Below are 520,361 nucleotides of genomic sequence, written 5' to 3' on the forward strand. Positions count from 1 at the left end.
ATAAGAAACGTCACAAAAAGAAGAAAACAAACAGATGTGGACAAAACGTAAGCCCAGCCTTCCTTCCCTAACATGGTGGCCTCCAAATGGGGCTAGACTAAAACTAGAATGGCTCTGCCAGTCCGTGGCTCTCTGGCACCACCTATCTTGGGCTCCCTGCCTTCTGCCCTACTAATCCCAAATGGACACCAACCATCACCACTTGGATATAACAACTTTTTGGTGCCCCATTTAGGTTATTTTCCTTTTGTAATATTTTATTAAGTTTCCATTTCATAATATTTAAATACATCCTTATTTATTATCCTTACTATATGCTCATATCAGTTAATCAACTTCCCTCCCTCCCGACTCATGGTTTTCATAATTCATTTCATAATTCATTGTACCTCTTCCTATTTACATTTCACTTATTCCAATTATCAGAAATTTTAAATAAATATAAAAAGGTAATAATCATTGTCATTACAAGTCTTTTTATATCAGCCCTACTAGTGTTGTTAATTGTTTACAATTGTCCTTCAAATATTGTATAAATTTACTCCAGTCTTTTTGGAAAGCTTGATCACACCGGTTTCGGATTTTCCCGGTCAGCTTTGCCAATTCTGCATATTCCATCATCTTCATCTGACACTCTTCTAACGTTGGTATTTCTTGTTGTTTTCATTTTGGGGCTAAAAGAGTCCTTGCTGCTGTTGTTGCATACATAAACAATTTTTGATCTTTTTTTGGAATTTCCTTGCCTATTGTACCCTATAAGAATGCTTCTGATTTTTTTAACAAATGTATTTTTATACATTTTCTTTAACTCTTTATATACATTTCCCAGAAAGCTTTCACCTTACTACATGTCCACCACATGATAGAAATTCCCTTCCTTTTCTTTACAATTTCCAACATTCCTTATTTTTTGTTTTATACATTTTAGAAAGCTTAACTGGTATCAAATACCATCTATACATCATTTTCAACACATTCTCCTTTAATGAACTACAGGCAGTAAATTTAATTCCTTCATTCCATAACCTTTCCCATCATTCTAATTGAATATTACAGTGGCACCTTGGGTTTACACTGAACCTGACGCTTCAGGTTACAGACGCTTTGTGTTACAGACTCCAATAACCCAGAAATAGTACCTCAGGTTAAGAACTTTGCTTCAGGATGAGAACAAAAATCACGCGGCGGCGGCACGGTGGCAAAGGAGGCCCCATTAGCTAAAGTGGTGCTTCAGGTTAAGAACAGTTTCAGGTTATGAACGGACCTGCAGAACAAATTAAGTTCTTAACCCGAGGTACCACTGTATAACCAAAATCTTTAGCCCATTGTATCATAATCACTTTAACTTCTTCATCTTTAGTATGCCATTCTAATAATAATTTATATATTTTCGACAATCATCCAGCAACTCTGTTTCCAGCTTGGATCTTATCGTTTCAAAGCCCATATTCTTTTTATCCTAATTAAACACATCATCTACCTGGTGATATTGCAACCAATATGTCATTAAATCTTTTATTTCATCAAATGTTTTTAATTTTAGCTTGTTGTCTACTTCTATCAATAAATCTCTATATGTGGCCCACTTTCCTTTCATATTTAATCTCTTTACCAATATTGCTTCTACTGGTGAGAGCCACCAAGGAGTTTTCCGTTCCAACAAGCTTTTATATCTATTCCATACCTCATAAATTGATTTTCTTATCGTGTGGTTCAGGAATCCTCTATGAACTTTAACTTTATCATACCATAAATTAGCATGCCAACCATATCTGTTATCATATCATTCTAAACAAATCTGTATTCTCTTATAAAATCCAATCTCTCAACCAGCATAGGCAGGACACTTCATAATATATCTTCAGGTCTGGCAACGAGAATCCGCCTCTTTCCTTTATATACTTTATATTTAATTCTTCGTTTCTTCCCTTGCCAGATAAACTTTGATAATATTTTTTGCCACTCCCTGAATTGTCCTACCCCGCTGATCACTGGGATTGTTTGAAATAAAAACATTTTAGGTAACACATTCATCTTTACAGCCAATATTCTTCCCCAAAGAGATAGTTTATCCTTCCCCACACTTCTAAATCTCTCTTTACTTCATTCCAAACAGGTATGTAATTATTCTTATACAAATTAATATTTTTTGCAGTTAACCGTATTCCCAAATATTTCACCTTTTTAACAATCAATATTTCAGTCTTGTGTTGCAACTCTTCTATCCTATCTCTATCTAAATTTTTAACTAACATTTTCATTTTGGCTTTGTTAAGTCTAAAACCAGCTAATTGCCCAAATTCTTCCATCCTCTCCAGTGCTTCCGGTACACTGGATAAGGGTTCTAATGTTAATACAAGTTCATCAGCAAAGGCTTTTAATTTATATTCTCTGGAACCAACTCTAATTCCTTTTACACTTTCATCCACTTTTAAGTTCTTTGTCAGGACCTCTAGGATCGTTATATATAATATAACGGGCATCCCTGTCTTATTCCTTTTGTTATTTCAAATTTTTCACTTAAAACATTATTAACTATTAATCTTGCCTTGTGTTCTGAATATCTAGCTTCTATTCCTCTAAGGAAACATTGCCCCATGTCCATTAATTCCAAATTTTTCTTCATAAAGTACCAAGAGATATTATCAAACGCTTTTTCAGCATCAATAAACATTAAAGCAGCTTGCTTATAATTTCTGGTCTCCAGATATTCTACTATACCAATTATATTTCTTACGTTAGCTTTCATCTCTTGACCAGGAAAAAGCCTGCTTGATCCTCGTGTATCACCTCCTTCAAAATTTCTTTTAACCTATTTGCTAAGATACTAGCAAATAGCTTATAATAATTGTTTAACAGCGATATTGGTCTATAATTTTTAACTTTAAGTAAATCCGTATCTTGCTTTGGAATCGATGTTATGTATGCATCCTTCCATGTCATCAAAATCTTTCCTTTCATCAATATATTATTTATTACTTCTCTTAAGGGTAATGTCAGCTGTTCACTCAATTTTTTGTAATATGTTGCCATAAGTCAATCCGGGCCTGGTGCTTTCCCACTCTTCATTTGTTTTATAGCTGTTTGTACTTCAATATTCATTATTAAAGAATTCAGTTGTTCCTTTATGTCATTCGGAATCTTCTGTAATTTGTTCAGTTCCAGGTAATCCACTATTTTTTCTTTTATAAGTCTTTATAAAATTTCTGGAAATTCTTCCTAATCTCTCGCGGATTTTCGATTATTTTATCTTCATTTAGTTTATTCTCCCATCTTCTTCCTTTCTCCATATCTAAGCCAATCCTTTGCTTTTGCACTACTAAAAGCTTGATCGAAACATCCCACCACCCTTCCAATAAAAGGATAGTAGAGGCCTCCGGGTATAGGGCGGTATATAAATTCAAATAATAATAATAATAATAATAATAATAATAATAATAATAATAATTCTGCATGAGGCTCGGCAAAGAGACGCTGCCATAAAAGCTTTCTGATTGATGTGCGGCATGAACAGCAAGGAACAGCTCCCCTGGGGAACTGCCCTGCCAACCCCATCCCCATCGGGTCTGACCAGCATCTCGTTCTCTGCCAGCTTATTTATGGCCTCAGTAGCTTTCCACCACGAAGGGGTGTGAAAACAGACAAAGATATTTTAACTATGTCACCTTCTTCCAGCTAAGGATCTAAGTCAGGGATGAGAGAACTCAGGCCACGCCCTCTTCCCCCAAGGGCATACCTCTCCCCAGCCCTGCACTGCACCCTCCCTGGGTGCTTTCGCCTAGCTGAAATGTGCCCCTCAGCTTTGATTGTGCCTCTGTCATGCCAGAATGATGACACTGATACGTGAGTGTGGGCATGAGTGCTGATTCCCACTTCATTTAATTCACAGATGCATGCCCATAAATGTATTTTTATGTCTTCCAAAGCATAACGGCACATAGCACATACCATTAGAACTCGTCAGTAAAGGCTCACGTCCGGCAGAGCTTTAAATTTAAAGGGGCAAGCTGTCAAAACCTCTGCTGTCAAAATTGTTGTGCCATAGCGCCCCTAGAGGTCACTTCAGCACAAGAGCAGGCAATACCTCTGGTTTCTAAGATTAAGATAACTCACTGCACCAATGTAACAAGCAGCTCAGCAGGATGGGGATACTTTCTATCTTAACCGGAAACAATTAATCAAGCTTGTTTAACTAAGGAAACTCTGTGTGTGTGTGTGTGTGTGTGTGTGTGTGTGTGTGTATATATGAATGAAAGAATGAAACACTGTTTAAAACGGTTTGTAAGTGCTTTATTCTGTATACAGTGGTACCTTGGGTTAAGAACTTAATTCGTTCTGGATGTCCATTCTTAACCTGAAACTGTTCTTAACCTGAAGCACCACTTTAGCTAATGGGACCTCCTGCTGCTGCTGCACTGCCGGAGCATGATGTCTGTTCTCATCATGAAGCAAAGGTCTTAATCCGAGGTACTATTTCTGGGTTAGCGGAGTCTGTAACACGAAGCGTCTGTAACCTGAAGCATATGTAACCCGAGGTACCACTGTAACTAACTTCCAAAATATCATGCATTCTGGGAAACTGCTGCCGTCATAATAACCCCCTGAGCATGGGAGCAGGTAGGCTGCAACCTGTCAGGGGAAGCATTTGGGCAGGGTTTCTCCAACACAAAGGATATTGATGGAGGTGACTGATAAGATATGTAGCAATGTTTGCCTAGAACAGTGATGTTCTAGAGTGATGTTTTAGAGATCGAGTGCCGAAACTGCAACCCAAAACCCACTTATTTATCGCAAAGTGCCAACACGGCAATTTAACCTATACATCTAATTGTTTTCTGTGTGTTTCATGTTTCTTCTTTATGACTGCTGTTGTAATAAATAATCCTTCATAAAAGTTCTTGCATTACATTCTTCATTACATTATCTTTCCATTGATATATAATTTTACGGTATAACTCAGTGCTTTTTTTCTAAAAAAAAAAAAAAAGTGATTAGGGGTACTCTCATATTGACTCAAGAAAATCACCACCAGGGGAAAAACAAATACAGTTCAAATTAGGAAAAATAAATACAGTTCAAATTGGGAAAAATAAATACAGTTCAAATTGGGAAAAATAAATACAGTGGTACCTCAGTTTTTGAACAGCTTAGTTCTCAAACTACTTAGAACCTGAACACTTGAAACCCAGAAATGAGTGTTCCAGTTTTTGAACATTTTTCAGAAGCTGAATGTGCTCTGTTCTGAGTATAACTTCTGTTTTGAGTGCCACACTTCTGTTTTCCTAGTGAGGGAAGCTGGGCCAGTGCCTGCAAGTGAGCAGTCACCTGCCACCCTCCAGCGCTGGGTCCCTCCACTGCTGCCACAACAACAACCATCCCCTCCTCCAGCTCTGGTAGCCCCGCGCTGAGTGAGAAGGCTGGGCTGGAGGGGCAAGCAAGCAGGCAAGGGATGCCGCTGCCACCCCCCCCCCAGCCTGCTTCTGCTTGCAGGCAAGTAGGAGTGGAATTAGGCTGCTCAGCTGGGGAGGCGCAGGTTCTCTCACACTTTCCATTGAGCGTGGCTGCACTCCCCTCAAGGGAGAAGTTTAAAGGAGCTCCCACCTCTGCATCAGATCCCCTGCAATCCTATGAAGGCAGCCAGGCTGAATAGTTGCTGGGGTTGGGGAAGGTGGAGGCAGCCCGAAAGCTGCACTGAGAGCTCCTGCACCACCTGAAGGCAGCCAAGCGCTCCTTAGCTGAGCTGCCCGATCCCGCTCCTACTTGCGTGCAAGCAGGAGTGGAGGCAGGGATCCCTCAGCGCGAAGCCTCCACTCCACTTCTGAGAGATCCCCGCCTCCACTGCTGCTTGCACGCAAGCCCTCCTCTCCTCCCACCCCCAAGCACAGAAGCAACGGCCCTGCTGGGGCGACGCTGCGCATACCCACAGAGAGGGCTCGGAGTCCCCTCTTTGGCATGAGTGCCATAGGTTCACCACCACTGGCCTAGACGGACCGATGAATAGGATGTACCGATCCTGTTGATTGTTCACAATATCTTCTGAATGCAACTTGCAGAAATTGTTCTGAAAGTCAATGCCTCATGTAAATTCTTTCTGGAAAAGTGTAAGACCTGCAGTCCATAACTGTCCTGATTGACACATTGTAATTTTGACCTGACTGACCTACTGTAAACTGCCCCCCACCCTCAATTGGTGATGTATCCTTGATGTTTTCCTATGTGTTACTGATATATGTGAGGTGAGATTTCTTGTCATTTCACGAGAAATGTAAACCTTTAAAAGGCAGAGCACACTTTGTCTGGGCTTCTCCTTTCTTTACCTTTAGAGAGGTTGTGTCTTTGTTGTGACAAATTAACGACAAAAGGCTTAAGAGCCCACTTTGCTTTGGATATTTTCCTGGTTGTCTTCCCTTTTATTTCTACACTGATCGAGGAAACTGGTTTCTAGCAAAGTACCTCAGGTAACAGGCCAGTTCTAAAGTGAGCACTGATTTCATGTATCAACACAGAGGGGTGTGTGAGAATGTGTAGACACTGGCCTGCTGTACAAAAGGGATCATGTCAATTTTTTGGTTTGCTTACTTTCACCTCTGGCCCCGCCCACTACGAGTATGTGGCCCCCAGAAGGCTATGAGAAGGAAATGCAATCCTTGGGCTGAAAAAAGTTCCCTCACTGCTCTCCTGGGGGTTCAGCAAAACCAAGCATACACACCTCAGGACACACACACTCTCTAGGGTCTCATGAAGCCAATGAGAAACACTTACCATTGCCCACTGCCTGGCTTTGATCCTCATCTGGGTGTAGCTGCGCTCTTCAGCATACAGGGCACCCATGAATGAGCCAATGGAGGTGCCACCAATCATGTCAACTGGGATGCCAGCTTCATTCAGCGCTCGGATGACACCCACTTGGGAACATCCTCTGGAGCAATGCAAGATAGGAGTAGCAGGGGGAGAGATAAAAAGTACATTAATAGAGGAACCAGTCAACTGTAGAGAAAACCTAAAATGGCAGCTGTCAAAAGAAATGCGAGGCTCCTCTGGCTGGAGAGGACTTCAAAAGTTAGGCCTGTGGTCAATCCACTTTAAAAAAGAGAATTGACACCCAATACATGCTATTTCAGCACAACAAAAAGCATTACTCCAGGACCTCAAGAAGATTATGCAAAACACTCACATGTATAAATTGTGTAAGATGGTGAAGATCTGCACAAAACTATTCTCTGTTCAGGAACCCCACCTGCTAATCTCATACTGACTGGGTTCAATCTAGGGGAGGCTGGATTGGACAGCTGGATCAGTGGCCGCTGATATTGACACTTGCTATTTAGTGATTTGTTATAAATTGTTGTGTTCTTACTTTAAAGATTGTGAGATTTTTTTCCTCCTATAGCTTTTTTTGGTATTTCTTCTCTTCTTTTGTTTGAAAACCACATTGTGAGTTGTGCATAGGGTAGTATATAAATAAATCTCAATGTATAAAAATTAAAAATAATACTGCATTGACTTATCCTGCTAACCAAAAAAAAAAAAAAGAGGGCAAGAAAGCAACAACCCTGCTATCATAATCACTAGAACTCTTATTCAGCAACTTCTCTGGCTTGTGAGATTTCAGCAGGTGCATAAGCCCTCTGAGAAGAACTTCGAAATTTTGATAAAATCAAATTTGCTGAGATCAACATTCAGAAGCTGAAATCCACACCCAGCACAAGATTCCTAGGCTTTACTTCTCTGCCCCAGTGGCCTACAAAAAACCCAGCCCAGGATAAAATTAACTCAGTGGTGCGGAGTGGGGACACTCTGTATATGCTCAGTTTATCCTCCCTAGGTCTTGACATTGAAGATGGACAACAAAGCTAAGCTGTGGTGAGCTTTGAGCCATCCTGGGTCCAAGATAAAAAGAGACACCACACCAGGTTTAGCCCAGCTCTTGTGCAATAAGGCCCAAGATGGATACACAACAGGTGCTGGGGTTAAACTTGGGACCTTCTGCATGCAAGGCAGATGCTCTGCTACTACAGCCATACCTCTTAAGATTCTAATTCTCATAGCTCCGAATTAAACAGGGAGTAGGATACTGTCTTACACCAAGTCAGTTCTGTGGTCCATCTAGATCAGTATTATCTACACTGAATGACAGCAGCTGTGAATCAGGTAGGTAGTCTATCCTAGCCCTACCTAGAGAAGCTTAGGATTGAGCCTGGGACCTCCTCCCTGCAAAGCCACAGCTCTACTACTAGCTATGGCCCTTCCACCTAAGACAGCTGCCTCATAGAAGGACCAGCCCTGAACTTGTCCCTATTCCTCCTCATCCTGTTTTAGAGTAGTCCCAACAGGCCTATTGGCAAGATTGGCCTGGCCCACGCTGACCTCTGGTCTGGCCATGTCAGTGTGCTCCCCTCTGCACCACACACCCTCACAGCTTCACAAACAGTAGAGTTGGATAGACACCAAAATCCAGCTTGCTCCCCCCTTGGATAGTTGTTTTCGCTTAGCAGACATGAAACGTTGCAATTTGAGCACAGTTATGTGTTGGGAACTGTGACAGGGAAAGTAAGGGGGGAGAGCAAGAGAGAGTGCACTGCTTCTGTTCTCTATCATGACAAATTGCAAAAAGGGAAAAAAGAGGTAATTACCATGAAGTGGCTGGCTGGAAGGAAGAAGAAGAAAGGAAGAACAGAAGAAAGTATCTCAACGGTAATTGTTACCTGAGATGCCTGGCAAAGTTGCCTTTTTCGGGAACATAAAGCAGCCCCCCCCCCCAATCACCACGGAGAGGCTGTCTTTTGCCTGTCTTATGTGCCGCTGGCTATGGTTCAGCAAGAAAGAAAACCAAACAAAAGGAAAACGCCACAGTTCACTGTGAATGCCAAGTGCCTGTCAGAAACAGGCAGCCTCCCTTTCAGGGTCCAGGAACGGCTTTTAAAACATTTGCCCCCCTCTCCCCCACAATGCAAAAAATAATAATATGGGGGGTGGGGATGGTGCTTGCATATGAGGCCATGTGTGGAGGATGATTCTCCAAACAGAGCAGAATGTGGTGCTGGGTGTAGTTTCGCTTCACAAGTCTGTGCTTTAAATTTTCAGTCTGGGGACTGGGGAGCCTTCAGGGGGCAGCATGCCAGGGGTGGGCAGAGCCAGCAAGAAAATATGTGGGGCAATGAATGCAGAATTTACCTCTATACGGTGGGCTGCCTAAACCCACTCCCCCTACCTCAGTCAACCATCACTTCAGATAATAAGCATTATCCGAGTCTCAAGGATACATCCCAGCCAGGCAAAAAACACACGGAATAGGAAGCAGGGCCAGAAGGATATGGGACCTGGGAAGAGTCCCAAGGGTCAGGCAGAGAGGCCTGGAGGTTTAATTTGCCTTCACCCTAGTGTCACTAAGCCCAAGAATGTGCAACTGAATTAGCTGCCTCCTGCTTACATGGACTCCATTTTTCTACCCTTCCTCTGTGCTGAATTTCAAATCAGAAACCTCTTCAGGGCAAGGGCTGCAGACCGACCATACATTTAAAGTACATGGTTTCCCTCAAAGAGTCCTGGGAAATGTAGTTTAACCCTCACAGAGCTTAGAATTTCCAACCTCCTTAACAAACTAGTGCCTATGATTCTTCCTGGGGAGTAGGGCTTTAAATGTATGGTGCGTACACAACCTAGCACTTTGCAAACCTCTATATCGTAGCAATTATAAAGTCTCAATAAGTTCCTCAGAATTTATTGTTATGAGCGAGAGAGCATGCATATACATCCATTGGCAGCCATGAGGCTTTAACAAGCAGTAAAAAGTTAAAGGTAAAGGACCCCTGACAGTTAAGTCCAGTCGTGAACGACTCTGGGGTGGTGGCGCTCATCTCGCTTTACTGGCCGAGGGAGCCGACGTTTGTCCGCAGACAGTTTTTCCGGGTCATGTGGCCTGCATGACTAAGCTGCTTCTGGCGAAACCAGAGCAGTGCACGGAAACGCCATTTACCTTCCCGCCGTAGCGGTACCTATTTATCTACTTGCACTTTGACGTACTTTCAAACTGCTAGGTTGGCAGGAGCTGGGACTGAACAACGGGAGCTCACCCCATCGTGGGGATTCGAACCGCCAACCTTTTGATCAGCAAGCCCAAGAGGCTCAGTGGTTTAGACCACAGCATCACCCACATCCCTTAACCTAAGCACAGAAAGAAATAACGCTTCCTTCCCTAAGAAGTGCATAATCTGACTATAACAGAGGAAAGGGTGGGGAAGAGAGGCCAGAGCTACAAGGTGGTGATGGTGGGAATGGGAAGAAACACAGTTACATGTCTTTATTTCAGTTGAAGATACAGAAGCAGCACTTGGCTGCTTTCTAAATTATTTATTTATTTAAATATTTCTATTAACCATTTCCAGTGCGGTAAATCCATTAAAACACTGCTAGCACACCTGCAGTAAATCCTGTTCTACTATGGCATGGAGGGGAGGAAGACAGAAAACAGAGGAGAAACAAAGGAATATATATGTATTTTTTAAAGAGAGTGAAGTAGTACAGTAAACCTGCAAGTTACATGCATTTAACTTGTGTGCATTCAGCTTTACGCATCTGGCAAACAAGCAAACAAACAAACAAATAGCAAGTGGGTGTCCACGGGAAAAGACCTGCCATTGAACAATATATGTTTCTATATGTGATTTTGGCTTTAGGTGCGATCCCTGGAATGTAACAGCCACATGTCACAGGCTTGCTGTATATTAAACACAATTTGAGAAGGGCTGCGTATCAGTGGTGGAGCATATGCTTGGAAAATCCCAGGTTCAATCCCCAGTGGCATCTCCAGGGAAGGCTGGAAGAGACCTGCGTCTCTAACCCTGGAGAGCTGCTGCCGGTCTGTGTAAACCACTGAACTAGATGGACCAGGGTCCTAATTCAGCTTAACACAGCTTCCTGTGTACCTCAGGGAACATCAGAGGAAAGGAAACAGCAGAAGGATAGAAGTAACCCTGAGAGCAGGTGACCTACCACACAGGGTTATTCCAAAGACAAATAAGGCGGGAGAGAGAGACTTAAAACAGTTTGTGGAGAGTGCTAGGAAATATGATCAACAAGATATGGGAAGAAGGCCTTCCAGGTCTTTTTGAGATTCTGATGTTCTCCCGGGTTGATTTCAGGGCCACCCTCACCCCCAATTTCATAAAGCTACAAATGCTGTCTCCCTCTCTCTCCTGCTCCCATCAGCTTGAAGCCAGAAGAGAAGGAAAAGTGGGATATTTAGAACATTTAACAAAAGGAGGGGAGGTATAAATACGCATCTGGGCTGGAACAAGTGTGTGGGCGATTTTTTACTTATGGCATTTCTCCCAAACCCTGGAACAATCAGTGAGGGACTTGCAGCTAGGTGTCAGGGGACTAATTACCCATGTGAAAGGAGAGGAGACAAGAAAATTCCAAGGTTCATTTCAATTTAAGGCGGGATGCATCAGCAAACACCCCCCACACCACTTCTGCAAGTGCCGCAACCTCCTCCCTCAAGGACAAAAGGGAATGACATTTACAACCCAGAGCCAGCAGCCCTAAATGATCCTGAATGGTCCACCAAGGATATAACAGGGGCAAACATCACCTCCGCACACGGTATAGTTGCTGAAAGACATGGGGAGGCGAATGGGGTGTGCAGAGAACAAAAGGAAGGCATGCAGTTCCTGGAGTTGCAGGAGCCCAGAATTGCCCTTGCATGTCTCAGTGCCGAAAGAGACTTCTCCAAAAATAACCTGCACACCAGTACAGAACTCTCCGCTTGCACACAGAGGCATTGTTTAGGATCAGCTGTCATAAAGATGTGTTGGGAGGGATTTGCTAGGTTCAAGGTTGAAGTCTTAATCTTCAAAGGGCTATTTTATTTAATTGTAACACTGATATCCCACCTTTGCCTCCAAGGAGCTCACGGTGGCAGACATGGTTCCCTTCCTCCTCATTTTATCCTCACAAGCAGCTTGTGAGGTAGCTTAGGCAGAGAGACTGTGACTGACCCGAGGTTACCCAGTGAGTTTCATGGCTGAGTAGCAATTTGAAGCCTGGTCTTCCAAGCCCTAGTCCACAGACTAACCACAACACCACACTGGCCTGAAAAACCTGGCCCCAAGGCACTTCAAAGGGCTATCTTATTCCTTATTCGGCACCTCAATCACAGAGAACTTCTGATGGGTACTTTTTGTGGTTCCCAGGGATAGAGTCTTCAGTGTGGCAGGATCTGCACTGCAGAACTCATTGCCCTAAGAAGTATGGTGGAAGACACCTCTGCTTTCCATTCAACGTCTGTTAAAGAACTGTACTGTTCCAACAGACCTTGGGAACTTTCCCTTTTTTAAAATCGATAATCTTTAATGATATGATAGTTATGCTTTTACAGGCTTTATTATTGTGGAACTGTGTATTCAATGTTGTAGAATCATAGAATTGTAGAGTTGAAAAGACCCTCAACAGCCGTCTAGTCCAACTCCCTGGAATGTACGCTGCCTTGTTATATTTTCTATGGAAGCATTGTTTGTAAATAGTAAATTAAATTAAAATGTATGAATTAAGTCAATAAATTCGAGCCAGGATTCGAGCCAGGATATCTGGTAGTTATAAAAGTGGAACCAAACCGGGGGGGGGGGGGGGCACACAAAATCCAGCCAGTTGCTGCAGTCAGTTAGTTACCTGGAGGGCCCAGAGAGGCACCCTCCACTAAGGCAAAATGGCCCAATGGATCTGGCAGCCTCCCAGTAGCCGAACCCCAGAAGGATCTCAAACCGCTTTGGCCAGTCTTACCGAGCTCCGCCTCCTCCAAGCACTAAAGCGACCGCATTCCCTGTCAGGACACGGGCCAGCCGGGAGAAGTCTGAATGTCTGTCCGGAAGCTTCTGAAACACCCTCTCGTACAGTTCTTTCTGAAGGTGAGAAAGAGAGAGGTGGTCAAGGCCATCTCAGATCAAGCATACAGAAGAGGGAACTTTGTATATATTTGAGGAAAGGGAGAGGATAGCTCCCCACTGTTTCAGAAAGAAAATCTCAGGTTGCAATGTACTGTTGTCTTAAAAAAATAAACCCACAACTAACTGAGATAATCAATTTATGTCAAAAGAAAGAAAAATGAACCCCCAATTACATGGAGTTGTATTCAGTGTTAAGTCACAATTCCCAGAGTAATTTAACGATCAATCCCAGGGGACCCTGGGAATTGTAGCTCTGTGAGGGGGATAGGGGCTCTCCTACCAAGTCTCAGCACCCTTTGCAAACTGCAGCTCCCAGGATTCCTTGGGGGGAAGCCATGATTATTTAAAGTGGCACCACAGTGCTTTAAATGTATGGTGCTTTTGGGGCCTCTGACACCACCTTATACAATTCTATGCCAGCCTAAGCAATGAACTGCCCAACTACTTAAACACACACCAAAAAGTGTGTCGTTTTCTGTTAATTTGGGCTGCAATCCAAATGTTTGCTGAATCATTCACAAGACCAGTTTTAACATAAACCCATCACAGGAAAACCAGCTGTGAGACCAGTCTCCCACTCTCTCATCATCATTACACAACTGCATTTGAACATATAAAGCGGCCTTAGTCAGAATGGATCCCTCCAGGCCAGAATTGTCTTCTCAGACACTGGAGAGCCACTGCCAGTCACACACAAACCACAGGGGAAAGGGGAGGATCTTTCTCAACCTAACTGGGTAACAGAACTGGCAACTGAACCTGAGACTCTGCCATGCAAAGCACTTAGCTGTGGTCCCCTGCCTAAAGATAAAGTAAGATTCTAGTCCTCATGGTTCTGAATAAAGAGCTGGTTTAAATAGGGATCTAAGAAGCTGCCTTATCTCAAGTCAGAACATTGGTCCATCTAGCTCAGTATTTTCTACATTGATTGGCAGCTGCCCAGGGTCTCATCCAGGGGGTTCTTTCCCTGGTCCCACCTGGAGACGCTGCGGATTGAACCTGGAACCTCTGGCATGCAAAGCATTTGCTCCAACACTGAGCGATGGCCACTCCCGTTTATTGACAGCATACAAAGTGCTCTATGTATGTCGCTGCAAGTCATCTTTGCAACAGCTACTGTGATACATGCTGGAGTTATTAGCGACATATCCCAAAAATGTATTGAGCAGTTCAACTAATGTATCTACTGGGCTTACAGCCAAAAGGAGATTTTGCACCTATGCTTCACAGCTCAGTCTTTGCTGCTGTGCACCTTGTCTTGCATCATTCCTAAGCTTTCAATCTCTCCTTCCTCTGTCTCCAAACCCAGCGGTAACAATACCACACATGGACTGTCCTGGCTTAACCCCAATGAAGAACTTGAACTCAGAGTGTGGTTTCTACTCAAATGCTTAATGCTCAGGTTGGTGTGATACATGGGCGAAACGCTGTTCAAAGGCACAAGGAAAGACCTTGATTCAACAATGGCATGCTCCCTGAAATCCTGTTATGAGGGAAAGGGGAGGGGCACAACTTAGCGGGGCCAGCGGTTCTGAGCCTTAGACTGGGCAAGCAGCCTAGCACTTTTCTAAGAAGAAGGAACCAGACGCATCTGTTCCATGCCTGTGCTGGCAGTCCCATGACCTGGGTGACAGAGGGGAGGCATTACTGCCTCCTCACAGCTGGACGGGACAGGAAGAGTAAAACACATGCACACACATGAAGGGTGGGACTAGAAATGGTTTCTGCTAACTCCAGAGGTAGCGCTGGTGGGGCAAAGATGATGAGCCCAAACCAGCCTCTAGCAACTCCAGAGATGAAACCTGTGCCTCACACTGTAGAGGACTAGTGGGGAGATTGGGTGAAGCAAGGGAAATTCCCCCCACATACTAAGACCTTACCTAGGATACTCTTTCTTGGGCTATCCCAGCCTGGGGAGAGACCTTCCGAGCCTACTAGATCCTTCCCAGTGTCATTCGTCGGCCACTGCTCTTCTCTGTCCTGCCCTTGCCAGCCCCCCACCTTGCCCTCTTCCACACACTCAGGATCTACGGCACACACATACACAACATACACACACTTTTCAGTTACGTGAGTAATATTGTCCAAATAAGCAATACAATAATGCTGATTTACTGAAAATGAATTACTGTACTCTTTTATTGAATGCGAATATAGCTTGTTAAACTTGGCAGATTCAGCACTTTTCACCTGGCCTATTTGCCATTCTCTTACACTGGATATATAACCCTAATCACTAACATCTGTCATATAAAATCCATGCTAAGCACATCATATATCATTTCTCTGTGTTCTTCTCAATGCTCTCTTTGCACCTGTTAATAAAGGACAGAACCTACATCAGCTTGAAAGCATGGATTTGGACCTAGTGATCATCCTACTCAACGGCAGAGCCATTGAAATTAATAGGCATGGCTATCTTGGATCAATTCATTTCAGTGGATCTACTCTGAACAAATATTGCATAGTAATCTGATATTTTGCAATTTCTTTATTGGTTTTAAACTCAACACACAGCATAGGAACATAACACTGTCAACATTTTTTGCCATGAAGACTGATCCCTACATTTCTTCTTTGGCAATCACTCATAGCCGAGTAAGATTGTCTTCCAAGAACACGGTCTTAACAGTAAGTGACTGTGGAGGCCAATTCTGGATCCACACGTCCTTCCACAGTGGGAACATAGGTTTCTGGGCAGCAATTGATCATGGTGAGGGTTTGCCAAATGTGCCTTCCTCTTAGCACATTTCTCCCTTTGGTCCTGAGTTCGAGCGTCTTCAAAGACCATGACACCTTTGGTAAAGGCCGTTCTCCGACTGGAGCACTCGCAGGCTAGTGTTTCTCAGTTGTCGGGGTTTATACAACATTTTTTTAGATTTGCCTTGAGAGAGTCTTTAAACCTCTCTTGTTGATCACCAGCATTACGCTTTCCATTTTCAAGTTTGGAATAGAGAAGTTGCTTGGAAGACTATAATCAGGCGTCCGAACAACATAACAAAGTTGATGTTGAAGAATCATTGCTTCGACACTGGTGATCTTTGCTTCTTCCAGTACACTGGCAAGTGATATGTAAAATATTTCAGAGATACCGTTGATGGAATCTTTTGAGGAGTTGGAGATGGAGTTTATAAGTGGTTCACATGCGCGCGCGCGCACACACACACACACACACACACACACTTGATGGCTGCTATAATCAGGCCAGCTAACAAGCATACAAAGGGGACTATACGTTATTCAGGAGAAGAGGGTCAATTGCTTCTGAGTAATTAATCAGGAAATAAAACAGCTCATCAAGGATGCCAGGGGGAAGCGGGGTGGGGAGAGTGCAAGGCTTGGTCTGATCGTCTCACACTGTGCAATTGCCTGACATGACAGAAGGCCACCCTAGGGTGGGTGTGGAAGGAAGGAAGAGTGAAGAAAACAACATACACACCCCACAAGGATACAAATATCTGGGGAGAAAGAGGCAAGCACCCAGATGCACAAACATCATCTCTCACACTCATAATATGGGGAAGCGTCCCCAGGGAGCACTCAGAGCTCGGTGACAGAGCACATGCTTAGCATGCAGAAGGTCCCAGATTCAGTCCCTCCCTTCTCCAGCAAAAAGAAGAGGAAAGAGCTTTTACCTGCTTAAGACCCTGAAGAGCAGCCAGTCAGAGCAGGCAATACTGGCCAAAGTGAAGATGGTCTGCTCTGTTATAAGGCAGCTTCTTCTGCACTTATGATGCTCACCTTAAGTAGTAGCTGATGGATCAGGCCAAAGACAGCCCATCTAGTTCAGCATTCTGTTCTCACAATGGCCAACCAGATGCCCCAATGGGATACCCGCAAGCAGGAAACATGAATGCAACAGCAACTTCCTCAGCTTGTTCTTTCCAGCAACTAGTATTAAGAGTATTCTGAGGCTTGCCTCAGACAGTGAGCAAGCCACGATGACTACTAGCCTTGATAGCTATGTTCTCCCTCTACCGGTGGAGGCAGTTGTTGTTGGCATCTGTCTGTCTTGAGAGACAATGGAGTGTGCCCCTGGGGGTGAAACTAAACTACTGGAGAATCACAGCACCTGCTGCCTGGGCAATGTGTAGAGAGAGAGGTCCTGGGCTGCCCAGATGAATAAGAATGCCCCCTCGGCCCTGTTTGTATAGTCCAAAGAAAAGCAGAGCAATATGCTTGGCACCAGCTTGGATGCATGGGTTGCTGGAAGGAGGTGTACAAACACCATCCAATCACTTTAGGGTCTCCACTTAGCCTTGTCTTCTCCTAAAGATATCCCACAAGGCAATGGAGGTTTAGGATCAGAGTCTTCCTTCTCCTAGATGGGCTACCTTCCCAGGTTGATGAGTCCCATCTGCCCTTCACTTTCCTCTACAGTAGTGTTTCCCAACTTTTCCCAACCATGGCCCCCTCCCGACTTTGTTTCCTTCCTGTGGCTCCCCCCATGGGTGTAGCCGGGGGGAGGGGCAAGGGGCAGCTGCCCCCCCAAGTAAGTAAAAATCAACACAAATCAATACAAATCTGAGGTTCTGCACCCCCAACAAAAATCCTGGCTAAATCCCATCCTCCCAGTAGAAAGGTAGCTATTTAAATGTTTTGTTTGTAAACAGAACATGTTTCATTTATAATTTTTATAATTTATACAAAATACAATTACATAAAATGATAGGAACATGATGCAATATTGTTGAAGAAGAAAAACATAGAATCATGGAGCTAGGAGGGACCCCCAATAGTCATATTTCTAGTGCAACCGCCTGCAATGTAGGAAACTCAGCTAAAGCATCCATGACAGATGGCCATCCAACCTCTGCTTAAAAACCTCCAAGGAAGGAGAGTCCACAACCTCCCAAAGGAGATCCATCTTCCATGTATTATAAAAAGTAAACACTTATTTGACCCCAGTTAATTAACACATAGGGGGAAACCTACAGATACAGTCCAAAAGGTGCTCAAGGATTTCTGTATATATGGGAGGATTTTTAAAAGCAAGTGGTCCTCACTGACCTGATCAAAAATATATTGTCATCCGGAGGAGCCCTGGCTGCCTAGATAAAATACTATAGCCCCACATACCCTTACCTGGGAGTAAGGCCCACTGTACTCATTGTGCCTTTCTTCTGAGTAGACAGTTATTTACTAGATGCAAGCGAGCAGCACCAAACGACCCTGCTTGGCTAGGCGCTGGGGTGGATTTCACCCCGTGCCTTGCAGAGCTGAGCCAATGCTGCCAACAGGCCCTGCGCCCCTCAGCAACATCCAAAGGCCCTGCTCCACTATGCGCTGGGGTGGATTGCACCCTGCGCCTTGCAGAGTCAGGCCCAGGCTGCCACCTGGCCCAGCACTGGTGGCAGCAACAAGCAGCTCCAGCTCACCCAGCCCTACCCATTGCCACCCCACTATAGCAGTTACCTGACCTTGAGGTTCTGCATCGCAAGCTCTACTGGTCAAAACGGGGGCCTCAGCAATCATCCTCTCCCACTGGAAACAAACCAGAACTGCCTCAAGAAAATGCATGTGGCAAAAAGGAGCATTAGGTCCTCGTGGGTCCCCTTAGGGTCCCCTTACCCACTTGTGATTGGTCCAGCGGATAGCCAGCCAATCAGGATTATTATTTTTTAAATGTTTTCTTCATTTCTCACTTCCCTCTGTGGCCCCCTAGCCTTGTGTTATGGCTCCCTCATTTACATGATTTTCACCTGTGGCCCCCTTGGAATATTCGGGGCGGGGGCGGGGGCATATGGCCTCTGGTTGGGAAACGTTGCTCTACAGCACATACATAAACTCCTTCTTGACCCTTGGACCCACTCTTGGTCTTGTCCACTCAATCCACCAGATCCTGTCTTTGCATGCAGGAGAAGTCCCTAATTCACTGAGGGTTTGAGACCCATCAACTACCCTCTCTTAATTTGGCTAGCCAGACAAAGCCATTTCCTGGGACATGGCCACTGTCGCATGCTGACAGCTTCGAGGAGCCACAGATGAGAATTGAGTGCAGGGCGGGGGAGGTGGACAAACTACCCCAGAAGGAGCACAACATGTCCACCACAAGAGGTACTACATGTCCCCTAACACCCCAGGCAGTATGCTTTTTAATACCAGTTGCTAGAAACTTCTGGAGGAGAAAGTGCTGCTGTGCTCAGGTCCCGTTTGCAGGCTTTCTACTAAGGCACCTGATTAGTCATTGCAAAAAGAGGATGTTGAACTAGATCGGCCATTGGACTATGTTCTTAGCAGAAGTAGCCATCGTGGTTCGTAGCTTGTGGCTGCACTTTCCCACACTGCTTGCCCTTACGACAGCCGATCTTAGGAGTCATTGGAAAACAGGATGGAGGCTTTCAGAATTTCCCTCTTGGGCAAAAGTTGTTGTGTATCAGAACAGCTAACCAGCAGTCTTAAAGCATGTTAGATGATGCTTTGGGTTGAACAACTGAGCTAGAATTCTGTATCTGCTAAGCGTGTTGGACCAAGGCCTAGTGTTCCATTCCCCATTCAACCACTGGGTTGACCTTGGGTCATTTAGTGTCTGGCTGCCTAACTGATCTCAAAGGGTTGTCACGAGGATAAAGTGAGAGGTGGATAACCCAAATACACCACCTTAAGCCTCTTGGTAAGAAAAGGTGGGATATAAATATAATAAAAAATAAAAATCCAGGTCTCATGGGTCAAGCATACACCAACTGCTGGGGTTCTGAGAAATACTGTTGGCAGATGGATGAAATGAAATGGGCATAGTAGCCACCAATAGTGACTTGGCAATGTAACAGGGCAGTGCTGACTGGTGACCACTGCGACCAGTAGGGCTGAAGGTAAGGAGATCAACAATAAGTGATGCCAGAGACAATGGCAGGAAGAGCTACACCCTGATTGGTTGTAAGAAGAGAGACAGGCATGAGCTAAACCAGTCTCCAGTTGAACAGGGGGTTTCCTCCTTCCCCCCCATGAAGCTACCTACCAGCTTGGGGAGGCTCCGCCGGGAGAAAACCCGCCTGGGGCAGCGAAGATGGAGGTGGGCTGAACACCAGCTACGCATGTTGAGCCATTCCACGGTCCGGGAGGGAAGGGGGCCATCCTCCCTGTGAAGTAGGATCAGCTGTTTCTGGGCTCGGACAGCCGTGTTCTCCAGCATCCGCTCCAGCTAGAACAACAATAGAAAATAATTGTCCAGGTGAGCACAGCTGCCAGTGGCACAGTCCCGCAGCAATCATCCCACATCACTCACAGACACACTTCATGTGCTAGCACACTGATTTAGTTGCCTGCTCCTGCCCCCAGGCCTGCAACAGGCACACTAGGGATAGTTAGTGATGCATGACCTTCGGAAATGCTGTGCTGCTACACAGCAAAGGTACATTTCTCCTAGTGACCATGGTGTGAATTCGGTACTACCATAGAATCAGCTTCTTGATGTGATAGGAATTTTGAGGTCTTAGATATATGTTAAATGTTCATAAGTGTACCAACCAAGCACATACATAGATCAGCACAGGAAGACTGACCTGGAACCATTTTGATTCCCAAACTGTCCCAAACTGACCAAATGTTTTCTCTGCAAGGTCAAAGGAAAATGGAAAAGCCTCCCCATTGTCTTTTCCTTCACAAATCCTGTCTTAAGGGTATGTCTGTATTTGAATAGGGTGTGAGCCTGTGACATGGCCCAGGAACTAAGTATTTATCATTACAAAAGACTGGCTAGGCTACCCAGGCAATCCAATCAAGTAACCTGTCAGACAGGAGATAAACAACTACAGGAGAAAAACAACATTCAAATTTCTGTTTTAAAACCGCCTTATCTGTGATGTAGGTATGATGTATCTGAGGGGTGGTCTTAGATTACACCCCTTCTGTGATGTATGTGATGTTTCTGGGGTTGGTCTTGATCTACAGGGTGGGAATTTCAAAAGTCTTTATAAGGCCTTGCACACCATTTTTCAGGGTTCCTCTTCCTTTCCTGCGGGTGAGGGGAGCACCCTGTTGCAACAGTTCAATAACGATCAAGTTTACTAGCTGCTTTGCTTCTCAATGTTCTCTGGTTGGCCACTGTTATTCTCTCCTACCAATAGGGAACCTATGTAAGGACTCTATATGGGCTCTTGGATACCCCATAAGGGAAACGGGCAATTTTCATTTACAACATAGATAATACCAGTTTCTGTTTTAAAAAAGAGAAGAAAGCATGTGCTTGAAAATGGATGGGCAGCAACTGGTTAATCTCATGGGCCAAAGGGTGGTTTGAGTACGATTTGGGGTGCCTAGAACAAGGTTTCATCCTTCCCTCACTTCCTCATGACCAGCAAAAGAATGGGAAAAAATATGCAAGGATAAAAATATAGGTTGTATCCAACTGTGTTCTTCTCAGAGTAGACCCCATGTAATTAATGGACCTTGGTGATGTGGTGCTTATATTGTCAGGACTAGAACCTGGGAGACTCAAGTTTAAATCCCTCCTTTGCCACGAAGTTAACTGAGTGATCTTGGACTAATCATCAACTCTCTGCCTAACCTGCCTCACAGGGTTGTTCCTAGAAGAGACATCTGATTAGCAACTGCAAGACAGGATGCTGCACTAGATGGGCCAATAGCCCATGGGTAGGCAAACTAAAAGGGACGCGGGTGGCGCTGTGGGTAAAACCTCAGTGCCTAGGACTTGCTGATCGTAAGGTCAGCGGTTCGAATCCCCGCGGCGGGGTGAGCTCCCGTCGTTCGGTCCCAGCTCCTGCCCACCTAGCAGTTCGAAAGCACCCCTAAGTGCAAGTAGATAAATAGGGACCGCTTTATAGCGGGAAGGTAAACGGTGTTTCCGTGTGCGGCGCTGGTGCTGGCTCACCAGTGCAGCCTCGTCACGCTGGCCATGTGACCCGGAAGTGTCTTCGGACGGCGCCGGCTCCCGGCCTCTTGAGTGAGATGAGCGCACAACCCTAGAGTCGGTCACGACTGGCCCGTACGGGCAGGGGTACCTTTACCTTTACCTAGGCAAACTAAGGCCCAGGGGCAGGATCCGGCCCAATCGCCTTCTAAATCCAGCCTGCAGACAGTCCGAGAATCAGTGTGTTTTTACATGAGTAGAATGTGTCCTTTTATTTAAAATGCATCTCTGGGTTATTTGTGGGGCCTGCCTGGTGTTTTTACATGAGTAGAATGTGTGTTTTTATTTAAAATGCATCTCTGGGTTATTTGTGGGGCATAGGAATTCGTTCATTTATTTCTCTTCAAAATACAGTCCAGCCCCCCCATATGGTCTGAGGGACAGTGGACCGTCCCCCTGCTGAAAAAGTTTGCTGACCCCAGCACTAGCCCGATCCACCAGGGGTCTTTATGTTCTAGTGCAGGTGCACTGAATTTGTATGACCATTAAAAAATTGGAGGGGTACTAGTTTCAGTTATTTTAAACTGTGTTTAATATTGTGTAATATGTTTTAATATTAATGTTGTATTTTAAATTGTAACCTGCCCTGGGATCTTAGGGTGAAGAGGAAGTAAGAAACTGTAATAATAAGAAATAATCATAATAGTCATAAGAAAGGGAGAGGCAAGAAAATCATCCCAGGGAGCAGATAACATATCTGGATGTTGATAACTTCTGTATCTCACAGCCTATTTATTATCTTGTCTCTATAAATAAGAAGCTCCAGGGCATTTCAATCATTTTCACCATCCTTCCCAAGCACTGTAGCTATGCTGGATGACTGAGAGACTGGTGTGGGGTTTTTATTTTGTTTTCCTACATTTTGCATAAGAAAGAGTGTGCATCTTGAGTTCAGATGGTCACAGCGTGCAACACTGGAAAGTGCAGGGGTGTCACTATGACAAAGGTGTTTGTGGTGCAGTCCTAAGTACAGGCTTGTGAATGCATTTTGTCAGGCTCTGCCATAATCAGAACAGAAGAAAGGAGAGAGAAAAGCAGCAGACCTCAGAATCCAACACAAAAGCAGCTTACATGGCCTGAATCTCATCTCGGTAAATCCGGTGCCTGCAGTTTAATCGGGAGTGCCAACCCTCAGCACAAGAGTTGATAAGCTCCAGCAGGCAGAAAGTTGACTTGCTTGCATAGTGGGGCTAAGCACGCTGCAGATGACACAGAAAGCAGCCCACAAGCAGAAAGCTGCTCTCTTAAATCCTCCCTCTCAGACATCTTTATACTGTACGTGATTTCATTTGCTAAGTGATATAGAATGCAGGATGGATGACATTTCAGTATGTTGTGCAGCTAGTTTGCAGACAGACTAGAGCATATCCACAGATTTGCAAGATACAATGGTGGTTTGCAAAGTGGGCTAGAAGTTCCAGATATGCAATATACCATGTTGGGTAAGGGCGCAGCACAGCTCTGCGGCAGACCAGGGCTCAATCTCCGAGATGTGCAGTTAGGGCTGGGGGCAAAACAGTCTGAAAACTTGGTGAGTCACTGCCAAGGATCAACGGTCTGGCTCAATATTAAGGCAGTTACAAAATTGCTCTATTATTCAAAATAATGATGAACAGAATCTTACTTTATGTTTAGAGGAAGGGCAGTATCTCAGTGGTACTGCATCTGCTTTGCATGGAAGAGGTCCCAGGTACAATTCCTGGCATCTCCAGGAAGGGCTGGTAAGAGCCTCTGCCTGAAGCCTAGACAGTTGCTGCAAGTCAGAGTAGAAAATACTGAGCCAAGTGGGATGACATAGTAGAAGGTAGAGGTTTGGGAAAGCCTCACCTCTCCAACTGTCGGCTCCTGTTCCCCCAGGCCCACAATCAAGATGCAATCGGCCTGCCGGATGCAACGCTGAGTCCAGGGCGTGAGAGTGCTGTCAGACTGGTAGAGCACGATGCGGTGCATGTCCTCCTGCTGGCCCAGCCAACTGGACAAGCGGTACTCGTGGATGCTGAAGAGGGGAGAGACACAAAGAGGAAGGACCGGTATGAGGGGGCTCTTTGTATCCAAAGGCCTTGGTCTTGAAGCATCAGTCAGAACCCATGATTGCGGGGACAGCAGGCGAGGAGAGGAATGGCAATGGCTACTAGCCAGGACGGCTGTGCTCTACCTCCACAGCTAGAGGTAGTTGTGCTTTGGAATACTGGCTGCTGGAAACAATGGGGGTGGGGTGAGTGCTCTTCTGCTCCTCCATCACTTTTAACTTGTATACCGTCTTTCTATCTTACAATACCAAGGCGGTTTACAAGCTGAAGAAACAAAGAATGTACGCCTTATAACAATCTAATGCAATACAATGGTATCTCCGGTTGCGGACGGGATCCATTCCAGAGGTCCAGTCGGATCCCGAGGTTTCCGCAACCTGAGGACCGCTTCTGCTCATGTGCGTGTGGCAAAGCCCGGTAAAATACTTCTGGGTTTGCCACATGTGCATCCCAAAATGGAGGTTTGACTGTACAAAAATGTGATAATAAAACATAACTTTAAAATGAGCAACCTACATCAAATAAAGTAACATTTAACAATCATTATAATAATATAGAATAATATTAAATATCAGCATATAAAAATTAAACAGAAATCTAAATAATTTCTAAACTACAATCAATAAAACAACAGCTAGCCACAGTGCATAAAATAATACAATACAAATTGAGAAGCAGAGACTGGAGGGTGGGGCAAGGCAGGTGGAAGAAGGCCTTGCCCCACCCCCGGCTCTGGGAGTCCTCATAAGGAAGCTATGCCTGGAGGAAGAACTGTGAGGGGAGAGACTTCATCAGGCAAGGCCTTCTTCCACCTGCCTTGCCCCACCCCCTGGCCTGGGAGTCCTCATAAGGTTTTCCCACAGGCATCTAGTTGACCACTTTCAGAACAGGATGTTGGGCTGGACAGGTCCCTGAATTGACCCAGCAGGCTCTTTGCATATAGCAGGGGTGGGGAAAGGCAGGATGCTGGGATTCTGGGACAAAGGAATGGGACTAAAGGTCCATCTGGTCCAGCATCCTCCTTCCCGCAGCAGCCTGCTAGATTGCTGTCCAGGAAGCTCACAAGCGAGGTGTGAAGTCAACAGGTTCTCATCAGTCCTCAGCTTCATGCCTTGAGCACCTGAAGCGCACACACTGGCTCAGTTTCCTGCACCTGTCTCACTTGAAAGGGTTTCCCTATAAGCACTGATCAGCTGATTGGTGCTGAAAGCACAAATTCAAAAGAAGATTGCTGCAAGGGTCAATCAGTGGTTACAGGGAACCCTTTGAACTTTTATAGGTGTCCCCTGACATTATCCCATTAGGTAACTGACTGGGGGATGGGTATGTTCTTGCCCACCTGTCAGAGCTAGTCAATGGGCAGGTGGAGGAATTGGAGATTTGGCTCACCAGTTTTCCCCACCCTGCGAGTGATAAAGCCTGCTGCATTTGACCCCTCCCTTATCCATTCTGCTGAGAGGGACCCAGGACATCTGCCTCAAAGTCCCACCCTGGCGGCACCTCTATCAGTATCTTCTCCTGTACAATCCCTGCTGAAATAAATGGGGGCTGTGCAGGAGGAGTAGTAATGTCAATGCAGCTCCCCTGTTTCATAGCGTATCCCTTGGGATATGTGAGTTGCCACCTCTCCCGTTAAAAGCAGCTCTTTCAGAATAGAGAGGGGTAGTGGTGGGAAAAAAATTCTGCATCAGAATGAGCACGGCACAGCACTGCACTGTACCATTTGGACATCTGCTCCCTCTGGGTGACTGTATTCTTCATTCTCAACTAAGCCCTCTTAAGAGCAGATCTACTTAAGGGAATGAGCCAAAGTAAGTCATGTCCATTGATTTCAATGAGTCTGCTCTGAATAGGACTAGCAGTGTAATTTGGCTTTATCAGAAAGCTTCCTTCCTACGCTCTATATGGCCCAATGCTATTCACCATCCTAACCTCAGGATCCAAATCTCCTACCTTAGCACAACCCATCCCCTGCAGCAGAGGGTTTCCCCAGCTCACTTCCTATTTGTGTGGGTTCTGCCTTCTTTCCATTCCACCCAGGAACTTTGTGTCAATAGACACAGGATGTGCAGATGCCAGCCATTAATCAGACATTTCATGACAACTTCTCAGAAAAGGAGGCAAAAACATCCAACGCCTTCAAAAGCAGAGCTAATTAACCTGACAGCTGCCTGATATTTCAGGGGCTTGACGAGCGAAAAATGAACCCACAGGAAATTAAGGGTGTTTCCCCCTCCTCTTTTCTTTTGTTTAATGGCAGTTTAAAATATTCAAGCTCCCTGCCAATCCCAGACTGGAGAATCCTAAACTTGTGCAGTTAGGGTTTATTTTCATTTTTTAAAATCCCGTTTGCACTTCCACTGATGTATACTGTATTGGTGGGGTCCACCTTGTTTTATTCACACAACATCCTTGTGAGGCAGGATAATTGAATTCAAATCAATTTTATGTATCGTTTTACATTGCTGGGACAACAGCATACTAAATATAATGAGGGGAGAAAAACCACATTAAAACAAAATAAATATTTTTTTAAAATCACCCAAAAATCATGTACAAAAATTACCCAGAACTATAAAATGCCCATACCACCCACATAAGAATGCCAAAAATAAACCACCAAGAGACAGACTGCTAGGGCTATCCAAATGCCCAGGTGAATAAAAAAATCTGTGTCTGGTGCTAAAAGGATGAAAAGCTCAAAACATCCTCCACAACACTAAAGAGACAACGCAGGAGTTACCTGTCCAAAGCTGCAGAACCAAGTTGCTGTTTGATGTTGTCACTGGTGAGGACCAGAGCAGGACCTAGAAAAAGAGAATATATTTATTTATAAATATATATATATCACTTTTCATCAAAAATATGTATCAGAGTGGTTTACAACAACTGTACATAAACTCATGCAATAAGAACCATATAAAAAGTTGAAATCAGAAATCAGCTAACTGTTGTGGAAAAATGTATTTTTGATTGCTTGCATAAGCCTGACAGAACAAAAAAGTTTTCAGCAGGCTTTTAAAAGTTGAAACAGAAAGTGCCTTCTGCATCTCTGTTGGCAAGGTGTTCTGCAGGAATGGGTCAATGATACAAAAGACACTATTTCTTGTTATTATCATCATATGAGCCTTGCCAGCTTGAAGAATTAGTGACATTCCTGCAGACGATCTCAGTGACTGAGCTGGGATATAAGGATTCAGGCAGTCCCCAATGCATTGCGGAGCTAAGCTGTTCAGGGCTTTTAAATGTAATACAAGGACCTCAAATCAGGCTTGGTAGTAGATGGGCAACCAGTGCATATGATGGTGCCCCAGGTTGTTGGTCAGATGCGCCCTCCAGCAGTTTGGCTGTTGCCTTCTGCACCAGCTGGAGTTTCTGAACCTGGCTCAAGGGTAGCCACACACAGAGTGCTTTGCAGTAATCCAGCTTCAAGTTTGCCAACACATGGACTACAGTGGTCAGCACAGCTGTGTGTCTTCCGAGCATCTAAAAACTCCAGAATTGCTGTCCTGCAAATCATGGCTTTTCCTTTAGCAAGCATACAAACCAAAATGGCTCATCCTCATCAACTACCCCAGAGAAGCTGCAAAACAAATCAGCTGTCATTTCAGTATCCTGGTATAGCATTGAAACATCTTGAGTGTTCGTTCTTTTAAGTTTGAAAAGAAAATGGGCTGTGGTCCAAGAAGCAGGGCAACATGTTTTGCCTGGAGAAGGCTGCAGGTTCTGGCACCCAATTACAGATACTGGGACCTTGAAGGATTTCTGTCTAAGCACATGAAATACTACTATCCTCTTTTGGAGAGCAACGCAATAGAGACTGTCGCACTGTCTCAGATTTGCTCTGGCTGCTTCTCAGTATTGCTCATCAGTTGCCCCCTAAATCAAGAGACTGGTGCACCACTTTGGACTGAAGCGGGTGGTTTTTTAGAAAGTGGTGCTTCCACACAGAGACTCTCAGGACCTTCCTGCAAGGCCTCAGCGGAGGAGATTTTCTAGCTTCTTAGGACCACACATTCTGATTCACCCCCTTTACTGACAGTTTCTGTATTCTGCCTACCAGGGCAAATACTAGCAGTACTGAGCCCTCATCTCACTTCTGGTGGGTGGTGTTACTGCTCATCTTCCATGCCCCAGCAGCAGAAAAGGTGAGCAACAAGGCCTTGAGGAATTTGGGGGAGCAGGGGACATTCTGGCAGCAGCGAAAGTGGTGGGGCAGACGGGACACAGCAGCGGGGGGGGGGGGCCAAGGGGCAACACATTCCTGGTTTGCCTCAGGTGGTAAAACAGGATGGGCCACCCCTGGGACAAGCACACAGCTCCTTTCCAGTTAATATATGCTCCTCTGACTGGTTGCCTGGAGAAGGCTCCTAACTCGCCATGGGTGCGTGCATTTACAAGCATTTACCCTCCTAATTAGTAAACCTGAAAATCAGTCACAAAGAAGCAGAGCTACACACGCAGCTCTTTATCTTGTATCTTTTGTTCAGCTCACTGACTCTGTAGACACAGGCCTCTGGATATATTTTTTTACCCTTCTGAACACTCCACAGAGGCCCTGAACCCTGCTTCTGAAAAAACAACTTCACCTCATGCCCAAAGCCGCTTTGCTCGCTGCAGCTGCCTTTCGGCCCTATTTTTATTTGCTGCTATAAATGTCAACAAAGAACCAAAGCTCTCCCCCCAGAGTAACTGCGGCTGTAAGGCACATCAGATGGGAGGGGGGGTGAGAAGTGAGGGAGAGAAGGAGAGAGAGAGAGAAAGCAAGGGATTAATGTCATGCCAGAAAGAGAAAGGTCACGGGTGGTATTGACAGAAGTGCTCGCACCGAGCAAAGTATGAAATATAAACCCTGCCAGAATCACAGCACAGAGCAAAATAACTCATTTTCCTATTAACGAAAGGCCGGCCCAGCTGCAAATTAGAGGAACAAGTTGCTCAGCGCCTGAATGAGCACCATGCGTATGGGATGTGGATGGCAGAGGGAAGAGGAGGGCACATGAGGCCATGAGAGTGATGGTCTCCTGGCCATAGTGCAGCAGTGTTCTTCTGAAAACTTGTTTCTGATGCTCATGTGTCACCACATCAAAGCAGGAAAGATCTACCACCATTCCCCTGAATACAAGTTGCCGAGGATCACAAGTGGGAAAGGGTGACTTTAATTATTGCACTGATATCCCACTCCCTTTTTCTCTAAGGAGCTAGAGGTGGTGTACATGGTTCTCCCCTTCCTCATTTAATCCACATACAACAACCCTATGAGGGAGGTTAGGATGAGAGGCAGTGACTGGCCCCCAAGGACACACACAGCAGGCTTCATAGCTGAGTAGGGATTTGAAACTCTGGTTTCCTAGGTCCTAGTCTGACACTCTAGCCACAAATGAGTAGGTAAATATTTGCATTGGAGTGCATGTGTGATGCAAAATATATCTGTGGGAGAATTTCTCCTGCAAGTTCCAAAGATCTTAGAAGCCAGCAGGGCTTTCATTGTAGCTGCCCCTATTTTCCGTAACAACACTCCTCTCAAGAAACAACAGGTGCCCACTATCCGCACTTTCTGGAAACAACAGAATATGTTTTTTATTCCAACAGGGCATTCCCAGCTATATAAATGCGTCTTTGCTACAACTGTCCCACTTGTTAGGTTTTTAGTCTCGTCTCAAATGTATTGCTGAATTTGTATTTGTGTTTTTAATTGTTTTTAATTATCTTATGTGTAAATTGTTTTGAGAAAGTAATTTATAAATCAACAACAATCAAAACACCACACTTTTGCTGCCTTCACATTACCAGATGCCTGGTCTGCTCCTCTTCAACACCCTTATTCGCATTCTTCCTCTTTTTCTATGCAATTGCTACTGATTTTAGATTTGGTGGCACTGCAACTTTTCAGCTCATTTTCACCAATCTGGTGCACTTTCCACAAGACCCATCACAGACAGGAATCTCCTGGGGTAGATTTGCTGCAGGGCAGGCATGGGCAAGCAACAGGATCAACTTTGTTACAGTACTGAATCCCACACTTTAACCGAATGGCATGAAATGATGTCACTTTCCTCTTACACATTTTGTGAACCCAGAATGTCTCTCAGCTGCAGATTAGGAAAGCGATAGCACTCCCAAAAAGATACTAAGCATCAGCATTTTTTGCAGTGAAGTTATATTCTTTTGGGACATGGATGGTGCTGTGGTCTAAACCACAGAGCCTAGGACTTGCTGATCAGAAGGTCAGCAGTTTGAATCCCCACAATGGGGTGAGCTCCCGTTGCTTGGTCCCAGCTCCTGCCAACCTAGCAGTTCGAAAGCACGTCAAAGTGCAAGTAGATAAATAGGTACCGCTCCAGCAGGAAGGTAAACGGTGTTTCCGTGTTCTGCTCTGGTTCACCAGAAGCGGCTTAGTCATGCTGGCCACATGACCCAGAAGCTGTCTGCGGACAAACGCCAGCTCCCTCGGCCAGTAAAGCGAGATAAGCACCGCAACCCCAGAGTCGTCCGCGACTGGACTTAACAGTCAGAGGTCGCTTTACCTATATTCTTTTTAAAAAAACCAACCATACACACACAACAGGACAGGCACCTCCTCTACCCATCTCACAGCATCCATGTGGCTGTTTAAGTCACTAAGCTCTTAATGAGCAGAAAGAGAAAGATGGGGATCTGTCTTGGCCATTGACATCAAGCAGCTTCAACAACACACAGCAGACAACTCTTCCCCTAACAGCATCTAGAGGACACAGAAAATCATCCTTTCCTGGTAAACAACCTTCCCTGCCTCTCTTTATCACACACAAACACACTTCTCGAGCCTGCACTGGGATGAGTCACAGATCCTGATGCTTGAAGCAAAGTGGTGCATGTGCCTCTCACACACTCAACTGCATCCTCATTACAGTGCAGAGGTGGTTTTGGCTGCTGTTCTGGGACTTTGTTAGAAGGAAACCCAGGTCTGCAACCTGACTCAGAATATAGGACCCCACACCGAATTCTGAAAAAGGAGATACAGAGTATGTGAAATTAACTGCTCCAGGTAAGATTATTTCTTAGGTGTTTTGACCATTACCCTCTTTTAAGAACTTAAGAATAGCACAGTCACTGTGGATAGCAACCATTGAAAGCCTTATCCTCCGCATATTTGTCTAATCTTCTTTTAAAGTTGGTAAGCCATCACTGCCCCCTGTGGAAGCAAGTCCCATAATTTAACTATGTGCTGCATTTTAAATTTATATTCCCCTCCACATTCTCATAAGATTTGTTAAAGCAGGTAAACTCTCAAACACCTCTCACCACAAACATGTGACACCCCCCCACCTCTCCATTTTGGGATTTGTGAGAGTCTCCAATAATAATAATAATAATAATAATAATAATAATAGGTCTTTGAGGGGAAATGGGCTGACAGCACATCCAGGAGAGAAAAGGAAGCTATTTCAACCAGCTGGATGGTTACGTGGCAGCTGGTTGAAGTTAAATCCTTCGAAGACAGAGGTCCTTTGGCTGGGTCAAGACGAAATGGGGTTGAGGGGACAACTCCCATCCCTTGCGCTCTACGTGGGGCTACCTTTGAAGGTGACCCAGAAACTGCAATTAATCCAGAATGCGGCAGCTAAACTGGTGACTGGGAGTGGCCGCCGGGACCACATAACACCGGTTCTGAGAAATCTGCATTGGCTCCCAGTACGTTTCCAAGCACAATTCAAAGTGTTGGTGCTGACCTTTAAAGCCCTAAACGGCCTCGGTCCTGTATACCTGAAGGAGCGTCTCCACCCCCATCGTTCAGCCCGGACACTGAGATCCAGCACTGAGGGCCTTCTAGCGGTTCCCTCATTGCGAGAAGTGAGGCTACAGGGAACCAGACAGAGGGCTTTCTCGGTAGTGGCACCCGCCCTGTGGAAGGCCCTCCCATCAGATGTCAAAGAGATAAACAACCACCTGACATTCAGAAGACATCTTAAGGCAGCCCTGTTCAGGGAAGTTTTTAATATGTAACGCTGTATTGTTTTTAACACTTGATTGGAAGCCGCCCAGAGTGGCTGGGAAAACTCAGCCAGATGGGCGGGGTATAAATAATAAATTATTATTATTATTATTATTATTATTATTATTAGGTGCAATTAGTGCCAGCGCCTTCCGTCAGGGGTTTGGGTGTAACCTTTGATGCCTCCCTTTCTATGGAGGCACAGGTTACAACTATAATAAAGGTGGCATATTTTCATCTCTGCCAAGCTAAGCAGTTGGTCCCCTACCTCTCTCGCCCCAACCTCGCCACTGTGATCCATGTGACAGTCACCGCCAGGCTTGATTATTGCAATTCACTCTATGTGGGGCTGCCCTTGAAACTGACCCAGAAACTCCAGCGGGTGCAGAATGCTGTGGCAAGACTCCTTATGGGGTCCTTACCGCAGGATCACATTCACCCAGTGCTATACCAGCTGCACTAGCTCCCGGTGGAGTACAGGATCAAGTTTAAGGTGCTGGTTTTAACCTTTAAAGTCCTATATGACCTAGAACCCTCGTACCTACAGGACTGTCTCTCTTGGTAGGCCCCACGGAGGATCTTACGGTCTGCAAATAACAACATCCTAAAGATTCCAGGCCCCAGAGAGATCAGACTGGCCTCGACCAGAGCCAGGGCTTTTTCGGCCATGGCCCCGGCCTGGTGGAACGCTCTCTCACAAGAGACTAGCGCCCTGTGGGATTTGATATCTTTCTTTAGGGCCCGTAAGATGGAGCTGTTCCGCCAGGCCTTTGGTCAGGATTCAGTCTGACTCATTTTCTCCTTGTTTAAGAACAAGAACGAAGGAGGTTCCCAGCCCACTCACAGGTGCTTATAATATCAGTGGAAACAGTAGGTAACCACCTTTAATTTTAACCTGAAGATTGCCACTTGTCCAGTTTTAATTTTAATTTGTTTGAATTAATTGTGGGATGTATCTTAATTTATTGATCGCTTGTTTTATGCATTGTCTTACTTCTATGATGTTAGCCATTCAGAGCCCGGCTTTGGCCAGGGAGGGCGGGATATAAATAAAATTTATTATTATTATATTATTATTATTTGCACAATTACCCTGTGGAATGCGTTGCCACAAGATGTAGGTGTGGCCACCTCAGGGAAGGGTAGCAGCTCAGTGGCAGGGCATCTGCTTAATCTCCAAGTAGGGAGTGTCTCCTGTCTGAAACCCTGGAGAACTGCTGCCAGTCAGTGTGGAGGATACAGAGCTAAATGAACCAAGGTTCTGACTTGGTATAAGGCATGTTCCTAAGTTTTTAAAGAGGGATTTGGCAAATGGTGAAAAGGCAGGCCAAGAGGTGAAGTAACAAACTCAACGTATTTTGGTCAATAGCTATTAGCACTGATGGTTGAATGGAATCTCCACATTCAAAGGCAGGATGTGACCTGGCGTGAGGGGTATCTGGCTTAGGGAGAGTCTTAAGGGCCAGACAGAGAGGTGTGGAGGGCCACATGCAACCCTGAGGTTTCCCATCCCTGAGCCTGACCATTAGAATCATGGAAACATAGAAACATAGCACTGAAAGGGATCCCAATTGTCATCTAGTCCAACCTTCTGCAATGCAGGAATCTCAGCTAAAGCATCCATGACAGATGGCCATCCAACCTCTGCTTAAAAACCTCCAAGGAAGGAGAGTCCACAACCTCCCGAGGGAGACTGTTCCACTGTCTCTTTTGATGCTTCTGATCTAGCTTAAGGATCCATGTAGACCAGCGCTGTTTCTAACAGTACATAGAGTGAAGAGGCACAGGAATATTAAGGACTGGAGAGCAAAGAAACCAGCATTGCTGGGGCTCGCTGAGGGCTGTCTCCGCAAACACTGATTTGTGCCCCCCAACCCCCTCACAAAAAAGACGTCATCCATCCACGCAAACAGCGCTGATGACAAGGCCCTCTCTGCACGAGAATGGCACTGTGCTGCTTGCCAGACAACACTCAAAAGGGGTGGGTGGGTGGAAACCCTGCATGGCTTCACTAAACAAAGCAGCCTTTCAGCCTTTTGAAAAAATTGACGGGTAGAAGGTTTGCAGGACAGGAGCTATGGCTCTTTTGTGGGAAAAGCCGTCAGAAAGCCAGAAATTGGATGAAACAGAGTGGGGCTGCTGTGCTAAGAGGTGGATGAATAAGATAAAGGAGAAAGGCTGGAGTCTTTGAGTTGGGATTTGAATGTGGCTAAATATATCAGCCCAGCCTTTGCCCTTCTAGCGTCCCCCTCCTTCAATAATTTATTATCTGTCCTTCACCCTCAGTTCACAGGGTGGGTTACAACAATTAAAATGCAGAATTAAAAAGAATTCACAACAACTTACAATCACAGAAATAAGGTGGTCCTTTAAAAAGTGTTAAAGGCCAAGCAACGTAAAGAAGCACAACTTCAGCATTTGCCGGAAGATGTATAATGAAGGTGCCAGATGCAGCTCTGTGGGAAGGGAGTTCCACAACTTGAGGGCTGCCACAAAGTAGGCCCTCTTCCAGGACACCCCACCCCCAGCCTGTGAGGATGGAGGCACTATCAAGATTTAAAGAAATATTAGATTTGCATGTTTGGGTAGGCTTGGCTAAACAAAAACTGTTTTAAGCAGGCAATGAAAGTAGTACAGTCCAAGAAGGTCTGTCAGGAAGGAGGTGGTCTTCCAGTCTGAGTCACTTAAGGCTTTTAAATACAAACACGAGCAACCTGAATTGGGCCCAGAAATGAATTGGATGATGATTCCCATAAGCCCCAGCCAGTGCCTCCCTGTTTCTTGGTGCTTCCCCATTGTTGCTCAACAGCCAGTCTGCCTTCCTTTACAGACCTATCCTCTTCTGCTTCTTCAACCTGCTGACCTGACTTCCCAGCAGAGAGGATTTCAGGCACTGCTTGGACATTGCCCTTATGAGCTGATCATCACTTTGGTCAGTGTTGTCTTCGGCTGTGGCCCAGGCAAGTCTTATTCCTGGTCAATGTCCCAACAGAGGCTTTGCACTGGGTCTTAGCTGGGGGCCAGCCAGGATTTGCCACTCTGACCTGCAGTGCTTCAGCTGCCCAACACAGATCAAGGGATAGAAAAGGTTTGAATATGGAGAGGAAAATGTTGGGAAGAGAGAAAAGTTCAAGTCACAAACACACAGTATCTTTCTAATTGACCCTTGGATCTTGGAAGCCAGAATATGAGGCCCCCTGTCAAATATTTTGGGATGTATCCAACTAAGCTCTACTCAGTGTAGATCCAATGAAATTAATGTTAGTCACACCCATCAGTTTCAAATGGGCCTCCTCCGCATAGGATGTACATTGGAAGCAACATAATGTAACACTGGTTAAGACAAAATATTTATTCTGTGCTGGTAAGAAAGAGAACTTTCAGCATGGTAGCACCTACACTCTGGAACTCCCTGCCTATTGATATAACAGGCAAGTACTTTCACTGTACTGCTTTCATCGCTTGCTTAAAACAGTCTTTGTTTAGCCAATCCTACCCAGACATGCAAAGGCCGACATTTCTTTTAATCTGATAATTTAACTTTGGCTCTCATTGTTAGTTTTAATGTATATTTGTGTGTGTGTGTGTGTGTGTGTGTGTGTGTGTGTGTGTGTTTTGCAAACTGCTTAGAGATTTTATTTGGAGTTAAGTCATATACAAAGGTTTTTAAATCAAATAAATAAACAAATACAGCCTTTGGATGCCCCCCGCCCCTTCCTCCCATCCATTTAATGCAGAAAAGAGATCCAAACCATGGGGCCAACAACATCACCTGCTGAGAGCTCTTACCGATAGCGCAGAGGGCGTGCTTGAGCTCCAGGGTGAAGGTGGAGAGAGGCACATCTTCTGACACAGGCATGATGGCGACTGTGGAGAGGTTGCTAGCAGGGTTGCTGGCATCCCATTTGCTCCCAGAGGCATGCAGTCCAAGTGGGTGACCTGCTGTGAAGAACAACCATTCAGAAAGTTACACATTATCCACACCACCCCCAAACACACACAAACACATGCACTTGCCAGGGCTGGCTCTACTGTTTGGGCAGGGGAAAGCCTTAGGTGGCTGCTATTTTATTTTTTATTTATTTTATTTATTGGTTTTCACAAGTGTATAAGAAAATACAAACAACAGACAATTAATTCCTAGTGTCATGAAAGGGACAAGCTGTTAGTTGCTGAATTTACCATTATTTATTTATAGGAATACTTCAGAACTGCTATAACATAATTCTATTTTTAAAAATACATAGAATCATTCAGGCCTGTTGGCAGAAACCAAGTCTTCAAGAGATGTCAGAGTGTCAAAAGCAACGGGGCCTGTCACATCTCTGATAGAAGGGTGTTCTACAGTACTGGGCTGGCAACACTAAATGCTTGATTTCTGCTTGTGGGCCAGTCCAGCCTCTGTAACAATTGTTGTGCAATGTCAATGCCTGGAAATAAATTCCTGAATGGAAATATTCTTAGCCACATATTTAGGCTCTGTTGTTCAGAAGGTTAGCTCATTTCTGCTCCAAGTTTCCAGTCACAGAAAAAGGAAGAATAGAAACAGCAGAAAAATGGGTAAGAGTGGAGGGAAATGTAATAAGCATGGATCAGTCAATGCTGGACTGTACAAAGCTCAAATACACACACACACACACACAGAGAGAGAGAGAGAGAGAGAGAGAGAGAGAGAGAGAGGCAGAACTACAGTGTAAGGACAGTTCCAGCAGTGCAATCATCTCTCCAGCCAATAGCAGCACTCCACTTAATCACCTTAAAGAGCCAATTGGCTGGTTCTTCCACCCCAAGGAGAGTGTGGAAGTGGAAACAGCCAATCCCTCTCCACCTTGCCAAGCCCCAACACATGGGAAAGAGAAAAAGGGGAGGCAAGGATGCATCGTCCTACCCCCTTGCTGAAGGCTGCCAAGGATCTTCTCGCCAAGCAAATGGATAAGCCGAGTCACAACCTGGCAAGAGACACACAAACATCAGACCAAACAGTGCTGAGGGGTGGCAGAAGTGTCTTTAACAGGCAGCCGCATTGAGATTTATTGGGGCGGGGGGGACGACACACGACAGATTGTAAATGGAGCATAGCCAAGATGCTTGGAGGCTGGAGGCTCCTTGATACAAAAGAAAAGCTTCAAGGGAAACAATGGTTTCTTTGCTAAAGTTTTGCAATAAGTTGATTTTCCCCAGAAATGCATTCTTCCTGCTTTGAAGGTTCTGTTTTAACCCTTTCAACTTTGTTCAAAGGGCATTTATCCGTGTGTGTGTGTGTGTGTGTGTGTGTAAAGACAAGAAAGCATTTCTTCACACAGTGCAAACTATGGAACTCTCTCCCACAGGAGGCAGTGATGGCCACCACCTTGAATGGCTTTAAAGGGGGGTTAGAAAAAATTGTGTAGTTAAGGCTACTCGCCATGATAACTATGCTCTGCCTCCACAGTCGGAGACAGTAATGTTTGAAAGCGAGTTGCTGAAAACTGCAGGAGGGGAGGGAGCTCTGATGCTGTGAGAACAGGAAACTGAATGAGATGGGCCACTGGCTGATCCAACAGGGCTCTTCTTATGTTCTTATGGAGCACACATGTGATGCACTGCTCATTTTAACCTAACAATTCCATGGTATAAGTTAGGCAGAGAAACTGTGATGAAATATCTGGCCCAGAGTCAGCTTTGTAGCTGTAATTTGAACCTGGCTTTGAACCTGGATCTTAGGCTTGATAGTTCTTCCATTGTACCATAAAGGGAGGAAGAGAAGGTCAAGGTAAACTTATGGTGGCCAAAGGAAGCTCCCTTGTACCAAATCAGACCACTGGTCCATCTAGCTCAGTATATAGTCTCTACACAGACTGGCAGCAGCTCCTCAGGATTTCTCCCAGGTAGGGATGTCTCTTCCTCATCTGCCTAGAGATGCTGGAGATTGCAACTGGGACCTTCTGCCTGCAAAGTAGATGCTCCACCACTGTACAGTTGTACCTTGGTTTTTGAACAGCTTAGTTCTCAAACATTTTGGCTCCCGAACACTGCAAACCCGGAAGTGAGTGTTCCGGTTTGCGAACTATTTTTGGAAGCCAAATGTCCAACGGGGCTTCCGCAGCAATCAGAAGCCGTGCTTTGGTTTCCAAAAGTTTTGGAAGTCGAATGGACTTCTGGAACGGATTCTGTTCGACTTCCAAGGTACTACTGTACTATGGTCCTTCCCAGGAACATAGGAAGTTGCCTGATACCAAGTCAGGCCACTGCCCCATCTAGCATAGTATTTTCTGCACTGACTGGCAACAGCTCCCCAGGGCTTCAGGCAGTCCCACCTGGAGATGCTGGAGACTGAAACTTCTGCAAGTCATGGAGATGCTTTCCCACTGAGCCACAGCCCATTCTGTACACTCTCAGAGCTGCCCTTGTTCTTTCCCCTGAGGCAGCAGCTTAAATTATGCAGGACAAAACTGGAAATAATATAGGTGCATAGACCTCTATAGGTGTGTGCATATACATGTGTACACACACACACACACACACACACTGTTGTGCCTATGCTCACTCTACTCACCAACCCACCCACTCCCGCCATTCCCCCATATTACCCTTCCCCCCATTAACCCCCTAGGACTTCTTTCCACCCCGTGCAACTTCTTAGCTCACTTTTCACCTTGATTTAAGATTGTTATGTTGGTAGGGAGGCAAAGAATTAAAAGCGCAGCATATTCACAACCCTGCCCATTAACCTCCCAAGCATGACCTTGGGGTCATGGAGGAAGGAGTTTGCAGCCCTCTGCCAGAAGCTGCGCTCCTTCATGTGACTTGCTATAAAAACAGGCGCGCACACAAACACACACACACAAATCCCAAATGCAGCTCTGAGTGAGCACACAGCAGGTTGCTTACTGCCACTGGTTGAGTCACACTGGCGCTGCCATGGCGACGCACCAGGAACATCAATTTCGGATTTGAACAAGGCGAGCAGCATACGATTTCCTTGGAGTTTTAAAAGCATGCTGAGCACTTCGCGCGTGCACACACACACACACACACACACACATGGGCACACAGGGGTTTTTTTCTATATAAAGAGAGAGAATGTAGTTCTACTATATTTCTATGATGCCAGTAACCAAAACAAACCAAATTGCTTGAGCTCTTCTGATATTGGCAAGAAATGCCAATATAATGGCATGAGAGATTCCCACTGAAGCAAATAATGTCTTCAGACAAAGCTGTGGGGGAACAATCTAAAGCCAATTGGAAAAGAGAGAGTGCCAACCTGATGTCACTTAGATTTCCTATGGCTGTTTTGAACATCATTATTGCAGCTTAGACTTTTTAGTATTTCATTATTTAGGCCTTAAGAATGAAACTAGGAATGGAGGCTGAGATATATATATTTAATATTACGTGATGTCTGGATTTGCTATCAGCCTTGAGCTTCCTTTGAAAACTGGGGGTTGGCAATATTAGAAGTTATTAAAACAAACAAATCTTTCCAACTAAGCTACTCACTTGAATTCCGGCACATTTTTGCACATGAGTATGCAAGAAAGTTTGTGAATTGGGTTCCAGACCAAACAGTGGCCAACCAGATACTCTAGGAAAATCATAAGCAGGGGACAAAGGAGATTATTTGCCTCTGCTGCTTAAACCCCCCCCCCCCGCCAACAATTCAGTAGTACACTGCTGCTATACATGTAGGTTGCATTTCACTGCCATGATTAAACAGCTGTGATAAGCCAGCCCTCTGTGCATTTATCACCTACACTTTTTAAAAAGCCAATGCATATCATGGTACTGGATTCTCTAAGTCAGGAGTGGAGAAGCTCTGGTCCTCCCATATGTTGCTGAACTACAACTTCCATCAGCCTTAACAAGCATGGCCAATGGCAAGGGACAATGGGAGTTGCAGTTCAGCAACATCTGGAGGCCCAAAGATTCCCCACACCTACTCTAAGTCAAAATACTTTTTAGACTAATGATCTAGTATTAACACATACATTTGAGGACCTACTTTTGAATGCTATATTTGTACTGTGCTGAGACCCACCTTAGCTCAGGTCACAACTCAACAGTGGGCCTTGACCCACCAGCTGAAGACAAACAGCTTTAAGGGACTGATGCTTCGACAGAAATGGTAGTTCTTTCTGTCTGGTCCTGAACCAAGTGCTGATCAGCTTCAATCTGGGCAATTCCAAATTCTAGCTTTTATGAAGTAGGAGGGGGAAATCCATAATTCCTAGCATCCATAACTTCATAAACATCTCCCTAGTACCTAAAGCCACTTACAAGAATAGATCCACATTCATTCTTTTCATCCACACATATTCCAGAAATCCTGGGATGGCACCCACATTCTGATTATCTTTACTCCCACTTAAAAATCAAAATGAAGTTTCTAGTCCCTTACAATTGTACAGGCTGAGGGTGGGAAAGAAGTGTCAAATCCATTTGCTTCCTTTGCAGTAACAGTGCTCTGACCCCTTCATAGTTTCTACCGCCCTTTTCATTAAGGGTGGATTAAGAGTGGCTTGGAAGCAACGGATCACTCTGAAGCCAAGCTTCACTTTTCCCACACATGTCTGCAGTGCCAAAACTGAGGCTGCAATTGCAACCACAGTGCCTATGTTGTAAGATCCAAGCAACCGTGCAGCACTTCAAGGACACAGCCCCTCGTCCGGGGGCGGGGAGCAGCAGAGGTAATTTATCACAATCCCCAGAGACGCCTCTGGACTTATGCACAGCAGCACAAAGTACTCAAAGTGTAATTTTTTAAAAGATTAATTGTTAAGCAGACCCCTTTACAGATCCAGAGGTGGGTCAAGTCCCCAGCTTCAGAAAAATGCAAATACTGCAGATGAGAAGCCATTCATCACTCCAACTGAGAGCCAAAGTACATCACCCTGTGAAGCAGAAAGTACCTGTCAAGCCCCCAGACCCAATGTCTCCCCTTGCTTTCTTGAGGGTGGACTTGCTCCACACCAAAAACCCTCTTGAACTTACCATGAACGAAACGACCATGAGAAAAAAGCAAGACTTGTTTGAAAAGAAAGAGATATTGCTTTGGAGTAATTGGGAGAAAATCAGGACACCACCCATAAAGGATTGGGCAATTAAAATCTGGGATGCTGTCTACGTGATAAAGCTTACCAAGGTTGTGAGAACCAGAGAAGGCAGGCAATTTGATAACCTCTTAATAGAAAAATGGAATCCCATAATAAGCAATTTGGTACAATGTAAATCCGTTCATACTGCTTGAGACTTCATGATTTCAGTACATCTGATTTCTAAATCCTATTTTTGCTTCCATTCTCTGTTCTGGGTAGTGCTGTCATATTACTGTTTCTTTGCCTTTGTAAGCTTTCAAATGATAAATTTTTTAAAAAATATTGCTTTGGAAAGACCCATTAACATTCAGGGTGCAAGGTAGAACACACTCACTCTGTGAGGAAGGGGATATCAATTGGTAGTAGAAGGGTTTTGTGGTTTTGTTTCCTTTGATTCCTTCTAGTTTTCCTAGCCCATGATGGGAATTTTGTTGAAACTATTTATCCCATGTGCACTCCTGCAACCTCTTCCTTCACAGAATGGCAGCAAGCGCAACAGGGTGCAACAGATCCAAGGTCACCCAAAGATGTCCCATGTCTGGATTTGAACCCAAATCCAAAGGCTACTCTCTAAACCACCGCCATTTAGGTACATTAAGAGATGTATATAAATTTGACTCAAGAGTAGACCCATTGAAATTAATTGACCAAAGTTAGTCACTGCAGGGTGTTGAACTAGATTTCCCCCAGGGTCTCTTCCAAATCTACAATTCTATGATTCTATGTATATCAGTTTCAATGGGTCCACTGTTTTGGGTCCTGGTTATGTCTGATGTAGTTTTATCGTAACCAGTTAACTGCGTTTTATTTCAAAAATTACACATCCCTTACATGGGAGTAAAGAAAGCTGCCTATTACCAAGCAACACCACTGGTCAATCTAGATCAGTATTGTCCACCTATGGGCATCAGCTCTCTAAGGTTTCAGGCAGGAGAAATTCCCAGCCCTTCCTGAAGCACTGAACCTGGGACCTTCTGCATGGAAGTCAGATGCCCAATGCCCCTTTCAGTAACCCTAGGGCTGCCTGTGGCCCTCACATTCCTTTAGGTGCTATGGGGGTAAAAGAGAGATAGAGAAAAGGCGCTAAAAGAGAGGGGGGTTGTCCAACCTATTTTTTGGATTTGGTTACCCCCCCCCTCCCACCTTTGATTCTAGCCCTGTGCAGCACTGGTATTCAGTTCCCCTGCCCTGACAGAAAAAAGGCTACTCACCCCTGCCCCTAAGCTAATCTCAGATGCTTGTCAGTACACAGGCTGATTGACAGCCTGCTTTTCATAGCACCTGTAATTCACCTACTTTTAAAAAACCCCAAACAGATCTGGTTTGGGGTGAAGAATTTCCCCAACCTCCACTGCCTATTAAGCTAAAAAAACCCCCCAAAAACTAGTTCCATGGCCCTATTTCCATATGAAGACAATAACAGTCTTGCTGGCAAATAATACACAGATGGAGCTATATTCTAAATATAGAGGAGCAAAAGAGGCTTTAAACACAAACAAAGGCAGGGGGGAGACAGAGAGGGAGAGCGAGAAGAGAAGAGAAGGGAAGTCTGCAAGTTAATAGTCAGGACAGCAGCAGGCAGAAACCCTGAAAGCAGAGGGAAAATGCCATCAAGTGGGGTCAGGAAGAGTCAAAAGGTCAGACAAGAGTCAAAAGGTTACTGCCTTCCAGATCCAATATAATCAATTCTGGTCCTGCATACTGTGATCAATAAGCCTTTCATCAATGAGGGGACCAAGAGAGAGCAGCTCTTTAAAACCAACACATAATTATGTACAAGCGACTCCCCACTTATGCAGGGATTACGTAAATGCTCGTAAATAAGGAGCCTCATCAGAGTGGGGAACTAAGGCGATTTCTTCTTCTTTTACAACAAAAATGGTTCACAGCTCTTCGGAATCCTGCCTAACAAAAAGCAACCCATACTGTACCATTGCCTCAAGATCGCCAGAAAGGGCAGGGAACAGCTCGCTTGAGCCCACTGTAATACAGCTTCTCGCCCAACAACTGTTGAATAGGGTAGTGCAGGAAGCAGCAAGAGCTTCTGTGCGCCATTTTGGAGCTCATAAGTCCTTTTCCCTTTTTTTAAGCCTTTAAAGCCTCTTTGTGCTCTGGGGAAGGTATCCTTTCAAGCCACTAGGACTTTCCAGCTCTCTCCAGCCATTTCCAGATTTGAATTGATTTGAACTGATTGATTTCCCAGCACCGCACAGTCGCATGTGAGTCAATTGCATGTAACTGGGAAGATGCCTGTATTATTAGACAAACTGAGCTAATTCCATGGGGGCAGTGGGAGAAAAAGTCAAAAGTTTTTTGGCATCAAAGCAGATGATCTCAACAACTCCTCCTGCTCACGACTCAAGTGATGGGCCTGGAGATGTCCACAAAGCCCATCACTGATTGGTTACTGCACCGGCTATGCATGCAAAAGGTCTCCAGATTCAATCCCAAGGATCTCCAGAAAGGACTGAGAAAGAGTCATGCCCAAAATCTTGGAGAGCTCTTGCCAATCAGCACAGACTGAGGGTGGAGAAATCTGTGGCCCTACAATGGATGCTGGATTCCAGCTCTCATCAGTCCAAGTCAGTGTGGTCAATAGTCATGGATGATGGGAGTAGGGTCACATTTATGCCATACATTTAAAGTAATTGAATAGTCATTGTTTCCCTCGAGGAATTACAGGAGCTGCGGTTTGTTCAGGGCTGCTGAGAGTTGTCAGGAGACCCTGCTATTCCACTACCAGAGCTACCATTCTCAGAGTGGCTTCACAATGAATCCCGCTTCAAAGGAAAAGTTGGGAACTGTAGCTCTGGGAGGGGAATAAGGTGTCTCCTAACAACTCTTGACACCCTTAATAAGTTATACGTCTCAGAATTCCTTGGGAGAAGCCATGACTCTTCAAAGTGATACCATAGTACTTGAAATGTATCATGTGAATGTGGCCCTGGAATCAGACATCATCTGGAGGACCAACTCTGGCACAGACGATACTGAACTAGATACATGTGCACATGTGTTTTTATTCTGTCTGACAATTGTGTAACACACTGTGCCGGGATGCAGAGGAGGAGGAGGAGGAATCTAGAGCCTGACCACCCACCTTGAGCTGGAATTTTTTTGCATTCCTGGCAAGGTTGGCTGGGCCTACATCATCACATCAAGCAGGTGGTTTTTGATAGCCCAGCTGTTGAATTTCACAGTAAGTTGCGCTTCAATTTAAAAGCACAAGGCGCATACTAGACCCAAGGGGGAAATCTTGGATTCCTTTTTTTGAAAAGCACAAGTGTGCCTCCACCAAGTCACCTTTTAGAAATAAAATTAAAAGGAACAGGCAAGCCAAAGGAATAGACCCTTAATATAAACCGAACGTAAAGGTGCATTGCCAGAAGGATGTAGACATTTGACTCCGATATCAAGCATCAAGCCAGGCCCAGGGAGACAATGGTTCAAATCCCTGCTTCTGCAATTTGTTTTGGAAAGTTCTCTATTTGTTACATATTTGGATGCTTCTTAAGATATCATAATCAAATGATGGCCTCTGAGAGCAAGGATGAGGTTTTCATCTACATTTGGATACAACTGGGTGCCATTTTGAATCAACATGGCAGGCTGGACCTCTCAAAAACTTCACTGATTTCAAAACTGAATGTTTTTTGGTCTTCTTAGAATTCCCAAGTGACACCAGGTACTGGCCTCCTAAGAAACTTCAATGCATGATTATCTTGGGCCAGTCACTATCTCCCAATGTAACCTACCTCACAAGGTTGTCATGAGGGTTAAGGGGGGGTGAGGGTGAAGAATCATTAGATGACATGCTGAGTTCCTTGGAAAACAGGTGGGACAGCAGGATTAATAAAATGCAAATGTAAAAATAAATAAATTCTACAGTCCAGAATATACTTCAAATTCTGCTTTAGAAAAGCTGGATTCCACAAACTGCATGTATTTAAATACATTAATTAGTAGCCCTGGCCCATCACAGTCCAGCATCCTGTTCTTACAGTGGTCAATCAGATTCCTCTAGGAAGCCCACAAGCAGGACACAAGGGCAGTCTCATTCTCCCACTATGTTCCCCAACAACTGATATCCAGAGTACCAGTGTGGTTACAGTGGTTACAGCGCTGGACCAGGAACTGGTGGGAGACCCTGGTTCAAATTCCCACTCAGCCACGAGGCTCACTGGATGACCTTGGGCCAGTCACTGCCTCTCAGCCTAACCTACCTCACAGGGTTGTTGTGAGGATAAAATGGTGAGGAAGAGAACTATGTATGCCACATTAAGCTCCTTGGAGGAAAGGTGGGATATAAACGCAAAAAAAAAAAAAAAAAAGGTTGGAAGGCATTAGAGGCAAAAAGGGCAATCCAGGCTATTCTAAGCCATGCCCACAAAACAAAATGGTGGTTACCTTGCTGAACAAGAGTGTTTTGTGCTATGACAGAGCCCAATAGCTTACCTGGGGGAATTTGCGTTTGATCGAAGTCAGCGCTCCCTCTGGAAGTTTGGCCAGCTCAGAATCACGAACTGCGTGTACTGTTGTTGCCCTGGGCTGGTGGGTTAAGGCTTCAACCTAAGATAGAGAGAAGAGAAAGTTGCTGCTGAGATGGCAGTGGTAATCGTCGTAGCGCTGCTGTGGTACCAGCAACTGCCATAGCACTGCCAAACCAAAACATAGCACAAAGCAGGGGTAACCTCTGCTTCTAGATGAACTTGTTCAGTTCTCTGTTTTCATTTGCCCCATCTTTGATTGATTTCATAAGAGAGCAGGAAGTGAAGTTTTGTTTGATTTCAGTAATATGCACAGCCCTATCCTACCTCCCAAGCCCAAAGTATTCATACAGTGTATTGAAGGGGGGGGGGACTTACTTAAGTAATTCTTTCTTAATAAACCAATGCTCCTCTTTCCTAAAAGAGTAGTCTGCCTGCTGCCTTCTGACATAGTTCACTGCTCTGGGCTTGCCTCTTTCCCATCAGCCTCTGCAGGGAAATGGGTAATTGAGCCCAGTCATGACATCAAGTATAAGAATTGCTCCCCATCCTGAGATGCAGCAGAATTGCCTAGAGCAGGGTTCCCCAAACTTGGGTCTCTAGCTGTTTTTGAACTACAACTCCCATCATCCCTAGCTAGCAGGACCAGTGGTCAGAGATGAAGGGAACTATAGTCCAAAAACAGCTGGAGACCCAAGTCTGGAAAACCCTGGCCTAGAGTAAACTTCCTATTGAGTCCCTCTGAGTCACTGCTCCTTCAAAGATTGGGAGGCAATTTACAAAAATAAAATAAGTACTGTAAAGAACTTTTAGATTCACACAAAAATGCAAGGATGGCTCCTCTGAGTGCAAAGTTATTCCTGTTTCATACAAGAAGAGACCTGCTGGATCACACCAAAAAGGTCCATCCAGTAAGCATCCTGATTCCTATCATAGCCACCCAAGCACCCTGGCAATGCACTCCTGCTGTCGCCCCCTCCCCCAACACATCTGGTGTTTAGGCTGCCTGCCTCTGGACATGAATACTGCCTACAGCCATTGTGATTAATAGTCACTGATGGACTGCTCCTCCTTTGTCTAATCTCTGCTACAAAGCCATGGGTCACCCCACATCTGAGGGCAGCAAACTCCATACGTTTATTTTGCACTGTAAGAAGATGTCACTTCTTTTGGCTGTCCTGAATCCTTCTTCTCATCACATTTCATAGGGTAACTCTTTCATGGGGTAGGGCTATAGCTGAGGGGTAAAAAACCTGCTTTGCAAGCAAAATGTCCCAGGTTCAATCCCTAGTAACATCTCCAGGTAGGTCTGAAAGAGATCCTCTGCCCTAAACTCCAGAGAGCTGCTGCCAGTCAGTGATGAATATTGAGCTAGATGAACCAATGGTTCTGACTCAGTATAGAAGTGGTTTCCTGTGCATTTAATCATTATGGGAGAAATTTATCTGTACACTTCCTACATACTATGCACAATTTCTACAGGTAAACCATCTCGAATGTAAGAGAAAAGTGTGACTTGGAAGCTGAACTGAGATGGGAGAACCCCCCACATGCATGTGAGTATCCTTCAACTATTAGAAGTTTGGAAAGCTGGAACTAATGTGATTTGGAATTAATGTGATTTGATTGGCCTGTTAATAAAAAATATATTAAAAAAAGAAGAAGTTTGGAAAGCAATGCCCTAAACCACAGGTCTTCAACTGATCAGGATGCACATGGGGCTGTGGCCTGATCCAAGCTGGGTCAAAACAGGAGCACTGCCACCGTGCAAATATATGGTCAAAGATTAAGAAATGGGTCCCCAAATGCGTTCCTGGGTTAACAGTGGGTCCTGGGTCTGAGAAGGCTGAAGATACCTGCCTGAAACCGCAGGAAACTGTATGTTCTGAAGTTAGGAGAAACAAGATGGAGCAGGAATACTAGCCACTGGGGTGGCTGGAGAGGGCTTTGATTAGTTGATAGGGGAAGTGGGCTGGACAGGAGGTGGTTATGACTGAACCAAAGTGTGAAGCATTGTCACTTAGAACCTGGCACCACCTTTGCAGATGACAGCAGACTCATCCACCCTGACAGAGAACACACTTGCAAGAACAACATTCTTGAAAGGTCAAAATAAAAAAAATTCTTCCAGTAGCACCTTTAAGACCAACTAAGTTAGTTCTTGGTATGAGCTTTCGTGTGCAAGCACACTTCTTCAGATACCTGAAGAAGTGTGCTTGCACACGAAAGCTCATACCAAGAACTAACTTAGTTGGTCTTAAAGGTGCTACTGGAAGAATTTTTTTTATTTTGACTATGGCAGACCAACACGGCTACCTATCTGTAACTGGATTCTTGAAAGGTGAGAGTCTCACTCTTGAGAACCTCTTCACCTTTAAAAACTTGGTGGAAAGAGGGATGGAACTTGATGGGACATTTTGTGTCACTTTTGTCCAGTTCTGAACTTCCTGACCTGCTTCTGAATCATGACTGTGTCTGCCGCTGAACCTACACCATTACGTTCCTGAATAAAGATCTATTTCTTACTCACAAGTAAGAGCCTCTGTTTGACAGGAGCCAGCAGAACTGCCTAATTCACCTCACATTTGGGGAGGCCTCTCTTCTCCAAGAGGTCTTCAAGAACCCAACATTTGGATCAAATGGATCAATGCTGTTTTTTTAAGGAAATGAAGAGATATGGCCATGCCTTCTTTCGACAAAAAATGGCGCTCCCACTGCCTGTTTATCAATTTCAAACCTAGGAACAGAGTGAGTCATCATTTAATGAGACCTCCTGCTAAGTGAAGTGACATTGCTCCCTGCCCTGAGGGAAGCGCTGACATTTTCCATTGCCGGAACCTGACCTGGCTTTTGGTGGCAGGCTGCCCCATGAGAAGCGGTAGCAGCCCAGAAAGAATGTAGAGAAAGAACACTTGAGCCAGTCCAGTGCTTAGCAACTAATGGATTCTGTTAAGTGAATGGACGTCACTTGCCATTTGGGTCTGTTTACCCTGTTCCAACAGGAGCTGAAGACTAATTTGATTTATTATATACATACATTATTTCAAAATCCTAATCCAGCCTTCGCCCACTTCCCCCCCCCCAGTTGTATACGCATTTCACCCTAAAAAATGACCCCCACAACTTTCCTGCATTACAAACCTCCACACAGAACCATATTCTGAGCGGCCACAGCCCACACTGATTCTCTCACTAATACTCTAGTAGTAGTATTTTGCACACCTGTGGAATTATGACAGGGGCAGCAAGACCAGATGTTGTTGCCCAGCCAGTACAGCTGATGGTCAGGGATGATGGGAGCTGGCAGTCCTACAACATCTGAAGGAACACAGAAATTCCCCACCTATCCTTCTCCTTCCTTGGAGGTTTTTTAAGCAGAGGTTTGACGGTCATCTGCCATGGATGCTTTAGTTGAGATTCCTGCATTACCAGGGGTTGGACTAGATGACCTGAAGGATCCCTTCCAACTTTACAATTCTATGATTCACCATTGAAATCAGGACGACAATGGACAAAGAGGATGAATTTGGAAGCAATTTTTTAAAATATAAAAAGCCCTAAAAACAAATCTGTTCTTTGGATAGCAGGGGCACAACTTTTGCAACTGCCTACAGTATCAACTCTGCTCATTGCTCAGCAATCTTGGGCGCCAAGCCCCAAACAGAAAGATACATATATATTTTTAAATAGGCACACAGAGGGTTGAACTAATCTCCCCATCCTTTCATGAATAAGATAATTTGACTGTTTGAGCTACTGGTCCTGCTTGGATGTCATCAGAAATTAGAAAAAATTAATTAATACCAGAATTAGTTTATCAAGGATTGAATTGGAATCACAGACTATCTCTAAGGCTGTACACCTTAAAAACTTATTTTTTTAAAAAAAGTAAGCTCAGCAAACTAGTCCGCTAAAGGATCGGCTGATTAACCAGCAGAGACAACTCTTCATTAGCAAAGTTCTATTGTATACTGATGGCTATATTTGTTCTTGGCCATTACTGGAAAAAATGATTAAAATTAAAAAAAATCTCTCTAAAATTAGAAGTAGCTTGTGCTTATCTTAATGTTCTCCCACATTTCTCAAAAGTACCATCTCTACTGAAGTTCTGGCTTTATGCTAGTTTATTTAGACTACAGAAATAAAACCAATCAGTTACAAATTCTTTAAATCAGCTAATAGCCCTCCCTGCTTCTTGAATAGTGAAAAAGATTGTCAAATTTTTGAGATAATTAGCTAACAGATGTAGAAAAGCATATTCACGCCTTCTGCTTTTAGCTTTATCTAGATTTTGTGATGCTTTAACTGACCCTCAGGGTGAGAGCTGCTACTGTGATTGCTGTAATAACCAAAGTATGGTTGATCCAACTTTTGTGTCAGTTTATGAGATACAAGCTCATCAAATGTTTTATACATTGTACATTTGCACTTCTGTTAGGATGTCATAGTTCTAAGCTGAAGCTAATTTGATCATCTTGTATCTGCTATACCAGAAGCCAACAAGAGGACAATTCCCAAAGTTGTTTTAACTGTCAATCTCTCTTTCCAGTGAACTCTTGGAATTATAACTCTGTGAGGGGTATAGTAATCTCCTAACACTCTCAGCACCCTGAACAACCAAAAGCGCTTTAAATGTATGGTGTGAATATGGCCCAAGAGAGGTGCATTCAGAAGTGATATAAAAACTGTAATCAGATGAGAGGTGCATGATTTAATTTAACCATTAAGAAAAGCAAAAACATTCCACAGCCTGGCTCCAATGAACTACTTTAGACCCAAACAGTGCTGACTCAAACTTAATTCTTAAATCCCAATTCAGTGGCAGCAGTGGAAAAAAGCTCCGCTGGATGAGCTAAGGAACCTCATCTTCAGGGCATAGACCTAGCAGTGTGGATCTTTGCATTCTGGCCAAAACAAGTTTGAATGGCCTGATCTGCCAGTTCTTGCTCTCTGCACTGTCCCATCATGCTAATATTTATGAGTTGAATTAACCAGAATGTTTAGAGCAGGCTATAATACTCCTCTATCTCTTGAAGCGTAAAATGAAATTCACTGCCTCACAAGCTGGCTCAGTGCAGTATTTGCTAATTTAATTTAATCTTTGTGGCAGTTTATCACCAGCTCCTGGGCTGAATACTGCTCTGGAAGTGCCTTTCAAACCTTTTGTTTTCCTTCAGAGTTTGCTGTCAGGGACAGCAGTACTTTGCGCTTTGAAATTATATGAATTTTACACACATACACACCAAAATTCCACAGCAGTATACGATAAATTCCGCAGCCCACTAAAGCAAAAGAAAAATCGCCATCCCTGCTTCCAGTGCATAATTAATTCTGCTGCCAGCAGAGTTGAGGCATTTAAAAGATCATGACGCATTATAAAGATTGCACACCTCTTGTTGGAACAGATATTATAGCCAGAATGTCAGGCTTGAGCTTGTTATTTTTGAAAAGGGGTTATTAAGATGTAAGAAGCATGCCTTTTTTAAAAAAACCAAAGTTTAATCGTAGATTCCAGCAGCCAAGCAACATTAATTGGATATATCTCTAGAAGTCTAATGCACATCTGAGAACACAGGCTATAAGAGGTATGATTTTAAAATATAAAATAAGAATGTTTTAAAACCATGCAGAAAGCCACAGGTTCAATCTCCAGCATCTCTAGGTAGTGATGGGAGAGATCCTGTCTGAAACCCTGGAGAGCAATTGCCAAGTCAGCACTACAGGGCAAGATGGGCCGACTCAATATAAGGCAGCTTCTATTGTTCCTACAAACAAAATGGAGACTTCACTCTTACAACCCAAAGGGGTTCACCTCTAGAACGCAAAAGAGGTAGGCTATTACTTGGCACAAGCCCTGAGTTTCTTTATGTCACTCTTCTGGGAATGCCTGACTGGAGAAGAAAAGCCCGGAACAGCAAGCCATGCAGAGATACAACAAGCAGTCTCTTCTCAAGGCAGGTTACTCAGCTGCCCATTTGTTCTGGAAATGACTGAATGTTCCAATCGTACATGATGCAAAACTACCCATTCGTGCTCAGCCAAGGTCAGTGATCAGGGATGAGCACTGTAGCCCAGCAACATCTGGAGAGCCACAGATTCCCCATCATTGTTGGGGGTTGGTCAGGTGGCCCAACGGAAACCAATAGGATTCCATTTGGCTCTATAAAGCAGCTGGATGGGCTCCTCAGCCTGAACAACTCGTTCTTTAGGGAAAGGCCAAGCTGCTTAGGCTCCTACTGCAACCTGCTGCCTCCAGTGCCATCAACAACTCAGAAAATGGGTTTGGTTCAAACAGGTCTCAATCCCAATCTAATTCACAAGCCAGGAGGAACTTACCACGCCAATCAGGTCACCGCGGCCATATTCCCCCGTCAGCTGCTTCTTCCCATCATCCATCCTGATGACAGAGCGGAGCCGCCCGTTCAGCACAATGTAGGTGCAATCTGAGTTGTCCCCTTGCCTGTGGAAGGACACACCAGTTACAGGAGGGAAAGACCCTAAAAGCACAATCTCCATTTCTGGCCTGATTTTTGGCAGGCCCAGAGCAGTCTAGGTCTATGGAATATTCAACAGACTGGGCCAGAAAAGCCACAGGAAGCTAACCTGCAGGGACTGTACTGCTTTTGACCACTGCGTGTCTGTGTCACTTTTCTCCCTCCTCCTATTTTTGTTTAAAAATATACATGGGAGTATTTGAACTCCCTGCACATGGAAAATCTGGATGTCAGAGAAAAGACCCAGGCAGAATCCTACAAACAGACTAGCTTTCCACGCACAAGTTTATTTTAATTTACAATTTTTATTACAATTTCCTTAAATGCACAAAATGCAAAAGGCTTGAAAACAAGAGCAGCAAAAATAACCCAAAACTAATGCACCTTTTGGCATTCAGCATATCCCTAGGCAAATTTGTTCAAGAGGTTTTAAAGCAAGGAAGTATTTCAAGACATGCTTGTGTTCATAGTGGTCCCCTCTCTATAGACTTTCATGTGGAAATGCTCCTATTCTGCACAGCTTTCCCCCACATCTACCCTATTGCCTCCTGCAAGGCTTGACCACTGGGTAGGTTCCCCCATCCTCAATTTTGCAGGGGGAGGGGGCAAAGGGGTACACAAGCTTTCCATTTTGCATGCACCCTACCTATAAACAGCCCGTCCCGCTTCTACTTCCATCCAATCCAGAGCAAAGTCGATTTGCCTCACAAAAGATGACATCCGCTTCACAACTGTATGAGCCACACCCAGCACGACGGTGGGTTGCTCCCGCATTATCCTGAAAGGCAAGGTCTGGCAGTTAGGAAGAGTGTTGGGCCTCAGAGGGCACAGAGATGGCTAACTGCACCATTTGCCTAGGGAGGGAGGGAGGATGGGAGGGAGAAAGGGAAGAGAAGGAAGGTCCAAAAACCCAGTCCAAAACTCTTCTGCTAGTTTTGTTGGGTAATTTGATTCCACTATTCACCCACCCCTCAAAAAGTTAAACTCTGGCAGAGTCACCCTGACTTCTGTTTGCTGGATTGCTTAGGAGGCAAGTGCATTCTGAACCGTTTTGGAAAGGGCTACATTTATTTTCCTTTCCTTTCCCTGTTATTACTCTGCTTTTCAAACTGAATGGGGCCCTTAAGGCAGATGCAGTAATAAAATATTTAAAAAAACAAGAATCGTTTTGTTTTGCTTTTTTAAGGTCAAGCATACAGAGTGGAATGAGAAACCAGCCAATAAACATTTCAAATAATCAGGGGCTTATTTTATCCTTTTAAGTATGCTTGTCTCAAATTTCACTCTGTTACAACCCATTTATATTAATTGGAAAAGCAAAAAAGGGTTTTGGCCTATAAGACTGTAAACATACACATACTAGAAAACAAGGCAGCAGCATCCTTTACCACAGGAGGTATGGGAAGAGCCACAGCTCAGTGACAGAGGATCCACTGTCAGAATTCAGAAGTTCCGAGGTTTGATTCCCAGCATCTTCAGACAGGACTGGGAGAGACTTCCCTGGAGAGCTGCTACCACTACTGGTCAGGGTAGATAATACTGAGCTAGAGATGGACTGATGGTCTGACTCCATACAAGTCAGCTTCTTTTCATGGCCACTGGCTACTAAGAGACTTGGGCGTGCACCACACCCTCAGTGCTCAAATTACGAGAGGAAAAGGATGCAGGATGCATGATCCTCAATGCACAAAAAGGAGCAGCAGTCTCCAATGAAAAAGAAAAAATCAGGAGTAAATGAGATGGGTGCAATTATTAAATTATAAATGAGGTATAAAAATGCAACTTACATTGAAAGAAACAGGAAAAAAGAAAGCAAAAATGGCATCAAAGGCTCTTTGTGTTTAATTTATTATTATTATTATGCTGTTAATGCTTTGTTTGTTTTTCCTGTTCTCCATATAGTCTGTTTTCGTTGTTTAATAGAAAGAATTTTAAAAATAAAAAGGCGAAGCTCCCGCCAGTCGGTTTCTGGGGAATGCATGATCCAAGGCTTCCTGATCCTTTTGCTTGCAACTCACCACACATCTCACAACTTCCCGCCTTCCCTGGTGGCTCCCACGCCCCCTGGTGATGGCTTAATTAGATACTGGGAGGGGGGATTCAAAAGCCCCCTGCCCTATGCTACCCGGCATTTATTTATTGAATCACAGCTGTGAGTTCAGGGAAACAGTGTAATTAGCTGGCATCTGCCCAGTACTTAAATCCCACGGCAGGGGCACACCCAGTGGCAGAGCTCCCTGACAAGAGGGTGAGATGGGCCGTGGTACTGCTAACAGGCTGCTGCCTTAGTTGGTCCCACAGCTGGGCTGGAGACAAAGGCTGGCTTTGAACTGTTTCCTCCCACTACCTCAACTGGGGGAAGAAGAAAGTAGGAAGGGGGAAGCTTTCTGGGAGAGGAATGGGTCATCATTTAAGTTCTGGAGGCAGAGCATTGGCTGCAGCTAGACAAAAAGGGGAGCCAAGCAAAGCTCTGATCAGGTTCATATGAAATGCATTGTCCTTCAGTACACGTATGGAAAACAGCACTGCATACCGAATCTGGCATCCTGGCATTTAAATAAATAAAAGCAAGGTGCTAGTCCTTAAGGTTGGAAAGATAGGTTGGAAAGTGCATAAGCAGTACCTGGCAAAAACCTCAATAGTGCTATGTGCACAGAAACAACCAGCATTCCTCCAAAGTGCACCTTGCACCGTCACTGAATGGTTTTTGATAACTGGTCAAGACACAACTCTTTACCCGTGCCTTTGGTCACGTAGGTGACTTTCTTCGCTCCTGCCCTGCTGTTCTGTGCTGCTGTTAACCTCGACCCTGATTCTTTTATGCCTTTAAGATTTTAATGTAGCCATTGTGATACCCTCAAGATGCTACAGGAATCTCAGCTCCCATCATCCCCAACCCTGGTCATGCTGGCTGGGACTGATGGGAGTTGCAGTCTTAAGCATCAGGAGGGCACTGGCCTAGAGGTATGATTCATTCAACCAAGGCTTAGAATTCCTAGCTTCCTCCACCAATACTTGCAAACACATCAAAGGAGATGGGGGGGAGGGCTCACTCATAGAAGTGCGACTTGGAGATGGCCAGGAAGCTGCAATCGCGATTGGCCTTGATGGTGAAGATGAGGGGCTCCCCCGTAAGGGCAGCCAGCTGCCCCACCAGCTCCCCAGGGTGGGTGATGAACAGGCAGGTCTCCTCCTCTGAGTCAATCTTCCGCTGATAGACATGAAGCATTCCTGAGATCACAAATCGGATGTTGACATCCTGCAAGGGCAGAAGCAGAGTCTGTTCCTCTGTATCAGGTACCACCTGTTTCTATGTTTGCAAAGTCAAAGCCAGGGGTGGATTATATGGGGGGGAGTGATGTTACAGTGGGAGTTGCAGTCCAGCAACACCTAGAGGGCTAAAGGTTACCCCATTTCTATTCTAAGAGTTGAAGAGCCATAGCTCCGTGAAGAAGTGCAAGTTTTGCATGCTGAAGGACTCAGGTTCAACCCCCAACATTTCCACACAGAGCTGGGAAAAGACTCAGTGCCTCAAACTGTAGAAAGCTGCTGCCAGTCAGTATAAACAGAACTGAGCTAGATGGACCAATGCTCTGGCTCGAGATGAGCCAGCCTAAGAGGTTCCTATGTAAAATTCAGGACTGTGGGGGCTAAATTCTTACTTCAGCTTTAGGCCAAGGCCCACAGCTGAGTGCTATAGCATCTGCCTTACACATAGATATTCCAAGGTTCAACCCCCAGCATCTCCAGGTCAGCCTGGGAAAAGACTCCCTGCCTCAAACCATGGAGAGCTGCTGCTGGTCAGTGTAGACAACACAGAACTAGATGGACTGATGGTCTGACCCTATACAAGGCAGCTTCTTATGTACTTTGGAAAAGGGTCAGAGCATAGTGGTGGAGCATCTGCTTTCCACGCAGAAGGTCCAGTTCCCACCGTCTCTCCATTAAAAGGACGAGGAGGCAGCAGATGAAAATCCCTTTCTCTTCCCAAGACCCTGGAGAGCAGCCATGAGTCAGAGTAGCAAATACCAAGCTAGATGGGGCAGCAATGTGATCTGGTTGAATGGAGCTTCATGTAGCTGCACAGTGGCAACTCAAAATGAACCCTAGAGATCAAAGACGGTGAAGCTGCCCACAAGCCCTGTTTTGACTCACATAGGGAAGTGGCATGCAGGAACTCACCTGGTCACCTTGCCTCGACACCACTGTCCCAGCGGTAACCTGATGCAGGGTCACTTTCCCATGCAAAAGGCAGGGGTCCTAAGTGGGTGAGAAAAGAGACACACACAGTCAAATTGAAAGCTGGCAAATCAAATGCGATGTGGAGAGGTAACAACATCCTAGCTAGTAAAGTTCCCAAGATGTCCTGGTTGCTCACTGTGGTGTGTGGACTTGGATTAAAATAATCTATTTGTCATATATAAGAAGTGGGGGGAAACACCCACAGTCAACATTCCTAGGCACTAAATTTTAATCTGGGGTTGTTGCAGACAGTGGCATTAAAAGCCATAGCAAATTGAGTAAGTTCTGGGTGCTGGCTCAGATAGTGACAGGGAGTGATGCAACACTGGGTCAGGCCATGACCCACTAGTGGGTCCCAATCCACCAGTTGAAGACCAGTGCAAACTCCCTCTTACATAGGCAAAAAAACCCCACATCTGTGCAGAGACTGAGGTATCAGCAGGCCTGGAGGAAAATCCCAGAGTTTGCAGGTAATATTTTAAAAAGTCATTGGGTAGGGGAAGAAGAAACGACTCAAAGCATGTCAGTGAGGACTAAGCATGCTCAGTGGCGAAGAATGCTGACTGTGTGTTGCTGGAGGAAAGGAAGGAATGGAGTATACTGGAAAAGGGAATGAAAAAGCTGAAACCCTGAACATTTTATTGCAGGTCATGTTTCTTACAAAGTTTCAAAAAGAGATTGAAGAATGAAGCATGGCAAATCCTACATCTCTTAGAGGTTGAAAAGATCTCCTCCCCGCTTTTTTAAATCATTACTAAAGCCACTTTTTGACAAAGCTCATTTCCCCATCCAGCAGAGGTTGGATAAACATTTTCTCCATGGCTGCGCTCGGGACTGCCTTTCATTACAGTGTGGAATTATGCAAACCCAGTTTGGCCCTCCCCATGACTCACATCCAACTTCATCAGGGTTAAAAGGTCCATCTTGGCAGCTTCTAAGATGGCCTCAGACTGCTTCCTGGCACTGGGCTCCTGGGCTGAGAGGTGGTCCTGTGTATAGTGGAAGATGGCCGAGGGCATTTCTGTCACCGTCACCGTCTTCTTCAAGATGGACTTAAAGAAGCAGAAACACCAGAGGTTAAATTTTCCATGCTGTGCTGAGTACCACCTGGCACACTGTGGCCACATAAGCCAAAAACCCTGCATGGGACTTCTTAGCAACTGCTTCATTCCTTAACCTTCACTTCCCCCATTACATGTAAACCCCAAAAATAATGCTTAATGTAGGGCTGCCATGTGTCCAGATTTTCCCGGACATTACCGGGAATTGATATCTGGAGGGAATTTCTGAAGGGTGGCACTTTGTCCTGGGTCTTAGGCAAGTCAACTTTCGTGATGTCCTGGTTTTTACTTTTTGAAATACGGTGGTACCTTGGTTCTCAAATGCCTTGATTCTCAAACACCTTGGTTCTCAAACACCAAAAACGCAGAAGTGTTCCAGTTTTCGAACGCTTTTCGGAAACCGAACATCTGACGCAGCTGTCAGCTATTGTTTCCGGGGCCTCTGCACCAATCAGAAGCCGCCTTGGTTTTCAAACATTTCAGAGGTCGAACTGACTTCCAGAACAGATTAAGATCAAGAACCAATGTACCACTGTATGGCAACCGTACTTAATGGCAAAAGGATTCAATCTTTCTTTCACTCAATCCAATTCAAGAGGCAATGGCAGCAATTTCTCACCAAACATTGTGAAGGAAGGCCACATAGGGACTGGCTCTTTCCAGTCGGTGCAAATACAGAGGGCAGCTTAATGGGTATGCTATTGTTATGGCTGCGTGATTTATTGATATATCGTCCAAAACCGGTTTGAATTCCATACCGTGATATCAGTTTTATACTTTTTGACCCAGCAATATATCATGAATCATGATATGTGTGTGTGCTATGCAAAAATCATGATGCAGGAAAAACTGTGAAGCTAGCCAATGCCTCTACAGGAGGAGGAGGAAGGCTCAGAAAATCTACCTTGCATGTGACATTGCTGGAAAGCACTTCTGAAGAGGAGGAAGAAGAGGCAACTCTGGCTCTCTCATAGGCCATGTCCAAGTCCAGCTTGCTGCTAGTCAAGCTTCCTGCAGAGGGAAGATGGAGGGAAGACATCACCCTCTACAGCAGTGGTTCCCAAACTTTTTCTGGCCACAACCCCCTAGATCCCATAGACCCATCCCCAGTGCCCCATACCCTGTTCAGTGCCCCCCTGCCTCTTAGTGCCCCCTAGGTAAACCCACCATCACCCAGGGGCAGTACTGCCCACTTTGGGAACTATGGCTCTACTGCATCTTGGCCCACCCTGCTAAAGGCTGTGGCAGTGGTTTTAGGATCAATTTGGTCTCAGAAGAGAGGCCCACATTGGTCCTGCCCACCATGACATTGGGTTCACTTCAGCACATATGGCAGATCAGTGATAAGGTGGTCATGTTCTGGGATGAAGTATTCAAAGAAATTGGAGAGATAACTGGGCAGAACGTGGTAAAAGGTCCAGAGTTGGCAGCACTTAATCTTAACCAAGGAGACAATATGAAACTTCATTGCAAAAATTGTACTGACCATCTATTATGAACAGCCAGGCTACTGATAGACAGTTATTGTAAATCTTTAGAGGGTGAAGCATTGACCGCAAGGTATATATATTTAAAAATCTGGCAATTAGCGCTGATAGAAAAATTAACCACTAAACTGAAAATAGCAAGGGATGAAGCTAAAAGGCACATTGTTTGTGAACTGGTAGATTTTTATTATGCTCATTGCAAAAAAGGAGAAGGTGGGGCTCCTCCGCACTGCAAAGGTCGTTGGTTACTGTGATTCTATGTGGGAACTGCAACTGCCATGAACCTGGAAATGTGACAAATTAAGCAATTTGAACTCCTATACAAGCCAAACTCAAATCTACAGAAAATGTGTATATTTTGTTCTATACTGTATCTTGTTGCTTAGTAATATGACAAAATAGTAAAATCTTAATTCTTTAAAAAGAAGTGAACTTAGGGGGCATTCAGTGCCATGGTGAAGCTCCCCACACCTGCTGTTTCCCCCTCAATGGTTCACACTCACCTTCAGAATATCCAGAGGATGATGTCAAGGACAAGCTCCTTTTGAGAGGGTTCTCAGATATGGAAGGCCTCCCTGCATCTGCAATACAGAACACAACAATAGACAATATACTAACAAATTGCTTTTTGCCCGGCATCCATGGTCAGCTGTGTGGGCTTGGTGCACTGAGGAAAGGGATGGGAACTAAGAGTCACAGAAGTGTCACATGTGGAGCCCCTACCAAAGCACAGTTCTCGGAAGGTGCCGGATGATGCCTATCCTTGGCTCCACCCTTCCCTAGTCTACGGTGAAAGCACACTCCCAGGGCCTGCTCCTAACAGAATGGTTTTAATTGCTACCACTGAGGAATTGGAACATTTTTCAGCCTGAGGGTCATATTACCTTCTGGGGAAAACTTCCGAGGGCCACATGCCAGCAGTGGGTAGGGCCAGAGATAAAGTGGGCAGAACAACAACTTTCAATTTTACCTTTTTTATAGTAGGCTAGTTTCTACACACAATCTGTTCTCTAGCCAGGCAAACAAGAGGCATTATCAGAGCCAGGAGTGCCAGCTTAGCCCTGTGACCGTGAGTGCCCGAGGCCGTGGGTGCCACGCAGCATGCATGGCCCTGGCACTGAAATTTGTGGGTGTTCAGCCCCTTCATGGGGAAATTTGTGGGTGCTCTGGCAACCAAGGCCCCAGAAAGTTGGCACATTAACATCAGAGCTCAAGGACACATTGCAGCTCAAGGAGGGCATAAAGGAAGGCTGGTGAAGAGAGGTGGCATGATGGGAAGGAGCCTGACCTGAAAAGAGTCCTGAGGGGCAGATAAAGAGGCTTGAATGACCCCAGGCCCCAAGCCTAAGGTTCTACACCCCCAATTTAGAAAGGAGTATTTGCTGACACAGAGCTGAAAAACCATGTCCCTCAAGGTTGTTCCCAAGAGCAATTCCCACTTAGGTAATCCTTACCCGTCTCTGCAGAACCTGTTTTCTCCAGCTTCTCCACCCGGTCCTCCTCTGACAGATTGGACACCTGCCTCTTCACTGCTCTGCCAGCATTTGCCCCAGAGGTCACGCTTGCAACTGACACCAGTGGGATGGCCTGGCTCTCCTATTAGGGGCACAGTGCAGAGACCCAAGAAGGTATCATTCAAATCAGGAAGCACCACAGTCCAAGAGCTTAGGGATAGAGCACCTGCTTTGCAAGCAAAAGGTTCCAGGCTCAATCCCTGGAGAGAGACTCCTGGTCTGAAACGCCATAGAGCTGCTGCTCCTGGTGGTCAGTATAGACATTATTGCACCTAACAGACTCTTGTGCTGTGTACTAAACTCAATGCCACTACTGAAAACTATTATGAAAAATGTATCTCCTCATCTCACACCAGTAGGATGTGCCACAGGCGTTGATGGCCTGTGCTCAAATGAATGGGTATCTACATCACTCTCTAGGCTAAGCAGCAGATTCGGCCAAAGCTACTGTAACACAAATTGGGGGGTGGGAGTCTCTCGTGGGCCAGGGTCCCTTGGAGGTAATCTGCTTGCTGGTGATGGAGGGGGAACCATGGCCTTCTCTCTCTCTCTCTCTCTCTCTCTCTCTCTCTCTCTCTCTCTCCCTCACCTGCCCTGCCCAATTTGCTGCCAGGGGAAGAGGCAGATCATTCTTGCCAGGGGTCTGAAATGATTGCCTTGAAGTGGAGCTTTTCTCCACTTGCATGAAACTAGGCCAAGGAGGGGAGCACATGCAGAAGGTGTGCCACCCCTGGATTAAAGGACTATAGGAGTCATTATGGGCTCTGTAGCTCACTAATGGAAGAAAATGGCTCATTAACACTTCCTATGACACCTTTTTCCTAGCACAAGTCTCTACATGGGTTTGTTGCTTGCATTTGAGTCTCACCCCCAGTGAGTTGGGAGAGGTAAGGGGGGACATGACCGGCATTTCCTAAAAGCACATGTCATGTGAAGTGTAAAGTTGCATTCTTCCTTAGGATGCCAGAACCTGGCATCATCAGACAATGAAATTGTTTGGTAGCAGGTTCTGGATGGACAAGACAAAGGACTTATTCACACAAGGAAGAATTAATCTATGGAACTCACAGCCACAAGAATTTAAGATGATCATGGGCTTGAGGACCAAGAAAAATTCATGTAGTATTCAGTTGCCAGGGTGCAAAACTGAGAAAGGCTGTTGCTTTCCTGCACTGCTTGTGGACTTCTCAGAGGCTTCCTGCTGACCACTGCAGGAAGTAGAATGCTGAATGAGCTGGAACATTGCTCTGATCCAGCAAGGCTCTCCTTATTTCCTTAACATCCTCTGGGTGGTGGTGATGGTACTATTTTATCCCCATAAAAGCTTTGTGAAGTAGACTAGGTAGAGAAATAAGGTCTCCAGGGTCACACAGTGATTAGAACCCAAGTCTCTTCCACCCGAGTCCAACACTAATTCTAAGAACAGGTTCCAAGTTTGCATCTTATCCTCCCCACCCACCCCCAACCCTGATTTTCTTTTTGCATTGTGTATTTAAAATGCAAGTTTGTGGGCAGGCACAGTCTTGACTGCACTTATTTTAGGCAAGCTCTTTCAGGAGCTGGTTTGACATAAAAATGCTTTAAACAAACAAATAACAACCACTGAATCATGCTGGGTCTCAGTACAAAAAATGAGACTAAGCTGGTGTTTGCCTAACTGGAAGTATATAATTCTCTTTGCTTCTAATTGAGCAGTCTTCACTTACAGAGCTGAAGAGTTCGGTAGTCAGTCCAAGGTAGTTGTGCAATGCCAGGAAGGTCACTCTTTGGAGCCTCACCATGATTATCTAAGAGCAGGAGGATCAGGTACAGACAAATGGTTAGCCACACCTGGACTCAAGGGGAACCCTGACTATAGTTAGGTTCAAACTCTGTTCCTGGAGAGAGGAATTGAGATGGATGCTCAGAAGAGCACAGGGGCATTTTCATATCTCACCTCCCTGCCCCCAAGAGGAAAAGGGGATAGAACTTCCCAAGGAACCTACCGTACTTTTCCGTGTATAAGACGATGTTTTTTTAACTTTAAAATAATCTTCAAAATCAGGGCTCGTCTGATACACAGATAGTGCAGAGGGGGGAACGGGTGAATGGTTGCAGCCGCGAGCAGGAGGTTGTCAGCGGCGATTGGGTGGATGATTTGTAGCTGTGGCAAGGGCTGCTGTGGATTGGTTTCCGCTGTGGCAATTGTGTGTGCGTTTGCCAGCTGTTGGTGGCGATTGGGCAGACCCTTAGCGTGCAACTTTGTGCAACCCTCCCCAAAAAGCTCAACAACTCTGGGCAACCCTCCCCTCCACCAAAGTTGAACAACTCTGGGCCTTCTCCCCACATTTTCTTAAATTCGAGTCCCCCAAAATAAAGGGCGTCTTATACATGGAAAAATATGGTACATCTTTGTGTCGTCGCCTCCAATCTGGACACCTGTGGAGGACACCTTGCCTCACCCTCAGGCCATTTCCACACCCATTGTTTTAAAGCAGGTGTGGAAAACCTGTGGCCCTTCAAATGTTAGTAAAGTACGACTTCCATCATCCCTGGCTATTGGCTATGTTTGCTGGGGTTGATGGGAGCAGCAATTAAGCAACAATGGTGGGAAGGCCAAAGATTCCCCATACCTGCCTTAAAGCTAAGAGGACTCCCTCCCGTAACAACACCAGCCTCACCTGCACAACTCTAACAAGGGTCTCAGGATATTTCTGGAAGACATCCTGGAATGCATTGGCTGGGAGGCGCAAGATCGTCGAAGGCATCGCCGCCCGAGCAGAAACTGTTTTATATGGGGCAGGATGACCCTAACAAGGAAGACATTTCATGTCAAAGTTTATGCCTTGTCCTTCCAGGACTTTGAGAGAACTCTAATTAAAATGCAGTATTCCCTTAACAAGTACTCCACTTAACACTTTGGTAAATCTGGGAAACAGGTTCAGTACCATTTAAATGAAATGTTAACAATAAATATTTATGCAATAATTTTGTATTTTTACTTATTGACAAAATGTGCATGCTACTTAATTGTAAATAAAACATTTACAAATAACATATAATATACATTACAATTATTGACAAAAAGGAAATACAGTGGAATATCTATTTGCGACCATAATCCATTATGGAGGTCTGTCCAGAGGTAGAAACGGGTCGCTGGGAGAGGTGCCGTTGTGTACAGGTGGCGATTGCCCGCTTCTGTGCATGTGTGAACAGTAATCACCGTTCCTACACATGCGCGAACAGCGGCAAACCCGCCGGTTACTTCCGGGTTTGCAGCGGTCGCTACTCAGAACGACTGTAAGAAGAGGCGGTGGTAAGTAGAGGTTTGATGTAAGTTTAAAAACATCAGAGCATTAACATTAAAACCATTCCTTGAAACCATAAATAAAAGTAGGAAAAAAACTCTTCAGGCAGTCCTTGTAGACTGAAATTATGAGCATGAGGGGAAGTGGGCTTTTCCCACTGGTGACACCAGTGTTGTGGAATGTTCTCCCCCAATGGTGTAATTCTGCTGGCTCCTGAAGACACACCTGTTTAAGGCAACTGTTCTCCTGACCTGAACATCTTGATTTTATTGTTTTAACTATGAGTTTTTCAACTGGTGTAATTGTTGTGGTCTAAACCACAGAGCCTAGGGCTTGCCAATCAGAAGGTCGGCGGTTCGAATCCCCGCAACGGGGTGAGCTCCCATTGCTCGGTCCCTGCTCCTGCCAACCTAGCAGTTCAAAAGCATGTCAAAGTGCAAGTAGATAAATAGGTACCGCTCCAGCAGGAAGGTAAACGGTGTTTCCGTGCACTGCTCTGACTTCGCAAGAAGCGGCTTAGTCATGCTGGCCACATGACCCAGAAAAACTGTCTGCGGACAAACACCACCTCCCTTGGCCAGTAAAACGAGATGAGCGCCGCAACCCCAGAGTCATCCGCAATTGGACTTAACGGTCAGCGGTCCCTTTACCTTTAATTGTTGTTATCATAATTATCATTATTGAAATAACTGAGGAGGGGTCGTAGCTCAGTGGTACAGGATCTGCTTTGCATGCAGAAGGTCCTAGGTTCAATCCCCAATGGGATCTCCAGGTAGGGCTGGGAAATGCCCTTGCCTGAAACTTTAGAGGGCTGCCACCAGTCCATGTGGAGTCTATGTATCGAGGAATGGATTTTGAGAGCTGGTGTTGTGCAGTGGTCAGAGCGTCAGAATAGGACCTGGAAGATACAGGGCTGTTGTGGGGATTAAATGAGGAGGGAGAGAACCACGTGTACCACCTTCAGATTCTTGTAGGGAAAAGGTGGGATATAAATGTCATAAACAAACAAACAAACTTTTTAAATAGTTTTCTTGTGTGTGTTAAATTAAGGAAGTTTTAGTGCCCCCAATGGAATTGTTATCATGTATTTTAATTGATACTATAGTTGGGGGGGGAGAACCTGCCTAGAAGCCATTTTGGTATATAAACAGTATATAAATTAATAAGGAACAGAAAAACAATACAAATAATAGCAACAACCCTTCCCTAACCCAAAAACTGTAATCAGCTGGCACTACTTGAAAGCAACTTCCTTTGTAATCATTTGTAAGCCCTCACTCCTTTCTGCCCCCACTATCATTGGACCTTCCTAGCATCTAACTCCTGAATCCCCTAGCATCACATCCCACACCAAGAAAAAAACTCTCTTCAGAGCACATTCTTCCCACAGCTAGTGGAGGGAAACAGAAAGTAATCCATCTGAGTAATCCTGCTCAGCTCCCAACTGGCTGATCAATTCTTAATTACAGAAGGGTTTTTTTGTTTTGTTTTTTAAAAGCACAACCCAGGGCAGGAACTTGGGAGGCTTAGTTTTTAAGCCCTGCTGGCAGCTCCAAAGGGAGAAAGAGGCGAAAGACTCTGGCTTGCAGAGGGCTGCTTAGAGTAATGCACTTATCTTAAACACACCAGGCAGACATTTGGGCTATGTGATGTAGTCTGGAAGAGCATCACTTGCCTATGGTGAGTCCAGGCTTGCTTTGTGGCAAATTTATGAGGGTAAAATGCACACAATTAAAGAAACTGAGTACATGTTCTCCCTTCCAAGTCGAAAAGGAGCCACAAATGACCCGATGACTACATCTAGGCAAGAAAAACATTCAGCGGTCTAACTTTTTTTGCAAATTAACACACAAAGTCAAAATAAACATCCTAAGTGATGCAGGAGGAGGAAGAAGAAGAAGAAAAAGGAGGGGGGAAATTCTACAAGCCTAAAGTTCACTCACAAACACACCCCTCTCTAGTCTCCATCCAAGCAAATGAAAAGCATGATCAGGCAAAGACGCTCAAGGAGAGGGTAACACAAGGCTGGTGAGGGATGTGGCCTGAAACAGTCCCAGAACCAGAGAGATTTAGAAGGCCATATTCAGCTCCTGGGCCTATAGTTCCCCACCTTTGTATCAAAGGATAAATACATCCAAGAGCCAGAGTCATGGGCTTTGGCTTACCGTGATGACATCCAATATGCTGAGGAGGCTGTGGACACTGTCTCCCGCCAAGACTTCTTTGACCACCACCTCTGTGCCATCCTATGGGGGGGGGGGGGGGAATAATGAGACCACATTTCAGCTACACAATTACAAGCTAAGTTCAATGACCTCTGTGTGTGTCTCTGGGAGTGACTGGCCTTGAAAAGCAAGTAATAAAAAAGCAGAAGAAATAAGGCAACTCTGTGGCTGAGGCAACTTTCAACACAAAGCTCAGCTTGGCATTCGCTTATGGGATTGGTTCCCACCACCCACACTCTGCAGGACCTAGGAGGCATAACCACCACTCCAAGGATGGGAAGACGCCTCATTCTTATTAGTCTTTGCCAAAAGCTATATAATGAAGGTGCCAGGCACATCTCTGTGGGAAGGCTGCCACAGAGAATACCCTCTTGCAGGCCAAAACCAAAGAGCAACTAAGGGAGTAATCTCTGTTGATCTTATCACCCGAGAGGGTCTGTAGGGAAGAAGGCGGCCTTTTAGGTATTTGGAGCCTGAGTCATTTAGGGCTTTAAACACTAACCTAAATACCTTGAATTGGGCCTGGAAATGAACTAGCAACCAGTGCAACTGTTTTAAAACAGGGGTTATATGAGATCCAAACCAAGACAGGCAGAACTTAGGTAGCTACCGAGCATACAGCCAGCAGGCCTCTCAACAGAAAAATTAGAAGTTTCTTTACACTAGGTCAGAGCATGTCTCCACCTGCCACAGCCCGGTAGTGTCTACTCTGACTCTGCCAAGCAAAGAGGGGACTTTGTTATTATTTGCTCCTTATCCAATATGCTTTACTGCTCGATACTCTCAAACGTTTGTTGGGGGAGACCTAGGTTTTTTTTGGGGGGGGGAGTTATTTGTCCTGTCTTCACGCTTTTTATGATGGAGGACCGCTGTAGCCACCCCCAACGACACGTTCTCAAGATGGAGGGGGAGGGAACAGCTGCAGTCGCCTGCAGTTCCTGCGCAATGTTTGCCATCTTGCCAAAGGTTGCAGGCAGCTTTACCTGCAGCAATTGCATGTTGATTGCCCTCTTAAAAGACAAAGTCCAGCAACTGGAGGAACGTGTAGCTACGCTCCAAAGAATTAGAGAGCTGGAGCTCTTCTTGGAAGCAACAGAGCACACCGTCTCCACCAAGGAGGAGACAGGGGACTCCCCTGAGAAGGAGGCTAGTTCACCAACACAGGAGCCAGATATATGGAGAAACGTGACTCAAAGAAGTCGGAGGCCCACGGTTCGCTCTGATTGTTTAGAAATACACAATCGCTTTGAGGTCCTCTCCCCTAGCATGGAAGACGAAGAGCAGACTCCATTTGAGGATCTCTCCCTCATTACAGTCGATCAGGTATATGAAGACGAGCAGCAAAGTCAGTCCTCAGGGAATGTGCAGGCGACCTTGGAACGGACAGCTCACGGAAGAACCCCGACCAAACCTAAGAGGAGGCGTGTAGTGGTGATAGGGGATTCCCTACTGAGGGGAACAGAAGCAGTGATCTGTGGGCCTGACAAGATGTCTCGGGAAGTGTGCTGTCTCCCCGGGGCTAAGATCCAAGATGTATCTGAACGACTGCAAGGAATCATAAAACCCACTGACAAATACCCCTTCCTCTTGGTTCATGTGGGAACCAATGACACTGCAAGCAATAGCCTCCAAAGATCAAAAGAGACTACGAGGCTCTGGGCAGGAAATTGAAGCAATTAAATGCACAAATTGTCATCTCATCTGTCCTCCCAGTTGAACAACGTGGCCCAGGGAGAGAGGGAAAAATTGTGGAAGTGAACAGCTGGCTTCGCAAATGGTGTAAACAGGAATGGTTTGGATTCTTAGATCACGGACTGCAGTTTCTTGAAGATGGACTTCTGGCAAGCGATGGGCTGCACCTCACAACGGTTGGGAGGAACGTTTTTGCCAAAAATCTCAGAAACCTCATCAGGAGGGCTTTAAACTGACTAATGTGGGGGAGGGAGACAGTGCTCCTGAAGGTAGGAGTCTATCAACTGATGAAGATGATCATCCAAATGTCATAGACCAAATGGAGCAAACAGCACGCAGACCTAGTGGTGGGAGGAAAAAATCCTTAAATAAGAGACACGGGGGAATGATTAATGGACTTCAATGTCTGTACACTAATGCGCAAAGCATGGGAAATAAACAAGATGAGCTTGAGCTCTTGGTACAGCAAACTAAATATGACATAATAGGCATCACTGAAACCTGGTGGGATAAGTCCCAGGATTGGAATGTAATAATGGAGGGATACAATCTATTTCAGAGAAACAGACCAGACAAGAAAGGAGGAGGAGTGGTGTTATATGTCAGGGATGTGTATACCTGTGAAGAGATCCAAGATTTAGAACCTCAAAGCCAAAGTGAGAGCATTTGAGTCAAAATTAAGGGAGAGAAGAATAACAGTGACCTCATTGTGGGAGTTTACTAAAGATCCCCAAGCCAAACGGAGGACATAGATGATGCCTTCCTGGAACAGATGACCAAGCATGCAAAAGGAAGGGAGATAGTAGTAATGGGGGACTTCAATTACCCGGATATTTGTTGGATGTCAAACTCAGCCAAGAGCATAAGGTCAAACAGATTCCTCACTGGCCTTGCAGACAACTTCACTGTCCAGAAAGTGGGAGAAGCAACAAGAGGAACAGCCATTTTAGATCTGGTCCTAACCAATGTGGATGACCTGGTTAGTGGCGTAGAAGTGGAAGGATCATTAGGCGCGAGTGATCATGCTCTTCTGAAGTTTACTATACAGCGGAAAGGAGCAGCCAAGCATACTAGGACTCAATTTCTTGACTTTAAGAAAGCCGACTTCATAAAACTTAGGGAAGTGCTGGGTGAGATCCCATGGACAGTAATACTAAAAGGAAAGGGAGTTCATGATGGCTGGGAGTTTGTTAAGAGGGAGATAGTAAAAGCACAACTTCAGGCAATACCAATGAGATGGAAACATGGAAGGTGCCTAAAGAAGCCAGGGTGGCTATCTAAAGAACTTTTAACTGAGTTAAGATTAAAAAAGGATGTGTACAAAAAATGGAAAAGGGGGGAAACCACCAAAGAGGAATTCAAACAAATAGCCAGCACGTGTAGACACAAAGTCAGAAAAGCTAAAGCACAGAATGAACTCAGGCTTGCTAGAGAGGTTAAAAGCAACAAAAAAGGCTTTTATGGGTATGTTCGTAGCAAAAGGAAGAACAAGGAAACAGTGGGGTCACTCAGAGGAGAAGATGGTGAAATGCAAACAGGGGACACAGAAAGGGCTGAACTCCTCAATGCCTTCTTTGCCTCAGTCTTCTCCGATAAAGAAAACAATGCCCGACCTGAAGAATTTGGAGCAAATGATTCAGCAGAGTAAACACAGCCCAGAATAACTAAGGAGATAGTACAAGAATACTTGGCTAGTTTAGATGTATTCAAGTCTCCAGGGCCAGATGAACTTCATCCAAGAGTATTAAAAGAACTGGCAGATGTGATCTCAGAACCACTGGCAGTCATCTTTGAGAACAGGCGAAGTCCCGGCAGACTGGAGGAGGGCAAATGTTGTCCCTATTTTCAAAAAGGGGAAAAGAGAGGACCCAAATAATTACCGCCCAGTCAGTCTGACATCAATACCAGGGAAGATTCTGGAGCAGATCATTAAGTAAACAGTCTGTGAGCACCTAGAAAGGAATGCTGTGATCACCAATAGTCAGAATGGATTTCTGAAAAATAAGTCATGTCAGACTAACCTGATCTCATTTTTTGACAGAATTACAAGCCTGGTAGATGAAGGGAATGCAGTGGATGTAGCCTACCTTGATTTCAGCAAGGCATTTGACAAGGTGCCCCATGATATTCTTGTAAAGAAGCTGGTAAAATGCGGTCTTGACTATGCTACCACTCAGTGGATTTATAACTGGCTGACTGACCGAACCCAAAGGGTGCTCATCAATGGTTCCTCTTCATCCTGGAGAAGAGTGACTAGTGGGGTGCCACAGGGTTCTGTCTTGGGCCCGGTCTTATTCAACATCTTTATCAACGACTTGGATGATGGACTCAAGGGCATCCTGATCAAATTTGCAGATGACACCAAACTGGGAGGGGTGGCTAACACCCCAGAGGACAGGATCACACTTCAAAACGACCTTGACAGATTAGAGAACTGGGCCAAAACAAACAAGATGAATTTTAACAGGGAGCAATGTAAAGTATTGCACTTGGGCAAAAAAAATGAGAGGCACAAATACAAGATGGGTGACACCTGGCTTGAGAGCAGTACATGTGAAAAGGATCTAGGAGTCTTGGTTGACCACAAACTTGACATGAGCCAACAGTGTGACGCGGCAGCTAAAAAAGCCAATGCAATTCTGGGCTGCATCAATAGGAGTATAGCATCTAGATCAAGGGAAGTAATAGTGCCACTGTATTCTGCTCTGGTCAGACCTCACCTGGAGTACTGTGTCCAGTTCTGGGCACCACAGTTCAAAAAGGACACTGACAAACTGGAATGTGTCCAGAGGAGGGCAACCAAAATGGTCAAAGGCCTGGAAACGATGCCTTATGAGGAACGGCTAAGGGAGCTGGGCATGTTTAGCCTGGAGAAGAGGAGGTTAAGGGGTGGTATGATAGCCATGTTCAAATATATAAAAGGATGTCACATAGAGGAGGGAGAAAGGTTGTTTTCTGCTGCTCCAGAGAAGCGGACACGGAGCAATGGATCCAAACTACAAGAAAGAAGATTCCACCTAAACATTAGGAAGAACTTCCTGACAGTAAGAGCTGTTCGACAGTGGAATTTGCTGCCAAGGAGTGTGGTGGAGTCTCCTTCTTTGGAGGTCTTTAAGCAGAGGCTTGACAACCATATGTCAGGAGTGCTCTGATGGTGTTTCCTGCTTGGCAGGGGGTTGGACTCGATGGCCCTTGTGGTCTCTTCCAACTCTATGATTCTATGATTCTATGTGTTAACTAGCAGTGTTTGGCCATGGATGTTGATGACCTGTCAGCTATCCTTACACTTTCTTGGATGCAGACTTCCAGCTTTCCGTCCTGCACCACGTAGATGCTGTTGTCCAGCTGCCCCGGGCGGAAGATGTACTCCCCTTCGTGCAGCTGGACAAAAACCATATGCTTGCAGAGCTCCAGGAAGAGAGGCTTCTCAAAGTGGCCAAGGACCCTGCAGGGAAAGAGATGAGAAGGAGCTTGCAGACCAGGCATCCTGCTCCTGGCCTAAAACAGCAATGAGTCCACAGAGGTGGAAACTCACTGCTACAGGAGGTTGCCGCAGCTGCTACTTTGAAAGTACAAGTGGTGACCATTTTGCATGTGTTTTGATTGGCAAGTGACGGCCAATGCGTGCACTATTTTTAACCCTCAGAAGGGGGCAAGGGCAGTACAGGGCAGGGAAGGGTGGGGTGGGCTTACACATGCTTTGCCAACATGTGTGATGACCCAAATCGCAACCCCTGTGCAAACAGAGAGTTGCCTGTAACAGGTTCAACAGCAGAAGGATTCACCGGTGGCCTCTGTTAGTCTAAGTTAGAGAGCAACCCAAAGCCTATTTTTAGAAGGAGAAAACCAGATGCAAGGGGTTAAGATGCAGACATTGCTGCCACTGTGCCTCACTAATGAACTTCTTAGAGGGGCTGGCCTGCTCATTGCTAGTAAGCATGGCAAGCTGGTTAAATTGTCCCGGTGTGTCAATCCTTATTCTCCTCAAACTGAGGGCATGTCAAATCCAATCTTTCTGCAAACTCTTTAATGGTAGGGAAGTTGCTACTCTTCAGCCCCCACCAGCCCAGCTCTCTCATCACGTTTGCCCTTACCTGACATTTTTAAGCATGTAAAGGACTTCAGAGGGCAAGTGGGAATTCTTCACGTCAAACTCCGTTAAATCTGCCTCAAGCAGAGAGGGTGGAGGCTCCTTCGGCTGCAGGATGGGGGACTCCTTCTTGAAGCGCAGGATCCTATACGGAATAAAGCAGAACTGGTTCACCTCACAACACGGCCATCGGGGAAAAGAGGTCCCTTCATCTTCTTCCTCCCCATTTAAACTCACACAACCCACAGGTCCCTGCATCCCCCAATACCTCTTGGCCAAGGACAATACTTTGGCCCTCTTCCGCATCCGCTGTCGAGGGACCGTGTTTCCAACCAGAGAGTTTGGTAGAGTTGTAACCTGGAAAGGAAGAAAGGTTTCCTGAAGGAAATAGATCTCAACCCACAGAGGAACATACAGGAAAAAGGCAACCAAGCTGGGATTTTACCACGGGCTCTATTCAGTGTTAGTTTCAATAAATCTACCCTAAGTAGGTCTAACTAAGATCCATTCATTTTAATGTGTCTACCACAAGTAGAACTTAATTGGAGTCAACCCCAAGGCATTAGAGCCTCAGCTTGTCCCTGGTACAAATAAAGAAACGACTGAAACAATGGTGGTAAGCAAAAAACGGAAAACAGGACATTTCCTTGATCTAAAGTTCCAGACAGAGAAATGCATCCAACTCAATTCTACTCAGAGTAGACTCACTAAAAGGAATGGACCTAACTGAGATATGCACAACCTGGTCCAAGTTATAACAGAAAGAGGAAAAAGGAGATGGCAGAAAACTGCAGAAAGAAGAGATGGTGGAGCAAACTGGAAGAATGAACATAGGAAGCTGCCAGTCAGACTACCGGTAGATCTTGCTCAGTATTGTCTATACTGACTTGGCAACAACTCCCCAGGGTTTGGGGCGGGAAGTCTTATCCAAATCCTAGCTGGAGATGCCGCTAAGAATTGAACTGGGGCCTCATGCATACCACTGAGGTACAGCCCTTCTCCAAAGAATGAGAAGCCCAGCGATGGAATGGTAAAAGTTTTATAGCTGTGATAATTCAAGAAATAACTCCCTGGTGAATGCTGTGGCTGCTGGGAGTTGTAATTCAAAACCTCTGGAGTGTACCAGGCTGACCAAGGTTGATTAAGGCCTTATATTTGCAGTGTGTTTGATTTTGACATGTTCCTCCAAAACATTGCTCTCTATCCATGGCTTTGGAAGCATAACTGAGTTTCCAGCATTACAGGACATTTCTCCTTTGTGTGCATTCTTGATAGATGATATTTCAGCAGCATGTTGGCAAACCCGTTACCTGCGAAGGGGGTCCTTTCGCAACCAAGGGCATCTGCTTGGAACTGCAACAATGGTAATATATTGAGCACCATCTATTGGAGTGCCATGTGTACTGCAAATGAAAGCAGGCTGCCATGGCAAATCTACTAACCTATTTTCCCAGGCTCATTCTGCCCTAATAAAAAAAATCTACCAATAGAAACACTGATGTGGATTTCAGAAGCACTTCATGGTTGACTGCTGAGCTCCCAGATTTAACAACTTGGGGGATTTAGTAGTTGAAGCAGCCATCATTCCCTCTAGCTGCCAATTTGAGTTCCATCAGATTCTGCATTCAGAGGGCCTAGGAACTCATGGGAATCCAAGGGATACATGTCTGTGCACGATCCTCCTGTATTCTCCCCTGTGCCACTGTATGTGTGCAATCAGATTAATAATGTTACTGGTTACTTAGCAACTACAAACTCCCTCCCCTTCATAATTCTAAGAGTTCTCTTTGATGCTTTCCCTAGTTAAGTTACAAGGGCTGAACATAAACTCAAAAGACTCTCCCCACCCTCCTTTCAGAGGTGTCCTACAGAAAAGCACTTTACAGGGCTGGGTGCTGGACTGTTTGCCGAAGTATTATAGCAGAGTCAATGGAGAGCAACGTGCAATTCACCAGGACAGCGCACAGACACAAAGCCAATCTTTCAGCATTTTTTTACCTCTAGAAGAGATATGGGGCAGGGACAGAAACACGCATGATGAACCCAGCCAAGGCCAGCCCCATGTCAAGACAAGAGCATCATCAGTCTGAGCTTGCTGTTAGCCTCCAGCTGGTCACCAGCAACCTTACCTTGCGCATGATCTTGCGGCCGTAGAACATGACTTTGTCTCTCTTACGGAACCTGTACTGAGGCACATGTGGCTGAGGTTGCTCTGAAAGAGAAAAGGCTCATCATCCTGTAGTCCCTTTGTGAAGAGTGAGAGCCTAAAACACACAAGCGCAGCTTGCCCGCTTACCCCTGAACAGCTAAGCCACTGCCCTCGATGGAGAGAAATGTCAGGCCAATACACTCTAACCTCTCCCCCTGGGGCAGAATGATGGGAGGCCCATTTATGTTTTGAGATGTCTGTAGGCTCCAACATTGGGGGGGGGGGGGGCTTCTGACAAGACATCTTCCTCACCACTGTCATTACTGCCTATTTGCTTCCTTATTTCCTCTGGACCCAATCCATAAAACTGCCCAGATGGAGAGACCAAGGCACATGGAGGGTGCTGTTTCCTCGCTCTTGTTACCACCTACATGCTCAGAGAAGGGCAGTTAAACAGGTGCCATCAGCAAGGCAAAGAGGCAGGAGGACCAGCATGGAGGAGTCATGAGCCAAGCTCCAGGTGCCCAATGAGGCCAGACCCTACCACCACTTTTCCAAAATTTATGATGAAAACACTTCCAGGGCATGCTCCTAATAGGATGGTTTTTAATGCTACCTCCAGAGGTATGAACTCCAAATCCCAGCAGCCCCAGACAAGATGGCTAAGGGTCAGGGATGATGGGAGTTGTAGTTCAACAACATCTGGAGGGCTACAATTTCCCCACCCCTATTTTTGATCTTAAAGGGAGAGTAGATATGAAGACAAGATAAGTAGTAGTATGCTGTTTGCTTTTTTATGTTATCCCTATAATAAGAATTCACAGCATGTTTTTGTTAGCTGCACATCTTGAATAGATAAAAAGCACTGGAGGGGAGCACTGAAACCTCCTCTGGCCTGAAGAGAAGCTGGACTCAATCCCACACTTACTCAAAAAGTGGGTGGTGGAGCTCCGTGCTTTATTGACATGCTCTTTTGAGCATTAATATGGGATCACACTGCACACAAACCCCCCAAATTCTATGACAGCACGTCAGCTTGCAGCCAAAGTGATCCGACTTACTTGATTGCTTCACCTTCCTGTAAACAAAATACACAACGATCCCAATGAGCAGCAGGGCAACTGTTGCACCAATGATTATTCCAGTTAACTGTGGGAAGAAGAGACAAGGGGAGTCTTAGGCATTGACATTCTTCTCCACCTAAGCCCTTTCCTCAAGCCGTACTAGGAACACAACGTTTCTGGGGAGGAAAACATCTGTTGCAGCTGGCAAAGTCAACCAAACAACTACTTATTATTTGTTCCCTTTATTTAAAGTGTGATTTCTAAACCATCCTTCATCAAGAGAGGTGCTAGGGTTATTTACACATCTGTCTTTCTAAAACACAGTGGATAACATTTTTCATCCAGAGGGTTGCATTCCCTATTGGGCAACCTTCTGGTGATCAAATGCCAGTGACATGTGACACTTAGGCCATTATTGGATACAACCCTATATTTACTGTTTTGTCATCTTGAGTTTTGCGGTTCCCCTCTAAATACCATTTCATAACTGTCAGAATTGACTGTGCTGTTGTGCTTTGGTGAGTGTGACAAGTTTCAGCCATCCTCCTCAGCCTTGGAACTGGAGGGCAGGGCAGGGATGTTGGTTTACTCAGGACAGGAAAAAAGAAGCACTTCTTCACACAGTGTGAAATTATGGCCTTCATAACCACAGGTTGCCAATTTGAGATAGCTTTAAGAGGGGACAGAGAATTTTTTTCTCCTCTCATAACACTATAAATTGTGGACATCCAATAAAGATGAATGTTAGGACATTCAGGGCAGATACAAGAAAGTACTTCTTCGTGCAATGTATAATTAAACTATGAAGTGTGCTCCTGCTGGAGGCAGCAAAGGCCACAAACCTGGATGGCTTTAAAAAAGGATTGGACAAATTCATGGAGGATAATTCTATCAATGGCTACTAGCCATGATGGGTATGTTCCGCCTCCATGGTAAGAGGCAGTATGCTTCTGAACACTATTTACTAGAAACTGCAGAAGGTGAGATTGCTCTTTTCCCCACAGGCATCTGGCTGGCCACTGGAAGAACAGGATGTTGGACTAGACAGACCAATGGCCTGATCCGGCTGCAGACTCATGTAATGTTCTTATGATTAGACATATTTATGAAGAATAAGGCTAGCAATGGCTACTAGCCATGATGGTTGTGTGTCACCACCATGATCAGAAGCAGTATGCCTCTAAATATTTATGATTGGGGTACACTGCAGCAGGAGGGCACTGCTACCCATATGCTGCTTGCAGGCTTCCCACAGGCATCTGAACACCATGAGAATAGAATCCTGACCTAATGGGCCTTTGGTCTGATCCAGCAATTTTCTTAGGTTAGTTCTGAATGTGATTCAGGGGACTGTCTCTGACCCTGTGCTATATTTTGAAAGCCCCAGCTTGAAGGCTGCACACAAGCCTCCTCTTGGTAGAATGTCATGACTTAAGCGTTTTGAGTTGGCCACTAAGCCCAGTTACAATGTGGGCCACAAAAAAAGAGTAAGTTATAACACTCCTCAGCTTTCCCACAAAATAACTTCTGATTAGGTTACCATAGTAAAGGCTGGTCCATTAGAGCAAATGAGGCACAGCCTCATGAACCTCAGTCTGCCCAGACAGCCCTCATGTGTCCTGCCTTCTTACTTACAACCAGTCCAGGGGATGGCACTGCCTGTCAGCTATCTCATCCTAAGTCTCAGTGTTGCCCTTTTAGAACCAATTCAGGAGGAGAAGGACAAAACTAGAATTGGCTGGTTCTGTGTCCTATTGGCTCTGGCTCCACCTACTATTGGGCTCCTTGCCTTCTGCTCTACCAGTTCCAATGGGCACCAGCCACCATTACACCACTGAGGAGACACAAAAGCAACATAGCTACCTTAATACGTAAGATGGCATGAAAAATGGGGAGTGCAAGACACTGCATAAAAGAATCCTGAAGCCAGATCAAGACCCAGTTAAGCTCTTTGGTGCCTTTCAGAAGCATCCAAATTAAACAAACACACAGGCTCAAACGTTACCATAGTAGTCTGCATTCGATCTTGTACGAACTGAAGAACTTGCGTTCTTAGGTCTAAACTTGAGGAGTTGACCTAAAGGACAAGAACACCAAGGGTATAACACAGATTGAAGGCAACAGCTCCCAATTCCCCAGAGATGTGTCTAAATGAGAGTTTACAAAGCACATGTTGGCTGAGCTCTCTAGTTAAAGAGAACTAGAGCCATTCCCTGAGAGTAAAAGAATCCAAGTAGTTGGGAAATCAGACCCTGTGCTAATGCTTTCATAGTTGCTTTAATGTTGTGTTAGGGAGGGAGAGAAGGGAACCATCTGCCTTAAATGATGTTGTCCCCCTCTCATGCTGGAGCCAGGATGAAAAAATAATGATGATGGCTGGTACTCAGCTGTCTTGGAGTTTAGAACAGTCACTGTGGTATTATTACTATGCTATGATCTATACCAAGGATGCCTCATCAAAAATGAGGAAGTGATTGGATTCTGGAACAAGGAGGTCAGCGAGTTTAAGATGTTCTCTCCTTCCCTTCCAGCATGGAGACCTGGGACAAGATCTAAATAGCTATTTTGGACCCACCCAAAGACTTGGTACAAATTAGCATGATAAATACACACACTAACCCTCAGTGTGTATAGTACTAAACACAGAGTGAACAGCTTCAAGTTCATCTAAAAGATGGCACACAGCAAGTACTGAGGGTGGGGGGAGAAAAGCCTCAAGATTTTATTTATCAGGATGTTTATTTAGAAACCAAATATTCCTCAAGCAGTAAGTTGGATCTAAAAGATAACACTCAGAAAACACACCCACACCATTAGGTTCATTCATTTGTATGTTTTATTATCATACAATATCACCTCTGTGCATGGCACTTTATTAAATGTGAGATATCAGGTCCCTGCCCTAAAGGGCTTACAAATTTGTAAAGTCAAACAAAAAAGACAACAGAGGCAAGGGGGAGGGGGAAATGGAAGCAGCGTTGAACCAGGGAAGAATAGGCAATTATTCCAGTTACATGTATACAAGGGAAGAATAAGCAAATATTGTAGTTATGTGCACTTAGGTTTAGCAGGCATAAGACATAGTATGAGAACTAGCAGGTAAATACCAAATTATTCACAGAAGAAGTGGGTTTTGAGGAGGAATATGAAAAAGGTAAGAGATTGGGCAGTCAGAGGCATTCTCAAAGACAATTCCAAAGAGCACTAAAGGGCCAAGTACAGTTGTTTGAGTAACATGAGTAAGCAAACCATCAGTAAGCAAAGTTATGAGTTCCACTTTCTTGGATGGCAAGACATTGTGGCCATCACACCAAGACAGTTAGAAAGCAAACTTCAGTTTTAGGTTCATATGTGATACACATCAGAAGCAGGTTCATACAGCATAGGGGGAGCATTTTCAGTGTAAACAAAAGTAGTCCCTAACAGATGAAACATCAGACATTTGACATATTAAAATACAAGAGCAAAAAGATTAGGACCATCTGAAAGGTGGGTGGAAGCAAGAGGGGAACAAGAACCAAAACAGGGATATCAACAGTGGAACCAATAAGCAAAGGATGGGGAAGCTGTGGCCCTCCAATGATGTTGGGCCTATTGCCCACATCATCCCTGACCACTGGCCATACTGATAGGGGCTAGTGGGAGTTAAGAGTTTAACAACATCTGGAGAGCCACAGGTTCCCTATCCCTGCTCTAAAACACCTAGACAGCAGAAATGCCTCTGGACAATATTCAAATGTGAGAATGGAAGACAGGGGTTACTCTCTATGCTCTCACAATGGGAAATGGGCAGCCAAGTGTGGGTGCCTCAGGATAAGTGATATAATTACAAATGAATTGGTATATTAAGCAGTGTTATAGAAATAAACAACAACTCCCTGGGAAGTGACAACTTTCTGGCTGTATGAGATTCAAATTTCAACTAGAGCACCAGCTTTCTTCTAACAGAGACCATACAAATGCCTTCAATGATGTTCACAAGCAAGGATTGAATGCAATATTCTCCCCAGTTTTATACCCCCAGGATCAAGTACTCTGAGTTGAACTACTCGACGTTAGACCATCATGAAACATGGAGGTTTATTTAGCAATCATGGCTAATGGCAGCTGATAGAGCCACCCTTTAAGGACCTAGGAGAATCATGAATCAGATCTAAAGTCCACAGAGACATGAAAAGCTTCCTTACACCAGGTCAGGCCATCTGTCCACCCAGCTCAGTAGTGCCTGCACTAAGTGGCAACAGATCTCTGGGGTTTCAGACCATAGTCCTTCTCAGCCTAACTGGAAATTCCAAGGATTGAACCTAAGACTTTCTGCATACAAACAACAAGGTTGTAACTAGCCACTCAGAGTGAACCCACTGAAATCAATATTAGTCATGCCCATCAATTTCAATGAACCTATTCTGAACAGAAGCAATATTGGATATAACACACATTCTATAGCACTATGTTAGGGCGCTTGCCTCCAGGAAAATCTTAAAGCAGGACCTGAAGGCAACTTCCTTTCCTGCTTCTCTTCAATAACTTGCATTAAGTAGCATACAGCCTCTGAATTTGAAAACTCTATACAATAGCATAGTAAGCCTGCAACTTACATAGGAGTTCGTTCCAGCGATCTCACCTAAAGCCAAAATTGTATACTGTTTTGGGTTCAATGGCAGGTGGGATTGCCAAAGTCATTTTTCATGGAACCCCATGCCCTTTTCAAAAAAACTTTTTGCCACATATGTAAAGCTGAGACTGCCTGGTTGGCATTGATCCACTGCAGGGCCTTCTCTGTGGCAGTTGCCCATTTGTGGAATGCCCTCTCTGGTGAGGTGCTTCTGTCTCCCTTGTAACTAACTTTCAGGAGGAGTTTAAAACATGCGCAAAAATGCCTATGGCTGAGTGATACTATGCCTGAATGATGTTATTCATAGCAACCCAAACATCACTAGTTCAGAGAGTGTTTTTAACTGTTTTTATAACGTTTAATTGCTTATATAATAGGCTGCTGTGTCTGTCACCATGGACTCCTTGAAAGGAAGGGAATGATATCTGCCTTTTAACTTATCATGGATTTCAATTATCTTTTCAATGCTTTTAAACAGTCATTTTAAATGTTTTACTGGTAATAATGTTGTCTTATTCATTTTACTACAAACAAATCTTGTGAAATAAGCAGGATATAAATGGAGCAACAACAACGTAACTTCCATGACTAGTGATCTCCCCTCACCTTTCAGCCAACAAACACATGCACACTTTATCCCCACAACAACCCTGTGAGGTAGGCTAAAAGAGAACGACTGGCCAAAGGACACCCAATTGAGCGACTACGGCTGAGTGAGGATTTGAACGCAGATTTTCCCCGGTCCAACGCTCCTACATAACAACCACCACAACCTCGACGACGGCTGCCCCCCTCCGCTCTCTCAAGGGAGCCCTTTAAAGCCGCGCGGGTGCGGGGGGGGGGGGAGAGGAAGCCCGTGAAGGGAAACGAAGCGCGTATAAGGGAGCCGCGCTGAGGGAGGAGGCCACGTACCTGCGGAGGGGAGGAGCAGATGTCATCGCTCTCCATGGCTGGGTTCTCCACAGGCAGCCAAAGCGGCCTCCGGGGAGGGGAGAATGGAAAGGTGGGGGGTAAAAGGGGAGGAGGCGCTAACGGTTCTTTTCCCTGAGGAGAGAGCCCTGCGGGCGGGGGCGGTGTCAAGGGGCAAAGTTTACAGGGGAGGTCAAGAGAGGTTACTTCCGTTTGGGGGTTTTAACGTCATTTCCGTCTAGAAAGTTTCGTACTACACTAGTTACCTTTCACAAGCTTGTGCGCTCTCTGACTTTTTGGGGACTACATTTCCCATCAGTCCAAGTAGAGAAGTCACGTTGGCCAATCAAAATGGCGATCATCCTTAAGGTTATAATCCTTGTGCGTCCCCTCCTTCCTAGAAACCTCCAGGCCGAGACCCTTTTAAGTAAATGTTGACTCTGATTGGCCCCGAGCCTCCCCGCCAATAACATGTCAGAGAATTGGACCTCCCCTCCGATCCCCTAATTGGTGAAATGAAAATATGGAAGACAGCGATTGGCAATGTGCTTATTAGCCAATGAGAACGAGCGGCATTGATGTGTGCCTGAGAGAAGGGGGAATAGTGCTGTGAGGTAAAGTAGGCCAGAGATCAACGAGGCTCAGGTACTTTCATTTCTCCTTAGCAAGCACCTGCCTATCTATCCATGGGGCTGTTGAGCGAAGTGACGCGGGGCCTGGTGCGCGGCGCAGACCGCACGGCCGCATGGACGAGCAAGCGGGGCCCGCGCACTTTCTACAAGAGCCGCGGCGCGCACCCCTTGGGCTACCTAACGAGCAACCGGAAGTTTAAGCTGGTGCCGGAGAAGGTGCCGCGCCTGGTGGTGCCGGACCTGAGCGGCTTCAAGCTGAAACCTTACGTTTCCTACCGGGCCCCCGCCGGCAGCGAGCAGCCCCTCACGGCCCGCGCCCTCTTCCAGCAGACGGTCGCCTCCAAGATCGAGAAGGACGTCAAGGCCGGTACCTTTAGCCTGCAGCAGCTGGAGAAGTACGGCTTCGAGCCGACCCAGGAAGGCAAACTCTTTCAGCTCTTCCCCAAGAACTTCGTGCGCTAGGACGGCGTTGCAAGTGGAAGGAAAGCTGCTGTGAAGAGGGGGGGGGGGACTTCCACACATTTATTAAGCAACAAAATGTTTAAGAAAAGTTTTAAAAAAACACTTGAAGTATTCACTCTTCGCAAAACATTTCAGCTCTTAAAAGGAGCAAGACACCAAAGGATTGGAACTAAGTGGAAAGGCTGGGGTATCTTCAAGAAGTTCCTGCTTTCTTTTCATTGATGCTTGAGTCATCTCAGAGGTCTGGGCGAGCAAGCAAGGAATGTAGAAAGCCAGAAGAGCACCGCAGTTTTGCCAGCTGCTGTGTTGGAAAACTATAAGGGATACACCACATACATACCAAATCTTGTGGACACAGTCATGCAAGCAGAGCAGGAAGAATTTATGCAAGTTCCAAGTGTTGGTGGTTTTCGTTTCCGTTGTTTTTGGAAATGCTACTCAGTGGAACAATTTTACTGGATTGTTTGGAAGTTGGCATGTATAGCTTGTGAATCTAGGCCTCCTATCATGGATAGATATTAAAGAGACTGAGGAAGCAGGCAGCAAACACTGATCATCTTTTTGTTTAAATAAAGAGTTTATAAAATGTGGAGGCTCATTCTCTTTCTCTGCACAAAATGGCTGTATAGGCTCTAAACCTTTGTTTTGCGACATAGCAGGCAATAAACTTTCAACTAGGTAAGCTGCCTATTCAGGAAAGCCCTTCAAGGTATATCTTCCTGACCACTGAATTGATTGAAGTGACACAATCTACTTAACAATGGGATAATCCTGCTCTAGAAGCAGTGTTCCTGAAAATAATTCTTGGGAGTCCATTATTATTGTTATGGGAGGGCTTATTTTTAATGTGGAAGCGTTGGCCTCACCAAATATAGTTTATTATCATTTACAGTTAAAATACCAGAGCTATCTTATAGTAAGTAGACTGTTGAATGTAAATTAGAATTAAGTGGAGAAATGCAAAAAAGCTATTCATTTTTAAAATATGTGGTATCAAAACTGATGCCCACTACAGTTGCAGTAATGCCAGCTACACCATTGGTTCATTGAGCAACATACAAGTCTCACACTAATAGGAGAATTAAGCCTGGCTTGCTGTGCATTGCTCAATTAGGGAGGAAAGGGCCAGTCTGCTTCTGCAGCAGCAAGGAACTACCGGTAGTTTGCAGGTTAATGCCTCACATGAGACATTGTCTGAAAGCACACAAGACTTTGGTGAGGGCCTGAAGGAGTGGAAATAAGTATGCCACCTTGGGTTTTATAATGGAATAAAGGCAATATCTAAATGTATAAAATAAAAATTATAGCATTAATTTGACTCTGGTTTGCCAGAAGCGGCTTAGTCATGCTGGCCACATGACCTGGAAGCTGTACGCCAGCTCCCTCGGCCTATAGAGCGAGATGAGCGCTACAACCCCAGAGTTGTCTGTGACTAGACCTAATGGTCAGGGTCCCTTTACCTTTTAAGGCATCATGTGGTGGCAAGCAACTATACAAACATATCCCCAACACCCACAGTAATTTAGGTCCTACACCGAAAGACTAAAAAAAATGAACAATTGGAAGGTTGTAACCAACAAAAGACATCACTCTTTATTTTAAAAAGATCAAAAATATTTTTTAATTTTGTTTACAATACTGATGTGCGTATTTATACACAAACACCCTACATTGTAGTGTTTCAAATTACAAGTCTCCTTTAGCATGAATTTATGCAGCATTGAGAAACTTGCAAGGGCCATATCAGGGTTTCAGGCAAGTACCCCACTCTTAGCACTGATTGTTGCTGGTGTTGTTCACTTCTGTGATATGGAAATGCATGAGTAATTTGCATCCCTTTTCCCCTTAGCTTATGTGTTCCCAGTAACATATTCAACCAAACCTGAAGCATAAAGCCAGAGTGATACTTTGCCTTTCCTGTGAGGGGGAGGTAGACAATAGAAGCATGAAACAAGTGCTGCTCTGTATTTTAGCATTTCCCCTCCCTCCTCAAGTTCTTAACTGAGAAGAGTTCTCCATTTAGATGTCTACTGAACAATGAGGCAAGATAAGAGACACACACAGGCGGCCACTTATTTTCAGCTGGTGTCAAGAGTAAAGTAGCCTGGATGTGTTTACCCCAAGAGGGGCAAAGTAGTATGGAATAGCTTTCCTTGCTGCATAATAGATAGCAGGTCAAGTTTACTTCACTGGAAAAATAGGAGAGAATAGATGATAGCACAACTTTTTGCTCATCCTTAGATCTCCTTGATTACATAGGGAGAGAGACCTTAACTAGGGTTGCGATACATCCATAATTTCTCGGACATAGACGGTAATTGGCCATCAGAAACAGTGTCCAGGCGGAAATCGCTTAAACGCACGGGAAAATCAGACGTATGGAAACCCAGGTTGGCAGTGTTGTTTTTGGCAATTTCCCTTAAAAGTAGCTCAACAACTTTGGCCCGAAAAAAGCTCAACAACTTTTCTGTGTGTATTCTCACTTTTGGAAATATGGAAACCCTACTTTAACCCCAAACTAAGTGGAACTGCTGTCTGTAGAATATATAGTGGAATAAGAGAACTTCATCAGTGTAATAATCTTATTTCTGCAGCAAGGAATAAAATGGATGGAGAAGGGAGAGAACACATCCCTGAAATGTCTGAGGAGTCTTCAAAGCTCTCAGAGCAATGAAAGACTCCCAGGAATAAAGCTGGAAATCTGATATAGAAGAGGTGATAGGAACTCCATCAGGGCCTTCCTACCAAAAATCTATATCTGTCTTTCAAACCCTAGTACTAAAAAGGCCTGCTACTGAAAAAGGCAGGCATACCACAACTTTAATTAGCCCAATGTTCAGGACAAAGTGGCAGTCTGGCTAGCCTCCCATTTCCAAACATGTAGGACATTATCATAAAAAGAACATGTTGCTAAGAGGCTGGTCTCTTTTTTGACTTTGACCAAGTCTGTTTCACTGTGGGCTTTGGTTTCTGAACCTTTTTCATCAGTACGTGGTCCCAGCAGGTCAAAGCTACTTTCTGCTTGGATCGGCAAGCCAGGGCTTTGATCTTCTTCCTCCAACACCACATCAAAGGTGGCTGTAGGGGATTCATAAACTATCTTCAGGTTCTGGGCTTTGAGATCCACTCGCCTTGCTTCTTGCTCCATAGGAACTACAGGCATCACTGCAGATAGCTCCAAGGGGTTGCTCAGAGAAAGCCTTGACCAATCAGCTCCATAAGCCAAGGAATTATGCAAGATATAAGAGGAAAGAACAGTGCATTCCTCTTTGTTCTCCACTGAGGGACAAGAAAGGAAAGGACAGACACAAGTTAGATGACAATTAAGTTGCATAAGTAATCACCATTTCCAACAATGGTAGCCATATTCAGTTTTAAATTTTATTAAATAAGCTTTTACTCCAGTTTACAACAATGCTCTAAGACAGAGGTTGGCAACCTAAGGCCCATGGGCCAGATACAGCCCATGGCCAGTTCCATGGATCGGTTAGGGGAATCTGTGGGGGTTTTCTCGGGCCCGGGCACCATTTTTCCCCTAGCCAACATTTTCCCCCTTCTCCCTCATTGCAGCAGAATCTCCTCTCTCCTCCTCCTGGCTTAGCAAATCGCCGGCCAATCGCCTGCTAAGGTTTGAAGCCCTGGCCAATGGGTGAATGGCGGCTGCGCATGGCCAAGAGGAGGAAGGGGGCTGGGCTCATCTGGCCAAGAGCATTTCCAGCAGCCCCTCGTTGGAGCAAGCTGTTTGCCGCCGCCGCCTCCACTCTGCCAAGCGCGGCTCCTGTGCCTGCCCTTGCGAGTGGCAGGGGGTGGCGGCAGCGGTGGAACGAGCAGCTCTAAAGCTGTCCTTTGGGCTGCTCGTTCCTCCTCTGACACCGACGCCGCCAGCCTCTGCCTCTCGGCAGCACCCTAGGTAGGCAGGGGGACGGGAGGGGCTGGGGGAGAGAGAAGTCCCTTCTGCCATGTGCGCATGCACACACACACACCCGCACATACACACACTCCAACGCACCAGGAGGTGAACCAGCCCACCCCCGAAAAAGCTTGCCAACCCCTGCTCTAAGGGCTTACATTACGAGTCAAGCATTAAGTAATAATAATAATAATAATAATAATAATAATAATAATAATAATTTATTTATACCCCGCCCATCTGGCTGGGCTTCCCCAGCCACTCTGGGCAGCTTCCAAAACAATATTAAAATACTATAATACATCAAACATTAAAAACTTCCCTAAACAGGGCTGCCTTCAGATGTCTTCTGAAAGTCTGGTAGTTGTTATTCTCTTTGACATCTGGTGGGAGGGCGTTCCACAGGGAAGGCGCCACTACCGAGAAGGCCCTCTGCCTGGTTCCCTGTAACTTGGCTTCTCGCAGTGAGGGAACCGCCAGAAGGCCCTCGGTGCTGGACCTCAGTGTCCGGGCAGAACGATGGGGGTGGAGACGCTCCTTCAGATATACTGGACCAAGGCCGTTTAGGGCTTTAAAGGTCAGCACCAACAATTTGAATTGTGCTTGGAAATGTACTGGGAGCCAATGTAGGTCTTTCAAGACCGGTGTTATGTGGTCTCTGCGGCCGCTCCCAGTCACCAGTCTAGCTGCCGCGTTCTGAATTAGTTGTAGTTTCCGGGTCACCTTCAAAGGTAGCCCCAAATAGAGCGTATTGCAGTAGTCCAAGTGGGAGATAACCAGAGCATGCACCACTCTGGCAAGGCAGTCCGCAGGCAGATAGGGTCTCAGCCTGCGTACCAGATGGAGCTGGTAAACAGCTGCCCTGGACACAGATTTGACCTGTGCCTCCATGGACAGCTATGACTCCAAAATGACTCCCAGGCTGGGCACCTGGTCCTTCAGGGGCACAGTTACCCCATTCAGAACCAGGGAATCCTCCACACCTGCCCGCCTCCTGTCCCCCCAAAACAGGACTTCTGTCTTGTCAGGATTCAACCTCAATCTGTTAGCCGCCATCCAACCTCCAACTGCCTCCAGGCACTCACACAGGACCTTCACCGCCTTCACTGGTTCTGATTTGAAAGAGAGGTGGAGCTGGGTATCATCCGCATACTGATGAACACCCAGCCCAAATCCCCTGATGATCTCTCCCAGCGGCTTCATATAGATGTTGAAAAGCATGGGGGAGAGGACAGAACCCTAAGGCACCCCACAAGTGAGAGCCCAGGGCTCTGAACACTCATCCCCCCCCCCCACTTTCTGAACACAGCCCAGGAGGAAGGAGCGGAACTGTATGACAGTGCCCCCAGCTCCCAGCCCCTCAAGACGGTCCAGAAGGATGTTATGGTCGATGGTATCGAACGCCGCTGGGAGATCCAGCAGAACTAGGAAACAGCTCTCACCTTTGTCCCTAGCCCACCGGAGATCATCAACCAGTGCGACCAAGGCAGTTTAGTCCCATGATGAGGCCTGAATCCCGACTGGAAGTGATCCAAATGGTCCGCTTCTTCCAGGCGTGCCTGGAGTTGTTCAGCAACCACTCGCTCAATCACCTTGCCCAAGAATGGAAGATTTGAGACTGGGTGATAGTTGGCCATCGTGGCCACATCTAAAGATGGTTTTTTAAGAAGCGGTTTAATAACCGCCTCTTTCAGCAGGTCTAGGAAAGCTCCCTCACAGAGGGAAGCATTCACCACCCCACGAAACCCATCGCCCAGTCCTTCCCGGCTCGCTTTTATAAGCCAGGATGGGCAAGGATCAAGGAGACAGGTGGTTGGTTTCACTCATCCAAGCAGCCTGTCCACATCCTCGGGGGTAACAGATTGGAACTGATCCCACACAACTTGACTAGACAGGACTCTAGCACTCTCCTGCCCCGGCCCTGCTCCCACGGTGGAGTCTACCTCTTCTCGAATCTGAGCGACTTTATCTGCAAAAAACTTTACAAAATCATTGCAGGAGATCATGTGGCCCGTACTGGGCCCTGATGGAGCAGGTGGTTCTGCTAAATTGCGAACCACCTGAAAGAGTCTCCTGCTGCTGTTTTCCGCAGATGCAATAGAGGCGGTGAAGAAAGTCTTCTTCGCCGTCGCTATCGCCACTTGGTAGGCTCGACATTGAGCTCTAACCCGTGTCCGGTCAGATTCAGAATGGGTTATCCGCCACCGGCGCTCTAGCTGTCTCAACAATTGTTTCATTGCCCTCAGATCCATGGAAAACCACGGGGCTGTCCGGGCTCCATGCAATCGGAGAGGGTGCTTTGGAGCCAAACAGTCAATAGCCCTGGTTAACTCCACATTCCAGCGGGCCACCAGGGAATCAGCTGAAAGGCCATCAACGTCCCCTACCACTCTCTGGAAACCATTTGGATCCATTAAGTGGTGGGGGCGGACCATCTGAATCGGTCCCACCTCCCTGCAGAGGGGAAGGGTCGCGGAGAAGTCCAGTTGCACCAGGAAGTGATCTGACCATGGCACTTCTTTGGTTTCGCTTTTACTTAGTGTCAGATCACCAACATCCATAGAGGTGAACACCAGGTCTAAGGCATGCCCGCGGCTATGAGTTGGGCCAGACTTATTCAGGGACAGCCCCATGGAGGCCATGCTTTCCACAAAGTAAGGTCGTGTCGGCATGGATGTTAAAATCCCCTAGGACAACCAAACTAGGTGTCTCCAGGAGAACATTCGCCACGACCTGAAGCAGCTCGGGCAGGGAATCCTTGGTGCAGCAGGGAGGTCGGTACACCAAAAGGAATCCTGTACTGCCCCTATTGCCCAACTTCCAGAACATGCACTCAGAGAACTGGGTCTTTCCAATAGGACGCCTGGTGCAAACTAATGACTTCCTAAAAATCACTGCAACCCCCCCTCCCCACCCACAAGGCCTGGGTTGCTGTGCGTAAGAGAAACCTGGTGGACAAGCAGCGGCAAGGACAGGCCCATCTGCTTCATCCAACCAAGTCTCTGTTACACATGCCAGGTCAAATCCTCCATCCACGATCAAGTCATGGATCACCATGGTTTTATGGATCATTGACCTGGCATTGCACAGCAGCACCTTCAGGTCGTGTGGGTGTCCCTTGCTGATTCCAGTATCCGTCTGGTCAGGACCAGACCTGGAGGCAGAGATAGTCCTCAGACAACGACTAAGCCTGCTTCCTCAGTAAAATAGGAAATAATTTATCTCTCAACTACTGTTTTTAGCAAGAATTAAACTTTTCATCTCTTCTTGCTGCTGGGCAGGAGGAACAACTTAATGGCTACTCCATATTACCTTCCACTGATTAAGGAAAAATAAATCATGTTTTTATGAAACGGTATTCTGCCCGGCTATTTATTCTCAGGTAGAATGTATAAATGACATCCTCTTCAACCTATTTGCATTTTCCTTTTCAAGCGTCTCCAAGCAAACAGCACGGATCAACACCAAACCAGATCCTTGGGAGTATTATTTAAGCATTTGATCTCATCAGCAAGATGAAGTTAGGAGTGTTGGTAGCTGAATAGAATAAGAATGTTTCATATACTCTGGAAATTGTTTTTTGTCTTTCACTCCAGAAGAAGGCACTAAAAACACAGGTATATGGCTCCAGCCAGCCCCTGAGCCTTTCTCACACATCCCAGGTGCCAGCTACCAAGATCAAAGCACTCACCCATACAGCCTTGGCAATTGAGGATTTTGAAGCCATTGTGCATGCAGGCTGCCAGCAGTAAGTGCTCCTGTGTTGGATGCCACTTTAACCTCCAAACTCCACCCTGCACATGGGTGTCCGCCAGTGGCTGCTTCATATTCCGGGTATCCCACAGCATGACATGTTCATCGTAGCTGGAGAAACAAAAGCAGTCCTCAGAAATCCATAAGAGGTGGTTTTTCAAGGGTACAATAGAGGACTTCAGATTCCTAGCTAGCCCTTACTTAACTGTTGCAGGGCTATCAATAAAGACAAAGGCCAAGCTAGAACCAAACCATGCTCTTTTTCAGGCACCCAGGGTCCCATCCATAAGTTGCCACAGTCTCTAGCACAGACACACACAAACAACCAACCATCAGCTCACTCGTCTATTGCTAACCCAGACAAATGTACATAACAAGATATATCTCAGGGAAACTCACCTTCCTGTGGCCAGCAGATTCTCCCGGAGTGGATGGCTCTGAATACTGCACACTCCCATTGAATGCCTGTCACAGAATGCAAGTCAAAGGTTAGGCAGCAAGAACCTTCATCAGATGCACCAGTTTAAATCTGCTTGAGACAACTGCCCAAACAGTGAGGAGAGATGAGCAATACACCCTCACCTGACAGGCTACTGCTTACCTCTCACTAGTGAAGATGGGAGCTCTCGGGCTGCTCCGGATGTCCCATCCTCGTAGCTTGCAATCATCTCCACCTGAAACAAAGAGAAAACTGATCAAGCTGTGTGACGGTATAGATAGCTGGAGATGAGACCCTTTTTTCCTGTGACACAGAGCCACTCCACAAGGCTAGAAGATAAAGCTCCAAAGGCAGGAAATGTTTTGTTTCCCAGCTCAAGCCTTGCTGCTAATGCACATGAAGCATAAAAATCACCCAACATTATTGCCAGCAATAGTGGTTTGGTGAGCATTAGAGAAAAAACTAAGCACTTCCCATGTGTCATTTACCGCCATCGGATGCAGACCTGAATATACAATAGATGTGTTCCAGTAGTCAAATGCAGCAATCCAGGCCTCAAAGTCATGTGCCTTCCACTGTTCCAATATGTGCAGGGAGGCAGATTCATCAATGGACAGCAAGTTCAGCCTCCCTTTTGAATCACTGCTGATCAACTGCAGTGGGCAGCCACTACAAGGGAAATAGTGCAAAATAGAAAGGACAGGTTAGTCTTTAGCAGGAGGGGGAATTTCCTGTGCACAAGGCCAATCTTTTTTAAATCTTCCACAGAAACTGTCACAACCATCACTAAAAGAAGAGAACTGGATTTTAAAGCATTTCCCAGATCAGCTGTGCCTTTCCCAAGGTACCCACAGCCCAAAAAGCAATGCAAGCAACTATAAAGGCTCCTGATTCATAAGATAAAGGCAATGGGGTAATGCACTCTGAGAAGTGCAAGGCCTTGCTCTGTTCAGCGTGGGCAGAAAATAGGCTGAAAAGAGTAGGGGACTAGAAATACATATGCCCTCGGTGACTGCGTATAGATCCCTTACAAAGCCCCAAAACAGAGCATGGAAAGGCAAACTCAAGGCACAAACTTATGCAGACTCCCATTAGACACAGCTGTCAGGCAGTCCTCCCACAGCAGGGATTTTGTTCAACTTTTAAAACACAGCAATGCTAGCACTGGGCCAATGTTTAGCTAACTGGCCTCTGCTCACCGCTGCCCTCGTCCTGTGGACCAATCAAGAGATAAGGCAAGGCATTCGGCTCCCAGGTCAGCACTGCACAATGGTTCCAGCTTGCAGCTCTTCTACTGAAGGGAAAAGAAAACTGATCAAGGCCAGACAGGCCCAAGGAGGAACATCAGATCCAACACTCAGTTAAGAAAATACAGCTGGACCCCACTGCAGATTAAGTTTCTTCAGGCAATTCAGAGCATGTGTACAATTTCAGTCACTGTGAGTAAGAGAGACTGTTCTCTCAAGTCCTATTCACCTGCCAGCCTTCACGTCCAAGGTTTTTGCAGCAGTTTCAACTACCCTTGTATTTTGTTTAAATAAATAATAACAATACATTTCTATTTGTCCCTTGCTTCTCCCTCTTTACTGTCCCTTTGTCCTCAAGAATCTTGTGCTTAGACAATGCCCAGTTATTCAATGCCTGCAACATAAAGTCAGCACCCCCAATTGTATTACCTTTCCTAACATGAAAATACACTCAAGCTGAAGTGGAATGACCACACAGAGCTACATCCTATATTTCCTATAAAATGAACCGCTTTGCATAGCTATGGCTCACACCCTAACCATGAATCTCAATTCCGGTTCACTTACCTCACTTCCTGTTAAGCGGGAGAGCTCCACTGCTCCCTTAGCATTTGCAGTGCCCAGAACAGGATGTTCTGCAATGGGAACGTGGCACCTTGAAGAGGAATGAATAATAAATACCTCAGAAGAGTAAGTCCCTGGGCCCTCTCTTTAGAAATGAAATATTAACATGTGTTTAAGCACTTCATCTCCATTTCAAATGCAGTTAATAAGAGATATACCGTATTGGCCCAAATATAAACAGCACATGAATATAACCTGCACCTTTAAAATTCAAGGGGGAAAAAAGACAAATGTACCCAAATATAAAGCTGCTCCCTTAAAATTCCGCAGGCCCTCACACCCGTAAATGGCAAATGTAGAAGAAAATCCTATGCGTACTAGAAAGGACCCGCAAGTGGGTTAAACACCTGTTCATAGCACCATAAATGCAAATAAAAAATCAATACCGCACTGTAAAATACAGGGAAAGCAATGAATGGCATTAGAATTAATTGCACAACAGTCTCAAGCTCACAAATTGGCAATAAAACATTTTTGTTCCATTTTACCATATGTCTGTTTCAGCAGTGATATAGTAAAAGCCAATTTTTGTAGGGTCGCAAATTTAAGCTGCACTTTAACTTTTCACCGTCAAAATTTGGGGGGAAAGTGTGGCTTATTTTCAGGACAATACAGTATATACCATGTATAACACCACCCCTGTGTATAAGATGACTCCTATTTTGGGGGACTCAAAATTGAGGAAATGGGGGGAAATTGCCCAGAGTTGTTAAGCTTTTGGGGGGGGGGGATTGCTTCATCTTATACATGGAAAAATACGGTAATACATTTAATTTTTTAATTTTTTTGGTCTAGCTTCTTGTTCCTCCTGTTTTATTACAAATCATACTTATTTTAATTTTTGTAACCTGCCTATATAATATTCATATTGTAATGTAATATTTATGATCAGTTGTATTGGATTGTGGTAATTTTTCATATCCTGAGCTCAGTAGATATCATACTGAGCAAATAGGCTGAAAAAGACCACCGATCTGCATCACTGTTAAGGTGTAGCAGCAGTGCTTTTTTTCTGAGGGTACTCAAGGGTATGCAGTACTGGCACCTTTCCCCCAAAATGTTAAATGTGTGGCACTTACTGTAACAACTTCATGGTGAATACCGGCACCTTTTTTCTTTTTCTTTTTAAAAAGCACTGTGTAGTGGTGACATGGGTTCAATAGAAAGGGGTACTTTGATTTAGCCACAAGCTTGCCCTCACAACGATACTGCAAGGTTGGACACTGCTCTTCCAATTTTATAGATGGGGAACCAAACCAGGATGACATGACCAAGGCCATAAGCTAAAGTCTATGGGAGAAACAAGCCTTCAGCCCACATCCAACATTTTCTCCAATGGTGGCTCAGGGAGCCACAAATCCAGTGCTGGTGAAAGGGTATAGTGCCCTCAGTGGAAAGTTGTCATTTCCCCTCCAAGGGAAAAAAACTCTTTGCATATGCTCAGGGGCATCTTACCCATAGAGGCTAGTGGCGTGGGGTGCCAGGGCACCAAGTTCTGGAGGGCACCAGGGAAATGGTGGAGGCTGGATGCAGCTGCCCCCAGCATCGGTTCGCCACCCTCGCCCGCCTCCGCCATGCCACGCCAAAGCAGTGCTGTGCCCAGAGCCTCCGTCTGCCGTGGCCACTGCGGCACAAAGCAGACAGCTGAGCCGGGAGGCGCCGCATCCAGCCTCCACCTCTTCCCCACCAGAGGAGCCGCCCCCCAGCCACTGCCCGCCTCCTCCAGCCCTGCCAGCAGTGCCGTCCTCCCTAAAAAATTCTGGGAAATGGGGGGGGTGCCGGAGGGAGCTTTGCACCATGGTGCTGGATATGCTTAAGACGGCCCTGCATATGCTACCAAACAACATGCGGAAGAATTGCTTAGGTGCTGGTCTGGACCTCTGTCTCCAGCATTACCATTTAATGTCCAGCAGGGCAGCCATTTCCAGCCTTTGGATCTCAGTCAGTGGTGTGAAAATTTGTTCTCCAAAGTAATACAGGTAGAGGCGGCCCAGGCGCACATGGGGCTCATTGTTCCCTTCAGGGCTCTCACCAGCCTGCAATGGGAAGCAAAATCAAAAACTATCACTTTGAGACATTGCCTCACCCCATCTCTTCCTCTCTCCCACATTCAACTACCTGCTGTCCCTGAACTACCCATCAACTGCACAGCTAGAGAACATAAGAGATTCCTGTGCATCAATCCCCTCAGGTAGTTTGCCCCATTGCTCTTGTCACCTCTGCTAAAGAAGACATAGGCCACTGTCACACTTAGGTGGGAAGGAGAGGTGAACAGCTCACTTAAACACATTTGGGAGTTATTTGGGACAAGCCAAGATATGAAAAACCAATTGAGATGGAAAACCGATTTTATTCCAGCCTGAATAAAAACTACTAGTGCTATACACTTCCTGTCAAAATGATTAAAACTTAGCATATCTACAGTGTTCAAGTCTTTTCTTGTACATTATCTCTATATTATCTCATTAATCCCTGCAACAGAAACTTCAATATCACACATACTCTTATTCAAGAGGGGATGAAAGAAGAATGGTTTGCTTAAGAGCACCTTAAGCTACAATCTTAATGTGTTTTGAGTGGTTGGTTATCTTCGACATTACAGTATTTTATCTAGCTGGATCCTGTTTAAAACAATACAGCAGCAGGTAAATTAGTTTAATACTATAGTATCTGATGTTCTTGTTGGAGTATTTAGTAGTGTTGGATTAGAAATGGGGTTTTGACCCAAGCAAGGTTTTGAATCAGAAGGACAGTATCCCAGGCATAGGAAATATCTGGCCCACCAAATGTTGCTGAACTGCAGTTCCCATCGTCCCTCGCCATACTTGCTAGGGCTGCTGGAATCTGTAGTTCAGCAACATATCGGAGAGCCAAAGGTTCTCCAATACTGCTGTATGCAAGCAAAATCAACTTTTCATTCTGCATGGACTTGAGGTGGATGAGCCAAAAGTGGGAAGAATGAGAAAACAAGTTATAGACAATCCATCCTAAGCCTTAACATCAAAGCACCTTAACAACAACCCCCAAAATATGCTTCAAGGAACTGTTAACTTGAAACTGCTGGAGCTCTTTTCACTGCATAGGCAACACCAGAAAGAAGGGCCACTCACACTGCTGTCAGGTTTCTTGAGTTGGTAGGTGCCACATGCCAGGATGCTGTGCCAGCCCTCCACAGGGCACCACTCTACGGCATCAGCACTGTATTCTGTGTCAACCACCTGCAAGGTCTGAATTTTACACTGCAGAGCCATGTTAGTGGACACTCATCCTGGTCTGGAAGGAAGGGAAGCACAAGAAAAGCAGAGTCAGCAACACTGACATTCCGAATTAAGACACACACATCATGCATCAACTTCACACTTAATTCCATATAATCTATCTCCAGGTGGTTGGGAGAAGTCTGTCTTTTTAACTCATTCTATCCCCAACAGCAACAGGTTAAAAGAGGGAGCCTCCCTCCCCCCCACCTATGTATCCTCCACAACCTGCAGAAAATAGGTAGATTGAGGGCAACTGTAAAGTTATATGAGTATGTTTGGAAGAAGAGGCACTCAGAAGGAAGCTCTGTCCCCTTCTGAACACTCCTCCCTGCCCCCAACAAAAGAAAATTAATACTCCTCCACCCCACAAACTACCTCACAGTCACCCTCAAAGCCATCTCCTGGAGGACGTGAGGATTTACAATCTCCCTATTTTAACCTACCTCAACACAGCAGACCCCCCATCTGTTGGGCATAAAGAAGCTTGAAATATTGTGGGTGGGAAAGTTGTGTTTGGAAGGGGGGGTCCCCTAATTAATCCCACACACACTCACACAAACTACTTGACAGCCGCCCTCAAATCCACGAGGACTTGCAAAGTCCCTCTCCTAATCCACCCTAGCACAGCAGAACCCTATGCTATGAATAAATAAAGCCCCATGGATAATGGGTGTGAAGCGGGTGCGGGGGCACACATTCCTTAATCCTTCACACACACAGACACACAACTACTTCAGTCACCCTGAAATCCACGAGAAAGAGGCTTTAAAACTCCCCTTCTTTCAACGCACTCCTCACGCGGCAGAGCCCCGCACTATTTTATTTTTACTTATGACATTTCTAGACTGCCCTTAATCCGAGGAACACAGGGCGCTTTTGCAATATTAAAACACAAAAATACATAACGTGGTAACAAACAAAAACTATAACACACACACCCCGCACATACTAGACATCAAGAAAGCCCCACATAAGATGTGCAGGGGTGGGTGGGATGGCCCGTCTCTTAATCCTCCACCCCCACCCCGTTTCCCCACAAAAAACCCACGCAGGCTATCCGTGGGTCGAGGGTGAAGAAGCCCCTCTCAGCCTCCCCATCAGCACCACAGCATGTCCCACCTCACGGCCGTCCCGATTCCCGACGGAGGCGAAGCGGAAACGCGGCAGCCACCCCACAATCTTCTCCCCGCCTCTGAGGGGGAGTGAATGAGGCGAGGCGGCGGCGGGGAAGGGAAGGCGCGGCCGGGTCAGGACGATCGCTCGCTGCCGCCGCCCCCTCGGCCTATCCCTCCTCCTCTCCAGGCCTGAGACGACCTGAAGCGTCTCCTCCTCCTCCTCTCTCGGTCTAGGAAGGTGGCCATTGTGGGGAGGGCTCACTCGCCCGGCTACTTGGGCCGCCTTTCTCTCCACCATCGTCACCACCACCACCGATGTTGTTGTTATTTTTCGTCCTTAACCCTAAGGTCCCTAGGGCGGGTTTCAACATTTAAAACAATTCTTTTTTTATTTGTATTGTTTTATTGTTTGTTTGTTTAATAAAATTGAATGCACCACCTGATTGTGTTGTCGTTTTTTTACACAAAAATAATCCCTCAAAGCGGTTTGCAAGAAGGTGAAACGGCAGAGAATCGAGAAAAAATTCACAATCCTAGTTAATGCAGACAACAGTGCAGCGCGTTAAAAACTCGCGCCAACTTTTTAAGAGACGGGAGCGCCGAAGAAAAGGGAAGAACGAAGGTTGCCTGATCTCAAAAGGCAGGGAGTTCCCCAAGTGATGGCGCTGCCCGCCCGAAGCGATCAAGTACTAACCAAATGTGGGAAATGGGTATGATGTGGCACCTGGAGCACTGCCAGCCAGTTTGGTCAGAGAGCGGCCGTTTTATTGAGACAACCCTCAAACAGGGCACGGTGAAGTGTGGGAAATAACCCTACGGGGGGGAAACCTGCCTGTTTAAAGAGTAGCAGGAGGACAAAAGGACACAATTTTTTTGTCATATGGCAGGATGTCAAATTAGGTGTACAGAATGTATAGCAGATGACCCGCACAATTTAGAATCCACATCCAGCATTCAGAAGTCTACTGTTGACTGAATGGAAATACAGATGAAAATCCCACATCTCACCAGATATCCCTCTCTGTATACACCAATGTCTGAACTTTAAACATGGCATCTACTTCTTGCTAATAAATATATAAATGTGCTTCTAATTTGCTTCTAATTGGACCCTTCCCCCAACCAACCCTGACCATTCTTTTGTTTTACTGCATATTTCATACCCTCCAACATTTCTCCAATGAAAGTAGGGACATCCTATTCCGTAATAATAATTTTACTATATATACGACACATATGACTGGGTTGCCCCAGCCACTCTGGGAGGCTTCCAAAATATATATATATATATATCTATATAAACATAATAAAAAAAACATTAAACATTAAAAAAAATCCCTATACAGGACTGCCTTTAGATGGCTTGAGGGTCAGATAACTCAATATCCTGCAACATTTCTCTGATGAAAATAGGGACATCCTACCATACCCTCCAACATTTGTCCAGTGAAAATAGGGAAGTCCTAAGGAAAAGTGGGACATTCCGAGGTCAAATCAGAAACTGGGACATCTTCTGTAAATTTGGGACTGTCCCTGGAAAATAGGGACATTTGGAGGGTCTGATAATTTTCTACTACAGATTCTTGAACTTTATGAGTGAGCTGCATCTTTAATTGTTAGATTTTTATTTAAAAGATCAATAAAAATATTTTTAAATAAAAAAGGATAGAAGCAATAAAAGGGCTCCACGTTGGGAAGCTCAAATGGGGCCTGGGAGCCACCCCACTAGAACTTCCCCCCTCCACAGACTTTCTGCATGGTGTAGGCCTGTTGGAAATCAGTGTTCCAGTGTGTTTATATATTGTTGTGTGTATGTGTTTATAATTTTATTAATATTTTATTATACTTTGTAGCCAAGACTGTTATACATCTTTCGTCAAGAAAAAATAAAGCAAGTTATATTAAGTAGTGGGTGAACATAGCAGACAACACAGAGATTTCTCCAAGTACAGTGGTGCCTCGCAAGACGAAATTAATTCGTTCCGCGAGTTTTTTCGTCTAGCTTCTTGCTGAAGAACCTGTTCATGGTCTGCTGCTTCATCCGCCTTTTCAGCACCTCCCTGAAAGCAACATGACCGTCGTATCAAAAGTGTTCGCAAGGTCATGTGCCACGTGCTTGCTAGGGTGGTGCCGCTGTGCAAAAGCCTGCACATCCTTCCACTTCATGCAAATGTCCCTCAGTTCTTTGGACGACAGCTGTTCCTCAGTTGCTTCCTCCTCTTCCAGCGAGGCCTGCTCCTGCGCAGCCTCTGCCTGCAGTTCGACCAGCTCCTGGGTGGTCAGCTCGTGGTCGTGCTCCTCCACCAGATCACAGACGTCCTCCTCTGTGACCTCCAGGCCCATGGTCCTCCCCAAGGCAACAATGTCCTGCACCACTGCTGACTCTGGTGCATCAGAGTCACTTGGTGCCACACAGTCCGGCCACAGGCTGCGCCAAGCGCAATTCAAATTTCTCTGGCTGATCCCGTTCCAGGCCGTGGTGATCATCTTCAAGCAGGTGATGATGTCGAAGTGGTCCTTCCAGAATTCCCGCAGGGTGATGGTGGTGCAATCAGTCACCTCAAAGCATCGCCTGAAAAGCTCCTTGGTGTAGAGTTTTTTGAAATTGGCGATGACCTGCTGATCCATCGGCTGGAGCAGTGGCATGGTGTTAGGCGGCAAGAACATGATGCTGATGAAGCTGAACTCCTCCAACAAGTCCAACTCAAGGCCTTTAGGATGAGCAGGAGCATTGTCCATCAGAAGCAAAGCCTTCAGCGGCAGGTCGTTGTCCAGCAGGTACTGTTTGACAGCAGGGCCAAAAGCAAGATTGACCCAGTCCACAAACAGCACACGTGTGACCCAAGCCTTACTGTTGGATCGCCACATGACACTCAGCTGCTCCTTGTCGACCTTGTGTTTCTTGAAGGCCCGTGGGTTCTCCGAGTGGTACACCAGCAGGGGCTTGATCTTCAGGTCACCGCTTGCGTTGGCACAGAAGAGCAGGGTCAGACGGTCCTTCATGGGCTTGTGGCCAGGCAACTTGGCCTCCTTCTGAGTGATGAAAGTCCTTTTGGGCATCCTCTTCCAAAACAGCCCGGTCTCGTCGCAGTTGAAGACCTGCTGTGGAACGTAGCCATCCGTCTTCACAGCCTCCAGGAACTCCAATGCAAAGACTTCAGCCGCAGGAACATCACAGCTCCTTGGTGTAGAGTTTGGTGATCACAGCATTCCTTTCTAGGTGCTCACAGACTGTTTGCTTAATGATCTGCTCCAGAATCTTCCCTGGTATTGATGTCAGACTGACTGGGCAGTAATTATTTGGGTCCTCTCTTTTCCCCTTTTTGAAAATAGGGACAACATTTGCCCTCCTCCAGTCTGCCGGGACTTCGCCTGTTCTCCAGGAATTCTCAAAGATGACTGCCAGTGGTTCTGAGATCACATCTGCCAGTTCTTTTAATACTCTTGGATGCAGTTCATCTGGCCCTGGAGACTTGAATACATCTAAACTAGCCAAGTATTCTTGTACTATCTCCTTAGTTATTCTGGGCTGTGTTTACTCTGCTGAATCATTTGCTCCAAATTCTTCAGGTCGGGCATTGTTTTCTTTATCGGAGAAGACTGAGGCAAAGAAGGCATTGAGGAGTTCAGCCCTTTCTGTGTCCCCTGTTTGCATTTCACCATCTTCTCCTCTGAGTGACCCCACTGTTTCTTTGTTCTTCCTTTTGCTACGAACATACCCATAAAAGCCTTTTTTGTTGCTTTTAACCTCTCTAGCAAGCCTGAGTTCATTCTGTGCTTTAACTTTTCTGACTTTGTGTCTACATGTGCTGGCTATTTGTTTGAATTCCTCTTTGGTGGTTTCCCCCCTTTTCCATTTTTGTACACATCCTTTTTTAATCTTAACTCAGTTAAAAGTTCTTTAGATAGCCACCCTGGCTTCTTTAGGCACCTTCCATGTTTCCGTCTCATTGGTATTGCCTGACGTTGTGCTTTTAGTATCTCCCTCTTAACAAACTCCCAGCCATCATGAACTCCCTTTCCTTTTAGTATTACTGTCCATGGGATCTCACCCAGCACTTCCCTAAGTTTTATGAAGTCGGTTTTCTTAAAGTCAAGAAATTGAGTCCTAGTATGCTTGGCTGCTCCTTTCCGCTGTATAGTAAACTTCAGAAGAGCATGATCACTCGCGCCTAATGATCCTTCCACTTCTACCCCACTAACCAGGTCATCCACATTGGTTAGGACCAGATCTAAAATGGCTGTTCCTCTTGTTGCTTCTCCCACTTTCTGGACAATGAAGTTGTCTGCAAGGCCAGTGAGGAATCTGTTTGACCTTATGCTCTTGGCTGAGTTTGACATCCAACAAATATCCGGGTAATTGAAGTCCCCCATTACTACTATATCTTGGAAAAGCTTCAAAAATCACCAAAGTCTTCTAAAACCTCAAATGGCTGCAAAAGAAGTTTTGGAAAAGCTTCAAAAATCACCAAAGTCTTCAAAAACCTCAACTGTTCCCCCAGCCACCCACCCACCACACAGAAATTGCAAACCCCTCCCCAACTGTTGCAAACCCCTCCCCAACTGTTTCAAACCCCTCCTCAACTGTTCCCCCAGCCACCCACCACACAGAAATTCAAACCCAGAATTTTTTTAAAAAAAACAACAACATGGCCCAATGGTCACAGAAAATCATAAAAATTCAAAAAAAACCACACAAGCTCCCAGATTCTTGCAAACCCCTCCCCAACTGTTCCCCCAGCCACCCACCACACAGAAATTCAAACCCAGAATTTTTTTTTAAAAAAACAACATGGCCCAATGGTCACAGAAAATCATAAAAATGCAGGAAAAAACCACATAAGCTCCCAGATTCTTGCAAACCCCTCCCCAACTGTTCCCCCAGCCACCCACCACACAGAAATTCAAACCCAGAATATTTTTTTTAAAAAACAACATGGCCCAATGGTCACAGAAAATTATAAAAATTAAAAAAAAAAAACCACACAAGCTCCCAGATTCTTGCAAACCCCTCCCCAACTGTCCCCCAGCCACCCACCACACAGAAATTCAAACCCAGAAAGTTTTTTTAAAAAACAACAACATGGCCCAATGGTCACAGAAAATCATAAAAATTCAAAAAAAACCCACACAAGCTCCCAGATTCTTGCAACCCCCTCCCCAACTGTTCCCCCAGCCACCCACCACACAGAAATTCATTCCCAGAATTATTTTTTTAAAAAAAACAACATGGCCCAATGGTCACAGAAAATCATAAAAATTCAAAAAAAACACCACACAAGCTCCCAGATTCTTGCAAACCCCTCCCCAACTGTTCCCCCAGCCACCCACCACACAGAAATTCAAACCCAGAAATTTTTTTAAAAAACAACAACATGGCCCAATGGTCACAGAAAATCATAAAAATGCAGAAAAAAACCACACAAGCTCCCAGATTCTTGCAAACCCCTCCCCAACTGTCCCCCAGCCACCCACCACACAGAAATTCAAACCCAGAAAGTTTTTTTAAAAAACAACAACATGGCCCAATGGTCACAGAAAATCATAAAAATGCAGAAAAAAACCACACAAGCTCCCAGATTCTTGCAAACCCCTCCTCAACTCTTCCCCCAGCCACCCACCACACAGAAATTCAAACCCAGAATTTTTTTTTTTAAAAAAACAACATGGCCCAATGGTCACAGAAAATCAAAAAAATTCAAAAAAAAAAAACCACACAAGCTCCCAGATTCTTGCAAACCCCTCCCCAACTGTTCCCCCAGCCACCCACCACACAGAAATTCAAACCCAGAAATTAAAAAAAAAAAAAACACAACATGGTCCAATGGTCACAGAAGATCATTAAAATTAAAAAAAAACCACACAAGCTCCCAGATTCTTGCAAACCCCTCCCCAACTGTTCCCCCAGCCACCCACCACACAGAAATTCAAACCCAGAATTTAAAAAAAAAAAAACCAACATGGCCCAATGGTCACAGAAGATCATAAAAATTCAAAAAAAACCACACAAGCTCCCAGATTCTTGCAAACCCCTCCTCAACTGTTCCCCCAGCCACCCACCACACAGAAATTCAAACCCAGAATTTTTTTTAAAAAAAACAGCAGAGTGCCCCAATGGTCACAGAAAATTATAAAAATTCAAAAAAAACCACACAAGCTCCCAGATTCTTGCAAACCCCTCCCCAACACCAAGTCCTTGAATTCCAAACACCCCAACCCAAAATCCAAAACCCCCCAAAAAAGTTTTAAAAGTTTAACTTACCAAATGGCTGCAAAAGAAGTTTTGGAAAAGCTTCAAAAATCAGCCAATTCCTCAAAAACCTCAAAAAAGGCTACCACACCGCGTGCTATGAGTTGCTCTTCGAAGTCAAGTCGCAACTGCACCTCTTCAAGCGATGCACCCTGGGTTTTAACGGTTTTACGAAAAAGGAAACAAACTTGCAAGACGTTTTCGTCTTGCGAAGCAAGCCCATAGGGAAATTCGTCTTGTGAAGCAGCTCAAAAAACGCAAAACCCTTTCGTCTAGCGAGTTTTTCGTCTTGCGAGGCATTCGTCTTGCGGGGCACCACTGTAGTTCTTTATAAGTAAGCTGGAACTGAACTGAACAGCTCAGCTGGCCTGCTTTTATAGGCAGCCAGCTGTCAACATTGTAACAACCACCACCCAGGGTTTCCCACCTAAATTAACTGATGTGGACCTGAGTGAAAACTATATACACAATACCCCTGGTGGCCAGGGTGAGAACTTCAACACATAATACCCCTCCCCACCGAGATAAGGCATTAGTTACAATCATAGTGGTTCCATTACATACAGCAATACCCTTATTGGTTTCAGTAAGGCACATAAGCATATTAATTGACCCTATTCACCATACAGCTTTACATGTGCAGTTGGTCCGGCGAACATAGTCTTTTAAATAAGCTGGGCGCTTGGAAACCCTGCTAGACCGCCGAGGGCCAGTACCAGAGTCCGGGTGGCCGCCCAATTCTGGCAGGGACTGTGATGCAACCAAATGTGGCGTTGAGCCCGAGTTCCCTGGCTCCACTGCTGTCGAAGGAACGGCCATGAGCGGACTCGGTGGACGGTCAGGCACGGCGGTGGTCCGAATCTCTGGAGAGCCAGGCAGACCCACCAAAATGGCTTGGCTCTGCTCCATGCCCTCAGTTTGTGAGGAAGATGTAGGTGGAGCCTCGGCTTCCATTAGCAACTGCTCCGGAGCTGGGGCCACAGTTGGGGGCACAGCGGTAATGTCCAAATCCCCAACCCTGTGCCTTAGCTGGTTTATGTGCCAGCGCCACAGGTGTCCGTTCTGGAGTGCCACCTGGTACGAACGGGGCCCCCTGACTCCCACTACCGTGGCCGACACCCAAGGAATGTACCCCACAAAGTTCCAGGCACAAACCTTATTCCCCGGAATAAAGGACCGTGGCATGTTAGTACAGCCCGGGGGCTTGGCCATACCAAAGTCCCGGTGCAGCCGGTCAAGCAGAGACCTGAGGCAGCGGCCCATAAGCAGTTCAGTCAGGTTCTGCCCTGTGGCTACATGAGGGGTGATGTGCTGCACAAGTAAGTATTCAGGGACCCGCTCATGCCAGTCCCTCTGTTCTAGGTGCTCCAGTGCCTCTTTTGCTGAGCACACCATTCTCTCTGCCTGCCCGTTGCTGGCCAGGTGAAATGGTGCCATTAGGGCATGGTGGATGCCCAGCCCCAAGAGGGACCTTTCAAAGGTGCCTAACGTGAACTGGTCCGTTGTCCGAGACGAGGACATCAGGACATCCATGAGTTGCAAACAGGCCTCGCAGCACCCGGATGACGGCTTCAGTAGTGGTGGAGGGTATCAGGGCCACGTCCAGCCATTTGGAACAGGCGTCCACCACTACCATAAAGGTCCGGCCGTGAAAGGGGCCGGCAAGATTGATGTGCACCCTCGACCAGGGTGCCTTGGGCATCTCCCAGGTGTTGCCCTTAGTTGCCGGCGGTGCAGGTCTTGACTCTTGGCATGCTTGACAGGAGGCAACCCACAAAGTGATGGCATCGTCCGTGTTAGGCCACCAGACATAACACCGAGCCAACGCCTTCATTTTTACAATCCCCGGGTGGCCGATGTGGAAAAGGAGGGAAATAAATGACATGTGGGAGAAAAGAGCAGCAAAGCAAAAAATAAACAAACAAAACCCAAACTCTAAAATATGGTGAATAGATTAGAGGATTGGCATTAAAAAAATGTAAACAACAAAGGCAACCTCTCAATAAATTTGTTTTATTATTATCTATTGTGTTTCTCTCATACTATAAGTTTTATCATTAAGATGGTTTTCCTTAAGTTATAGTGGGGGGGCGGGTTTTCATTTTTCCATTTTTGTGGAAATCAATGTGCTGATGTTTCAGAGCCACATGTCCCACCTGTTTCAATGGGTCTTGTTTATTTTGGACAGTTTCGGTGTCTCGGCTTCTTCAGCCCATCCGCGAAATGTTTTAGGAGTCTTCCACTCCCCATTAATTTCAAATAATGTTGTAGAAAATTTAATTTGATTGCATTTATACTCTCCCCCCCCCCTTCTCCAAGGAGCTCAAGGTGGTGTACATGGCTCTCCCCTTCCTCATTTAATCCTCATGCAGCAACCCTGTGTGATAAATTAGGCTGAGACTGTGACCCCAGTGTGAGCTTTATGACTGAGTGGGGATTCGAACCTGGTCCGGGCTTAGTCTGACACTCTAACCACACTGGCACTGTGTAAATATGGTGAATAGGTAAATATTCACATTGTTGTGTGTGATGCAAATCAGATCAAAAGTGGATCAGGACAATGCCTGCTTTTCATGAGCAAATGCACATATTAATTTCCATATGGTACTTACTGTGTTCACCTGAATTGCTCACAGTGACTTACTTGTGGCTTCTATAACTGTATTGCATTTATATCCCACCTTTTCTCCAAGGAGCGAAGGGTGGCATTACATGGCTTTCCTTTTCTTCCTTTAACCCCCCCACAACCACCCTGTGAGGTAGATTAGCTGAGAGGCAGTGACTGTGACATCCACTGTGGGGATTTCAACCCTGGTCTCCCAGGTCCTAGCCCAACACTCTAACCACTACACCACACTGGCCACAAATCCTAAAAATTTAGAGGAGCTGCAGGGGCACAGGGAGAGCAATCCTATGAACCAAAGCCATAAAAAACATGTTACAGGGTGGAGCTGCTTTCACACTTAACTAGAACATGCATGCAAAAAACCTCCTAAATCTATTGTGTGAGGAAGCAGTCCCATGGGGACATTTTTTGGATGGGAAGAATTCAGGCAGCAGAACCGTCCAAACTAAACAAGGCAAGTGTGAGTGCATAGCAGATTTGTAGCGGTGGTGGTTGTAGGTGCTTTAAAATACACATGCAAAAGGAGAAACCCATTCCCTACTGACCCACAACAGGCATGGGGCAGAAAGGTGATGCACATGTTATACAAGGAGCACAGGTAAAGACCAATCAGCCTTTGCAAACCTGGTGCCCTCTTAGTACATTTTGGACTACAACTCCCAGGCTGGCAAAGGTTGCATTAAATACACCAGTTCACAAATGCAGAAATGCCACACCCTTAACACAGGCCTCCTTTCAGTCTCTTTAACACAAAATTCAATGAACAACCATAAGTTGGGCAATCAGTAAAGATTGGCTTATGTACATATGAGGTGGAGCAAACTACTGCTGCTTGGAAGTGTAGATATGAAGGCACCTGCGAGGAAGGCACAAAGCCTATGTGGAACAATTTTTAAATGAGATTGAAGAGACAATGATGTTTATACACTAAATACAGTTGTATGGGAGGATGCACTGAAAACAAAAAGGTCTTGACTTCAGAACTCTCTTGTATGTATTTTGAGTTTTGATAGCTGCAGCTGTTCTTTTCTCTGCTTATCCTGCTCTTCTGTTAGCCACTCAAGTATCCATTTGGTGGGAGAGAAAAGCGACGCATTTCCCTTGTTCAGTATAGCTACAGACAAAACACAGAAATAACTGGCCAGATTAAAGTATACCCAAGAAGCAATGATTTCCTTTGACTGGTAAGTCTTGAAAAATAGGCTCAAATTGGGGGCGCTTCAGGGCAGAGAAATATTGGCCACTGTCAGGAGTGCCTAAACTAGCATTCCACAACATTGATTCCGCAGAAGGCAGTGATGGCCACCAATTTAATGTGATTAGAGACAAATTCACAGAGCTACTAGCCACAATGCCTCTATGCTCTGCCTGCTGTCAAAGGCAGGAAGGCTTCTGAATACCAGCTGGTGGAAACCAAAGGTGGGTAGCGTGCTTTTGTATTTGAGTCCTTTGCATCAGGTTGGCCACTGTGAGAACAGGATGCTGGAGTAGATGGGTCACTGACCTGATCCAGCAGTCTCTTCCTATGCTCTTAATTTCGTGCCCTCCAACTGCTTTGGACTACAACACCCATCAGGCCCAGCTGGCAGGGCTCAGTTGATTTAAGCTCTAGTCCAAAACGGCTAGAAGATGCATCATCATGGAAAGCTGCCTATAAACCACTGCTAAGGTTGCAGTACAGGCCTGCCCAGCAACTACAGTGGTACCTCAGGTTACATACGCTTCAGGCTACAGTCTCCACTAACCCAGAAATAGTGCCTCGGGTTAAGAACTTTGCTTCAGGATGAGAACAGAAATCATGCGGTGGCGGTTAACTAAAGTGGTACCTCAGGTTAAGAACAGTTTCAGGTTAAGAATGGACCTCCAGAACGAATTAAGTTCTTAACTCGAGGTACCACCGTACTTTTATTGGTGGGTCACACATCTATGCCACCACCACCCCAGCCCACAGTGAAATGCCAAAAACCCTCCTAGTTGGCTAACATCCAGGTTGCTGCTAGGAGGGCCACAAGGTACTGTTCATGGAGACTGAATTGGTGACAGGCTTTTCAGTTACTGATCCCTACACTATAGATAGATGAAAATGATAGGTTCCTACTCTGGACTTAGAAACTGGCCTACCTGAACTTACCTGCCTTGGATCCAAATAGCAGACAGCAACACATGGGCTCATTGTGGCTGGGTGGAGGTAGTCTCAACAGGAACCAAGCTCCCCCCATGATTTACATGGATGGGGTCTTCTATGTTTGCACACACTAAGGGTCAAATATCAGGTCTGTTTCCACTTACTGCTGATGGTGGTAAACAATTACATTCTTCCACCCAGCCCCAATTCTGAGCCATATATTGGTATGGGCATAAATAGAACCTGTCACACAGACACCTGGTTTTAAGTCAAGTGTCTCATGGAGTTCCACACATAGATACGTGCAGGGTCACTTAGTTTTTGCAACTTTAAAATACCTTGCTTTGGGAAATGTATTGGCATCCCTTCACTGGACCACTGGCCTGTCTCAGAGAATACACAGCTTATTATTCTACCTACTTAAACTACTCAAAGCAAGTTTGCCTTTAAAAAAAAAAGTCTTACACTACTTTTAAAAGGTTTAGGTCTCCAGAGGCAGGAATGAGGAATCTGTTGCCTTCCAAACGTTGAGCTACAACTCCCATCATCCCCAACCATGCTGATTGAAGCTGATGAGTCCAACTACATCTGGAAGGGCAGATTCCCTATCCCTAAACTCGGGGTGAGGGGGACAGAGGAGAGATGTGGAGGGGCAGCCGCCAAGTAGGTCCGCAAGAGTATGGCAGAGAGTCATGGTTTGGCACACAGATGCGGCAATAAGAAACTATTCCTTGTTCATCTTAAAAGATTACAGCAGGACAAAAGGGCAGGGGAGGACTAACAATGCTGTACCGGCCTAGATTCAACAGTGACATGCCAATATAGACTTTCCCATGACTATACGCCTTTCAATGAGAAATGGGGTCATCAGTCACCAATCCCAAACCTCTGCTTATGGAAGCCTGCTTGCACCTTTACCTTACTGCCCATGGTTCCTTATGGAGTGGTGGAAATACAGTGGTGCCCCGCAAGACGAATGCCTCGCAAGACGAAAAACTCGCTAGACGAAAGGGTTTTGCGTTTTTTGAGTCGTTCCGCAAGACGAATTTCCCTATGGGCTTGCTTCGCAAGACAAAACGTCTTGCGAGTTCTTGCGAGTTTGTTTCCTTTTTCTTAAAGCCGCTAAGCCGTTAATAGCCGCTAAGCCGCTAATAGCCGCTAATAGCCGTGCTTCGCAAGACGAAAAAACTGCAAGACGTAGAGGCACCACTGTATCATTAGGAACCATGACAACCAGGATGGTGGGGGGGGGCCATGGTTGCCTCTACAGACAGATGGGGAAGAACAGTGATGGGAAGCAGCTCAGCGGCTTTTGCAATCTTCAGAGGAAAGTGTCACTCATGGTGGGGAGGGCGGGGAACAGACCAGCAACATGCTGTTGATGGTGGTGGACAATCATTCACAGCTGCTCAAGTTTTTAAATGAGCAAAAAAGGCAGCCAATCCATTCCAATCCTTTACTTGAAAACACAACTTTCCATGCAGAGTTGTTCAGATTTAACTGCTGATGTTCTGAGCTAGCTCCCCAGGCCTTCTGCTAGCCACAGGGGGAGGAAAAACTTTTTTTTGTTTCTCTTTTTGCTACTGGACAGTTATTTCAACCAACAATGTGTTCTCACTTGAACATTACAGTAAATGAGTCCTATGCAAGAGAACTTCTAACAAAAAAGAACAAAAAAAAACTCTGTACACAACTTTACAAACATATTAACATATAAATAACAGAAAGCTTCCAAGCAGGAGAGCTTCCCCAGTAGTCTTTTTTTTTTGCTTCAGACGTTTTCTTTTTTTTTAACACTGGAAGGGAAGAGTCAGTCCCTTTCCTCAAGCATCACAGGGATTGGTTTGTCTTTTTCATATATAAAAAAAAAAATTTCTCCTCTCTCTCTCTCCTTTTTGTCAGTGCCTCTGGCTTCAAGTGAGCAGTTCGTGCAAAGTGGGCACCTCCTCCTTAACCTTCTGGGAAGGTGCCCTGTGGGGCTAAGGCCTCAGCCAGCTGGTCATCGTTCTGGTCCAAGCTCTTGCTGGAAGACTCGCTTCTTCTCCCGACAGTGCTTCTTGTGGGCCGGCCAGTCTTTCTGCTGGCACTGCGAGCCGCAGTACCGTGCGACCTGGCACCGCCCACAGATGTTAAATTCACGTAACTGGAGAGAGGAGTACGGGACAAAAATCAGTATCCCTTTTCAGGGCCCCTAAAGAAAACCATCCCCCACAAAAGCAAGCCAACCAAAAGGGTCCTAAGGTGGCCAGTCCCATGGCAATCTTTTTAGGAACTAAAGCAGGCCTGGTCAGGATCTGGGTAGAACAGCCTGGGAACCCGACAAAATGCTGCCTTGGTTTTCATTGTGGATAAAATATTATCTAGCCCCCACTGGTGCATTTCTCTTGTTTATGAACCTGAAGGTCTCATTATGAGTATCATCTTCTTTTTCTCCACCCCCACCCAATCTTAGACATTCTGAATTCAATGGGAATGAGTCGATTTCTTTCCCTCATGGTCTACAACAAGGATAGGGAGCTGTGCCACCCGCCACCCCCACCTACTGCACTGGCCAGGCTGGCTGGGGCTGAGGGAGTTTCGAGCTGCAGTTCCCCACCCCTGGGTTTATAACTATGGCTTTGGAACATAGAACACTACCTGACACCAAATCAGACTAGTATGGCCCAGTTCAGTGTACCACCTATGTTGCACAGAAGAAGTGCTCCAAAGTTTTGAGCAGGGATCTTTCGTAGCTCTAGCAAGAGACTGAACCTAGGACTCAAAACCGATGCTCTCCTGCTGAGTTGGAGACCCTTCTATATCCACAGACCTATTTACATATTTCCCTCCACAAAAGCATCCAAAACTGTCATCAGAGGAACAGATTCCCTTTGTACAGGTTATCTTTTCGGGTGACTTCTATCCATCCTTCTATACAACAAAGTTACTTCAGTGAGGTTTAAAACCAGAGCTGTTCATTCTGATCTTGTTTCCCCATGACCCTGTCCTAAGAAAAAGTGGGCTAGGAAAAGGGGGGTTTGGCCTATGGGCAACACTGACTTTTCCACACCGAGAGGTAGGGTGAAGAGTTATCCAAATAGAATGGTAGCACAAAGTCAGTTGTACTTCACAGAACACCATTGAGAGAGAGACGTGTCTGAAGCTTGGAAGCCGCTGGCCAGGATAACTATTTAGGCTAAAAACGGTGCAGTGAAATTCCTTGCAGGGGGTACAAAGAACACACTAGCAGTGCCTAAGGACTTTTTGGTTTTTTAAAAAGAAGCAACCACACTGAAGAGGGTGAACTTGCAGCAGCCAGCCTAGAACAGGGACGGTCTTATCCATGACTTGCTTCTGGTTTTGAACGCACCTGTTTCTCAATCACTGTGCAGGGAGGGTAGTGACATTCATAGTATGTGCACGAACTCTCCTCTTCTTCCACAACATCCCCATTAGCGTTATAATAGCGTGTCACATTCAGCACCGGAAACTGTTCCTCTATGGGGTCTGTGGGAAGCTGCTGGATCGCCAGCCAGTATAAGCTTTGTTCCCTTCAAGAAAAAACAGCAAATTAAATATTTCCGCAGCAAGCTTGTGCTGCACCGTAGCAACATGTTAAAACTCCAACCCTCTCAAAGCAGAAAGTTGACAGTAGCCACAATCACAACATACCTTTAAAGTACTCTGATACAGTCTTAAACAGTTATGTCTTCCCCTAAAGAATTATGGAAACTTTAGCTTGTTAAGGGTGCTGAAAGTTGTTCTAAGGCCCCTGTTCTCACTAGCAGACATACAATTACCACAGTAGTTTAACAACTGATTCCTCATTCAAGGGAATTCTTGAGAATTATTGCTGTGTGAGTGGAATAAATAACCTAGGGTGGGAGACATATCCTCCCCTCTATGGCCAGGTCAGAGAGAACTTAGCACCACAGTTTCTTCAGATGCAAAGAAACACACATAAAAAATCATCAAGGGGCTATGCAAAAAAAACAAGTTCTGGGGTTGTTTGACTTCCAGCCCCTTTTGTCCCTCTTGCCTGTGATACTGTTATTGAGAATTTACCTTTGTTTACTAGAGATTTCTTCAGCTTTGGGCCTCCATCCCCATGGAACCAATCGCAGGTTGTCTAGACGATTGTCCACTGTCACTGCATTCAGATGCACAACTTGAAAGCCAGGGGCGATGCCCCCCCTATGCCTCTCCCTGAAAGAGAAGACGAGCCACCTGCAATTCCTGAAAGGAAGCATTCAGACGCTTCTAGTTGCTTGGACTCCTATAATACATCATGGGCTGCCCTTGGAAGGCAGTATGTAAACTCCAACACACTCAAAGAGCTGCTACCAGGGTTCTAACCAGAGCAGGTCATTGGAGACAACACATCTCAAAAGAGCTTAACAAGCTTACTTTGACTTCAAGGTGCTGGGTCTGAAAATTTAAAACCTTACACGGCTTAGGACCCAAGGCATAAAGGACACCCACCCCCCTGTCCAGTTCTTAAGATCTTCTGCTGATGACCTTCAGCAGGCATCCCTGCAATTAGAGATACAGTGGTACCTTGGGTTAAGAACTTAATTCATTCCAGAGGTCTGTTCTTAACCTGAAACTGTTCTTAACCTGAAGCACCACTTTAGCTAATGGGGCCTCCTGCTGCCGCCGTGCCGCTCCTGCATGATTTCTGTTCTCATCCTTAAGCAAAGTTCTTAACCCAAGGTACTATTTCTGGGTTAGCGGAGTCTGTAACCTGAAGCGTCTGTAACCCAAGGTACCACTGTAAATTGGGTGGTGATCAGGGGAAATGCCTTAGAAATACACCTCGCATCTTCTAGGTAGCAGGCAAATTCTTTTTTCTTTTAAGTCACCCAAGCTGTTAAAGGGAAAGGATCGTAGCTCAGCAGTAGAGTCTCTGGATATTGGAACCCTGGCTTCAAGTTGTGGGTAGCCCTGTGGCACTTGGATGGGTTGGAGCATTGTGCATGCAGAAGGTCCCATGTTCAATCTCCAGGATTTCCAAGTAGGACCAGGAATGTCCCCTGCCTGAAACCCAGGAAAGCTGCTGCTGCTGCTATCAGTCAGTCAGTCAGTCAATCAGCATAGACAGCACAGAGCTAAATGGATCAACCTAGATCTAAATACATGGCAGTTTTGTATGTTCAAATTATAGAGAGAAAAAGGGAGGGGGTAAAGATACTTTAACACACAACACAGCCCACTTTCCTTTTACATGGCGGCTGTTTGTACATCACAGTATACCTTAGCTAACTGTTTACTGTGAATGTATTTGTCTCCCCTCTGCTCCTACTAGAAGAAAACAAACCATGATCCCTTGGGCTTAGAAGATGTGTCCAAAGTAGGGACTATGGTTTGTTTCACCTCCAACAAATCACAATCAGAAAGCTAAAATCACAATCAGATCACAAACAAATCACAATCAGAAAGCTACCATTGCACTGTGGAGAGCGTATTAACTTATGGTCTGTGTGTGTGGTTTGGGAGCTGCACGGCCAGGGAAAAAACAATGCTATCCAGGGTTGTAAAGACTGCAGAGAGAATAATTGGGTGCACTCTTCCCACCTTAGATCAAATCTATGCTGCCAGGTGCCATAAGAAAGCGGCAGAGATAGCGCAGGATAGTACGCACCCTGGAAATGATCTCTTTCAGCTTCTGCCTTCTGGAAGAAGGTATAGGGTTATAAAGGCCAGGACTAGCCGCCAGTTTCTACGCAAATGCAATTCTGGTTCTAAATGCAGCATAAGGGGTCTCTATAGTATAGTGTATTTTAAAATGGGGTTTCAGAGTTTTTAGGTGTTTTTGAATGTTTTATGTAGTTTTATGTAGTTTTTCAATTTCATTGTTCTGCATGGGACAATGACAATAAAGATATCGTATCGTATTGTAAAAACAAACATTGGCTACACACTGTGGGTTGTCAGGAGAAAAGCAAACCACAACCCCTGGTTTGGACACAATGCTAAGCCAGGGATTGTGGTTTCTTTCTTCCCACCATGAATGGGGTGCTCATGCACAGCAAACCACGGCTTATGGATTACCCTGACACGTGAGAGTTGCCATTATAGTGCCCATCTCCAAAGACTATGCATACACATGCCTCAGAAGTCTGGAAACCTGCAGCTATGTTATCCCCTGCATAATGATACCTACCACAGTAACTCGTGCAGCAGGCGTCCAAAGCCTCTTCCTCGGTTTTTGTCAAACGCAAAGGCAAATATTCTAGCACCATTTCCATCTGCGTCGACCTCCATTCGAGCCTGGCCAAAGACAGAGAACACATCTATTTATACATTTTGTTTAAAATATTTGTATGCTCATCTAATCATCATAGCAGCTTCAAATACAAAACACAGTGAAATGTAAGTACAACTATTAATGGACAGAAACGTAACAGTCATTAAAACAGAAAACTGCAACCCAAGTAACAGAAATGTTAAAAAACAAATAAATGGCAAAATATTAAACACTTGGGTTAATAAAAGTTTTCTCTTGTCACATAAAAGATATTAAATGATGGTGCTATGCAAATTATGACTAGGGGAAATGTTTCAGAAAAAGGGTGCCACCAGACAAGGGACTCTGCTCCCAGTCAACAAACATCTGAAGGCAGAGGTACACTGAGTAGAGCCTCTAAAGTTCAAAATCAGTCAGGTCTATATCAGACGAGAGAAAGTGGGTCAATAATGGACATGGTAAATGTCAGATGAGATGCATGCTCTGCTCCAGGAACCCAGTTTCTGTGCTTGAGTCACTCTGTGGTGAGTTAACAGACACTCTATATAAGATCAGAGCCTTCTTGTTCAGCGAGCCTGAGGATATATATAAACCATGTCGAGTCTCTAATTTTTCCCCAGACACCTCAAAAGCCTGTGCAGAACCTGTTGATATCAGGTAAATGAATGGGTGAAAGTGTAATGTCAGTGTATTTCAAATTGGCCCCTTTTCCAAGAGCAATACATTTTCTATTAAGCTCCGCAAAATCCAATCTAAAAATACATGAAGCCTATATAAAAGAAAATTCATTCTAAAGTAAAGCAACTCTTGATTCTGCAAGTGAAGGACAACTTGCCTGGTTATCCTACTTCAGAGAACAGTTTGAGTCTTTGGAGAACTTGGTATTTTTCATACAAGTCCTTGCCCAAACCCAGATGTCTGGATCGGGCTGAGCTCTTTTATGACCCACATGCTGTTTCAAGGGAAAATGCCTCCTCGTTCACTCTCTGCCAACTTATTCAGATAGTCATTATATGAGACCACCGGCTTTCATGAGTTAGATTAAAGCAGGTTCATTAGACAATCAACCTGCCTGTTTTTGATCTACCCTAATTACTGGCCATGTCAGGTCAGGGTTCATATGGAGAGCCACAGGTTCCCCATCCCTGATCAAGAGGAATAATAGCTGACATGCGGTCCTCCCAATGCTCTTCAGCCATTGGATATGCTGACTGGACCTGATGGGAATTTGAGTTCAACACTTGGAATGTGGAAATAAGGTAGATAACATGGTTCTTACCTCAAAAGAGTAACTCTCCACAAGTGGAATGTCTTGCTCGTCAATCAGTGTGTACTTTGTCTAGAATAAAAAAGGAAGGGTAATTAAATACTTTATATTGCGGATACTTTTCCAATACCTAGCAAGGCACTCTTCATTCATTTCAGCAAAACAACAATTTAAGCTATTCCAGGGCACATCTTACACTGAAAAGAGAAGTTTTACACCTTAAATAAGTCATTCATCTGACCGGGCATACTTCACACACTTGTCTAAACCAGGGGAAAGCTGCTCCAGGGTTAGCCTTGAGCATTCTGGGATCTCTACCTACCATTGTGTCCACAAGCCTTCTGGGAAGTCCAAATGCCAGAAAGGGGTGTATTGCCTTTCTCTTGCCTTTGTTAGTAGGATAGGAGAGGAAGAAAGAACTGTAAAATGCAAGTTCTTGCTCAGAGACCAAAATCTGCAACTGAGAGGGGCAGCTCTGGCCCAATATAGATTATACCACACAAATCAGTTAGCCTTTAAAGGGCAGTTTTGTGTTTCAGTTTTTGCTATAACAGATTAACATACAAAACTTAACCCAAACAACCTGTAAAGCAAGACATTGCACCAAGTATTGGTACACATCCTTTGTGGTCCATGATTATTCCAAAAAACAAAAATAGAAAAGCACAACAACAAAAGAAAGTTACAACAAACATGTATCAATAAATATGTATCAAATCTGCACAAGAAAATAGGAAGCTACTTAGGATCAGGTCAGACTATAAATCTGTCAGTATCACCTAGTCTAACCAGTAGGCACACTCCAAAGCAGAAAGAAACCTCTCAGAACACTTGCTATGTAACCCTTTGAAACTGCAGATGCCACCTCCATGTGCTCTGCCAGTGAGCTATGGGCCCCTTTATATCCTGAATGCAAAGGATATAAAAAGAAAGAAATCTCCCCATTTGAGGTCCACCAGTTCATTACCCTTCTACAGGGAGAGATGCAAAGAGAGTAAAAAATAGAAAAGGGACCTCTAAACTAAAACCAGCCTCCCGCATCCTTCTATCTTTAATAATAATAATAATAATAATAATAATAGGCTCATGGAACCCCAATGAACCCAGTGACGTCACAGAGGGGTCCTGTGTGACGTAACGGAGCAGGTCAGACGCGCGAGGGGGCGGTGAAGTGATAGAGGAAGGGGCGCGGGTTTCCCAACACAGAACACGCGCGGGCACGGAAACACACGCACACCGCATACAGACGCGCAAAGCCTACTTCTCTCACCCCGCCCCACCCCACGGGGCCCCACGCATACCTTGCCGGCCACCCGGCCGAGCCGCACGATGCCCAGCTTGAAGTCGGTCATGGCCTTGGCCTGGCAGGGAGCGGAGAGGAGGGGGGAAAGGGGAAAGAGGGAGGAGGAGGAGGAGGGGAGGAAGAGGCGCAGGCTGGAGGGAGACCCCGATGCCACGCGCCGCCGCCTCGCGCACGCCTCGGGCAGGAGGATGGGGAGCGGGGGGCGGGGCAGCGCGCACCGCCGGCGCCGCCGCTGATGCTGCCGCTCTCTTCTTCTGCCGCCGCCACCAACTCCTCCCCCCTCCCCCACCAATATGAAGCCGCGGCCCGCCAATCAGCGCGCGAGCCGCGGCGGCGCGTCATTTCTACCCGCCCGAGGGCCGCCCGGCGCGACCGAGCGCAGCCGCGGCGCCGCGTCACGTGTCCGGCGGCGGCGGCCGATGACGCACATCGCACTCGCGGGAATTCTCTCTCTCTCCCTCCCGTCCGGCGAATGGGCACGACTGAGCAAGCTAGGAGAACCTCCCTCCTCCGCCTTTTAAAGGGCACGTCCCATATTAGTGCGCGTTTAGTATATATTTTATTATTATTATTATTATTATTATTAGGTTGTTTCCCAAGGATCTATTTTTTTTTATTCAAAATTATAACAAGACATATTATCCAAAAACATATCATCCTTGTTCCCCCCCCCATTTTTCCTCCCTCCCTCCCACACCAAACCCACCCACCCCCACCCCACCCTCCGACTTCCCTCAGTTCCAGTCTTTGGTTTCTCTGAGAATGCTATTTTCTGCATGTTACAAAGTTGTATAGATCCTCAAACTATTTAGCTGATTATTATCAATAACAAGTTTGTGAATGTTTATTCAAAACCTGCCAAGGAGTCCAGTTCGCTTTGTTGCGTCTTCAGATACTTTGTAAAGGGTTTCCATTCATCCTTAAAGTCACAGTTATCCTTGTCCTGTAGCTTATATGTCAGTTTTGCCAGTTCTGCATAGTCCATCAAATTTTCTTGCCATGATTCTTTAGTTGGGGTTTCTTCAGTCTTCAATCCTTGTGCTACCAGAACTCTCGCGGCTGTTATCGCATACATGAAGATGTTTTTCAACTTCTTTGGCAGGTCTTTCCCTACAATCCCCAACAAAAATGCCTCGGGTTTTTAAACAAATGTTAAATGGAACATTTTCTTCAATTCGTTTTATATCATTTCCCAAAAATTTTAAATTACCTTACAATCCCACCACATATGATAAAATGTCCCCTCCTTTTCCTTACACTTCCAACATATATTTGAACTAGTTTTGTACATTTTCCCTAACTGCACTGGTGTTGTATACCATCTGTACATCATCTTCATGTAATTCTCCTTCAATAGGGAACAATCTGTAAATTTTAAGTCAGTTTTCCATAATTTAACCCAATCTTCCATCATAATGTTGTGACCTACATCTTGTGCCCATTTAATCATAACTGATTTTACCTCTTCATCTTTCGTCTCCCATTCTAATAGTATGCTGTATGCGGCCTTCAGTAGTTTCACTTTCCCTTCAATCACTTCCGTTTGAAACCTAGATCTAGTATAACTAAATCCTTTCTTGCTGTCTTCTTTGTGTATTTCATATAGTTGCTGATAATGCAACCAACTCTGAAAGTGGTCTTTGATCTCATCATAATCTCTTAATTTCCATTTTCCATCATGTTCCTTTAATAAATCAGCATATGTGAGCCATTTTCCTTTCTTTCCAAGTGGTTTGAGCAGTAATGCTTCATGTGGTGAAAGCCACCACGGGGTCTTTTGTTCCAATAAGTCTTTGTATCTCTCCCATACTCTCATTAGTGATTTCCTGATTAAATGGTTGTAAAAACTTCTATGAACCTTCCCTTTCCCGTACCATAAGTATGCGTGCCAGGCAAATCTGTTGTCATGTCCTTCTAGTTCTAATGCCTCTTGCTTGTCCAATCTCATCCAGTCCCTGATCCATACCAAACAAGCAGACTCATAATACAATTTAAGGTCTGGGAGGGCAAACCCGCCTCTATCTTTTACATCTGTAAGTATTTTATGTTTTATCCTTGGCCTTTTGCCCCCCCCCCCCCCCGATAAATCTTGAAATCTATTTCTGCCATTTTTTAAAGCATTCATCTTTCAGGATAACTGGTATTGATTGAAAAAGAAATAGAATTTTTGGCAACACATTCATTTTAATCGCTGATATTTTTCCTAACATTGAGAGATTCATTCTGCTCCATATTTCTAAATTTATTTTTACCTCAAGCCAATTTTTTCATAGTTTTTTTTTAAGTTAGTTATTTTTTCATAGTTATTTTTTGTTAACCAAATCCCTAAATATTTGACCTTTTTATGGACTTCAGTCTCAATGTTTTGTTCTAATTCGGTTCTTTCTTCTTCCTTCATGTTTTTAACTAACAATTTAGTAGCGCGTTTAGTATATTTTATCTTTCTCTCTGTTTATATAAATCCTGTACGTATTACTGCGTGTCTATAAAAAATAAAATTTACGCCATATATCTTAGTGTGCGCCGATAAAATAGATTGTGACATTGTTCTAATAATTTTATACACACATTACGGGCCACACTCCACATAAAACCAATCCCTGTCCTTCAAAATGAGGAAATGCCCTCCACCAATTCCTCTCACTACCAAGGAAATGTAATAAGCGGATATAAAGAGAACCTACCCAGTTGACGCTGACAAAAAAACCCCACATGCACACTGTATAAAAGAATGTTTCACCACCCCTCCCCTCCTTTTCTTTCCCATTTAACTCTAATCAATTTTAAATCTACCACTATGCTGAAGTTATCTTTCAGCCTTTCCTTGTCATCCTCTGGAATACAAATCTCTACACTTAGTGTGTTAAAGAGAATCCTGAACGAATGCTTTGAGAATAAGGCTGACTTTCATTCACTCTTTCTGCTCTGCTGTGCTAGCACCCAATGATATGTAAATATAATGCACTAAGGTACCCATTCAATCTTATTTGTTAGAATAGTTCTCGCATCTAAAGTGGGTCTTCTTCGTTTTCTTCCAAGGGTAACCTAGCCAGCACTTCACTCTGAAGTTTCAGGGGGGGGAAGTTTGTCCTGGAATCTGTGTGGTTTCTCATTTAGAATCTATTTTGTATTTAGCCTAGCAGTTTGAAAGCACGTCAAAGTGCAAGTAGATAAATAGGTACCGCTCCGGCGGGAAGGTAAGCGGCATTTCTGTGCGCTGCTCTGGTTTCACCAGAAGCAGCTTAGTCATGCTGGCCACATGACCCGGAAAAACTGTCTGCGGACAAATGTCAGCTCCCTCGGCCAGGGAAGTGAGATGAGGGCTGCAACCCCAGAGTCGTTCGCGACTGGACTTAACTGTCAGGGGTCCTTTACCTTTACCTTTTTAAAGTTGCAGTCTATGCAAATTCCAATGAAACAATAGAGCATATGCAAGAAGTAAATGTGAGATATATACTAAGAAAATATGCATCTGCTGCCAAGTGAGAAGCTCCCAGCATTCAGTGCAGGCTTCTTTAGCCCTTTTATCATTGTTGTTAAGCCATGCTTAAGCTGGGCAGCAGAAGCAGAACATGGACTAACCTTCCTTAGATAGAATTGCTCATATCTAGACCAGGATCAGCTAAGCTGTGATCCTCCACATTTTGCCGGACTCCCGTCTTCCATCACTCCTGACCATTGGCTATGCTGCCTGTGGCTGATGGAAGTTTGAGTCCAACAAGATCTGGAGGGCCAGAAGAAGTTAGCGCCCCCCCCCCTACTATGCCGTAGCCTAAAGCACAACAACCAACTCTCCTTCCTCCACCTTCTTTTTTTTTTTAATTAATATTTATTAAAGTTTCAGAAAGAATAAAATCATATTAATAAACAAGAAAATTTTAACAAAAACAAAGAAAAATACATCATACAAAATACAAAGTACAAAATAGAAAAAAGAAAAAAAAGAAAAAAGAAAAAAAGAAAAAACAGTTAAAAATGGTTCCGTCCTTTCATAACCTCTTTTAAATTTACTTGTTTCCCGGACTTCCTCATACCTCCCTCTTTTGTATTCCAATTCAGTTTATAAGCCCAGCAATTTCTTTCCCTCCTTTTTAGTTCCAGTTCTAAATCTTAATATATTATGACATTAGATTTTTACCTATTTGAACCAATTTTTCCATTTCTCTTAGTCTTTTTGGTCCTAATCCTTAATCTTGATATATTTATAGCTTTAAAACCTGGAATATTTATAGCTTTTTCCACCTGGAAGCCAATTTTCTTGTCCAAATTGTATGCCTCCATTATCTGATAATAATGAAGCCAGTCTCGAACTTTATTTTTTAGTTTTTCAAAACTCTGCAGTTTCAATCTATCTCCATCTTGTTCTAAAATTTCCCAATATTTCGGCCATTTGACCTCCATATTGAGCTTTTTCAAGGCTTTCGCTTCCATCGGTGACAGCCAACTTGGGGTTTTATTTTCCAATAAGTCCTTATATCTTATCCAAACATTAAACAAAGCTTTCCTGACAATATGATTTTTAAATGCTTTATGTGCTTTGACCTTATCATACCACAGATATGCATGCCATCCAAATACATTGTTAAAACCTTCTAGATCCAAAATGTCAGTGTTTTCAAGAAGCAGCCATTCTTTCAACCAGCAAAAAGCTGCTGATTCATAATAAAGTTTAAGGTCTGGCAGGGCAAATCCACCTCTTTCCTTTGCATCTATTAGTATTTTAAATTTTATTCTGGGCTTCTTGCCCTGCCAGACAAATCTAGAAATATCTCTCTGCCACCTCTTGAAACAGTCCATTTTGTCCACAATTTGCAATGTTTGAAACAAAAACAACATTCTAGGCAATACATTCATTTTTACCGCAGCAATACGGCCCAGCAGTGAAAGCTTCAAATTTGACCAAATTTCTAAATCTTTTTTCACTTCAGCCCAACATTTTTCATAGTTATCTTTAAATAAATTCCCATTTTTTGCTGTCATGTTAATCCCCAGGTATTTAACTTTCTTAACCACTGTTAAACCTGTCACATTCTGAAACTTCTCTCTCTCCATTGGTGTTAGATTTTTCTCTAAAACCTTAGTTTTTAACTTATTCAATTTAAATCCTGCAACCTGACCAAATTCTTGAATCAATTCTAAAACCCTTTTGGTACTATATTCTGGCTCCTGTAACGTCAATACTAAATCATCTGCAAATGCTCTCAATTTGTACTGTTTAGCTCCGACCTGTATACCTTTAACCAACTGGTCCCGTCTAATCATGTTCAGCAAAACCTCCAGGACCGAAATAAAAAGTAGTGGGGAAATTGGGCAACCTTGTCGTGTCCCTTTTTCTATCTTGAGTTCTTCCGTCACCACATTATTTACAATTAATTTAGCCTTTTGTTCTGAATAAATTGCACTTATACCATTTTCAAAGCCTTGGCCTACCCCCTTCCTCCACCTTCTTGTCCTGTTGGGCTGCCAAATGAGGATGAGTAAAGGGATAATTAAAAACAATAAACATTCTACTGCTTCCTCTAAGAATAGAGCACATTTTTGCATTTCTCTGGAAAACTGAAAGATTACTTAGGAGGAAGTTTGCCTTCTAGGTAAATGCATTTGTAATCACCAGGCTGGTTTAAAAAATGCTAGGAACTTACTATTGCTTACTATTTCAGTATTTTTTGGCTGAGCTGACAGTTATGAGCAAGCAATAGTTGGACATCTAACTAAGGGCAGGGCAGCAGCTGAAGAAGGAGCAAAAAGGGTTTTCTTGTGTGTGTGTGTGTTTCTTTGTGGCTGATTAGCTGTTCTCCCTGTGCAAAGGTCAGAGGGGGCAGGGTTTCTGTTGAGGCAGGTGATTAGCTGTGGGAGGAGCTTATCAGAGCCTGCAGGGCAGCGGCGCGCGCCTAGCGGCGCGCGCAGTTTGATCCATCTTTTAGATTTAGTGGAGCTAGTCTCAAACCTTTGTTGGGGGAGACCTAGGTTTTTTTGTGGGGGGAGTTATTTGTCCTGTCTTCACGCTTTTTATGATGGAGGACCGCTGTAGCCACCCCCAACGACACATTATCAAGATGGAGGGGGAAGGAACAGCTGCAGTCGCCTGCGGTTCCTGCACAATGTTTGCCATCTTGCCAAAGGTTGCAGGCAGCTTTACCTGCAGCAATTGCATGTTGATTGCCCTCTTAAAAGACAAAGTCCAGCAACTGGAGGAACGTGTAGCTACGCTCCAAAGAATTAGGGAGCTGGAGCTTTTCTTGGAAGCAACAGAGCACAACGTCTCCACCAAGGAGGAGACAGGGGACTCCCCTGACAAGGAGGCTAGTACACCAACACAGGAGCCAGATATATGGAGAAACGTGACTCAAAGAAGTAGGAGGCCCAGGGTTCGCTCTGATTGTTTAGAAATACACAATCGCTTTGAGGTCCTCTGCCCTAGCATGGAAGACGAAGAGCAGACTCCATTTGAGGATCTCTCCCTCATTACAGTCGATCAGGTATATGAAGACGAGCAGCAAAGTCAGTCCTCAGGGAATGTGCAGGTGACCTTGGAACGGACAGCTCACGGAAGAACCCCGACCAAACCTAAGAGGAGGCGTGTAGTGGTGATAGGGGATTCCCTACTGAGGGGAACAGAAGCAGTGATCTGTGGGCCTGACAAGATGTCTCGGGAAGTGTGCTGTCTCCCCGGGGCTAAGATCCAAGATGTAACTGAACGACTGCAAGGAATCATAAAACCCACTGACAAATACCCCTTCCTCTTGGTTCATGTGGGAACCAATGACACTGCAAGCAATAGCCTCCAGAAGATCAAAAGAGACTACGAGGCTCTGGGCAGGAAGTTGAAGCAATTAAATGCACAAATTGTCATCTCATCTGTCCTCCCAGTTGAACGACGTGGCCCAGGGAGAGAGGGGAAAATAGTGGAAGTGAACAGCTGGCTTCGCAAATGGTGTAAACAGGAACGGTTTGGATTCTTAGATCACGGACTGCAGTTTCTTGAAGATGGACTTCTGGCAAGCGATGGGCTGCACCTCACAACGGTTGGGAGAAATGTTTTTGCCAAAAATCTCAGAAACCTCATCAGGAGGGCTTTAAACTGACTAATGTGGGGGAGGGAGACAGTGCTCCTGAAGGTAGGAGTCTATCAATTGATGAAGATGATCATCCAAATGTCATAGACCAAATGGAGCAAACAGCACGCAGACCTAGTGGTGGGAGGAAAAAATCCTTAAATAAGAGACACGGGGGAATGATTAATGGACTTCAATGTCTGTACACTAATGCGCAAAGCATGGGAAATAAACAAGATGAGCTTGAGCTCTTGGTACAGCAAACTAAATATGACATAATAGGCATCACTGAAACCTGGTGGGATAAGTCCCACGATTGGAATGTAATAATGGGGGGATACAATCTATTTCAGAGAAACAGACCAGACAAGAAAGGAGGAGGTGTGGCGTTATATGTCAGGGATGTGTATACCTGTGAAGAGATCCAAGATTTAGAACCTCAAAGCCAAAGTGAGAGCATTTGGGTCAAAATTAAGGGAGAGAAGAATAACAGTGACCTCATTGTGGGAGTTTACTATAAATCCCCAAGCCAAACGGAGGACATAGATGATGCCTTCCTGGAACAGATGGCCAAGCATGCAAAAGGAAGGGAGATAGTAGTAATGGGGGACTTCAATTACCCGGATATTTGTTGGATGTCAAACTCAGCCAAGAGCATAAGGTCAAACAGATTCCTCACTGGCCTTGCAGACCACTTCATTGTCCAGAAAGTGGGAGAAGCAACAAGAGGAACAGCCATTTTAGATCTGGTCCTAACCAATGTTGATGACCTGGTTAGTGGGGTAGAAGTGGAAGGATCGTTAGGCGCGAGTGATCATGCTCTTCTGAAGTTTACTATACAGCGGAAGGAAGCAGCCAAGCATACTAGGACTCAATTTCTTGACTTTAAGAAAGCCGACTTCATAAAACTTAGGGAAGTGCTGGGTGAGATCCCATGGACAGTAATACTAAAAGGAAAGGGAGTTCATGATGGCTGGGAGTTTGTTAAGAGGGAGATACTAAAAGCACAACGTCAGGCAATACCAATGAGACGGAAACATGGAAGGTGCCTAAAGAAGCCAGGGTGGCTATCTAAAGAACTTTTAACTGAGTTAAGATTAAAAAAGGATGTGTACAAAAAATGGAAAAGGGGGGAAACCACCAAAGAGGAATTCAAACAAATAGCCAGCACGTGTAGACACAAAGTCAGAAAAGCTAAAGCACAGAATGAACTCAGGCTTGCTAGAGAGGTTAAAAGCAACAAAAAAGGCTTTTATGGGTATGTTCGTAGCAAAAGGAAGAACAAAGAAACAGTGGGGTCACTCAGAGGAGAAGATGGTGAAATGCAAACAGGGGACACAGAAAGGGCTGAACTCCTCAATGCCTTCTTTGCCTCAGTCTTCTCCGATAAAGAAAACAATGCCCGACCTGAAGAATTTGGAGCAAATGATTCAGCAAAGGAAACACAGCCCAGAATAACAAAGGAGATAGTACACGAATACTTGGCTAGTTTAGATGTATTCAAGTCTCCAGGGCCAGATGAACTGCATCCAAGAGTATTAAAAGAACTGGCAGATGTGATCTCAGAACCACTGGCAGTCATCTTTGAGAATTCCTGGAGAACAGGAGAAGTCCCAGCAGACTGGAGGAGGGCAAATGTTGTCCCTATTTTCAAAAAGGGGAAAAGAGAGGACCCAAATAATTACCGCCCAGTCAGTCTGACATCAATACCAGGGAAGATTCTGGAGCAGATCATTAAGCAAACAGTCTGTGAGCACCTAGAAAGGAATGCTGTGATCACCAATAGTCAGCATGGATTTCTGAAAAATAAGTCATGTCAGACTAACCTGATCTCGTTTTTTGACAGAATTACAAGCCTGGTAGATGAAGGGAACGCAGTGGATGTAGCCTACCTTGATTTCAGGAAGGCATTTGACAAGGTGCCCCATGATATTCTTGTAAAGAAGCTGGTAAAATGCGGTCTTGACTATGCTACCACTCAGTGGATTTGTAACTGGCTGACTGACCGAACCCAAAGGGTGCTCATCAATGGTTCCTCTTCATCCTGGAGAAGAGTGACTAGTGGGGTGCCCCAGGGTTCTGTCTTGGGCCCGGTCTTATTCAACATATTTATCAACGACTTGGATGATGGACTCAAGGGCATCCTGATCAAATTTGCAGATGACACCAAACTGGGAGGGGTGGCTAACACCCCAGAGGACAGGATCACACTTCAAAACGACCTTGACAGATTAGAGAACTGGGCCAAAACAAACAAGATGAATTTTAACAGGGAGAAATGTAAAGTATTGCACTTGGGCAAAAAAAAATGAGAGGCACAAATACAAGATGGGGGACACCTGGCTTGAGAGCAGTACATGTGAAAAGGATCTAGGAGTCTTGGTTGACCACAAACTTGACATGAGCCAACAGTGTGACGCGGCAGCTAAAAAAGCCAATGCAATTCTGGGCTGCATCAATAGGAGTATAGCATCTAGATCAAGGGAAGTAATAGTGCCATTGTATTCTGCTCTGGTCAGACCTCACCTGGAGTACTGTGTCCAGTTCTGGGCACCACAGTTCAAGAAGGACACTGACAAACTGGAACGTGTCCAGAGGAGGGCAACCAAAATGGTCAAAGGCCTGGAAACGATGCCTTATGAGGAACGGCTAAGGGAGCTGGGCATGTTTAGCCTGGAGAAGAGGAGGTTAAGGGGTGATATGATAGCCATGTTCAAATATATAAAAGGATGTCACATAGAGGAGGGAGAAAGGTTGTTTTCTGCTGCTCCAGAGAAGCGGACACGGAGCAATGGATCCAAACTACAAGAAAGAAGATTCCACCTAAACATTAGGAAGAACTTCCTGACAGTAAGAGCTGTTCGACAGTGGAATTTGCTGCCAAGGAGTGTGGTGGAGTCTCCTTCTTTGGAGGTCTTTAAGCAGAGGCTTGACAACCATATGTCAGGAGTGCTCTGATGGTGTTTCCTGCTTGGCACGGGGTTGGACTCGATGGCCCTTGTGGTCTCTTCCAACTCTATAATTCTATGATTCTAACTCATGAATGGGATGCTAACTCATGAAAGAGAGAGAGAGAGAGAGAGAGAGAGAGAGTGTTAACATCATATGTTAGACTTGGGGTGGGGAGGGAGGTGGTTTTCTTTCTTTGTACAGATCAGCACTTTTAAAAAGTCTTAACTGTGGATTACAAATTCTAAGAAAGCTAATGTTTGGCAGAACTGTAATACTGTTTACATTTACCTTTTATTTAGTTAGTTGTGCTGAATTAATTTTGTAAATAGCAACCCTTATCTGCATAAAATAAAATATATACATTTAAATAACCAAAAAGAAGCCAGAAGTTGAAAACAAATAGTCCTAAAAGAATCAAAACATTAATAAAATCAGCAGTTAAAATATGCATACAGTGGTACCTCAGTTTACAAACTTAATCCGTTGCGGTAGTCCGTTCTTAAACCGAAACCGTTCTTAAACCGAGGCATGCTTTCCCTAATGAGGCCTCCTGCCACCGGTGCCCTTCCACCATTCGGATTCCGTTCTTAGACGAGATAAAGTTCACAAACCGGGACACTACTTCCGGTTTTGCAGAGTTCGTAAACAGAATCATTCTTAAACAGGACTGTTTTTAAACCAAGGTACCACTGTATTTACGAAACACATATTGAATACATTGAGGCTTGCATTGCAGGGGGTTGGACAAGATGACACTATGGGTCTCTTCCAACCAAAATGGTAAACTGCACAGGCTCCGTGTATTTGAAGAAAGAGCAAAGCGTGATGGCAGAACACCTGCTTTGCATGCAGAAAGTCCCACATTTGATCCATGGCACCGTATCGGTCTCCTTTTTGTGCTGCTTTCATGTTTGCCGCAAACACTGCAGAACACTGCAACTTCCTATGCTCCTTCTTGAACTCCAAGGAACTCGGGGGGCCATCTATAGCTTCCTCCTGCCCTGTTATCCTTCCAACAAGCCTGTGAAAGAGGTTCATCTGAGAGTGAGTGAATGGCCCAAGATCTCTTAGTGACCACTATGGCTGAGTGGGGATTTAGTTTCTAGTTTCCCTGCTTGCTGCAGAACTGCAGCTCTTGGTGCATTTCAGGGGGTTGGACTAGATGACCCCCAGGGACCCTTCCAACTCTCCGATTCTATGATTCTACATTTTGTGGGTCTTTAAAAGACTGGCCATTGCATACGTAATCTCTGTTGGGCTGGTGTTGCAAATAAGTGTCTTGAGCTTTTTAATTAACCCCCTTTGAGGTTGCAAATAAATGTGTTAGTCTTTGAAAGTGCTAACACAAGGCTGTGAGCATGAGGATGCTGTAACAGACTCAGAAGCGTGTGTGTGTTTTCTTCTGAGTTCAGTTGATAAGAATCAGGCATGGCAACTGAGCTGTAGGCGTGTTGCCTGTGTCAATCCCCTTCTAGCATGTGTGTATGTGTGCCATCATGATGTGTATACATATGCAAAGGTAACGTTGAGCGTATAGACTGGCACCTCTCCCCACCCTGATGTACCAGCAGAGTTAGTGTCCCTTTAACTGATGTGTGACAAGCAGAAATTAAGGAGGTCAGAACCAGCATTTTTAGTGTTATTCCTTGGAAGCCTGTGGGTTTTTAAATTCCAACTTCTAACTGTTTAAAAGGGTTGCAGATCCTTTTGTGTTCTCTCACTGACTTGAATGGGACAAGATTTCAGACGTGAGCACGCTTGCATTTGAACTTGGTGGAGCTTACAGCTTGAACAATGCACAGTTTGAAGTTCAAACTCTGAACCAGGCTTTGAACCTTACTTAAAAGTAAGTCCCACTGGGGCAGCTCAGCTAGCCGTGCTCTTTCCCCCATATTCCACCAGCAGTTTGATGAAACACATAGGGGCGTGGGCTGGGGGGAGATACCCATGCATAATAGGATGTCCCTGTTTTCATCTGAGAAATGTTGGATGGTATGGAGGGTGGTAGCGTTTGTTGAAACAAGCCGGCTTGTTTCCATACTAGGATGCGGCTAATATAGAGCAGATGCTTTCAATCTTGCGGCTGAATCCAAATGCAGTCAAGTTGGAAGTGATCTTCTCCGTCTAGCGTAGGAAACTATCAAGTATATCTGAAAATATCTGAAGGACTTCTGGCAGGGCAAGATGGCAGGCGCCACGGGTGTGTGGAGCTCCTGAGGACAGCCAACACCAACTGCGCTGCCTGGCTGGTCCCCAAGCTGTCCAAACCGCTGCCACCAGAGGGGAGCTGGGGACATCTGGTGCATCAGCCAGGAAAGTCGCCCAGAGCCCCCCCCCCCCCCCGTGACCTTAGCTGTGCTGGGACAGGGAACACCTGACCAACAGCCCAGTGGAGCTCTGGGGCCTGGAGCTGAACAGAAACAAAGCAGAAAGAAAAAAGTAGTCCCCCACCAGCCGAACACCATCTTACCGCTGCCGCTGCCTCCACCAACACCAAAAGGAGATAGGAAAGTACCAGGAGGGCCAGGAAGGCCGCAAATAATTGCTTGGCGTAGCCTAGACCTGATCCAGGCCTAACTTTCTGGCAGCTGGCCTGACAAGAGTAGGCCGGGGCTCGGGGGGAAACTGCACACCAGAGGCCACCACAGGGGAATACATACACAGCATGGGCCCTCCCCAGCTATGAATATTAATATATATATATATATATTTCTTTTTTATAATATTTATCCTGGGGGTTTTTTTTAATCATTTCTTCTTTTTCTTCTTTCTTTTTCTGTGAAGAACTGTAAAAGCACCCTTGCAGGAAGCCTGAACCATAGAAGGGAATACCGCCTTAGCCTTTACCCAGGGATCTGACAACCAGTGAAATTAAAATGGCCTGTGAGTCAAAATTACTACCAATACATTCTTTAATCATATACACAAACCCCTTTTTTCACTCATTAATTTTATTTTTTTATTCAGTTTTACACCTTTTCTATTATTACTCACTTATTTATTTATTTTACTGGGATGCGGGTGGCGCTGTGGGTAAAACCTCAGTGCCTAGGACTTGCTGATCGCATGGTCGGCGATTCGAATCCCCGCGGCGGGGTGAGCTCCCGTCGTTCGGTCCCAGCTCCTGCCCACCTAGCAGTTCGAAAGCTCTCTTAAGTGCAAAGTAGATAAATAGGTACTTTATAGCGGGAAGGTAACGGCGTTTCCGTGTGCTGCGCTGGTGCTGGCTCGCCAGCTGCAGCTTCGTCACGCTGGCCACGTGACCCGGAAGTGTCTTCGGACGGCGCCAGCTCACGGCCTCTAGAGCAAGATGAGCACGCAACCCTAGAGTCGGACACGACCGGCCCATACAGGCAGGGGTACCTTTACCTTTACCTATTTTTTTACTATTCTTCTTGTGGCTATTCTGTCTTGCGGCTGAGTCCAAATGCAGGCAAGTTGGAAGTGATCTTCTCCGTCTGGTGTAGGAAACTATCAAGTACAGCTCTACTGCTGAGCTACGATCCTTTCCCTTTAACAGCTTGGGTGACTTAAAAGAAAAAAGAATTTGCCTGCTACCTAGAAGATGCGAGGTGTATTTCTAAGGCATTTCCCCTGATCACCACCCAATTTACAGTGGTACTTTGGGTTACAGACGCTTCAGGTTACAGACTCAGCTAACCCAGAAATAGTACCTTGGGTTAAGAACTTTGCTTCAGGTTGAAAACAGAAATCGTGCTCCGGCGGTGCGGCAGCAGCGGGAGGCCCCATTAGCTAAAGTGGTGCTTCAGGTTAAGTACAGACCTCCGGAACGAATTAAGTATTTAACCCGAGGTACTACTGTACAAAATCCTGTTGAAGAAATACTGTGCGACTGGTATGGGTAAGCGTTTCACAATTGGTATTTTATGGATCTGTTTATGACATTTACAGTATATCCCTCTTTTCTTCCAAACAGCTCAAGGTGACGTCCGTATTTCTCCTTCTCCCCATCTTCTCCTGACAACAACCCTGCCAAGCCGGTTAGGCTGAGAGGGAGTGGCTAGCCCAAGATCACCCAGTGTGTCTCATGGCTGAGTGGGAAATTGAGCCCTGCTCTCCCAGGTCCAAGCCCAGCACTCTAACCACTTGGCCACATGGACTCTCCTGGAATTTTGGCATGCTGGCCGTGCGTTCCATGTCACCAAGCAACAGAGGCTGTGACTGTTTGAACTGAGGTTCTGGCATCCTCAGCGTTGAGAGGTTGGCAGAGGTTTGCTGTAGTGACCCTTGCTTATTTGGATTAGAATATGGCATCTCAAAGACTCCTGGGGGTAAGTGAAAGTTGGCATTTCCAGGTCACTTAGCTTTAGGACGTAGAATAATGGTATCATCAAGTTTGGCAAAGAGCTATCAATGGTCAAAGGAAGCTTCTGTTTGTGTTTGTTTGTTATTCGAATGTAAGCCTGTGACTAGGGAGTGTCTTGTTTTTGATTTTTGTATAAGCCTCTCTGGGAGCCTTTTTGGCTGAGAAGAGGAGTACAAATGCTCTGAATGAATGAGTACTTTCTCCCCGTGGCCATCTCTGACCTTCATCTCTTGTTTCAGGTCACCTTCCTTCCTGCGGAGCAGCTCTTGGAGGCCAAGTGCTTCCTGGCCAGTGACCTTGCTGTAGAGAGCATCTTCGAGCCTTGGACATCTCCTACTTGCTGCAAAGAGTTCAGCGGCAAAGCAGTGGAGGTAGGATGCTGCCAGGGTAGGAGAGAAGAATCTCCACCTTGAAGTAGGGGAGTCCACCCCATGCCATTGGGTGGCCATGACACATGTTTGTTGGGAGGGGCCTCACAATGTCAGAACAAGAACCTCAGCCCAAAGGTCCTGAGACAGCCCCACTTCCTGGTACTATATGAGTGACCCTCTCCTTCATGTCTGACAGGTGGAGGTGCTGCTGGAGGCCTTCCATAAGATCACTCCAAGGTCTACAATGGAGAGCAGAGAAGTGGCCATCTTACCTTAACATCACCTGGATAAAGTGGTTGAATACCTCCTCCAATTTTCTTTCATGTATGAGGCACTCAGGCTTCTACCAGCCTAAGAGAGATGTTGGGAATCTGCAGGGCTTGCTCAGAAAGTAACTCTCTCCCTGAGGGGGGAGGCCAGGCAGCTGGAGAACCCGCTCCCCACAGTGTCAGCAGCCAGTCTCCAAATCTCTTCCTCCCTCTGGATTCCCAGCTGATTTGGTGCCTCATGGCAAGAGACAGAGGATTTGGAGGGCTCCCGCTGTGGTACCATAGCCAGGATTAGGTCCTTTAACAGGAAGAGCAACAGAGCAGAAGCCGAGAAGGCAGGGACAGGTCTCTGTCCTCTAGGCGAGGCAGCAAGGGGTGAGATTGGTGCAGGTTCCCCCTCTCTTTTTGCCATCTGCAGAGATGCAGCAGCATAGAGGGGCTGATCCAGATCACTGAGGGATCCTTCTGGAGTGCAGGAGACCAGGGAAGACCAAGCCATTTCCTCTCTGTGACATGGCAGCAAGCAGTAGAGTTCCTGATGGAGCCGGACCACCTGTGGAGGGGTCAGGTTTAGAGGCAAAGCGTCTTTCTGGCCCCCGCACCACTGCCCAGAGAACCAAATGGTCCCCTCCGTGCAATAATGTGCCATCCCTGAGCCAAGAGATCTGACTGTTGCTGTGCCTGCAAGAGAATATGGCAGGAGGTTTTGGCTGACCAACAACAACTACTCCATCTGAAGGCTGAGCAGCTGCATCAGAGCCCCTTGTCAGAGTCTGCCACCGCTGTGTTGAGGACGAATCCCCTGCTTTCTGGCTTCTTCTCCCCAGAGTAATATCAAGGGGTTTCTGTATTCTGCAGAAAAGCAGGGAAAGTGACTTGCACTTCTCTCTCTTCCAGCAACACCTGACCAGCCTGTTGCACACCATCCGCAGGATAGATGAATACAAGGTACCTGTGTGCCATCACTTTCCACAGCTGCTGATAGCTGCCAACTTCCTGCCTGTCCAGGAATTCCTCAACTCAGTAGTGCATTGCAAAGGGACAAATGGAGTCCTTTTTCCTTCAGCCTATGGTGTTTCTTGTCCAGCTTGATTTTCCAAGGGAGACTATCCTTCAGGTGGCTACTAGGGAGCAAGGATGCAGAAGGAATTTGATTCTGTTTGCATGTCAAGGCAGATCTGCATAATTCATAATTTCTAGAAATATCAACTTCTGGGGGGAGCCTTGTAAATGTGGTTTTCCAGTTTGGTTCTTGGTGTTCTGGTATGGGGTACTCACACTGGAGCAAGGAGGCCCCTGCTTGGTTTCGACTCTTTTGTTCCCACCAACAGCAGAGAGTCCCCCAAGGCCCCATTCTTGATCCCTATGCCACAATCATGCCATCTTTGGCTACATTGAAGAGACTGCAAAGCCAAGCAAGGTCTCTGCCCAATAGAACGTAGCAAAGGCATCTTTATTGATGAGATCTTTGCTAGTGAAGGGGCAATTGTAATCTCCTACAAAAGGCCTTCCAGTAACGTCGTTATGACTGGCTCCAAGAAGTATCGTTCCCAAGGTTCCACATTTAAAGTCTTTCCTCTGGATGCAGATAGCAGACATCCGCCCTCCCCAATTTAGACGGCAACCTCAATGGGGGTTCCCCAACATGCCCCCTTCAGAATTTGGACCTCACCCCTACTATGTACTCGTTTACCTTAAATATTCTGTGGCTCATGTCAAGGCTACTTAGGTCCATTCACTTCAGTGGGTTTGCTCAGCGCAAAACATAGTTGGATCCAACTCTCCATCTGTAAAACTACAGATGGTGGATAAAACAAGAACCTGTCTAAACCTCCATTGGGAAATGTTTTGTACAAGGAAAGCATCCTATCCCTTCACCAAAGAGTTTCTTTCTCTTTGGGTCTCTTGAGCTGCTTAGCTACCAAATGTGAGTCTATCCCTGCAAGGAAGCACTGGACCACCTGCTCATCTGGCTGCAGCATGATCACCCGCAAGTCTGGAAGCTCAGCCTCAGAGGGATATCCCCGCTTTTGGACTCTGACATGGCAAGTGATGCTCAGAGGGAGAGGGAGGGATTTAGATTCGAATCACAGCCAAGCACTGTTTGCAGGCAGAATGGTGAAGGGTCTGTGCTAAAAGAAAAACTGTTGGACTTTTCAGATATTTGAAAAGATTCTCTCCTTTGTATAAGACCCTTTGGTTTGGTGGCCGCTTACTGCTAGATTTCCTCCCTTATGCAGAATAATAATAATAATAATAATAATAATAATAATACCCCGCCCATCTGGCCGGGCCTCCCCAGGCACTCTGGGTGGCTTCCAACAGGGTATTAAAACGCAAGAAAACTAAAACATTAAAAACTTCCCTAAACAGGGCTGCCTTCAGATGTCTCCTAAAAGTCAGATAGTTGTTTATTTCCTTGGCATCTGGTGACATACTTGAAAAGCTGATGTCCTCGCAGAGCTGATGCACCCAGTAGAGCTAGCCGACCTCTCCAGGGAGCTGGGGGAGGAATGCCTGAAGATGCTGGCTGAAAGCTCCTGTGGTCTGGCTGCCCATGTGCGTATTATGGAACAACCGCTTTCTGGATTGCACATTACATAATAGACTGCATCTGGTAAGGTCACTTTGCTTTGTTTGCAGCTTTGCACAGAGTTATCCCATTTCATCTTCCCAACAACCCAGTAGAGGTTAGTTATGATCCTCTACTGAACATCATAGCCATAGCACAAAACTGCATGGGAAGTTACAATATATGAAGTACAAAATACATAATAAAAATAATCAGTGCACAAAATTCATAATAACAAATAATAAAAATAAAACAATTAACAAGAGTAATATATACACACTGATAAACCATAAAAAAGCTGTTATGGGAATAAAATTAGGAATAAAATAATCTGAAGGCTTTTGCCGACAACATAGTTTTAACATTACAAGAACCCCAAATGAGAGGGATAGTAGCGCTGCAAATAATTGAAGAATTTGGATTTCTGGCAGGATTTAAAATTAATAAAGCTAAAACAAAAATGATGGTTAAAAATATGAACGAGGAATTAATAGACCAACTACAGAAGGAAATGGAAATCAAGGTGGTAAAGAAAGTTAAATATTTAGGTATATGGTTATCTCCAAAGAATATAAATCTATTTAAAGACAATTATGTAATAATTGAAGTGCAAGCTGGATTTCGAAGGGGCAGAGGAACCAGAGACCAAATTGCAAACATGCGCTGGATTATGGAGAAAGCTAGAGAGTTCCAGAAAGACATCTATTTGTGCTTCATTGACTATGCAAAAGCCTTTGACTGTGTCGACCACAGAAAACTATGGCAAGTTCTTAAAGAAATGGGAGTGCCTGATCACCTTATCTGTCTCCTGAGAAATATCTATGTGGGACAAGAAGCTACAGTTAGAACGATATGGAACAACTGATTGGTTCAAAATTGGGAAAGGAGTATGGCAAGGCTGCATATTGTCTCCCTGCTTATTTAACTTATATGCAGAATTCATCATGCGAAAGGCTGGGCTGGATTAATCCCAAACCGGAATTAAGATCACCGGAAGAAATATCAACAACCTCAGATATGCAGATGACACAACCTTGATGGCAGAAAGTGAGGAGGAATTAAAGAATCTTTTAAAGAGGGTGAAAGAGGAGAGCGCAAAATATGGTCTGAAGCTCAACATCAAAAAAACGAAGATCATGGCCACTGGGCCCATCACCTCCTGGCAAATACAGTGGTGCCTCGCAAGACGAAAAGAATCCGTTCTGTGAGTCTCTTCGTCTAGCGGTTTTTTCGTCTTGCGAAGCAAGCCCATTGACGGATTAGCGGATTAGCGCTATTAGCGGCTTTTAGCGGCTTATCAGCTTATCGGATAAGCAGATAAGCGGCTTAGCGGCTTAGAAAAAGGGGAGAAAAGGGGAAAAAAACTGCAGGAACTCACAAGACATTTTCGTCTTGCGAAGCAAGCCCATAGGAGATTCGTTTTGCGAAGCACCTCCAAAACGGAAAACTCTTTCGTCTAGCGAGTTTTCCGTCTTGCGAGGCATTCGTCTTGCGGGGCACCACTGTAGAAGGGGAAGAAATGGAGGCAGTGAGAGATTTTACTTTCTTGGGCTCCATGATCACTGCAGATGGGTTTTTTTTTTTTTTAATGATATTTATTAAAATTTCAAAAGAAAAAGATTACATTAATAAGAAAATTAACAATAAAAAGGAAAAATACAAAGTACAAAAAAGAAAAAAACAGTTAAAAACAATTCCATCTTTTCATCACTTCTCTTACATTTACTTGTTTCCCGGACCTCCTCATACCTCCCTCTTTTGTATTCCAATTCAATTTGTTAGTCCAGCAATTCCTTTCCCTCCTTTTTAATCCTAATCTTTAATCTTGATATATTATAACATTAAATTTTTACGTATTAAAAACCAATTTTTCCATATCCTTTTATACCATTACAGCTAGAAACCACTTAACTTCAATCCGACATCATTCTAACATTCATTAATTTTACAATATTTCTGTAAGTAGTCTTTAAATTTCTTCCAATCTTCTTCCACCGACTCTTCTCCCTGGTCTCGGATTCTGCCAGTCATTTCCGCCAATTCCATGTAGTCCATCATTTTCATCTGCCATTCCTCCAGTGTGGGTAGATCTTGTGTCTTCCAATGCTTTGCAATAAGTATTCTTGCTGCTGTTGTAGCATACATAAAGAAAGTTCTGTCCTTCTTTAACACCGATTGGCCGACTATGCCCAGGAGGAAGGCCTCTGGTTTCTTCAAGAAGGTATATTTAAATACCTTTTTTAATTCATTATAAATCATCTCCCAGAAAACCTTAATCCTTGGGCACGTCCACCAAAGGTGAAAGAATGTACCTTCAGTTTCTTTACATTTCCAACATTTGTTATCGGGCAAATGGTAGATTTTTGCAAGCTTGACTGGGGTTATGTACCACCTGTATATCATTTTCATAATATTCTCTCTTAGGGCATTACATGCCGTAGACTTCATACCTGTGGTCCACAACTGTTCCCAGTCAGCCATCATTATATTATGTCCAACGTCTTGTGCCCATTTGATCATAGCAGATTTCACCGTTTCATCCTGAGTATTCCATTTCAACAGCAGATGGTGGTGATCACTGCAGATGGTGACAGCAGTTACGAAATTAAAAGACGCCTGCTCCTTGGGAAAAAGGTGATGGCAAACCTAGACAGCATCTTAAAAAGCAGAGACATCACCTTACCAACAAAGGTCCATATAGTTAAAGCCATGGTTTTCCCAGTAGTGATGTATGGAAGTGAGAGCTGGACCATAAAGAAGGCTGATTGCCGAAGAATTGATGCTTTTGAATTATGGTGCTGGAGGAGACTCTTGAGAGTCCCATGGACTGCAAGAAGAGCAAACGTATCCATTCTTAAGGAAATCAGCCCTGAGTGCTCACTGGAAGGACAGATCGTGAAGATGAGGCTCCAATACTTTGGCCACCTCATGAGAAGAGAAGACTCCCTGGAAAAGACCCTGATGTTGGGAAAGATTGAGGGCACAAGAAGAAGGGGACGACAGAGGACGAGATGGTTGGACAGTGTTCTCGAAGCAACAAACATGAGTCTGACCAAACTGCGGGAGGCAGTGGAAGACAGGAGTGCCTGGCGTGCTCTGGTCCATGGGGTCACGAAGAGTCGGACACGACTAAACAACAACAATGTAATAATATGGAAAGAAATTAAAAGAAATTTAGACATATGGACATATTAGACATATGGAGTAGACTGAATGTGTCATTCTGGGGAAGAATAGCCGTGGTTAAAATGAAGGTGCTCCCCAAACTATTATACTTATTTCAAACCATCCCAGTAATTACAGGATTAGGACAGTTTAAGGAATGGCAGAAAACAATCTCAAGGTTTGTGTGGCAAGGGAAGAAGCCTATTTAGGTTGTTAACTGATAGAAAAGAAAGAGGTGGATTCTCCCTACCTGACCTTAAACTCTGTTATGAAGCTGCCTGTATAACATGGTTGAGGGAATGGATGATACTTGATAACACTGATGTTCTAGACCTGGAAGGATTTGCAAACAGGTTTGGGTGGCACGCATACCTATGGTATGGAAAGGTCAAAGTACACCAGGATTTCTTAAATCATGTTATAAAAAGACCATTATATGAAGAATGGATGAGATATAACGACTTATTTGAAAGGAAAACACCGTGGTGGTTGTCACCCCAGGAAGCCTTTTCAGTTAAAAAATTAAATATGAAAGATTTGTTGAAAGAACCTATAGAGATTTGTTGAAAGAAGACAATAATATAATCAAAATCAGACCTGATGAAGATCTAAAACCTAGATTGTCAGGATGGATGGAATATCACCAAATTAATGATATATTCCTTAAAGATAAAATAATTATGGATTTAATCCTGATATATCAATACTGGAGACTGGGGTATTACAAGGTCGTACAAAGATGTTGTCTACTCTAAAGTATATGAATTTTTGTTGGAATGGCATACAAAAGATGAAAAAATTAAGGAGGCCATGACTAAGTGGGCAATGGACCTAGGATATAATATCGAGGATGAGAAATGGATGACTATGGAATTTAGGAATAAAATTTACCGCATCCATGACCTTAAAAGAGGATTTGTTTAAAATGATGTATAGGTGGTATTTAACACCCACCAAACTAGCAAAGATGTATAAAATGAAAAATAAGAACTGTTGGAAATGCACTGTAAAAGAGGGAAATTTTCTCCACATGTGGTAGTTGTGTGACAAGGTGAAGACTTTTTAGGATAGTGTGTATAATGAGTTAAAAAAGATATTTAGGTACACCTTTTATAAAAAACCAGAGGCATTTTTGCTAGGAATGGTTGGAGAGGACATTAAAAGGGAAGATTATAAAATCTTCCTGTATGCCACAACAGCAGGAAGACTACTCCTCGCACAGAGATGGAAACAACAGGATATTCCGACAATTGAAGAATGGCAACAGAAAGTATTGGAGTATGCGGAAATAGCAAGGCTAACTGGAAGAATCCGACAGCAGGACGATGAGAAATTCCAAAAAGAATGGTCCAAATTTATGGTATACTTAGAGAAAACTGTACATAAATAAAGACACTCACAGGACTGAAATAAAACTCATAACGTTTATTGTAAACATTTGGTTAGACCACAAGATGTAATGCTTTAATATAATAAGGAATGTATGTCTAAAGTATAATACAAAAATTTATTAAGGAATTATAGACATTTATAGAATGTATATATAGTAATCACGCTTAAGTAAGAGCAATGTAGAGAAGCCAGAAGAGGGGTGGAGGGAAGTTAATTCGGATAAGATATAAATTTAAAGGAGAATAATATTGTTAAGCTGTATTGTGTTTAAGATATTTGGGAAAAAATAATAAAAATTATTGGGTGTGGGAAAAAGCCTCCTTCTTTTTTATAATTTATTCACTGTTATGTACTGAAGTTCTCACCCTGGGCCAGCAGGGGGATACTGTAGATAGTTATGCAAATGAAGGATCGAAAGTGACATTCAGTGATTGGATCGTTTGTATGCAAATGAAGGATCGAAAGTGACGTTCAGTGATTGGATAGTTTTAGAAAATGGCAACAGTTACATTGTTCTGGAGCTCTATATAAGCAGGCTGACTGAGCTCCTCAGTCAGTTCTGTTCCAGCTTACAAATAAAGAGCTGCTTTGGAAGAATCGCTGTGTCGTCTGATATGTTCGCCCACAACTTAACATTCACCATCAGCGGTGATAATTTCTGGAGCAACAAGAGGGTCTAACGTTACTGATATTCAGTACCCTTCTAACAGAACCTCCTTTCTGTCTTTCCTGCATGAAACGATGAATCCACGCTGGAAAATGGCAGCCTATTGACTGGAGCCTGGGAGGAGGCCTCTGGAAACAAGAAGACCCACACAAGAATGTCATCTGCCTGGGAAGGAGGCTCAGCAGAGACGCCGTTTGCAACCCCGATCCACACCCTTATGGTGACTTTGGGGATTAGACACTTTTTACTGAGTATTTACTACAGCGAGGTTAAAACGCAAGAAGGACTTGAAGTATGAGCAACAGCTTCCTCAACCGTGTTCTACAGAAGAACATATATAGTGTTTGGGCAAGACTGAAAAATGTCCTGGGGGAAAAGTCACCATGGTGGGTGTCCCCCCGTTGAAGCAGGGCCAGTCAATAAATTAAATGTGAACAAGAACTGGGGCACATACAACAAACTCCTTGATCTTAGGGAGGGTGCTATCAGGCTTAAAAGAGAGAGGAGGTTGAAATGAATGTATTGAATAGTATAGGAGAAATAAGCCACATTCAAGGGTAAATAACTATCAATTTATGTAAGAATGTATGAGAGTATATTATATTGCATTTTTAAATATCATTTTCTTTTTTATATGCATCGTTGTTCTCCCCCCTCACACACCCCCTTTTCCTTTGTATCAATTTATTTCTTTATAATTGGAATTCTTTCTATAGATATAGATATAGATGGGTAAATATGGAAACCATGTAAGGGCAGGATGGGAAGAAAATACATAAAGTACCAGTAATTTACAGTTTATGTTAACATTTGTAAAGTTTTTTTGTGAAAAATCAATAAATAAGTTTTTAAAAATAATATAGAAAAATAGATGCTTGGTTAAAAACTCTTCATTGAGACTCCTCTCCAGCACATTGTCTCTGACCTAGTCCTGGGATCCCCACCTTCTTCTTTGTAGCTGAGTAAGATTGTCTTCCATGAATACGGTCTTAACAGTGAGTCCATAAGTGACTGTGGAGGCCAATTCTGGATCCACACGTCCTTCCACAGTGGGGACATACGTTTCCGGGCGGGAGTTGACCACGATGTGGATTTGCCAAGTGTGCCTTCCTCTTAGCATGTTTCTCCCTTGCGTCCTGAGTTTGAGTGTCTTCAAAGCCCATGACACCTTTGGTATAGACTGTTCTCCAATTAGAGCACTCACAGGCACATGTTTCCCAATTGTTGGTGTTTATACTACATTTTTTAAGATTTGCCTTGAGACAGTCTTTAAACCTCATTGTTGAGCACCAGCATTACACTTTCCATTTTTAAGTTCAGAATAGAGTAGTTGCTTTGGAAGATGATAATCAGGCATCCACACAACATGACCAGTCCAACGAAGAACCATTGCTTCGGCACTGGTGATCTTTGCTTCATCTGGTACACTGCCATTCATTCGCCTGTCTTCCCAAGTTATGTTTAAAAAATTTTGGAGACACCGTTGATGGAATCTTTTGAGCAGTTGGAGATGGCATTTATATGTGGTCCACGTTTCACAAGCATACACAAGAGCTTTTTAACAAGCATTTTTATTTCTCTGCGAATGTCCCAGTCCTCAAACACTGCACTTCAGTTAGAAGAAAGCTGCAGTCACAGAGCTCAGGCAATGCTGGATTTCATCACCAGTCTGCCCTTGTGAAAATTTAACTGCCCAGGTAGGAGAAGTGATAGACACTTTCCAACGTTACACCATTGATTTGGATTTATTGTGCTGCAGAGGGGTTGTTTTGTCCTTGTTGGTGCAGCACTTTGGTTTTTTGGATGTTGAGTGACTGGCCAAGCTTTTCATAATCTTCTGCAAAGATATTTAGGATGGTTTGGAGGTCATCCTCTGAGCATGCACACATTACTTTGTCATAAGCATACTGAGGCTCCTCTGTGACAGAAGTTAAGGTAACCTTACACTTTGTTTTCAGCCTACTCAAAGAGCTTTCCATCTACTCCGGTGGGGAGTTTCCCTTCAACAAAGTGTAAGATCATGGCAATGAAAATAATTGATAGAGTCGGGGCAATAACAGAACCCTGATTAACAGCTGATCCCACTGTGAATGGTTCACCTTGAGAGCCATTGTTATCTGCAATTATTGCTGTCATATTATCATGGAAGAGCCGAATGATGTTCGCCAATTTATCTGGGCAGCCAATTTTCAGAGGGACAGCCTATAGGGCATTACGATTTACAGTGTCAAAGGCCTTAGGTCAATAAACACCATATACAGAGGTTGGCTTTGCTCTCTGCATTTTTCTTGAAGCTGTCAAGCAGTGAAAATTTTAGACCCCTAGAAGGTCTAAAATAATTTTGGGATTCAGGAAGGGTAGCTTCGGATATTGTTAAGAGATGGTTTGCTAAGATCCTTGCAATAATTTTGCCGGCTGCAGCTAATAAGGAGATGCCTCGATAGTTCCCACAATCCATTCTCTCACCTTTTTAAAAGAGATTGATAATTTTGGCATCCCTAAAGTCTGCTGGGATGTCTCTCTCCCATGAGCTTGTGAAGTTGTGTAAGTTCAATTCCGTCCACTTTGAATACTTCGGCAAGTATTCCTTCAGGTCCGCTGGCTTTGTTGTTTTTCATTTGGTTAATAGCTGTACACAGCTCTCCCAGATTTGGAGATACTGCAAGCTCATCTCTAATTTGTTTTTGCAGAATTTGTGAGAGGACATCAGCAGCTATGGGGGAGTTACGGCTTAGGAGATGCTGGTAATGTTCTTTCCAGTGCTGTCCAATAGCTTCTTTATCTTTTAGAAGTGTGGTACTGTCTGTTGAGCATAGAGAGCATATTCCATGATTTACTGACCCATAGATGGTCTTTGTGGCTTTAAAGAAACTCTATGCATCATGAGAGTAGGCTAAGTGCTGGATTTCTTGAGCTTTTTTAATCCACCAGGTGTTCTTTAGTTCTCAGGTTCTTCTTTGAACCTCAGCCTTAGCATAGCTTTTTTTTCTTAGTGGCACAGTTTCTATCTCTTTGCCAGCTCTGCAAGGCCTTCCTTTTCTTGTCAATCATGCATTCAATCTCACTGTCATTTCATCAAACCAGTACTGGTGTTTATTGGTTTGGTATCCAATAGCTTGTTCACAGGCTGCAGTAATGGATGTTTTTGGATTGGTTCAGTGTTCGTCAATGTTATCAGAGAACTCCAAAAGCAGATGGTCCTTACGAATCATTTGGAAGCAATCCCGATTAATAGGCTCTTGTAGGGATTGAGTGTTCATTTTGCACCTTGGTTCCCTTGAAGCCTGTGTTGAGGTACAAGCTTGATAGCCATTGTGGAGCATATTAATCGGTGATCTGTCCAGCATTCGTTGGCACTCGTCATAGCTCTGGTAAGGAGCACATCACGGCAATCTTATGCTTGGACAACTACATAGTCTAAGTCAAAGGTACCAGTGGTTTTAAATTTATTTTTTTGATGAAAGAGTGTGTTGATAATAACAAAGTTGTGTGCTGCACATATAATAAAAAGTAAGATTCTGTTCTGGTTGCTGTTGCCAATTCCTTCTTTCCCAATAGTCCCAGGCCACAGATCAAAATCTCGCCCAGATAGGATGGTATCCAGCTGAGAGTAAAATTTTTCTTTAATGTTTTCATCAGCATCCGGTGTTGGTGCGTAAGTGCTTAGACTAGTAGCCTGTTGGTTTTTTAGCGAGTTTTATTCGAAGTGTTGAAAGTCGCTCATTAATGCGACTTCTGACAAGAGCTTCACAAGATTGTTTTTTCATAGCAAAGCCTACTCCATGTATTCGACATTCTTGTTCAGGTAGACCTTTCCAGAAGAAAGTGTAGCCTCCTTTTTCTTCCTTCAGTTGTCCCTTACCTGCTCTTCGAGTTCCTTGAAGCGCTGCAATATCAATATTAAAATGTCGCAGCTCTCTTGCAATGATGGCAGTTCTTCATTCGGGACACTCATTATCTGTGTTATCTGTATATTCTATCTTTCAAAGTTCAATTGTCATTTATGACCTCCGGGTGGTGACAGCACTGGGCACAGTAATCCTTGTCAGGGAAAAAGAGAGGCAGACTATATTTTGTGTATAAATAGGGGAGGTCTGTGAGAATGGTTTCAAGAACTAGAGTATTTACCATTTCAAAAGAGTGCCTCAAGACCAGCCAGGATAAGGCAATCAGCAAGCATTATCAGGTATCTTGAGAGAAAGGAGACAAGTCACACACTCCTTGTATGATGCTTTTGGGTGGCCTTTGGCTAAGGGGTTGGGCAATTTATAAAGCCGTTAAAAGCTGTTACACATCTTTCTCTGGGTCTTCACCTGCATATAAGGAGTGGGGGTGTTGATGGGATGGGACGCTGTTGTAACAGAAAAATAAAAATCTTGCTTTTCTTCTACTGGTTCCTGCCTCCACTCATTTCTCTCTGACCAATAATGGATGACATTGAACCCCTTGATGAGGAATTGCACACTAAAAGCCAACTGCCAACCCCAATTTCTCTCTCATTTATATATATATATATATATATATATATATATATATATATATATATCACTTGATTAAACAACTCAGTGATAGCTGCAATCACATATCCTCCTGAGAGGTAAGATACATATTTGATCAGAAATAAGTCCCACTGCTTACTCCCAGGGAAGTGTGTATAGGTGTTTCAGAAGGCACCATGTCTGGAAAGGCACCGCCTCCCAAGCAATAGAGAGAAGCAGCAAGGCCTCTTCCTTTTTAAAAATAAAATTTTTAATTAAAAGTTTTCAGCATAAAATACCAGAAAATCAAACTAATCTAAATGAAGGAAAACAAGAAAGAGAAGAAGTAAGAAAGAGAAAAGAAGATAAAAGAAGATAAAAGAAAAGAAAAGAAAAGAAAAGAAAAGAAAAGAAAAGGGGAAACCCATAAAACAGAACATAATTTGTTGATATATCTTATATTGTTGATATACAATATATCAACAATATATCTTAACCTTTATTCCAAGGAGGGTGGACCCTCCCAGCTCTCATGTGGCAGTTTTGCCTTCTTCTCTCAAGAAGAAGGCCTAAATTATAGTTTTGCCCCGTCCTCCTCCCTGCAATGGCAACCTGAGGAGGAAACAGGCAGCCAGTGTTACCTCCTGGGCTGGTTTTAAGCAAGAAGGCAGGCAGGTGGCTGGGGGAAGACTGGGGTTAGTAGAACAGTTAGCCCAAAAGTTAGCCCAAAAGAACCAACCTCTGTTGATCTGCGCCTAGCTGGACCGCCCTGCCTCATCTATTCCCCACCCTTGGGGAAAACAGACACCACCATCAAACAGCACAGAACGCATGGAGCCATGGAATGAGAGAACCCACTGATGTCACACAACCTGCAGCAACCATTCTGCCGGAGGGGAAGCATGGGGCGAGTCAACATTGCCCAGCTGTGGAAAATGGAGTTCCAGCAGAAACACATCAAGTTCATGGCCCAGATGTACCTGGACACCAGCCAGAAAAGGAACACCAAATCTCAGTTGCTTTTAAAGAGGCACCACCATTTGTACCGGTAATGCAGGCAGAGAAGGCCTCAGGCACTTGCCACTATCCCCTACTGCATGCCCTGCAAGGCCAGATTCTCACCTAACCCCATTAAGTTAAAATGGGATGGATGAGTCTTGCTGGAACAGAACCAACAGTCCATCTAGTCCTGGAATGGGGAACCTCAGGGCTAAGGGGCCACACACAGCCCCTGAGGCCTCTTTCTATGGCCCCCAAGACTCCCCACATGCCACAAATACCCTCCCCATACCCTCCCTCAATAGCCCTGCATCGCACCCACCTGCAGGGATTTTGCCTGGGTGGAATTTGTCCTTGAACTCTGATCATGCCTCTTGCCTGCCTGAATGGAGGATAGAGGGGGGTGTTTGTGCAGAAACTAGCCTCTTTTGCCTCTGCCCCATCCTGCAGCACAGTGGCCAACTGGATGCCTGAGGGCAAATAATATTGATGCATTCTTTCTATTTCAATTTGTTTTTACTGTGCTGCAATTCTTTTTTAAAAATGTTGTCAATAGCCCGGAGTGCTTCCCACAAGCATCTGGTTGGCCTCTGTGAGAACAAAGTGATGGATTAGATGGGCCTTTGGTCTGATCCATCTGGGCTTGTCTTATGTGCTTACATAAGGAGTGTCAGGAGTATAGGGAATAAATTTCAGTATAGCTAAATAAAATGGTGGGATCCAGCAAATGCCTGATTTCGCCCACTGCTGGCACCAGTAGTGGCATTTACTTTTTCCTTCCATTTCCAGCTGCTGGGACAGCCTCTCCTCATTTGTTGCTTGTGTTTTGTTCTCAGGGGTCGCCTGAGCAGGGAATCTAGCTCAACACCATTCCTCCCAGAAATTCAGTTCGGAAAGCAGAGCAGTAAGTAGGAAGGAGGTCTGAGAGACAGAAAAGAGCAGTCCAAGGCTTTCTCCCCATTGGTTTGTGGGTGCCCAATAGGGAAACCAATAGTGCAATTTCAATGTAATTCTGTAAGGTAGAATTGGCAACTAGAAGCCTTCGTCTGCCCCAGTAGCAAGAAGACCTGTCTTTCCCGTATTGGTCTCTACAGCCGCAGCAGGCACTGTAACCTTCCAACAGTTCCACTTCATCCCTAAAGGCACACTTCTCCAGTCTCCTGAGACAGACAAATGTCAACAATCTGAACTAACAAAATCCACATTTTAGCTCACAACAACCTTGCAAGGTAGATTAGACTGAGAGACAGTAACTCACCAAAGATGAACCATTGCATTTCATGTCTGAGAAGATTTCTGAATGCAAGTCTATTCATTGCAAGTCTAGCCATTGTGCCCAGAGGCAGAACTAGCTGCCCCGGCACCCGAAGTGGCATGCACCCAGGGGGCGGGACACATGTCCCAGGGGATTTGCTGGGTGCCGCAAGGCTCCGGGGGGGGGGGGGGGCGCCGGCCACCTCAAGCGTCCTGGGAGGGCGCCGCCCACGGCGAGGGTCGGGTAGGCGATGTCACCCGGGGCAGGCCACACCCTCCTTGCTCAGCCTCTGATTGTGCCACACTCTCTCTCAATTTCAGGGCCTCTCTGTCTTCCTTATTTTAGACACTTGCAATACCTATTGCCTTGATGGGTAGACAAATCTGCAAAGCCCTGCAGCAGGACTGACAGAAGCAAGTACTGTATTTCTTGCATGGCATGGTCAGCTTAAAAGTAACCAGTAAAACCAGCAACAGATAACATGGTAGGGCAAACATCACATATTTCTCTTAGGATCAAAAATACAGGGTCACCATTAAAAAGGCCCTGTTTATAGAGCTGAGGGACCTTGATGGTAGGTAAAGCAAGCAGAGCCTCAGAAGCTGGCCTTATGGAGTACAAATATGTAACACATGCATCGTAGTCCAGAGCTGGGGAAACTCCAGATGTGGTTGTTCTCCCACTCCCAACAGTCCCAGTAAACATGGCCAAGGCTCATGGATTACTGAAGTTGTAGTCCAACAACATATGCAGGACCACAGATTTTGCATTATTGTGTTAAAAGCATAGGGGCAGGAGGACAGGCTCTTGGGGCAGGGGCAGCCAGGAAGCCTCCTTCCAGGGCATTCAGATCCCAACCTGCATCAGCTGAATGATCTTCTCTTTGCTCCAGGTGGTCGCATATCCCCAGAAGGCCGCTTGTCAATGGCAGTGAACACGGACAGCCCTGGGCCAGCAGCTTACTCGGCCTGCAGTGTGAACTTCCGGCAAACCAGTGCTCCATCCTACACCTTTGGGTTGAAGTCACCTTCTAAAGGTGCGAGTGAAGGGAAGGGATTAAGAGAGCATTCTTTCAGTTTCCACCTATTCATGAATCAATATAGTCTGTGTTTAGGCCACTAGACCAGAGGTTTTCAACATTTTTGAGAGGCCATCTTGGATCTATCCTCCGAGAAGAAAAGCACAAGCCTTTGTTTCCTCTTGGCTAGTTAGTTAGTTTAGGATTAGAAACTCTTCTGTCTGAGTTACGTCCTTTCTACCACAAACAACTTCATTGTTTTTATCTACCAATATTGCTTGGTGTGTTGTTACAGATGAGGCTATTCATTTACAGCATTGCATGAATTTGCAGAGCTTCCTAAGAAAAATGGCTTATTGGATGCAATTTCTCCAGTGCAGAGGGTAGGGGAAATCCTAGGGCTAGCATGCTTGCAGCTGAGACTTTGAGAAGGGAGGTAATTTTCTCGCTCTGGGTAGAGCCAATAGAAACTATCATATTGTTGTGCCTACATTTCCCAACCTTCCTTGAGGTCTAAAAAAGGGGGAAAGGCACTACAGTGGTACCTCGGGTTACATATGCTTCAGGTTACATACGCTTACATACGCTTCAGGTTACATACACTCCACTAACCCAGAAATAGTACCTCGGGTTAAGAACTTTGCTTCAGGATGAGAACAGAAATCGTGCTCCGGCAGCACAGCGGCAGCAGGAGGCCCTATTAGCTAAAGTGGTGCTTCAGGTTAAGAACAGATTCAGGTTAAGAACGGACCTCCGGAACGAATTAAGTACTTAACCCGAGGTACCACTGTATCTTTTCTTAAAGGAGCAGCATTGTTATTCCTTCTACCTAATATAAGTGCTTTTTTCTAAAAAAAATGTTCAGAGGTACTCTCATTTTCCTACTCATGTTGAAATACTGCTCCTCAATGAGGCCAAACTTATATTCACAAAATGCTTAGGGGTATGCGTCCCCCTAGGAAAAAAGCACTGCCTAAATAACTGACCCTTGTGGGGGCAGAACGTGTGTGATTACAACTGGTAAGGCCTACTTTCTGGATACTGTATATTCACAAGTCACACTTTCCCCCAAGAAGTGGGGAACATGAGGGCCACATTTTCTAGCAGGCAACCTCCTGGGGGCCACAATGGCAAAGGATGTGACATAGACTTACTGTAACAAAAAACAAATGAATAGCTTATTCTACCAGCATGCGGCAATGGAACAGCCTGTTCAGCCCTGCTTTCTGTCACCTCACCCTGTTACATGAGTAGATTGAGGGTCATCCCACCTATGAGGCAAGATGAGGCAATCGCTTCAGGCAGCAGGATCCACAGGGGCAGCAGATGTGGCCACCAAGGAATGCATCATCCAACCCCACTTCTGCTGCCACTGCTGTCACTGACTGTGGCATGCTTCATAGAGGCCAGATCTGCTGTCTCCTCAGCAGCCCCACCCTCAAAGCTGCCTCTACAACAGCCTCTTGGTGAACAGATGGCACTGCTCTCCTCCCCCCCTTCCTGCTGTAGATCTTTAGAATTGTAGAGTTATAGGGTTACAAGGGTCCCCCAGGGGTCATCTAGTCCAACCCGTTGCAACTCAGGAATATCAACTAGATCATACAGTGGTACCTCGGGTTACATACGCTTCAGGTTACAGACTCTGCTAACCCAAAAATAGTACCTCAGGTTAAGAACTTTGCTTCAGGATGAGAACAGAAATCGTGGTCAGGCAGGGGTAGGCCCCATTAGCTAAAGTGGTGCCTCAGGTTAAGAACAGTTTCAGGTTAAGAACGGACCTCCAGAACGCGGTGCTTAAGTACTCCAGAACTAAGTACTTAACCCGAGGTACCACTGTACATGTTCCTGATGTAAGTCTTCACTCACCCCTTCATTCCAGGTTGGGGAGGGGATGCCATTTTGTGGTTTGCCTCAGCTGCCAAAGTGTCTTGGGCCGGCTCTATGTAGGCTGGGTCCCAAGTCTCTTGGGATGACAGTTGGGGGCCTGGTTCAAAGTTCAAGGCTCTGTGACAACACTGATGCTACCTCAACCTTGTCTGTTCTGTTTCTCCAGAGGGCGGAGGGCGGCGTTCTTGGCAGAAGTCTTGGTTTTTGAGCAATAACCCGTTCATTAAGAAAGTGGATTTTAGCAACGAGACCAATGTAAGTGTCATGCATGGGGGTGTCCCTTTTGTGCTATGCCCCACCCAATTCATATAGTTCAGTGACATGCTTCATTCATTAATTCAATGGAATATTTACAATCCTCCCTTTCAAAAAGTGCATCAAAGCAGTTTACAACATGCAAAACATAAATAAAATAACGGTATAAATAAATAACTCCATAAATATCCATAAAGCGTAATATAAAGAATCAAAAGATGCAGGTCCCAGGGTCAGTCTCCATGTTGCAAAGATCAGGTAGCAAGACGTATACTGTATAAATCCTAGTGGTGGCCTTGTTGTATTTGGAAGCAGCCAGAAATTGAAGGCCCCATCTGCACTATGCATTTGAAGCACCTCATACAAGTAGGGTCTGAACATAAGAGTGCACTCTCTTACTGCAATTTCCAGCAGCTAGTTTTCATACCCTCCAACATTTCTCCAAGGAAAATAGAGACATCCTAATTAATAGTATAATAGTAATACCCCATGCATCTGACTGGGTCGCCCCAGCCATTCTGGGCAGCTTCCAACATATATAAAAACATAATGTAACATTCAACATTAAATAACTTCCCTATACAGGGCTGATTTCAGATGTCTTGTAAATATTGTAAAGTTACATATCACCTTGGCTCAGGGTGTCACATAACTCAGTTACATGACTGCCTCTAACCATGGAAGGCAGGGCAGAGCCGTCATGGTTAGTAGCAATTGATAACCTTATCCTCTTTGAATTTGTCCATAGAATTCTTTTAAGCATCATTTCAAGCCACCAGGGCCAATCCCTGGGGATAATGGGAGCATCTGTGGACCAAAAGTTGGGCAAGGCTGCTTTAGAACCACAGATTTGGAGTCCTATTAGCACCATACATTTAAAGCATGTCTTCCCCAAAGGAATCATGGGAACTGTAGTTCCTTAAGGATGCTGAGAGTTGTTAGGAGGCCCCCTACTCCCTGTCACAGAGTTACCACTCCCACAGTTCCCTGGGAAGGAGGATTGATGGTTAAAGCATTCTGGGAAATGTAGCTCTGTTGAGTCTCACTGGTCATATAGCCTTTATGCCCCTCCACCATGTGGGTCCCCCTCCCCAGGAAGGATCATGCAGCTCAGCTGTCCCTCTGTTATTTGCAGTGGCCCTCTCCTTTCCACTATGGCCAGCCCCTGGATGTCAAGCCAGCCAACCTGCCAAACAGCCCCCATTTCACCATGGGACAGAAGGGAGAGTTCACTCTTGTCAGCAAAAGTAAGAACATAATGGGTACCTTAGTTTATCAAGAGGTATTTATTTCATAGAATTGTAGCATTGAAAGAGATCCAGGGGGTCATCTAGCCCAAATCCTTGCAATGTAATTTTTTATATATTTTTTTACAAATATGGGTCACAAAACTATGACCCTGAGATTATGGGTCTCATGTTCTACCAATGGAGCTATTATCCTTATCTGGGTCAAGGTGTGCCCCAGGACTCTATTCTCGCCCTTTATTGCCAGTCAGGAAGCTGAGCACTTGCTGAGTGCAAACTCCAGATTTTTACCAGAAATTTGCCTTCGGTAGGGTTCCTCCCTTTTTAGTGAGACATTGCCAGTAGCTAACACCTCTGCTCAAAGATTTGTTATGAGGCCAAGTTATTTGGGACCTGTTACTTGCACATTGCCTTCTCTATATAAACCCATTTGACCGCTTCAATTTGCAGATCTGACACTGTTACAGCTGCCACATATTTGTTCTGCACTTGCAAGAAAATAATTCTTTTGTTGTTATGGGACCCACTTTGGAACTCCTTGCCTATTTATTTTTTTTTTAAAGCAATTTATTAGGTTTTACAATAAAAATAAACATAATAAGCAATATAACATTAATCTTAACATATTTTCACATTTTCTTTGGACTTCCTCACATCTCCCGCTCCCACTTTCATCGTTGTAACATTTGGTCAGCAATTTATCATCTTATTTAAATTCTTATATCCCTTCTATATTTCATAATCTTATAATTCTCAGAAGGAGCTAACTTTCACAGTCTTACTTATTTTCTTAAAAACTTCTAAATTTAGTGGTGCTCAGTTATTTTGATCTAGCATCTTATTTAGCATTCACTCAGATTACAATACTTTTGTAAATAGTTCTTAAATTTCTTCCAGTCCTCCTCAATCCTCTCTTCTCCCAGGTCACGGATTCTGCCGGTCATTTCAGCCAGTTCCATGTAGTCTATCAGTTGTATCTGCCATTCTTCCAGTGTGGGTAGATCTTGAGTTTTCCAATGTTTTGCGAGAAGTATCCTTGCTGCTGTTGTTGCGTACATAAAAAATGTCTGGTCCTTCTTTGCCACCCCTTGGCCGACAATACCCAAAAGGAAAGCCTCTGGTTTCTTAGTGAAGGTATATTTAAATACCTTTTTCAGTTCATTATAAATCATTTCCCAGAACGCCTTCACTTTAGGGCAAGTCCACCAGAGGTGGAAGAACGTTCCCTCACACTCTTTGCATTTCCAACACTTATTATCAGACAGGTGGTAAATTTTAGCAAGTTTGACTGGGGTCATATACCATCTATAAATCATTTTCATTACATTTTCTTTCAGAGCGTTACATGCAGTAAATTTCAATCCATTACTCCACAACCTCTCCCAGTCCTCAAACATGATATTGTGCCCAATGTCCTGTGCCCACCTTATCATAGCCGATTTAACCGTTTCGTCTTGTGTATTCCATTTCAACAGCAAGTTATACATCCTTGAAAGTACCTTAATCTTTGGTTCTAGCAATTCTGTTTCTAATTTCGATTTCTCCACCTGGAACCCTAGTTTCTTATCATTTTTAAAAACTTCTTTAATCTGAGCGTAGTGTAACCAATCTCGCACTTTGTCTTTCATTTTCTCCAAACTCTGCAATTTCCAATTGTCTCCATCCTTTTCTAGTATTTCCCAATATTTTGGCCATTTAGCCTCCATATTGGGTCTTTTTCGGGCCTTGGCTTCCAAAGGTGAAAGCCACCTTGGTGTTTTATTTTCCAGCAAGTCTTTATATTTTGTCCAGACATTAAACAATGATTTTCTGACAATATGGTTCTTAAAGGCCTTATTTGCTTTAACCTTGTCATACCATAAATATGCATGCCATCCAAAGGCATTGTTAAACCCTTCCAAATCTAACACATCAGTGTCTTCAAGAAGTAGCCAGTCTTTTAGCCAGCAAAACGCTGCGGCTTCATAATACAACTTTAAGTCTGGCAGGGCAAAGCCCCCTCTTTGTTTTGCATCGGTTAAAATCTTAAACTTAATTCTGGGCTTTTTGCCCTGCCAGACAAACTTAGAAATGTCTCTCTGCCACTTCTGGAAGCACTCCGTTTTGTCCAAAACCTGAAGTGTTTGAAATAAAAACAACATCCTTGGCAATACATTCATCTTGATAGCAGCAATTCGGCCTAAGGAACTCCTTGCCTATTGACACCAGGCAGGCACCTACTCTTTCTACCACCTGCTCAAAACATTATTGTTTAGGCCAGCCTGACCAGAGACATGGATGCTGACAAGATCTAATCTCTTACTGTTAATTTTAACTACAGTATTTTAAATTACGTACATGGTTTTAACTGTTTATTCCTCAATATTTTAAAACTGTTTTTGTAAGCTATTTAGCGGTTTTCCTACGTTCAAACAATACCATTTTGTGTGGGGGCTGCATTCCTGACCATGCATGAAGGCATGTAAACCTGCTCCACCCATTATGCCCCTACCCCTTTCTGTCCCCTTTTCCAGCCACTTCCAGGCTGCAGGTATGCACGTGTGTAGGGTCAAGCTTTATTTGAATGTGTGCAATGGGGGGGGGGGGGTTGCCTGTATATAATTTTTGTTTCATAAATACATATGGTATCTACACTGCCCATTTAACTTGCCCTCTTCACTTGGGTCCACTCAACACTACAAGGGGGTGGGCAAGAGCAGCATAAGTTGCTCCTGGCAGTAACAGTAAGGGGAGCTATGCTAAGCATATCCAAGAGGGTCTCTGTCGGGTTGCAGCTCTTCAAGTCAGTGCCTGGCAATGCCAACTTCTCCCCTCCCTCTCCATTAGTATCTGGCACCACAGATTGGACCGGCTTCTCTCTCACCCCTTTTCTTTTCCCTAGATAATATGATGGATCCAGCACCCAATAAGTACAACACAGAAAGTGCATACAAACATGTGATGTTTAGATCACCCTCTATCATCATCAGCCCTGCACGAAACACTATGCACAAGTGGGCCAGGAAAGGTGAGGAATGGTAACAGGTTCCCTCCCACCACTCTTTTAACTACCGTATTTTTCGTTCTGTAAGATGCACCAGACCATAAGATGCACCTAGTTTTTGGAGGATGAAAACAAGAAAAAATATTCCGAATCCCAGAAGCCAGAACAGCAAGAGGGATCACTGCGCAGAGATCCCTCTCGCTCTTCTGGCTTCTGGGATAGCTGCACAGCCTCTTCAGGGCAGTGGGATGACGGCTCCCCCTGCCCTGAAGAGGCTGCACGTGGCTAAGCCAGAAGCTAGAACAGCGAGAGGGAGCGCTGCGCACCTACACTTGTACCTTGGAAGTCAAACAGCCTAGTTCTCGAACGTTTTGGCTCCTGAACAATGTTCCAGTTTTCGAACGTTCTTTTGGAAGCCAAACATCCAACGGGGCTTCCGCCGCTTCCAATTGGCTGCAGAAGCTTCCTGCAGTCAATCAGAAGTTGCGTTTTGGTTTTTGAGCATTTTGGGAGTTGAAGACTTCCGGAACAGATTCTGTTTGACTTCCAAGGTATGACTGTATATAAAGGGGCAGAGATTGAATATTAATAAGAGTTAGCAGTACCCCTGACCATTGCTGCCATTATAACATTATGATGACACTCAGCTCTATCTGCTGATGGATGGCCACACCAACTCGGCCCCTGACACTGACCAGATGTTTGGAGGCTGTGGTGGGTGGTTTCATGGGAGCCGATTGAAACTAAATCCTTCAAAGACAGAGGTCCTCTGGCTGGGTCGGGATGGCATGAGGATGAGGGACCAACTCCCTTCTCTTGCGGGAGCCCAATTAGTGCCAGTGCCTTCCGTTAAGAATTTGGGTGTTATCCTTGACGCCTCCCTTTCCATGGAGGCGCAGGTTACAGCAACAGCTAAGGCGACATTTTTCCATCTTAGAAGCATTAAGCAGTTGGTCCCTTACCTTTCCCGCCCTAGTCTGGCCACAGTGATCCATATGACAGTCACCTCCAGGCTTTACTGTAACAGATGGATAGCCGTGTTGGTCTGCCATAGTTGAAATAAAAAAATTCCTTCCTGTAGCACCTTAAAGACCAACTAAGTTAGTTCTTGGTATAAGCTTTCGTGTGCATGCACACTTCTTCAGATACACAGTGTATCTGAAGAAGTGTGCATGCACACGAAAGCTTATACCAAGAACTAACTTAGTTGGTCTTTAAGGTGCTACAGGAAGGAATTTTTTTATTTAGGCTTTACTGTAATTCGCTCTACATGGGGCTACCCTTGAAACTGTCCCAGAAACTCCAGCGGGTGCAGAATGCTGCAGCGAGGCTCCTCACCGGGTCCCCGCCATGGGAGCATATTCACCCAGTGCTTTACCAGTTGCACTGGCTCCTGGTGGAGTTAGGGTCAGGTTCAAAGTACTGGTTTTGACCTTTAAAGCCCTTTGTTGCTTGGGGCCCTCTTATTTATGGGACCACCTCTCCTGGTATGCCCTACAGAGGACCTTAAGGTCCATGAAGAACCATAGTTTAGAGGTCCCAGGCCCTAAGGAAGTCAGACTATCCTCCACCAGGGCCAGGGCCTTTTCAGTGATGGCTCTGACCTGGTGGAATGCTGTCGCATGAGACGAGGGCCCTTCAGGATTTAACCTCCTTTTGCCGGGCCTGTAAGACAGAGCTATTCTGCTTGGCCTTTAATTTGAATTCAGCCTGATCTTTTATTTCCTTTCTCTCTCCTCTCCCTCCCCTTTTATGAAGATTACCAAGTAGCACTAATTCAGCCAGCTAGCCCTGGTGACTATCTAATGTTTATTGGATGGATTTCCTCCAAATTGATATTTGAACTTTATTGTTATTCATGCTTCTATACTTTTATGCTGCTTCTATGTTTTATTACAATTAAGTGTTTTAAATTTGTTGTTAGCTGCCCCGAGCCCGGTTTTCTGAACCAGGAAGGGCGGGGTATAAATAAAATTTTATTTATTTATTGTAAGTGAAGCATCACCCAGCAGTTGGTTCACAGCCAAATATCTTTTTGTCCAGGCTTTCCCTAACCTAACCAGGATGGTTAAAAACTTATATATATATATATATATATATATATAAGTAATAGACAAATTCATGGAGGATAAGGCTATGTTCTCCGTTCACTGTCAGAGGCAGTATGTATCTGAATGCCAGTTGCTGAGAATCAGTGCTGCTCCTCTCAGATCCCACTTGCAGGTTCCCAGAGGCATCTGATCAGCCACCATGAGAACAGGATGCTGGACCAGACAGGGCTTTTTGGCCTGATCCAGTAGTGCTGCTCTTATGACTTCTGCAAACTTTTAGATGGTGGTGTGATGTTCCTTTTTTCTTCCGACTCCCAACTCCCACCGGCCCCCGGCAGCATGACCAATGAGCAGGGATGATGGAAGTTGCAATCCAAAAGCACCAGCAGAAGTTTCCCCACCCATTCTAAAATGTTTACCAAATAGACAGGCTAGGTGAAATCAGACTAACCTTTGCAAGGAGGTAATGTTTTTTATAGTGACTGCTGGTTAAAAGCTTCAGTTGGTGCTGTTGCCATGCCTGCTTGTTGAGTCTGAGCCCCAAAACATTTATGTGTGCTGTTCTGGCCACTGCCATTCAGTTACCTTCTTCCACTTTCTTCCTTGGTTGCAGACACCACTCCTGGTCCCGGCACTTACAATGTGGAGAGAGGGCACATCGCTCGCCTACCTTGCTCCCCCAGCTTCTTCATCCAAGGCGTGAGGCGACCCAAGAAGCACGAGACAGGGCCATTTTCAACGCTGTGACACCCCCACCACCAGGAGTGTGATTAAAAGCCTGATTGCCCTGACGCTGCATGCCCCATTTCTGCCCAGTGTTTAACATTCCAGGCAGCTCTTGCAACTTTCAATACAGGCTCAGACTTGTTAAAAGCACAAATCCTGTTATCTTAGCCATCTGGGTATCCACCTAACCTGAATTAAAGCGAGGGGGAATAATGTACATAAATTTTAAAAAAGCTGCATGGGTATACTAATTTAACAGCAAAGCAGAGAAATCTTATTTGTGCAGTTGAAGGACCAACACAATTTCATTCTTTTTTTTCTTTACAAAATCAGCTTCCTCAATCTCTGCTCCTGCAGTGTCCCACCCTAGCAACGCCTTAAAAAATAGTGGGGTGATGGGACTCTGTAAAGTCTGATCAGAATATATACCATTCAACTTAAGCTGCCGAGTTTTATAACCTGGAAGGCTCCACAACTTAAGTTGAAGTTCAACAGTGAGACTATTGATGCCACCGTGATGTTGTGGGGCTGTTTCTTTTCCCCAGTCCTGTCTTAAGACCTTCTAACAACAGTGCTGCACCGTGGAGAAATGACACTGTCCAAAAAGTAAAAACAAATTAATTTTATGGCTGAGTGGGGACACCAGCCCTAATTTCCAGGGTCCAGATCCAAAACTCCATAATCACCCATGGTGTTAAAGCAACCTGTGGTCCTATAAATGGCAAGGAAATCATGTTGATGTAACTATTTTTTACAGGCTTACACATCTGGTGTACATTTTTATTTTTAAAGTGCAGAGTATAAACACAAGCCTGCTCACACTCTAGGTAACTGGGAAGAAACCCAGCAAGAACAGCAGCAGAACCTCTAACACGAGAAATACTCTTGATAGAAGTACACATCAGAATGAGAGCCATTATCACCACAAGTGTGAAACTGCATTTATTACCAATATTCACCATACACCATACAGAACTTGCTTAAGTTGCATCATGTCCATTCAGGTAGCAGCCTTAGCTCTGTAGGGAAGGAAATAAGTTTGGAATTAGAAACAGATAATTCAATTTGGTACCAAGGTAAGGAGAAAAAAAAACATATGCAGCCTGTTTCATGGGAAGGCAGGCACTTACTGGAGGACATTCAACTGCACCACTATTGATGTCATCGATTACATCATGAGGGTGTCGCCCATCGATATTGCAGCCAACAGACTGGGCTGTTCCCAAGATCTCCTTAATGGTTCCTGTAGATGGGGCAGGAAAGTACATTATGTCATGATGGCTGCTTCGCTCATGACCTTACTGCCAAATGGTCAACAAAACATAGCTTCATCCAGATTAGACTCCCTGAATTGAGTCACTCCAGCTCCAACTTTACGGAAGGTATGGGTAGCGAATATAGGTAGACATTGCTGTTGGGACTACAACTCCCAGAATCCCTGATGAAGGGCCATGCTGGCTGGGGATGATGGCAATAACTTGAGTCTCACAGGACATTCAAAGAAATCAAGCAAAACTTGGGGGGCTGTAATAGTGAGGTACAAGGGGGCCTGGGAGCCAAATTAAAAAAAGGCAGCTTCATTTGTTTCAGCATTTGTTACATGGAACTCATGAGCTTGTCATACATCCAGACCCTCCACCCTCACCTTCCCTGCTTTTACCTGAGAGTTCCCGGGCCAAGGATCGGTGCCGCATCTGCCGGGCGATGTTCACGATCTCCTCAAAGCTGACATTGCCGCTGTGCTTAACTGTAAACAAAGAGAGAACTCACATTAGTCAGGCTTTGGGAGCAGACGAGCCTCATCAGCCAGCCCTCTTAAAAAATAAAAAGGGACTGTGGCAGTGTTGTTCTTGCTCTGTTCCCATTCTTCGGCACAGAGTTACCCATGAAGAGAAATAACCCTGTTTCCTTGAATGGGGATTTCCTCTTAGCTCACCACTGGAATGTACAAGCCACAGATGAAATCAGGCAGGCACAGTGGCGGGTGGCTGTTGCAGACAGAACTACAGCATCACACTGATCCATATAATATTTCAGCTGTTTTGGTGCTGTAGCTTTCCAAATTTCCCATCTACCCTCATACAAACTAGATTTTTAATGAGCATGATTGAGAACATTAGTACAGTTCCTCGAAAGGACCTCCTGGTTCTTAGAGCTAGTTGGGAATTAAGTTTTTTATCACTCTATCCTAAATCTCTGCAAAACAAACCATGGTTCTACTTCCATTTTCATAACTGCCCAGCTGCAATTCACCACCTAAGCACACCACCACCACCGGACACTCACTGTTTTTCTGCTTTTTGCGATCACGGGGAGGCTCCTTCAGAGCTTTGATGATCAAGGCAGAGGCTGATGGGACCACCTCGATCTAGAGAGCAAAACAGTCCAGATTTGAGACTTGTGTGAGGCAGGGATGGGAAGGAGGAGCAATACACTGACTACAGAAAACCTGGCATGGAAAGAAAAATCCCACCCTCCACCACAGCTCCTCCCAACTCCCAGGGCTGTATCTAACAAAGCTTTCTCATTCACATAGGGACTTCTGCTTGTGCAACAGAACACCCTCCTCCTTTCTGCCTTCTGAGCACCTATTCAATCTGTTCAGGGGCCCATGAGAAGCAGACATTCTGTTGCAAAGGCAGAAGGCTTTGTGCTAGTAGAATGCTGGATGACAAAGCATTATTTCACATATACACTCCTAAAACTTTTTAATATGAATTTAACTTCTCATGAAACAAAACCACCCTCTTCTGTAAGGTTTGTGTCCCCAGTTTTTCGGCACAGGACTCTCCATGGGTCAGATAGAAGAGTTCTGCTTCCTAAGCTGGGGTTTGTTATTAGCTCACCACTGGAACATGCCAGTCACTGTTGCACGAAAGGCATGGTGGCGGGTGGCTGTCAGGAAAGCCCAGGGCCCCCCAGGATCTTAGCTCTAATCCAGGGTTTATCACGTTTCGGAGGTGACTCAAGGTACACATCTGTATAGCAAGGGACGAAAATGACTGGCCTACCTCACAAGGCTGTTACAAAAAATGATGCCAATGCTAAAAAAAAGGCAGCATGCATAAATGCCAAATATTGCTAGGAGCCAAGGGGAAAATGTTATTTGGGGACTAAAAGTCAAGTTCAAAAGTTTCTCTAGCCAAAGGCCGTAACAAACTTATAGCAATAGCATTAATAAAATAATATTGACCATAGATCTGTAAAGTAAGCCAACATCCATGATGAGAAGATACCAGAGACACCAACAAGCTTAAATCTAGCTTGATTTCAGATTAAATGTAAAAAAAGAGCTCAGTTGAGGAAAATAATAATAGTCTAAATCATCTTGACAAGCTGTTTTCCAGAGCTTGCAATCACCCAATTCCACATAGCACAAGAAAACAATCAATATACTTTAACATAGAATAGTGTCTGACATCCCTGATATGATGAACTACAACTGCCATATATCCTGATCACTGGTCCTGCTAGCTAGGAATGATGGGAACTGTAGTTCAACACCTGGATACGTTGCAACCGCCTAATGACCAGGACCGTGTTTTTAAGGTCTGGATCCAAAGACCTCCCACACAGCAAGCTGCATGGCACTCATTTTATCGACCTCGGAAGGATGAAAGGCTGAGTCAACCTTGCCAGGATCATGGCTCTGTGGCACTAGCACAGCTGGGCATTTTCAAATGCCAGTGCTTTTGGCCGCAGACCCGTCCTTTGTGGCGTTGTCTGTACCTGAGCTTGCCTGTTCTGGATGGTCAGCTTAACTGTGATCCTCAGGCCCTTCCAGTCGCCGGTAGCCTTGGCAATGTCATCACCCACCTTTTTGGGAGACTAAAAGAAAAAACAACAACAGCAGGTATAACTAATGGGATACTTAAGTCCTGTCCCCCCAAACCTCCCCTCTAATGCAACAACTGACCACAGATTTAGGTGCTTCACTAACTACATTCTGCCTCCTTAAGTCTCAAGCCTTGCAGCAGCACCCCAACAAGACATGTGGGAAACCTGCACTCCAGACATACAATGCTTGCCTTGCAAACAACCTTAAGGTTTCTATTTGTTATTATTTATTAACAAATTAAATTTCTATGCTATCTCAACGATCATAGGGCGGTATATAATATAAACAAAATATCTATCTAGTCCACAAGATATTGCCTGAGCCTCATCTGCATAGGCAGGTGGTGATACATTGCATTGAGAAACTGCAGGGGAAACAAATTCTGAAGAGCTTCCTTGCCTACTGTGTCCTAAAGGGGTGTCCAAAACCAGCAAATAGGTAATTTAAAAGCCTGCAGGTATGTATAGTTATACTTCAAGTATTTCCACTCCCCAAATCAAGTTGCATAAAAACAGAAATTAAGAAACTGCTGGGCAAGGAGAATTTAAATTACCAGTGTACCACAATTTCATTTAAACAATCCAAAAAATTTACAGAAGCATTGCAGAAAATGTGCAGCTGGCTTAGTTGCCTGCCTAAGCCAACTGGCACCGAAAAGTTTTCTGCACACGTTTAAACTTTAAAAAAGGTACCGTGCTGAATCTCTATGGGAAGAGCCTTCCACAGGAAATGGGCCGATAATGCTACTTTGCCTTCAGAATTTGAATTGTCACCACTTGCATTCAGCAGCAGAACTGGACAAAGTTTTCATCACAAGGCTTTGGGTTCTGAACAGAGGTCTGGATAGCTGCAACTGGCCCCTGCACATGTGGCTCTCTATTTCCACTCTACCCATTAGCATTTCTGTGGTTGAATAAGAAATGACTTACCAAACCCAGTGGCCCAATTTTTGGAGCCAGAGCTGAAGTGGCACCAACTTCGCCCCCAGTGCATCTTAAGAAAACTGTAAGAAGGGGGGGGGGAGAGAAAACCAGCACTTTAAATATAATTATAAGCCACTGTGGTATCATGGCAAAACACCAATACAAAAATTCATACAGGGGATAAACTGCTGGAACATGGTAAGAGCATCACCTAAAGCAAGGTCTCACTTCCCTTTAGCTGCGATTCCTGCACTGCAGAGGGTTGGACTAGATGACCCTTGGTGTCCTTCCAACTCTATAATCCTATGATTCTAAGAACCATGTTCAAATTTCAGCTAAGCCACAAAGCTGGGTGACTTTTAGTCTGACATTCACTTGTCTTCCAGCACAGCCTATTTACACAGGGTTGTTCTGAAGATAAAAATAATGCATGCACGTAAAAAGAACCATATCAATATGCTGCTTCAGGGCCTTTGTAGAAAGGTTAAAAATGAAGCAAATCCTGTTGGCTGGACTAGATAGGGCTAGTATTATGTTCTTAATATATCAAAAGAGCTGAATAGAGAGTTTCAATCAAGACTATGAATCCTACCACTCCCGAACGATTTAGCACTCTTTGATTTTTATGTAAGTGTTGTTAATGCACTTAACACAGAAAGTGAGAATATTCAGTCGTTGGTGTTCCAGAGTTATAATAATCAGGTCACAGTGCGGTTTGCCAGTCTGAGTACTTTAATACTCTTGGATGTGGTGCAAGGTATCTAATTTTCAAATATCGGAAACTATAAACATAGTACAGAAAATAAACGCAGAGCTTGTCCGCTGTCATGTACAGGTACCAATACAAATGCATACAAGAATAGATAAAATAAAACAAAAATACAACGGGGAGGAAAACCTAAAAACCGAGAATACAATACACTTATCATTTATAATGTATTTTGTATGTGTTATATCTATCTATCTATTTAAAGTACCGGTGGCATTTGAATGAGATGAAAGAACACTAGGTAATTTTAAAAATATGCCACTAACTTGAAAAGGGGCATGGAAGGTTCTGTGGAGAAGCATAGCAAATAAAGGCTACACGTGCCAATCGGCCCCCACCCCCACCGAGATGTAGACGTTACCACTCCATAGGCCAGCCCAGGCGAGTTGATCGGGCCCCAACCCCAAATAAGCGGTCCTCCAAAACGCTTCGAGCCGAAAGACTTACCGACTTTGATCTCGTTGGGGTCGAACTTGGGCGGCATGACTGCGAATTGGATGCCAAGCTAAGCTCCGAGGAGGATGGCGTCGGATTCAGGAGAGCGACCAACTCTTCCTCGCCCGTAAGATCGATGTGTCAAAAGGACCGGTTGCGTGCGATCCCGCGGGATATAATATCTAAGATCTCGCGAGATTACACTCACCCGTCCTCTGAGGCTTTGAAGGGTGAGTCAAAGGAAGTCATCTTAGGTTTGGCCAGGAGGGACGGACCAAACTTCCGGTCCTTTACTGAAAAACCACCGTGTTCTCTTCGAATTCATAGTACGTAGTGCTTCTTTACACTTTAGTATCTCTACTTTGCGTTGCTACGTCCTTGCCCACCAACCCTCCCGCCGTCCAATAAGCACCGTTGCTCTTCCAGCCACAACCTCGCGAGACTCAAAACTCCCTGCCGCCATGTCCACTATGGGCATTCACTGTGGAGGAGCGAGGCTGCGGTCTTCATTTTAGATGTGGGCGAGAGACCGAAGTTTGTAGGCACAAGAGATCGTTCTAAGGTGTAGCCTCTGTGTAACAGACCGCGAATATTTCCTGAGCCGGTTCGATGTTTGTTTCTTCGTTTACGGAAGAGAAGTGGGCAGGGAGAAAGACAAAGAGTTTGGCGGTGGTGAGGGAACGGTATGAGCCGGTGAGTACAGGGCGCGGGAGGGGACGTTATCGAGGTGGGCGTGGCCTAAGGCGGAGCTGGAGGCGGAGCTACTCCTCAGCATTCCCCCTCCCTCCCGCACTTCTGGGTGTGGCCAAGGGAGCTGCTGTTTCTCTCCCCCACCCCCGCCGTGTTGCAATGATTGCCTGAGAGCAGCCAAGGCTGCCATTGGGGCTCCTTCTCCACACCCCCTAGCATGACAGGCTTGGCAAAGCCGCACCTGTTGAGCTTCTGCCTACCCGTCGAGCCCTCCAGCGCCTCTTGAGTGACAAGCGCAGCCTTGGGCAGTGGGCATGTTTACTTAGAAGTAAACCCCACAGTGCATCCTCGTCTCCCCCCCCCCATGGGGATTTCTCCCAGGTAAGTTACTAGTCCTCATGTCCCTGTTTTTCACCCGCACCTCTGATTGCCCGTTGCTGAGGAAACCGCAAGCGCGGGGAGGGTTGCTGCGTTCGGGTCCTGCTTCCTACTGGGGCTTCCTTTCGGGCTTCCTACTGGGGCTTCTGGCCAGCCTTGGACCAGATCCTGCAGGGCTCACCTTATGTTCTTCAATGAACAGCCCAAGCTCTGCATGCAGCCCAAGGCGGGGGCTCCCTAGGAAACAGAAGCGAGAGTCCTTGTAGGGCATGGGGTGGTGGCAGTGAATCTGACGAAATTTGGTTTGAACCCACAGGATAGAAACCTAGCTTTTATCCCATTTGAATCTGTAGCTTAACAACTGTCCATCTCATTTAGACACCTGTTTGGATGTATGAACTGTGTACTGTACATTAATCTTTGATGGTTAAGTCAGCATTGAGGGGATAGTCTTCATGTAAATACAAGCTAGGAAGGTTTTATCTTTCTTCTTCTTCTGATATATGTGCAATCTTACGTTAAAAGCAAAAGCTACATAAACAAAGTGTTCAAGGGCACAGTTCTCGTGGAGATTTTGGGGAGTCAGGAAAGATTTCTGCGCCAATTTAGACCATATTGGGGAACGCTTACGATGTGATGCTTTTCCACTGAAAAAACCCAAAAGCTGAATACAGTATATTCTTTTAAAAATAGTCTAGTAGAAACATTCTGGCAGGTTCCCTACATTCAGGGATCGGAATGGAGAAAGTCAGGACCTTCCTGCAGTTTGAAGTAGCGTAGTGCTGCCTGCTTCATGATAGATGGAGATAGGTCAGATCCAGCATTGCCTATCACTGCTGGGAATCACTTGATTAAATTCCTGTCTGCTGGTAGCACTCAGGACTGTGGCTCATATTTGCTCTGGGGAGCAGGGGTGTGTGTTTTGTCCTGGAAGACCTGTTCCCTACCTTGCAGGGCTTTTTCCACTTGGACTGAGAGGATGGGGCCTTGGCTGTTTCCAGCTACAGAAGAACTGACTCTTGGGCTGGTGTGTTGTTTAGGGTTTTCTGTTGCTGTTATTTATATTAATTTTTAGTATATCTATTTTAGGTCTTATGATGATTTTTGTGGAAATGGTTCAGTTTGGTTGTGTACTATCTGACACCCTGGAGAGTCAGTCAGTGTAGACAATAATGAGACTGAGGAATCAAAGTGACTCAGCATAAGGCAGCTCACTATGTTATTATGGGAGCTTTTCCTGTCAGTAAACACCCATGCTATGAAAAGCTGCCCCTGTTGAATTTCTGACTTTCAGACAGGTGTTAAAGGCACTAGTTTAACTCTCATGCTTTGGACTTTGCACCTCAACCCCATGCTCAGTGCCCCGGGCAATGAGCTACCTGATGAATTTTCTAGACCCACTACCTTGCCAGGCTGTTGATAAAACAATGACAGTTGTCAGCATTGCCACTATCTCCTTTCCTGCATGTTAGAATGTGTGTGAAAGCTCTCACACACAGCAGGAGTCAGTTGTCTTTATTGCACTGGGAGTGGGAGGATTACAGGCACGTTTTGGTCCAGTGGCTATCGGTGGCTGACCCCTTTCTTATACAAATGTCCCAGCTTGTGTAACTGAGGTGCCACGACAGCGCAGGAATGTGGAACCTCAGGTCCAGGGGCCAAATACTGCCCTCTAGGTGTCTGTATGGCCCTTTGCACTCATCCCAGGCCACATACCCCTTAAGCCAGGCCTCTCTGCACCACCCCCACCCCCTGGCCAATTTTATGTGATGGAGGTTCGCAAGTGGTATCTGTTTGGCTACACCCCACCACTGCAGCCCCTGGAAGGTTTCTCACAAGGGAATGTAGCCCTTGAGCCAAAAAAGGCTTCTCCACCCCTGAACTACAGAAGGGTTATGAGAAAGAAAATTCATAAATGTGTTTTGATTTATTCTCTCCCCCCCACCCGCCCCCAACTTCTCCAGAGGGAGGCACCTTGAGCAGAACTCGTCCGACATGAGCAGCTTCTTCTCAGACTGACAGAGATGTAATTCCTGTTGCTCAGGTTGTGGTTGCCTTCCTGCCTTTTGTTTCCTTTTTCCATCTCTGAATTGGGATAAAGGGAAGACAAGAGGAAGATGCCGCTCTTCTTCCGTAAAAGGAAACCCAGTGATGAAGCCCGCAAGCGCCTTGAGTACCAAATGTGCCTGGTAAGTCGGCCAGAGCTAGGTGGGCCAGCTGCTGGGACTCTTCAGGCTAGCAGGGGCTCCACTAAGGTTTTGAGGAATCTTCTGGAACCATGAAAGAATGTCATCACCTGGTCTTTTCTGGCCCTTGTTACAGATGAATCCTAAGCAGGCTGGATGGATGTAGCAGATCCACAGTATAAAAGCCCTGCTGCCATGTCATAATTTGTTTCATAAAACTATGCCAACTCTGGGATGATGCAGCTGGGGGGGTTAGGGGGTCAGGCCCTAGACCCTCAGGGGATCAACTGGTGCCTACTCCACCCACCCACCCAGAAAAACATGCCCCTTATTGGTGGAAAACTCTGCAGAAGAGTCTTTCCACCAGGAATGGGGAACCAAACCAGCAGAGTTCCCAGCAAGGATCAGGTGAGAGGCAATGTCAGAGCACTCCAAGATCAGGTTTGGCCTGGCAGAAGCTTGGCTAGCAGGCATGGCACCGAGCTGGTATATAGACATTCTTAGTAGCTCTTCGAATCCTGCGCTGGTTTTTGAGCTGGAGTTGGTGTAAGCACACCCCAACCACAGCTGAATCCTATCATCTCCCTTCTGTACAGGGGTCTGCTTGAGAAGATGGTCTTACATCCCAAGGAGACCTTGCCTGTAGTTGGGCACTTCTCCAGATGGACTGGGATGGACCTGGTGTTTAAGGCTTTCCCTTGGGCTTGGGACATGTCCAAACTCAATGCCAGAGGCCAAACTCACCCCTGGTGCTGGTCATCTGTCCTAGCCTCATCACTCCTCACTCCCAGATGGAGCGGGACCCAGGGCTTGGTGTAAGGCTGGAGCCTCCTGGTCCTTCTCTGATGAGGAGTCACACTATCAAGGCATGACACCCACCTCTGATTGGGACTCACCCTGTTGGGACACCACATCTGTATTGCCTGCACCGACTGATGGTGGCTCTCTAGGGTTTTCAGAGAAGGGATGCGCCCAACGCAACCTGGGGATGCCAGGGATTGAACCTGGGACCTTCTGCATACAGAAGAAATGCTGTGCCACCAAGCTACAGCCCTTCCCCAAAGTATTTGGCAGGGCTTGGAGCACACCTCTGACAACTGGAGACTTGTAAGCAACATGGGCGCAGTGGGGCTTACTCACGCACCCCTCCCTAAATATACATATATATTACTTTGATTACATTCAGTGAGCAATTGAGATAAGGCCGGCAGCCATCTGATTTCTCATTTTTGCAAATGCAGCTCACCTGTCTGTCTCTCAACAGGCAAAGGAAGCCGGAGCTGATGATATACTTGACATATCCAAATGTGAACTCTTAGAGGTACGTTTCCGGTGATGCTGACTCCCAAATGTTGGCCAAGTGATTGGGTGGGAGACATGCTGTTGACATCAGAACCTAAGAAGAGCCCTGCTGGATCAGACCAATGCCCCATTTTGCTCAGCATTCTGTTCTCACAGTGGCCAGCCAGATGCCCCAGTGGGACAGCCGCAGGTAGGACCTGCGCATAAGAGCACCCACTCCTCCTGCAGCATCGAAAAGCATTACTGCCTCCAACTGTGGAGGCAGAGCATAGCCACCATGGCTAGTTGCCATGCATAGCCACCTCTTCCATGAATCTGTCTAATATTCTTTTAAATCTATCCAAGTTGCTGGCCATCACTACCTCCTGTGGGAGGGAGTTCCACAGTTACTATGCATTGCATGCAGAAGTACTTTATTTGCAGCGATGGTTAAGGATCAAAAGCTCTGCTGGTTTCACTTCTGGGCGTTGCTTTGGAACTAAACCCCCCCAATCCTTTGGGCATTATCTTTGAGTTGTGGTGCCACATTCTGAAGAGATCACCTTTTATTATCATCCTTCAGCAGAAGATGTTATGCAGGAGCGGGTTCCTCTTTCCACCTGTTTCAGAGGCAGAACTGCGCTTGACACCCATAACCATAGGATCTGTGTTGTATCTTGACATCAAGAACTAGGAGCCCTCCTGATGTTGTTGGACTCCAACGCCCATCAGCCCCAGTCAGTCTGGCCAATGGTGAGGAATGATGGAAGTTGTAGTCCAACAATTATCTGGAGGGCTGCAGGGTCTCTGTCTCTGGGTGAATCCTCTTGTCATTCTTATCATCAGGAGGTCTGTTCTGCATAATACAGGAACAGGGCCTTTTGGAATGCCCTCCCTTTAAATATCAGACAAGCGCTGCCTCTGTTGTCTGTTCTGTGCCTGTGATGACCTTCCAACAAGCCTTCTAAAGCAGAGATCTTTCCCCATCTGCGTCTGCATTTCAATTGCTTTTATGTAGTTTAATGGTTATAGTGCTTCTTGTTTGCCAACCTTTGGGCTCCTTTGGGCAGAAAGTGGGGGCCTATAAATCTGATAAATAATGGTAATATGCCCCAAGACAAAATGACCCTTGCATAAAGTATCTCTCTTGTATTTTTTTTTCTGATCACCCCTCTCTCTCACAATAACATTTTATCTGACCAGCATTTGGTTTCGTTCTATGCCTGCTTTTAGATTCCGTATGGAGCCTTGGCGACCTGTAAAGTCTTGCAGAAGAAGGTAAGGGACATGTTTCAATGCGTTAGTACAGGCTTTGTCCACTGGGCAAAAGCCCTCCAGACATTGTTGCCCTGCAGTTCTCATCATCCCCAGCCAGCATGGCAGTGCTGGCCATGACTGCTGGGAGTTGTAGTCCAAAATGGCTCTGCTGACTGGGGCTGATGGGAGTTGTAGGCCAAAATATCCAGAGAGCATTAGGTTGACAAAGCCCATGTTGACACACAGGCCAATATCATAAAATTAGGTGGTGGCATCTCTATGCATCAGACTCTTCCTGTGTCCTCCCCTGCTAAATAATTTATGAGGCTGGAGAACCCTCTTGTCCACACAGAGCAAGAAATGGCTGGTGGCCTCAAACAATAGTCAAAGCCTCATATGTCCATAGGCAGAAATGGGACCCTTTGAGTCTTGGCCAATGTGCTTTTGAATGTGTAGCGATTCCCTCTCCCTGTTGTGTTTTAACTTTCCTCAAACACCCTGCAGGGTTTTTCTGGGAGCAAAAGCAGTCCAAGCCTATACAGTGTCTTGCTGGCAAGGTCCATTTCTTCATTGTCCCTTGCTCCAGATCACTTGTTGCACTGGTTTCCCAAATCATAGTGGCAGTAAACCATGATTTAAAGGGGTGCACTGAAACTGCAGGCACTTCACTCCCTCTGCCCCTCTGTATCCACTCCCAGGAAACAAGTCTGGGTTAGCGCTACCTCTGAACCCAGGTTCACCATTTATTTCTCTCCAAGCAAACCACAAGTGAGTTAGCCAAGAACAAACCTTGATTATGGCTCCCAGCATCACTCTGATAATATCCTCTCTGTATCTTTCATTGCTTAGGTGCTGATTGCTCACACCAATTGCTTGACATCTCTGACCCCTAAATCCTGTAGCATCCTGAATCTCCTAACTGTGAAGGTAACTTGAAACTTTTTTTTTTTTTTTTTTTTTTTTGCAAATGACTCAAGAGGTAGGAATGAATCATTGAGTGGAAGCTTCTGGACCTGATAGTGAAGAAGGCACAGAACCACTATGTGTGTGTTGACAGAAGGGGGGCTCTTGAAACCAGGTCCCATTCCAATGTGATTTTGTTCCATGGCCTGTTTAAATATACGAGAGACCTCGGAGAGAGAAGGGGAAGGTGTCAGAGATACACAGAGAAGAATGGGAGGAAGAGAGAAGCAGGGTGTCACAGACCAAGAAAGAGGAATAAGGGGATGTCAGGGACAGAGAAGTGTGTGAGAGAGAGGGGAGGGAGTGGGTGCCAAAGACAGAGAAAGAGGAAGAAGCAGTTTGTCAGAGACAGAGAAGTGAGTGGTCCGCTCTCCGCTGGCTTTGGCCTTTAACAGGTTAGTGCTGAGGGAGTGTGGCCCTCAATAGGGAAAAAAAGTGTTCTCCAGCCCTGCTATGAAGGCTTACCAGATAAATGAACGGCCATTTTCCTTCTCTGCCCATCCAGGTTTTAGATCTACATGACAACCAGCTGACCTCACTTCCTCCAGATATTGGCCAACTGACGTCTCTCCAGGTAAAAGAGACAAAACATATCCTGGGGGAGAATTCTGTTCAGAATTGTTTCTCGTGTGCAGTGTCAGTGTGGTGACTCAGAAAGTATGGGAACTTTTCCATCTCTTTTGGGACCGTGAAGGCTCAGACTAGCCCCTCAAAATGGGATAGTGAAACCAGGGCCTGAATGGAGAGCCTCCTTATTGCTTGAGGCTAGGACCTTGCTGGGTGAGTTATTACAGAGCAGAAACAGAGAGAAACCTGTGTGGAACATCAGCCCGTGTGACTGGCTGCCAGTGTGAAACCTGCTGATTGGCCAGGTCTCTATGAATACCAAGAGCTGGACATTCCTGTTTTTTTGTTTGTTTTAATGTTTTTATATCCTGACATTCTCTCAAGTTGGGATTCACAGTGGCTTCCAACATTCAAAACAATCATTGTAAAATACAAATAAAATCAGACGAGTTTAAAAAATAGCTTAAATACATCAAAACACAATTAGAACCAGCGGTTAAAATCCAGTTTGCCCTGACAGCAGCTGAATGATCAGTATCATCTGCACCTTAGTTTCCAAAGGTCCATCCGAACATGAAGATATTAGTCTATTGGTGGAAGGATAGCAAAGAGGGAGCCAGTATAACCTCTCTTGGGAGGGATGCTACAATCGGGGTGCAGTTTCTTTCTTGTGTCACCACAAACAATGCTTCCAATGTTGATTGGGCCATGAGAAGGTGCTGCCATGGACTGGCTGGATACAGAGGAATGGTAGAAGGCACCAGCTGGGGAACCCCCAAGGGACAAAGTTCTTAGAGTCCGGGGATTGGTGGTGGGACGACAATGCGTGGTCAGAGGGAGAAGCCTGGAGGAGGAGGTGTTGAAAGCTGAAGCACTAACAGGTTCTAGTGAGCAGGGAAAGTCTGTGACAGAGAGAAGTCCAGAATCAGAAGTAGAGGCAGAAGCAGGACAGGAAGAAGACCAAGAGGCAGAGAGGAGTCAGGCTGGTGAAGATACCAGGATGTCTCCCCCTCCTGCTGCCACAAGCTCTGCTCCCCTTCCCCTGGTCTCCCAGGACCAGGAGAGGCACAAAGAGGGAGGAGCAGAGACAGGTGCATTGGTAGAATCTCAGATTGCTCAGGAAGGATCTTGGGAAGAATCTAGGGGAGGAGGAGATTTAGGCAGCTGTGGGAAGGTGGGGACCTTCAGCCTCCACAACTGCCTTATAGGGGCAGAGTTGCTGTGCTCATTAGGCCTGACACCCCTCAGCTGACCTTGTTTCTTCTAAGAAGGAGTTAACTGCATTTACTCTGTGTGATTTGTTGCTGGCTGGCTCCCTTACAAGTGCTCGCCTGAGGATCTTAGCACTTGAGGTTTTAGCAGGGTCATCAAAACAAGACGTTTTGTCTCCTGCCCTCAAGACCAGGCTGCTGAACTCAAGAGACTCAGCACTCTGTAAAGTGCACCCTCTGACTTGGATTTCACAGGAACTTCCTACTGCCTGTCTCTAATGGAACAGGAAGGAGACCGACCCCTCTTGTTTCTGCTCTCTGTCCTTGATAGGTCCTGAACTTTGAAAAGAATCTGTTGAAGGCCCTTCCAGATTCGATAGGGGACCTTGTCCAGCTGCAGACGCTTAATCTGAAAGGTAGGAGAAAATGCCTCAGGCTGCAATCCGCAGGGATAAGGGAACATATTTCACAGTAATAAAAACACACAAATCTAGTTTTATAAATAGTTGTAGTAAAAACATCCATTTCCTGCATTTGCCCAAACGCCCAGGGTAACCAAGAATGTTGTTGCCTGGTGCCCAAGCAGTGACAAGGCTGGTACCAGACCATAGCTGTCAACCTTCCCTTATTTTGCGGGAAATTTCCTTATTCCAGCGCTGCTTCCCGCTGCTATCCCAGACTGTTAGATATCCCGTAGACTGTCCCTGGGACAGGTAAGGCTGCTGATCCCTTATTTTCAAATCTGAAAGTTGACAGCTATGTACCAGACTGGACTTCCCCAGGGGAGCATTTTCCATTCTAGGGGTCGATAGGAAAAGAATTGAAAATAAAACTTCTGACATCATCAAGCCATTATACAAATACACACACGCACACATATCCAAGAAGTGTGTTAATATCTGCACCTTGCACATTCTGCCTTCTCTCTTTTTTTTAAAGTAACTTTTATTCAAAATTTCAACATAACAATTTATCAAAAACATATCCTCCTCACTTTCCCTCCTATTTTCCCCTCCCCCCCCCGTAAAAGCCCTCCCCCACCCCCGGACGTCCCTCAACTCCTCTTTCTGGTTTTTCAGCACACGTTATTCTTTGCATATTATAAAATTATAAAGATCTTTAAATTATCTGTCTTTATGTTACCCATAATAAATTTGTGTATGTTTATTTAAAACCTGCCAAGGAGTCCAGCTCATTTTGTTGTTTCTTTAAGTACTTTGTAAAAGGTTCCCATTCTTCTTTGAAATCACAGTTGTCCTTATCACGCAGTTTGTGTGTCAATTTCGCCAATTCCGCATAGTCCATCAGTTTCTCTTGCCACAGTTCTTTTGTTGGGATTTCTTCATTCTTCTATCCTTGTGCTACTAAGACTCTTGCCACCATTGTCGCATACATGAATATGTTCTTCAATTTCCTTGGCAGGTCTTTTCCTACAATCTCTAACAGAAATGCTTCAGGCTTTTTTACAAATGTTAATTGGCACATTCTGCCTTCTCTGGCAGGCAACAAGCTGAAGGAACTGCCAGCCTCCCTGGGTGGCCTGCGTAGCCTACGAACCTTAGACATCAGTGAAAACCTAGTGCAGGAGTTGCCGCAGGCACTGGCTCACATCCGAACACTGGAGGTACGTGCCCAAAGAAGTTTTTGCTTTGTTTGTGTGTGTGTGTGTGGTGCAAAATTCATATTGAGCGGAAGGAAGAGGTCAATATGGAGCTGGAAAGGAAAGCTTTGCTTCTTTCAGATCATAGTAGGATGCATATAAGCAACTCTTCTCTTCCTGGGAAGCTTGTGTGCCAATCTAGCTTTGTACAAAGGGCATGAATCTCAAGAATTCTCTTGCATTGCTCATCAACTAAGACCCTCCTCCAAGTGCCGTCTGTTGCTGAAGTGTGTTGTGATTACATCAGTAGTTTAGTGGCCAGTTCAGAAGTGCAGGGTCCTTTCTTGATGGTCAAAGCCACACCCCTTCACAGCTAGATCCCTTTCTAAAATGCAACAGTTTTATAATTATGCAGTAATAATAATTAGTTACGCATTGCAACGATCAATGCCGATCTTCATTTGTTGCCTTTCAGCTAGATCTTCCATTTACTGTGCATTTGCTGTGCAAATGATTTGGAGTCCTCCAACATCTTCTCTCAGAGTGACTTAAGTTGTGATTCTCTTGGAAGTTTCATTGTATCTAACAGAACTTGCACACTATTCTCTTGAAACCAAAGCAGCTTTTGTTTTCAGGGTTCCTAAATGCTTAACTGTGGGGCTCACATAACTCTTTCTCCTCAGTATTTTCCCTGCTTGCTTTCTCCAGAGTGATCCTTAGAGCCAGTCCTCAGAGGATGACTCCCTTTCCTTTCATTCTGATTGGCTCAAATCAACACAAAGGCTAAGACTTCTTCCCAGTGGCTAAAACCCCCTTTTATGTGGATTGGGTGACACTGGGGACTGGGGCCATTGGGGGGGGGAATAGTAATGGGTCTTCAACCTTCCATGACTCTGGACTACTGTACTTCTGGGTTGCACAGAAGAGAAGAGGTTGTAGCCAACTAAGTTCTGCTCGTAGTAGACCCATCAAAATTAATGGGTCAAAGTCATTTGTTACCTTTCAAAACATCTACTCTGAGTAGGACTAGTACAGGAGACAACCCATGGCCTTTTTGGCAGTGGCTCCTTGATTTTAAAATGCCCTTCCTAGAGGAGCTTGATAGGCACTGACCTTGCAATTTTTTCAGCAATTAGTTAAGACTTTATTGTTGACCAGGGTAATTTGAAAGGGGTTCTGTTTGCTTTCAGCCAGCTTTTGGGTTCTATGTGGCTGCCTTTCAGTCAGTTTTCTTGTTTTCTGAGGGATTATATTTTTTCCTTTCATTGCATTTCATCATCATTATTGTGCGCCATCCTGGGATCCGTTTGGAGGAAGGTATTTTGGATGATGTTAAAATGCATTTCAAAAGAGGGGTTTTTTGTCCACCTCAAAAAGAATTTTCAAGGCTAGAAAAGGTTCAGAAATTAACAACTAGGAGGATAAAAGGGATGGAGCAACCCCCCCTGTGAGGGAAGGTTACAATGTTTGGGCCTTTTTACTTAGAGGAAAGACAGGTAAATGTCAGGAGGGGGACATGATAGGGGTATATGAGATTATGCATGATGCAGAGAAAGTGGTTTCCTCCCTCTCTCATATTGCTAGAATTTGGGAGTGTTTCTGTTGCATTTGGATGCTGCTTGTCTGCTTCCCATAGGGACATCTGGTTGGCCACCGTGAGAACAGGATGCTGGATTAGATGGGCCTTGATCCAGTAGCCAGGCTCCTCTTACCTTCTAAAATAATTATATATCTGTCTGTTCTGCAGACACTGACCCTGGATGCCTCGTCCATGTCCTACCCGTCCAATTACATCTGCAGCGCTGGCACAGAGGCCATCCAGCAGTTTCTGTGTGGAGGTGAGCAGAGCAGAGGGCCTGCCTAGTGCAAGCAGGGTGGAGAGGACCAGCCCAACAGTGCCTGATGCCTCTGAGACTCTTTCCTCTCCTGGGATGAAGGGCCTAGGGAGGGGCTGTAGCTCAATCGGAGTGCATCTGCCTTGCATGCAGAAGGTCCCAGGTTCAATGCCCAGCATCTCCAAGTAGGGCTGGAAGAGAACCTTGTCTGGAATTGAGAAGAGGGGCTGCTAGCCAGTGTAGATGGCCCTGAGCTACATGGACCAACTGTCTGGCTCAGTATAAGGCCGCTTCCTATGAAAACATGCTTGCTGAATTCTAGAGCCACCTTGATGCGTTTGGTGGCCAAGCAGGGCTCAGGTCTCCCTGACTCATTGTTAGCGCTCTGCCCAGTGCATCACACTTAGGTGTGTGATACCTGAACCCTGCCAATAACTGACCTGCCCGTGCTGTCTTCTGGTTTCTCCCAGAATTAGGAATCGAGTACAATCCTCCCTCGCAGTATTTACTCCCAGTGTTGGAAAGTGACGGAGGTGAGACTTCGGTGGACGGAGTCAGCAGGATGGTCACGAAATATGCGGAGAATGAGGCTCAGTGGCAGGTAATTGCTGAGAAGCAGGCCATGGTCTTCAAATTCAGGGATAGGGAGTATGTTACCCTCTGGATGTCGCTGGATTCCCATCGCCCTTGACCAACTGGCCATGCTGGCTGCAGGGGCTGATGGGAGTTGGGCATCCTAACAGTATCTGGAGGGCCACAGATTCCCCAGCCCTGCCTTCAACCTAACAATGGTCACTGGCTCCCCTGAACTGTGAGAAGTGGGGTGTGTGTGTCTGTTTGTTTGTTTGTTTGTTTGTATGAATGAGTGGGTGGGTTGTGTTAAAGCCAGTTAAATCCAGGCTCCTTTTGTGAGAGCCAGTGTGGTGTAGTGGTTAAGAGCAGTGGACTTGTAATCTGGTGAACCGGGTTCGCTTCCCTGCTCCTCCACATGCAGCTGCTGGGTGACCTTGGGCTAGTCACACTTCTCTGAAGTCTCTCAGCCTCACTCACCTCACAGAGTGTTTGTTGTGGGGGAGGAAGGGAAAGGAGATTGTTAGTTGCTTTGTGACTCCTTAGGGTAGTGATAAAGCGGGATATCAAATCCAAACTCCTCTTCCTCCTTTTTCAGAACAAATTTATGGACTACGAGAAGCGGAAGGTAAGAAACATTTCCCATTGCTCAGCCCTTCTCCTTTTTGGAAAACTGTTATACCCTCCAGATGGCTCCCTCAGCTTGTTCCATTTCTTCACTGGATCTGCCAATTTCTGTGGGAAAGTATTATTTACGTACACGAGTGGCCCACATATAATAATGACGATGATGATGATAGTGCCATCTGAAGAAAAGTAGATCTGGCTCAGTTCCCTCAGTCAGCAAATTCATTTGCTTTAAAGCCAGGATGGGAAAGCTTTTGGCCCTTCAAGGTTGCTGGAGTACAGCTGCCATCATCCCTGAGCATTGGGCATGCTGGCTTAGACTGATGGGAGTTAAGGGTCCAGCAAGATCTGGAGGGCCACAGGTCCCGCCCCCTCTAGTGTAAAGTATTGAAATAATAAAAATGCTTCAGCCAGAATGGTAGCCAGAGCACCTTACACAAGATGAGTAGCCAAAGTCCTTAACCTGCAGGTGTATAATCTAAGACATGGCACAAAAGGAATGAAGAGAGAAGAGGCAAACAAGTAAGCTCATGCATTAGTTCTTACAAAGTTCTCGTAACAAACAGCTTGGAAAGGAAAGGGTTTAAGGAGAGAGGAGGAGCCCAAAGTGAGCTGGCTTGCCAGCTGAATTGATGGAGTGGGCACCCGCAGTCCCATTCTTACTCTATGCTCTAGCTTGAGGGATTAATTGCCCACTGGGTGGCAGCTGAAGGAGAGAGGAAAATTCAGTGGAAGATGAGGTGGCAGAGTTGTGTCTGGACTATACCACTTCAAACTGCAGGTGTTAGCTCATACAACTGATTGCTCCTCTGCTCACACACGCACCGCCCGCCCCCCCAAGAAAAGTAGCATATCTAGCCTAGCTTTTCCATGGCACACTAGATTTCTACATGCATGGGGATTATCTATTGGGAGGGATTTTTTCCAAAAAGCTTTATTTGTAAGACTTGATGACAACAAGCAAAAAAACATGCAGGGGAATAACCCATACTATATTTTGTGTGGGTGAGCTTTCAGTTAGGCAAGTTCTCCCCCCCCCGCCCCCACCTGCAGTCTGTAGTCCAAACACAGGTTTGTCCACTTCCATCTGCTGTTTATGAACACACAAGCCCTGTCTCTCGTCATGCACCAGGAGGAACACTACAAGCCACATGTTCACATGTTTGCATGTGTGTGCTGATGAGGCTTTTTGTTGGTCCTTCCCAGGAGCAGAAGATGCAGGAGAAGCTGGAGTTTGAGCGCTGGTTGGATCTGGAGCAGCGAGGTCAAGCCCAGCTCATGCACCAGAGCCACGCCCAGAAAGGGGAGATCCTCCAGAGCATGAAGGAGGTATCTTGTCTGTCTCCCTTTTCCACCACCACCCCGGACCCTCCTGTTGCTCCGTGGTTAAGCTGCTCAAAAATATTTCTAAGTAAAAGAAAATGAAATAGGTCATCCTAGGATGGATTGATAATTGCCCTGTAGGCAGTGATGATTGACGCCCTTTCAGACTGGTAGGGCGGAAGGCAGGGAGCCCAGCAGTAGATGGCGCCAGAGCCAATGACAGATAGAGACTGCTAAGTACTTTTGTCCTCATCCTCACTGCTGTGTTCTGCAAGGGGCCACCCAGAGACTAAGAAGGAAGAAGCCGGCAGGCGGTGCTGCTGCCCACTGAACTGGTTGCAAGTAGGAGGGTAGACTGGGTAGGCAGTGCCCCATTCACCCCGATGGACCAGCCTCCACTGCCCATAAGAGAGGTTCATACATTTGCTTATTGTGGTTGGGAAAATGTGCCATTCTGAGGAATCTGGATGTAGGCTTACCCTCGGGTCGCAAGGTCCAGGGAGGCCTCTGTGGGAGATAAGGCTGTCCTGGAGATCAAGTGAAATGGTCCTTTGATGCTGTTCTCCTCTCTGCTTGCAGGAGCAGGTGAGGCTGGAGCAGGGCCTGACCCGGCACCAGGAGCGCCTGGGAGAAGAACGCATGAAGCTGTTGGAGCAGCTGAAGCAGATGGAGCAAGGGGTCTCCGGGCGGATCAAGAAGCTGCTGGAAGAGAACCAGAGGTCAGAGGTGGTGTTGAGCAACAGTCACAGGAGCTTGCAACTCTTGACTGTTTTCACTCCCAGGCTGGGTTTATTGCACCATGGTTCAAAGACACCTGGACTGGATTTTCAGATCTGATGGTGTGACTCCAGACAAGGAGTTCAGTTAGGGGTGGGGAACATTTTTAGCTGGAGGATCATGTTTCCTTCTGGGATCACTTGCCAGTGGTTTGCGGGGCCAGAGGCTAAAATAGGTGGAGCATCACATGCAAATTATATATTGGAACTCTCACACACAGCTCTCTATCCTCCCATCTAGTCAACCAAGAGGCATTATCAGAGTTCAGGGGCACATCCCAGCCAAACACTCAAGAATTTAAGTAGAGCTGGCAAGGGGGTTGGCTGGGGAGAGTCCCAAGGACTAGGCAGAGAGGCTTGGAGGGCCAAATTCAGCCCCTGGATCTGTGGTTCCCAGCTCTCAAGTTAAGAGGTCAAACAGGAATAGCCCTGTCAGGACATCTCTGATGTTACCAAAATTGGTCCAGGATTTTTCCTTTGAAAGTAAATCCCAAGAGTCGTGGTCTGGAAACGCCAGACCCTTCATAGCGGAATGAGCTTTTCTCTCGCCATCTTTTTACCAAGATCCTTCACCCTGTTGCTTCAGCCATGATTTGGTTCAGATGGAGAGTTTATATAGCACTTTATATAGGTTCCACTCCATGCTGGTTCTCAGCCAGGTGCTGGTCCAGACAGGTGGTTGCATGAGCTTTCCCCCTCCTCTTAGAACTGAACCAGGACTAATAATGCCTTCTGGCGTTTTTCCCCCTCCTTGCTTTCTTTCTAGGCAAAAGCAGAGCTCTGAGATTCTCAAATCTCTGGAGAATGACCGGTGAGTGTCCCAGATGCTCTTGGCTGGGTAAGGAGCGGGGAGGATGATGCCTTTGCATGAGAACATAAAAAGTGTTGCCTGGGTCAGGACAGTGGGTGGTCTAGTTCAGCATCTTGTTCTCACAGTGACTGACCAGATGCATCTTCTGACCACCACCAGCAACTTTCTGTACTTGGTTCCCAGCACCTGGCATTCAGAGGCATGCTGCCTCCATTATAGCTTTCAGCCATTGATCGCCTCCGGGGAAAGGCCATAGCTCAGTGGTAGAACACCTGTTTTGCATGCAGAAGGTCCCAGGTACCATCCTTGGGATCTCTAGGTGGGGTTGGAAAAAGCTCTCTCTCTGAAACCCTGGAGAGTTATCGTCAGTCAGTGTAGGCAATAGTGAGCTAGATGCACCGAAGGTTTGACTTGGCGTCAGGTGACTTCCTCAGTTCCTATCATCTTTTCATCCAAGAGTTTGTCTTATCCTCTTGAGAAATTTCACATGCTATGCATAAAAATGTGAGGTGACCGTTGCTTTCATGCCCAGGCTTCCCAGAGGCTTCTGGCTGTCCCCTGCTGGAAACTGGAACACTAGATTTGCCGAGCCTTCAATCTAATCTAAACAATGAAAGAGGCAGGGCAGGCCTTGCCATTGGCTGACACTTGAGGGAAGGGCATGCAATGGCTGAATCTCTCCCTTTTCCCCTGCCAGGATCCGGATGGAGCAGCTGATGGCCATTACTCAGGAGGAGGCTGAGCAGCTGCGCAGGAAGGAAGTGGCCTGTGAGTGCGGCTGTGGGAGTTCTGGGTGGGAGTCTTTACACCCCAGGCATAGAACTGCTTCTCCTGACTATGTTGATTTCTACAGAAAGAACGTGGAATATTTTCCCACTCAAGGGCTGCATTCTCTTCTGGGCAGCCATCTGGGGGCCACATGCCAGGGTGGGTGGGACAACAAATGTAAATTTTTCCTTTTGTACCATAGCCTATTTTTTACATACACATGCACACACACACACACCCCTGTCCTCCATCATGACAAACGAGGTATTTTTAGAATTCAGCCAGCCAAAAGCCCCTGAAGAGGACCAGAGTAAGGCATTGTGTCTTGGGGAGGATTCTGAGGACCAGGCAGAGAGACCTGGGATACTACATTTAGCCCCCTGGGGCCTGAGGTTCCCCACCCCTGGCTTAGTGCATGGAAGAGATTGTTAGGATGCTTTCGATCCAAACTTAAGTGAGAATGCTGCCTGCAAAATTCTGCACGAATCCCCAAAAACTCTCCAGGGTTTTTCACCATTGAGGTTTATACACTCTGTATTTCTTCCCCCATCAACAACAAAGGCACTGCCGTTTTGGTTCCTCCTTCCCTAGAAGCAGACACAACGCTTCCCTACCTACCCCTAGTTCTGCTCTTTCATTTCTCCTGTACAGCCCCCCCCCCCGGTTTTCCTACCTCTGCTAAATTGTGGAATTGTGGAAGGCAGGGAATGGATTTGGAAGCCTCCTGAGCTGCTTCCTGATCTCTGGAAAATTTTGGTGCTATTCTAATGTGTGGGAGGAGACAGTTTTTGAACAGGCTCTTATAAGCTCAGGAGAAGCCTCCAGGACCCTGACTTCCTGCATTTTCTTTCCTCCACAGCGGCCATGCAGCAGATGCTGGCCGAGACCTATAAGAACAAGCTCCTGCAGGTGGCTTACGAGTCACGCCGGCAAGATCTTGTCAACCAGACTTGTTCCAGGTACTCCCAGAGAGAATGGGGCATTTCTCTGCTTTGTGGGGAGGGGACCATATTTATTATTATTATTATTATTATTATTATTATTATTATTATTATCTATCTTTTCATCCAAGAAGCGTAATGTTCTTTCCCTCCACTTTTTATCCTCACAACAATCCTGCGAGGTGGGTTTGTCTGAGAGAGAATGAGAATGAGTGGCTCAGGCTCACCCAGCAAGCTTTGTGGCTGAAGGGTGATTTGATCCCGATTCTTCTCCCACAGGCTGACTTTCTGTCCACAACACTGTGCTTGTAGAAAGGGAGGTGATGCTGTTGTTTTTATTTGTGTGTGTGTGTGTGTGTGTGTGTGTTTGTGTGTGTGTGTGTGTATTGCTGTGATTAACAAGAGAAAGGTTTTATACATGAGGTGAAATGTTTCTGCTTTCACCTCACTAGCTGCTCTGGCTGGAAAGGCGGAGCAACCAGTTGCTTAGACATTTCGATTCTGAGGGCCGCAGACTGTCGGACTTGTCAGTAGCAGCAGTAGAAATTATGCCACAGGATTAGCAAAGAGCGCACTGGCCACCACATGCCCTCAGCCAGGAGAACAACACCAGCATCACTTAGCTTCTGCAAACGAAGCCCTTCTGAACGTTCAGTCTCAAAGCTCTGTAAGTGCCACTATGGAAACGGCAGGCTTTCGTTTTTAGTGGAATAGCTGGCAAAGGTGGAAGCCGAAATGTTTTGCCACATAAATAGAACCTCTGTTTTGTTAATCACAGCAACGTATAGATTATGTGAGTGCAGGGGTGGGAAACCTCTGGCACATGGGTCAGTCTTGCTCCCTACATCCAGGGAGTCTAATTTGGCCAATGATGCCATTCTGCTATCTGTTGATCAGCTGACATCACTTGTCATTTAGAGCGATTGGAAGTCTGACAATAGATGGTGACATGGGGGTGTGGGGTCCCTCCATCCCCATGTGCCAGAACCCAAGAACACCATGCTCACACTGGCTTTGCTAGAGTAAGCCAGAAAGGTGGAGGGAGGGAGGGAGGGAGAGAGCGCTTGGGGTATTGGCTCTGTTCCCTGAACCCACTGGAGTTAGTTTGGTTCCATTCTCTGACAGGCTTTGATTTTCCCCAAACGTACTGATACTAGTGGCGCCTGTCCTTACAGCCTCTAAAGGCCTTCCAAAGTGCTTCTCACCCTCGGTTTGCCTCTGTCTCCTGGGAGGCAATGGTGGTAACCCTTGGAATGTTTTCTCTTGTAGCCTAGCCAAGATGGACCAGAAGTTTCAGCAAATCCTAGCTTGGCAGGAGCTGGACCAGAACAAAGCCATCAGCCAGATCCTGCAGGAGGTATTTAGCTGGATATGGGTGCAAAAAGGGCAGCACCTCTGTATGCAGGATGGGAGAGGGTGAGCCAAGGCAAGGTATGGCGGGGGGAGGGGGAGAATCAGAGCTGTAGACTTGGAAGGGGCACAAAAGGACATCTCGCCCAACCCCCTGCAATACATACCAAGTCCATCTAGCTAAGTTGTTAGCTCTTTCTGTGCTTTGGCCCCAGGTTACTCTTGGAGCACACCTGGGTGGGAAGCATTCTCAAAAGAGTTCCCTTGCCCCTTTTCATCACAGCCCACCACTCTGTTTTGGCTTATATACACAGTGTTTTCTCTCTTGTTCTGAAATAATGATTTCAATGTATGAGTTGCCTCCTATGAAGCCATTATGGTTGGGACTGATAGGAGTTGTGGTTGAAAACGTCTACAAGTAGGCAAGGTTTGTGGCAACTGGAGTAAATCTTTAGGCGATTTCTCAAGGCCCACAACAATGGGGCCTGATGTTATTCCGGTTGGATCATGTTCCCCAACTGGCCAGGTGTGCTCTCCTGAACTTGCATGTGCTGTTTTTTCAGAGTGATATGCAGAAGGCTGCATTTGAAGCCCTCCAGGTGAAGAGGGATCTCATGCACTGCCAGATCAGAAATCAGGTGAGTGGAAGTCATGGGTCTGCAGGGACTGGGATTGGGTGGGGTGAACAGTTGACAGTTTCTCACATGGTCCAGCTTCCTTCTCAAAGCCATTGGAACAAGGGGAGCTCTCTGGGGCTCTGGACAGCGGAATCCTCTCCCTACCTCCCTCAGGCCCAGGAAGGTCTGCCTCATCTCAGGGGGGGAGGGGCTCCGTTTGCATTTCCATCCCACGGCAGCCCATGAACAGCATGATCTCCATTATTACAGTGGTTGTCGTGTATAAGTTTCTTCATTCATTTTAATTTGTTTCTGACCTGCTTGTCAAATCCATTCCGACCAACATGGAACACGTTGCTTCTTAAGGTCAGGCTGTCCCCCACCAGGGGCAGTGAGCTGTTGCCAGTGGTTTGAGGTGGTAGAGTTTGCAAGGTTGTCGGCGCTATCCCCCCACCCGACCCTTAGCACTTGGCTAGCTGGGGTCCCAAGGCTTTTTCTTCTGCCCGGGGAGAGGGTTTCCTGAGAGGTGCTGGTGTTTGTGGTCTTCCCTCTTCTCTGGTGGCTTTGCTGAACTGTAACAAGCTCTGGAATCTGCATCCGGTTTCTCTCAGAAGCCTCCTGGATGCTCAGTGGCTCACGAGTGATCCTAGGCTGGCCAGCTAACTAGTGGGAAGAGCCATAGCAGAGTGGCAGAGCACCTGTTTTGCATGCAGAAGGTCCCAAGTTCAATCCCCAGCAGCATTTCCAGGTAGGGCTGGGAAAAGACTCTTTGCCTACAGCCCTGCAGAATGGCTGCCAGTCAGTGTAGACAATCCTGAGCTACATGGACCCAATGGTTTGGCTTGGATAAGGACGCTTCCTATGTTCCTAAGCTACCTCCACTTCTAGAGTGAAGTGGGGGGGTGTCTTTATCTCAGGGCTGGGGCAACCTGTGACCCTTCAGCTGTTGCTGGACTCCAGTTCCCATCAGCCAGCATGACCAGTGGTAGGGGACAATGGGAGTTGTACTCTGCCATCAGCTGGAGAGCCACAGCTTCCCCCAGCCCAGGTTTATCTCAGGTGTGTGAAATCTTGTGGCTCTCCAGATGTTGCTGCACTACAACTCCCATCACTCCTCTGCCCCAACTGTGCTTGCTGGGGCTGCTGGGAGTTGTAGTTCAGCAGCAGCTTGCAGGCCAAAAGTTCCCCAGCCCTCCTTTAGCTGAAGGCTTGTACCTGGCCTTTGAGGAAAGAGCACCTCAGTTCCCAGAATAAGGTTTCCCCTTGGTTTTAGGAGAGCAGGGTATTTCGTCGTGATTTGTCAGGGGAGGGGATTAAGCTGTATTTCCAAAGACTCTTTGCAGTGGGCTTTGTTTATCCCCACATCTCTGGCCAGGGTTGATGAGAGTTGTGGTCCAGAGCATCTGGAGGATTTCAGGTGGGTGAAGGCTGTTCTTGAGGATGCCACCTGCAGTTTGCACACCACAGCATCCAGCTGGTCACCATGAGGACTCCCTTCCCCAGAATGAAACCCCTCTTGGCCCCACACCAGTGGCAGGCAAGGAGGGTGCTGTGGGAGAGACCTCCAGGTGCTCAGCTTAACTCTTCTTGGGCCAAATGAGTTCTAGAAACTACAGCGATGCAGTTATAGGACCAGGGTGCGAACAGCAGAGAGTGGAGTCCTTCCCGATGCAAGTAAAAACCAAACAAACCTCCCCCTCCCTTCCTTGTTTCATCTTCTGCCTAGATTAAATTAATAGAGAGAGAGTTACTGCAGCTGACCCAGCTGGAGTTAAAGAGGCAGCAGTTGGACACAGAGGCGCTGCAGGTACGTCAGCCTCTTTTGGACCTCTCCCTCGGCTCACGTTCTTCCCGCCCTGCTCTTCCTTCTGCTTTCTGAGGTGTCTTGGTGCTTGAGGCAGGAATTTGGGGGATGGGATGGGGGGATTCCCTGGTTCCTGCCTCCTGGGGCTTTATTTAGCACGCGCTGCAAACGCTACTGCTTTTGGAGACCTGGGGATCTGTAGGAATAGCCTGCTGTAGTGTTCAGAGGGGGAAATGGTGGGTGGGCTGGCAGGAAAAAGGGGTTGAGATCTGCTGAGCATTCCACATTTTCTGCATTTTTGAATTTGAATTCTTGTCTTTCTTTCTTTTTGCTGGTTTTGCTTCGGTGTGTTTTGTTTTGTTTTTTTGGTTGTTCTCAAATCTCCACTCCAAAAGCAACATCCCCAAAGAGCACGCCATCCTCTCCATTTGCTCTCCTCAGCCAGTGGAAGATAGGCTGCATTAATCACAATTAGTATTCCTGCTTTTATTTTGCAAGGTGGGGAAAAGTGGTGGGTTGGGGGGATCCAAGCAAGGTTCTGGTTTTCAGAGTTGCAGAAAGATGTTCGAAAGTGGGGGGTGGGTCAAAGCCTGCTGAAATCTCTGAAGCCAGGGCAGGAGCTGAGCAAACTGAGCAACGCTTTGCCCTGGGGCTAGCAGAACAAATGGAGTGATGCAGAATTTCGGCTTCCATCCACTCAAGTGAGGGCAGAGAATTTGGGAGTAGCCAAAAACCATTTGGGGGACTCCGCATTAGCCATCCTTGTTGTAAACCAGGCGAGGAAGAAACCTTTGGGGGGCCCCAGAAGTTGGTGGATTGCTGCTCCCATCTCCTCCTGGCTGGAAGCCATGCTGGCTGCTGGGACTGGTGGAAGTTGCAGTTCAGCAGCATCTGGAGGGCCACAACAAATTGCCTCCCCACCTGCTTTAAACAAACCTCAAACAGAAGGTTCTGTATGAGGGTGAAGGAACCTCTGGCGCTTTTGTGACCCAGCTTAGCTCCTTTGAATCTGTGCTGCATCTGGAGGTTGGGGAGCAGGCAATATGGAGATGGGGGGAGGGTGCATCCAGGATGGTCCAGGTCGAACTTCAGACCCTAGAGCTAGGATGATGTTTGGACGCAGCCTTCTAGCCTTGGGGGTGGGGAACATTTTACAGCAGCGCTGCTTCATGGGCAGCCTTCCAGGGACCCCATGCCAGTGGTGGGTGGGTCCAGAGACAAAAGTGGGTGGAGCAACTGGTGTGACTCTTTGTTAAATATGCTACATTTGAATAGCGGGAAAAGTCAGAGGTTCACACGCAGACACCTCCCTCCCTCTCTCTCCATCAAGGCAAGCAAGAAGCATTATATCCCAGTTCATGGGCACAGCCTGGGGTGGGGGGATGCAGCCTGGGGAAATAGGGCATGGCTTGGGGAGAGTCTCAAGGGCCAGGTAAAGGCACCTGAAGGGCTTCCTTCAGATCCCAGGAGGCCTATGGTTCCCCATTGTGGATGCAGGCTTGAGCATCCCCCAAAAGGCAGCCTCTGCTTTGGAAGGTGTGCACTAAGAGGAAGAGCCAGCTGCCTCCTCTGGGGCAGCCACTTCCACTGCTGCACAGCCTCATGGTGCATGCTTCCTAATGCCTGTGTGCTGCATTTCAGGAGGCAATCACAGAGCAGCGGCAGGCCCTCACCTACCTGCTGCAGCAGCTGCTGAAGGAGAAGAGGCAGCGGGAAGAAGAGCTGCAGGCCATCTTGGTAAGGAGACAACTCACCTGTAAGCGGGGCTAATTCTCTCTTCCACACACACACACACACACACACAGGCTCAGCCTTCTGCCCGTTTCCACACATGGTGGCTTTGCCCCTCTCTCAGAGGTGCTTTGGAGGAGGCCAGGTGTCAAGCTACACTCCTGGAATCAGCAAAAGCTGCACATGGCGATCCTTTGTTTGCTTGTATATCCCACCTTTCCCCCCAAGAAGCTCAAGGGAGGCATGCATTTGAACCCTGGTCTCTCCCAGATCCTAGTCCGACACTCCTAACCACTACACCACCCTGGCTCTCTGTTTTTCTTCCTTGCAGAGGGAGCTGGAAGCTAAGAGTGAGACAAAGCAAGAGAACTACTGGCTGATTCAGTACCAGCGGCTTTTGGACCAGAAGCCCCTTTCACTCCGGCTGCAGGTGACTGGCTAGCAGAAGTGCTGGGGTGGAGAAGGTTGCCTCTTCCGTGGGCTTCACTGGGTCTGGCAGCCCCTTATGGTTCTGGCCTCCTCTTTCACCTGTGGCAGGTTCCAGGCTTCCTGGGTCTGGGTTTCCCAGTCAAGAGGCCACCTGGTAACACTGCTGTCCTTTTGCTTTGAAGGAGGAAGGACTGGAACGGCAGCTCGTGAAGCTCCTGGCAGACCTGTCAGCCGACCAGTACACGCCCGTCTTTGCACATCACCGGATTTCACTCAAAATGCTAAGCGCCATGGTCCCAAGTGACTTGGCCAAGGTATGTGGGGAAGGTTAGAGCAGGGGTGGGGTGGGGAACCTCAGGTCCAGGGGCTGGATGCTTCCTTTAGGGCCTCTCTGTTCAGCCCTCAGAACTTTCCTCTGGGCTGCACCACTGGAGGCTGGGCATGTGGGGTGCTCCTCCCCAGCTTCAATCTGCCCTCACTCAGCCAGCCCCCACTTGCATACCTTCTCACAACCAGTCCAAGGGGTGGAGGTGGCACAACCTCTCACCTTCACCCTGCTCTTAAGTCTCAGGGTTGCTCCTTGCAGGGAGGAGGATGGGGACAACCTTCAAATGAGTTGATTCTGCCTGCGATTGGCTCTGGCTCTGCCAGGCATGAGCTGGCTCTGCCTACCGTTTGGGCTACCTGCCAGTCTCGATGGGCACCCTCCACCTTTCACTGGACCGGACCATAATTTGTACTGATATAGAAGTTCCACACACAGTAAAATGGATAAAAGTAAACCTGGGAGAGAACCATGCTGTTCAGAAGGCTCCTTTCTGCGCTCTGCCATTTGCTTATGTCCTCTTCCAGATGGGGATCACAGAGACAGGCCTGCAGCACTCCATCATCCGGAAGGCACGAGAGATCCACGCCGTGGCTGAAACCATCCCAGGTAACGTACTGGATCCTCTCTCCTAAGGACATAAGCTGCCTTGTATAGTTGGAGCAGGGATTGAGGTTTGGCACAAGCTCCATTCTCCTCGCCATCTCTCATGAGCTTGTTGGGGGGGGGGGTTTGGCATTCTTCCACTGCCTTTCAGCCCAGCTCATCAGCAAAGCATCCACTCTGCATAAAAGTGCTTGTTCTCAGTGCCCAGCTCCTTCCAATTGCTTGCAGAGTTGCTGAAGCCTACAGAAGAGGCAGAGCTTGCTACTCCGGGGACCAGCAGAGAGCCCCCCACCGCCATGGCTCCTTCTGCCCCACCACCAGAAGAGCACCGCTGTGAGTGTGTGGTCTGCATGGAGCGAGAGGTAGGTTGACCTCCACCCAGGAGCTTTGAAAGCTTAACGTGCATGTCAGGCAGAGTCAGTGATCCTCAGAAGCATCAGGGAATTAGCGTGACACAATGGAATGCTACTCCATCCCTATGCCAAGGCTATAGAAGGCCTTCCTAAAACCCATCAATCCTAATCTGTGATGTTTCTCAAGGCCTGATCCAACAGGGATCCTCTGATGATGTTCTTATCTTGTGCCTGAGCTTGCTTTTTTCCTCCTCCTTCCCATCCTTTTTTCCTTGTGTGTCATGTCTTAGATGTCAAACCTGAGAGAAGAAACTGTTTTGTTTGTCAGATGCTCTGGCAGGCTTTGTTGTGGAGGGATGAGGATGAAGCGCAGGATCAGAATGCTTTGGAATAAAACCCTGATCTCTGATGACATGTGTGCAAGGGGCAAGTGGCGAGGAGGCCCTGCTGTTGGTAAGAGATGTGGTCCTAGCATTTGCCTCTTCCTCTTCTTCTTCTCTTTCCCCCAGGCCCAGGTGGTATTCCTGACTTGTGGCCATGTCTGCTGCTGCCAGACCTGCTCCGAGGCCCTGAGCACCTGCCCGCTGTGCCGCAAGGATATCGTCCAGCGCATCCGTCTTTTCCACAGCGGATAGCCCCACATGGGGACAGTGTCACTCCCATCATGTGCCCGCTTCTTCCCCCTCAACCTTGCGCACTGGGTTGCCAGGGGTGGGGTGGGGTCAATGGTTCTTTTGGCGTGCTGTGTAGGCCAGTCCGGGATATGCACTACCTCCTTGCTCTTTGTCTGCGTAACCATCACCATCCTCTGCTCACAGAACATGGCTGCAATTCTCCCCCTCCCCAACTCTCAGCTGTTGGCTTGTAGCTACTCTAAGGCCAAGATGGAGGCACATCTCCAGGCTGAGGGCAGAACGGTGCTTGCAGTTCCTGAAAAGCTACCCTCACATTTTGGGGAACAGGCAAACACCACATCTTCTCTGGCAGCCTGGCAGGGGTTATTTAAAGATGCCAGGCCCAACCTATGGGCAGAGTGGGTTCTAGGAGCTTCAGTACAGGAGAAGAGAGTCCCTGCTGTCTGCCCGCCTAACGGATCAGGGCTGGCGTGTGTGTGTGTGTGTATATATATATGTATTTCTGTGGCTGAGTTTTAGGCCACTACTGGCTGAGCTGTAGCAGCACCCAGTGGAGCAAAAGTGCCTGGAAGCTGTCCCATCTGTCACCCTGGGAGAGTGGTTGGTGATTCCCAGCCGTCTAGCATCCAGCTCCCAATCTGTACCACTTTGAACTCTTTCCAGGCCAGCGTTTTAAAGCTGCCACCCCCAATCTGGTGCCCTCTAGTTGGGATGACTGCATTAAGGACCCCACAAAGGGTGGGTGGGTAAGTCAAGCAAGAGCCCTGGTTGGGTGGAGGTCTCGTCCCACCCACTACATGTTTTTCGCTAGTGGAGTATGTGTGTGTTTGGTTCATCATCCCTCTCGGTTCACTGGTCAGTAATTGACCTTGATAGTCTGCCAAGGCAACATCTCCTCCAGAAGAAACCAGCCTCCACCCGGTTTTACTTGGCAGGTTTCCTGGCAGGAGAAAGTGGACACTCGTATTTGCAACTTCCAAGAAACAGGCCCCTGAGCCTTGTTCACTGCCTGACCGCTCACTCACACTCATCGTCCTGTGTTCTCTTGGAGCCAGGTGAGTGAGGAAACCTTTTGGCTTCTTCTGTCATTGCTGAACCACGACTCCCATCTTCCTCAGCAAGCGTGGCCAGCACCCAGGGATTATGGGAGTTGTAGTTCAGCCGCAACAGGACGGCCAAAGGCTCCCTACATCTGAACTACAGGACGGCCAAGATGTGAGGTCTGTCCTTTTTAGCAAAGTCAGCTAACATGAACAACAGTACAGTGCTTTATTCTATCAGTTTTCTCCAAAAGGATCTGCAAATATTTTATAACTAAAAAGTAAAATGCATCAGAAGAATGAAGTGTTGTTTTGCCTGCCAGGAAGCCTTAGTCCCAGTGCAGGTGTGGAGATTCTTTGCCACTCCAAATGAGACTGAATTACAGCTCCTGTCATCATCCTTGGCCTTTGGCCATGCTTGCTGGGCCTGAGGGGAGCTGTAGTTCAGCAATGTCTGGGGAGTCTAAAGTTCCCTCACGCTTACAAGGAAAACTTACAAGGAAAATCAAGAGGGGAGAGATTGGCAGAAACCTTATGGAAGGAAGGCTTTGCCTATGCCTGGTCATGGAGGCTGTGCCTCAGTAATCCGTCGCCACCCACCTACCCACAATTCCTTGCTCAGGGTGATTTGTTCCCCTTCCAGATAAGGGATAAGGTGCCTTGAGTCCCTGTCAGGAGAAACAGCAGGGTACAAATATAGAACAGAACCACAGAATTGTAGAGTTGGAAGGGACCTAGAGGGTCACCTAATTCAAACCCCTGCAATGCAAAGATCTCGACTAGATCATACACGACAGATGGCCATCTAACCTCTAATTTAAAACCTCCAGTGAAGGGTGAGTCCACAGCATACTGAGGGAGACCATTCCACTGTTGAACAGCTCTTAAATGTCAGAAAGTTCCTCCTGATGTCAGAGTTTCCTTTCTTGAAGCCACTGGTATTTGTGGGGGCTGGGTTTTAATAGGTAGCAGAGGATATATTAATTGCAATTTATCCCTCCACACACCCATGTTTGTGGGCTGAAACAAAATAAAGCATAGGAATTAGTCTATAAAACTTTGTTTTGAGCAAGTCCAGCTAACAAAGTAAGCTGGCTTCCCCCTTCTTACCCCACTTAAACAAAAAAAACAGGCAGCAACTTGTAAAGTAAGATTTACTTACTTTATTATCATGCATGGGTTCACAGCAACAGTAGCAGAAAAAACCATGCAGGCAAAATACGGTATATTTACAGTATAACCAGCTTCATGCATGTGCCTAAAACTCGAGCTAGCAGAAGCATGTCTGCATCCATCACTAGTCAAAGGGAGAGCGAGAGCTACATGAAGTACTATATGCTTCCTATCCAGGAGAGGAATGGAAACAGCACCACACAGCCAATTATATTTCTATGGTCTGAGGTCTATGGCCTTTCAGTAATACACATCTGTGGTATTAACCTCTTCTCATACTAACTAGCAAGAATGTGCATTTGTTAGGTTTGTCTAGCAGACAAACGTCTCATGTGGCTTTTGCAGTTTGCAGATGGCTATAGCATCTCCTCTCAGTCTCTTCCAGGCTAAATGTACCCGGCTCCCTCAACCATACCTCATTCAGCAGCATATGGAGGGCCAAAAGTTCCCCACCACCAGGTTTCCCAACCCTAGTTTGATGTTTCTGGGCTGCAGCATGGGATTGTGCTGGCTTCACCCGTCTCTCACATGTTGCTGTGCTCCCATTGCCACCACATCTCCGAAGAACCCCGCTGGAAAATCAGGGGCAAGGCCAGACAGACCTGTGTGGCAGTTGGTGTGCAGTGTGGGCAGCACAGATTAGTTGGGGGTCTGGGCCCTCCCAAAGCAGTGGAGGAGAGATGGGTCACTGCCTGGGCATTTGCTGTGGGGTGAGGAGCACAGCAAGGCCTCCAGGGAGGGTTTCTCAGTCTTGTGCCTTGGGGTCTAGTTTTGTGGGATTGCAAGTGGTAGGCCCTGGGGTGTGAGGAGCCTGTGGTCCCTTAAGCTGTTGCTGGACTCCTACCCCCATCAGCCTTAGCCAGCATGGCCAACAGCAAGGGATGATGGGAATTGTAGTGCAATGCACTCTAGAGGGCCAAAGGTTCCACAGCTCCATGTCAGGTGAGCCATACCTCTTCTTCCTATACTCCTCCCACCTCAAGACAAAGCCAATTAGCTTTGCTTCTGAAGACATACCTTATAGGGAAATTTTTTATGTTTGGTGGGTTGCAAATAAATAATAAATTATTACAATGTTATTTACCAGTCAATGGGTCGGTGCTTCAAAATCGCCTTCCCTTCCCATCAAGAACCGACCCTGAGGCCTGAGTTCGAATCCCTCTACTCACAAGTTCAGGGTGCCTATGCTGGGACCTTCACTTTCTCCCAAAGAACCTTGCACACCGTTGCCCCTTTCGGTGGGTGCAGAGAGGCTCTCCTTTACCCTCCACCCACTCACAGAGCCAAAATTTGCAGAGGTGCCCTGGGGGGAAGACGACACCATTACAGTGGTACCTTGGTTTACGAACTTAATCCATTCCGGAAGTCAGTTTTTAAACCAAAACCGTTCTTAAACCGAGGCGCTCTTTCCCTAATGAGGCCTCCTGCTGCTGGTGCCCTTCCACTGTTCAGATTCAGTTCTTAGACCGAGTTAAAGTTCACGAACCAAGACACTATTTCCGGTTTTGTGGAGTTTGTAAACCAGACTGTTCTTAAACTGAGGTACCACTGTACATGTAAATCAGATATAGGCCTATGGCCCACTTTTGCTTTGCCCTTGTTAGAAAGGATCATTGGCCTCTGCCAGGGACTCAGGCAGTGGCTTAGCTGGAGCAACGACCCCTTTGCCATCATTGCACGTCTTGCACGAATCTCTGTTTCCCCCAGTGTTGGTCTGTTTTTATGTGATTGTCTCACATGTATCTAGCAGAGAAATAAAAACTGGGTATGAAGCTCAAACTGCATTGTCTCTTCCTGTTCCCTTAGGGTAGACGGATGGGCAGGTATCCAATGGTTGGCAGAACCCCTGGAACAGATTTAGGGTACACACTGGGCAAAGGGAGGGGGGAGAAGTTCTTGAACATGCATGAAACCTTGTACTAGCTGAATTAGTTACCTAGTGCTACATTGGATGCAACTGCAGAAAGAGGTGTGTTTGAAGTGGTTCCCAAACTTTCCCCCTGTGGACCACTTGAAAAGTGCTGACAGTCTCAGTGGACCATTTAATGGTCTTCCTGCCTGCTGTAGCAGCTGTAATGCATGGTGCTGTACATTTTTTGTTGTGTTTATATTGCTCCTTTTGTTTCTTGCATTGTATTTTATTGCATTTCAATTTGAATTCAACCTGTGTTTTATGGGCCAACTGAATGAACTTCATGGAGCCCAGTTTGGGAACCCTTGGCTCAGAGCTGAAGCATTTTATGGGATAATCCATGAGATTGATAGTGAGGCTGAACCTTAAATGAATAAATAGTTTCATATTGTAAAAAGGGAAAAAGAATTATTTATTTCATGGCTGAGCTAGCTCCCCTTCCCACCTCCCTGGTCTACCAGAACCAGAAGTGGTATGAAGAGGGAGGAGCAGACAAAGGCATGTCAGCAGAGTCTCAGATTGCTTTAAAAGAATCCAGGGAAGGAGGAAATTTAGGCAGCTGTGGGAAGGTGGGGGACCTTCAGGCTCCCCAACTGCCTCAGGGGCATGACCTATTGAGAAGAGTTGCTGTGCTCATTAGGCCTGGCATCCCAAGCAGGCCTTTTTTCTTTTATTAAAGAGTTAACTTCACTTACTCCATATTATTTCTTGCTGGCTGGCTCCCTGAGAATCAACTACCACAGAAGGAGCATGGTGTGTCCTCCACCAAAGTACTACCTCTCCTCTAACACCCCCCACACTAATATCACACACACAGGCACTGTCCAGGAATCAAAATGGCACCCAACGTCCAAACATCAGTGAAGACCCCCCACACACACACCTTGAACACTCTTGAGCTGAATCTAGCGGTCATATCTCTACTTGTGGCTTACCATGTGCCACAAAATGGGCAAAGTCATGCCAAACTGAAATTTCAGTCTGCCATCTTGATTCAAAATGGCACCCAACATACAAACAGCAATAAGGTCTGCCGCCCCACCCTGGGAACCCTCATGCCAAGTTTGGTATTATAGATGGAGAGTTGTCCAATTGCATAAAGGGCAAATGGGCAAACCATTTCCCAAAATATCAATCAAGTCAACATATTCCTCCAGCATGACATAGAAAAAGTGTGGGGGTGGGGTGGGAGGGAGAGTTGGACTCCCCAGAGTTGGAATTAATAGATGGCAGAAAAAGCCAGTGTCTTGTCAATTTCATTTAAAAGCTGTTAAATCTTGACTCCCAGCTTTTGGGAGGGGTTGGGAAGCTGCATCAAAGTTGCTTGACCACGTTCTCCCAGTTTTTCACGCTTGGTTGGGAAGCTGGACTGTCCTCTTTTTTCAGGTGCCAAGCACCACCAACTGCCCTTTGCCTCAGGTCCTCACTGCTGTTTACACAAAGATGCTAAAGTTGTCCTCCAGCCAAGCCAGTGAGTACAACAGTTGCAGCTGGGAAAGGTCGTCCTGTCAGCCACAAAAGAATAATGCTTACTTAAGGGGTGTGTCTTATTTTGCCTGGAATGCTCCTCGTTGCTTGTGCCCAATCGATGTGATTTAACTTTCCAGCAGTTGAAACTGGTTCATGAGGCCGAATGGCACACTGCCCCACCAACCTCAGCCTGCTCTCAGTCTGTCCCCACCTGCCTTCCTCTGCTCTCCTCTCTCAATTGACCTCCATCTCCAGGGCACACCTCGTGACATCACCAGGGACTGCCTTTGCATCTCAGGTTTGGGCACCTCGATCACAATGCCTATCCATCCTATAGTGGGATGAAGCCAGACAAGACAGAGGGGTGTATTTGATTTGACTCAGGGACCAAGGAGCTGTAAATACTTTCCTTTGTACTGGGATGGGAGTAAGTGTCAACGACTATATTTGCGTGACAGGGGTATGCCTGGATCTCAGGTTCTACCCGAGACCACACCTTTTCTGTGACAGATCTATGATGTCTTGATGATGCATCCTGAGATGTATTATGGGAAACTTTAAAATATGGATGTAACAATTGATGGGGGCTTCTGGCTGCTTTGTCTTTGTGGCAGTGGGAAGTCTTGTTGCAACAAGAAAGATCAGGCCTACTGGCTGCTGTTTTGTTTCTATCACCTGGCTAAAGTCTCTTGCTTGTGACGCTCGACCTGAACTTATAGAAGTCAGGGTTAGGTGATTGTGGGGTGCTCCAAAGACTCCCTGTTACACCTGAAATGGCAGGGTCTGAACTGGCAACCCTGGGGAATAACCTTTGCTGTTATGTAAGTTTGGAGTGTGTGACAGGTGGGGTGTGTGAAAGAGAGAGATAAAAGCTGTGAAGCTCTTTTGTACAATAATTATGTTGGAAGCAGGGCTTTTTTCAGCTGGAACTTGCTGGAATTCAGTTCCGACACATCTCAGGTGGGCGCTATCACTGGCAGAGGAAGGGGGGTGCAGTGGGTGTGGCTTGCCCCAGGTGTCATCCCCATAGCTGTCAACTTTTCCATTTTTTTAAGGGAAATCCTATTATTCCAAATAGGATTTCCCTTTAAAAAAGGGAAAAGTTGACAGCTATGGTCATCCCTGAGGGGGGGTGACATCTCTGCGCCGCCTCCCTGGGACGCTTCGCTCCATCCCTGTGGGCGGCTAGCCCTGCTCCAGGGTGCACAGCATGTGCACCGCTCCAGGTGCTGGAGCAGCTAGCTCTGCCTCTGGGCACCATTGCCATTCTAAGAGAATGAGGGAGGTGTTCACGGTGAGTTCTGGCACATCTTTTTCTAGAAAAATAGTACTGGTTGCAGAACCTCCAAGTGTCCATATTTACCAGGAATGTGTAGGAATGTTCAGGGAGGTAGGAGAGGATATATTGTTTAATGATTTCCTTTTTGGAGGAGGAAAACAAGGAAGAAAAAAAAATTCTCAGAAGCCAGAACAGCAAGAGGGATCGCTATGCAGTGAAAGCAGCAATCCCTCTTGCTGTTCTGGCTTCTGGGATAGGTGCACAGCCTGCATTCGCTCCATAAGACGCACACACATTTCCCCTTACTTTTTAGGAGGGAAAAAGTGAGTCTTATAGAGCAAAAAATACGGTAAGTGCTGGCCATCAGGGCTGGAGTGGGCAGAGCTTTGGTATCCATATACCACTGTGTCTCTCATTTATTTGTCTGACAAATAAATTATTATTTTAATTTCTCTATTGCTGCGTTGAATATTTCATTCCAGCTAAGCGTTAACCACAAGCAGGGTGCTACAGTATAGGGAAGTTTGTTTAATGTTTTATGATGCTTTTATATATGTTGGAAGCTGTTCAGAGTGGCTGGGGCAACCCAGTAAGATGTGTGGGGTATAAATAGTAAAATTATCATTATGGAATGGGAAGTCCCTATTTTCATCGGAGAAATGTTGGAGGGCATGTGGTTGAAGGAAGTAGCGTGCTCTTGTTTTTTTAAAATCTGTGAAGCAATGTGATAGGAATTTTATGGTGTTAGATATATGGTAATGTTCCTAAGTGTACCAACCAAGCACATACATAGATCAGCACAGGAAGACCACCTGGAACCATTTTGATTCCTAAACTGAGTAAATGTTTTCTTTACAAGGTCAAAGTGGGAAACCTCCCCATTGTCTCTTTCCTCACAAATCCTGTCTTAAGGGCACATTTAAGATATGAATAGGGTGTGAGCCTGTGGCATGGCCCAGGAACTAAGTATTTATCACTACAAAAGAATGGCCAGGCTCCCCAGGCAATCCAATCAAGTAACCTGCCAGACAGGAGATAAACAAGGACAGGAGAAAAACAACATTCAAATTTTCTGTTTTAGACCACCTTTTTTGTGATGTAGGTATGATGTATCTGAAGGGTGGTCTTAGGTTACACCCCTTCTGTGATGTATGTATGATGTTTTTGGGAGTGGTCTGGATCTACAGGGTGGCAATTTCAAAAGTCTTTATAAGGCCTTGTGTGCCATTGTTCTGGGTTCCTCCTCCTTTCCTGCGTGTGAGGGGAGCACTCTGTTGCAACAGATCAATAAAGATCAAGCTTACTAGCTGCTTTGCTTCTCAATATTCTCTGGTTGGCCTCTGTTATTTTCTCCTACCAATAGGGAACCTATGTAAGGACTCTATATGGGCTCTTGGATTACCCCATAAGGGAAAAGGGCAATTTTTGTTTACAACAGCAATGAATGATATTCCTAGGCTGGCATGCCTCACAGCCAGTTCCCAGCACTGACCCCACCCCAGCTCCATGGAGAGAGATCCCTTCACAAACAAAACAAGCCGGTTTCTGTTAACAAGTCATCAATTAAGGATTAAAGTTCAGCCTTGGTGTCGCTTTAGAATACAAAGATCCCGCCCTTATCTGCCAGCCAGCAGCCCTCAATTAGCACACTGGGGCACTGCCCTTGGTATTTAGCTGGGTCAGAAGTCTTTGAAAGCCACCTGGAAGGAGTCTGTCCCTGGTTACCAAACTATTTGAGCTGATAGACAGGCAGAGGGCTCCTCAGTCTCAGGGGTCTCTGGCTTTGTGGTCTTGGGGTTCTCAGTCAGAATCCTGAAGCAGGGGAGCTGGCAAAGAAACCATCTCAAAGGCAGTAGAAAAGAGAGGAGATGGCGCTTTTGCTTCCTGCCATTGATTTGCGGCCAGAAGCACGTATGGTAGAATGTGGGATTTGCTACGAGGCCTACAAGGAGGCTTCGAGTGGGCAAGTGCCAAAGTTGCTGTGGTGCTGCCACTCGCTCTGCCTAGCCTGCCTGAGGAAACTGGTTTGCCAGAACACGGCCTTCTCCTTCGTGGTCTGCCCATTTTGCCGCATGGTGACCCTTGTGCCGGAAGCGGGGCTCCAGGCCTTGAGGAACGATGAAGCCCTTCTGCGTGAGATAGCTCCTCAGAGAGAGTGGAAGTTGGAGGACAGAGAGGAACTGGGAGACAGCAAAGACTCCCCGGGTGCCTTGGACCTGCCTCTCAGTGACTCAGTCCTGACTCTGGACATGGAGTTAAACTACCGGACCGGCTCTCCTGTCTTCACTGTCAGTGGCATTGTGCCGGTGTATCCAGCAACGGGTTTCCATTCAGTGCCGGGCTTCCAGAGTTGGTTCCATGTGCAGGAAGTGCAGAACCCTGTCTTGGTAGAGCTTCCCCACAGAGCCTCCTCCCGAGACTCTGAGGCTCCTGCGTCTGTGGAGAACTTGAGGCTTTGCTTCGCCGTGACCATCATTCTCCTCATTGTCTCAGTCTTCTTTGCACTGGTCTTCTTCAAGTAGGGAGGCTGGGAAGGCAGCCTGGGGAAGACATGTTCTCTGCCAAGAGGAAGAGGCACTTTGTGGGTCTTGGTACACAGAGACAATTCTCCCCAGAGATGCCTGCGTGGTACCATATTTACATCTCTTCAGGTGCCAGGCAAAAACGTTCCTTTTTAACCAGGCCTTTGGCTTTTAACTATCAATGGCTTGATGGTTTAATGTACTGTATTTTTCTTTCCCCCCTGGTTTTAACATACGTATAGGGTTTGTATGCAAGTCATTCTCTAAGCTGCTCTGAGTTGCCAAAAGGAGAGGGATACATTTAATTAATAAAAATAACAATAGTAGTTTAGGCATCTGTATGCAGCTTTCCAGCAACATTTCTTTTTTTTAAATCCAATTCTTTCTCAGGATTGTGGTTTAGAATTACTTGGGGGTTTAGAGAAGTTTTATCCAGCAGCCCCATCCCTAATGGTTTTACTCAAAACAAGCCCTGTTGGTTTACCATGCATTAGGTGCTGACAGTACGCTTAGGATTGCAGACTTTCTTTGCAATGGCACCAAGGTGCTGACAGCAAACCCAGCTTTGATCTAGCTGCATGGGTCATACAAGGCATATTGTAAAGAGCCCAGCTGGCTTCCAAAGTGCTTTGCTTTCATCTACCAAGAAGCAAAGACAGACAGCTATTGAGGGAAAATATTGAGTGAATCGGCAGCATCATAATCCCAGACATTCCAAACAGTGCTGGTTTGCCCAGGAGGCAAAGTGAGGCAACCGCTTAGGGCATCAGGATCCACAGAGGCAGCAGATTCAACCTTCAAGGAATGAATCTCCCACTGCTGCTGCTGTGGTGAGAGCAACAGCTATGGCTCACTCCTTCCTGCTCTCTGGGGTCTCCTGCACTCTGCACCCAGCCAACGTGATTCAGAAAGTGTCCCTTTCCTGCCCATGATGGCCTTTGAGTCCTGCTTCAGCAGTTGGGTAAGATTGCTTTGATTCCCTCACTTGTCCCAAAGGTAGATCTTTATTCCACTTCTTATTCCTGATGCAGAACTTCACTCACCCCTTCTTCCCTGGCCAGGGGGTGGCACTATTTGTGGTTCACTTCAGATGCCAAAATGTCTTGGGCTGGCCCCAATTCCAAGATACAGCATAGCGAACAAGAAAAGGTGATCTGGGTCCAGATTCTAAGCAGCAGGAGAGGGAACCGGCTTTGTAATCAAGCAACTCCTACCCAGGCTTGGTGTTTTGGTGATGTGACAAGCCCAGGTTGAGTGTAGCCTATGGCAGCATTTGATAGGAGAGGCCATTTCATCCCTGCCATGATCTCTTGACCTACAGCTATCTGACCATCTGTCTAGGTATATGTATCGTACCAGGGTTTGCAAGCCCTAATGAACAGCTGAAGGCAGGAACTGGAAACTGCCATTAAAAGTTGCAGCATTTGCAAGTTTTTCATGTAGGGAAAAGGCAAGTAAGAGGTGACAAAATTTTTCTCCCTGTCTCATAATACTAGAAGTCATAGGCACCCAATACAGCCAAATGTCAACAGATTCAAGACATACAAAAGAAAGTACTACTTTACACAGCACATCCTTAAACTATGGTACCCATTCCCACAGGAAGCAGTTAGGAGATCCCTGAAAGAGCTTCAATTGCCTGGCTGTTTTGCAACAAACCCCTTTTTCACAGGGAACTCTGCCCACTGTTGCACTGTGAACAGAACAACGGGTCTCCTACAGTTCCCAGAAATAACTGTTGCTGCATCAGAGTGCTTTAAATGCAGGTTGTGACTACAGGGGTGTGTCAGGCCAGTTCTTACGGACTCCTTAATTTCAGGAAAGGGGCTCCACAAAATTGCTCTATCCCCAGTGTGAGGTTTGCCTGCCTCCCTGATCATCAGCATTCCAGGAGGTACTGAAACACTCCTGTTGATATCTTGAGGAGAGGTGGCTAATACAAAAAATGTTTTTAGGTGTTCTAAATTTTTGTGTGTCAGTTTATTGCCTTGTTGTCTGCTGTACTGGGCTCCTTTGGAAGGTGGGATAGAACTGTAATGTAATAAATAAAAAGTGTTCACTTTTGCATTTTATGTAATCTTTCACATGCTGTAAAAGCTGCTTTGTGGAATCTATCTAAACATCAGGCCTCATTCCAGGCTGGCAAACAAAATCCCAGCTCAGTGAATGTATGAAGTAGAGCCAGTGAGGGGGGTGTACTGAGGAGATTCAAGGGGATCAGAAGGAGGACTGCAGGTGGCCCCTGGGAGCCAGAGCTTCCCCTTCAATCACAGAAGCTGCAGCAGATTGGTTCTGGTTGTTCTAGTAGGAAAGACTAGAGCCAGCGATCAGAGGTAGCAGACAGCTTACAGCTCAACTGGGAGAATCTTCAAGTTGTATTAGCTGTTCAGTGGTGGGACTACCTGCCTCAGGATGGGGTGGGCTCTCCTTCCCGGGAAATCTTTATGCAGAGGCTGGATTGTGGGGGAGATTGCAGTGGCCATGGCTTCCTGCATTGCAGGTGCTACATTGACGGCCTCCCAAGTCGAGATGAGGACCAAGGCACTGCCTTGTGCCTATCCTGAGTTCAACATTCAACCTTTAGGCAAGCCACTCTCTGTTTCAGCCTCCCCATCTGCAATTACTAATTAGAGATTACTAATACTGGTCTCCCTCACAGGACTGGTGTTAATTCTTACTGTATCAGGTGTATGTATGTGAAGCACCTAAGGTGCCCTATAAATGGTGAGTGGGTTTTTGGCATACATAATCATGCAAATACCCCTCCCCTTCTTGCCTTGCTAAAGTGAAAGAACTGAGGCAACAGGGTTAATTTATTTTAATTGCACTTTATTATTATTTTCAAGATCCAGTTTTGTCAAGGTTCAAAACTGGAGGTGAGTGAGCTATGGCAATAGGTTAAGTTTGGTTTCCACAGGGAGGAGCTGTTCAAGGTGATACCCACTGCTACTCCCAGCAGCAGCTGGGTCAAAAGTGTGTAGGGTACAGGTGTGTTCGGCAGTGGTGAATTAAATAGTCAGTTCTTTGAAGCCAGACAAAGTGCCAAATTGACATTTGCTACCGAGAGAGCGATAGAGTGTGTCACCCCACTTCCTGCCAGCAGCCTCAAAAACCACGAGTCAAGACGACCTCAGCCCAAATGAGCAATCTGGGGAGGCTCACAGAAAAACCCCATCTCCATCCAGATCAGCCCCAGATCAGAACACAAGGCACTGAGTACCATAAGACCCATCATAGGTACAGTTCCCGTCCCCCTCCCGCCCTGGCACAGACCTGGAATCTGCTTCCATGGGGCTGGACGCTGGTCTTGGCTGTGAGGCTCCAGCCAAGTCCTGCTGCTTGTCGGCTACAGCAGCTTGAGAGGTGGGGCCAGCGGTGTGCTGACTTGCCCCACTCTCCTCCTTGCCCTCTGGACCCGTTGTGGGCCCCTCCATTGCAGGGGCCATCTCACCCGCCGCTGAATTTGGAGGTGCCAGAATGGCGGTGTCTATTGTGTCCATTTCACCCTGAGTGCTTGGCCTCTCCTTCTCAGTACTGGCAGAGAGCCTGAGAGGCGGCCTTGCAGTTTGAGCAGAGGCTGCACGAGTTTGTTCAACCGGTGCTTCCGAAGAATAAGCCTCAGGAGCTGCAAAAAGCAGACTGTCTTGGGCTCCTTCGAGAGCCGTGAATGGAGGACTGCTTGAGCTTTCCTTCAGATTAGCCAAAGGAGCGGGGGATGCCACTGGTGCTGGTTCTCGGAGAGAGTTGCTGTGGGGATCCCCATACAGGGGTGCGGCACTTGGCTGCTTCCTTTCCGCAGGTCCTTCCTCCTCGGTGCTGCTGCTCCCCCTTTGCTCCTCCTGACTCTCCAGCAGCTGCAGAGTTGTTGTCTGGAACAAGTAGAGGGGAGGGGGGATTATTTGCCACAAAAAAAGACTGCAGCCCCTGATGAAAGTACTGTGTAATGGTTGGTCTCTAGCCAGGACTCAGGAGACCAGGGTTTGAATCCCTACTCAGCCACACAGGCACAGCTAAGTGACTTTCACTTTGTAGTACCTTAGATACAACCTGTTATTTCTAGAGAGCTGGGCTTCACCCTCTTTGCCGCTCCCATGATTAGTAATATGGGGCTAAATGCCACCCCAGTCTCTGACTGGTGCAAGACTGCAGGGGTCTAGGCACTTAGTCTGTGTTTCCTTTGGAAATGAGGCACAGTGTAGACTGTGGTGTCATAATGATATATAGTTTATTTACACCTGAGCCTGTAATGGAGGGGGCTCCCAGCATACACTCCAAGAGAGTCCCGTTTTTCCCATTGCTGCAACCTCTAATTCAAACTGTCAGTCTGCATTGTGCTCTGATCCTGCCTCTCCAGCTTGCTGCATTTAACAGACTTAAAGCCTTTTTTCTTTTGATCACACCATAGCCAACTGAAATCCTAAAACTTCCTCCTAACCAAAACTTTGGCACTCTCTTCAAACTCACTATCTCAAAGCTCTGGGTGGGGCTTCACCCATCTGCTGGCTGGTAGAGTGTCTGTCTTGCTGATGGCCCATCTCTCTGTCCGCAGCACATACTGTATACTAAAATTGGATTGATAAAGAGGTTAGCATGGCCTCTGCAAATTGGTGAAGTGTTCCATTTTTTAAAGATGTTTAATGTTTGACTATGTTTTATATATGTGTTGGAAGCCACCCAGAGTGGCTGGGTATAAACAAAAGAATAATAATAATAATAATAATAATAATAATAATAATAATAATAATTATCATCATCATCATCATTAGTTCTCTAATGGCCCACCTCTCAAGCGATCTCCTCAACACAGGAAGCTGAGTCCAGCTGTTAAGCGTCTGACTTTCAGTTTCACTCTCCAAGCAGTGATTAAATTCTAACACTTACTAAACCCAGTAGTTATGGGCATCTTGCACCCAAAACTCTGGCACCCAAACTCATGACATTTGGAACCATACAAAAAGGAAGAGAAATGATAGACCAGTTCACTCAATCTGCATCTTATTCAGGTGTCAGGATCCATCTGCCCTGGGCTGTACCTTGATGGTGTTCAGGACGATACCCAGGACCTCCTGGCCGGTATAGGACTCCTCCAAGTTGAACTGGCCCCGCAGGGACTGGAAGACCTTGTTCATGAGCTTCTTCACGTGGTCCAGGATGATGCCAAAGAGTCAGAAGGCAGGGAAGCAACACCAGAAAGGACAGTGAGCTTTCAAGAGCTTCTGGACAGCCAAATGTGGTGATGATTTCATTTATTCATTTATTTTACAACGAACATACATTATCTGGATAGCATCCATGTGCCAAGAGATGGATGGCATTGCATTGTGTGACCACAGTTCAGGAGCCCTTGTAATAAACAGTAAGCAGAGAGACCTACGGCAGACATGAGAACCCAGCAGAGTGAGCAGAGGTGTTCCAAGGACAGGTGGCTCCTGCCCATTGAGGTGGGTGGGGCATAAGGCAAGGAGCCCAATGACAGGCAGAGCCACATCCTGATTGGCTGTAAGGAAGAAGGCAAGCAAGTGGTGGCTGGGTGAGGGCAGTGCCCTGTTTGCCTAATAGACTAGCCTCCACTGACTGACCTCTTGGGGCCCGCCTGCCAAGAGTAAAAGTAGGTGGAGCAACACACATTAATTTCCCCACTTGTCCCTTTCAATCCTCCATTTAAGAATGAAAGAAGCAGCATGGTCAGGTTCAAGGGCATCTTCTAGGGAGGCAAAGAACAGTCAAGGGTGCAAAGCTGGGTGTGTGGTGGGGGCACTGGGATAATCCTAAGGATCTCAGAGTCATCCAGGAAGCCACTTCTGGCCTTGGTGATGACTTTTGTCACCCCTGGGCACTACCTTATCCAGATTCTCAATTTGAACACGGTGATAAGCCAGCTCTACGTCCAGGCCTGCCACCTTCTCCTCCAACTGCATCGCAATCAGGTTCACCTCCTGGTATCTGCGTTTCAAGTCAGACAACTCCTCAAGTTCTGTGGAGGTGGGGCAGAGAGCCAGTGACAGATGAAGCCTGCGCCACAGTGCATGTCCCTGTTTCCATCCACTGCTGTAGCTAAGCCTAAGTACAGTGCCATCTGCACTATATGCTTTAAACACTCACAGCTTTCCACAAGACATTCTGGGAACTGAGAACATTCTCTTAAGGGTGCTGAGAGGTGGTGGGACCCCCGGTGTGCCACCACCCCCAGGTACAATTCCCAGGCTGTTAAACTATGCTGGAAATGGCCGCTTAAGCAGGGCTCTCCACTTCAACACAACTATTGGCAGCTGGAAAAAACCACACTTCCCAGGATTCCTTGGGAGAAAGCCATGCCTGACTGCAGTGGCATGATAATGCTGTATAGTGTGGATGGGGCCTCCGTGTAACTTTAAAGACATATCACATGTTTCTTCTCACTCTTACTCTTACACCGCTCTGCTCTTGCATGCAGCGCAAGGAAGGTGCAGAATATGCACAAACCCATTTTCTATTATGTTACATTATGTTATTGTTTGTAAGCTGGAGATTCATTTCAACAAAAAACAGCATAGAAATACAATCAATCAAGTTTGTAGAGATCAGAAGTTTGCCTTTTTTAAACAGATGGAATTAAAGTCAAGAGTCTTTTTGGAGACACTGTGTCTGAGTCTTTAACAGCTACACTGCAGGAGGCCCTAAGGAGCAGGACCTCCAGAGGTTGCTGGACTCCAGCGCCCATCATCCCTGGCTACGCTTGCTGGGGCTCATGGGAGGTGAAGGCCAGTAATACTTGGAGGGCCACAGGCTCCCTACCAGCAAGCTAAAGAATTTCCTAGGATGATAAAACTACTCTGCATGTGCTTGGATAGTGCTCTTCTGCCATTTCAGCGCCTCCTCTCAGCTTCCCTTACCTGCCAGCTGTGCACGGAGTCGGTTGACCTGGGCTTTCTGCCTCTCCAACTCTGTCAGGGCTTCATTCAGTTGGGAGTGGAGATTCATCTCCTGCTTCTGATGACGGGCCAGCTCCAGCTGGAGCTGGGAGATCTGCACCGTGGCTTCCGCTAGCTCCTTGGTGACCCTGACCTGCAACGCAAAGGAGCAGAAGAGACAGGAGAACATATGGGGAAGGAGAGCCCACAAGACCTTTCCTGGGAGGATGCAAGAGCTGTGCTTTTGGAGGCTCCCAAATGCTAAGAATGAGTCTCCCAGGAAACACCCTGCAGAACTGGTCTACTGGCAAGGCTATGAGGAGCAGGGGGAGGCAGAAGCCTTGGGCTTTTTAGTTAGTTCAGGAAAAAGCATGCACGACAAAGGTGCATAAAATGGAGAGTAGAAAATATTTTCCCAGAAAATTCAGGACAGACATAAGAAAGGACATCTTCACACAGCAGAGCTCTCTCCCACAAGATGGAATGAAGGCCACCAAGTGGGATGGCTTTAGCAGCAGATTAGACAAAACAATGGGGCAGGAAAAGCTATCTACAGCCACCAGCCACAAGGTCTCCCTCCACCGTTGGAGGCAGCATGCTGTTCCTGGGAACTGCAAGTGGGGTGAGCGCAGATCCTGCTTGTAGGATTCTCTTTTGGGACATCTGGTTGTGAGAATAAGACGGGCTTTGGGCCTGATCCAGCCAGGCAAAAGCACTCAAGGAGGTGCAAAGTAGGACTGGTAAGGGTGCATGGCTTGGAAGGAGTTTTGAGGGCCAGACACATAGGCCTGGAAGGTGGCCTTTGGTCCAGGGGCCTGGAGTCCCCCCACCCCTGATTTAGGAAAACCCATTGTCACTGAAGCTGGGATGCCAAGGCACAGAGAGGCTTCGCAACGAGAGACACCTGCAGAAGGCGTGAGGTTTTCGCCTGCTAAAAGTATGAAATGGTGACCTGGAAAAGTATGAGGGAGGGAAGGAAGTGCTCATGTAGTCAGGACACCCAAAGACAATGCCTCACCTGGTCCCACCCCTGATCCAGTGGAGGCATGTGCTAGAGAGAAAAGCGGCAACAAGGAGAGGAGAGTTAACACCACCAGAAGCAAGAACAGCAAGAGGGGAGAAAGTTTTATCAAAAGAGGCAATGGCATTCTGGGGTTAAGCACACTCTGCTTATTCTGTGTTCCAAGGGCTGATTATATCACTCAAAATCCCAGCGGCCTCAGAGTAAGATGCATGGAAGATCCCTTAATGGCGGGGTTTGCACGCTGATGCCCAAGGAAGAACAGGCCACAGCAAACCTGGACTTGCATCCTCTCCCCTTACATCTCCTCCTCTCATGCGACCAGGAACCCTGACACTTATGCCTAGCCATGGTTTGCTGTGTTGCCTGGTACTACGAGCTGCAGCTAACGCTAACATCAACTATGGTTAATATCAAACACACCAACTTCAAATGTTTGTTTCAATAAGCTAACTTCAGAAACTAATTCTGCTTAACATTAATGGCTGTTCTCAGTCCAGACAACAGAGGAAGCAGCAGTTACCTAGAAGTGGAAACTCTCACACCCTTCTTCTTGGCTGCATAGGAGGAAGTGAGGGGGACGTTCACTGTGCTTGCTCACATCATGCCAACCTGAGGTGCCTTTCAAAGGATTACCTGAAGCTTATGAATCTTTTACTTGTATGTGCATGTATACCTAGCCAATCGTTTGTTCTATTTTGTTGCTGCTGCTGCTCAGAAACGTAACTTCTTTCTGGCCTGCAGGCAAAGGGGAATAGTGACCTGCACTAGCGATTGTGAACTCAAGGATGGGATCCTGGGATAGCACTTGCCCTCCCCACAGCCTCAGTCACTTGGCCCTCCTGTTGTGGCTGTCACACTGCCAGGGCTTACCTTCTCCTGTTCAGCATGTAGGACTCTTGCCTGGGTGTGCTTCATGGTCCTCTGCAATGAGCTGTTGCTCTGCTCAAATATCAGGTTGCTCTGCTCCACATAGCTGGGGAAGAATTGTTTTTTGCACACGTGAATGTTTGCTTGATTTGATACTTTCCATCCTCTCATGTAAAAAAAGAAATCAAGGCAGTATCATACGTAGATCTCACTTTTCAAAAGCCACCCTAGGAGAGATTCTATCCTTTATATCAGAATCCTAATAGTTCTTATTTTATGTTCCATCTTTCCTCCAAGGAGCTCAAATACTGGTATATAGTTTTCCTCCCTTTTTTATCTTCACAACAAGCCTGTGAGGTAGGTTAGGCTGGGAGAGAGTGACTGGCCCAAGGTCACCTTCATGGCAGAGTGGGGATTGGAACCATGGTCTCCCAGATCTTACTCTGACAGACCCTCTTAACTGGAACCCCACACTGGCTATATTCCTGTATTCCTCTATTTGTACATCCAGCCCAGTACTGTCCACTTTGACTGGCAGCAGCCTTGGGGTGCCTGGGGATTGAGCCAGGCCACCTGAGATTTAGGCTCCCTGAAGTATGGAAGGAAGGGAGTTAACAAACCTGAGCACAGTAGGAAGAGTCTATTAAGGGGTAGGATACTCAACTGACCTTTGGGACTCTGCCTCGGCCAAGCCCCTCACCAACCCCACCTCATGACCTCCCCAAGGGAGCTTTAGCCTGGCTGGAATGTGTCCTTGAACTGTGACAGTGCACCTTGCTTCCCTGGACAGGGAGAGGTGTGTGCAGAAAGAAGCCCCACATGGTGTATTTTCTGGCTGCACAGAAGGCAGGAGCAGCATCTGTTGCTCTGTCCACTGGAGCCCCAGCCCAGCCCTGGAATGTGGCCCCTGCCAGGTTCTTTGGAGGAAGCCACAGCTGTTGAAAATGGCATGGCGCTACTTGGAATATATGATTTATTGAATTTGTATACCGGACTTCATCCACCCAAGGTGGTACAGTGCAGATGGGGCCTGAGTTATGCAGCTGAGGTGAAGGCCAAAAGTCTCAAACACAGAGGTGGCAACTTGTTTACTGCAGAGTTAGGATGTGACACCTGGGAGAATGGAAGGCTTAAAAGCTAAGAGCACCCTCAATTTATTTCTCACCCTGGCTTTGGAGCGGGAGTAGGAGGAGTCAGCCATGCTGGGTCTGTAGCGGGGCTTTCTGATTGTGGCGCTGGTGAAGGTGTGAGGGAGTCCCTGGGGCCCAGGTTCTGTCCGGCGGAGTCAGCGCCCTTTGCAAACCACACCTAAGGGAGCAAAAGAGGGGCATCATGGAGTCTGGTCAAGGCAACCACTGCCTCCATTTGTAGAACTTTATCCAGGCTGTAGACCGACCACCCAACAACCTTCTGAGGTTCTCTTGGTCGCTAACATGTTGGGAGGAAGACACACTCACCCGTTTGACTTCCACGTCAAAGGCCAGAGTTGAGTCCGGAGGAATGCGTTCAGCTTCTGCCAAAGGCCTGTAAGCCAATGCTGGTGGGATGAGGAGGAACCGCCTCCCTCCTCTCTTCATGCCAATCATTCCATCTTCCCAGGCCTTCAAGTTCCAGAAATGGAGAACCAAGAAAAAAACAAGTTTGGGTGACCGCCTTCGCTAAGTGCCAGAACCACACAGCCGTCGCCAACCTGACGTCGTCCAGATACCTTGGACTCCAACTCCAATCAGCAGGCGCTGGCTGGGGATGATGGCAGTTGGAGTCCACAGGATCTGTGTGTGTGTTTGTCAGGTTGGTAAAGGCTGGTTGAGAGCAGGGCACAGGAATACTGACAGTTCTCTTGAAGTCTTGAGGAAAGTAGTTGAAAGCAGGGATGAAAACCATTCCCTCCGGGGCAACCTTCTTGGTGGGGAGGAGCATGCCAAAAGTGGGCGGGGCTAGAGGGGAAAGTGGGAGGGGCAATGAATGTAATTTTTACCTTTGTACAATAGGCTACTTTAGAGACCCACTCACACTCCCTCCTCTGTCTCTCATCCAGGACAGCAAGAGGCAACATTGGAGGTCCAGGACATTTTTCTTCCAGGCCACAGAGGAGGCCTCCCACTCCAGCAGATCATGGCAGGCGTAGCTGCCATGGGACAGCTACCTGCCTCCGGTTCTTGAGGAAGCCATTTGATCAGCTCAAAAAACATCACTGCTATTCAACCTTCCACACAGCCCGGGCTGCTGAACTCTGCTTAGATGTGGAAGTGGAAGAAAGAATCCTTACACTGCGGTGGGAAGATAGCGCCATCTTACCTTGATGACTTTGCCAGAGCCTAGCTTCAGACGGAGCAGCTTCTCTTTATTTACATTCGAGGCAAAAACCTGTTCCAAAAGTGGAAGGTCGATGGGGTGAAATTACTTTTAATGCAGAAGGTAACAGGTTCATGTTCCACTACTCCCACTGCTGAGCCAACAGCAATGAGTATTGAAGGACGGGGCACAGCTCAGGGACACAGCACCTGTTTTGCAGGCAGAAGGTTCCAGGTTCAACCCTGGCATCTCCAAGTAAGGTCAGGGAAAGGCTTTTGCTTGGAAGCCTGGAGAGCTACTGCCAGTCAATGTGGGCGATGCCAACCTAGACCTGTGGCCTGATGCAGTGCAAGGCAGCTTTCTATGTTGAATCCCCTACCTAGCGGTGCCTCCCATGTTACAGATTGGGTAAAATGAGGTTGAGAAATAGGATCTACACCTTGGAGACAGGTGAAGCTCAGGGCCTAAGAGCATGTGCTTCCCAGGAAGAAGGTCCTGGGTTCCCTCCCTGGCATCCCCAGTTGAGAAAGGGCGGCAAGGCTGGGCAAGGCCCCACCTCTGGAGAGCAACCAATGCAAGCCCCATGGAAAAGCACTGGCTAGAGCTCATTGGGGTTGGGGTCAAATGCACATTGAGCTGTGAAGCAAGCTGGGTGAGCCTCACCAAGTCCCTCTCCTGTTTCATTTCCTTGCAATGTTATTGAAAGGCAAAAGGATGGGGTTGTGGGAGAAAAGGGCTGTATGCAATCTATAAACCAGGAGTGGGAAAGCTGTGGCCATGCAGTGCTGCTAGAGACTTCAACCCCCATCATCCCCAGACACCCCCTCTGCTAGGTCTCACCTGCCCAAGACTACCGTTCTGGAACAGCCAGCCTGTAAAAGTGATCTCCAGGACATCTCCAGTCGCCACACCTTGGCCGTCTCCGAGAACAAGATCCTGGCACAGCACTGAGTCAGGAGAACGGTTGCTGTTATACTTGGCAATGCACAGCTGTGAAGAGGAAGAACCAAGCCATTTGTGTCATTAGCTACCATTGTCATCCGCACCTATGCAATCTGGCCCAATGCAGCACTGGCTGAAGACCCCAGGGGCCTGAAAGGCCCCAACTGGCTACACCACCATTCCTTGCCCTCCCTGGATGCTTCTTAGTGGTTGGCAGAGAAAGCTTCTGGTGACTGATGCAAGAGAGCTGACCTCCCATGAACACTAGTTCAGTGTCTGCAGGAGAGCCACCCCCCACCCCACAATGCAGTGTACGCCTCTGGCACCTGCTTGCTGAAGTCCACAGCTGCCATTTCTGATTCAAACATGATGGACCAAATCTGCCTCTGATCATCATAAAATGTGCAGTAGTTTTTGGGATGCACCTGCAGAAAGAGAAAAGAGAAAGTGGAATTCTGAGCAGCAGACAGCCTCTGCTCAAAGCAACTTTCTTCCTGATGGGTCTTGCTAAAGACTTTGGATTGTGTCCCAATGTTAGCCCTACTCAGAGCAGACCCATGAAAATTGATGGACATGATGAACGTTGGTGCATTAATTTCAGTGAGTCTACTCTGAGCACACACACAAACATCAACATATGTAGAGTGTCATGTTTAGAAATGGAAAAATGCTATAGGATTTCGGGGTGGAGGGCTACCCCAAGTGATGTAAGCTACAGTAGGACAGAGGGCAGAATGTCATCTATTTTACTTTGTTACCTCTAGGTAAGCGTTTTAACCATAGAGGGGCCCCTTGGATCTAACATTACTCAAATCTAATGGGTTGCAACAAGCATTAGCCCTACTGAAAGCAGACCCACTGAAATTTATTGACCACAGCTGAGACCTCATATCCAATGTGCATTTCAAACCACCAAAGATTTCTGCTTAGCTTCAGCAAGATGCGTTGCATCGTGTATCCTCAGCCTATGCCATGGTCCTTGCAGGTCTTAACACCAAAGCTTACCGTGAATACAAAGCAAGCATGGATGCTGGCGGTCGCAATCTGCTGCAGCTGGCTGATATAAAGAAGCACTTTGTACTGGATTCCACAAGAGACGGAAGGACAGAAGAAAACAAGAGCAAAAGTGAGGAATCAAAAACTACGGGGCTGGCTGTTTTCAAAAGCACCTGGAGCTCTTCTTATACCAGGCAGCATTTCCACAGCACCCCAACAGCCAAATGACATATTAACATATAAATACATCAGAGGTGTTCATCATAGGAATTGCTTTGCTTGCAGGTGCCTGGCTTAATTACATGTGGAATGACTTCGTTACAATGGAGCAGGTGTGGGGAGCCTTTACTGCTGAGCTACAACACCCATTGACTCTTGCCAGCATGGCCAGTGGAGAGGGGTGATGGGAGCTGTCGTTCAGCGACATCTGGAGGACCAAAGGCTCCCTACACCTGGAGAAACCAAGGGGTGAAATCTGTCCTTTTCCGCCCAATCAGCTAAACGGGAATGACAGCCCAGTGTTTTATCCTGTCCCCACCACCCTCACCTGCAGCAGGGGAGTGGGACAAGGCAATCATACCAGAGTCTTCCTGGAATAAACGCGTATGTTTCCTGACATATTTTATCCATTGCTTGTAAAACACCTGCGAATCCTTTCATAGCAAAGTGGGGCAGAACAAACCACTGAAGAGCTGGCTGACTGGGCTGAAAAGGACAGAGGCTGGAAAAACTGAATCCCTTTTCCAACATAAGCTGCTGAAACCCCCTTCCTTTTTTGAGTGTGGTGGGAAACGTTTATTGATTTTTTTAAGCCATGACAAAGTTACCATCTCACTTTCCTCTATCCACTCTGCACACAATACCCCCTAGGCCCTTCTTTTGTCAAGATTCTAGTCCACGTGGTTCTAGTTAAATAAGAGCACAGGGCCTTTGACTGAATAAAACCACTAGTCTCTCTAGCTCAGGACTGCATACTCTGACTGTCAGCAGTGTCCCCAGCCCTACCCAGAGGAGCTAGTGATTGGATTTGGGAGCTTCTGTCTGCAAAGTGGATGCTGTGTTACTGAGCGACAGCCCCTTCCCTGCTACGAATACTTTTTCTAGAGAAGTGAGGTCAGAATAAGAAAAATGGGAGCTATAACCCTTGTGAGCTGATTGGGCAGAAAGAGACAGGAGCCAAAACAGCACCTTTGCTTTTTCCAGAGTAGGACATCATCAGGAAACCAGGATTCAGAGAAAGGGAAGCATTTCCTCAGCCCAACCTACATCAACCCGGTATCCTCCAGATGTTTAGGACCAACAGCAGCTGTAGTCCCAAACATCTGAAGGCCAGCAGGTTGGCAGAAAGCCAGACTACTTCAAGACACCACACCTCCTCCTCTTACCTCCTTGGTTGCATTGCTGCCCACTACAGCTGCTCCATACTTGCCATGTTTCACATATTTCCCATTGGTACTGGAATGAGAAGAGAACACCTCTTAGCTTCCCACAATTGTTGCCACCATGCCAACCCCATGGGTTATATTAAGCAGCTCTTTACAAAGACTTCCCAGGGGTTGTTTGACTCCCATCAGCCCAGGCCATCTGGCCAGCGGAGAGTGGCGATGTGGGGGGTGAGCGGTAGCAGCCCAGCAACATTTTATCAGCCCACAAGCTCCCCATCCCAGGAGGTCTCTATCCTCATTTCAGTTCAGTGTTGGCTGGTGCCTCATTGGGGTGAATGCAGGGAGCCCAACTCTAGGTGGCACCAGAGCCCACGACAAGAAGGGCCAGCTAAGTCTAGGGCTGTCCCCATCCTCCTCCTTGCTGTGTTCTACCATGGCAGCATAGAGACTGAGGGGGTAGAGGAAGCTGACAGGAAGTCCTGCCCTCTGGATCGGTTGGACGTAAGAAGGCAGGCAGGTGGGAGCCAGCTGAGGGCAGAATGAGGGGGTACCTTCCTACTGGACCTGCTTTCACTGGTGTAGCATAAGGCAAGGAAATCAACAGCACATCGAGCCAGAGTCAATGATATCCACAGCCTGATTGGCTGGAAGTAAAAAAACAACAACAGGCAGGTGGGGGCAGGCTGAGGTTGAGTTGGCAGTGCCCCATTCGCCCTAATCGACCACCCCCCACTGTTGTTCAGTTCCACCTCTTTCTGAACAAGCCAGGCAAGATGGAGAGATGATTGCAAAAGATGTGAGCACAGGATTTGGGTAGCAAGAACACACTGCAGCTCATCCCCCCTACTGTAGTACTCACAACAAATATGCATGAACAACTGTAGCGAAGAAAACTGAATGCACTGCTGCAGTGGACGCAGGAGCAGCTGCGGCTGCAGGAGCAGCTGCAGGAGGATGCTTCTGGGTAGACAGACCTGCAGCTGGAGCAGCACATGAGAAGGGTAAGTGCTCTGTTGCAAACAGAACATTGCTTGCAAACATCAGGCCAAGTTAGCGACCTTGTCTGAGCCAGTTGCTCAGATTAATGGAAAACAGGAAGTTGACTTTTTTTTTCCTTTTAATACTTTTATCTTGCCTTAAACAAATACAGATAAATATAAACAACCAAAATTACAAAAGAAAAATTATTAATAACAATAATGGAAAAAGCTAAAAAACTACAAAAAATATCAAAGTACATGGCATAGAACATAAGCCATTATGGGGAAGGGAAAAAAGAGGAAAGGAGGAGAAGGAGGGAAAAGAAAAAAAGGGGGGGAAGGGGGGGGAAATGAGCCAAAATACAAGAAGGCTCGTCCATTGTACGCTTCCGTCAAGATCACAACAGATCATTATTCTTATCAATTCTCTCTATCTGCATTCCATAGAATCCCTCATCTTGGTATCAGGGAACATTTCCCTATGTGGTATCATTCTAAACATAACCAGGTCTTTATTGATGTACCCTTATCCCCTAGATAATTATTTAAACATTCCCATTCTTCTTTCGCCATCTTTTTAGGTTTATCTCTTATTGCATCTGTCAGCTTCACGAGCTCCAAGTACTCGCACAATTTGACTACCCATTCATCTTTAGTGGGTGTATTTTTATCTTTCCAGTGTTTTGCCACTATAACCCTTGCTGCTGACATTGCATACATAAATAACCTGGTTTTGTTTTTGGGAATATTATCTGAAACCATTCCTAGTAAAAATTCTTCCGGATTATTGCTAAATGTAGTTTTTATCAATCTCTTTATCTCTTCATAAATCATATTCCAAAATCTTTATATCTCTAGACAGGACCATCACATATGGTAGTATGTTCCTAACCGTTCTTTACATCTCCTGCACTTGTTATTATATGATTTATTTATTTTTGCTATTTTTACGGGGGTCAAGTACCATCTATAGTACATTTTCATAAGATTTTCCCTTATAAGGAAGCAAGCCATGATTTTTTTAGTCCATTATTCATTCCAAATCCTGGGTTTGATCATATGTCCCAGGTCCCTCTCCCATTTTACTGTAATTTCTTTGATATCCTCCTCCTTTCTTTGCCAATTCAAAAATAGTTTGGCGGCTTTTAGTTGATAATATTCCAGCCAGGTTATTCCCTTCTGTTTCAGTTCTCTTAGGTGCTTTATTTTCGGGTTGCTACTTATTTCCTCTACTAAATCCTTGTATGTTAACCAATCACTGTTCATATTTTTCCTATGAACTGTCATAGATTCCATTGGTGACAGCCACCATGGTGTTTTGGTCACTACTGATTTTTTACTTCTCTCCCATTCTTCATATAATGCCCTTCTCAAAATATGATTTCAGAACAGGAAGTTGCCTTGTATGGCGTCAAACCACTGGGTCCATCTACCTCAGTGTGGTGAATACAGACCACCAGCACCTTTCTGGGGCCCCAGGTCAGGGGTCTCTCCCCAGCACTACTCAGGAGTTGACCAACCCAGTTGATTCTGTGGGGCTTCAGAACCAAAGGTTGGACTAGATGGTCCACAAGGGCTCGACTTATGTTCCTAGGCATTGTGAACAGTTTACTTACCAGTAGCTAGTTGACCTTTTTTAGGCTGCTTGGGTGACATGTATTGGAAGAGCACATTTCCAGATTCTGTAGTTGTCTGATCCTGTCCAAAGAGAGAGGCCAGCCTGGTCCTGGGCAGAGAGAAAAGTAACCATTCACTTCATTCACACAGAGAGGCAAGCGGGTGGGAACAAGACATGTATCTGCAAGCACAAAGATGCTCATGTTTCACTGCAGGTTGGCGATTTTGTTGCAGCCTTCCCCAAAGACCAGAGAGTAATGGATTCAAAAACTAGAATCCTGTCAGTGATTAGGATGCTGGCCACATGACCCGGAACCTGTACGCCGGCTCCCTCGGCCAATAAAGCGAGATGAGCGCCGCAACCCCAGAGTCGGTCACGACTGGACCTAATGGTCAGGGGCCCCTTTACCCTTTACCTAAAGGAGTAGACACATTGTGAGTCTTCTCTAAGCAGAACTTAGTTGGAGACAATCCCTTCCTTTTCCTATTAGTTTCTATAACCTCTCTTAAGAAGAAAAGAAAAGCCTGCAGGATCTGGCCAAAGGCCCAGCGAGTCCAGCATTCTGTTCTTACAGTAGCCAACAGAACCCAAGCACAAGAGGCCTCTCCCCTCCTGTGGCTTCCAGCAACAGTTGTTCAGAAGCCCTGCTGCCACCAACTTGGTGAGCACAGCCACGGTGACTAAACATCACTAGCCTTCTCCTCCCTGAATTTTTCTAATCCTCTTTTAAAGTCACCCAAGTTGGTGGCCATTCCTGCCTCCTGCGGGAGAGTTCTGTAGTTTAACTGTGCATGATGTGAGAAAGTACTTTCTTTTGCTTTTCCTGAAGGTCTTCCAACATTCAGCTTCATCGGATGTTCACAAGAGGGAGAGAAACTGTTCCCTATCCACTTTCTCCATGCCATGCCTAATTTGATAAACTTCTATCATATTATCTCTTTCTTGCTTTTTGTCTAAACTACAAAGTCCCTAAAACTGAAAAGGCTGTTGCCCAATTATTGCACCCAAGCTTTTATAGAACCTAGTACAGTGGTACCTTGGTTTTTGAACAGCTTAGTTCACAAACTACTTGGAACCCGAACACTTCAAACCCAGAAATAAGTGTTCAGGTTTTCAAATCTTTTTTGGAATCTGAACGTACTTCGTTTGGGGGGGGGGGCATTTTCGTTTTGAGTGCCACACTTCCAATGCTCTCTCGCTTGTTGCCTGACCTGGGCTTCCCACATTTTTATTTATTTTTTTTAATTAAAGATTTTCTTGTTTTACAGAAGTATGTGTAATGTTTCTCGTATTTTTCCCATGTAACATTTTTACAAATCTGTTTCATTTGTTGAGACATTAGGGGGAGAAAAAAAAGGGTGGAGGGGGGGAAGATGGGTAGGGGTGTGGTCAGGTGGCGATGTTTCTATTATGCTTAATGTATGTAGGGTTTGGTGTCAGCGTTGCTTGTGCTGTTCACTTGTGTTCCTTTGGTGGTGAGAGAGGTTGGGGTTGGCTTAGGATGTGGTTGTTTATTTGTGATTGGCTGTGGTGATCTTTGTTTTTATGTGTGAGTGGGGTGGGTGGGTGTTTTAGATCAGGTTAGCCACATTGATTTATATGCTGTTGGTGGATTATTGTCATTGTCTTGTTGGGCTGTGTACGTGATAAAGGGGAGCCATACCGGGGTAAAGGTGTCTTCTTCTGTTTGTCCCCGTGTCAGTTTCAGTTTATTGGTTATTTTTTCTAGTAGGGCTGTTTCCCATACTATTTGGTACCATTGGTCCATGCTTACTCCTGACAGGTCTCTCCAGTGTCTGGTTATGGTGTTTCTGGCTGCTGAAAATAGGTGGGTTATGAGTTCTTTGTCGTGTAAATGGGCATTGCTTTCTTGGAAGATGTTTAGTAGGGCCAATTCTGGGGTGATGTCTAATAATTGCTTAGTTATTTTACATATTTCTCGTGTGGCTGTTGTCCAGAATAGTCGCCTTCCTTTCCAACCCCCCTCCCCCGCTGGAACTCCCCCATCACGCACCCTCGTCCCTCCAATGGCAATGGGTAAATCACTGCCAGTTTTTAATAGTCTAGTTATGGGAAAGCACACCTTGGTTTTGGAACACTTTGGTTTTGGAACAGACGTCCGGAACTGATTAAGTTTCAGAACCAAGGTACCACTGTAAACAAAAATAAAATTGTAAAGGAATCCATTATTGAAAAGATACAAGCCCTGCCCTTGTGGTTTACTTTTCCCCACACAGGACAATTCACTGTCAGGAAGGTGGGGAGAGGGAATAAACCTGGCTGAATACAAGTGGTTTTTCCTACAGACATTCAGAAGTATCTCATCTCAGGGTTGTTCTGGGAGCTAAAACTTACCAGTTACCCCACATCCTAGCCCACTTCCCTGCAGTCCTGAGAGCTAGAAACTTGCAGATTAAAACAAACGAACAAACACTAAGACCAAGTATCTTCAAACATTAAATTTCCAGACTTAGCCCCAAACTTCATGCTATACCAAGGGGTGAAGTGCCCATTTTAAATGCCTGACAGCACCCCAAACAGATGGTCCCGATGAAACAAACCCGTGGACTGCCTGCCAAAGGTACTCTATTCGCCGTGGGTTCAAGTGCCCCAGTCAGTTCTCCAGCTCCCACCCATTCAATGTTGGCTGCTGTTTTCTCGTGTCATTACCCCTCCCCTCTCTTTTCCATCCTGAAGCATCAGCAAAGTAAGGCGTGGGCAGTGGGGGGGTGAATTAAACAGCTAAAGTTTCCAAAGGCAATTCTGCGTTTGTACAACAACAATCCTCTGGAATGGCTGCATGACCTTGTGAGAGATATGAAAATCTATCCCGTATCATCCCTAAGCAGTTCTTACAGGATTCCAGCTAGAGAAAAACCACGTGGCAACATGCATGTTTAAGGGGCTCCCAAAAGAAGCGAGCGGAACAGAGATTGTGAGCTTGGCTTCTCCTTCTGGGGAGAGTGACATTCTGGGAAGACATAGATCAGGGGTCAGCAAACTTTTTAAGCAGGGGGGCAGTCCACTGTCCCCCAAACCTTGTGGGGGGCCGGACTATATTTTGAATATCGGGGGGTGGCACCTACAGTTCTCCATAAATTTCTGAACTACAACTCCCACTGGCTATATGTCTCTCTGACGTTTGCTCACTGCCAGCGTTGCCAAAAGCAGCAGTGCAGTGCCCTCATTTTGAACACCTAAAATGTCACAGTGTAAAGGGCACTAGAAATCTTTCTTAGGGTTCCTTCTGTAAAAGGAATATAAGACCACAAAACACCTCCATTCAGTCCTGTTACTGGCACCCACTTTAGGGCAGGAGTTAGAATGCCAAATTGTGACCTGGGAAATCAGGGTACAGACCCCCACTTGGAGATGAAGCTCACTTTGTGACTCTCTCTCAGTGTAACATCAGCACAGAAGAAGTGGAAACAGAAAGCTAGAATTAGGAAAAGGGAAAATATTTCACCACAGCAGAGGCAACAGGCATTTGTATGAAAATCAACCCTATGTACATTCATGGGGAAGTTCAGTTGAATTCAGTGGAGTCTACTCCCCAATAAGTCTTGCTTTTTAAGAATAATCCTCCTTTCCCCATTAACCCTTGGGCTGAACTTCCTAATTCCCAACCACTACTAAAACATAATGTATTCCCTCACTCTACAAAAGGTGTGGGGTTCCTTTGGCCCTCTGGATTGTAATGCAAGCGTAGTCTCATCACCAGTGGTGTAGCGGTCTGGGGTTGCGGAGGTTACGATTTCTGCAGCAGGGTCCCTGCCTCCCGCACCCAATCATCATGAGAGGCGAACTTTTTAGCCACTGCATGCTCCAAAGCTAAGCATGTAAGAAACAGTGAAAACACAAGGCACTTCGGTTTCAGCTCAGAGTAGGTCCACTGAAATGGGCGGGCATAACCAACGCATAGCTTAGTCGGATGCAAGCCAGCGCCCCCCATTTCATCCTTAGCTGGACGAAACCACGCCCATTTCATCTTCACCAGCAACGCTGTGAGGCAGAGAGAGAGAAAGAAAAAGAAAAAGAAAGAAAGAGAGACAGAGACAGAGAGAGAGGGAACCTTGCTGGTTTCAAAGACGCCTAGCTCTGCGGAACTTTACCTCTCCTCTTAGCGCATAACAGCACGTAATTGCAGACAAAGCCCTTTGCATGTGCTCGGAATCACCCTTCGCAAGCCTGCACCCCCACCCCAGCCCCACATACAGCCGCAGCCCCACATGCTGCCCCAGCCCCACATGCAGCCCCAGCCCCACATACAGTTCTAGTCCCACATGCTGCCCCAGCCCCACATACAGTCCCAGCCCCACATGCTGCCCCAGCCCCACATACAGCTCTAGTCCCCTCACACAGCCCCGCCCCCTCACGCGGACCCAAAGACACTCGCACACCCCGCATCTCCCCCCACGCAGAGAGGCGCCGCATTCTCACCCTCCCGTCGGAAGCTGGAAGGCCTCGTCTTCTTCATCCATGTCCCCCAACATCCTGACGGCCCCTCGCTCCCCGCGCCCCTCGGCTAAGCCCAAGCCGGGAGGCGAGAGCAGCAAAGTGCGCGGCTGCAACTTCTCGGCCATGGCGCAAGCGCTGGACTGCAAGCCAAAGCGGCCGGCGGCATTCGCGGTCCCCAAACGGGCCAAACTTGCACGCGGAGGGAAGAAACGCGTCCAGGGCAACACGAGCAATCAGCTGCTGCCGCAGCCGCGAATTTGGCGGCGGGACTCTTAAGTTTGACGGAAAGGGAGGGGGACACGGCTGGACCAATGGGAAGCTGGTTTCTGGGAGAGGGAGGCGGGAGGGCGGGTGACGCTCGCTCGAGGCTGGCCAATGAGGTGGCGCCTCCGCTCGCCGGGCGAAGAAGGCACGCGTCTGAGGAGATCGAGGGAAGGAGGCGAAGGCGAGGAAGGCGCAGGTAGCTAACTTCCGATTCTTCTCATTGTGCTATTTACACTTTGTCTGGCAAAACACATTGCTTTCTTCTTATTTAGCGTTCTCGTTAATATCCATAAACTTTTACTATGTACATTCTCGATATTCCAAGATTCATTCTAGGTCTGTCAGGAGATTAACGTCGTCACTAATTTTTAAGATCTTCCTTAAATGTTATCCGATCTTGATTAACTTTTGGTATTGAATTTCCTCATATTCTCCCTGTTGTTCTGGCAAGTTGTAGATCTTCTATCATTTTTGCTTGCCAGTCCGTTTTTGTGGGGATGGTATCACTGTTATAGAACATATAACATCACCTTTCCACTTCCTTGCTATTAAAATCCTGGCTGCTGTGATTTCATACATAAAGAGGGGTCTGTGGTTTTTCTTAATTTCCATGGACATAATACCTAACAGGAAGGCTTCAGGGGTTTTTTGGAAATGAAAGTTTAAACTTTTGAGTAAAGAGTAAAGAGCCAGTGTGGTGTAGTGGTTAAGAGCAGTGGACTCCTTATCTGGTGAACCAGGTTCGCTTCCCCGCTCCTCCACATGCAGCTGTTGGGTCACCTTGGGCTAGTCACACTTCTGTGACGTCTCTCAGCCTCACTCACCTCACAGAGTGTTTGTTGTGGGGGAGTGGGAGAGGAAGGGAAAGGAGAAGGTTAGCCGCTTTGAGACTCCCTAGGGTAGTGACAAAGCGGGATATCAAATCCAAACTCTTCTTCTTCATCATCTTCTTCTTCTTCTTCTTCTTCTTCTTCTTCTTCTTCTTCTTCTAAATAGTATTCCAGAATTCTTTAATCCTCTTGCATTCCCACCACATGTGTATAAAGGTACCAACCCCACTTTTCCACCTCCAAGAAACATCTGAACTGTTTTTGTACATCTTGGCCAATTTGGCCAGGGTTAGGTACCACCTGTATAACATCTTCATCACATTTTCTCTAAGATTATAGCATGCAGTGAATCTTATGTCCTCCTTCCACAGCCTTTCTCACTCCTCCATATATATTGTGTCCAATATCTTGGGCCCAGTGTATCATAACCCATTTTAGTTCCTCCTCGACTTCCCAGTCACTTAAGTCACATTCAAAGCACATGCTTCCCTCCCCCAACGGATCATGGGAATTGTAGCTTGTTCATCGTGGAGCTACATTTCCCAGCACACTTAAACTTAAGTTCCCCGGCTGGCTGCATCATACGTTTAAAGCATGCATCTTTCCCCCCAAAGAACCCTGGAAATCATAGTGTACCCCTCACTGGACTACAGTTCCAAGCACCCTTAAACTAAAGTGCCCAGGGTACTTTGAGGGGAATGTGCTTTAAATGTGTGGCATTTGTGCAACATAAATTTAAATTACATTTCCCACCTTCAAGTTCTCCAAACCCTTAACAGACTACAGTTCCCATCATTCTTTTGTCGTGAGGGGGAATTGTATGCTTTAACAATGTAGTGTGTTCACACCCTCAGTTGCTTTACTGTATAAGTCGCTTTGAGGTACCTGAATGCAAAGATAATGTGGGATTTAAGAGGTTTGGCGATGCATCTTACTCTAAACACACATGACATGTTGTAGAAAATAATCCAACTCTGGGATCATCTCTTGAGGTTGATTATTGTATTGAACAAGTGGTGTGCCTTTCATTCCCACACACTGCTCCAGTAATGTTTGCAGCTGAAGCCTACATTTCAAGAAAGTTCCAGGAATCAGTGAACAGAAGCATTGCTGATTTTTCTACAATGTCTTATAACAAGCTTGTAAAGCTTGTGTAACCTGGGTAGCCAATTCAAAATTTGTGGTCACCAGAACATGCCCTTGCTACAAAAAGCCTACTGCACCACTGGAACATGGTGCAAGATGAAGGACAAAGATGCAAGGGTGTGGTATCTTTCCCTGTCTCTGTACCTGCATCATCTTCCTCCAGCTCAGAGCCCGAAAGGTAAGATAGAGGTTTGTTTTGGCTCTCTGTTCACACCCAGCAAGTGCAGAACTAAAGCAAGCTGTGGGCTTCTAACCATGTTTGGGACTGCAGAGGGAGTAATTATTTTTATCCCTCAGCAGCTCTAATGTCAGAAGAAGGCCTCAGACTTGTCCCACTCGCAAGAGCACGTCTAACTCCTTGCTCTGATGAAGGGAGCAAGCAGGCCTTTTTTCTTCTAATAAAGAGTTAACTTCACTTAATCAATATGATTTCTTGCTGGCTGGCTTGCTGAGAACAAACTACCACCGAAGGAGCATGGTGTGTCCTCCACCAAAGTACTACCTCTCCTCTAACACCCCCCACACTAATAACACACACTCAGGTACTGTCCAGGATTCACAATGGCACCCAACATCCAAACATAAATGAAGACCCCCCCACACACACCTTGAGCACTCTTGAGCTGAATCTAGCGATCATATCTCTACTTGTGGCTGAACATATGCCACAAAACGGGCAAAGTCATGCCAAACTGAAATTTCAGTCTGCCATCTTGATTCAAAATGGCACCAAACATACAAACAGCAATAAGGTCTGCCGCCCCACCCTGGGAACCCTCATGCCAAGTTTAGTATTATAAATGGAGAGTTCTCCAATTGTATAGAGGGTAAATGGAGAAACCATTTCCCAAAATATCAGTCGGGTCAACATATTCCTCCAGCATGACATAGAAAAAGTGTGGGGGTGGGGTGGGAGGGAGAGTTGGACTCCCCAGAGTTGGAATTAATAGATGGCAGAAAAAGGAAGTGTCTTGTCAATACATAATTCCATTTAAAAGCTGTAAAATCATGAGTCCCAGCTCTTGGGAGCAGGAAAGAAGGGGTTGGGAGCGATTCACTGATAAATGTATTTATGCACTGGCTCAATGGGAAAACTTTAGAAATTCATCGGAAATCACTCATTGTATCAATCTTCTCCGTTCCAATGGCATTTAGGACCCAGGGAAGTGAGGTATAAGGGGAGGGGTGAGTGAGCCCACCATAATCCCCGAGATGTACAGACACATCTGCAGGGCCTTCCCAAGGAGTCATGGCCAGTGATATCCAAACACCTCAGTCACAGTACCTATCCATCCTATAGTGGGATGAAGGTGGACAAGACAGAGGGGTGTATTTGATTTGACTCAGGGACCAAGGAGCTGTAAATACTTTCCTTTGTACTGGGATGGGAGTAAGTGTGAAATACTATATTTGCGTGACAGGGGTATGCCTGGATCTCAGGTTCTCAGGCATTAAGTCAATAGAATTAGAACAGAGAGAGGGGAAAAATCAAAAGAAGGGACATTACCATATTCATTTTTTCAAACGGCAGAAAATTTAAATTTAAAAGACGCATGGAGACATAGATACCCAAATGAAAAAATAATACACAAATTATTCTGAGGCCAAGCAATAGGCAGGAAGAATAGCTGGAATTTGGATAACAAACAATTTAATTTGGAAAATCAAAAAGGTAGAAATACAACCTAAATCAATAACAGACCATAATTCAATTATGATGGAGTTAAGAAACAACAGAAAAATACAGTTGACCCTTGGGTTCTGTTACCTTTGGGTAACGTAATCCTTGGGTTGCAAACCTGGAAGTGTATACTTCCGGGTTTCACTGCGTGGTCATGCACAGAAGTGCTCAATTGAGCTGTGCGCATGCACAGAAGGGCGTCTCCAGTTACAAAGTTTTTGGGATGTGGCCAGGCTCCAGAACAGATCCCATTCTTAACCGAAGATGGAGAATGAATGAAAGAAAAAATCTTAAACAATGAAAAGATAATGAACAAAGCACAAGAACATCTGAAGGAATTTTTTCAAATAAACATGGCACAAGAAACATACATCAGAGTGAAATGGGATGCAAGCAAAGCTTTCATAAGAGGATTTTATATACAACATGATGCGATACAAAAAAGAATTAGAGAGGAAAAATTCGATCAAATTAGAAAGGAAATAGATGCAAATGAGAAAACATTAGCCAAAGACCCAAATGCAAGTAAAAAAAAAAATCGAATTATTTCAAAATTATTTCTATTGTGTCCATTTCACCCTGAGTGCTTGGCCTCTCCTTCTCAATTCTGGCGGAGAGCCTGAGAGGCGGCCTTGCAGTTTAAGCAGAGGTTGCACGAGTTTGTTCAACCGGTGCTTCCGAAGAATGAGCCTCAGGAGCTGCAAAAAGCAGACTGTCTGGGGCTCCTTCGAGAGCGGTGAATGGCGGACTGCTTGAGCTTTCCTTCAGATTAGCCAAAGGAGCGGGGGATGCCACTGGTGCTGGTTCTCGGAGAGAGTTGCTGTGGGGATCCCCATAAAGGGGTGCGGCACTTGGCTGCTTCCTTTCCGCAGGCCCTTCCTCCTCGGTGCTGCTGCTCCCCCTTTGCTCCTCCTGACTCTCCAGCAGCTGCAGAGTTGTTGTCTGGAACAAGTAGAGGGGAGGGGGGATTATTAGCCACAAAAAAGACTCCAGCCCCAGATGAAAGTACTGTGTAATGGTTGGTCTCTAACCAGGACTCAGGAGACCAGGGTTTGAATCCCTACTCAGCCACACAGGCACAGCTAAGCGACTTTCACTTTGTAGTACCTTAGATACAACCTGTTATTTCTAGAGAGCTGGGCTTCACCCTCTTTGCTGCTCCCATGATTAGTAATATGGGGCTAAATGCCACCCCAATCTCTGACCGGTGCAAGATTCCAGGGGTCCAGGCACTTAGTCTGTGTTTCCTTTGGAAATGAGGCACAGTGTAGACTGTGGTGTCATAATGATATCTATCTATCAATACTTTATTGTGGTCCAAAGATCCACAAAACAATTTCTAAACTAGATACAGTTAAAACAACCAGACAGACAGATGGAAGAAACCAAGGCAGTCATTTTGTTTTATCTAGGGCATAATGATCTTTGTTTCTTACAACCTCCGAAAGAAACTTTGCCACGGCCAGTGTAATATCATTTGACCTGTCTTCCAAAAGGTATTTAATAAGGGAGGCTTCAGATTTTCCTGGAAAATTTGCCAGTAGGGGATTGATCAGTTGGTCCCTTGTGTGTTCATGCAATCGATGTCTGCAGAACATAAACAAAGCCTATTCTGATAGAGGATGCCTCTCAGCCTGTCATTTAGAACTTCCAAGGGAAATACATTTAGTCTGGCTTTGGTAAATAAATGCCGATAGGTAGGTACAGACAAATTCCTAAGTTATGAGGATATTTGATAGTCATACCCATATTGGATTCCAGCTGTGACCAGGCTACAAATTACATAAGATCGGGATCGCAGGTCCCTATGTGAGATGTCCCAAAGCCTTTGCCTCAGGGATTCAAGGGCAATGTCATAACCCAGATGATATAAGAGGGATGATGGTAGTGGAGCAACACACGTTAATTTGCCCACTTGTCCCTTTCAATCCTCCATTTAAGAATGAAAGAAGATGCATGATCAGAGTTCAAGGGCATCTTCCAGGGAGGCAAAGAACAGTCAAGGGTGCAAAGCTGGGGGGGAAGGAGAGGGGTGTGGCACTGGGAGAATCCTAAGGGTCAGAGAGAGTTTTCCAGGGAGCCACTTCTGGCCTTGGGTGATGACTTTTGCCACCCCTGGGCACTACCTTCTCCAGATTCTCCTTCTGAACGTGGAGATCAACCAGCTCCTCTTCCAGGGCTACCACCTTCTCATCCAACTTCTTCCCGATCAGGTTCTCCTCCTGGTATCTGCTTTTCATGTCGTCAGACAACTTCTCAAGTTCTGTGGAGGTGGGGCACATAGCCAGTGACAGACGAAGCCTGTGCCACAGTGCATGTCCCTGTTTCCATCCACTGCTGTAGCTAAGCGCCATCTGCACTATATGCTTTAAACACTCACAGCTTCCCACAAGACATTCTGGGAACTGAGAACATTCTGTTAAGGGAGCTGAGAGGTGGTGGGAAACCCCAGTCTGCCACAAACCCCCAGCTACAATTCCCAAACTGTTAAACTATGCTGGAAATGCCTGCTTAAGCAGGGCTCTCCACTTCTACACAACTACAGTGGTACCTCGGGTTAAGTACTTATTTCATTCTGGAGGTCCGTTCTTAAACTGAAACTTAACCTAAGGTACCACTTTACCTAATGGGTCCTCCCGCTGCTGCTGCTGCTGCTGCTGCTGCTGCCACACCACCGGAGCACGATTTCTGTTCTCATCCTGAAACAAAATTCTTAACCCGAGGTACTATTTCTGGGTTAGTGGAGTCTGTAATCTGAAGCGTCTGTAACCTGAAGCGTCTGTAACTCAAGGTACCACTGTATTGGCAGCTGAAAAAAATCACACTTCCCAGGATTTCTTGGGAGAAAGCCATGCCTGACTGCAGTGGCATGATAATGCTGTATAGTGTGGATGGGGCCTCCGTGTAATTTTAAAGACATATCACATGTTTCTTCTCACTCTTACACCGCTCTGCTCTTGCATGCAGGGCAAGGAAGGTGCAGAATATGCACAAACCCATTTTCTATTATGTTACATTATGTTAATGTTACTTATTGTTTGTAAGCTGGAGATTCATTTCAACAAAAAGCAGCATAGAAATACAATCAATCAAGTTTGTAGAGATCAGAAGCTTGCCTTTTTAAAAAAGATGGAATTAAAGTGAAGAGTCTTTTTGGAGATTGTGTGTCTGAGTTTTTAACAACCACACTGCAGGAGGCCCTAAGGAGCAGGACCTCCAGAGGTTGCTGGACTCCAGTGCCCATCATCAATGGTTACGCTTGCTGGGGCTCATGAGAGGTGAAGGCCAGTAATACTTTGAGGGCCACTGGCTCCCTACCAGCAAGCTAAAGAATTTCCTAGGATGATAAAACTACTCTGCATGTGCTTGGATTGTGCTCTTCTGCCATTTCAGCGCCTCCTGTCAGCTTCCCTTACCTGCCAGCTGTGCACGGAGTCGGTTGACCTGGGCTTTCTGCCTCTCCAACTCTGTCAGGGCTTCATTCAGTTGGGAGTGGAGATTCATCTCCTGCTTCTGATGACGAGCCAGCTCCAGCTGGAGCTGGGAGATCTGCACCGTGGCTTCCGCTAGCTTCTTGCTGATCCTGACCTGCAACACAAAGGAGCAGAAGAGACAGAAGAACATATGGGGAAGGAGTGCCCACAAGACGTTTCCTGGGAGGATGCAAGTGCTGTGCTTTTGGAGGCTCCCAAATGCTAAGAATGAGTCTCCCAGGAAACACCTTGCAGAACTGGTCTACTGGCAAGGCTATGAGGAGCAGGGGGAGGCAGAAGCCTTGGGCTTTTTAGTTAGTTCAGGAAAAAGCATGCATGGCAAAGGTGCATAAAATGGAGAGCAGAAAAGATTTTCCCAGAAAATTCAGGGCAGACAAAAGAAAGGACATCGTCACACAGCAGAGCTCTCTCCCACAAGATAAAATGAAGGCCAAACAGTTAGATGGCTTTAGCAGCGGATTAGACAAAACAATGGGGCAGAAAAAGCTATACACAGCCAACAGCCACAAGGGCTAGGGGTCTCCCTCCACTGTTGGAGACAGCATGCTGTTCCTGTGAATTGCAAGTGATCCAGTGGCGGCATGTGCTAGAGAGAAAAGCTGCGACAAGGAGAGGAGAGTTACCACCAGAAGCAAGAACAGCAAGAGGGGAGAAAGTTTTATCAAAAGAGGCAATGGCATTCTGGGTTAAGAGCACTCTGCTTATTCTGTGGTCCAAGGGCTGATTATATCACTGAAAATCCCTCGGCCTCAGGGTAAGATGCATGGAAGATCCCTTAATGGCGGGGTTTGCACGCTGATGCCCAAGCAAGAACAGGCCACAGCAAACCTGGAATTGCATGCTCTCCCCTTACATCTCCTCCTCTCATGCGGCCAGGAACCCTGACACTTATGCCTAGCCATGGTTTGCTGTGTTGCCTGGGACAACGAGCTGCAGCTAACATCAACTATGGGTAATATCAAACACACCAACTTCAAATGTTTGTTTCTATAAGCTAACTTCAGAAACTAATTCTACTTAATATTAATGGCTGTTCTCAGTACAGACAACAGAGGAAGCAGCAGTTACCTAGAAGTGGAAACTCTCACACCCTTCTTCTTGGCTGCATAGGAGGAAGTGAGGGGGACGTTCACTGTGCTTGCTCACATCATGCCAACCTGAGGTGCTTTTCAAAGGATTACCTGAAGCTTATGAATCTTTTACCTGTATGTGCATGTATACCTAGCCAATCGTTTGTTCTATTTTGTTGCTGCTGCTGCTCAGAAACGTAACTTCTTTCTGGCCTGCAGGCAAAGGGGAATAGTGACCTGCACTAGCGATTGTGAACTCAAGGACGGGATCCTGGGATAGCACTTGCCCTCCCCACAGCCTCAGTCACTTGGCCTTCCTGTTGTGGCTGTCACACTGCCAGGGCTTACCTTCTCCTGTTCAGCATGTAGGACCCTTGCCTGGGTGTGCTTCATGGTCCTCTGCAATGAGCTGTTGCTCTGCTCAAATATCAGGTTGCTCTGCTCCACATAGCTGGGGAAGAATTGTTTTTTACACACGTGAATGTTTGCTTGATTTGATACTTTCCATCCTCTCATGTAAAAAAAGAAATCAAGGCAGTATCATATGTAGATCTCACTTTTCAAAAGCCACCCTAGGAGAGCTTCTATCCTTTATATCAGAATCCTAATAGTTCTTATTTTATGTTCCATCTTTCCTCCAAGGAGCTCAAATACTGGTATATAGTTTTCCTCCCTTTTTTATCTTCACAAGCCTGTGAGGTAGCTTAGGCTGGGAGAGAGTGACTGGCCCAAGGTCACCTTCATGGCAGAATGGGGATTGGAACCCTGGTCTCCCAGATCTTACTCTGACAGACCCTCTTAACTGCTACCCCACACTGGCTATATTCCTGTATTCCTTTATTTGTCCATCCAGCCCAGTACTGTCCACTTTGACTGGCAGCAGCCTTGGGGTGCCTGGGGACTGAGCCAGGCCACCTGAGCTTTAGGCTTCAGCCACAAATACCAGCTGTTTCTCATAGAGCATTAAAAGTGAGCAAGAGTCTCCCTCACCGTTGGTTGCGGTCAATCAGTTCACCAATCTTCTTGTTCTGCTCCTCAATGCGGCTGCTCTTCTCAACGATCTCCTGTTTCAACCTCTCATTTTCCTGTGGCACAAAGAGCAAAACGGAATGCGTCAGAGCCAGTCCTGGCCTCTACAACTCTCACAATCTCCGGCCACAATCTCTTCCCCAACCTCTCTCGGGGACCCAGATTTGAGGAGAGAAATCGTTGTGGTCTTCCGCCATGGTCATGGACAGAACATGGGCAGTTTGGAGCTGCTCCCCTTTTGCAAGCCTCCTAGGTAAACTTTATTTAGTAAGCAAATTGCGAGACAGCTGTACTGCATGAAGCCATGGAAGCAAGATACATGGTAAAAGCAAAATACAACACAGAAATCCAAGCTCTGAGAATGAATAAAACCAGTTTCACAAACTCTGATACAATAAGCCCATCTATTCTACTCAACTTTAAAAAACAACACCATTTCAGCAGGTATAAAACTTGATCTTCATAAGTGACATCTCAGGATGGAAAGCCCTCCAAAGCAAGCATGCTTTCAAGAGGCATCTGAACCGCGTCACACTAGGCCCTGGTCTGATTTCTGGATGTCTGGAGCTGCAATACTAAAAGCCCAATTGCTAGTGCAGCCTTAGATGAACTGGAACAGAGAAAGCTCCCTTAGCTCAAGCCAGATAGTTGCGTGTATCTAGCTCAGTGAAGCCTACAACAGGGGCAAAGAACCTCTGCCAGTCCAAAGGCTGCCTTGCCTCGGGATCAACTGTCCAGGTGTGGGCGGGGCTAGGGACAAAAGTGGGTGGAGGAACAGATGTGGCTATAATACAGGAGACTAGAAGTCTCTACACCGATTGCTCCACATCCAGGATAGGAACAAAGACACTTCCAGCTGGCCAAAAGAACTCAAGGAAGGTGCAGAGCAGGAACAGGGAAGGACAGGGCAGCATTTGTGCCCAAGGCTCCCCACTGACTGGCAGCGTCTCCTCCAGGGTTTCAGGCACGGGGTCTCTCTCAGCCCTGCCAGGAGACACCATTGGGGACTGTACCCAGGACCTGTTGCCTGCGAATCACATGCTCTGCTGCTTGGCTGTGACCCTTCACCTGAAGGTAAAAGCAAGGTGTTCTAGTCTTCTTGCTCTCAAGTAGACAGGCTCTTTACCTGCAGGATACGCTGGATGTTACTCATGATCATAGAGGTTTCCATGGTAACAGAAGAGATGCCTGGCAGCAAACCGGGACCAGAGTTTTGCTTCCGCAGTTCCTCCAGCTGCAAGGGGTGTGGGGAGAGAAAGGAAAAACAAAAAGGAGGTGCAGCTTGAAGCATCAGCACACGGGAGAGAAGAAGCCAGATCAGGCCTGGGCCCTTTGAGCTGCTCACTTGTTTGCCAAGGAGAGAAACTGCTGGGAGCACAGGAACCTGGCTCAGTATCAGACCACTGGCTCCATCTAGCTCAGTGCTGTCAACACTGGCGGGCAGCATCTCCTTGGGTTTTCAGACTGGGGTGTCGCCCAGTCCTACCTGGAAACGTCAGGGAGCTAACATGGAACCTTCTGCATGCAAAGAGGTGCTCCACTACCTAGCTGAAGCAACTTCCCTAGTCCCAAACCTCCCCCCCCCATCAGAGATTAAAAAGACAATTCACAAGCCTACTATAAAAGCAGCTAGATACAGTTCTCCAAACAGTATGAAACAGAAGCAAAACCTGAAGGTAGATTAATTTATTATTTCAGAAAATGTATATATTGCCTGATATATGTATTATACAATGAACATAAAACGCCAAAATTGTTTAAAAGCCTTAAAACAGTTGAACAACAATCAATATCAGGCAGGCACCTTCACTGTACAGGCAACTCCCCATCTGTGGGCACACCAGTTTTGGCCCTCAGGGGTGCGGGCAGGCTGACATGCACAGTGCCTCAGAACGCAAACCCCATGTAAATGGGGAACTGCCTGTACCCTTTTCGGCACATGCTTCTTTAGATCTCTAGAATGCTGATAGGTTTCTAGTTTATCGCTGGTTTTAATTTTTTGAATATTTAAATCATTTTTACTAATAATTCTATTGTTTTATTCTTTTTGTAAAGTGCTTTGAGTTTTTTTAATGAAATAAAATAATCAACAATACAAAACCAACACCTCAGGGGAGGTAGCTTTTCAGCCCACTGGAAAAGCCTGTTGCAAGAAAAACACCTTCCTATTGTTTCTGGAAAGTCCTAGCAAGGCAGTTCTTAAGCAGCTTCCTATCCTGAAAGTTCTGTATTACCTTGACTGACAGCTGGTCCATCTTGTCAGCCACCTTCCCAACGGCCAGGCGGATCTCTGTGTTCTGCTGCCGGGTCTCTGTCAGCAGGAATGAACCAATGTCTCCAGCTGCTGTGAGAGGAAAGAAAACTTTGCAAGGTTGTGTTTGTTATTGTTGTTTCAAAATGAGACTGCCAGCAGAAGCAAATGCAGTGGTACCTTGGGTTACATACACTTCATGTTACATATGCCTCAGATTACAGACTCTGCTAACCCAGAAATAGTACCTCGGGTTAAGAACTTTGCTTCAGGATGAGAACAGAAATCGCGTAGCAGCAGCGTGGGAGCAGCGGGAGGCCCCATTAGCTAAAGTGGTGTTTCAGGTTAAGAACAGTTTCAGGTTAAGAACGGACCTCCAGAATGAATTAAGTACTTAACCAGAGGTACCACTGTAGAAGTGGACAGGGCGGGAGGAGAGGGGTCACACCAATAAGAAAGGGCAGGGAGAAAAGAATACAGTTGTCCTTGAGCATCTTGACAAGCAGCCGTGAATCTTCTAGGGTGGGGGACTTTAGGGCAACTTAGCTGCCTATTCCCAGCTTTTAAACGGCTGGAATAAGGCAAAAGGAAATGCTTCTTCACACAGTGCAGACTTCGTGAGGCAGTGATGACCACCAACTTGGATGGCTTTAAAAGAGGATTGGACAAATTCATGGAGGAGGAGAAGGCTATTGATGGCAACTAGCCATGATGTCCATGTTCTGACTTCACAATTGAGGGCAATAAATGCTTCTGAATACCAGCTGCTGAAAAGCACAGGAAGGGAAAGGTGCTCAGATCCTGCTTGTGGGTTTCCCACAGGCATTTGGTTGGCCACTGTAAGAAGAAAATGCTGGACTACATGGGTCACTGGCCTGATCCAGTAGGCTGTGATGCTCTGAACGGGGGAATTTCTAACTTTCACTGAGTTAATGCTCAACAGGTAGGATTTCATTTCCTGGGCTACAGAGGTAGGTGCTCAACATTCACTATCCGTACCAGTTTGGGAAATATGGGTGTCTTAATTAATACTGGTGTGTCACCATTTCTTTCTCTTATTATTTTCTGTTTGCTTTCTTCATATATGGCAAGCCTGCTACCAGACTTTTGGGTTGTCAACAATGTTAATAAAGGGTTTTGCTTTTTTTAAAAAAGTTAATGTTTGAAAGCAGCTCCCAAAGCTACATAGTGCACAGTTTGAACATACCTTGGAAAGGAGCTGGGCACAACCCAACAGGCTGGAGCTGGGAAACTGCGGCACTCACTTGTGGGTAAGCATATGGCATCCCTGCATAAGGCTGAGAACACAGGTGGGGGAGGGAAAGGAGAGTCAGGTGACTTGTCACACTGACCAAACAGACGGCAAAAAGGTCCCCCATTAAAACAGCAGGATTGCTTAAGCCTGCTCTCAAGGGCTAGATGACCCAAAGGCCAAGGACTGCAAGGGATCCTCTCCTGCAAAAGGCAATGGTGGACAACCATTTGGACACCTTTAAAAGAGGATTGGGCAGATCCATGGGGGAGGCGCCTATTGATGGCTACTGGCCTCGACAGCTAATGGCTGGAAGAAGGAATGCTTCTGAATGCCAGTTGCTGGAAACTGGGGGAGGGGAAAGAGCTCTTGCACGCAGGCACTGTTTGTGCACTTTGCACTGGGGCATCCAGGTAGCCACTGAGAACAGGTGCCCCATGTGAACAGGATGCTGGGCAAGATAGGCCATTGGCCTCATCCAGCAGAGGTTCTTCTTACATTCTTCTAAAGATCACCCAATATATAGAAGATCCCCACTGGATTTGGTGGAAACTACCTCAGCACTGCCGAGGTAACAAACTGCTTCCCTCCAACCCAAGGCTATGAATGCTGCTAGGTCTTAATCTAGCGCTTTTGGGATTTGCACCGAAGGGCTATTACCTTCATGGTTGAAGGAATGGATTTCCAAAACCCAAAACTGACTGTGCAGGCAGTTTAAAACTGCACCAAAATCCCTATTTTCCTTAGCTAAAATCCATTAACTTGAGCTCTGAACTGAATGCATAAACAAAAGCCCGGCTGTATAGACAAGTGCTCAGAGCCCTCTCCTTTATCAGTTGTGACGGCAACTATGGCCTTCACTGTACCAGTAGTAGAACAAAACAGAGAGAAGACATGTCTGTGCTTTATCTTACGTCCTGGACACACTCTGACACACAAACCCAGGTCCGGGAACAAACGTCAGAGCGTGTTCCCGGAAATGATTACCTCTTCCCAGATAAGAGTAGGAAGAGTAAGATCCCTTTTATGGTCAGAAGTACAGGAAGGAAGATCCTTTTATGGTTGAGAGTACCAGAGAAGGAACATATGTGATGTCAACATAGGCTGACGTGGTTGGAAGGAGGGAGAGGGTACCTGGAGGATATATATACTGCATGAAACTTGTCATTTCTTTGGACTTGCTGGGGACTAATCACGCAAGTGCTTTCTGCTATCCGGAGAGCAGAATAAACTCTTTCTTTGAACCAACTTCGGTGTCATTTTGACTTCCTTCCTCCTGTCCCAGAGCAACGCAGACCCAATCGGTGAACTCCAATAAGGCTACATGGTTATGCTTCACCCTCCCTATTTTGCAAATGAAGACCTGACACTGACAGAAAAGGATGAGGAAACTTAGTCAAGCCTGCTAGTCACATGCCCCTGTCTTGAGCAAACCAGGGAACAAAGCATGATGTTGTGGCTCACCTGGCAACCTATGAAAGAACCTTTCCCTGCCTACAAAGGACTCCTTACCTGACAGTTTTGAGGGGTTCTTGGAAGGGGTGGGTGTGGCTGGGGGGCAGCAGCTGCCTGGAGCCCCGAGACAGCTGGATGAGGAGCTAGGAAGAAAGCAGAGGCATCAGCGTTGCCCATCTCAATACAAGCAGTCCATCATCATCATCATCAACATCAACATGTTTGTCTCTATTTCCACCCAAAGGAACCCAGAGAAGTAAGCACACAAACAGATCAATTCAAGCATCTAAACACAATGCCAGTGACAGATGCAGACTCTGCTCAAGCTGATCTCCAGCAAATGAAGGACACTGCTCCCCCATCCCCACACATCCAGATTTCCTCCGCTTTCCATGCATAATCATCATGCTGGCTTCTGGGTTGTGTCCACCTAAATTCTACTGAGTAGAGCCACTGCACTCAAGAAGAACCCTGCCAGATCAGGCCAGTGGCCCATCTAGTCTGGCACCCTCTTCTCACAGTGGCCAACCAGGTGCCCCATGTTGTTGTTGTTTAGTCGTTTAGTCATGTCCGACTTCGTGACCCCATGAACCAGAGCACGCCAGGCATTCCTGTCTTCCACCGCCTCCCGCAGTTTGGTCAGGTTCATGTTTGTAGCTTCGAGAACACTGTCCAACCATCTCGTCCTCTGTCGTCCCCTTCTCCTTGTGCCCTCCATCTTTCCCAACATCAGGGTCTTTTCTAGGGACTCTTCTCTTCTCATGAGGTGGCCAAAGTACTGGAGCCTCAACTTCACGATCTGTCCTTCCAGTGAGCACTCAGGGCTGATTTCCTTAAGAATGGATACGTTTGATCTTCTTGCAGTCCATGGGACTCTCAAGAGTCTCTTCCAGCACCATAATTCAAAAGCATCAATTCTTCGGCGATCAGCCTTCTTTATGGTCCAGCTATCACTTCCATACATCACTACTGGGAAAACCATGGCTTTAACTATATGGACCTTTGTTGGTAAGGTGATGTATCTGCTTTTTAAGATGCTGGTACCCCCATGGGAAGCCTGCAAACAGCACCTCAGCGCAAGAGCCCTCTCTCCTCCAGCGGTTTCCAGCCACTGGCATTCAGAAACATTCTTTCCTCCAGCCGTGGAGGGAGGGCGCAGCCACAGTGCCAGTGGCCATTGACAGCCCTCTCCTCCATGAACTTGCCTAACCCTCTTTTGAAGCCACCCAAGTTGGTGACCATCACCAAGGCACAACAAGGGAACACACTTTTTACCTTGCATTGCCCACTGAGGAGGGGCCATTGGACGGTAGTCGTTCGGACAGAAAGTTGAAAATTCTTGAATGGCATGCGGCTCCTGAAGAAGACAATGCACAATTAACCCTCCTGGGAAGTGGAAAGGGACCCTGGAGGCTTCAAATCCCACATTAACGAGAGAGAGGCATGCCAGAACATTTGTAGCTATGGGGTTTTTTTTAATACGTTGTAAGCCGCTTTGAGCATTGTTTTAACTTGGGAAAGGCGACATACAAATAAAATGATTGATGATCCTTACAAGGCTTTCCCTCAAATTAAGATTCAGACCCAAAACCAGTCTGGGGTGAATACTAGATCTAGGGAGGGCAAGACTCTCAGTTTCATGCAAAAGGCCCCAGGTTTGATACCCGGCAGGCAGGGAATGCCCCCTGTCTGAAACCCTGGAGAACCAGGTAGGTTTGTAATTAAGTAAAAAAAAGGGCCCTCCCCTCCTTCACTGCCAGTCAGTGTAGACAGTAGGGAGCTAGGTGGATGAGCAGTCTCACTTGGTATAAGGCATGCTATGTTCGTCAACCGTCATCCTGCCAACCTACCTGAATTTCAGCAACAGTCAACACACACAAACCCCACTGAAAAAAAGCTGAGAATTGAAGCTAACACACCTCTACCTCCTTGTCAGCTGAGTCTTGCTGGGGTGCAAATGTGCTGGTGGGGACAGGTAGCATAGGCTGACCCATCTTCGCCATACGGGAAATCAGTTTCACTTTTGTTACATCAGGATTCTGTCCAGGGAAAGAGAAAGGGGGGCGAGAAGAGAAAGGAAGAGAAATCGATGTTATAATTGGCCATCCAGGCTTTTCAGAAACGTAGTTATTGTTTGTCAGAATATGACATCAGGCTATAAAACAGGGAGGGTGATTGAGGGGACCTTCCATCTAGATGTTGTCGGCTACAACTCCCCAAGCCAAAGTGACCTCATTGCCCAGCTAAGGAAAATAAAAGTGGTTTACAAGCTTATACAACAGCTTATATTGCATTTAGATTTCCAATCTTCCTGCATTAGATATCTTCATGGTTTCTTTTTAAATGATATTCATTGAAAAACTTTTTTTTCCAAAACCACACAAAAAAAAGACAAGACAGAAAAAGAGAAAGCAAAACCATCATTCTCAAATTCTCCCCTTTCAATACCTTCTTTCTTTGACCTCCTCCTCCTCCCTTTTCTTGTATCCTGATTAATAATAATCGCAGCAAATCCTTTCCATAATTCATAGTATTCTGTCATTATATTACCTTAATCTATTTTCATCTTATCTTATAGAAAACCTTAAAGTTTAAAACTTAAATCTTATTTAGATATCTTCATGGTTTCTTTAAAAAAGAGAAAAATTCCTCTTCCCATATCATGGGATGCATCCAGTAAAACAACCTCTCAAACCCTTTCAAAGCCTAACAGTGGGATTTCCAAATGGTGGTGAGGGCTGTCACACCCCCTGGGCAGGATTAAGCCAAGGGGACCAGAGCCCAAGCAAGATCCCCTAAGAGAAAGCAGCTGGTTTGTCCTTCTCCCACCCCCCACCCTGCCCTGTGGCTTCCTTTGTGTGCCTGACAATGCATGTCAGATGCTCAGTACTTAGGCCTTAGTTAAGGGCATATCAACCAGCTGAAAATGATGGCAGAACTGAGATAAATTCAACAGAGTAAATAATTTTTGATGGTGTAAAAGTGGAAAACTGATTTGAATGGTTTACTAAAATATGCAGGAATGTATAATATATAAAATGAACCATGGAAGGAGAAGAAGGGAAGTGACTGGATATTTTACAGTTTGTAAAATGTTTATTTTGAAATGTAAAATAGAAAACTTAATAAAAATTATTATAGAAAAGAGCACAGCAACCTTCACCAACCCGGGGCCCTATAGGTGTAATGGACTACAACTCCCATCAGCCCCCAGCCAGCATGCCCTCTGATAGAAAACAGGAATAAAATACACAGATAATCAACTAAGATGTTGTAAACATGCACACCCATGGGGGGGATTACATTTATAGAACCTTCCAATGTGTGTGTGGGGGGGTCCTCATTAACACACCATTTCCTTGCTACATTTTCACTCTAAAACTATTAATGAAAGAACCTTAAAACTGCATTTTCTTTAAAAAACAACAACACTTAGAAACCCATCTCAGAAGTCTATGCAAGCACAATATAAAATGTTAATTACTTGTAGCTACTGATGATATGCATTTTCTGTGACACACCGTATTTTTCCATGTCTAAGACTAGGCTTTTTCTCTTAAAAATAATGTCAAAAATTAGGGGGGATCTTATACATGGATACATTTCCCCCATTTTCTTAAATCTAAGTCCCAAAAAATAGGGGGGCGTCTTATAGACTGAAAAATATGGTACCTTTATTATGTGGGAGCTTTTGAGTTTCTCAAAAAATGCTCACCAATAAGGATCCTTCTCTCTATGAGAGGACCAGGTTACTTCTCATTGCTTTGGTCACATTCAACAGGAACTATACAATCAATAGGAAGATTTGGCTCCAATGGGGACTTACCGCTAGCTGTTTGCTAATAGAGCTTGATTTGGCACGCACAGCTGGCTCCCTGCAGTATGGAAGGAAGGGAGTTAACAAACCTGAGCATAGTAGGAAGAGTAGGAAGAGTCTATTAAGGGGTAGGATACTCAACTGGCCTTTGGGACTCTGCCTCGGCCAAGCCCCTCACCTACTCCACCTCATGACCTCCCCAAGGGAGCTATAGCCTGGCTGGAATGTGTCCTTGAACTGTGACAGTGCACCTTGCTTCCCTGGACAGGGAGAGGTGTGTGCAGAAAGAAGCCCCACATGGTGTATTTTCTGGCTGCACAGAAGGCAGGAGAAGCATCTGTTGCTCTGTCCACTGGAGCCCCAGCCCAACCCTGGAATGTGGCCCCCGCCAGGTTGTCTATGAGACAAGGTGGCCTCAGGATTCTTTGGAGGAAGCCACAGCTGTTGAAAATGGCATGGCGCTATTTGGAACATATGATTTATCGTGATTTATTGAATTTGTATACTGGACTTCATCCGTAGATCCCAAGGTGGTACAGTGCAGATGGAGTCTGAGTTATGCAGCTGAGGTGAAGGCCAAAAGCCTCAAACACAGAGGTGGCAACCTATTTACTGCAGAATTAGGATTCGACAACTGGGAAAATGGAAGGCTTAAAAGCTAAGGGCACCCTCAATTTATTTCTCACCCTGGCTTTGGAGCAGGAGTAGGAGGAGTCAGCCATGCTGGGTCTGTAGCGGGGCTTCCTGATTGTGGCGCTGGTGAAGGTGTGAGGGAGTCCCTGGGGCCCAGGCTCTGTCCGGCTGAATCAGCGCCCTTTGCAAACCTCACCTAAGGGAGCAAAAGAGGGGCATCATGGAGTCTGGTCAAGGCAACCACTGCCTCCATTTGTAGAACTTTATCCAGGCCGTAGACCTACCACCCAACAACCTTCTGAGGTTCTCTTGGTTGCTAACACATTGGGAGGAAGACACACTCACCCGTTTGACTTCCACCTCAAAGGCCAGAGTTGAGTCCGGAGGAATGCGTTCAGCTTCTGCCAAAGGCCCGTAAGCCAATGCTGGTGGGATGATGAGGAACCGCCTCCCTCCTCTCTTCATGCCAATCATCCCATCTTCCCAGGCCTTCAAGTTCCAGAAACGGAGAACCAAAGCAGAAAACAAGTTTGGGTGACCGCCTTCGCTAAGTGCCAGAACCACACAGCCTTCGCCAACCTGACGTGGTCCAGATACCTTGGACTCCAACTCCAATCAGCATGCGCTGGCTGGGGATGATGGGAGTTGGAGTCCACAGGATCTGTGTGTGTGTTTGTCAGGTTGGTAAAGGCTGGTCGAGAGCAGGGCACAGGAATACTGACAGTTCTCTTGCAGTCATGAGGAAAGAACTGTAGTTTAAAGCAGGGATGAAAACCATTCCCTCTGGGGCAACCTTCTTGGTGGGGAGGAGCATGCCAGGAGTGGGCGGGGCTAGAGGAGAAAGTGGGAGGGGCAACAAATGTAATTTTTACCTTTGTACAATATGCTACTTTAGACACCCACTCACACTCCCCCCCCTGTCTCTCATCCAGGACAGCAAGAGGCAACATTGGAGGTCCAGGACTGTTTTGGTCCAGGCCACAGAGCAGGCTTGGCGAGGGGCATGGCCTGGGGTGAATCCTGAGGGCCAGTTTCAGTCCCTGCTGGGCCTGAGGTTCCCCACCCCTCCTGTAAAGAAAGGGCAAGCCTGACTGACCAGTAGGGCAGGATCAGGAATTTTGTAGGGATCGAGGGACCCTGTTTGGGCCTCCCACTCCACCAGATCCTGACAAGCGTAGACAAGCTGGGACAGCTACCTGCCTGCCGTTCTTGAGGAAGCCATTTGATCTAGGTTTGAGCTCAAAAAACATCACTGCTATTCAGCCTTCCACATAGCCTGGGCTGCTGAACTCTGCTTAGATGTGGAAGTGGAAGAAAGAATCCTTACACTGCGGTGGGAAGATAGCGCCATCTTACCTTGATGACTTTGCCAGAGCCTAGCTTCAGACGGAGTAATTTCTCTTTATTTATATTTGAGTCGAAAACCTGTTCCAAAAGTGGAAGGTCGATGGGGTGAAATTACTTTTAACGCGGAAGGTAATAGGTTCACGTTCCGCTACTCCCACTGCTGAGCCAACAGCAATGAGTATCGAAGGACGGGGCACAGCTCAGGGACACAGCACCTGTTTTGCAGGCAGAAGGTTCCAGGTTCAATCCTGGCATCTCCAAGTAAGGTCAGGGAAAGGCTTTTGCTTGGAAGCCTGGAGAGCTATTGCCAGTCAATGTGGGCGATGCCAACCTAGACCGGTGGCCTGATGCACTGCAAGGCAGCTTTCTATGTTGAATCCCCTACCTAGGGGTGCCTCCCATGTTGCAGATTGGGTAAAATGAGGTTGAGAAATAGGATCCACACCTTGGAGACAGGTGAAGCTCAGGGCCTAAGAGCATGTGCTTCCCAGGAAGAAGGTCAGCATCCCCAGTTGAGAAAGGGCGGCAAGGCTGGGCAAGGCCCCACCTCTGGAGAGCAACCAATGCAAGCCCCATGGAAAAGCACTGGCTAGAGCTCATTGGGGTTGGGGTCAAATGCACATTGAGCTGTGAAGCAAGCTGGGTGAGTCTCACCAAGTCCCTCTCCTGTTTCATTTCCTTGCAATGTTATTGAAAGGCAAAAGGATAGGGTTGTGGGAGAAAAGGGCTGTATGCAATCTATAAACCAGGAGTGGGAAAGCTGTGGCCATGCAGTGCTGCTAGAGACTTCAACCCCCATCATCCCCAGACACCCCCTCTGCCAGGTCTCACCTGCCCAAGACTACCGTTCTGGAACAGCCAGCCTATAAAAGTGATCTCCAGGACATCTCCAGTCGCCACACCTTGGCCGTCTCCGAGAACAAGATCCTGGCACAGCACTGAGTCAGGAGAACGGCTGCTGTTATACTTGGCAATGCACAGCTGCAAAGAGGAAGAACCAAGCCATTTGTGTCATTAGCTACCATTGTCATCCGCACCTATGCAATCTGGCCCAACGCAGCACTGGCTGAAGACCCCAGGGGCCTGAAAAGGCCCCAACTGGCTACACCACCATTCCTTGCCCTCCTTGGATGCTTCTTAGTGGTTGGCAGAGAAAGCTTCTGGTGACTGATGCAAGAGAGCTGACCTCCCGCGAACACTAGTTCAGTGTCTGCAGGAGAGCCACCCCCCACCCCACAATGCAGTGCACGCCTCTGGCACCTGCTTGCTGAAGTCCACAGCTGCCATTTCTGATTCAAACAGGATGGACCAAATCTGCCTCTGATCATCATAAAATGTGCTGTAGTTGTTGGGCTGCACCTGCAGAAAGAGAAAAGAGAAAGTGGAATTCTGAGCAGCAGACAGCCTCTGCTCAAAACAACTTTCTTAATGATGGGTCTTGCTAAAGACTTTGGGTTGTGTCCCAATGTTAGCCCTACTCAGAGCAGACCCATGAAAATGGATGGACATGATGAACTTTGGTGCATTAATTTCAGTGAGTCTACTCTGAGGACACACACACAAACATCAACGTCTGTAGTGTGTCATGTTTAGAAATGGAAAAATGCTATAGGATTTTGGGGTGAAGGGCTACCCCAAGGGATGTTAGCTACAGTAGGACAGAGGGCAGAATGTCATCTATTTTACTTTGTTACCTCTAGGTAAGCGTTTTAACCATAGAGGGGCCCCTTGGATCTAACATTACTCAAATCTAATGGGTTGCAACAAGCATTAGCCCTACTCAAAGCAGACCCACTGAAATTAATTGACCACAGCTGAGACCTCATATGCAATGTGCATTTCAAACCACCAAAGAATTCTGCTTAGCTTCAGCCTATGCCATGGTCCTTGCAGGTCTTAACGTCAAAGCTTACCATGAATACAAACCAGGCATGGATGCTGGCAGTCGCAATCTGCTGCAGCTGGCTGATATAAAGAAGCACTCTGTACTGGATTCCACAAGAGATGGAAGGACAGAAGAAAACAGGAGCAAAAGTGAGGAATCAAAAACTACGGGGCTGGCTGTTTTCAAAAGCACCTGGAGCTCTTCTTATACCAGGTAGCATTTCCACAGCACCCCAACAGCCAAATGACATATTAACATATAAATACATCAGAGGTGTTCATCGTAGGAATTGCTTTGGTTGCAGGTGCCTGGCTTAGTTACATGTGGAGTGACTTCGTTAAACGTGTATGTTTCCTGACATATTTTATCTGTTGGTTGTAAAACACCTGTGAATCCTTTCATAGCAAAGTGGGGCAGAACAAACCACTGAAGAGCTGGCTGACTGGGCTGAAAAGGACAGAGGCTGGAAAAACTGAATCCCTTTTCCAACATAAGCTGCTGAAACCCCCTTCATTTTTTGAGTGAGGCAGAGAACGTTTATTGGTTTTTCAAGCCACGACAAAGTTACTGTTTCACCTCCCTCTATCCACTCCGCACACAATACCCACGGGGCCCTTCTTTTGTCAAGATGCTAGTCCACATGGTTCTAGAGCACAGGGAGCTGCCTTGGACTGAATCAAACCACTAGTCTCTCTAGCTCAGGACTGCCTACTCTGACCGGCAGCAGTGTCCCCAGCCCTACCCAGGGGAGCTAGCGATTGGATTTGGGAGCTTCTGTCTGCAAAGTGGATGCTGTGTTACTGAGCAACAGCCCCTTCCCTGCTGAGAATACTTTTTCTAGAGAAGTGAGGTCAGAATAAGAAAAATGGGAGCTATAACCCTTGTGAGTTGATTGGGCAGAAAGAGACAGGAGCCAAAACAGCACCTTTGCTTTTTCCAGAGTAGGACACCATCAGGAAACCAGGATTCAGACAAAGGGAAGCATTTCCTTAGCCCAACCTACATCAACCCGGTATCCTCCAAATGTTTAGAACCAACAGCAGCTGTAGCCCCAAACATCTGGGGGACAGCAGGTTGACAGAAGGCCAGGCCACTTCAAGACACCACACCTCCTCCTCTTACCTCCTTGGTTGCATTGCTGCCCACTACAGCTGCTCCATACTTGCCATGTTTCACATATTTCCCATTGGTACTGGAATGAGAAGAGAACACCTCTTAGCTTCCCACAATTGTTGCCACCATGCCAACCCCATCAGTTATATTTAGCAGCTCTTTACAAAGACTTCCCAGGGGTTGTTTGATCAGCCCAGACCATCTGGCCAGCAGTGAGGGGCGATGTGGGGGGCGGGCAGTAGCAGCCCAGCAACATTTTATCAGCCCACAAGCTCCCCATCCCAGGAGGTCTCTGTCATCATTTCAGTTCAGTGTTGGCTGGTGCCTCATTGGGGTGAATGCAGGGAGCCCAACTCTAGGTGGCACCAGAGCCCACGACAAGAAGGGTCAGCTAAGTCTAGGGCTGTCCCCATCCTCCTCCTTGCTGTGTTCTACCATGGCAGCATGGAGACTGAGGGGGAAGAGGAAGCTGACAGGGAGTCCTGCCCTCTGGATCGGTTGGACGTAAGAAGGCAGGCAGGTGGGAGCCAGCTGAGGGCAGAATGAGGGGGTACCTTCCTACTGGACCTGCTTTCACTGGTGTGGCATAAGGCAAGGAAATCAGCAGCACATCGACGAGAGTCAATGATATCCACAGCCTGATTGGCTGGTAGTAAAAAAACAACAACAGGCGGGGGGGCAGGCTGAGGTTGGAGAGTCGGTGCCCCATTCGCCCCAATTGACCCCCCCACACACACTGTTGCTCCACCTCCATCGTCCAGCCCAGACACTGAGGTCCAGCCCCGAGGCCCTTCTGGTAGTACCCTCGCTGTGAGAAGTGAGGTTACAGGCAACCAGGCAGAGGGCCTTCTCGGTAGTGGCACCTGCCCTGTGGAACGCCCTCCCAGCAGATGTCAAGGCAATAAGGCAATGAGCAACTATTTTACTTTTAAAAGACACCTGAAGGTGGTCCTGTTTAGGGAAGTTTTTAATGTCTGATGCTGTACTGTTTTTAATATTTGGTTGGAAGCTGCCCGGAGTGGCTGGGGTATAAAAAATAAATTATTATTATTACTATTCAGCTGCAGCTCTTTCCAAACAAGCCAGGCAAGATGGAGAGATGATTGCAAAAGATGAGAGCACAGGACTTAGGTAGCAAGAACACACTGCAGCTCATCCCCCCTACTGTAGTACTCACAACAAATATGCATGAACAACTGTAGCGAAGAAAACTGACTGCACTGCTGCAGTGGACGCAGGAGCAGCAGTGGGTGTAGCAGCAGCAGCTGCAGGAGGATGCTTCTGGGTAGACAGACCTGCAGCTGGAGCAGCACATGAGAAGGGTAAGTGCTCTGTTGCAAACAGAACATTGCTTGCAAACATCAGGCCAAGTTAGCGACCTTGTCTGAGCCAGTTGCTCAGATTAATGGAAAACAGGAAGTTGACTTTTTTTCCCTTTTAATACTTTTATCTTGCTTTAAACAAATACAGATAAATATAAACAACCAAAATTACAAAAGAAAAATTATTAATAACAATAATGGAAAAAGCTAAAAAACTACAAAAAATATCAAAGTACATGGCATAGAACATAAGCCATTATGGGGAAGGGAAAAAAGAGGAAAGGAGGAGGAGGAGGGAAAAGAAAAAAAGGGGGGAAGGGGGGGGGGAAATGAGCCAAAATACAAGAAGGCTCGTCCATTGTACGCTTCCGTCAAGATCACAACAGATCATTATTCTTATCAATTATCGCTATCTGCATTCCATAGAATCCCTCATCTTGGTATCAGGGAACATTTCCCTATGTGGTATCATTCTAAACATAACCAGGTCTTTATTGATGTACCCTTATTGATGTCCCCTAGATAATTATTTAAACATTCACATTCTTCTTTCGCCATCTTTTTAGGTTTATCTCTTATTGCATCTGTCAGCTTCACGAGCTCCAAGTACTCGCACAATTTGACTCCACATTCATCTTTAGTGGGTGTATTTTTATCTTTACAGTGTTTTGCCACTATAACCCTTGCTGCTGACATTGCATACATAAATAACCTGGTTTTGTTTTTGGGAATATTATCTGAAACCATTCCTAGTAAAAATTCTTCCGGATTATTGCTAAATGTAGTTTTTATCAATCTCTTTATCTCTTCATAAATCATATTCCAAAATCTTTATATCTCTAGACAGGACCATCACATATGGTAGTATGTTCCTAACTGTTCTTTACATCTCCTGCACCTGTTATTATATGATTTATTTATTTTTGCTATTTTTACGGGGGTCAAGTACCATCTATAGTACATTTTCATAAGATTTTCCCTTATAAGGAAGTAAGCCATGATTTTTTAGTCCATTATTCATTCCAAATACTGGGTTTGATCATATGTCCCAGGTCCCTCTCCCATTTTACTGTAATTTCTTTGATATCCTCCTCCTTTCTTTGCCAATTCAAAAATAGTTTGGCAGCTTTTAGTTGATAATATTCCAGCCAGGTTATTCCCTTCTGTTTCAGTTCTCTTAGGTCCTTTATTTTCGGGTTGCTACTTATTTCCTCTACTAAATCCTTGTATGTTAACCAATTACTGTTCATATTTTTCCTATGAACTGTCATAGATTCCATTGGTGACAGCCACCATGGTGTTTTGGTCACTACTGATTTTTTACTTCTCTCCCATACTTCATATAATGCCCTTCTCAAAATATGATTTCAGAACAGGAAGTTGCCTTGTATGGCATCAAACCACTGGGTCCATCTGCCTCAGTGTGGTGAATACAGACCACCAGCACCTTTCTGGGGCCCCAGGTCAGGGGTCTCTCCCCAGCACTACTCAGGAGTTGACCAACCCAGTTGATTCTGTGGGGCTTCAGAACCAAAGGTTGGACTAGATGGTCCACAAGGGCTCGTCTTATGTTCCTAGGCATTGTGAACAGTTTACTTACCGGTAGCTGGATGACTAATTTTGGCCCGCTTGGATGGTCTGTATTGGAAGAGCACATTTCCAGATTCTGTAGCTGTCTGATCCTGTCCAAAGAGAGAGGCCAGCCTGGTCCTGGGCAGAGAGAAAAGTAACCATTCACTTCATTCACAGAGAGAGGCAAGCGGGTGGGAACAAGACATGTATCTGCAAGCACAAATATGCTCATGTTTCACTGCAGGTTGGCGATTTTGTTGCAGCCTTCCCCAAAGACCAGAGAGTAATGGATTCAAAAACTAGAATCCTGTCAGTGATTAGGATGTTGGCCACCCCACTAGGTCATAATGCTTGCCGAGGGGAGCTTTACCCAGTCTCTCTTGGGGTAACCAGCCTGGAAAACCTGTTGTAAGAAATTAATGCACACAACTAAAGGAGTAGACACATTGTGAGTCTTCTCTAAGCAGAACTTAGTTGGAGACAATCCCTTCCTTTTCCTGTTAGTTTCTATAACCTCTCTTAAGAAGAAAAGAAAAGCCTGCAGGATCTGGCCAAAGGCCCAGCGAGTCCAGCATTCTGTTCTTACAGTAGCCAACAGAACCCAAGCACAAGAGGCCTCTCCCCTCCTGTGGCTTCCAGCAACAGTTGTTCAGAAGCCCTGCTGCCACCAACTTGGTGAGCACAGCCACGGTGACTAAACATCACTAGCCTTCTCCTCCCTGAATTTTTCTAATCCTCTTTTAAAGTCACCCAAGTTGGTGGCCATTCCTGCCTCCTGCGGGAGAGTTCTGTAGTTTAACTGTGCATGATGTGAGAAAGTACTTTCTTTTGCTTTTCCTGAAGGTCTTCCAACATTCAGCTTCATCGGATGTTCACAAGAGGGAGAGAAACTGTTCCCTATCCACTTTCTCCATGCCATGCCTAATTTGATAAACTTCTATCATATTATCTCTTTCTTGCTTTTTGTCTAAACTACAAAGTCCCTAAAACTGAAAAGGCCGTTGCCCAATTATTGCACCCAAGCTTTTATAGAACCTAGTACAGTGGTACCTTGGTTTTTGAACAGCTTAGTTCACAAACTACTTGGAACCCGAACGCTTCAAACCCGGAAATGAGTGTTCAGGTTTTCAAACTTTTTTTGGAATCTGAACGTACTTCGTTGGGGGGGGTGCACTTTTGTTTTAAGTGCCACACTTCCGTTGCCTGCTTGCTTGCTGCCTGACCTGGGCTTCCCTTATTCAGCGCCAGCCACACCAGCCACTGGCAACACCCAAAAGCGCAGGAGGGGGTGGCTGATGCTGCAAGGACAGTGGTGTCAGAGGGACCCAGAGGGTGGCAGCGACACCCCCTGCCTGCTCGGCACGGCCTTCCCTCAGTTGGTGCCGGCAGTGAAATTAGGAAGCAGAGAAGGTTGTCGTTGAGGATGTAGCGACTTCGCCTTCTCCGCTTTCGCTGCCACCGATTCAGGCCCAGAAGTGGCTGCCGTGACAGGATGCTGGTGCCACCACTGCAGTAAGAGTTCTTCACGCGCCCAAGTGGCGGGGTGGGTGGGGGGAGGGATCCAGGAAGGCTGGCATGGGGGGAGGGAGAGAAGCCAACTGGCTCCTCAGAGAGATGACTTTTGCCTTCCTTTCCATCCCTCCCCCCTGACAAGTGGAACTCCCCCATCACACACCTGTGCACTCATCCCTCCAATGGCAATGGGTAAATCACTGCCAGTTTTTAATACTGGGTAGCAGATAGCAGCCTGGTCTATTGCTTTCATTATATGGATCAATAGTCTAATTAGATAGTCATTTTCATGCTAAATTGCTATTCTGGGGGTTGTTTTTAATTGTCTGGAACGGCTTAATCCATTTTGCATTACTTTCTATAGGAAAGTACGCCTTGGTTTTGGAATGCTTTGGTTTTGGAACAGATGTCCAGAAGACACTGTAAACAAAACAAAAATTTAAAAGGTATCCATTACAGTGGTACCTCGGCTTAAGTACTTAATTTGTTGAAGAGGTCCGTTCCTAACCTGAAACTGTTCTTAACCTGAAGCACCACTTTAGCTAATGGGGCCTCCTGCTGCCGCCGTGCCACCGGAGCACAATTTCTGTTCTCAATCTGAGGTACTATTTCTGGGTTAGTGGAGTCTGTAACCTGAAGCGTATGTAACCCGATGTACTATTGTATTGCAAAGATACAAGCCCTGCCCTTGCGGTTTACCTTTCCCCACATACGGAGATTCACTGCCAGGAAGGTGGGGAGAGGGAATAAACCTGGCTGAACACAAGTGGTTTTCCCTACAGACATTCAGAAGTATCTCATCTCAGGGTTGTTCTGGGAGCTGAAACTTACCAGTTACCCCACATCCTAGCCCACTTCCCTGCACTCCTGAGAGCTAGAAACTTGCAGATTAAAACAAACGAACAAACACTAAGACCAAGTGAATTAAACAGCTAAGGTTTCTAAAGGCAATTCTGTGTTTGCACAACAGCAATCCTCTGGAATGGCTGCATGACCTTGTGAGAGATATGAAAATCTATCCCATATCATCCCTACGCAGTTATTATAGGATTCCAGCTAGAGAAAAACCACAAGTGGCAACATGCATGTTTGAGGGGCTCCCAAAAGAAGCGAGCGGAACAGAGATTGTGAGCTTGGCTTCTCCTTCTGGGGAGAGTGACATTCTGGGAAGACATAGATCAGGGGTCAGCAAACTTTTTAAGCAGGGGGGCAGTCCACTGTCCCTCAGACCTTGTGGGGGCCTGGACTATATTTTGAATATGGGGGGGGCATCTGCAGTTCTCCATAAATTTCTGAACTACAACTCCCACTGGCTATATGTCTCTCTGACGTTTGCTCACTGCCAGTGTTGCCAAAAGCAGCAGTGCAGTGCCCTTATTTTGAACACCTAAAATGTCACAGTGTAAAGGGCACTAGAAATCTTTCTTAGGGTTCCTTCTGTAAAAGGAATATAAGACCACAAAACACCTCCATTCAGTCCTGTTACTGGCACCCACTTTAGGGCAGGAGTTAGAATGCCAAATTGTGACCTGGGAAATCAGGGTACAGACCCCCACTTGGAGATGAAGCTCACTTTGTGACTCTCTCTCAGTGTAACATCAGCACAGAAGAAGTGGAAACAGAAAGCTAGAATTAGGAAAAGGGAAAATATTTCACCACAGCAGAGGCAACAGGCATTTGTATGAAAATCAACCCTATGTACATTCGTGGGGAAGTTCAGTTGAATTCAGTGGAGTCTACTCTCCAATAAGTCTTGCTTTTTAAGAATAATGCTCCTTTCCCCATTAACCCTTGGGCTGAACTTCCTAATTCCCAACCACTACTAAAACATAATGTTTTCCCTCACTGTACAAAAGGTGTGGGGTTCCTTTGGCCCTCTGGATTGTAGCGCAAGTGCACTCCCATCTCCAGTGGTGTAGTGATCTCGGGTTGCGGAGGTTACTATTTCTGCAGCAGGGTCCCTGCCTCCCGCACCCAATCATCATGAGAGGCCACTGCATGCTCCAAAGCTAAGCATGTAAGAAACAGTGAAAACACAAGGCACTTCAGTTTCAGCTCAGAGTAGGTCCACTGAAATGGGCGGGCATAACCAACGCGTAGCCTCCCATTTCATCCTTAGCTGGACGAAACCCCGCCCATTTCATCCTCACCAACAACGCTGTGAGGCAGAGAGAGAGAAAGAAAAGAAAGAAAAAGAGAGAAAGAGAGAGAGAGAGAGAGAAGGAACCTTGCTGGCTCAAAGACGCCTAGCTCTGCTGAACTTTACCTCTCCTCTTAGCGCATAATAGCACGTAATTGCAGACAAAGCCCTTTGCATGTGCTCGGAATCACCCTTCGCAAGCCTGCACTCCCACCCCAGCCCCACATACAGCCGCAGCCCCACATGCTGCCCCAGCCCCACATACAGCTCTAGTCCCACATGCAGCCCCAGCCCCACATACAGCTCTAGTCCCCTCACACAGCCCCGCCCCCTCACGCGGACCCAAAGACACTCGCACACCCCGCATCTCCCCCCACGCAGAGAGGCGCCGCATTCTCACCCTCCCGTCGGAAGCTGGAAGGCCTCGTCTTCTTCATCCATGTCCCCCAACATCCTGACGGCCCCTCGCTCCCCGCGCCCCTCGGCTAAGCCCAAGCCGGGAGGCGAGAGCCGCAAAGTGCGCGGCTGCAACTTCTCGGCCATGGCGCAAGCGCTGGACTGCAAGCCAAAGCGGCCGGCGGCATTCGCGGTCCCCAAACGGGCCAAACTTGCACGCGGAGGGAAGAAACGCGTCCAGGGCAACACGAGCAATCAGCTGCTGCCGCAGCCGCGAATTTGGCGGCGGGACTCTTAAGTTTGACGGAAAGGGAGGGGGACACGGCTGGACCAATGGGAAGCTGGTTTCTGGGAGAGGGAGGCGGGAGGGCGGGTGACGCTCGCTCGAGGCTGGCCAATGAGGTGGCGCCTCCGCTCGCCGGGCGAAGAAGGCACGCGTCTGAGGAGATCGAGGGAAGGAGGCGAAGGCGAGGAAGGCGCAGGTAGCTAACTTCCGATTCTTCTCATTGTGCTATTTACACTTTGTCTGGCAAAACACATTGCTTTCTTCTTATTTAGCGTTCTCGTTAATATCCATAAACTTTTACTATGTACATTCTCGATATTCCAAGATTCATTCTAGGTCTGTCAGGAGATTAACGTCGTCACTAATTTTTAAGATCTTCCTTAAATGTTATCCGATCTTGATTAACTTTTGGTATTGAATTTCCTCATATTCTCCCTGTTGTTCTGGCAAGTTGTAGATCTTCTATCATTTTTGCTTGCCAGTCCGTTTTTGTGGGGATGGTATCACTATTACCAGAAACAGTAGATTCAAATTCTTTGTACTCATTCAAATCCTAACAGATGTTGGTTAGATCGGACAAATAGCTGAAGAGGAAACTGAGCTGCTGTAGCCAATAATGTGGGATTTAAGAGGTTTTTGTGGTAAGGGGGAATTGTGTGCTTTGACAATGTAGTGTGTTCACACCCTCAGTTGCTTTACTGTGTAAGTCGCTTTGAGGTACCTGAATGCAAAGATAATGTGGGATTTAAGAGGTTTGGCGATGCATCTTACTCTAAACACACATGACATGTTGTAGAAAATAATCCAACTCTGGGATCATCTCTTGAGGTTGATTATTGTATTGAACAAGTGGTGTGCCTTTCATTCCCACACACTGCTCCAGTAATGTTTGCAGCTGAAGCCTACATTTCAAGAAAGTTCCAGGAATCAGTGAACAGAAGCATTGCTGATTTTTCTACAATGTCTTATAACAAGCTTGTAAAGCTTGTGTAACCTGGGTAGCCAATTCAAAATTTGTGGTCACCAGAACATGCCCTTGCTACAAAAAGCCTACTGCACCACTGGAACATGGTGCAAGATGAAGGACAAAGATGCAAGGGTGTGGTATCTTTCCCTGTCTCTGTACCTGCATCATCTTCCTCCAGCTCAGAGCCCGAAAGGTAAGATAGAGGTTTGTTTTGGCTCTCTGTTCACACCCAGCAAGTGCAGAACTAAAGCAAGCTGTGGGCTTCTAACCATGTTTGGGACTGCAGAGGGAGTAATTATTTTTATCCCTCAGCAGCTCTAATGTCAGAAGAAGGCCTCAGACTTGTCCCACTCGCAAGAGCACGTCTAACTCCTTGCTCTGATGAAGGGAGCAAGCAGGCCTTTTTTCTTCTAATAAAGAGTTAACTTCACTTAATCAATATGATTTCTTGCTGGCTGGCTTGCTGAGAACAAACTACCACCGAAGGAGCATGGTGTGTCCTCCACCAAAGTACTACCTCTCCTCTAACACCCCCCACACTAATAACACACACTCAGGTACTGTCCAGGATTCACAATGGCACCCAACATCCAAACATAAATGAAGACCCCCCCACACACACCTTGAGCACTCTTGAGCTGAATCTAGCGATCATATCTCTACTTGTGGCTGAACATATGCCACAAAACGGGCAAAGTCATGCCAAACTGAAATTTCAGTCTGCCATCTTGATTCAAAATGGCACCAAACATACAAACAGCAATAAGGTCTGCCGCCCCACCCTGGGAACCCTCATGCCAAGTTTAGTATTATAAATGGAGAGTTCTCCAATTGTATAGAGGGTAAATGGAGAAACCATTTCCCAAAATATCAGTCGGGTCAACATATTCCTCCAGCATGACATAGAAAAAGTGTGGGGGTGGGGTGGGAGGGAGAGTTGGACTCCCCAGAGTTGGAATTAATAGATGGCAGAAAAAGGAAGTGTCTTGTCAATACATAATTCCATTTAAAAGCTGTAAAATCATGAGTCCCAGCTCTTGGGAGCAGGAAAGAAGGGGTTGGGAGCGATTCACTGATAAATGTATTTATGCACTGGCTCAATGGGAAAACTTTAGAAATTCATCGGAAATCACTCATTGTATCAATCTTCTCCGTTCCAATGGCATTTAGGACCCAGGGAAGTGAGGTATAAGGGGAGGGGTGAGTGAGCCCACCATAATCCCCGAGATGTACAGACACATCTGCAGGGCCTTCCCAAGGAGTCATGGCCAGTGATATCCAAACACCTCAGTCACAGTACCTATCCATCCTATAGTGGGATGAAGGTGGACAAGACAGAGGGGTGTATTTGATTTGACTCAGGGACCAAGGAGCTGTAAATACTTTCCTTTGTACTGGGATGGGAGTAAGTGTGAAATACTATATTTGCGTGACAGGGGTATGCCTGGATCTCAGGTTCTCAGGCATTAAGTCAATAGAATTAGAACAGAGAGAGGGGAAAAATCAAAAGAAGGGACATTACCATATTCATTTTTTCAAACGGCAGAAAATTTAAATTTAAAAGACGCATGGAGACATAGATACCCAAATGAAAAAATAATACACAAATTATTCTGAGGCCAAGCAATAGGCAGGAAGAATAGCTGGAATTTGGATAACAAACAATTTAATTTGGAAAATCAAAAAGGTAGAAATACAACCTAAATCAATAACAGACCATAATTCAATTATGATGGAGTTAAGAAACAACAGAAAAATACAGTTGACCCTTGGGTTCTGTTACCTTTGGGTAACGTAATCCTTGGGTTGCAAACCTGGAAGTGTATACTTCCGGGTTTCACTGCGTGGTCATGCACAGAAGTGCTCAATTGAGCTGTGCGCATGCACAGAAGGGCGTCTCCAGTTACAAAGTTTTTGGGATGTGGCCAGGCTCCAGAACAGATCCCATTCTTAACCGAAGATGGAGAATGAATGAAAGAAAAAATCTTAAACAATGAAAAGATAATGAACAAAGCACAAGAACATCTGAAGGAATTTTTTCAAATAAACATGGCACAAGAAACATACATCAGAGTGAAAAGGGATGCAAGCAAAGCTTTCATAAGAGGATTTTATATACAACATGATGCGATACAAAAAAGAATTAGAGAGGAAAAATTCGATCAAATTAGAAAGGAAATAGATGCAAATGAGAAAACATTAGCCAAAGACCCAAATGCAAGTAAAAAAAAAATCGAATTATTTCAAAATTATTTCTATTGTGTCCATTTCACCCTGAGTGCTTGGCCTCTCCTTCTCAATTCTGGCGGAGAGCCTGAGAGGCGGCCTTGCAGTTTAAGCAGAGGTTGCACGAGTTTGTTCAACCGGTGCTTCCGAAGAATGAGCCTCAGGAGCTGCAAAAAGCAGACTGTCTTGGGCTCCTTCGAGAGCGGTGAATGGCGGACTGCTTGAGCTTTCCTTCAGATTAGCCAAAGGAGCGGGGGATGCCACTGGTGCTGGTTCTCGGAGAGAGTTGCTGTGGGGATCCCCATAAAGGGGTGCGGCACTTGGCTGCTTCCTTTCCGCAGGCCCTTCCTCCTCGGTGCTGCTGCTCCCCCTTTGCTCCTCCTGACTCTCCAGCAGCTGCAGAGTTGTTGTCTGGAACAAGTAGAGGGGAGGGGGGATTATTAGCCACAAAAAAGACTCCAGCCCCTGATGAAAGTACTGTGTAATGGTTGGTCTCTAACCAGGACTCAGGAGACCAGGGTTTGAATCCCTACTCAGCCACACAGGCACAGCTAAGTGACTTTCACTTTGTAGTACCTTAGATACAACCTGTTATTTCTAGAGAGCTGGGCTTCACCCTCTTTGCTGCTCCCATGATTAGTAATATGGGGCTAAATGCCACCCCAATCTCTGACCGGTGCAAGATTCCAGGGGTCCAGGCACTTAGTCTGTGTTTCCTTTGGAAATGAGGCACAGTGTAGACTGTGGTGTCATAATGATATCTATCTATCAATACTTTATTGTGGTCCAAAGATCCACAAAACAATTTCTAAACTAGATACAGTTAAAACAACCAGACAGACAGATGGAAGAAACCAAGGCAGTCATTTTGTTTTATCTAGGGCATAATGATCTTTGTTTCTTACAACCTCCGAAAGAAACTTTGCCACGGCCAGTGTAATATCATTTGACCTGTCTTCCAAAAGGTATTTAATAAGGGAGGCTTCAGATTTTCCTGGAAAATTTGCCAGTAGGGGATTGATCAGTTGGTCCCTTGTGTGTTCATGCAATCGATGTCTGCAGAACATAAACAAAGCCTATTCTGATAGAGGATGCCTCTCAGCCTGTCATTTAGAACTTCCAAGGGAAATACATTTAGTCTGGCTTTGGTAAATAAATGCCGATAGGTAGGTACAGACAAATTCCTAAGGTATGAGGATATTTGATAGTCATACCCATATTGGATTCCAGCTGTGACCAGGCTACAAATTACATAAGATCGGGATCGCAGGTCCCTATGTGAGATGTCCCAAAGCCTTTGCCTCAGGGATTCAAGGGCAATGTCATAACCCAGATGATATAAGAGGGATGATGGTAGTGGAGCAACACACGTTAATTTGCCCACTTGTCCCTTTCAATCCTCCATTTAAGAATGAAAGAAGATGCATGATCAGAGTTCAAGGGCATCTTCCAGGGAGGCAAAGAACAGTCAAGGGTGCAAAGCTGGGGGGAGGGGTGGCACTGGGAGAATCCTAAGGGTCAGAGAGAGTTTTCCAGGGAGCCACTTCTGGCCTCGGGTGATGACTTTTGCCACCCCTGGGCACTACCTTCTCCAGATTCTCCTTCTGAACGTGGAGATCAACCAGCTCCTCTTCCAGGGCTACCACCTTCTCATCTAACTTCTTCCCGATCAGGTTCTCCTCCTGGTATCTGCTTTTCATGTCGTCAGACAACTTCTCAAGTTCTGTGGAGGTGGGGCACATAGCCAGTGACAGACGAAGCCTGTGCCACAGTGCATGTCCCTGTTTCCATCCACTGCTGTAGCTAAGCGCCATCTGCACTATATGCTTTAAACACTCACAGCTTCCCACAAGACATTCTGGGAACTGAGAACATTCTGTTAAGGGAGCTGAGAGGTGGTGGGAAACCCCAGTCTGCCACAAACCCCCAGCTACAATTCCCAAACTGTTAAACTATGCTGGAAATGGCTGCTTAAGCAGGGCTCTCCACTTCTATACAACTACAGTGGTACCTCGGGTTAAGTACTTATTTCGTTCTGGAGGTCCGTTCTTAACCTGAAACTTAACCTAAGGTACCACTTTACCTAATGGGTCCTCCCGCTGCTGCTGCTGCTGCCACGCCACCGGAGCACGATTTCTGTTCTCATCCTGAAACAAAATTCTTAACCCGAGGTACTATTTCTGGGTTAGTGGAGTCTGTAATCTGAAGCGTCTGTAACCTGAAGCGTCTGTAACTCAAGGTACCACTGTATTGGCAGCTGAAAAAAATCACACTTCCCAGGATTCCTTGGGAGAAAGTCAGGCCTGACTGCAGTGGCATGATAATGCTGTATAGTGTGGGTGGGGCCTCCGTGTAATTTTAAAGACATATCACATGTTTCTTCTCACTCTTACACCGCTCTGCTCTTGCATGCAGGGCAAGGAAGGTGCAGAATATGCACAAACCCATTTTCTATTATGTTACATTATGTTATTGTTTGTAAGCTGGAGATTCATTTCAACAAAAAGCAGCATAGAAATACAATCAATCAAGAAGTTTGCCTTTTTTAAACAGATGGAATTAAAGTCAAGAGTCTTTTTGGAGACACTGTGTCTGAGTCTTTAACAGCTACACTGCAGGAGGCCCTAATGAGCAGGACCTCCAGAGGTTGCTGGACTCCAACGCCCATCATCCCTGGCTACGCTTGCTGGGGCTCATGGGAGGTGAAGGCCAGTAATACTTTGAGGGCCACAGGCTCCCTACCAGCAAGCTAAAGAATTTCCTAGGATGATAAAACTACTCTGCATGTGCTTGGATAGTGCTCTTCTGCCATTTCAGCGCCTCCTCTCAGCTTCCCTTACCTGCCAGCTGTGCACGGAGTAGGCTGACCTGGGCTTTCTGCCTCTCCAACTCTGTCAGGGCTTCATTCAGTTGGGAATGAAGATTCATCTCCTGCTTCTGATGACGGGCCAGCTCCAGCTGGAGCTGGGTTATCTGCGCCGTGGCTTCCGCTAGCTTCTTGCTGATTCTGACCTGCAACACAAAGGAGCAGAAGAGACAGAAGAACATATGGGGAAGGAGTGCCCGCAAGACGTTTCCTGAGAGGATGCAAGAGCTGTGCTTTTGGAGGCTCCCAAATGCTAAGAATGAGTCTCCCAGGAAACACCTTGCAGAACTGGTCTACTGGCAAGGCTATGAGGAGCGGGGGGAGGCAGAAGCCTTGGGCTTTTTAGTTAGTTCAGGAGAAAGCATGCACGACAAAGGTGCATGAAATGGAGAGCAGAAAAGATTTCCCCAGAAAATTCAGGACAGACAAAAGAAAGGACATCTTCACACAGCAGAGCTCTCTCCCACAAGATGGAATGAAGGCCACCAAGTTGGATGGCTTTAGCAATGGAGCAGGAAAAGCTATCCACAGTCCGCAGTCACAAGGGCTAGGGTCTCCCTCCACTGTTGGAGACAGCATGCTGTTCCTGGGAATTGCAAGTGATCCAGTGGCGGCATGTGCTAGAGAGAAAAGCGGAGACAAGGAGAGGAGAGTTAACACCACCAGAAGCAAGAACAGCAAGAGGGGAGAAAGTTTTATCAAAAGAGGCAATGGCATTCTGGGTTAAGCACACTCTGCTTATTCTGTGGTCCAAGGGCTGATTATATCACTCAAAATCCCAGCGGCCTCAGGGTAAGATGCATGGAAGATCCCTTAATGGCGGGGTTTGCATGCTGATGCCCAAGCAAGAACAGGCCACAGCAAACCTGGAATTGCATGCTCTCCCCTTACATCTCCTCCTCTCATGCGCCGAGGAACCCTGACACTTATGCCTAGCCATGGTTTGCTGTGTTCCCTGGTACAACGAGCTGCAGCTAACGCTAACATCAACTATGGTTAATATCAAACACACCAACTTCAAATGTTTGTTTCAATAAGCTAACTTCAGAAACTAATTCTACTTAATATTAATGGCTGTTCTCAGTACAGACAACAGAGGAAGCAGCAGTTACCTAGAAGTGGAAACTCTCACACCCTTCTTCTTGGCTGCATAGGAGGAAGTGAGGGGGACGTTCACTATGCTTGCTCACATCATGCCAACCTGAGGTGCTTTTCAAAGGATTGCCTGAAGCTTATGAATCTTTTACCTGTATGTGCATGTATACCTAGCCAATCGTTTGTTCTATTTTGTTGCTGCTGCTGCTCAGAAACGTAACTTCTTTCTGGCCTGCAGGCAAAGGGGAATAGTGACCTGCACTAGCGATTGTGAACTCAAGGACGGGATCCTGGGATAGCACTTGCCCTCCCCACAGCCTCAGTCACTTGGCCCTCCTGTTGTGGCTGTCACACTGCCAGGGCTTACCTTCTCCTGTTCAGCATGTAGGACTCTTGCCTGGGTGTGCTTCATGGTCCTCTGCAATGAGCTGTTGCTCTGCTCAAATATCAGGTTGCTCTGCTCCACATAGCTGGGGAAGAATTGTTTTTTGCACACGTGAATGTTTGCATGATTTGATACTTTCCATCCTCTCATGTAAAAAAAGAAATCAAGGCAGTATCATACGTAGATCTCACTTTTCAAAAGCCACCCTAGGAGAGCTTGTATCCTTTATATCAGAATCCTAATAGTTCTTATTTTATGTTCCATCTTTCCTCCAAGGAGCTCAAATACTGGTATATATTTTTCCTCCCTTTTTTATCTTCACAACAAGCCTGTGAGGTAGGTTAGGCTGGGAGAGAGTGACTGGCCCAAGGTCACCTTCATGGCAGAGTGGGGATTGGAACCATGGTCTCCCAGATCTTACTCTGACAGACCCTCTTAACTGGAACCCCACACTGGCTATATTCCTGTATTCCTCTATTTGTCCATCCAACCCAGTACTGTCCACTTTGACTGACAGGAGCCTTGGGTTGCCTGGGGATTGAGCCAGGCCACCTGAGCTTTAGGCTTCAGCCACAAATACCAGCTGTTTCTCATAGAGCATTAAAAGTGAGCAAGAGTCTCCCTCACCGTTGGTTGCGGTCAATCAATTCACCAATCTTCTTGTTCTGCTCCTCAATGTGGCTGCTCTTCTCAACGATCTCCTGTTTCAACCTCTCATTTTCCTGTGGCACAAAGAGCAAAACGGAATGCGTCAGAGTCAGTCCTGGCCTCTACAACTCTCACAATCTCCAGCCACAATCTCTTCCCCAACCTCTCTCGGGGACCCAGATTTGAGGAGAGAAATCGTTGTGGTCTTCCGCCATGGTCATGGACAGAACATGGGCAGTTTGGAGCTGCTCCCCTTTTGCAAGCCTCCTAGGTAAACTTTATTTAGTAAGCAAATTGCGAGACAGCTGTACTGCATGAAGCCATGGAAGCAAGATACATGGTAAAAGCAAAATACAACACAGAAATCCAAGCTCTGAGAATGAATAAAATCAGTTTCACAAACTCTGATACAATAAGCCCATCTATTCTACTCAACTTTAAAAAACAACACCATTTCAGCAGGTATAAAACTTGATCTTCATAAGTGGCATCTCAGGATGGAAAGCCCTCCAAAGCAAGCATGCTTTCAAGAGGCATCTGAACCGCGTCACACTAGGCCCTGGTCTGATTTCTGGATGTCTGGAGCTGCAATACTAAAAGGTCAATTGCTAGTGCAGCCTTAGATGAACTGGAACAGAGAAAGCTCCCTTAGCTCAAGCCAGATAGCTGTGTGTATCTAGCTCAGTGAAGCCTACAACAGGGGCAAAGAACCTCTGCCAGTCCAAAGGCTGCCTTGCCTCTGGATCAACAGTCCTGGTGTAGGCGGGGCTAGGGACAAAAGTGGGTGGAGCAACAGATGTGGCTATAATACAGGAGATTAGAAGTCTCTACACCAATTACTCCACATCCAGGCTAGCAACAAAGACACTTCCAGCTGGCCAAAAGAACTCAAGGAAGGTGCAGAGCAGGAACAGGGAAGGACAGGGCAGCATTTGTGCCCAAGGCTCCCCACTGACTGGCAGCATCTCCTCCAGGGTTTCAGGCACGGGGTCTCTCTCAGCCCTGCCAGGAGACACTATTGGGGACTGTACCCAGGACCTGTTGCCTGCGAATCACATGCTCTGCTGCTTAGCTGTGACCCTTCAGCTGAAGGTAAAAGCAAGGTGTTCTAGTCTTCATGCTCTCAAGTAGACAGGCTCTTTACCTGCAGGATACGCTGGATGTTACTCATGATCATAGAGGTTTCCATGGTAACAGAAGAGATGCCTGGCAGCAAACCAGGGCCAGAGTTTTGCTTCCGCAGTTCCTCCAGCTGCAAGGGGTGTGGGGAGAGAAAGGAAAAACAAAAAGGAGGTGCAGCTTGAAGCATCAGCACACGGGAGAGAAGAAGCCAGATCAGGCCTGGGCCCTTTGAGCTGCTCACTTGTTTGCCAAGGAGAGAAACTGCTGGGAGCACAGCAACCTGGCTCAGTATCAGACCACTGGCTCCATCTAGCTCAGTGCTGTCAACACTGGCGGGCAGCATCTCCCTGGGTTTTCAGACTGGGGTGTCGCCCAGTCCTACCTGGAAACGTCAGGGAGCTAACATGGAACCTTCTGCATGCAAAGAGGTGCTCCACCACCTAGCTGAAGCAACTTCCCTAGTCCCAAACCTCCCCCCCATCAGAGATTAAAAAGACAATTCACAAGCCTACTATAAAAGCAGCTAGATACAGTTCTCCAAACAGTATGAAACAGAAGCAAAACCTGAAGGTAGATTGATTTATTATTTCAGAAAATGTATATACTGCCTGATATATGTATTATACAATGAACATAAAATGCCAAAATTGTTTAAAAGCCTTAAAACAGTTGAACAACGATCAATATCAGGCAGGCACCTTCACTGTACAGGCAACTCCCCATCTGTGGGCACACCAGTTTTGGCCCTCAGGGGTGCGGGGCAGGCTGACATGCACAGTGCCTCAGAACGCAAACCCCATGTAAATGGGGAACTGCCTGTACCCTTTTCGGCACATGCTTCTTTAGATCTCTAGAATGCTGATAGGTTTCTAGTTTATCGCTGGTTTTAATTTTTTGAATATTTAAATCGTTTTTACTAATAATTCTATTGTTTTATTCTTTTTGTAAAGTGCTTTGAGGTTTTTTTATGAAATAAAATAATAAACAATACAAAACCAACACCTCAGGGGTGGGAGCTTTTCAGCCCACTGGAAAAGCCTGTTGCAAGAAAAACACCTTCCTATTGTTTCTGGAAAGTCCTAGCAAAGCAGTTCTTAAGCAGCTTCCTATCCTGAAAGTTCTGTATTACCTTGACTGACAGCTGGTCCATCTTGTCAGCCACCTTCCCAACGGCCAGGCGGATCTCTGTGTTCTGCTGCCGGGTCTCTGTCAGCAGGAATGAACCAATGTCTCCAGCTGCTGTGAGAGGAAAGAAAACTTTGCAAGGTTGTGTTTGTTATTGTTGTTTCAAAATGAGACTGCCAGCAGAAGCAAATGCAGTGGTACCTTGGGTTACATATGCTTCAGATTACAGACTCTGCTAACCCAGAAACAGTACCTCGGGTTAAGAACTTTGCTTCAGGATGAGAACAGAAATCGCGTAGCAGCAGCGTGGGAGCAGCGGGAGGCCCCATTAGCTAAAGTGGTGTTTCAGGTTAAGAACAGTTTCAGGTTAAGAACGGACCTCCAGAATGAATTAAGTACTTAACCAGAGGTACCACTGTAGAAGTGGACAGGGCGGGAGGAGAGGGGTCACACCAATAAGAAAGGGCAGGGAGAAAAGAATACAGTTGTCCTTGAGCATCTTGACAAGCAGCCGTGAATCTTCTAGGGTGGGGGACTTTAGGGCAACTTAGCTGCCTATTCCCAGCTTTTAAACGGCTGGAATAAGGCAAAAGGAAATGCTTCTTCACACAGTGCAGACTTCGTGAGGCAGTGATGACCACCAACTTGGATGGCTTTAAAAGAGGATTGGACAAATTCATGGAGGAGGAGAAGGCTATTGATGGCAACTAGCCATGATGTCCATGTTCTGACTTCACAATTGAGGGCAATAAATGCTTCTGAATACCAGCTGCTGAAAAGCACAGGAAGGGAAAGGTGCTCAGATCCTGCTTGTGGGTTTCCCACAGGCATTTGGTTGGCCACTGTAAGAAGAAAATGCTGGACTACATGGGTCACTGGCCTGATCCAGTAGGCTGTGATGCTCTGAACGGGGGAATTTCTAACTTTCACTGAGTTAATGCTCAACAGGTAGGATTTCATTTCCTGGGCTACAGAGGTAGGTGCTCAACATTCACTATCCGTACCAGTTTGGGAAATATGGGTGTCTTAATTAATACTGGTGTGTCACCATTTCTTTCTCTTATTATTTTCTGTTTGCTTTCTTCATATATGGCAAGCCTGCTACCAGACTTTTGGGTTGTCAACAATGTTAATAAAGGGTTTTGCTTTTTTTAAAAAAGTTAATGTTTGAAAGCAGCTCCCAAAGCTACATAGTGCACAGTTTGAACATACCTTGGAAAGGAGCTGGGCACAACCCAACAGGCTGGAGCTGGGAAACTGCGGCACTCACTTGTGGGTAAGCATATGGCATCCCTGCATAAGGCTGAGAACACAGGTGGGGGAGGGAAAGGAGAGTCAGGTGACTTGTCACACTGACCAAACAGACGGCAAAAAGGTCCCCCATTAAAACAGCAGGATTGCTTAAGCCTGCTCTCAAGGGCTAGATGACCCAAAGGCCAAGGACTGCAAGGGATCCTCTCCTGCAAAAGGCAATGGTGGACAACCATTTGGACACCTTTAAAAGAGGATTGGGCAGATCCATGGGGGAGGCGCCTATTGATGGCTACTGGCCTCGACAGCTAATGGCTGGAAGAAGGAATGCTTCTGAATGCCAGTTGCTGGAAACTGGGGGAGGGGAAAGAGCTCTTGCACGCAGGCACTGTTTGTGCACTTTGCACTGGGGCATCCAGGTAGCCACTGAGAACAGGTGCCCCATGTGAACAGGATGCTGGGCAAGATAGGCCGTTGGCCTGATCCAGCAGAGGTTCTTCTTACATTCTTCTAAAGATCATATAATATATAGAAGATCCCCGCTGGATTTGGTGGAAACTACCTCTGCTGAGGTAACAAATTGCTTCCCTCCAACCCAAGGCTATGAATGCTGCTAGGTCTTAATCTAGCGCTTTTGGGATTTGCACCGAAGGGCTATTACCTTCATGGTTATGCTTCACCCTTCCTATTTTGCAAATGAAGACCTGACACTGACAGAAAAGGATGAGGAAACTTAGTCTAGCCTGCTAGTCACATGCCCCTGTCTTGAGCAAACCAGGGAACAGAGCAGGATGTTGTGCCTCACTTGGCAGCCTATTAAAGAACCTTTCCCTGCCTACAAAAGACTCCTTACCTGACAGTTTTGAGGGGTTCTTGGAAGGGGTGGGTGTGGTTGGGGGGCAGCAGGCACCTGGAGCCCCGAGACAGCTGGATGAGGAGCTAGGAAGAAAGCAGAGGCATCAGCGTTGCCCATCTCAATACAAGCAGTCCATCATCATCATCATCATCATCATCATCAAAATGTTTGTCTCTATTTCCACCCAAAGGAACCCAGAGGAGTAAGCACACAAACAGATCAATTCAAGCATCTAAACACAATGCCAGTGACAGATGCAGACTCTGCTCAAGCTGATCTACAGCAAATGAAGGACACTGCTCCCCCATCCCCACACATCCAGATTTCCTCCGCTTTCCATGCACAATCATCATGCTGGCTTCTGGGTTGTGTCCAACTAAATTCTACTGAGTAGAGCCACTGCACTCAAGAAGAACCCTGCCAGATCAGGCCAGTGACCCATCTAGTCTGGCACCCTCTTCTCACAGTGACCAACCAGGTGCCCCCATGGGAAGCCTGCAAACAGCCCTCTCCCCTCCTGCGGTTTCCAGCCACTGGCATTCAGAAGCATTCTTTCCTCCAGCCGTGGAGGGAGGGCGCAGCCACAGTGCCAGTGGCCATTGACAGCCCTCTCCTCCATGAACTTGCTTAACCCTCTTTTGAAGCCACCCTAGTTGGTGACCATCACCAAGGCACAACAAGGGAACACACTTTTTACCTTGCATTGCCCACTGAAGAGGGGCCATTGGACGGTAGTCATTCGGACAGAAGGTTGAAAATTCTTGAATGGCATGCGGCTCCTGAAGAAGACAATGCACAATTAACCCTCCTGGGAAGTGGAAAGGGACCCTGGAGGCTTCAAATCCCACATTAACGAGAGAGAGGCATGCCAGAACATTTGTAGCTATGGGGTTTTTTAATACGTTGTAAGCCGCTTTGAGCATTGTTTTAACTTGGGAAAGGCGACATACAAACAAAATGATTGATGATCCTTACAAGGCTTTCCCTCAAATTAAGATTCAGACCCAAAACCAGTTTGGGGTGAATACTAGATCTAGGGAGGGCAAGACACACAGTTTCATGCAAAAGGCCCCAGGTTTGATACCTGGTAGGCAGGGAATGCCCCCTGTCTGAAACCCTGGAGAAGCAGGTAATTAACTAAAAAAAGGGCCCTCCCCTCCTTCACTGCCAATCAGTGTAGACAGTAGGGAGCTAGGTGGATGAGCAGTCTCACTTGGTATAAGGCAGCTTGCTATGTTCCTCAACAGGAACTGTGACACACCGTATTTTTCCGTGTATAAGACTAGGCTTTTTCTCTTAAAAATAATGTCAAAAATCAGGGGGGGTCTTATACACAGATACATTTCCCCCCATTTTCTTAAATCTAAGTCCTAAAAAATAGGTCTTATAGACCAAAAAATACAGTAACTTTATTATGTGGGAGCTTTTGAGTTTCTCAAAAAATGCTCACCAATAAGGATCCCTCTCTCTATGAGAGGACCAAGTTACTTCTCATTGCTTTGGTCACATTCAACAGGAACTATACAATCAATAGGAAGATTTGGCTCCAATGGGGACTTACCGCTAGCTGTTTGCTAATAGAGCTTGATTTGGCACGCACAGCTGGCTCCCTGCAGTATGGAAGGAAGGGAGTTAACAAACCTGAGCATAGTAGGAAGAGTCTATTACGGGGTAGGATACTCAAACTGGCCTTTGGGACTCTGCCTCGGCCAAGCCCCTCACCAACCCCACCTCATGACCTCCCCAAGGGAGCTATAGCCTGGCTGGAATGTGTCCTTGAACTGTGACAGTGCACCTTGCTTCCCTGGACAGGGAGAGGTGTGTGCAGAAAGAAGCCCCACATGGTGTATTTTCTGGCTGCACAGAAGGCAGGAGCAGCATCTGTTGCTCTGTCCACTGGAGCCCCAGCCCAGCCCTGGAATGTGGCCCCTGCCAGGTTCTTTGGAGGAAGCCACAGCTGTTGAAAATGGCATGGCGCTATTTGGAATATATGATTTATTGTGATTTATTGAATTTGTATACCGGACTTCATCCACCCAAGGTGGTACAGTGCAGATGGGGCCTGAGTTATGCAGCTGAGGTGAAGGCCAAAAGCCTCAAACACAGAGGTGGCAACCTGTTTACTGCAGAGTTAGGATGCGACAGCTGGGAGAATGGAGGGCTTAAAAGCTAAGGGCACCCTCAGTTTATTTCTCACCCTGGCTTTGGAGCGGGAGTAGGAGGAGTCAGCCATGCTGGGTCTGTAGCGGGGCTTCCTGATTGTGGTGCTGGTGAAGGTGTGAGGGAGTCCCTGGGGCCCAGGTTCTGTCCGGCGGAGTCAGCGCCCTTTGCAAACCTCACCTAAGGGAGCAAAAGAGGGGCATCATGGAGTCTGGTCAAGGCAACCACTGTCTCCATTTGTAGAACCTTATCCAGGCAGTAGACTGACCACCCAACAACCTTCTGAGGTTCTCTTGGTTGCTAACACATTGGGAGGAAGACACACTCACCCGTTTGACTTCCACCTCAAAGGCCAGAGTTGAGTCCGGAGGAATGCGTTCAGCTTCTGCCAAAGGCCCGTAAGCCAATGCTGGCGGGACAAGGAGGAACCGCCTGCCTCCTCTCTTCATGCCAATCATCCCATCTTCCCAGCCCTTCAAGTTCCAAAAACGGAGAACCAAGCAGAAAACAAGTTTGGGTGACCGCCTTCGCTAAGTGCCAGAACCACACAGCCTTCGCCAACTTGATATCATCCAGACACCTTGGACTCCAACTCCAATCAGTAGGCGCTGGCTGGGGCTGATGGGAGTTGGAGTCCACAGGATCTGTGTGTGTGTTTGTCAGGTTGGTAAAGGCTGGTTGAGAGCAGGGCACAGGAATACTGACAGTTCTCTTGAAGTCTTGAGGAAAGTAGCTTTAAGCAGGAATGGAAACCATTCCCTCTGGGGCAACCTTCTTGGTGGGGAGGAGCATGCCAGGAGTGGGCGGGGCTAGAGGGGAAAGTGGGAGGGGCAATGAATGTAATTTTTATCTTTGTACAATATGCTACTTTAGACACCCACTCACACTCCCCTCTCTGTCTCTCATCCAGGACAGCAAGAAGCAGCACTGGAGGTCCAGGACTGTTTTGGTCCAGGCCACAGAGCAGGCTTGGCAAGGGGCATGGCCTGTGGTGAATCCTGAGGGCCGGTTTCAGTCCCTGCTGGGCCTGAGGTTCCCCACCCCTCCTGTAAAGAAAGGGCAAGCCTGACTGACCAGTAGGGCAGGATCAGGAATTTTGTAGGGATCGAGGGACCCTGTCTGGGCCTCCCACTCCACCAGATCCTGGCAAGCGTAGACAAGATGGGACAGCTACCTGCCTGCCGTTCTTGAGGAAGCCATTTGATCTGGGTTTGAGCTCAGAAAACATCACTGCTATTAAGCCTTCCACATAGCCTGGGCTGCTGAACTCTGCTTAGATGTGGAAGTGGAAGAAAGAATCCTTTCAGTGCGGTGGGAAGAGTAGCGCCATCTTACCTTGATGACTTTGCCAGAGCCTAGCTTCAGACGGAGTAATTTCTCTTTATTTATATTTGAGTCGAAAACCTGTTCCAAAAGTGGAAGGTCAATGGGGTGAAATTACTTTTAACGCGGAAGGTAATAGGTTCACGTTCCACTACTCCCACTGCTGAGCCAACAGCAATGAGTATCGAAGGACGGGGCACAGCTCAGGGACACAGCACCTGTTTTGCAGGCAGAAGGTTCCAGGTTCAACCCTGGCATCTCCAAGTAAGGTCAGGGAAAGACTTTTGCTTGGAAGCCTGGAGAGCTACTGCCAGTCAATGTGGGCGATGCCAACCTAGACCGGTGGCCTGATGCAGTGCAAGGCAGCTTTCTATGTTGAATCCCCTACCTAGCGGTGCCTCCCATGTTACAGATTGGGTAAAATGAGGTTGAGAAATAGGATCTACACCTTGGAGACAGGTGAAGCTCAGGGCCTAAGAGCATGTGCTTCCCAGGAAGAAGGTCAGCATCCCCAGTTGAGAAAGGGCGGCAAGGCTGGGCAAGGCCCCACCTCTGGAGAGCAACCAGTGCAAGCCCCATGGAAAAGCACTGGCTAGAGCTCATTGGGGTTGGGGTCAAATGCACATTGAGCTGTGAAGCAAGCTGGGTGAGTCTCATCAAGTCCCTCTCCTGTTTCATTTCCTTGCAATGTTATTGAAAGGCAAAAGGATGGGGTTGTGGAAGAAAAGGGCTGTATGCAATCTATAAACCAGGAGTGGGAAAGCTGTGGCCATGCAGTGCTGCTAGAGACTTCAACCCCCATCATCCCCAGACACCCCCTCTGCCAGGTCTCACCTGCCCAAGACTACCGTTCTGGAACAGCCAGCCTGTAAAAGTGATCTCCAGGACATCTCCAGTCGCCACACCTTGGCCGTCTCCGAGAACAAGATCCTGGCACAGCACTGAGTCAGGAGAACGGCTGCTGTTATACTTGGCAATGCACAGCTGCAAAGAGGAAGAACCAAGCCATTTGTGTTATTAGCCTGCATTGTCATCTGCACCTATGCAATCTGGCCCAACACAGCACTGGCTGAAGACCCCAGGGGCCTGAAAAGGCCCCAACTGGCTACACCACCATTCCTTGCCCTCCTTGGATGCTTCTTAGTGGTTGGCAGAGAAAGCATCTGGCGACTGATGCAAGAGAGCTGAGCTCCTGTGAACACTAGTTCAGTGTCTGCAGGAGAGCCACCCCCCACCCCACAATGCAGTGCACGCCTCTGGCACCTGCTTGCTGAAGTCCACAGCTGCCATTTCTGATTCAAACATGATGGACCAAATCTGCCTCTGATCATCATAAAATGTGCAGTAGTTGTTGGGCTGCACCTGCGGAAAGAGAAAGGAGAAAGTGGAATTCTGAGCAGCAGACAGCCTCTTCTCAAAACAACTTTCTTAATGATGGGTCTTGCTAAAGACTTTGGGTTGTGTCCCAATATTAGCCCTACTCAGAGCAGACCCATGAAAATTGATGGACATGATGAACTTTGGTGCATTAATTTCAGTGAGTCTACTCTGAGCACACACACACAAACATCAACGTCTGTAGTGTGTCATGTTTAGAAATGGAAAAATGCTATAGGATTTCGGGGTGGAGGGCTACCCCAAGGGATGTAAGCTACAGTAGGACAGAGGGCAGAATGTCATCTACTTTACTTTGTTACCTCTAGGTAAGCGTTTTAACCATAGAGGGGGCCCTTGGATCTAACACTACTCAAATCTAATGGGTTGCAACAAGCATTAGCTCTACTGAAAGCAGACCCACTGAAATTTATTGACCACAGCTGAGACCTCATATGCAATGTGCATTTCAAACCACCAAAGAATTCTGCTTAGCTTCAGCCTATGCCATGGTCCTTGCAGGTCTTAACGTCAAAGCCTACCGTGAATACAAACCAGGCATGGATGCTGGCGGTCGCAATCTGCTGCAGCTGCTGACCTTCTGGATGCACAATACCTGGCTTATGCCGAGTGATTTCTATTACTACATGAGAGATCTCAAGGCAGCCCCACAGGGTTCCTAGAAGGTCTGCTGTCCAGGAGCCAACCAGCTCCACACCTCCTTAGCTTCAGCAAGATGTGTTGCATTGTGTAACCTCAGCCTATGCCATGGTCCTTGCAGGTCTTAACACCAAAGCTTACCGTGAATACAAACCATGCATCAATCCTGGCGGTCGCAATCTGCTGCTGCTTGCTGGTGTAAAGAAGCACTCTGTACTGGATTCCACAAGAGATAGATGGACAGAAGAAAACAGGAGCAAAAGTGAGGAATCAAAAACTACGGGGCTGGCTGTTTTCAAAAGCACCTGGAGCTCTTCTTATACCAGGTAGCATTTCCACAGCACCCCAACAGCCAAATGACACATTAACATACAAATACATCAGAGGTGTTCATCGTAGGAATTGCTTTGGTTGCAGGTGCCTGGCTTAATTACATGTGGAATGACTTCGTTACAATGGAGCAGGCGTGGGGAGCCTTTGGTGCTGAGCTTCAACACCCATTGGCTCTTGCCAGCATGGCCAGTGGAGAGGGGTGATGGGAGCTGTCTCTGGAGGACCAAAGGCTCCCTACACCTGGACTGCGGAGAAACCAAGGGGTGAGATCTGTCCTTTTCTGCCCAATCAACGAGAATGACAGCCCAGTGTTTTATCCTGTCCCCACCACCCTCACCTGCAATAGGGGAGTGGGACAAGGCAATCATACCAGAGTCTTCCTGGAATAAACGTGTATGTTTCCTGACATATTTTATCTGTTGGTTGTAAAACACCTGTGAATCCTTTCATAGCAAAGTGGGGCAGAACAAACCACTGAAGAGCTGGCTGACTGGGCTGAAAAGGACAGAGGCTGGAAAAACTGAATCCCTTTTCCAACATAAGCTGCTGAAACCCCCTTTCTTTTTTGAGTGTGGTGGGAACATTTATTGGTTTTTCAAGCCACGACAAAGTTACTGTCTCACCTCCCTCTATCCACTCCGCACACAATACCCCCTAGGCCCTTCTTTTGTCAAGATTCTAGTCCACGTGGTTCTAGTTAAATAAGAGCACAGGGCCTTGGACTGAATCAAACCACTAGTCTCCCTAGCTCAGGACTGCCTACTCTGACCGGCAGCAGTGTCCCCAGCCCTACCCAGAGGAGCTAGTGATAGGATTTGGGAGCTTTTAGCAGCAATGTTATAAAGGTGTATGTAAAAATGGATTGTTAATAGGTGAGAATCCAAAGCTATAATATATTAAGTTAAAGGATTAAGATAAAAACAAAGAGGGAAAGGAATTGCTGAATTAACCAATTGAACTGGAATACAAAAAAGGGAGGTGAGAGGAGGTCAGGGAAGCAAGGAAATGAAATGTAAGGTACGGAAAGATTGATTTGTTTTTAAATGTTTTTTATTTATTTTTTTCTGTATTTTGTATTTTTTCTCTTTTTTATTTTTTCTCTTGTTTCTTTTTATCTATGTAATCTTTTGTTTCTGAAACTTTAATAAATATCATTTAAAAAAAAATTGGATTTGGGAGCTTAAGTCTGCAAAGTGGATGCTGTGTTACTGAGCGACAGCCCCTTCCCTGCTACGAATACTTTTTGTAGAGAAGTGAGGTCAGAATAAGAAAAATGGGAGCTATAACCCTTGTGAGCTGATTGGGCAGAAAGAGACAGGAGCCAAAACAGCACCTTTGCTTTTTCCAGAGTAAGACACCATCGGGAAACCAGGATTCAGACAAAGGGAAGCATTTCCTTAGCCCAACCTACATCAACCCGGTATCCTCCAAATGTTTAGAACCAACAGCAGCTGTAGCCCCAAACATCTGGAGCACAGGAGGTTGACAGAAGGCCAGGCTACTTCAAGACACCACACCTCCTCCTCTTACCTCCTTGGTTGCATTGCTGCCCACTACAGCTGCTCTATACTTGCCATGTTTCACATATTTCCCATTGGTACTGGAATGAGAAGAGAACACCTCTTAGCTTCCCACAATTGTTGCCACCATGCCAACCCCATGGGTTATATTAAGCGGCTCTTTACAAAGACTTCCCAGGGGTTGTTTGACTCCCATCAGCCCAGGCCATCTGGCCAGCGGCGAGGGGCGATGTGGGGGGTGAGCGGTAGCAGCCCAGCAACAGTTTATCAGCCCACAAGCTCCCCATCCCAGGAGGTCTCTACCCTCAGTTCAGTTCAGTGTTGGCTGGTACCTCATTGGGGTGAATGCAGCGAGCCCAACTATAGGTGGCACCAGAGCCAACAACAAGAAGGGCCAGCTAAGTCTAGGGCTGTCCCCATCCTCCTCCTTGCTGTGTTCTACCATGGCAGCATAGAGACTGAGGGGGGAGAGGAAGCTGACAGGAAGTCCTGCCCTCTGGATCGGTTGGACGTAAGAAGGCAGGCAGGTGGGAGCCAGCTGAGGGCAGAATGAGGGGGTACCTTCCTACTGGACCTGCTTTCACTGGTGTAGCATAAGGCAAGGAAATCAACAGCACATCGAGCCAGAGTCAATGATATCCACAGCCTGATTGGCTGGAAGTAAAAAAACAACAACAGGCAGGTGGGGGCAGACTGAGGTTGAGTTGGCGGTGCCCCATTCGCCCTAATCGACCACCCCCCACTGTTGTTCAGTTCCACCTCTTTCCGAAGAAGCCAGGCAAGATGGAGAGATGATTGCAAAAGATGTGAGCACAGGATTTGGGTAGCAAGAACACACTGCAGCTCATCCCCCCTACTGTAGTACTCACAACAAATATGCATGAACAACTGTAGCGAAGAAAACTGAATGCACTGCTGCAGTGGACGCAGGAGCAGCAGCGGCTGCAGGAGCAGCTGCAGGAGGATGCTTCTGGGTAGACAGACCTGCAGCTGGAGCAGCACATGAGAAGGGTAAGTGCTCTGTTGCAAACAGAACATTGCTTGCAAACATCAGGCCAAGTTAGCTCCCTTGTCTGAGGCAGTTGCTCAGATTAATGGAAAACAGGAAGTTGACTTTTTTTTTCTTTTAATACTTTTATCTTGCCTTAAACAAATACAGATAAATATAAACAACCAAAATTACAAAAGAAAAATTATTAATAACAATAATGGAAAAAGCTAAAAAACTACAAAAAATATCAAAGTACATGGCATAGAACATAAGCCATTATGGGGAAGAAGAAAAAAGAGGAAAGGAGGAGGAGGGGAAAGAAAAAAGTGGGGGGAAAGGGGAGGGGAAATGCGCCAAAATACAAGAAGGCTTGTCCATTGTACGCTTCCGTCAAGATCACAACAGATCATTATTCTTATCAATTCTCTCTATCTGCATTCCATAGAATCCCTCATCTTGGTATCAGGGAACATTTCCCTATGTGGTATCATTCTAAACATAACCAGGTCTTTATTGATGTACCCTTATCCCCTAGATAATTATTTAAACATTCCCATTCTTCTTTCACCATGTTTTTAGGTTTATCTCTTATTGCATCTGTCAGCTTCACGAGCTCCCATTCATCTTTACTGGGTGTATTTTTATCTTTCCAGTGTTTTGCCACTATAACCCTTGCTGCTGACATTGCATACATAAATAACCTGGTTTTGTTTTTGGGAATATTATCTGAAACCATTCCTAGTAAAAATTCTTCCGGATTATTGCTAAATGTAGTTTTTATCAATCTCTTTATCTCTTCATAAATCATATTCCAAAATCTTTATATCTCTAGACAGGACCACCACATATAGTAATATGTTCCTAACTGTTCTTTACATCTCCTGCACTTGTTATTATATGATTTATTTATTATTGCTAGTTTTACGGGGGGTCAAGTACCATCTATAGTACATTTTCATAAGATTTTCCCTTATAAGGAAGCAAGCCATGATTTTTTAGTCCATTATTCATTCCAAATACTGGGTTTGATCATATGTCCCAGGTCCCTCTCCCATTTTACTGTAATTTCTTTGATATCCTCCTCCTTTCTTTGCCAATTCAAAAATAGTTTGGCGGCTTTTAGTTGATAATATTCCAGCCAGGTTATTCCCTTCTGTTTCAGTTCTCTTAGGTCCTTTATTTTCGGGTTGCTACTTATTTCCTCTACTAAATCCTTGTATGTTAACCAATCACTGTTCATATTTTTCCTATGAACTGTCATAGATTCCATTGGTGACAGCCACCATGGTGTTTTGGTCACTACTGATTTTTTACTTCTCTCCCATTCTTCATATAATGCCCTTCTCACAATATGATTTCAGAACAGGAAGTTGCCTTGTATGGCGTCAAACCACTGGGTCCATCTACCTCAGTGTGGTGAATACAGACCACCAGCACCTTTCTGGGGCCCCAGGTCAGGGGTCTCTCCCCAGCACTACTCAGGAGTTGACCAACCCAGTTGATTCTGTGGGGCTTCAGAACCAAAGGTTGGACTAGATGGTCCACAAGGGCTCGACTTATGTTCCTAGGCATTGTGAACAGTTTACTTACCAGTAGCTAGTTGACCTTTTTTAGGCTGCCTGGGTGACATGTATTGGAAGAGCACATTTCCAGATTCTGTAGCTGTCTGATCCTGTCCAAAGAGAGAGGCCAGCCTGGTCCTGGGCAGAGAGAAAAGTAACCATTCACTTCATTCACAGAGAGAGGCAAGCAGGTGGGAAGAAGACATGTATCTGCAAGCACACAGATGCTCATGTTTCACTGCAGGTTGGCGATTTTGTTGCAGCCTTCCCCAAAGACCAGAGAGTAATGGATTCAAAAACTAGAATCCTGTCAGTGATTAGGACGCTGGCCACATGACCCGGAACCTGTACGCCGGCTCCCTCGGCCAATAAAGCGAGATGAGCGCCGCAACCCCAGAGTCGGTCACGACTGGACCTAATGGTCAGGGGCCCCTTTACCCTTTACCTAAAGGAGTAGACACATTGTGAGTCTTCTCTAAGCAGAACTTAGTTGGAGACAATCCCTTCCTTTTCCTATTAGTTTCTATAACCTCTCTTAAGAACAAAAGAAAAGCCTGCAGGATCTGGCCAGAGGCCCAGCAAGTCCAGCATTCTGTTCTTACAGTAGCCAACAGAACCCAAGCACAAGAGGCCTCTCCCCTCCTGTGGCTTCCAGCAACAGTTGTTCAGAAGCCCTGCTGCCACCAACTTGGTGAGCACAGCCACGGTGACTAAACATCGCTAGCCTTCTCCTCCCTGAATTTTTCTAATCCTCTTTTAAAGTCACCCAAGTTGGTGGCCATTCCTGCCTCCTGCGGGAGAGTTCTGTAGTTTAACTGTGCATGATGTGAGAAAGTACTTTCTTTTGCTTTTCCTGAAGGTCTTCCAACATTCAGCTTCATCGGATGTTCACAAGAGGGAGAGAAACTGTTCCCTATCCACTTTCTCCATGCCATGCCTAATTTGATAAACTTCTATCATATTATCTCTTACTTGCTTTCTGTCTAAACTACAAAGTCCCTAAAACTGAAAAGGCCGTTGCCCAATTATTGCACCCAAGCTTTTACAGAACCTAGTACAGTGGTACCTTGGTTTTTGAACAGCTTAGTTCACAAACTACTTGGAACCCGAACGCTTCAAACCCGGAAATGAGTGTTCAGGTTTTCAAACTTTTTTTGGAATCTGAACGTACTTCATTGGGGGGGTGCACTTTTGTTTTAAGTGCCACACTTCCGTTGCCTGCTTGCTTGCTGCCTGACCTTGGCTTCCCTTATTCAGCGCTGGCCGCGCCGGCCACTGGCAACACCCGAAAGCGGAGGAGGGGGTGGCTGATGCTGCAAGGACAGTGGTGTCAGAGGGACCCAGAGGGTGGCAGCGACACCCCCTGCCTGCTCGGCACGGCCTTCCCTCAGTTGGTGCCGGCAGTGAAATCTGGAAGCAGAGAAGGGTGTTGTTGATGATGTAGCGACTTCGCCTTCTCTGCTTTCGCTGCCACCGATTCAGGCCCAGAAGTGGCTGCCGTGACAGGATGCTGGTGCCACCACTGCAGTAAGAGTTCTTCACACACCCAAGTGGCGGGGTGGGTGGGTGGGTGGAGGGATCCAGAAAGGCTGGCATGGGGGGAGCGAGAGAAGCCAACTGGCTCCTCAGAGAGATGAATTTTGCCTTCCTTTCCATCCCTCCCGCCCCCCGCCACTAGAACTCTCCATCACACACCCCGTGCACTCATCCCTCCAATGGCAATGGGTAAATCACTGCCAGTTTTTAATACTGGGTAGCAGATAGCAGCCTGGTCTATTGCTTTTATTTTATGGATCAATAGTCTAATTAGATAGTCATTTTCATGCTAAATTGCTATTCTGGGAGTTGTTTTTAATTGTCTGGAATGGATTAATCCATTTTGCGTTACTTTCTATCGGAAAGTACGCCTTGGTTTTGGAATGCTTTGGTTTTGGAACAGATGTCCAGAAGACATTGTAAACAAAACAAAAATTTAAAAGGTATCCATTACAGTGGTACCTCGGCTTAAGTACTTAATTTGTTGAAGAGGTCCGTTCTTAACCTGAAACTGTTCTTAACCTGAAGCACCACTTTAGCTAATGGGGCCGCCTGCTGCCGCCGTGCCACCGGAGCACAATTTCTGTTCTCAATCTGAGGTACTATTTCTGGGTTAGTGGAGTCTGTAACCTGAAGCATATGTAACCCAAGGTACTATTGTGTTGCAAAGATACAAGCCCTGCCCTTGCGGTTTACCTTTCCCCACATACGGAGATTCACTGCCAGGAAGGTGGGGAGAGGGAATAAACCTGGCTGAACACAAGTGGTTTTCCCTACAGACATTCAGAAGTACAGTATCTCATCTCAGGGTTGTTCTGGAAGCAGAAACTTACCAGTTACCACACATCCTAGCCCAGGTCCCCGCACTCCTGAGAGCTAGAAACTTGCAGATTAAAACAAACAAACAAATAAACAAAGAAACAACACACACATCCTAAGGCCAAGTACCTTCAAACATTAAATCTCCAGCCTTAGACCCAAACTCCATGCTATACTGAACACCAAGCAAAAATATCCAAGGGGTGAAGTGCCCATTTTAAATGCCTGACAGCACCCCAAACAGCTAGAGAAAAACCACAAGTGGCAACATGCATGTTTGAGGGGCTCCCAAAAGAAGTGAGCGGACTCCAGGGCCAGATGGGCTGACTTCCAAGTACTATAAGACATTAAAAGACTATTTGATACAACCTTTGATGGAGGTCAGCAATGAAATTATGGAGGGGAAGAGGGCACCGGAGTCGTGGAAGGAAGCGTTCATCACATTAATACCAAAGTCGGAAGCTGAAAAGACACAACTTAAGAACTATCGTCCCATCTCCCTTCTAAATGTGGATTACAAAATATTTGCAGACATTCTGGCAAGTAGATTTAAAAAAGTTTTAAATGAAGTAATTCATAAGGACCAGGCCGGCTTTCTCCCAGGTAGACATCTGTTTGCTAATACAAGGAACATTATTGACATTTTGGAACTTTTGCAAACAGATATAAACACAAAAGCAGTTTTAATTTTTATAGATGCGGAGAAGGCCTTTGACAATATCTCCTGGAAATTTATGATGGGAAATTTAAAAGAGATGGGAGTGGGACGGGGTTTTGAGAATGGGATTGAGGCGATATATTCAGAACAGAAAGCTAAATTGATAGTTAACAATGTGGTTACAGAAGAGTTCAAAATTGAAAAAGGGACACGACAAGGTTGCCCTATCTCCCCTTTGTTATTCATTTCGGTTCTGGAAGTGCTATTGAACATGATTAGAGGGGATCGGTTGGCGGAAGGAATTCAGGTCGGTCAGAAACAATATAAATTAAAAGCTTTCGCAGATGACCTGGTTTTGACCCTGCAGAAGCCAGAGCCCAGTACGAAAAGAGTATTACAACTGATTAATGACTTTGGTCGGGTGGCTGGATTTAAATTAAATAAACAGAAAACTAAGGTTTTGGGGAAAAATTTGACTGATACAGAGTCAGAACGGTTTCAGAATGAGACGGAACTTAATGTGGTTAAAAAAGTAAAATACCTAGGGGTAAACATAACAGCAAAAAATCTAAGTCTATTTAAGGACAACTATGAAAAATGTTGGACAGAAATTAAGAGAGACTTAGATAGTTGGTCAAAATTGAAACTTTCTTTGTTAGGCCGAATTGCTGCTATTAAGATGAATGTATTGCCAAGGATGTTGTTTTTATTTCAAACACTTCAGGTTCTGGACAAAACGGAGTGCTTTCAGAAGTGGCAGAGAGACATTTCTAAGTTTGTCTGGCAGGGCAAAAAGCCCAGAATTAAGTTTAAGATATTAACTGATGCAAAACAAAGAGGGGGCTTTGCCCTGCCAGACTTAAAGTTGTATTATGAAGCCGCAGCGTTCTGCTGGCTAAAAGATTGGCTACTTCTTGAAGACACTGATGTGTTAGATCTGGAAGGGTTTAACAATGCTTTTGGATGGCATGCATATTTATGGTATGACAAGGTTAAAGCAAATAAGGCCTTTAAGAACCATATTGTCAGAAAATCACTGTTTAATGTCTGGACAAAATATAAAGACTTGCTGGAAAATAAAACACCAAGGTGGCTTTCACCTCTGGAAGCTAAGGCCCGAAAAAGACCCAATATGGAGGCTAAATGGCCAAAATATTGGGAAATACTAGAAAAGGATGGAGACAATTGGAAATTGCAGAGTTTGGAGAAAATGAAAGACAAAGTGCGAGATTGGTTACATTACGCTCAGATTAAAGAAGTTTTTAAAAATGATAAGAAACTAGGGTTCCAGGTGGAGAAATCGAAACTAGAAACAGAATTGTTAGAACCAAAGATTAAGGTACTTTCAAGGATGTATAACTTGCTGTTGAAATGGAATACACAAGATGAAACGGTTAAATCGGCTATGATAAGGTGGGCACAGGACATTGGGTATAATATCATGTTTGAGGACTGGGAGAGGTTGTGGAGTAATGGATTGAAATTTACTGCATGTAACGCTCTGAAAGAAAATGTAATGAAAATGATTTATAGATGGTATATGACCCCAGTCAAACTTGCAAAAATTTACCACCTGTCTGATAATAAGTGTTGGAAATGTAAAGAGTGTGAGGGAACGTTCTTCCACCTCTGGTGGACTTGCCCTAAAGTGAAGGCGTTCTGGGAAATGATTTATAATGAATTGAAAAAGGTATTTAAATATACCTTCACTAAGAAACCAGAGGCTTTCCTTTTGGGTATTGTCGGCCAAGGGGTGGCAAAGAAGGACCAGACATTTTTTATGTATGCAACAACAGCAGCAAGGATACTTCTCGCAAAACACTGGAAAACTCAAGATCTACCCACACTGGAAGAATGGCAGATGCAACTGATAGACTACATGGAACTGGCTGAAATGACCGGCAGAATTCGTGACCTGGGAGAAGAGAGGATTGAGGAGGATTGGAAGAAATTTAAGAATTATTTACAAAAGCATTGTAATTTGAGTGAATGCTAAATAAGATGCTAGACTAAAATAACTGAGCACCACCAAATTTAGAAGTTTTTAAGAAAATAAGTAAGACTGTGAAAATTTAACTCCTTTCGAGAATTATAAGATTATGAAATATAGAAGGGATATAAGAATTTAAATAAGATGATAAATTGCTGACAAAATGTTATAACGATGAAAGTGGAAGCGGGAGATGTGAGGAAGTCCAAAGAAAATGTGAAACTATGTTAAGACAAATGTTATATTGTTTATTATGTTTACTTCTATTGTAAAATCCAATAAATTGCTTTAAAAAAAAAAAACAAAAGAAGTGAGCGGAACAGAGATTGTGAGCTTGGCTTCCCCTTCTGGGGAGAGTGACATTCTGGGAAGACATAGGTCAGGGGGCAGCAAACGTTTTGAGCAGGGGGGCAGTCCACTGTCCCTCAGACCTTGGGGAGGCCGGACTATATTTTGAATATGGGGGGGCACCTGCAGTTCTCCATAAATTTCTCAACTCCAAAAACTACAACTCCCACTGGCTATATGTCACTCTGACCTTTGCTCACTGCCAGCGTTGCCAAAAGCAGCAGTGCAGTGCCCTTATTTTGAACACCTAAAATGTCACAGTGTAAAGGGCACTAGAAATCTTTCTTAGGGTTCCTTCTGTAAAAGGAATATAAGACCACAAAACACCTCCATTCAGTCCTGTTACTGGCACCCACTTTAGGGCAGGAGTTAAAATGCCAAATTGTGACCTGGGAAATCAGGGTACAGACCCCCACTTGGAGATGAAGCTCACTTTGTGACTCTCTCTCAGTGTAACATCAGCACAGAAGAAGTGGAAACAGAAAGCTAGAATTAGGAAAAGGGAAAATATTTCACCACAGCACAGGCAACAGGCATTTGTTTGCAAATCAATCCTATGTACATTCAAGGGGAAGGTCAGTTGAATTCAGTGGAGTCTACTCCCCAATAAGTCTTGCGTTTTAAGAATAATCCTCCTTTCCCCATTAACCCTTGGGCTGAACTTCCTAATTCCCAACCACTACTAAAACATAATGTATTCCCTCACTGTACAAAAGGTGTGGGGTTCCTTTGGCCCTCTGGATTGTAGCGCAAGCGTACTCTCATCACCAGTGGTGTAGCGGTCTGGGGTTGCGGAGGTTACGATTTCTGCAGCAGGGTCCCTGCCTCCCGCACCCAATCATCATGAGAGGCGAACTTTTTAGCCACTGCATGCTCCAAAGCTAAGCATGTAAGAAACAGTGAAAACACAAGGCACTTCGGTTTCAGCTCAGAGTAGGTCCACTGAAATGGGCGGGCATAACCAACGCATAGCTTAGTCGGATGCAAGCCAGCGCCCCCCATTTCATCCTTAGCTGGACGAAACCACGCCCATTTCATCTTCACCAGCAACGCTGTGAAGCAGAGAGAGAGCGAAAGAAAGAGAGAGAGAGAGAGAGAGAGAGAGAGAAGGACCCTTGCTGGCTCAAAGACGCCTAGCTCTGCTGAACTTCGCCTCTCTCTCAGCGACTAACAGCACGTAATTGCAGACAAAGCCCTTTGCATGTGCTCGGAATCACCCTTCGCAAGCCTGCACCCCCACCCCAGCCCCACATACAGCTCTAGTCCTACATGCTGCCCCAGCCCCACATACAGCCCCAGAACCACATGCAGCCCCAGCCCCACATACAGTTCTAGTCCCACATGCTGCCCCAGCCCCACATACAGCTCTAGTCCCACATGCTGCCCCAGCCCCACATACAGCTCTAGTCCCCTCACACAGCCCCGCCCCCTCACGCGGACCCAAAGACACTCGCACACCCCGCATCTCCCCCCACGCAGAGAGGCGCCGCATTCTCACCCTCCCGTCGGAAGCTGGAAGGCCTCGTCTTCTTCATCCATGTCCCCCAACATCCTGACGGCCCCTCGCTCCCCGCGCCCCTCGGCTAAGCCCAAGCCGGGAGGCGAGAGCCGCAAAGTGCGCGGCTGCAACTTCTCGGCCATGGCGCAAGCGCTGGGCTGCGGAAGCGAAACTAGCAAGCCAAAGCGGCCGGCGGCATTCGCGGTCCCCAAACGGGCCAAACTTGCACGCGGAGGGAAGAAACGCGTCCAGGGCAACACGAGCAATCAGCTGCTGCCGCAGCCGCGAATTTGGCGGCGGGACTCTTAAGTTTGACGGAAAGGGAGGGGGACACGGCTGGACCAATGGGAAGCTGGTTTCTGGGAGAGGGAGGCGGGAGGGCGGGTGACGCTCGCTCGAGGCTGGCCAATGAGGTGGCGCCTCCGCTCGCCGGGCGAAGAAGGCACGCGTCTGAGGAGATCGAGGGAAGGAGGCGAAGGCGAGGAAGGCGCAGGTAGCTAACTTCCGATTCTTCTCTTTCAAGAATGTATAACTTGTTGCTTAAATGGAATACTCAAGATGAGATGGTTAAATCAGCCATGATTAAATGGGCACAAGACATTGGATACAACATTATGTTTGAAGACTGGGAAAGGTTATGGACCACCGGTATGAAATTTACGGCATGTAGTGCCTTAAAAGAAAACATTATGAAAATGATGTACAGGTGGTACATGACCCCAGTCAAACTTGCAAAGATATACCATTTGTCAGACAATAAATGTTGGAAATGCAAGGAGGCTGAAGGAACATTCTTTCACCTCTGGTGGACATGTCCGAGAGTGAAGGCCTTTTGGGAAATGATTTATAACGAGTTGAAAAAGGTATTTAGGTATACCTTTAATAAGAAACCAGAAGCCTTCCTCCTGGGCATTGTGGGCCAGAGAGTGTTAAAGAAAGATAGAACTTTCTTTTTATATGCAACTACAGCAGCAAGAATTCTTATAGCTAAATATTGGAAGACACAGGAGCTACCCACACTGGAAGAGTGGCACACGCAACTGATGGACTACATGGAATTAGCCGAAATGACGGGCAGAATCCGAGACCTGGGAGAAGAGGCAGTGGAAGAGGACTGGAAAAAATTTAAGGACTACCTACAAAAACATTATAAGCTATATGAAAGTTGAGAATTTGCTAAGTTTTGAGGAAAACATGCTTCAGTATTGAGAATTGAAAATGATTGAAACTAAGTTATAACGGTGAAAAGTTTTAATTTGGAATATATAAATAGAGGAAAGTACAAAAACATACGAAACAAGGTATTAATTTGCTGTATAATACTCTTTTATTGTAAAGAATGCAGGGATGGAAGATTTGGGGAAGTCCAGTTGAATATGAAAAAAAGATGTGGAAATGTGAATTTTCTTTTTTCTAACTTTTTCTTTTCTTTGTAAAACTGCTTTTGTTGTGTAAATTGATGATGGATTTTGACTTTGGAAAATAAGCAATAAAAAACATTATTAATAAAAATAAAAAAAAATAAAATAAAAAAAAATAACTTCCGATTCTTCTCATTGTGCTATTTACACTTTGTCTGGCAAAACACATTGCTTTCTTCTTATTTAGCGTTCTCGTTAATATCCATAAACTTTTACTATGTACATTCTCGATATTCCAAGATTCATTCTAGGTCTGTCAGGAGATTAACGTCGTCACTAATTTTTAAGATCTTCCTTAAATGTTATCCGATCTTGATTAACTTTTGGTATTGAATTTCCTCATATTCTCCCTGTTGTTCTGGCAAGTTGTAGATCTTCTATCATTTTTGCTTGCCAGTCCGTTTTTGTGGGGATGGTATCACTGTTATAGAACATATAACATCACCTTTCCACTTCCTTGCGTTTAAAATCCTGGCTGCTGTGGTTTCATACATAAAGAGGGATCTGTGGTTTTTCTTAATTTCCATGGACATAACACCTAACAGGAAGGCTTCAGGGGTTTTTTGGAAATGAAAGTTTGAAGATCTTTTAAACTTTAGAGTAAAGAGTAAAGAGCCAGTGTGGTGTAGTGGTTAAGAGCAGTGGACTCCTTATCTGGTGAACCAGGTTCGCTTCCCCGCTCCTCCACATGCAGCTGTTGGGTCACCTTGGGCTAGTCACACTTCTGTGACGTCTCTCAGCCTCACTCACCTCACAGAGTGTTTGTTGTGGGGGAGTGGGAGAGGAAGGGAAAGGAGAAGGTTAGCCACTTTGAGACTCCCTAGGGTAGTGACAAAGCAGGATATCAAATCCAAACTCCTCCTCCTCCTCCTCTTCTTCTTCTTCTTCTTCTTCTTATAAATAGTATTCCAGAATTCTTTAATCCTCTTGCATTCCCACCACATGTGTATAAAGGTACTAACCCCACTTTTCCACCTCCAAGAAACATCTGAACTGTTTTTGTACATCTTGGCCAATTTGGCCAGGGTTAGGTACCACCTGTATAACATCTTCATCACATTTTCTCTAAGATTATAGCATGCAGTGAATCTTATGTCCTCCTTCCACAGCCTTTCTCACTCCTCCATATATATTGTGTCCAATATCTTGGCCCAGTGTATCATAACCCATTTTAGTTCCTAGAATCATAGAATCATAGAATCATAGAATCATAGAGTTGGAAGAGACCACAAGGGCCATCGAGTCCAACCCCCTGCCAAGCAGGAAACACCATCAGAGCACTCCTGACATATGGTTGTCAAGCCTCTGCTTAAAGACCTCCAAAGAAGGAGACTCCACCACACTCCTTGGCAGCAAATTCCACTGTCGAACAGCTCTTACTGTCAGGAAGTTCTTCCCAATGTTTAGGAATGTTTAATGTTTTCCTAATGACTTCCCAGTCACTTAAGTCACATTCAAAGCACATGCTTGCCTCCCCCAAAGGATCCTGGGAATTGTAGCCTGTTCATCGTGGAGCTACATTTCCCAGCACCCTTAAGCTAAAGTTCCCTGCCTGGCTTCATACACATAATACGTTTAAAGCACGTGTCTTTCCCCCAAAGAACCCTGGAAATCATAGTGCACCCCTCACTGGGCTACAGTTCCTTTTTTTTTTTAATAAGATATTTATTAAGATTTTCCAAATGTTACAATATAAAAATGAAAAAGGAGAAAAAAAGCAGAAAAAAAGAAAAAATACAAAATAAAAATGATTAAAAACCACTCATTTTTTACATTACTTATTTTCCTTAGCTTGTTTCCCGGACCTCCTCATACCTCCCTTTTTTGTATTCCAGTTCAATTTGTTGGTTCAGCAAATCCTTACCCTCTTTATTTATCCTAATCTTTGGTCTTTAAAATAGTAACGTTAAATTTTTGCCTATTAACAACCCATTTTTCATATTCCCTTAAAGCATTACAGCTGGAAACCACTTAATTTCTATCCAACATCATTCTAACATTCATTAATTTTACAATATTTCTGTAGATAGTCTTTGAATTTCTTCCAATCTTCTTCCACCGACTCTTCTCCCTGGTCTCGGATTCTGCCAGTCATTTCTGCCAGTTCCATATAGTCCATCACCTTCATCTGCCATTCTTCCAGAGTGGGTAGATCTTGTATCTTCCAATACTTTGCAATGAGTATTCCTGCTGCTGTTGTGGCATACATAAAAAAAGTTCTATCCTTCTTTGGCACCAATTGGCCGACTATGCCCAGGAGAAAGGCCTCTGGTTTCTTCAAGAAGGTATACTTAAATACCTTTTTCAATTCATTATAGATCATCTCCCAGAAAGCCTTAATCCTTGGGCACGTCCACCAAAGGTGAAAGAATGTACCTTCAGTTTCTTTACATTTCCAACATTTATTATCGGGCAAATGATAGATTTTTGCAAGCTTGACTGGGGTCATGTACCACCTGTATATCATTTTCATAATATTCTCTCTTAAGGCATTGCATGCCGTAAACTTCATACCTGTGGTCCATAACTGTTCCCTGGGCTACAGTTCCAAGCACCCTTAAACTAAAGTGCCCAGGGTACTTTGAGGGGAATGTGCTTTAAATGTGTGGCATTTGTGCAACCTGGTTGCACATGCAACATAAATTTAAATTACATTTCCCATCTTCAAGTTCCCCAAACCCTTAACAGACTACAGTTCCCAACATTCTTTTGTCGTGAGGGGGAATTGTGTGCTTTAACAATGTAGTGTGTTCACACCCTCAGTTGCTTTACTGTGTAAGTCACTTTGAGGTACCTGAATGCAAAGATAATGTGGGATTTAAGAGGTTTGGTGATGCATCTTACTCTAAACACACATGACATGTTGTAGGAAATAATCCAACTCTGGGATCATTTCTTGAGGTTGATTATTGTATTGAACATGTGGTGTGCCTTTCATTCCCACACACTGCTCCAGTAATGTTTGCAGCTGAAGCCTACATTTCAAGAAAGTTCCAGGAATCAGTGAACAGAAGCATTGCTGATTTTTCTACAGTGTCTTATAACAAGCTTGTAAAGCTTGTGTAACCTGGGTAGCCAATTCAAAATTTGTGGTCACCAGAACATGCCCTTGCTACAAAAAGCCTACTGCACCACTGGAACATGGCGCAAGATGAAGGACAAAGATGCAAGGGTGTGGTATCTTTCCCTGTCTCTGTACCTGCATCATCTTCCTCCAGCTCAGAGCCCGAAAGGTAAGATAGAGGTTTGTTTTGGCTCTCTGTTCACACCCGGCAAGTGCAGAACTAAAGCAAGCTGTGGGCTTCTAACCATGTTTGGGACTGCAGAGGGAGTAATTATTTCTATCCCTCAGCAACTCTAATGTCAAAATAAGGCCTCAGACCTCCCTCACAAGAGCACATCTGACTCCTTGCCCTGATGAAGGAAGCAAGCAGGCCTTTTTTCTTCTAATAAAGAGTTAACTTCTCTTACTCCATATGATTTCTTGCTGGCTGGCTCGCTGAGAACCAACTACCACAGAAGGAGCATGGTGTGTCTTCCACCAAAGTACTACCTCTCCTCTAACACCCCCCACACTAATATCACAGACACAGGCACTGTCCAGGATTCACAATGGCACCCAACATCCAAACATAAATGAAGACCCCCCCCCACACACCTTGAGCACTCTTGAGCTGAATCTAGCGATCATATCTCTACTTGTGGCTGAACATATGCCACAAAACGGGCAAAGTCATGCCAAACTGAAATTTCAGTCTGCCATCTTGATTCAAAATGGCACCCAACATACAAACAGCAATTAAGTCTGCCGCCCCACCCTGGGAACCCTCATGCCAAGTTTGGTATTATGGATGGAGAGCTGTCCAATTGCATAGAGGGCTAATGTGCAAACCATTTCCCAAAATATCAGTCAGGTCAACATATTCCTCCAGCATGACATTGAAAAAGTGGGGGTGGGGTGGGAGGGAGAGTTGGACTCCCCAGAGTTGGAATTACTAGATGGCAGAAAAAGCCAGTGTCTTGTCAATACATAATTCCAATTAAAAGCTGAAAAATCATGAGTCCCAGCTCTTGGGAGCAGGAAAGAAGGGGTTGGGAACGATTCACTGATAAATGTATTTATGCACTGGCTCAATGGGAAAACTTTAGAAATTCATCGGAAATCACTCATTGTATCAATCTTCTCCGTTCCAATGGCATTTAGGACCCAGGGAAGTGAGGTATAAGGGGAGGGGTGAGTGAGCCCACCAGAATCCCTGAGATGTACAGACACCTCTGCAGGGCCTTCCCAAGGAGTCATGGCCAGTGATATCCTGCCCCAAGAGTGTCAGACAGATATCCAACCACCTCAATCACAATGCCTATCCATCCTATAGTGGGATGAAGCTGGACAAGACAGAGGGGTGTACTTGATTTGACTCAGGGACCAAGAAGCTGTAAATACTTTCCTTTGTACTGGGATGGGAGTAAGTGTGAAAGACTATATTTGCGTGACAGGGGTATGCCTGGATCTCAGGTTCTACCCGAGACCACACCTTTTCTGTGACAGATCTATGATGTCATGATGATGCATCCTGAGATGTATTATGGGAAACTTTAAAATACGGATGTAACCATTGATGGGGGCTTCGGGCTGCTTTGTCTTTGTGGCAGGGGGAAGTCTTGTTGCAACAAGAAAGATCAGTCCTACTGGCTGCTGTTTTGTTTCTATCACCTGGCTAAAGTCTCTTGCTTGTGACGCTCAACCTGAACTTATAGAAGTCAGGGTTAGGTGATTGTGGGGTGCTCCAAGGACTCCCTCTTACACCTGAAATGGAAGGGTCTGAACTGGCAACCCTGGTGAATAGCCTTTGCTGTTATGTAAGTTTGGAGTGTGTGACAGGTGGGGTGTGTGAAAGAGAGAGAAGCTACGAAGCTCTTTGGTACGATAATTATAATGTTGGAAGCAGGGCTTTTTTCAGCTGGAACTTGCTGGAACTCAGTTCTAGCACATCTCAGGTGGGCGCTATCACTGGCAGAGGAAGGAGTATGTGGTGGGTGTAGTGGGTGCGGGCTGCCCTGGGTGTCATCCCTGTGGGGGGAACATCACTGCGCCGCTTCCCTGGGACACTCGCCATGCCTCCCTGGGACGCTCGCCCCCCCCCCGGGGACACCTTGTCCCTGCAGGTGGCTAGCCCCACCCCCACGGGCAGCTAGCCCTGCCCCAGAGTGCACAGCACTAGCTCTAGGTACCATTGCCATTCTAAGAGAATGAGGGAGGTGTTCACGGTGAGTTCTGGCACATCTTTTTCTAGAAAAATGGCACTGGTTGCAGACCCTCCAAGTGTCCATATTTACCAGGGATGTTCCTGATTTAAAGATGCCATCCTGGTTTATGATTTGATCTTGGAGTGTCCCACTTTTCCTTAGGATGTCCCTATTTTCAATGGAGAAAGGTTGGAGGGTATGGAGTTATCCGTCCCCTGAGCCATCTGAAGGCAATCCTGTATAGGGAAGTTTTTTAAAAAAGTAATGTTTTATGTTTTTATATGAGACTTCCGGCGTGGTGCGCTCAGTGGCGGGTCGAGGGAAAGTGCTCTGCAACAGTGGAGCATGGCCAATCGCGGTAAACGGGAACTGGGGAAGAGCAAGGCGTTTCACAACACGCTGTGCCTGTGAATACTTTCTTTATCCTGAGCAACCTGTTTTCTATGACTGCCTTTTCGGACTGATGAAGCGTGTAGCGAAACCTGTAATATATCCGGAGAACAGGTCTCCTTTTGCCCACTTGTGTTATTCTCACCAGGGTGGTGGCTTTGATTTGCCTTCCTGTGATTGATCCATGCAAACGGCTTTGTGTTTCCAACTCAAGACCTATTGAAGAACATCTCATCCAGTTCAATCTTTGAAGAACAGCTTTGAAAAACTTTTTCATGTTCTCCAGTGTGCTACCCTTGCTATTGTGGCGGCACAGGGTTGCCATTCTGTGATTGGACTTACGCTACTTGTTGAACGGTTCATTTATCCAGTTTGTATAACGTTTATTGCACATGCAACTTGTTAAGATACAGTTGTACATTTATCCACTCCATGTTTACAGTATCTCCAGGCTTTGTTTTGCACATGGCACCTTAGTATGTTTGTTGCTTGAATGGTTACAAGTCTAGCTCTATTCTAGTTATTATTCTAGTAAATTTGGTTTTATACTTATAAGCCAGTTTGTGGTGGTGTTGTTTTGCTGCATTATTATTACTGTCACCACATTTGATACTTTTGTATATACTTTATAGTTTTGTATCAGAGATGAGGACCAAGGTATCACCTTCTGCATATCATTCAACCTTTGGGCAAGCCACTCTCTGTTTCAGCCTCCCAACCTGAAATACAAAGAGATTACTAATACTGGCCTTCCTCACAGGACTGGTGTTAATTCTTACCATATCAGGTGTATGTACGTGAAGCACCTAAGGTGCCCTACAAATGGTGAGTCGGTTTTTGGCGTACAGAACCACACAAATACCCCTCCCCTTCTTGCCTTGCTAAAGTGAAAGAACTAAGGCAACAGGGTTAATTTATTTTAATTGCACTTTATTATTATTTTCTTCAAGATCCTGTTTTGCCAAGGTCCAGAACTGGAGGTGAGCTATGGCAATAGGTTAAGTTTGGTTTCCACAGAGAGGAGCTGTTCAAGGTGATACCCACCGCTACTCCCAGCAGCAGCTGGGTCAAAAGTGTGTAGGGTACAGGTGTGTTCGGCAGTGGTGAATTAAACAGTCAGGACTTTGAAGCTAGACAAAGTCCCAAATTGACATTTGCTACCGAGAGAGAGAGAGAGAGAGTGTCACCCCTCTTCCTGCTAGCAGGCTCAAAAACCACAAGTTAAGGCCACCTCAGCCCAAATGAGCAATCTGGGGAGGCCCACAGGAAAAACTCCAGCTCCATCCATCTCAGCTCCAGATCAGCAATCACTGAAGCTCTTGAGAGAAGAAAGTATTGCCATGGCATTTGCCAGGCCGCTCATCCCAGCAGGTATAGGTCATCATTGTCGTCATCATCATCATCAAAGAGTGGGGTGGGGGGAGGCCGACCCTTAAGGCTCTGAAACCGAGAGAAAGAAAGGCAGGGATAGGTCACCGCTGCTTGGCAGAGGAGGTGGCCAGCTGAGCAGGACCATCAGCAAGGCAAGCAGGAGAAGGAAGCCAAGGATGTGGGCTCTAGCTTTCTCCCTAGTAAGTCGCAGGGTTGCCCCTTGTGGGACTCAGCAGGGAGGACAAAACTGGAAGTAGTTGGCTCTGCTGCCTGTCAGTGGCTATGGCTCCAGCTGTTGTTAGTATTGAATAGTGGACATTGACCCTAATAAAGTGAACATGCCACAAAACCGTAACAATATAGTGCCCCTAACAGCCAGAGGAAAGATTGGTGGTGCCCTGGTAACAAAACACCACCACTTTAGTTTATCAAACACCTATTGAGGGCCTCTATGCCTTCCACCTTAAGCCGTCCCAAATGGCACCATACACCACTGCACCCCCTCAAAGCTCTTACCACTTCTTCCTCCTCGTCGTCGTCTTCTACTAACAGAGTTCCCAGTGCAGATGGCTTGGGAGTGGCAACTTTGAAGAAACCACCCTTGTCCTCAAGAAGACTGCAAGAGAAAAAGACAGAAGGAAAAGGAGAGTGGGAGTGATCCAGTGGTTAACGGACCAGAACCCTGGGAGACCAGAGTTCAAATCTCTACTCAGTCCTGAAGCTCATTGGGTAGTGCCTACCTTATAGGGTTGATGTGAGGGTTAAATGAGGGAGTGGGGGAGTGCTAGCACTGATGTCAATGAATGGAGCAGAGGGGTGTTGAGAGGGGTGTTGAGAATTCCAACCCAACAAGGGGGAGCCAGGCTCTTCCTTTGTGCCTTAAACCCCATGCTATTAGGGGGTGGGGGGAAGGCACGGAAAGGCAAGAGACTCATAATGGGTACAGTTCCCGTCCCCCTCCCGCCCTGGCACAGACCTGGAATCCGCTTCCATGGGGCTGGACGCTGGTCTTGGCTGTGAGGCTCCAGCCAAGTCCTGCTGCTTGTCGGCTACAGCAGCTTGAGAGGTGGGGCCAGCGGTGTGCTGACTTGCCCCACTCTCCTCCTTGCCCTCTGGACCCGTTGTGGGCCCCTCCATTGCAGGGGCCATCTCACCCGCCGCTGAATTTGGAGGTGCCAGAATGGCGGTGTCTATTGTGTCCATTTCACCCTGAGTGCTTGGCCTCTCCTTCTCAATACTGGCGGAGAGCCTGAGAGGCGGCCTTGCAGTTTGAGCAGAGGCTGCACGAGTTTGTTCAACCGGTGCTTCCGAAGAATGAGCCTCAGGAGCTGCAAATAACAGACTGTCTTGGGCTCCTTCGAGAGCTGTGAATGGAGGACTGCTTGAGCTTTCCTTCAGATTAGCCAAAGGAGCGGGGGATGCCACTGGTGCTGGTTCTCGGAGAGAGTTGCTGTGGGGATCCCCATAAAGGGGTGCGGCACTTGGCTGCTTCCTTTCCGCAGGTCCTTCCTCCTCGGTGCTGCTGCTCCCCCTTTGCTCCTCCTGACTCTCCAGCAGCTGCAGAGTTGTTGTCTGGAACAAGTAGAGGGGAGGGGGGATTATTTGCCACAAAAAAAAGACTGTAGCCCCTGATGAAAGTACTGTGTAATGGTTGGTCTCTAGCCAGGACTCAGGAGACCAGGGTTTGAATCCCTACTCAGCCACACAGGCACAGCTAAGTGACTTTCACTTTGCAGTACCTTAGATACAACCTGTTATTTCTAGAGAGCTGGGCTTCACCCTCTTTGCCGCTCCCATGATTAGTAATATGGGGCTAAATGCCACCCCAATCTCTGACCGGTGCAAGACTGCAGGGGTCTAGGCACTTAGTCTGTGTTTCCTTTGGAAATGAGGCACAGTGTAGACTGTGGTGTCATAATGATATATAGTTTATTTACACCTGAGCCTGTAATGGAGGGGGCCCCCAGCATACACTCCAAGAGAGTCCCGTTTTTCCCATTGCTGCAACCTCTAATTCAAACTGTCAGTCTGCATTGTGCTCTGATCCTGCCTCTCCAGCTTGCTGCATTTAACAGACTGAAAGCCTTTTTTCTTTTGATCACACCATAGCCAACTGAAATCCTAAAACTTCCTCCTAACTAAAACTTTGGCACTCTCTTCAAACTCACTATCTCAAAGCTCTGGGTGGGGCTTCACCCATCTGCTGGCTGGTAGAGTGTCTGTCTTGCTGATGGCCCATCTCTCTGTCCGCAGCAGATACTGTATACTAAAATTGGATTGATAAAGAGGTTAGCATGGCCTCTGCAAATTGGTGAAGTGTTCCATTTTTTAAAGATGTTTAATGTTTGACTATGTTTTATATATGTGTTGGAAGCCACCCAGAGTGGCTGGGTATAAACAAAATAATAATAATAAATAATAATAAATATTATTATTATTATTATTATTATTATTATTATTATCATCATCATCATCATCATCATCATTAGTTCTCTAATGGCCCACCTCTCAAGTGATCTCCTCAACACAGGAAGCTGAGTCCAGCTGTTAAGCGTCTGAATTTCAGTTTCACTCTCCAAGCAGTGATTAAATTCTAACACTTACTAAACCCAGTAGTTATGGGCACCTTGCACCCAAAACTCTGGCACCCAAACTCATGACATTTGGAACCATACAAAAAGGAAGAGAAATGATAGACCAGTTCACTCAATCTGCATCTTATTCAGGTGTCAGGATCCATCTGCCCTGGGCTGTACCTTGATGGCGTTCAGGACGATACCAAGGACCTCCTGGCCGGTATAGGACTCCTCTAAGTTGAACTGGCCCCGCAGGGCCTGGAAGACCTCGTTCATGATCTTCTTCACCTGGGGCAGAATGATGCCAAAGAGTCAGAAGGCAGGGAAGCAACACCAGCAAGGACAGTGGGCTTTCAAGAGCTTCTGGACAGCCAAATGTGGTGATGATTTCATTTATTCATTTATTTTACAACGAACATACATTATCTGGATAGCATCCACGTGCCAAGAGATGGATGACATTGTATAGTGCTGTTCAGACTAACAGGTAAGAACTCCTGATTGAAGTTACAGAAGTGTGGTTTGCCATTGCTTTTGCTGAATGTGACTAAGATTTCTCTTTACTGCTTGCCCCCCGCCGCTTTCCTTAACACTTCTTATTTCAAGAGCACTTCAGGGTTTGTTACAGAGAGAGGAACACATCTGTGTGTATTTTTAGGAGATACCTTATTTGTGAGACTGTAAACTGTTTTAAACTATTGTTAACTGCTATTGCCTCTGCCAACCTGGTGCCCTTCCAAAAGTTTGGGACTAATTAGGCAAGCCACATTTCACACTGTACTATGGACAGGGAGTCCAGTGTCTCTCTCTACAGATTGTATACAAGGTAAAATCCCACCCAGCTGCCTGCATAGAATTTTTCAGGGTCCTCTAGCCTTTGACAACATGTAATTTATGAGTTGCTTTTTCAGCTAACGCTAAGCTCTCTATATATTTGCATCAAGCAGTTCAGTCTCTGCATTACTACACAGCATCACACTGGCTCACAGCACAGATGTGTAACAAGCCTGTGGGACACGTTAGAACCGCAGACCCTCCATCAATACGTTTTAAGAGAGCCCCACTGACCTTGCCTTTCACAGGCTCTGGCTGTTCCTGCTGTGGTGACAGCTTCTCGTTCTCTGAGCTTCTTGTGGTTTTAAGCAGGGAAAGCTAGAAGAAAACCAGCATTAACTAAGTGGCGGTCCGCAGACCACAGTTCAGGAGCCCTTGTAATAAACAGTAAGCAGAGAGGCCTATGGCAGACATGAAAACCCAGCAGAGTGAGCAGAGGTGTTCCAAGGACAGGTGGCTCCTGCCCATTGAGGTGGGTGGGGCAGAAGAAAAGGAGCCCAATGACAGGCAGAGCCACATCCTGATTGGCTGTAAGGAAGAAGGCAAGCAAGTGGTGGCTGGATGAGGGCAGTGCCCTGTTTGCCTAATAGACTAGACTCCACCGACTGACCTCTTGGGGGCCGCCTGCCAAGAGTAAAAGTAGGTGGAGCAACATACGTTAATTTCCCCACTTGTCCCTTTCAATCCTCCATTTAAGAATGAAAGAAGCCCAGCCAGATGGGCGGGGTATAAATTATTTCATCATCATCATCATTATTATTATTATTATTATTATCATCATCATCATCTTCCAGGGAGGCAAAGAACAGTCAAGGGTGCAAAGCTGGGGCGGGAAGGAGAGGGGTGTGGCACTGAGAGAATCCTAAGGGTCAGAGAGAGTTTTCCAGGGAGCCACTTCTGGCCTCGGGTGATGACTTTTGCCACCCCTGGGCACTACCTTCTCCAGATTCTCCTTCTTAATGCGGATATCAGCCAGCTCCTCTTCCAGGGCTGTCACCTTCTCATCCAACTTCTTCCCACTCAGTTTCTCCTCCTGGTATCTGCTTTTCATGTCGTCAGACGATTCCTGAAGTTCTGTGGAGGTGGGGCACAGAGCGGGTTACAGTGCATGCCCTTGTTTCCATCCACTGCTGTAGCTAAGCCTAAGTACAGCGCCATCTGCACTATAGGCTTTAAACACTCACAGCTTCCCACAAAACATTCTGGGAACCGAGAACATTCTCTTAAGGGTGCTGAGAGGTGGTGGGACCCCCGGTCTGCCACCACCCCCAGCTACAATTCCCAGGCTGTTAAACTATGCTGGAAATGGCCACTTAAGCAGGGCTCTCTACTTCAACACAACTATTGGCAGCTGGAACAAACCACACTTCCCAGGATTCCTTGGGAGAAAGCCATGACTGACTGTAGTGGCATGATAACGCTGTATAGTGTGGATGGGGCCTCCATGTAACTTTAAAGACATACAGGTGAAACTTGAAAAATTAGAATATCATGGAAAAGTTCATTTATTTCAGTAATTCAACTTAAAAGGTGAAACTAATATATGAGATAACTAATGACATGCAAAGCGAGATATGTCAAGCCTTTATTTGTTATAATTGTGATGATCATGGCGTTTATAGACATATCGCATGTTTCTTCTCACTCTTACACTGCTCTGCTCTTGCATGCAGGGCAAGGAAGGTGCAGAATCTGTACAAACCCATTTTCTATTATGTTACATTATGTTAATGTTACTTATTGTTTGTAAGCTGGAGATTCATTTCAACAAAAAGCAGCATAGAAATACAGTCAATCAAGTTTGTAGAGATCAGAAGCTTGCCTTTTTTAAACAGATGGAATTAAAGTCAAGAGTCTTTTTGGAGATTGTGTGTCTGCTTTTTAACAGCTACACTGCAGGAGGCCCTAAGGAGCAGGACCTCCAGAGGTTGCTGGACTCCAACGCCCATCATCCCTGGCTATGCTTGCTGGGGCTCATGAGAGCTGAAGGCCAGTAATACTTTGAGGGCCACAGGCTCCCTACCAGCAAGCTAAAGAATTTCCTAGAATGATAAAACTACTCTGCATGTGCTTGGATCGTGCTCTTCTGCCATTTCAGCGCCTCCTCTCAGCTTCCCTTACCTGCCAGCTGTGCATGGAGTCGGTTGACCTGGGCTTTCTGCCTCTCCGACTCTGTCAGGGCTTCATTCAGTTGGGAGTGGAGATCTATCTCCTGCTTCTGATGACGGGTCAGCTCCAGCTGGAGCTGGGAGATCTGCACTGTGGCTTCCGCTAGCTCCTTGGTGACCCTGACCTGCAACACAAAGGAGCAGAAGAGACAGAAGAACATATGGGGAAGGAGTGCCCACAAGACCTTTCCTGGGAGGATGCAAGAGCTGTGCTTTTGGAGGCTACCAAATGCTAAGAATGAGTCTCCCAGGAAACACCCTGCAGAACTGGTCTACTGGCAAGGCTATGAGGAGCGGGGGGAGGCAGAAGCCTTGGGCTTTTTAGTTAGTTCAGGAGAAAGCATGCACGACAAAGGTGCATAAAATGGAGAGCAGATAAGATTTCCCCAGAAAATTCAGGACAGACAAAAGAAAGGACATCGTCACACAGCAGAGCTCTCTCCCACAAGATGGAATGAAGGCCACCAAGTTGGATGGCTTTAGCAATGGAGCAGGAAATGCCTCCACCGTTGGAGGCAGCATGCTGTTCCTGGGAATTGCAAGTGGGGTGAGCGCAGATCCTGCTTGTAGGATTCCCTTTTGGGACATCTGGTTATGAGAATAAGACGGGCTTTGGGCCTGATCCAGCCAGGCAAAAGCACTCAAGGAGGGTGCAATGTAGGACTGGTGAGGGTGCGTGGCTTGGAAGGAGTTTTGAGGGCCAGAAACATAAGCCAGGAAGGTGGCCTTTGGTCCAGGGGCCTGGAGTCCCCCCACCCCTGATTTAGAAAAACCCATTGTCACTGAAGCAGGGGTGGCAAAGCACAGAGAGGCTTCGCAACGAGAGACACCTGCAGAAGGCGTGGGGTTTTTGCCTGCTAAAAGTATGAAATGGTGACCTGGAAAGTATGAAGGGAGTAAGGAAGTGCTCAGGTAATCAGGACACCCAAGAACAATGCCTCACCTGATCCCACCCCTGATCCAGTGGCGGCATGTGCTAGAGAGAAAAGCGGCAACAAGGAGAGGAGAGTTAACACCACCAGAAGCAAGAACAGCAAGAGGGGAGAAAGTTTTATCAAAAGAGGCAATGGCATTCTGGGTTAAGAGCACTCTGCTTATTCTGTGGTCCAAGGGCTGATTATATCACTGAAAATCCCAGCGGCCTGAGAGTAAGATGCATGGAAGATCCCTTAATGGCGGGGTTTGCACGCTGATGCCCAAGGAAGAACAGGCCACAGCAAACCTGGACTTGCATCCTCTCCCCTTACATCTCCTCCTCTCATGCGACCAGGAACCCTGACACTTATGCCCAGCCATGGTTTGCTGTGTTGCCTGGGACAACGAGCTGCAGCTAACATCAACTATGGGTAATATCAAACACACCAACTTCAAATGTTTGTTTCAATAAGCTAACTTCAGAAACTAATTCTACTTAATATTAATGGCTGTTCTCAGTCCAGACAACAGAGGAAGCAGCAGTTACCTAGAAGTGGAAACTCTCACACCCTTCTTCTTGGCTGCATAGGAGGAAGTGAGGGGGATGTTCACTGTACTTGCTCACGTCATGCCAACCCACAGTTTAGCATGGCATGTGAATGCAGCCAATGAGATCTTACTGTAGCCCAATGTGGTGCATTTTTTTCCTTAACCACTCTGTTAGATTTTAAAGGGACATTCTGTTGTTCTCTCATATTCAACCTGAGGTGCTTTTCAAAGGATTACCTGAAGCTTATGTGTACATGCATGTATACCTAGAAAGTCGTTTCTTCTACAGTGGTACCTCGGGTTAAGTACTTAATTTGTTCATGAGGTTTGCTCTTAACCTAAAACTGTTCTTAACCTGAAGAACCACTTTAGCTAATGGGGCCTCCTGCTGCTGCCACCGCCGCACCGCTACTGCACGATTTGTGTTCTCATCCTGTGTTCTTAACCCGAGGTAATATTTCTGGGTTAGCGGAGTCTGTAACCTGAAGCGCGTGTAACTTGAAGTGTATGTAACCCAAGGTAGCACTGTATTTTGTTATTGCTGCTGCTCAGAAACGTAACTTATTTCTGGCCTGCAAGCAAAGGGGAATAGTGACCTGCACTAGTGATTGTGAACTCAAGGATGGGATCCTGGGGTAGCACTTGCCCTCCCCACAGCCTCAGTCACTTGGCCCTCCTGTTGTGGCTGTCACACTGCCAGGGCTTACCTTCTCCTGTTCAGCATGTAGGACCCTTGCCTGGGTGTGCTCCATGGTCCTCTGCAATGAGCTGTTGCTCTGCTCAGATAACAGGTTGCTTTGCTCCACATAGCTGGGGGAAGAATTGTTTTTTACACACGTGAATGTTTGCATGATTTGATACTTTCCACCCTCTCATGTAAAAATAAATAAATCAAGGCATATCATATGTAGAGCTCACTTTTCAAAAGCCACCCTAGGAGAGTTTTTACCTTTATATCAGATTGGAACCCTGGTCTCCCAGATCTTACTCTGACAGACCCTCTTAACTGCTACCCCACACTGGCTATATTCCTGTATTCCTTTATTTGTCCATCCAGCCCAGTACTGTCCACTTTGACTGGCAGCAGCCTTGGGGTGCCTGGGGATTGAGCCAGGCCACCTGAGCTTTAGGCTTCAGCCACAAATACCAGCTGTTTCTCATAGAGCATTAAAAGTGAGCAAGAGTCTCCCTCACCGTTGGTTGCGGTCAATCAGTTCACCAATCTTCTTGTTCTGCTCCTCAATGCGGCTGCTCTTCTCAACGATCTCCTGTTTCAACCTCTCATTTTCCTGTGGCACAAAGAGCAAAACGGAATGCGTCAGAGCCAGTCCTGGCCTCTACAACTCTCACAATCTCCAGCCACAATCTCTTCCCCAACCTCTCTCGGGGACCCAGATTTGAGGAGAGAAATCGTTGTGGTCTTCCGCCATGGTCATGGACAGAACATGGGCAGTTTGGAGCTGCTCCCCTTTTGCAAGCCTCCTAGGTAAACTTTATTTAGTAAGCAAATTGCGAGACAGCTGTACTGCATGAAGCCATGGAAGCAAGATACATGGTAAAAGCAAAATACAACACAGAAATCCAAGCTCTGAGAATGAATAAAATCAGTTTCACAAACTCTGATACAATAAGCCCATCTATTCTACTCAACTTTAAAAAACAACACCATTTCAGCAGGTATAAAACTTGATCTTCATAAGTGACATCTCAGGATGGAAAGCCCTCCAAAGCAAGCATGCTTTCAAGAGGCATCTGAACCGCGTCACACTAGGCCCTGGTCTGATTTCTGGATGTCTGGAGCTGCAATACTAAAAGCCCAATTGCTAGTGCAGCCTTAGATGAACTGGAACAGAGAAAGCTCCCTTAGCTCAAGCCAGATAGTTGCGTGTATCTAGCTCAGTGAAGCCTACAACAGGGGCAAAGAACCTCTGCCAGTCCAAAGGCTGCCTTGCCTCGGGATCAACTGTCCAGGTGTGGGCGGGGCTAGGGACAAAAGTGGGTGGAGGAACAGATGTGGCTATAATACAGGAGACTAGAAGTCTCTACACCGATTGCTCCACATCCAGGATAGGAACAAAGACACTTCCAGCTGGCCAAAAGAACTCAAGGAAGGTGCAGAGCAGGAACAGGGAAGGACAGGGCAGCATTTGTGCCCAAGGCTCCCCACTGACTGGCAGCATCTCCTCCAGGGTTTCAGGCACGGGGTCTCTCTCAGCCCTGCCAGGAGACACTATTGGGGACTGTACCCAGGACCTGTTGCCTGCGAATCACATGCTCTGCTGCTTAGCTGTGACCCTTCACCTGAAGGTAAAAGCAAGGTGTTCTAGTCTTCATGCTCTCAAGTAGACAGGCTCTTTACCTGCAGGATACGCTGGATGTTACTCATGATCATAGAGGTTTCCATGGTAACAGAAGAGATGCCTGGTAGCAAACCGGGGCCAGAGTTTTGCTTCCGCAGTTCCTCCAGCTGCAAGGGGTGTGGGGAGAGAAAGGAAAAACAAAAAGGAGGTGCAGCTTGAAGCATCAGCACACGGGAGAGAAGAAGCCAGATCAGGCCTGGGCCCTTTGAGCTGCTCACTTGTTTGCCAAGGAGAGAAACTGCTGGGAGCACAGCAACCTGGCTCAGTATCAGACCACTGGCTCCATCTAGCTCAGTGCTGTCAACACTGGCGGGCAGCATCTCCCTGGGTTTTCAGACTGGGGTGTCGCCCAGTCCTACCTGGAAACGTCAGGGAGCTAACATGGAACCTTCTGCATGCAAAGAGGTGCTCCACCACCTAGCTGAAGCAACTTCCCTAGTCCCAAACCTCCCCCCCATCAGAGATTAAAAAGACAATTCACAAGCCTACTATAAAAGCAGCTAGATACAGTTCTCCAAACAGTATGAAACAGAAGCAAAACCTGAAGGTAGATTGATTTATTATTTCAGAAAATGTATATACTGCCTGATATATGTATTATACAATGAACATAAAACGCCAAAATTGTTTAAAAGCCTTAAAACAGTTGAACAACGATCAATATCAGGCAGGCACCTTCACTGTACAGGCAACTCCCCATCTGTGGGCGCACCAGTTTTGGCCCTCAGGGGTGCGGGGCAGGCTGACATGCACAGTGCCTCAGAACGCAAACCCCGTGTAAATGGGGAACTGCCTGTTCCCTTTTCGGCACATGCTTCTTTAGATCTCTAGAATGCTGATAGGTTTCTAGTTTATCGCTGGTTTTAATTTTTTGAATATTTAAATCGTTTTTACTAATAATTCTATTGTTTTATTCTTTTTGTAAAGTGCTTTGAGTTTTTTTATGAAATAAAATAATCAACAATACAAAACCAAAGGGTGGCGCTGTGGGTTAAAACCACAGAGCCTAGGACTTGCCGATCAGAAGGTCGGCAGTTCGAATCCCCACGACGGGGTGAGCTCCCGTCGCTCGGTGACTGCTCCTGTCAACCTAGCAGTTCGAAAGCATGTCAAAGTGCAAGTAGATAAATAGGTACCGCTCCGGCGGGAAGGTAAACAGCGTTTCCGTGCACTGCTCTGGTTCACCAGAAGTGGCTTAGTCATGCTGGCCACATGACCTGGAAGCTCCCTCAGCCAATAAAGCGAGATGAGCGCCGCAACCTCAGAGTCAGTCACGACTGGACCTAATGGTCAGGGGCCCCTTTACCTTTACCTTGAAAGTTCTGTATTACCTTGACTGACAGTTGGTCCATCTTGTCAGCCACCTTCCCAACGGCCAGGCGGATTTCTGTGTTCTGCTGCCGGGTCTCTGTCAGCAGGAATGAACCAAGGTCTCCAGCTGCTGTGACAGGAAAAAAAACTTTGCAAGGTTGTGTATGTTATTCTTGTTTCAAAATGAGACTGCCAGCAGAAGCAAATACAGTGGTACCTTGGGTTACATAGGCTTCAGCTTACAGACTCTGCTAACCCTGAAATAGTACCTCGGGTTAAGAACTTTGCTTCAGGATGAGAACAGAAATCGCGCAGCAGCAGCTGGAGGCCCCATTAGCTAAAGTGGTGTTTCAGGTTAAGAACAGTTTCAGGTTAAGAACGGACCTCCAGAACGAATTAAGTACTTAACCAGAGGTACCACTGTAGAAATGGACAGGGCGGGAAGAGAGGGGTCACACCAATAAGAAAGGGCAGGGAGAAAAGAACACAGTCGTCCTTGAGCATCTTAACAAGCAGCCGTGAATCTTCTAGGGTGGGGGACTTTAAGGCAACTTAGCTGCCTATTCCCAGCTTTTAAATGGCTGGAATAAGGCAAAAGGAAATGCTTCTTCACACAGTGCAGACTTCGTGAGGCAGTGATGACCACCAACTTGGATGGCTTTAAAAGAGGATTGGACAAATTCATGGAGGAGGAGAAGGCTATTGATGGCAACTAGCCATGATGTCCATGTTCTGACTTCACAATTGAGGGCAATAAATGCTTCTGAATACCAGCTGCTGAAAAGCACAGGAAGGGAAAGGTGCTCAGATCCTGCTTGTGGGTTTCCCACAGGCATTTGATTGGCCACTGTAAGAAGAAAATGCTGGACTACATGGGTCACTGGCCTGATCCAGTAGGCTGTGATGCTCTGAACGGGGGAATTTCTAACTTTCACTGAGTTAATGCTCAACAGGTAGGATTTCATTTCCTGGGCTACAGAGGTAGATGCTCAACATTCACTATCCGTACCAGTTTGGGAAATATGGGTGTCTTAATTAATACTGGTGTGTCACCATTTCTTTCTCTTATTATTTTCTGTTTGCTTTCTTCATATATGACAAGCCTGCTACCAGACTTTTGGGTTGTCAACAATGTTAATAAAGGGTTTTGCTTTTTTAAAAAAGTTAATGTTTGAAAGCAGCTCCCAAAGATACATAGTGCACAGTTTGAACATACCTTGGAAAGGAGCTGGGCACAACCCAACAGGCTGGAGCTGGGAAACTGCGGCACTCACTTGTGGGTAAGCATATGGCATCCCTGCATAAGGCTGAGAACACAGGTGGGGGAGGGAAAGGAGAGTCAGGTGACTTGTCACACTGACCAAACAGACGGCAAAAAGGTCCCCCATTAAAACAGCAGGATTGCTTAAGCCTGCTCTCAAGGGCTAGATGACCCAAAGGCCAAGGACTGCAAGGGATCCTCTCCTGCAAAAGGCAATGATGGACAACCATTTGGACACCTTTAAAAGAGGATTGGGCAGATCCATGGGGGAGGCGCCTATTGATGGCTACTGGCCTCGACAGATAATGGCTGGAAGAAGGAATGCTTCTGAATGCCAGTTGCTGGAAACTGGGGGAGGGGAAAGAGCTCTTGCACGCAGGCACTGTTGGTGCACTTTGCACTGGGGCATCCAGGTAGCCACTGAGAACAGGTGCCCCATGTGAACAGGATGCTGGGCGAGATAGGCCATTGGCCTCATCCAGCAGAGGTTCTTCTTACATTCTTCTAAAGATCACCCAATATATAGAAGATCCCCACTGGATTTGGTGGAAACTACCTCAGCACTGCTGAGGTAACAAACTGCTTCCCTCCAACCCAAGGCTATGAATGCTGCTAGCTCTTAATCTAGCGCTTTTGGGATTTGCACTGAAGGGCTATTACCTTCATGGTTATGCTTCACCCTTCCTATTTTGCAAATGAAGACCTGACACTGACAGAAAAGGATGAGGAAACTTAGTCTAGCCTGCTAGTCACATGCCCCTGTCTTGAGCAAACCAGGGAACAGAGGATGGTGTTGTGGCTCACCTGGCAACCTATTAAAGAACCTTTCCCTGCCTACAAAGGACTCCTTACCTGATAGTTTTGAGGTGTTCTTGGAAGGGGTGTGTGTGGCTGGGGGGCAGCAGGCGCCTGGAGCCCTGAGACAGCTGGATGAGGAGCTAGGAAGAAAGCAGAGGCATCAGTGTTGCCCATCTCAATACAAGCAGTCCATCTCCATCATCATCATCATCATCATCATCATCATCATCATCAAAATGTTTGTCTCTATTTCCACCCAAAGGAACCCAGAGGAGTAAGCACACAAACAGATCAATTCAAGCATCTAAACACAATGCCAGTGACAGATGCAGACTCTGCTCAAGCTGATCTACAGCAAATGAAGGACACTGCTCCCCCATCCCCACACATCCAGATTTCCTCCGCTTTCCATGCACAATCATCATGCTGGCTTCTGGGTTGTGTCCAACTAAATTCTACTGAGTAGAGCCACTGCACTCAAGAAGAACCCTGCCATATCAGGCCAGTGGCCCATCTAGTCTGGCACCCTCTTCTCACAGTGACCAACCAGGTGCCCCCATGGGAAGCCTGCAAACAGCCCTCTCCCCTCCTGCGGTTTCCAGCCACTGGCATTCAGAAGCATTCTTTCCTCCAGCCGTGGAGGGAGGGCGCAGCCACAGTGCCAGTGGCCATTGACAGCCCTCTCCTCCATGAACTTGCCTAGTTGGTGACCATCCTCCATGAACACCCTAGTTGGTGACCATCACCAAGGCACAACAAGGGAACACACTTTTTACCTTGCGTTCCCCACTGTGGAGGGGCCATTGGACGGTAGTCGTTCGGACAGAAGGTTGAAAATTCTTGAATGGCATGCGGCTCCTGAAGAAGACAATGCACAATTAACCCTCCTGGGAAGTGGAAAGGGACCCTGGAGGCTTCAAATCCCACATTAACGAGAGAGAGGCATGCCAGAACATTTGTAGCTATGGTTTTTTTTTTAATACGTTGTAAGCCGCTTTGAGCATTGTTTTAACTTGGGAAATGTGACATACAAATAAAATGATTGATGATCCTTACAAGGCTTTCCCTCAAATTAAGATTCAAACCCAAAACCAGTTTGGGGTGAATACTAGATCTAGGGAGGGCAAGACTCTCAGTTTCATGCCAAAGGCCCCAGGTTTGATACCCGGTAGGCAGGGAATGCCCCCTGTCTGAAACCCTGGAGAACCAGGTAGGTTTGTAATTAAGTAAAAAAAAGGGCCCTCCCCTCCTTCACTGCCAGTCAGTGTAGACAGTAGGGAGCTAGGTGGATGAGCAGTCTCACTTGGTATAAGGCAGCTTGCTATGTTCGTCAACCGTCATGCTGCCAACCTACCTGAATTTCAGCAACAGCCAACACACACAAACCCCACTGAAAAAAAGCTGAGAATTGAAGCTAACACACCTCTACCTCCTTGTCAGCTGAGCCTTGCTGGGGTGCAAATGTGCTGGTGGGGACAGGTAGCATAGGCTGACCCATCTTCGCCATACGGGAAATCAGTTTCACTTTTGTTACATCAGGATTCTGTCCAGAAAAAGAGAAAGGGGGGCGAGAAGAGAAAGGAAGAGAAATCGATGTTATAATTGGCCATCCAGGCTTTTCAGAAACGTAGTTATTGTTTGTCAGAATATGACATCAGGCTATAAAACAGGGAGGGTGATTGAGGGGACCTTCCATCTAGATGTTGTTGGCTACAACTCCCCAAGCCAAAGTGACCTCATTGCCCAGCTAAGGAAAATAAAAGTGGTTTACAAGCTTATACAACAGCTTATATTGCATTTAATAATAATAATAATAATAATAATAATAATTTTTTATTTATACCACGCCCTCCCCAGCCAAGGCCGGGCTCAGAGCGGCTTACAAGCAATAATAAAAACAAGAGGAATGATTACAACTTAAAAACAAAAATAAAATACAACATTAAAATAATGAAACATTAAAATATTAAAATGTAGCCTCATTGCAGCAGGAGAAGGAAAAGAAAAAAGAAAGAGAGGGAGGGAGGGAATCAAATTGGCTCCAAGCCAAAGGCCAGGTGGAACAACTCTGTCTTACAGGCCCTGCGGAAAGAAATCAGATCCTGCAGGGCCCTGGTCTCATGAGGCAGAGCGTTCCACCAGGCCGGAGCCAGAGTTGAAAAGGCCCTGGCTCTGGTTGAAGCCAATCTAACTTCCTTAGGGCCTGGGACCACTAGGGTGTTGTTATTTATGGACCTTGAGGCTCTCCATGGGGCATACCAGGAGAGGCGGTCCCGTAGGTACGAGGGTCCTAGGCCATGAAGGGCTTTAAAGGTCAAAAGCAGCACCTTAAATCTGACCCTGTACTCCACCGGGAGCCAGTGCAGCTTGAAAAGCACTGGGTGAATATGCTCCCATGGCAAAGACCCCGTGAGGAGCCTCGCTGCAGCATTCTGTACCCGCTGGAGTTTCTGGGACAGCTTCAAGGGCAGCCCCGCGTAGAGCGGGGATTTAGATTTCCAATCTTCCTGCATTAGATATCTTCATGGTTTCTTTAAAAAAGAGAGAGATTCCTCTTCCCATATCATGGGATGCATCCAGTAAAACAACCTCTCAAACCCTTTCAAAGCCTAACAGTGGGATTTCAAAATGGTGGTGAGGGCTGTCACATCCCCTGGGCAGGATTAAGCCAAGGGGACCAGAGCCCAAGCAAGATCCCCTAAGAGAAAGCAGCTGGTTTGTCCTTCTCCCACCCCCCACCCTGCCCTGTGGCTTCCTTTGTGTGCCTGACAATGCATGTCAGATGCTCAGTACTTAGGCCTTAGTTAAGGGCATATCAACCAGCTGAAAATGATGGCAGAACTGAGATAAATTCAACAGAGTAAATAATTTTTGATGGTGTAAAAGTGGAAAACTGATTTGAATGGTTTACTAAAATATGCAGGAATGTATAATATATAAAATGAACCATGGAAGGAGAAGAAGGGAAGTGACTGGATATTTTACAGTTTGTAAAATGTTTATTTTGAAATGTAAAATAGAAAACTTAATAAAAATTATTATAGGAAAGGGCACAGCAACCTTCACCAACCTGGGGCCCTATAGGTGTAATGGACTACAACTCCCATCAGCCCCCAGCCAGCATGCCCTCTGATAGGAAACGGGAATGAAGTACACAGATAATCAACTAAGATGTTGTAAACATGAACACCCATACGGGGGGGGGGGGGGGCTTACATTTATAGAACCTTCCAATGTGTGTGGGGGGGTCCTCATGAACGCACCGTTTCCTTGCTACATTTTCACTCTAAAACTATTAATGAAAGAACCTTTAAACTGCATTATTATTATTATTATTTTTAAAAACCCGCTTAGAAACCTATCTTAGAAGTCTATGCAAGCACAATATCAAATGTTAATTACTTGTAGTCACAGATGATATGCTTTTCCTGTGACACGCCGTATTTTTCCGTGTATAAGACTAGGTTTTTTCTCTTAAAAATCTTGTCAAAAATTAGGGGGGATCTTATACACAGATACATCTCCCCCCATTTTCTTAAATCCAAGTCCATAAAAATAGGGGGCGTCTTATACATGGGAGCGTCTTATAGACGGAAAAATACTGTATCTTTATTACGTGGGAGCTTTTATTTAAAAAAATATATCACAGGATCAACAGGGAAATGTAACCTGAGTTTCTCAAAAAATGCTCACCAATAAGGATCCCTCTCTCTATGAGAGGACCAAGTTACTTCTCATTGCTTTGGTCACATTCAACAGGAATCAATAGGAAGATTTGGCTCCAATGGGGACTTACCGCTAGTTGTTCGCTAATAGAGCTTGATTTGGCACGCACAGCTGGCTCCCTGCAGTATGGAAGGAAGGGAGTTAACAAACCTGAGCATAGTAGGAAGAGTCTATTAAGGGGTAGGATACTCAACTGGCCTTTGGGACTCTGCCTCGGCCAAGCCCCTCACCAACCCCACCTCATGACCTCCCCAAGGGAGCTATAGCCTGGCTGGAATGTGTCCTTGAACTGTGACAGTGCACCTTGCTTCCCTGGACAGGGAGAGGTGTGTGCAGAAAGAAGCCCCACATGGTGTATTTTCTGGCTGCACAGAAGGCAGGAGCAGCATCTGTTGCTCTGTCCACTGGAGCCCCAGCCCAACCCTGGAATGTGGCCCCTGCCAAGTTGTTTATGAGACAAGGTGGCCTCAGGATTCTTTGGAGGAAGCCACAGCTGTTGAAAATGGCATGGCGCTATTTGGAACATATGATTTATTGTGATTTATTGAATTTGTATACTGGACTTCATCCGTAGATCCCAAGGTGGTACAGTGCAGATGGAGTCTGAGTTATGCAGCTGAGGTGAAGGCCAAAAGCCTCAAACACAGAGGTGGCAACCTGTTTACTGCAGAGTTAGGATGCGACAGCTGGGAGAATGGAGGGCTTAAAAGCTAAGAGCACACTCAATTTATTTCTCACCCTGGCTTTGGAGCGGGAGTAGGAGGAGTCAGCCATGCTGGGTCTGTAGCGGGGCTTTCTGATTGTGGCGCTGGTGAAGGTGTGAGGGAGTCCCTGGGGCCCAGGTTCTGTCCGGCGGAGTCAGCGCCCTTTGCAAACCTCACCTAAGGGAGCAAAAGAGGGGCATCATGGAGTCTGGTCAAGGCAACCACTGCCTCCATTTGTAGAACCTTATCCAGGCAGTAGACTGACCACCCAACAACCTTCTGAGGTTCTCTTGGTTGCTAATACATTGGGAGGCAGACACACTCACCCGTTTGACTTCCACCTCAAAGGCCAGGGTTGAGTCCGGAGGAATGCGTTCAGCTTCTCCCGAAGACCCATAAGCCAATGCTGGTGGGATGATGAGGAACCGCCTCCCTCCTCTCTTCATGCCAATCATTCCATCTTCCCAGGCCTTCAAGTTCCAGAAATGGAGAACCAAGCAGAAAACAAGTTTGGGTGACCGCCTTCGCTAAGTGCCAGAACCACACAGCCTTCGCCAACTTGATATCGTCCAGACACCTTGGACTCCAACTCCAATCAGCATGCGCTGGCTGGGGCTGATGGGAGTTGGAGTCCACAGGATCTGTGTGTGTGTTTGTCAGGTTGGTAAAGGCTGGTCGAGAGCAGGGCACAGGAATACTGACAGTTCTCTTGAAGTCTTGAGGACAGTACTGTAGTTTAAAGCAGGGATGAAAACCATTCCCTCTGGGGCAACCTTCTTGGTGGGGAGGAGCATGCCAGGAGTGGGCGGGGCTAGAGGGGAAAGTGGGAGGGGCAACAAATGTAATTTTTACCTTTGTACAATATGCTACTTTAGACACCCACTCACACTCCCCTCTCTGTCTCTCATCCAGGACAGCAAGAGGCAGCACTGGAGGTCCAGGACTGTTTTGGTCCAGGCCACAGAGCAGGCTTGGCGAGGGGCATGGCCTGGGGTGAATCCTGAGGGCCAGTTTCAGTCCCTGCTGGGCCTGAGGTTCCCCACCCCTCCTGTAAAGAAAGGGCAAGCCTGACTGACCAGTAGGGCAGGATCAGGAATTTTGTAGGGATCGAGGGACCCTGTTTGGGCCTCCCACTCCAGCAGATCCTGGCAAGCGTAGACAAGCTGGGACAGCTACCTGCCTGCCGTTCTTGAGGAAGCCATTTGATCAGGGTTTGAGCTCAAAAAGGGTTTGAGCTCAAAAAACCTTGCACTGCGGTGGGAAGAGAGCGCCATCTTACCTTGATGACTTTGCCAGAGCCTAGCTTCAGACGGAGCGGCTTCTCTTTATTTACATTCGAGTCAAAAACCTGTTCCAAAAGTGGAAGGTCAATGGGGTGAAATTACTTTTAACGCGGAAGGCAATAGGTTCACGTTCTGCTACTCCAGTTGCTGAGCCAACAGCAATGAGTATCGAAGGACGGGGCGCAACTTGGGCACAGCACCTGTTTTGCAGGCAGCCGGTTCCAGGTTCAAAACTGGCATCTCCAAGTAAGGTCAGGGAAAGGCTTTTGCTTGAAAGCCTGGAGAGCTACTGCCAATCAATGTGGGCGATGCCAACCTAGACCTGTGGCCTGATGCAGTGCAAGGCAGCTTTCTATGTTGAATCCCCTACCTAGCGGTGCCTCCCATGTTGCAGATTGGGTAAAATGAGGTTGAGAAATAGGATCTACACCTTGGAGACAGGTGAAGCTCAGGGCCTAAGAGCATGTGCTTCCCAGGAAGAAGGTCCTGGGTTCCCTCCCCAGCATCCCCAGTTGAGAAAGGGCGGCAAGGTTGGGCAAGGCCCCACCTCTGGAGAGCAACCAATGCAAGCCCCATGGAAAAGCACTGGCTAGAGCTCATTGGGGTTGGGGTCAAATGCACATTGAGCTGTGAAGCAAGCTGGGTGAGTCTCATCATGTCCCTCTCCTGTTTCAGGAGGAATTTCCTTGCAATGTTATTGAAAGGCAAAAAGACAGGGTTGTGGGAAAAAAGGGCTGTATGCAATCTATAAACCAGGAGTGGGAAAGCTGTGGCCAAGAAGTGCTGCTAGAGACTTCAACTCCCATCATCCCCAACGCCTGGAGGATGCCACAGAAGTGCCCCATACGCAGTATAAAAACAGTATCAGCCAACCCCTCTGCCAGGTCTCACCTGCCCAAGACTACAGTTCTGGAACAGCCAGCCTGTAAAAGTGATCTCCAGGGCATCTCCAGTCTCCACACCTTGGCCGTCTCCGAGAACAAGATCCTGGCACAGCACTGAGTCAGGAGAACGGCTGCTGTTATACTTGGCAATGCACAGCTGTGAAGAAGAAGAACCAAGCCATTTGTGTCATTAGCTACCATTGTCATCCGCACCTATGCAATCTGGTCCAACGCAGCACTGGCTGAAGACCCCAGGGGCCTGAAAAGGCCCCAACTGGCTACACCACCATTCCTTGCCCTCCCTGCAGGGCCCCTGGATGCTTCTTAGTGGTTGGCAGAGAAAGCATCTGGCGACTGATGCAAGAGAGCTGAGCTCCCGCGAAGACTAGTTCAGTGTCTGCAGGACAGCCACCCCCCACCCCACAATGCAGTGCACGCCTCTGGCACCTGCTTGCTGAAGTCCACAGCCGCCATTTCTGATTCAAACATGATGGACCAATTCTGCCTCTGATCATCATAAAATGTGCAGTAGTTGTTGGGCTGCACCTGCGGAAAGAGAAAGTGGAATTCTGAGCAGCAGACAGCCTCTGCTCAAAGCAACTTTCTTCCTGATGGGTCTTGCTAAAGACTTTGGGTTGTGTCCCAATGTTAGCCCTACTCAGAGCAGACCCATGAAAATTGATGGACATGATGAACTTTGGTGCATTAATTTCAGTGAGTCTACTCTGAGCACACACACACAAACATCAACTTCTGTAGTGTGTCATGTTTAGAAATGGAAAAATGCTATAGGATTTCGGGGTGGAGGGCTACCCCAAGGGATGTAAGCTACAGTAGGACAGAGGGCAGAATGTCATCTACTTTACTTTGTTACCTCTAGGTAAGCGTTTTAACCATAGAGGGGGCCCTTGGATCTAACACTACTCAAATCTAATGGGTTGCAACAAGCATTAGCCCTACTGAAAGCAGACCCACTGAAATTTATTGACCACAGCTGAGACCTCATATGCAATGTGCATTTCAAACCACCAAAGAATTCTGCTTAGCTTCAGCCTATGCCATGGTCCTTGCAGGTCTTAACATCAAAGCTTGCCGTGAATACAAACCAGGCATGGATGCTGGCGGTCGCAATCTGCTGACCTTCTGGATGCACAATACCTGGCTTATGCCGAGTGATTTCTATTACTACACGAGAGATCTCAAGGCAGCCCCACAGGGTTCCTAGAAGGTCTGCTGTCCAGGAGCCAACCAGCTCCACACCTCCTTAGCTTCAGCAAGATGCGTTGCATTGTGTAACCTCAGCCTATGCCATGGTCCTTGCAGGTCTTAATACCAAAGCTTACCGTGAATACAAACCAGGCATGGATGCTGGCAGTCGCAATCTGCTGCTGCTTGCTGATGTAAAGAAGCACTCTGTACTGGATTCCACAAGAGATAGATGGACAGAAGAAAACAGGAGCAAAAGTGAGGAATCAAAAACTATGGGGCTGGCTGTTTTCAAAAGCACCTGGAGCTCTTCTTATACCAGGTAGCATTTCCACAGCACCCCAACAGCCAAATGACACATTAACATACAAATACATCAGAGGTGTTCATCGTAGGAATTGCTTTGGTTGCAGGTGCCTGGCTTAATTACATGTGGAATGACTTCGTTACAATGGAGCAGGCGTGGGGAGCCTTTAGTGCTGAGCTACAACACCCATTGGCTCTTGCCAGCATGGCCAGTGGAGAGGGGTGATGGGAGCTGTCGTTCAGCGACATCTGGAGAACCAAAGGCTCCCTACACCTGGACTGCGGAGAAACCAAGGGGTGAGATCTGTTCTTTTCTGCCCAATTAGCAAAACGAGAATGACAGCCCAGTGTTTTATCCTGTCCCCACCACCCTCACCTGCAACGGCACAGTAGGACAAGGCAATCATACCAGAGTCTTTCTGGAATAAATGCATATGTTTCCTGACATATTTTATCTGTTTATTGTAAAACACCTGTGAATCCTTTCACAGCAAAGTTGGGCAGAACAAACCACTGAAGAGCTGGCTGACTGGGCTGAAAAGGACAGAGGCTGGAAAAACTGAATCCCTTTTCCAACATAAGCTGCTGAAACCCCCTTCCTTTTTTGAGTGGTGGGAAACGTTTATCGATTTTTCAAGCCACGACAAAGTTACTGTCTCACCTCCCTCTATCCACTCCACACACAATACCCCCTAGGTCCTTCTTTTGTCAAGATGCTAGTCCACATGGTTCTAGAGCACATAAGAGCACAGGGAGCTGCCTTGGACTGAATCAAACCACTGGTCTCTCTAGCTCAGGACTGTCTACTCTGACCGGCAGCAGTGTCCCCAGCCCTACCCAGAGGAGCTAGCAATTGGATTTGGGAGCTTCTGTCTGCAAAGTGGATGCTGTGTTACTGAGCAACAGCCCCTTCCCTGCTGAGAATACATTTTGTAGAGAAGTGAGGTCAGAATAAGAAAAATGGGAGCTATAACCCTTGTGAGCTGATTGGGCAGAAAGAGACAGGAGCCAAAACAGCACCTTTGCTTTTTCCAGAGTAAGACACCATCAGGAAACCAGCATTCAGACAAAGGGAAGCATTTCCTCAGCCCAACCTACATCAACCCGGTATCCTCCAGATGTTTAGGACCAACAGCAGCTGTAGCCCCAAACATCTGGAGGACAGCAGGTTGACAGAAGGCCAGGCTACTTCAAGACACCACACCTCCTCCTCTTACCTCCTTGGTTGCATTGCTGCCCACTACAGCTGCTCCATACTTGCCATGTTTCACATATTTCCCATTGGTACTGGAATGAGAAGAGAACACCTCTTAGCTTCTCACAATTTTTGCCACCATGCCAACCCCATGGGTTATATTAAGCAGCTCTTTACAAAGACTTCCCAGGGGTTGTTTAACTCTCATCTGCCCAGGCCATCTGGCCAACAGTGAGGGGTGATGTGGGGGGCGGGCGGTAGCACCCCAGCAACAGTTTATCAGCCCACAAGCTCCCCATCCCAGGAGGTCTCTATCCTCATTTCAGCTCAGTGTTGGCTGGTGCCTCATTGGGGTGAATGCAGGGAGCCCAACTCTAGGTGCCACCAGAGCCAACGACAAGAAGGACCAGCTAAGTCTAGGGCTGTCCCCATCCTCCTTCCTGCTGTGTTCTACCATGGCAGCATGGAGACTGAGGGGGAAGAGGAAGAGGGGGTGGTGTCCTACTGGACCTGCTTTCACTGGTGTGGCATAAGGCAAGGAAATCAACAGCACATAGAGCCAGAGTCAATGATATCCACAGCCTGATTCGTTGGAAGTAAAAAAAACAAAAAGGAAGGTGAGGGCAGGCTGAGGTTGAGTTGGCGGTGCCCCATTCGCCCCAATTGACCACCCCCCACTGTTGTTCAGTTCCACCTCTTTCCGAAGAAGCCAGGCAAGATGGAGAGATGATTGCAAAAGATGTGAGCACAGGACTTGGGTAGCAAGAACACACTGCAGCTCATCCCCTCTACTGTAGTACTCACAACAAATATGCATGAACAGCTGTAGCAAAGAAGACTGAATGCACTGCTGCAGTGGGCGCAGGAGCAGCAGCAGCAGGCACAGCAGTGGGTGCAGCAGCAGCAGCTGCAGGAGGATGCTTCTGGGTGGGCAGACCTGCAGCTGGAGCAGCACATGAGAAGGGTAAGTGCTCTGTCGCAAACAGAGCATTGCTTGCAAACATCATGCCAAGTTAGCTCCCTTGTCTTGGGACCAAGCCAGTTGCTCAGATTAATGAAAAACAGGAAGTTGCCTTGTATGGCGTCAAACCACTGGGTCCATCTTCCTCAGTGTGGTGAATCCAGAAGACCGTCACCTTTCTGGAGCCCCAGGTCAGGGGTCTCTCCCCAGCACTACTCGGGAGTTGCCACAGACCAACCCAGTTGATTCTGTTGGGCTTCAGAGCCAAAGGTTGGACTAGATGAGCCACTGGCCTGGTCCACAAGGGCTCGTCTTATGTTCCTAGGCATTGTGAACAGTTTACTTACCGGTAGCTGGTTGACCTTTTTTAGGCTGCTTGGGTGGCATGTATTGGAAGAGCACATTTCCAGATTCTGTAGCTGTCTGATCCTGTCCAAAGAGAGAGGCCAGCCTGGTCCTGGGCAGAGAGAAAAGTAACCATTCACTTCATTCACAGAGAGAGGCAAGCGGGTGGGAACAAGACATGTATCTGCAAGCACAAATATGCTCATGTTTCACTGCAGGTTGGCGATTTTGTTGCAGCCTTCCCCAAAGACCAGAGAGTAATGGATTCAAAAACTAGAATCCAGTCAGTGATTAGGATGTTGGCCACCCCACTAGGGGTGCTTGCCAAGGGGAGCTTTGCCCAGTCTCTCTTGGGGTAACCAGCCTGGAAGAGCTGTTGTAAGAAATTAATGCACACAACTAAAGGAGTAGACACATTGTGGGTCTTCTCTAAGCAGAATTTTGTTGGAGACAATCCCTTCTTTTTCCTATCAAGTTTCTATAACCTCTCTTAAGAAGAAAAGAAAAGCCTGCAGGATCTGGCCAAAGGCCCAGCGAGTCCAGCATTCTGTTCTTACAGTAGCCAACAGAACCCAAGCACAAGAGGCCTCTCCCCTCCTGTGGCTTCCAGCAACAGTTGTTCAGAAGCCCTGCTGCCACCAACTTGGTGAGCACAGCCACGGTGACTAAACATCGCTAGCCTTCTCCTCCCTGAATTTTTCTAATCCTCTTTTAAAGTCACCCAAGTTGGTGGTCATTCCTGCCTCCTGCAGGAGAGTTCTGTAGTTTAACTGTGCATGGTGTGAGAAAGTACTTTCTTTTGCTTTTCCTGAAGGTCTTCCAACATTCAGCTTCATCGGATGTTCACAAGAGGGAGAGAAACTGTTCCCTATCCACTTTCTCCATGCCATGCCTAATTTGATAAACTTCTATCATATTATCTCTTACTTGCTTTTTGTCTAAACTACAAAGTCCCTAAAACTGAAAAGACTGCTGCCAAATTAGTGCACCCAAGCTTTTATAGAACCTAGTAAACAAAAGAAAAATTTAAAGGTATCCATTACTGCAAAGATACAAGCCCTGCCCTTGCAGTTTACCCTTTCCCGACACAGGGAGATTCACCGCCAGGAATGTGGGGAGAGGGAATAAACCTTGCTGAACAGAAGTAGTTTTCCCTACAGACATTCAGAAGTATCTCATCTCAGGGTTGTTCTGGTAGCTGAAACTTACCAGTTACCACACATCCTAGCCCACTTCCCTGCACTCCTGAGAGCTAGAAACTTGCAGATTAAAACAAACGAACAAACACTAAGGCCAAGTATCTTCAAACATTAAATTTCCAGACTTAGCCCCAAACTCCATGCTATACTGAACAGCAAGCAAAAATATCCAAGGGGTGAAGTGCCCATTTTAAATGCCTGACAGCACCCCAAACAGCTGGTCCAGATGAAACAAACCCGTGGACTGCCTGCCAAAGGTACTCTGTTCGCCGTAGGTCTGACATCGCTGTTCAAGTGCCCCAGTTGGTTCTCCAGCTCCCACCCATTCAATGTTGGCTGCTGTTTTCTCGTGTCATTACCCCTCCCCTCTCTTTTCCATCCTGAAGCATCAGCAAAGTAAGGCGTGGGCAGTGGGGGGGGGGGGTGAATTAAACAGCTAAGGTTTCCAAAGGCAATTCTGCGTTTGCACAACAGCAATCCTCTGGAATGGCTGCATGACCTTGTGAAAGATACGAAAATCTATCCCGTATCATTTCTAAGCAGTTCTTCTAGGATTCCAGCTGGAGAAAAACCATGAGTGGCAACATGCATGTTAGAGGGGCTCCCAAAAGAAGTGAGCGGAACAGAGATTGTGAGCTTGGCTTCTCCTTCTGGGGAGAGTGACATTCTGGGATGACATAGATCCAGCTCACCCCACTCACGTGCCTACTCAGTTCCACTTGGAGGCAGGGAGAGCAAACTAAAGAAGAGGAAGTAAAACAGGAATTGGAGTTGACAGGACCCTCAAAGCATTTATTTCTTTATACACCACACACCCCTTGCCATAGAAGCAAACAAGTGTGTGATATATATAAAAAATACAATTAAAACTTAAATAAAAATAGAGAAACTGTTAAAAACATCTAAAAGCATAACAAAGCATCTAAAACCAATTTAAGAACAGGAATTCAATCATGTGCCTGGAGAGGCTTGTTAAAACAGAAGAGTTTTCAGCAGGCATCTAGAAGAGCAGTGATAGTGCCTGCCTAATGTCAACAGGCAGGGAGTTCCACAGTTTGGGTGCTGCCACACTAAAAGAAATGACTCCCTAGTGACAGATGGTACACAAATGGCCCTTGCCGAAGTGCAAGTTCCACAGGTCGAAAGGGATTAAACTGACAAGTACTGCATGGAGTACGGAAATGCCTTAAGTAATCTGGGACTTCAGCAGTGCCAAGATAGGATTTTCCTGTATCTCACAGGCTCTCTTCCCATGGCCCCTCTAAACTAAAGTAGGGAATGAGAAACTTTTTCAGACAAAGGACCTCATTCCCCTGTGGGCAACCTTTCAGGGGCCACATAGTAGTTGTGGGTGGGATCAGGGGCCAAAGTGCGACTCTTACCTTCTGCACAGGTCAACTTTTTATTTTTATGTTCAATCTTTATGCATAATTTATGCCGCAACCTGTATTTGGTTGCCTTATTAATACATCTGAAATTTGACTCTGCACATGAGGCTACATCCCATCCATGCAAAAGTCAGAGATTTCCACACACCCCTCTCTCTATTTTCTCCATCTAGGGAAGCAAGAGGCACTATCACAGTTCAAGAAAACATTCCACACAAGCAAAAGCACCTGAGGTGTGCGCAGGGCAGGGCCAGTCAGAAGAGAGAACCAGGGAGTGGGCATCACCTTGGTAAAGCCCTGAAGAACTGAATTCCAAAGGATCTCTCTGCTACCACATTTGTACATTAACTGAACTGGTGATGACTGGTTTCCATTGGGACTGCTGGGGTGGAAGGCTGGGAGCCCAACAGTAGGAGGAGGCAGAGCCAGGAAAGTCTGGTGGTGTTGTCCCCATCCTCTTCCTTCCTGCTGAATTCTACAATGGGAAAACTAGGGCCACCCCTTGGACTGGTGGGCATAGACAAGAAGGGACGCAGGTGGGAGTTGGCTAAGGGCAGACTGAAGTTGATGGGGCAGTGTCCCATATGCCCTAAAACAGCAGCCTCTGATGGCTTCCCAAGGGCTTAAAAAGTTTGACGCTGTTACTCAGAATCATGACATTTTTCCTACTTGCACACTGAAAGCACTCAAAAGAGCAGTTCTTTCCCCCTTAAAAATTGGCATCAACTTTCTACCAGGCATTAATCACGTTTTCAAGCTTCTCTTCATATCCTTCAAGGCTAGAAGGATAATAATTTTATAAAGGCACAACCTTAGGTGAAAACTCTCATAAGTGAAAGCCAAGATTCCCAATACAAATATATTAATAAAAAAATTGTCCAGTAGCACCTTAGAGACCAACTAAGTTTGTTCTTGGTATAAGCTTTCATGTGCATGCACACTTCTTCAGATACACACCTAGTTGTTCTCTAAGGTGCTACTGGACATTTAAAATTTTTTTATATATATATTTCGACTTCGTCAGACAAACATGGGTACCTACCTGAATCTATTCCCAGTACAGTATTTCTCAGTTCTATGCCAAGAACTAGGCTCTGAGCGCAGTAGTGGTGCAATTGAGGAATTCACCAAGTTCCTACACCAGCATTTCCTCAGTGTTTGCCCTTCTGAATTCTTTAAGATTCCTGTTTTTTTCTGAAAATCCTTCCTAAACTGGAAACTAACACCAATGATCTTTCCTATTCCTCAATGTATTGCCAATGATGATGATGCAATGTTCCTTGCTGGATCAGGGTTCATTTTTACATGCCTCCTCATCCAGGAATCCACTACCACAGGAACAGCCAACAAGTCAATGAATGGCACCCCAACCTTGCTAAACCCAACTGCACTTGTTCCTTTTGTGCAATCAGTATTCACAGCTTGCTTATCTCACTGAATTCTTGCAACATTCACTCAGGGTCCAGACAGTTAACCTCCCCCATTGCCACCCTTAAGAGTTCCACGGCAACGACGACACTCTCCAACACCATCATGTCCGCTCATGATATTGGGGGGGGGGCATCAGCAGTTCTCCGGAAATTACTGGACTACAACTCCCACTGTCCCTGGCCTTCAGCCATGCTGGCAAGGACTGACAGAAGCTGGAGTCCAGCCATAGGTTCCTCATCTCTGCCTTATGCCCTCCTTGTGGCCCTCTGACATGGCAATGCCCATAATAATTCCTTGATAAGAGCTCTAGCCCCCTTGCTCTGGAAGAATCTTCTACTGTGGGGCAATCTCTCCTTTGGAGGCACAGATTTAGGAGGAGGTAGTTATGGAAACAAGGCAGAGCCTTCTCCCCACCAACCACCATAAGACATGAGAGGTGAACACCCAAGGGAAATGTCATGCCTGAAAGGAAAAAGATCAGGAACATAAGAAGCTGCCTTCTATCAAACGAGACCCTTTGTGTATCTAGCTCAGTACTGTCTACTGACTGGCCGTAGCTTTCCTGGGTTTCAAACAGGGGGCATTCCCAGCCCTACTTGGAGATACCAGGGATTGAACTTAGGACCTTCTGCATGCAAAGCAGACACTAAATTTTGTTCCCAAAGCATTCCAAAAGAATCAACTCAGCTAATCAAAGGACTTTACCTTCAGCCTTGGGGCGGGGGGAAGCTGCAGCTTGGGGAAATGTCTTTTGCAGTAGGAAAAACAAGCTAAGTTGAGCTGCAAGAGGCTCTGCCCTGATTTAGGTTCCCAAGGAGACTGACAGACATCCCTCAAGTCAAGCTGAATGCCCTTGCAAAGGATTCTCATTGCTTTGCCAGAGAAATGTGAGGTGGAAGACAATTTAGTATGTTTAGGTTTTGTATACCCTGTCTTTAGTTGGATAAAGCATTGAATTTTTGTTAGATTACTTGTCTCTGTGGTTCCATAATAATTTGAGGGGGGGGGGGAGATTTTTTTTAAAACCTCCTCAACTTGCCCAAGCACCCCAGCCCAGCTTGAAGGCCATTCCTGTGTGTGTGGTTGGATGTCTTCTTCCTAGGATCATAAGAAGTGGCCTTACATTGAGTCACGTCCTTGTTCCATCTAGTTCAATTTCACCTATAGCAACAGCTCTCCAGGGTCCCAGACAGGGACCTCATCTGCACTATACATTGGAAGCACTATTATACTCTTTATGCCCTCATGGCTTCTCCTACAAAGAATCCTGGGAACAGTAGTATGTTAAGGCTGCTGTGAGTTGTTAGGAGACCCCCTGTTCCCCTCACAGACTTACCATTCCCAGAGTTCCCTGGGAAGAGGGAATGCAGTCACTCTGAAAATTGTGTGTGGATGCAAAAACTATTGAAAGCTGTATGATACTACTTTAAATGTAAAGTGAAGATGAGATCAGGAAGTTTTTCCCAGCCTTACCTGCAGATGCTGGGCATTGAACCCAGGACCTTCTACATGCAAAGAAGATACTTCACCACCCTGTAATGCCAGTGTTGGAAAGTGTGGGTTGCAGAGGTTGGGCCCTGCAGGAACAGAGCACTTAGCTACATGGGCTCTGGGCCTGATTCAGCAGGGTTCTCCTTATGACCTTAGCCCTTACAAGTCTGTGATGTAGACCAGCATAGTATTCCCAATCCTATAGGAAGTAGTGACCAAAGCCTGAAAGATAGCAGATTCACTTAAATAATGTACGTACTGAATTGGGGACTTTCCAAGTGATGCCTTTTTCTCTTGCTTACTAATTATCACACCAGTTCCTGAAGCAAATTAATCAGCTACAAGTGTTAGGAAGAGTGAATCCTAGCTGACCAAGCTGCAGACCTACGTTACCCTCCAGATGAGTCGTCCTCTTATCGGGCAGTTAGGGTTCAGTGGCCACTTTATTCAGGTGGCTATATGTCACTCTGACCTTTGCTCACTGCCAGTGTTGCCAAAAACAACAGTGCAGTGCCCTTATTTTGAACACCTAAAATGTCACAGTGTAAGGGCACTAGAAATCTTTCTTAGGGTTCCTTTTGTAGAAGGAATCTAAGACCACAAAACACCTCCATTCAGTCCTGTTACTGGCACCTGCTTTAGGGCAGGAGTTAGAATGCCAAATTGTGACCTGGGAAATCAGGGTGCAGACCCTCCCTTGGAGATTAAACTCACTTTGTGACTCTCTCTCAGTGTAACATCAGCACAGAAGAAGTGGAAACAGAAATTTAGAATCAGGAAATGGGTAAATATTTCACCACAGCACAGGCAACCTCAACCCTATGTACATTCATGGGGAAGTTCAGTTGAATTCAGTGGAGTCTACTCCCCAATAAGTCTTGCTTTTTAAGAATAATCCTCCTTTCCCCATTAACCCTTGGGCCGAACTTCCTAGTCCCAAACCACTACTAAAACATAATGTATTCCCTCACTCTACAAAAGGTGTGGGGTTCCTTTGGCCCTCTGGATTGTAGCGCAAGTGCACTCCCATCTCCAGTGGTGTAGTGATCTCGGGTTGCGGAGGTTACTATTTCTGCAGCAGGGTCCCTGCCTCCCGCACCCAATCATCATGAGAGGCGAACTTTTTAGCCACTGCATGCTCCAAAGATAAGCATGTAAGAAACAGTGAAAACACAAGGCACTTCGGTTTCAGCTCAATGCTGCCTCTGCTCAGAGTAGGTCCACTGAAATGGGCGGGCATAACCAACGCATAGCTTAGTCGGATGCAAGCCGGTGCCTCCCATTTCATCCTTAGCTGGACGAAACCCCGCCCATTTCATCCTCACCAGCTGGCTCAAAGACGCCTAGCTCAGCTGAACTTCGCCTCTCTCTCAGCGACTAACAGCACGTATTTGCAGACAAAGCCCTCTGCATGTGTTTGGAATCACCCTTCGCAAGCCTGCACCCACCCACCCCAGCCCCACATGCTGCCCCAGCCCCACATGCTGCCCCAGCCCCACATATAGCTCTAGTCCCACATGCAGCCCCAGCCCCACATACACCCCCAGAACCACATACAGACCCAGCCCCACACCCACCCCAGCCCCACATGCTGCCCCAGCCCCACATACAGCTCTAGTCCCACATGCAGCCCCAGCCCCACATACACCCCCAGAACCACATACAGACCCAACCCCACACCCACCCCAGCCCCACATGCTGCCCCAGCCCCACATACAGTCTAGTCCCACATGCTGCCCCAGCCCCACATGCAACCCCAGCCCCACATGCAGCCCCAGAACCACATGCAGCCGCAGCCCCACATGCAGCCGCAGCCCCACATACAGCTCTAGTCCCCACATACAGCTCTAGTCCCCTCACGCGGACCCAAAGACACCCGCACACCCCGCATCTCCCCCCACGCAGAGAGGCGCCGCATTCTCACCCTCCCGTCGGAAGCTGGAAGGCCTCGTCTTCTTCATCCATGTCCCCCAACATCCTGACGGCCCCTCGCTCCCCGCGCCCCTCGGCTAAGCCCAAGCCGGGAGGCGAGAGCCGCAAAGTGCGCGGCTGCAACTTCTCGGCCATGGCGCAAGCGCTGGGCTGCGGAAGCGAAACTAGCAAGGCAAAGCGGCCGGCGGCACGTGATCACGGCCAAGCATTTACCGGTCACCAAGCGGCCCAAACTTCCAGGCGGAAGAAAGAAACGCGTCCACGGGGGCGCTAGCGAGCCGCTGCCGTGATTTTAGCGCCGGGGCTCTTATGTTTGACGGAAAGGGAGGGGGACCAATGGGAAGCTGGTTTCTGGGAGAGGGAGGCGGGAAGGCGGGTGACGCTCGCTCGATGCTGGCCAGTGAGGTGGCGCCTCCGTTCGCCGGGCGAAGAAGGGACACGTCTGAGGAGGTCGAGGCAAGGAGCAGAAGGCGAGGAAGGCGCAGGTAGGCGGCGAGCAGAGGGAGCGAGTGCGAGGGTTCCGGTGCCAGCGCCTCACGGGGGGGGGGGGGCTGAGGGCATAGCTGTCAACCTTCCCTTTTTTGCGGCAAATCCCCTTATTCCAGTGCCGTTTACCGCTGCTGTCCCGGATTGTTAGAGATCCCGTAGCCTGTCCCCGGGACAGGTGAGGCTGCTGATCCCTTTTTTTCGAGGCTGCTGATCCCTTATTTTCAAATCTGAAAGTTGACAGCTATGGCTGAGGGAGGTGGACGAGGAGGCAGGGAACGAAGATAACTGGAAACAGTTCCGTTTTTATATGTGTTCATATATCTATATGGTAATCTTGAAAAATAATAAAATAAATATGATCGTTACCTCAAGAATAATGAATAAATCCTAAATGACAGAGGAACAACGGGAACGAAGGGAGCCTGGGGGCCTGAGGGTGAAAAGGAGGAATGAAACGGGGGTGAAGAAGGGCAGGATTCCGAGGGGGAGGCAGAGGGCAGGAGGGACGAGGGCGGAAAAGGCGGGTGGCTGGAGCTCGGGAGGTGGGAAGTGCCGTTGTATTCCGATGTGGCATTTTAGTTCTTGTTTATTAATGCTTTCGTCTGATTTCAATACCTTTGGGTGCATGTGCCACACAGTACACTTCAGTCACAGTCAAAGCACATGGGAGTTGTAGTTTGTTCATCGTGGAGCTACATTTCCCAGCACCCTTAAACTTAAGTTCCCTGGCTGGCTGCATACACATCATACGTTTAAAGCATGCGTCTCCCCCCCCCCAAAGAATCCTGGAAATCGTAGTGTACCCCTCACTGGGCTACAGTTCCAAGCACCCATAAACTAATGTGCCCGGGTACTTTGTGGGGAATGTGCTTTAAATGTGTGGCATGTGTGCAACCTGTTTGCATATGCAACATACATTTAAATTACATTTCCCCCCTTCAAGTTCCCCAAACCCTTAACAGACTACAGTTCCCAACATTCTTTTGTTGTGAGGGGGAATTGTGTGCTTTAACAATGTAGTGTTTTCACAGCCTCAGTTGGTTTACTGTGTAAGTCGCTTTGAGGTACCTGAATGCAAAAATGTCACTAATAATTGTAAAATAATAAATAAAAATAAAATGAATTGAGTGAAGAAGAGTAAGGATCCGTGAAAGCAGAAGATGGGCAGAACTCTGTTGCAGGAACAAGCCAAAGCCAATCTAATCCAGCTTTCGGTCCTGACTGAGGCCAACCAGATGGATGTCCTCATGGAAAGCCCAAGGGAGGAGCTGAGTGCAACTACAGTGCTCCCTAGCAGCTCATATTCAGACGCCAACTGCCTCCAACAGCGGAGGGAAGACATAGGCATCATGGCTAGTAGCTGTTGGTAGCCTCTTAAAGCCTCTGTGAGTGAAGGTGTGTGTGGAAAGGTGAGAAGGATGGGACCTGAGTGTTGAATTGAAATGAGATTTGTAAAGTGTAGGGGACTGAATGGAATGGGTGACAGGATGAAGAGGTGGGTTAAGGGAAAGAACATGAGAGTGAATGATAGGCGAGAGACAGAGGCCGAATGAGAAAGGAGAGTGGTGGTAGAGAATGATCAGCTGGCTGGACTAGTAGAGTTTAATGTTATAGGGAAATGGGGAGGTGTGTATTTATGACCAGCAGGCCTTACAAAGTGCCATTCTAGGAAGCGATGTAACTTGCCTTCCTAACTCTCTAGTTCTTTTATGTCCAAACAGTTTCTTTGAGGAATTTTTCTTTTTGGGTTTTTCAAGACTGAGCTAGAAAGAATCTCAGTTTCCAAGCTGGTGAAGAAGTGTTTGCTGATTTGGAAGACAAACAGGCCCAAAATACTGTACAAATAAATCAATAAATCTATATTGTATAGGAGTGGCTTGTGTGAAATGTTTTTTTTCCACCCTTGCTTTGGAGGTGGCAGTGTTGTAGGGCACTTCCTAGATTGGCGGACAGGAGTAGGTGGATAAGTATTCTAGGCATCTGGTTTCCCAGGCTCCAATAAGTGTAAAGGTGGCACCTAGAACTTCTCAGGCTTGAACTATCATGATTGGTGCTGACTACTGAGGAAATCTTTTTGCAGGTGTAGTTTAATTCATTCTGCCCAGAAATGCACCCTTGTTCTGTTATCTTCTGTGCCTCAGGTTCCATTTCTGGGCTGTTGTCCAGGATCTCCTGGTTTAGAATGCCTTTGTCTGGAGAGTTGGCTAGGCACGTCTCCCAGAAGAATTAAGAACTGATTTTAAAAAGGCTTTTACACTCTTGGAGATTAACTCTGTAAAAAAAAAAAACTTTTCTGTAATAAGAGTCTCTCTCAAAATGTGATTTGAAACTTGAGAGTTTAGAAGCCAGCTGTATTTTCCCTGTCAATTGTGTCTTTGAAAACTGAATCACCAGAAACAGCAGATTCAAATTCTTTGTACTCATTCAAATCCTAACAGATGTTGGTTAGATCGGACAAATAGCTGAAGAGGAAACTGAGCTGCTGTAGCCAAAATGTGGGATTTAAGAGGTTTGGTGATGCATCTTACTCTAAACACCCATGACATGTCATAGAAAATAATCCAACTCTGGGATCATCTCTTGAGGTTGATTTTTTCATTGAACAAGTGGTGTGCCTTTCATTCCCACACACTGCTCCAGTAATGTTTGCAGCTGAAGCCTACATTTCAAGAAAGTTCCAGGAATCAGTGAACAGAAGCATTGCTGATTTTTCTACAGTGTCTTATAACAAGCTTGTAAAGCTTGTGTGGCGTGGGTAGCCAATTCAAAATTTGTGGTCACCCGAACATGCCCTTGCTACAAAAAGCCTGCTGCACCACTGGAACATGGTGTAAGATGAAGGACAAAGATGCAAGGGTGTGGTATCTTTCCTTATCTCTGCACCTGCATCATCTTCCTCCAGCTCAGAGCCAGAAAGGTAAGACAGAGGTTTGTTTTGGCTCTGTATTCACACCCAGCAAGTGCAGAACTAAAGCAAGCTGTAGGCTTCTAACCATGTTTGGGATGGCGGAGGGAGTAATTTCTACCCCTCTGCAGCTCTAATGTCAGAAGAAGGCCTCAGACTTGACCCACTCGCAACAGCACGTCTGACTCCTTGCCCTGATGAAGGGAGCAAGCACATCCCAGATGCAGGGGCAGGGGAACCTTTGTTCCTCCAGATGTTGTTACACTCCCATCAGCCCTAGCAATCATGCACAATGGACAATAATAATTGGAGTTGTACTTCAGCAACCTCAGTGGGAGGGGGAAGGTTCTTCACACTTTTGTTAGAGCATGTACACAGTTTTAAAAAGAAATCCCCAGAAACCACATTGCCCTGTTCTAGCTGTTTGATTCCAGTCACTGTGCTATCCATCTGACCTTGGACTGTGTATTTGCCAGATCGAGAGTGTTTTCATAAGAAGAGGGCACAAAATAAAAATCAACCTGAGGGCAACTTTCCTCCTTTTACTGTGTACCTGCCCATGTCCCTGGGGTTCTTAAAGGTGGTATTCCTATTGACTAAACAGTCCATTTTTTTCTTTCTTGGCAGTGTACATATATCATCAGTCTGCTGCCAGGAGTTGGAGTTTAGGCTTAGGTGTTCGGGAGCAGAGCTGAGCACACAAACAACGGAGAATTACAGATGATATAGATTGCAAATTTTACACAGGATAAGAGCTATCTCTTCATTTGTAAACTTTTGAAGTCATCCGTAGTTAAGGTAAGCTTTTTGGTCTATTTTTAGCTTGTTAATTAATGCTTGTTTATCTTCCAGCAGTTCATTTATTTTGTGGACACTAATTAGCTGGCAGATAGAGAATCCAAATAGTTCTTCTAGTTTCGTGAATAGTTAAAAGAAGGAGATATTGCCGACCTAGTGTCCTAATTTAAGAACTATTATACAGTGTGTGGACTTCATTAATGTTCCTTGCTCAAGACAGTTCTCCACCTCCCAAAACTTCTATGTCGTATGAGAGGTTTATCTTATCCCTGACCCCCTTATCTCAAAAGGGAGTTTTGTCAATATGCCTTGGTTGCCTTTAATCAAGGCATAATGATCTCTGCGGACAGGAGTGTCAGCAGCTGATAACTAGTCTCCCATCATTCCTCCTTAGAAGTTGAGTTCGGTAAGGCTTTTGACAGTTCCCCATAATATTCTTGCAAAGTAGGTGGTAAAATGTAGACTGGATGAGGTAACTGTTGACTGGTTCACTGACCGAACCCAAAGAGTGCTCACTAATCATCATCCTGGAAAAAAGTGACAAGTGGGGTACCACAGGGTTGTCTCCTGGGTCCGTTGTTATTCAATGTCTTTAAAAATTACTTGGATGAAGGAATTGATGGGGATGCTCATTAAATTGGCAGATAACACCAAATAGGACAGGTAGCTAATGGATTCAAGATGACCGTAACAGATTGGAGAACTGGACCCAAACTAACAAAATGAATTTCAATACGCGCAAATGCAGGGTTCTGCACTTAGGCAGGAAGAACCAGATTCACAAATATAAGATCAGAGACACTTGTGAAAAGGACCTAGGGGTCTTAGTGGACCACAAGCTTGGGACATAAGTCAACAGTGTGATGCAGCAGCAAGAAAGCTAATGCAATTCTAGCCTGCATCAACAGAAGTATAGTGTCCAGACCAAGGGAAATAACAACACCACTCTATTCTACCTTAGTCAGACGATAGCCAATATATTGACAAGCTGGAACATGTGCAGAGGAAGGAACCAAGAAGATCAAGGGTCTGGAAATAAAGACTTCACAGGAACAGTTGGAAGGAGCTGGGTATATTTAGCCTGGAAAAGAGGAAACTAAGAGGAGATGTGATAGCTATATTCAAATATCCCAAGGGCTGTCACATGGAAGATGGAGCAAGCTTGTTTTATGGTCTGGAGGGTAGGACTCGAATCAATGGCTTCCAGTTACAAGAAAGGAGATTCCAACTAAACTTCAGGAATAACTTTCTGACTGTAGGAACTGTTCAACAGTGGAACAGAGACTCTTGGGAGGTTGTGGACTCTCCTTCCTTGGAAATTTTTAAGCGTAGGTTGGATGGCCATCTGTCATGGATGCCAGATGTTTTAGTTAGGGTTGCCATATTCCCAATGGTGAAAATCTGGACAGAGTTGTTGAGTTGTTGTTTTTCTTTGGATCAAAGTTGCTGAGCTTTTTTTGGGAACATCTCTCTTTTGGGGGGCTTTTCTTAGATTTTTTAGAATTTTTTTTAAAATACTTGCCATACTTGCCATACTTTCAGGTTTTCCCAGACATTTTGCCGATTCAGCAAAGAATCACCCAGACACCATTTTCTGAACAATTCCTGGACATATGGCAGCCCTACTTTAGTTGAGATTCTTGCATTGCAAGGGGTTGGACTAGATGACCCTTGAGGTCCCTTTCAACTGTACAATTCTATGATTCTATGAAATACTCTGGTCCCAGACCATGTACAGCTTCATAGAGGATAAACCATGGTAACTAGCCTAGGTGCTTCTGCTTTTTGCTTCTTAAACATTTTAATTTTCTTGCAGTGGCATCCAAAGCAGGCCTGTTTTTGATAAGAAGGGAGAGTCTCATTTGTGCTGACTTGTCTGCTTACCCCAGAATAGACTTCATGTTTGTTGGATTGGGTGGTGTTAATTAAAGTTAAATTTTAACTCAGAGTAATTAAACTCAGAATAGAGCTATTGAAATTAATGGACCTAATTTCATTAATTTCAGTGGGTCTGTTCTGAGTAAAACTTAGGTGAATGTCCTCCCCCCTTGGTTTTTTCTTTCTTTTCTTTTTTTCTAGAATCTCAGGATCTATCAACCAGAGTCAGATGCAAAAGATACACAAGATTTAAAGGGCATGTGTCTAAGTGCATTTTGAGCCTAGGGATTTGTTCTCAGTACAAGAGCTGAACTAAGCTCACAGTCCTCCCGGTTAGCCTTCAGCTTTTTTCATTTCAGCATATTATTCATATGGAAAGAATAGTTGTTTATTAAACAAACAAAACAAAACAAAACAAAACAAAAAACATCTAGTTGATCAGCTACAAGTCACTCAGAGATCTACCAGTAGATTCCAATCCACCTTCTTACCGCCCCTAGTCTGTTCTGTAGTTACTCTACATGGCAGTAGGGTGGGAGAAAGCCTTGAGAGTACACAGTGATAATGCGAAAAGGCTTGCCTTAACTCCACAGGAATGATTCTCTTCTCATTGTAAAATCTTGCCAGCTCTCCTCAGAGTGGGTGTTACTTGAACATAGGGTCCACAGCTAGAAAACAGTTGCAAAACCCACAAGCAACCCATACAAAGAGTCACTCACAAATGTGCATCACATGCCTATATTCATGTGCCTTAAAGTTAATCTCTTCTTGTCCTTTGTCAGTGTCATTTACCCATGCCTGTATGGAGGCTTCCAAACAGAAAACTATTTTTTTCTTAATCTAGAGTAGTCTGTGGAGTTATTTGGCGGGGCATTTAGGTTTGGGTCATGTGACTTTCTAGGCTAGCAGTGCTTAATCACAGGTCATACAGAATCTTTAATTGCTAGAAATAGTGGTACATTGAGGAAGCAGGCTGACTTGGTTTTGGTTAGTTGCACCCCCTCTTTTTGCTTCTGTTGCCCTCTCCCCAAATATCTCTGTTAGAATGAGCTCAAGTCTCAAACCTCCCTGGGGGTGATGGCTTGGAAGAAGAGAGACTGTGAAGCTGAAGCAGCTTTGGAGAGTTAATAATTACCCTCCAGGTATACACAGTGGGTCTGGATGCTGTATGTCAGTGCCATTGAAAGCTGCTGTGTGGAAACTTTGCTCTGCTGAGGGATTGTTGGCAAGGGTGGAAAGCTGGTCTCCTGCCAGCTGTGAAATGGGGAAGCAGATGGGGAGAAAGGAAGCCCCCAACCCTTGTTGGCCTATTCAGGATTTCTTGAAAAGCATTACGTTTTTAAGAAAGCCAGGAAGCTAGATTATTGGAACTTGCAAACCTTTATTGTTCTGATGCCAAACAGGAGTTCACTCTTTCCCTGTGCTGATTGGCAGCAGGCTCTCCCAAGACCTCAGGTAGTGGTCTGTCCCAGCTACCTGACATCCCTCTTAACCTGGGAATTCCTGCATGCGAAAAATTAGCTCTTACATTGAACTATGAGTCCTCTGGGCACCACATAGCTTGGATTGCTAGTGGGAAAGGCGAGCTGCATTTCCTACTGGCCGGACCATATATGCAAATCTTTATCTTTGACCACTTCAATATCTTTCTTATGACCAAATGCACGGCATGCTGTCACAACATGGCCTAGCTACCACTATATCTTCCCTCCCCGCACAGCCCTCCTCCAATCAGCTGTTCACCTGACAATTAGATAGAGGGTAATATTCAAAGGCGATAACATTTGAATTCAAGGAAGGCTTCTGAAGAAGGAGCAGTCTTGAGAGGCTTCTTTAGGAAGGCAGCAAAAATATACCACCAGCGTGACACCATCCATTGCAGAAACAATTTTTTCTTGCTTTGGTTACATTCCCCCCCCCCCCAATCCCAGAGCTCCATACCCACAACTTTAATGTGTATTTTGGCAGATTGAATAATCTGCCAAAATACAGAGTGTGCCTGTCTGCTGTTCTCTCTAGGGGGTGAGAAGGACCTTCCTAACACAAACCGAACTGCTCATTGTTCCATTTGGCTGAGGTCCTTCCTGGTTTTGAAACCTGATGATCCCTACAATTGCTATGTGCTATACTAAAATAAAGAATGGGTTTACATACATTTGGCTGTGTTTAATGTTGAGTCTTTACAGCACAGGAAAGGGTCATAGCTGAGTGGGAAAGCATTGGTTCTGCATGCAGAAAATCCCAGGTTCAATCTCTAGCAGTACCTCCAAGTTAAGGTTAGGAGAGAGCTCTGCCTAAACCCCTAGAGATCCACTGCCAGTCAGGGTAGACAGTATTGATTTAGATGGACCAATGGTCTGGTTCAATCCTATGTTCTTGCTGTACAAAGTGTATAAGATGTTGTGGGGGTACTTTGCCATTCAACTCTGAATAGAACTTCACGCCTCATTTCTCCCACCTTGCCCCATTTGTCCTCCTTATGTTTCTGACTTTTCTGTAAACTGTCAGAACACACTATCTTCCGTTATGTGGTCCTCCATCCAGATTTCACTGGCAATAGTGATGGTTCATAGGAGGTACCTACTATTCACTGCTCCTGGCTGTTGGCCCCCACAGATACCTGCCCCAGCAAGCAATGGACTTGCGTCAAAGGCTCTAATCTGCCAGCCCTCTGGCCTTATCATGCCAAGACAAAGTTGGGTGCTGTTCTAGAGTTCAAAGTTGCACAACAGTTGCCTGTAGCCAAAGGGCTGCAGTGCTTCTTTGGAGGATGGGGGGCACGGGACCAAAACCATTGCTCCTGTTTTCTTTTGATGCCGCAGTGACTTTTGGCAGAACCCCACTGTAAGCAGGTTTACCATCTTTTTTGGGGTCAGGCACGGGCAATGGACTTGAGGGTGGAGCTTGCCAATTGGATCATTACAGCCTGTTGCAATAGCTGTAAATAATAGTGGCAGCAATTCCTTTACAATGACATTCTAATCTAAAGGCTTAGTCAGAGGAGAGGTACAGAGGTATTGTTTCCCCTAGTATGGTAAGTCTTACATTGTGCAAGGGCACAATGTCCATTCTCTTGTCACCTCATGAACAACAGTATTGAGTTTGCAAAATATCTGCGGGGTTTCAGGAAATAAAATTGCTCCTTCAGCAGGAGCCAGTTTCCCTGGTGCTTTTCTTCCTGTAACCTAGATTCTTGCCTTGATATGGTCATTAGTGTACCAGCCTGTGCCTCTTTAAGTTCTCCCAGGAAATAATAGTGATGATCTGCTGAGGGAAGAGGGGTTTGAATCTCTTACAATATTGCTCTGTGCCCTTTGGTGTGGTTCGCATGGCTTTATTGCTTACCTGGGTCCACCTGGCACATTACACAGGCTCCTCTCTGGGAGGAGACTGTCTGAGGAAGGGCTGTAGCTCAGTAGCAGGCATCTTCAGGTAGGGCTCAGAGAGACCTCAGTCCAAAAGTCTGGGGAGCTTCTGCATGTTCTGACTTTGTATAAGAAAGTATCCTATGTTTCTCTCAAATGTTAAGCACACTCTTTGGTGCTGAACATCTTGGTGTGTGGCCTGAAAAGCCTGGCCTTTTTTGGTTTCAAGAAGTCAGATATTGTTCTTTTTTGTCCTCTTTCTTCCTGCCTGGTTTGTGCTTATTCTTTCAAAATGGGAAGAGTGAATGCAGCATCCTACCCTCAATGATCCCCTGGGCTAGGAAGGAAAGATTGCTGCAGTGCTCACTTATTGTTTGGAGAGTAGAGTATGTGGTGCTGCACTATAATGTCTGAATCCGCTACCTCTTCCAATGTGAGCAGATGAGGAGGAGGAGCTTCTGCTGTGTCTTAGATTGGTTGTGTCTTAGATCGGAAGAAAACACAACAGTATTTTTTGCTGTCTGGGGAACACTTTGCTGTAGGATGTACTAATTCTCATCCACCTGGGAGAGGAAGAGGAATTATTTGCTGACAATGAGCCAATTGCAGCTATGAAGCAAAATATACAGACCAGTTGCCTTTGAGGTTTGGAAGAAATTAGGGGTTAATATTGGGACTGTGGCCAGTTCAGTCTTTGTTGTCTTTTTAAGGTTGTGTGCCACATTGCCAGGATAGCATTATATGGAGAATAAAAAGGGGATTTGGGGATAGGTTGTTGTCTCCCGTCACTACTTGTGATCTTCTTTGGAATACCTGTTTGGATACTGTTAGATGAGGAGGTCTGAACTAGGTGGACCTTGATCTGATCTCAAGGGGAAACTCCAATTTTCCAGAGCAGAGGTGCAAGAACCTCTGGTTCTCCACATATTGCACCATAACTCCCATGATCATCCCATATTGTTGGACCACAGGTCCCTCATCTCAGTTATAGAAGGATTAAGTGAGAAAAACACCTGTGTGGGAGACTATCTCCAGAATTAAATCTGAGCTGCATCACACATTAGAGAAGCTATAAGCCACCTCTGAACTCTCATGAGCTTCTGTGTTCTGACCCCTGACCTCAGGTTCACAGGAGTAGAGGCAGTGCTCTCCAAATACTTGAATCTGCGCTAAAAATAGCAAAATTGTCAAGTGTTTGATTGGAGTGTGGGAGAGACATTAAACAAAACAAACACAACTGGGCAAAATCCTTATCAACTTCATGATTATAAACATGCAGAAACATGAACCTAATAGTATTAACTTCTTTTTAAAGCTTAAAGATAACCTCATTGGCAGGATAAGTTGTAAAACCTGTACCTCCGGTGAATGTAGACCTCTAGATTGTCTCAATGCAGTTGGGTGTGACTTGCCTGTCAAGTATGTTGTTGCTGTGATAATTGGCCCATCATAAATACTTTCTGGGCTGGCAGCTGATTTCAAGCTTTTAGAATAGCCAATAGCAGGGTGGCAAGCTTCAATTTCCTGCCCATGGAACTTGGTCTCTAGCTGTATAAATGTGCATGCACACATACAAAAGGCCAAATAGAAGTAGTGTGCCGCTATAAGAAATGACTCACAAGGTCATGCCTCTGTACTGTCCTATTAGTCCACATTAGTCCACAGGACTGGGGCTGAGCTGAAATGGAAAAGCATATTTCATGGGAAACAATCACCCCTTGTGAATGCTACCATATTTTTCCGTCTATAGGACATCCCCGTATATAAGACCCCCCTATTTTAGGGGACTCAATTTTAGGAAAATGAGGGGAGATGGCCCAAAGTTGTTGAGCCTCTCCCCCCACGCAGCCAGGGGCAGGAAACACTTCCTAGTTTCCCATGCGCAGCAGCATGGGGGGGGGGGAATTTGCGCTCCCATCAGCCATTGCGCTCCAGTGCTGCTGCTTGTGGGAAACAATCCAGGGAGCGCCCGCCGCACGCAGCGGCATTGGGGGAAACAATCCAGGGAGCACCCACCGCACGCAGCGGGGGAAGTTGCACTCCCTCCAACGAGCTGGCTGGTGGTGCGCAGCTTCTCCGGCCCCCATGTAGCTGCAGGCAGGAAACACCCCCCAGGTCGCTCCCTGCTTGCTGTGGCATCGGGGGAAGCTGTGCTCCCGCCAACAAGCTGGCTGGCGGCACGCCACTTCTCCCCCCCCCCCAATCCACTATCCATGTATTGGACAACCCCAGTTTTTTGACGTGATTTTTGAGTCAAAAAACCTCGTCCAATACACGGAAAAATACGGTACTGTATATACTCACATTCACAAATGCAGCAATAAGTATTTGAGGTGGGGGCACTGGAATATAGGGCAAAAATTTCCTCCATTTGGTTTGAGGGTGGGAAGCATTGGCCTCACTTTGATTTGGTTTAATGATGCTATTGCAGAACCAAATCTGTTGCCATGATGTTGTTGTCATATTGGTTATATGATCGTTGATTGCCTGGATGACATAGCCAGTGAGATAATTTTTCCCTAGCCAAAAAGTGCCAAGGCGGCAGTGAAAAGAGGAAGTGAAATAATGTGAAAAAAGGGTTTAGAGAGGTCTCTTGGAGAATATCTTGGTGAGATGTCTCCCCTCTCCCCATATTCCATGACACTTGAGCATCCTGAAATTCTGCACCAAATATATCCCCCAAGAAAAATTTGGCTCAAGCCCAGACCTGCATCTCCCTTCCAAACCTCTCCCTATTCTGACCTTTCATGTACCCTGCCACTTATCTCCCCAGCCTAGCTTGATTATAGTTTTCAGTCAGGATAGGATGGAAGGTGAGACAAGATTCAGCTTCCCCTTAGCCGTAAACTCCTTTGAGGGAGCAAAGCAGACCCTCCCATTCTTCCATTTTACCCATGAACATTGCAGTCCTATGAATAAATAAATATGGCTGCTCTATTGTCTCTCCATATGTGTTCTCCTAGTAATACAGCCTGCCACCACCCTGGGCAATGGACATGGTGTTGTACATAGTTTGTCATAAGCCACCAATACATATTTTATTATTCAGTCACAGACCCAGTAAATCATAAGCCATAAATCAGCCTGTGTGTCAAATGAGCCTGGTTTGCAACCCAAATTTGAAAAATAATGCAACTCAGGGAGGGGGCAGGGAAGAGCAGCGTAAGCACAGAGAGCAAAGGTTTACAACCAAACAGAGGCAGTGATAAGGGGAAGGAAGGAGCGAGATAATGAGGTTGTTTGTTTGTTTGTTTGTTTGTTTTTAAAAGGAGAAGAGGAGGAGACTGAACATATGAGTTGTGTGTGTCTGGATATAAAATTCAACAGCTCTTTGCTCGCCATTTCTCTGAATATTTGTGGAAGTGTGGGCAAACACTTGGATCGAATCCTGTTGTGGCTCTTTCCATAAATATTCTTCCCCTCAACAACTCCTTTTTGCAAACTGCTGAGGTTCAGGGCTTGAAATGTGGTAGTATTTACTTTGGAGAGGAAGTGGTTAATATTTGCAAAAGGATGTCAGGAAATTGAATAAACTGGGAGCAGCATTCTGGTCTTATGATGTTGAGATTAAGAGTATCCATTGCAGTTGGCAAGAGAGTGTGTGAATAAACAGCTCTGGGGTCCCTCATCTCCCTTTAGCGGGCAAAAGGTTAGTCTGAAAAGAGCTTGGCTCAGAGGTAAGAATCCCTAACACTGTGTTTACCTGCCAGCTTCTGCCTCACTTGTATGTATTTGCTGTTATTTCTAACTCTGCATGTGTAGCAGGGAATCTTTTTCGGTTAGCAAGGAGACAGGGCTAATTAGATGCTCCCCAGCATTTGTTTGAAGTTTATATCATTTGTCCTGGGAGATAGAAGGGGAATAATTTACATATGTATGTCTGAGCTGTGGACTATCTGTTGTCTGCTTATGGGATGGATCAGAGCACCAGAAATAGTGGCTGTATGTCACTACAATCTGGAGAGCGTTCCTAACAAGCATTGTCTGCTCGTGTGGAATTGCTGCAAGATGGGAACATCCCAGTGTGGCAAACGATTTGTTATCTGCCTCATTGGACGGCTGCTATTTTTCCAAACCTGGGATCTGGTGGGGAGGGAAAAGGTTATGTGTGTGTTGAACAACCTGGTCACAATGGAAACCCAAGAAGTGTGATGTTTAACTCTTGTTCTTCTGGGAAGACCTGAGGGCAGTGATTAAAGGGCAGAGGGATATGTGTGTATTGAATTAAAAAAATATATTGTATTCTGCATTTGTAAGTGCTCTGCATCTGTAAGTGTTGGGTGAGAGGGAAAGTCGTTTTGATTTGTGCTTCCTTGAACATGTACATGTTGGAGGAGGGAAGCTTCCTGGTGCTATAATCTCCTTAGCAGTGTAGTGTTTTGATTTAAGAGATTTTGCTACTAACCATTGGATTAACCATTGCAGTAAAGCTTGTTAGCCACTCAGTTATTATTTTTTTATCTTAAGGGTTTTGGTTCAAATCTATTTTTACAGCTGCGCATTGTCGGCTGAAATCCAAAGCCCTACTTAGACTCGCCCAAGTGTTTCCTTAGACCCAGTAGGACTTTTCCCGTTTGAACAGCTGATGGGCTGTGTTGTAAAACAGGTTTTCTAACTCCCCTGCAGTTTTGCTATTGAAGTGTGTGTGGGGGGGTTGCTTTAGGTGGTTTACATGTCCTGTATAAGATAAGCAAAATTTATTTAATTTAAAAAAAAACTTGTTCTGATTCTGCTGGTCCTGAGGAAGGAGTGAGATCTGAGCAGGACACTTTGTCCACTGGATATTTGATTGGTTTTGGCCCGGTGCCAACATTGTCAGCTTTGGGGCGCTGAGCCTGTTTGCTCAAGTTTTTGGTTTTAATTTAGATCACACTTAGATCACTTTATAATCTGGGATTTTTTTGTGTTCATCTTCTAGTGGGGTGGGGTAGGATTTGTTGTTTTTATTTTTGTTGGATGGACACCTATAGGCATTTTTTTTACTGTATTCTTATTCTATGTATATAAGGTTGTATCCAATGTTTGGCCTATTGGAAAAAAGCAAATACATTTAATTATTCTGAGGTTCTAGGTCCTTTGTTACACGAGGGCACTGTTTGTCCAGCAATCTAGCCAGCACTTGCCTGTATCCTCTCTAAGTTAATTCTGCCCCCTACAAGCTGAGCCATTTTGTTTTCTCTCTCCCAACTTGTTGAGGCAAGATATTTGCTATTCTCTCTCTCTCTCTCTCTCTCTCTCTCTCTCTCTCTGCCTCCTCTACTGGTCCTGTAAACTGTTCCTGCCAAGATAAACCTGCTTTTGCATTAATAAAATCTTTGAACTCCAGACACTGTGACTATTTCAGTCCAATTCACTCGAGCTACAAGCTCTCCAAGATCTGCCAGGAGTTGTTGTTGGTATCTGTCTATCTCAAGAGACAACTGAGTTCATCTCTGGGGGTAAAGTCAAACCGCTGTGTTAGCAGCACCAAAGTGACCTCTCCATGGTGTAAGCCCGGGCAGTGTATATGGAGATCCTGGGCTACCCAGACAATAAGAATCACCTCTCAGCCTTGCTGATGTTGTCCAAAGGAACGCAAAGTAATACGTTTGGCACCAGCTTGGCTGCAGGAGTTACCAGAAGGAGGCGTGCAGGGCACCATCCAGAGTAGACCAATTGAAATTAATGGAGATGCCTAACTTAGGTTTATTAATCTCAGCGGGTCTACCCAACTTAATTGAGTGCAACCCATTGTTTTAAATGATTTATGACCTGTTGGATATTTTTATATTTTTGTAAGTTGCTTCTGAGACATTTTTTGTAGAAAGTAATGAATAAATGCAATTAATAATAATATTTACCCCACACTTCCCCCCCTTTGTTTGTGTGCACATGCAAAAATCATGCTACAAAATGAAGGAAAAAAAAGATATTAAGGCTGCAATCTTGTGCCTCCTAGGGCTTACGTGCCTGGGATTTGTGTTGTAAAAGCATAAATAATCTTCATAAAATAGGAATATTTTTAAGACTCAGGCAGGTAAAACTGAATCTAAAAAAGAAGTTAAAAGACATGTAGCGACAGCCAAAGCACCATAGAAACAAAGTTTTCAATAAATGAAAGAAAAGGCTCTGTCATGGGTACCTTTGTAGCTGATTTTCCCAAATGGGACAAGGAGCAGAACCTCCAATTTGGTTCTTTCTTTTTTTTTACAAAAAAAGTTCAGTGGGACATGTTAAACTTAACTACATTGGCTGCAAAATACCACTTATATGTTGACAAAATTCAGAGAGAATAAACCTGAACCAGTGGGTTCAAATTGGAAGAAAAATTATTTAGACTGGGGATGGGAAACCTCTGGCACTCTGGGTAGTGTTGGTCTCCAGTTCCCACCAGCCCCTGCCAGCCCAGACAGTAACCAGGGATGATGAGCATTATAGTCCAATAGCAGCTGTAGACTAGTTTCCCGTCTCTGACATAAACACTAGGAAAAACCCTGATGTTACAATCTGTTGGGCAGTGAGACAGACTGTAAGCGGAGGTTTGATGGACATCTATCAGACTCCCTGTATGTAGTACTACATTTACGAAGTGTTAGACTAGAGATTCCCTCAAGCTCAATGGCTCTATGAGATCCTTTGCATGTAAAGTGTGTGCTCTGCACCAGGCTACAGCCTTTCAAGGACCAGTTTCTATATTTAAAGTTGCAAACTTGGAGCTATACACAGCCCTTTAATATGCATGTGAGTACATGGTGTGCGCTTGTAGCGGAGAAGGTTGCCTAGCACTGGAACACATTCAGCTCTTGATCTTCATGCTTTTTCATCATTTATGCTAATGTGCAGAGCAGACACAGTGCCGAGAGGTGGAGCCCCTCCCTGCCCTGAGATTCAGCTGCCAGGATTCACTTGGGTTGCCCAGGCTGCTCGGGAGTCCTGCCTGCAGCAGACAATAAGGTGCTTTCAGGCTGAGCCACTGGCTTCCTGTCAAAGAACCGCACACTTTGCTTTGGGGGCTGCAGCTCTGCTGTTGCACTTGACTGGCTATGTTGTGCAGGGATCTCCTTTTGCAGTGGCTGGAAAATCTCTGAGCATCTGGTATTGCTGTGTAAGGTGTGGGCCTTGGCATGTTTGTGGGGCAGGAAAGAGGCTCTCGCCACATCAGCTTAAGTTACTGTCAGGGAACTGCCATCGGAAGGAAGGGAAGTGAAAGGGCTCACACAGGTTGGGAGAGACTCAGCAGCTGAAGAGGGAACCAGTAGGGGGAGAGGAGCTGAGCTGAGGGAAAGGGAGCTGGAGGGATGGCTCAGAGACACTTCCAGCGAAAACAGTGGGGAGGTTTCAGGACCTCCTGTAGGGACACCCACTCCTCGCCGGAAACTGTCACGCAGAGAGTCCAGAAGACGTGTTTCCGTTAAGGAGCTTTTATGTTGGAAGCGATTCCGAAAGCAACCACTGTCGGAATCTGCCAGCGACTGACGGAGCCATGTTTAAGGGGCTCCGTTACAGACAGAGGTTTGCAAACTTGACCAAACTCTGAGGGACTAGGATTTTACACACAAGCAGCTCATCGTCCCATCACAGCATTCCGACAGTCTTCGTGAGCAGCTTGTGCAGGAGAAGGCATCATGAGCAACCCAGCCGGAACCGGAGAAGCAGGAGCTGGAGCGGGTCCAAGCCTGGAAGAAAGGTACCGGGTGTTGGAGGTCCAGCTAGCGCTGCAGACGGCGAGGCTTGAGGAGAGGAGGGCTCAGGATGCAGACAAAAAGGGGAAAGACACCCAGCTCGTCAGAAAGGTACCAGGATTGGTGCAGAAGTTTGGGGGGGAGCCCAAAGACTATCATGGCTTTCGGACAGAGATGCAATATGCCCTCAATCTGCAGTTTGATGAATTCCCTGACGAGGAATCACGAGTGGCTTTCGTGATTGGGCATCTTGAAAAGGGGGCGAGAGACTGGGTTAGACCCCTGATGGCAGCGAATAGTGACGTCCTAAAGGACACGATGAAGTTCTTTCGCGCCATGGATCTGATGTTTTCCAGCGATATTGAACAGGGAGTGGTCCGCAGACAGTTAATGGCTTGCAAACAGGGGAGCCGATCTGTCCGTGAGTACTGGACTGAGTTCACCATGTTGATCCATAAATTGGGGTGCGATCTATCGGCGGAACCCATTAAAATGCTCTTTGAAGAAGGGCTTTCTTCGGCTGTGAAAGACGAACTTTCCCGGGCGCCCAGGGCGGAGTCTATGGACCAGCTGACCAAATCAGCGCTGACCATAGGAGCGCGCCAGGAGGCGAGAGCATTGGAGAGGCGGGAAGGGAAGGGGGAACGTTGGAAGGAGTTCCGCATTCCAGACATTCCAGAGCCAACTTTCCCGCCGGCAGAGCCGATGGAAATCGGAACAGCGCGCGCGCGCGCAGTTTCAAAGCCCAGTGAGGGGGGAAAGAAGGAGGGAAAAGGCGCCCGGAAATGCTATCTCTGCCAACAGCCAGGTCACTTTGCCAGAGTCTGCCCCCAGAGGAAGGAATGGCAAGGGATGGTAGGAGCTGTGGAGGGAAGAGAGGAAGAAATACCGAAGCAAGTAAAAGCCAACGCCTGGCTGCCACCGTCGGGGCACAGCAGCCAGGCCAAAGAGCAGTGAAAGTGCCCACGCCAGAACCTCCTAAACCCGCCCTAGTGATAGAAGTGGCGCTAGAGCTGCCAAACGGACACCCTCTAAAGATAAAGGCGCTGTTGGACTCAGGCAGCTCCTGCAATTTCATGAGCAAAGAGTTTGCAGCTGAACACCAGATACAGACGATCCCTTTAAGCAACCCCCTGCAGGTGACCACGATCGATGGCAGGGAGCTGTTGGGAGGAGAAGTCAGCTTGCAGACCGTCCCAATGATAATGAAGGTGGCAAGGCACACCGAACTGATAGCGTTTAATGTGGCCACCTTGGGAGGAGCTCCCATTATATTGGGGATGAGCTGGCTAGCGTTACATGATCCGCTGGTGGGCTGGCATCAGAGAGTGGTTTCTTTTGGTTCAGCACATTGCTTAGAACACTGCAAAGAGGGAAAGGGTTTGGCAGGGGCCCAAGCCACCCTAGCAGGGACTGAAGTAACGGAGAACGTGAAGGTACCACGACAATACGCAGATCTCCGCGACGTCTTCAGCGAAAGGGAAGCTGACCAACTACCCCCGCATAGACCCTTTGACTGTCAAATCAATTTACTCCCTGGGGCACAGCTCCCTGTAGGCAAGCTGTACGCCATGTCAGACAGAGAGATGCAGGAGCTAAGAGAGTTCATTGACAAGAACCTGAAGAGAGGGTTCATCAGAGAGTCCAGGGCGGTGGGGGGCAGCCCAGTGTTTTTTGTGGATAAAAAAAACACGAACAAGCCGAGGCTTGTGTGTGACTTCAGGGCCTTAAATGCAGTGTCAGAACCAGTGGCTTTCCCTATGCCCAGGATTGACGACATTTTGACAAGGGTCAGGAAGGGAAAGATTTTTACTAAACTGGACCTAAGGGGGGCGTACAACCTGATACGAATAAGGAAGGGGGATGAATGGAAAACCACCATGTTCACCCCTTTGGGGGCATTTGAATATTTAGTTATGCCCTTCGGCCTACAAGGAGGCTCCGCGTGCTTTCAATCGTTTATGAACCATGTCCTGGGGCCTTTGCTTTACAAGAATTGTGTGGCCTTCTTAGACAACGTGTTGGTGTATTCTGAGAATGAGGAGCAGCATGTGAGAGACGTCAGAGAAGTGTTGAGCAGGCTGCAAGCCAACCAGCTGTGGGTGAAACTGGAGAAGTGTCAGTTTCATACCAAGGAGGTGGAATTCCTGGGGTATCGCCTGTCAGACAAGGGATTGGCCATGGATCCCGGCAAGGTCCAGGCGGTGCTGGAATGGAAAACACCCAAAACAAGGAAGGATGTGCAGAGGTTCCTAGGATTTGGGAACTTCTATCGTAAGTTCATCCGAAACTTTGCCCACCTGACGGCGCCCATTACGGACTGTCTCAGCAGTAAGAAGAAGTTCGTTTGGACTGAGGAGGCGGAGCGAGCATTTGAGGAACTAAAAAGGGCCTTCGCCTCGGAACAACAACTCCTGCATGTGGATTTACAAAAACCGATGAGAGTGGAAACTGACGCATCAGACAGAGCGATTGGGGCGGTGCTTCTGCAGCCAGGGAAGGAGGAGTCAGAGTGGAGACCGTGTGCCTTTTTTTCGCGAAAGCTGAACAAATCCGAGAGGAACTACACGGTGTATGACCGAGAACTACTAGCCATTCATGAGGCGTTCCGGAGATGGAGGCACCTGCTAATTGGCGCACAACATAAGGTGCAAGTGTGCACTGACCACAAGAACCTAGAGTATTGGAGGACGGCACGAGTGCTCAACCAACGGCAAGTGAGATGGGCCCAGGAGTTCTCCAAATTTAACTTTGAGATTTGTTACGTGCCAGGCCCAGAGAACATTAGGGCGGACGCTCTCTCACGCAAACCTGAATATTTGGAGGGGGAGGGAGCACCCGAAGAGAGACATGTCATTCCAGAGGACCGCTGGGTGTGTGGGGCGGCATTGGTGGGACAAAGAGAACTGGTAGAGGAAACAGAGAATGATGAATACGCCCAGAATAAGCTCAGAGGTCTTAGGGGTGAGGGAGAGGAACCAGGGGGTTTCGAGGAAAGAAATGGAGCTTTGTATTACAAAGGGGCACTGTATATCCCTGAAGGAGACTTAAGGGGGAGGGTACTCAAGCAGTTGCACGACAGCCCCACGGCGGGGCATTTTGGACAACACAAAACCATGTGGTTGGTCACCAGGGAATTTTGGTGGCCTAAGGTGAGGGAAGATGTACGGGAGTATGTAAGAGGGTGTGAGCAATGCCAGCGAGCCAAAGGGGAGAGGCGGGCACCGGCGGGGCTATTAGAACCCTTACCAACCCCAGAACGACCTTGGGAGGCAGTGTCGATAGATTTTATGACTGATCTGCCGAAGTCCAAGGGGAAAACAGCCATCATGGTGGTGGTAGACCTACTAACAAAGATGTGCCACTTTGTAGCCTGCTCGCATGCAGTCACGGCGGAAGAGACAGCGAAGTTATTTGTAGAACACATTTTTAGGTTGCACGGGGTGCCATTGAGGGTGGTCTCAGACCGAGGAAAACAATTTACTTCCAGGTTCTGGAGGAAGCTCATGAGCTTACTGCAGGTGGAGGTCAACTTTTCGACTGCCCGGCACCCTGAAACCAACGGGCAGGCGGAAAGAGCAAACGGGGTCCTCCAGCAATACCTGAGGTGTTATGTCAATGACAGAGAGAATGACTGGGTAGAAAAGTTGGCGCTGGCGGAATTTGCCTACAACAATGCCGAGAATGTGTCCACAGGGATGAGCCCCTTCTTGGCTAATTATGGGTGTCATCCCAGGGCTTTCCCAGGGGGAGAAGGGGAGAGATGGGGTGTCCCGGCAGCCGAGCATTTTGTAGAAGAAATGGAAGCAATCCATCGTCAGCTCCAACTCAACTTAGAAAGGGCGAAGGAAGAATACAAGAGGCAGGCAGACAAGAACCGAAGGGAAGGTGAAACCATAAGGGTGGGAGATAGGGTGTGGCTGTCAACCCAAGGGTTGCCGTTCAAAGGAGGTGGTAAGAAATTAAGACCCAGGAGATTGGGTCCCTTTGAGGTCATTCAACAGGTCAACCCAGTGGCTTTCAGGCTCCGGTTACCCAACCACATGAAACTGCACCCAGTATTTCACAGGTCGTTACTGTCACCGTATGAGGGGGGACGAGAAGGGATGGCCACTCGGGGACCGGTCATAGAAGAAAGGGAATGCAGCAGCCATGTGGCAGAAATCCTCGACGCCAGATGGAAGGGGGATCAGGTGGAGTATTTGGTAGCGTGGGAAGGAGAACCGGAGTCAGAAAACACTTGGGTAATGGCAGAAGATATCAATGACGAGGTATTGATAGAAACGTTCCATCAAAGGTTCCCAAGGAAACCTCAGCCTGTGGAGAGGTTCCGGAGGGAATACTTTGGGACCACCGATGAGGAGGAGGAGTTGGAAGGATTCTCGGAATCGGAAGGGGAAGGGGAGATGGACTCTGAGGAGGAGGAGTACTTCGAGACCAGGAACCGCAACAGGTGGAGAGAAGTGTTCGGGACATCGGAAGATGAAGGAAGTTCATTCCGGGGTTTTGCCTCCTCACCGCCCGTAGAGGAGGGGGCGAGAGGGGATGAAGGGGGCCCTGGAGGGGAGGTGGATGTCAGGGAACTGCCATCGGAAGGAAGGGAAGTGAAAGGGCTCACACAGGTTGGGAGAGACTCAGCAGCTGAAGAGGGAACCAGTAGGGGGAGAGGAGCTGAGCTGAGGGAAAGGGAGCTGGAGGGATGGCTCAGAGACACTTCCAGCGAAAACAGTGGGGAGGTTTCAGGACCTCCTGTAGGGACACCCACTCCTCGCCGGAAACTGTCACGCAGAGAGTCCAGAAGACGTGTTTCCGTTAAGGAGCTTTTATGTTGGAAGCGATTCCGAAAGCAACCACTGTCGGAATCTGCCAGCGACTGACGGAGCCATGTTTAAGGGGCTCCGTTACAGACAGAGGTTTGCAAACTTGACCAAACTCTGAGGGACTAGGATTTTACACACAAGCAGCTCATCGTCCCATCACAGTTACTTACTATTATTATTGTATATTCTTATTTGATACCCACCTTTTTGCCTGACGTTACACAAGGCAACTTACAGATAAATAACAAGAAGGGTTAAAAACATAGAAAACACCGTAATTAAAAACAACTAAACAATAAAATAAAAAATGTATACATATATAAAATCTATTAAAACCATATCAATATTTGCAATAAAAACAGCACAGCACCAGACCTTTCATTAAAAGCAGTCAATTCCCCCAAGCCTGTTGGAACAAGAAGGTCATCACCTGCTGGCAGAAGGACAGCAAGGAGAGAGCCAGTCCAGCTTCTCTAGGGAGGGAGTTCCAAAGTCTGGGAGCAGACACTGAGGATGCCGTTTCCCACGTTTGTACCAAGCATGCCTGTCAGGGTGGTGGGACCGAGGGCCTCACTACTACTACTACTACTGCTGCTGCTGCTGCTGCTGCCATCACCATATCGAAAGTCATTCAGAGCTGGGTTGGATCCTGTAACATTCCAACCTTTTACCATAGCTTCCGCCCTTGTTTTTGTCCTACTTGGGAGACTGCTTGGTTTGCCCCATGCATAGGGATTCTGTGGCCCTCCTGATGTTATTGGACTCCCCATCAACTTAATAGACAGGGATGGTAAGAGCTGTAGTCCAACAGCATCTAGAGGGCCACAGGTAAGTATTTATTTATTAATCTGTGGATTAACGTTGCAAGGTGATTTGTGGACACATTCTTAAAACCGGTTTAAATAATTTTTTTTTTTAATGATATTTATTAAGATTTCAAAGAATACAAGAATTACACAAAAACAAAAAGTAAAAATACAAGAAAATACAAAATACAAAATACAGAAAAAAGAATAAAAAAACCCTTAAAGAGAAAAAAGAAAAAGAAAAATAGATCAATCTTTCCATAACTTACATTCATATCCTTGTTTCCCTGACCTCCTCATACCTCCCTTTTTTGTATTCCAGTTCAATTAGTTAAATCAGCAATTTCTTTCCCTCTTTGTTTTCTCATGATTCTTAAACTTAATATACTATAACTTTAAATTTTCATCTGTTATCAATCCTTTTTTACCTACACCTTTATAGAATTGCTGCTTAAACCACCTAGCTTCATTCCAACATCATTCTAACATTCATTAATTTTACAATATTTCTGTAAATAGTCTTTAAATTTCTTCCAATCTTCTTCCACCGACTCTTCTCCCTGGTCATGGATTCTGCCAGTCATTTCCGCCAATTCCATGTAGTCCATCACCTTCATCTGCCATTCTTCCAGGGTGGGTAGATCTTGTATCTTCCAATACTTTGCAATGAGTATTCTTGCTGCTGTTGTGGCATACATAAAAAAAGTTCTATCCTTCTTTGGCACCAATTGGCCGACTATGCCCAGGAGAAAGGCCTCTGGTTTCTTCAAGAAGGTATATTTAAATACCTTTTTCAATTCATTATAGATCATCTCCCAGAAAGCCTTAATCCTTGGGCACGTCCACCAAAGGTGAAAGAATGTACCTTCGGTTTCTTTAGATTTCCAACATTTATTATCGGGCAGGTGATAGATTTTTGCAAGCTTGACTGGGGTCATGTACCACCTGTATATCATTTTCATAATATTCTCTCTTAAGGCATTACATGCCATAAACTTCATACCTGTGGTCCATAACTGTTCCCAGTCAGCCATCATTATGTTATGTCCAACATCTTGTGCCCATTTAATCATAGCAGATTTCACCGTTTCATCCTGAGTATTCCACCTGAACGAGCGTCTCCACCCCCATCGTTCTGCCCGGACCCTGAGGTCTAGCGCCGAGGGCCTTCTGGCGGTTCCCTCATTGCAAGAAGCAAAGCTACAGGGAACCAGGCAGAGGGCCTTCTCGGTAGTGGCGCCCGCCCTGTGGAACGCCCTCCCATCAGATGTCAAAGCGATAAATAACTACCTGAAATTTAGAAGACATCTTAAGGCAGCCCTGTTCAGGGAAGTTTTTAATCTGTGATATTTTATTGTATTTTTGGTTTTTATGGAAGCCGCCCAGAGTGGCTGGGGAAACCCAGCCAGATGGGTGGGGTACAAATAATAAATTATTATTATTATTATTATTATTATTATTATTATTATTATTTCAACAGCAAGTTATACATTCTTGACAAATTCTTAGTTTTGGGTTCTAACAGTTCTGTTTCCAATTTTGATTTTTCCACCTGGAAGCCAATTTTCTTGTCCAAATTATATGCCTCCATTATCTGATAATAATGAAGCCAGTCTCGCACTTTGTTTTTTAATTTTTCAAAACTCTGTAATTTCAGTCTATCTCCATCTTGTTCCAAAATTTCCCAATATTTCGGCCAATTGGCCTCCATATTGAGCCTTTTCAGAGCTTTCGCTTCCATTGGTGACAGCCACCTTGGGATTTTGTTTTCCAATAAATCCTTGTATCTTATCCAAACATTAAACAGTGCTTTCCTGACAATATGATTTTTAAATGCTTTATGTGCTTTGACCTTATCATACCACAGATATGCATGCCATCCAAATACATTGTTAAAACCTTCTAGATCCAAGATGTCAGTGTTTTCAAGAAGCAGCCATTCTTTCAACCAGCAAAAAGCTGCTGATTCATAGTAAAGTTTAAAATCTGGCAGGGCAAATCCACCTCTTTCCTTTGCATCTGTTAATATTTTAAATTTTATTTTAGGCTTCTTGCCCTGCCAGACAAATCTGGAAATATCTCTCTGCCACCTCTTGAAACAGTCCATTTTGTCCACAATTTGCAATGTTTGAAACAAAAACAACATTCTAGGCAATACATTCATTTTTACCGCAGCAATACGACCCATCAGTGAAAGCTTCAAATTTGACCAGATTTCTAAATCTCTTTTCACTTCAGCCCAACATTTTTCATAGTTGTCTTTAAATAAATTCCCATTTTTTGCTGTCATATTAATCCCCAGATATTTAACTTTCTTGACCACTGTTAAACCTGTCTCATTCTGAAACCTCTCTCTCTCCATTGGTGTTAAATTTTTCTCTAAAACCTTGGTTTTTAACTTATTCAATTTAAATCCTGCAACTTGACCAAATTCTTGAATCAGTTCTAAAACCCTTTTGGTACTAGATTCTGGCTCCTGTAACATCAATACTAAGTCATCTGCAAATGCTCTCAATTTGTACTGTTTGGCTCCGACCCGGTTTAAATAATTTTAAAAGCAGTAGAACAACTGTGTATAGGTTTAAAATCAACACAGGATGAACACCTAGGCAGAGACCTTTTCCTCTTGTTGAAACAAAGATGAAAACAGTCTTCAATTGTTTCTGGAAAGTACAGGTGGCAGGTGCCTGACATATTATTTTTATTATTTATTCAACTTATACACCGTCCTATACCCGGAGGTCTCAGAGCAGTTCACAACATATCTCAAGAGGAAAACTCAGGAAGATAGTAGGATGCCCACTATCTGGTTCCCCATTCCTGGTTTACACATATAAAATCGCTGGCACCACCAATCCATTTCTTGCTTCATAACTTTCCTTGGAGTCAATCTTCTGCTTTATTCCCTGAAAGTCCTCATCCCCAATTGAAACAAAGCCTACATGTGGTAGAGTTTGATAATATTCATTCCTTGTTATTCTTGACTCTTCCTTCTTCCCTCTCTGTTGAAATTTAGGCTGTGAGCTCCTTTGAGAAAGGACATGGCTCTCTTTCTGCCCCACTCCCCAAATATGTTACTCCTTGGAAGTGCCATGGTATTATAAACCATAAATCCCCCTTATCTAGCTGAGTTTTCCTGACTCTGAGAAAAGGGGGGGGCAGGAGTTTGTGTCCAGTGTTCATCATTACTAGCTTCCTTACAGTACATGTAAAGTACCTTCTTTACAGTTCCAAACTACTATATGGTTTGAATCATTATATGGTAAACATTTAAACATCTCCTTGCTTGGATTTCTTACCACTTTTCCTCCTGTGGAAACAGCTACACCTTGAATGTTGGGCAGCCACATTTTCTCTCTCTTTCCCCGGAGACTATTTGATTATCCGTGGCAATGAGATTAAAAAGATTTCAATCCAGCCTTCTGTGCACTTAACCATCTCCCGCTTCATTCAATTATGAAAACATGGGGGAGGCTGTTGCTCTGGCAACGGGGACTAGATGGCTGGGGGCAGCCGATGTCCTTTTCTGCTGCTGGACAACACCTTCACCTAATGTGACTGTAGAGATCTGTTCCCCATAAAAATGTCCAGTTGCCAGTTAGAGGGGAAAGTTTCCATGCATTTGACTTTTGAGTTGATGTAATTTAAAATAGGGCTGTAGCACAATTAAACCTGTGACAACAAAGTTACCTTTGTAGAAGTTTGTGGATAGCTACAGTTCCCAAGCAGATATTTGATAAAAAGCATGTCAATTTTTGCCTATTCCTGCTCCCTGTTGCGTCATAGAATTGTGGGTCTGGCTACAAGGTGACCAGGTTCCCTTTGGTCCTCTGTGTGTCTGTGCAGTGTAGGATGGTGCTCATTGGGCCTGGTGGGCCAATGTTATGAAGAACATCAGTAGGTTGAGCCTGAATCACTGACAGGCAGAGTGAATTTTAGCCCAGCATTCTCCCACCTGCTGAGTTCTACAAGGGCAACACTGAGACTAAGAGGAGGAGTCTGGGCTGGATGTAAGTAACGAGGCAGGCTGGGGCTGGCAGAGGGTAGACTGAGTTTGGTGGGGCAGTCCCATGTTTGCTCTACTATGTCAATGGCAGCCTTGGAAATTATTATAGAATAGTTCCTGACCTGCTACATGCTTTTATGTACCCTCCGGCACCCCTTCCTTCTCCAGTTCTTAAATGCCAGTTCCTTCTGCCAAGCTGCTAAGGGACTCTTCCATGGGCTCGTTGCCCTTCACAGCTGGGAGAGTTGAATGGGATAGCCTTGTACTGCTCTGTCCATTATAGTATTGGTCAGGGGTCAGCAACCTAAGGCCCATGGGGGTCGTTTAACCGACCCACGAGCCACCCCTGAACCGAGCCACTACTGGTTCATGGCCTGATCTAAAGTAGGCTGTAGCAGCATCACCATATTGGGGGGGGGGGGGAGAAAAAGAACTGGGTCCCCAAATGTATGCTTGAGTTAAAGTTGGGTCCCAGGTCTGTAAAGGTTGAAGACTACTGCTGCAGGTGACTTTGGGCCACTCACCAGCTTTCAGCCTAACCTCAGAGTGGTTGTGAGATACAGTGGAGCAGAGGGGGAAAATGATGGAATATAAATAAAAAGCACTTTTAATGAATGCACTTCTGTATATAGATGTTAGCTGTTCTTGCATTGCGCAATCTTCCAGAACTGATTTCCATATCCTTATGAGGTCTGGAAACCTGATTTTCCGAAAAAAACTAAAAGAGTAATGACCATTCCAGTGTTTATGTAGAATATCCACAGGCTTGGTCTAAGGGCCAAGTTTCTTAAGATTAGCTACAGGCATGCCTCTTCCTCTAGAGGTACTTTCTTCTTAATTTCTTCTATTTTGTGTGTGTCTTCCAGGCTTCTACAGCATCCCCTGCCCTCTATTTCCTTGGGGGTCAAAATGTCCAACCATCACATGGCGCACATGGGCCATGATATGAATAGCTCAACAACGCCCACCCCAGATCCTCATGCACACCATCATGCCATGACAACATCGGGGCATATACATGATGGAGGGATGATGATGATGATGGTGAGTAGAGCTCAAGCGATACCTCTGGTGCAGAAGCTGTGTGACAAATTTGGTCTGCCAGGCCTCCACATTGGATGTCAGGTGTAGGGCAGGCAGAGGTGTCCTGCTTGTGCACCTGAACCTTGCAGAAATAGGATTTGACTCCTGCTTTCTGAATGTTAGGGTATATCAGCAACGTCACCAGATCTACTAAAAATCTGTCCAGATCCAGAAAGACAGAGAGAAGCAACAGCATGCACATCCCACTTGGACTCTTCAACTCTGTGGGTGCCAACTCCCAGTCACATGGCCTGTTTGTGGCCCCACCAAACTTTAAGCAAGGTGCTGATCAACACCAACAGCAAGCCCTGTGGCATCCTGATCAGTGACTTTTTGGTGAAGGTGATCCCTGCCTGAAGCAGGGCTTGCTGATTGGCGCTTGCAGCAAGCCACACAAAAGTCAGCTTTGAAGTTGGGTCACCTGACAACAGGGTGATGTTGAATGATTGACAGGTACCGGTAATTTCAGAGGGTCTTCAAACCTTAGTGGAACTGCAAGTGTTTCTGAGATGAGCCTCCTTCCATCTCATGAATTGGGAATTCAGCTGCTGATTGCAAATGGTGACTGGAGAGAGCAAATGTTGACCACTCTCTTTTCTCACATGCACACATTCACTACCCTTGGATCATGCTGGTAAAGGGAGAGGCAGTGGGGTGGGACTGGGTGAGTAGGGTGCCACTCCAATGAATTTGCAGTCTCTGTGGTTCTAGTCCCATGCAACCTGTTTGAAACTGTGATGCCCAAAGACCCTGCCACTCACAAAGCTCCATTGTGGCATTAAATGGACTCCTTGTTTCTTGTGCAGGATATGACCTTCCACTTTAGTTATAACAATGTGCCTTTGCTGTTTTCCGGGCTTGTCATCAACACTGCTGGAGGTGAGTGAGTGATTTACTAGGTGCCACTAAGATGGGTCAAAGTATCTGTTGCCCAAACCACAGTCTGGTGGAGGAGTGGGGGATGTTGGACTGAATACAGTACAGCAACAGGCAGGAAAAAACATCAAATAATCTGCTAAGACCCTCAGCAATTTTCAAGTGGTTCTTAGGCAGGGGAGATGGGGGAGAGAGTTTGGGAACTGTTAGATTTACTGATTTATGTGTGGTAGATCAACTTCAAGACTTGTTCCATTATCCAGACCTCCTTGGAAATGTTAACAATGGGGGTAGGCCATAGCTCAGTGGTTTATCACATGTGGTCCTTCTGAATAACTTAATGCTGGAATCAATGTTGCTGAGTAACAACCTCAGCCAATCAGATTGTAGTGTCACTTGAGTGCTTTACCTGCCTTAACTGGAGTGCTGATATCCCAGCATGGAATAGATCCAGGAACTTTCCTCCTTCTCACTCTGCTAGAAATGGCTGGTGCATTTGTGGCCATTTTCCTCCTGGCCATGTTCTACGAAGGCCTGAAGATTGCCCGAGAGAGCCTCCTCCGGAAGTCGCAAGTCAGCATCCGCTACAACTCCATGCCAGTTCCTGGACCAAATGGCACAGTCTTGATGGAAACACACAAAACAGTTGGGTGCGCACACTCTTTCTATCTACAGGGGACTTTAACATGGGAAATCCAACATGGGGCATAGCCAGTTCATGGTCCTTTCTGACCTACCATATTTTTCGCTCCATAGGACGCACTTTTTCCCCTCCAAAAATGAAGGGGAAATGTGTGTGCGTCCTATGGGGCGAATGCAGGCTTTCGCTGAAGCCTGGAGAGCGAGAGGCATCGGTGCGCACTGACCCCTCTCGCTCTCCAGGCTTCAGGAAGCTATCCGCAAGCCTTGCAAGCCCGGTGGGAGTTCCCGCGGGCTCACAAGGCTTGCAGGCAGCAGCCTGCAGCCCTGGCGAGTGTCCGCAAGCCTTGCGCGCCCGGCAGGAGGTCCCGCCGAGCGCGCGAGGCTTGGGGCAGCAGCCTGTCGCCCGAAGCACGGGGAGCCCTCCGGAGGGCTCCCCGTGCTTCGGGCGAGTGTCTGCAAGCCTTGCTCGCCCGGCAGGAGGTCCTGCTGAGCGCGCGAGGCTTGGGGCTGCAGCTTGTCGCCCGAAGCACGGGGAGCCCTCCGGAGGGCTCCCCGTGCTTCGGGCGAGTGTCTGCAAGCCTTGCGCGCCCGGCAGGAGGTCCCGCCGAGCGCGCGAGGCTTGGGGCGGTAGCCTGCAGCCCGAAGCACGCGAGGCTTGGGGCGGCAGCCGCGGCGGGGGGGGGATAATTTTTTTTATTAATTTCCCCCCCCCCAAAAAACGAGGTGCGTCCTATGGGCCGGTGCGTCCTATAGAACGAAAAATACGGTATATCCAATGTTAGCCGTCCGACTCAGAGCACCCGTTGAAACTGATGGACGCATCTAACTTAGGCTCATTAATTTCAGTGGGTCTCCTTTGGGTATAACCTAATTGGAAACAACCCCTCTCAAACGTTTACCCCAAAACCTGCTTCCTGCCCACTAATTCTTGTTTGCTACATTTATTTCTTGCCTTTTCTTCCAAAGAGCTCAAGGTTTGGCATACATGGTCTTCTCCCTCCCCACAACAACCCTGAGAGACAGGGACTGACCCAAGGTCACCTAGTTAGCTTTGTGACTAAGTGAGGATTTGAACCCCTGGTCTCCCAAACTCAAGTCTTACACTCTGTTTCCCAATCCACTCTTGTTCTCATCCTGTCCTCTGGCGCAATAGGAATCAAGCCCACTCTATCTTTTGTGTGACAGCACTTCAGATATTTGAAGTTGGCTATGATGCCTCTCCTTAATCTTCTCACATTTAGGCTGAACATTCCCAGTTCTTTCAACCATTCCTCATAGGGCTTGGTTTCTAGACACTTTACCATCCTGGCTGCCCTCCTCTGGGCATGCTCCAGTTTGTCAATGTGTGTCTTAAAATGTGGAACCCAGAACAAGGCTTGACCAATGCAGAATAGAATGAGCTGCTATTTTTCATGTTCTGGATGCTTTGCAGCCTAAGATTGTGTTACTCTAGTGTTGTTGTTGTTGTTTTTATACCACCCTTCAAGTTTAGCTTGTGATCCACCAAGTTACCTAGATCCTTTTCACGTATGCTGCAGCCACACCAGTCTCCCACATGCTATGCTTGCAACCATATTTTGTGTGTTTCCCTAAATGCAGGACTTCACATTTATTCCTGCTGAACTTCCACCCTGCTGGTTTCAGCCTTGTTGTGTCAGGAACTAAAGTGGGCTGCTCCTTCTCTAGCAGGGGGGCGGGGAGCCATTCTATGCTAGATGTGTGAGAGAAGTGTCAATTTAATTCTTTCTTATTACACCTTGTTGCTTCAGTTCGTAGGTCATTTATAGATCTTAACCCTTTCTGGCTCCAAAGTCTGCCATTCGTAGTCAGTCCTTGCCCATCCACCCAGCATGTACTGAATGTTTCCTTTCTCTCTCTCTTTTTCTTTCTCATTGGTCAGGCAACAGATGCTGAGCTTCCCTCACCTTTTCCAGACTGCGCTGCACATCGTCCAGGTGGTGGTCAGCTACTTCCTTATGCTTATCTTCATGACCTACAATGGCTACCTCTGCATTGCCGTGGCAGCAGGCGCTGGGACAGGCTACTTCCTTTTCAGCTGGAAGAAGGCTGTGGTGGTGGATATCACGGAGCATTGCCATTAACACCAGGCAACGGGTCCAGGCCTTTCCCTACAGTCTCTGGCAGGGACCAGGTGCAGCCCCAGTCTTACTGGAAACCAGGCCAAGAACATCCCATGTGATGCTCCCCCCCCCCAAAACTCTCTGGGGATGAAACCTGTGCCTCTCACTCCCCCCTCCCCCCATTCCCCCCTCCTTCCCAATAAACATGGGCTCCTGACCATAGCTGTCAACCTTCCCCTTTTTTGCGGGAAATTCCCTTATTCCAGCGCCGCTTCCCGCTGCTATTCCGGATTGTTAGATATCCCGTAGACTGTCCCCGGGACAGGTGAGGCTGCTGATCCCGTATTTTCAAATCTGAAAGTTGACAGCTATGCTCCTGACTGGTGGAAAGAGTGCTGATTGCCAGCTAAGATAGCCTGCTTAGGATGGTTGGCTTTATATGCTAGATACAATTAGTTTGCTTGATTGTACTTTTTTGTTTTTAGACTGTACAGTGGTGCCCCGCAAGACGAATGCCTCGCAAGACGGAAAACCCGCTAGACGAAAGGGTTTTCTGTTTTGGAGGTGCTTCGCAAAACGAATTTCCTATGGGCTTGCTTCGCAAGACGAAAATGTCTTGCGAGTTCCTGCGGGGTTCCCCCCCCCCTTTTTCCCAAGCCGCTAAGCCGCTTATCAGCTGATCCGCTAAGCCGCTAAGCCGCTTAACAGCTGACCGCTAAGCCGCTTATCAGCTGATCCGCTAAGCCGCTTAACAGCTGATCCGTTAAGCCACTAAGCCTCTTATCAGCTGATCCGCTAAGCCGCTAAACAGCTGATCGCTAAGCCGCTTATCAGCTGATCCGCTAAGCCGCTTAACAGCTGATCCGTTAAGCCACTAAGCCGCTTATCAGCTGATCCGCTAAGCCGCTTAACAGCTGACCGCTAAGCCGCTTATCAGCTGATCCGCTAAGCCGCTTAACAGCTGATCCGTTAAGCCACTAAGCCGCTTATCAGCTGATCCGCTAAGCCGCTAAGCCACTTATCAGCTGATCCGCTAAGACCGCTAAGCCGCTAATAGCGCTAAGCCGCTAAACCGCTAATGGGCTTGCTTCGCAAGACGAAAAAACTGCAAGACGAAGAGACTCGCGGAATGGATTCTTTTCGTCTTGCGAGGCACCACTGTACCATGATTGAAAATAGCTGGCAAGCTGACAGGAAAATTATTCCACGTTCTTTTAATAATACTTTTAAGTAGCATATGCTCTATTGTTATTTTTTACTCAAATCAGTTGTAGCAGAAATGTACAGAGAGCTTCAGTCATTGTGGCAGTACTTCTTTCTGGTAATATAATAGAGGCCTGTGCCTATTGCTTGGAGGCTCTTGATCACTTGTTTCCTCAATGTTTGAGTCTAGTATTGTGCTCTTCTCCCAAACCCCCAAGCCAAGCAGTTTATGCCCCCCTGGTTTTGGGCAGCCTGTTGCCTCTGGTCCAGGAACTGCTGCAGCACTTGCTTTTCAGAACAGCAGTGGGCCTCTACACATCAGCCAAGGGTAATAGGCCAACTACTAAGAACAACACATAGCTCATGTGCAACTGGGACCTGCTGATTTAACGATGGGATGTGCAAAAATGAATGCAAATGAAACCAGTTTTCAAAGTAGCAAGTTCTATTTTAAATAAACTGATGGAACAAAACACTGGCTTCATTTCGACTTTTGGGTAGGAAGAGTGTCTGTCTTATACAAACGGTTTGCATATTGATCCACAAGATTGGAACTCCCTCAGACCAGGCTGGAGTTGGGAAATCTTTAGGCAGTTTCTGCTCCAGCGATCTATCTGTTGTTCTTTTTTGAGGAAGGAGTGGTGGCTGGGTTTCTCTCCTGGTACATTTCTGCAATGGCTTTTGTCTATTTCCCAGCCCCTTTAAGATAAAGACCAGCACAGGAGTTGCCAGGGAGCACACACAAACCTATTACCCACTCCAGAAGATACTGAACTACAACTTCCATCATCCTCCCTAGCCATTGGCTGATGGGTGTTAGAGTTTAGCAGCAACTGAAGGGCCAAAGGTTCCCCACACCTGTGTTAATTCATTTACAGGTAGGCATCTCAGTTTGCAGTTTCAAGCAGCAAGCTAGCTAGGGATCAATGTCCTTGACTGTCTAAATCATCACAAGAAACTTAGTTTCCCTCCTAAGAACACTATTGGTTTTCCCTGAAGTAACACTATCCCAGAAGAAAGTGCAGGTTGTGCCGGTGATTCCTGGTATGTTCTAGATCTAGCCCCAAAATAATAGTGCATGTCTCAGGATGCTGAAAAAATATATTTTTTATTTTCAAAGCAACCCTGTGACTTTTGCCTTTCTTGCACTTCTTTTCTAATGTAGGTTTAGGGCATAACCTACTGTATTTTTTGCACCATAACACTCACTTTTTTCCTCCTAGAAAGTAAGGGGAAATGTCTGTGCGTGTTATGGAGGGAATGCCTACGGGTGGCATGCCTACGGATTTTCCTCCTCTAAAAACTACGTGCGTGTTATGGTCGGGTGCGTGTTATAGAGTGAAAAATACGGTAATTTATTTAAGAAAGATGGTGAAGACCACCTGAGTGTTGTTTTCTGGAAAAGTGGTACCTTACACTATTAGCACAGGGCTATCCAAAATGAAATTTTATAATTGTGAACTGCTTTATATACCCAAAAATCCCAGTAGAAATACCATAACCCCATCCCAAAAAGTCCACTATGTCATAGAATTGTAGAGTTGTCCCCCTTGTGTTTTGATCAGTCCTGGAGCAAACAAAGAATTCAGCAACCAATAGAGCTGTGTGTCTGCCCCAAAGTCAGGTGTGAAGAAACTTTGGCCTGCCAGATGTTGCTGAACTACATCTCTCATCTCTGGCTGTTAGCTGTTAGCAATGCTCGTTGCCTGGACTGATGGAAGTTGTATTTCAAGACATCTGGAGGGCCAAAGGTTCCCCCACACCTGCCCTACGCCCATCAGCAGTACAATGTAAGAAATCTTTCCTGGAAGGGTTACAGGGCTCTGTTGATGTCATTCAGGGCATACCTACCTTCCCCAAAAGGAACAAATGTGAAGAACCAATTATCTGTTTTAATGTCATGCAAGAGGCTACTTTCTTAGGTAGGAAGGACGACCTGGAGGCTGCAGTTGGCGAATCAGTGGCCTATGTTGCATGCCACTGCTCACTTGATGACCCTTAATATACAGATTCATAAGCTGCCTTGTAGCAGACCACACAAATACAACTAGAGCTAATGAAGGATGTAACTCTTTTTTCTGTGCTGATTAATACACAGCCAGTAGGGCCTCGGTGGGTTTATTCACAAGGAACAAGGAAGTCTGCAAGAAAAACATCTCATGAGGGACTGGGCCAGTTTTCCCTTCAATACAACAAACAATAGTTTAAGTTTGATGTAGAGTACCTTTGGCCCTCCAGATGTTGCTGAACTACAACTCCCATCATTCCCGGCTGTTGACCATGCTTGCTGACAGTGGCGTAGCGTGGGGGGTGCAGGGGGGGCCGGCCGCACGGGGCGCAACATCGGGGGGGGGCGCGCTCGCACTCGCAGCTCTCTGCCCCCTGCTAAAATCCACGGGTTAGGGGGCGCAAATTACTTGCCTTGCCCCAGGTGCTGACAACCCACGCTACGCCACTGCTTGCTGAGGCTGATGGGCGTTGTAGTTCAGGAACTTCTGGAAGGCCATAGGTGTAGCTGGAAGTGCCAAACAGCATCAAACTGAAATAACTGACACAGAAGCAGAATAGGACTTTAACCAGCATTAGTTTTTCCTCCATTAAAAGGTATGTAGCAAACAGGCTCCTCTCACTACCTCATTCCCCTGCAGCAGGTATTCACATAGGCATTTCTACCTCTGTAGGTTAGGGATGTGGGTGGCGCTGTGGTCTAAACCACAGAGCCTAGGGCTTGCTGATCAGAAGGTCGGTAGTTCGAATCCCCACAACGGCGTGAACTCCCATTGCTTGGTCCCTGCTCCTACCAACTTAGCAGTTTGAAAGCACATCAAAGTGCAAGTAGATAAATAGGTGCTGCTCCGGTTGGAAGGTAAACGGCGTTTCCATGTGCTGCTCTGGTTCCTCATGCTGGCCACAGGACCCAGAAGCTGTCTGCGGTCAAACGCTGGCTCCCTTGGCCAGTAAAATGAGATGAGTGCTGCAACTCCAGAGTCGTGCGCAACTGGACTTAATGGTCAGGGGTCCCTTTACCTTTATCTAGAGGTTATCTAGCTAACAGCCACCAGTTACTTTATTGGCTATGAATTTGACCAATCTCCCTTTAAAGGCATCAAACCAGTGGTCGTTGCCAAATCCTGTGTCAGTGAATTCCATAAACTAATTTAGATGTTCGTTGTTTTGGGTATGTCTTGAATCTGTTGCCATTGATGTAGTAAAGCATTGCGTAGCAGATGAGGGTCCCTGTACATACTTCTTGTTGGAACCACAGCTGCCAGCATCCCTGGTTATTGGCCATGCTGGCTAGGGCTGTTGGGATTTCACAACATCCACAGAGGGTCACCATTTGGCTACCCCTGTCTACAGGAGCCCTTTGGGCAAGTTTATTGGAAGCTAAAAATGAAAGCAGTGTATCATTTAACTCTTGGTCATTCAATATGTTGTTATGTTGCTTAGCATATAATAAGAGAGGCTTTATTTAAATAATTTGCCTAAACTCTTCCCTGCAACCACATTCATGGTCCTAATTGAAATGAAACAGCTCCTCTGTAGGGGAACACTTAAGACTGAAGGTCTATACCTCCATTACCAGTAAGGGAAATATTTTGGACTGATTTCTTTGGCATAATTTCTTTAGAAGGTATGTGCAACCCTTCTTGAGCAGGCTTGGCTTTCAGTCCCTGCATATAAAAATGATACCCACTTTTCTGCTTTAGACTTCTGCAAAAATTGACTTTGGAGGCAACAAAAGAGTAGAATTTAGATAGCCATTTGCTTCAAGTGGTCTTTTTTTTTTTTTGTAAATTGCTTTGAGTGTGGGTGGTTCTTTTCATCCAAGATCACTACATGCCCCAAATGAATAATACAGTGTAAGTAAAGTTAGTAACTTTATAAAGTGAGATGTGAGGTTATTACAGAATTTCTGCATGCAGTCTGTCTTTAGCATGAAGCAAACAAACTGTGTCCTAGTTTAAATGTCACAGTCAAATGGCTTCCCCAGGTCTATGTTGTGTTTTATGTGTTTTTAACATTTCACTATACACAAGTCATTTGAAAAGGTGAAAGTCTATAGTAGATGGTAGGTAAACTGAGCTATGTGTAAGCAGCATCCAACCTCTGAATCATCCCTTTACAGGCAAGATGCTCATACTAGAGTACAGGGATGGGAAACCTTTGGGCCCACCAGGTACTGCTGCACAAAAGTTCCCATCATTTCTGACCAGGGGCTGTGCTGGTTAGGGCTGATGGGAGCTGGAGTCCCAACATCTGCAAGGCCACAGATTTCCCCACCTCTGCCCTAATGATAGTATCAGTGTGCTCCCAGCTTTAGGAGACCTAAACTTTCATTTTATATAGATGGGAGGAAACCAGTCTCTTCTAGTGTGCCTAATCTTGGCTTATATCTTATGTATAACTGGAAGTAAAACAAAACAGGCAATTTGAATCTTATGTGCATTTCACATGTGATTTCAGCAATATGTGCTTGGCGGCAGCTACATTCCAGCCTTTTTCTTCTGCCTGCTTCTGTTTCTCTACTTGCTTCCCGCCATCGGTCCACAAACCCATTTCTGCCCAGGCAAGTACTGCTTGGCATGTTCTGTGAGTGGGGTGCCTTTGGTGGAAGTGTGGTAGCTCTGAGAGTGAAGATCCGCAATGTTCTCATGAGAAGTTGCAAGAAAGGCTTTTCATGGGTGTACTTGAGGCCTCCAGCTTCCTCCCACCTCCGAGCCTTCAACTTGCCAGTTGCCCCCTTTGAACAGTCATGGCTTCTCAAAAAATCCTGTGAACCTCAGTTAAGGGTACTGAGAGTTGCTAGGAGACCCCCTTTTCACCTCACAGAGTTACAACTCCCAAAGTTCCCATGCTAAAAGGATTGACTGTTAAACCGCTCAGGGAATTGTAGCTATCAGAGGACTAGGGGTTTCCTAACAACTGCAGCACCCATAACAAATTGAAGTTCCCAAGATTCTTTGGGGAAATCATGACTGCTTAAAGCCATGCGATATTGCTTTAAACATATGGTGCAGTTGGGGCCTCATTTTACTTGCTAAAGAATTGTGTCGCTGGTGCTGTATACCCCACTGTGCCCAATAAACAATGGTGCCTTTCAATGTATTTTCAGACTTGTCTCTCTGTTCTTGCAAAATATTCTATGGCAGATGTACATTAAATCCAGTTTGAGATTGCCCATCTGATAACATTATATAAGTACAGATGAACAGTCTGTGTATGTAACTAATAAAGCAGAATGTATCGTATAGAAATTATGGATGTGTGTGGAATGTTTCAAAGCACCTAGCAGTACCACGAAGCTAGTGTCTTTATTTTTTTTTAGGCCAGCATCTTTCATGCATTTCGGTGTCGAAACATTTTTTGAACCATGTGCAGGAGATAGATTTTGATGATGCCTCCTTATATATACTGGCCACATTCACAAAACACATTTAAAACACTATTGTTTTAAATAGTCATGGCTTCCCTCAAAGAATCCTGAGAACTGATTTGCTAAGCGGGCTGAGAACCCCTTTTCTGCTTCCAGAGCGGTTTATCAATCCCAGGGAACTCTGGGAATTGTAGCTCTGTGAGACTAGTGGGTCTTCTAACAACTCTCAGCACCCTTTGGTGGGAGCAGTGGTTGAGGCAAGAGAGCAGGCAGAGCTCCAGGCAACATGACCACCAGTCAGAAGCATCAGGACTTCGTGGCAGAGCCCATAGGGGACAAGTCTCTTGGTACTTTAGTTGGCATTGGAGATGTACTTGGCAGGAAGCTGGAAGACAAAAACTTTGACAAGGCGTATGTGGTTCTGGGACAGTTCTTAGTGCTGAAGGACAAGGACCTCTTCCGCGAGTGGCTGAAGAACATGTGCATTGCCAACGCCAAGCAATCCAGAGACTGTTATGGCTGCCTGAAGGAATGGTGTGATGCTTTCTTGTGACTGTTGGCCAAAGCCTGGTGGATGTTGTGAGGGCTTTTGTAGTTGAATAGAGATTGTTTCTCCCCATCTCTCTCAGCACCTACTTCTTATAAACCTTCCAGCATCTACGCAGGTTGCTGAGGGCTATTGCTCCCAACACTGGGGTGGGGTGGAGGGGAGCCATGGCTGCCTTTTAATGTGACTGAATCTTTTTTCCTCCAGGGAGAGGACTGAGAAACATAAAATGTTCTAAACATCAAGTAGGTCGTTGTTTTCTACGTGGCTTTAATAGAAACCCCCCTCACTGTTAGGCCACCCTACTCCAGAACCAGACCTGCCTGCTAACAATAATGGAAGTTTCCCTGCTCCCTTTGTTTGAGCTCCAATTACACTGAGATTTACCCGTCAATTCTGAAGACAAAAGATGTTATTAGGATGATTATTTTTGTGATTTCTCTCCAGTGTTTGATCCCTGCTATAATTTTTATGCTACTCAGTTTATTGGCAAGAACCAAAAATCAGCTGTGTTTACTAAAACAATTCTCAGCACCCTTAACAAACTGCAGCTCCCAGAATTCTTTGCAGAAAACCATTAGCAGCTATCACTTGTTCTAATCAGTAAACCCAATTAAACTAACGGACCCAAGTTAGTCTTGTTCATTAGTTTCAGTGGATCTACTCTGAGTAGGACTAGCATTGGCTATAGCCTACTGCTTATGAATGGATCACACAGAATTCAAGCACAAAAGGCAGGAGCAGATTTTATTGCAACCCGTGGACTTATAAGGCAGTCTCTTGTGGCATACTGTTTTGCAGGAAGATTAATTTGTCAGTATGCAGCAGCTTTAGAGAGAATGCCTTCTTCCCAAGACAAAAGGGGGAGGGAGAGATTCTCAAATACTAACACCTCCTGCACCTTTGGAGCATCTCTGTAACAAGTAGATTTTGGTACCTTGTTTCACCCCGCAAATAAAAGCATATTGATCATAACCGTGGTCAACTCCATCTTTGTGTGAGAAAGATGAGGAATATAGTGTGATTGCTTCCCAAATCAATTTTGCTTCAAAGTCAGACTTTTCATCCACCTAACTCAGTTCAGTCCACTCTAAAGCAGGTGAAATTCTGCCACTGTCCACCAGACAATGGTGAACTCCTAATTCCTATCAGTGTCAGCCAGCCTATTTCAATGGTCAGGGAGGATGAGAGCTATGATTCAGCACCGTCTGGAGGACCACAGCTTCCGCACTCCTTGTCTACTCCAGGGATACAGGCAGGAAATGGTAATTTCCCAGGCTGGCAACTCAGAAGCATTTTTAACTGGCAATGTCAGCAGTTCAGCCTGGGACCTTCTGCATATCCAGTCTGTGCTCTTCTGCTAATAATCTAGGGCCTCTCAGTTGTAAATAAACCCACTCTAAAACCACCTCAAAGTAAAAAAATAAAAATTTCTCAATTTCACTTCTGTTACGGCACCCGTCAGCAAGGCTCAAGGTCTCTTTCACAAGTAAAAATGCCCATCTATGTTTATACAATGAAGCATGCAAAGTTAAAAACAAACATTTTATTAAGCACGGCAGCCTAGCAAGGTTGCACAAAAGAAACCATCAAGTAAGAGATCCCATCTTTGTAGGGAAAGCAAGACTTGCTCTGCTTGGAGGAGGAACTCCCATTTAAAACCTAGAGGAGAGAAGCTCAGTTTCTTCTGCTATTTCTAAACAGAGTTTGTTCGGCTTCTGAAACAAATTCCTGCTTTCTTCCGAAGCTCACAGGTACCAGGCACTGCCACTGTCCACCCTTTGGGCTTTAGAACTCAAAGTTCCCAAACTGAGATGAACGGTTGTTTGGTTTGGGCTGGGGTTTGTAGCCAATCCGGTCATGTATCATCTGCTCCCGGCTCTTATGATCAGTGCTGAGTCCCAGCGCACCCTCACCATCGCTGCCTCCCACCACATCCACCTCCTCACGCTTCCTACGACTCTGTGGAAACAAATGGGAAGCATGATTAAAGAAAACTACTCCAGGACAATCACATATGTGCCTCCTCCACCCATGACATGTTTTCTTTTTCAAATATAGCTGCAATGTATCAGATTCTTTGCTTTCAGATTTAAGACACTGCAAGCTGTCAAAAGGTTCTGCCACAGAAAGGGGCCAAAGACCTTTACTTGTGAGTGCAGGGGGCTAACATGAAGGCAACCTCAAGAATCATTTGGCATTTAGATCTGCTACTGTGCACGCACAAACACACCTTCTTGCACAGGAATACAGGTAGCAGTTTTATACCAAATTGGACCATTGTTTCATCTTGCTCAGTATTGTCTACTCTAACAACAATATTGCAGGATTTCAGGCAGGGAGTCTCCCAGCCCTACCTGGGAGACTGAACTTGGGAGCTTCTGCATGCAAAGGAAATGCTTTACAGCTGAGCTTATGATCATCTAACATAGAACACAGGAAGCTGCCTTTTACCGAGTCAGACCATTGGATCCACTTAGCTCAGTATTATCCATCCTGTTTGGCAGCACTTCTCCACAGTTTCAGGCAGGAAGGCTCTTCCAGACTTACTTGGGGATACAGTACTCACAATTGAACCTGGGACCCGCTCAATGCAAAGAAAATCCTTTGCCACTGAGCTGCAACCTTTCCCCAGCCAACAACCTTATATTAAAACAAGCAAATAGCAGCTCTGAGGAGCCAGTGTTCTTTCTCCATACTGTGAATAATTTTATAAGCTTGGTTCTGCAAGTTCCACCCAAGTAAGAACAGTAGGAGGGGGGAATTGCATCCAACCCCAGCGGGTGGCTCTACCTCACCGCCTGTTTACTATACTCAGTACCCCCCTGAGTGGGACAGAGCAGCCTGGGCCGGGCAGCTCAATAACAAACAGGATGGCTACTCCCCTTGTGAGGAGAAACAGCTTTTTAAAAAAGAAAAATGAGAGCAAGGACAAGAGAATCTCTAAGACATCACCTTGCCAACAAAGGTCCGTATAGTTAAAGCTATGGTTTTCCCAGTAGCGATGTACGGAAGTGAGAGCTGGACCATAAGGAAGGCTGATCGCTGAAGAATTGATGCTTTTGAATTATGGTGCTGGAGGAGACTCTTGAGAGTCCCCATGGACTGCAAGATCAAACCTATCCATTCTTCATGAAATCAGCCCTGAGTGCTCACTGGAAGGACAGATCCTGAAGCTGAGGCTCCAATACTTTGGCCACCTCATGAGAAGAGAAGACTCTCTGGAAAAGACCCTGATGTTGGGAAAGATGGAGGGCACAAGGAGAAGGGGACGACAGAGGACGAGATGGTTGGACAGTGTTCTCGGAGCTACCAGCATGAGTTTGACCAAACTGCGGGAGGCAGTGGAAGACAGGAGTGCCTGGCGTGCTCTGGTCCATGGGGTCAAGAAGAGGCGGACACGACTAAATGACTAAACAACAACAAAGCATGTGCAGAGTGCGCAAACAACACCACCACCACCGAAGAAAGGTGGGCAAGGAGCGCCTCGCCGTCCCGCAACCAACCAACCACTCACCCACCCACCTCGAGTTCCTTGCGGGCGCCGTCGAACTCCTCGATGTCGTCCAGCTTCAGTTCAAGCCGCGTCGGTTTCCGCCGCAGCATCTTGCAAGTACACCTTTCCCCCCGCGGCTCTCCCGCGCGTGCGCAGCAGCAACCCGCTCTTTTCTTCACCTGCACCTCTAGTTCAGACGCCAACGCCAGAGGCTAGATCCCACCATGCCACACGTCGCCGCCCAGCAACCCGGAAGGTCTCGCTCCGCATAACCATAGAGCTCCCAAGCAGGCTAGAGCGACCCGCTCTCCGGGATGGAATGGAAAGGCATCATTGGCTGTGGCGCTCCGCGAGGGCGGGGGAAGCCGCTGTGCCGGAAGTGTTTGTGGGGAGCCCGATGTGTGCGATTTCCCCACTACAGAGCCCCGGTCTGAGAGGAGGGGTTGGGAAAGCGCCATGGCTGCGTCGCGGATCGCCGTGGTGAATAAGGCAGGGAGCTTGAAACTGGGATATAATGTGGTTTCTTAGTTTAAAAAACGTGTATCTTTTCATAGAAATGATAAAATGAAAAATCTGTTTGAAATAGACGCCAGTGTCTACTTATTTACTGCAGTGACTAACATAACCTCACGTCGGTAGTAAAAGTTTTTAAAGCGTAACGGATTGTATCCAACTAAAGCTCAATTCAAGGTTGGACTCATTTGAATTAATGAATATGACTCGCTTGCGGCTGTTAATTTCAGTGGTTCTCCTCTTTCAGTGGAGCTGAGTTGGGTGCAACTCAACGCTTCGGCTTCTGCCACAAAAGGCAGAATGTTATGCTTAAAGATATTTCTGCTGCATTAAAATAACAAGGCATTCTTTGCCACCTTAAAGACTAACAAACGTTGTTGTTGCAAAACCACCTATTAGAGTGGACTTGTAGTCCATGAAGATTATGGCAGAATATATATATATATATGTGTGTGTGTGTGTGTGTGTGTGTGTGTGTGTTAGGATTGTATCCAGTGCTATCTCTACACAGAGCAGACCCACTGAAATGAATAGACATAACCAATTCAAGCCCCTTAGTTTTACTGGGCCCACTCAGAACAAGATGTGGATACAGTCCTTTGCTTTTAAAGTAGCATGATACTCATGGACTAATATGACTGTTCCTGTGGAATATTTTATGTTAGTCACTGTAATAAATATATTACCAAACAGTATAATCCTTAACCATGTCAGCTCAGAAGAAAGTCCTATTCAGTTCAGTAGGGCTAACTCCCACAGAGGTGGGCTTAGGGTTTTAGCCTTAATGATTAACAGTATGCTGGGATTCAAAACAAAATTGTCTCATGTACTGTTTGATGGGGTGGGGGCTGTCAGATGTGGGCAGATGTCATGAGTCAGGAGTATAGGGGGAGGGGAGCTGGTTGCTGCCTTTTGGCCCTATTCCTTTTCAGCCTCCTTTTCTGCCTCAGTCTGGACTGCTCTCTGCCCCAAGTCTCTTCCTGCTCACTAAAGCCTGTTGCCTCTTCTCCCTCTGACCATGCATCACTGTCCCCCTGGCTCTGAACCTTCTTCCCCAGTTCTCTGCATCAAACCAGCCTATGACAGCACATGGGGGGAAACCCACATTTGCTCTCTTACTTCTCCATGTAGGCTACTGCTGAGTTTCCTTCTTGCAGGGTTCAAAAACAAAGGCTTCAGATGAAGGGGATGCTCCTCCAGCCAAGAAAGCCCCGATTTTCTATGGGAGCTTGGAGGAGAAAGAGCGAGAGCGTCTTCTCAAAGGGGAATCTGGGATGATGGGCAAAGATGCGGTCAAAGCAGCTATTGAGGCTGGCAACATCAATATCACCAGTGGTAAGAGATGGTAATGAGCTGACTGGGAGATGGAAGGAAAAGGATGGAGGGAAGAACTGCTAAGTGGGGCTGATAATTTGTTTAGAATGCTTGTAAGCAGGTCGTTTTCAGCAAATGCTCTCAGAGCTCACAGTTCAATACTAAAATTACAATTAAATCAGGAAGTCCTTTAAAACAAATCACACTAAAACATTACACAGCATAATGGAGATTAAACGAGATGCTGACATAAAACCACGTGCTGCAGTAGAACATCTTAAAAGTCTGTGCAAGCAAAGAAGGCATTCACCTGGTGCTGACAGAATGCCACAACTAAGAAGCCTGTGTCATTGTCCACCATACTTCCAAGGGTGGTAGGACCTAGAATAGATATTAATGTTTGGGTGGGTTCATGCGGGAACAGGTAATCTGTCAACTAGCCTGGCCCCAACCCATCTGGGGCTTTGTAGGTCAAAATCTGCACTTTGGCTTGAGCTTGGCAATGAACTTTAATCCAGTGTATCTCTTTAGGACAGGCAAAATAGGTTCCACATGACCAGTCCCATTTATTTGCTTTAACTGTAGTTTCCAAGCAATCTTCAAAGACAGCCCCAAGTACAGTGCATTATAGTAATCAGTCCATGGATAAATGTGACCAGGCTATCTTTATCCCAGGGATGCTATCTATTATACATACAGTGGTACCTCTGATTACAAACTTAACCTGTTCCGGAGGTCCGTTAGTAACCGGAAACCGCTCGTAACATGAGGCGCACTTCCGCTAATGGCGCCTCCCGCTGCTGCCGCACCACCAGAGCGTGATTTCTGCTCGCATCCTGGGGCAAAGTTCGCAGCGAGGGGCATCTACTTCCGGGTTAGTGGAGTGTGTAACCCAAAGAATTCGTAAGGGGGACGGTTCGCAACACAAGGTACCACTGTAGTTCTTTACAGGAGAAAGCAAGCAAGAGACAAATCCCTGCCCTGAGGTCTTTATAATCTAAGTCTAGATAGGTGTGGCAAGGAGCAAAACACTAGATGAGAAGGAGTGTCACAGGTGGCAGCAGATCAATGTGGGTACACTCTGCTTAGGTTTCATTTCAGGGGAGGAAATGGTTGTTGGCTAGCTGCTGCCCATCTACGGCTCCTTTTTGTTCCCTCTGGATATAAAAATGTGTACTGCCAGTGGCCATAAGAGATTGTGCTCTCTTAAACCCCCCCCCCAGCAATACCCTAATTACATTGTGCCTTTGTATGAATTTTGATTTTAAGCCATTTGGGGAGCCACTTTTGGCTGAAAAGAGGGGTGTAGATCAAAGTCTTAAGCCACAGGCCTCACTGATAACATAAGCTTTGACCTGGACACTCAAGGAGCACAGAGAGGTGGCACAACATATACCACATATTGTTGCTCCTTGCTTGTGGCTTCATTGGAATGAAGCAAACTTACGAAATGAGGGTCAAGTGTTGAGGCTTTGTAGGGTCCTGTTGGGGTTGTATTTCCTATAACTTTTGGCTTTCTACTATGATCAGGAGAAGTTTTTGACTTGGAAGAGCACATCAGTGAGCGCCAGGCAGAGGTCCTGGCAGAGTTTGAGCGCCGGAAGCGGGCCAGGCAAATCAATGTTTCCACAGATGACTCTGAGGTCAAGGCCTGCTTACGAGCCCTCGGGGAGCCCATCACACTTTTTGGAGAGGGCCCTGCAGAAAGGAGGGAGAGGTGAGAGAGGATGAAATTGACTTGCTCTCACTTCCTTTTCCAGTTCATTGATGTGACTCATATAAACAAAGGCAATTTAATCTTTACTTTATTTCTCAACAGGCTACGTAATATTCTGTCTGTGGTTGGCACGGATGCATTGAAGAAGACCAAAAAAGATGATGAGAAGTCCAAGAAATCAAAAGAGGAGGTAATAAATTTTAAAGTGTGTTATGAGTGACAGCAGCTCTGGGGTTTCAAATGGGACTCTTCACAAACCCGAGGACCTTTTGTATGCACAGCTCACACTTTCCCACTGGGCTCTGACTTTTCCCCTTTCCCCTTAGCTATAAATGTGTGCCCACTATACTAGCCAAGTCTCACAAGAGATTCCCACCCCTTTAATGTTTCCTTTGTCTTAGTATCAGCAAACCTGGTACCACGAAGGACCAAATACTTTGAAGACAGCCAGACTGTGGATCGCCAACTACTCTCTCCCTCGGTAAGGGGCTGGGATTGAGAAATGCTAATGCATACATTGATGAGGCCTTGTATATCTGTTGTCCCTAACTAGAGTGGTGGTGATGGTTGAGAAATGGGGGATTTCTAACCCACCCACCTTCTGCACATGACAGAAGAATTGTCACCATCACAACTTGCAGGCTTCTGCAAGGGTTGAATATGGGCAAGACCTGATTACATTGATTTTTGTCCCCTTCACAGGGCAATGAAGCGATTGGAGGAAGCCCGGCTGCTCAAGGAGGTCCCTGAGGCCACACGGACATCCCAGAAACAGGAGCTGCACAAATCTCTAAGGGTAAGTGGGACCCATCTCTGCTATGACTTAAAAGTTCTGGGCACTGGGCTGCTGCAGCTCAGAAGGCCCCCGAGATGCAGAGGTTCAAATGAGCTTGCAGAAGGCTTCTGTGCCTCTGTTCCTCCTCAGCATAGTTCAATGGTAAATGCTTTGAATGTGGATGATCCCAGGTTGATACCCTGGCATCTCCATCTCCAAGGACACCTGGACAAGGAAAGATTTCTGCTGGTTGCTTGGAATTCAGCTGCCAGTTCAGAGCACGTAACATTGCACTAAATGGGCCCAACAATTCAGCTCAGTAGAAAACACTACTGGGGGTGAGGTGGGGGAGCAGCCTGGGCAGGAAACGTCTCTTTTCTTTACCATCTCAGGGCCGTCTCATTTTAGTGAGCCCGTCAGTTCCTCTGGTGGCAAAATATTACCTTTTGTTTTTTGTTTTTCTTTCAGTCTTTGAATAATTTCTGCAGCCAAATTGGGGACGACCGCCCTATCTCCTATTGCAACTTCAGCCCCAACTCCAAGCTCCTGGCTACAGCTTGCTGGTAAACTTTATTCTGCTTTTCATTATTTCCCTCCCAATCCTGCTAAGTTCTCCTATAGTGCACAGGAGAGGCTGCCTGAGCCGTTGAGGGCAGTCATAGACTCATAAAATTGTAGCGCTGGAAGGGATCCCGAAAGTAATATTGTTCAAGGCCGGCAATTAGCAAGCTCTGGAAGGCTATTGTGGGAGTATTTAGAAAGTGATAATGCTGTGGGTGCATTTTATCATTCTGTTGAAGGTTGTTTTTAGACTTGCTATCTTCTGTTTTGTTTTTAGACTTGTTATCTTGCAACTGGCGCGTGTGTTGCTATTGAATTTTGCTTGGTGTTTATATGTTTTTGATTTTTTTTTACTCTTAGCTTCCTTGATTGGTTTTGTTTGGTTGGTTTTGTTTGTAAAACAGAAAGACAAGGGATTGAAAACATTTTAAGATAAAATAAAATACCAATCAGTTTTCCTTCTGCCTTTCCTCTCCCAGGAGCGGCCTCTGTAAGCTGTGGTCAGTGCCGGATTGTAATCTCATTCACACTTTGCGAGGTATCGTATCTGTTTCCCACCGCACCCATTGCCAAAGCAACCTTCTTTTCTCTTATCTTCCCTCAAATGACTGGAGCAATTATATGGCTGATTAGGAGCATAAGGCTACATGGGTGGGAGGCTATGAATTTTGAGAGTGGTGCTGTGCAAACCTCTTCTTCTTTTTTTCCACCTTGGGCTTGGGTGAGATGGCATTCCTTTCTGGAAGACAGCCTGGACTCTAAGAATCAGTGTTGGGAGTCATATCCTGTAGGCCCACTGCTTAGCTGCTGACTAATTCAGGGCTTGGGAACGTCAGGCCCGTGAGCCACATGTGGCCCTCACAGCCTCTCTGGCCCTTGGGACTCTCTTCAACTGCACCAACCCTGCTTGGCACCCTCCTTTAGTGTTTTTACTTGGGTGGAATGTGTCCTTGAATTCTGATCAGGCCTGGAAGGAGACTAGAAACGGGAGTGTGAAGGCAGGTAGCCTACTGTACAAAGGGAAAAGCTGCATTTGTTGCTCCATCTTCTTTTGGCCCCTCCCACTATTGGCATGCAGCCATCCTCCATTTAGGCCAGCCAGAGTCATTTTCAGAATTCAAGGATGCAGTCCAGGCTGGCAGAAGACACTCAAGAAGGGCGTGAAGCAGGGACAGTGAAGTGTGTGGCCTGAGGGGAAGGAGTGAATTAGTGTGGGGAGAGTGCCAAGGGACCAAAGTGGAAGGTCTTGAGAGCCACGTTTGGCTTACAGGGCCAAGCTTCCCCACCCCTGCTTTAGCACAAAAACTAAATTTGGAGTGATTCCCAAAGAGTCTCTTCGGAGCAATAGGAAGAGGCCCAGACAGAGGAAGCAAGCTTTAAATTGGCTGGCTCTCAAACTGTCTGTCTGTCTTGTCTGTTCCCAAGGGCACAACACCAACGTTGGAGCCATTGTCTTTCACCCCAAGGCAACCATCTCCCTGGACAAGAAGGACGTTAACCTGGCTTCATGCGCAGCGGATGGCTCTGTCAAACTCTGGAGTCTTGAAAGGTACGCCTTCCCTTCCTTAATTTATTGGCTGCTGCGGGTGGTAGAGAAAAATATTAAAGCAGCCCAGAGAATGGCTTCCTGTTTAACTTCCTTCTGCAACAAACAAAAAGCTAACACAAGTGACTGAGGCAGGGGCATGACCACACCATACTTTTAAAGCACGTGGCTCCCCCCCAAAGAATCCTGGGAGCTGTAGTTTGTTACAAGTGCTGGGAATTATAGTCCTGTGTGGGTGAACTATAGTTCCCAGAGTTATTTTGCCATCGGTGCTTTTTGGGGCCTGATCCAGCAGTGCTCCTCTCTCCTTATAATGAGGTTTCTTTTCTGTATTACTGTTTCTAAAGCTTTATAGAGACACAGGTTTGCTTGGCTTATTGGTTGTGCCCCCGGCCCAAACTGTGTGGTGGTGGTGGGGTTTCCCACTTCTCCCCCATGTCATACTTGTCTTACATTTTACACCTCTTGTCTTGCTATGTCCCCTGTTAGTAGCACCCAGACAAGCTGGGTTTGTTCCAACAGTCAAGGCACTGTGACTCTTGGGGAAGGCCGTTGATTTTGTCAGTGCCTTATCCAAGGAAACAGAGAGAGAGAGCAGATTCTTTAATTGGGCCTCAGGGAAGAGGTTTATTTCTGCCAGATACTGTTGCTGTGGGCAGAAGCATCAGTGGCGGTAAATTCACACTCCTTCTGTCAGTCTTGGGTGCCTGTGAGGTCATAGAATCATATAATTGTCAAGTTGGAGGGGACCACGAGGGTCATTGAATCCAACCCCCTGCAATGCAGGAATCTTTTGCTCAAACTCACATTTAGTGATAGATTTTCTCCCACCTGTTGAACTCGAGACCCTCTTTTGCAACAGTGAGGGACCTGTGGCCCATGGGCCTGACTGGGCCTGGCAGGGAACCTGATATGGCCCATAGGGCCATTTTTGCCAAGCCCCACCTGCCCCACCCCTGACATCTTGTATAATATGGGGCAGGTAAAGACACGGCCACAAAAGGGACAAGTTTTAAAATGTGTTGTTCTGGGACCACTCTGTGGCTTGTTATATTGATGTCAAATTCAAACCCCACTGGGTTAGGCTTCCTTCTGGAGTTCCCTGAGTTCCTTCACCTTTTATTTAAGAAAGTCAGGGTTGCGTGTTTAGGACTGGATCATTCCAGCAGCAAGGGGGCTCAATCAAACTGAAGATAGCAGCTACAGTAAGTGGAGCTGGTCTAGTAACTCTGATACTTGAGAAAGTATTAAGATTCCCCCCTGCCAATGAGGTCACTGTTTCACTATCCGGTCGCTTTCTTTTGGAACACAGGATTGTAGACCCATTGAAATGCATGGACATGGTTAACCTAGGTTCAGTAATTTCACTGGGTCTGCTCTGAAATGAACTTAATTGAATACAACCCCATAGGAAGCTGCTTTATAGCAAGCCAGACTAATTGCCTCTCAAGACCACTGTTGTCTGCTCTGACAGGCAGTGGCTCTCCACAGTTTCAGGTGGGAGGATTTCTCAGGTGTACTTTGAGACCCCAGGGATTGAATCTGGGATTCTTTTGCCTGCAGAGTTTGTCTACCACTGAGCCACAACTGCTCTGCTTGAGCAGTCAGGGTTTTCCCTTCTGTTTTGACCGCCCTTTGATCCCCCTGGTTGAATTTCAGTGTATATCATTTTAACGGTTTTCCAAATCCAATATTCTTATAAAATTAACTTAATCACTTAGCATCTTTCTTTCTTCCCAATTCGGCATTAAACATATTGATTCATCACATTACAAATTTAAATCCTAAGCCTATCTGATATTTGCAAGTTTTTCCAATTAAGTTAACTTAACATATTTAACTAAATAGTCTTTAAATTTCGTCCATTCCTCCTGGTAATCCTCCTCCTTCTGGTCACGGACTCTTCCAGTCAGGTCTGCTAGCTCCGAAAAGTCCATCATCTTCATCTGCCAATCTTCCACTGTTGGTACTTCTTGTGTTTCCCAAACTGCCTCTTTATTTTAGTCTCACTTATGGGACAGCCAGCACCATCAAGAATTTGCCATGAGATGTTGTGTTTCTTTCAGTGATGAACCAGTGGCTGACATCGAGGGACACACAGTGAGAGTAGCCCGGGTGGCATGGCATCCCTCTGGCAGGTTTCTGGGCACCACCTGGTAAGTCAGAGGAGGGGGTGCAGCCCAAAGGGCCACACGTGGCACCTGGTCTAATTTCTTGTGGGTAGCAAGGAGGAGAATAAATAGGGAAATGATGTGATGGAGAGGGAGGAAGAGCAGAGAGCGGCAGAAAGGAAGAAAAGGGAGTGCCTTCCATTGTTAGTAGTCTCGCCACCACTGGCAATGCCGCCGCCATTGGTTACCTTTGAAAGAATTCTGCCTTTGATAGAAAAACAGTTGTTATCATCCCCTTGTGATATGTTACTTCTTTCCACTCAGCCCATCACTCATTACACAAGATGGAAAGTGAGAGGTCAGAATGGGAGGGAGCTGCAGTTGAAGATCCCAATACTTCCTCAGTGAGATTGGCAACTGAGCAGGGAATTGAATTATGTGTCCTAAATGCTACACATATCCCTGTATCAGTTGGCTGATCGTCTAAGTTTGTGGGGGCCAGGGGCAGATTAGATTAATTCCATGGTCTCAGCTTGGAGTGGAGATAGGATAGACAATCCAGCCACCTGCTTGAACTTCAGGGAGGGGACCTGTTGGGGCCTTGTGAGATATTCACGTGGGTCTTTGTCTCTTCTCCACCTCCCCACCCCCTGCAGCTATGACCACTCTTGGCGCCTGTGGGACCTGGAGGCTCAGGAGGAGATCTTGCACCAGGAGGGGCACAGCAAAGGAGTTTACGACATCGCCTTCCATGTTGACGGCTCCCTTTCTGCCACTGGGTAAATCTACATGCAAGTGCAAGTCCTAACCCTCCTTGGGGGTGTCACTGAGCGAGTATCAGCCAGTCAGTAATGGTGCTCATTCTTGCTAGTTCTAAAATGCCAGAAAAGAGAGAGAACTGGTTGGGATTCTACCTTCAGAAGATTCCACTCAAGTCTTCACTCCTGCAGCTAAAAAGTCACAGGGTGGAAATTCTAATGAGGGAGGGGCCATAGCTTCAATAAGAGTGTCTGCTCTAGGTAGAGAAAGTCACAGCTTCAATCCCCAATAGTTATCTCCCTGTCTATAATCCTGGAGAGCAGCTGCCAGTCAGTGTAGACACTACTGAATTAGATGGACCAATGTTTTGACTCATTTCAAGGAAACTTCCTTTGTTCCTAATAGCTTGACTGTATTCCTGAGTTTATACTACTCATTAAAAGAAAAGTTTCAACTGTTTAGGGTAATATTAACATTTGCTCCATCATTGTTCCAAATCTGCAAATTCTGATCTCGGCAGCTCTTGCTGTAGCTTGTTTGTAATTGAGTCGATCCTTCATTGCCATATAACTATGCTTTGGAACTCCCTGCCTATTGACATTAAGCAAGCTACAGTGGTACCTCTGGTTACGTACTTAATTCGTTCCGGAGGTCCGTTCTTAACCTGAAACTGTTCTTAACCTGAAGCACCACTTTAGCTAATGGGGTCTCCCGCTGCCGCCGCGCCGCTGCCGCACAATTTCTGTTCTCATCCTGAAGCAAAGTTCTTAACCTGAGGTACTATTTCGGGGTTAGCGGAGTCTGTAACCTGAAGCGTATGTAACCTGAAGCATATGTAACCTGAGGTACCACTGTTTATAGTTCTAGGCGCCTGCTGGATCCTTTTTTTTTTTTTTTTTTTTTTTGACAAGCCTACCCAGGTGCATAATTTAGTTACTTTGTTTTTAAAGTTCTACTTATTTTTATGCGTGTTTATAATGCCAATGGCTTTTATGTATATTTTTTCTTTTTAATTGTTTTGCAGATTTTAGCTATGTTTCACCTACAGTTTTCGTACTCCTCTTAGATAACTTTTTGATTTAAGTGCATTATAAATATTCTAAATCTATACAAACAAAGTGTGCTAATTAGACTTTGCTACATGTGATTTGCCAGGTAGGTCAGATCTGGGTTCTGCTTGCAGAACCTTGGATCTGCAGACAGGAGGTGGTAGTAACATGGGGGGCAATCCAAACTGCATTGCAGAAAGGCTTTGCTCCAGTTTAACAACTGTGGTTCACAGAAGCTCCTTTGGCTCCTGTTTAGTGATGTTAAGAGGCATCCAGCCTAGGTGACAACTAAAGAGGAAAGAAGATCTGAAGATGGCTTTAAGTGAAGCCACTTATTCAAAGTGGAAGCACGGGAAGGGGTTTGTGTGAGAAAAATATTGTTTGACATTTTCCTCTTCCTTTCAGTGGCCTTGATGCATTTGGCCGCGTGTGGGATCTGCGCACGGGGCGTTGTATCATGTTTTTGGAGGGTCATCTCAAGGAGATCTATGGGATCAACTTTTCCCCTAATGGGTAAGAACCAATTCGCCATCCCCTCTTGGGGTGCAGGTCTTAATATTGACACACAGACAACTAACTTCTGCTCGGAGTAGATTAATTGAAATTAATGGAACTAATTTAGTCTGCGTGCACACTATACATTCAAAGCACATTTCCCACCCCAAATCATCCTGGGAACTTTAGTTTCCCCCTCACAGAGCTTATAATTCCCTATACCCTTAGTAAACTACAGTTCCCAGGATTCTTTGGCAAAAGCCATGTGCTTTAAATGTGTGATGGGTGCATAGCCTTCCCCCCTCCCTCAATATGTTTTATTAAAGCTTTTTCATAATCATGTAGGATTATGAATAGGGCTGAAGCTGGGAACAACCCCCTTGCACGCAAACCCAAATTCCTCCTCTCCCGTACTTCTCATAGGTACCACATTGCCACTGGCAGCGGTGACAACACCTGTAAAGTGTGGGATCTCCGCCAGAGAAAGTGCATCTACACCATCCCTGCCCATCAGAACCTGGTGACCGGAGTGAAGTTTGAACGTAAGTCTCTGCAGCTGCTATGGCCTTTCCCCAAAAACTGAGGATATATAATGGGCTGAAAAGTACCTTGTCTATGGCTTCCAAGTGCAACATAGATTCCCAAGACATGGATATATACCGCTCCCCATCCTCCCCAAATACACTGGCTCTTGAGAATAGCCTGTATGCTCTGTCACTTGCCCTCCCTCTTCCTGCATCCCCCCTGTTCCCTGCTTATGGTTGGCTTCTGGGTAAGGTTTTGGGGAAACTCGTAGCACTCTGGAAGTAGTTGGACTCCCAACTCCATTAGCCCCAGCCAGCATAGCTAATGGTCATGGACGATGGGAGTTGTAGTTCCTCACCCCTGCTGTAAGTGGTGAATCTCTATATTGTCTCCTTAGTCCTCCTCCTCACTTCCTGTTATTTTTCTCTTTCCCGCCACTCAGCAAATCATGGCAACTTCCTGCTTACTGGAGCTTACGACAACACAGCCAAGGTCTGGACGCACCCAGGCTCATCCCCGCTGAAAACCTTGGCAGGACACGAGGGCAAAGTCATGGGCTTGGACATCTCCCTGGACGGACAGCTGATCGCCACATGCTCTTATGACAGGACTTTCAAGCTTTGGATGGCAGAGTAGGGGGAAGGAGCATTTCTGCCGGATCCACAGCCAAGGAAGGCAGCCTGCTGTGACTCCCTGGGCCTCCGCCACAGATCAGGGCATGGCTTGATGCGCTTCTGGGATACTGCCTCCTCCTCACACCTGCACACCCTCTGGTCAGGCCAAGCCGAGTTTGAGAACGCCTTTCCTATTGCATTTTGCTGTAGTTGTGTACTCTCCCCTCCCTTCCCTGTGGAACAGGCTTGCATTGATCTAACACCACCAACCTTTAGGAATACCCATGGTGCTAACAGAGCTGGTAGGGTGGGTTGCTCTGGTTGTTATTTGGGAGTGGGGTCACAGCTTCTTCTCACTCGGACAGAGACTTTTCTTGAAAAACGACACCCTAACATTAAAGCAGAGTGGCTGCTTGAAAATGGTGAAGCCTGTGTGGGTTGTGTTTTTGACACATTGTTTCTTGAGCCAAACAGCCTCTGGTGATGGGTTGCCTCCCCTGCCCCACCCCTCAGTGCTCTGCTATTATCACTCCTGCATTCATGGACTCATCAAGTTGGTAGGGACCTTAAAGATCATTAGCCCGGGAATAGTGAAACCACAGGCCCCCTAAGCTAGATGTGGCCCTCCAGGCTTCCCTGCCTGGCCCTCAGGACTCTCCTCCGACCACAACCCCCCGCAAACCATGTTTCACATCCTCCCTGAGAGTTTTTGCCTGGCAGGAATGTGTCCTTTCACTCTGATAATACTTCTTGCTTGCCTAGATGGAGGAGATGGAAGGGCGTGTGTGTATATGGAAACTGGCCTGCTGCACAGAGGTAACATTTACATTAGCTGCCCCACTCACTTTTGCCTCACCCCACCTACCACCGGCATGTGGCGCTCAGAAGGTTGCCCAGAACGGAATGAGGTAATTAGGTTGGGGAAAAAGATCTTCCACCCCTGAATTGTCATTTCCTTGTAGGGAAAGGCTCTGCAGCCACCCCACTAATGTTCATTTTGTGTGTCCCTTTCCCAATCCACCCTGTCCTTGCTAAACCTACCTCCTTGCAAGATCCAAAAGATTGCTTTGATCCTATTATCAACCCCCACTCTTACAAGCTGATGCAATTTGAAACAAAACACTGCAGCGTAGATACAAAAGTTTTAATGTCACTGCCATTTGGCCCTCTAACCATTAGTGCATACATCAGGAGAAAAAAAACGTTGAGCATCTGCCTTCATTTTCATACCTGCATGACTTGAGTACACAGCGGACCATCTCCAACCCTGGACAGAGAACAGTTAAGATCTGCAGCCTTGGTGGTTCCACATTCAGCAGTGCAGTCAGTGTTCTCTGGATGTTGGGAACTCTTCATTGGCTGCAGCAGAGGCATTTGGCACAGGGGAAGAGTCCGGTTTGGAGGGTTGGCATAGCTCAGTGGTAGAGTCTTCCAGGTTCAATCCCCAGAATCTCCAGGTAGCAATAAGAGAGACCACTGCCTGAAACCCTGGAGAGCTGCCACTCAGTGTAGACAATATGGAGCTAGATGGAGCAATGGCCTGACTAATGTCCCTATGTCCCTTTACTCCAAGTATGCGGAAGCTTGGGCCCTCCAGACATGGTTGTGTTACAGCTCCCATCATGACCAGAGATGATGGGAATTGTAGTTCAGCAACACCTGGAATGAGAAAAAAACTCCTCCACACCTGCTATGTTCCCATTATCCATTTTCACCCTCTTACCCACTTTAGCCAACTTAGGAAGCAGTGAGATTGTTCATTGAAATGCTCCCACTGCCCTGCCATGTCCTAATCCCCATCCCTATTTTAAAGCTCACAAGTAACCCTCAAGGTCAAATCCTGGGACCCAGTGGCAGTCCAAACCATTTTGCTGTCTGGGGCGAAGGACAATTGGCAGCCTCTCTCTTGTTTGATAGGCAGAATCTGACAGAGCTTTGAGTCTTAAATCATAACTCTGGGCAATGTCTTCCAGCACACTTGAGCTGACTTAGAGAACTCAAGGCAGGTTGTGTAGCACACACAAGCTAGTCCTCCCAACACTTTGCTGCTGCTTGCCAACCACCTCTACCCTGCTCCCAGCATCTTCCGCCTGAGGAGGCTGCTGGTCCCTGTCACCCCCACCCCCAAAAGAACTGCCTGGTCCAAAAGATAGAGAAGATGAGTAGTAAAGTCACACTTAAGATGACAGCCATCAGGTAGGTGAAAATCCGGAGCTGGGGGTTGCAGGCACACGCCCACATTGGGGAGCGGCGGTGGTTGGGCAGGGTTGTGGTGGCAGTGGTAGTGCTGGCTGGGCGGCTTTGCTCACGGTAGCTGTCAATGCTGGGATCTGTCACTGGGCCCAGGTCCAAGGTGTAGACCCTGGGCTGGCGGAGGAAGTACCTGCTCTTGCGCTGCTCCTTCAAGCACAGCTGCCGGCCCTCCAGGATGATGTGGTTGGGCTCCAGGCGCAGCAGGCGCAGGATGGCCTCGTTGGTGGGCAGCTCAGTGACGGGCTGGTCAGAGGGGAGGACGGTAGGGTGGCGGCAGAGTGGGCACTGCAAGCGGTTCTGAGCCAGGGACACCAAGCTGAGATGAGCCAGGCACTCAATGCAGAAGGAATGTTGGCACTGAAGGACCTTGGGGGTGCGGAAAGTGTTGTCGTAAGGGTTCCAGCAGATGGGGCATTCGGCCTCCAGCCCCTGGACCTCCTTCTCAGCCATGGGGAGACCCGTCAGCAACACAGTCTTCTTTGCTACCTAGGAGACTAAAAAAACAAGGGCAGGTGGAAGCTCAGTGACAGTAATCATACAGCAGCATCAATGCAGTGGAACCTTTGGCCCACAAGATGCAACGATTGGCTTGCCATAGGGCCGTGCTTGCTGAGGCTGATGGGAGTTGTAGTTCTTCAGCATTGGTGGAGGTGGGGAGACAAAGGTCCCCAACATCTGGTTTTTACAGCATCAGCAAATGCAAAGAGAGAGGTCCTCCACCCAAGGGAGTTTGCAGTATGAAGTTTAAGAGTGGAAGCGAGCCCTTCTTTTGCAAAGCAATTGATAAGGCAAGGATGGGAAAATAAACATCCACATCAGAACAGCCTGCTGGATCAGGCCAATGGCAATCTAGCCCAACATCCTCTTCTCACAGCAGCCAACCAGAAATACATGGGAAACCTTGCGCACAGAGCATAGGTGTCATGGCTAGTAGCCATTGATAGCCTTATCAGAGGAAGCACATAGAGGCTTGTGCTGTAGTGGTAGAGCCACTGCCAGTCTAAGGATCAATGCTCTGACTCTATAGCATAAAGGCAGCTGCCTGTGTCCTACACCCACCCACCCCTGCAAAAAAACAATACCCAAAACCTACCTTGGCTTGAAAAGCAGGAGATGTGGACAGTGTGGCCTCATCCTAACTCAATTCCATCCAGGAACAATGTTGCTTTTCACACCTGCCAGAAGTCTGATGCATTCTCCTTCTGCTTCCTTATTCTTTCTTAAGATTGGCGAGCAAGTGTGGGTTTGCAGCGGGATCTGAACTGGTCCAAAATGAAGAGAGAGAGAGCCTAGGCAGGAAGATGCTTCCTTTGCTGGTGCTGCTAAACCAAAGGTGCTCGCTCTCCTCCTCCCATTCTCAGGGGACTTTGTCCCTTAGGCAGAGCTTGGCATTCTCCTCTGTCAGGTTGGTAAGCAGCTGTTGTTTACTACCAGGGCCTGGCAGCCAAGGTGAGAGAACCGGTGGAAGGCCGGCAGGGAAAGCCTCCTGGAAGCCCCAAGCTGACCTATTTTTCAGCACTGCTGCCATTGATTTTAGGTACCTTGGTTTAGGAGCATGGGAGAACAATAAGGCACGCTCCAAGAGGCACAGCAGCATTTGCCTTAAAATCCCAGCACAATTCTCAAAAGCAGTAAGACGTTTTTTCTCTCCTTAACACCTTCCACTGTCTCCTTCTAGTACTGTAGCTTCGAAACCCTGGTGGGAGGGCAAAAACTTCCCCCCTTATACATTGCAATGGACCATGTCCATTGATGGTGGAAACAGGTATAAATGTATTTTTTAACATCATTAATATACTGCTTGATTGTGCTAAAACCTCTAAACAATACTCCCCCCCCCCCCATTTTTTAAAAAGTTAAAAACAAAAGCATTTAAAGATAATTGTTTTTTTTATATATATATAATTTTTTATTGCGTTTCTTTTCATAATTTTGTACATTCCAAACAGTACAGAAAAAAACTAGTACAAGAAACAATTTTATGATTTTTTTTTTTTTAACAAAATAAAGAGAAAAAACCATTGGACTTCCCCACACCCTCCTGGTCTGCGTTCTTTGTAATAGCAATATCAGCAATTTGTTACCTTATTTCAAACCTTATTACAACTTTCAATTATTATGTATCCATATTCAATATATTGTTTCTCAATTTTGATACCTTTTAAATAAACATAATATGTTTGGTTCACTTTGTCTTCTTTTCCTCATTTATCACTTATTTTACCATTTGCTTAATCATATTTGCTAAAGGCATAACATTTCCAATAACATGCACTATCTTAAGATTCATACAACTTGTAATATTTTTGCAAATAGTCTTTAAATTTTTTCCAATCCGCCTCGACTGATTCTTCGTCCAAATCTCGGATTCTGCCGGTCATTTCAGCTAGTTCCATGTAGTCCATCAACTGCGTCTGCCAATCCTCCAACGTGGGTAGATCTTGTGTCTTCCAGTTCTTTGCGATGAGTATTCTTGCTGCTGTGCTAGCGTACATAAACAAAGTTCTATCTTTCTTTGACACTTTCTGGTCTACCATACCCAGCAGGAAGGCCTCTGGTTTCTTGGGGAAGGTATACCTAAATACCTTTTTCAATTCATTGTATATCATTTCCCAGAAGGCCTTCACTCTTGGGCAGGTCCACCAGAGATGAAAGAATGTCCCTTCTGCCTCCTTACATTTCCAACATTTATTATCAGACAGGTGATGTATCTTAGCTAGCTTGACTGGGGTCATGTACCACCGGTATATCATTTTCATAATGTTTTCTTTCAGGGCACTACATGCCGTGAATTTTATTCCGGTGTTCCATAACCTTTCCCAGTCTTCAAACATAATATTATGTCCAACGTCCTGTGCCCATTTTATCATGGCAGATTTAACTGTCTCATCCTGTGTATTCCACTTAAGCAGCAAGTTATACATTCTCGATAGTATCTTAGTTTTTGGTTCTAGCAGTTCTGTCTCCAATTTCGATTTTTCCACTTGGAAACCAACTTTTTTGTCCATTTTAAAAACCTCTTGAATTTGAGCATAATGTAACCAGTCTCGCACCTTGTTTTTTAGTTTATCCTGACTCTGCAGCTTCCAATTGTCTCCAATTTTTTCAATTATTTCCCAATATTTCGGCCAGTGGGCCTCCATATTGGGCCTTTTTCGTGCTTTGGCCTCCATCGGTGATAGCCACCTCGGGGTTTTACTCTCGAGTAAGTCTTTATATTTCGTCCAGACTGCAAAAATTGCTTTTCTGACAATATGGTTTTTAAACAATTTATGAACTTTAACCTTGTCATACCATAGGTACGCATGCCAACCGAAAGCATTGTCAAAACCTTCCAGATCTAGGACATCAGTGTTTTCTAGCATAAACCAATCTTTCAACCAGCAGAAGGCTGCAGATTCATAATACAGCCTCAAGTCCGGCAGGGCAAACCCTAATTTAAAGATAATTGAAACTAATAGTCAAGAGATTAAAACATGTTAACATCGACATGCCCATATCAGCTTTCCAACAGAAAAATGTTTTTAGCAGGCACCGAAAAGAATACCACAAAGGTTTCCCACTTGATTTCAATTGGCAAGGAGTTCCAAAGTTTATGTGCTGCCACAGTAAAAGTTTGACTTTTTGCAAGTGTGGAACAAGTATTCTGTGGAACCAGTAACAGGGCCCAAGTGGGCACATATGAGATAAGGTGATCCCACAATAATAATAAAAATCTCCTGCATTTGTAAGTGATATTATGGTTTGTTTACTTTTGTGTGTGCAGAGGCCCCCCCCAAGCAATGAAGAGAATATTAATATGAAAGAAAACACACAATAAAATACAATGAATCAATCAAAGCAATATAAAATGGTGAAGGGGCATGGCTTGCCAAGAAGCCTAATGGCGGCCTGATCCAGCATCTCCTATATGTAAGGGGCTAATTTATAGTTGAACGACTGCTAAGTAAAAGCATAAAAGGTAAAGGGACCCCTGACCATTAGGTCCAGTCGCGTATAGCTTCCAGGTCATGTGGCCAAGCCGCTTCTGGTGAACCAGAGCAGCTCTCGAAAACGCTGTTTACCTTTCCGCTGGAGCGGTACCTATTTATCTACAGTGGTACCTCGGGTTAAGTACTTAATTCGTTCCAGAGGTCTGTTCTTAACCTGAAACTGTTCTTAGCCTGAAGCACCACTTTAGCTAATGGGGCCTCCTGCTGCTGCCGCGCCACCGGAGCCCAATTTCTGTTCTTATCCTGAAGCAAAGTTTTTAACCTGAAGCACTATTTCTGGGTTAATGGAGTGTGTAACCTGAAGCGTATGTAACCCGAGGTACCACTGTACTTGCACTTTGATGTGCTTTCAAACTGCTAGGTTTGGCAGGAGCTGGGACCGAACAACAGGAGCTCACCCCATCGCGGGGATTCAAACTGCCAACCTTCTGATCGGCAAGCCCTAGGCTCTGTGGTTTAGCCCACAGCGCCACCAGCATCCCAAGTAAAAGCATACTGCTCCTCAAATTTATCTTCAGAAAGGTCATGTTGTGGGGGGTCATAAAAATTAGCTGGCTAAGCAAGATTTACGTGTTGGAAGCACATTGCCCAGTGCTGCTTGAAGAGACTGGCAAAATACTAAATATCCTCTGATTACTCTGGATATGTGTTTGTGAACTGCCTTCATGCTCTCATCACACACAAAACTCCCATCATTCTGCTTCTCATTTGGAAGCCAGGCTAACACACATCCTGCCCCCCTCCCCTTTCCCCTCCGCTCTGGTGTCTCAACATGGAGCAAGCCCGCCCCACAACCAATCACCCTCATTGGGATGGGCAAAGCCAATTGGCAAACCACTAAAATCCTTCCCTCCCTTCCCAAATTCCAGAGGTACCATCCTTTATTCATTGGCCATAATATACTGTAATGGAACTTCCAGTTTCAGAGGCAGTATACCTCAGACTATCAGTTTAGTGGTGCAGCTGGGTAACTGTAGTCCTTGGTCTTATTACCTCTGTGCATTGTTTCAGTTGCCAAAAAAAGAACCTCTTCTCCCTTCCAACCCAATGTGCTTTATAACACACTGCACTGTCAGAGGCAGTATGGCTATGAATACTAGTTGTTGAGAATTAGAAATTGAAGAGTGCTGTTGCACTCAGGTCCTGCTTCTGGGCTTTCCATAGGTGTGTGAGTGGCCAGCCAGTGATTCGGACAAACAGGATGCATTTAATCCTCCAGGCTTGCTGGCTGCAGCTCAATGGCAGAGTATCTGTTTTGTATGCAGAAGATGCCAGGATCCGTCTCCTGCAACATCTCCACATAGGACTGGGAGAGAACCCAGCCTAAAATCTGGACTGCTGCCAGTCAGTGTAGACAATACTGGGTGTGTTTATTTCCAGGAATACAGCTGACTGGAACCAGGGTAGCGCTCCTGATGTCACAATTCAGGTTGAAAGTTTCTTAACCCATATAATCTTCAAAACCCAAGGAACAGTGGCTTCTGTTTTTTAATGCATGCTATCCAGACTCTCTTGTTACTCTGCAGCCACACTAGACATTGACAAGAAGGTGTCCTCTTCTGAGAGTGTTGGCGTTCCAGACACCTGCTCCTCAGCAAACAAAACCACTTTCCAAATACTGTTCAGACCTTACCAGGAGGACAAGGAAGCTCCCATTAGAAGCCACCAATTTATCCACTGCCCTATCAGCAAAGAGAACAGTATTCAAAATGTCAGACACCAGTCTGGGAGTGAAGACTTGGAGGAGGAACTCTTCCCGTGCTCGTTTGATACCATTCAGCAGAACAGCAAGGTTGATCTTGGTGGCCAACCGTTTTCCATCCACAGAGCTCCGTGTGGACACCATTATGCCGTAAGGTACAAGACTTTGCCCCACATAAATCTCTGCAGCAGAGATATCACAGGTCCCATTTTCCAGGATGCCCCTCCAGGGAAGCCAGACACTACTTTGCTCGAGATATCGAAGTTTCACGGCACTCTCCTCCGTCAGGAGGGAAAGAGTTGCTTTGGTGAGGCACAGAAATGTGCTTCTTGCATCACCCAGCCCAGCGGTGACCAGGACCCAAGGTTTGTCAGGATTTGTCCCTCCCAGCTGGCCACATATGTATTGCTGCAGAATCTGCCACGTAGTTTCTGGCTGGTTTGGGAAGAGAAGGCGAAGGAGTCCAAGCCGGCTTTTGGGCAATTGATTCTTGGTGGGGCTCGCAGCCCTGTAGTCATCCAAGGATAAGTGGCTGTTACCATGATGGAGCAGGATCATAGAAACAAAGACAAACACGAGGGCCAAAAAGGCAGCAAGGGAAACAGAAGGGAGGAAATCAGAGTCTTGCAGGTCTGGTGCAGGGGTTTCGGTAGAGGCAGAAGGAGCTGATCTTTCTCTGGCCTCCATCTCTGCACGCTTCCAGGGTTCACAACACGGTTCTTCAGGGAAGTTTCTACAGTCAAACAAATAGGTCTCCTCATCATCAACATCTTTCCACATCCCTTGCATGTCTTGGTCTTCTAGCACAGAGAAGCAAAGGAAAGCTCATAAGCAGGGTCTTAAAAACAACACACACACACACACACACACACACACACACACACACACACACACGTAAGCATAACACTGGTGGTAGAGACCTGAAATAGTATGGCTGTACCATTTCACTCTGAAGGAAGAGGGTCACATTTTGGAATGTTCCCTGCAGGTCCAAATCCAACATAGCTGGAACTTCTCTGCCTGCTGTGATAACTTTTTATTCGTGGGGTCTGGATTGATGGATTGATTTTAATACAGAGAAGCATTAATAATCACCCCAGTGGCTGCCCTTGTCTCCAGTTTTGGTCCCCTTAAAACTCTACCCCTTCTTTGAGAGCCAGTGTGATGTAGTGGTTAGAATGCTAAACTAGGACATGGGAGACCAGAGTTCATTTCTTCACTCAGTCATGAAGCCCGCTGGGTCACCTTGGGCCCAGTCACACACTCTTAGCCTTACCTACCACACAGGGTTGTTGTGAGAATAAAAGCAACAGGAGGAGAAGTGTGTATGCCACCTTGACCTCCCTGGATAAATAAGTAAAATAAATTATGTTGCAAGTGCCTATGTCCAAGCATGCAGGTTTATCATTAGACAGAGCTATTTGCCTCTACCTAAAAGCCTTATTTGGTAGCGGACATCGCAACACCTTGTGGTTGTGAGTTCCAAAGGTTTATTGCACATCACATGCAAAAGACAATGCCAAGAAGTTGCCACACCTACACCAGCGACTTACTTTCAGCTTGGAGTGCAGACATGTTTTGAGCCATTCTCTGGATAGAGGGTCATTTCCCACAAATCTTCATCTATAGGTACATCTCTCTTACATCTGGCACCTACTGAGTATGGAGAGAAGGAAAAGAGGAGAGTGGCCCAGTTAAATTAGCCTCTTGTAGCAAAAACAGCCAAGACCCCTGAGACCCCTTAAGAGACCAACACATTCTCTGTGGCAAACATTTGCATAGACAAGAGCCCAGTTTGTCAGATACACAAAGTAGGCTGCCGAGACTGAAATTTAGGTAACTGCCTAATCCCAAATCAGACGGCTGGTGCATATAGTCCAGTCTTGTCTACTCTGACTGGCAATGGCTCTCCAGGGTTTCAGGCAAGGGTTTCTCCCAATCTTTACCTGGAGATGCTGGTAATGAGAGAGAGAGAGACATGGGAAAGTGGGGGAGTAATTTGGCTCCACCTTTCTCCTCCTTTCTCTGGGTGGTGCTGTGGGTTAAACCACAGAGCCTAGGGCTTGCCGGTCAGAAGGTCAGCGGTTCGAATCCCCGCGATGGGGTGAGCTCCCATTGCTCGGTCCCTGCTCCTGCCAACCTAGCAGTTCGAAAGCACGTCAAAGTGCAAGTAGATAAATAGGTACTGCCCCGGCGGGAAGGTAAACGGCGTTTCCGTGAGCTGCTCTGGTTCGCCAGAAGCGGCTTAGTCATGCTGGCCACATGACCCGGAAGCTGTACACTGCCTCCCTCAGCCAGTAAAGCGAGATGAACGCCGCAAACCCAGAGTCGGTCACGACTGGACCTAATGGTCAGGGGTCCCTTTACCTTCTCCTCCCACAGGAGCAAAAATAAATTGTACTCTTTGGTGACAGAACCCCAGCAGAGATTTAAAAATCACAGCACATGCAGCAAAGTAAAGCATGAAATTATAGGCTGTTAGACCTTTATATATACACTTGTGAGTTTAAAAACTTCCCTCTTCCCCTGGCATAGACTGACAGCAAGTAAGAAGGCAGATAGGTTGGGGGCTGGCTGAGGGCATGGTGAGATTGGTGGAGGCAGTGCTCTACATGTCCAATGGACCAGCCTCTACTAACCCTCCAAGGAGGCTGATCAGTGAGTACACTCAGTCCTAGCTGGGAAGTATTGGGGGGCAGGGAGCTCCCTCAATTTAGCATTTCTGCCCCCCCCCATATTTTTGTATTTCTGCAAACAATGGGGTTCCTCCGAACTTGTTTGGGGATACAACTTCTGCTTTCTTGTGTCTGGGTGTTGTCATATAAGGATCGGCACTTGACTCTGAACTTTGGCAATAAAGGGAATGTTAGCACTGAAATGCTAATAAACTCTTATGATCTGTCATGAGCCATAAAAAAAAAAAAGGCCTGGCAGTTTTTATAGGATGATCTCAGAGAATGGTGCCATTTTGTCGACAAAGTGATCAATAAACACTGGCCACTCCAGTGAGGTGGGACAAAGTAGGCTAAAGGCAAAGTTTTAAAGAGGGAGAAAAATGAAGAGCTCTCTGCTGAGTTTCCACTAGTGTATATTCAATCACTTTAAAGGCAATAGTTCTTCAGCTGCATGCACACTACCATTCACTTTTGCTCTCGGGCAAACACAGATCCCACATCTAACACCAGTGCTACATGCCACTCCAATACCCATGAGCTGTAAGAGATTCCTGGGGCTCCAAGTGTTTACCCAGGTTGTGTCTCCGTTGGGAATATTGAGGCACAGCAGAGGCTAGTATCTTTAAGAAATATGGCTTATTAACACATATTTACACCTGGATACCTGCCATGGAGGGGTTGCTGAACATTATACCCCAGATGTGTCTCTCATTGCCCCTCTCATATCTTCAGCAAACTTGGGTCCAAAACAGCAGCCAGTCATGGCTCGTGGTCTCCTGGTGCAGTCTCCTCCAGCCAGTGCCAAAGTGGTTCTGACCTCTACACACCCCCACACCCTCCACATAAAATTCTGGCCTTCCCATCAGCTCATGGAGAACTAGCCTTTGCTCTCCTTCCTGGCACACCTCTTGCCAAAACCCCAAGCCTCCTGTGAAATTATACTTTTCCCTGTCACCTCAGCGCCCCCTCCCTGTCACTCCTGTTTTGCACAGACCTGAGAACCTTCTTTGATGTATAGTACCTGGCCACTGTTTCATAATGGTTTGCATTCAACCAGCCAGGCCAGACTGGTTTGCATAAGCTGGCCCATGGATTCCTTTTCTGACACAGTTCTGTAGCCTGCATTTCCCATTCCTATCCCAGACATTAGCTGGATTAATTAATTTCTTGGGTTTAGGTGGGGGTCTTCCCCTGACCAAACTCTTAACAATATTCATTCAGCCATCTTATTGGGAGGGGCTGTAGCTTAGCAGAAGAGCATCACCATTTTGCATGTAGGAAGTCCCAGGTTCAGTTCCTGGGACCTCAGGTAGGGCTGGGAGACACCTCTGCCTAAAATTCTGGATTGCTGCTGCCGATTAGTACTTGGGCTAAAGCAGGTATCCTGTGCTCCTGGAAAGCACCATAGCTCAGTGGTAGAGCATCTGCTTTGTATGTGGAAGGTGCCAGGTTCAATCTCCAATGGCATCTCCAGGTAGAGCTGAGAGACCCCCCCCCAAGCGAGGCTCTGGAGAGCTTCTGCTGGTCAGAGTAGACAAGGCAAGCTAGATAAACCAATTGTCTGGCTCAGACTGAGGCAGTTCCTCTGACTGCAGCTCAGACAATGCCCATTAAAAGCATAGCTGCAGGCGCTTGTGCAAAACCTGATAACCTTATCTGCCCACCACCCCAAAAATGATGTCTGGTTTTATTTACTGAAAATATTTGGGATTGCTTCTTGTCTTCATTCTTGAGATGTTTAGACTCTCCTTTACTTCATGCTTTGCTGTATGCACAAAAGTTGGCAAAAGTTCTCAGATTCCTGGCACTTTCTAGATTTGCAAGAAACATAAAATGGTTCGTTCCCCACCACCTCTCCCCCAAAAAGTTATTATAGAACCAAGGAGAACAAGTCTTGAAAAGAGCAAATACTTACCGCCTTTTCCACATACAAATGGGGTACACTCCACTCCCCCACGAAAAGGTTCCCTTGTTGAATTTCAAGTTGCCCACTGCTCTTTCAACCTGGCACCACCAACTTCCCTGCAGACACCTCTCATCTGCATACAGGTAGATGTTATCACAGGTATGCAACTAACAGAAGATCTCCTCCCTCCAAGGCACAGTTTCCCCCAGGTCCTAAAGCTAGTACGTCTTAGTTTTGGGCGTAACACATAATGAGTGCATACAAGCCAGGGCTTAATTCATTTGTACAGGTTCTGCAGAGAAGTCACACCTGGCTTGATCTCATCCCAGCAACATCAGAAGCTGCCTTACAGTAATTCAGGTCTATTGTTCCATCTAGATCCACACTGATTAGCAGAGATTCTCCTGGGTCTCTCTTATCCCGACCTGGAGATGCTGAGGATTTAACCTAGCACTTTTTCAAATGTGAGACATGTACTCTGTTACTAAGATACATGCAACCGAATACACTACAGCTAAGTCCCTACATGCAACCTATTATACACTGTGTGTCCCCCTATTACTGTGCTCCTGTGCAAAAAAATTAAATGTGTTATAAACAAAAAATAAGGGCATGAAACATTTCCCAGCATGACAACTGTTAGGTCGTGGGTTGACATAGCAGCCGGCACAGCGATTTCTTCAAGTAGCTCTTTATTATGGCAAGCTGGAATAGAACTGACTGCGAACAGCTCAGTCGGCCTGTATTTATAGGCAGCCGGCTATCAACATTGTAACCACAACAGCCCAGAGTTCCCGCCAAAAATAACTGGCGCGGACCTGAGTGAAAACTATCTACAGACCTGAGTGAAAACTATATACAGTATCCCCCTGTTGGCCCAGGGTGAAACTACACTACATAACACCCCTCCCCACCAAGATAAGGCGTTAGTTACAATCGTAATGGTTTCCTTATATACAGCACTACGCGTAATGGTTCAATTAGGCACAAAAGCATATCGGTTACATTTCCCATACTTAGACCAACAGTGATACCTGTCCAACAACATAGTCCTTTAAATGAGTTGGGCGCTTGGAAACTCTGCCAGACCGCCGGGGACTGGTAGCCAAGTCCGGAGGGCCACACAGTTCTCGCTGAGGCTGTGGTGCGACCCTAGGTGGCGTTGGAACCAACTCCCCTGGATCCGCTGCTGTGAGTGGAGCCTCCGCAAGTGGAGTGGTCTGAGTCTGTTCTGAAACGGCTTGGTTCGGCTCCACGCTGGCAGTTTGCGAGGGAGGTGTAGGTGGGGCCTCGCCATCTGTACGTGTCTCTTCTGGAGCCGCAAGCGCAGTTGGGGGCACCTCGGTAGTGTCCAAGTCCCCAACCCTGCGCCTAAGCTGGTCTATGTGCCGTCGCCACAAGCGTCCGTCTTCGAGTGCCACCTGGTACGAGCGAGGTCCAGTGACTCCCACTACTGTGGCCGGCACCCAAGGGATGTCCCCCACATAGTTCCGGGCAAAGACCTGGTTTCCTGGGACAAATGACCGTGGTGCGTTGGCACAGCCTGGGGGTTCAGCCACGGCAAAGTCTGGGTGTAGCCGGTCGAGCGGTGACCTGAGGCGGCGGCCCATAAGCAGTTCAGCAGGACTCCTCCCTGTGGCCGCATGAGGGGTGATGTGTTGCACGAACAAGTATTCGGCGACCCGCTCATGCCAGTCTCCCCGGTCCAGGCGCGCCAGTGCCTCTTTTGTCGAGCGCACCATTCTTTCCGCTTGCCCGTTGCTGGATGGATGAAAGGGTGCCGTTAGGGCATGGCGGATGCCCAGTCCCAAAAGATACCGCTCAAACGTGCCTGACGTGAACTGCGGTCCGTTGTCAGAGACAAGGACATCAGGACACCCATGCGTTGCAAACAGGCCCCGCAGCACCCGGATGACAGCTTCGGTAGTGGTGGAGGGCATCAGGGCGACCTCCAGCCATTTGGAATAGGCGTCCACCACTACCATAAAGGTCCGGCCGTGAAAGGGGCCAGCCAGATCGATGTGCACCCTCGACCAGGGTGTCTTTGGCGTCTCCCAGGTGTGTCCCTTAGCTGCCGGTGGTGCAGGCCTCGACTCCTGGCACGCTTGACAGGCGGACACCCAGGCAGTGATGGCATCGTCCATATTAGGCCACCAGACGTAACACCGAGCCAACGCCTTCATTTTGACAATTCCCGGGTGGCCAACGTGCAGAGCCTCCAGGACGCGCTGACGGAGTCCCTGGGGAATCACGACGCGGTCTCCCCACAGCAGACAGCCGCGATGAGCTGAGAGTTCATGTTGTCTGGTTGCGAAGGGCTGGAACTCCGATGCAAAGGGCCCTTGTGGCCACCCCCTCCACACCCAGTTGAGCACCCGGCTGATGGTGTGATCCTGGGCAGATGCGGAGGCCACAGTGGCAGCCGATACAGGCGCTGCCGGAAGATCCTCAATCAGAAGGAGCGATGAAGCTGGAGCCGGGTCCTCCACAAATGCTGGAAGAGGGCAACGGCTGAGGGCGTCGGCATGGCCCATCGATTTCCCCGGGCGATGGATGAGCCGGTAGTGGTAGGCAGCCAGGAAAACAGTCCATCGCAGCATGCGTGGTGAGAGGACCGGTGGAGTTGGACGATCACCGGCGAGGAGGCCCAGGAGTGGCTTGTGGTCAGTGATGAGGTCAAAAGTCCTGCCATAGAGGTATTCATGGAACCTCTTCACTCCAGCCACAAGTGCCAATGCCTCCTTGTCGAGCTGGCTGTAATTCCGTTCCGTCGGAGATAGTGTCCTGGAAAAGTAGGCGAGCGGTGCTTCTCTTCCATCTGGAAAACGGTGACTAAGGACAGCACCGATGCCAAAAGGTGAGGCGTCGCAGGCAAGGACCAGCGGCCTGGATTCACTGTACTGTACCAGCACACTGTCTGAAGAAAGGAGAGCCTTGACCGCGTTGAAGGCCGCCGTCTCCCGATGACCCCAGGCCCAAGGCGTCTTAGTGCTAAGGAGTCGGTGAAGAGGCTCAGCCACTGTGGCTTTGTGGGGCAGGAACATGTTATAAAAGTTCAGCAGCCCCAGGAATGCCTGCAACTCCGTTTTGTTCTTTGGAGTGGGGGCCTGCTGGATAGCGCGGATCTTGGATGTGGTTGGATGAAGACCGGAGGCATCGATAAGATAGCCCAGGAACTCTACCTGTGGAACGGCGATCTGGCACTTCTCCCTCTTTACCTTGAGCCCGGCCTCCTGGAACCTGGTCAGCACGGCACGGAGGCGCTCGAACAGCTGCTGGTGTGAGTCTGCAGACACCAAGACGTCATCAAAATATGGTACCACGCCTGGAAGCCCTTGCAGGAGACGCTCCATAAGGCTTTGGAAGATGCCAGGAGCCACACTCACCCCGAACTGCAACCGGCGGCAACGGAATGCCCCCCGGTGGGTGACGATCGTCTGGGCTACAGCAGTGGCATCATCGACTGGCAGTTGTTGATAGGCTTGGGCAAGGTCCAGCTTAGCGAAGACCTTACCCTCACCCAGGGAATGCAGCAGGTGTTGGACAACAGGAACCGGATAAGCGTGCTGCTGAAGTGCCTTGTTGATCGTGCACTTGTAGTCAGCGCAGATTCTCACCGACCCATCTGGCTTGACAGGCGTGACGATGGGGGTTTCCCACTTTGCGTGGTCAACCGGCTCCAAAACTCCTTGGGCGATCAGTTTGTCCAGTTGTTCGTCCACCTTAGCCTTGAGAGCAAAGGGAACCCGGCGTGGCTTTAGCTTGATGGGGGCGACTTGTGGATCAAGGCTAAAGGAGATGGGCGTACCTGTATATTGGCCCAAGGTGCCGTCAAAAACCTCGGCAAAGTCTTTGACCAGACCCTCAGTCTCTGCGTTAGAGATGCAGTTGATGCCGGTGACTTCCAGGCCGAGGGCATCAAACCAGTCTAGCCCTAGGAGGCTTGGCCGCTGACCTTCGACCACCACCAACGGGAGCAGGCCCGAAAAATCCCTGAAGGCGATCCGGAACCGGCCAACGCCTACCACGGGAATGTCGTTTCCCTGGTAGTCTCTCAGGTGTACGCGGTGAGAGTCGAGTTGCCTTTTGGACACTCTGGGTACCAGTCTTTTGATGGTGCTCCATGACACGATGGACAGGGCAGACCCGGTGTCGATCTCCATGTCACATGGAGCTCCTTCAATGAGCACCGTGACGTTCAGCTTGCGTCGCGTAGGCGAGTCGGTTTGGCCAATCGTGGTTCCAGACGGGCAGTGGCAGTTGGTGAGAGCGAAACAACTTTCCTTGGCAGACTGGAGTGAAGACTTGGACTTGCGAGTCGATGAAGGGGGGGTGTCAGACGGAGCCGATCGGCAGACCTTAGCGATGTGGCCCCTTCTGGAACACTTCCTACAGATGGCGTCTCTGAATCGACACTGGGCACGGGAATGGTTGCCTCCGCAGCCAGCACATTCCGGTTGGCCCTTGGACTTCAGTTGGAACTTCCTGCGCTCCCGCTTTGTCTGGTGCACGTCATCGTCTTCACTGGAGGATGCCTCCTCACTGCTGGCCTCTTCATGATGCACCGGAACTGGCTCCCTAGCAAGACGTGGGCTGCTGGACTTGCGGATCTCCTGGGCGGAGCGTTCAGCAGCTTCTGAGGCCACAGCCTCCTCAATGGCTTTCTGTAGCGTGAGGTCTGGCTTGGCTAGGAGGCGCCGTTGCAGAAGGATGTCCCGGACCCCGCAGACGATTCGATCCATCAGGGCATCGTCTAAGTCTCGGAACTCACAGTGCATTGCAGCCTGTCGCAGGGCGGTGGTGTAGTTGTTGATTGACTCCCCCTCTGCCTGGTTCCGGTGGTAGAACGCATGGCGGGCAGCAATCTTGGACGGCTTTGGTGCGTAGTGGTTGCGGAGCTTCTCTTGGATCGTGTCCCATGGTGTTGCCTGGACTGCTTCAGGCGCAACCAACGCTCGGGCCGTCTCAAACACCTCAGGCCCACAGAGGCTGAGGAATAGGCCCCGCTTCCGATCCTGTGATACTGCTGTCAGCTCGTTGGCTTGGAGGTAGCAGTCGAACCGAGCGAGGTAGGAGTCCCATGATTCAGAGGCTGGCGCAAACGGCGGTAGAGGCACAAGTGAAGCCATGATTCCGATGCCGGCGTGAAGGGCGATGGATGGAACACAGTGCTCCAGCCAGAACAGTCAGCTCTGAATTGGTTCTGCCCAGTGATTTCGCTCAGTGATTTCGCTCTGTGATTCAGCTCAGTGATTCAGCTCAGTTCAGAGGCTGGCCGCATCTGGCTGTGCTCTGATGTCCATCGATCCCATCCTCGTCGCCAGTGTTAGGTCGTGGGTTGACATAGCAGCCGGCACAGCGATTTCTTCAAGTAGCTCTTTATTATGGCAAGCTGGAATAGAACTGACTGCGAACAGCTCAGTCGGCCTGTATTTATAGGCAGCCGGCTATCAACATTGTAACCACAACAGCCCAGAGTTCCCGCCAAAAATAACTGGCGCGGACCTGAGTGAAAACTATCTACAGACCTGAGTGAAAACTATATACAGTATCCCCCTGTTGGCCCAGGGTGAAACTACACTACATAACAACAACAAAGCCTCCTGCATATACAGTATATGATGCTGCCATTCAGAAAACAGGAGCCAGCAATCCTAATAGCAAATTCCTGCTGCTCTGTGGATTGAGAGATGCACTCTGGACATGCTCAAAAACCTCCCTCCACCAATTGTTACTAGTAGGTATGGATGGGCAAACCTATCAATTTTTGTTTCTCATTCCCTCCCCCCCCCCCCATTTTAAGTCTCCCTTTCCACATTGGTTTGCGATTTATTTATTTTTAAGTCCTCCTGGAAATTCAGCAGCCTTTTGATGTAAATTATTCCTAATATAAACAGTTTGCTATGCAATTTTGCCTGATACACACATTTTTGCAAAGGAATTTCCCCAACATCTTTGTATCTTGTTCCCATTAATATAGACATCTTTATGCACACTTCAAGCCAATATATAGAATTCTGTACACAATACATGACTGGAGATCTGGCTTGCAAAATTCCGAGAAGGGAGGCTGCATTTTGATCTGGACATGGTTTTGGAAAGTTCAAATCAGATAGATTCATCTTTAAATGTGGGCAGAAACTAACTTCTCCCCCAGCCCTAGTCAGGGGTTATGCTGGCTGAGGGAGATGGGAACTGTAGTCCATCAACCTCTCTAAGGCCACAGGTTTCCCATGCCTTTGTGTTAAAGGCCCCCCCAAAAGTGCAGTGGATAAGATTCAAAGGCAGCACAGTAGCTGAACTACTATAATTATTGATATTTATTAAATTTGCATACCACCCTTCATCCGAAGATCACAGGGCGGTTCACATAATAAAAGCAAGAACAAAAAAACAAACAAACAAGCCAATAACCCCATTCAACCAAACACATTTAAAAGAACATGGAATGTTAATCAGCCTGGCTGAAAAGAAAGCTTTTTGCCTGGTGCCTAAAAATATGTAGTGAAGCCGCCAGGCAAGCCACACAAATTAGTAAAGGTTTGGCAAGTCCTAACCAGTAACTGCAATAATGCTTGCACTGCTTCTCTTGGAAAGCTGGCTGTTTCCACTGAAAGCGGAGATTCCCAGAATGAACCTCCCTTAAGGGTGCCCTATGCCCTGTTTTAAGTCAATCGCCTGCAACACCTGCGCACCAAGCAAAAATTCAACAGGTTGAGTTATTTCCATGGAGAGGTAGGGGAAACACAGCCTGTGGTTTCCCCCACTTCCAGCAAACAGCGGTTCAGGAAGACCCAGTGCTTTTGGCCAGTTAAAAAGATAGCACAAGAGTAAAGCTGGTAAGAAAAAGTTGGCGGTTCTAATGCCCCTGAGACTTCTTAGTCTCTCACATACACATGGCTTGCTGTTTTCATGTGGTGTGATCCCACGTGGCTGCAGTGTATCTGTGAGGAATGGAGAACCTCAGTGGCCATTAACCCCAGCCAGCATTGCTGAAGATCAGAGATGATGGGAACTGGAGACCACCAACATCTGGAGGGTCACAGGTCTCCCAATCCCCGGAAGATATAGATGCTGCAGTCAAATGGCTGGGCTGATCTGTGGACAGCTTTCACCCTCCTTCAAGGCCGTGTGGCAATTGAGTGGGGGAGACCACCAGTGGGTTAGTAAAAAAACAGATGCATCACCTACTGAATGATAGCCTGTTGTGCCACTATTAAAAAAGTATTGAGTTGTATTCAATACTAGTCCTACACAGAGTGGACCCACTTAAAATTATGGGCACAAGTTACTTGCGGAACAAACTGGGTTCAGACCTATGTCAAGCTTTGCTCATTCACAATGAAGCTTAGGAGAGACTTCCTAACAGAAGGAGTTGCTTGATAGGAGAATAGACCTACTTTGGGAAGGGTCATAGGCTCTTCTTTGGAGAAATTGTTTAGGCAGCATCTGGGTGGGAATCTTTAAGGGGTCTTGGACTTGGGAAAATTCCTGTCAGGGATCCAGCATGTGATAAGCTTTTTGCCACAAATACTGGAGTGCCCATAGGTTAGGGTGGAACAGGGTGGGTAGGTGGGTAGAACTGAGGGAAGGTGGTGGGAGGGGCTTAGCTGCAGGATGCAGCCTCCCCCAGTTGACCTTGGGGGAGAGACCTATTGGGGGAGGACAAACACTGCATACACAGCATGCATCACATCCCCCCACCATTGTTATGGCTGCTGGGAATTAGTTGCTCTGTGAGGAGTCAACTGGAATTGCCAGGATCCTTTGGAGATGTGTGTTTTAAATGTATGGCATGTACACAGCCCAAGGGAGCTAGATTCTCTTCTAACATAACAAGGATAATGACAATAATAATGGTTTTATTATTTGTATCCCACCCATCTGATTTGCCTATCTTTGTCACCCAGCTCAAGCATGATATCTCCTCTGTTATCTTATTTCTACACCCTGTTTGCTCATCCTCCCTGACTTCCTCTTTTTGGTCTGCTGCTAGACCAACCAGAACAGAGATTTCCTCCCCAATAGCACACTTCGTTTGGTGTTTCTTCTACAGTTGCTATTATTTTTGCCTTTTCTGCTTTTTCCTTGCCCATTTGGGGAAGGAAGGTTTGCTGGAAGGCAAACAGCATCTCCTGGTGCAGAGGGAGTGGGAACAACTGGGCAAACAGCTCTGTGCCCCCCAGCTGCATCTCCATCTCTCTCTGAGAGGGAAAGGCACACCTTGAGCCACCCTGGATCCCCGCATCAAAGAGCCGCTCCTCTGCAGGGAGCCTAGAGAAGATTATCAAAGCTTGAAGGAGAAAGATGCTCAGCAGGCGGAGAATGAATATTACAGGTAAAGTTTCTGCCTCTCTTAAGACAGCTCTGCTAATTTCATCCCCCTTTTTCCCCTTCTTATGCCTAGAGGTACACCTTTCTTGCTTATAACTCTTCCTCCTTAAATCCCACTTTCCTGGAATACTTTTGGCTTAAGGTGCTAGTCCTCATCCCGCACCAGATCCACACCATACTTTTAAAGCATATCTAACGCATGTTTAAAGCACATGGCTCACCCTCCCCCAAAGAATCCTGGGTACTGTAGTTTGTAAGGGTGTTGGGAATTGTGCCTCTGTGGAGGGAAAACTACAGGTCCCAGGATTCTTGGTGGTGGTGGCTAGGGAGCTGACAGTTTAGCTTACGGTTCCTGTACAAAACATCATGTACTTTGATAATGTCTTGTTTGTGTTTCTGTGACCCAGGAGTGGGAGAAAACATTTTCAGCCTGAGGCAAGGCATTCAGTTCTGGCAAGGGTTACATGCCAGCAATGGCCAGATTTGCCAGAGGGGAAAGCGGGTGAAGTAACACACGTAAAGCAAGAAGCATGATAATATTGCAGATATTAATATTGTGCAGCTTGAAGCAATTGGATGCATTAAAACTAACTCCTCTTGGAATAAAACTCTGCCCAGACCCATAAGTATTGTTCAAAGCTTTACTAACCAGATCTTCTTTCAAAACAGGTACAAAAACATTAATGATACATCCAAAACAATTCCTTACAGTCATGTGCATGTCCCAACACAGGTTGGGCTTCTTATAAAATATGAAACCAAGGGTCTGTCTCTCCCACAACCTCCATTACAGCCTGGAGTTGTTTTCCCTTTAGGAGAGACCTCATTATCACATCCTTTGTTATTGGCTGCTTGAGAACAACTCACACAAAACAGAGACCCCCGCAGATTAACATATGCATAAAAGATCAGTCTGTCTCTTTCATGTGATCTAAGTCAGTCACGAGACAAACCAGAAGACATCAACAGTTAATCATCAACCTGCTAGAGAGCAGAAAGCTCCTGTTGCTCTTCTTTAGTTTTGGAAATTTCCAGTTCAACCCTTAGTAATATACATACAGGCATTCACCATTTCAGTGTCAATTAAACAAGTATACTTAACACATAAGAGTTCAAGGACACATTTCAGCCAAGAAAAAGCACTAAAAGAGGGTGTGGATTAGGAGCAGTGCGAGGCCTGGAGAAAGTTCAGGGGGCCATACAGAGAGACTTGGAGGGTTGGATTCAGCCTGCATGGAGGGCAGGTGCATGGAGTTTAGGATGATAAGATGGAGCTGCAAAAGAGGAAGGCTCCACTCAATGATAGAACCAGTACCTGGCAACCCTGGGCAAGTTGCTAGGAGCCTGACAGCCTGGCAGGGGCATGCTGCCAATGGCTGCCTTGGCCACCCAATTTTGACCTATTCCAGCCGGGCTCTTCCTATGTTCCACCAAACTCATAAAAATACAGGAACCCTCTTGCCATCAACATCCGTGATGGACCACATTGGTCATTCCATAATTGTTCTCTTCTCTCTCCCTTTCCTTTCCAGGACTCTTAAAAACCATCGGCTCTTCCTTGCCACCTTCGCTGCTGTGCTTGGGAACTTTAGTTTTGGTTTTGCTTTAGTCTACACCTCCCCGGTCATCCCTGCTTTGGAAAAATCTCTGGTCCGCAACTTAAGACTAACAGAGGCAACGGCATCCTGGTTTGGGGTAAGAGTGGCCAGCCAGCAGGAAAGGCGGGAGAAATAGACCTGAGAGGTGCATGCCATTGGTTGGATTGCAGTGTTCCCAAGGGGTGCCAGGTCTCAAAATATGACCCAAAGCTGCAGGGTTTTAGCCTCTTTCTCTGGGTCTCCATGGGAAATATTAAAATCTAAGACTGATGGGGTGGTCTAGTTTCTGCTTGGGAACTTTTGCTGCTAGCCAGGCTGGTCCACCTATGAAGCAGGATCCACAAGGGTGGAAGGACCCAGACGGGAAACAGATCTACCCTCCAATAAATTTATCGCTTCTACCCAGTGGCAGAAGCGACAGCTGCAGCATGCTTCTTGGAGGCCAGATCTGCCACTTCCTTGGCAGCACCCCCATGCCACTTCTACAGTGGCCTTTTGCTAAACAGGAAGTGCTGCTAGTCTCCTCCCATCCTTGTTCCCAAAGAATGTCCTTATCCCCACCACCACCATCCCCCTTGTTGCTGATGTAGATCTTCACTCACTCCTTCCCTGGTTATAGTGATAGGGTGTGTGTGCCTTTTTGTGGTTTGGCTCAAGTGCCAAAATGTATAGGACCAGCCCTGCTGCTAGCACCCATTCCATGTTGACCAAGCCCCACCCCATCCTGTTAGGCTCCACTCCCTGGTCTATATGCCATCATGTGAGCCTTAGGAGACCCAGCAGCCCTGGGCTCAACCAAAAGATTGTTGGCCCCCAGAATCTGCTTCAACCTTTGCAATGGAAGAACCCAAGCTGAGTGAGGGGCTGAGGCTGAAGCAAGGATATGACTTCTATTTCTGGGCAAGTTGCTGTATCTTGGATTAGTTGACTCTACCTCGCTTGCAGGGTTGTTGAGAGGACATGATTGCATTTTTCAAATCCCTAAGGGCACAAAACAGTTCTCTGCTGCTCCAGAGGGCAGAAGTGGATCTCATAGGCTTCAGGTACAGGAGGGTAGGTTTAGATGGAACGTTAGGAAAATTATATTGTCAGTAAGAGAGGTTTAGCAACAAACCAATTACCAAGAGGAGGAGTAGACTCCTCTGCTTTGGAAGTCTTCAACTGGAACCTGATGAGCCCTGGAGATGTTCTTGCTCTTAAGTTTTCTTCTATGACCTCGTGGCTGGATTAGCATAGGGGTGAGGAACTTTTTTTCAAAAACCTACACTGGCTCCCAGTACGTTTCCAAGCACAATTCAAAGTGTTGGTGCTGACCTTTAAAGCCCTAAATGGCCTCGGTCCCGTATAGCTGAAGGAGCGTCTCCACCCCCATCGTTCTACCCAGACACTGAGGTCCACTGAGGGCCTTCTGGCGGTTCCCTCACTGCGGGAAGCCAAGTTACAGGGAACCAGGCAGAGGGCCTTCTTGGTAGTGGCACCTGCCCTGTGGAACGCCCTCCCACCAGATGTCAAAAAGAAAAACAACTACCAGACTTTTAGAAGACATCTGAAGGCAGCCCTGTTTAGGGAAGCTTTTAATGTTTAATAGACTATTGTATTTTAATATTCTGTTGGAAGCCACCCAGAGTGGCCAGTCAGATGTGCGGGGTATAAATAATAATAATAATAATAATAATAATAATTACAGTATTATAAAGCAAGGGCCACATTCCCCCCTGGATAAATTTCCAAGGGCTGCATAGCAGTTGTGGGAGGGGCTAGAGGCAAAAGTGGGTGGAACTACAATGCAAATGCTATTATTAATAACTACACGACTTTTAGAAGACATCTGAATAATAATAATAATAATAAATTTTATTTATATCCCGCCCTCCCCAGCCGAAGCCGGGCTCAGGGCGGCTAACAACAATAAAACAGTACAAAAGTACAGCATAAACAACATTCTAAAATCATTCATTATAAAATTAATTAATTCAAGCCACTGGCAACCATTGGGCCAGAGCTCCGCGAAGATTGCCGAGGGAGGGAGTCAGGCTGTGCCCTGGCCAAAGGCCTGGTGGAACAGCTCTGTCTTGCAGGCCCTGCGGAAAGATGTCAAATCCCGCAGGGCCCTGGTCTCTTGTGACAGAGTGTTCCACCAGATCGGAGCCACAGCCGAAAAAGCCCTGGCTCTAGTTGAGGCCAGCCTAAACTCTCTGTGGCCTGCAACCTTCAAGATGTTTTTATTTGAAGACCGTAAGTTTCTCTGTGGGGCATACCAGAAGAGGCGGTCCCGTAGGTACGAGGGTCCTAGGCCGTATAGGGCTTTAAAGGTTAAAACCAGCACCTTAAACCTGATCCTGTACTCCACCGGGAGCCTGTGCAGCTGGTATAGCACCGGGTGAATGTGATCTCGCAGCGAAGACCTCGTAAGGAGTCTCGCTGCAGCATTCTGCACCCGCTGGAGTTTCTGGGTCAGTCTCAAGGGCAGCCCCACGTAGAGCGAGTTACAATAATCCAGTCTGGAGGTGACCGTCGCGTGGATCACAGTGGCTAGGTCAGGGCGAGAGAGGTAAGGAGCCAACTGCTTAGCTTGGCGGAGATGGAAAAATGCCGCCTTTGTTATAGCTGCAATCTGCGCCTCCATGGAAAGGGAGGTGTCGAAGATTACACCCAAACTCTTAACGGACGGTGCTGGCACTAACTGCGCCCCCGCAAGAGATGGGAGTTGCCCCCCCAATCCCATATCGCCCCGTCCCAGCCACAGGACCTCTGTCTTCGAAGGATTTAGCTTCAACCGGCTCCCACGTAACCATCCAGCCACAGCTTCCAAACATCTGGTCAGTGTGTCTGGGGGCCGAGTCAGGATGGCCATCCATCAACAGATAGAGTTGGGTGTCATCGGCATACTGATGGCAACCCAGCCCAAAACTCCGAACAAGCTGGGCGAGGGGGCGCATAAAGATGTTGAAAAGCATCGGGGAGAGTATCGCACCCTGAGGTACTCCACACACCAAGGAGTGGCGCGATGACAATTCCCCCCCAAGCGCCACCCTCTGTCCCCGACCAGAGAGAAACGAGCACAGCCATTGAAGGACTGTGCCCTGGATCCCCACGTCGGCAAGGCAGTGGTCCAGAAGTTCGTGATCGACCATGTCGAAAGCTGCTGACAGATCTAGAAGAATCAGCAGCCCCGACCCGCCTCGAAGGCAACCTGTATAAGGAACCTTTTAATGGTTGATGTTTTTCTGCTGTTTTATATGTGTTGCAAGCCTCCCAGAGTGGGCGGGGTGAATGAATGAATGAATGAATGAATATATATACCTGCAGGTCTCAGGGCAGTTACAACAGAAAACCACAATGTAAAAACAGAGAATAAATAATAAAAACAAAAACAATCCAATAATCCCCTCCTCCCCAACACATTTTAAAAGGACAGTGGATGTCAGTCAGCCAAAGGTTTGGGTTAAAGAAGAATGTTTTTGCCTGGTGCCTAAAGGTGTATAATGAAGGCACCAGATGAACCTCCCTGGGGAGAGCATTCCACACATAGGGGGCTGCTGCCGAAAAGGCCTGTTCTCGTGTTGCCATCTTCCGGATCTCTCGTGGAGAAGGCACACAAAAAAGGGCCTCAGAAGATGATCTCAGGGTCCAAGTTGCTTCATATGGAAAGAGGCAATTCCTTGAGGTATTTTGCCTTCATCCAGCTCATTTCAACCACTCAAGGAGTGTGCAAAGCAGGGCTGTGAGGGTTGTGGCCTGGGAAGATTTTCCAGGGATCCGAATTAGAAGATGGCCCAACTCTAGGATTCTGCAAAATTAAACAAGTGGATTTTGCAGAGATGATTAGGCCTAAGAATTTTAATCTGGGGAGCGATCTGCAAATCCATCAGATTAGTCAACGGATGCTAATTTTAACCAGTAGGGCAGAGAGATAAATACATCCACTGGGTGCTGCTGCTTTGGTTCCAGTGTGTCGCTCTAGCAGAGGAGGCTGTGTTAAAAGTGGCCTTCCTGTCTGACAATGTGGGAGTTTTTTGTTGATTAAACCATAATGTCACATGTTTCCCTTTTTTCTCTTAACATCGCCTACACTGAGGCTTTAACAATATGCAAATATACTTAAATTTAGTTGATGGGTGGGTTTAAGAGGCAAGTCAGCTCTGCCTATTTTCCACAACCTATCCCAGCCCCCCTAGCCTGTAATCTTCATTCTAGTGAGAGTAATTGTTCAGGTGTCATTACTGACTCCAAAGACAAACATCACTTTAATGAACAGACTATACAACCCACTAGACTTGCTTGTGATGCTTCCTTCCTGGGCAAAATACTCATAGTTCTATATAGGACACTCTGTTCACGCTGAGAGCTGGAAGGGACCACTGGCAGAGGAAGAGGGGGGCAGGGGGAGCGTACCACCCCCGGCAGCATGATCCTGGTGGGGCACCATCACAGCTGCCCCTCTGCTCGCGCTGGGCACCACGACCCCGCAGGCGGTGTGCCATGCCTCCAGGATGCGTGCCAGCCACGCCCACACCTGATCTCTGCCACTGGAAGGGACCACAAGGGTCATCTAGTCCAACCCCCTGCAATGTAGCTAAAGAATCCCCAACTGATGGCCAACTGGCATTTGTTCAGAAATCTCCAATGAAGGAGAGTCCATCACCTTCTGAGAGAGTCCATTCCACTTTAAACAGTCAGAAATGTCTTCCTTATGTTTAGTCGGAATCTTCTTTTTAATCATTTGAATTTATTGGTTCAGATCCTGCCCTCTGGAGCAACAGAAAACAAGAGGCTCCATCTTCCATGTGACAGCACTTCGGCCATTATATTAGGGTTGCCATATTTCGGATGCAATTCAAACACAAAAGTTGTTGAGGTGTTTTTCCCCCAAAATCTCAGACAACCAATACCGTCATATTCTGTTTGCCAGGTGTATGGCAGCCCTACCTTATATTAGCTCCCAGAATGCTCTTCTCCATGCTATACATACCCAGCTCCCTCAAGTCTTTCCTTCATCATGGAAAATTTATTTTCCCCCCAGGCCAGAATTCTCAGTGTGCTGAATTCAAAGCCTACTAGTTGCACTCCTATTTCTATGGTTTCAGGCCACCATCATGATCATATTTGCTTTCCTAACATATTGCCCCTGTTTCTTTGTGTGTCTGGCAGTCTGTGTTCACCCTTGGAGTCGCAGCAGGTGGTTTGGGCACCATGTATTTCAACGACTACCTGGGCCGCAAGCTGAGCATCATGTTCTCTGCTGTTCCATCTGTCATCGGATATCTCTTTATGACCAGCGCCCAAGGGACCTGGATGCTGCTGGTGGGCAGGCTGTTAACAGGATTTGCTGGGGGAGTGACTTCTGCTTCCATCCCAGTAAGTCAACAATGTTCTTTTCCTTGAGGTTCAATCTCATTCCAGCAAACTCAAATTGAGTACCATACGTTGAAAGCACTTTGAGGCCACTTTAAACAGTCATGGCTCCCTCCCAAAGAATCCTGGGAAGTGTAGTTTGTTCAGGGTGCCAAGAGTCATTAGGAGACTCCTGTTCACCTCCCAAAACCACCATTCTGAGAGTGGTGTAATAACCAGTCCCTCTTCCCAGAAAACAGCCAGGAATTGCAAAGCCCACACTGGAACTTGGATGGGTCATAGAGATTTTCTTGCCTCTGCAGCTACTTTTGGGCATGTGCCCAAGAGCCTGGATGGTAAAGTGATAATTGTCTCTGCCACACACTTCCTTCCTCTTCCATTTACTGGCTGAGCAATATTTAAAATAGTGAAGTTGGAGGTAGTGGTGTCCTGAGTTGTAGTTCCCCCTTTCTGTCTCCTGAAAGGACCACAGGAATATTAGGGGAAGGACCATAGTACAATGGGAGAGCATCTGCCTTGCGTACAGAAGGCCCCAGATTTAACCCCTGGCATCTTCAGGTAGGGCTGGGAATATCCCCAGTCTGAAGCCTTGGAGAGCCACTAACAGAGTCAACAATAGTGGAGCAGTACGTCTGACTCAGTAGAAGGCAGCTTCCCAAGTTTTTCCATTTAAACCAGACCATTATTCGGAACCATAAGGGCTGGAAAGCTTAATTTAATTTTAGGGGAACAGTCATAGCTCAGTGGTAGAGCATCTGCTTTTTATGTGGAAGGTCCCTGTCATCTCCAGATGGGGCTGTGAAAATTTCCCCGCCTAAAATCTTGGAAAGTCACTGCCAATCAGTGTTGACAATCATGAGCTGTTTGATTTTCATACTAACCTACCTTTGTAGGGCCCTGAGTGCAACAGAGTTCTCTACACCTATGAATCCCAGCAACTGGAATTCAGAGGCATATTGCATCCGACAGTATGTGGCAAGGAACAGGGGAGAAATTAAGTTCTCATTCAAATGTAAACTTTAAAAAATGCAATCCCCAACACAATATTTGAACCAAAACACAGCCATTCTACAAAATACCCATTCATCTGGATTTTGCACTACAGTTTTCCAGCCACGCAATGTCTCAAAAAACGTATGTGCTAAGGTAAAGTGCATCAATGCATATATCAGTGAAAATAATCTACAGAAGTGCAAAACTGCACAGAAATAACACGTAGAGTAGGAGACATTTGCACAAAAAATGTTGATGAATTTTTTTCGAGGACATGTTATTTATAAAAAAAAATCACAGGCTGATGTACAAACATGGATGACTGATGTTATGCTTGTTAAAACAAGAAACTGAGAGAAGTTGAAACTGATAGATTCATCCATCCCTAATTGGGCTACATCCATTAACTTAGGTCCATTAATTTCACTGGGTCTACTCTGTGCAAAGCCTACTTGGACACACACACACCTGTTCTGCTGATTAAATTCTGGCAACTTACCTTCCTTTTCTGTCCCTCCAGGTGTACATCTCTGAGATCTCTCACCCTGGAGTCCGGGGAGCTTTGGGCTCCTGCCCTCAGATCATGGCTGTCTTGGGTGCCCTTTTCCTCTATGCTTTAGGCAAGTAATTGGATGTGAACTGTGGAGGAACGGATCAGCATCAGACTATTTGGCTTAAACGTAGGGCGGCTGGTCCTAGATCAGTGGTGTCTTCAGACAGGAGAACTGGGCTTCAGAGATGATTGGAATGCTTTGTTTGTTCTGGAAGGATTAAGGTATCCTTCTCCTCCCCCTGCTAGAGTCTTGCATCCCCTCTTCCAATACATGGGCCTAGTCTTCTGGTTGGACGAGTAAGACCAGCTCAGGACCTCCCCAAATTGCAGGGTTTCCAACCCAGTGACTCCTTGTTAATTTGTTTGGAGAAACACTGGAAATTTCACAAGCTATTTATCTGATCTTTTGAAGTCATTCTGCGTTTAACCCTTTCTCAGACCTTTGACACTGAGGTCCAGCTCCGAGGGTCTTCTGGTGGTTCCCTCACTGCGAGAAGCCAAGTTACAGGGAACCAGGCAGAGGGCCTTCTTGGTAGTGGCACCCGCCCTGTGGAACGCCCTCCCACCAGATGTCAAAGAGAAGAACAACTTCCAGACTTTTAGAAGACATCTGAAGGCAGCCCTGTTTAGGGAAGCTTTTAATGTTTAACAGACCACTGTATTTTAATACTTTGTTGGAAGCCGCCCAGAGTGGCTGGGGAAACCCAGCCAGATGGGCGGGGTATAAATAAATTATGATGATGATGATGATGATGATGGCAGAAATACACATTGGTTATCATAGCTTAGCCAATGTCTGGGGTGTGGGCTTCAGATCAGTGGCAGAGCTTCTGCTTTGCATGTAGAAATGTCCTAGGTTTAATAGCCAGCAGCTCCAGGTAGGGCTGTGAAAGACTCCAGAGGAGAGGAGAGTGCCCTGGATCTTGGGTGCTGCTGGTGGGCTATCCATTGAGGCATCAGGTTGGCAACTGTGAGAACAGTATGCTGGACTAGAAGGGCCACTGGCCTGATCCAGCAGGCTCTTATTCCTTGTCTGAAACTCTTGGAGAACTGCTGCCAGTCAGTACAGACAGTAATGAGCTAGATCAGCCTTTCTCAACCTGTGGGTCCCCAAATGTTGTGGAACTACAACTCCCATCACCCCTAGCTAGCAAGGCCAGAGCTCAGGGATGATGGGAGTTGTAGTCCAACAACATCTGGGGACCCACAGGTTGAGAACCGCTGAGCTAGATGGACCAATGGGCTGACTCCACATAAGGTGGTTTCTTATATTCCTGGAAAGGGCCATAGCACCATAACAGAGTATCTGCTTTGCGTGCCATGTTCTTTCCCCAGCTTCTCCAGTTAAGGCTGGGAGAGACCCGCATCTGAAACCTTTCGAGGTCTGTTGTCATCCAGTGCAGGCATTACTGAGCTAGATGAACCAATGATTGGAGTCACGAAAGCTACTTCCTGTTGGAATCAGATAGATTTGAACCCTGGCCTCCCAGGTCGTAGTCCAACTCTCCAACCATTGCACCACACTGGCTCTTCAGGTTACTCTTTCAGGGGCCAGGCAACCTTTTCTGTAAATGTTCAGGTTGACATTCAAGAGGCAAGGACTGTGTAACGCAAGAGCCAGGAAGTGCCCACGGAAGACCAAACACACTGGACAGGATTGGGGAGCCGATAATGTCGCAGTCAGGCTCTTGGTTGCAAAACCTGAGATCGAAACAACAGATTTGGTAGAGATAATGCAGTCGCTCAGGGCGCCTGCCAATTAACTCAGAACATGTAAGGTTTTTGAAACAGCCTGGCTGGTAAAGGAATGGAGAGAGAAAGGGGATTCAGCAGTAATGTTGTAGGCCTTCCCAAGATGACAAAAAGGACTGGAATTACTGTACATTTAAGTTGTTGTGCCCAAAGCTGGGGCAGTCACCATGGTATCTTCCAGCTGATATTGGACTACAACAGGTATGGGTAATCTTTGGCCCTCCAGATACTCATGAACTATATCAGCCCCAGTCAGCATGGCCAACAGCCAGGGATGATGGGAGCAGTAATTCAGCAACATCTGGAGGCCCAAAGGTTCCCCAAGTGTGGACTACACCAGCTCTGAACTTGGGGAGTAGAGGGGTATGGTTGTTTATTACTGTTGCAGCTTGTTGGAGACAGTCCTTCACTCACCTCTTGCTCTGTCCTCTTCCCACTGCAGGCCTCGTTGTTCCCTGGCGCTGGATGGCAGTGGCTGGGCAGGTGCCCGTCCTTCTCATGATCGTATTGCTGTCTTTCATGCCTGACTCACCTCGTTTTCTGGTCTCCAAGGGGAGGGAGGATAAGGCCCTAGATGCCCTGGTATGGCTGAGAGGAGCAAATGCAGAGTACTGGTGGGAATACGAGCGAATCAAGGAAAGCTTCAGTGAGCAGGTGTGCTATGGAAGGATGGGCGAACATGTCAATTTCAGTTCCTTTGTTCCAGTCGTAAATTCAGTTCTCCACATTTTCACATCCTTTTGCAACTTACAAAAAAAAAAGCTCCTGTGAAAATTTGTCAGCATTTTTGTGTGAATTTCTCTTACTGTACACATTTTTTAATGAGATGTTGCCTAATGTCCCCCCCCCCATTTTTTTATTTTTTATTTTGGAAAAGGCCACTTTTCTCTAATTCAATGCATTTTTGAACCAATTTTCACCCATATATGCATTTTTATGGATGCTTTGCCTAGCATTTTCATTTTTGTACACCTTACTTGGCTGAAGTGCAGCACTACAAAATTTGGCAAAGTGTGAATTTTGAAGGAGGGCTGTGTTTTAGTTTGTACAGTGGTACCTCAGTTTAAGAACAGTCCTGTTTACGAACTACTCCGCAAAACCGGAAGTAGTGTCCTGGTTTGCGAAATTTACCTCGGTCTAAAAATGGAAGCCAAACGGTGGAAGGGCACCAGCTGCAGGAGGCCTCATTAGGGAGAGAGCACCTCGGTTTAAGAACAGTTTCGGTTTAAGAACAGACTTCCATATATATATAATATATGTAATATAAAAACTGCCTCGCAGTTTGCAGTTAACTAGGAGAAGTCTAAAGTGGCATCACCCCAATTTTCTGATCTCCTTCTGTACCCTCTGCTCCCAAATTACACTCTTGTGTCTCAAAAGTAGGGCTGGAGGAGGAATCTGCCTTTACTCAGATTCTAAATCTCACTTACCATACTTTTCCGTGTATAACACGCACCCATGTATAAGATGCCCCCTATTTTGGGGGACTAAAAATTAAGAAAATCCCACGTCCCCACTAGGCACTACCCATGTGTAAGACAACCCCCTATTTTAAAACATAATTTTTCAGTAAAAAACATAGTCTTATACATGGAAAAGTACAGTACTTAATCCAACCCAAGAGGATTATGACCAGGGGCAGGTCAGTGGCCCATTTCAGAATCTGCAGTCTGGCAGATTCCTTTGCAAAGTGCCCTGGAGTTTTAAAGCTACAGTTACTTAACACTGTAGTCTGAGTATTGCACACACACCCCAGGGGCGTCTTAGCCATAGAGGCTAGTGGCACGGGGCGCCATGGCACCAAGTTCTGGAGGGCGCCAGGGAAGAGGCGGAGGCTGGATGCGGCGCCTCCAGGCATCAGCTCGCCGCCCTCGCCCACCTCCGCCACGCCACGCCGCACCAGGAGCCTCCGCCCCGCCGGAGGAGCTGCCCTCCAGCCACTGCCTGCCCAGAAGGAAACATGAGGGTGGGGGGCGGCGGAGGGATCCTTGCACCATGATGCCAGATATGCTTAAGACGACCCTGGCTCCCCCGCACTGTCTTCCCCGCCTTTGAAGCTTTTGAAATAGCCTGCCTAGCTGCCTATGCTTGCTGGTGCTGGTGGGAATTATAGTTCAAAACATCTAGAGGGCACCAGGTTGACCAAGTCTAAAATATACCCCTGAATGGAAATAGTTTCCCACAGGAATTCCTCCTCCGTTGATCTGGAAGGCAACAAATCCTGAAGTGCGATGTGAATCTGTCTTCTTCTTTATGTTGAACAGGTGTGAGGAGCCATTGACCCTTCAGGTGCTGCTGAACTACAACTCCCAGGGGAGAATGGTACTTCAGCACTTTCTGGAAGGCCAAAGGCTCCCCACACATACAGCAATTGTCTATCGAAAGGGAGAGCCAAGCAAAAGAGGAGGCATCATTCCATTCCTTGGAGGCCATTCCACGAAATCTTGATCTTGTTCCTGGGTGTGTGTGAAATGGATCTGTCTGAGCCGTTTGTATCCATATTTCCTTAGAACAGACCAATTTCTTGGAAAGAGATCAAGCAGCCCTACATCTGGAAACCGCTGGCTATCACCTTGTTGATGAGGTTCCTGCAGCAGCTCTCAGGGGTTACCCCCATTCTTGTATACTTGCAGGTGATATTTAACAGCACAGAGGTCATATTGGTAAGCTAGCCACTTATCCGAAATTCTCCTCAGGACCTGTCCCCACCCCCATTCCACCCACTGCCTTCCTTTTTTGGCTTCCATTGAAATATCCTGCGAACTCTCATTTGTGAAGGGGCAACAGTTCCCAGGATGCTTTGGGGGAAACCATGACTGCTTAAAGTGGTAAGAGAGTGATTTAAATGTATGGAGCAGATGTAATTTAGTCTTTAAAGCATGCCTTCCAACGTTCCTCAGATGAAAGGAGAGACATTCTGTTCTACATCAGTATCATTGCCCAAGGGGAGGGTGTTTCCCCATGTTTTTATTAAAGTTTTCCATTATAAAGACAGCCCCTGCCCCGCAACTCCCCTGACGATTGCCTATGCTGATGGGCTGATGGGAGTTCTAATTTAACAGCATCGAGGGAATCAAATACCAAATCAGCCCAGAGAAGTGAGGGCGCTGCTTGTTCACTGTGTGTTTCGTTTCTACCATTGTGGCACAATGGTTAGGGTGTTGGACCAGGACCTGGGAGACCAGGGTTTGAATCCTGACTCAGCCATGAAGCTGCTTGAGTGACCTTGCGCCAGTCACCATCTCTCTGCCTAATTTACCTCACAGGATTTTTGTAAGGATGAATTGGGGAGGAGGGAAACGATGTACACCACCTTGAGAAAAGGTGGCATATAGAGGTGATAAATAAAATAAAATACCTTTACAACCTGTACGTTCCCCACATCCCAGCACCAAACTAGACATGAAGCTAAATGTGGCATTTGGAATCACCATAAAAAATTGCTCCTCATCCACATCCACACATGATTAAGAAAAATTATTATATCATTCTTAGTTTATTAAAATTGTTCTCGTAACAGAAAAAAAACCACACTCATTTTCCTCAGGCTTACAACCTAAAGAGACACGAGAAAAAGGGGAAATGGGTTGGGGGCGGGGGAGGATTTATTATCATGTCCAGTTTGGCCAGTTATCTCCTGTTCGCTGTGTGCGTCTGTTTTAAGAAAATGCTGACTCAGGGAAGAAGGAGCCTCAGACACGCTAAATGGTTTCTCCTTTTACCTTTGCAGGAGCCGCAATATGATGCTGTTATCGTGGGGGCCGTACGCTTAGCATCGGTGGCAGTTGCCACCTTCTCAATGGATAAAGTCGGAAGGAAGGTTCTTCTATATATCTCAGGTGCAGGTTTTGTCCACTCTTATCACACCCCACCTGGTGCATCTATAGATCTATTTTGCAGAGTCAAAACCAGCTTTGGGGAATTGTTTGGTTCAATCTTTGGGGTGAGGGGGAGAGAGAGGGGGAGAGAGAAAGTATTGAATTGAAAGCACTGAACATGTGGGGTGTGGGTGGGCATTCTCTCCCCATCACCCCCCCCCCATACCAGATACCCAATACAGTAAAATGTGCCGCTGGTGCTTTGCAACATTTGCCTTTCCAACCTAGGCCACATTCACACCACACATTTAAACTACTATGATACCACTTTAAACAGTCATGTTTTCCACACAAGAATTCTGGGAGCTGTAGTTAAGGGTAGTGAAAGCTTTTAAGGAAACCCCTTATGGCCTTCACAGAGCTACAATTCTGGAGTTCCTTCTGAAGAGAGATTGGTCATTAAACTACACTAGGGATGGTAGTTGTAGTTCAGCAACATCCATGGGGTAGGCCAAAGTTCTCCTACCCCAAGCACTTTACAGGGGGGGGGGGGGGAAACCCAGTAGGTTCTTAGCCACAGGGCTATCTCCCTAGAATGTCAGGATCCAGAGACTGGGTGTGAAATAATGAGCAGGTTGAGGAAATTCCCAGACATAAATAACCCTCACATCTCACACTGTTGTTCTTCTTTTTTGACAGCCATCATTATGCTTGCCTCAAACTTGACTTTGGGCTTCTACATCCACTTCATACCTCAATATTCCCATAATTCAGCAATTATGGTTAACAGTAGTAGCCACGAGGGCCTGGCTACCAGCTGGATAAGTGGCCTCACCGTCATCCCTCTGATCGCCACCATGGTCTTCATTGTAGGTAAGTTATTATCAAGAACAGAAAGCCACCCAGATACCCTCTGAATGTTTTAAGCAGTAGCTTGATGTGGCTTATTATTATTGCAAATTAAATTTATATACCATCCTTCAACTGAGGATCACAGGGCATTTATAGTATAAAATTATGCAAGGTGTGGAGAATGTGGAAAGAGAGGGACTTTTCTCTTGTCTGTCATAATGCTGGAATTCATTGACATCCAGTGAAGCCAAATGTTGGAAGATGCAGGACAGATCAGAGAAAGTCCTTCTTCACACAGCACATAGTTTAACTATGGAATTCACAAGAGGCAATGATGACCACTGGCTTGGATGACTTTAAAAGAGTACTGTACAAATTCATGGAGGAAGAGGAGCCTGTCAATGACTACCAGTCATGATGGAAGTGTATTACCTCCAGTACCTGTCACTGGGGAACATGAGTTGGGAGAATGCTGTTGTGCTCAGAACCTGTTTATTGGCTTCCCTTTGGCGTATGTGGTTGGCCACTATAACAACAGGATAGTGGATTAGATGGGCCTTTGCTCTGAGCCAGCAGGGCTCTCCTTATGCCAAAGCTTCCCTACACCTGCTGTTATAGAACAGATAGAACAGAACTAAATCAAAATTGACATTTATAGCTGTTTTGGTTTGCCACACTAACATGTTTGAGGAAGGACTAGTCATTCAGCTTTGCCTGAGGTTTTTCAAAGGGGCTCCTCTTTCCTGTCTCTAGGTTATGCCATCGGTTGGGGCCCCATCACCTGGCTGCTGATGGCTGAGATTCTCCCACTGAAGGCCCGAGGGACAGTGTCTGGGCTCTGTGTGCTTGTGAGCTGGTTGACTGCCTTTGTCTTGACAAAAGTCTTTCTGTTGGTTAAGGTAAGTAGAGGAAGAAGAGCAGGGTCGTCTTACCCTTAGGTGCAAGGGGTGCGGGGCACTCAGGCGCCGGGCTCTCAGGGGCACCAGGCCAAGAGTCTGGGGCCGAGATTTGGAGTCCGGGGATTGGGAAGAGCCGACAGCTGCTGCCGAGCAGAGCAGAGCCCGTCAGAGCGCAGCAGCAGTTCTGCTGCGGGCAAGCGAGGTGCTGAGGCAGCCGGCTGACTCCACACTCCTGCGTGCTTGGGATTGGCGGGCCGTCGAGAGGCCCGCCCAGAGCACGCTGATCACACAAGGCGCCTGGCTTCACTCAGTCACCGCCACCTCGGGCTCTACTGTTGTGCTGGGCTCTGCTTGCCCTCCCCCCCCCAGGCGCCTGGCCCCAGCCTTGCTCTGTTGCTGCCGCCACCACTGCCTCAGGCTCCTCTGTTGCTGCTGAGGTGGTCAGCCCAACCAGCTTTGCTGTGTGCACCTCGCTGGCCTGCCCTAAAAAAATGTCAACAACTTTGGGGTCCCCCCCTAAAAAAGGTCGACTTGGGGGGGCGCGCCAGGCGGATCTTTGCACCCCAGCGCCGCATATGATTTAGACGGCCCTGAATAAGAGACTTCATACATGTTGCGAGATACGCCACAGAAAGCGGCTGTGTACACCCCCCCATTCACCTTCAGTGCAGCCCCACCACAATCTGTATCTATCGTGTCATTTCTTATGGAATATTATGTTTTGATGTGTTTTCCCCACAAACCCAGCTTCAGGTGAAACTGAGAAAAAGGACCTAGCAGCGTTTTAAGCTGGTAACATTTACACAGCCCTAACCTGCTTTAACAGTCTGACCCCTGATCCTGGGAACCTTCAGCACTCTTAACAAACTACAGTGGTACTTCAGGTTAAGTACTTAATTCGTTCCGGAGGTCCGTTCTTAACCTGAAACTGTTCTTAACCTGAAGCACCACTTTAGCTAATGGGGCCTCCTGCTGCTGCTGCGCCACCGGAGCACGATTTCTGTTCTTACCCTGAAGCAAAGTTCTTAACCTGAAACACTATTTCTGGGTTAGCAGAGTCTGTAACCTGAAGCGTATGTAACCCAAGGTACCACTGTACAACCCACAGAATCCTTTGGAGGAAACCATGGCTGTTTAAAGTGGCATCATAGTGCCACCATAGCGCATAGTGGTGTGAATGAAGCCAAAGTCTCAGTACCCTCACCAGGGTCTAGAGCAGGGTTGGGGAATTTTTTTTTTTTACCACAGGGGTCACATATGACTAGTGGGCAAGGCCACAGTCAAAAGTGGGAGGAGCATCTAGGAAATAGATTTAATGCATAAATAAGTACTTTTCACTCTGCCCCATGTCCTCTTTCTCTGCTTGTCCAAAGGATAATTTCTTTTCCTTTTCCAGGCACAGTATGGTCTGGAGGTTCCTTTCTTCTTCTTTGGGGCCATCTGCATAGTGAACCTTATCTTCACGTTTTTCATTCCCGAAACCAAAGGAAGGTCCTTGGAGCAGATTGAATCATACTTCCGGACGGAGCAGAAATAATTTATGGAATCTTTCCCCCGCCTTAAATGAACTTTCAACATCAATTCAAGTCCTTACAATATAAGCAAATGAGAGACTTTTGAGGCCATGACAGGTTGACCACTGTGATAACTTATTATCCAAGTTTCCCCAGTCCTTAAACTGGGATGGGAGGTGGGGCAGATATAGTGAGATACTATTGCTCATATGCATTTATTAATTTCCTTAAAACTGACAGGTGCCATGGCAGCTAAGAGGTTGCAATACACACCAGAAAGTTCTCAGCTGGAACCTTGCCTCAGTCACAAACTCATTAAATGGTTGAAGGCAAGCCACTCTCTCTTTATTAGCTCCCTCCATCTGCAATATGAAAACAACGATACTAACCTACCTTGCAAGGTTATTGTAAGGGCTGCTATTAGGATGTGTGTGAAGCATTTTGAACATTGTGAACCAGGGGCCGGCAACATCTGTGAGCCAGTGAGCATATCTGGAATTTTGAGAAAGTGCCATGGGTGCAATTAATCATTTGTTCATCCCAGGCTTTTCAATGGACTTCTCCATCGCTATCCAAACCACACAGTCCATCCCCCCCCCTCCGTTTAAAATTGATTTATTTGAACTAGAGCAACTGAGTGCTTTATTTAAGCAAATCTGACATTTCAGTATGTGTTTGAAATCCGTCCTACAAAATATTGGCTAGAGGCACCATTTGTCATTTCCCCATGTGCTCAGCTTGGGTCTAGCAGATTACCTGGCAACCACCACACCTATTTTCCTGGTTCACGAGAGACAATGGAAATGGAAAAGAACACTAGATTGCTATGGGCCCCAGTCTACAAGACGTTTAGCCAATAGCATTCAATAAGTCTGTCAAGGACCCAAATCCCACTGGCAGCTCTGATCACATTCAGTACAACTGTTGCTGCCATTACCAAGTGACCCAACCAATATCATTATCATGATCATCTAACCCCTGGGCTTGACAAACAGAAATAAACAGGGGTTTCTTTTCATATCATGGAGAGCAAAGTCAGCAAAGTCATCTGCTCAGAAAACTGCAGTGAGAGGCACAGCTGCAGGAACCAGTTGAAAAAGTTGGCAGCCCCAATGGCCACACCGTGGATTCCAACACCAAGCATCAGAATGCATTATGTGCATTAACCATAGACAGCTTTAGCTTTTAAAACTGCATATTGGTTTCACACTACTTCTAAGGAGAAGAGGAAGCCCCAACTATTCATTGAACTAGATGGAGAATGTTTATGTATTTAAAATGCCAGCAAATGGCATTGCATTCTGTTCTTGTATTTGCAGCCCAAGCACACATATTTGCTTTAATAGTGCCATTTTTCAAATAATGAATAATTGTTTGGCAAAGAAGAGAGCACAAGAGGGGAATGGAGAAATGGGGGAGGGCTTTATGGACTAGGTCAGTGGTGTCCAAACTTTTTTCAAAGAGGGTCAGATTTGACGAAGTGAAGGGCCTTTTTTTAGGATTGAAGTTGTTGCGGGTTTTTTGCCTCGGGGGCAGGATTAAACCGACCGGCGGGCTGGATTAGGCACCCAAAACGGACTTTGGACATGCCTGGACTAGGTTAAGCTCAACAACTACAGAAGTAGAAGCTTTTCAGTAGTACCAAGACTCCCCGCAACCCTCAATCACTGGATATCTCCCCCTCACTTTTGGTCTTTTGAACATTCATCATCCATGTCAGCATACTTTCAAGCTGTACTGGGGAACTTTCAGAAAAAGTTAAAGCACGTGCAATTTTCATAAGATAGGAAGTAGCTCCTCTTAAGTCTGAAATAGCTCTGAAAAGATCAAAAGGGTCAGAAGCTCTTTAATCCACAGGAATCAGCTCTATATAATGTATCCTGCTTTTTCTGCTTCCAGAGCACATTCTTTAGCAGCAGGAAGCACATACATATACAAACACACACACATTCCACTGTAGTAAGTAGCTTTTGAAACTGAAGAACTTATTACCAGAGGTAGAATGGTCTTTTTATTCACTGCATACACAAAAAGAGGATCAGTGACAGGCAGGTTCAGTAAACTGGTGGTTGTCAAGGGATTATACACAGAATAAAAACTGGTTTACTCAGATCAACCTTTTCCCCGTGGAACAGTGATGCAAGCCAGCGGTATCATCTTCACAGAAGTGGCCCATCCCATTTTGCCAACTGAGGAGAGACAGGAACGTGCGCCCTTGTAGCAGCGTCCCCTCAAAGCCCCACTTACTGGAGCTGTATGGTGACTTCTAGCAAAACCTCCCTGGAAGCCACAGCCGCACAACCCCAGCACTAACCCATGGGATTCCACTGCCTAAGCTGGGCTGCTTCATCTGCATCATGGGCCCTAAAGCTTCACATCCTTGAAAAGGAGGAGGCCACCTGCTTATGGTTGCTTATCCTGTAGGCCAAAGATGACCAGCCAGTTGCCTTCCAGAATCTTACTTCCATAATCCCTGGCCATTGGCCATGTTGGCTGGGGCTGATGGGAATTGTAGTCCATGAACATCTAGGGGACATACTCTATACCAGTGTTTCCCAACCTTGGGCCTCCAGCTGTTTTTGGACTACAACTCCCATCATCCCTAGTTAGCAAGACCAGTGGTCAGGGATGATGGGAATTGTAGTTCAAAAACAGCTGGAGGCCCAAGGTTGGGAAACACTGCTCTACACAATATCCCTCCACTAGCGCATCGTATAATTCACGAGACAGGCGTAAGGATTTCTTCACACAGCACATGGTTGAGCTATGGATTTTACTCCAGAGAGCTGTTCCATGAGGGGCACCAAGCAAAGATGGCTTTAAAATGGGTTAGGACAAATTTGTGAAGGGTAATAAGGCTATTGGCCACAGCTGCTATGTTGTTGTTGTTGTTGTTGTTAATTGAATTTATATACCACCCTATACCTGCAGCTCTCTAGGTGGTTTACATCTTGCCTCTATGTGCCAGTTGCTGGAAATCACAAGTGAGGAGAGTGCTGTTGTGCTTGGGTCTGTCTTGTGAGCTTTCCACAGGCATCTGGTTGTCCACTATAAGACCAGGATGCTGAAGTAGATGGGCCTTTGGTCTGATCCAGCACAGCTCTTGCTGAGGCCCCTTAATAGCAGGGGTGGGGAACCTCAGGTTCAGGGGCCAGCTGTGGCCCTCCAGGCCCTCTAACCGGCCTTCAGAAAGCTCCCCAAGCACACCCTTCAGCAGCCCTGCATCACATCCTCAAGTGGTTTTGCCAGGCTGAAATGTGTCCTAGGACCCTGAAGGTGCCTCTTGCTTGCTTGCCAGGATGGAGGAAAGCAAGGCGTGTGTGAATGTGTACTGAAACTCGTCTACTGTACAAATGTTACACCTGTCGTTTGGCCCACTTTTGCCTCTGGTATGTGGCAAAAGGTTGAAGGTTGTCAAAAAGGAAATGTGGCCCTCAGACTGAGAAGGATCCTGTGCCCCTGCACTAGGGTGCATGAACGGTCTTTCAAACAATAGCTTTTCATTCCGCCATTAATTACAAGATAAATAAATTTGAGAAGGGATCCTAGAATTAAATCATTGCATTTCCATCTGCTTGAAAGATGGTGTTGGTGAATACAAGTGGTACTGTATGTTTGTTGCATGCTAAAAAACAACAACACCTGAAGGGAAAAATCAGACAATACTGTGCAATATGCATCCTAGAAACAAGAAAATATTATCCGTTATACAGTACAGTAAAAGAAAAAGAAATTCTTACAGTGTAGAATCCAGAGTCTCCAATAATTATTCACAAAAATTAACTATGCCTGAGAAGAGACTGCCTTATTCTTTTATGCTCTTTCAAAATGGCAGTGATCCAGCTTTGTTCAATCTTCAGAGACAGGGGTGAGCTTTTTGACAAAGGTCCCTTCCTCTGAAACCTTATCTTTCAACAAGAAACGGGAATCTCTAGCAAAGCATTTCCTCCTAAAGGAAGCCTATAATACCATCACTTCTTGTTGATAATGCATTTGAAAATACTGACCCTTAGCGGTGGGACGCAACATTGCATCCGGCAGGTAAGATTCTCACATGCCCTTGTATCAACTACATCTATAGACTTAATTAATTATTCACACTATTTCTGTGCCCTACTCAGTTCCCAACTAGCCCCATCTTCCTCTTCCTAAAAAGACAGTGACCTAACACTACTAGACAGAAATCGTTTCCCAACAAATGAAAGCACCTGTCTCATGTTCTATACCCCAAGAGAACAGATCCCCCACCGGAACAGTTCGAGGAACTCCAAATTAATAATAATAATAATAATAATAATAATAATAATAATACATTTTTTATGCTTTCCAAAGCAAATTACAAGGAAAAGGAATAATAAATTAAATTTATAGCTACAGGGTATAAATATGGAAAGTGGAATTATCAAGTAGTAAAACAGGTTAAACAGTAGCAAAGAAGATTGCGACTGCGTAGCATTTCAGGGCAAGGAAGTTTTTTCCCAGTTATAAAAAGCAGTGACCAGAAACAAAACTGGCCAACTGCTTGAACCATTTTACAGTATTGCATTATGGAACCTAAGATTTGTGCTTTTTACATGTACAAAAAATGCCTATAATTGCAGCTCAAGTGTTTTTTATGGGGGACGGGGACGGGGCTTATTGAGGCCCTTAACTTGAAATGCTTTGAGGTATTGTAAACCAGTTCTCTCATGCCACCTCTGGCCATCTTTGCTGCAAAGTGAGAGTGACAGTTCTCTCAAGGAAGCAGGGGGTCCTTTGCTAGACTTTGGGATGCAACAATGGCTGCCCTTCCCATCCTTGGAAGCCAGGATCACTCCAAAAAGTTATCCTTTTCCCCCACAGGAAAAGCTATCCCCCTCGCCCGCTGAAGAATCCTAAAAGGAAAAATACCAAATGCAAACAAACTAAGAGTTTTCAAGTAATTTATCTCCTTAAGAAAATGCATCTCACAAATCAACACACAGTTTGCTCAGTTCTTAAATTACTAAAGAAACATCAGTTCTAAAATTACAAAAAAAAAAAAGGTCTAAAAATTCATCAGGGGAATAATTTTCTGCAATGCAGAGGGGGGAAAACAAGACTCTAAAGTAGGAAGACAGCAAGGTCCATCAAGCCTCCAAAGTTTGTAACTCTAAGGGAGAACACCAAATCAGAGACTGGGTTGATGGCTCAAATATTCAACACTGAGGTCCTAGAATTCATTTGGTACCACATTTTCCAGCTCCCAAAATAGCTTCCCCATCACCCCAAATGTCAAAATAAAATCAAGGCTCAGAATGTAGCTTCTGATGATCTCAGAAGTACCGTATTGAGCTGCTAAAACTGTATCAAAAGGCTGTTGCAACACAGGCGACTAAGAGTCCACCACAGTGATGTGACAAATGGGGCTTGTTCACCCTATATGGTTCTACACCAACCTGAGAAAGGAGCAGGGTGGGAGAAGGGAGAACCCCCACATTAAATCCTGCCCCCTTAAAGCTGCAGCATATAAGATTCACAGTGTTGCATAAATGTGTTTTTGTTTTTTTAAAATGTTCTGGGGACAAAGGAGAAGGTATGTTTTCATTCTGCACTCTCCGCCTTGAAATTAGAAGTTTTGAAAGAGTTTCACAGCACAGGGTTCCAAGGCCAGTTTCTAAGGCTGGAGTGAATTCCCAAGCTTTGCTTTTCAATGAGATGGGAATGACTGGCCTCAAACAATGGCGATGTCACACGGCCTGCGGTTCGACACTTCCTGTCACCCCTTCTTCGTTTGTTTGCTTCCGTTGCAACTGCTGCATCCTTGCGTACGTGATGGCGTCTCCCCTACAAAAGGCAAAAGACAGCATAGGAGCTTCGAGTGAGTGGCGGTTTTGACAGGCACAGCACCCAAGATAGACCAGCAATCCACTGGCTGAAATAGGGAGGGAGGGAAAACTCTTCTCTCTTACTTTTTGCCTAATGCTGAAAGTCCATAGAGCACTCCCGTCGCAAAGGCAATGGCATTGCCTAATAAAGTTGTCAGAGTCAGGCTCAGTATAACTGGGAATATAGCCATCCTGGGGGAAAAGAGAGGAAACTTGTGAAGTTAAGGCAGTGTCATGCTGCAATCCATTTCAACGCAGGATGCCTAGCAAAAAAAAGGACCCAAATGTGGACCAAGCATTTGCTGGTACAGGATTTTGTGACCTCAGATTTTTCGCTTCCAAATGGTCACTGAAATGACCTACTGAAATGAATGAACCCAAGTTAGGCATGCATGTCCATGAATTACAATGTGTTTTAATCACACAGTCAGATTTAGGGTACATACAAACCAGATATTGGAAAGGGATCTGTGGAGAGGGAAAACATACCCAGCTTCAATAACCAAAGTCATTCAAGGGGGGAAAGTTTAGAACAATTTGTATTTTAAACATACTGGGTGATATCCAACAGGTCAGTGTCAGAGTAGATTCACTGAAAGTTAGAGACTTCCGGGTTAGCGCGATCGGCTAATGGCGGATTCCCTCCGAGCTCCGGAGGGAATCGGCTTGACAGGGGCTGGGTCTTGCCGTGCCGGCGACACGGGGACCCTCAAAAACCACGGGCATAGGAGCCCGTGGACATGGTGACTCGGCGGGCATCGTTAAGCGCCCTCCCGACTCGCGAAGGAGCCTTTTTAAAGGCTACGGAACGGGTGCCGGGGAGCGGCGTGGTGCTGTGAGTCTTCTGCTTCCCCTGCCGAGCGAAGCCGCATGCCATTTGTCGGAGAGCGCTGACTTCTTCCTATTAAAATTTGGACTTAAAATCAAGAACAACAACCCGTGAGTAAATTGGGAAATTGGATTACAAATAATTTGATTAGGAATTTGGCACGAGCGGGGGAGGTGAAAAAAAGGGAAGTCCGCCCCCCCCCTTATTGTAAACAATTTGAAGCAAGGAGCTGTCAACTAAGGTTGCGTGAAGAATTGGGGTAATTCGAAAAAAGATATAAATTCCACAGATTTAAAGGACTAAGCTAATGTGCCGGAGGACAAAAGTTTAATTATTTGGACTAAGTACCACCTTTCTCAAGCCCGGGAGTAACCCGTGAAAAGAGCCTGCAGAGGATTTATAGAAAACTTTTGACAGCTGTCAAATTAGCTGTCAAAGCCGGAAAAATCAAAGCTTAAATTCTAACCGGCTATACTGCTACAAAATATTGAAAGTAAAGAAAAACTGATACAAATAAACTTGATTTTTGGATCGGAAGGGAAAAGAAATACTAAGTAACTAGAATCCCTCTAGAGGGGATTCTTGGATATTACAAGAATGGAACTAGGTCGGGAAATACGAGCTGACTTGCAAGAGCTTATTTTTCTCATGGGAAAGCTGCAAGAGAGGATAGAGCAAGGCCATGTTTTGTCTACAAGTCCTACGAAACCGAAGTCAACAGAAAATATACCTACTGAGTTGGAAAGGGACTTGATGCTCAAAACACAGGCAGCTGGACAAGAAAAGAAACCAAAGACTAAGACATCAGCTGAACAGGAGGAGCAGAAAGAAGGGGTGGCTGAAAAGTTACAGAAGATAAAAGAGAGCCGGAGACCTGCCAAGAAGAATTCCAATTCGACTAAGATGAAAACTGGATTATTTGGGACATATAGACTTAAGAAACAGAGTTGGAGCTCCACCTCTAAACAAGTAGGCCTTGCTGGAAGAAATATGGTTAACATGGAGAAGGTACTTCCCCGACCTGGGGTGTTCAATATGAAAGATTTTCGAAGAAGCCGGCGGAAAGGGACTGAGAGAGATCCGAGAGCCTCGGACGTAAGGTCACCAGGCTAAAAAGATGGACTAATTGGACTTTGGTTTGGGATTGAAACCGGGAAGAGAAGGGTGGGGTTTAGAAGTCCAAAGGGGGCCTGATTTTTATTTTGCAGTGTAAAACTATATGCTCTTTATTATTATAAGAATGGGGAATCTGTGGATGGGAATTAGGGACAATCTTAGGGAAGGTATTTTATTATTTGTTTTTATATCTCTTTTTTTTATCTTTTTTTATGTATGATTAAGGTATATATTCTAAAAATTGCTAAATAATCTAAATTAATGGATAATAATGAATTAAGGTTTAAAATTATTATAAAGAATCACATTAATAATTTATGGTTAAGTAAATTAACAAATTATGATTAGGACATTAAGGATAAAAACTTGCTTGAATAAACAATCGGAGTTGGAATACAATAAGGGGAGGCGTGGGGAAGTCATGAAAAGAAGTTATTGAAAATGAGACCTAAAAGGTGGAATTTTTTTTTTTTTTTTATGTCGTGTTTTGTGTTATTTTTGTGTGTGTTTTTGTTTTGTTTTTTTGTAACCTTTTGAAACTTTAATAAAGATTATTTAAAAAAAAAAAATAGATTCACTGAAAGTTACCGGACAAATGACTGAACAGGTCTACTCCAAATATGAGATATTGCCCATTAACAACTTTTCTAGTAAGCGTATGCCAGGCAACACTCATGAACTTTTTTTTTTATTAAAAAAAAGATTTAAAAGATTTTGGCCACATCTGCACCATGCATTTAAAGCTTTATTAGATAAGTTTTAAACAGTCAAGGCATCCCCTCAAAAAAAGAATCCTGAGAATTGTAGTTAGCTGAGAATTTTTAGGAAACCCCCATTCCCCTCACAGAACTACAATTCCCAGAGTTGTTTAATTATCAACCCCTCTTCCCAGGGAGTAGGCCAGCCTCCACCAGGCCTCTTCTTCCTTAACTGTTACTTGAGGGCAGCCATTCCACCCCAGGAAGCCAGGCTCATTTCATCAGCTTTACTTGAGGCCCAGCTTCATCAGGCACCTCCTGACCCTATACAGGACCAGATGGTCAATACAGGAACAACTGTCTAGAAATCTGTGCCTGTGTTTTTTGTTTTCCTCTACCCTCCTTGTCCTCTCCCCCTTGCGTGTCATGTGGGTTCTTGTTAGATTGTAAGCTTGTGAGTAGGAACTGTCTTGTTTTGTTTGTATTGCAAGCTGCTCTAGGAACCTTTTTGGCTGAAGAGTAGGGTATAAATGCTATATATATATATATATGAACTCTGGGATAGCTCCGTTGGTAGAGCATGAGACTTTTAATTTCAGGGTTATGGGTTTGAGCCCCATGTTGGGTAAAAGATCCCTGCATTGCAGGGGTTTGGACTAGATGGTCCTCATGGTCCCTTTCAACTCTACAATTCTATGATTTCAGAAAGACTGGAAAGAGAAGTTGCTGAATTGCAACTTATTACCAAAATTAAAACCATGGAGAGACCTTGTCTGAATAGAGACATTGGATTCTTATCTCATTATACATGATAAAGCTATTTTTAGCCATCTCACCCCTTGCTTTTTCCTGTAAGACCAATTACAGTCGTTAACAGTCATCAACAGGTTTACCACACCTATCAGCCAATCACCCATTCCCACCACCCTTCTGAGTAATACCCCTCCCCACCCTCTCACTATATATAAGGGTCTGGTGACTCCTGTTTCAGTGTATCTGAAGAAGTGAGCATGCACACGAAAGCTCATACCAATAACAAACTTAGTTGGTCTCTAAGGTGCTACTGAAAGGAATTTTTTTATTTCGTTTCGACTACGGCAGACCAACACAGCCACCTACCTGTAACTATTCTATGATTCTGTGATTCTTCTCACTAGTCATCGTCCCCTTCCAAACCACAAAGAGTATGCTTTGTTGTGTTTACTGTGGATTTGTTATGCTAGAGCACTTTAACTGTGCAAATTTAGAGCTCTGGTATGCACTTGAATCCCTCTGGCACAATACTGGCAATCCAGAGTCACTCCCAACCCCAGGACACACTTACCCGCAGTAGAAGGCACCTTTCTGCCATGGACGCAGTTTGTCTGCCCTTGCTGACACAGCGTTTGCAAACTCGATGAACTGGCAGCAGAAGGGGGCCTCGCACAGGAAAAGGATGAAGGCATTCAACCTTTGGGGCAAGAAGTCACACTCAAAACCAGAGAGAACCCACCCCATCCATAATGAAAGGGCCCATTCGGTGAACGCATGAATTTTTTGCTGGATCAGGCCAATGGCCCATCTAGTCCAGCATCCTGTTCTCACAGTGGCCAACCAGTTGCCCCAATAGGAAACCCACAAGCAGAAGCCAAGGACAAGAGCTCTGTCTTCTCCTGTGGTTTCAAGCATTCAGAAGCATTGCTGCTTTGAACTGTGGAGACAGGGTAGAGCCATCATAGCTTAGAAATCATGGATAGCCTTCTCCTCCATGAATTTACCTAATCTTCTCTTAAAGGCATCTTAAAGTTGGTGGCCATCACTACCTCCTGTGGGAGCAAGTTCTTCTCTACACTAAGAGAAGAAGACCACCCTTTCGTCTGTCCTAAATTATTTGACTTTCAGCCATGTTGGATGCCCATGAGTTCTAGCATTATAAGAGAGGGATTTAAACTTTTTTCTACCCACTTTCTTCATGCCATGCATAATTTTATGAACTTCTACCAAGTCAACTCTTGCTTGCCTTTTCTCAAAAGTCCTAGACACCACAGCCAATGAAACTCTTGGGCTGCTTTAGGTTCTAAGCTTTTATAACCTTACTGGGGCCAGAGGGCTATTTTTCTAGTACAGTCGTACCTTGGTTCTCGAACAGAATGCGTTCCGGAAGTCCGTTCAACTCACAGAACTGTTTGAAAACCAAAGCATGGCTTCCGATTGTCTGTAGGAGCGTCCTGCAGCCAATCAGAAGCTGCAGAAGCTGCGCCGGACTTTCAGCTTCCGAAAATTGTTCGAAAACCGGAACACTCACTTTTGGGTTTCCATCGTTCAGGAATCGATTTGTTCGGGAGCCAAGGCATTTGAGATCCACTGTAATTGGAACGGGCAAATCTGCCAGTTTTGATTTCTCATTTTTCTGATTTTAAGTTCAGTTCTCTATGTTTCTACAAATGTGCAATATTTTCTTTTGTAAAAAAAAAAAAAGTCCACATGAAAAACCACCCCCAAACTTTTTCCTATGTGCACATTTTGTTATGAATTTTTGCCTATTATTATTCATTTCTCTACTGCTTTATATTCTTAATTAAAAAATATCACAAAGCAGCTTAGATCCGACATTGAAACATTAAATAAAACAATCCAGAATAAAACATTAGTAAAGAAATTCAAGTATACATTCAAACAAAGATATTTAACAGGAAACTAAAATATTATCTTAAAGATTTCAAAACAGAACATTGCAAAAGAGGCCAACTACAGAATGCACATTTAATGCAGCAATGTTAACAAATAAATTATCTTAAACATTTCAAAAGAAAACATTAATAATGTCAAATATAAAATGCACATTTAAAACAGCACAACTAGCAAGAGAATAAAACATTACCTTAAGCATAGAACATATCTGCTGCTGTTGCTGCCAGTCCTGCCATTGGTGGTTCATGGCATAGCTGTCAACTTTTCCCTTTTCTTTCAAGGAATCCTATTCGGAATAAGGGAATTTCCCTTAAAAAAAGGGGAAACGTTGACAGCTATGGTTCATGGCAGGCAGTGGTTGTGGAAGCTCAGGCTCAGTAACCTGGGTCTGCACTAAGAGACAGCCAAGACGGCAATTTCCCCATATATAAAGCATTTTTATATGTTACTTTCACTATGTACTGATAGGCACACTTTAACTTCGTCTATGCAAATTTGGACACATGAGCTGGCTGGAGAACTGCACTGCAAAATCCAGAGAAGCACAAATTTCAATATCTGGCTGTGTTTCAGTTCTCGTTGTTTCAGAAAGTGTGGGTGTGGTTGGTGTGCCTTTAAATGCAGCCGACCCTCCAGGTACGGTGATTGTTAGCTTGGTCTGACTCAATTATTTTCTGTGTTTTATTTTACTTCAAGTTTTAAGTGTTTTAAATTTTGTAGTGTTTTAAAAGCTTTCCAGTTTGTACTGTATTGTTATTTTAAATCTTCCACCTTGCTTGCCCTGGGGCATTTACTCAGGAAAGTGGCTTTAGAATATTTTCAATTAAAATTGCATAAAATAAACTGGCAGCAGCTCTCTGGGATTTAAGAGCAAGAGACTTCCCAGCCACACCTAGATATGTTGGGAATTGGACCTGGGACCTTCTGCATGCAAAGCAGATGCTCTAGCACTGAGCTATGGCTCCTTCCCTAGAAATAAGGTAAGATTCTAGTCCCCGTGGTTCTGAACAAACAGCCAGTTGACACATGGAATTGCCTAGTACTCCGTAAGACCCCATGTCCGTCTAGCTCAGAACTGTCTGCATTGATTGACAGTGGCTCTCCTGGAGATGCCAGGGATTAAGCCTTGCTCTACCAGTAAGATGTGGCCCTCTCCCAAAGCCACTCTGAACTGTTTTCTATTTTCGGAGCCACAGGGACTCAGCTGCAAATACAGTCATACCTCATGTTACGTTTGCTTCAGGTTGAGCGTTTTCAGGTTGCGTCCTGTGGCGACCCGGAAGTACTGGAAAGGGTTACTTCCAGGTTTTGCCACTTGCGCATGCACAGACGTGCAAAATGACATCACACGCATGCGCAGAAGCGGTGAATCGCGACCCGCGCACGCGCAGACACGCAGATGCGGGTTGCGTTCTGCTCATGTTGCAAACGGGCCTCTGGAACGGATCCCGTTCACAACCAGAGGTACCACTGTATAACGTTCTAAGTGTATTAAACAAATGTGACACTAGGTGGCACTGGTGAGCTAATGGCAAATTCCATATATACTTTACTACTTTTTAAATTTTTTTAAGAAAGCACTTTCACAGTGTTTTTTTATATCTGTGTAGATTCAGCCTGAGGGGTTGGAACTGGCAGGAAGGCCAGAGACTGTGCTAAGTGGGCAGTGCAAAGGCCACACATCCCACCAGGACAAATCATTCATTGCCTGCCTCTGCATTTGCAACAGACTTTTTCATCTCAGTTGCCGTTGACTTGCAGCACCCCGGTACTCGAAACAAATAGTCACCGCAAAGGAAGTCAAGTTTACTTACATCATCCAAACGCCAGCTGCGATGTTGAGAGGGTGGATGGTCACACAGTTAAAGAGGCCAGCAAAGGCACATGCTGAAAGGACAAAGCAGGTAGAAAATGTTAAGATCAGCCCTGGTGGGTCAAGGCATCCTGTTCTCACAGTGACTGACCTGATTCCTCTGGGAGGCTCCCAAGAAGATCTTGAGTGCAACAGCACACTCTGTCTACTTGCATTTCCCAGCAACTGGTTTGTCTACACTGGTATATACTGGGGTGTATAAGGTGTTAGGGGAGGGGCAGTACCTCTGGCAGGGGACATAACATGCTACTTCTGGGGTAGATTGTCCACCTCCTCCCCGCCCCCCAGCTCTCACCTGTGGCTCCTAGAAGTTGCCAGCATGTGAAAGTGGCCACAACCCAGGAGCAGCTTCAACTGGCCAGCTAACCAGGTGAAGGCAGCTGATGGTGAGTCAGGGACTTCTCCTGCATGTGAAGACAGGCTCTGGTGGATTGAGTGGATGAGACCAATACTGGGTCCAATAGTCAAGAAGGCGTTTTGCATTCATGTTTTAGAGGGAAGTGAGGGGCAGATGGGGTTCATCAACCTAGGAAGGTAGCCCATCTAGCTGAAGGAAAACTCTGATCCTAAACCTCCACTGCCTTGTGGGACATCTTCAGGGGGGCTGAGAAGGCTAAGGTGTAAATCCTACACAAATTTGGAGTGGAGTCCCTAAGATGGATAGTTGGCGCCTCGCAGTCCTCCTTCCAGCAAACCCTATAGCCAAGCTGGTGCCAAACATATTACTCTGCTTTCTTCTGGACCACATCGGCGAGGCTGAGAGGCTTGTAGTCTGGGCAACCCAGGACCCCCAAATACTGCCCAGGCTTGCACACCACAGAAGGTCACAGCAGTTTGACTTCACTCCAAGAGGCACACTAACAATGGTATTCACTGCTTCCAACAGTGGAGGCAGAACATTGGGATCCGTACCCTTGTCCTCCACGATTTTGTCTATGAATCTTCTTTTAAAGCCATCCTGGTTGGTTGTCATCACTACATCTTGTGGGAGTGAGTTCCACAGTTCAACCATGGACTGTGAGAAATGAAGCTGCAACATGACATCACATGATGAAGATGACAAAATTTTGTGGCCGTTCTGAGGACAGGTTCTGACGCTGAGGGCTAGTCACCTGCCTAAGGTCACGCTCCGCTTTCATAGCAGAGGAAAAACTTCGATGTGATTCTCCTGGACGTAACCAGACTGGGTTCCGAGAGCTTTGAGAACTGGACGTTTGTTCTCTACAAACTCTGACAATGTTTCCAAAACTAATTTTTGTAGGGTTTTTTTGGGGGGTGGGGTGGGAGAATTGAGTGCATCTGTGTGCATCTGTTTTCTTTGTGCCATTATTTCTTGTCAACTCAGCTCTGCTGGCCCTTGTTTTTTCATGAGCAGTGTCGCATAATACTGGGATTAAGTTACCTGCTGACGACCGCGAAAGGGGTCTGATGCTGTATCGGATGCAGAGAACCTTGCTGCAAGTTTAATGAGGACCAAATCCCAGGTGGTTCCAAGGCTTATTTTCGGACTGTTCAGGGCATAGTTGCTTTTTTGTGGGTGGGGAGGGGCAGGGGGAAGTGCTGCCTTTAAAAGCAGCCAAAGGTCTGAGAATTTTAGCAGGTGAAACTTCCCCTAACAAGTGGGTAGGAGAAGCAGAGAGTGGAACCCAGCCAAATTCTACTATAGCCAGAGCCAGCTCGCCCGTGAAGCAAGGAGAATAGCGGCTGAGACAATGAATGTGAATTTTTCTACAGTAGGCCAGATTCTACAGCCTCACACACCCCTCTCTAACCTCCATGTAGACATGCAGGAAGCATTATCAGAGTTCAAGGGGGAAAAAATCTTCTCGATATTTGTTTGAAGGGAACCCTGTGTGTGCCGCAGTTTCAGCACCCAGCCTCCGCCAGAGTGCTCGGCCTCCTTCTGAGGACATGAAGTTGCACATGCATCGTGCCTGTGATGTCATGCGCCACATCTGCCGGGCCCCCTCAATCTTGGGGGCAACCTGGTGCCTCTGCTCAAGGAGGGGTCAACACTTGGCTGGCGAGGGGTGTTGCATGAAGAGGGATTCAAGGAACAGGAAAAGTGGCCTGGGGCTGAGGAATAGCAGACTGACAAAAGATTACTCAACAAGTTTAAACATAGGGAGCAAAGTACAGCAGGAGCAAAGTTCAACCTGGTTATCAGGTGTGCCCTAAACCATGAGTAAGAAATCACATTACAGAGAAGCAACTGGGAACAGGTATCCACGGCTGGGTGCAACAAGGGAGAAGTTATTTCAAGTCGTAAGCAAGTGTCTCAGGCACTGTCCCCAACTTAATCAGCCTTTGCAAAACGCTTTTTAAAAACACTGACTTCTACAAAAGTAAACTCTGCATAGATATGCAAACATACCAGAGAACGAGCAAATCAACTATACAAATGGGCTCTGCAACAAAATGGTACAGCACGGAGTGCTCCTTTACCCAGTCGGCTGGGCAGCCATGCTTTCCTGGGCAGCCATGCCCTCCATTCCATTCCTGAATGAGAGAGGATGCACTTTTTGAAAACAGCTTCATTCTATCTGTCTGCTTTTATTTATTTGAACGTTTCCATGCCACCTTTTAGAGCAACATCCTTGCAAGGCAGCTTACGCCAAACACAAAATGCAGTATTATATTTCGATTAAAAACAAAAACAAATCAAGAACCAGTCAAACCAGGTCCCTTAACTAATCCACAGGCTAGCAAAGGGCCATTGTAGTGAATGAAAACAAACTTAATATTATAAAAAAGCCAGCAACAACACAAAACTAAAACAAAAGTTTCAGGCTAGCTGCCCTATTAAATCATTCAAGGAAAACGACCCTGGAAACATGTGGTTTTTATATAAAAAGTCCAGCTGTGCTGATGGCAGACATATGCAAATAACTTGAAAGGGTGTGTCACAAGCATGGAGTCACCACCAATAAGGTCCCAGTTCTCATGCCCCTGCCTCACAGAGCTACAATTCCAGTGTGATTTAATAGTTGATCCCTCTTCACAGGGAACTCGGGGAACTGTAGCTATGTGAAGGGAATAGGAGGTCATCTAACAACTCTCAGCACCCTTAGCAAACTACAGTTCCCAAGATTCTTTGTGGGAAGGCATGGTTGTTTAAAGTGGTATGTTATTGCTTTAAATGTGTAGTGCATATGTGGCCTGAGTCAACATCGACTGGCCCTGATAAGATAGTAGAGCCTCCATGGTCGGAAGCAGAGTACCCACTAAATATCAGATCCTGGAGGTGAAGAACATGGAATGGCTAATATGGTACCCTTCTTACTGGTTTCCTGGTGGCATCTGGCTGGCTGGACCTTTGATCTGATTCAGTCATGGAGTTCTTATGAATCAGGATGGTGGGGGGGCATTTAGGCACAAGCAGAGACAGGGTGGGTGTTCCCCTCATGACACCACTGTAGACTGAGACATGAGAGAGACCACTGGCTGAGCTTGGACTAGTTGTTGCCTCCCAGCCTCACCTACCTCACAGGGTTGTTGCGAGGATAAAATGGGGAGGGGGAGAGCCTTGAGCTCATTTGAGAAAAGGTGGGATATTATTATTATTATTTTAAAAATGAAGTGACTCTGAGTAACTCAATCAAACACCAAAATGCAATGCAGAAATACAAACATTTGCTAATGCAAAATAGGCACTACCCTGTTGCACTTTTGATCTGTTTTGCATATCACACACACTGATGTAGGTATTTATTTACCTACTAACTATATTTAAATGAAGGCAGTCAAGAGCTTAGTCCTCTTGACAACTCACAACAGAAGAGTGACAAAACATTTTTTAAAAAAAACAAAAAACCACCCCAAAAACATGTGTACAAAAAGTTTGCAGTGCTATTCCCCGCCCCCTACAGGAGAGAAAATTAAAGCAAAAATCCCCAAAGACACAAAATCAGCCAGTCGGTGCAAAGAAAGCCCCCAGCTTAGGAGGCAAATTGGGTCTTGGGACTTTGCTCTGGAGGTGCGGGGATAGGGGAATCACTGGAGGAAAAAACTGTGGGGTGGGAGGAGTAAAGGAAATACTCACAGATGCCCCCAATGATGCCAGCCAGTCTGCATAACCACTTGTACCACCAGGTCATCCCATCATCATCATCGGTGGAAGACGGGGTAGCAGCAGCAGTAGCTGTATCTGACTGAGGCTGCTCTTCATGGGAATTCATCCTGCCTTTGGGTATGTGTGTTAAACGACAGGTAATTCCACCTTTCTCCTTTGCTGCTTGCCACTGTAATTTCTCCCCCGCCCCTAGCACTGGGCAGGATCCTAGTCCTCAGCGCATCGCTGTACACCCACTGCCCACCCACTGTCCCTTTAAAAGCAGCTCCAGCTGACAATGGAGACAGCCCCGCCCACCCCAACCAGCTGTCCCCCCCCCCAAGCGTCTCCCTTTGTATTGCATTCTGGGTCCCCTCCCCCTTTGCAAGAGGATGAAATGGGAGGGGCTGTCTGCATCTCTCATCCGTAGACTTAAGGAGGGAAAAGTAGACTGACCTTTGTTTGTTAATGGCTGCAACTCCCTTGTTAATTTTGAAGCCACGTAATAAAACAGCCACCAAGTGTCCCTATTTTCCAGGGGTGTCCCTGATTTAAAGTAGCTGCCCCGGTTTCTGACTTGATCCCAGAATGTCCCGCTTTTGCTTAGGATGTCTGCATTTTCATTGGAGAAATGTTGGAGGGTATGGAGTTATGAGACCTCCGAGCCGTCTGAAGGCAATCCTGTATAGGGGTGGTTTCTGTTTAATGTTTTATTTTGTGTGTGTGTGTGTGTGTGTGTATACACACACACACACACACACACACACACACCGGTGTATATATCTACACAGTGGTACCTCGCAAGACGGAAAACTCGCAAAACGAAAGGGTTTTTGGTTTTTTAGTTGCTTCGCAAGACGATTTTCCCTATGGGCTTGCTTCGCAAGACGGAAACGTCTTGCAAGTTTGTTTCCTTTTTCTTAAAACCGCCAATACAGTTGCGACTTGACTTCGAGGAGCAACTCATAGCACGCGGTGTGGTAGCCTTTTTTGAGGTTTTTGAAGACTTTGGTGATTTTTGAAGCTTTTCCAAAACTTTTCCGACACCGTGCTTCGCAAGACGGAAAAAACCGCAAGACGAAAAAACTCGCGGAACGAATTAATTTCGTCTTGCGAGGCACCACTGTATATCTATATATATATATATATATGAAGCTGCCCAGAGTGGCTGGGGCAACCCAGTCAGATGTGTGGAGTATGTGTCTATATCATTATAGAATGGGATGTCCCTATTTTCATCGCAGAAATGTTGGAGGGTATGCTATAGGAAACTGGTAGCTGAGAGATCTCACACCCCCTTAAAAAAAGGAAAAAGAAAGGGGAGGAATAGCAGCAAATGCATAACGACTTTATGCTCTTTCTAAGATGTGATGCTGAATTTTCACGTGAAGTTGAATTTTGAAACATGTTAAAATCTTGCTTGCCAGTGCAAGTGGAAGGAGATGCTAGTGCGGTGCGATGGTTAGAGCAGAGCTTTCCAAACTGTGTGTCGCGACACTTTAGTGTGTCGGCTGCAGTGTGTAAGTGTGTCACGCGAATGCTCCCCCCACGCTCCTCTAGGGGATGGAAAAGGGTTAGTTTAACCTCTGGTTTGCTAGTGAAACAGAATTACTGTGTCACGAAATGATGCATTTCTAAAAAGTGTGTCACCAACATGAAAAGCTTGGAAAGCTTTGGGTTAGAGTGCTGAACTAGGATATGGAAGAGTTTTCAAATACCTATTCAGCCATGAAGCTCACTGGGTGACCTTTGGGGCAGTTAATTCTCTTAGCCTAACCTCTACCTCACAGGGTGGTTGTGAGCAATGTTTTTTTCCAGGGGGTACTCAATGATACTCTTTTATCTGCACTTCTTTTTCTAGATAAAAAGGACTGGTTGTGAGGATAACGGAAAAAAGAGAACTATGTACACCACCTCACATGGGTACAGCCGGGGGGGGGGGCAGAACCAAGTTGTCTGCAATGCAATTGGTCAGTTGGTTAAGCATTTTTATTTCTTTACTTGGTTTAGGGGGTCAGCTCCCCCCGCCCCCTGCTACACCCATGCCACCTCAGTCTAAAGAATATTTTTCAGACAGTCTCACTAAGCCACTTCCCAGGGACTACCGGACTTGCGGACTTGAACACACTTTGTTCAGAAGAGGTGTTGGGAGTAAAGCAAACTTGCAATAAGTTGCAGCATTATAAAACTATTTATTCCTGCACTCTGCTGTGTACACACATACACTCAAGGCTGTCGCCACTGCTAGTGTTGCTTGCTAATCCCTCCTACTGCCTGCCTGCCCCTCCACCCTCTCACAGCTCCTGTCTCTCTCCATCCCTGCTTCATTCAATTCCTACTGTTTAAAACCACCATTTTAAAACTTCCTTTCTCTTCTGCTCCCTTCCCCCACCCTGACCAGGCAAATCCAGAAGTGTGATGCGGCACTACAAATCCTCCTATGGGAGCTGTACGATGACAGCTTTTGATTTTTAGGTATACAGTAGAGGAAGACATATACCAAACTCCAACACTATTTGCCTCACATTCAAGAGTTGGAACACCTGCATTTGCCACTCACGCTCCGATTATAATCCACCAATCCAAAGCGTAGGGCAAAAGGAGAAGCGCATCACAAAAAATAGGAGATTCAAATAGTATATAAAAAAGATGAATGAGACAAGGAAAAAGAGGAATTCCAGGATAAATGTCAGTCGTTCCACCCCAACAATCCGCAAAAAAAGAGGAGGGGGGGAAGTAACTCAATGTCCTATTTTCCGCTCCGCTCCTCTTTAAATTGATCACAAAAGAAAAAATAATAAAAAAGATGTACAAACTTCTGTAGTGAGTGTAGATGCATAACACACAACTGCAAACATATTTGAACACACTGCATTTTTCAATATACTGTATATATTAAAACACCTCACCTAAAAATCAGAGGCATTTGGAATAATAATTTCCAGGTAGAGGACAGCAGAGATTGGCCAACTCAGGCTTACATTATACAGTACACAGGTGCAGGGATTTTTAATTTCAGGCTAATAACTTTTCAGGTTCACACCGATATAAAGACTTTATTGGCAGATCTCCAAGAAGTATGTGTATGTTGACTTTAGCACACGAGAGCAGGACTAACCCTGCTCAAAAACAACAGCAGCAGCATTTGAAGGAAAAATAATTGAATCGGTGGAGATCCCCACCTGAGACAGTGGCAGAGCCAGGGTGAGTTCAGGCATGAGAAGCCCCTCCCTTCCACAGCAATGGGAACAGGTGCAAAAAAAGAGAAGGGCTAATGCAAACTCTAAGAGTTTTTCAGTGGATATCACTTTTCATCCCTCTTACAAGACAAACTGTGTTTACTAACTCCCCCTGGCTATATAACCCTTGGATGAACAGCTGCCCTTGAAACAACTTGAGGCTGTGTTTATTTGGGCAAAATTACCCAGTATTCTGCTTGGAAACCGACGCTGGCAAAATTTTTGCTGAATTCAATTTCGGCCCTGCTCCCAACTGACTCCCAGTAGAATGGCTGGTTTCCATGGAAAACTGCGGTCTTCATGGCATTGACATCTCGGATCTAAAGAATGGAAGGTCAGGTCAGCCAAAGACCCAGAAACGTGACATCCACAACAGTTAAACTATACTTTGTAGTGCAGAGTTAAGCCATGGAACTCACTCCCACAGTAGGCAGTAGGCAGTGATGGCCATCAACTTGAGCGGCTTTAGAAGAGGAATAGACAAATTCATGGAAGAGAGGGCTATCAATGGCTACTAGCCATGTTGCCTATGCTCTGCCTCCACAGTTGGAAACCATCATTTGCTGGAAACCACAGGAGGGAAGAGTGCTTTTGTGCTCGGGTTCTGTTTTTGGGTTTCCACAGACACCTGGTTGGTCACTGTGAGAACAGGATGCTGGACTAGGTGGGCCATTGGCTTGATACAGCAGGCTTTCTTTATGTTCTTATGTTCACAATGGCTAAGGATTCCTTCATTTCTCCAGTTTTACTTTACATTCATTTTGATTTGTGCTTATGATGGTATTGGGAGGGTTATACACAACCACACTTTTGCACCTGCAGATGTTTCGAGGTGGACTTACTGCTCCATTTCCAGTCAGCACATGTCCCATAAAATTCCTGCTGAAATCATGTAACTTTTCACACCACAAACGTTCTGGTTTATTTATTTATTTTGTCCTACATTTGTTGCATTGGTGGTGGGTTTATCCTGGACTGTTCACACATTCTTCTGCTTTATTGGTTGTTCTGCAATGCTTCCCCAAAATGGAACCACACTATTACTACCTGGAAGGGTAACTCTTCTGCTACAGGGCAACAAATGTGGGATAAAAAATAAACCAGAATATTTGTGGTGTGGAAAGTTACATGATTTCAGAAAGAAAAAACAACAACAACCCAAGCCTAGTATGGACTCTGGACTCCCAAGAGTGGCTATTCCACCATAAATGTCCAGGGTAGAAGCAGCATTTTGATGGAAAAGGAGCAGAGATGGGGGGAGAAAGAAAAAGCAGAAGGCAACAACAAAATCCGATTGCATGTTAGAAAATAGCCTCCTGTACAAAGATAACATTTGCATTCATTGCTCCACACACTTTTACCTCTGGCTCTGCTCACCATGGGTAAATGGCTCCCAGAAAGTTGTCCAGGAAGGAATGCAGCCAATAGGTCAGTGGCGGACTTTGGTAATATGTCGCCCTGAGTGAGAACAAAATCTGGCTCGCCCTTCCCACCTCCCATATTTTTTATTTTCACAATAATTCCTTTTGGTACAGTGGATCTTCTCAGTAGATACCCATATGAATATAGGTGGTGGTTGTTTTGCACCCCCTTGACTCAGCGCCCTGTGCAGAAGGAACCACCCACACCGCTGTAAATTGAGTGCTGATCAGGTTCCCCACCCTTGCATCTGATTAATGTTTTGCTTTTATTCTCCTAGTGTGTGGCACCTGGACCCTTACTCTGTGCAGTTTTCTCACCGAGATGTAACTGGAGTGTGTTTGGTTGGAGTCAGCTGTTGGGTCCACATACGCAGCGTGAATGGCAATGCGATGCCTTGGAGCCACATCAACAAATGTCCTGCAAGCCCCTTGTTGTTCCCAGCCTGCCAAAGGCATAGGGGTCACTATTCTCCCACTGGGACCGAACAACTGCACATCGCAATCTGTGGTTAAGGAAATCGATGCAGAAGAGAGCAATGAGTCAAGGGATTTGTGGTAGAGTTTTACTTGTGTTTTAAAACTTTTAAAATGTTTTTGAAAGAGAATGCCTAGCTGCCCTGGAAAAATGAAAGCAATCCAGGAACTCTCCTAGACCAGGGGTCAGCAGACTTTTTCAGCAGGGGGCCGGCCCACTGTCCCTCAGACCCTGTGGGGGGCCGACTATATTTTGGGCGGGGGGGAAATAAATGAATGAATTCCTATGCCCCACAAATAACCCAGAGATGCATTTTAAATAAAAGGACACTGTCAGGGGACCGAGCAACGAGAGCTCACTCCGTCGCAGGGATTCGAACCGCCGACCTTCTAATCGGCACGCCCTAGGCTCTGTGGTTTAACCCACAGTGCCACCCTTAAGCCCTTCTTAGATCTCCCTTTTTCACTTCCAGTGGAGCCAGCTCAGTATGGCAGCAACCAAACCTACCTTGATGGTATTTCTTAGCTGCCACTTTGCTGCTGTACCAAAGGGAAACTCCATTCCCAGGACCCAGGCGGCGCTGTCTCACCACCAGCGTGTTGGTCCTGGTGTTTATGGTGGAATGCACCAGCTTCTTACAGCCTGTCCGCCACATCATCCGTGTAGAAAACAACATCACATCACCTGGAGCAAAAGACAAGGGATGCTGGGGAACATGTCAGACTGATCATCCACAACCATTTTATAAAAAAAATGAAATTGTCTGCTGATAGTAGGGAAGGGCAATTAATTCTGTCCATTTTGGTTCCTCTCAGTTCCTAATTTTTCCAGTTTTGTGTTCACTGCGTTTCTGCATCAGTGTGTAATTTTTAAAAAGGTCACCATGAACATTTAGCTGCTATTTCTCATAATCTGCTATTTTATCTTTATATGCACATGCTTGTTTGGAATCTTAATTGAAAAAATATTTATAAACCACTCTTCATTTTTAAAAATAAACTATTATACATGAAACAATACAATAGAAACCTTGAATAAAGTTAACATCAGAATCAGCTAACTATTCTGGAAATATGCTTTCTTTATCGTCTGGATAAGTCTGACAGAATAGAAATTTTTCCAGCAGGTGCTGAAGCACAAGGCGCCTGCTGAATCTCTATTGGCAGAGTATTCCACAATTTGCTTAATACATGTATATTTTGGCACAGCACCTTTCCCTAATGTAATGCATTTTTGTATGCTATTTTCACTAATATATATACCTATATTTATTTATATGTGCACTTCACCCAAAAGCATGTTTTCCTGCACACATTACTTGAGGCTGGAGAACTGCAAAACAGATTTTGAAGGAGGGCTGTGCTTCGGGTCATGCATTGTTTCAGAAAATGTGAATTATGATAGGTTTGTCTTTCAATGCAAATTCAGTTGGATTTCTCTCCCATCCTGAGCTGTCGGGGACATACATAACTATGCAGGCACCTGTAATCTCAATTCAGGCCACAGAATAGGGTGAGGAAGTTATTTTAGCCTAGCATCTCCTGGTTGAGTTAAGATTTGAACTGGTGGCTTCCCAGCTCTCAAGTCCTCCAAGGCTATGAACCAAACATTCACCTGCACTGCAGTTCAGGGAGCTCTCCAGCACTTGGACCCTTAGGACCTCTCCTAAGGGGCGGCCAATGGCAACAATGCAGTCGCTGGCTTGCACACCAGTCATGTTGATGAACCCAGTGGAATTTAGGAACAGCTGCCCACAGGGACCTGCAAAGGAAGAAAGGCAGCAATGCTTCTGAATGCCATTCCCATTAGTGCATCTGATCAGCAATTGTGAGAAGAGGACTAGCTGGGCCCTTGGACTGATCTGGTAGGCTCTTCTTATGTTCTTAAGAGGGCATAGCTCAGTACCAGAGGACCAGCTTCTCTTACGTTGAAGTCATTATGCCATGCACTGCAACAGCCATTTTATGAATTTATTATTATTGAATTATTACCTGCCTTTCTCCTGCAGATCCTAAGGTGGGTTACAACAATTTGGAATTTATTACTAAGAACACTTAAAACAAATAGCAATCATAGGTACACTGTGGGTCCAAAACCACACACAACTCAGGTGTCAACGGCCAGGGTAAAAAAGTACATCTGTACAGCTTTCTCTGGAAGCTGTATAGTTAAGAAGCCAGATGGACCTCTGTGGAGAGGGAATTCCAAAACTTAGGGGCTGCCACAGAGAATGTTCTCTTCCAGGCAACCACCACCCCTGAACTTTTGAAAGTTCTTTTGATATTAACACCCAAGACAGTCTGTAGGGAAAGAGGTGGTCTCTCAAATATGCCCCACAAATTGCACTTCCTCACAAATGTACTTCCTGGCCTAAAAAGGGTTGGCAGCCCCTGTTAAAAGGCGAAGTCTAGTGATAATCACACGTAAGTAAATACAAGCTGCGCAACTGTACTCATCAGCGTCCCACAGTATATCCTCAAATCGTTTCATGGAAGGAGCTGGTCGATCAGGCTGTGGAAGGTCCAAAGCTTTATGGTGTGGCTTTTCAGGGCCAATGGTCACCGCAGCCATCAGTTGCTCCGTAGGAGGCGGCAAAGTCCTGAGATCTGACCTGGAGACTGGACCTGCTGTGGCCTGTTCAAGGCAGGGAGTGATGGAGCAACTTTGCAGCATCACAGGCTTAGGGGAGTGCATGCAAAAGGTGGGGTTCACCTGTGCCCCATTTTCGGGATTGATGCAGAAATCCTGTCGTGTCTGAATACCATTCCCACAAGAGGCAGAACACTGGAGGGAGAAACCCAGAAGCTATTTTTAAATGCACAGTAAGCATTCTCAGATGAGAGGAGCCCTGGAATAATATGGGCAGGAAACACTTTTATACATCACCTCCAACTGCCCCATCATTGGCTTATGACACTTCTATGCTGCCTTTTCCTCAGAGACCACAAGGCAGTACAGATGGCTTTCCCCTGTTTTGTGTGAGAAGGGTGGGCTGGGAAAGAATGACTCCCACAAGGGTGGCATTTGGGATTTGAAGCTAGGCTGATCTAGCTCTAGTCGAAGAGTCTAACCCAGGGCTCCCCACAACCAGTTTGGGCTGGAGGTCACATCTGCAAATCTAAGAAAACTGTGGTGGGCACCACAAAATGCCCATTTCACAGAAGAAAAGCTGGTGATACTGAATCTGCCTCTCTAAACAAAAAAACAAAGACTGACAAAAAAGCAGGCAATGCCCCTAGAACAAGTCCTCAAAGTAAAAAATAATGAGAGGGGCAGGGGGCCTTGGCAAGTGCCAAGGGGGGTTCTTGAGAGCAACCCAGCTCTGTCCTAATTCCAATACATCTCTGAATGGTATTGAAGCCTGAACCAGGGGTGGGAAACCATTTTTAGCCTGAGAGCCACATTCCCTTCTAGGCAGCCTTCTGAAGGCCACATTCCATGTTGGGGCCAGAGGCATAAGTAGGAAGAGCAACGGATGGAAATTTTGCAGATTCACCCCACCCTGTCTCCATCTTCCATCCAAGCAAGAGGCATTATCAGACTTCAGGGACACATTCTTGCCAGGCTAAAGCACTTGAGATATGAAGCAAGGCCAATGGGGTGTGTGGCCTGGGAAGAGTTTTGTTGGCCAGATAGAGAGGCCAGGTGACCCCAAGGCTTTAGTTCCCCACCCCTGACTGAAAGGTTTACCTGTGTCCATTTGGTGACCCTCCATTCATAAGGGCAGACCCGGATCACACAAGGCACACTGAAGGGGGGCTTCTCTGCTTCTCGGCACTGGCTCTTAGCCAGCTCAATCTCTTGTCCCCCAGAAAGCTGCATGCAGGTCACCAACTGGGTGGCTACCCCAAGTCCACAGGAGGAGGAACACGGACCCATTCTAGTCACTTTCCACCTTCTCAGAGAGAGAGAGAGAAGAGAGCTGATCAGTGAGTCAAGCGAACACACACAACTGCCCTCTGCACCATCCCCAGATTTTAACAGGGCCTTCCTATCATTCCACTTTGCACAAAACATTTGGGAATATCAGATTATCTATATCTATCTATACCGCTCTTCATAAATACAGCCCAGAGCAATTTACACACCACACTCAAATTCAATCTAAAACATCAAGGTAATAAGAAAAATTATATGTAGCAATTTTTAAAGTTATCTGTTTATGTGTAAAGAGCTGTTGCATGTTTTAGAGCCCTTGACATTTTGTTGTTGTTGTTGTTCTAGTGTCTTCGTCTCAGTCTGAACCATTTGAATATAATTTATGCATAACTAGCAGCCTCGTAGCTGGCATGCCTTGGGAATTCTAAGAAACAAAAGAAAATCATTGAAGATTTGAAAGGTTCAGTCTACCATCTTAATTCAAAATTGCTTTCAACTGTATTCCAATATAGACAAAAACTTGCTCCTTCACCTCAGGAACCGTCATGGTTGCCATATTCAAATGCACACTGAAAAAAAACAACTTTCCTAGATATATAGTACAGATAGATAATATTTGTGGTGATGAGGAAAAGACTCCAGTTAAATGAATGCACAACTAATGAATGACCTTGGGGGACATGGTTCCAGGTTGCACACTTCCTGCTCTTCAGGGCGAGGCAAACTCTCACAGACCGTGTCTGGTAGAATCTCTTCCTCTGCCTTCTCCCCCGTTGCCCGTGCACAGTACAGGACCTTGCGCATCATGCCTCTACCACAACTGGTGCTACACGTGCCCATTTTGTAGGACCACCTGGCAGGTGGAAACAACAGAATGCAGTTGTTGAATCAAAAGCACCCGGGGGCCAGCATGTGACTCCCACCCTCAGTTCCACCCACTGTTAACAGGCCAATCCCAGACCTGGCTCTAGAGATTGTGAATTCATCATAAAAGACAAAGAAGGCTCTCCTTGGCCACTGCCCTCAAAACAACCGGCACTTACCTGGCTGGGCATGGCTCCATAGCACATTCTCTGCTGCTGGCTGGCCTGTGCATCCGGCTACATTTCGAGTGAGGAAGAGTCCGGGTTGTGTTCTTGTCTCGCCGGACACAGCGGACTGAGAGGGGTATCTTTCCTCCACCACAGGTCACAGGGCATGGAGCGAGTTCCTTCACTTCCCAGCTGGAGAGAGAGCAGGAAAGGAGGAGACAGACACAGATCAACTTATTCCATCAACTTCCTTGGGCTTGTGACAAAACCACGGATCTAGTCACTGGTGGCAAGCAGGAATAATCTCCAGGTGACCATCAGGCAAGGAATCGTTTATAAACGCATGAGTGAGTGGATTCTTTTTTCTTTCTTCCAGGCTGCAAATGTGCCTCAAGGGCCTGTGAAAGGAATACAAGGCTAGATCTGCAAGATTTATTCATACTTATGCTCATGCTATGCACTTTTACCTTGCTGGACATGGCGTGGGGTTACACAGTTCCAGCTGACTCGCTGGCTTTGGTTCCTGGTTACAACGTTCCTCCTCTGCTTCCTCTCTGGTGTCAAAGACCAGGCAGACATAGCTCAGCCACATCAAGCCTGGAAAGAGAAGTGGCCAGAGTGGATTATGTAAAACTCCCTTGTTTTCCCCCAGGAGCCCACTTGATGAGCTCCAATTTCTTTTAATTCCTTCTCGCAGGGATGCTGGATCTTTCCTCTTTCCAGCTCTCAGCCTGGCAGCAGCCATTCCATCTGGCTGTGAAGCCAGGAGCACAGAAGGGAAGCAGTGCTATTCCACTGGCTCTGCTGAAAGACCAATTGATTTTGGTTCTCTCTCAACTGTCACCTAGCAGCCACCATCCAGTCAGGCTGCAGAGGAGAATAGCTATCAACGTTTCCCTTTTTTTAAGGGAAATTCCCTTTTCCCAAATAGGATTCCAGCTGGGCAGCAGCCATCCCATCAGGCTGCAGCAGAGTGAGGGTTGGGACTACATCAGCTCTGCTGAGAGACCAATTCCATTGGGCTTCTCTAGCCTTCAACTGCCATCTAGCCATGGCCTTTGCATTCCATCAGGCATTCCATCTAACATTAAGAACCAGTCCCTGAGCTTGCTTTTTCCTCTTCCCTCCTCATCCCTATTTTCTTTCATGTCACATCACTCAGGATAGACAGTTAGCCTATGGACAGGGATTGTCTTGCTTTATTGATCATATTTAAGCCACTCTGGAAGCTGTTTTGGTTGAAGAGCAGAATGAAAATGCTTTGAAGTCAAACAAAAAATTAGTGTAGGATAAGAGTGTTGTCAAGACAAAGCTCCCTTCTGGAAAATGATAATACACAAAATAGTCTTTGATGAGCTCATTAATGCACAAGAAGCACCTAGGAAACCACCTTACCTCCCCCGCAGGTGACAGGGCATGCTCCAGCCAAAGGGCTCCAGACATACACTGAGCGATTTCCAGTCTTATGAGGCCAAAACGGGACCAAGAGCTCTGAGCGGGGCATCTCTTCCTGCTGCAGAAGAGCACAATATCTCATGGCAGGGAAACAAGTTAGGATGTGGAATGTAACATATCTGTCAAGGCTCCCATTTAGGGAACCCAGGGGACTCCAGTTCTGGCACAGGGATCTTCTCAGCGGCTTCATCATACTACAGCTCCCAGGGTGGTGAAGTATGTAGCCCTGATGTGTCCAGTTTGAGGATGCATCTATGCTACATACTTGACCAGAGGTCAACAAACCTTTCCAGCAGGGGGCCAGTCCACTGTCCCTCAGACTTTGTGGGGGGGCCGGACTATTTTTTGGGGGGGTGGGAAATGAACAAATTCCTATGCCCCCAAAATAACCCTGAGATCCATTTGAAATAAAAGGACATATTCTACTCATGTAAAAACACGCCGATTCCCGGACCATCCGTGGGCCAGATTTAGAAGGCAACTGGGCCAGATCCAGCCCCCAGGCCTTAGTTTGCCTACCCATGTACTGGACCAACTTATTTTAATAGGCTACATTGTCAACGCAGTCTCCTCTAGAAAACCATTTCATGTTACAAATATGCTGGGGTTTCTTTCAGTTGAAAAGCTATTATTACGCAGGAGTCGATGGAGAGAAAAGCTGAATAAGTGTATCAGACATGGCTTGAGCTGTTAGCATACAGTGGCTACATTCAACTGCAATTGTATCTCCCCCAATATTTCTATTTTCCCTTCTATAATGCACTTTGTATGTTCTTTTCACTAATATATGCATTTTTATACACACTTTAGTACATGCATATTTTGGTATACGTGGAGAACTGCATTGTCAAACTCGGAGAAGTGCAAATTTTGAACCATGGCTGCGTTTTAGTTTGTATATTGTTTTGAAATGGCAAATTAGGTAGATTTCTCTTCAGACGCGAACTAAACTGGGCTTTCCCTGCAACCCTAATTAGACTGGCCTTTAGTCCAGTCCAACAGAGCTCCTCCTATGCTCTACGTACCGTGTTCCATCCCAAAGGGCAGATGTTCACCATGCAAGACACAAAGGCCAGGGGCTTCTCATCCGCTGGGCACAGGCTGGCATCCACGGTACTTTCCACCCCATCCCAGAGTTGAACGCAAGTCAAATTCACTGGGGCAACCCCCAAGCCACAAATCGCAGAGCACTGGCCTGGCTCTGATTCCTTCCACCTGGATAGAAAGTAACAGCCATTACAGAATGGCATTGGCCACTTCTGGATTTCTCTGCAACAGATTCTATATTCACTGTGTGTTCGTGGGTGGAGAGATGGATAAGCTTTCCAAATCTTTTATGGAATATAATGCTATCAATGGCTTCTAACCACAATGGTTCTGTTTTCCCTTCATTGTCTGAGGCAGTCTGCATCTGCAAGAGGGGAGAGTTGATGTTGAACCCAGGTCCTGCTTGCGGACTTGCCATTGGAGGAATCAGGTTGGCCACTATGAAAACAGGATGCTGGACTAAATTTTTTGGTCTGACCCAGCAGCCAGGCTCTTCCTATGTTCTCCTTGGATTAACTTAGAAATGATCAAAGTTTTCCTGGTGTAGTTGGGCGAGATCAAGGAAACCCCTCAATGCAATTTTGTGAGCCAAGTAAAGACTCATGGTTCCAGGTGTATGTGTGTGCCACCACCCATCTTCACCAATCACTGCACATTTCTGCAGTTCTTCCTTGCTCTTCCGCAGAATCACAGGAGGCCAAGACATTGGACAACCCATTGTCCCTTATGGGTGACTTATATGTTTACTTACCTTGGAAGACACATCTCAGTGTTGCAGGACTCGACAGCTGATGGTTTGGGGGCATCCACACATTCTGAATCAGGCAGGGTCACATTCAATCCTCTTTCTTCCTTTGCACAGTAAACCAGTCGCTCCATCACACCACCGCCACAGGGGACGCTGCAGGGCCCAAAGTACTCTGCCACCCATCTTGGAGAAAACAGGAAGGGCCTGTCACACCCACCCACAGTCATGCAGGAAGTGGCATCAGGATCACAGGAAGCTGCCTTATAACAGAGTAAGAGCTAGGGGTGGGCGATATACCCAGAACTGGTTTGAAGTCCGTATCATATCGGTTTCATAATTCTTGACCTGGCAATATATCATGAATCATGATGTGTGCGTGTTTATGCGCTATACAAAAATCACAATGTGGGGAAAGCCAACCAATGCCTCTACAAAGCTTCATCCTTATTTCAGTCATTGGGATGTATTGGTATATCACCAATGTTTAACTGGCGATATATCACAAGGTTGAAAACCAGATATCGCCCAGCCCTGTTCAGAACATTGATTTGAATAGCACAGTAATGTCTTCAGTGACTGGCAGTGGCTCTCCAGGGTTTCAGAAGGGTCTCTTCCAGCCCCACCTGGAGATGTCATTGGGGACTGAACCGGGAACCTTCTGCAGGCAAAGCAGATGCTGAGCTGCTGCAGTTTACTTGAAAATAAATCAGTATTCTAGTCCTTGTGGTTCTGAGTACAGGGGATGAAATAAAAAGGAATGTTGGAAGCTGCCTTGTATGAGTCAGACCACTGGTTTATCTAGCTCAGTAGTGACTCTCCAGCATTTCAGGCAGAGAGTCTCTCCCAGTCCAAGCTGAAGATGCTGGGGGTTGAACCTGGGACCTTCTGCATGCAAGGAAGATGCTCTTCCTGGGACTCTGTGCCACCTAGTAAAATCACTGCACCACACTTGCCTAGCCAATTCTAGCAACCAAACTGGAATATTAGGACTAGTGGATTCATGCAGAGTTGGTCTTCTGAGATAGCTTCAATATGTACACATCTCCTAAATTAAACTATATTTACTGTTAGGACATAAGCTAACATAGGAAGCTGTCTTATATTGACCCAGACTGTTGGTTACCCAGCTCACTGTCTACACTGACAGTTCTTTGGAGTTTCAGAGGATTCTTTTCAGCTCTACCTGAAGATGCTGGAAACTAAATCTGGGACCGTCTGCATGGAAACCATGATCTACAACCCTTTCATAGAAAGTTGCTTTGTACCTAGTCAATCCATTGTTCCACCTAGCTCAATATTCTCTGCGCACGCTGGCAGTGGTTCTCTTGGGATTTCAGGCAGGGAACATCCCCAGCCCTAACAGGATTGAACTTGGAACCTTCTGTATGCAAAGCAGATGTTCTACCACTGATACCCTACTTTAGCCTTTTCAGTGATGGCAGCAATGGGCTATGCTGAGGCTTTTGAAGATGAACATGGGTCACCTGGGCTCTTCCTTTCCCACAAAGAGAACTAGCAGAACCTTTACTCACTGGGGCTGGCAGGGGGCCACAGCACAAGGCTCTTGCCTGGCAGGGGGCCTTGGGGTCTTCAGACAATGTAGGTCAACCGTCATTTCATTCCTTGCCTTGTCAAAGCAGGAGTAACTGACCTTCAGAGCACCTGCAAAATATGAAGTGTAAAGGAGATCTAGATTTGCCAGAAGGAAAGAGGGGAGTCAGTGCTGATTGGACAGAACAGCTATGGGTGACAAGACAGATAATATTAAAATAGATGACCACAACTAACAGGTTAGTTATTTTCTATGGGTCTACTCTAAGTAGAACTTAGCTGGATACAACTAATTGCTTTTCTGTACATACTTTGCCACGTGAAATATGCATCTTTGTACAAATTTAATCCAAAAAAGCTCATTTTTGTGCACATCTCAACCCCAAGCACACATATTGCCACTTTTTCTTTCTTTTATTTTTTGGATTCAAGGAATTTGAGAGTGGCAAAACTGGAAAGTTAATGCCTTTTAGCCCTGAGTAGGGTGGATCAGGTTAGTCCACTTAGAACTGTGTACCAAATGAAATTCTCAACCATCCTCATCCAACCCCTTGCAGGAAACCTGAGGCTATAACATCCAGTGGTGTCAATTGGGAGTGGTGGGGTGTGCAAGAAGACCAAGAGGAGGTGGAGCCATAGCCAATGACAATAACCCTTGCAACTAAGGAGGAGGCTGACAGGTGGAGCCTGTGGACTATATTTAAGTAAGAAGGTAGACAGAGGTTGGTGAGACAGTGTTCCACTTGCTCCAGTGCACCTTTATTAAGTCAGCACCCTGGAGAGCAATCCCACCTCTGCGCTCAAATAACTTCATCACAGAAATATCCCATTCACAATTGAGTGTGGAGCCAGAAAACAATGTGCCTCACCTTCCCCACAGCTCACGGAGCAGGGGCCAAGCTGGGGTACCCATGAATGTACCTCTTTCTCACTTGGTCTGAAGTAGCTGAAGGCAATGTCTGGGCTAGTGGCAGCCCCATACTCCTTCCCATATTTCCTATAAACCTAGAAGGGAAAAGCAACCAGGGTTTGAATGGCATCCAGGGATCAACCAACGGCTTGGCTGATTTCAATGGGTTTAAGAGGGAGTGGGAAAACTCAGGCCCACAGGCCAAATGACCTGCCAGCCCTCTCTATCAGGCTGTACCGTGTTACCTGTATTTCTATGTCCTCCTGCGTTGGCCCATTCACATGAATCTCCTCCAAGCTTGGCAGGTTCTCCACAGTGAGAAAGACCTTGTATTCTATCTGATTGTCTTCCAGGGCCGAGGGGTATGTGATGTTGAAAGAGATTCTGCCTTTCCCTGCCACTACATACTGCCCTTGTACCTTCACACCTAGAAGGAGGCAACAGCAATGTGTCACCACAAGGGATGGGAGATACCCGCTTTTCAACATTGCGATGCTATCACCAGCAAAACATCGCAGTAGAGTAATATATCATGATGTCTGAAAATGAAGAGGAAGGAGGACTTCAAAGCAGATTGAACTGGCTCAGTACAGTAGCCAGCCAGCCCTCCGTAGTCAATCCTCCTTTGCAGCACTGATGGCATAGCATATACCGACAGCATTGCCTCGCCTCAGCGCCTCTCACCGCCCTGAAGCAGGTGCACCAGCTCCCTCCTAGCCTATCCCATGGACCTTACCACACTTCACGGAGCACCTGACATTGCCGATGCCCCAGCCAACCCCGCTACCTCCATCTTGCGGGCAGCAGATTGAGGGGAAACGGGTGCCACTGCCAAGCCACCATGAAGGCCTAGAGGTGAGGAAGAGGACCCAGCGCTGTTCCCCATGTGCTCCCACCACAGGGAGGAAGAGGACCCAGCGATGCTCCCCATGCGCTCCCACATCTTGCGGGAGGGATTCAAAGGACAGGGATTCAAAGGACACGGCCCTGCCTTCGCTTCCCAGCACCCAGTGTGAGGCAGAAGGAAGCAGGCAGCTTCCTTGCTTGGCTGGAGAAGCGATGGCACTGTCAGGCGAAAGAACCTCCCCCTCCCTCCCTCCCTCCCCAGTCTGAGGAGAGCTGAGGACTGAGGAGGCCATGCGTGAAACACTGGCGACACCTGCTGGGCTTCATTGTGTATTGCCTACCTTAAAACTGTGAAATTGTCACCGCTATGACCCGTTTCAAACCCAGTTTCGGGCGATGTTTGCCCAGCCCTATTCTCCACATCTAATTGGTACAGCTTTTGCTGTGAATATAAGCATATTAAAAATGGAGCTTTGCGAAAGCATGGCTTAGTAGGTACAATCCCAAGACATTCGTTTTTGGATTGGCTTTTGGTTAAAGGAAACTGTGGTGGTTGCTACATTGCAATATTGGGGTTCCCACAAAATGAGGCGTTTGTTGAGCATTCATCCTGATTTCCTTGGGCAAAGTTTATGCAGAGGCCAGACAACGTACTCAGACAACTGAGCTGTTGTTCAGAATTGTCTGCGGAGAGATTATACATCAAATGAGAGCATTCATCCTGATTTTCTTGTGTGGTGTTTATTCATTTATTCCACTTTTTAATGCATTTCCCCGTCACTTTCATTACCACAAAAAGTCATATTTTTCTTTTAAAAAGTGAATTTGTTGTGCTAGAGTGACAGAGTACTTTAATCTACTTTAATTAAGCAAATGTATATTTCTGGTTTGTGACTGATTTCCCCCTGCAAAATGTTTGCATTCTTGAGGCAATCTCGTATGGGTTTGCGTTAGAAATTATTGAGGTTGGTTGTGGCAGTCTTAAAGCAGCTTTACTATCTGCAGCTTTGCCTTATATGTTTAAAGGATTTCAGTTTGTTTGTTAAAAAGCTGCATTACTAAACTCACCCAAATGCGTGAACAGTGGGTTCCGGTTGACCACATGGACCATGGTGGTGTTAGGAGGGAGCCTCAAAAATGTAACGTACTCTGGAAGGGGGACAAAAGAGAAGGGAGAAACAGGGCACATTTATACCAAAGAAGATCCAAGAAAGGAAAAATGAGAGGCAGGAGAAGATGTCTGGAGCTAAAAATGTGTGGGATTGAGGCACAACCAGGCAAAGTGGAAAATTCCATTTTAAAATAGAAGCAGAAATTGCTGGTGCTTATTTGCTTGGCCTGTGTTTGGAATGTAAATCAATCCAGCAAATACCGATTGGTAATTGGTGGTGTTTTCAGTCCTCAAAGGATGTGTAATTGATTACTTCCTCTCATGCGCCCTCAGTTTAAATTGTGCTTTCTTTGTATTCAAATGAATGATGAGGAAATTATTATGTCGTTCATTGCATTAAATTTGTAACTTACATGTGATATGATAATAATATAATAATTTATTATTTATATCCCTCCCATCTGGCTGAGTTTCCCCAGCCACTCTGGGCAGTTATATGGAAATTATTATTTAACTTACATGAAATAGCAGAAAGCAAGGCAAATAATATATTATCTGGTGGAAACCGAACTGCAGGGGCAAGGAAACAGTGATGGTTGGGATAAGAACAGCTCAGGATGGAAGTTGCTGACTTTTCACAGCCCCAGCCATGTGACATTCAAAGCTATGCCAAAGCTATGCCAAAAGATTTCAGTGTCCCAGTGCAAAAAATGGTTTTAATTTTTTTACTTTTAATCACTGAACTAAACTTAGATCAAAGCAAAATTTCAGTTTGCAAATTGTTTTGAGATAACCCGATTTCTTCCCCATCCCTACCAGGAGCCACTCACTATATTTCGGCTTAACCTACCTTCCAGGCTTGTTCTGAATGTAATGAAGAAAACAGTGTGCTCCATTCTTGGAGGAAAAAGAATAATAAAAATGTAAAATTAGAAAAGAAAAAGAGAAGGAGCAGTGCTATACCTCTGGATTTTCCTTCCGCATAAGAGTCCTGCACACCAAAACAGGTAGTGTTGTCTCCACCACATACGCGGCACATATCCATCCTCTTCACAGAATCCATCCTACCATCACAACCAAACATCTGGGCAAAAAAGAAAGCAAGCTGCTTCAGTTGCGCCCAGGGAATGATGGAGCCACAACTGGCCTAATGCAGTGATAGGATATGATTAAGGTCCCCAGCATGGTGCCCATGGACACCATGGGGCCCTCAGTCCATCACCCCTTAGTTTCTGCCCCTCCCTCCCCCTCCCCCAAAATGAGTTGTTTGGACTTTGGGGAGTGTTGTCTATTGCGGGGGAGTTGCCTGCCTGGTTTTTTTAAAATATATTTTTACTTATTGGGGGAGTTGCAGGTTTTGGGGAGTCTTTTTGGGGGGTGTTCTAAGCATTGCCACCCCCCCAAGAAATGAATATTCTGGGCAGCCCATTGCAGTTTACTAGATAAGAAGAGTTCTACTGGATCAGGTGAAAGGCCTATCTAGTCCAACGTCCTGTTCTCACAGTGGCCAGTGGAAGACCCTCTACAGTGGCAGAGCTTCTGCTTTGCAAGCTGAAGGTCTTAGGTTCAATCTCTGGCATTTCCAGGTAAAGCTGGGGGAGAACTTGGTCTGAAATCCTAGAGAGCGCTACCAGTCAGTGTAGACAATACTAAGCTGGATGGGCAAAGGGGTTGACATGGAATAAGGCAGCTTCCTGTGTTCCTAAGGTCCCTTTCTCTTCTGTGCAACTGGATGATGGGGAAAACAGGGAGGCATTTTTTTTTTTTTAATGTATTTTTATTAAAGATTTTCTTGATTTACAGGACTATGTGTAATGTCTCTCTCTCGTATTTTTTCCATGTAACATTTTTACAAATCAGTTTCATTTGTTGAGACATTAGAAAGAAAAGGGGGAGGGGGAGGGGGAAGATGGGTGGGGGTGGGGTCGGGTGGCCATGTTCCTATTTTACTTAATGTATGTAGGGTTTGGTGTCAGCACTGCTTGTGCAGGTTCTCTGCTGTTCACTTGTGTTCCTTTGGTGGTGAGAGAGGTTGGGGTTGGCCTAGGGTGTGGTTGTTCATTTGTGGTTGGCTGTGGTGGTCTTTGTTTTCATGTGTGAGTGGGTGGGTGGGTGTTTTGGATCAGGTTAGCCATATTGATTTGTTGGCTGTTGGTGGATTTTTGTCATTGTCTTGCTGGGCTGTGTATGTGATAAAGGGGAGCCATACCGGGGTGAAGGCGTCTTCTTCTGTTTGTCCCCGTGTCAGTTTCAGTTTATTGGTTAATTTTTCTAGTAAGGCTGTTTACAGGGAGGCATAATTAAGGGTTGCCACCTTTTCCTTTCAACCTTGCTCCTGTGCCTTTAACAGCAGCCAAGAAAACTAAACTGAGTGTGTTTAACAGGTTGCTTCTTTTAACGGGTTATTGCTCAGTTCCTCCTCATGGGATTCCCACTGGGGCATCTGAAAGAACAAGATGCTGGACTGGATGAGTCACTGGGACAATCCAGCAGGGCTATTCTTAAATTCTTATATTCAATAACAAAGCCTTGTTTTCTGATTTTATGTTATGCCTTCAGCTCTTAATCTTTTGAAAGCATATTTTTATGCAGGGAGCAACTAATGTCTAATGAATCATAATAATTACATAAATGCACAAGCAAGGCTTTTCCTGTCCTGGAGATACAGTATAGGGAAAGCTTCACTGGGCTGAGTCACTGAGGAGACAAACTAAGAATGGGTGCAAGACAGAAAAAGGCACAGGATAAAAAACAACAACTCCAGGACCTGCCTGCCTTAATGAAGTGTCAGATGTTCTCTGGCACACCTCTGCATGGCTATTGTCCTTACCCTGCAGCTGCCCATCACACACAGGCCAACCGCTGTCTCTCCTGCAGGGCTGCTCAGCTCACACCTTGTTCCATCTGTGAATCGATCCCCTCGGCTCACCATGAAATTCTTCCCAGATGCCCTACACATGTGTTTGCACATGGCGTCTCCTGTGATGGGTAGAAAGTACATAAGAGTTTTAGTGTGACAATGAATTTGCCATAAATGGTTTTTGAGAAAATGTTAGAACTCCCTTCCCCACCACCTTTTCATAAAACTCCCAAATTTGGATTACCTTTGGTGTAGCCAACAGCCGACACCCACTTATAGAAGGATGGGAACTCAAGGCTGAGGTAAAGTGGCTTCATATCCGTCAAAGCACATTGTTCATCCATGAAACCCACCTGGGTTGTCGTTGGGCAGGGCTGTGGAAGAGGAGACAGATCAAATGGCTGAGATCAAACATGCCATTTCCTATCACCATAACAGCTGGGCTGCCCTTTGCTTTGGGGGAACAAGTACCATATTTTTTGCACCATAACACTCACTTTTTTCCTCCTAAAAAGTAAGGGGAAATGTCTGTGCGTGTTATGGAGGGAATGCCTACGGGTGGCATGCCTACAGATTTTCCTCCTCTAAAAACTACACGCGTGTTATGGTCGAGTGCGTGTTATAGAGCGAAAAATACGGTAAATGGCTCATTTTTCTAACCACAAGTTGGAGTTGGAGGCAAGTCCTGCTCATTTAAATGGAGCTTAATTCCGAGCAGGGGCTTTTAAGGGATGAATATCATGTCCCAAACCCAAATCTGTGGAGATAGCATCAAAGGAGAGGCAGTGCTTTTAGAGATGGATTGTCAGGTGGGAAGATGGGGTACTTAACCCTTCCTGTGTCTACCAACTATTCCCTCAGTTTAAGCAAGTACACACATATTCTAATTCTAGTTGCTAATACTCTTATGCAAGGGACCCTGACAGTTAAGTCCAGTCGCGAACAACTCTGGGGTTGCGGCGCTCATCTCGCTTTACTGGCCAAGGGAGCCGACATTTGTACGCAGACAGTTTTTCCGGGTCATGTGGCCAGCATGACTAAGCCGCTTCTGGCGAAACCAGAGCAGCACACGGAAATGCCGTTTACCTTCCCGCTGGAGCGGTACCTATTTATCTACTTGCACTTTGACATGCTTTCAAACTGCTAGGTTGGCAGGAGCTGGGACAGAGCAACAGGAGCTCACCCTGTCACGGGGAATCGAACTGCTGACCTTCCGATCGGCAAGCTCAGTGGTTTACACCAGAGTGCCACCCACGTCCCGTATGTAAGGGACCACATCCATGCAATTCCCTTATGCAGCCTTGTTCCACCCTAAGACCATACATAACTAGCTGGAGCTTGTTCTTTCTCTGTTTAGGGAAGCATTTAATGTTTAATAGAATATTTTATTTTAATATTTTGTTGGAAGCAACCCAGAGTGGCTGGGGAAACCCAGCTGAATGGGCAGGGTATATATAATTATTTATTATTATTATTAATAATAATAATAATAATAATAATATTCTTGCAACCTCTATACATGCTCCATTGGGAAGAGCTCAGGGGTGGACAGTCATGTAGAGCTGGGGAAGGCTTTTGCCTGAAACCCTGGAGAGTTGCTACCAAACAGTGTATGGACAATAATGAGTTAGCTGGACCAATGGTCTGACTTGGTATCAGGCAGCTTTCTGTGTGCCTGAGATTTTCTCTACAGCTTGAGGACTAGAAACTTGACACAAAGCTAGGAATTAGAGGTCCATGTCTGTGGATGCTGAACTAGACTCCTCACCAATGTAAGAAGAGCCTGCTGGATCAGGCCAGTTGCTTATTTAGTCCAGCATCCTGTTCTCCACAGCGGCCAACCAGATGCCTATGGGAAGCACGTTAGTGGGATCTAAGTGCAACAGCCTTTGACTGTGTCGACCATAGCAAACTATGGCAAGTTCTTAAAGAAATGGGAGTGCCTGATCACCTCATCTGTCTCCTGACACCAGTCACGAAATTAAAAGACGCCTGCTTCTTGGGAGAAAAGCAATGACAAACCTAGACAGCATCTTAAAAAGCAGAGACATCACCTTGCCAACAAAGGTCCGTATAGTTAAAGCCATGGTTTTCCCAGCTGAGATGTATGGAAGTGAGAGCTGGACCATAAAGAAGGCTGACCGCTGAAGAATTGATGCTTTTGAATTATGGTGCTGGAGGAGACTCTTGAGAGTCCCATGGACTGCAAGAAGATCAAACCTATCCATTCTTAAGAAAATCAGCCCTGAGTGCTCACTGGAAGGACAGATCCTGAAGCTGAGGCTCCAATACTTTGGCCACCTCATGAGAAGAGAAGACTCCCTGGAAAAGACCCTGATGTTGGGAAAGATGGAGGGCACAAGGAGAAGGGGACGACAGAGGACGAGACAGTTGAACAGTGTTCTCGAAGTTACCAGCATGAGTTTGACCAAACTGCGGGAGGCAGTGCAAGACAGGAGTGCCTGGCATGCTCTGGTCCATGGGGTCACGAAGAGTCGGACACGACTAAACAACAACAAAGTGCAACAGCACTCTCCCCTCCTGTGATTTTCCAGAAACTGGCTTTCCACATGTAAGGAATCATGGAAGACAACACAGAGCCTATGCATATGAAGAGTGTCTTGCTATTTACAAAAGGAAAAGCTGCCAGGGCTTTCTAAACAGAGGACAGAAGCAAAAATGGCGGCCTCCCTACCTGTTCATTACACATCTCTGCTTGCAAGTCTTCTCCCTCACACTGACGTCCACCAAAAGCAGGTCTGGAAGGAAAGGACACCTTTGTATGTGTGGCAGGAGGAGAGAGGATCTTAATCACACCCACGCTGTACATTTAAAGCAAGTCCTGACCCCAATCCTGGGAACTGTAGTTTCTTAAGGGTGCTGGGAATTGTAGCTCCATGGGGATTCTTTGCATTGGGTGAGTGAAATATGCTTTAAATGCATGGTGTGTGACCCATCAGATCCCAGTTTCTGAAGCGAAGCTGCTCTCTGAGCATAGACAAGATGCTGGTCAGCACAGACCCGGGACACACCTAGCCATCAAGCAGCTTTGCCCAGGAGTCACGGAAGGACCTATGAATATGCACTGCACTACTAAGCAGACATTTACACATCTCGTTTCAATTAAGTGCCGCAGAGGCTGTCCCACTGGGGCGAATGGAGCTTTGCCCCACCATCCTCAGTCCCCTTGCATCCAACTCTCTCCCAGGTTCTATGGCTCCCTTTGAACACAGTCCCCCCCAAAAAACACTGCTCTAACAAGGACTTACTCACCTGGGGTTGTTGCACTGTCGCCGCCTGGCCACGACTCCCCCACCACAGCTCCGGGAGCAGGCAGTAAAGGCAGTCCAAGTAGACCACTTCCCATGGACTGCTGCAATAGGAATCAGTTCTTCCAAAGATCTACAGTGGCCTTTGAAGCACCACTGGAAGTGAGAACAGCATGGCCATCAAGCACCAGGACAGCAGCACAACTAAGGCCATGGAGGTGTGAACCCAGAAGGGCCACAGAGAAGCTAAGCAAAATGCATGTAGCTGGACTCTCAACTCCCATCACCCATGACCACAACATCTGAAGGACTACAGGTTCCTTACACTGATGGGACTCCCATCAGTTCAAGACAGCCTGGCCGACATTCAGGGAGCTAGACATCTAGAGGGCCACAATGTCCTCATCCCCATTCTACTGCTGTTTCATATCAGAAGACCCATTTACCTTGTTGATTCCACATTCAGTGCCATCCAGGAGGGGAATGAGGATCCGAGTGCAGCTGGATTGGTCAGATGGATTAGTGTGGCAAGAAAGAACTTTGCACATATCCTAGAAATAGGAGAAGCGGGGAGGATGATAGGTGACCTGCTGCTTTACTGGTTATTATTTATTTGACTTAGGGAAAACATGGGAGTGGGGAGTGTAAGGGAAACCACTCCCACAGCCTCAGCACACTGCCATAACACTGGCCTACCTTACTGGGGTGTTGTCCAATATGACAAAGATAACGTACATGATATGCTTTGAACATGCTAAAACGCTAAGTGAATCTGAGAGCCAGTGTGGTGGTGTGTCAGATTAGGATCTGGAAGACCAGAGTTCAAATCCCCTTCTCAGCCACAAAGCTCACTGGCTGATCTTGGGCCACTTACCAACTCTCAGTCTGTCGTCCTACACCACAGAACTGTTGCAAGGATAAAATAGGGGGGGGGGCGACAGGTGCGAATGGAGGAGTGAAATGTATGACACCTTGAGCTTTTTGAAGAAAATATGAGATAAAAATGTAATATGTAACTGAATTGGAAATGCTATGATTATGACTATTTGCATGTAAAAGCAGCAAGACCCAGCAGATAAATGTAATACATACAATGTCGTGCCTGGAGAAAGTGCAAGCTGTAGCTCCGCCCCCAAAGGCCGTTTTGCACTGCTCATCCACCCCATAATAAAGGCCTGGCTTCCCTCCTGGGATATTGTCCTTGAGGTCTGGCAAGTCATTTGTGCAGCTTGCTTGGTCTGTACTGGGGAAAAACCAAGACAGAAAAACTGCTTGTGGATTAGCTTCAATGAGTGCCAACTCTTATTAAATGCATAGCCCACCAGTGATCTCTTTAAAAAACCAATGGTATCCATCATAGTCCAGATGCTAGGGCAGGGCTATGCAGAAGGAAGAGGTGGAGTCAGGAGTGGTGTGGCCCGTTTTGCTGCTTGAAGCAGAATGGAAAGTGTTGCCTGGTTGCTGCTGTACCTGCTTCTCTGCCCGCCCTGCTACCTCCACCACTGGTGGAAAAGCGGTCCCTGCATCTGCACCAATTTGCATGAATCTTGCTGAAATCAAACTGGGATATTGCCTTTGGGGGCTTCAACTACCTCAGTCTGCTTAATGGTCGAGCCCACTCTGAGTGGGGTCATGTAGCTAGGAGATGGCTCAACTCTCAGATGAAGGAGATGGGGCTATGCAGATAAGTCTTACCTCGGCTCTCACTGGCTGTCATTGAGTTCTATGGGGCTGAGCAAAGTCACCCTGGTGAGGCTGTTTATAATATGCAGATGAAGTGGGATGGGCTATTCAGATAGGAGCTGGCTGAGCTCTCAGGGATCGCTGTTTAGTATTTGCAGATGAAGGAAGTTGGGCTATGAAGTTGAAGGCTGACTCAGCTCTCAGTGGCTTCCACTGACTTCTATACACTGGCGGAAGAAGAGGAGTGCGGAGGAAGAGGAATGCGGAGGGAGTGCACTGCCCCCGGCAGCGCGATCCTGGCAGGGTGCCATCGCGGCTGCCCCCCCGCCCACGCTGGGCGCCTTACGCCTCCAGGCGCTGTGCCCCACCCCCAGGACGCGTGCCAGCCCTGCCCTCGCCTGCTCTCCGCCCCGCCCCCCCCCCGGCCGGAGCACGAAGCTCTGCCGCTGCTTCTATATGAATCATTAACTTGCCCTGGGGCTTTGCTATTGATGAGTTAATAAGATTATATTAAGATTATATTAATAATAATAAAAAGAGGATGGAAAAGGAATATTCCCTTATAGCAGGAGGTATTTACCCAGTTTTATTTCCCCACACCCTGTGGAGAACAGATCCTGAAATACAGTGGTACCTTGGGTTACATACACTTCAGGTTACATACGCTTCAGGTTACAGACTCCGTTAACCTAGAAATAGTACCTCAGGTTAAGAACTTTGCTTCAGGGTAAGAACAGAAATCGCGTGGCCGCGCGGCAGCAGCGGGAGGCCCCATTAGCTAAAGTGGTGCTTCAGGTTAAGAACAGTTTCAGGTTAAAAACGGACCTCCGGAACGAATTAAGTACGTAACCAGAGGTACCACTGTAACTTCTCCATGTCTATAGGTAAAGGACCCCTGGACAGTTAAGTCCAGTCAAAGACGACTATGGGGTTGCGGCACTCATTTCGCTTCAGGCCGAGGGACCCAGTGTTTGTACACTGACAGCTTTCCGGGTCACGTGGCCAGCATGACTAAACCGCTTCTGGCATAACAGGACACCATGACAAGTGCCAGAGCACACAGAAACGCCATTTGCCTACCCAGTGGTACCTATTTATCTGCTCGCGCTGGTATGCTTTTGAACTGCTAGGTTGACAGAAGCTGGGGCAAAGCAACGGGAGCTCACCCCGTAACACAGATTCAAACTGCCAACCTTCTGATCGACAAGCCCAAGAGGCTCAGTGGTTTAGACCACAGCGCTACCGGTGGTCTCCCTGTATATAGACTTATATGATCCCAGAATCCCATTGTTAAAATGAGCTATAAAAAGTGTATGTGTTTTGTTCCCATTAACTGTGTGCCCAAGAGCAAGTGAAGGATGGTCTAGTAGGAGGTGAGCCCTGCCAATCTCAGCCTTCCCCCCGGCATACCCCGCCTGCCTGCCTTCTTACTTACAACCATTCCAGGGGGTGGGAGAACTCAGCAGGGCGGATGGTGGGGGAAAACCAAAAATTAGTTGGCTGTGCCTGATGTTGGCTGGCTCACCCTACTGTTGTGCTCCTTACCTTCTGTCCTACCAGTCTCAAGGAACATTGATCCACCACTGCCCAGGAGGTTGCAAAAGACATGGTCCGAAGGGCCCCTTGGCCCTTTTACCTGACAAAGGCTAAGAACTGCTCTCTGCTACAGGTGGACCAGGTCAAATCCACACTGTTGTGGCCACCTTCAGAGCCCATGATGTGCCCATCGCCTGCACATCGGTTCCCTTCTCCGTCATGCTGGATCCCAAAGCTGCAATGAAAATAAAAAGGGAAGGAATGGAAGGAAGGAAGGAAGGAAGGAAGGAAGGAAGGAAGGAAGTGTGAATAGGTATGGGGGGGGGAGAGGATGAATCTGAACTTAAATTCTGTGATTTATTACTGCAAATCATGGCATGAACCTTGGTTGACCCTGGTACCAGCCTTATCACAAACATATTCTGAAAGCCAAGGTCAGCACAAGGGAATCAAGTTGCCACTAAAGTCTGTTCAACAACTGAATGAATGGCATCAAGTTAATGGTGAGATAATTTTAAGGCAGCAGGTAGAAAAAACGGATGGCCAGGTTTAGTTAATTGCTCACTTGGAACATATTCTTTCAACCTTTTGTTTTAAGCAAAACACAGAGAGTGAGAAGCAGGCAAGAAACTGAGATAAAATCAATAGCACAATAACTGGAATTTTAGGAATTGTTCATCTCAAGCCCCACCCCCCTTCTCCACTGGAGGGCATTGGATGAATTTAAAATTCCCTAGATTTTCAAGTTAGATAGCTCTCATAGCTCCAACAGCAAGGAACTTACTCAGCGCTCCCATGCCTGCTTTGTACTCTCCCCTTGCTCTCTGCTTTACTTTCAGTGTGAGTTCTATAGGAAAATTGTCATTCTTACTTTTCTAGGTTTTTTAAAACAGTTGGGGAATCTTTCACTCTTCAGATCAAGGTGTGATAGAATTTGCTGGCAGCTTGAACAGTAATTTTGCTGTCTTAAGTAGCATTTATATATTCTGTCACTTTCGTTTCATATAATAAACCAAGCTTTATTCCTTTGTGCAAGAACTTCTGTGGGTATAGGTTTAAGGGTAAAACACATATTCGTAAATGGACACACGTTATAACTCCAGCAAAAGATCCCAAACCTCTCTGTAATGTGTGTATGCATACATGTGAGTGCTGGATATGTATGTGGGTACAGACAGATGCTTGTAACTCCCCCCCCCAACCCCCAGTTTTTCCAGGTTGAAGACAGATCATGCACTCTGGCTGTATTCACACCATATATTAAAATAAATTGTTCATTCTTTGCTGTTTGAATTGTATAGCATGGTTTTAAATTAGAAAAGTGCAATAAAACCACCAAGAAGTCACACAGAAAAAATATTAGAGGCTGTATACAAAGCACAAAGCAGACCTTGCAGAGCTACATTTCCCAGCACCCTCAGCAAACTACAGTTCCCAGGATTCTTTGAGCAAAGTTGTGTGTTTTAGATGCACTTTAAATGTATGCTGTGGATCTGCCCTTAGCTTTGTATGTTCCCTCAAAACACAAGAGGCCTTCCAGCCTTCATTACATATTTTTAGGCGCCAGGCAAAAACATTTCTCTAAAACCAGGCCTTTGGCTGATTAAACATTCTATAACCTTTTCAATGCATTTATGAAGGGGGGGGGTTATTGATTTGTTTTTGATCATGGATTTTGTGTTTTCATTTGATATTTTTAATGTTGTGAACTGCCCTGTGATCTTCGGATGAAGGGTTGTATACAAATTCAATAAATAACAATGATGAGATTAATTCCTTGCCCACTGACCTGTGACCGATCTCGTGGGCAATGGTAACTCCCAGACCAAATCCAGTGTCTTCGGTGATGATGCAGCTCCAGGAACTGGAACAGGCCCCGCCCAGCTGAGTGACACCACGCACTTGCTTGTTTCCATCAGGCAATTCCAGGTCAAATCTAAAGCAAAACAGGTAAAGAGGAAGAACACTAGAACAATGGTGGGGGGGGGGGAGCTCCTCCAGAATGTATTTTGTGGGAGTGCAAGTGCATACTGGAAAATTTAGGTGTGCACAATTAAAGTGGGATTAAAGAAATCTGTTGCCCTAGCACAACAAATCTACTTTTAAACAAAGTTTGACTTTTTTGAAGTTAGGAAAGTGGGGGGGGGGGGGGATACATTGAAAAGTGCAGCGTTAAGAAATGACTAATGGAAAGACATATAAACTTCCTGCAAGCAAATCAAGATGGATGTTCAATAAAGACAAGCATTGTCTAACCTCTGTGTAAGTTTTGTGCAAGCAGATCAGGGCAATCGCTCAGTACATATGTCTCGAGGAGCCCAGGCAGATGGAGAGATAGGAAACTAGTGGCTCTCCCCATGCTATTGGACTACGATTCCCATTATCCCCTTTCCACTAGCTGTATTGGCTGGGGCTGATGGGACTTAAGAGTCTGGAGGGCCACAGTTTTTCCTGTCCCTGGACAAGGCTATCAAGAGCGGCTTTGCAGTTCCATGGGCATTGCAAGACCTACTGAACTGCTAAGTTCCAGCACTGGGTGCTCTCACACCATCCATGTAGGGACCATGTGCTCACAGGAGAGGTTCAGGCAAGCAAAATTTGGAACACACTGGGCCTATGGTCCACCTTCCATTACACATCACTCAAAGAAAGGAGAGAGAGCTTAATTTACCTGGTCACGTACAGAACTAGATCTGCATGGTGAGGATCCGAATCATTCTCAGGGTTGACTTTCCCAGCCCATTTGCAAATGCTGATGATCGAGGAAGTGATGTTGGTAGAGATGTCGATGCCTTCCTAGAGAGAGGGTGTTCACTGAGGCCACTTTAGTCTCAGGGGTGCCTTTGTAAAACTCAGCAGGGAGGAGGATGGGCACAAACGAGAATTAGTTGTCTCTGGTTCTCAATGGCTATGGCTGTGCTTGCCATGGACTGGGGCTCCATCTACTGTTTGGGCTCCTTGCCTCCCCCTACCCATCCCAATGACCAACAACCACCCAATTAGGGACGTCATTCATGAGTTAGATTCATTTCATTTACCGTTCACAAGTTATTGATCCTAGCTTGGCCCATGAGGAGGGTTCTGGAACCGAGTGCACACAGATTCATATGAGCTTACTAGGCCAGGAGGTTCCCAGTAGGGCACTCTACTGACAAAAGTCCCTAGAATCTGAGGGTGTCATGCGCCAGGGCCAACTAAAACCTGGAGCTGACTAGGGCTGGGTGATATCTGCTTTTCAACACTGTGATGTATCACCAGCCAAACATTGTGATATAGTGATATATAATGATGTCTGAAAATGAAGAGGAAGGAGGACTTCAAAGCGGTTTGAACTACAGTGGTACCTCAGGTTAAGTAGCTGCGCCGCTGCTGCACAATTTCTGTTCTCATCCTGAAGCAAAGTTCTTAACCCGAGGTACTATTTCTGGGTTAGTGGAGTCTGTAACCTGAAGCATATGTAACCCGAGGTATCACTGTATCTCAGTACAGCAGCCAGCCCGCCCTCCACAGCCATTCCTCCTTTGTACCACATTGTAGCTTCTATCTGCACTGATGGGACAGCATATACCAACAGTATCACCTCGCCTCAGCACCTCTCACTGCCCCCAAGCAGACGCACCGGTTCCCTTCTAGTCTACCCCACAGACCTCACTGCTTCATGCTGCGCCTCATGGTGCCAGTGCCACAACCAGTCCCACAACCTCCATCTTGCGGGCAGCCGCTTGAGGGGAAACCACAATGAAGGCCTGGGTCTGGAGGCGAGGAAGAGGAGCTAGCACTGCTCTTGCCGCTGCTCCCTGCGTGCTGCCTCCTCAGGGGCTCAAAGAACTCGGCCATGCCTCTACTTCCCAGCGCCAAGTGTGAGGCAGAAGGGAGGAGGCAGCCCACTTGTTTGGCTGGAGGAGGGATGGCGCTGGCAGGCAAGCGGGCAGGGGGGCGAGTGAGTGAGCCAGTGCAGCGCTCAAGAGGTAGGTGCAGGCATGGCTGCTGCCCCCAGGACCACTCCAGTATCATAGGGGATGGCTGGGCAGTGGAGGGAGGGAGGAAGGGAGGAAGGGAGGGAGTGGGCCTCAGGTGGCCTTGCATGGCTCTCTGAGGAGAGCTGAGGACTGAGGAGGCCATGCGTGAAACACTGGTGACACCTGCTGGCTTTCACAGTATATTGCCTTGCCTAAAATCGTGAATTTGTCACTGTGATGCACGTTTCAAAACCATTTTCGGGTGATTAATCAATACATCGCCCATGCCTAGAGCCGACACAGTCTTTATTTATTTATACCTCAGGTTCAGTAAGGACAATCATTTGGACTAGGTGAACCCTGAACTGTGCTCCCAGTGACGCATCTCGAAGAAGCTCTGCTCCCTGTTGAGAAAAAGAAAGCTTAAGGCAAGGGTGGGGAACATGTGGCTCTCTTAGATGTTGTAGGACTACAGCTCCCATCAGCCCCAGCCAGCATAGCCAACCGTCATAGATGGAAGGAGTTTTAATCTAACTTTACATGGAGGGATACAAGTCCCTGGTTTAAGACAAAGCTATGAGCTTCATATCAACAGCAGTAGATGAATTACAGTGCAGAACATGCCATTTCAACTTGTTCTGTGAAGCTTTGGAAGGAAAGGGCCACTTTTTAAACACTGGTTTTTTGCATTCTCTGTTGCAATAAATGTGAGAGCTGAAACAGTCTCAGAAACGCTGTTAAATGTTCGGAAAAAGTCAGAAGCCCTAGACAGTATAAGTTCCTCAACTAAGTTTATTCAACATTTGTCAGTGACAACAGCTCACTCATAGGAACACAAGAACCAAACTGACTGGACGATAATAATGCCAAGCATGAACTGACCGTTGACAGTTGACAGTTGACAGTTGAAAGTGAATGTGCTTACTTGCCATTAGAGCGTTTGTCTACCAACGCTTATATGATTGGTTAGAACACGCCTTGTAACATAAAATGTGTTAAACCCAATACACAACAAACGCTTATCTGAATGGAACCTCCAGATCCAGGGGCAGACTATCTCTGGACTCCAGTTGCCGGGGGGAAAGGAGGAAGAGCAAAGGAGGAGGCTTGGCTTTTTGGAAGCCCATGGCTGGCCACTATGGAAGTGAAACAGAGTGCTAAAATAAAACAAACATTTGGTCTGATGAAGCAGGGGTTTTACTGGGGGTGGAGGAGAGGAAGCAAACTTCCAGCGCTATCAGGATGTTGGCAGAGTTTGCTAGATGTTACTGATGCATAGATATCATTGCGTCACACCTATTTTTTGTGCTCTAGCTACTAGTGCGTTCATGCCCTGCTTGCAAACTTCTTGTTAGGGCATCAGGCTGGCCCATGGGATGTGAGAATCCTGTTCTTAGATAGGCTTTTTGCCTTATCCAGCAGGACCTTAAAATATTTTTTAGTGTACCATCACATAAAAGATACAAACTGCCACAGGATCAGGAAAAGAAGGGAGGGGGGGGGACTGCATACAGCCAGAGAGCAACTCACAATGTTCACGTTGGTGAGGATGTACCTCTCGGTATCTTCTTTGTGGAACTGAAAGACATCTGGGCCCACCACAACCAAAAGCTCCAAGTGTTTCACGTCCCCTTCAGCCCCTCTGCGGTATCGGGATGGGAACTTCTGCCCTGCAATAGCACACAGACTGAATCCCTCGAGAGCTTCTGCCAAGCCAGTAAATAGGTAAAGGTAAAGGTACCCCTGCCGGTACGGGCCAGTCGTGTCCGACTCTAGGGTTGTGCACCCATCTCACTTAAGAGGCCGGGGGCCAGCGCTGTCCGGAGACACTTCCGGGTCACGTGGCCAGCGTGACGAAGCTGCTCTGGTGAGCCAGCACCAGCGCAGCACACGGAAACGCCGTTTACCTTCCCGCTATAAAGTGGTACCTATTTATCTACTTGCACTTAGGGGTGCTTTCGAACTGCTAGGTGGGCAGGAGCTGGGACCGAAAGACGGGAGCTCACCCCGCCGCGGGGATTCGAACCGCCGACCATGCGATCGGCAAGTCCTAGGCGCTGAGGTTTTACCCACAAGGTTTTACTGGTCCAAGCCAGTAAATAGTACTGAACTATTTGGACCAGTGCTCAGAGCAGATATGAGGCTGCTTCCTTTGTTCTCCTAATATACACATTGTTTACACAGTTTTCTCTGATATAATCAATATTATTATTATTATTATTATTATTATTATTATTATTACTATTTATACCCCCACCCATCTGGCTGGGTTTCCCCAGCCACCCTGTGAGGCTTCCAGCAAAATATTAAAATACAATAATTCATCAAATATTAAAAGCTTCCCTAAACAGGGCTGCCTTCAGATCTATGGATGTCATTATCGCTAACGTATTTCATACATACTATATGCGATTTTTAAAGTATTACTTGACTGGAGACCTGCATTGTGAATTTCAGGGGGTGTCTGCATTTTGATTTGCATATTGTTTCAGAGGACAGGTAGGTTCAACTTTACTTTACTGAATTTCTTCCCCATTCCTACTCTGAACAACATAGACTGACACGCAGACCAGACCCCCTGGTTCTTGACAAGGTTCTGACAAAAATGCCTACCTGTCTGTGTTGTTTTGTTGTTCTGTTGAGTCCTTAAGATGACGTGAGGTTTGGGAAGGAGTGGGCCCATCAGCAGCCCTTGGTCTTGTCTTCTAACTGGCTTAATGTGAATTTTAGCACCATGGACAATGACAAATCCTTGCTAGGAGGAGGTAAAAACATAAGAAAGAAGAATCTCCTGGATCAGGCCAAAGGCCCACCTAGTCCAGCACCCACCTCTGACAGTGGCCTGCAGGAAACTCACAAGCAGGCCTGAGCACAAAAACACTCTCCCTTGGTGCAGTCTCTAGCAACTGGTATTCAGAAGTATTGTTGCCTCGGCTGTGGAGGCAGAGCCTAGCCATCATGGCTAGTAGCCACTGAAAGCCTTATCCTCTGTGAGTTTCTCCAGTCCTCTTTTAAACCATCCAAATTGGTAGCCATCACTGCCTACTCTGGGAATGAGTTCCATAGTTTAATTATGTGATATGATTATGATTATTAAATTAGAATTATATTCTTCCCTTGCTGTCAAAGAAGCCCAGGCTGGCAAACCAAAAACCCACCCACATCCACCCCAAAAAGTAATACTTCTCAATTAATGACATTAATTTTTTTTGTAAAAGATATAGAAACAATCACATATCCTCACAGCTAATAATTTCAAAGTTGTCAGAAACAGTATCTATCAACCAGATGCATTTCACAAATGGAGAACCACCACTGAGAAGGCCCTGTGCCAGGTCAGCACCAACTTGGTAACCCCCAAAGGCAACATCACCAACAGGGCCTCAAGCTGATGTATTTAGATACTTGCAGAAATGTGATATTTGCCTGCCTCATGAGGGATCTTTGCTTCTTAAAACACGCTGAGACTAAACTCACCAGCTGCCCTTCACAATATGTCATTCGGCCTTCTGCACCTGGAGGACTGAGGACCTGTCCCCCAGCAAAACAGTTGCCCCAGAAACGGCGTAGCAAACTGTTGGATGAGCTCAGCCTTCGGTTGCTCACGAAGGAAGTGGGAAAGAGGGCTTGGTCCTCTGGGAATTTGAAGGCAAAGACTTCCCCTGAGGCTCTGAATGAGCAAAGTTGGGTTTTGCAAGATGTCCATCCAGCATGGCCCTCTTCACAGGAGCAAGTCAGGTACACCACTTTGAACTCTGGCACTGTGGAAACTGGGAGTGGAAACACCTGGCGTTAATAAAAACTATAGATATTGATGAAGAATTCAAACAAGTGCAATGATTCTTTAACCAGGTCTTTGGCTGATTGACATTCAAATGCTCTTTTAAAATGTGTACATGTGAGAGGGGAGTGCTATTTGGTTGTTTTTGTTTCATTTTGATTGTGTATTTTGTTGTGATTTTATCGTGTAAACTGCCCTGAGACCTGTGTGTATAGGGTGGCATACAAATTTTAATAATCATAATCATACGTACACACACACACACACACACACACAGCATCCCCTTCTCCCTCCAATCCCAGGTTACAAAGTTGGTAGCCAATAGAAGGCTTCCCCCCTGCAATTGCAGAGCAGACGACCCATTTGAACCCAGACTGGGCTTGCTAATGCAAAAGCAGGGTACTAGCTAACTTCTTACCTTCAAATACTGAATTGGTGCCAAAATATGAGGAAGTGTCATGAGTTTCCAAAGAATCCAGAAACGTCTGCAAGGGGCAAGAGGGCGGAGAGAGAGTCAGAAACTATGAATGTGTGGACCTGACTCTTGGCTTGATGGGTTGCCCTCTGAAGAAGTGGGGTAGGATGATAGAGCAGCCCCTCCAATGCAGACAGGGAACCTGGGGACTATGAGGGGTAAACCAGAGAGGACTTCCTCAGATGACAGCCTGCCTGACGAAACTGCAATACGGAGGGTCCCAATCCCTACCCACCCTCCCAAGTTGGGCGTATCTGAGGGCCATTTTTAAAAGCAAGAAAGTGTAGTCATATATTTGGAATGATAGGTGTGTGTGTGTGTGTGTGTGTGTGTGTGTGTGTGCTGCTTAAGAGGTGGCTAGTTTGTGTGTGATTGATCATGATTTTAAAGCAGGACTCTGGAACCCATAGTTGTCAAGAGGATAGGGACTGGTTTGGCATGTCCCTATATTATCTGACAGTTGTCTCCTTAGCGGCTACCTTTGTGAACAGGCCTTTGTGTAACTAAAGAGGTCAAATACAGATACCGTGTTGACATAGAAACTAAATAGCCATGACCCTTAACAAAAAAATAGCCCAGCTCTAAAAGGAGCCAAGTGGAACCCTTACCCCAAAAGGCACCCCTAGCATTCTAAGTAAGTTTGTGTCGCTTGTAAAAGGTTGGTTTCCCCCCCTCATAATCCCTTGCAAAACTTTGATATATTTTTTAAAAAATAATATTTATTGCTTTTATACCTTACAAAAAGAAAAAAGAGAAAAGAAGAAAGAAAAGAAGAGAGAAAAAATTAAAAAGAAAACAATACAATACAATATATAAACAATACAGAATGCAACATTAACATTAACACATTAACCAAACAAAAACAAAAACAATTCAAAAAGAAACACACATCGTACCATCTCAATATCCTCTCTTTCATTCCCTTGTTTCATTGACCTCCTCTCACCTCCCTTTTTGTATTCCATTTCTACTAATTGTTTCAGCAAATCCTTTCCATCTTATTCTATTTTCTGTCATGTAATTATCTTAACATATTTTAACCTTATTTTCCATTAATACTATAGTACTTATTTATACTTAATTCCTTAAGATATTTCTACTAAAGCCATATAATTCCCTTCCAACATTTTTCTAACACTCATTAATTTTACATTATTTCCATATATAGGTTTTAAACTTTTTCCAATATTCTTCCACCTTCTCTTCTCCCTGGTCTCGGGTTCTGCCAGTCATTTCCGTCAATTCCAAATAGCCCATCAACCTGGTGATCTTCTGTCCGAGGCTCTTAACTCTTTTCCAGGTCCCTTCTGCAGGTCTTTTTCATATTTATACGTGCTCTTTACTTTGTCTTCTCCTGATCTTGTTCTTATTTTCCTTCCTTTGATGCTGAAAAGTAAATCTCCGGGGAATTCCCATCTAGCAATGTTTTTATTCCTTCTCGACAAGTCAACCAAATCTCCATAATTAAAACTGAAATTCAAAAGATATTTCCAATCGTGTTCCAAAGTTCCTCCAAGTCTGGCAGTCCCCACAACTCCAGTCTCCTTCTGACCCAAGTCCAGGTCCCAAAGGTCAATCTCCAGTCCAAGCGGGGCTCCAATCCTAGAAGTCTGACTTTCTCTAAATTCAGTCTTGGAAGGCATCAACTTATAGTCATCAAATTGCAACTGTAAGGCTGGAACTCTCTGCCTCACTACTTGTGCCACTTTAAGTTCCACAGCGAAAACTTTCTCCTCCGCCTTCCCCTTGATTTGCCATGTCAAAATAGATCCCTGTGTCGTTTCCTGAATAATTTCTGTATTAATATTGACTTTTTGTGCCAAATTAGTCACTTTTTGTTCCAAGTTATCCATTTTTATAGCCCTCGCATCCGTCTTCTTGAAAAGCTGTTCCAGTGAGTCGGTAATCTTGCAAAATGCAACCACTAAGGCTTCTTATGTCAACATTCTTAACGTATCAAGGTCAATCCCAGATTCTCACAACTTTATCTTGCAGGTGGAAAATTCCCCCAGCTCAGCTCTTGTAACAATTTCAAAGGTTTCCTCTAGGGGGAAAAAATTTCTATTTGTATCAATCCTTTTAGGCACAGTTCAAACAATAAAGTTTGTTTCAATTTTCAGTTACTTTTACTCCTTTTTAAACGCAGAAGGAGACAATGGAAACAAAATATTTCCCTTCTTTAACTTACTGTCAGCAGACAATCTGTTCACAGTCACTGAGCATATCCAAAACTTCAATGCTTGCTAGCAGCCCGTTTCCAGGTTCAGAGCGGTGGTAATTTGACTTTCTTCACTCTGTCCTGCAGGCTTACACGATCTTAAATCTCCCCCCTCTTCTCCTTCTTCCAAGGGGGGTTTGGTAATTTAACCGATGGAAGTTTAATCCTTTATGAGAGACTTTCCAAGGCTTTAGCTTGCAGCCTCTTTGCTTCAATCTATTTACAAAAGGGGGAGGCGGACTTCCTGTTTGAAACCTCCCCGTTTCGGTGCCAAATTAAGACGTTTAAAAATCCAATTTTCCATTCTACTCACGGGTTGTTGTTTTAAGATCAAATTGTCCACAGGAAAAAAGTCAGCGCTCTCCTGCAACAGCAATATGGCTTCACTCCGTGAAAAAAGCAGTCGATTCAAAGCACCGCGCCACTCACCCCACCTCGCTCCGGATCCCCAAAACCGGGTTTCCCCGCGAGTAGGGGAGGCGCAAAAGGTGCCAGCCGAATCCCACGTCCACAAGCCTCTCCCGCCTGTGGTTTTTGATGGGTCTCCGCCTTCACCGTGGCGGCCAGACCCTAATTTCCACGGAGCGGATTCCTCCCAATCAGAGGAATCCAGCCATTGCCAGAGACGCCTCCCCGGAAGTAAAAAAAAACAAAACTTTGATATTTTTGGTGTATTTTTATTTTTGTAAATCTACCAAATAATAAAATCAAATCAAGATCAATGTGTTCTTTCCAGGAAGGCGGAAGGTGTGTGTGCTGTGTCCCATTGGTGAAGTGGTGGTGGCACCCACCCTTCTTCTGATAGGAAATGCTGGGGGTGGTGGAATGGGGATTTGAGGAGGGTCACTTGGGAGGTGGGGAGAAATGTCCCTATTTTCATCTGAGGAGTATTGGAGAGTGTGCCAGAACCTCCGCTGACATTGGCTGTAAATAAAAACTGCAGTTGAAAGGACTTGTGCTTGAACTTTCTACTCCTCCCTCCCTCTTGTTTTTTCCTTGTGTGCTGTGTGTGTTTTTAGATTGTGATACTTGAGGGCTGGGGCCATCTTAGTGTTTATCTTTGTAAGCTGCTCTGACAAGTCTCTGGTTAAAGAAGTCCAAGTGCCATAATAAATAAATTTTAAATGTCTTGTTCAGAGACAACACTACAGCAATACCTTCCCCCTTTACCCACTGCAATGATCTGGGCTTATATATTTTTTCAACCTAGTATCTGACGGAGTGCTTCTTTCCATGTGTGAAACTAGCCACGCAAAAACTGCTGACTAGATGGTGCCATTCATAGAGATGCGGGAGCAGGGAGCAGGCTCAAACTGAGGAGGGCAAATTAATGGAGGTTTACCACTGAACTACCCCACAGTTTTATTTAAAGAGCTGGATCAACTCCATCAAGTATTTCTTTAGCAGGAGGAAATGAACTCTTTCCCTTGCAGCCCTGTTTTTCTAGAGGTCAAACTTACCCGTTGGGTTCTTGACAGCCAGCAAACTCCCAAGGGGAACACTGCACAAAATACCACCCAGGTATTTAGGGTCATGATGATACCAGCAGGATCTACAATGTACACCTCGGAGCAAGTGAGAAACTCTGGGCTTCTTTTTGGCCTTTTCGTGTCATGGAGCAGAATCAACAAATGGCAGAGAGTTTAAACAAGTGAGGTGGGGCATTTCAGGGGAAAGGGTATTTTTCTGCTGCAGCTGGGGGCTCTGCCAAAGGAGCTGAAGGGCGGAGGAAGGCTTGTGCAATGTTTGCACAGACTGGCCTCAGCCAAACAATCAGTGATGGAAATAGGAGCTTTGGGATGGGTTATTTTGAAAATGCACACACAGCAAAACAAGACAGAAAAGAGAAGCCCAGGAGTGCAGGGGGATGGAAGAGGCATTTGTTCTACTTTCAAGCAGATTCCCGGTTTGTGTCAACCAAGGATGGAAGGCTCTTGTCAATTTTGGTCATTTCAGTTTCTCATTTTTCCAATCTTTAATCAAGTTCTCCATATTTATGAAGCAGTTTGCAAACTTTTAAAACCCCTCACAAAAACTCTACAGCACTGTGGTGCCAAATTCTTGTATTAAAACACATATTTCTCTGCAGTTTTGACTAGTGTAAACATTTTTGCAAGCATTTTTTCCTAATGTTTCTGTATGTTATTTTCACTAATACATTCATCTTTATGCACATTTCCCATCCACCCTTCTCCAGTGAGAGATGGTGAGGCTGGGGCTCCTCACCTTTGCAGTACATCTGCATAGAACTGAAAACTAATTTGAGGTAGCCTCAGTGAAAATTGAAACAGGGCAGTTTTTTATTCTGGATTAGATAACCCAGGACAATTTTGTCTCTCTGGTTTCAGATATCATAGACTCCAGTTCTCCACACTGCTGGTAGAAACTATCACTTTGTTCTCAGACTTTGGGACGACATTACACCTTACTCCCCCCCCCCCCCCCGTATGCTGTGCAAGCAAGAAATACACACACACACAAAATTTATTTTTATCAAATAAAATGCTGCTCCTTCCAATCATTCTGAAACTATATATTAAGATGGGGAGACATTTAACAAAGCTGGGGTGAATAATGAAAAGAAAAGCTCTGTTAGGATGCAAGAAAAGGGATTAAATTCAGGAGACATGTGGGATGCATAAAATGAGACTCTATATGGACCCTAGGGCCAATGGTTGTCCACATTTCATTTACAGCTTTCAAGAGAACAGCCTGTACTTTGAGTTGGGCTCATCAATTGAGGCATCAAAAATGTTCTTCTGAGTTGGCCTTTTGAAGGCTTCTAGGCCTAGTTCCTACAACAACTGATGAGGTGGTAAACTCTAGGCTTTACCATTTTGGATGGTAGTTGGGGCTCATGGGACAGAATACACTTCAATATTAAAATCAAAGCCCTAGTGTAGAAAACTGGATGTTGAATGAAGAGTTTTAGCCTAGTTTAAATAGGCTGGGAGGACAGGAATTTTTTTTCTTCCACTTTATCCTTTTCAAAAATATAGGTTTTGCCCCTACAGTTGTAGGGAATATGACCAACTGCTGTGTAAAGGGAGCCAGTGAGAACGGTCAGGTACCACCAGGAAGAGTGAATTTATTTCTCTTTCTATCCCCCTCCCTCCCTGAGTAGTTCTTATTCTACACTTCCATCTTACATGATGACATCCTAATAGTCTCCTTCCTCACAAGTTCCATGGTTGTCATAGAGATGGCAATAAATTATTTTGCATCATCATAATCATCCTGTTGAGTCTTCCTGTTTTCAAGGACTCTGAGCAGTTCCTATTCTGCACTGGGATGCTAGGATATTAGATTTTGGGATGTTAAGTTTCCATGCATGGAGCAGTCTGAACAATATTGCTCAAGCGTAATGGGGATTCTGATGAACAGAACTCCCTATTCTAAGTGGGATGAGGAATTAATGAATATTCAACACTCCTGTACCTGTGTCTCCTTGGCTGCCTGGGATACCATGTACACATATGAACTGGACTCTAAATAAGAAATGATGTGACTATGTGAGGAAATGACGACGACCATATGTTTGCAACAGGAGTGGGAAACCTGATTTTAAGAAATTGTAGTAAATTAAATTAATTTGGTAAAAAAGTAGGACCTATTTTTATTGTAGAGTATATTCCTCCTGAGGTACTTAATGCTTCTTCCAGTCCATTATTCCTGTTCTCCTTTTTACATAGTACTATGCTATTTCAGTAATCAAAAAAATCTGAGGGGCTGCAAAATTCAGAAGATCCACTTGGAGGCTCCGAATATTGGCTTCAAAAGATTACCAAAGTCTGCACATTTTATCCTTCTTGGGGAGGATAAACCTTATGTGATCAAGGCTTTAATCAGGTGTATTTGTGTGGCGGCAGTAAATAAAGGGAGAGTAGGTTTCTTCTGCTCTCTATTTATTTACTTACCCCACACCTCCTGACACCAGAGTTCTGCTTAAGCCCATGTAACAGCAGGAAGCCCTTTCTGCCTCACCTCCCCCTCTCCCATGTTGCTGAGACTTGCTTGGCAGCCACCACTAATCCAATGAAAAAGTAAACTGGTGTTATTTACTGAGTTAAAAATAAATAAACTTGTCTTGTTTTCTAAGCCTCTTTCCTCTCTTCTCCCCTCCTGTGTGTGTGTTTCTGTGCCCACTCCTCTCTTTTAGGGAATGTTCCATCACCTTACCTTTGATATCTATGCTACTCATTAGTTCTACAGCTTTTATTTTAGATAAAAGCTGCTAATTTAAGAATTATGTGTCCATTCGCCTCTACATAGCTCCGTGCCTATTTCAGACTTGCTGTTATAGCGGTATATAATGATGTTTAGCTGGTGACATATCACAATGTTGAAAAGCAGACATCTCCCCGCCCTGGATGCAGCACTTTTCCTTTATCACCTATGTTTATGTAGGATGCTCATTTCAGTCTGTCAATCTTCCTGCCTTTTCAAGTATCAGTACCTCATTTGTGACATAATATATTGCATGTAGGACTTGCTTTTGTTTTAGGTATGTTCCTCCAGAGGTTCTTAACTGTTTCCAGTCCATCATTCCAGTTCTGCTTTATACATAGTGCTATGCTATTTCAGTCAGCCAAAAATCTGAGGTGTTCCAAAATTCAGAAGATCCACTTGGGGGTGCCGAATATTGGCCTTCCAGAGGCACCCTTTTTAGGAAAGATTTCAAAGTGCATCCATGGAGGGTGGTGCTAGGACTCTGGCATGCTGCCAGAGTACTTGCTTGCCCAGGTTTGGGCAGGACAGAAGGGCTCTAGGACACTGCCAGAGCCTTGGACTTCCCTACCCAGAACCAGAGCGCTGCTCAGGTCGCTCAGCCAAGGTGGCACAAAATTGAGAAGATCCATATTGTCTGCCTTTGGAAGGGTGGCACAAGGGCTCTGGGGTGCTACCACCAAACCTTATGAGATTGCAGTGGGGGGGGGGTAAATAAATGGAGAGTGGAATTCCTCTATTTATTTACTTCCCTAAACTGGGGTTATGTAAAAAAAAAACTAAAAAAAAAAACTTGTCCCAGTTGTTTAAGCCTCTTTCCTCCCTTCTCCCCTCATGTTTGTGAGGGAATATTCTCTCATCTTACCTTTGATATCTATGCTGCAAATAATTTCTACAGATTTTTTTTTGTTTTTAGGGAAAAGGTGATAATATTAAGTTTTCATGTACTGTAATATAAAATAACAGTTATAACAATATTTAAAGGGTAAGAAAACATTTACAAGTTTTAGTCCCCTCAGTAGTAGCAGTTGCCAGCACAGGACCCTGTACACATCTACATAGATCCATTGGGGGCGGTATTTAAGTAGGGACTTGGGGAACAGCTGAATTCCCTTACCTTTTTTATTAATTTTTTTTTGTCTGGGAGGACTAGAATGGATATACACACAATGCTTGATCATTCAGATCATTGTCTGCTTGAATTTATTAACCACACCTTACTTTTAGGTACTGGGCAGGGAAGGTGGCAATCCAACTAGGGCTGCAATAAACAAACAAAACATTTCATGGTGAGTTCCTCCACTTTATTCTAGAAAAAATGCTCTGGTTCTATCCTTATTTCAGACATGCTGTTGTATTGGTATATCACAATGTTTAGGTAGTGACATATCACGATGTTGAAAAGCAGACATCGCCCAGCCTCGTTGTATCACCATTTTAGGAAAGATTACAAAGTGCATCCATTTTGTGTAGCCTTTGGAAGGGCGGTGCTAGGGCTCTGGGATGCCAGAGCCCTGGCACCACCTTCCCAAAGCCGGAAATCTAGTACTTGCTTGTGCAGCATTGCGGAGGAGGGAGCTGCTCAAGGACACTGCAGTTTCCTTCCCAGAGCCAGAGTTGTGGCAGTATCTCTGGCAGTTTTTCTGCCCAGGGCACCCAGACTCTACCTTTGGACCCTTATGCAGGTTAGACCCCTATGCAGTAGCAGTTGCCAACAGATCACCCCATTTGCCTCTACATAGTTCCATCCTTATTTCAGACATGGTGTTATATTGGTGGTATATAGTGATGTTTAACTGGTGACATATCATGCTGTTCAAAAGCAAACATCGCACTGCCCCTTTCCGTTCTGACCTATGCTTATGTAAGATGCTCATTTCAGTCTGTCAATACATTGTGTATAGAACCTGCTTTTGTAGTAGGATATATTCCTCTGGAGGTACTTTACACTATTTTCAGTCAGTTTTTACATAGTGCTAGGCTATTGCAGTCATTCCAAAATGTGAGGTGATGAAAAATTCAGAAGATCCAATTAGGGGCACCAAAAATATTGGACATGCACAGGCTGCCATTTTTGGAATGATTACAAAGTGCATCTATTTTGTGCGGCTGTGGGAGGCCGGCACTAGGGTTTTGGGAGGCTGCTGCAGCCCTGGCACTGCTTTCCTGAAGCCAGAATTTAGTAAGGACTTGCCCACACAAAAGTGAGAAGATGCATACTTGAGAAGATCTACTTGGGGGCACCAAATATTGGCCTCCCAGAGGGTGCCATGTTAGGAAAGATTACAAAGTGTATTCATTTTGTATAGCTTTTGGGAGGGTGGCACTAGGGTGGCCCCTCCTTCCCAAAATGGGAAGTCTAGTACTTGTTTGTGCAGCATTGCGGAGAAGAGAGGTGCACTGCCAGAGCCCTGCAGTTTCCTTCCCAGAACCAGATCAGTGCCTGCAGTTTTCATCACAGCAAGCCCAGCGTAGGTGGCACGAAATTTGGGGCTCTTGCAGGAGTAGGAAGCCATTTCTGCCTCTCCTCCCAAAAGCCCGGCATGTTACTGTGGCTCGGATGGCAGCCTCCACTACTCTGGTAGAAAAATAAACTGGAGTTATTTAATGCTGAGTTTAAAACAAAAATAAATCTTGCTCTGTTTAAGCCTTTTTCCTCCTGTTGCCACACAAACAATCTGCGTCTCCCTCATCTCTGTTAGGGAACTTTCTGTCACCTTACCTTTCACATCTATGCTGCTGATTTCTTCTACAGCTTTTTTTTTAAAGGTATTATTTTAAAAATTATTGGTAATATAAAATCACAGTTGTAACAATTTATTAAGTGTAAGTTAAAATGAATACATTTTAGACCCCTAAGTAGTATGAGTTGCCGGCACATAACCCTGTTCGTCTCTACATATCTCTGTTCATATTTCAGACACGGACATGGTGCTGTATCAGTATATATCGCAATGACATATCACAATGTTGAAAAGCAAGATATCGCTCAGCCCTCCTTGCAAAATTGAGAAAATCCTCTTGGGGGCGCCAAATTGGCCGCCATTTTAGGAAAGATTAAGAACTGGGTCCATTTTGTGTGGCTGTTGGAAGAGGGCGGCGCTAGGGGTGCTTCCAAAAGCCTGGCACTGCCATATTGAAGCCGGAAGCCTAGTAAGGGCTTGCCCACACAAAGGTGAGAAGATGCATTCTTGAGAAGATCCACTTGGGGGCACCAAATCCTAGCTTCCCACAGGCCGCAGCCATATTAGGAAAGATTACAAGGTGCATCCATTTTGTGTGGCTGTTGGAATGCGGTGCTAGGGCTTTTGGAGGCTGCTGCAGCCCTGGCACTGCCTTCCTGAAGCTGGAAGTCTAGTAACTGCTTGCCCAGTTTTGAGAAGAAGCGAAGGGCTCTAGGAGGTTGCCAGAGCCCTGCAGTTTCCTTCCCAGAGCCAGACTGCAGCCTGCAGTTTTTATGCAAAAGGCACCCTGCCAAGGTGACACAAAATTTGGTGGCTCTTGCAAGAGGAGGAAGGCTTTTCTGCCTCCCCTGCCAAAAGCCTGGCATGTTGCTGTGGCTTGCATGGCAGCCTCCACTACTTTGATGGAAAAATAAACGGGGGTTATTTAATTGTGAGTTTAAACCTCTTTCCTCCCTTTGCCTCCCCCCCATCTGTGTCTATCTCATCTCGGTTAGGGAACATTCTCTCATCTTATCTTTGACATCTGTACTGCTAATTTCTTCCACAGATTTTATTTAGAGAAAAGGTGCAGATTTAAGAAATGTTGGTAATATGAAATCACAGTTGTAATAATTTCTTTAAAAAATAAATACGTTTTAGACCCCTAACTAATATGAGTTGCCGGCACGTAACTCTGTTCGTTCTACATATCTCCGTTCATATTTCAGATACGGACATGGTGCTGTATCGGTATATATATCGTGATGACACATCACAATGTTGAAAAACAAGACATCGCTCAGCCCTCCTTGCAAAATTGAGAAGATCCTCTTGGGGGCGCCAAATTGGCCGCCATTTTAGGAAAGATTAAGAAGTGGGTCCATTTTGTGTGGCTGTTGGAAGAGGGCGGCGCTTGAGGTGCTTCCAAGGGCCTGGCACCGCCATATTGAAGCCGGAAGCCTATTAAGGGCTTGCCCACACAAAGGTGGGAAGATGCATACTTGAGAATATCCACTTGGGGCGGCAAAGCTTCCCATAGACTGCAGCCATTTTAGGAAAGATTACAAAGTGCATCCATTTTGTGTGGCTGTTGGAATGCGATGCTAGGGCTCTTGGAGGCTGCTGCAGCCCTGGCACTGCCTTCCTGAAGCTGGAAGTCTAGTAACTGCTTGCCCAGTTTTGGGAAGCAGGGAAGGGCTCTAGGGTGCTGCCAGAGCCCTCCAGTTTTCTTCCCAGAGCCAAATCGGAGCCTGCAGTTTTTAAGCAAGAGTCACCCTGCCTAGGTGGCACAAAATTTGGGGCTGTTGCATGAGCAGGAAGCCTTTTCTGCCTCCCCTCCCCAAACCTGGCATGTTACTGTGGCTCGCTTGGCAGCCTCCACTACTCTGGTAGAAAAATAAACTGGAGTTATTTAATGCTGAGTTTAAAACAATAAAAATAATTCTTGCCCTATTTAAGCCTCTTTCTTCCCGTTGTCCCCCCCCCATCTGTGTCTCCCTCATCTCTGTTAGGGAGCTTTCTCTCACCTTACCTTTGACATCTACGCTGATAATTTCTTCTACAGCTTTTATTTTAGAGAGAATGTATTATTTTAAAAAATATTGGTAATATAAAATCACAGTTGTAACAATTTATTAAGCGTAATTTAAAATGAATAAGTTTTAGACCCCTAAGTAGTATGAGTTGCCGGCACGTAACCCTGTTCGTCTCTACATATCTCCGTTCATATTTCAGACACGGACATGGTGCTGTATCAGTATATATCGCAATGACATATCACAATGTTGAAAAGCAAGATATCGCTCAGCCCTCCTTGCAAAATTGAGAAGATCCTCTTGGGGGCGCCAAATTGGCCGCCATTTTAGGAAAGATTAAGAACTGGGTCCATTTTGTGTGGCTGTTGGAAGAGGGCGGCGCTAGGGGTGCTTCCAAGGGCCTGGCACCGCCATATTGAAGCCGGAAGCCTATTAAGGGCTTGCCCACACAAAGGTGAGAAGATGCATACTTGAGAATATCCACTTGGGGGCAGCATAAGTGCTTGCCTACCTGTGGGAAGGAGGGAAGGGCTCTAGGGTGCTGCCAGAGCCCTGGAGTTTCCTTCCCAGAGCCAGAGCAGTATGGGCAGTTTTTCTGCACAGGGTGCCCAGCTGAGGTGGCACAAAATTTTAAGGATCCTTTTTACCTGCCCTTGGAAGGGCAACACAAGGACTCTGGGAAACTGCCAGAGCCCGAACAGCACCTTCCCACAGCTGAGTAAAACAAATGCGATTGCAGCTTTGCTGTAGTGCAGAGCTTTCCAAACTGTGTGTCGCAATGTGTAAGTGTGTCCTGCCACCCGAACACTCGCCCCCCCTTTTTCCTGGGGGGTGGAAAGGGATTCATTTAACCTGTAGTTTGCTACTGTGTCTCAAAATGATGTATGTCTAAAAAGTGTGTCCCAGATATGAAAACTTTGGAAATCTCTCTCTCTGCGTGTGTGTGTGTGTGTGTGTGTGCGTGCTCTATTTATTTACTTCCCTAAACTGGGGTTATTTCAAAAAATAACCCTTGCCTGGTTTTTTAAGCCTCATTCCTCCCTTGTCCCCTTCCTTCTGTGTGTCTCCCTTGTGTCTCTTAGGAAATATTCTCCCACTTTAACTTTGAAATCCAGGCTACTAATTATTTTCACAGGTTTGATTTTAGAGAAAAAGTCTGAATTTTGAAATTATCTGTACCATAAAATAAAGGTTGTAACAATATGTTAAAGGTAAGTACGATTTTATAAATTTTAGATCCCTAAGTAATAGCAGTTCCCAGCACATCATCTCTTCCATTTGCCTCTGCATAGTCCCATCCTTATTTTAACCAGTGTTTTGTTGTTGTTTAGTCGTGTCCGACTCTTCGTGACCCCATGGACCAGAGCACGCCAGGCACTCCTGTCTTGCACTGCCTCCCGCAATTTGGTCAAACCCATGTTGGTAGCTTCGAGAACACTGTCCAAGCATCTCATCCTCTGTCGTCCCCTTCTCCTTGTGCCCTCAATCTTTCCCAACATCAGGGGCTTTTCCAGGGAGTCTTCTCATGAGGTGGCCAAAGTATTAGAGCCTCAGTTTCAGGATCTGTCCTTCCAGTGAGCACTCAGGGCTGATTTCCTTAAGAATGGATAGGTTTGATCTTCTTGCAGTCCATGGGCAGTGTGTTGCATCAGTATATTGCCATGTTTAACTAGTGACATATCATTATGTTGAAATCGCTCAGCCCTAGTTGCAAAATTAGGAAGTTCCACTTGGGGGCAGCCATTTCAGGAAAGATTCTGGGATGCTGCCAAAGTCCTGGCACTGCCTTCCTGAAGCTGGAAGCCTTGTAAGGGCTTGCCCACACAAAGGTGAGAAGATCCACTTGAGGGTGCCAAAAATTGGCCTCCCAGAGGCTGCCACTTTAGGAAAGATTACAAAGTGCATCCATTTCGTGTGGCTGTTGGAGGTGAATAGCATGCCAGAGCCCTGGCACCGCCTTCCCCAAGTGCGAAATCTAGTACAGTGGTACCTCGGGTTAAGTACTTAATTTGTTCCGGAGGTCCGTACTTAACCAGAAACTGTTCTTAATCTGAAGCACCACTTTAGTTAATGGGGCCTCCTGCTGCTGCCATGCTGCCGGAGCACTATTTCTGTTCTCATCCTGAAGCAAAATTCTTAACCTGAGGTACTATTTCTGGGTTAGCGGAGTCTGTAACCTGAAGCGTATATAACCTGAGGTACCACTGTACTTGCTTGCCCAGGTTTCGGCAGGAGAGAAGGGCTCTAGGACACTGCCAGAGCCTTGGACTTCCCTACCCAGAACCAGAGCACTGCTCAGGTCACCCAGCCAAGGTGGCACAAAATTGAGAAGATCCATATTGTCTGCCTTTTGAAGGGTGGCACAAGGGTTCTGGGGTGCTGCTGGAGCCCCTGACACAACTAAACCTTATTAGATTGCAACTTTGCAAGTGGAGGGGAGGGGGATAAATGAATGGAGAGTGGAATTTGTAACCCCTGGTTATAAACTGGGGTTATTAAAAGAAAATAAACTTTGTGCTCTTTCCTCCCCTCTGGCCCTCTGTGTGTGCATGTCTCTGTGTCTTCCTCCTGTCTGTTAGGGAACATTCTCTCACCTTACATTTGATATCTGTGTTACTAATACTAATAAACTCTATTAAACTCAAAAATAACAGTTGTAAGAAAATCTTAAGGGTAAGTAAAAATATAGAAGTCTTAGATTCTTAAGTAGCAGCAGTTGCTAGCACAGCACTCTGTTGAACTCTACATCATTTTCAGCAGGAACTCAGGAAACAGCTTAGCTCCCCTACCTTTTAAAAATTAAATATATATATATTTTTGCTGGGGGGGGGCTGTAATGGATATACACCCAACGCCTGAGCCAAACATCTACCTGTATCTGTAGTCAATAATGTTGTGGCCATTTCCAATCCAGATCGTTTGGTTGAATTTATTAATCACATCTTTATTTATACATGGGTGCAGGGGGTGCCAATGCAACAGAGTCTGCAATAAATAAACAAAAAGACGAGTTCCCCCAGTTTCCCCCTCCCCCCCAAAATGCTTTGGTTCTATCCTTATTTCAGACATGCTGTCACTGCCTTCCCAAAGCGGAAGTCTAGTACTTGTTTTTGCAGCATTGCGGAGGAGGGAGCTGTTCAAGGACACTGCCAGAGCCCTGCAGTTTCCTTCCCAGAGCCAGATCAGTGCCAGTGGGGTGTTTGCTTGTATTTCTGTGTCTCCCTCCTGTCTTTTATGGAACATTCTTTCACCTTACCTTTGGTATATATGCCAGTAATTACTTTCACAGCTTTTTTTCCCTTAGGGAAAAGGTACTATTAAAAAAAATTATCTGTACGATAAAATAACAGTTGTAACAATATTTTAAGGGTAAATAATTTGTAAGTTTTACACCCCCAAGTAGTAGGTAAAAGGTAAAGGCAAAGGACCCCTGGGTGGCTATGTCCTGTCGTTATTGACTATGGGGTTCACCTCCATATATTTATCTACTTGCCCTGATATGCTTTTGAACCACGGACCTTGCCGAACTACACCTGCTTCCCTGTTTCCCTCTATATAGCTCTATCCAGGGGTTTTGAGTAGGAACTTGAGGAAATTCAGTTTCGCTGCCTTTTTTAAATTAAATATTTTTTTTTGTTGGGCAGGGTGGGGTTGGAATGGATATACACCCAATGCCTGATCCAAAAATCCACCTGCATCTGTAATCAAAAAAGATGTGGCCATTTCCAATCCAGATCATTGTCCGCTTGCGTTTATTAATCCCATCTTACATTTAGCCACTGAGGGTGCTGCGTGGTGGCACTGCAATAGACAAACTTGGTGGTGAGTTCCCCCACCTGTTTTTCCAGAAAGAATGCACTGTTTCCATCCTTATTTCAGACATGATGTTATATCAATATATCGCAATGTTTAGCTGGTGACATATCACAATGTTGAAAAGCAGACATCGCCCAGCCCTCATTGCAGCCCCTTTCCTTTCTGACCTCCGTTTATGTAGGATGCTCATTTTAGTCTCTCAATCTTCCTGCCTTTCAAGTAACAGAACCTCATATATGATACAATGCATTGCAAATAGGACCTGTTACACGTAGGACCTGCATTCGTTGTAGGGTATATTCCTCTGGAGGTACTTTTACATAGTGCTATGCTATAGCAGTTATTCAAGATCTGAGGTGCTGCAAAATTTAGAAGATCCACTTGGGGGCACCAAAAATATTGGTCTAACATAGCCCGCCATTTTAGGAAAGATTACAAAGTGCGTCCATTTTGTGTGGCTGTTGGAGGGTGGCACAGAGCCATGCGCCGCCTTTCCAAAGCCGGAAGTCTAGAAAGTTATTGCCCATCTTTGGGGAGGAGTGAACGGCTCTAGGACCCTGCCAGAGCCCTAGTGTTTCATTCCCAAGGTTGCACCAAAATGAAAAGATCAATTTTGTCTGCTTTTGGAGGGGTGGCACAAGCGTTCTGGCATGCTGTTGGAACCCCTAACACCATGTAAAGGATATGTGATTGCAATTTTGAACTAGTGTGTGCGTGGGAATAAATAAATGGAGAGTGGATTTCCTCTGCTCTCTATTTACTTTGGTCCTTTTGTTTAAGCCTCTTTCCTCCCTTCTCCCCTTCTGTATGTGCTGGTGTGTCTGTGTCTTCCTCCTGTCTGTTATAAAAAATTCTCTCACAGTACTTTGATACCTATGTTATTAATGACTTCTACAGCTTTTATTTTAGAAAAAATGTGCTAATTAAAAAATTATCTGTACTGTAAATTAAGAGTTGTAACAATATGTTAAAGATAAGTAAATTTCTATAAGTTTTAGACCTCTAAGTAGTAGCATTCCATGTAGCACCTGCTTTTGTTTAGGGTATGTTCCTCTGGAAGTACTTAACAGTTAACAGTTTTCAGTTCATCATTCTTGTTCTCCTTTTTAGATAGGGCTATGCTATTTCAGTCATCCAAAAATCAGAGGTATCACACAATTGAGAAGATTCACTTGAGGGTGCCAAATATTGGTCTCACACTGGGTGTGATTCATGCCTGTCCATTTTGACTGGCTGTTGGAGGGCAGCAGAGAGCCCTGGCACTGCCTTCCCAAAGCTGGAAGTCTAGTACAGTGGTACCTCTGGTTAACCCGAAGCACCGCTTTAGCTAATGGGGCCTCCTGCTGCTGCCCTGGAGCACAATTTCTGTTCTCATCCTGAAGCAAAGTTCTTAACCCAAGGTACTATTTCTGAGTTAGTGGAGTCTGTAACCTGAAGTGTATGTAACCCGAGATACCACTGTAATTGCTTGCCCAGTTAAAAAAAATATAAAGAACAAAAAAGCCTCTTTCCTCTTTCTGTTTTCAGATCATAAAGTTCTTTTTATAGATAATTTATATTCAGTATGGGACTTTGATGCTGTATAGACGCTGACACAGAAAACCTCACACATACACTATGTAAATGAATTAAAGTTTACTACCTCCTTCTTTCCCCCTCCCAATCTATCTTTCCACCCCTCCTTCCCCACCTTATAATTGTATTTATTCTGAATAAATATTGCATGCACCTCAACTAACAAAACAAAACACGAGGGGGAGGACACACTACTGTACTAGGCTCCGAAATTATTTATGGAAGTGTTCAAAATGATGAGTTTAAATCTCACACCTCCAAACTTATTACAATGCCTTTCAACTAATCCATTTGATTCACAGACCAAAGGGCAGATATAGAAATTTCAGATCCCGTATAAAAAGCATATCTTTGTGGGATGACTTTGTGGTCCAGGAGACCATTGAAATCAGTTTCTGCATAAATCAGAGAATCCTCATTAAAACTACTGCTTAGGTGGCGCTATACACTGGTCATGCTATCCGGAATATTTAAGGAAGTTGATCCTAATTTTCGGAGGGGTTGCACAGTCAAAGCTACATATTTCCATATGTGGTGGTTTTGTGACATCACCAAACCTTTTTGGAGTTGTGTCTTCAAAGAAATAGCTTGTTATATAACAAAACAATTAAATCAACCAATCTCCTTTATTGGCCTAGAAAAAGTGCATCATATACATGGATCAGAACACAATACAGTTAACGAAACATAGTAGAAGATAGTTTAGGACAAACCTGTCCAGACATTGTGAGGTTCATAGCATCACTCAGAAATATTTCCACATTATCCACAATCTACAATTGTTCAGCAGATAAGAGACCCTGGAAGAATCAGTGCAATAAATCCCCTCCTTCAATAAGGGGGCCAAATACATATCATATATTTTTGCATAGAATGGGAAATAAAACAAAACGTGTGTGATGGATTCGACCTGTTTTGTGCCGAAAGGGCAGTACTGTAACTTTCAGAGTAGGGGATTTTCTAAAATCTACCTTGCAAAACTGCAGATGGTAAGACGTTGAATCTTGCGAGGGAAATTGTAAAGCTGGTGTAAATATGGCATGTCCTGGCCCAAATGAGGGTGGAATTATATATAACAAAACAATTGAAATGTCTCTTGCACTAGCACTACTTGGGCTTATGATCCCACCCACTCAAGACTACCCTAATACAGTGGTACCTCAGGTTAAGAACTTAATTCATTCTGGAGGTCCGTTCTTAACCTGAAACTGTTCTTAACTTGAGGTACCACTTTAGCTAATGGGGCCTCCCGCTGCCGCCATACCACCGCCATGCAATTTCTGTTCTCATCCTGAAGCAAAGTTCTTAAACCAAGGTACTATTTCTGGGCTAGCGGAGTCTGTAACCTGAAGCATCTGTAACCTGAAGCATCTGTAACCCGAGGTACCACCGTAATTAGCCATTCTGTTAACAGCTGGCTATATGGAGATAGACATATGTTGGAAAACTGGTGTTGGGATGAACAATGATTCTTGATATACCAGAGTATGGTTAATAATAATAATAATAATAATAATAATAATCGGACCCTGCCCATTTGGCTGGGTTTCCCCAGCCACTCTGGGAGGCTTCCAGCAGGATATAAAAGCATAATAAATCATCAAATAAAAAAACTTCCCAATACAGGACTGCCTTCAGAGGACATCTAAAAATTGTGTAGTTCTTTATCTCCTTTACATCTGAAGGGAGGGCATTCCACAGGGAGGGTGCTACCGCTGAGAAGGCCCTTTGCCAGGTTCCCTGTAACTTCACTTCTCACAGTGAGGAAACCACCAGAAGACCCTAGGAAGTGGACCTCAGTGTCCAGGATGAATGATGGGGGGTGGAAACACTCCTTTAGTCACATTGGCAGAGAAACAGCATGTCAGGGCCAAGTGGCAAACACAATCCCTATTCCTTTCATAACATATGGCAAATGTTTATTGAACACATAAATTGTTCTGACTGTGGCAGGAATCCACCCAACACTCATGGGAAAATGTGGCATGATTTTTTTGGAGCAAACAAATGCAACTTTATTACATAGCATGACGAAAGTCTGTAATTTTATCAGGACAAGTTATTTGTTGTTTCCTGTTGGAAATTGTTTTCTCAAAATGTATCTTCTGTACCATGAAAAATAAATGAAAACATTGTTTAAAAGAAAGAAAGAAATCTAACTGTGAAATGGAAAGAAAAAGGCTTAGAGAAAACTCAGTCAAGTTAATTCACAGATGGCAGATGGCATCTAAACACACATAAGACATTTACATAGACAAAACATATTTGCCAGCATACTGGAGAGATGCAGAGCAACTGGTACAACATTCCCTATAAGGTGGACATTATGGGGAGGAATATTCACTGAAGCCTCCTGCCAACCTAGCAGTTTGAAAGCACGTCAAAGTGCGCTGAAGGGACATTCTTTCACCTCTGGTGGACCTGCCCAAAAGTGAAGGCCTTCTGGGAAGTGATTTACAATGAGTTAAAAAAGGTATTTAGATATACCTTTCCTAAGAAACCGGAGGCCTTTCTCCTGGGCATTGTAGACCAGAAAGTGTTAAAGAAGGACAAAACTTTTTTTATGTATGCAACTACAGCAGCAAGAGTTTTAATTGCAAAGTACTGGAAGACACAAGAATTACCCACACTGGAAGAGTGGCAGACGCAATTGATGGACTATATGGAATTGGCAGAAATGACCGGCAGAATCCGAGATTCGGGAGAAGAAACAATGGAAGAGGACTGGAAAAAATTTAAGGACTATTTGCAAAAACATTATAAGCTGTATGAATGTTAAGAAAGTGCATGACTTGGAAATTTTAGCTTCAGCAACTAGAATTGATGAATTGGAAATTAAGTTTTAAGAAAGACAAGGTAGAAATTTGAAGTAAATTTATTATGTTTATTTTAAGATATAAGAAATTGGGAAATAGCATTCTGAAATTAGAAACATAATATTTGAAAGAAATAGTAAGGTACGAAACAAGGTAACAATTTGCTGATGTTTTTATTGTAAAGAACGCAGGGTCTGGAAGATGTGGGGAAGTCCGGTTAGATTGGAAAAAATGGTTTGGAAAATTGGATTTTTCTATATCTCTTTTTTTTCTTCTTTCCTTTTTTTGTGTTTAATTTTCTTTTTTCTGTATTGACTTTGTATAAGAAAACCTAATAAAAAAATATTATAAAAAAAAATAAAAAAAAATGAAAGCACGTCAAAGTGCAAGTCGATAAATAGTACCACTCCGGCGTGAAGGTAAACTGCGTTTCCGTGCGCTGCTCTGGTTTGCCAGAAGCGGCTTAGTCATGCTGGCCACATGACCCGGAAGCTGTACGCTGGCTCCCTCGGCCAGTAAAGCGAGATGAGCGCCGCAACCCCAGAGTCAGCCACGACTAGACCTAATGGTCAGGGGTCCCTTTACCTATTCACTGAAGCAATATTAGAAATCAGAAAGTGCTGTGTAATCAAAGTTTGAGTTATTAACAATTTTTAAGGAAGAACAACTTGCTTTGTTATATAAGGATCATTATTTTCCTTCTGGTGGCAACACTATTATGTATAGCACAGAATTGGAAGAAACATCTGCATATCACACAATGGAAAGAGAATGTAAGAACAATTACCCTAACTGAAAAACTAATGAAGAGGGTACATGCATTGAACAATACAGCTGATGCAGACATTTCATTTGGTATCTCATCACAAAATATTCAAATGAACATCCTGATGACAGGCATCCACCGGCCACACACATGGACGTATGGCAAAATCTTATATATATAAGTCTTCTGTTCAGTGGTGGGAGGATGGAGAATGAGGAAAACTTACTGTTTTGTTTATACATTTTGGAAATAATTTTAAAATTATTATTTTTAATAAAATAATAGTTCGCAACTGTTTGTTGCAGATAGTCAAATTACAATTGAATAAATAGAACCGGCTCCCTCGGCCTGTAAAGCGAGATGAGCGCCGCAACCCCAGAGTTGTCTGCGACTGGACTTAACTGTCATGGGTCCTTTACCTTTTCTTTTTTTCTTTTTTTCTTTTTTTACTAAAGCCCTGTCTCTTCGAATCTTCATTCCAGATGTCCAGGCAGTGAAATGACTTCCTTTATTGTAGAACCATCAATTCCTCTTGATTCATTTATTTCAGAAGTATGAACTCTACCAATACATCAGTAGATGCTGGCCAATTCACAGATATCCCTCTAGTCTGAATTAACATAAGCCCCACTATGTGTAAGTCTCCAGATTTCCCAACAAATAATTAACACAGATCTAGATCTGTACTCTGTTGAATCTATTTTGATACCAGTATGTTGGGCCTCCTTGGTTTGTAGCTCTTGGACAGGGTTGCTATATTCCGAAAGGTAAAAATCAGGACACCATGAAAGTTGTTGAGCATTTTTTAGCAGAAACGCCAAAATAAACCCACGACAGTAGTCCTGGAATAGGGCTCATTCTCTCTCTCTCTCTCTCTCTCTCTCTCTCTCTCTCTTTTCCCACTACTCCCCCCCCCCCGAAAGAGCTCTCTAGCACTCAGTTGGAGCAAACAGCAAGGACCTGAGTAAGGAGAATGCCATCCTATTCTTACCTAATGTTGAGATATACATAATATGTAACTGGTTCATGCTCTGTCCAAGCAAACTAGAAATGGTGAGCAGGGTTAGGGGTTGGGGTTGTCCTCATATAGTCCTTCTGTTTTTCCTTTCTTTCAGTGACCAATGCATGAATACAATCTGCCAGAGCAACCCTTTGCCAACAAATATCCAACAGGAAGATTTGGAGGTGCCAAGAGTCCAGTAACAGGAGTCCTCTGTCAAATGTCCAAACCCCAAGGGACCCGAAAAACTTTTATGTCTTGAACCATCATGTGATCTTTCGATGAAAGGCTGTATTAAAAAAAAATAATTAATTAATTAAAGTTGTAATAAACTGCAATCAAATCTGAAACAGTCTGGAGTCTGGAAAAAAACATATGGATCAAAAGGTATGGAAGGAAAAATGCCTCACCAAGAATCAGCAGTAAAGGGGTAGATAAAAATGGATTGCCTGTTTCCTCCCCATCCCAAGGATTAACAGTATTCCGTCTTGGTCAGCTAGGAAAACCTCTCTGTAATGTTTCTACCCCTTGTAAAAGTTGTTCCTAACCTAATGTTATCTAAATATTATAAATAATGTTATCTAAATACAGTGGTACCTCAGGTTAAGAAATTAATTCGATCCAGAGGTCCGTTCTTAACCTGAAACTGTTCTTAACCTGAAGCACCACTTTAGCTAATGGGGCCTCCCGCTGCCGCCGCGCCACCACCGCACGATTTCTGTTCTCATCCTGAAGCAACGTTCTTAACCCAAGGTACTATTTCTGGGTTAGCGGAGTCTGTAACCTGAAGCGTCTGTAACCTGAAGTGTCTGTAACCCGAGGTACCACTATATTAAGTGTACCTGAAGAAGTGTGCATGCACGCTAAAGCTCATACCAATAACAAACTTAGTTGGTCTCTAAGGCGCTACTCCAAGCTACAAACATGAGTCTGACCAAACTGCGGGAGGCAGTGGAAGACAGGAGTGCCTGGCGTGCCCTGGTCCAGGGGGTCGCGAAGAGTCGGACACGACTAAACAACAGCAACAAGGCGCTACTGGAAGGAATTTTTCTCTTTTCTTTCGACTACGGCAGACCAACACGGCAACTAAATATCAACTAAATATCTACCTGCAACTAAATATCAGGGGCATGGAGGTGTGGTTCCACTGGGGATATATGAGTGTAGAGGCGGAGCTAGCAGCTCTGGTACCCAGAGCAGCGCACATGCTGTGCACCCGGGGGTGGGGCGATCGTCCCACAGGGGCGGAGTGGCGAGCACGGGGGCGGCACCGCCTGCCGCGACAGTCTCATGGGGGCGGTGCCACTCGAGGCGAGTGTCGGGGGGGACGTACGCGGCGGCGATGTCACTCCCACCTCAGGGATGACACCGGGGGCGCGCCGCATCCCCTTCCTTAGCCAGTGCCCTCGTGCTCCGTCCCATAGCTGTCAACCTTCCCTTTTTTGCGGGAAATTCCCTTATTTCAGCGCCGTTTCCCGCTGCTTCCCGCTGCTATCTCGGATTGTTCGAGATCCCGTAGACTGTCCCCGGGACAGGTGAGGCTGCTCCTCCCTTATTTTCAAATCCGAAAGTTGACAGCTATGCTGCTGATCCCTTATTTTCGAGGCTGCTGATCCCTTATTTTCAAATCTGAAAGTTGACAGCTATGCTCCGTCCTCTATCCTCCCCAAGTCTGATTTCTCTGCCTGATGTCTGTGGGAACCTGCCCGGCCGCCCCCTTGATTTAATAGACTTAGAGAGTTGCAAGGGTTCCTCAAGGATCATCAAATCCAACCCTTTGAAATGCAGGATTTGCTCCTCCAGTGGGGGAAAGAGTATTTGGAAAATCAATGTGGAGGGGAGGGCAACCTTTATTGGGTAGCCTCAGGCAAGCCTTGCCCTAGCCTACTTCCCAGGGCTGTCTTGAAACTCCACTCCAGACTCTCAGGAAGAGAAAGGGCAGTATAACAAACCACACAAACCAAATCTCCAGGGTGCGACGTTTCTGTAGACAGAGTGGAAGAGACAGGGAAGATGATTCTCAGTACAGGACTACCTGGATGCCCAAATTTAAGATGGGGAACACTGTTGGAAGACCTGGACATGGAGGAAGGAATTCATTTCCTTTAAGGGCTCAAATCACCACATGTATGATTTCCCTGGGCAAGCAGCGCGCTGCCCATCGCCTTCCCTTCCACCCTCTGCGCTTTGTGGGCCTCCAGGCAGAGGAGCGAGCAAAGAGCCCCGCTGGGACCGGGACGCCGCTGAGACTACAGGGTCCCGGGGTCTGAGCCAGCGATGCTCTCGGCGGTCCCCCCGACGCCCTCCTGCCTCGCCCACCGACCACGTCAGGGGCAGGAATCCTTAAAGGACGCAACTTGCGCTACGCCCCCTTCCCGGCGTGTTGGCGCACGGTAGGAGGGAAGATGGAGGAGGGGGCTGCCGAGCGTCCGAAGGAGCCGCGGAGGCTCGCGAAAAGGCCCTCGAGGAGGCGGTGAACCGCTGGACCGGCCCCTTCTACGTCCACCAGGCCCTTCAGGCTTTCCGGGCCGGCCGCAGCCGGGACTTTCGCCAGCTGCGGGACGTCGTATCTGGTGGGGAGACCAGTTAGTTTTACGAAAGGGGCATTTGGGGAACATTGGCGCTGGGTGAAATAATTCTCAAGGTACAGTGGTACCTCGGGGACTTAATTCGTTCCGGAGGTCCGTACTTGACCTGAAACTGTTCTTAACCTGAAGCACCACTTGAGCTAATGGCGCCTCCTGCTGCTGCCGGAGCACCATTTCTGTTCTCATCCTGAAGCAAAGTTCTTAACCTGAAGCACTATTTCTGGGTTAGCGGAGTCTGTAACCTGAAGCGTATTTAACCCGAGGTACCACTGTATTTCCTGCTGAGGAACGTGAATGTAAATAACTAATAATAATAATAATAATAATAATAATAATAATTTTATCATTTATGTGGCTGGGTTTTCTCAGCCGCTCTGGACGGCTCACAGCATACAGTATATCAGAACATACTAAAACACCAAACATTAAAATATATTGCCTAATAGCCCCGGTTCCACTTATGTCACTATTACGTATTTACATTTATACATCACATTTAATAGTCATTAGGTGTTTTCATTTAAGAAAAAGTGAACCTAAAGCATCTTAAAATATAATACAATCTATATCCCTGGAATGCTTGTCATTTGCCTTTAGAAATTAAGGGAACCGATTTTAAAAGAAAAGGCACAACGTACAACTAACCAACAGCACAGAACCCAAAAGGAAGGTCTGAAAACAGCCAGTTGTGATTCTCAGCAAGATGATTAGGATACATGCCCCCTTAAATGAACGCCTCCTAAAGCCCATCACAGATGGTCATGAGAAGGGTTAGGATCCCCCCACCCACCCGTAGCCTCCTAAGTACAGTGGTACCTCGATTTATGAACTTAATCCGTTCTGGAAGTCCGTTCTTAAACCGAAATGGTTCTCAAACCGAGGCGCACCTTCCCTAATGAGACCTCCCGCCTCCGGTGCCCTTCCACCGTTCGTATTCCGTTCTTAGACTGAGGTAAAGTTTTCAAACTGGGACACTATTTCCGGTTTTGTGGAGTTCATAAACCAAATCGTTCTTAAACAGGACTGTTCTTAAACCGAGGTACCACTGTACCTGAAAACTTCAGCGCCCTCTTGAAATCTATTTCAAATTGGAGAATGTTGATGCGTATATTAAGAGAATGAGTTTAATGAGTTTTGGGTATGGCCTGTAGTTGAGTCTGATGGTTTCCAGAAGCCAACCGCTAGGAATGGCCTAGCACCTTTGGAGTATAGTTTTAAGAAGCTCAACTACTTTACCACCCGTTTTCTTACAGTAATTATTTCTGTATGTCTGTAAATAAAACCTGTACATACTGCATTTCTGCCCTACAAAACAGGAGCCCCAACAGAATATCTGACCACAAAGATGAAGACACTAAAAAGCGATGTGTTTGTGTATATATGGATACTAAGGATATTGTAGATTACACACAAAAAGCAAGCAAATGCGAAGTGACTCTTGGGCCAAAGGGCATGTTGGGATGAAGTTGGCTGTCTGTATATGGCCAGGGGTATAAGGTATGGGACAGGGCTTTGGTGCCCTGGCCCAAGCCTCATTACACCTGATTTGCTGAACTATCTGATTTTGCTCAGTGACTGTTTGGACTGTCTTGTTCTTCTCCAGCTGTGCTTGCACGGCCCCTAGCGCAAGAGAAATGTATTGGCATTCAGCTGCAGATTGTGCAGTTTCTGTCTAAGATTGATGAAAATTGGACCATTGATCCCAAGACCAAGTTAATGCCTCTTGAAGATGCCCTTGTTATTTTGGATAAGATGAAGGATGAACTGGACTTAAACACTGAGGTAGTAGAAGAAATAAGAAAAAAAATAAAGGAAGCGGTAAGTGTTAGCATTTCCTCTTCTGTAGGCACTGATGACTGTTTCTCAGCCTAGTTAGAAAGTATGAGGACTGCTGTCTTTAAGTTTCAAAATGCAGTATATTTCAGAAAGGGTTTAATGAAGGTTGAAATTCAATGCCAGGATTAACTCTTGCCTATTTTTCTCCATGCTTAAATTAAGCTTTTAAATAAGTTCACAAAAGTTAGTAGAAGCAAGGAGGCAAGATTCCTAGATGGTGGGATGAAATGGGAGAGAAATGTATGCTCAAAGGTGCCTGAGTTTAATGGAACTCAGCATGTTTTCCTTCTTCGGGAAATCCAGGGTAACCCAGGAAAAATTGGCTTCTTGACTGACTCTCCTAAGGCATCCATTATTCCAATGTTGTTAGCCTATAGATATTTAAGTAGCTTGCCTTACTTGAATTTAAAAATAATTTTCTTTAATAAGTGATCTAATATTACACAATGAAAACCCACTGAGTTGAAAAGGTAAAGCAGATCCAGAATACTGCCGGGGGGTAGCTCTCAAAACGGTATCTTCTTAGATTAGGAACATTCCCCCAAAGTCTTCGTTGCAAACCATTATTTTGTCTTTCTTCTTCAGGCTGTCATAACCTGCATTAAAAACAAAAAAATATGCACAAGCCAGAATGATCTTGAATAAACACATGACAAACGACTCAAGTTCCCAGGTGAGCTTTCAGCAGGTATGTTCATGTTGCAATTGTTGTTGTTGTTGAAATGTGCCTCTTGTAGGGTCATTTCACTACAAAGCAGAGTCATGGTTTGTCCTTCCCACATTCTCCAATTCAGTGAGTGTCTTAAATACTTAGGAGTTTATTTTCCTCCTTACGCAATGAGAAAAATTATATCCGCAAGCAGCACATGTTGCTACCGATTGTGCTCTAGTCATCATTACTTTCATGCATTAGTGACATTACCTAGACTGCTCTTGTGGTTTGGTTTGGCTTGTTTTGTTTAAACGTCTAATGACTGCAAAAATTGCTTTTATCTCTGCCCTGCGCTGCAATTTGCTTGCAAGTTCTGAAAAACATTTCCCTTTTCTTAGAAAATGAGGTCAATGTTGCAGAGAATCATCCGAAGAAAAAACTTAAGTCATCCAGCCATCTTGAACTTCTCCTATAAAGTTTTCCAGCAGAGAATACTTCTGTCTTTAGAAAGCTGCTGGAGTGTCTCTGAGCCCTTTCTCTTAGAGGTAAGCAAGGCTATGGGGTGTTGTTTGATTGTTGTAGTAGTGGGAGGACTATAGCTCAGTAGCCGAGCATCTGCTTTGCATGCAGAGGGTCCCAAGTTCAATCCCTGACATCTCTAGCTAGGACTGGGAATGTCCCCTGCTTGAAACCCTGGAGAGCCACTGTCACTCAATGTGTGGTGATGGAAAACTATGTGAGCCAGCTTTTTTTCTTCCTATGTTCCTGTGTGTTGCTGGAGCACTTGAATATCACCCACATTGCCACAGCAGAGCTCTTGCCGTCTAACCACTGTGATCAAAAAAGCACATTCAACACCTGAGGCTTAAGACAGAAGCCTTCTCACTGGACTAACTATTATGTGTTTGGGAAATATTTTTGTGAAGAGCAAAGTGCCCCACTGCAGAACAGAACAGGGCTGCAATGTCACATTTGACATACAGTGGTGCCCCGCAAGACGAATGCCTCGCAAGACGGAAAACCCGCTAGACGAAAGGGTTTTCCGTTTTGGAGGTGCTTCGCAAAACAAATTTCCTATGGGCTTGCTTCGCAAGACGAAAATGTCTTGCGAGTTCCTGCGGGATTTCCCCCCCCCCCTTTTCCCCAAGTCGCTAAGCCGCTTATCAGCTGATCCGCTAAGCCGCTTAACAGCTGATCACTAAGCCACTTATCAGCTGATCCGCTAAGCCGCTTATCAGCTGATCCGTTAAGCCACTAAGCCGCTTATCAGCTGATCCGCTAAGCCCGCTAAGCCGCTAATAGCGCTAATCCACTAAACCGCTAATGGGCTTGCTTCGCAAGATGAAAAAACCGCAAGACGAAGAGACTCGCGGAACGGATTCTTTTCGTCTTGCGAGGCACCACTGTACATCAAGCTTGTAACCTGACAATGTTTTGGACTAGCAATACCCAACATCTCCAGCATCATGAGGCTGTGCTGCCTGGGACTTAGGGGAGTTGTAGGTAAAGCATCTTCAGGGCACCAGCTTGGGCATGGCTGCTGTATAGAAGTAGAAAAAGAAAAAGAAAGTAGAGCAGTGTTGTCTAGTAACTGTGTTCACACTCTCTGTTTAAGATGGCAAAAAAGGATTTGGACGATCAGATAGAGACCGGGCTCAATCCTTTGGAAATGGCCAGCAAGGAGGAAATGGTGAAAGATACCTCAGAGTTGGCAGCAGCAGATAAACCTGAATCTGTGGGAAGATCTGATGAGACTTTGGAAGAGCCCAGGCCTGAGGGAGGGCTTAGCAATACAGTGGAAGAACAGCCAAAGTCTCTGGAGGGAGGCCGTGAGACAGTTGCAAGGCTTTTGATGGAGGCAAAGGGAGCTGTTTTGGAAGTTGCTAAAGTGGTTGATGAGTGCCAGGCAGAGGAGGAGAACCATGCTGCCTCCAGGCCACACCCTAGTGAATGCTCAGTGTCCCTAAGCACACTGGTTATGGGGTCAGAGAGCGGGAACCTCCCAACTTCCTGCCAAGTTTCATCCAAGAGGCCTGCGGCAACTTTGGATGTCCAGACTACACAGCCCCAAATACCCACCCAGCCTGATGATACCTCCCAATCTCCGAGGTAAGAGTCCATGACTGCTGTGAGGTCTGCTGGGGAGCTGGCACAGCATGAAGCATTTGGTGCCACTTTCCCCTTTGCAAGGAATCCATTCGAAGGCCTTAGGCCTCAACCCAGAAGCTCCAAGGAAGGCAAAGGTGGTTTGCAGTGGTAGGGTTGCATTGCTCTGCATCTTCTCCCCCAGCTAGTAGAATCAGGTTGCGAGAGAATCAGGTTCACATACCTTGTCTTAATCTTTATTACTCAGATTGCAAAGATAGCAGAATTGACAATACGGTCTCTGGCCCCATTAAAGACTGCTAACCAAATTTATTGTGGCAGAAACACCTGTGCCAGACTCTGCTTTGTCAGATGCCTGGAATGTTAGCTTCAGTTGCCAGACAAAAGGTAGAAAATGTTATTTCTCTCCCCCCCTCCCTCCTTCCGTCAGTTTCAAGGGGGCTGGGCTTAGCACCATTTTGGGTTTAGGTTTCTGCCACCAGCTATTTGCTCATATTTAAACTGTCATAGGTCTCTGCAGTAGTGTTTTTGCTGTGAAAAATTAACCTCACTCCTTGTCTGATACTTAAACTCAGCATCTCCATCATTTTGGTTATGTGTGACATTAACTGATGCAGCTCAGTCCTGTCCCATCTCCTTGTGGGGTAAGTCTTTCCTCACTTGTGTTTCTCTGTTCCATTCAGATTAGCTAAGAGGAGACTAATTTGTTCAGATCAGAATGAAGAAGAGGATCTCCCAGGTGGTGAAGAGGTTCATAGGGACCGGGACCGGCCCGAGACCCTCAGAGACCCCCGACACCTGGGTAAGCAGCAACTGTTTGAATCTGCTTGCTCGGTTTTGGGTGCTCGGCATCAGTGGCGTAGCGTGGGGGGTGCAGGGGGGGCCGGGCACACCAGGCGCAACATCTGGGGGTTAGGGTTAGGGGGCGCAAATCCACAGGTTAGGGGGCGCAAATCCACGGGTTAGGGGGCGCAAATCCACAGGTTAGGGGGCGCAAATCCACAGGTTAGGGGGCGCAAATTACTTGCCTTGCCCCGGGTGCTGACAACCCACGCTACGCCACTGCTCGGCATGATCAAGGTTTCTTTGTCCCAAGGCTGCTATTGCAGAAATATAGCAAAGCTACTCTCCAAATAGCAAAGCTGCCAAGCAGCTGAGGCTCTCCTCTGAATGTCAGGCCAGAAGCTTTGAGTTCCCATTGTCTGCTCCATAGATTTGGAACCTGGTGAAGCAGCTAGTATCCTGTACACAGTAAGCAGAGGGGTTTTGGGGTACAGCTCTTGGCTCAAAAAAGTAAAATATTTGGACTGCCTGCTCCAAGTGCACAGCAGCAGCACGGACAAAATCATTGCCTTTTGCCTCAGACTGGCTTCTTGTTCTGCAGAATGCTCAACCATGGTTCCATGCACTCTTCTAATTAAAGCACCTGAAGGGATGAGCGGCCCGAAAAAAGCCCTTTCTAGCCACTGGTCCCGCCCGCCTCTAGCTGCGGTTGGGAGAGGCGCTGCGTTGCGCCTCTCCTAACCGCGGCTCCTATGCCTGCTCTTGCGAGCGGCAGAGGCAACGGCAGAGGGACAAGCGGCCTGAAAGGAGCCCTTTCAGGCTGCTCCTTCCTCCTCCTCTGCCTTTGCTGCTGTTGGCGGTGGAGGAACAAGCAGCCCGAAAGCAGCCCTTTTGGGCTGCTTGTTCTTCTTCCACCGCTTCCACCACCACCAGGTTTGTTGTGTGGTGAACCGGCTTATACTCGAGTCAATAAGTTTTCCCAGTTTTTTGTGCTATAATTAGGTGCCTCGGCTTATATTGGGGTCGGCTTGTACTCAAGTATATACGGTAATAAAAGAGGACATGTCTGGCATGCCCTGGACGTATGGCAACCCCAACATAGTTTCATCAGTAGTTGGCTGCCTACGCATCATGCTGCCAAGGGCTGCGTAGAAATTGACCACTACCCTGGATTTCTGATGAGGGACAGTAGTGGTAAAACCTCCCAATTACTGAGCCAGTAGCAATAACCAGCATACTGAGTGGTTCCATGCATCCTGTAAAGTTTGTAAATGAATTTGTGTTTCAGAATCGAAGGACAAAAGCAGCAGCAGCAGCAGCAGCAGCAGCAGCAGCAGCAGCAGCAGCACTTCCCTCTTGGGTTCTAAAAAGAAGGTAACCAAGCCTATACCCAGTCTGGAGCTGGGCACACCAGTGAGGACAGATAGGTCTGCCTTGATAAGACCCCTCTAAATGGAGGCCAGTTGATGAGGACCCCCTCTCCCAAATGAAGTAACTGATGAAATCCCCATTAATGGGAACATAGGAAGCTGCCATATGCTGAATCCTGGTCCGTCTAGCTCAGTATTGTCTGTGCTACAGGCTTTCAGGCAAGGTGTCTCTTTCGCAGCTCTACCTGGATATGTCACAGGTTTGAAGCTGGGATCTTCTGCGTGTTCAACCACTGGACTAAGGGGCATCTCCTAGTTATTTAATCAAGGGCAGTGATGGCCAGACTTGGCCCTCCAGCTGTTTTGGGAGTACAATTCCCATCATCCCTGACCACTGGTCCTGTTAGCTAGGGATAATGGGAGTTGTAGTCCCAAAACAGCCGGAGGGCCAAGTTTGGCCATCACTGATCAAGAGTCTTGGATACCCAGATGTTTCCAAGAAGCCTGGGCAATCTCAGCACGTCATATCTGCTATCTTTGATAGCCTCTTGAACCACACTGTAAGGTGGCTGAATTTTATTACCCACATTTTGCAGAAGGAGAACTAAGTGTGGAGAGTGTGCCACCAAGTTGGGTTTAATCTCTCGAAATATGGGCCAGATATTTGCCTGCTGTGAGTCACTGGGCTACAGCCCATGTCAGCGGTAATCCTCTGTTAGCAACAGCCATGGAGCCATCTCCAGAGGGTGGGGTATCTGTCGTTCTGTCATGGGGGCAGGGGGCAAGTCTTGCAGCACTTGATGGTTGCTCATGAGAGCCTGTGCCCTCTTCTTTCTAGATCTGGACTTCAGAGGAGTCTCAGTGGATTAAGGAAGGTGTGAAGAAGTTGGGGAAGGGAAGTGGAAAGCCATCTGCCAGGCATTCCCCTTTAAGAACCGGACGCCTGTGGCGATCAAGGACCGATGGCGGACGATGAAGAATCAGGGGCTCTTGGGGAATGACCTGGAAGCAAGTGGCTGAGCTTCAACGCTATGTGGACATAGGGTGGGCCAGAAATACTTTTGCAGTGTATTGCATTGGGCCAGCAGGATAGGCAAACATTCTTATTTACTTTTGGAATCAACTTACTTCAATTAGTATTAATAACATACTGTATAAAATCCCACCACACTGGACCAACTCCAAAGATTAGGCATCGCCTTGAGTTAATTTAAAACTAAATGTTATTTTTACTGAAACTGCAGTGTTTCACACATTTTGTGTTGCAATTGTGTTTGTGTCACACACAAACTATACAATTGCATAGTTATCAAAATATTTCCAGTGTTGGACAATGGACCGCCTTGCTACAGTTGGTAAGAAAGTGATGAGTTCTTTAGATACTACGTTGTTTTTTTGTATCTTGGAACACTGTTAAAATAAAAAGATCCGGAGTGAATTCCGTTGTGTTCTTTATTATTGCTGTTAGCTGTATGTGAACCAGGAACCAAACAACCTGTATATAGGAACAAGTCCACCATAAATGTATATTTGTCCCCTTAGTGTCATATCCACACCAATATTAGGGGCTTATAGGTGATGTGATGTTGGGATGGAGTCCTATACCATCTGTGGAAGATTCTGAGTGAAAGTTCTTTAATTTTTGCAGACATTGACTTGAAGGGTTTGTTCGTCCATATGCCTTTCCAAATTGAGTCTTCCGTTGTTACTTTTAGATCATATTCCCATATTGATTTTAGGCTAGACGAGTCCCCAAATTGGTTCTGTATTAAGTGACCATAAATTTTTGATACTATTTCCTGGGTATCCCCATTACTTAGTGGCACCTTGGATCATTCAAAAGAAGTTGCATGTAGTTTAACTTATCAGATCCTTTAGTAAATGTTTAATTTGTAGAATCTGAAGCCTGTTTAAAGTTAATTCCCATCTTTAGTACATTTAAAGTTACTGGTCTTACTCCTGTAAAAAAATCACAGTCTGAAATAACCTAATTTTACCCTGTTCCTTATTTTAGCTTTTAAAGTATAATCTTTCAGACTGGCAAATGCCTGCAGAGCAGTGAGCAGTGAACAACCTGGGGAGAGTCGACTTTCCTTTTTTCCATATCCTCAATTTAGTTTGTAAATATGGGTTATTCATTTGGGCAGTAATTTTAAGGATTAAGGTTTTTGAAAGATAAAGCACATAGCAGACCTAGGCCTATTTGTTTTTCTTCAAACTGATCCATTTCTTACCATCCTTCATAATCATGAAACCTAGCTGTGTCTATTGGAACGCATCATGGTATACCGAGAGGTTTGGTAAACCCCAACCACCTTCATTAAAAATAAAAAATAAATAAAAAATTTCATGGGCAACCTTGAAGACTTAACTTGAAATATGAAACAATTTTAGTTTGCCATTTGGAAGTTGGAAAAAAGTAGGGAGGACCCGAAAGAGGAACAGAAAACAAGGAATTAACATGATATGTACTGCTGCAATAGAGCCTAAAATTTTTTAAATAATGGGATAACTCAGTTTAGATTCATGGCTCATGATTTTTAGAATCGGCACACCCAAGTCTCTAAATGCAGAGCAGCACATAGGTGTATTAAGAATATGACAAGTGTGTATTTGAGTCAGTGGTGGAAGACTGAAAAACATCAGCATTGATTTTCCAATGTTTACTTTTAAACCTGCCACTTCAGAAAAGGAGGTTAATTCTTCCTTTAATGCACAGGCTGACCCCTTAGGGCCTTTTATCATCACAACAATATCTGCATACATTGTCAGCAGATGCTCCTTGCCCTCTCTCGGATATCCTTTTACATTTGGATTAAGACGTCGGATATTAGTGAATGGTTCAAGAGAGAAGGTGAGGAGCAGTGGGGACAAGGGACAACCTTGTTTTGTCCCCCTCCAGATTGCAATTGCTGAGGAGTCTGTTATTGTTAGGGCAGCTGAATTATTTGAATAGAGTTTAGCTATTGCTGTAATAAGGTGATTGCCTAGTTGGCATGTCTGCAAAATGTTAAGAGATAACAGAATTCCAGACCATCAAAGGCTTTGTAATAATAATAATAATAATAATAATAATCGCTCTTCCCACTACTCACGAATTCCAACCCTCCCAAAAAACAAAACAACTCGAGGGCCTGGTTCGACAAAGACTGTAGGAATCTAAGATCTTTGCTTAGGAAATTACAAAATAAGGTAAAACAGGAAGGGACCCTGTCCTCATTGGAAAACCTGCACAGGTGGCGTTCTCATTATAAAAATACTCTAAAATTTAAGAAATCCCTCTACAGAAAGGAACAATGGGAGGCACTTGACAAAGCGATCAAATTGCGGGACGACAAAAAGTTCTGGGAAATAATTGCTCAGGGAGTTTCACCCAAAGGGAAAATTGTAACCAACAGTATTTCATCTAACTTATGGTACCAACATTTTTCCCGGCTATATACAGCTCCAAACATTGCTAAACCGAGCCAGTTTCCTCCTCTTAAAAACAATCTATTAATGGGCTGGGATCCTGTTACCGAATCAGAATGTTTACAGCTAATTAAAACACTCAAGAATGGCAAAGCTCCCGGTGAGGATATGATTCCTCCTGAGGTGTTTAAACTAAATGCCCAGTGGTGGGCTGCTATTTTGGCCCAACTTTTTACGGTAATAAATGATATATGCAAAATCCCAGAAAACTGGAAACTGAGCCTGGTAGCCCCCATCTATAAGAAGGGAGACCCCCAAGACCCCTCAAACTATCGCCCCATAAGTCTCCTGGACATTGTGTATAAACTTTATACTCGCTACCTGCTAAATAAACTGGTTGACTGGGCTGACCACTCTAACCTGCTTAATCCGGAACAGGCAGGGTTTAGAAAGGGCCATAGTACAACAGGCCATTGTTTGGTACTACAGACAATGATAGATAAGTATACAAAGGTACATAAGAGCAAACTTTTTGTGGCTTTTGTAGAGCTCACATCCGCTTTTGATTCAATCTGTAGGGACAAATTATGGCAAAAACTATATGAAACAGATATTGATAGACAACTTCTCAAAATACTTAGAGAGTTACATTCAGACACCACAGTTAAAATCAGAACTGGGATGTCAGGCAACTATACTGACCCACTGCCACTGGGGAAAGGGGTTAAACAGGGCTGTTTGTTAGCGCCGTTCCTCTTTAATTTCTATATAAATGACATTGTTCAACATATGGCAAAGTATAAGTCATCAGCTCCTGCCCTGGAAGGCAAACACCTGAATATATTACTATATGCTGATGACATGGCTGTCATGGCACTTACTTGAAGGGGCCTACATAGCATGCTGGAGGGGCTCGCAGCTTATTGTTCCCAAAACTCTCTAAAGATAAATTATGACAAAACAAAAATTGTGGTATTTACTAGAGCTCGCCACACATTTAGATGGTCTTTAGATGAACACAAAATTGAACAGTGTCTTTTTTTAAAATATCTTGGTATCACTTTCCAAGCTACATCTAGCTGGCTTGCCCACTTCAAGACTGTAGCCCTTCTAACACGTAGGACAATCGGTGCTCTGCTCAGCTTTTTTTATTCGAGGGGAGGGCAACTGGTGATCCCGGCACTAAAAGCTTTTGTTGGAAAAGTGATTCCCCAGATGCTATATGGAGTAGAACTCTGGGGATGGAATCAGAAGCTGTTAGAACGGCTTGAAATCTTCCAAAATTTTTACCTCAGAAGAATTCTAGGCCTCCCTCAGAGTATTCCGGCAGCTCTCCTAAGAGTGGAAGTAGGATTACCTTCTGTGTCTGCCAGGGCCCACTTAAGATTCCTGCGTTTTTTCACCAACCTCACAGATGCCCCGAACACCTTATTGGCTAAACAAGCCTTTGTATCATTACAAAATAATACTACTTGGCATAAAAACCTACTAGATATCCTATCCAGATACAATCTACCTGAGTTTAATACCCTCAAATTGTGGAGCCCTGATAAAGTTCGGGAATGGATCTTTGAAAAAGACGCCTTTTTGGACTCCACAAAGATAAAAAACTCTGGGTTTTCCTACTGGTTTCCCCGAGTAAAAGCAGTCAAAATCTGTGCCAACTACTTGGTGGAGATCACTGATCCCACCCTTCGGAGAGCTTTCACTATGGCACGGTTTCAAACACTGCCAACTGCATATCTGACCGGTAGATTCACAAAAACCCCAGTAGAACATCGTTTATGCCCTTGCCTTATGAAAATTAAAGAGGATCTTACACATTACCTCCTCTATTGCCCCATCTACTCGGGCTTTAGAGACGCATTGCTGCAAATTATACCCAACTCTATAACCAATCCTGAAGATAGAGTAAAATTTTTGTTAGTTGATGCAAACCCACGTATTACCCATGTGGTAGCGGTTTTTGTGATGAAGGCCATGAAAGCCAGGGAAAGATTTATGGATGACAATGTAAAGACCCCTTCATCGTCTGTTTAACTCGTTGCTTGTTTTCCCTCTCTTTCTATTTTGTGGGATGAAGGTTTTGTTGGCGTAGTATGTAATGAATTTTAATATTTTTTAACTATTGTTGTGTTGATGTTTGTGTACAGGCATGGTCCTCACAATAAACGGATTTGATTGATTGATAATAATAATAATTTATAATATATTATTTATACCCCGCCCAATTAGCTGGGCGCCCACTCTGGGCGGCTTCCAACAAAACATTAAAATACAATAATTCATCAGATATTAAAAACTTCCCTAAACAGGGCTGCCTTCAAATGTCTTCTAAAAGTCTGATAGTTGTTGTTCTCTTTGACATTTGGTGGGAGGGCATTCTACAGGGCGGGTGCCACTACCGAGAAAGCCCTGTCTGTTCCCTGTAACTTTGCTTCTCGCAGTGAGGGAACCGCCAGAAGGCCCTCAGAGCTGGACCTCAGTGTCTGGACAGAACGATGGGGATATACAGGGGTATACAGGAGCGCCTAAGGAACATAAAGCCAAGAAGAATGGTTTGGTGAGGCACTGTGAATCACATTCAACAAACGGTCTTCTGGTTTAATCCTGCCCCTGTGGCAGTCTATCTCCTGGGGTAAAATCCTAAAAGCTCAACAACCTCAATTCTAAAAATGCTCAACGACTTGGGGGTAAAATCATAAAAAAGCTCAACAACTGCAAAACTGCAACTGGTCGGCCCTCACACATGTTTACTCCATCAAATCTGGCCCTCTTTGGGCACCCCTAGGCGTAAAATGAGTTGCCAAGCCCATCGGGTCAATGGCTCTTATTATACAGTACTTCAGTTTGATAAGAGCTTGATCAATTCTTCTGCAGAATGTTATCTTTTCTTGTGCTTTCTTTGTTAAAGGTTTGATACCACATCTTTTCACTATTATTATTATTATTATTATTATTTTAGGTAAAGGGTTATTTTGGTTATATAAAACTCTATAAACATATTTATAAAACTCCATAAACATATTGCTAATCTGATTTTAGTCATGAGTGAAAGTGCCATATTTAAGGTGCATATTTAAGGTAATTGTTTATGTAAATTGCTTTCTTTTGCTAGTTGTTCTCCCATTAGGACAGACTGTTCCTATCACCACTGTTTTTCCTGTTCCTTTTTTAGCTGGTGGGACTGGCCAGAGGCGGAGCTAGCTGCTGTGCACCTGGGGGTGGGGGCGAGCGTCCCACGGGGGTGGGGTGGCAATGTCAAAGACCCTCCAAAACTGGGAGATGCCCTTCTTGTGATGATGCCCACAAAGGAGAAGGTAAGCCATTTCCCTCAAAGCATCTAAGGTGGCCCTGAGGACAATCTTTAAAAATTAATCTAACCATGACAAGGTTCCCTATGTTTCCAAATCTTGAGGGATAGCAAAAGAAGCAGAATGCAGAAAGAATTAGGAATCCTACTTACACTTTAGATGAAGAGTGTCTCTTCTTTGTGTTAGAAAACATTTTTGCTTACTCACAAACTACCTCTTCTCGCCTGAACTATCCTCAAATACCGTATTTTTCGCACCATAGGGCGCACCGGACCATAGGGCGCACCCAGTTTTTAGGGGGGGAAATCAAGGGAAAAAATATTTTCCCCCCCCAGCCCCAAAGAGCAGCGTACAGGCTGCACACAACCTCTCCCTGCCAGAGGGATTGTGCGCAGCTATGGAAGAAGGCAAGGCAGCGAGTGGGATGGATCCCGCTCGCTGTTTTGGCTTCCCCTTTAGCCTCGTGCAGCCTCTCCTTGCCGGAGGGGTTGCGCGCAGCTACGGAAGCAGGCAAGGCAGCGAGCGGGATCCATCCCGCTCGCTGTTTTGGCTTCCCCTTTAGCCCCGTGCAGCCTCTCCTTGCCGGGAGAGGCTGCGTGGGGCTAAAGAAGCCATAGCCCCGTGCAGCCTCTCCTTGCTGAGGGGTTGTGCGCAGCTATGGAAGAAGGCAAGGCAGCAAGCGGGATGGATCCCGCTCGCTGTTTTGGCTTCCCCTTTAGCCCCGTGCAGCCTCTCCTTGCCGGAGGGGTTGCGCGCAGCTATGGAAGAAGGCAAGGCAGCGAATGGGATGGATCCCGCTCGCTGTTTTGGCTTCCCCTTTAGCCCCGTGCAGCCTCTACCTCCTGGGAGAGGCTGCGTGAGGCTAAAAAATCCATAGCCCCGTGCAGCCTCTCCTTGCCGGGAGACGCTGCGCAGGGCTAAAGAAGCCATAGCCCCGTGCAGCCTCTCCCTGCCAGAGGGGTTGCGTGCGGCTATGGCACAAGCCTGCATTCGCTCTATAGGACGCACACACATTTCCCCTCAATTTTTGGAGAGGAAAAACTGCGTCCAATAGAGCGAAAAATACGGTAGTTGCTCTTCCCAAAGTCCTCATCCCAAAGCCACTCAGCAGAGGGACGTGTCACAATGGAGGACATGACACCGTTACTTTAGCTACCTTGCTTAACAATGGGCATTGTTCCCCATAATATTTATTTTTCAAATATATCTTTCAGTAGGTTAAGCAGTCTTATTTCATTTATTGAGAAAAGATCTAGAGCTGGCTCCATCCAGCACGGTGCATTTCTGGAAAGGACAGGAAACACCACACATACACACTTTTCAACATGGTGGGGTCACCAAGGGAAAACACTTCTGGCCTAGATTACGCCTGCTGTTTCTCACTTAATAGTTAAAAATAACCCCTCTCAACACCCTGTAGTAATCTGTCCAGTATTATGACTTCACCTTTAGGCCTCCTTAGGCTGCAAGGAAGTGAAATGTTATGACTTTGTGGGTGCCAGACTCACCTGAGTTTCTGGGTGCCAGACACTGAAGCTCTGGACACTGAACATCTGGGGAGTTGATAAGCCTTGTTTAAATGTACCCAGTGCTTCTTTCTGGGGGGGACGAAGGAGTATGCATGAATCTAACGGGAGAAAAAAATAAAAATTTTAAAACTAAGGGGCAGTATTTCAATAAGAGTAGGAAAATTACTATTTTTCATCATCACAGCCAGCAAAGAAGTGTAAAGTTAATGAGGACTCTGTAAAAACAAAAGATGTTGTGTAATATAAGGTAATGTATGTTCTTTGTACTTTTGTCTATTTACTGTATTTATTTTCCCTGAATTGAACTATAAAATGGTGATTTTCCTGAGTCAAAATGAGAGTACCCCATATCATTTATTTAGAAAAAAAAGGACAGAACTAAAGCATTTACCATTTCAAAGGAATGACCAGGCTACCCAGAAAATGCAATCAAGTAAGGCGTTATCAAGCATCCTGACAGTCAGGAGAGAGGCAACACTCTCTCTCAAATTTCTGCTGGAGACCGTCATCTTCTGTGATGCATGTATGATGTTTTGGGGGGTGGTCTTGGGCTACAGGGTGGGCAATTTCAAAAGTCTTTATAGGGTCTTGCGCAGCATTGTTCTGAGTCTTTCCTACCTCCATGGAAGGAGGGTAGGAAACTGTTGCAACAGAAAATAAAGATCTGCCTTGCTTTCTATGGATCTTGTCTCCTCCATCCATTCATCTTTAATGGATCACGGACTTGGGGGACCCAGTTCCTTCGGGAGTTGGGCAGCAAAACCCAACCCTATTTTTTTCTATAACAGGCCCACACACCAATGGGTGTTCTACAGGGATGTTCACTTTGAGGAAGGGTAGAGAAACCCCCCAATTTAACATTCTTCAGCAATACCTGGCTCTTTTATCTCCCTGACAAAATAGGCACTCACCAGTCAATCACCCACCTACCTGCTGCCCAGCACTCTCCTGCCTGAGCTGACAGAGATGGTCTCAGGGGCTGTCTTGAGGAATCCCAGAATGCTGGTTTTGAGGGACTTCAACATCCATGCTGGCTCCCTGCTATACTCTAGAGCTTAGAATGAGAAAACAGGCTGGAAGACGGCTTGAACGCAAGTGGGGGAAAACTCTGGTTGTATGCAATTGAATACTGGTGAGGGCTCATCATTGAGCCTACCTAGTGGCAGTGAAGACAGCAAAGAAGCTTTACTCTGCTGCCTCCTTTGCATCCTCATTGTGCTGTCCAGCAGAGCTTTTCCAGGTAGTATGGAGCCTGCTACAGTCTGGCCCGAAGGAGGTGGCAGAACCAATGGCAGCTTGCTGTGACTTGTTTGCAAGGCATTTTGAGGATAAAATTGCTTGCATTCACCAGGATCTTGACTCCGCTGTTACAGTAGATTAATCTCAAGGGGCCTTGCTGGATTAACATTCTATGTCCCTTTAAATATGCTTGTGGGAATGGGGCTTATAGGTTTGCTTTGGTTTTTTCCTTGTTTTTATTATGTTTATTATTATTACATTAAACAGTCATGTCTTCCCCCAAATAATTATGGGAGCTCTAGTTTTTTTACATGTGCTGTGAGTTGTTAGGAGAGCCTTAATTGCCCTCCAAGAGTTACAATCTCAGAGTGGTATAAACAATCAATCCTTCTTCCCAGGGAACTCTGAGAACTGTAGCTCTGTGAGAGGAATAGCGGCCTCCTAATGACTCTCAGCACCTGTAGCAAACTACAGCTCTCAAAATTCTTTAGGGAAAGCCATGACTGTTTAAATTGCTATCATAGCTGTTATAAGTAATAAAACTGCTCCTTTCCCCTTAGGGGGTACCCAAGAGCCCGTATAGAGTCCTTTTGTAGGTTCTCTATCGGTAGGAGAAAATAACAGAGACCAACCAGAGAATATTGAGAAGCAAAGCAGCTAGTAAGCCTGATCTTTATTAACTGTTGCAACAGGGTGCCCCTTTCACACACAGGAGAAGGAGGAGGACCCAGAACCTGTGGGAATGTTCAGGTGTGCAGGAGAGGATATATTGTGAGTTTATATCCTAATACAACTTGTGCTAACAAGTTCCCAAAGTATCAGCAGAGTTTATAGACATTCCCCTTTAAGTTCGCAACGGTAACGTCTGCACAGGTTCGCTAGAACCTCTATAATAATTACTCTGGTAATTTCCCCTTTGTTCCCTCTTAAAATACAAGACACGACACAGTCTTTATAAAAGTATAAAAGAGTTTACTCAAGTTCTGTTCACAATATGATCCCAGAAGGCAGACAGCTTTAAAAAGGTTACATACATTCAGAATCTATCTTATACGAAGATAGTCCTTATCTCCTCTCTTGGGTGGGAACCAAGAGAGCATCCTTAGATGTTTCCTCATCGAAGGAAGATGGCAGAGAGAGAGAGAGAGTGGCTGGCTGCCCTGTGCTTTTATCATTTACCTGCACAGGTGAGGCCACACCCACCTCTGGTCACATGCGGAGGAAGTCCGTCCCAGGAAGTTTACCTGCTTGCTGGACTGACATCCCTCCCCATGTTCTAACATGTACACTCTAGGAATGTTGTCATTGACTGCTCCTGTGTTTACATCCCACAGAACCAAGGTGTGTCCACCCTTACATAGACATTTTTAATTGCCCAGCCTGGAGTCCAAGACCACCCCCAGAAACATCATACATCCATCCATCCATCACAGAAGAGGTGTAGCCCAAGACCACCCCCCAGATATATTAAATAGTGGGTGGACATAGCAGATGACACAGAGATTTCTCCAAGTAGTTCCTTATAAGTAAGCTGGAACTGAACTGAACAGCAAACCGTTCAGCCGGCCTGCTTTTATAGGCAGTCGACTGTCAACATTGTAACAGCAATGAAATATACTCAGAGTCGCAAAGTGATTTCATGCTCTTTATTCAGCTCATAGTGGTGAGGAGGAATGAATAAATGTCCCCTCACAGTATCTGCTTTATATACATTATTTACACAATGGGCTGCACATGATTGGCTAATTCTGGAATTCTACTGTAAGCCAATCAGGTTGTGGATTCACTTCTATCTGGAGCAGGATTGGGTGGTTCCTGCCAACCAATCATACTGCTGCATTGTTCTAGGACCAATCAGACTGCTGCATTCTGAATCCTATTGTTCTAGGACCAATCAGACTGCTGCCTTTTGGATCCTATTGTTCTAGGACCAATCAGACTGCTACAGTTTGGATCCTATTCAACTCAGTACATAACACCCCTCCCCTCTAAGTTCCAGTCCTGCCCGGGAGGTCGCATTCATAGTCCTCAAGGTATGCCGGCGGCCTACGTGTGCGTTGTGGCCTGGGGTGTTCCCTGGTCCGGGCTCCGGGTTCTGGCTCGTGTTCCAAGGATGCTGGCTGTGATGCGGCTGTTTGGTCTGGTGCAACCGGCTCGCTCAGTCGTGGTTCTGGTTCCGGTGTCCTTTCGGCCTCACGGGTCCTCTCTGTATTTACTGATTCTGCCTCTCCTGCTGGCCCCTCCTGCTCTATGGGCCTCACTGCCCCGCTGTTCCCTTGGGACTCCTCTGACCTGTCCTCCTCCTGGTTTTCTCCCGGGAATCGTCGCCGTATCTGGTCGCAGTGGCGGCGCCAGCATTGCCCCCCATCCGTTAGCACCTCGTACGACACGGGGCCAGTGACCCTGGTGATTGTGGCGGGTACCCATGCTGGGCCTGCCCCAAAATTCTTTGCGTACACTGGGTCCTGGGCCTCGAAGGTCCGGGGGTTCCTGCCTTCCCCCACCACTACCTCATCCTGAGCTCTATCGGGGTGAAGGCGGTCCAATCTGATTGCAAGGCGCCGACCCATTAGTAGTTCAGCGGGGCTCCGGCCAGTCGTTGAGCTGGGGGTGCTGTGCTGTGCTAGAAGGAATGTGGCAAGGCGGTACTCCCAGTCCCCTTGCGTCATGCGGCGAAGGGTGTCCTTGGTGGTCCGCACCATGCGTTCTGCTTGGCCATTGGTGGCAGGGTGGAACGGCGCCGAACGGATGTGGCGGATGGCGTTCTGCGCTGTGAAGGTTTGGAATTCTCCTGACGTAAATGCAGTCCCGTTGTCTGAGACGAGAGTGTCAGGGAGCCCGTGGGTTGCAAACAGCCTGCGTAGTACCCGGATGGCTGCGGACGTGGAAGTGGACGGTACCAGTGCGACTTCCAGCCATTTGGTGTAGGAGTCCACCACTATGAAGAATGTTTTCCCCTGAAAGGGGCCAGCGAAATCCACATGCAGGCGTGACCATGGTGCTCGGGCGGACTCCCAGGACTGGACTGGGGCCCTTGGGGGGTCTGGGCGGGATTCTTGGCAGGCCTGGCAGTGTTTGACCCAGGCCTCTATCTCTCCATCGATCCCCGGCCACCACACATAACTCCTGGCAAGGGCCTTCATTCTTACTACCCCTGGATGTGTCTCGTGTAGGGCTGTGAGGACCCTTTTGCAGAGGGGCTGGGGAACAACGACTCTGCTTCCCCATAACAGGCACCCCTTGTGGGCCGACAGTTCATGTTTGCGGGTTGTGTAGCTGGCGAATTCTGGCCCGGGGCTGCTGCTGGGCCATCCCCTCCACACCCAGTCCAGGACCCGGGAGATGACCCTATCTTTCTTGGAATGGTGTGCAACTTCTTGTGCCTGAATGGGGCGGTCGGGAAGCAGCTCCAGGCTCATAACCTCTTGTGCAGGTGCTGGGTCAGGGCCTGTTTCCGGTAGTGGTAGCCTGCTGAGGGCGTCCGCATGGCCCATCGCCTTCCCAGGTCGGTGAATCAGTGCATACTGGTAGCTGGCAAGGAAAATTGACCACCTGAGGACGCGAGGAGACAGCACTTGGGGGGTCTGCTTTTCGGGGGCAAACAAGCCAAGCAACGGCTTGTGGTCAGTCACCACGGTGAAGGGCCGCCCGTACAAGAAATCATGGAATTTTTTTACTCCCTTTACGATTGCCAGACCCTCCTTGTCGATTTGCGAGTAGTTCCGCTCGGTTGTGTTGAGTGTCTGGGAAAAGTACGCCACCGGTACCTCTCTTCCATCCGGGAGTTGGTGCCCCAGGACAGCTCCAATGCCATAGGGTGAGGCGTCGCATGCTAGCACCACCGGCAGCCTCTCGTCGAAGTGTGCCAAGACCGAGTTTGAGACAAGCAAGTCCTTGACTGCCTGGAATGCGGCCTCCTGGCGCTGGCCCCACACCCAAGGGGCCCGCTTGTCCAGGAGTCTGTGTAGGGGCTCCGCTACCGCCGCCTTGTGGGGAAGGAAGGAATGGTAAAAGTTCAATAGTCCCAAGAAGGCCTGAAGTTCAGTCTTGCTCTTGGGCGCTGGGGCATCACAAATGGCCCGTACCTTGTCCCCACTCGGGTGGACCCCTTCTGCGTCCACCATAAATCCCAGAAAGTCCACCTGAGGCACTCCTAGTAGACATTTTTCCCGCTTCACCTTGAGACCCGCCGTCTGGAAACGGTGCAGAACGGTGCGGAGGCGGTCCTCAAACTCCTCTGGTGTGGGGCCGGCAATCAACACATCATCGAAGAAGGGGGTGACGCCAGGAATCCCTTTAAGGAGAGAGTCCATTATATTCTGGAATATGCCTGGTGCCACGCTGACACCGAATTGCAGCCGCTTTACCCTGAACGCTCCTCTGTGCGTCACAATCGTCTGTGCCTCTGCTGTGGCCTCATCTACTGGCAGCTGTTGATATGCTTGGGCCAAGTCCAGCTTGCCAAAAATTTTCGACCCAGCCAGGGTGGCAAGGACATGGCTGACCACTGGCACTGGGTATGCGTGGGCCGTGAGGGCCTTGTTTATGGTACATTTGTAGTCTGCGCAGATGCGGACCGAACCATTAGGCTTGACGGGTGTGACGATTGGGGTTTCCCAGGGAGCATTAGGCACCGGCTCCAGCACTCCTTGCTCTACGAGTCGGTCCAATTCCTCGTCTATACGGGGTTTCAAGGCGAACGGGACCCGGCGGGCCTTGAGCCTGACCGGTCGTACTGCGGGGTCAAGCTGTAGCGCAATGGGGGGGCCCGTATACTGTCCCAATTTCCCATCGAAAACCCCTGGAAATTCCTTGCATATGGCGTCCACGTCCACTTGTAAGCTAGTGTGGTTCACCCCGGTGACAGCTAGCCCCAGTGGTCCAAACCATGCCAATCCCAGTAAGCTAATGTAGGGGCCCTTGACCACAAGCAAGTCCAGTTGCCGCGTCCGCCCTCGGTATTGCACCCTGAAGGTCCCCACCCCCACTGTGGGGACCTTACGTTTCTGGAAGTCCCGGAGGGTGAATGGGGCCGGCCTGAGTTTGGGACCCCCAGTGGGACACAGTTTCCTTAAGGTCCTTGCCGAGATTATGGATAGAGTTGAACCCGTGTCAAGCTCCATGCGGCATGGGGCCCCCTCTATCTGTACCTCTACATAAATTTTCTCTACGTTGGGGTGGGGCAACTGGTATACCTGGAAGTCCGTGAGCTCCGTCGAGTTGCCTTGGTGCGTTGGGCCCCGGGACCTGGGGCTCTTGGATTGGTCATCTGATGCCTGGTGTCGGGTGGGCCGAGCCCGACACACCCGGGCGATGTGTCCCGATTTTCTGCACTGCCTGCACTCTGCGTTGCGGAAACGGCAGGTCCTCCTCTCGTGACTCTCCCCGCAGCTTGCGCAGTTCCCTCCTTCTCGTCGAGGCAGCTGTGGTCTGTGCGCTGCTTGAGTGCGCTGCTGTACTCGGTGCACCTCCTCCCTGTCGGATCCTGAGTCGTCGGTGAGGTCTTCATGGTGGACCCTCGGTTGGGATGGCAGGCTCGGCCGTGCCTCTTGGGTCGACCTCTCGGCAGCTTCTGTTGCCAGGGCCTCCTCCAGAGCGACCTGGAACGTTAGGTCCTTCTTAGCGTAGAGGCGTCGTTGCAGCTTCTCATCCTTCAGGCCACCGACGAGGCGGTCACGAAGCATGTTCTCCAGCTCTGAGAAGTTGCAGAACCGGGCGGCTTGGCGGAGAGAGGTCACAAACCCAGTTATGGTTTCCCCAGGGGCTTGCCGCTTTGCGTAGAAGGCATTTCGACGAGCCACCACTGAGGGCTGCGGCGAAAAGTGCCCCTTCAGCTGTTCCATTATTGTTTTGTATGGAACAGTAGCGACGTCTTCAGGCGCAAGGAGAGCCCGGGCGATTTCAAACGTCTCCTCTCCGCAGACGCTGAAGAATATCGCCCTCTTCTTGGCGTCTTCTTCGTCGGTGACCCCTTTGGCTTCTAGGAGGAAGGTGAAACGGGAGGCGTACGCTTCCCAGTCTCCAGATGCTGGGTTGAATGGCGAGAAGCTGCTGTTGGCTGCCATTCTGAGTTCCTTGTGCCCCGGAGCTGAAGCCTGGATACACGGTGCGAGGCAGCGGTGCGGCAGTTGGCGGTGCTGCGGTGCTGTGTGTGGCAGTCAGCTCAGCGGGATCCCACCCTCGTCGCCAGTGAAATATACTCAGAGTCGCAAAGTGATTTCATGCTCTTTATTCAGCTCATAGTGGTGAGGAGGAATGAATAAATGTCCCCTCACAGTATCTGCTTTATATACATTATTTACACAATGGGCTGCACATGATTGGCTAATTCTGGAATTCTACTGTAAGCCAATCAGGTTGTGGATTCACTTCTATCTGGAGCAGGATTGGGTGGTTCCTGCCAACCAATCATACTGCTGCATTGTTCTAGGACCAATCAGACTGCTGCATTCTGAATCCTATTGTTCTAGGACCAATCAGACTGCTGCCTTTTGGATCCTATTGTTCTAGGACCAATCAGACTGCTACAGTTTGGATCCTATTCAACTCAGTACATAACAAGCAACAACCCAGGTTTTCCCGCCTAAATTAACTGACGTGGACCTGAGTGAAAACTATATACACGATACCCCTGGTGGCCAGGGTGAAAACTTCAATACATAACAAAATGCATCATACCTACATCACAGAAAAGGCAGTCTACAGCAGAAATCTGAGTGCGTTGTTTATCTCCTGTCTGGCAAGTTACCTGATTGTGTTATCTGGATTTTGGCCACTCTTTTGTTATTATAACTACTTAATTCCTGAATCTAGGTCACAGGTCACAGGTTCACACCCTGTTCATATCTTGAATGTGCCCTGAAGACAGGATCTGTGAGGAAAGAGACAATGGGGAGGTTTCCCACTTTGACCTGGCAGAGAAATATTTGAGGTCAATTTGTTCAGAACCTAATCTGTGGGGTTGCAGACATGTGGTTTATATATACAGTTATGAACATTTTTTTAAATATGACTTTAAAATTCTTATAACAATAGCACTTTAAATTTATGGAGTGGATGTGGCCTTGGAAAGTTGCTAGTACCATAAGATGTGCTGCCTCATGAAGGGATTTATCTGAGCACAATAAAAGATTTTGGTTCTTTAGGGGCCTTTTCTCTAAGTGTCCTCCCTCCAAAACAAACAAACAAACAAACAAACAAACATCCAGTCCCCTTCTCTCTTTCTTTGATCCTGAGAATTTTGGTAGGCCATTTTCACCCAGACCTACAAAATAACCTTTGGATGTGGAGTGTGACGTTTCCATCTCTGTCCACAAGATGGAACTGGGAGAGAGAAGATCTGTGGGATTCTCTCTGCTCAGTCAGAGGAGGAGAAGGAGGGAATTGTGAGCGGCTCTTTAGAGCCTGGGATTGTGTCAAGACATTTCAGTGGCTTCTTTGAGACTGATCATGGCTGGGGTTATCTGGTGTCTGGCTTTGGTTTGGCTGGGCCTGCATCTGACCATGGGGGCCATGGATTCATGCTATGATGCCCATGGACGGGCACAGCGCTGTATGCCCATCTTTGAGAATGCCGCATTTGGGAGGCGTGCGCAGGTGTCCAACACATGTGGCTCCCCACCAGAGGATTACTGTCTCCAGATGGGAACACGAGACTCCACCACACTCTGCCACCGCTGTGATGCCGGCAGCGATGTGCTCCACCACAACGCCACCTACCTGACAGACTTCCATAGCCAGGAAGAGCCCACGTGGTGGCAGAGCCAGTCCATGGCCTTTGAGGTTCAGCACCCCAACTCAGTCAATATCACCCTTCACCTGGGTAAGTTAGAGTGACCTTGTTTTTCTCCCTTCTCCCCTCTCCCCTGCAAACTGCAGAAATTATTTTTTAAGATGCAGCAGCCAAACGTTACATTGAAAGCACATTTTCACCTCCAAAAACCCCTGGGAACTGTTGTTTATCCTTCACAGAGCTAGAACTCCCAGCACCCTTAAACTACTGTTCCCAAATTTCTTGGGTGTGCGTGTGCTTTAAATGAATGATGTGTACACAGCCTTAATTCAGCATCACATGCAGGCACGCTGGCAGGATGAAATTCAGGGATGAGTGGGGTGATCTCTCCTACCTATATCTGAAAGGGTAAAACCCTCCTCAGCCACTTTCCCTTATTGTTTTTATCTGGGGGTCTCAGCATTTAACCTTTTATTTCTGTTAGGTTAGGGCAATGGAATTATTTAGAAAATCAACTTGCAATAAGCTTCTAAAGTTTCTATTTTAATTCAAATAAACTACCCCATATGTGCCCACTTGATAGCTGCAATCAGTGGAACTGGCACTTTTAGAATTGCCACATAATGTTCATTCCGTGGCTGAAAGGAATGGGATCTTTTAAGGCCTCATTTGCACTATACATTTCATTGCGTTTCACACCACTTCAAACAGAATCCTGGAAAATGTAAATTGTTAACAGAGCTGAGTTTTGTTAGGAAGCCCCCTTTTCCCTCCCAGAGCTACAATTTCCAGAGTGGTTTAACAGCCAAGCCCTCTTCCCACTGAACTCTGGGAATTGTAGCTCTGGGAGGGGAATAGGGAGGTCTCCTAACAACACTCAGTACCCTTAAGAAACTACAGCTCCCGGGTTTATTTGGCTTTTTAAAGCACTATGATACTCCTTGAAACCTGTAGTGCAAATGAGGCTCTAGTTTATGGAACTCCCTGCCTATGGATGTCAGATAGGTATCCTTGAATGTTTTTAGCACCTACTAAAGGTCTTTGGCGGTTCGAATCCCGTTGCTCGGTCCCTGCTCCTGCAAACCTAGCAGTTCAAAAGCACGTCAAAGTGCAAGTAGATAAATAGGTACCGCTCCGGCGGGAAGGTAAACGGCGTTTCCGTGCGCTGCTCTCGTTCGCCAGAAGCGGCTTAGTCATGCTGGCCACATGACCCGGAAGCTGTACACCGGCTCCCTCGGCCAGTAAAGCAAGATGAGCGCCGCAACCCCAGAGTCGGCCACGACTGGACCTAATGGTCAAGGGTCCCTTTACCTTTACCCAGCCATGTAGTTTTATAACAAACATTTGTTTTTAAATCTGCTGACTTTGCCTATATTTTGATCATTTCATTATGTCAACTTAATAAATATTTTATACCATCTTATGTAAACCGCATAGAAATAATGGGTGATAGTCAACTATTTTTTCCTCAGGGTAGACCTGTTAAAATGTTCATCTCTATAGGTTTGCTCTGAGTAAAACATCATTGAATACCATCCATTTGTTTATTATCAACGGGTTTGTAAAACACATATCTATGCATAGTACTGCGATTAACAAAATACGTATTTTATATTTTGGCTTCCACCTTCATCAGATACTCTGCTAAAAAATGAAATTATATTGTTTCCAAAGTGGCAGTTATGGAGCTTTGAGGATGGAACATTCAGATTGGCTTTGTTTGATGAAGCAAAACGATGTTGGTACTATTCTCGATATTGAGGCCTGCTAACATGTCCTGCAGTGTGTACATGCAGATAGACAGCTATAGATATAGGAAGTGCTTTTATGGGTGGGGAAAAAAATGAGACACTGGTACTCATATGTTGATAAAAGTGCCATGGATGCCAATGCAAGATCGCTGCCATGAGCAAGAGGTTAGGGCCCTCTGTGGTGAATATCACCACCCAAAAAGCATTGGATATAAACATATATGTATCCAATTTTAGTTTTATTCAGAGCAGACCCAGAGGAATTAATGAACATGACTAACATAGGTCCATTTTGGCAGGTTTACTATAAGCAAAGCTGAATTAGATACAATCTCTTGCATTTAATATTTTGAATAGCACAGCTGGAAACACTGGTAGATTTTAGATACTGGCAAATATTCATATAGGCTCTATTTCTGTTTTTGGAATGCATGTGTTCATGTTGCAAAATGTGAACATTGGAAGAGCTTGTGGTATGGTACCAGTGACCCATCTAGTGCACTATCCTGTTCTCACAAGTGGCCAACCAGACGTCTCTGGGAAGCCTGCAGCCAGAACACTAATTTCACTTGCGATTCCCAGCACTTATGATTCAGAGACATATTGTATAAAGACTAAGGTCTTAGAAGTAAACTATAGATAATATTGTAGAGATTAAGACCTAAACCATATTTTAACTGCTGCCACAACTGTTTTGTTTATTGTTATATTGATTGTTAACTTAAACTTACTTTTATTGTGTTTCTGATTTGTTTAGTACGGTATGTGAGTCCGGTCTGGGACCGTAATAAATTCAGTTCAAATTCAGAGGCATATTGCTTCCACCTGTGACAGTGGACAATAGTCAGCCTGAAAAATTAGCAAGTAATTGAAGTGCTCCTTAAAATAATTGTTGTTGTTGTTGTTGCAACTGAAGTGCTCCGTAAAAGAATAGCTGTTGCTGCTGTTGTTGTTAATTTATATACCAGCTTATTCCCTGACAGGGATTCAAGGTGGCCTACAAATAAAAAAGAGCTAAAAAAATGTGTGTGGTCCAAAAGAATTCTAGTGAAAAAGCTTGAAAAATAGCAATAATCAATCAAATATAAGCCCACTGTTATATACTGAGCTAATGGCTTATCTCCGACAAAATAATAATTCCTCTCTGCTAAGATGGAGATGGAGAACCTGTGCTGCCCTCCCTCCACACATTACTAGACTCCAGCTCCCATCAGCCCCAGACAGCATGGCCAACAGTCAGGGATGACGGACACTAAAGTCCAGTAACATCTGGAGGTCCACAGGGTCCCTGTTACTGTGCTAAGGTCTTACCACCTTTCCCAATATTAACTGACTTGTATATATTGCTGTTTCTGGGATACTAGAATTTGTTAGTGAATGTTAGCAATAAATGAATATTGGGCATATTGAAGGGAAGATAACCGCTGCAGCAATTCCCCTGAAAAGTGCCACACATGGAAATTCCTGGGTTTAGCCTAAGCAAACTAGTCTGGCTGGGTTGGTTGAATGTAAACCATTATGAAACCAGGGCCAGGCATCCACACATCAAAGAAGGTGTCTGGGTCTGCACAAAACAGGGGTTGCAAAGGTAATGGGGAGGGGCCTGAATAGCAGTTGGCATCCATCTGTCTCGAGAGACAATGGAGTGTACCTCCAGGGATGAAGTCAAATGGCTGTGTTAGCAGCACTGAAGTGATCTCCCTGGGGTGCAAGCCTGGGCAGTGTGTATTGAGGTCCTGAACTGCCTAGATGAGAAGACCACCCTCTTAAAGGTAAAGGGACCCCTGACCATTAGGTCCAGTCGTGGCTGACTCTGGGGTTGCGGCACTCATCTCGCTTTATTGGCCGAGGGAGCCGGCGTACAGCTTCCGGGTCACGTGGCCAGCATGACTAAGCCGCTTCTGGCGAACCAGAGCCGTTTACCTTCCCGCCGGAGCGGTACCTATTTATCTACTTGCACTTTGATGTGCTTCCGAACTGCTACGTTGGCAGGAGCAGGGACCGAGCAACGGGAGCTCACCCCGTCGCGGGGATTCGAACTGCCAACCTTCTGATCGGCAAGCCCTAGGCTCTGTGGTTTAACCCACAGCGCCACCCGCGTCCCTAACCACCCTCTTAGCCTTGCCCTAATGCCATACAAGAATATAGAAGAAGGGTGGGGGGAGCTGACAGGAGGTGTTGCAATTGGCTATGTATTCTGGGAAGGTGAAGAAGAAAAAAGAGAGAACACCATCCAGGAGCAGGAGGGCATCAGTTATTAGGACTGGCTGGGGAGCAAGAACAAAGGTGTGGTGCTTAGGATGGCTCTGTCTGCAGTGCTGGGCTGCTATGAGAGCCAGTGTGGTGTAGTGATTAAGAGCGGTAGTCTCGTAATCTGGGGAACCGGGTTCGCGTCTCCGCTCCTCCACATGCAGCTGCTGGGTGACCTTGGGCCAGTCACACTTCTTTGAAGTCTCTCAGCCCCACTCACCTCACAGAGTGTTTGTTGTGGGAGAGGAAGGGAAAGGAGAATGTTAGCCGCTTTGAGACTCCTTAAAAGGGAGTGAAAGGCGGGATATCAAATCCAAACTCTTCTTCTTCTTCTTCTTCTTCTTCTTCTTCTTCTTTGGACAAATGTCTCTTGAGATGACAATGCTGTAAGATCTACACCCCCTTAATCTAAACTCAGGTGTAAAGATAAAGGTAAAAGGACCCCTGACCATTAGGTCCAGTCATGGCCAGCTCTGGGGTTGCGGCACTCATCTCGCTTTACTGGCCAAGGGAGCCGGTATACAGCTTCTGGGTCATGTGGCCAGCATGACTAAGCTGCTTCTGGCGAACCAGAGCAGCGCACGGAAACTGCTCCGGGCTGCTGAGACTGCCGCTGCTGCGTTTCCCGGGAACATTTGATGAAATCCGGGGACATTCTAGGGATGGAATTTTCTGGGGACTTATTCACAAATCTGGGGACTGTCCCCGGGAAACAGGGACGTCTGGTAACCCTAATTATAACTCCCACATAAGTGGGGGGACGACTGTATAGTTACTATATATTTGGTAACTATAGCAATAGCAACACACATACCATCTTGGTGCCTCGCTAGCTTTGAGCAATTTCATTATATCCTTATATCCTGTTGCCCTCCCAAATCTTGGCTCCATTGCAATTATGGAATGATCTCTGATGACTGCTAAACAAATAAGCAGTAACTGCTCTAGCCTGAATCTCTGAGGACAAATTTTTATGTGTGTGTCTATTTAGCATGGTCTAGATGGCAAAACTGGAGGGGGTGGGTGGAGGGTTGGAGGTTCAAGCGATGGCCATCGAGTCCCAAGAGAAGAGGCCCTTCAGGCCAAGAGAGTTTGGAACAGTCTGCTTCTGAAAGAGGTCACTCCTTTCCCAACCCCCTGTGAACGCGCCCACATCTGTTACAAATTGACAGGATGTTTGGACTGGCCATTCTACTTAGGATGAAAGGAGCTGGCCTAGCTCCAGTCTCTGACACCTCTGTTAAACCAGACTTTCCCCCGCTTGACCCAGTACTGTGTTTCAAGGAAAAGACAATATGTGTTTTAGAGACAGCTTCTCTAAAAGCCCTTGGACATGACATGATATGGGAGGACGGGGACAGGAATGTGACTATAGTCATACCTCGGGTTGAATACGCTTCGAGTTGAGCGTGTTTGAGTTGCGCTCCGCGGCAACCCGGAAGTAACGGAGCGCGTTACTTCCGGGTTTCGCCACTTGTGCACGTGCAGACGCTCAAAATGACGTCACACGCATGCGCAGAAGCGGCAAAAAGCAACACGCGCGTGTGCAGACGTGCCGTCGCTAGTTATGTTTGCTTCTAGATGTGAACGGGGCTCAGGAACGGATCCGTTCATATCTAGAGGTACCACTGTACTAGGAACAAGCTGGTGTCCACTGAAGCAGAACTTGGTTGTCATTTGTTTCTGTTACTCCTCCCTCACAGAAAATCTGTTCCCAGAGGCCACATTTACACCATACATTTAAAGCACTATGACACCGCTTTAAACAGAAACAGCTTCCCCAAAAAGATTACGTGAGCTATAGTTTGTTAAAAGTGCTGAGAATCTTAAGGTGACCCCTGTTCCCCTCACAGAGTTAGAATTTCCCTGTGAAAAGGGATTGACTGTTAAAGCACTCAGGGAATTGTAGCAGCAAATTGTTTGGGCTTGCCTTGGAGGAACCTGTGGCCCTCAGAGTGTTGCTTGCTTCCAACTCCCATGAGCTCCCACCAACATGGTCAATGGTGAGGGATGATAGGAGTTATAGCCTGGCAACATCTTAGTGTAGGAATGTAGGCAATCTATGAGAGATTGCAATTCCCGCAGGCTCTATTGGAGGTGGGAGAAGTACACATTGTCCTAGCTGAAGAACAACACATTTTCCGGCAACCGGAGCAAATTGCAGTTGAGTCTAACAGTGGCAAAGTAAATACCATTGCTATTTTTAAACAGGATGTTGAAAACTCACCCATACACACTACCGCCTCCACAAAGGAAAGCCGGCACCTCTATCCCCTGCTCATAGGCTTCTCAGAGTCATCTGTGTGACACTGATATGAGGATGCTGAATTCGATGGCGCGATCCAGACCAGCAAAAAATCCTTACGTTCTTCTGAAGGAATCATTAATATATTGTCATTAATAAACAGTAGTATTTAGATAATATTTGGAGTATTGAAGGGGAGATTCCAGGCCAGTGGAAAAATACAGGCTAAGCTCTTTTTCCAGGTCAGGGCCTCACCCGGGATAGAGGCAGTTGACAAGAAGTGTTGATGGCCCATCCCTGAGAACACCTTGGGTTTGTGGTTACTGGGGCAGAGAAAGGTTTGGGATTGAAAATAAGAGAGGAGGCAGACTGTGCTGTGAGATGGCAATGCTGTGAGATCTGCACCTCCTTCATCTCAGCTGTAAATATGTGTATTTATGTGGGGGTTACATTCTGAACCTCCGTATGCATACGTGAAATCGCCTAAAATGGGGAGCACCTGGAGAGTCCTCCTGGCTCCCGAGAAGACCATCCCAGAGCCCGCAGAGGACAAGCCAGTGGCTTGCAGTTGCTACTGCTCTACACCCCACATCAGCTGTTAGGTAGGAGGTCTCAGCAAAGCCCTGCTGTGGCACTGGCTCCTGAAGAGACCCTCCCCAGCACCCTAAGAGGATGTCCTCTTTGGGCTCTGGAGAAAGTCTCTTCATGAGCCAAGAGGACCTTTCAGGGTGCAATTACAGGATTCACTTCCAGAATTCTGGTACCGCATATGTGCACAGTCACATGCAAACAGTGCATGTGTAGATGGGAACTTGCCTGTAATTAAGCCATATTTCTTAAAGACACTACAGCCTCCACCACATCTTGATTCTCAACAGAAACACAACCCTAGATGAAAGCCTGAAGCCCACTGTAATTGTGTGTACCTCTCAGCAGAGATTGGGGTCTTCCCTTCAATGTTCCAAATATTATCTAAATACTACCGTTAATTAATTTCCACCATTCACTAACATACTGTGGTCCCCTAGATCTATTTCAAAATTCAGCTGCTAACCATGAGAGCTAAGGATCAAACTTTGGAAGCAGAATGCGTCTAAATACTAGATGCTGAGGGGTGGGGACACAATATTTGTTTTAAATATTAACAGCAGCCTTGTTGCTCAGAAATCCCAACAAACTCCTTCCAATCAGTTCTGTTTTGAAATCTGTGGTTAAAATCAGTGCAGTTTTGAGGACCACCTGCTTCTTTTTCTGCATGAGTCACTGTTCTTGTTGGGCTCAGAAAATTGACTCATGCAGAGACATAATTCCACTGCATGAGTGGATCAGGAATCCATCAAGCGGGTCTGATTGTGCATCTTGAAGGAGGAGGACACTAGTCCCAAGCATGGGCCAACTGAAAGAACAGTGAAAAACCATGTAGTAGGGCAGTGGGATCACCTCCTCAGTGACTTAATGCTTAGCACCAGCGTTTTTCTTCTAGAAAAAGAGGTACTGGTACTGCATACCCTTCAGTATCTCCAGAAAAAAACTCACTCCTTAGCGCTCACAAGAGCCTTCAATTGCTCATTGTTTTTGATGCAGAAACGCCTACAACAGACATCTCCCCCTCATCTGTTCCAGGGTTACTTGCCAATCCCCTACCCTGCCCAAGTGAGGGGCACAGAAAGTCTGTTGGTGGATTCAAAATCTCATCTTTTACTTGCTAATCAATGACAGATGCTGACGTCTACCCTTGCAGTAGCCGTTGGATAACTCAACACATGCCTGCAAGGTTCTTGCATTGTCCCAGCTCCTTCACAGACATTTTTCATATGGGTGCAATTAAGTGTTTGTTTTCCCCACCCCTTAGTCCCAGAATAATTGCCATTTCTCAACATTTTGGATTCATTAGGGTCTCAAATGAGGCTAGCTGATTGTGCCGTCTTTTTTCATCGCAAATAATTTTGCAGCGGGGAAGTGGCTCTTCACTGGTTGCATTCTTTCCCTTGTGGCTGACAAAAGATTTGGTGGTTGTTGTCTTTTTTTAAAAAAATAAAAAATATGATTGCTGGATGAAGGAACTGAGAAAGCCTGTTTCTGCTCACCACAAGGGGAAACAGACACTGTGTCACCTTCTTTCCAACCCAAAAATGGCTAATAGTGCACATGTTGATCTAATTCTTGAGGACTATTTGCGGCAGGCTGGCGTCACTGTGCAGCACCCTCAGACTCTGACGCAGTCCCTTGAAAGGTCACTGAAACTTAGAGGGGGAAATGTCTGTCCCTGAAAGGAAAAGTGAAGTGGATACGTAGCAGGGCAACTTAGAGGTCCCCGCGAACCAACAGTGGGAATGTAAGGAATTAGTGGTTGAGCTGCGACCTGGCGTCGGTAGCTTTGGCCTTTCACCTGCCGCTATATGTTGTTGTTTAGTCGTTTAGTCATGTCCGACTCCTCGTGACCCCATGGACCAGAGCAAGCCAGGCACTCCATACTTCCCACCAAATATTTTCCACTGAAAGAATAAGGCCCCACTCTGCACTATACATTTAAAGCACTATAGTATCACTTTAAACCATGGGTAGGTAAACTAAGGCCTGGGGGGCCGGATCCTGGCCCAATTGCCTTCTAAATCCGGCCCACAGATGGTCTGGGAATCAGCGTGTTTTTACATGAGTAGAATGTATCCTTTTATTTAAAATGCATCTCTGGGCTATTTGTGGGGCCTGCCTGGTGTTTTTACATGAGTAGAATGTTTGCTTTTACAGTGGTACCTTGGGTTACATACAGTTCAGGTTACATATGCTTCAGGTTACAGACTCTGCTAACCCAGAAATAGTACCTCGGGTTAAGAACTTTGCTTCAGGATGAGAACAGAAATCGTGCTCCGGGGGCCTGGCGGCAGCGGGAGGCCCCATTAGCTAAAGTGGTGCTTCAAGTTAAGAACAGTTTCAGGTTAAGAACGGACCTCCGGAACGAATTAAGTACATAACCCGAGGTACCATTGTATTTAAAATGCATCTCTGGGTTATTTGTGGGGCATAGGAATTCGTTCATACTTTCCCCAAAAAATATAGTCTGCTCCCCCCCCCAAGGTCTGAGGGACAGTGGGCCGACCCCCTGCTGAAAAAGTTTGCTGACCCTTGCTTTAAACTATGGGTTTGCAAACTAAGGCCCGGGCCAAATCCAGCCCAATCACCTTCTAAATCCGGCCCATGGACGGTCCTGGAATCAGCATGTTTTTACATGAGTAGAATGTGTGCTTTTACTTAAAATGCATCTCTGGGTTTTTTGTGGGGCATGGGAATTGGTTCATTCCCCCCCCAAAAAAATATAGTGTGGCCCCCCACAAGGTCTGAGGGACAGCCGACTGGCCCACCGCTGAAAAAGTTTGCTGACCCCTGCTTTAAACAGCCATGGCTTCCTCCCACCCACCAAATATTCCTGGGAACTGTAGCTTGTTCTGTGTGGTGAGAGTTGTTAGAAGAACGCTACTCCTCTCAAAGCTACAATTCCTAGAGTTCCCTGTGAAGATGGATTGGGTTTTGATACCCAGAACATAAAGTCAATTCACATGAGGTGACAGTAAGACCTCTGAAGCCCAGCCAGCAGTACCCCACATTAACAGGAACAAGCATTCTACAACATACCAAAGAATCCTCTGGGAAGTTCTGAGTTTCCTCAGCAGATGAACTGATGCGGGCAAGGGTGTAACTATTTTTTGTTTTTGTTGTTTTAAACCCACTGATTGCTATAACTGCATTATGGCCCTTACTGGTTTAATCCGTTCCAGCTGCTTTTTCCATCTTTTGCTGGCACGGAACAGCCCTGATGCCACTGCGCCACGATGCTTTCTGTGGATGAAAGACCTTTGCTTGTTGATTTAGGGCAGAAGAAGGAGAAGAAGAAATAAACATTCACATTTAGATCCAAGAGATAGCGGGGAAAGTGGAACTCTCTGTGTTTTATTCCGAGAACACTAGATGGTCCTGCCGAGACATAGGGATGCAGGAGAAAATTGATTCAGTTCACAGTTAAAGGCAAACTGGCCATAATTTGTACTAACCGTAACTTAGCCATCCTTCAAAATGCTCAAAATCTTGCATTGCAGTTCTCAAACCAAGTTATGGACACAAAAAACCGTAAGTGAGGGTCATGTGTGCAGGAAAATGCATAGATTAGTAAAAATATATTTTTAAAATGCATTATTTTAAGGGAAATTTATTGCAAAAGTGTGTACATTAGGCAAAATTGTATACAGACAAGTGTATTAGGAAATTTTCTTACTAAGATGCTGGTGAATTTTCATGGGGACTTGTTAAAAAAAAGATATTCACAAAATGATGTGGAAATGTGGAGAAATGAGTTTAAGACTGGAAAAACAAGAAACTGAAATTGACAGTTCTCCTATCCCCAGCTGATAGGTTTTCCAGGAAAGGAATGAGCAGAATGTTTATAAGCAAGGTAATGTTTTTTTTTTAGAAGAGACAATAGGGCACATCAACAAAAAGGTTGTAGCATGGAGTGTTCCCTGTTCAGGGACAGGGTGATGACTGGCCAAATAACAAATCTCCCCTAGGGATGAGGAGAAATTATCACTTTAACAAAAAGAGCCCATCCGAAGATAACAGTGATTAAAGTGGAGCACTTAAGAATACTTGACCATTCTTTATTTTCTCCCCTTTTAGGAAAATCTTATGAAATCACCTACGTGAGGTTGAAATTTCACACCAGCCGCCCAGAGAGCTTTGCCATCTATAAGCGGAGCCATTCTAACAGCCCCTGGATCCCTTACCAGTATTACAGTGCCTCGTGTGAGAAGACATATAGGAAGCCAGAAGGACAGTTCTTGCGACCTGGCCAAGATGAGCGGGTGGCACTCTGTACAGACGAGTTCAGCGACATTTCCCCACTGAGTGGGGGAAATGTGGCCTTCTCCACCCTTGAAGGCCGGCCTAGTGCCTACAGCTTTGACCAGAGTCCCATTCTCCAGGTACAAATCTCTGGGTGGGTGGTCCCTTAACACAAGAACAACGGCCTGGTAGTATAATCAGGAAACACTGAAGAACAAACTACAGTGGTACCTCGGGTTACAGACGCTTCAGGTTACAGTCACTTCAGGTTACAGACTCCGCTAACCCAGAAATAGTACCTCGGGTTAAGAACTTTGCTTCAGGATGAGAACAGAAATTGGGTGGCAGCGGTGCGGTGGCAGTGGGAGGCCCCATTAGTTAAACTGGTACTGAAGGAGGAGAGGAC

General features: G+C 46.1%; 21 protein-coding genes, 4 long non-coding RNA genes and 1 pseudogene across 62 annotated transcripts in view; 12 read left to right on the forward strand and 14 right to left on the reverse strand.

The window, feature by feature from the left end:
- The window catches only part of PNPLA7 (patatin like domain 7, lysophospholipase), a 114,163-nt gene extending 18,167 nt beyond the window's left edge, over positions 1-95,996 (reverse strand). For 2 of the 6 annotated variants that reach the window (XM_080989555.1, XM_080989554.1), the window contains exons 1-26: positions 80,218-80,388; positions 76,696-76,767; positions 74,688-74,775; positions 73,607-73,689; positions 71,746-71,834; positions 71,482-71,622; positions 70,673-70,832; positions 65,636-65,716; positions 62,841-62,969; positions 61,887-61,967; positions 60,121-60,262; positions 59,170-59,247; positions 58,084-58,190; positions 57,012-57,170; positions 56,059-56,136; positions 54,930-55,135; positions 52,523-52,654; positions 51,719-51,842; positions 45,351-45,464; positions 36,707-36,767; positions 35,608-35,757; positions 26,587-26,650; positions 23,641-23,809; positions 19,903-20,085; positions 12,781-12,899; positions 6,763-6,919 (exon numbers count right to left, since the gene is read on the reverse strand). In XM_080989555.1, the coding sequence (XP_080845681.1) occupies positions 6,763-6,919; positions 12,781-12,899; positions 19,903-20,085; positions 23,641-23,809; positions 26,587-26,650; positions 35,608-35,757; positions 36,707-36,767; positions 45,351-45,464; positions 51,719-51,842; positions 52,523-52,654; positions 54,930-55,135; positions 56,059-56,136; positions 57,012-57,170; positions 58,084-58,190; positions 59,170-59,247; positions 60,121-60,262; positions 61,887-61,967; positions 62,841-62,969; positions 65,636-65,716; positions 70,673-70,832; positions 71,482-71,622; positions 71,746-71,834; positions 73,607-73,689; positions 74,688-74,775; positions 76,696-76,767; positions 80,218-80,253 (3,003 nt within the window). In that variant the 5' untranslated portion in view covers positions 80,254-80,388. Of the gene's footprint in view, positions 1-6,762; positions 6,920-12,780; positions 12,900-19,902; positions 20,086-23,640; positions 23,810-26,586; positions 26,651-35,607; positions 35,761-36,706; positions 36,768-45,350; positions 45,465-51,718; positions 51,843-52,522; positions 52,655-54,929; positions 55,136-56,058; positions 56,137-57,011; positions 57,171-58,083; positions 58,191-59,169; positions 59,248-60,120; positions 60,263-61,886; positions 61,968-62,840; positions 62,970-65,635; positions 65,717-70,672; positions 70,833-71,481; positions 71,623-71,745; positions 71,835-73,606; positions 73,690-74,687; positions 74,776-76,695; positions 76,768-80,217; positions 80,389-88,871; positions 89,083-89,370; positions 89,437-89,572; positions 89,646-89,915; positions 90,080-90,609; positions 90,702-91,224; positions 91,313-93,177; positions 93,318-94,391; positions 94,555-95,660 lie in introns of those variants that run through there. The other 4 variants (XM_080989553.1, XM_080989552.1, XM_080989557.1 and 1 more) reach the window with 3 other exon arrangements.
- MRPL41 (mitochondrial ribosomal protein L41) lies at positions 80,811-81,898 on the forward strand. Its single transcript, XM_080989677.1, has one exon. The coding sequence runs from the start codon at positions 80,901-80,903 to the stop codon at positions 81,306-81,308; it is 408 nt and encodes a 135-aa protein (XP_080845803.1). The 5' UTR covers positions 80,811-80,900; the 3' UTR covers positions 81,309-81,898.
- A 12,103-nt stretch (positions 95,997-108,099) lies between the features above and the next one.
- Positions 108,100-115,730, reverse strand: ZMYND19 (zinc finger MYND-type containing 19). The gene is made up of 6 exons (XM_080990208.1): positions 115,452-115,730; positions 114,163-114,222; positions 112,800-112,906; positions 110,702-110,842; positions 110,007-110,187; positions 108,100-108,800 (listed from the first exon to the last, which is right to left on the reverse strand). The coding sequence occupies exons 1-6, from the start codon at positions 115,500-115,502 to the stop codon at positions 108,657-108,659; spliced, it is 684 nt and encodes a 227-aa protein (XP_080846334.1). The 5' UTR covers positions 115,503-115,730; the 3' UTR covers positions 108,100-108,656.
- Positions 115,731-115,876: 146 nt separating this feature from the next.
- LOC308467920 (uncharacterized protein) lies at positions 115,877-132,312 on the forward strand. 3 transcript variants are annotated; one of them, XR_013981355.1, is made up of 4 exons: positions 115,877-115,992; positions 129,398-129,752; positions 130,027-130,158; positions 130,355-132,312. XR_013981355.1 is itself a non-coding variant. In XM_080989679.1 (4 exons), exons 2-4 carry the CDS (start codon positions 129,729-129,731, stop codon positions 130,433-130,435), a joined length of 237 nt encoding a protein of 78 aa, XP_080845805.1. In that variant the 5' UTR covers positions 127,893-128,343; positions 129,398-129,728; the 3' UTR covers positions 130,436-132,312. The 3 variants fall into 3 exon arrangements, 2 of the variants coding, with proteins under 2 accessions (XP_080845805.1, XP_080845804.1); XM_080989679.1 differs by lacking the exon at positions 115,877-115,992 and adding an exon at positions 127,893-128,343; XM_080989678.1 differs by lacking the exon at positions 115,877-115,992 and adding an exon at positions 127,896-128,343 and having other exon boundaries at positions 131,325-132,312.
- Positions 132,313-132,467: 155 nt separating this feature from the next.
- On the reverse strand, positions 132,468-143,486 carry LOC308467927. The gene is made up of 5 exons (XR_013981366.1): positions 143,343-143,486; positions 142,537-142,640; positions 142,352-142,413; positions 136,180-142,264; positions 132,468-133,613 (listed from the first exon to the last, which is right to left on the reverse strand). It is a non-coding gene; the product is annotated as an uncharacterized lncRNA (long non-coding RNA).
- A 73-nt stretch (positions 143,487-143,559) lies between these two features.
- STPG3 (sperm-tail PG-rich repeat containing 3) lies at positions 143,560-155,187 on the forward strand. The gene is made up of 7 exons (XM_080989664.1): positions 143,560-143,749; positions 144,537-144,604; positions 145,848-145,991; positions 148,027-148,115; positions 149,251-149,362; positions 152,244-152,369; positions 155,010-155,187. The coding sequence occupies exons 1-7, from the start codon at positions 143,562-143,564 to the stop codon at positions 155,141-155,143; spliced, it is 861 nt and encodes a 286-aa protein (XP_080845790.1). The 5' UTR covers positions 143,560-143,561; the 3' UTR covers positions 155,144-155,187.
- Positions 155,188-156,038: 851 nt separating this feature from the next.
- RPL12 (ribosomal protein L12) lies at positions 156,039-161,259 on the reverse strand. Its single transcript, XM_080989674.1, has 7 exons — positions 161,100-161,259; positions 159,890-159,963; positions 158,852-158,950; positions 157,409-157,490; positions 156,783-156,869; positions 156,253-156,365; positions 156,039-156,141 (listed from the first exon to the last, which is right to left on the reverse strand). The coding sequence occupies exons 1-7, from the start codon at positions 161,134-161,136 to the stop codon at positions 156,136-156,138; spliced, it is 498 nt and encodes a 165-aa protein (XP_080845800.1). The 5' UTR covers positions 161,137-161,259; the 3' UTR covers positions 156,039-156,135.
- Positions 161,260-161,393: 134 nt separating this feature from the next.
- LRSAM1 (leucine rich repeat and sterile alpha motif containing 1) lies at positions 161,394-190,713 on the forward strand. Of its 5 annotated transcripts, none has more exons than XM_080989579.1 (25): positions 161,394-161,780; positions 164,120-164,344; positions 165,606-165,662; positions 166,856-166,900; positions 167,729-167,806; positions 168,348-168,416; positions 169,952-170,036; positions 171,123-171,244; positions 172,968-173,058; positions 173,526-173,656; positions 174,224-174,253; positions 175,459-175,581; positions 176,155-176,294; positions 177,118-177,162; positions 177,860-177,930; positions 178,790-178,889; positions 180,141-180,228; positions 180,785-180,859; positions 182,565-182,645; positions 184,284-184,379; positions 184,705-184,803; positions 184,985-185,116; positions 185,655-185,736; positions 185,962-186,095; positions 186,596-190,713. In XM_080989579.1, the coding sequence occupies exons 2-25, from the start codon at positions 164,273-164,275 to the stop codon at positions 186,719-186,721; spliced, it is 2,172 nt and encodes a 723-aa protein (XP_080845705.1). In that variant the 5' UTR covers positions 161,394-161,780; positions 164,120-164,272; the 3' UTR covers positions 186,722-190,713. The 5 variants fall into 5 exon arrangements, with proteins under 5 accessions (XP_080845705.1, XP_080845707.1, XP_080845704.1 ...); XM_080989581.1 differs by having other exon boundaries at positions 164,200-164,344; XM_080989578.1 differs by lacking the exon at positions 161,394-161,780 and adding an exon at positions 161,889-162,158.
- Positions 190,714-198,929: 8,216 nt separating this feature from the next.
- LOC308467888 (FK506-binding protein 15-like) lies at positions 198,930-247,967 on the reverse strand. The gene is made up of 24 exons (XM_080989567.1): positions 247,786-247,967; positions 243,762-243,871; positions 242,017-242,140; positions 240,849-240,918; positions 239,755-239,829; positions 239,102-239,200; positions 238,673-238,822; positions 237,851-237,919; positions 236,840-236,983; positions 236,548-236,690; positions 235,871-235,919; positions 233,964-234,083; positions 233,320-233,401; positions 232,102-232,187; positions 230,545-230,635; positions 229,321-229,430; positions 228,213-228,320; positions 227,048-227,142; positions 226,406-226,508; positions 204,026-204,058; positions 202,990-203,161; positions 201,958-202,091; positions 201,151-201,252; positions 198,930-199,986 (listed from the first exon to the last, which is right to left on the reverse strand). Exons 1-24 carry the CDS (start codon positions 247,926-247,928, stop codon positions 199,315-199,317), a joined length of 3,084 nt encoding a protein of 1,027 aa, XP_080845693.1. The 5' UTR covers positions 247,929-247,967; the 3' UTR covers positions 198,930-199,314.
- Positions 209,075-217,702, reverse strand: LOC308467921 (FK506-binding protein 15-like). Its single transcript, XM_080989680.1, has 4 exons — positions 217,555-217,702; positions 213,113-213,222; positions 210,517-210,586; positions 209,075-209,215 (listed from the first exon to the last, which is right to left on the reverse strand). Exons 1-3 carry the CDS (start codon positions 217,695-217,697, stop codon positions 210,567-210,569), a joined length of 273 nt encoding a protein of 90 aa, XP_080845806.1. The 5' UTR covers positions 217,698-217,702; the 3' UTR covers positions 209,075-209,215; positions 210,517-210,566.
- LOC308467939 lies at positions 217,898-240,066 on the forward strand. The gene is made up of 3 exons (XR_013981386.1): positions 217,898-218,032; positions 239,735-239,939; positions 240,031-240,066. It is a non-coding gene; the product is annotated as an uncharacterized lncRNA (long non-coding RNA).
- Positions 247,968-250,683: 2,716 nt separating the features above from the next.
- Positions 250,684-277,669, reverse strand: LOC308467891 (FK506-binding protein 15-like). Its single transcript, XM_080989577.1, has 21 exons — positions 277,381-277,669; positions 270,560-270,669; positions 268,848-268,968; positions 267,989-268,058; positions 266,267-266,341; positions 265,355-265,453; positions 264,926-265,075; positions 264,104-264,172; positions 263,098-263,241; positions 262,806-262,948; positions 262,170-262,218; positions 261,306-261,387; positions 260,606-260,691; positions 259,714-259,804; positions 258,506-258,615; positions 257,399-257,506; positions 256,234-256,328; positions 255,589-255,691; positions 254,101-254,272; positions 252,847-252,983; positions 250,684-251,671 (listed from the first exon to the last, which is right to left on the reverse strand). The coding sequence occupies exons 1-21, from the start codon at positions 277,521-277,523 to the stop codon at positions 251,369-251,371; spliced, it is 2,460 nt and encodes an 819-aa protein (XP_080845703.1). The 5' UTR covers positions 277,524-277,669; the 3' UTR covers positions 250,684-251,368.
- A 170-nt stretch (positions 277,670-277,839) lies between these two features.
- On the forward strand, positions 277,840-349,718 carry SLC31A1 (solute carrier family 31 member 1). Of its 7 annotated transcripts, none has more exons than XM_080989668.1 (6): positions 277,840-277,873; positions 320,654-320,824; positions 344,227-344,404; positions 345,250-345,322; positions 345,801-345,969; positions 347,862-349,718. In XM_080989668.1, exons 3-6 carry the CDS (start codon positions 344,270-344,272, stop codon positions 348,061-348,063), a joined length of 579 nt encoding a protein of 192 aa, XP_080845794.1. In that variant the 5' UTR covers positions 277,840-277,873; positions 320,654-320,824; positions 344,227-344,269; the 3' UTR covers positions 348,064-349,718. The 7 variants fall into 7 exon arrangements, with proteins under 7 accessions (XP_080845794.1, XP_080845792.1, XP_080845793.1 ...); XM_080989667.1 differs by lacking the exon at positions 277,840-277,873 and adding an exon at positions 317,011-317,117; XM_080989669.1 differs by lacking the exon at positions 277,840-277,873 and adding an exon at positions 317,272-317,296.
- Positions 285,352-316,882, reverse strand: LOC308467887 (FK506-binding protein 15-like). Of its 7 annotated transcripts, none has more exons than XM_080989563.1 (27): positions 316,625-316,880; positions 309,194-309,303; positions 308,690-308,828; positions 307,908-307,977; positions 306,522-306,596; positions 305,626-305,724; positions 305,186-305,335; positions 304,291-304,359; positions 303,338-303,481; positions 303,046-303,188; positions 302,378-302,426; positions 300,005-300,124; positions 299,358-299,439; positions 298,636-298,721; positions 297,739-297,829; positions 296,543-296,652; positions 295,211-295,318; positions 294,046-294,140; positions 293,559-293,661; positions 292,331-292,363; positions 291,341-291,512; positions 290,157-290,293; positions 289,454-289,537; positions 288,566-288,673; positions 286,786-287,381; positions 286,329-286,425; positions 285,352-285,878 (listed from the first exon to the last, which is right to left on the reverse strand). In XM_080989563.1, the coding sequence occupies exons 1-27, from the start codon at positions 316,765-316,767 to the stop codon at positions 285,798-285,800; spliced, it is 3,294 nt and encodes a 1,097-aa protein (XP_080845689.1). In that variant the 5' UTR covers positions 316,768-316,880; the 3' UTR covers positions 285,352-285,797. The 7 variants fall into 7 exon arrangements, with proteins under 7 accessions (XP_080845689.1, XP_080845688.1, XP_080845691.1 ...); XM_080989562.1 differs by having other exon boundaries at positions 286,326-286,425; positions 316,625-316,878; XM_080989565.1 differs by lacking the exon at positions 292,331-292,363 and having other exon boundaries at positions 286,326-286,425; positions 296,543-296,649; positions 316,625-316,877.
- Positions 349,719-354,659: 4,941 nt separating the features above from the next.
- Positions 354,660-356,144, forward strand: LOC308467922 (barrier-to-autointegration factor pseudogene; annotated as a pseudogene). The gene has a single exon. The product of its transcript is annotated as a barrier-to-autointegration factor pseudogene (transcript).
- A 556-nt stretch (positions 356,145-356,700) lies between these two features.
- CDC26 (cell division cycle 26) lies at positions 356,701-358,932 on the reverse strand. Its single transcript, XM_080989681.1, has 2 exons — positions 358,695-358,932; positions 356,701-357,131 (listed from the first exon to the last, which is right to left on the reverse strand). Exons 1-2 carry the CDS (start codon positions 358,773-358,775, stop codon positions 356,958-356,960), a joined length of 255 nt encoding a protein of 84 aa, XP_080845807.1. The 5' UTR covers positions 358,776-358,932; the 3' UTR covers positions 356,701-356,957.
- An 88-nt stretch (positions 358,933-359,020) lies between these two features.
- On the forward strand, positions 359,021-371,071 carry PRPF4 (pre-mRNA splicing tri-snRNP complex factor PRPF4). Of its 2 annotated transcripts, none has more exons than XM_080989614.1 (14): positions 359,021-359,154; positions 360,336-360,513; positions 362,023-362,209; positions 362,312-362,399; positions 362,611-362,690; positions 362,912-363,005; positions 363,453-363,547; positions 364,025-364,083; positions 364,971-365,094; positions 367,158-367,247; positions 367,859-367,981; positions 369,416-369,523; positions 369,929-370,047; positions 370,473-371,071. In XM_080989614.1, the coding sequence occupies exons 1-14, from the start codon at positions 359,122-359,124 to the stop codon at positions 370,664-370,666; spliced, it is 1,572 nt and encodes a 523-aa protein (XP_080845740.1). In that variant the 5' UTR covers positions 359,021-359,121; the 3' UTR covers positions 370,667-371,071. The 2 variants fall into 2 exon arrangements, with proteins under 2 accessions (XP_080845740.1, XP_080845741.1); XM_080989615.1 differs by having other exon boundaries at positions 359,045-359,145.
- A 703-nt stretch (positions 371,072-371,774) lies between these two features.
- RNF183 (ring finger protein 183) lies at positions 371,775-374,542 on the reverse strand. Its single transcript, XM_080990462.1, has 2 exons — positions 373,991-374,542; positions 371,775-373,391 (listed from the first exon to the last, which is right to left on the reverse strand). The coding sequence occupies exon 2, from the start codon at positions 373,345-373,347 to the stop codon at positions 372,757-372,759; it is 591 nt and encodes a 196-aa protein (XP_080846588.1). The 5' UTR covers positions 373,348-373,391; positions 373,991-374,542; the 3' UTR covers positions 371,775-372,756.
- An 89-nt stretch (positions 374,543-374,631) lies between these two features.
- On the forward strand, positions 374,632-376,628 carry LOC308468333. Its single transcript, XR_013981574.1, has 2 exons — positions 374,632-374,752; positions 376,323-376,628. It is a non-coding gene; the product is annotated as an uncharacterized lncRNA (long non-coding RNA).
- Positions 376,629-377,999: 1,371 nt separating this feature from the next.
- Positions 378,000-383,273, reverse strand: LOC308468186 (uncharacterized protein). 2 transcript variants are annotated; one of them, XM_080990161.1, is made up of 3 exons: positions 383,182-383,273; positions 380,145-380,247; positions 378,000-379,388 (listed from the first exon to the last, which is right to left on the reverse strand). In XM_080990161.1, the coding sequence occupies exons 2-3, from the start codon at positions 380,176-380,178 to the stop codon at positions 378,481-378,483; spliced, it is 942 nt and encodes a 313-aa protein (XP_080846287.1). In that variant the 5' UTR covers positions 380,179-380,247; positions 383,182-383,273; the 3' UTR covers positions 378,000-378,480. The 2 variants fall into 2 exon arrangements, with proteins under 2 accessions (XP_080846287.1, XP_080846286.1); XM_080990160.1 differs by having other exon boundaries at positions 378,000-379,391.
- A 7,941-nt stretch (positions 383,274-391,214) lies between these two features.
- On the forward strand, positions 391,215-409,173 carry SLC2A6 (solute carrier family 2 member 6). Its single transcript, XM_080990706.1, has 10 exons — positions 391,215-391,510; positions 393,039-393,201; positions 398,256-398,462; positions 399,973-400,072; positions 402,200-402,411; positions 404,268-404,420; positions 405,488-405,596; positions 406,275-406,448; positions 407,181-407,326; positions 408,723-409,173. The coding sequence occupies exons 3-10, from the start codon at positions 398,298-398,300 to the stop codon at positions 408,861-408,863; spliced, it is 1,200 nt and encodes a 399-aa protein (XP_080846832.1). The 5' UTR covers positions 391,215-391,510; positions 393,039-393,201; positions 398,256-398,297; the 3' UTR covers positions 408,864-409,173.
- Positions 409,174-410,838: 1,665 nt separating this feature from the next.
- On the reverse strand, positions 410,839-426,050 carry CACFD1 (calcium channel flower domain containing 1; the record flags this gene model as incomplete). The annotated part of the gene is made up of 5 exons (XM_080989673.1): positions 410,839-414,645; positions 414,771-414,878; positions 418,654-418,779; positions 421,814-421,886; positions 425,915-426,050. The coding sequence occupies 5 exons, from the start codon at positions 426,048-426,050 to the stop codon at positions 414,549-414,551; spliced, it is 540 nt and encodes a 179-aa protein (XP_080845799.1). The 3' UTR covers positions 410,839-414,548.
- A 2,901-nt stretch (positions 426,051-428,951) lies between these two features.
- Positions 428,952-465,072, reverse strand: ADAMTS13 (ADAM metallopeptidase with thrombospondin type 1 motif 13). Of its 9 annotated transcripts, none has more exons than XM_080989535.1 (32): positions 464,878-465,065; positions 461,143-461,209; positions 460,421-460,713; positions 459,557-459,698; positions 458,474-458,613; positions 457,264-457,347; positions 455,656-455,780; positions 454,774-454,920; positions 453,085-453,219; positions 450,858-451,008; positions 450,212-450,316; positions 449,770-449,921; positions 449,192-449,255; positions 446,741-446,870; positions 446,467-446,615; positions 444,600-444,720; positions 443,594-443,674; positions 441,925-442,106; positions 441,639-441,774; positions 440,751-440,880; positions 439,222-439,371; positions 438,449-438,638; positions 437,364-437,481; positions 436,436-436,565; positions 435,981-436,160; positions 435,608-435,790; positions 434,749-434,953; positions 433,506-433,842; positions 432,673-432,819; positions 431,566-431,742; positions 430,902-431,086; positions 428,952-429,482 (listed from the first exon to the last, which is right to left on the reverse strand). In XM_080989535.1, exons 1-32 carry the CDS (start codon positions 464,950-464,952, stop codon positions 429,330-429,332), a joined length of 4,764 nt encoding a protein of 1,587 aa, XP_080845661.1. In that variant the 5' UTR covers positions 464,953-465,065; the 3' UTR covers positions 428,952-429,329. The 9 variants fall into 9 exon arrangements, 8 of the variants coding, with proteins under 8 accessions (XP_080845661.1, XP_080845660.1, XP_080845659.1 ...); XM_080989534.1 differs by having other exon boundaries at positions 437,364-437,478; positions 439,222-439,401; XM_080989533.1 differs by having other exon boundaries at positions 439,222-439,401.
- Positions 465,073-483,606: 18,534 nt separating this feature from the next.
- LOC308468801 (telomeric repeat-binding factor 2-like) lies at positions 483,607-493,057 on the forward strand (the record flags this gene model as incomplete). The annotated part of the gene is given in 10 exon segments (XM_080991215.1): positions 483,607-483,716; positions 484,666-484,889; positions 486,508-486,775; positions 487,407-487,428; positions 487,791-487,937; positions 489,008-489,501; positions 490,182-490,300; positions 491,570-491,655; positions 492,490-492,535; positions 492,538-493,057. Coding segments are annotated over 10 exon segments (1,650 nt in total). The 3' UTR covers positions 492,672-493,057.
- Positions 493,058-497,290: 4,233 nt separating this feature from the next.
- The window catches only part of LOC308467932, a 23,772-nt gene continuing 701 nt past the window's right edge, over positions 497,291-520,361 (reverse strand). The window contains exons 2-5 of one of the 4 annotated variants that reach the window (XR_013981374.1): positions 518,878-519,091; positions 515,105-515,248; positions 499,885-500,003; positions 497,291-497,593 (exon numbers count right to left, since the gene is read on the reverse strand). This is a non-coding gene — a long non-coding RNA (uncharacterized lncRNA). The other 3 variants (XR_013981375.1, XR_013981376.1, XR_013981377.1) reach the window with 3 other exon arrangements.
- LAMC3 (laminin subunit gamma 3) overlaps positions 508,393-520,361 on the forward strand; it is a 74,531-nt gene continuing 62,562 nt past the window's right edge. Inside the window, exons 1-2 of the mRNA XM_080989542.1 lie at positions 508,393-508,966; positions 519,791-520,095. Of these exons, the coding sequence (XP_080845668.1) occupies positions 508,594-508,966; positions 519,791-520,095 (678 nt within the window). The 5' untranslated portion in view covers positions 508,393-508,593. The remainder of the gene's footprint in view (positions 508,967-519,790; positions 520,096-520,361) is intronic.

Source organism: Podarcis pityusensis (genome assembly GCF_964106645.2).
Source record: "Podarcis pityusensis genome assembly, chromosome: Z".
Lineage (NCBI taxonomy): Eukaryota > Metazoa > Chordata > Lepidosauria > Squamata > Lacertidae > Podarcis > Podarcis pityusensis.

Coding starts and splice junctions, on each gene's coding strand:
- MRPL41 (XM_080989677.1), top strand. CDS start 80,901: ATGGGGCTGTTGAGCGAAGTGACGCGGGGCCTGGTGCGCGGCGCAGAC.
- STPG3 (XM_080989664.1), top strand. CDS start 143,562: ATGTCACACAACCTGCAGCAACCATTCTGCCGGAGGGGAAGCATGGGG. Junction 143,750..144,536: donor AGGCACCACCATTTGTACCG/GTAATGCAGGCA, acceptor TTTTGTTCTCAG/GGGTCGCCTGAGCAGGGAAT. Junction 152,370..155,009: donor GCACAAGTGGGCCAGGAAAG/GTGAGGAATGGT, acceptor CCTTGGTTGCAG/ACACCACTCCTGGTCCCGGC.
- SLC31A1 (XM_080989666.1), top strand. CDS start 317,023: ATGCTGGCCAGTGAGGTGGCGCCTCCGTTCGCCGGGCGAAGAAGGGAC. Junction 317,118..344,226: donor AGAAGGCGAGGAAGGCGCAG/GTAGGCGGCGAG, acceptor TGTGTCTTCCAG/GCTTCTACAGCATCCCCTGC. Junction 345,323..345,800: donor TGTCATCAACACTGCTGGAG/GTGAGTGAGTGA, acceptor TCACTCTGCTAG/AAATGGCTGGTGCATTTGTG.
- LOC308467887 (XM_080989560.1), bottom strand. CDS start 316,767: ATGGCCGAGAAGTTGCAGCCGCGCACTTTGCGGCTCTCGCCTCCCGGC. Junction 307,978..308,689: donor GCTGTTCATGCATATTTGTT/GTGAGTACTACA, acceptor TTCTCATTCCAG/TACCAATGGGAAATATGTGA. Junction 290,294..291,340: donor ACTCCATGCACAGCTGGCAG/GTAAGGGAAGCT, acceptor CCACCTCCACAG/AACTTCAGGAATCGTCTGAC.
- LOC308467888 (XM_080989567.1), bottom strand. CDS start 247,928: ATGGCCGAGAAGTTGCAGCCGCGCACTTTGCGGCTCTCGCCTCCCGGC. Junction 229,431..230,544: donor GTGCCCAGCTCCTTTCCAAG/GTATGTTCAAAC, acceptor TTCCTCTCACAG/CAGCTGGAGACATTGGTTCA. Junction 228,321..229,320: donor TGGACCAGCTGTCAGTCAAG/GTAATACAGAAC, acceptor CACCCCTTGCAG/CTGGAGGAACTGCGGAAGCA.
- PRPF4 (XM_080989614.1), top strand. CDS start 359,122: ATGGCTGCGTCGCGGATCGCCGTGGTGAATAAG. Junction 362,691..362,911: donor GCCAACTACTCTCTCCCTCG/GTAAGGGGCTGG, acceptor TCCCCTTCACAG/GGCAATGAAGCGATTGGAGG. Junction 367,248..367,858: donor AGGTTTCTGGGCACCACCTG/GTAAGTCAGAGG, acceptor CACCCCCTGCAG/CTATGACCACTCTTGGCGCC.
- RPL12 (XM_080989674.1), bottom strand. CDS start 161,136: ATGCCGCCCAAGTTCGACCCCAACGAGATCAAAGTCG. Junction 159,964..161,099: donor CCCCAACGAGATCAAAGTCG/GTAAGTCTTTCG, acceptor CCCTTCTTACAG/TTTTCTTAAGATGCACTGGG. Junction 156,366..156,782: donor CTTGGCCCGGGAACTCTCAG/GTAAAAGCAGGG, acceptor CCCCATCTACAG/GAACCATTAAGGAGATCTTG.
- LOC308467920 (XM_080989678.1), top strand. CDS start 129,729: ATGGCATCTCAAAGACTCCTGGGG. Junction 129,753..130,026: donor CATCTCAAAGACTCCTGGGG/GTAAGTGAAAGT, acceptor CTCTTGTTTCAG/GTCACCTTCCTTCCTGCGGA. Junction 130,159..131,324: donor TCAGCGGCAAAGCAGTGGAG/GTAGGATGCTGC, acceptor TCTCTCTTCCAG/CAACACCTGACCAGCCTGTT.
- ZMYND19 (XM_080990208.1), bottom strand. CDS start 115,502: ATGACCGACTTCAAGCTGGGCATCGTGCGGCTCGGCCGGGTGGCCGGC. Junction 112,907..114,162: donor TGGAGAGTTACTCTTTTGAG/GTAAGAACCATG, acceptor GTCTTTGGCCAG/GCTCGAATGGAGGTCGACGC. Junction 110,188..110,701: donor GAAATCTCTAGTAAACAAAG/GTAAATTCTCAA, acceptor TTTTTCTTGAAG/GGAACAAAGCTTATACTGGC.
- RNF183 (XM_080990462.1), bottom strand. CDS start 373,347: ATGGCTGAGAAGGAGGTCCAGGGGCTGGAGGCCGAATGCCCCATCTGC.
- LOC308467891 (XM_080989577.1), bottom strand. CDS start 277,523: ATGGCCGAGAAGTTGCAGCCGCGCACTTTGCGGCTCTCGCCTCCCGGC. Junction 263,242..264,103: donor GCTCTGGCAAAGTCATCAAG/GTAAGATGGCGC, acceptor TGGAACTTGAAG/GGCTGGGAAGATGGGATGAT. Junction 257,507..258,505: donor TGGACCAGCTGTCAGTCAAG/GTAATACAGAAC, acceptor CACCCCTTGCAG/CTGGAGGAACTGCGGAAGCA.
- LRSAM1 (XM_080989579.1), top strand. CDS start 164,273: ATGCCGCTCTTCTTCCGTAAAAGGAAACCCAGTGATGAAGCCCGCAAG. Junction 174,254..175,458: donor TGGACTACGAGAAGCGGAAG/GTAAGAAACATT, acceptor GGTCCTTCCCAG/GAGCAGAAGATGCAGGAGAA. Junction 184,380..184,704: donor AAGAGCTGCAGGCCATCTTG/GTAAGGAGACAA, acceptor TCTTCCTTGCAG/AGGGAGCTGGAAGCTAAGAG.
- LOC308468186 (XM_080990160.1), bottom strand. CDS start 380,178: ATGGCTCAAAACATGTCTGCACTCCAAGCTGAAA. Junction 379,392..380,144: donor GTCTGCACTCCAAGCTGAAA/GTAAGTCGCTGG, acceptor TCTCTGTGCTAG/AAGACCAAGACATGCAAGGG.
- CDC26 (XM_080989681.1), bottom strand. CDS start 358,775: ATGCTGCGGCGGAAACCGACGCGGCTTGAACTGAAGCTGGACGACATC. Junction 357,132..358,694: donor GCGCCCGCAAGGAACTCGAG/GTGGGTGGGTGA, acceptor TTGTTTCCACAG/AGTCGTAGGAAGCGTGAGGA.
- SLC2A6 (XM_080990706.1), top strand. CDS start 398,298: ATGTATTTCAACGACTACCTGGGCCGCAAGCTGAGCATCATGTTCTCT. Junction 402,412..404,267: donor AGGAAAGCTTCAGTGAGCAG/GTGTGCTATGGA, acceptor ATATTTCCTTAG/AACAGACCAATTTCTTGGAA. Junction 407,327..408,722: donor AAGTCTTTCTGTTGGTTAAG/GTAAGTAGAGGA, acceptor TTCCTTTTCCAG/GCACAGTATGGTCTGGAGGT.
- LOC308467921 (XM_080989680.1), bottom strand. CDS start 217,697: ATGGCCGAGAAGTTGCAGCCGCGCACTTTGCTGCTCTCGCCTCCCGGC. Junction 213,223..217,554: donor TTCCAGCTTCCGACGGGAGG/GTGAGAATGCGG, acceptor CTCTCTGCCCAG/GACCAGGCTGGCCTCTCTCT. Junction 210,587..213,112: donor AAAAGGTCAACTAGCTACTG/GTAAGTAAACTG, acceptor TTCTCATTCCAG/TACCAATGGGAAATATGTGA.
- ADAMTS13 (XM_080989533.1), bottom strand. CDS start 464,952: ATGACCCTAAATACCTGGGTGGTATTTTGTGCAGTGTTCCCCTTGGGA. Junction 453,220..454,773: donor GCCCACGAGATCGGTCACAG/GTCAGTGGGCAA, acceptor TTTTCATTGCAG/CTTTGGGATCCAGCATGACG. Junction 433,843..434,748: donor GGGTCACCAAATGGACACAG/GTAAACCTTTCA, acceptor TTCTCCCTCCAG/TGTTCTGCCTCTTGTGGGAA.